The sequence below is a fragment of the Drosophila tropicalis genome, unplaced genomic scaffold, assembly GCF_018151085.1.
Source record: "Drosophila tropicalis isolate 14030-0801.00 unplaced genomic scaffold, ASM1815108v1 contig_615, whole genome shotgun sequence".
NCBI lineage: Eukaryota > Metazoa > Arthropoda > Insecta > Diptera > Drosophilidae > Drosophila > Drosophila tropicalis.
Window position 1 is genome coordinate 1,629,265 of NW_027173095.1, and position 576,716 is coordinate 2,205,980.

General features: G+C 39.1%; 4 protein-coding genes across 5 annotated transcripts; 3 read left to right on the plus strand and 1 right to left on the minus strand.

The window, feature by feature from the left end:
* Positions 1–14,672: 14,672 nt before the first annotated feature.
* On the plus strand, positions 14,673–300,121 carry mthl15 (methuselah-like 15). The gene is made up of 4 exons (XM_068292211.1): positions 14,673–15,344; positions 36,883–37,067; positions 190,697–190,952; positions 299,728–300,121. Exons 1-4 carry the CDS (start codon positions 14,984–14,986, stop codon positions 299,733–299,735), a joined length of 810 nt encoding a protein of 269 aa, XP_068148312.1. The 5' UTR covers positions 14,673–14,983; the 3' UTR covers positions 299,736–300,121.
* A 72,192-nt stretch (positions 300,122–372,313) lies between these two features.
* Positions 372,314–377,391, minus strand: LOC137578634 (uncharacterized). 2 transcript variants are annotated; one of them, XM_068292213.1, is made up of 2 exons: positions 376,056–377,391; positions 372,314–372,349 (listed from the first exon to the last, which is right to left on the minus strand). In XM_068292213.1, the coding sequence occupies exons 1-2, from the start codon at positions 377,301–377,303 to the stop codon at positions 372,341–372,343; spliced, it is 1,257 nt and encodes a 418-aa protein (XP_068148314.1). In that variant the 5' UTR covers positions 377,304–377,391; the 3' UTR covers positions 372,314–372,340. The 2 variants fall into 2 exon arrangements, with proteins under 2 accessions (XP_068148314.1, XP_068148313.1); XM_068292212.1 differs by lacking the exon at positions 372,314–372,349 and adding an exon at positions 375,802–375,991.
* Positions 377,392–445,506: 68,115 nt separating this feature from the next.
* LOC137578629 (uncharacterized) lies at positions 445,507–447,825 on the plus strand. Its single transcript, XM_068292209.1, has 2 exons — positions 445,507–446,488; positions 446,981–447,825. Exons 1-2 carry the CDS (start codon positions 445,507–445,509, stop codon positions 447,823–447,825), a joined length of 1,827 nt encoding a protein of 608 aa, XP_068148310.1.
* Positions 447,826–448,001: 176 nt separating this feature from the next.
* LOC137578630 (uncharacterized) lies at positions 448,002–450,792 on the plus strand. The gene is made up of 3 exons (XM_068292210.1): positions 448,002–448,669; positions 448,940–448,989; positions 449,633–450,792. The coding sequence occupies exons 1-3, from the start codon at positions 448,002–448,004 to the stop codon at positions 450,790–450,792; spliced, it is 1,878 nt and encodes a 625-aa protein (XP_068148311.1).
* The last annotated feature ends 125,924 nt before the right edge of the window (positions 450,793–576,716 follow it).

Genomic DNA, 576,716 nt, shown 5'->3' on the forward strand with positions numbered 1-576,716 from the left:
TTTTGTCATTATAGCATAGAAATACATTGCATTTCTCACAAAAAGTGTATGAGCGGAAAGAACAATTGTTTTGGCAGAGTTGCCTTTGCTTTTTCCATGTGGGAAAATGCCCAATATTGTCCACCCGAACAGAATTCAAGGGAATTTCCTGGTGTTTTCTTCTGCTGGTAAAAGGAGTACCTTCCCTGCTTCTAGCCGGGGATGAAGTTGGAGTCATCGCAGGACGTCCGCGCTTCTTCATTTTTCCTGCCTTGACCAGGTGCTCAGCTATTAAAAGCTTGAAGTCGAAGAGTCCCATGTATTGATCTGACTTACGACGCCATAAAATCCATGAATTAACCACGCACATATCAATCATATGAAAAAAAAATTTTTTATACCACTTTCTTGAACGCAATTGAATTCTATAAAGTCCTAGTAAAGAATCCAGTAAGTCAACGCCACCCATATGGTAATTGTACACATCAACTGCCTTAGGAGAGTCGATGTCTATATACTTTTTGTCTTTCTTACTGAATCGGTTTTTCGATGAAACAGGATTGCTTCCCACATAAGTAGAAAGAATGTTTACTACCTTATTGTCAAACCAAGAGACAAGGCCAAGCTGAACTACATCGATATTAGTAACTTTTTCGACCATGCTTCCACGTCCTTGCTTTTTCAATTCTTTTTCAGTTGGCATCTTTGAATTAGGTACTCGATTAATCCTTACCGTACCCAAAGCCAATATGCCATTTTCCATAAGGTAGACTTGAAGTTTGGGACTAGTGAACCAATTGTCGAAAAATAGTTTGTAGTTTTTCCTTTTGGTATGGTTGCCGATAATCTTGATACAACATTTCCGCTTACTCCCAAATTAGTGGCCCCGTCCGGATATGTATCACTTTGGGCTCCCGCAAATATATCAAAATCATAGCCAAAGCCTGATACTCCACTCAAAACAAACGCGTTACTGCATGTAGAGCCATATATGGCTTCCGCAGTTTTTTGCGTGAATTAGTACTTGTGATGCTTACCTATGCTCAAATTATTTATTTTTATAAAAGAAAACTTTATATTCTTTACAAAAAAAAATACTTTTCAGCCACAAAAGTGTTTTTTAGTAGAGCAAATTAAGTTTTAAATTTAGCAAAATTCACTTTCGTTCATCTGCTTGAGACGCTTGCACAAAACTAATTGAAACTTGCGATAAGGCAACACAAAAAACCTATGAACATCGAATTCCAACAGAAAATAGTGCAAGGAGAATAACTGATAACAAACGATAAACCTAAGTACCGTTTTACACAAAAATAAAAATTATTGAAAGTGACAAGCCAAATATATGTCTTTGTATGCGGTAGAGGGTTATGGACCATAAATTAACTTTTAATCCTCATATTTCTGCTACAGTTAGTAAAGCTATGAATGTTCTTGGGTTTGTGAAACGATGGTCAAAAGAGTTTGACGATCCGTACACAACCAAAATTCTGTATACTTCTTTAATCCGTCCTATCTTAGAGTACGGATCTTGCATATGGTCACCTCAATATGAGACGCACCAAAGTAAAATTGAATCTGTTCAAAAGCAATTTCTGCTTTTTGCTCTTCGCGGTCTAAATTGGGATCGCAATGTCAATTTTCCATCATACTCCAGTAGGCTTCTTTTAATCAATCTTCCTTCTTTAATTAATCGTAGAGTAATGCTTGGTGCTATCTTTATTCGTAAACTTTTAATAGGTGAAATAGACTCTCCTGAGCTATTGAACCAGTTAAACCTATCTGTACCCCGTAGACCTACTAGAAATTTTATTCCTCTATCCTTAAAACACTGTAGTTCTAACTATTCTTTGCATGAACCTTTTCGAGTCCTATGTTCTGATTACAATCTTCTGTATCCCGTAATCAGATCAGAAGCCTCTCTTTCCCTTGTGAAAACTTGTATTTTAGCACATTTAGCTCGTAATTAGCTGTAGTTAATCATATTTTTAATTGTTTGTCCGTTTATTTGTATTTGTCCATGCGATCGTGCCGTCCGATATGCGGCTGCGCCCCACGGTCGGTTGGGCAGGAGGTGGACAGCGCTCTGCTTGGGCTCGCGCGAAACAGGCTATGTCCTGGTGTCGTATGGGCCACTTGAACGTACTTCGCATTGTACGCGTCAACGTCCAGACAATATATCCTCTCTCCACACAATCATCTGATCGAATTGATCGGCAGGGTTTTTCCAAACTTGTCGATACATTTTTTCAATATCCGCAGTGAACACATGTTTGTGTGTCCTGAACTGCAGAAGAATTGAGAAGAGTTGACTTTGTACAACTGGTCCAGGATATAAAATGTCATTTAGTGATTTTGCTGATGACGTTTTGCATGATGCATCAAACACCACTCTTAGCTTGGTTGTGGTACTTTCTGCCTTTAGTACACAGTGATGTGGTATAAAGTAATGGTTGTTAGGAATTTGTTCTACCATTACCTGCATCATATGTCCAAGCTGTTCATATTCTGACTTAAATTTTACATACTCCTTTTTAATGTCAGGGCTCATTCGCCGCTCAGGCGACGGGCAACGGTAGCGTCGGCAGAGAAGATAAGGCATAAGGAAATCAATGAGAGAAGTTGGGCAGCCAATGCGAAGGCGCCGCAAAAGAGAGAAAGGAACAGAAGCCGGCATAGCGACTGAGACGCTATGCGGGCAAGGGAGAGGGAAAAGGACAAGAAACGGATGGGCGCGAAGCCGCAAAGAAAGTGGACATATCCGCGCCAAGGATTTGCGGGACTTTCACCACGCATAGCAACAAGAAATGCGTGGGTGAAATCAGGGGGCCGATGTAAAAGTACCAGCTGTTTAGCGGTACTACACCAATCAATTCCTGAGGCCGTGGGAGCTGCCTATATAACGGCAACACCCATCAAGGAAATCATCAAGTCAACAAGTCGTGATCAACCAAGGAGTTTTAAGGCCTTACGAGTAACCTTAAAAGCTCAAGCAAGTGAAAAACAAGTCCTGTGAAAAGGATCGAGGAGAAGTACAATAACTGAGAAGGCCTTACGAGTAACCTCTCAAGTTATCAGACAACAAACAAGTCCTTAACACCGTGTCCAAGCGATAAAAAGAGAGACGTCAAGCGGCTCCAGGACGATCCATAGCACATTGGAAGGCATGGATATATCCTACTGCAGAAATTCCAGGATCTATATATCCTGTCAAATACCAATCGCTGAGGAAAAAACCTGCTGCATAACAAACGGCCACGGGATTTGTCCTAGAGGCAACGAGCAAGCAAAGACCATCTTACAAATACTGAAGGTACTGAGGTGGAAATAACATCCCCAGAAGATCAGGATGTGCCAGGAAACGTAAAAGAAAGACCATAGGATCTATCCTAAGGCCAATCTACGTTCCAGAGATATTCTGAAGAGGGAGATACAAGTCAAAATATCTACATTGCGAGTCTGAAATAGTAACCAGCGGAGAAACAAGGAACAAGGAAAGGACTGGAGCAAGCAGCAAGGGACCCACACAATAATCAACGCTGCCCAAGTTCGAGACTTCTTCAGAGAAATTAGTCATACCCAGCCGAGCCCAAAAAGATTATAAATAAATACCTGCTTTAAAACAATTAATTAAACAAACGAATTTAATTTCACGAGGGCATAAAATAAATTTGTTGTGCCGAACCTAGCCCAAGAGATATTAGAAATATCCCAAGGGACGAGAAAGGATCGTTACAATATTTTGAATTCAAGAGTTAAAGATCGTGTTTTAGTTTTCGGTGCTGAAATCCTCTTCACATATCTTATTCTAGAAGATTTTCAAGGGAAATCAGTAGAAATCAGGAACTTTCCATGCGAAGGATATTCGTCAATAAAATATTGTAATATCACAGACTTTCGCATTTCTGTTGAATTAGTGATGTTGAAGAAACTACGAATTAAACAGTGGTGTAATGTGCAGGAATTTCAATTATTTTAAAGATTCAACTGAATTCGACTAGTTAGTATTATTCTTGTTATCACATTTTGTTTTTGTTTTTACATTTAACTTATGCATTTTCTCTTCCACAGCATCGCCAATATTTTCCATCAAGTATTGGTAATTTTTTTTTTAAAGATTTGCCTTGCTTTTGATTTGAGACACCTGTCTTCCATAGACGTGCCCCCAACAGTCTCAAATTTTTGTGAGTGAACTTTGCGTCCGATAGTTAAATATATTTAAATTTTGCCTCGGATGGTATTAAGGGTAAATAAAAGAAAAATTCCCAAAATAGTTTTGTGTCTTATAACGTGTTATTAAGGATACGGCATTAGCGGAGCCAAGTGTAAATTTCGAATGTTGAGATATTTATTATTGTCAATATCGCACTTTTCGCTTATCCTGCCTACCATGTAATCAATGCCATACAAGCAGAACACGTGTAGGATACACACGTAGAAGGATGTATTAAAATCTAACCTTTCTACAAACGTAACCTAACTTCACTCAAGAACGTTATGTAGATAAGAAGAGCATTTTGGAATTATTTTCAAGTACAATAAAGGCGTATAATTTGCCTAAAGAGATTTTTTATTCGTCTTCAGAACATACGAAATAATCAGGATTAAATAAATTGAGTCAACAAAAGACTCCACAGTAGTTTATATAGCAGTAGTTTGGAATCGATTTTAGTATAAACTTATATTGAATTTCCTTTTTTTTTATTTGGTGGCTCAATTGGTTCAATCCCATTCCTGTGACATCTGGTGTACCTCAAGGTAGTCATCTTGGTCCACTGCTTTTAACTTTATTCATTAACGATCTTCCATAAGTCATTATTTATTCACGTGTGCTTGTGTATGCTAACATTGTCAAGCTTTGTCTTACTTATAAAGAAATAGATTCATTTATTCGGCTACATGCTGATCTTAAAAACTTCCAATCCTGGTGCCAGTTTAATCTTTTATATCTTAATTCTACTAAATGTAAGGTAATGACTTTTTATTTGGGCGTATTTATGGACCATAAGTTAAATTTTAACACCCATATTTCCACCACGGTCGCAAAGGCCATGAGTGTTCTTCGTTTCATTAAAAGATGGTCAATAGAATTTGACGACCCCTATACAACTAAAGTTCTTTTTACTTCGCTCGTCCGTCCTATCTTAGAGAATGGATCTTGCATTTGGTCACCTCAATAAGAGTCGCATTAGACTTGACTTGAATCCGCTCAAAAGCAGTTTTTGCTATTTGCACATCGTGGCTTAAGCTAGGATCGAAATGTCAATTTGCCTTCGTACTCTAGTAGACTTCTTTTGATTAACCTTCCTTCCTTAATTATCCGTAGAATAATGCTTGATTTTATTTTTATGCACAAGATAGATAGCTTTAGTATAAGAGCTAGCTAGAGTATTAATTGTTTGTCTGTTTTTCTATTGTGTATATGTCCACGCGATTCTTGCCGTGCGTTATACGGCTGCACCCCTCGGTAGGTCGGGTGGGCAGCTATCTGCTTGGGCTCGCTCGTAACAGGCTTTGTCCTGTTGTCGTAGTGGCTGTAGTGAACGTGCTGCGCATAGTATCGTCAACTTCAGCTAATTAATTAAATGGAAGCATCAAAAAGAAATACGGTCATCTTTAAAAAAATTCGATAACAATTTTGGGTTCCTCCCCTATGTACGTTAAGAGGTATGCCGAACGTCACGAACATGCTTCATATGTGGTATGGAGAGGGCTCGCCCAGCATCAACCATGATATGACAACTGGCCCCGGACAGAGTGAGTCTCTTTGTTCGTACATTTGGACATGGGACCGTTCGAAGTGGTGAGTGAAAGAGGGGCAGAGAAGCAATGAATATGCATTTAAACTGTTTTATAATCAGTTTCAATAGGCGACGTGGAGGCCCGTTTAGAATAAGGTCCGATAACGGGACAAACCTAGTGGCAGCTGAGCGAGTATTAAGACAGAAGTTGTATAAGAAAATGGCTGCCGGACTCGTAATCGAAAAAAAAACGAGTGGATTTTCGACTGTCTGTTGAATCACATGCAGTTGGATGCTGGGAACGTTTAGCTCGAAGTGTAAAATGAGCCATTTAAAGGAGGATACCCCCCACCGCTTGATGTGCGAAGCTGTAAATATTGTTAATTTACGTCCTTTGACGCACATTCCCATAGATAGGCCGACTGTGGATCCTTTAACTCCAAATCACTTTCTTTTAGGTGAAGCCAACTCCGCTCAGACTTCACATCCGCAAGAGCAGTATTATTACCTAACAGTGAGGACTTGCGGATTAAGCAACAGACTACAGCCGGTACCTCTGGACAGAATCGGCGAGGTAATCACCTGACGAGATGGTCAAGTACTTCGTAACTACAAAAATCTGTAATTTTTATAAGCGAAGGGATCCATTGCGGCGGGTTTCAATCCAACAACTAGCGTTGGAAATAATGCAGTTATTGATAAAAGTCAATATTTACTACCGATCATATCTATGGCGGCTATAAAATATACTGATAGGATCTTTATCAAATTCGGTACAGCGTTAATTTATATACAAATTTCTAAATTAAGATGGTGCATATTGTTTAAAAAACAAAAAAAGTTATTGAGACCAGTCACTGTTCGTGACATTATGATTTGTATGGGTGCTGTATGTTATCCTATCCACCTGAATCCGAGATAATCAAACTGTGCAGTATATATTAGCGTACAAAAAATTTTAACTCTGCAGCTGTTCTGGTCACTCCTCTTAAGGAGTTCGCGACGATTCAGACGGTCGGACAGACGAACATGGCTAGTTGAACTCGTCTCGTCGTGCTGATCAAAATTACATAAATTTAATAAAGCAGGTGACGCTTTTTTCTAAGCTCTGCAAACTTCTCACCAAAATTAATACATCCTTTTTACGAGGGTATAAAAATTGCCGACTGTAGTCTACAATGCACCAGGTGACCCAAATATTTTATATTTCGAAGACCAAATGTATGATTCTAAAATTATTTCATCATGTCTCATCATAGCGTATGCTATCTCGCTCACTCTTACAAACACACGTGCAGTCTAGTAAAACACTTTTATTCGTTCCTTTTTGGGTGTGTCTTTTTTCCATTTGAACTAAATTTGGTAGATCGATAGAAATATGTAAATAAGACTGTGTGGCCGAATTTGAATTTGTTAGTCAAAAAATTGCGAAGCCAATCGGATTCTTCTTAATTATGGAGGCTGAAGTAGGCGTGCCAAAAATTTTAAGTAATCAGAACGATCGGTGGAAAACAGTGACTACGATCAATATCTTTGTTATTTCCTATGATTCAGGCGATTCTTTTAGCAAACATAAGCCTTTTGAGATAAAACGTTCTTCCACATTGATGGCTAATAGGTAAGGAAAGAGTTACCAAAAAAGTTGCAAGGGCCCTCTGGTTTTTAATACATTATGTATCCTGAAGCTCGTATCCTCTCATATGAGCACTTAAATGAAAGGTTAATTCATTGTCCAACTACTGATCATGATACTTTTCGATAAAATTTACCGTTACAAAGTTATAGCAGTTTTTTGAACATACCCCATCGGCGTTTAACAATTTTTTATATAAAATAAAGCGATTTTTCGAAAAAAAAAATCAGAATAAAGTTGAATAGTAAAAAATTTGTTTAATAAAAAACTACTTTTTGTACACTAACAATGTTGATTGGTCAGTTCCACTCAAAACGTCATTGAGACAAGACGTGTTACGTGTTCCTCTGGTGCCCAAAGAGCAACAAAAAACTCTCATCAGTTAGAACAGACAAACAAACAAGTGCATAAAACATAATACGAAAACAAAAGCAATACAAGCAAGAGACCGAAACCAAAGTGCTGGGCCTAAGCCCATAATACAACAACAATGGTTAAGCCGCCCGACATAAACACAACAACAACACCAACCTACAACAAATATCAAAACCTAAACAACCCAAAATACATTGTAATTAGCAGAAAAGACACCAAATCCTTTGAAAATGTATCACCATTCCTAATTAAAAAAACAATAGACTACACATGTGGAGGGGAAGTCGAAACATGCAAAAAAACTCGCGCCGGCACCTTATTAATCAAAACAAAAAATACTGTACAAACAATGAAATTGTTAAAAATCAAAAACATGGCCGATATCGAAGTAGAAGCAACCGAACACAAGACACTAAATGTTTCCAAGGGAGTAATTTACTGCAACGAATTGCGAAACATTGAGGAAACAGAAATACTAAACGAACTAAATTCTCAAAGCGTAACCGAAGTGCGAAAAATATTAAAGAAGCAAGAGCAAGGCATGGTAGAAACGGGACTTATAATTATTACATTCGCCACACACAATCTTCCAGAAGCTTTTAAAATTGGATATGAGAACACACGAGTCCGCCCGTACATTCCTCTCCCCCTGAGATGCAGGAAATGTCTACGATTTGGCCACCCAACCCCGATCTGCAAAAGTTCAGAAGAAACATGCAAAAACTGCTCTCAAATGATACACATCGCTGAAAACGAAACCTGTACCAACGAAAAGTGCTGCCTAAATTGTAAAAACAACTCCGAATTCGACCCTAAACACAGCCCACTGGACCGCAAATGCCCAACATTCATAAAACAACAAGAACTGGTGGCAATCAAAACTACAGAGAAAGTTGACCACAAAACAGCATTATCAATTTATTACTCTCGTCACAACCTGCAACTTAGCAACAGCTACGCATCAACATTAACGAAAGCTGCAACAAATCAAGACGCTCACTCATCAACACCAGAAACAAATACAACTACATCAACATCGACCTCAACATATAACACAAAACCATCATCTACACAGCGAACGAACACCTCATCTCTACCCACATCTTACCACGACCTACTATCAGAGCACCCAAGTACCTCAGCCCTTAGCACAAGCACATCGCACCAACACCACCGCAAAGAAGACATGGAAATGGACGTAGTCTAGTCTCGTTAATTCAAAAAATCTGGCAAGCAAAAAAACTGACGACTTAAAATTAAGAATATTTCCTAAAGAAAAAAACAACACCCTTTCAACAAATCTCAAACCCATAAAACCCAACCTACCTAATACAAAAACTCCTAAAAAAGCAAAACATAAAGACAACAACGACAGCGACAGCGTTTAACCCTTAGAATAACAATGGGCCCCATATGCTGTAATTACCACGAAAATGGACTCAGAATACCCTCACATTTATCTTCTTAAATATAAATAAAACCAAATGACCATTAAGATCATTCAATGGAACATAAACGGTTACACAAATAATTACAGCGAACTCCAAATAATAATTAAAAAACACAAGCCCCTAATTTTATCCCTACAAGAAACACATATAATACACACCAACTACATACCCATACCAATCAACTACACCTTAATAGAAAAAAACAGTTCACCTTCCCATGGGGGTGTAGCCCTCCTGATACACAATTCACTACAAGTTAGAGAAATTACTTTAAACAGTGACTTCGACGCAGTATGCGCAGAATTCACATCGAATCTCAAATTTAGATTAATCTCAGCCTACATTGCACCAAACAAGGGATTTTCTATGAATAATCTCCAAAATGTACTTGAAACCTCAAACATACCCGTGCTAGTCACAGGATGGCATACAAACTGGGTCTCAAACACAAATAATCTTAGAGGAAAAATAAATTAAAAATTCATAACCCAATCAAACTACATCCTACTAAATGACGGTTCTCCAACGCACCTTAGCACCCACAATACACTAACAAACATCGACATAACCTTTAGCAGCCCAATCTTACAACTCGACAGCACATGGTACACAGAAAATTACCTCTTTGGTAGCGATCACTTCCCTATCATAATTAGCCTCTTCAACTCTAATCCAACAATAACACAACACATATCCTCCAAACACATTTTCATTACCGACAAAGCCAACTGGGAACGTTTTTCAAAACTCACAGAAGAATACTCATCACAACTAGAAATAAGCTCAAACATAAACAAAGAAACAGCCAAAATACAAAAAATAATTATATCTAGCGCACATAAAACAATCCCTCAGACACACCCTATGACCAAACTACACAACGTACCTTGGTGGAACAATAATTTACAAAAACTTAGAGACGACAAAGTTAAGAAATGGCACACGCTAAAAAGAAACATCTGTACCTAGAACATCATACAATTTAAACGAGCAAATTCCAAGTTTAGAAGGACACTAAAAGAAGAAAAAAAACTTAGTATCCAAAAGTTCACAACACAGATAGCACCCGACACACCTCCAAAAACAATTTGGAGTAACATCAGACGCTTCTGCGGCCTAAATCCCCAGAAACACATCCATTGCATCCTAAACCCAATAGCAAATCAAAACACCACCAACAAAGCAGAAATAGCAGAACTATTCTGCAAAAACTTCTCAGACACATCATCTGACCACAATTTCTCTACAACCTTTATAAACACAAAACAAGCATCACTAAACAACCCACTCAACCACACATATGTCCCCAGAAAGAGAGCTACAGAAATAGAAAAAGAAATAACACTAGTCGAATTTTTGTCAGCCCTAAACACATTAAAAGGAAATACTCCCGGACTCGACAGAGTAAACTACGCAATGATCAAAAATTTGGACAGGAAAACAAAATGTCGAATAACCAACCTCCAAAACTCTATACTAAACAATTACATCCCCCAAGTTTACAAGAACAGTATAATAGTCCCAATCTCAAAACCCAATACAGACAAAACCTCACTAAACTCCTACCGACCAATATCTCTGAACTCTTGCCTATCAAAGGTGCTAGACAAAATAATAGCAAAGCGACTGTGGTGGTTTGTTTCTAATGACAAACTAATCCATAACAGTCAAACAGGTTTCAAGAAGGGGAAATCTGCTATAGACAGTCTACTGCTGATAGACCATCTACTAACAAGATCCATCTCCAGAAGAAACCATACGTCCATAATATCCCTAGACTTTGCAAAAGCTTTTGACAGAATCGGACTACACTCAATACTTGACCAACTCACGGAATGGAAAACAAGACCTAAAATACTAAACTACATAAAAAACTTCATGACGAACAGGAAAATTACAGTACGAATAAACACCTACCTCTCCCCCTTCCACCCCATCCACAACGGCATCCCCCAGGGCTCGCCACTCTCAGTTATCCTATTTATAATAGCCTACAACAAACTCGCTGAAAAGCTTACCCTACACCCAAACAACAGCCTAAGCGCCTACGCAGACGACTTTAACATAATACTCAAACTAGAAAATAGGAAAAACATTAATATAAACCTAAACCCAATCCTCAGAACCATACTAAACTGGGCCGAATATTCAGGCGCGTTTGCAGAAAGCACAACTGCAAATGCACACTATCAACAGGGATCATACAAATCCAGAATGTCGCATCACTAAAAATACTAGGACTTCACTTTAACAACAAACACAGATGGAATAAACACACGGAACAACTCACGCACACCATGCTCCATGCAATTAATATAATAAAATGCCTTGCAAGCCCAAAGTTCAACTGTAACACATCCACACTTATAAACGTCACTAAAGCAATACTCAACTCCAAGGCAGATTACGGCCTCCCCATCTATGGACACTGCCCAAAAACAACTTTGCGACCTATAAAATCCAAAATTAATGCAGGCCTCAGAATTGCTCTTGGGGCATTCAAAACTACACCATCAAAAAACATTCTATACGAAGCAAGAGTCTCTCCATTAGAAGACAGACGCGAACTACTAACAGCCACCCTCGTAAAAACTCTGATCACAGCAAAAAATTCACCACTACAAAAAATAAAAACATACCGACCTCCTAGACGGCCACAATACAATTCAACAATAGACCTAATAATAAAATAAAGCAGAAACCACAACCTTCCCTTTCAGTCCACAAAACCACTTACTTTGACTACTACACCATGGAATTTAAGCCAAATTATCACGGACACGACACTAAGAAACTTTAATAAAAAAAACACATGCCCACAAACATACAGAGCCTAATTCAATCAAATTAACACTATTGACAAGCTTAAATACACATACATACATCTATACAGACGGATCCCAAAACGACACCATCACTACCTTTGCCATCACAGATGAAGCCGATACCATTAAATCATATCTCCTACCCCACTACTCCTCCGTATTTTCCGCAGAACTCATTGCAATAGTAGAAGCTTTAGAAACCCTAAAAAATAAAAGAGGTAAATTCTGCATATGCACAGACTCACTCTCCGCAATAGACGCAATTAACAACACAAACAACAATGAACATTACCCAAACTACTCTGGGTGCCCGGGCATGTAGGAATAGCAGGGAACGAGCTAGCAGATAATTCTGCTAAAAATGCAACGAAACAGCCTCTAATAACAAAGGAAAACCTTAACGTACAAGACATACAAAAATACTTAAAAAACATGCACCTCACAAAACTACAATCCAACATAACCGAAACATCAACCTGGTATCAAGCTAATAACCCACACAAACTTAACAACTATCACATTTTTCAAAGAAATTCAGTATCCCTCTCGAGAAGAGACCAAATAATAATAACCAGACTTAGACTCGGACACTCCAAAATAACACACATACACTACATCGATCAATCTCCCTGTATATGCCCCTTTTGCAACGACATCATATCAATCGAGCACATCCTCACGAACTGCAATACCCTAAAACCCCAAAGACAAGCAATATTTAAAAACACCAACCCTCTCCAATGCCTAGCACAACCCACATCCTCAAACATATCAAACATTCTAAAATACTTAAGAACAACAAATTTATATCACCACATCTAAGAACATACAAATTAACTTAAATTAAGAAACTCTCATCACCCCATGTATATATGTAAATATGTAAATACATACAACACACAGTTAAGAGAACTCATACAACTCTAGAGCTGAAGGCCTCTGCTGCCATAGCCACGTAATAAGCTAGCCTATAATTTCACTATTAATAAGTTAGCTCTTAAATAAATAAATGTTGATTGCTTTAGACATTCATTTATGATTGTTAATTTCAACGTTTGTATGGCAGCTATATGATATAGCATTCTGATCCGTCTGATTCTGGCACATGTACCGTTTTTAACAATAATTAGTTTATATATCGGACTTTTATTCAAATATAGTTATGATTTTAAAACGCAATATTTAAATATCTACTAGTGCGCCATTTTGCCACACCTTTAGTTTTGGCATTTTAAACTAAAAATTTTAAAGCTGTCTAAATTTTTTCAAATAAACGAATTACACACAATAAGTTTATACATGTAGCAACCTGTTCTATTTAATATCAATCAAAATTAAAAATCTAATTAATGTTTTTTAAACCATTTTTTGGCGAAAATAAATTGATTTTTAAGGTTTAAAATTACATAATCCCGAAAATTTCGATACCGCTGGGTTGCCCCATTCGCCGATTAGCCCCACCTTCCCCTACATAAGTACAAAGTGCATATATTCATAATAGAAATTTTAGTGCAAAATTTAATTGCATTTATTTAAACATTACCAAAAACAATCAGTTTTGTCAATTAACGAGGGCGGCACGGGACGTGGTAAGCACCCAGCTTTATTTTTTGTAGTCTCCGAGATCTACATATGTACATACATATATATGTATGTACATACATACGTGTTCATATGGACGGTCGGATGAATGAAGGTGGCTAGAACGAGTCCGTTATTGATACAGATCAAGAATATACATATGTACATACATATGTACATACATACATATATGTACACTTTACGGGACGGAAAAGATTCCTTTTGCATTTAAAATACAGTTTCACCCTTTAATATAATAATTAATTAAAAGAAAGTTTATATTAATATCATTTCAAAGAAACGTTTGATCTGAAACACTATTTTGAGCAGATAAAAACTCTTTTTTTAACATAACAGCAATTCAAATAAACACTGACTTACAAATACATACATACATTGATTTACAAAAATTTTATGTTATTAAAGAAATGAAGATGTGTTTACAATATCTTATGTACAATTTTCATTACCACTCACTGTGCACATTATTGTCTGTACTCACAACCAACGCATGCTTTTTATTTGTTTATTTAATACACATACTTACATATGTATGCATGTACATATGTACATATGTATGTATGTATGTGTATTTATATTTGATAAAAACTTCCAACAAGCTGAAAAAATTTTAGTTTAGCTAGTGAACCTATCGTGTTCGGTTAAAAGCACATGCGCAATATGTACAATATGTGTATAAACTGATATCTTCATATAAAGTACATACATACATACATATTTATCACAGACTACAACTTATTTGACTGTAAAAGATCAAACAACCTCGTTCTCATAAATACTTTCAGTAAATAATATAAACACTTATTTGTAAATTTGTTAATACAGTAATCAATTGCGGAGAAAACAGTTTAAGTCAATAAAGTGAAATGACTTCTAAAATATTACGATGTTTTTTACTAATAATTTGTATCACTAAAGCATCAAGAGTTGAACGTTGCTGTAGCTCCGGGTCATTCTTTCTCAAAACCCTTTCCAATGGCTTTGACTATTTAAAATGTAGTCCTTTTGAGAATCATGAAATCATTTTTAAAGATGGATTTCAAGTTCATGAAGATTATATTTCGCATCATTGGAATGAAACCGTTAAGTGCGTTTCGTTTAGTTTCTTCAATATTTCAAAGTTACGTAATGTTCCAATAAAACGGACATACAGTTCTTGTTTAGCTATTATGAACAATAATCTTTTTTATATGCAATGAAAATTTAAGTGGTTACAGAGCCCAACAACATCTCGGATATATCGACAAATGTTGTCCACATGGATATTTTTACAGCCCAGAGTATAAAAAATGTTCACAAGCAGAATCTGATTTTCAGGCGTTGTCTGCAATTTTCGATGGTCCAACTGTTGTTATAGATAATACATTTGATTGCCCAATGAGTAAAGTCTTAGTGGATTACACGGTTAAAACGGATGCCATAACATTTAAAGAAAATGTGTTAAGTTGGATTGACGGTACTAAAAACATAAAATCCGGCGATTTTTGCATCGACGTTGTGAATACTTTAGGCAAAAACAAAACAAAAAAGACATTTAAAGGGCAACAGCTATTGTTTGTGCGCACATGTGAAGACTACAAAACCTGTAAAGCAATTCCATGTGTTCGAAAGTGTTGTACCGATGGAGAAACATATGTGAGAGGCAATGATACAACATTTTGTAAAAATTATGAAAGCAATATTAAATTCCAAAGTTTTCCAGGTTGGAAAATTAATGTAAATTTTTCAAAGTCGCCTGGTATGTATAAAATTATAAAGCAAGTTCTTTGAGTTCCATAAGTTTAATATTTATACCTAAATTTAATGACTCTAGTAATCTTTTTAGACAGTTTTGTCTATAAAGCTTAATTTATCCGTTTATTTCAAAAAACAATATTTTTCGAGGTTGAAATGTATGTAGACTCTTAACATTGATGAATAAGAAAAAAACATAAAGAATTTTCACAATACATTCAACATCTGTACATTAGTCAGTCCCAAACTACAAGGGAAATTGTTTTTTCGGAATCTCAAAATGAATACCCTTTATTTTTTTCCCATCGGATCGGATGTCATTAACCCGTGCCGACATGACGTCAAACTTTAAGTTAAATGTTCGTATGAAAGCTATAGGCTCACTATAGAGAAAAGTTGAACTGAATTTTTAGATTTATTAAATAATTAAAAATAAAACATATAGTTCGTATTTCTTATCTTTGTATAAAAAAGAGACATCAAGCATCCAATTTTTTCTTCAAAGTTTGCTTTTTACAGTCGGGATATACATAGCTGTCTATGTTCTTGTACGCAACGTAATAAAAATTGTTTTTGCTCCGTTTGAACAGTGATCAAACCATGGAAATCTTGCATTAACTTGTTCACTTGTCAGAAAACTGTCTCAATATGGAGTCGATTAAACATGAACTTGCTTTTGACAAAGACGAAGTCATCAATGTTTTCTCTGAAATTAAAAAAGATTATTTAACCTACCAAAAAGTGGGCTACAGAGTTCTTCGATGATTGTAATGTAACATTTATTGTCGGCAGGTGGGTTTTCTCTTGTTTGAAATCATTCTTATTTTAGTTTTTAGATTGACATCATCATCAAATAAAACCAGAATATATACTTCATCTGTCAAATACCACAAATGCTGGCAAAACTTCTGCAATGCTGCTTTTGAAATGCTTTTGTCTATTGTTTCGTAATCTTAAATTTCTTCTCTGAATCTCCGCCAAGATATATAATTGAAAGCTCAATTAATTCACGATAGTCATTTCTAACGATATCTTTGGTTAATTCAGTTCTGTATAGTGTTAGCAGTTTGTCAATTTCCGAAACATTTAAACAAGATAGCATTTCTGTACATCTTTGGATTTTCTCGGAATCGATGATTTTCCAGTTCTCTCGGAATTTCTTGAATAATGGGATGTCTGGGCTTGTAGTTACTTGACTGATTTTCGCTTCAAACACGCCTTTAAGTACTAATTCATAAACGTGATGGCGGCAAGCAAAAATAAGCACTTCTCTACCCAGTTTTTATTCGAGAAGCACACATGCTCCATTTAGAAGCAGTAGTATCACAACAGAGAATCTGCACTTTGTCTTCAAGGTTCCAGTTTATAACTGCATCTACCCGTTCCCTTCCTGTCGAGCTAACCAATGTTGATTGATCTAGGGATGAAAAATATTTAGCACGTTGCTTTGCCTCCTCGATGATTCTAAGCCGCGTCTTTTCCTCTTTGTCTGTCCACTCCGGCTAAGTGACCGTGCCGACCTAATTTCTTTGGCGCTGCAAGAAGATATTATCTTCATTTATTTTAATCTATTTATATTTTAATTTAATGTGCGATGTCAAACAAATTGCTTAAGTTTGAAACAAATTCATTTCGACGCTGCTTAAACACTTCTTGAGCTTTTTTTCGCTTTTTTTTGTAATTCTCTTCAAACTTGGTAAAAATTAACTAGATTTTTAACAGAGTTGGGTATTGATCTTGTCGTTATACGTGCCTTTTCCCAATAAATAATACACTCCCGAATTGTAAGATTTGCACTTTCACTGATATTTAAGTTCATTTCACGAATATTATAGAACAAAATTGCCAGTACTTGCCCGTTAGAGGGAAGTTTACAACCGGTAATTTGATGATTTACGTCCCCTACTAAAAATATTTCCGTTTCGGAACTTTATAACTCCAGTGATAATTTGATGATTTACGTCCCCTACTAAAAATATTTCCGTTTCGGAACTTCATAACTCCATTGACATGTTGACTACACGAAAACAACGCGATGACTAATAAAACAAACAAGTAATTACTCCCAATTAAAGCTACAGGGTGCTTGCGGTACTATATGGGTACTATACAAGTACCGACATGTTTGCGATCAACTCGGCACGGGTTGCCGTTATTCTAAATAGTCAAAACTTTATTTTCAAATGTTTTTAGACCATTCAAACAAAATAAGAGGGTATGCATTAAAAAAAAAACATTTTAATTTTTTTAGGTACACTCTACTGTACATACATACATACATACATGTGGTATATGTGGTAGACATGCATACTGATTAATTTAATAATTAATGACACCGGATTGCATGTACTTCGTTGTGTGAGGACTTCGGCATACGTTCGGTTACACGCATACGAGATGCCGCGCTTGTTCGTCCCCCAGGGGAATATGAGTGCCGGGCTCTGATTTAGAGATGGAACGACGCTCTCTCTGTCTCTCTTTCTCGTGCTTTCTGCGTGCATGACAAAGTATACCAAATATATTATACATATAAGTTATTATAAGACGTGGTTGAGTTTCTTGGTTTAATTATTATTATTGGAAACTTGCATTCAGCGCAAGTGTCGCTATTCACGAACGCCAGCTTAGTATTCCGTCGTCTAAGAGCATTGTCAGCATAGCACAGTCGTATATTTTTATGATATTATTTCCTTCTATGAATATTGAGTTCTACATAACTAATTAATTTGATTTGAACATTTTTGTGTATTTGCATTCTGCTAGTTTTCGCGAAATAACGCCAATTATTCATTTACATATATCTTGTGCTTTGGTTGATTTGGCATAAAACTCGATGAAGTAGTGATTTGTGTTTTATTAGAATAATTTCTATGAATTCTGCAAAATTGCGAATGTCACTTAAGTTGTAAGTGTTTTTTTTTTTTTAGTTTTTGTTTGACTGTCTGGACTAATTATTTCAAGATATGCTTCTTGGAGTGTTTAAAAATCTGTGTCGTTTTGAATGTAAAGTGCGTTATTAACTGACTATATGTGACTATATCATATTGCTCTCATACGTACGATTGGTTGAAAACAGTGACTTTTGCCAATAACTTCGTTACTTTCTACGCGATTGCTTTCAAATGAAACTTGTCAGTTTTATGTATCTGTTAATGACTGTGCCAAATTCGATCAAGATCGGGCGACTATAGCTTATAGCTCCTATAGGAACAATCGGTGGATAACAGTGACTCTCATTAATAACTTCGTTTTTTAATATGTAAGCCGTTTCGCAAACATTAAATAAACGTTTTTTTATAACGTTTTTCCACTTTGAAGACCATAGGTAATGAAACAGTAGCAAAAAACTTGCATTAATATTCCATGATAATAATATTTTATTTATTTTTTATTTATTTATTTACGTCAACTAACACAGCAGTCGACGAAAAAGCTTAAGCTAAAGACAGATAGTAATTAAATGAAGAAGGTAGCTTAGCTTTATATACAACTAAACATCCCCAGCCCGGTGGAGGTGTTTTATTTGCACAAGGTGCCAGCTATGCCCCGATTCACAGCCAATGTGGCCAGGGATGAGTTGCAGCCAATCCAAGTCCAGAATATTTTCATTGGTTTCGCTGTAGATGATTAAAAAGTATAGCGCGAAGAGAAGTGACAGAAAGATGAGGAGAGATAAGGTGAGAAAGGTTGTTAAAAGATTGGCAAAGAACACGAAGAGGTTCGTGAAGAGAGTAGTTAGTCAGACATCTACTAAGGTGAATAGGAAAAGAGTTTCTGGTCCGACGTGAGGGAACACAAAAATACAGCGTATCTAGTAAATTCGTAGAAATGACTTCGCCGTTGACTAGTTTATGGAGAAAGAGAATGCCAAAAACAAGCCTACGGTTATAAAGTGAAGGAAGATTAATAAGAAGAAGTCTGTCAGAATAAGAAGGTAGGCGAACACCCGGGTCCCAATTTAGACCGCGTAGCGCAAACTTAAGGAATTGCTTCTGTACCGATTCCATACTACGCTGGTGAACATCATATTGCGGGTTCCACACTGGCGAGCAATATTCTAGAGTAGGGCGAACTAACGAAGTGTATAAAACCTTTGTTACATAGGGATCATCAAATTCTTTGGCCCAACGTTTAATGAAGCCGAGAAGGCTGCTAGCTCTGTTGACAATTGAAGAAATATGAACATTAAATGAAAGTTTAGGGTCAAACATAACGCCTAAGTCTTTGAATGATGGAACACAATCTAACAGAACAGACTTAATAGAGTAATGAGCTAGGAGCGGAGACAAACGACTGAAAGTCATAAAAGAACATTTAGAGGCATTAAGGTGTAATTTATTAACGTGGCACCAATCACAGAACGCATCTTTCATCGTTTTATGAAAATAGTGTGTAACGTTAATTTTAATTTCGTTGCATTTACTAAATTATATTTAGCGGTTGTAGAAATTCAGATGATTTTCTGAAATGGCTAATAGGTTTTCATTATCTTCTGTAGCAGTGTGTATTGTAGAACTGCTTATTTCTTCACTTAAAAGGTTTTCGTCTATTTTCATTATGGAAAGGGCGTCTGCCACATAATTCTCTGTTTCTGGTAATTATTTTATTTTGTAATAAAATTCGTTCAATTTTATCTTCCATCTCTGTAATTTCATCTTATGTTCTTTGATATTTTCTAACCAGACAAGGGGTTTAATGTTACTTAGGATTTCAGAATGTAAATTCATTGTATCTGTACATTCATACATATGTACATACATACATGTATGTATAGGTGGTAGGCATGCATACTGATTAATTTAATAATTAATGACACCGGATTGCAGGTACACAATTTTGTCCCGTTCCATTGGATTCTGAAAGTAAAATCGAAAAAGAACTCTCAACAAAAGGCCACCCGCACATAGGATCAGAATCGTCGTGTCATCTGTGTGCATGGTGATTTAGTGATATAGAGTATGTCGCGGCACGAAAAGAGCACTAAAAAATGTAGTTGTATGCGTCTTTTTTTTAATTCGTTTATTTAGAATGTCAAATATAGTGTAGTAAGTTATACAAGTTTTTAGCAATAAATTGGACAGGCGATAACATATGTTACATAAGTAGAAAAAAAATAGACAGATATAAGGGGAGAGAAATTTTGTTTGCTGCCATGCGAATCCTGCGGAACTGCCTTGCGGTATTGCGTCGCAGGGATAATGGCGAGCATCAGTTATGCACCTCCAGCGTGTCGTTCTCGCTCAAGGAGCCTCAGCTTGCTCATAGTCACGAATGCATAGTTGCACACTGCTGACCATGACCGTGTTGTTGTCATCACGCTATTCGTCAAATTGGCGACTGTGGGTGTCTCTCCCATTTCAACCGACAGATTTCGTCGCTCTTCCACATCTTCTTGGCGCAATGTGTATTCATCACTGGTTTTATGTCGAGAACGGTGCAGGTATGTCCTATAACAGCCATGACCACTGCGTAAGTGGTCGTAAGCGTCTAGGTGTCTTCGCCTGTCGCCTATTTATCCAAGCATTTATCTCGAGTATCAGCTTGTTGGTCCACCGACCTTTTGTTGAGACTGCCCATCGATGCTGTCATTCTGCCAGGCAGGCTTGTTTCGCCATTTTGATAATTGTTTTCCTGGTCGAGGGGGTCCATACTTGTCCCTGATGTTGCTGGAAGATCGTTTGCGCCTCTTATGTCACGCGGTGTCATCCCTGCAATGACTAGCGCAGCGTCATCGGAAATGATCCGGAAACCACGGCAAACACGCAGAGCCCTAGACGGTATGTAGAGTCAAGTCCTCTTTTGTACGTTTTTCGCTGCATCGCTTCTGCCCATACCGGTGCACCATAAAGTATGCTCGATTTGACAACATTCATGAGCAACATTCTCTGTGCTTGCCGTGGGCCCCTTGCATTCATCATTATGCGGTTCAATACTCTACATGTTTCTGCTGCCTTTGTGTTGACATTTTGCAGGTGCTCCTTAAATGAGAGTCTTGTGTCAAGTAAGACACCAAGGTATCTTATCGATCTACTAGATTGTATGGTACACGTTTTCAGTTGGATTTTGGCAACTTCCACCGTCTTGCGGCTGCTTACAAGGACAGCCTCTGTTTTGTGGTCCGCTAGGGTCAGTCCTGCATCAGAACGCCACTGTTTTGCTGCGCCAATGGACACTACCGTTTTCTCCTCAGCCTCACGTAAATGTTTTGCGACGACCACTAGCGCTACATCGTCAGCAAATCCTACGATGTGGCATTCTGGGGGCAGTTTTATGCGCAATATGCCATCATACATGGCGTTCCACAGAAGCGGGCCAAGTACTGAGCCTTGCGGTACGCCTCCCCTGTTTTAATGAGAGCGTACGCCATTTCGTGTGTCGGAATTTATACGCGGTTCCGGAAGTAATCCTCTATGGTGAACCAGCTGAGTGCATCAATAATCTTTGTCCAGTTGGCGTCAGTCCGGCTGCAAGCGGGCAGCTAGCTTAATGGCTTTGTTAGGAATTGCATTGATGGCCAGGGGATTTGTTGTCTTGCAGGTGCCCTGCTGCCAATAGCACCCCTCTGTATTTACCGGGCTGTATTCGCTTAATATGGGACTTTCGTTCCTTGGCAATACCGTTGACTTACTTGGGAACAGCGTTTTAACGATATGCTCCATATGTTGCTCTAACGGTGCTGCTGGCTTTATCGCCTTAAGCTTCTTCATGGCTAGCTTGTATGCCATACCCCAAATTTCAGTTTAAGCCTCGTTGCACAGGTCCAAAAAGCACTTACGCTTGCAGTCCTTGATTATCCTGTTGAGTAATCTGCGGCGATCGGCATATTTTCCTTGTCCTCGGGCTATCTGGTAACATCGCCTCGCCCGCAGGCATCTATTCCTGGCCTCAGCAATTCCAGCATTCCACCAGTAAACAGACCTTTTGTGCCTGCTATGGCTCCTGCATACGGCCATGCTTCTGTCGCATGCTGTAGTGATAGCGGCCATTAATTTTCTAGATATATCATTAGCGTCTCCTTGTACATTTTTCGTTTGTCCGGTGTAACTGCAGCTGCTGCTAGACTGTCGCCAATAGTGCACATGATTGCTGTATGGTCGCTGGTTGTATAATGGCTGCAAAGCCAAATGTTAAAAATTTGCCTGCTGGTGAAGGTCACGTCGATGACAGAGCCGTAGCCCGCTCTCTTAAATGTGAACTTGCTGCCTGTGTTCAACACTACCAGATTTGAGGTGGCGAATGCTTCGAGTACCGTGCGGCCTTTCGCGTTTGTTGAGCTGCTGCCCCATTCTTCAGACCAAGCATTAAAATCACCGGCAACAACTACTTTGGTCTTTCCACGCACGTCTGCAGAAAGTTGATCGAGCACAGCCTCAAATTCACGTATGTTTAGGCTTGGTGCCAAATAACAACTGCCGCACAAAACAGTTGTGATGATGCTGGATGAGCAGTGGGTTTTTGCCACAGATCCAAATATCTGCTTTGTCAGTTGTATCCGCTGCCCGCAGGCTGCTAGCCCCTACCCTGTATGGCTCACTAAGAATAGCGACATCTACATCCAATAAGCAATAATATCGGCTTTTGTTACCAGGCAGTCCAGTTGGCGTAGCTCGAGATGTGTCACATAAGTTACTGTGCGAATTTTTGGCGCTTGTTTCCGGTACACTGCTCAGTTCTTCGTGTAGCTTGTTGCCTCCATCCTTAGTTTTTAGCTCCAACAACAGGTCGCCATTCTGAGTCTTTTTGGCCCTTGCAACGCTATCTTTAACATAGCTTAGCCGCCCATCTTCGCGCCTGGTGACCATCCTGAGCATATCCGCGTATAATGGCATCAGGCCTGCCTCTCCGCATGATTGGCTTGCTCTTTGCGCCTATCAGTTGCCATTCTGGGTCAGAGTCATCTTTTCCTGCAGATTCTAGCACTGGTGCTATAGCAGTCTCTGCGATATGATTTCTCGCCATGTTTGGTTGAGATGCGCCGCCTCTTAATTTGGAGTATTTCTCTGTGCCAGTGCATCTTCTATTTGCCGCTTTGGGCTGTCAGCATGGCTAACTTTAGCTCCAATATACTGGGCTTTGGCGGTGACGGGCAAAGTTTGCGTGGCCATCTCAACCTTACGTACTGCTTTGCTTTTGTCACCGAGTACTTTGTGACAGATGACAATTTGCAGCTCTATCATCCGCCGTATGTGCTGCATTGTGTTCTGGTTAATATGCCGGACCTGCGGCTTACCATCATCCTTCTTCTTGAAGGTATTCTCCAATTGTCAGAGGAGGCTGCCAAGATCATCTAGCTCCGGTATGCCCGATATCACAGTGGGACTTGTTGCCAGAGCCGCGCTGTTTTGGCTATCAGGCACCTGCAACGGACGCCCAGCTGGCGACGACACTGGTGACCGCCTCATCCTGTTGGACTTACTGAAAATTGCCTCCTCGCCTACTGGATCACTAGTTGCACAGCCCCAGCGTGCTTGATCCATAGACGCTGCAATTTTGTCCTTTCTGCGTTATGCAACACTGGTCGCACTGATCAGTGGCGCTTTATTGGTCAACTCTATTGTTTTATTTCGCAGCAACAAGTGGTAATGTGTCCAGCGCAGAGAGGATACTGGATAATAGAGAGGATTTCTACGCACCAATACAATGAAAGCGGCTGTGGTGGGCAGACAAAAACGCGCCAAGTCCCACAACAGTCACAAAACCTATACGATAGTGGCCCTGGTTATGGCAAGTCTTTGCCAAAGGAAAACTGCTTCGGCTGAGTAGTGTGGCACAGAGTCTCTCCCCTGGTTAATATAAACTTTGATTCTAGGCACTGTCGCGACCAAACTACGGAGCACTTGGAAAACATTGTAATTTTAAGATTGATTCTTTATTCCAAATTATTATTTTGCTTAAGCTAAGTTTACATATATATTCTTATGCTGCGACTTATGCGACAGCTACAAAAGAGAAGGAGAGCGTCAGTACATGTGAATATGTTTATGTACATACATCAATGTATATATATAAATATATTCAAGTGCACAAATATATTTTAATGAGTATATGTTTAATTGTTTGTACTTGCAACAAAGTGTTATAAGTTGAGCTCATTGTATTAAATGATTATTTGTATGAATATACTACAGCACATACATATGTAACAGGCAGAAGGAAGCTTCTCCGACCCTATAAAGTGTATATATTCTTGATCAGGATCAACAGCCGAGTGCATCTAGCCATGTCCGTCTGTCCGTCCGTCTGTATGAACACGGAGATCTCGGAGGTTAAAAGAGCTAGAGCCACCAAATTTGGTATGTATACTCGTGTAGTATGTATAGAGTTAATTGGAATTATGGCCACGCCCTCTTACGCCTTCAGAATTTACATAAAACTGTTTTTCTTAAAAAGCATAATAGCTAGAGACATTAAATTTGGCTTATATACTCGTTTAGTTAGCGCGCAGAAACTAATTATTCAAACTTTTTGCCACGCCCTCTTCCGCCCCCGGAATTTACATAAAACTGATTTTCTTAAAAACTATTAATTCTACCGACATTAAAATTTTGGTATGTAAACTAGCTTAATAGACGCGCAGATATTCACTATTTAAAAATTTTGACACGCCCACTTCCGCTCCCGAAAATGAAATAAAACTGGTTTTCTCGAAAACTAACAAAGCCAAAGTCACCAAATTTAAAATGTAGATTTTTTTAGTATGCGAGCAGGATTTGTGTACTTTACTATTTCGACACGCCATTTCCGCCTTCGTAATTTAAAAAAAAATCGATTGCCTTTTGCAATTTTTTAACTATCGCAACCAAATTTGGCAGACCAATTAATCTTATATATTTCTACCAAACTCCCAAATTTGATTAAAATCGGACTAGAAACATACAAAATATGCCTATGAACGTATTTTAAGCGTATAGGTGTCTTCGCCATGACGCCTATTTATCCAAGCATTTATATCGGGTATCAGCTTGTTGGTCCACCGACTGCCCATCGATGCTGCCATTCTGCCAGGCTGGCTTGTTTCGCCATTTTGATAATTGTTCTCCTGGTCGAGGGGGTCCATACTTGTCCCTCATGTTGCTGGAAGATCGTTTGCGCCTCTTATGTCACGCGGTGTCATCCCTGCAATGACTAGCGCAGCGTCATCGGAAATAATCCGGAAACCACGGCAAACACGCAGAGCCCTAGACGGTATGTAGAGTCAAGTCCTCTTTTGTACGTTTTTCGCTGCATCGCTTCTGCCCATACCGGTGCACCATAAAGTATGCTCGATTTGACAACATTCATGAGCAACATTCTCTGTGCTTGCCGTGGGCCCCTTGCATTCATCATTATGCGGTTCAATACTCTACATGTTTCTGCTGCCTTTGTGTTGACATGTTGCAGGTGCTCCTTAAATGAGAGGCTTGTGTCAAGTAAGACACCAAGGTATCTTATCGATCTACTAGATTGTATGGTACACGTTTTCAGTTCGATTTTAGCAACTTCCACCGTCTTGCGGCTACTTGACCAGCCTCTGTTTTGTGGTCCGCTAGGGTCAGTCCTGCATTAGAAAGCCACTGTTTTGCTGCGCCCATGGACACCACCGTTTTCTCCTCAGCATCACGTAAATGTTTTGCGACGACCACTAGCGCTATATCGTCAGCAAATCCTACGACGTGGCATTTTGGGGGCAGTTTTATGCGCAATTTGCCATCATACATGGCGTTCCACAGAAGCGGGCCAAGTACTGAGCCTTGCGGTACGCTTCCCCTGTTTTAATGAGAGCGTACGCCATTTCGTGTGTCGTTATTTAATACGCGTTTCCGGAAGTAATCCTCTATGGTGAATCTGCTGAGTGCATCAATAATCTTTGTCCAGTTGGCGGCAGTCCGGCTGCAAGCGGGCAGCTATCTTAATGGCTTTGTTAGGAATTGCATTGATGGCCAGGGGATTTGTTGTCTTGCAGGTGCCCTGCTGCCAATAGCACCTCCTCCGTAGTTACCAGGCTGTATTCGCTTAATATGGGACTTTCGTTCCCTGGCAATACCGTTGACGTACTTGGGAACAGCGTTTTAACGATATGCTCCATATGTTGCTCTAACGGTGCTGCTGGCTTTATCGCCTTAAGCTTCTTCATGGCTAGCTTGTATGCCATACCCCAAATTTCAGTTTAAGCCTCGTTGCACAGGTCCAAAAAGCACTTACGCTTGCAGTCCTTGATTATCCTGTTGAGTAATCTGCGGCGATCGGCATATTTTCCTTGTCCTCGGGCTATCTGGTAACATCGCCTCGCCCGCAGGCATCTATTCCTGGCCTCAGCAATTCCAGCATTCCACCAGTAAACAGACCTTTTGTGCCTGCTATGGCTCCTGTATACGGCCATGCTTCTGTCGCATGCTGTAGTGATAGCGGCCATTAATTTTCTAGATATATCATTAGCGTCTCCTTGTACATTTTTCGTTTGTCCGGTGTAACTGCAGCTGCTGCTGGACTGTCGCCAATAGTGCACATGATTGCTGTATGGTGGCTGGTTGTATAATGGCTGCAAAGCCAAATGTTAAAAATTTGCCTGCTGGTGAAGGTCACGTCGATGACAGAGCCGTAGCCCGCTCTCTTAAATGTGAACTTGCTGCCTGTGTTCAACACTACCAGATCTGAGGTGGCGAATGCTTCGAGTAAACACTTCTTGAGCTTTTTTTTTCTCATTTTTTTGTAATTCTCTCCAAACTTGGTATAAATTTACTAGATTTTTAACAGAGTTGGGTATTGATCCTGTCGTTATACGTGCCTTTTCCCAATAAATAATACACTCCCGAATTGTAAGATTTCCACTTTCACTGACATTTAAGTTCATTTCACGATTATTATAGAACAAAATTGCCAGTACTTGCCCGTTAGAGGGAAGTTTACAACCGGTAATTTGATGATTTACGTCCCCTACTAAAAATATTTCCGTTTCGGAACTTCATAACTCCATTGACATGTTGACTACACGAAAACAACGCGATGACTAATAAAACAAACAAGTAATTACTCCCAATTAAAGCTACAGGGTGCTTGCGCCGTACTATACAAGTACCGACATGTTTGCGATCAACTCGGCACGGGTTGCCGTTATTCTAAATAGTCAAAACTTTATTTTCAGATGTTTTTAGACCTATCAAACAAAATAAGAGGGTATGCATTAAAAAAAAACATTTTAATTTTTTTTGGTACACTCTACTGTACATACATACATACATACATGTGGTATATGTGGTAGACATGCATACTGATTAATTTAATAATTAATGACACCGGATTGCATGTACTTCGTTGTGTGAGGACTTCGGCATACGTTCGGTTACACGCATACGAGATGCCGAGCTTGTTCGTCCCCCAGGGGAATATGAGTGCCGGGCTCTGATTTAGAGATGGAACGACGCTCTCTCTGTCTCTCTTTCTCGTGCTTTCTGCGTGCATGACAAAGTATACCAAATATATTATACATATAAGTTATTATAAGACGTGGTTGAGTTTCTTGGTTTAATTATTATTATTGGAAACTTGCATTCAGCGCAAGTGTCGCTATTCACGAACGCTAGCTTAGTATTCCGTCGTCTAAGAGCATTGTCAGCATAGCACAGTCGTATATTTTTATGATATTATTTCCTTCTATGAATATTGAGTTCTACATAACTAATTAATTTGATTTGAACATTTTTGTGTATTTGCATTCTGCTAGTTTTCGCGAAATAACGCCAATTATTCATTTACATATATCTTGTGTTTTGGTTGATTTGGCATAAAACTCGATGAAGTAGTGATTTGTGTTTTATTAGAATAATTTCTATGAATTCTGCAAAATTGCGAATGTCACTTAAGTTGTAAGTGTTTTTTTTTTTTTAGTTTTTGTTTGACTGTCTGGACTAATTATTTCAACATATGCTTCTTGGAGTGTTTAAAAATCTGTGTCGTTTTGAATGTAAAGTGCGTTATTATACCCTTGCAAAAAGGGTTTATTAGCTTTGGTCCGAAGTGTGGAACGGATTCAGCCGGATCGGACCGCCATATCATAAAGCTCCAATATATAGCAAAGCCACGACTTTTGTCAATAACTTCGTTACTTTTTACGCAAATGTCCTACATTTATATTTCTCTGTTTAATATAGCTATTAATCACTGTGCTAAATTTGATTAACTGACTATATGTGACTATATCATATTGCTCTCGTAGGTACGATTGGTTGAAAACAGTGACTTTTGCCAATAACTTCGTTACTTTCTACGCGATTGCTTTCAAATGAAACTTGTCAGTTTTATGTATCTGTTAATGACTGTGCCAAATTCGATCAAGATCGGGCGACTATAGCTTATAGCTCCCATAGGAACAATCGGTGGATAACAGTGACTCTCATTAATAACTTCGTTTTTTTTTTTTTTTATTTATTTATTTATTTATTTACGTCAACTAACACAGCAGTCGACGAAAAAGCTTAAGCTAAAGACAGATAGTAATTAAATGAAGAAGGTAGCTTAGCTTTATACACAACTAAACATCCATTTTAATATGTAAGCCGTTTCGCAAACATTAAATAAACCCTTTAAAACGTTTTTCCACTTTGAAGACCATAGGTAATGAAACAGTAGCAAAAAACTTGCATTAATTAATTCCATGATAAGGATATTTCTTCTAACGTTAATTTTAATTTCGTTGCATTTACTAAATTCTATTTAGCGGTTTTAGAAATTCAGATGATTTTCTGAAATGGCTAATAGGTTTTCATTATCTTCTGTAGCAGTGTGTATTGTAGAACTGCTTATTTCTTCACTTAAAAGGTTTTCGTCTATTTTCATTATGGAAAGGGCGTCTGCCACATAATTCTCTGTTTCTGGTAATTATTTTATTTTGTAATAAAATTCGTTCAATTTTATCTTCCATCTCTGTAATTTCATCTTAGGTTCTTTGATATTGTCCAACCAGACAAGGGGCTTAAGGTCACTTTTCATAATGTCTACCGAAGAGGTATGGCCTAAAATATGTGGTTTCCCATACGATAGACAGTAGTTCCTTACCTATGGCTGAAAAATAAAGTTCATGTTCGTTAAGTGTTCTACTAGCATAAGAATTAGATCTATGGTTTTGTAATATGAACGCACCTAAAGCTATATTGCTAGCATCAGTGGTTAGAAAAAATGTTTTGTTTACAATCGGGATATTCAAGTATGGGATCATTCTTAAGGAGGCATTTTAACTTTTCAAAGGATGAAATATAATGTGGGTCGTTTATGTTAATGTTAGCTCCTTTCTTTAATCCAAGAGTTAAAGGCTTTGCAATATGTGCAAAATTTGGAATGTATTTACGGAAGAATGCGCATAAGCCTAAGAATGATTTTATTTCTTTCGGGGTTTTCGGGATTGGAAATTTTAGAATTGCTTTGACTTTGCCTGGGCTTGGTTTGATTTCTTCTGTGGTTATGACGTGACCTAAAAATTCTGTTTCCATTTTCAAGAACTCGCATTTATCTAATTGTAGTTTTAGATTAGCATTGCGCAAGACCTTTTTTAGTGATGCCAAATGTTCTTCTAATGAGGTGGAAAGAACAATATCGTCGAAGTAGACTAAACAATCTTTATAGATTAAATCTTCTAATAAATTGTTTATACATCTTTGGAATGTTGCTGGTGCATTTTTTTTAGCCCAAATGGCATTAGTGTATACTCGTAATGACCATGTTTAGTTGAAAATGCGGGTTTTCGTTTGATTTAGGGTCCATTTGGATTTGATGGAATCAATTGGCAGGGTCAATGGTTGTAAAAAAGAATCCTTGATCTTGTTTTTGTATCGGATCCCACTGTTAGTGCTGTATCACAAACACAGCCCCTAGTGAAGCCTGAGGATTCTTATCACCCTACCATTGAAGTTACTATTTCTTACAATTCCGTTACTAATTCATTTAATAACATCTCAAATTATCGTCGTAGATGTTTTCGTAAAACAAATACAACATCTTAACAGCCTTATTTTCTCTTTTGATTGGTCATTTCTATTTGTTCAATGAAAGACGTTAGTATTTCTTGAAGTTATTAAATGTTTATTTATTTATATATATACATATATAGGCAGTAGCTCATAAACCAGTGACTAAAGGTTGTCGCAACCAACACATAAATTGGGTGGACCTCGGAGTGAGATTAAAAAGGTAGAGATGGGGGCCAAAGACACAGCGATGCACACCCGATGTAGCTACAATTGGTTTTTGATCTTACTAAGAATAATGCATTTCCTTTATTGTACAAAATAGCAAGCTCACCAGTGCATAGTTCGACATAGTGTTAGGTCAGCAAAATACGTCTTTATTGATAATAGCTAACCATAGCAGCTTAATTAACTAGGTCTTTATTGTTTACTGCTGACCATATCAGATTTACTTATGACTGATGAGCCATGGATATCTATAATCGGGTTACATACTTAATGTCTTGTCTTAATGATAACTTATTTTATATAATCTAAACACCAACATACTCCCGGCCGTTGAACACCTGTTCAACGTTATCCAACGTTGACCGCAAAATTGCTGGGGGCTGGGCTTACTGCAGCAGGAGTCGGTATGGGATTGACGATCTCTCACGGTTGTCTGCTCTGGACCATTGTGTCTTGGAGGTTGTGAGCATCTTCTTATTCCATATACCATCACAAGAACCAATGGTATTGTTAGCGCTACGTAGGAGACGATAACATGGTGAGCCGGCTGGATGGGGTCTTCTGGTAATTTCGTCGTGGCTTAGCTGCATCTTTGTGAATTTTGTTATTGGCGCTACTTTTGTTGGGCCAATGCTGAAGTTGCCAAATCGGACATATGACAATTTCATGGTGTCTGTCGTAGCTATACGGTGACCTGTTATTCGGACAGCAGAACTCCTTGCTGTACACGTGGGGTCTAGAGTTAACAATCCAGTCTTCTTAATAGTGACACTTTGTATATTATCGTCACAATGCGAGTTCAATTGGTCTAGTGGTGGCAAAAATCCACTGATTTTTGTGATACATGTCGTACCACACGAATGACCTGTTTGTGTGTTGTATTTGACAAGTTGATGACTTTGTATTTTTGAATAGCTGGAACTCACAGTTGCTATTAGCCGTAAACGTCGTTTGTTTATCAAAACAAATATATTGCTCTTTGTTGAGCTGATGGCATTGTTCCAAATCGGCTCTTGAGAGCCCAATGTATTGATTCTGTTCCTTGTTGACAGCAATGATGGGAATTTTAATGTTCATGATTACTATCCCATGAGTTCCAATTGCTGGAATGGGTACCAGGTTATACAGTTGCACTGCCTGCGTTGCCACTAATGGAAATGTGACCTTAAATATTACATGATTGTTTGCGATTGTGCCTTGTGCCTTCATTAAGCCATATATTTGCAAGATGTCATTATCTGGAACTGGCAAATCCAAACCAAACGGAAGATGTCTCTTCAGTTAGTTCAGATGTTCCCGAAGCTGGCCTGGTGATAGTAGTAACGGGCTTATTTTGGGCATCTGTAAATACTCGGGAAAATTCGGTTTGAATTCGTTGCAAATTCCCTGCAATAACTGTCATCTGGGTAGTTAGCGTGATATACCATTGCAATGCCTTTACCGCATTGTCCTGGACCTTGGTTTCATCTGATTTTCAATCGTGGCTTCGTCTCGCTTAATGATATTTATCGTTGAATCAGTTACAGATGTCTGATTTTGCAGCAAGTTCAATAAGTAATCTTCATTTGATTTAACTTTTCGTATGGTGCCTGACATCTCTGTTGCATACTTTGAGTCCAGCACACCAAATAAGCCGTTCGCAATGTTCCCAATTATATCTAAAGGCGATCGTCGTTGGCGTTCTATGTGAAGGAGATCATTTCCTGTCCGTATCTCTGAGTTGACATGCTCGAAGTGCCTCTGCATTGCGGTGCAAGCCTCTGAAACCTTCATTAACACGCATATATCTCCAACCTTTACTACTCCGTCTGAAAATGTCTTCAGGTCGGCCCAATATGGTTCTAGATCGTAAAATGCAACAATAGTCCAGTCAGACGTTGCCATCCTTCCTTATAACGGTGCTTAAACAGTGGTTGCAATACCACTGTTACTTTTGCTTTGCACACTGGGCCTACTACACGTGAGGGATAGATTGAACAACACCAGGGCTTGTACTAGGTTCTTCAATCTGAAAAGAAGAGCATAAACAGAGACCTAAAAATGGTGCAGTCGAATGTAAAATGGGAGAAGATGTAATAGAGCTGGATAGTCTTAGATAATTTTGATCTTGCTATCGTCGGGAGGAGTACCTTTGTCTGTACCCTCATGACTAAAAAATGAACATTTGTTGGATGTACTTTTTGATATATTTATATTATCGGCATATGTTAAAAACATCATTCAAATTTTTGAACATATGTTGTTCAGAATAGCCTAATACAACCAAATCATCAATATATAAAAAGGCTTGAGATGGTTGTAGTCCGGAGAAAGCTAAGGTCATCATTCGTTGGAATGAATTCGGGGCTATTTTTATACCATATGGTAATCTTTTAAATGGATATGAGCCTTTATTTGTGGAAACGTTAAGTTCTTAGAGTCTTCATCCAATTCAATTTGGTAAAAACCTAAAGTAAGGTCAAGACAAGAAAAATATTTGGTTCTGCCAAATATCATCTTTTATTGGCAAGGAAAATTTGTCTGCAATCAAGTTTTTACTTAAGATTCTGTAATCCACCAAAGACACCTTTGTTGTCTTGTCGTTTGTCCCAGAAAGAGATTTCTTTGGTTCTATTACATCATGATCTTTTTAATTAATGAACCTTATATAAGTGTGTTTACTATTTGCTGCGGTATTGGCAATTAAGACACCCGTTTCTAGCTTTTGAGTTGGTTTACAAATTTCTGATGCATTGTTTTTTATTTGGATAAGTCGAATCACTTCCGATCTTTCAGGTGCTGAAACCGCTCACAACATCTCGCATAGGCACATTTATTTGTTAATGCCAGTCGTCTGGTCTCAATATTAAACAATCTGCCTCAGTTTAATAGTTAAAACAGTTGTATTTTTTAATAAAATCAATACCAAGGATACCTACACTGAGTATGGAAAGTTATCATCGACTTAACAAAAATACCAATACCAGAGGCGTTCGAGCCTTAACAGGGGTGAAAAAACCCAATACTTCTCAGGATTCTTAAGAAACACGCAATAAATCTAAACCTTAGCTGTTTCAAATTATGAAAAATCAGTTGTAGCCAACTCACAAGTACACTACACGTAGACACAGGTGGAGACATATCAATTTTCAAAGCCTATCAGGTCTTCAACACGCTTATCGACACTACAAATAAAATAAAAATTAATGGAATAGGCCACGGGTTTGTAGACACTCTAGTATACGTTGGATGTAGAATTACAATTAAATCAAGTTCTCATAAGGCATCAATTTTATAAAGTCGATGAATGATGTTTTTAACGTATGCCGATAATATAAATATATCAAAAAATACATCCAACAAATGTTAATTTTTTAGTTTACAGACAAAGGTACTCCTCCCGACGATAGCAAGATCAAAATTATCTAAGACTATCCAACTCCAAAAGATCCAAATGAAGTAAAGAGATTTGTTGCATTTTATAACTATTATAGACGTTTTGTACCAAACTTTGCTTTATACGGACGCGTATTGATAAATTTATGTAAAAGAATGTCGAAATCAATCCAATGGGCCACCAAGTAATGCTTCCACAAACTTTTACGTTCTCTCCATAATGCCTAAAGGTTTGCTTCACATGACGTTTTTGAAAAATTTCGAGGAACAGGAACACTGCCATTACCGAAAGTCAGCAATTGTTTCGAAAAATCATCAGCCGATAGATCGTTTAACAGTGTATTTACAGGCAGTTGAAGTTTCTTTATATATCGCTACAGATTTTATGCTTTGGGTCTAGTGTTATTTCGTCGACAGCAGTAGATCTTAGAATAAGGGTTTGTCGGATATCGCCAGATATTAAAATCATTGCACCACCAAAACATCTCGAGTCATTGCGCAAATCTTTCAATGTTCGGTCAAGTGCTTTCAATACGTTTTTGTGTACCAATGTGCATTCGTCCCATATGATGATTTTTGATGCTACTAAAACTTTGTCCATTGCGTTTCAAAATGTTGCATTTCGGTTATTTAGTAGTTTGAAGTTTTAAAGGCAATTTTAACGCTTAGTGAGCTGTACGTCAACCTTCTAACATTGTGGCCGCTATTTCAGTAGTCTAATTGCATTACGGCTCCGCTGGGAAAGACTTCTAGGCATAATGATTAGATTGCTTATTAGTTTGGTTTGATAATATAGGTTACTAAACACTATTATTATTTTTATTATATCACTGCACAAACCACAATATTTGAATTTTTCGGGATAGTATGCACAAAATGGTATATTACAGGGCACTACAATGACATTAAGACAACAGTGAAGAAAACATTTGTATGGAGAAGAGAAATTCACTGGTTTAAGGGGTTTTCCATTAATTATTTATTGTTTTTAAGATGTATTCTGCTATTCGGGGCAAAGACAAATCCAACGAATCAATAACCATGAAAATTGGTTCAGTAGATCTCGAGTTATAAGTGGTTGAACAAATCCGCCTTTTTTTTATATATATACATAAATAAACAAAGTTTATACTGAATAAAGAACAATATATGGCGTCAGCACTTTAAATAATTTATATGTATAATGCTTACATTTCGTTCAAAATTGATTTTTTTAATGATAGATGACTAAATAGTTTTTCGAAAAAAAATTATTCTGACAAAAAACAAAGGTTTTTTAAGGTAAATTAATTTTTACAGTTTTAAGTTATAATTGAAATTCTTCGAAATTCAGCTATTATAATCCTCGCGAGGCAATTAAATAAAACTAAAGGATGCCCGAAATATAGCCAAACATAAAATATTATAAAATACCACCGTAAACAAAACAAAAAAAATTACTGATAAAAATCCACTTAGCTTAGATACCGTTTTAGCTAAAACAAAGTTCTGTTAAAATTAAAAGCCTTATGTGACTCTGTATACGTTTGATCTGTTTTTGTTGTTTATTTAAAACAAACCTATATATTTTAAATAAATTAAATTTTTATACCATACACCCATAGGGTGAAATGGTATATTAAAGTCGCCAAAATGTATGTAACAGGCAGAAGGAAGCTTCTCCGACCCTATAAAGTATATATATTCTTGATCAGGATGAACAGCCGAGTCGATCTAGCCATGTCCGTCTGTCCGTCCGTCCGTCCGTCCGTCCGTCCGTCCGTCCGTATGAACACGCAGATCTCGGAGACTATAAGAGCTAGAGCCACCAAATTTGGTATGTATACTCGTGTATTATGTACATATATAGAGTTAATTGGAATTTCGGACCCCTTACGCCCCCAGGAATCACATAAAACTATTTTTCTTAAAAAGTATAACAGCTAGAGACATCAAATTTAGTTTGTATACCCGTTTAGTTAGCGCGCAGAAATTAATTGTTCAAACTTTTTGCCACGCCCCCTTACGCCCCCAGGAATCACATAAAACTGTTTTTCTTAAAAAGTATAATAGATAGAGACATCAAATTTGGTTTATATACTCGTTTAGTTAGCGCGCAGAAACTAATTGTTTAAACTTTTTGCCACGCCCCCTTCCGCCCCCGGAATTTACATAAAACTGATTTTCTTAAAAACTATGACAGCTACCGACATCAAATTTGGGATGAAGACTAGTTTAATAGACGCGCAGAAACTGGCTATTTAAAAATTTTGCCACGCCCACTTACGCCCCCGTAAATTAAACAAAACTGATTTTATCAAAAACAAAGAAAGCTAAAGTCACCAAATTTAGTATGTATACTGGCTTAGTATGCGCGCAGAGTATATATATTTTCATATTTTGCCACGCCCACTTCCGCCTCCATAATTAAGAAAAAACGGATTTCCTCCTGTATTTTTTTTTGACTATCGCATTCAAATTCGGCAGACTAATTAATCCTTTCTATTCCTATCAAACTACCAAATTTGATTGAAATCGGACTAGAAACATGCAAAATATTAGTATGAACGTATTTTACTAAGCGGTCCACATGGCCAGAATTGGCCGTTGGCTAGTAGCGGCGGTAGAGTGCTCGTGTGTTCGTAGAGTGAGCGAGATAGCACATACTATGAAACATGTAAAAACAATTTAATAGACATACATATGTACATTTGGTTTTCGAAATTTGAAATATTTGTTTCACCTGGTGTATGGTATACCCAAGTCGACGAGTCGACTTACTTGCTTCATTTTTTTTCTTTGGTAATAATCGCAAAAGGTTAGGAAAAATTATTTTTATATTTGACCAACCCGGATTCGGGTGAATCCGAGATACGTATACAATGTGAGCCTTATATAAAAGCTAACATATGTAGGTGTTTTAGCTTTATCAGAAAACGGTGGCGGTGATATCCATTTAGAAAATATTGTTATCCAATGTAAAATATTTTAGATTAATTGTTTTAACATCATTTCCTTTTTCAGCGTTTGGAGTTCTACGAGGACTTGATTGCCCGAAATTTCGTTTAGATCCAGATTCATTTTTAGATGAAGCCCACATCATAAATGCATCGGATGGATCGTTAATAATACGCTCCACAAAAAAAACATATAGCAACAGTCAATACTGCCTCGAAAACGTACGGAGTTTAAGATCGAAGGATCAAAAGGTAAAATCATAAGATTTACTGCTGCAAAAAATTTGTTGGTGATATTAAAATACGAGCAAATGAAACACAGTCGTTGTCGAAGTAAACAAATATATACAAAAGAAGTTACAAAGCGGTTCCGTGATAGTGAAAATTCTTGAGGGCGGCAACGCACAGCTCATTTTACATTCAAAAAAAAAATAACAGTGATTTTAAAATTTAAAAAACATTAAGAAAGAAGTATTACTTTTTCTTGGGGTGAACTTTTGCAAAAAGACATGATTTTACACTTAGTGCAGTTCAGCGATCACAGATTATCCCCACGTCACTTTTGAAAACCGATCAGGTCTGTCTGCAGGGTGTGGCATGAAAGAGAGTCTTTAATGCGAGTAGCGGTTTTTCCATTAGTGGCATACATACATGGGGGACCCCCGATTTCACGCAAATAGACTAAAAAAGAGATTACCTAAAAAGAATCTTCTGTTCCTATTGCTTAGATGTTCTAAAGCCCACCGAAATGCCTCTGTAATTAGTTACGTCAGATTTGTTGTCACTTTTAAGAAAAGGGATTTTAAATGAGTTGAAAACTCGGACAGTGAAACGGACAACTCCAAAAGTTCAAGTAAAAGTGAACATAGTGACTCCGCGCAGTAACTCAGGACACAAGCGGCAATACCGTCTTAGTCCGGTGAATTTACATATCTGATTTGGATTTTACTTAGGGCGAAATGCGTAGTCGAGAAGAAGCAGCAAATAAATTAGAAATAGATTGATTAGAAGAGGCCGAAGCATTTTTAATTGAAAAAAGTAAGTCGTCTCGCCGACTTTGGTATACCATGGACCAAGTGAACTGTGGTATGTTGTATGTCAAATAAGCATATGCCCACAGTATTGTAGTGTATATGTCGGATAGTGTTGATTACGGACTAATAAGTCAAAGCCTACTAGTTAGTTGACAGGTGTGTCAATTGTAGCCCTGGCATTACCTTTGCAGCGGCTACAGATTGACACTTGGATGGGTTTGCAGGATGACTAGCATCTTTGCTTAAGCAACATACTTAGAAACAAATGTTGAGATCAGTCTTCAGGCCAGGTCATATATAAAGGGGGAGAGAGCTCAGTTGAAAAGCCTCCTGGAAACTAGCCAAACAGTTACAAATAAAAAGTGTTACAGTGAAAGTAAAAAGTCTAAAGTGGAAACTATAAAAAAAACATGAGTAATGTACAACAGTCTTGGCGCCCCGACATCAGAAGTGGGATGGAATCCTCGTCAACAAAATATTGAAGTTTATCTGGGCGTCCCAATGGAGCACGCAAATTTCATTAAATTGTCCAAAAACTTGCAAACGTCGGTAAGAGAAGTCGCTTGGCAGTGCTGTGATACTACTAATGTTCAACGCGGACATGACTGGCGCCGATGTATTATGTGAGAGGCCATTTCAAGGGTCTGCATTAATTTTGGGATTAAGAAAAGCGCTTGAAAGAAATGCAACACAGTGGCTATCGCATGCGTGTTATGCTGGAATCACATGGCCAGAGTTTAAGCAGTTATTTCAACAACGCTTTGAAAACACTGAGACGTCTGCCGCCGGCCTTTTAAATATTCTGAATAGTAGTCCCAACATCGGTGAATCTCTTGCAATATATGCAAGTCGCCTGGTTACGTCTCTTCTCACGACATGGAAGAACGATTTTCGATTTTCGATGGCGAATTTCGATCGGCGTGTGCAACGAATTATGTACACTGCCGACATTCAAAATAGACGCAATCTTTAGGCGGAGATGCAAGTCTTTAGGCTCGACAAGAGAGCACCCTATCAAAGCGGGCAAAGTCATTTTCAATTAAGTGCCATAAATGTGGTAAGCTAGGACACAAGATGGTCGAATGCGGAGTCCGAGGTCAAGACACTGCAACAGGTTTTGGAGAGACGAGACCAATGAGGAAGTTAAGCAGAGGCGAAAGACAACATAACATGGTATCGCTGTAAGGAAAAAGAGCATATCGCTACTTATTGTCCAAGATATCTGTCAAGTGGAGGAGCGGCTACGCACCACAAAGAGAGCTGACTTATGTGTGGTAGACAAAGGTTGATAAAAGAGTGGCAAAGAACACGAAAAGGTTCGTGAAGAGAGTAGTTAGTCAGACATCTACTAAGGTGAATAGGAAAAAAGTTTCTAATCCAACGTGAGGGAACACAAAAATATAGCGTATCTAGTAAATTGGTAGAAATCACTTCACCGTTAACTAGTTTATGGAGAAAGAGAATGTCAAATACGAGCCTACCGTTCTAAAGTGAAGGAAGATTAATTAGAAGAAGTCTAGAGGAGGGCGAACTAACGAAGTGTATAAAACCTTTGTTACTTAGGGATCATCAAATTCTTTGACCCTAATGAAGCCAAGAAGACTGCATGCTCTATTGACGATTGAAGATATATGAACATTAAATGAAAGTTTTGGGTCAAACATAACGCCTAAGTCCTTAAATCTATTTGAACAGAATTAATAGAGTAATGAGCTAGAAGCGGAGACAAACGACTGAAAGTCATAAAAGAACACTTAGAGGTATTAATGTGTAATTTTTTAACGTGGCACCAATCACAGAACGCATCGAGATCTGATTGCAAGTACTGTTGGAAAGAAGGATCATTATAGGTCTTTGTAGGGGGGCAGAACTTCTTCTATTGGGGGCAGCTAAACGATTTTTTTCCCCTTTTTATTGTATTGTAGAAAAAATGTAGGCACACAGAACTTTTTCTTTAACTTCTATTTTCACTCACAGGTATAGTACAATTAATTCTAGTTTAAACTAAGTGAGGGGAATCAAGCCCCGCTTGGAGCGAAGTGTGGGGAGTTCTTTTCGTGGGGAGAGCGATGGGCATCATCGGGAGAGCGGCGCGAGGTGAAAGCTCCCGCCTCCCTTAACCCTTGTATTGCCCGTTGGGCATAAACATTCTCCCCCCTTGCAGGAGTGCAAGACCCAGGCAGTCTAATGGCACGCTCCGGACAGGGTCCAGCCGAAGACTGTGCGCATCGCAATTGGCCGCCCGCCAACCCCGGGTAGACTCCCCTCGAGCATGACCTCCGTCTTCACGTCCGCGCCCAGGATCAAAGACACCGCCCACGGTCGGTAGAATGTTTCATCCGCCAGAACGATGCCCTCGAACTTTTTGGCGATTTGCGGGTCCACCGTGGCCAGCGACGTCGCCATCGAAGATACCGCCAAACAAGGGTCCACGAGGGCTTAGTCAGCAGTTTAGAGAACTCTTCAAAGGTATACTTTTGGTTGGAGGTGGCCTTGTAGAACAGAGTTTTAAAACTCTTAACTCCAGCCTCCCACAACCCTACCATGTGTGGAGCCCCGGGAGGGATGAAATGCCAGAACAGATTCTGATGGCTATAGTGGGATAAGATTGTCGGCTGGGTAGACCTTAGGAAATCTTTTTCAAGCACTCTGGATGCACCTACGAAGTTTTTACCGTTGTCGGACTGCACTTGCTGGAAACACCCTCGCCTCGATACAAAGCGAGCGAATGCTGCCAGAAATGTTTCGGTACTTAAATCCGAAGTTGACTCAAGGTGAATGGCTTTAATGAAAACACACACAAAAACACACACATATCACTTTGATATGCGACAGGCGCGGCCGGTGAAACTCTTAAGGTCGAAATGACCTGCGAAATCTATCCCGGTAGTCGTGAAAGACGTTCGAAAGTGGTTCGCTGGGACGGAAGGGTGCCCATTAGCTGTGATTGCATCCTTCTGATGTAAATCACACAGACCTTGCATGAATTGACCACCGATTTGACTAGATTCCGCTGTCTTGGAATCCAGTATCTCTGTCCGATGAGACGGACCACCATTTGACTGCCCCTGCTTCACTACCCGCTCCTCTAAGGTATTGTCTAGTGGGAGTGGTGTCGCTCGCCACCAGGACTCTTGTGGTTCCCGTAGCCATGGTGGGCCGTGCCACCACAAATCCTCGTGTACAAGTTCCTGCGCACTTAGGCCGCGGCTAGGAAGATCTGCTGGATTGTCCTCTGAACGGACGTGATTCCATGGGGCGCTATTTGTTGCCGTCACAATTTTGGCTACCCGATTTGCGACAAACGTTGTCCATGTGCAGGGTGGCTTATTTAACCACGACAGTACGACGGTGGAATCTGACCAATAAAATGCTTCCGCATTATCAACTGGAAGTTGCGGAAGAACTGCAGCTGCCAGTTCAGCTAAAAGCGTTGCTGCGCATAATTCAAGGCGGGGCAATTAAACCGTTTTAACCGGGACTGGATTTCGCTGCAAGGCATAAACACCTTGGATTGAATTACAAAGGGAGCCAGCCAGCCAGCGGGATCGAATAACTTGGCCATCTGCCCGAGAACTTCTCGCTTAGTATAAGCTGACTTGATATCTTGGGGTGAGTTGACAAAATAAAACTCATCCGTAGTCGCTTTCCATCGGATTCCCAGTGTTTTTGCTGTGCTAGCCTCTTCGATATCGAGGAAATCAGCATTCAGCAAATGACACTTTGGAATGCAACTGAGCACGCTTTTCACATTCAATGTCCATTTGCGCAAAGGAAAGCGAGTTGAACCAAGAGCGTCTTGAAGCTCATTGACCTTTGCGATTGCCGTTGCTTCATTGTGAGCCCCTGCCAAGACATGATTGACATACATATAGGACTTGATAATATCGCTAGCCAAAGGAAATTTGGATTGTACATCACTTGCGAGTTGCTGAAGTACTCGGATGGCTAAGAATGGAGCATAATTAATGCCAAACGTGACAGTATTAAGCTCGTATTAACCAAGTTGCCCCTCTTTGTTTCGGAACAGGATCCTCTGAAATGGCGTATGGATTGGATCGACCATAATTTGGCGGTACATTTTTGTGATGTCGGCATTGAAAAGAGAAGCTAAAATACATGCACAAAATTAAATAAATCTTGTAAGTGTCTCTCGCTGAATATGGAAACATCCCAAAGTACAATAGAAAAACACTCGAAAATAATAATAGAGAGCCTAGAAAATATCAGAGCAGTGTTAAGAGAACACTATAGTAAACTAACTGCGTGACGCAAAACAGCCGCAAATGCATTTTATAATAACTGCAAACAAAAGGCAAAATCCGTATTGAAAAGATATAATATTGAATATAAACAAAGAATTGATTTGGAAATTTCAATATCACTAGAAGACAAAACCCAGTTAACGGCTGAAGAAGAGATGGATCAAGAAGAACCATCAGTGAGTATAGATCAAACAAAAATAACTCTTAACGTCATTTTCCACTAGCAGTGTATCCTATCAGTTTACTAGACTATGGTCTGAAAATAGCAAATTCCTTTCAAAGAATGATGACAATGGCTTTCTCTGGATTAAATCCGGCACAAGCACTCCTTTACATGGATGACTTAATAGTCATCGGCTGTTCTGAGAAACACATGCTCAAAAACCTAAATGATATTTTTGACATATGTGGGAAATGGTATTGAGAGAGAGCAATCAAAAGTGATAGAAGAGAGGAGACAAACGCGTAGTGGCCGAACATTCTAGTAGTAGTAGAGAGAGCAGGGCCTAGGATCATTATATAAGTTGAGAGAGAGCTTGTTAAAGAGGCCGTGGATTATTCGCACAGAGACTGTCAACTGAGTCGCACGTCAAGGTCCGTCATTAGTTTAGTGTTATTTCAATAAGTATGTTTAAATTCTAACAATATATTGAACTCGATTGTCATCAAACAATTCAAATATTAATAAATAAATAAATACGTAACGATCGCTAAATGAACGCTACATTTTTTGGGGGCTCAACCGGGATATTGTTTAAAGAAATTAACATACAAACATATAACACTGCGTGAGTGAAAGAGACAACAAACAAAGTTCTTCGAAGTGACAAAGCAAAAACTTTTGTGTCGTCATCATTGTGTAAGAGCAAGCGAGATAGGCTGTGCTAAATTGTTGCATAAAATCTTTGGTGCCCAAATACGTTACGACGCAGACAATACACGCACGAGCATGTTTGGTAACGGACGGCGATCAGTGAATTTTTCTAGAACAGTCTAGAAATATTTGGCAGAGGCAACCCGTTGGCAGAGGCGAACCGTTGGCAGAGGCAACCCGTTGGCAGAGGCAAAGCTGGACGTAGCGTGAGGCAAAACGTCAGTAGAGGCAGAGGCAACCCGTTGGCAGAGGCGAACCGTTGGCAGAGGCAACCCGTTGGCAGAGGCAAAGCTGGACGTAGCAGAGGCAAAACGTCAGCAGAGGCAGAGGCAACCCGTTGGCAGAGGCAGAAGCTGGACGCGGCAAGAGACAACACGTTAGAAGAGGACAGACAACCTGCTGGCAGAAATTAAACGAAGACTTCGTGGGACAGGAGCGGACTTGGGTAAATTTTTTGGGGACTATATGTATATACATAGTTCTAACCTTAATTGAATTTACTAAAACTAACCTTAGCATTAATTATTGGTATTGAACAAAGAAAATATTGTAATATGAAGCTTGACGAGGTTATGGCATTGCGAGTCGCAGATTTGCGAAATAAGTTGGCCGAATTGAACCTAAGCACAGTGGGAAGAAAACGTGATCTACAGAATAGACTTCTTACTCATTACGATATTCAAGACCAAGACAGCGAGGATGAAGAAGTAGAATCAGTAGTTACAGCTATAGACGAATTGCCCATAAACAATTGTAGTCGATCTTGGTACACCTTAAAAGATGTTGAGGGCAGTGTATCCTATTTTTCCGGCTCAGGTAGTCCCGACATTTATTCGTGGGTACAAGAGATAGAAGAGTGTGCTATTACAGTACAATGGGACAAGTTACAGACCTTTATATACGCCAAACAGTTGTTAGCTGCGGCAGCTAAATCATTTATTCGGAGTCAACATGGTATAAACAATTGGGAGATATTAAAAGCAGCACTGCGCAAAGAATTTGGTTCGAAACGATCAGCAGCTGAGATTCATAGAATATTATCGCAACGTTCTCAGAAAAGAGAGGAGACTTTGCATGAATATTTGTATGCTTTAATGGAAATTGCCAAACCTGTGAATTTGGACGATGAGAGCTTGATAGAATACTTTGTAAAGGGCATTCCAGACTCACAAGTAAATAAAGCTATTCTATTTCAAGCCAGGAATCTACAAGAACTGAAGTTTCAAATAGAAACGTATCAGAAAGTTCGTGTTTCACACAAGTCGTTAAACAAGTTTGAGGCTCAGTCAGGAGGAAAGATTAATCAGGGTAAAATAATTGATACATCTAAGAATCGGAAATGCTATAGTTGCGGTGATACATCACATATCAGACGAGACTGTCCGAAGAACGACCAAAAGTGTTTCAAATGTGGTAAAGTAGGACATCGAATGGCACAGTGCAAACTAGAAAATCCAATTAAATACGAGAGAAATACAAACGTGGTAGAAAATGAAGATGTAGTAATACAGCCGTCAAGCGAATTTACTCCGTCAGGGTTAGAACTTAAAAACATCGTATATTCTAACGTTATATTTAAAGGACTCGTAGATACTGGCGCTGGATTATGTCTTATGCGAAGAAATATTTATTTTATGATTGGATCGAAACCGTTATTAGGCGGAGCTAGACACTTAACAGGAATTGGCGACAGTAAAGTGTTGACTTTCGGTAGTTTTATCATACCAGTGAAAGTGGATGGTTTAGTTATGAAGATAGAATTCCATGTAGTGCCAGATCAGGATATAAGTTTTGATGCTATACTGGGTCGAACGATATTGAACACTGTCAATATAAATGTAACAGCAAATGGATCTAGGTTTGCTATGCGCAACGATATAGAAGTTTGTCACACCCATAGTATGTCAAAGAGAGAACAAAATGAGTCAGATATTCAGTGGGCAGGAGATATTGGAAATATCTTCATCACAAATATTGAAGACAGGGATAAGAGTCCAGACATAAATCTTTCGCATTTAAACCATTTGATAAACGGGGAAGTAGATAAATTAATTCGGAACTACCAGCCAAAAAGAAATGCACACGCACCAGTAAGCATGAAAATTATATTGAGCGACGAAATACCTGTGTATCAGCACCCGAGACGTTTAGCCCTTTGTGATCAGGAAATTGTTGATAAACAAATTCAAGAATGGCTAGCAGAGAAAATAATTAAAACCAGTACAGCTACAACGAAAAGTCCTATTTTTAGGGTATGATGTGGAAAATGGTACCATAACGCCGAGCAAAGAAAAGATTAGAGCTGTTTCGAATTTTCCTATCCCAAATAGCAAAAAGGGGTTACAAAGATTTCTGGGTCTAACTTCCTATTTTAGAAAGTTTATTGAAAGGTATGCAGTAATTGCGAAACCGTTGTCCGATTTAATGCGTAAGGATTCTAAGTTTGAATTCAAAGATATACACAAACTCGCTTTCGAGGAACTAAGAGCTGCGTTGAACCCGTCCTTAAATTGTTTAACCCGAAATTGCAAACTGAAATACATGGGGACGCTTCAAAATACGGATTTGGGGCAGCTTTGTTACAAAAGCATCCAGAGGATAATTCATTTCATCCCGTTGAATATATGAGTCGTAAGACAGAATTGTGCGAAGAAAGGTATCATTCTTACGAACTCGAAGTGCTTGCTATAATTGGAGCACTAACCAAATGGCGTGTTTATGTCCTAGGATCTCGATTCACCATAGTTACTGATTGTAACGCATTTGCTATGACCATGAAAAAGAAAGATGTTCCTTTGAGAGTTGCTCGTTGGGCTATGTATCTTCAAGATTTTGATTATGTTATCGTACATCGATCAGGTACTCAAATGAGGCACGTCGATGCGTTGAGTCGTTTTGCATGTTGTATGCTTGTTGAGGACACTATTAAACATCGATTAAAAGAAGCTCAGTTGGAAGATGAGTGGACCAAGGCAGTAAGGACGCTAGTCGAAAAAGAAAGTTATAAAGACTTCTATATAGAGAACGAGATTCTCTTTAAAGACCCTAATTGTGAGTTGATTGTAGTGCCTTCGGCAATGGAACATGAGATTATTAGACTTGCACATACCCAGGGTCACTTTTCCGTCAAGAAAACGCAAGATTTAATCGAGAAATCATACTATATTCCCGAATTGAGAGATAAGGTTATTCGTGTGGTACATAGTTGTGTGGAGTGTATTGTTGTTAACGCAAAGGCTGGCAAAAGAGAGGGATATCTAACTTCGATAGAAAAGGGTGACAAACCACTTTGTTCTTACCATATTGATCACGTCGGACCAATGGAACTTACAAATAAACGGTATAATTACTTGTTGGTTATTATAGATGGTTTTTCTAAGTACGGATGTAAACCTTAAAGAACTACTCGATGATCTTCTAATCGAAGAACTAGCAGAACACAGAAAGAAAATACGAATGGAGGCAGTTGAAAATATAAAACAAATTCAGGAGGAGAACAAGAAGTCAGCTAATCTAAAGAGAAAAGAGGGAAAACGATTCAAAATAAATGATTTGGTTGCTATTAAGCGTACCCAATATGGCGTTGGTCTGAAACTTAAAGGAAAGTATTTAGGACCCTATAAAGTAACGGCAATTAAAAATCATGGTAGATATGAAGTAGAGAAAGTTGGACAGGCGGAAGGGCCTAATAGGACATCAACTGTATCGGAATATATGAAATTGTGGGGACCGTCATTCGGGTCGAATGTACAGTCAGGAGGGCCGAATGTGGGAAATGGTATTGAGAGAGAGCAATCAAAAGTGATAGAAGAGAGGAGACAAACGCGTAGTGGCCGAACATTCTAGTAGAAGTAGAGAGAGCAGGGCCTAGGATCATTATATAAGTTGAGAGAGAGCTTGTTAAAGAGGCCGTGGATTATTCGCACAGAGACTGTCAACTGAGTCGCACGTCAAGGTCCGTAATTAGTTTAGTGTTATTTCAATAAGTATGTTTAAATTCTAACAATATATTGAACTCGATTGTCATCAAACAATTCAAATATTAATAAATAAATAAATACGTAACGATCGCTAAATGAACGCTACACATATGCAAAAAACACAACCTAAAACTGCATCCTGAGAAATGTTCATTCTTCATGCACGAAGTGACATTCTTAGGTCACAAGTGTACCGACAAAGGAATATTGCCAGATGACACCAAATATGACGTCATTGAATAATGCCCAGTACCAACAGATGTTGATAGTGCTAGAAGATTCGTAGCCTTTTGCAACTATTACAGACGTTTTATTAAAAACTTCGCAGAACATGCACGTCCGATAACACAACTATGTAAGAAAATCGTAGATTTTGTTTGGTTTGAAGAATGCCAAAATGTATTTGAATATCTGAAAAAAGCCTTAATAGAACCCACACTGCTGCAGTATCCAGATTTTAGCAAAGAATTTTGTATAATAACAGATGCTAGCAACTATGCATGTGGAGCAGCGTTAACTCAAACTTATGGTGATAAGCAGTTGCCAGTAGCATACGCGTCCTGTTCGTTCACTAAAGGTGAAAGTAGTAAAAGTACTACTGAGCAAGAACTAGCTTCGATACACTGGGCTGTTACACACTTTCGCCCATATATATATGGCAGACACTTCAGAGTCAAAACAGACCATAGACCACTAACGTATTTATTCTCTATGATAAAGCCGAGTTCAAAATTAGAATTCAAGAACTTTCTTGAATTCTAATTTACCGACAAAGGAAGGTTCACTACTTAGTGACCTTGCGCGTAACACACGATTTATGTTTCCTCAAACATGCACAGATAGTCATAGCAAGAATTGAGATTGAAGATCTGTACACCAATGGAAATCTAGACTTAGGTCAGTTTTTTCAAAGGCTTGAAAAACCAGCCGGTATACTCGAAATCAAACAACTCAAAAGATCTTTGAAACATTTTCAATAGAATCTTTTAAAGAAATGGGCAATAAAATATTGAAAACATTAAGAGTAGCGCTACTCCAACCGGTGACCATTATAGAAAAAGATAAAGAGTAAAAAGATATTATTATTGGAAAAACATGACACGTCATGTAAAAGACTACATTAATAAATGTGAAAAATGCCTAAAGTCAAAAACGACAAAGCACATAATAACACCCTTAGTTATTACAGAAACCCCCATACATGCTTTTGATAGGGTAATAGTAGACACCATTGGTCCACTACCAAAATCCGAAAATGTCAGTCACTCTAATATGTGACTTGACGAAATACTTAGTAGCAATACCAGTTCCCAATAAAAGCGCTCCAACAATCTCGAAAGCTATTTTTGAATCCTTCATTCTGAAGTACAGTCCAATAAAGACGTTCATTACGGACATGGGAACAGAATACAAAAATTCAATAATAAATGAATTGTGCAAATATTTAAAAATAGACAACATTACGTCTACTGCACACCTACACCAGACCTTGGGTACCGTTGAAAGAAGTTATAGGACCTTCAATGAGTACATTCGATCATATATATCAGTAGATAAAACTGATTAGGACATATGGTTAAAATATTTTGTGTACTGTTTTAACACAACCCCGTCAGTAACACACAAATACTGTCCCTATTAACTTGTATTTGGTAAACAAAATAATTTACCAACCCATTTTAATAGCATAAATAGAATAGAACCATTATATAACGTATCTATATAATCATCTGATTATGCTAAAGAAGTTAAGTTTAGATTAGAACTAGCATACAGTAGAGCTAGAATAATGTTAGAAAAAGGTAAGGAAAACCAGAAAAATTTTTATGACAATAAGTCAGCAGATTTTAACCCCTTTCGGGCCAAGCCAAAAAAATTTTTGACCTTAAGGAGCAAAATGACTTTTTTTAGGGTAATTAGCATACAAGAAATCCAAATCTGTGGTTTAAAAAAAATCTACCTATTTTAGTTTAGCCAGAATCAGCTGTTCGAAAAGTCGAACAATGGCCGTTTCCCACTATAACATTTTCTGAATTGCTTCTAATTTTGAATTGCGAAAAGTTGTTAAAATTTATAAAATAAAAGACGGTTCTTAGTTAGTTTAGCATTCTATGTTATGTTTAATTATTTATCTTTATGGTACACAGCAAAACAGTTATTTATATGCAAATGCACTTGACACTTTTCACATAGTCGCATAGTGGGTTTGTGGCAAAACTTGCAACGACGTGCCTTTTTGTTGGGCTCCGTAGCCAGCAAGTGTTTTCCAGAGACTCTTGGAATATTAGAAATGGGGACATATTCATCTTCATCTTCAGATTCCACTGGAACGTCTTCCTTATCGATGTTATCTTCGGTAAGTAGCAAATTTGTTGCAAGCTCGACCCGAAATTCCAATTGTGGCATATTTTGCCGTGCGAGCATTTTATCTGTAAGAAATTGGAGCTTCCATGCATTGACCACGGCAGACTCCAAAATGGCCAATGAAAGTGGCCACCACCATTTTTTCGATCTAATCGAAATGCGGTAGTTAGACACTGCATTGTCATGCAAATCTACTCCACCCATATAGGCATTGTAGTTTTTAATAAGATTAGGTTTCTGGACAACATATTGGCTGGGTTGTCCATCGTGCTGACGTTTCCAGCGTGATGTAGAAATTAGCGGGTATACATTAGAGAAATTGGAAAGCAGCGTGACCTCTCGTTTGTCCTGGCAGCGACAACAGACAATATTATTGACATTATCAAATTTTGCATCCATGTCACCTAAAGTTATGATAGAAATATTTGTAAATAATTGTTACAATTGTAATGAATCAAAAGTTTACCTTTTGGCAACTTTTTTCCAGTTTTTAAATCTGGGCATGGTTTTCCCAAACGATTAGAGCGTACAGTACCAGTTGCGCAGATTGCTCGATCGCTTAATAGGCCAGTAGTTGTTTATTTGTGGCAACTTATTATGTCCAGACAATATTAGAATGCCAATAAATCCTTTCAAAAGAACCGTATCAGGGGCTGGGCAAATTGGAAATCATTGTGTTGCGTAGCGTTTAATTTTGTTTGAGTGACAATGAGATCGCACATCTCACTATTAAAAAAACAAAAAAATATATCCGATGACAATTTGTGTTGCAATTTGTGTTGAATGGCTAGTTTAGTGTCATTAATTGGTTCTGGGTTATTCAGATATGCGAACTTAAGAGGCTTTATTTCATATACGTTTCTCCATTTTGGAGCATCAAATTCAGTTGGCAACTTATATTTTGAGTTACCGACTTCTCCTGTTTTGACAGAAGTGTCATCAATCATGTTAGACAAGCCTTGGCGGTCTTTGCGAGTTTCTATTTCGAAACATCCAGCGATGTCTTTTTCCAAAGATTCTTCGTTATAAAGAATTTCATCATCAATATCTTCCTCATCAGTTATCGTATCAACTACAGCTGGTGGCAGAGCAGTACCGTGGTGAATGGCCAATGTTCGACTTTTCGAACAGACGTTTTAGGGTTTTTTTTTTTTAGTACTATATTTAACAATTTTAAGATTTTAAATTATATGCAAATAGTTTGAAGTATTTGCAATTAATAAAACTAATATTTTATTTAAAAATATTTTCATATTATATATAATATGAAATATGGTCTAAAATTAAGGTTTTTTAAAACCCCCAAAAAGCTCCAAAGAAATAATCGTAAAAAAAATCCTTATTTTATCTTAAAAGACAACAAATCTAACTAGCTAACTGCGTTCATTCCTTTGACTTAAATAAAAACATTAATTTAAGAGAATTTTTCAAAAATATATCAAATTTACTGTTTGTAAAGTCGAACATTGGTTCAAAATGGGTTAAAATAGAAATAGGAGATAAAGTTTTCCTAAAAAACGAAGCTGGTCATAAGTTTGACTCAGCCTATCTAGGACCATTCGAAGTTGGAGAAACATCTAAAAACAACATAAAAATTAGGAACAATAAAAATAAGATACAAACAGTACATAAGTATAGGTTAAAAATTGGCAAAAATTAAAAAAAAAAAAAAAAACGAAAAGAAATATATAAAATTTTTTTATGGATTCAGCTGCTATAACAACTTGATTTTATTAAAAATATTTCCAAAAAAAAAAAAATTTTTGAGAAAGAAAATTTGTCTGGCCAGACACAAATAAAACAATTTTTTTAACGAACATATGTACATACATACATTACTTTCGTCGACTTCCGAAATTGGCTAAAAGCAACAGTCGGAACAGTTCCTAGTATTAAAAAGTATAAAATGGCTGTTGCTATTAAAGCAATCTGTTTCGAATTTTTGCTATTGCTGCTGCCATCGGGTTTTTCGCTATCGAATTTTTGCTGTTTGGTGCTGCTGTCAAAATTTTCTATTTCGGTTGCTTCTGCTTTATCTATCAGATTTTCTGATTTCGGTTTTTTTCGGAAGCAAAAGCAACACAAAGTATTCGTTTTCATATTTGCTAAATAGTCACGGCAGTAAATAGAACAAAAAATTTTCGACTTTTACTAATTCGACTACAGCAATTTAAACACTGAATACAAAAATGGATATACCGATTTGGCCTTTTACCTAGTTAGTTTAAAAAATATAATAGAAAGTGCTAATTATTCCTCTCGTTTGCGACAGTTTATTTTTAACTCCATAAGTGGAAACACCTTAAATCCGGACTGAATAGTATTTGTCAATATAATTAAAGACAGTTTTATTTATTTGTGGAAAAATGTTGCCAAAGAATGAAAGGATTTTGAAAGTTTTCTACGAGTGTGAAAACCCAAATGATTTTGATATGGGATTGCTGAAGGAGATGGGCGTTTCCTTCGAAAACGCTAATACGAAGCTTAAGGTAAAAATCAAATAAACACACTATAACTTAAGGCGAAAATGGACCCCATGCGGCAAAAATCTGGCAAGTTTCGTGAAAAAAATGAAGTTTGGCTTCAGGAGCATACTAGCTTTAAATATTCGGAGCAGGAAGATCCTCAACCATCCAGCCGCCTCACTGAAAGGATTTAAAATAATATCAGTGTTTACCAATTGGAGAGCTATCCGAAGAAGCACAGGAATGTAAAAACAAGGACTACAAAAGCTTCAGATACAATAATACATTAAAAACTTCTCGTGTTAGACAAAATAAAGAGCTTTTTAATATGCTGGCAGCCTCTTCGGACCCACTTATTGCATCACTGAGACACGTGCGATCACGAAAGGATTTGGAAAATAGCAACTATAGTCCCGAAATGTTGAGTCATTGAAGAACGTGTTGCTAAAGGGACCGAACCTACTGGCATCTCTAGTTGACGTGCTAATACGTTTTCGGGAGCGACCAGTAGTAGTGGCTGGTGACATAAGTGAGATGTTTCACCAAGAGTGCGCCCAGAGGACCAGGCGGGTCAGAGGTTTCTAGCGGTAGAAGGTACGTGATGCAGTTTATGACATTCGGGGCTTCCTGCTCGCCGGTTCAGCGGTTTAGAAAAGAATCTCCAAGAGATGTTGCGGCCATTTGCAGAAACACGTTTGTCGACGACTGGCTCGAGTCGACAATAACCGAAGACGAGATGAATGGAGGTGCAGAGAATTCACTTGGAGGGTGTATTCAACATGAGAAGCTGGATCTCGAATTCTGCGAGCGTAGTGAGAGCGCTCAAGAACCAGGAAGGAGACGTACCTAGGGAGGTGGGATTCCTAGAAAAACCGCAAGATAAGGTTTTAGGCATGTCGCGGCTGCCCTTGACAGATCAACTTACGTATGTAGTCAAGCCGGATTTGCTGGACTTGAAAGAGCATCGAGAGACTATAATATCTGGCGAGCAGAAACGGATTGGGATGAGTCTCTTCAGGAAAAAGATCACAAAGATTGGAAAATTTTGTGAAGCTGTTACCCAAAATCAACGCAGTAAGGATTTCAAGGTGCATGGTGAAGATTTTTTGCGCAAGACGAGTATGGAGCGCTTGTGTACTTGTGAGCAGAAGTGGATAAAATAGTCTACTGTTCCCTGGTAGCCTCTAAAACACGAGTGGCACCCTTGAAGCCAGTCTCAATGCCACGGATGGAACTAATGGCTGCTGTTTTAGGTTTACGGCTGACAAAATTCAATGAACGAGGACTCTTAATAAAAATATGTCAGCGTATTTTCTGGACGGATTCAAAGGACGTTTTATACTGGATTAAGTCAGATGCCGCAGATACAATCAATTTGAGGCATTGCGTGTCGGAGAAATTTTGGAAGAAGTATTATCTTGGCAATGGGTACCGACCCCGCATAACGTTGCAGACGATGGCATGAAATGGACAAAGGCGCTAGACTTGACCGGGAATTCACAGTGGTTTGTTAGCCCGAGATTCTTGTGCGAACAAGAGAACAACATGAGGCAGAGCCCAAGCAAGACGAGTGAAAGTATCTTGCTCCACGAGGACAAGGGCAAAATGAGCTTTAGTTTGGCTTGCATCACACCTGATCCGGAACGATTCCGAACTTTGGAAAAGATACGAGCGGTACAAAGGCGAATTCTAAACTTTTTGTAGGCATAAATAAGAGGCCTTGCGGAGAATAACTGCGGAACAATTTCACTATAAACCGCGATGTGAAAACCCATGCAGTCTTTATTCGCGCATGCCAAAAAGAGGAGTTTCCAGAAGAGATAAGATGTTTAAACACTCCTTATCTGGACGAGTTGGGAGTGCTACGTGTCAAAGAACGAATCGACATGACTGCGTCGATGGATCAAGCCCGCTGGGATGGTGTGGCCAGTTATCAGGTGGGCGAGGAGATGGTTTTTGGAAAGAGCAGCAGGTTGGTGCGGTCGCCAGTGAATTCGCCGGCTAGGCCACCGTTATCATCGTCCGCGCAGAGGTCTGCCAGATGCCATTATAATCAAGGGTGAAGAGGGCATTTCGTATGCGCAAATGCTGAAAATGGTAGTTACCGTCTAGTTGACGGACGACGGTCGTCCAAATTGCATTAACGACGGAGTTAAAAGGGCCATGAAGACGCAAAATGGCGATCTACTTCTGCAGCTTAGAAGCAAAGATGGTGACCTAAAAAAGTGCAGGAGGAACTTTGCAACCTTCTGGGCATGAGAGCTAAACTCCAAACATTATCAGAGGTGTCGCGCATCGAACTGCGGAAGCTAGATTGCCTGGTAACGGCAACCGACATCGTAGTGGCCATTACAAAGGCAACGGGTGTCTCGAAAAGTGATATCACGGTGAAGACGCTGCGGCCAACCTTAAACGAGAGCCAAATGGCAGTTTGCCACATACGTCTGCGGTTTCTCTAGTGAGAAAGAGAGCCCCCGTGGTGGGCTGATTCCGCTGCCAGATCAGGCAAAGAGCGGCCCAGCAGAGATGCTAAAAATGCCTCAACGTGTGGCATGTGTCCTGCAACTGCAAGAGCATAGTTGACCGTACTAGCTGGTGCTTTAGATGTGGGCAACCTGGACGCAAAGCTGCGTCTTTTTTTTAACCTTTTAAAATATCTCGATTTAATGTTACGGAGATTAGACAGCCTACGTGTGAAACAAATCGGCACACTGGAGACGGTAGAAACATTTAAAAAAGGAACGCATTTATTAATTAGAGAATCAAGGGCAGAGTAGAAAAAATTCACTGCACAATCTATATCACACCACTCAAATAAAAATGACCAATCAAAAGAGGAAATAAGGTTGTTAAGAAGGTAGAAATTTGTTTTACGAAAATATCTACGAAACGAAAATCTGAGATGTAATTAAGTGAATTAGTAACGGCATTGTAAGAAATAATAACTTCAATGGTAGGGTGATAAGGTTCTTCAGTCTTTAAAAGGGGCTGTGTTTGAGATACAGAACTAACAGTGGGATCCGAGACAAATACAAGTTCGAGGATTCTTTTAGAAAAAGTTAAGCAAAGAATTCAACTGATTTTTTTACGCGCGAGCCACCTCCCATCCGACCGACCGAGGGGTGCAGCCGCATAACGCACGACTCGAATCGCGTGGACAAATACACATTTGAAAAAACAGACAAACAAATAATACTATAGCTATCTATTAACTAAGTGGGATGGGAAGATGTTTTAAGTATATTAATAGAAAACTCTGAGCCGATTACAGGGAATAAAAGGTTGTAAATGAAGACTTAAAAAGTACCTTCTGTTTTCTATTTGTTAAATATTCTCGAACCCAAGAAAGTAAAAGTGTTGGGAAGTAGAAAGTGTAGAAAGTAATGAAGTATGAATAACAGAATCAAAGGCTTTACTGAAGTCAGTGTATATGACATCAGTTTGTTTAGCATTATTCAACACCATGATTATTATAGAGGTAAATTCGTTTCGCAAACCCATGTTGGGATGGCGAAATCATAGACCTGCAAAAATGTTGCAATTGAGAAATTATAATTTTCTCAAAAGCTTTCGAAATAGCGGACAATTTTAAAATCCCCCCATGGTTAGAGGCTTCGTACTTTTTGCCATTTTTATGCAGGGGAATGATATACGACTCCTTCCAAAAAGATGGAAAAAAAAAGATTCGACAGACAATAGAAACAATTTTAAAATGGGTTTACATAATGCGTTTGCACAGAACCTGAGAACACATCCAGGTAGACCATCTGGCCCCGGAGAATAAACAGGTTTAACTAGTTTATTTATTTAATTAGTTATTTATTTACTTATTTAGTTAATTATTTATTTATTTATTTACGTCAACTAAAACAGCAGTCGTCGAAAAAGCTTAAGCTAAAGACAGATAGTAATTAAATGAAGAAGGTAGCTTAGCTTTATACACAACTAAACATCCCGACCCGGTGGAGGTGTTTTATTTGCACAAGGTGCCAGCTATGCCCCGATTCACAGCCAATGTGGTCAGGGATGAGTTGCAGCCAATCCAACTCCAGAATATTTTCATTGGTTTCGCTGTAGATGATTAGAGATGAGGAGAGAAAAGGTGAGAAAGGTTGTTAAAAGATTGGCAAAGAACACGAAAAGGTTCGTAAAGAGAGTAGTTAGTCAGACATCTACTAAGGTGAATAGGAAAAAAGTTTCTGGTCCGACGTGAGGGATGAAGAGAACTTTCATCAATCACTGGATTGAAAATGCAATTAGCCTTTTTTAAATGATAAGGATACGGACTTGCTCGATATTCCGTTGTGGAATAAGTTATTTTGAAAAAATTCGCAAACATATCGGCAATTGCCTGATCAGTGCTCGCTTTTTATACTATACACCCATAGGGTGAAATGGTATATTAAAGTCGCCAAAATGTATGTAACAGGCAGAAGGAAGCTTCTCCGATCCTATAAAGTACATATATTCTTGATCAGGATCAACAGCCGAGTCGATCTAGCCATGTCCGTCTGTCCGTCCGTCCGTCCGTCCGTCCGTCCGTCCGTCTGTATGAACACGCAGATCTCGGAGACTATAAGAGCTAGAGCCACGAAATTTGATCACATACAACTATTTTTCTTAAAAACTATAACATCTAGAGACATCAAATTTGGTTTATATACCCGTTTAGTTGGCGCGCAGAAATTAATTGTTCAAACAACTCCACGAATCACATATAACTGTTTTTCTTGAAAAGTATAACAGCTAGAGACATCAAATTTAGTTGATATACTCGTTTAGTTAGCGTGCAAAAACTAATTGTTTAAACTTTTTGCCACGCCCCCTTCCGCCCCGGAGTTTACATAAAATAAAAAATTACATAAACTTTCCTTAAACACTAAGATAGCTACCGACATTAAATTTGATATGCAGACTAGCTTAATAGACGCGCAGATATTGACTATTTAAAAACTTTGACACGCCCACTTCCGCCTCCGAAAATTAAACAAAACTGATTATATCAAAAACTAACAAAGCTAAAGTCACCACATTTGGTATGTACACTGGCTTAGTATGCTCGCAGAGCATACATCATTTCTTATTTTCCACGCTCACTTCCGGCTCCATAATTTAGAAAATAACGATTTCCTCCTATAGTTTTTTGACTATCACATTCAAATTATCGTAGACTAATTAATCTTATCTATTTCTACCAAACTACCAAATTTGATTGAAATCGGATTAGAAACATGCCAAATATGAGTATGAACGTATTTTATTACGCGGTCCATAAGGCCAGGATGGGCCGTTTGTTTCATTTGGTGTATGGTATACCTAAGTCGACGAATCGACTTACTTACTTCATTTATTTTGAAAAGACAAAAAAGATGGGTGCACTGAGGTTTTACGTTTAGAATTAACAAAATTATAAAATTGTTTAGGGTTAGAAGAAAACTAAAGCTTACACCGCTGAAGATAATTCTTAGCATTGTGTATTAAGCATCATGAATTTTGAACGAGCGACTGTATACAGAGCGTAATCTAATGAACGACGTGTTTTTTGAAAGTTCTTATAATATCGAGTCTTCGAATTTTTTAAATTGGATAGCTCTTGAGATAACCAGGGAGGTTTGTTAATTGCCTATATTCGGAAGAAAGTTAACGTCTCGAATAACATTCTAGCTTTTACAGTGACGGGGCTAAAACCTGATATTGCTGATGCATCGGGTGTTTCCACAAACTTTTCAGACGTGGCCGCATTTCTCGCATAGGCGGTGGCGTTCTGATAGCTGTTGATGCTGCTTTATCATCTGAAATGATTCAATGTTCTAGTACCCAGGAGATTGAATTTGTCGGTGTTAAAGTAAATTTTAAATCTTTTAATGCTTTTATTACTTGTTCCTATTTTCCACCATTGTCAGACATGGTGGTATACTTAAATCATTTGGAGGCAATTCAGTTTGTCTCCTCATTAGTTTCCAGTCAAGACATGCTCATAGTTGTAGGTGATTTTAATTTACCCGCTTTAGCATGGTCACCAACAGATGAATCTACCATGTTGCTGCCCTCTATGTCACATGACTTCTGGGCTTATCTTTATCCCAAGTCAGTCCTGTCTTAAATTCTAATGGAAAATCGTTGGATCTTTTTTTTGAATTGGATTCTTCTCATTGTGATGTTTCTAGGATCTAGGATGGCCTTCTAGGCTTATCTTTAGCCCATGTCAATCCTGTCTTAAATTCTAATGGAAAATCGTTCGATTTAATTTTTGTATTGGATTCTTCTTATTGTGATGTTTTGTGATGATAAACTCAACAGCTAAGGGCAGATCAATCGGCACAACATTTGAGCACAGATTCGAGTTGACAGCAATGAGCACTCCACCGCCACGACGACCAACACGGTCAAGCCTGTAAGAAATAAAGTTATTAGAAAGAATTTCGTTATCTAAAACAGAGGAGTTGAGCCAAGTTTCAGAGAAAGCTAATATGTGAGCCGAAAAGGTTTGGCTCTCACAGAACATTTTCGAGAGCTTGGTGAGAAGTCCTCTTACATAATGAATGCAAAGACTAGACATTATTAGTTTTTTGAAGAAGAAGACGAATTAGGAAGGTGGACAGGCAGCGTACGGGAGCTCTTATTGGGCGAAAACTCGTATACAACTAAGCCTTCAGGCTAAAGATTAGGATCTACAATAGCTGAGAAATACTCATTTGGTATTGTAATTTTGAAATAGGGAATTTCATGAGTCCTAGAAAACTTAAACTTTTGAATTAAAACCTGTGAGGAACATTATAGGTAGTAATAATGTCCCACATAACAAGCAAGCAGCAACACAATACAAACGCTGCAATAATATACCAGATACAAGATTCAGTCGAGACATAAACCATCGGAGTCACGATCAAAGCGTACAATATACACGCATGCACCATTGGGACCGGTCGAACTCACTCAAAGCACACGATACGATAGATCAAACTCGAGCTTGATCAATCGAACCACAAGCAACCGCTGACAAGTTTCGTCCAAGCGGGAAGATGAGTGGGAGGCGTAATACAAGAAATCGGCTACACCCGAAAAACGAAAGCGCGAGGGAGACAAATCTTGAGGGCATTGGCCTCATATCGAGACTCAAAAGCGCAGAGTGGGAAAGACAATAAGAGAAATGCATGCACTTGTCTAGCATGCGTGGGGCCCATGGAGCGAGATGAGGGAGAGCAGACACAACTACACCATGCGTGTGCGAGGGAGAGTACCGGTGGCTAATGCAGGTGCTCTCTGACTGCGCTGCTCAGCAGAGCCGAGCGTGTTGAGATCAAGCTCAGGAGACGGGTGCGGGGTGCATCGTGCCCGAGACAAGTGCAAGCAAGGGCAGCTTGTGGGTATGTTAGGGGAATATACAAGTCGAAGAAGGGGAAATGAAGCAATGTTCGTTCGACTTGTTAGCAATAGAAAATCCATATCTGGTGGATGAATTATGCGCGATATGATTAAATAAGATACTAGCATGTAAAATAATCGTACCAATTAACATAAAATATAGACTAAGTTTATTATAGTATATACATATATATATTTGAATAGGTAGGTCCCTATATGGGAGAAAAGACCAAAGCTGCTATGACTAATGGATCAGAGGAAGCGACGGACAAAGGCAGCGTCGGCAGAAAAGTTAAGGCATAGGCAAATCAATGAGAGGAGTTGGGCAGCCAATGGGAAGGCGCTGCAAAAGAGAGAAAGGGACAGAAGCCGGCAGCGACGGAGACGCTAGGCAAGGAAGAGAGAAAAGAACAAGAAACGGATGGGCGCGAAGCCGCAAAGAAAGTGGAAATATCCGCGCCAAGGATTTGCGGGACTTTCACCACGCATAGCAACAAGAAATGCGTGGGTGAAAGCAGAGGGCCGATGGAAAAGTACCAGCTGTATAGCGGTACTACACCAATCAATTCCTGAGGACGTGGGAGCTGCCTATATAAAGGCAACACCCATCAAGGAAATCATCAAGTCAACAAGTCGTGATCAACCACGGAGTTTTAAGGCCTTACAAGTAACCTTAAAGCTCAAGCAAGTGAAAACAAGTCCTGTACAAAGAATTAAGGAGAAATACAATAACTGAGAAGGCCTTACGAGTAACCTCTCAAGTTATCAGACAACCAATAAGTCCTTAGAATAATACCAAAACACCTTACCCAAGCAATAAATGAAGGGAAGTCAAGCGGCTCCAGGACGATTCACAGCACAACGGAAGGCACGAGGATATATCCTACTGCCGAAATTCCAGGATCTATATATCCTGACGAATACCAATCGCTGGGGAAATCCTGTTGCATAGCAATCGGCCACGGGATTTGTCCTAGAGGCAACGAGCACGCAAAGACCATCTTACAAACATAGCTGAAGGCATTGAGGTGGAAATAACATCCCTAGATACGGGATACGTCAGGAAACGTAAAAGAAAGGCCATCGGATCTATCCTAAAGCCAGAGATATTCTTAAGAAAGAGATACAAGGCAAAGTATCCACATTACGAGTCTAAAATAGTGACCAGCGGAAAATATTCGTACGGCCGCACAGGGTCAGAAACCTAGATAAGCTGATGCAGTTGGCAGAAGAACACGAGATGCTCGAACAGGAACGATCCAATTTCCACCCCAAAAACAATGCCCAATGAACATACAACAACCAATCAAACTACAGAGGAGAATATAATCACGGGCCACCAGTCACACAGTGCCAAAGATGCCAGGACAACAGCGTGGAGAATCATTTAAACCAAGAAACCAAGAAAACAAGAACATCCAAGATGAAAGAGTCTTGAACCCAAACCAAGCATGTCGCATGTGCGGCGGAGCCGGACACTGGGCCAGGGAATGCAACAATCAAAAATTCAATTTCTACTGGCAGTGTCGAAAGATTGGAAAAAGAACAAAAGAATGTTGTTGGAGTTCGGGAAACGAAAGGCGGTTCCAGCCTATCCGGGGCGAGCAGGGACCCAGCCAACAAGCTCCTCACCACTAATAGGTCAACTAATAGAGGAAGAGGATCAATTGTCAGCGATTATCGAAGTAGCAGGAATTCAGATGAAGGCGACAATTGATTCGGGAGCCACGAGTAGCTTCATAAGCAAGCATATGTTGGGAATAGTAAGAATCAAAGACATTGAAGAGCAATGGACAGGATACGTGAGAATCGGGAATGAGGAAATTTACATGCCATTCTTCGTCATGCCAGAGGGAATGGATGCACTGATCTTAGGGTGGAATTTCCTCAGGATCATGAACAAGGAAAAATCGTGTGGAGGCCACAAAGTGCAAATACCGACAGTAAGGCGAATACAGGGCAGGCTGGTGGAAAGAATATCCATAATGGTGACTCAGAATGGTGAACGACAAGAAATACAAAGTTTTCTGAGTCATGAGTTGAAAGAATTCGGAAAAGTTAAGGGATTATCAAAGGTGGGGATACATCGCATAACGATGAAGGATGATATCCCAATAAAACAAAGGTATTACACAAAAAATCGTACAATACAAGGAGAAATCAACGCGATGGTCGATGAACTGTTGACAATGGGATGCATAGAACCATCACAAAGCCCATATAGCTCACCCATAGTGATGGTGAGAAAGAAACAGACAGGCAAATGGAGATTATGCGTAGATTTCAGACAGATTAACGCAAAATCTATAAAGGATGCATACCCAATGCCACGCATCGATTATATCTTAAACCAGCTACGTGAAGCGAGATTCATAAGCAGCTTAGATCTGAAGGATGGATACTGACAGATTCCATTGGAAGGAAAAAGTAGAGCAATGACAGCATTCACAGTTCCAGGAAAAGGGTTATTCCAACGGAAAGTAATGCCATTCGGTTTACATTCGGCATCAGCAACGTTCCAGCGAACACTGGACCAAGTCATTGGCCCAGAAATGATACCAAACGCGTTCGCTTACCAAGATGACATAGTGGTAGTGAGCAAAAGGATTAGGGGCAATCGAAGAACACATGAAACACCTACGGGAAGCGTTCAGGAGATTGAAAAAAGCTAATTTAAGAATTAATGCTGAGAAATGCCAATTCTTCAGAAAAGAGTTGAAATTTCTAGGTCACTTAGTGACAGAAAACGGTATTGCAACAGACCCAGACAAGGTGGCCGCAATAGCTCAACTGAAGCCGTCAACTTGCACAAAAGAATTACGGCAATATCTAGGAGTGGCTTCGTGGTACAGCGAAGAGCATCAGGCAGCATTCGAGTCAGTGAAGGAAAGACTGACGAGTGGCCCAGTATTGGCATGCCCAGATTTCACAAAGATGTTCGTACTACAGACGGATGCAAGCGATTAGGGGCAATACTAGTGCAAAACATGGAGGAGGGGGAGAGAGTGATATCGTATCTATCGAGAGAGTTGAATCAAGCAGAAAAAAACCATTCGGCAACAGAAAAGGAATGCCTAGCAATAGTGTGGGGAATACGCAAGCTAAGACCATATCTCGAGGGATACCGATTTAAAGTGGTGACAGATCATATGGCACTAAAATGGCTGAATAGCATAGAGAGTCCTACAGGCCGGATAGCCAGATGGGCACTGGAATTACAGCAATACGATTTCGAAATAGCATACCGAAAGGGCAAACTAAACGTTGTTGCCGATGCTTTGTCAAGGCAACCAATGGAAGGGTGCAAGAGAATTGTAGACAATGGGGCCAGGTTACGACAAGCGAACAAGGAATGTGCCTGGATACAGGATATAATAAACAAAATGAAACATCAGCCACAAAAATACCCGGATTATACAATGGAAAATAGCCAAATATACAGGAACATTCCACACAGAGCAGGACAAGAAGAGGTGATATCGTGAAAGTTATGCGTGCCGAAAACATTTCGACACCAAGTAATAGTAGAAAACCATACTTCCACAACGGCAGGACATACAGGCAGCAGGAGAACTATTGCCAGGACTGCATTGAGATATTACTGGCCGGGAATGCAACGTGACATTAGAACGTTTGTGGGAAAGTGTACGGTTTGCCAACAATTAAGCCAAACCAACAGCAGATGAATACCTTTTGATTTGTGCTGTATTTTGTCAACTCTTGCTTAGTTTCGACAGGCTTTTCGAAAAGTTGACTTAATACGGTGCGAATTGAACGACCGTGAATTAACTCAGCAGGAGATTTACCTTGTGCATTTGGGGTGAATCTGTAAGAAGCCAGATATTTCGTTACTGCTGTTCGTACAGGCAAACCTTCCTGAATATTTTTCTTGACAGAAATTTTAAAAGATTGTACAAATCACTCAGCCAATCCATTAGAGGCTGGGTGAAATGGTGCTGTTGTTATATGCTTGATTCCATGGAGTATGCAAAACTCTTTAAATGCTTCAGATGTAAGCTGCGGCACATTATCGCTGACCATAGTCTTAGGATATCCTTCGATTGCAAAAATTGAAGACAAAGCTGAGATTGTGTTCGCGGTTGTTACCGATGTCATTTGAACAGTAAACGGGAACTGCGAGTATGCGTCTACACAAATTAACCACATGGCATCGAATATTGGGCCAGCGAAGTCGATGTGGATTCGCTCCCAAGCTGTGGTTGCTGTAGGCCAACTCTGGTATTGTTGTGGTGGCGCTGGATTGTTGCTCTTGCAGATGTTGCATGACTGCGCTAGATTTTTTATGTCTTCATCGATGGCAGGCCACCAAACATGTTTTCTTGCAATTTGCTTCATGCGAACAATGCCCCAATGTCCCTCATGTAATAGTTTAAGCACTTTTGGACGTAGACTGGTTGGAATCACTATCCGATTTGCATCTGACTGTAAACATAGTAAGTGATCATTAATTGTTAAAGAAAACTTACGATTAAAGTATGGCAATAAATCTTCGTTGCCACTTTTTAACTTTTCTGGCCATCCTATAGAAACGTAGTGCAGGACTTGTTTGAGGACTTTATCGTTATTCAAATGCTTGAGAATGGTTTTTGCATTAACCGGTGGATTGATTTCCCTTATGAAGATGCAAGCTTCCTCCTCATTATCGAATTTTATATCAGTTCCAATTGGTAGTCGGGAAAGAGCATCGGCATTGCCATGTGCAGATGTTGCCCGATACTGGATATCAAAATTATAAGCCATTAGAATGATACCCCAACGTTGTAGTCTGTTTGAAGTCATCAATGGAAGATGTTTCCCAGGATTGAAGATCGATACAAGCGGCTTGTGATCGGTTAACAGTATGAACTTCCTCCCATACAGATATTGGTGAAATCGTTTAACTCCGAAAATGATTGACAATCCCTCTTTTTCTATTTGACTGTATTTCTCTTGATGTTTGTCGAGTGTTTTCGAAGCAAAAACAATGGGTCTCTCTTGACCATCGTTTTGTATATGAGACAGGGCTACTCCGGGACCGAAAGATGATGCGAGTCTGCTGCGAGCACGATAGGTAAGTTTTCATCAAAATGCGCCAGTTGCGTTCCGTTAATAATGTGAGACTTCAGAGCTGAAAAGGCTTGTAGTTGATTCGGACCAAAATAAAATTTTGTATTTTTTCTACGAAGTTGGTTTAAAAGGTGCTGCCAACTGTGAAAAGTTTGGTATAAAGTTGCAATAGTAATTTACTTTACCCATGAATGCTTCCAATTGCTTTAAATTTGAGGGCGGTTTTAATAGTCGAACAGCTTATAATCCGGATGTGTCTGGCGAAATTCCAGCAGCACTAATCCGTCTTCCCAAGTATTCAATTTCGTCTTTGAAAAAGAAGCACTTTTCCTTTTTGCATTTGATACCGTTTTCTTGAAGTTCAAAATTTGCTCGATTCGTTTTAGATGTTCTTCGCTTGTTGAAGCTGAAATGATGATGTCATCTAGGTAGTGGCCACAACCTTCTATTCCTTTTAGAAGTTGCTCAAGGTATCTCTGAAAAATTGCCGGTGCGCTGGCCATTCCATACAGAAGCCGCTGATATTGAAATAGGCCCAATGGCGTGTTCACGACCATGAACTGCTTGGTTGCCTCATCTAGTTCCATCTGAAGATAGGCGTCTTTTAGGTCTATTTTGCTGAATTGCTTACCATGACGAATAATGTAAAATAGGGACTCTTTTGTTGGTAATGAATATTGCTCTATGTCGATTTGTGCGTTAACTGCTTGCTTAAAGTCACCACAAATCCGAATGGCTCCACCTGGCTTAGGTGCTAACACAATGGGGGATGCCCAGTTGCTAAATTTGATCGGTTTCCAGATATTGGCTTCCGTGAGACGATTCGCTTCGGCTTTAAAATGTTCCAATTGAGCAAATGGAATTTGGCGGCTTTTGCAAAATTTGGGTGTTGCCGTAGATTTTAAAAATACGCTGGCTTTGAAATCTTTTATGGTACCCATGGCGTGCTCGAACACTGACTTATATTTGCAGCAAAGATCGTTAATTCGAATATTTTCTTGCTCATAAATTTTACATATTTGGACAATGTCGAATCCAAATTTTTTAAATAAATCTGTTCTGAAAAGATTGGTTTCGTCTCTTTTACTAGTCACAATAATTACAATATTTTCGACTTTTTCCCCACACTTTGCGACAGTGTGCAATTCGCCTAATATTGGTATTGGAATGTGTATATATGCGAAAAATTCTCTGGAACATTCTTGCAATTTCGGTTTATTCAGTAATAAATATGTTTCAAAATTTATCACTGAAGCTGTTGACCCTGAGTCCATTTGAAAAGTAATAACTTGATTCAATATTTTGACATCAATTAGCTTTTTACGATTTTTGTTTTTGAATTGACCTGTTATAGTGTTCACTTCTTCTATTAAATTTGCTTCTTCCCTTTTTTGTGTCTGCGAATTATTTTTGTCTTGCTTTGACATACACGGGACAGATATATGGCCTTTTCTACCACATTTGTAACATACGGCGTCACGTTCCACACCCAGAACACGACTTCCACGAGTTTTTGCACTGTTTCTCTTTGTTCGGTTTATTCTGATACTTTTTGAATGTATGGATCGCGTTTAGTGGAACTTGACTCTCTTTCTTGTCTTTAAGGGTTGCAACGGTTTTTGTCGTTGTCTCATAGGTCTCCGCAACCATGAACACATCTTCAAGAGTCTGCTGGTGCTTTTGAAGAGCAGCTGCCCGTACTGCATCATACGGGGTATGAACGATGATCTGATCCCGGATCATTTCATCTACGTAGTTGGACAAACAACCTTGTGCAGAACACACAAATTGACATTCAAATCGGCTACCCACTCTTTATGTGTTTGATCTTGTGCCATCTCTTACTTAAAAAATTCGTAACGTGCTGCTACAATATGACGCTTAGTAATGAAATGTACAGTAAGTTTGTCTGTGAGCTCTTTATATGTATGAGTGTTTAAGTTGTTTTTCCCGAAGAGATTTTTAAGAAGCTCGAACAAACTGACGACACACCAAGAAAGAAAATATGCTTTTTGTTTTTCGTCTGCACTGACCGAATAAGCATTAAAACGTTACGATAACTGTTCTAGATATGTAAGACTCCCAATTTTGATTGTCTTTGTCAAATTTGTGAAATGGAGGACACATAGTTAATTCACCCGTTGTTGAATGTTGTGTCCGCAGAAGAGGAGTACGTGTGTTCTTGTTGAGAGCTTATGCTAGACTGACCGTTTATTGATTTGTAATAATAATGTTACCATATCTAAGGAATACAAGGCTTAACAATGTTCGGAAATGCTTATTTTAGATTTTAAACGATACATAACACACTGTATGATAGGGTCACGACAGGCACAGGAAAACAAACTATACCACCAGAGGCGAAGGTAAAACAAATGCAAGAGCTATTCGAGCTAATACAGCGTAATCTAGAAACAGCCGCACAGGATCAGGCTCGGCATTATAATCTAAGACGAAGAGAATGGAGACCAGCAATTGGAGTAACAGTATGGGCAAAGGCACACCATCTGTCCAATGCTGCAGAAGGATTCGCAGCAAAACTGGCACCTAAGTTCGGAGGCCCGTACGAAATAATTCGCCAGTCATGTGCAAATTACGTCACAAGGAAACGGTGAAAAACAGGCAGGCGCATATAAGCCAGATGAAACAGCAAATATGTTGCGAACATGAGGCCAAACAACAAGATGAACAGGGAATATAGACGACTCTACTGACATGACATCGAGAAATCTGCACAGACCAGCCGGCTGGACAGAATCTCGAAGCATGATAGAGAGCCGAAAATATCAAAATATCAGCGAGTATGAAAACAGATAGAGATGCAAAGAAAAGGATGAAACAAGGAATAACAAAAAAAAAAAACCCCAAGCAGAGGCACTACCAACACATACAAGAGCCACGCTCTCTTAAATGTTAGCTAGTGACCCACACATGCGCGCGGTGCTACATGTGTATTAGTGGGGCTACTGTAGTTGTAATAGAAAATAATCCGAAGCCTGAATAGCGGTTAAATTTAATAATTGGAGAAGATACGAGGTTTCCTGCATGCAAAAATCATAATCATGAAACACTCAAAGTCGAAACCTCAGAGAGTAAATACCACGGGCCAATGTGGAACGTGGTGACCTGCAAGGTAGGTATGAGGCCATTGACTTGGCCTCGCCCTAGGTGTCCGAGGAGGAGTCCGACGACGATGGGCCATCGGACGGGGAGCACGATGAGGACGGAGATGATAGCGGTTACTTGAAGGAGGAGAGCGAAGCAGAGTCAGCCGTAAACCAAGAACGCCAGGAGGACGAGGATGATGAAGACGGCATATGGAGGGAGCTGAATAAGGCGTTCCGGATGATGGAGGAAGAGGAGCTGGAAGAGGCGAGCAGCGGCCGAGATAGTACAGAGTATGCACCTTGGGAGCCACGGGCACAAGTTTGGGAGCTAGCGCGGCCACCAACTCCGTTTCGTATGGTGGACATTGAGTCAGACGCCAGCGAAATTGGATTGGTGGCAGCAACAGATGGATCAACAAGAGAAAGCTGAACGGGAGCTGTTGGTGTGGGAGAGAGCCCAGCAGGAGGAAGAGCGGCTGGCGAGGGCCAGGAAGCGGCTGGCGGTTATTATGACACAGCAGCAGAAACAACAACAACTCCAGCAGCAACAACAACAGCAGCAACAACAAAAACTCCAACAGTAACAACTCCAACAACAACAGCAACAGATGCAACAGCAGCAACAACAGCAACAGCAGCAACAACAGCAACAGCAGCAACAACAGCAACAGCAACAACAACAGCAACAGCAGCAACAACAAGAGCAAAACCAGCAGTTGGAATATCAAGAGTGCCCGTGGGTGTGGCCGAGACCAGCAATACTCAGACAAATGTCTGCACCCACATGGGCACGAACGGTATGAGGCGGTGGAGCCAAGGGAGTGGCCGGAGGTGGTTGCGGAAATTGTAAGGCAGATGACGCACCAAGAAGGGCCAAGAAGGGTGCGGATCGTTTGGGCGGGCAGAATTGGATATAGAATTAGGATAGCGCAGGCATTAGTAAGAGTTTTCAGGGAAAGAAGGGTATAATAAGGGGGAATAGGTTAAGTAATAATTTGTAGAAAAGATGCGGAACGGGCCAATTAAAATGAAAATATATATATATATAATGAAAAGATGCCCTAATCCACCACCATAAACGAAAAGATACTCAGTAATCGCCAACAAGAAAAGATGCCAAACGGCCAATAAAAGATGCGAGCTGAGTCCGAAAATAAATGAACCACACTAAATCACATACAAAAAAAAAAAAACAAGTTCACTGCATGATAGAAGCAGACCAGATTAAAGATGAACACATGCATGCATGCAAAGAGGGAAAATGTATATATATGTATATATATATATAAGACAAACACAAGGTACAAGGGACAGGGGAGGGCAAAACCCTCCCGAAGAAGGGGAGGAGTGTGAGGAACATTATAGGTAGTAATAATGTCCCACACAACAAGCAAGCAGCAACACAAGACAAACGCTGCAATAATATACCAGATACAAGATACAGTCGAGACACAAACCATCGGAGTCACGATCAAAGCGTACGATATACACGCATGCACCATTGGGATCAGTCGAACTCACTCAAAGCACACGATACTATAGATCAAACTCGAGCTTGGTCAATCGAACCACAAGCAACCGCTGACAAGTTTCGTCCAAGCGGGAAGATGAGTGGGAGGCGTAACACAAGAGATCGGCTACACCCGAAAAACGAAAGCGCGAGGGAGACAAATCTTGAGGGCATTGGCCTCATATCGAGACTCAAAAGCGCAAAGTGGGAAAGACAATAAGAGAAATGCATGCACTTGTCTAGCATGCGTGGGGCCCATGGAGCGAGATGAGGGAGAGCAGACACAACTACACCATGCGTGTGCGAGGGAGAGTACCGGTGGCTAATGCAGGTGCTCTCTGACTGCGCTGCTCATCAGAGCCGAGCGTGTTGAGATCGGGCGAAACCGAAGCTCAAAGAGAGCAAAAGTGAGGGCCAAGCAAGCTCAGGAGACGGGTGCGGGGTGCATCGTGCCCGAGACAAGTGCAAGCAAGGGCAGTTTGTGGGTATGTGAGGGGAATATACAAGTCGAAGAAGGGGAAATGAAACAATGTTCGTTCGACTTGTTAGCAATAGAAAACCCATATCTGGTGGATGAATTATGCGCCATATGATTAAATGAGATACTAGCATGTAAAATAATCGTACTAATTAATATAAAATATAGACATATGTATATTAAGTATAGTACATATGTATATTTGAATAGGTAGGTCCCTATATGGGAGAAAAGACCAAAGCTGCTATGACTAATGGATAAGAGGAAGCGACGGACAAAGGCAGCGTCGGCAGAAAAGTTAAGGCATAGGCAAATCAATGAGAGGAGTTGGGCAGCCAATGGGAAGGCGCTGCAAAAGAGAGAAAGGGACAGAAGCCGGCAGCGACGGAGACGCTAGGCAAGGAAGAGAGAAAAGAACAAGAAACGGATAGGCGCGAAGCCGCAAAGAAAGTGGAAATATCCGCGCCAAGGATTTGCGGGACTTTCACCACGCATAGCAACAAGAAATGCGTGGGTAAAAGCAGAGGGCCGATGGAAAAGTACCAGCTGTATAGCGGTACTACACAAATCAATTTCTGAGGCCGTGGGAGCTGCCTATATAAAGGCAACACAACAAGGAAATCATCAAGTCAAGAAGTCGTGATCAACCACGGAGTTTTAGGGCCTCACAAGTAACCTTAAAGCTCAAGCAAGTGAAATCAAGTCCTGTACAAAGGATCAAGGAGAAATACAATAACTGAGAAGGCCTTACGAGTAACCTCTCAAGTTATCAGACAACCAATAAGTCCTTAGAATAGGATCAAAATACCGTGCCCAAGCAATAAAAGAAGAGAAGTCAAGCGGCTTAAGGAACGGAAGGCACGAGGATATATCCTACTGCCGAAATTCCAGGATCTATATATCCTGACGAATACCAATCGCTGGGGAAATCCTGTTGCATAGCAATTGGCCACGGGACTTGTCCTAGAGGCAACAAGCACGCAAAGACCATCTTACAACGGATTTCTATTGAACGAAGACCTTACAGGATTAGTCCTAGTAAGAGAGAAGTCATTCGCGATAAAGTTAATGAGTTAGTGCAAAGCAAAGTTATGAGACCAAATAGGTCTCCTTTCGCTAGTGTTGCATTCCTCGTTAAAAAAAAAAGATGGTTCAGCAAGACTATGTGTAGACTATCGCGAGTTGAATTTGAACACGGTTTCTGATAGGTTTTGTTTGCCATTGATTGCGGATCAAATATCTAGAGGCGCGAAATACTTTACATGCTTGGATATGGCAAGCGGATTTTATCAGGTTCCAATGGATTTCTATTGAATATACAGCATTCGTTACCCAGATGGGCAATATGAATTTTTGTCGATGCTTTGTCAGTGTTCCAAATAGAAATTTTGAAAGCATTTTATGGCTGATATTATGATCATAGCCCCAACTAAAGAATCTGCACTTGAGAGGTTGCAAATTGTTTTGGATATAAGTATATCTTAAGCAGGATTTTCACTCATTGCTAAAAAATGTTCTTATCTAATGACATCTGTTCAATATTAAGAATTTGAAGTAGAAGCAGGCGAGATAAGACCAAATATGCGAAAGATACAATCACTGAACACATTACCGCCTCCCAAATCGGTTACAACGCTAAGGCAATTCATTGGAAAGTCTTAATACTTTCGTCAGTTTGTCCCTGGGTTCTCACAAATAATGAAACCGTTGTATTTTCTCACATCATAGAAAAGTAAATTTGAATGGAACGTAGAGCATGAGAAAATCCGCCAGAAAATTATTAGTGCCAGTTTTGACAATTTTTGACCCTCAACATCCTATTGAACTGCATACGGATGCAAGTGCTGTTGTGTATATTGTCTGGACGTTGACGCGTACAATGCGAAGTACGTTCAAGTGGCCCATACGACACCAGGACATAGCCTGTTTCGCGCGAGCCCAAGCAGAGCGCTGTCCACCTCTCGCCCGACCGACCGTGGGGCGCAGCCGCATATCGGACGGCACGATCGCGTGGACAAATACAAATAAAACGGACAAACTATTAAAAATATGATTAACTACAGCTAATTACGAGCTAAATGTGCTAAAATAGAAGTTTTCACAAGGGAAAGAGAGGCTTCTGATCTAATTACGGGATACAGAAGATTGTAATCAGAACATAGGACTCGAAAAGGTTCATGCAAATAATAGTTAGAGCTACAGTGTTTTAAGGATAGAGGAATAAAATTTCTAGTAGGTCTACGGGGTACAGATAGGTTTAACTGGTTCAATAGCTCATGAGAGTCTATTTCACCTATTAAAAGTTTATGAATAAAGATAGCACCAAGCATTACTCTACGATTAATTAAAGAAGGAAGATTGATTAAAAGAAGCCTACTGGAGTATGATGGCAAATTGACATTGCGATCCCAATTTAGACCGCGAAGAGCAAAAAGCAGAAATTGCTTTTGAACAGATTCAATTTTACTTTGGTGCATCTCATATTGAGGTGACCATATGCAAGATCCGTACTCTAAGATAGGACGGATTAAAGAAGTATACAGAATTTTGGTTGTGTACGGATCGTCAAACTCTTTTGACCATCGTTTCACAAACCCAAGAACATTCATAGCTTTACTAACTGTAGCAGAAATATGAGGATTAAAAGTTAATTTATGGTCCATAAGAACACCTAAATCATTGATAATATCTAACCGCTCTAAGGCAGTGTCGTTAAGATAATAAGTTGCTAAGTATGGAGTGCATCTATAAAAAGACATAACTTTACATTTAGAGCCGTTAAGGTTTAATAGGTTTGTTTCACACCAACTCTGAAGATTATTAAGATCCGATTGAAGTAGGCTAGAAGATGATATGTCTTTAAAACTGAGGTAAAGCTTGACATCATCCGCGTACATAAGCACCCGAGAATGTGACACTACCAATGGAAGATCATTTATAAAAAGAGTGAATAGCACCAAATGACTACCCTGAGGTACTCCAGAGGTCACTTGGATGGTCTTAGAAAATGAAGACTTAAAGAGGACCTTTTGTGTACGCTTAGAAAGATATTGAAGAATCCAATCTAGCAAAAGGCTGGGGATGCCAAGTGCGTTTAATTTACATAGAAGCAGAGTATGATTAACGGAGTCAAAGGCCTTGCTGAAGTCAGTATAAATGACGTCAGTTTGCACGGCAGTCTTGAACCCTTTGATTGAGTGAGATGTAAATTCTAATAGGTTAGTAGTTGTCGATCTACGTTTTTTAAACCCATGTTGGGATGACGAAATGATTGAACTACAGAAATGCTGCAATTGAGATGTTATTATTTTCTCAAATGCTTTGGTTATGGCAGACAATTTAGAAATACCCCCTATAATTGGAGGCTTCGGACTTTTTCCCCTTTTTATGAAGAGGAATAATATATGATTCCTTCCAGATAGGCGGGAAGGCGGAAGATGTGACGGACAGTGTAAACAACTTAAGTATTGGCTTACATAGGGCCTCCGCGCAAAACCTTAATACGCAGCCTGGTATTCCATCAGGGCCAGGTGCATATATTGGTTTGACGGAACTGAGCACGCTAAGAACCGAACTTTCATCAAACACAGGGTCTAAAATGCAATTAGACGATTGCAAGTGATGAGGATAAGGAGGATTTGCTTGATAAATCGAAGAGCAATAAGTTGTTTTGAAAAAATCAGCAAACATGTCGGCAATTGCCTGATCATTGTCAGCTTTATTGTTTTCGAAAGACAAGTAAGACGGGTGCACCGATGTCTTACGTTTAACATTTACAAATTTATAAAATTGCTTAGGATCGCGAGAAAACCTGAGTTTACATCGCTGAAGATAATCCTTATAGCACTGTGAATTCAGCACCATAAAATTTGATCGAGCAACTACATATAGGGAAAAATCCGATGCTTTACCGGATTTTTTAAATCTTTTATAACATCTCGATTTTACGTTCTTCAAGTTACATAACTCACGTGAGAACCAAGCAGGTCTATCAGACCATCCTAGAGTCACACGCGGGACACAAACATCAAAGAACGACTCAAGAGTTTTATAGAAGACAGAAATGGCCGAGTCCATATCCGTGCAAGTATACAGATATGTCCAATCATTAGTTAACAAAAGTTTTTTAAGTTTAGTAAAGTTTGTCTTTCGAAAACATCGGGTTGGAGGAATCGAGTTATTATGTCGAGACATAACACTAAAAGGAAGGTCAATGGTTATATCCAGAGTTGGATGAAAGTCGTCTTCGGGGATAACTAAGGGATCAGTCCTGGAAATATCGCAGTTGGAAGAATCCAACACAAATACCAGATCTAGTGATCTGTTACGACTATTCCGGACAGGATTTATTTGAGTTAGGGACAACTCAAGCAGACCATCTATGAAACAATGTGACAAGGAGGGCAACAGTAATAAAGAATCAAATGAGAGGGTCCAGGCAATCTCAGGTAAATTAAAATCTCCCAGAACAACGAGCAAGTCTTTGTCAGAGAGATATGAGGATATAAGTTGAATGGTTTCCAAATGGTGAGTGTATACTGCCAAGTCGGACTGTGGTGGAATATACGAACAAGTAATATAGGCAGAAAAAGAATTAAACGAAATTTTAACACAAACAAATTCAATCTCCTGATTGGAGGACTGGACAATTTGAGACGAGAACGCCGAGTCAACAGCGATCAAAACGCCACCACCATTACGGATAGTCCGATCATGTCTATATAATAAATATTTTGAGGGGGAAAATTGAAGCATCAGCAATATCAGGCTTCAGCCAAGTCTCAGTAAAGGCAAGAATATGAAAGTCAAAGGCTATACTATCTACATAGAGTCTAGACAGTTTAGACTTTAGTCCCCGTACGTTCTGATAGGCCAGAGTTAGGGACGAAATTAGTTTTTTGACTCGCCAACAGGTGCAGACGAGCCGGAAGGAACGTTATTCACAGAGGCAGGTAGCAAATTAATCGGAGGCCGATTCTTCTTTTTTATTGTATACTCTTTTACAACAAGGTGTTCCGGCCAAAAATCTTTATGACATATTTGGCCAAAAAGATCTGGGGAGACACCTATTTTAAAGGACGAAATGTCCCGAGTATATGAGAAACGGAACTTTTCCACCGCAATGTTTGGTGCTTGAACTTTGCCCTGGATATAGGCTATGACTTCTTCAGAAGTAGTATTGGGATCAAGCCTCGAAATAAAAATTTGCTTTTTGGGTGGAACTACAACAAGGGAACTAGGAATACTAGGCACAGCTGTAGCGGCTACCGCAGACGCGGCAGCAGCTGAAGCAGCCAGCACTTTACTAGCTCCTCTTGTAACTACTTTATTGGCAATATTCCTGGAAACGGATGTTTGCCCGGACGGTTCGGAAACTACAACCGATATCGTGTTAGTAGGTGGGATACTGTCTCCAGGGGAAATGGGAAGAGACTCCACACCTGCCAAAGCCGGACTCCTAAACGACATCAGCTGCTGTACATTTGGTGACATAGGGTCAATGTCGAAAGCCGGAACTGGTAGAGACGAAAGTGCCGACGGACTGAGGGACGCGCCCTGAAACCTGGCCCTCTTGCGCGTCGGAGATTCAATCAAAAGTTTAGAACTTCTGAATTGAACCTCCATCGCCAAAAGCTCCTCTTGGAGCTTATGAACGCCAGCTGACAGGGTTTTAAACGCTTCACCAGTCCGTTTCATAAAACTTCGCATCTCGAGCTCCAAACCACGACACGAATCACAGCCCCATTTAAGGCCGCCACCCTGTGCAATACTGTCCCGCACCTTGACTGTGTAACCAGCACATTTAAAGTGCATTACATTGTCACACAGCCAACAGTAAAGAAAGTCTTCACTGGTCTTGCTGGGATTATTGCAATTATATTTGCAACAGACAGACATTATTAAATAATTGATTTATACAAAAACAAATTATAAATCAATATGTAAATAAAAAGAAAACTGTATATGTATGTATGTAAAGAGAGACGTATACAAACCAAGGCAAAAGCTAACTGCAATATGCAAATTAGAAAGAGAAAACAAAAAAGAGAGAATATTTGTACTTATCTGTATTAAAACACACAACAACAAAAACTTGTCACAAGCGCGAAGTTAACGGCCGCGAGCGCGATCAAAAGAGAAAACAAAAGAATAGAGAGCACCAACACCACACAAACAAAAACAAACTATGAACTGTAAATTGAGAGCGCGGGTGGGAGCAAAAGATAGAACGGAATCAAAAACTAAGCAGCGCAACAACAAAATTATATTTGCGTTTGTTAAAGTTTTGATTATAAATTTATATAAATGTTTGTAAATTTAACGCAAACTTCGCGATGAGTATAGCGATTTATTAAGAATTAGTAAGGCAATGAATTTAAATTGAATATTATAAATTAGCTTCACGAAAGAATGAAAAACAAAAATTAAGCGAGAGCGCAAAAAAAACACGACCGACTTCGATGAGTGACAATATGATTGATGGAGCTATGTATCTTGTCGCACAGGATTGAAAACAAGCCACATGTACTGAAGTATTTTAGCAAAACCACAAGTTCATGTGAATACCATTCGTATGAGTTTGAAACATTAGCTGTGGTCAACGCTGTGGTCAAGCATTTCTGTCTTACATGGTAGAAAGTTTGTAGTTTTCACTGACTGTAATTCATTAAAAGCATTTAGGACAAAAATCGAGTTAGTGCCAAGAATTTATCGATGGTGGGTATACCTTCAGTCTTTGGACTTTGACATACAATACCGAGAGGTTAAACGGATAGTTCACAAAAATTTCTTGTCTAGACATCCGTTACCTCCGAGAAACTCGAAAGAATTCTTAAGAGTTGTTGAAAAACGAATAGAGCTTACTGAAATATCTCAAGATTGGATTCGAGTAAAACAAAATAGAGATCAAGATATAAAAGAGATAATTTCTAAGTTAAAAGAAAACGATTGACACCTATGACCTACGTGCACGAGTCTTGTGTCGTATTGATCAACGAAACGCAAAAAGTCTTTGTTTGCCCATTGTGCCACGCGAATTCAGGTGGTCCGTAATTAACCAGGTGCATGAATCTATTGTGCATTTGGCATGGGAAAAAACATTAGACAAAGTTTATTACTGGTTTGAGGGCATGGCATAATATGTTCGTAGATTTGTAGAAAACTGCATAGCGTGTAGAGTATCTAAATCTTCGTCAGGAAAAGTGAAAATGGAGTTACATTCTATTCCGAAAGTTGGCCAACCTGGCATACTCTTCATGTAGATGTCACAGGTAACCTTAGTGATAAATGCTACCGTAAGGAATATGTTAGTGTATTTATTGAGGCGTGTACGTGTATTTACATCATACATTTACATTAAGTGCCGAGAGTTGTGTCATGGCGTTGAAATCTTCCATTTCCTTGTTTGGATTGCAAACGTGTTGTGGCTGATCAAGACAAAAGCTTTACTGGGCTGAGATTCGTCAAATTCTGTTCATCACAAAAGATTCAGTCTCACTTCGCAGCTGTAGAAACTGTAGATGAATTGAACAAAATACAGAAATTTAGAGTGGGAGCTTTTGTATTGATAAAGGCATCAAACAAAATTGAATAAAAAATTTAGAGGTCCTTTTCAGATAGTTAAAGTTTTGGAGAACGACAGGTATTTGTTAAAAAATCTAAAGAGCAAGAGACAATATAAATATCCATATGAAAGTATTAGAAGATTGACAGATACCAAGCGAGTTTGAGATCGTTGAAAGTTGAAAGTCAAGAGAAACCGTTGAAAGAGACGGTATGGAAGCTGTTGAACTATACAGTATGGAAACATTTAAAAGGGACGGTACTTGTGCTGGTGAAATAGACAGTATGAATGTTTGAAGAATAAGAAATGTAAAATGAAGTGTGTATTGAGATATACGGTTATCAATCGCCGCATCGTGGTGTCTGGTTCAAGAGAAGTTGTTGTTGCTGCAAATTACATACAAACTGATTTAAAAAAAAAAAAAAAAAAACGAAGACGAAAAGATAAATAATGTAAATTATTTAATGAATAATTTAAACGAATTATAAAAAGTATTATTAGTAAAAAAGGAGGAGAAATAAATGGGTCGATTTATAATGATCTCAAATACTGTGTGTTGTGGTGCGGACTTAATTTCCGCCCCGCTCAAGTAGAAAGGCTTGCCCAACGCGCCCCTGCTTTTTAATCTTTTTACTCGAAAAAGAACAGTTAGAATTTACTTTGTCTTGCTTGCACTGGTGACAGAGTGGCGGCTCGTTACGAGGACGCGCCAGTCATAGAAGATTTCGCAAGCAGAAAAGACGTGAAAAGGAGAGGAAAACACAAATGTAAGATAAAATAAAAATGTGAGAAATTTAACATTGAAATAAAGATTTCAGCCAACCGATCGATTTGCCCACAAATTGTGCAACTGAATATTCCGCAATACTAAACAAAAAACCGGCGTTTAATTGTTTGGTTAGAAGGCTCGGTCGACGACTGGCTCGAGTCGACAATAACCGAAGACGAGATGAATGGAGGTGCAGAGAATTCACTTGGAGGGTGTATTCAACATGAGACGCTGGACCTCGAACTCTGCGAGCGTAGTGAGAGATCAACTTACGTAAGTAGTCAAGCCGGATTTGCCGGATTTGAAAGAGCATCGAAAGACCATCAGACCAAAAGAACTGTGCTAAGTGTGGTTATGTCAATTTTTGGATTGCTTGGTTTTTTTACTGTTCGGGGTAAAATTATTTTGCAGAATATCTGGCGAGCAGGAACAGATTGGGATGAGCCTCTTCAGGAAAAGGATCACAAAGATTGGAAAATTTTGTGAAGCTGTTACCCAAAATCAACGCAGTAAGGATTTCAAGGTGCATGTTGAAGATTTTTGCGCAAGACGAGTATGGAGCGCTTGTGTACTTGTGAGCAGAAGTGGATAAAATAGTCTACTGTTCCCTGGTAGCCTCTAAAACACGAGTGGCACCCTTGAAGCCAGTCTCAATGCCACGGATGGAACTAATGGCTGCTGTTTTAGGTTTACGGCTGACAAAATTCAATGAACGAGGACTCTTAATAAAAGTATGTCAGCGTATTTTCTGGACGGATTCAAAGGACGTTTTATACTGGATTAAGTCAGATGCTGCAGATACAATCAATTTGAGGCATTGCGTGTCGGAGAAATTTTGGAAGAAGTATTATCTTGGCAATGGGTACCGACCCCGCATAACGTTGCAGACGATGGCACGAAATGGACAAAGGCGCCAGACATGACCGGGAATTCACAGTGGTTTGTTGGCCCGAGATTCTTGTGTGAACAAGAGATACAATGGCCTAACATGAGGCAGAGCCCGTGCAAGACGAGTGAAAGTATCTTGCTCCACGAGGACAAGGGCAAAATGAGCTTTAGTTTGGCTTGCATCACACCTGATCCGGAACGATTCCGAACTTTGGAAAAGATACGAGCGGTACAAAGGCGAATTCTAAACTTTTTGTAGGCATAAATAAGACCCCTTGCGGAGAATAACTGCAGAACAATTTCGCTATAAACCGCGATGTGAAAACCCATGCAGTCTTTATTCGGGCATGCCAAAAAGAGGAGTTTCCAGAAGAGATAAGATGTTTAAACACTCCTTATCTGGACGAGTTGGGAGTGCTACGTGTCACAGAATGAATCGACAGAATTGAAGTAGTAGATATGGAAACGAAACGACCCATTATACTACCGCAAAAGCATAGAGTAACGTTTCTGATAGTAGAGTACTATTACAGGAAGAATTATCATCTGCACAACAAAATCGTTAACAAAATACGACAGCTGTACTAGATAACCGGTTGACATAAGAAATGAACAAAATGACTGCGTCGATGCGTGAATTCGCCGGCTAGTCCACCGTTATCATCGTCCGCGCAGAGGTCTGCCAGATGCCATTATAATCAAGGCTGAAGAGGGCATTTCGTATGCGCAAATGCTGAAAATGGTAGTTACCGTCTAGTTGACGGACGACGGTCGTCCAAATTGCATTAACGACGGAGTTAAAAGGGCCATGAAGACGCAAAACGGCGATCTACTTCTGGAGCTTAAAAGCAAAGATGGTGACCTACTACCTACTACCTGGTGCTTTAGATGTGGGCAACCTGGACGCAAAGCCTGCGGCCTGCTATAACGACGTAAAGTGCTCCCCGTTGACAAGATATGCCGCTCTATCATCAAACAATTCGGGATGAAGTTTATTCAACTTAATCTCAACCATTAAGCAGTTGCACAGGATCTGTTGGCGCAATCAGGGCGGGAAGTAGACTCCGATATTGCAATTTTGAGCGAGCTGTATAAAGCAGGCGATGGCACATTATGAGCAGTGGACTCGGCTACCAAAGCTGCCATTTGGGTATGCGGACAAAACGTGCCCGCTATGGAGTCGATTTACTCGATATGTGGTATTATAGCTGCTACCTAGCCCCTATTCTGAGCCTCAATGAATTCGAGAGGATTGTTGACTTCATCGCCGATGACGCAATGTTATGTTACAATCGCAGGTGATTTTAACGCTTGGTCTGAAGAATGGGGCAGCAGCTCATCAAATGCTAGAGGCAGAACACTTTTCAAGGCCTGGCCGATCCATGATATTGCTGTGCTAAACACTGGCTCCAAGTATACGTTTAGCAGAGCGGGATCTGTAATCTGTAATCGATATTACATCTACAAGTGCCTGTCTTTTTCCCCACTAAAGCTGGAAACTATCCGATGCTCACACCGGTAGCGATCACGTTAAGAATGCTTTTAAGACAGCAAATGGAAGCAACATTCTCGCATCAAACTTTAGAGTTCCGGCCTTTCTCATGTCATGAAGGACTACTTTAGAACAGAGTTCTGTACTACAGATCGCAAGGCAGAACGCATGCATATAGTGTAAAAGAAGGCGTACCTCAAGGCTCCGTTCTAGGCCCTCTATTGTGGAACGCCATGTATGACGGCATCCTGTACATACACAGGCCGAGGAAATAAAGGGGCAATCCATCGGACTGGCTAAGGACTGGCTCGCTTCTTCAGGTCTTAAGTTTGCAGAGCAAAAAGCTGAAGCGATGCTAATAAGCAGTCGCAGAACGGTAGAGGTTGCTACGATCGCCGTGGACGCCACCACGATTACCTCCACACGGGACATCACGTATCTTGTCAAACATCTGGACACGCGCCTATCATTCAAAGAGCATTTGGAGCTTGTTGGAGCCAGAGCAGCTGAGCTGGGACGGTCCCTTAGTCGCATCATGCTCAATAGGAGTAATGAAGTCCACTATGCTCTATGGAGAGCACATACCGTCTTGCCGCGTGAGGGTTTTGTTGGCGGCTTTCACACAATATCAGACGATGCTGCTTTTGTGATAGCAGGTGTGACGCCCATCGACCTGCTAGCATATGAGGCAAAACGACATCAAAATGGAGTCAGCGCCGAGTCCTGCTGAGCTGAAGGGTGTCAAGGCAGCAGCGCGTCAGGATATCACGGTGAAGACGCTGCGGCCAACCTTCAACGAGACCCAAATGTCAGTTTGCCACATACGTCTGCGGTTGCTCTAGTGAGAGAGAGAGCCCTGGTGGTGGGCTGCTTCAGCTGCCAGATCAGGCAAAGAGCGGCCCAGCAGAGATGCTAAAAATGCCTCAACGTGTGGCATGTGGCCTGCAACTGCAAGAGCACTGTTGACCGTACTACCTGGTGCTTTAGATGCTAGCATATGAGGCAAAAAGCATCTACGACATCAAGATGGTGTCAGCGCCGAGTCCTGCTGAGCTGAAGGGTGTCAGGGCAGCAGCGCGTCAGGAAAGTTGGGACGCCTGGCAACTTTGCTGGACCAACTCGACGAAGAGCAGGTGGACATTCAAGCTCATTCCCGACCTGAAAATGTGGCTGCAACAAAAGCACGGCGAGGTAACGTTTGAGCTGACTCAGATACTCAGTGGCTATGGTTGCTTCGGTAACTATCTTTACAGGTTCGGTCACCAGGCAAGTGCTGAATGCACTTGGTGCGGAAACGGTGAGGTAGAGAGTCCTGAGCATGCTCTCTTCGCATGTTCTATGTCTAACGCAGAAAGGCACGCGGCCGAATTACTCTGTGGCGAGCCACTATCAGCACGGAATCTGGTTGCACTGATGACATTGAGCCAGCCAAATTGGTCAGCTATTTGCTCTTTTGCAGCTTAGGTGATCTCCAAGCTTCGCGCTCGTGAAAGGCAGCGCAATACAGGCGGGGTCTGAGAAGTCCACAACCCCCCACCCACATTTCGTGCGATGCAATGCCTCCAGGCGTTCCCGCAGTCTACCAAACCTACAATCTTTCACTGTCGTTCTTTGATCAAAACTCTCTGTTTTACTCTTTTTTTGTTAACTCTTTCTGGACATTTATTCCCAAATAAACGAATTTAAAAAAAAAACCTTCACTAGAGTACGCGTTCTCGTCTTTGTTCCCAAGTCTTCGTCTATACCGTGTTTTACCTGTAAATTAAAGGCTCGAGTTGGTGATGCAAGTGCTCGCGATAAGTGTCTACTTGCCAGAGTCCAAATCTTGCCTGGTGGTTGTCGGCCTGTTGTGTACACCGGTCCATGAGCCTGCGTGTTCCTCGGTTGACCATGGGGGTGCGAGGTACTCTGTCCTGTCCCGCTATTTGTGGATGAGTCGGTGTTGGTTCGTCGGGTTTGCCATTTTTTTTCTTGATTCCCGCTTTTGCACTTCTTTGCCTAGACAAATTCCTTCTTGCGTGCTACATCATCAGCTGCTACCAGGTTTGCCAGATCAGTAGTTACTAATAGTGACGTCGTTAACAGCACCCGCTGCGCTAACAGAACCCGCTGAGCAAACAACACCTCCTCTATCGCATGATCGGCCACTGTGCACTCTGTTAACAGTCGAGCACTTTTGCATTGCACGGTATGATGCCCATACACGAAGCAGCTCGTAACATAGCTGAGTTTCAGAGCCAAGTTACACATTTGTTGGGTGACATTGTAGGAGTCGCGCAAGTCGCCGGTTCATGGGCCGCAGGTTCAGCTCAGCGCTGGGAATTGTTGGATTATTTGGAATTTCATTTAATTTAAATTAAATCAAAACTGTGTTTTGAATCTGCAGTTGCAAGCTTTGCCGTTCTTTTTTCGCTTCATGTAGTTTGACATCCCAACTACTTTTAGCGTTGAAGATATGGTATGGCCATTACAACTGTGGATTCTTTAGCGAAATCTGCTGATGATAGAACTTGGTGGTTCTTGAAATAGCTATACAGACAACCTGCTCACCTTTTGTGCTGCTTATGAATTTAAATCTTATAAATTATATAGATTTATTGAAGCCGCGCTAAAACCCAGTTTTGATTAACTTCAATAAGGTTGAAATCTAGACAAATTTAAATTAAATAAAAATAAAATAAACTAAAACAACTCAATTTCCCCTTTTACATATATGCATATATACATATTTTTGCTTGCTGTTGACGGCACCGGAAGGTCAAGGCTGAAATCCGCTGAAAGCATCTGGAGATGAAATATTTTCTACTTTTTCTCGTTTTTACACCATACACCCAAAAAGCGTTTATCTCTCTTTATTCTAGCTAGAGACACCATATTTGGCATGTATATTTGGTTAGTAAATGCGCACATTATGTGTGTGTAAAGATTTTGCCACGCCCCTTTTCGCCCAAAATAGCAAAAAATAGCCAAGTTACGTATATAAACGTTTTTATATAAGGCAGTTGGCCATTGTCTGGTGGGGGCGCTAGGGTGCTCGTATGTTTGAGTGAGCGAGATACTAAGATATGCTTGTAAAAAGCATGTGAAAATGCATTAGTTTAATAAAATTAAAATATTTGCTTTACTGGAGTATGGTATACCTAAGTCGGCAAGACTACTGACTTTATTTCTTGTATTTATTTTTTTTTCTCTCTAAAAATAAATTAAAGACCAAGACAGAAGTTTCCGAGTCGGAGCGGTATAACTCCCATCGCTAGGCAGGGGGAATACTTGTTCGCCGAGGGAATGCCATTGCAGCGGACTCCACCGTCACCAGGGCAAGCGGCGGTACATAAGGCTGCGACAAGTCTCGCGGCTCAAAATGCGGCGCTTACGGTGGAGATATTCCAAGACGCGACCCCAAAACGATCTAAAGACTCCCCAGTGAATAGTCCCAATAGTGGCGGTAATTTACTCCCAAGAAAATCGAAGGTACAGCCAAAATTCAAGGCGCTGGACGAAATGAGCACCCTCTACTCTAAGGAGAAAAACGCTGGCGGCAAAATAAACCGCAGCATCACAAACACTTTTAGGGAAAAGGTCTCCAGACTGCAAGAGTTAGTCGTGATTGTCAGCGCGATGTTCCATGGTCGAGAACTTCCTGCCACAACAGAGCCGAAGTGCGTAAACTGCAGTGGACCGCCGCCCAAGCACGTGAGTCGCTATCAGCAAGCGTAAGAGGCAGTCCCTCAGTCCCTTAACAGGACAAGCAAACGTAGGTGTCACCTAGAGTAAGGGACATCAAAGAGGTGAAGCAGAAGCTTTTCCAGCAGCCTGAAAATCAAGAGGAGCAACGTCATGACCCTGCACAGAAGGCATCGCGGGCGGCCCGTCAAAAATCGGGTGTAACGCGTAGAGCCAAGCCGGACGCACTCTTGGTCCAGCCAGGATCGGGCTGCAGTTACAGCGAGGTCTTGGCTATGGTACCGAGACGTAGCGATTATAAGCTCAAACAAGTATGCGAGCAATTCTCCCGTACTGTCTAAGACGGGTTGATACTCGAGCTAGGGATGGCCCCCTGATAACAAGCAGTTGCTAAAGAATGAGCTGATGCACGTCCTAGGAGAGTCAGTCGGAGTACGTGTCCCCGCTCCGATGAATTGACCGAGCCTCGGGACCTTATTGCTGCATTGGCAAAACAAGCAAATGTAGAAGAGGACTGTTGCACTGTCGGGAGTCTACGCAGCGGGCTCTTCAGTTCCAAAGTCGCAGTCATCTGTGCAGCAGAGTCGGCGATGCTAAAGCTACTGGCGTTAGGCAAAGTCTGTGTTGGGTGGCCCTGTTGTCGTATAAAGGAGCTGGACGAGTTGCCTGAGCGTTGCTACCGTTGCCTCAGGGCTGGTCGTTTATCAGCGAAATGCCCCAGCCAATTGGAAAGGTCCAACTGCTGCATTAGGTGTGGAGTGGAAGGTCATAAAGCCGCGAGCTGTAGAGTTAAGTTCCTCACCTGCTTCCTATGCCAATTCGAGGGCCTTCAGCCCACGAAAACCATTTTCGGGCCGTCAACGGTGCCCCCTTAATGGAACAAAATGCAACGTCGGTCCCATCAATGATGCACCTAAATTTTATCCAAGTGAACCTCAACCACTGTGCCGTGGCGCAGGATCTCCTCCACCAGTTCGGGAAGGCGGGTACGACTTGGCCCTAGTCAGTGAGCTGCACAGATCAGAGCGGAACGCTGATTGGGTATCCGACATCAACGGTAAGGCTGTATTTGATCTTGTGGGGCTATACGGCTGCCAATTAAGGAAGTCGCTCAGACGGATGGCTTTGCCCGGGTCTTTATAGGCGGCGACTTTACTGCTTGGGCAGTTGAATGGGGCAGCACTTTCTATGACGCACGGAGCCGCCTTTTGCTTGAATGTTTTTGTAACCTCAGTGTCTCGCTGCCCAACTCTAGCACGAGGAATACTTTTAGCAGAGGCGGTGCAGGATCCATCGTCGACCTTACGTTCGCCAGTGATTCGATAGTTTCTCTGTCGAATTGGGAAGTTGGGTGTCATTACACCGGTTGCGACCACAAGGCCATTGTCTTCAATGTTGGGGCAACCATGCAACGACCGAACGAACGCCTCCCTCCGGCAAAAGCTACAAGCTTGAGTCTCTAAACTTGTACACTTTTAGCAGCGTATTGGAGAATCTAAGAGATACACCTAAGAGATGCAGACGCGGCAGCCAACTCCATCATGTCGACAGTCGAGAGAACCTGTGATGAGAGTATGTTACAGAAGACACCACAAACCAGTCTGCTGGTTGAAGAACCGTATCGCCGACGCTCGCCGCAGATGCTTTCGCGCAAGGCGCGTGTACCAGCGGGCAAAAGGGACGTTAGGTGCTTCCCTCAAAGCGTGGACGAATTGCCTGTCCTGCAACCCCCGCTTCACCCACACATAGAGGAATGCACAGTGGACAAGGTGCTCAACAGATTCCGAAAACTTAAACGAGCGAAGGTTCCGGGCCTTGACGGAATCACCAACCAAACCTTCAAAATCGCGGTCTCCTTACAGGCTGAGTCCTTTGTGGACTCGTACAACAGTTGACTGAGAGAAGGTCCCTTTCCATCCACATGGAAAAAACTTGCTAACCAAGCCAGGGAAAACTAAGCTCGAAGCGTCTTCGTTTAGGCTGATCTGCCTCTTGGACACGGCAGGTAAAGTCTTGGAGTGGAAAGACTAAGCTCAGCCATCCAAGCCAACAGAGGACTTGCGGAGCAGCAGTACGGTTTCTGAAAGGCTAAGTCCACAACGGATGCCATTACACGCGTGGTTAATATTGCGGCGGATGTGATCGCCTGTGCTGGATGGAAAGGCGGTGTCTGGTAACCACCCTAGAGATAAGAAACGCCTTCGACTCGGCCAGATGGAGGCCTATCCTTGTCGCATTAGCTGACTTTGGAGTTCCACTCCGTAGTTGCTTGCGTCAATACTTCCGTGCAAGGACCATCTGCTACACCACTAATGATGGCCCTGTAGTGCGGACAGTGTCTGGAGAAGTGCCCCAAGGCTCGGTGTTGGGACCTTTATATTGGAACACCATGAACGACGGAGTCTTACGCCTACAGTTTCCTCCGGGTAAAGTCTTGGAGTCCCTCATTTGCGAAAGACTAAGCTCAGCCATCCAAGCCAACAGAGGACTTGCGGAGCAGCAGTACGGTTTCTGAAAGGCTAAGTCCACAACGGATGCCATTACACGCGTGGTTAATATTGCGGCGGATGTGATCGCCTGTGCTGGATGGAAAGGCGGTGTCTGGTAACCACCCTAGAGATAAGAAACGCCTTCGACTCGGCCAGATGGAGGCCTATCCTTGTCGCATTAGCTGACTTTGGAGTTCCACTCCGTAGTTGCTTGCGTCAATACTTCCGTGCAAGGACCATCTGCTACACCACTAATGATGGCCCTGTAGTGCGGACAGTGTCTGGAGAAGTGCCCCAAGGCTCGGTGTTGGGACCTTTATATTGGAACACCATGAACGACGGAGTCTTACGCCTACAGTTTCCTCCGGGCACCCTCATCAAAGGATTCGGGGATGACATAGTTCTTGCCATGGTTGCTTAGACAGTCAAGGAAACCGAGGAACGCTCGAATGCCGCCATCGAAAGCGTCGAGCAGTGGCTCCAGGCCGCCGGCCTCGAGTTGGCAGCTCACAAAACGGAGGCAGTGCTTATTAGCAGCAGGAAGACGGTGGAATCTTCGAAAGTACGGGTGGGCAGCGCTGTGAGAGAATCCAAGAGGGCCATCAAGTACCTCGGCGTTCTGCAGAGCACAAGGCTCAGTTTTAGGGAGCACATGCAACACGCTGCTGAAAAAGCAGCCAAATCCGCAAACGCTCTATCGCGCATCCTTCTAAACACGCGCGGCCATAGGCCAGGGACATCGACGGCCCTTCACGCGGCACCAGCGTAGAATGATGGCATGAAGGTAAAGAGCTAGGGCTTAGATGGACCGGGAGCAATACGCAGTCTAGCGCGCAAACACTGCGCGGTAAATCATTACCTGACGCAACTGCTGAGTGTTCACGCCTGCTTCAGGATGTAAGTGAGGAGATTCGACCACGAAACTTCGGACGAATGCACCTGGTGCGGCAGCGGAATATCCGAAGACGCCACGCATATTTTGCTGCATTGCCCCAGGTTTGAAGCGGCAAGATTTTCCATGAACTGTGCAATGGCGCAACATTGGATAATTTGACTAGGCCGATGGTTGCTGATACCCGAGCCTGGGATGCCTTCAGCACTTTTTCGTCAGTGGTGGTGAAGCAGCACAGGAGGCTCGAACGTTCAGGCTCCAGGTTGTGTTAAAGGAGATTGAGCCATCGGTCCCAACTCATAAAATATCAGACGCATTGGCCGAAAAAGATTTTGCGGGTTATTCCGTTGTCAACATCATCAACAGAAATAAGGTCGCATAGCCGCTCTTTAAAATCAAGCTCCAACCAGATGCAAAGCGGTCGAAGCTAAATTCAAAATCAGTGCACCCCATCTACAACCTTCAGCTTCTATTGCACAGAAGAATCACTGTATAGGAGACCCATAAGAGATACTGCTTGTGCCCAAAGGGCAACACAAGGGTTAAGGGCTGAGGGAGGCGAGCTATCACCTCGTACTGCTCCACCGAACATGCCCACCACTCTCCCCACAAAAAGAACTTTCCACACTTTGATTCAAGCGGGCCTTACTCTTGCTTCTTAGCTTAGTTAGTTTTTAGTTCAATAATTAATGGCCAACTATAGACGATGCCCTGTCTTTAATGAGATTCTTTAATCACACCTAAACGGGCGCAAACCCCCATTTGGACAAAAAGGTAACCTACAATGCCTCCAAAACTACACCGGGGGTATTCTCCGCCAAGGCTGTTAGATCATCTAACTTGCCTGCTACAACCAATCTGGACAGACGGAGCCCCCGAAAGTGACCCCTTGGCTTCACCAACTACAGAATTTTGGCCAGAAAACTCCAAGTGGTTTAGAGGCCCTATTGATCTCACATAATCAAATATGACCACTTTTATGTGGTTCATGCTAAACTGCATGCAGGAACTGATACGGAATTAAAACATGCTTATCCAGAAGCTTATCGATAACAAATAATGACTTAAACACGTTTATTTCTATGGAAAGCTAACGGCATCTCCAGGCACAAAAATGAATTGTTACTATTCCTAGACTCAAGTGAAATCGACGTCATGCTGACATCGGAAATACATTTAACATCAGAAAATAATTTTTAAATACCAAAATATACCTTCTACGCAACAAACCATACAAACGGAAAAGCTTATGGCGGGACTAATCAAAAACCGTATAAAATACTCGTTCCTCAACAGATTTGAAACACAGCACCTACAAGCAACTGCTATAACTGTCCAAACTAGCTACGGAAACACTACACTCAATCTCTGAAAAGGAATTTATCGACGTTTGGCTCAACTCGACTTCTAGTCCGACATTGACACTCGACATATAGCGCTCGACTTTGTCACTCGACTCTTAGCACACGTTTATGGTACTCGACAGCAGAATATCACAGTAGACAGACACAGTTGAAGTTGGAGAGTCGAAAAAGCAGCAGCAGTGAGAGCGAAAAACAAGTGAACCGAAGCAGCAGATTAAGAATAATTGTAACTTTTCCAAACTTCTTTTCAATTAATACAATCAATAAACTTAGTTGTGTTTACTCAACTCACATTTGGGGGCTCGTCCTAATTTGGAAAGTGCAAGTGGGCAGAGGAGTCTCAAAAGTTTTGCCGCGAAGTGATACAACCATACTACACTAGATCAATAGCAAAGAAGTCATTTCAGAGAATAGCAGACGAAGCTTGTGGCGACTTAAATCTGGATGAAGTTGCATCTGGAGGCGAAGTTAGTGCTACAGGAATTTAGGCCATGGCTGGTAATACCAAAATTCTGCAGGAACTGGTACAGTTGCTCGCTTTTAAAGTTGGATCAGACGAGCAGAATAGAAACAGTGGTACAATCGCAGCGGAAAGGTTTGAGAAAATCATCCCTGAGCTTGATGGCAGAACAATTCCGGTGAAACATTGTTTTCAGAATTTTGAATTAAATGCTGAAGCATATGGCGCCAAGCACGTGCCAAAATGAACAAAACGGCGAAGTTGTTTCTGGGGGCCATACAAATATGCCAATATTCCAAAAAAGTACAATCAAGAGTCATTTCTCGAGTATCATCTTCAGATGAGAAAGCTGGCTGCGGTTGGTGACGTTGATGCGCAGCCCGTAATCCGCTACATTGTCGACGGTTTGCAGTTGAAAAGTGACTTTAGATATATTCTCTATGGTTGCAGGTCTTTTAAAGACATTTAGGAGCAGTATGATGTGTATGAGTGCGTTGCCGAAATATCGGCGAAACCTCGTTTGGCCAACGAGGCGAATCAGAAGAGATCGCCTCAAGTCGTAGATAGGAAGAGGCACTGCTGTCATCGTTAAGCATTTTCGTAAGGATTGCGATGCCGATACGAAATGTTTCCGGTGCAATAAATAGGGACATATGGCGAAAGATTGTCTCAGCTGCAAACGTTAATGTTGTTCGTGCCGCAACGCGTATGAAGAGGATAGCTGTCAACGAAGTCGATGTGGAGTGCTTGGTGTATACGGGAGCCTATGTATCCCTGGTGACCAAGACGATATTCAACAATATTTCAGGCGTCATGATGAAGAGATGGACTTCGAAGCTGCGAGGTCTGGGAAATAATACGACACTCCCAGTTGGATGCTTTGAAGCAGAGGTTATCGTTGATCAGTAGGCGACTTCGCACAAATTTGTTGTTGTGGGGTATAGAGGCATTGAATTACACGCGCTGATCGGATTTGATTTCATATCTAAATTCGATCTTTCATCATCGGCAGGAGGATACAAGTTTTTTTTTCCCCGCAAGAGGAGATAAATATTTTCAACATGAGTAATACAAATGATGAAATCGATGCTCCTTCGCGAAAGATGTAGATCGGCTGGTTCAGAACTACTAGTTGGCAGATGCCTCAAAGCGTGGACGAATTGCCTGTCCTGCAACCCCCGCTTCACACACACATAGAGGAATGCACAGTGGACAAGGTGCTCAACAGATTCCGAAAACTTAAACGAGCGAAGGTTCCGGGCCTTGACGGAATCACCAACCAAACCTTCAAAATCGCGGTCTCCTTACAGGCTGAGTCCTTTGTGGACTCGTACAACAGTTGACTGAGAGAAGGTCCCTTTCCATCCACATGGAAAAAACTTGCTAACCAAGCCAGGGAAAACTAAGCTCGAAGCGTCTTCGTTTAGGCTGATCTGCCTCTTGGACACGGCAGGTAAAGTCTTGGAGTCCCTCATTTGCGAAAGACTAAGCTCAGCCATCCAAGCCAACAGAGGACTTGCGGAGCAGCAGTACGGTTTCTGAAAGGCTAAGTCCACAACGGATGCCATTACACGCGTGGTTAATATTGCGGCGGATGTGATCGCCTGTGCTGGATGGAAAGGCGGTGTCTGGTAACCACCCTAGAGATAAGAAACGCCTTCGACTCGGCCAGATGGAGGCCTATCCTTGTCGCATTAGCTGACTTTGGAGTTCCACTCCGTAGTTGCTTGCGTCAATACTTCCGTGGAAGGACCATCTGCTACACCACTAATGATGGCCCTGTAGTGCGGACAGTGTCTGGAGAAGTGCCCCAAGGCTCGGTGTTGGGACCTTTATATTGGAACACCATGAACGACGGAGTCTTACGCCTACAGTTTCCTCCGGGCACCCACATCAAAGGATTCGGGGATGACATAGTTCTTGCCATGGTTGCTTAGACAGTCAAGGAAACCGAGGAACGCTCGAATGCCGCCATCGAAAGCGTCGAGCAGTGGCTCCAGGCCGCCGGCCTCGAGTTGGCAGCTCACAAAACGGAGGCAGTGCTTATTAGCAGCAGGAAGACGGTGGAATCTTCGAAAGTACGGGTGGGCAGCGCTGTGAGAGAATCCAAGAGGGCCATCAAGTACCTCGGCGTTCTGCAGAGCACAAGGCTCAGTTTTAGGGAGCACATGCAACACGCTGCTGAAGAAGCAGCCAAATCCGCAAACGCTCTATCGCGCATCCTTCTAAACACGCGCGGCCATAGGCCAAACACATCGACGGCCCTTTACGCGGCACCAGCGTAGAATGATGGCATGAAGGTAAAGAGCTAGGGCTTAGATGGACCGGGAGCAATACGCAGTCTAGCGCGCAAACACTGCGCAGTAAATCATTACCTGACGCAACTGCTGAGTGTTCACGCCTGCTTCAGGATGTAAGTGAGGAGATTCGACCACGAAACTTCGGACGAATGCACCTGGTGCGGCAGCGGAATATCCGCAGACGCCACGCATATTTTGCTGCATTGCCCCAGGTTTGAAGCGGCAAGATTTTCCATGAACTGTGCAATTGCGCAACATTGGATAATTTGACTAGGCCGATGGTTGCTGATACCCGAGCCTGGGATGCCTTCAGCACTTTTTCGTCAGTGGTGGTGAAGCAGCACAGGAGGCTCGAACGTTCAGGCTCCAGGTTGTGTTAAAGGAGATTGAGCCATCGGTCCCAACTCATAAAATATCAGACGCATTGGCCGAAAAAGATTTTGCGGGTTATTCCGTTGTCAACATCATCAACAGAAATAAGGTCGCATAGCCGCTCTTTAAAATCAAGCTCCAACCAGATGCAAAGCGGTCGAAGCTAAATTCAAAATCAGTGCACCCCATCTACAACCTTCAGCTTCTATTGCACAGAAGAATCACTGTATAGGAGACCCATAAGAGATACTGCTTGTGCCCAAAGGGCAACACAAGGGTTAAGGGCTGAGGGAGGCGAGCTATCACCTCGTACTGCTCCACCGAACATGCCCACCACTCTCCCCACAAAAAGAACTTTCCACACTTTGATTCAAGCGGGCCTTACTCTTGCTTCTTAGCTTAGTTAGTTTTTAGTTCAATAATTAATGGCCAACTATAGACGATGCCCTGTCTTTAATGAGCAATACGCAGTCTTTAATCACACCTAAACGGGCGCAAACCCCCATTTGGACAAAAAGGTAACCTACAATGCCTCCAAAACTACACCGGGGGTATTCTCCGCCAAGGCTGTTAGATCATCTAACTTGCCTGCTACAACCAATCTGGACAGACGGAGCCCCCGAAAGTGACCCCTTCGCTTCACCAACTACAGAATTTTGGCCAGAAAACTCCAAGTGGTTTAGAGGCCCTATTGATCTCACATAATCAAATATGACCACTTTTATGTGGTTCATGCTAAACTGCATGCAGGAACTGATACGGAATTAAAACATGCTTATCCAGAAGCTTATCGATAACAAATAATGACTTAAACACGTTTATTTCTATGGAAAGCTAACGGCATCTCCAGGCACAAAAATGAATTGTTACTATTCCTAGACTCAAGTGAAATCGACGTCATGCTGACATCGGAAATACATTTAACATCAGAAAATAATTTTTAAATACCAAAATATACCTTCTACGCAACAAACCATACAAACGGAAAAGCTTATGGCGGGACTAATCAAAAACCGTATAAAATACTCGTTCCTCAACAGATTTGAAACACAGCACCTACAAGCAACTGCTATAACTGTCCAAACTAGCTACGGAAACACTACACTCAATCTCTGAAAAGGAATTTATCGACGTTTGGCTCAACTCGACTTCTAGTCCGACATTGACACTCGACATATAGCGCTCGACTTTGTCACTCGACTCTTAGCACACGTTTATGGTACTCGACAGCAGAATATCACAGTAGACAGACACAGTTGAAGTTGGAGAGTCGAAAAAGCAGCAGCAGTGAGAGCGAAAAACAAGTGAACCGAAGCAGCAGATTAAGAATAATTGTAACTTTTCCAAACTTCTTTTCAATTAATACAATCAATAAACTTAGTTGTGTTTACTCAACTCACATTTGGGGGCTCGTCCTAATTTGGAAAGTGCAAGTGGGCAGAGGAGTCTCAAAAGTTTTGCCGCGAAGTGATACAACCATACTACACTAGATCAATAGCAAAGAAGTCATTTCAGAGAATAGCAGACGAAGCTTGTGGCGACTTAAATCTGGATGAAGTTGCATCTGGAGGCGAAGTTAGTGCTACAGGAATTTAGGCCATGGCTGGTAATACCAAAATTCTGCAGGAACTGGTACAGTTGCTCGCTTTTAAAGTTGGATCAGACGAGCAGAATAGAAACAGTGGTACAATCGCAGCGGAAAGGTTTGAGAAAATCATCCCTGAGCTTGATGGCAGAACAATTCCGGTGAAACATTGTTTTCAGAATTTTGAATTAAATGCTGAAGCATATGGCGCCAAGCACGTGCCAAAATGAACAAAACGGCGAAGTTGTTTCTGGGGGCCATACAAATATGCCAATATTCCAAAAAAGTACAATCAAGAGTCATTTCTCGAGTATCATCTTCAGATGAGAAAGCTGGCTGCGGTTGGTGACGTTGATGCGCAGCCCGTAATCCGCTACATTGTCGACGGTTTGCAGTTGAAAAGTGACTTTAGATATATTCTCTATGGTTGCAGGTCTTTTAAAGACATTTAGGAGCAGTATGATGTGTATGAGTGCGTTGCCGAAATATCGGCGAAACCTCGTTTGGCCAACGAGGCGAATCAGAAGAGATCGCCTCAAGTCGTAGATAGGAAGAGGCACTGCTGTCATCGTTAAGCATTTTCGTAAGGATTGCGATGCCGATACGAAATGTTTCCGGTGCAATAAATAGGGACATATGGCGAAAGATTGTCTCAGCTGCAAACGTTAATGTTGTTCGTGCCGCAACGCGTATGAAGAGGATAGCTGTCAACGAAGTCGATGTGGAGTGCTTGGTGTATACGGGAGCCTATGTATCCCTGGTGACCAAGACGATATTCAACAATATTTCAGGCGTCATGATGAAGAGATGGACTTCGAAGCTGCGAGGTCTGGGAAATAATACGACACTCCCAGTTGGATGCTTTGAAGCAGAGGTTATCGTTGATCAGTAGGCGACTTCGCACAAATTTGTTGTTGTGGGGTATAGAGGCATTGAATTACACGCGCTGCTCGGATTTGATTTCATATCTAAATTCGATCTTTCATCATCGGCAGGAGGATACAAGTTTTTTTTCCCCGCAAGAGGAGATAAATATTTTCAACATGAGTAATACAAATGATGAAATCGATGCTCCTTCGCGAAAGATGTAGATCGGCTGGTTCAGAACTACTAGTTGGCAGATGCTGTAGCAGAAGTACCTGTGAGGCAAAAAACAGCTAGTTTTCGGCTGTCCTCAAGCCGATTGTCAATTCCTGAGAATATCGATGGAGAAAAGCAAATGGATTTGCTGCAGAGGCAACTCATCGAGTTGCGTGAAACTTTGACCAAAGAGCTAGCGCTGAGAAAATGTGTTGAAGATCAATGGCAGGAAAAGCGAGAGGCCAACAAAGCCGAGGTATAGAGTCTACATGAACATGTAAAGGACCAAGAGCAGCTGCTTTTGGATATGCAACAAAGGTTCCGGTAGACCAGGGATGAACAGTTTTCCGAGGCATCTGGACAAGCTACAGAGTTGGCCAATGCGAAGGCTCAGCTGAAGCGACAGGAGGCTAGCCTGGAAAAGATCAATGAGAAGCTATGCGCTGATCTGCAGGAAACTCGATCCACATCTCAGCTTCAGATGACGGCCGTACAAGCAAACCTAGATAAGCGTGACGAGCAATTAAGCCGACTACAACAGACTCTTCAGTCAAAGACCGATGAAATTGAGGCCAATGGAGGCAATCAGGTCAATGTTGGACACGATATTTACAAACAGTAGGAGCAAAAAACCCACGAACGCGATGATTCGACATTTGTCCTGGAGGAGAAACAAAATGAAACCAAGCGATTGGAGAAAAAGAATGCCGAAACCATGACCAAGCTAGAGCCGACCAACTCTGCAAAGGAACGTATTGAGCAGGAGCTAGCGGAATCGAAACATCGAGTAGTGCAGCGAGATGATAAACAAACAGATCGTTTGATACATTTACATAAAAAAGAGATGTACCAACGCTTTGATGAAGAACGCCAACGAGACAGAACGAGAAAGCTAAAATTATATAAGCGCAGAAAACCTTTAAAAAGCACTTTGACAATAAAAAGAAAGCCAGAGGCCGGATACCAGGTTTGAGACTTAGTCGCCATACACAGGACGCAGTTTGTCGCAGGAAAAAAACTGTCCAGCGAATATTTAGGTCCTTATGAGGTGACGCAAATGAAGAGGAATGGTAGTTACGACGCACAGTTGGGCCTCTGCTCGGATAGCGTTGCAAAAATCAGTTTTTTCATGATCACGTTTGGTAAAAATTATATATGCAATCGATAGGGAATACTTCAGAGATTATGAATCCAAAAAATTTTTGAAATCTGGTGAGATTCATGGGTGCTAGAGGCGCCCAAAGTTGAGACATTTTTAGTCAATAGGAAAAAAAAAGCATGTTTCATAAATTTTAATAATTGCTTTAATTGTTATTGAACTAGAAGCGTTTAAAAAACGTGCTAAATATTGGCATTGTTAAATTTTGGTGGAAAACAACTAACAAGTATCACCTAGTATTACTACCGGACTACATACACTGGGTAGGCGAAATATTTACCTATCAGATGTATATGGTGCCAATATGCGGAGACCTGCGACACCGATGCGTAAGCCATAAAACTAAGGCAACCTCGTCTAAAAATTGCGCTGCAGGTATAAGGAAGAAGAAGAGCGCATGCGTATTTGCCTGTAGCTTCTTTGTATTTAAATGATGACATTGCGTAATGCTGTTTTGCAAATTCTACCTGTTTATACAGGTAAATGTGATTGAGGTTGATGAAAAAATTGTCCTAGTTGTAGGTCGGTCGTTTTTTATTTCCGTTTACCTAATTGGATGTAAATATTCAGTTTTTTAACTAATTAATACAAAAAGAGATATACCGATTTGGCCTTCTACCTAGTTAATTCAAAAAATATAATATAAAGTGCTAATTATTCCTCTCGTTTGCGACAGTTTATTTTTAACTCCATAAGTGGAAACACCTTATATCTGGACTGAATAGTATTTGTCAATATAATTAAAGACAGTTTTATTTATTTGTGGAAAAATGCCGACTCCCGAAAGGGATTTAATAGAATATCAGTGTTTACCAATTGAAGAGCTATCCGAAGAAGCACAGGAATGTAAAAATAAGGACTACAAAAGGTTCAGGTAAGGGTATACATTAAAAACTTTTCGGGTTAGACAAAATAAAGACCTTTTACAGCATGTTAGGCAGCCTCTTCGGACCCACTTTTTGCATCACTCAGACACGTGCGATCACGAAAGTCTTTGGAAAATAGCAACTAAGTATAGTCCCGAAATGTTGAGTTTATTAGATATTAATGTAAATATTGAAAATTATTAAAAAAAAATCAGCCATCCAATGCAAATTTCCAAAATTAACGTAAAAAAATTTAAAAATTTGTAATCAAAATAAAACATTAAAAAATGTTTCATAATCGTTTAAAACAATAAAAAATTCCATTTATGATTGAAAAAAACCGAAGTTTGCTCCATTTTTAAAGGAAAGGAAATCTTTTCTGTCTTTGACCTTGAAAATTACAGCACCACGAACACACAGCACTTTTGACAAACATTCATTTTGAAGCTTAATGTATTCTTTATCATATGCTTTTTAAAATCGCTTCATCGGTTTAGAAGCTATGATTTTTGCAAAGTAAATTGCCAAAAGGCCCCACTGTGCGATGTAAGGAAAGTAGCTGATGTCGAAGGGCCTACAAATACTTCTACCAATTGCGACTATATAAAATTTTGGCGCTACGTTAAGGACAACGAAGACGATTTATCATCTGGGACAGATGAAGAGTCCGGAATGCCCGAATGTAAGTTACGATGGAGAGTTACAGAGGTTTAAGAGCAGCAAGCGGACAGATGATCACGAACAGCAGAACAACACAGTATAGAGTAGACAGCATAATATCATGTCTTCACCAAATCAGATTGAACAAAGAAATATACAAGACATAAAACAAAAATAGCTGATACAGATTCATATATCAAGTATGGCTCAAAAACCAAACAAAACATGCGTCCACACTCTGTGGAAAAGCACTTAAGATTATAACAACGGCGCAATATCAAGTCGCCAACGTTGTGCATGAAATATAAACATTAAGAAGAATTGTCGCCTCTTATTGTTAGAGTCTAAGAATTCATTTATATACACAAGACGTTTGTTAATAAAACCAGTTCATATTTTGAATTCAACAGATGAAGATGGTGTTTTAGTTTGCGGTGCTGAAATCCTCTTCACAGTTGATGTTGGAGAGTCGAAAAATCAGCATCATGTTTCATAAATTTTAATAATTGCTTTAATTGTTATTGAACTAGAAGCGTTTAAAAAACGTGCTAAATATTGGCATTGTTAAATTTTGGTGGAAAACAACTAACAAGTATCACCTAGTATTACTACCGGACTACATACACTGGGTAGGCGAAATATTTACCTATCAGATGTATATGGTGCCAATATGCGGAGACCTGCGACACCGATGCGTAAGCCATAAAACTAAGGCAACCTCGTCTAAAAATTGCGCTGCAGGTATAAGGAAGAAGAAGAGCCCATGCGTATTTGCCTGTAGCTTCTTTGTATTTAAATGATGACATTGCGTAATGCTGTTTTGCAAATTCTACCTGTTTATACAGGTAAATGTGATTGAGGTTGATGAAAAAATTGTCCTAGTTGTAGGTCGGTCGTTTTTTATTTCCGTTTACCTAATTGGATGTAAATATTCAGTTTTTTAACTAATTAATACAAAAAGAGATATACCGATTTGGCCTTCTACCTAGTTAATTCAAAAAATATAATATAAAGTGCTAATTATTCCTCTCGTTTGCGACAGTTTATTTTTAACTCCATAAGTGGAAACACCTTATATCTGGACTGAATAGTATTTGTCAATATAATTAAAGACAGTTTTATTTATTTGTGGAAAAATGCCGACTCCCGAAAGGGATTTAATAGAATATCAGTGTTTACCAATTGAAGAGCTATCCGAAGAAGCACAGGAATGTAAAAATAAGGACTACAAAAGGTTCAGGTAAGGGTATACATTAAAAACTTTTCGGGTTAGACAAAATAAAGACCTTTTACAGCATGTTAGGCAGCCTCTTCGGACCCACTTTTTGCATCACTCAGACACGTGCGATCACGAAAGTCTTTGGAAAATAGCAACTAAGTATAGTCCCGAAATGTTGAGTTTATTAGATATTAATGTAAATATTGAAAATTATTTAAAAAAAATCAGCCATCCAATGCAAATTTCCAAAATTAACGTAAAAAAATTTAAAAATTTGTATATTTTACCATTTGTAATTATGTTGGAAAATCAAAATAAAACATTAAAAAATGTTTCATAATCGTTTAAAACAATAAAAAATTCCATTTATGATTGAAAAAAACCGAAGTTTGCTCCATTTTTAAAGGAAAGGAAATCTTTTCTGTCTTTGACCTTGAAAATTACAGCACCACGAACACACAGCACTTTTGACAAACATTCATTTTGAAGCTTAATGTATTCTTTATCATATGCTTTTTAAAATCGCTTCATCGGTTTAGAAGCTATGATTTTTGCAAAGTAAATTGCCAAAAGGCCCCACTGTGCGATGTAAGGAAAGTAGCTGATGTCGAAGGGCCTACAAATACTTCTACCAATTGCGACTATATAAAATTTTGGCGCTACGTTAAGGACAACGAAGACGATTTATCATCTGGGACAGATGAAGAGTCCGGAATGCCCGAATGTAAGTTACGATGGAGAGTTACAGAGGTTTAAGAGCAGCAAGCGGACAGATGATCACGAACAGCAGAACAACACAGTATAGAGTAGACAGCATAATATCATGTCTTCACCAAATCAGATTGAACAAAGAAATATACAAGACATAAAACAAAAATAGCTGATACAGATTCATATATCAAGTATGGCTCAAAAACCAAACAAAACATGCGTCCACACTCTGTGGAAAAGCACTTAAGATTATAACAACGGCGCAATATCAAGTCGCCAACGTTGTGCATGAAATATAAACATTAAGAAGAATTGTCGCCTCTTATTGTTAGAGTCTAAGAATTCATTTATATACACAAGACGTTTGTTAATAAAACCAGTTCATATTTTGAATTCAACAGATGAAGATGGTGTTTTAGTTTGCGGTGCTGAAATCCTCTTCACAGTTGATGTTGGAGAGTCGAAAAATCAGCATCATTGAGAGAAAAAAACAAGTGAACCGAAGCAGCAGATTAAGAATAATTGCAACTTTTCCAAACTACTTTTAAATTATTACAATCAATAAACTTAGTTGAGTTTATTCAAGTCACATACATATAGTTTATGCAGCGTTGCCTCTGTGTGTGTATGCACACACATCATCATGTTGATGACAAATGACGTAGTAGAAAGCAGGCAGCGCTGCCGGCAGAGCTGGGAGCAGAGCCGATTTATATTGACTGTAAATTGTGTTCAATATTATCACATGTGTAAATTTCATAGCGATACTCCAATTTCTTATAGTGGTCCGATCCTAATAATTTTCATTCTTTATCTCACCTGGATTATAAGTAGCTTAAGTACCAAATTTGATCCCAATAGCTCTTAACATGGCTGAGTAAAACGCATACGCACCGACGGACGTACGGATAGACGGACATGGCTATATCGACTCATTTTCTCATGTTGATCAAGAATCAATGGGGAAACGTCTTCTGTGCGTAACAAACATTTGACCAATTTAATAATATCCTCTGCAAGGGTATAAAAACATGTTTCATTTAGCGCAAATATATGTTTTTTTATTTGTTTTATGATAGTGTAAGCCTGTCCTATTCTATATCGATATCTGGTTGGTTTTGCTCCATCTTAACCATTTCATTAAAAAAATATGTTTTCTTAGTATTATTTAGGAAATATATATAAACATCTTAGAAAAAATAAATAAACAAATTTAACAACCATTTCATAAAAAAAAAAATAATCTGAAAATTAAATATCCCTGTTCTGTTAAATATTCTGTTCGAAATACTTGTAAAAAATGTTTGTTTCTTAAAACATACATTTATTAAATCAATTCATATATCACAAATCTGAACTTCAAAAAATTTCTTTGTTTTGGGTCTTTTTATACCCTTGCAAAAAGGGTATGTTAATTTTGATCATACAAAGTATATATATTCTTGATCAGCATGACGAGACGACTTCTAATAGCCATGTCAGTGCGTCCGTCCGCCCATCCGTCATAATCAACACAAACTCCTACTAGACCGTAAGAGCTACAGAGCTGAAATTTGCACGTAGGCTGGTATACACTGCAGGGGTTGTGTATCTCGGATTCAGTCGGATCGGACCACTATATCAAATAGCTCCCATAGGAACGACCGGTCGAAAAAAGTGACTTTTGTAAATAACTTCGTTACTTTTAACGCGATTGCTTTCAAACTAAACTTGTCAGTTTTATGTATCTGTTAATGACTGTGCCAAATTCGATCAAGATCGGGCGACTATATCTTATAGCTCCCATAGGAACAATCTGTGGAAAACAGTGACTCTCATTAATAACCTCGTTTTTTAGTATGTAAACCGTTTCGCAAGCATTAGACTTTAAAGAAACCCTATAAACGTTTTTCCACTTTGAAGAAAGAGGAAAGAGTAAGAAAAAACTTGCAAGGGTATAAAAACTTTGTCGCGATCGAAGTTAGCCCCCGCCCTCTGGTTTTTATTGTTTTTTATGCGATTTTAGTTCCAATTGGTATCTCATGTTGTGCAATCTGATAAAACGTCCTCTGTGTCCTTATTTAAAATAAGACTAATAATATCTTTATCCTGAGACTGATCTTTTTTAGAAGAGGCAACTGTGAACTGTGCTAGCATTGTAATAAATGGGTCCGCTGATATAAAAAGTGTCCATTTTGTTATGCGAAAATTTTTTCGTGTGTGGTTTTATCAAAATTTTCTTTGTTCTTTATTTCTGGCTTCAAGAGCTTCTTCTGACATCATACTTATTGGAAGGGCATAGTGTTTTATAATTTCTGCTCCATAAATCTAAATTTTATTTTATGTCACTTATTAATTGTTTGTTGCTTTCTTTATTGAACTGATCACTTATGCTTACGAACTGACTCTCTGCCTTCAGACAGAGTAGTTACAGAGATGCTTTATAAAATGAGAGAGTGAGGAATCTATATCAAGAGCTGCCTAAACAGTGGTTGCAATACAACTCGGCCGTCCTGAATTTAAGATTGTCCTCAATCTCTGCTTTACTTTGTTATTTTGATGAACTTTGTCATGTAATGTTTACATTAATTTAAAATTCGTTTTTTTCTTATGTTATAGTGAATATTTACAATTTGAATTTAATCTTAAACCTAGTACTGCTGTGTATATAAATATATTTTGCTAAAATCTCCAAAATTTATTTATATACCCAATGCCTTAATTCTGAGCACTCCAGATGCCTCGGTAGGGAATGCGCGATAACTGAAATCCATCTACATCTTTTATTAAAAACCTGTAATTTTTCAAAATTTTTGCTATTATATCCGACCCTTTATTTCCCGGTATTAACTTTCTCGTTATTCTTGGGGTACTATCAACATTTTTGAACATTATATAAACACCCTCTTTATATTACGGTATAACTTGCTTCTTATTGTTATAGAATTTTTTATTATCACCCTGAGCTAACCGTTGATTTAATTCTGCCTGTTTTCTAATATTTTCAACATTCAACATTCTGTAACTGACTTCATTTAATTTTGTCACTTCGTCTAACTTTTCTGTCAAATCATCACTAACCTCTCTTTTTTATGCTAAACCAAAAAACATCTCTGCATGTAATTTTTTGATGCTACGATGTTGTGTATTGTTTAACGAAAACTCGACTTTTTCAATGACCACATCCCAATACAATCCATTCTCAGGTTCGGTGAGTTTTGCAATCATAGGTCCTAAACTTCTATTAATCCTTTCCACTTGTCCATTTGCTTGTGGCGACACCGTAGCTATTTTTATATGTTTTTTATTCGCTTCATTCATGAAATTTTTAAATTCTCCCGATGTAAAACAACTGCCTCGATCCGATATTATACATTTCGGTCTACTATGTGATCGAAAATAATCATCTAATGCTTTAATGACTTCTTTAGTGTTTGTAGTTTTCGTGGTGTATAATCTAACAAATTTCGTAAATGAATCTACAACAACTAAACAGTGCTTCTTTTGTCTTCCTGAATATACCGGTCCATAATGATCAATGTGAACTTTATCAAAGGGCTTTTTTCCTTTCGGTATGTTATGCAAAAGACCATCTCCTTTTCCCATTTTTGGTAAACACGCTATACATTTTAAACAATTTCTTATATGCTTTATTGTCTTCTCCTATATATTTGGAAACCAGTATCCTCTTCCTATTGCTTCTATTATTTTGACCCTGCCAAAATGCCCTAATTCGTCGTCATATTTACATAATACATGGTCTTCCATATCTTCCGGTACATAAAATGAAATCCTTCTTTCCTTTGCTTTCTTATGTAGGAATTTGTTTTATTTAATATATTTATTTGTAGTATTATAGTTTATTTTAACGTAAAATTATTTATTTGATTAAGTTTAGTTAGAAATTAGTTGCCTTCACTGCCTCGCGTCGTTTCGTCTTTCGTCCATTTTGCAATCGCTCTCGCTTGTCTCTTCGGTTCGACTGCCACGACTTTGTTGCCACACCCAATCCCATAACTCGGTCATCCTAGTACGCTTTCGCCTCGAATGCATCCTGGTCGTCTATGTGACAGGGAACCCACGGCTTCAATCAGGCAGCGCAAGTCGTAGTTCGCCTAGGACCGTCGTTGAACAATGTATCTTTGACAACGTCATATGTATCTCTGGCCTTTACCATGGTAATGCGGTACGGACCTTAATATTTGGGCTTCAACTTCAAAGCTCCTCCAAGTTGGGTTCTTTTAACAGCTACCAGATCACCGACTTTGTATATGGAAGCAGGTCTGCGACGTCAGTTGTAGGTCTTCTTATTTTCTTCTTGCATACGAAGGATCTGCTGCTTCGCTATATTCCGTAGATCATCTCTGTTGTCGTTAAAAATCTGAATCATCTCATCTTGAATTATTTCTTTCAGCCTGAGGTCGTCTTTTGTGTATAATAACAGCGTTAAGGCGTTCGACTTGTCCGTATGCTTGTGGAAGACCAGTCGTAACTGCGTGAAGTTCGATATTTTCTGCCTTGCAATACTCTTTAAACTCGTCAGAAGTAAACGCATAACCTCTGTCAGAAATAATTTGAACTGGATTTCCAAAAATTAAACTTTGTTTTTGTAGTCTTGTGATTACTTCCTTCGTAGATGTCATTTTCGTTGGGTACAAGCAGCAAAATTTTGTGAAGTCATCGATAACTACAAGAATGTGCTTATACTGCTTGTGTTTTTTTTTTTTTTTTTTTGTCTGAAGGGGCAATTCTTCTTTCGGCAATGGATGCAGTTCTCCTTCTTTTTTACAAAGCTTTCCATTAAGTGTTATTCATAAAATGCAGCATCTTATTTGGTGTTGTATTTTCTCATCTAATTTTGGGATATAATACTCCTTTGCAATTATTTCCTTCGTCTTTTTCACAGATCGTCTTTGCAAATGCATTACAATCGCTTATAACTTTAAAATGCATACCTAGAAGGTAAACTCGGAACTTCCGAAATGCTTCAACTACCGCCAAAATCTGTAATTCGTAGCTAGTGAATTTTTTTTCCGCTTCAGTCGTCTTTTTGCTCATGTAGTACACACGGTGTAATTCTTTATCATCAGGTAACATTTGTAATAAAATTGCTCCGAAGCCATCAATCGATGCGTCTATATGTAATTCTGTTTCAAACTTGGGGTTAAATATTTGCTTTATCAATTTCTATAGCAAATTAAAAGAGTTTATCTGCCTCTCGTTGAATATAAATTTTGCATCGTTCTTAAATAAATCAGTAAGAGGCTTGGCTATAATCGAAAAATCTGCAATAAACTTGCGAAAATAAACAACCAGGCAAAGAAAACTTAGGAGCTGCTTTTGACTCATCGGAATAGAAAATTTTTTTACAGCTTTGCGTCTGAAATACATATCTTCTGGTTCTTTATAGTATCCCCCAAAAATTCTATTTTTCTCTTCAAAAACAACATTTCTTTAAATTGATAACTAAACTATATTCTTCACATCGCTTCAAAACATTTCTCAGATTAGAGGATTGTAATGTCGTCGACGTATGGGATAGCCGTACCAGCACCGGTTAATTCACAAAAATGGCATTGACGTGTCTCTGAAATACCCCACTGGAGTTCGTTCATCCAAAAGAACCTTTTAAAAACTGGTACTGTCCGCTGTGTGTTACGAACGAGGTGAATCTTCGACTCTCTTTTTCAAGCCTTACCGTAATCAAACCGATAGGTACCACTCTCTTTTTATCTCCGAAACAGAAAAAATCTTTATCAACTTTAGCGAGCTTAGGTTTTTTCAAACGATTATAAATTGTTTTGCTTACAATATTACATTAGCTACCAGTATCAAGCAAGGCTATACACTTTTCATTGTTGATTGATATTTCTTTACACATAAACATATGATCAGCTGATATTTTATTAGTATTACGTCAGTCTTTTGCTATGTGACCAAAATTATTGCAACCAAAGCACTTTTTTCCCTTACTTTTATTATCACATTTTCCAGATATATGTCCCACAGCTATAGCATTTTATATCACTTTCTTTATTTTCGTATTTCATTACACTTTCTCACGCGTTTTTTCGTAACTTTTTATTTTCTCTTTAAACTCTTTTAGGTTATTAGCATTGTATAATATTGCTTTGTTCATACTCAATTCATTAATTCCGTCAATCACATACTGCATAAGATCACTGTTCTCTAGATTAACCCGTGATGCCATCTCTTTCATTTTCAACAAATATTCTTGAGCACTTTCACCTTTCTTTATTTTTCTTTCTGACAATTGCTTATGTAACTCAGCGCTATTTAACTGTTTTAAACTCATTTAAAAGTAACTCTTCCAATGTCGACCAATTTTTAATTTCGCGTTCACTCATAATAAACATTTTGGCAAGTCCTTTAAGAGCACTTTTAGCAAAACTAAATTTTTGTAAACTATCCCATTGCATCAAGTCAGCCATGTCTTTGAAATCCTCAAACCATACTTCAACTGATAATGTTTCATCGCCATGAAAAGGTCGTAAAGAGTTCTCAACGTCCCTAAAATTCAAAGCGAACCTCGGTGGTGGCATGTTTGCACTGCACTTTGCGCATCAATATTGTTGGCCACGACTGTATAGTTTGCCCTATTCGTTTTGCTTCGCATATTTTCGTGGGAAAATTGGGAAGTTAGATTCGATTTATCATGCGATAAACTCAAAACGTTGCAAATAATTACTAAATCGTTATATGTTAAATTCTTTTCCACATAAGACACTTTACTTTTATATGAATCGCTGTTGCAATCAAAATCAAAGCCTTCTTTTTCGTATATAAACTTGTGAAACAATGTTATGTTTGATTTCTTTTCAGTTTTCAGTGCCTCTTGCACATTCCCAAAATCTTCAAGTTTTCTCATAGTTCTTTCTCTTACGCACACACACACAGATATTATCGGGTATATGTTAATATGTGAATATACATATACGTCGTTTCCCACGTCACCATAGTTATCGTCGTATTCAAACACTTCCGCGTCGTTCGACGAAAACTTTCTTGTCGTTTCTTTTCGTCGATAGCCGCGGATTTTTCGCGGTTGATGCTAATTCTTATTCGTTATTCCACTGTAGCGCCGTTTTGTGTATGTTTGTCCCTTTCTCACTGACTCATATTACTTTTTTACTTCTTTATAAGTTGAGCCATGCCTTCTTAGTAGGTTGAGTCATGCCTATTTTTTAGGTTGAGCCCCCATATTTGTAGGAATTTGTTTTATTTAATATATTTATTTGTAGTATTTTAGTTTATTTTAACGTAAAATTATTTATTTGATTAAGTTTAGTTAGAAATTAGTTGTCTTCACTGCCTCGCGTTGTTTCGTCTTTCGTCTTTTTTGCAAACGCTCTCGTCGTCTCTTCGGTTCGACTGTCACGTCTTTGGCTTAATTCGCCCCGCTCAGCAGAGTTGCCAGACCCAATCCCACAATTATATACTATATCATTCCTAATTTCGAACAGTTAGTGTTCCCTTTCCCCTAAACATTTTTTGATACTCTGAATCTTTTCATCTTTTCATTGACATATAACCAAATTTGTTTCAAAACTATAAGCTTCTTTGATTATAACATTTGTGCCCCTACACAACGCATCTACATGTTGCATTTGTTTGCTAGATCTATGCAGCTCGTAATAGTATTCTTGTAATTCTAAAGCCCATTTAGCTATTCTTAGATTAAGTTCCACCTTATTTAAAGTCAAAGTCAAAGAATTACAATCCGTTAGTTATTTAAAACGTTTTCCTTGAACATAAATTCTAAACCTGCGTAACATATATATTATTGCTAGTGTCTCTAGTTCAAAACTGTGGTACTTTGCCTCTGTTACTGTATTGCGTTTGGAAAAAAAACAAATTGGGTGTAGCCGCTTATCCTCTTTTCTTTGAAGCAGAGCTTCTCCAAACCCTAAAGCACTGGCATAACAGTGTAATTCAGTTTCATCATTAGTATTATAGATTCCTCAATTTCCATCAATTTCTTTTTTAATTAAAAAAAAAAATTCAACTCATTTTCCCCAAATTCAAACTGTTTATCCTTTTTTAATAAATCATACAACGGTTTGGCTTGAAAAATCTTTAATGAATCTCATAAAATAGGAACACAAGCCTAAAGAGCTGTGAACTGCTTGCCTCTTATCTGGCCCTGGATAGTTCATTATTGCTTCTAAGCCCTTTTCATTTAGCTGCACATCCTTAGGCATTTTTCATGTTTTTATAAAAGAAATGGCGCTGCGCGAATCTATGATGCACTCTGTAATTATTGGATATAGTCTCTTAGAAATAATTTAATCTTACATAATTGTTTACTGCGTCTTTTGGCTTCTTTCTTTGCCGGCACTGCGGTATGAGGTGCTCCTTGGCACCACACATATAACATAATCCCGGGGAACGTGAGGGTTTTAGGCAATCTAGTCCTTGCGTACCCTGTTTTCCCTCTCGATGAACTTCTTAGTTGGGAATCTGATCTCCGCGAATGCTTTGAACAATCGGTTTGGATTGTCAAAACATTGTACACGCGCTTGTATACGCATGCTTTCAATTGAATTCGCTCTATCATGTATTCTAATAGCTCGTCGTCCTAAATATTGACGTGTTTTGGTAGCTTCACATTATTTTCAAAATACTCATAGAATCGCTAGGTATCGACCAGGCACGAGCCTCAAAAGCACGCTTTCGATTTCCTCGAGCCAAACGCCATCATGATCGCATTCAACAATTTATTCACTGGCCCCAATATACATTTCGGGCCTGCGTTTAGCCCCAGCGCATTGTCCTTAATTTTTCTAACGCAAAGTAAGTGACGTTGATTCTCGATGAGTTCACACAATTCAGACACATTATTTAATTGTACAATCCAATTTTGCACATCTGGTCCACCATATACTCCAGCAGCATTTCCTTAGCCATCTGGTAGACAGCATAAGTTCAATTATTTATTTTGAAGCATGTTCGTCGCCACTCTCATTGTCGTCGCATCTATTGCTGTGTCGCTCTTGCATAGCGTCGCCGCTGACGACTGCGATATGCAAACTTTCTAAAAGTTTTTTAGCTTCTGTTATTTCATTGCGTAGTCCTGTACTTTCGGTTATTTCGTCATGTTGTTGCTGTAGGGTTCGAGAGTCCAATGGCCTCATTTGTTGTTATTGTTGTTGTGGTGACTTTGTACCAACGCCGCTTGTACATGGAATGGCATCGAGATCTGGTTTGGAGCTAGTGGAAGACCTCCACGTACATATTTCGAAACTTCCAGTAGTCTGGCTGTTAGCTTCGTCTTGGCGCCCTTGGTGTCATTCCTAAAGGCACCAGCCAACTTTTTACGCTTGCCGTTTTCGATGCCGCCAAGACAAGAAAAATAAAGAGATTGAATAAACGAAGGAAACTAATCATCTTTGTTTTCTTTGCGATTCTGCCAAATGTAAAATGCCTAAGAAATCGACGCAGGCTCGGAACAGCAGAATGGAAGAGGACAGCAGCAGTTCTATTATAGCACTATAGCACAATCGGTGGACGCGGTGAATAAAAAGATCGACCGAATGTGCGAAGCCTTAGAACGGTCCTTTATAAGCGTGCAGCCCTCAGCGGTGCCAGGGCCCGTTTCGCCGCCGGAACACACCACGTGCGTTGGGTTACCACAACCAAGGCAGGACGCTCTGCCACGCTTCCACCACCTACGAATCGGCGTGGGCGCGATCACCCCTCGTCCCGCAATTTAATCCAGGTTTGTTGCTGTTGTTCGATGGAACTGGATCTTGGGGCGAATTTGAGCGACTGGTAGACAAGGTGGCGAATTACTATCAGTGGGCAGAGGATGAGAAATGTTTGGCAGTGGTGTTAAATCTGCGCGGTCGCGCCTCAAAATTTAATGGCACCTTGCCTACACAACCTACACTTACCTAATCAGCACTGTGTGCCGCCATGCGTCAACGATTCATGCTAGATTGCCGGTCGAGCTATTAACTGTTGCGTCATCGGATACAAGGACCCAGGGAATCATTGCCCGATTTCGCATTGGAATTGGAACGCTTGGCCCAATGCGCTTTTAGTGGAATGCCCGGACATATGTATGACCAGATTCTGGTGCAACAATTTATTGACGGTATGCGCGAAACTCCGCTACAGGGATTAGCAATTTCTAGTCGACCGATTCAGCTACAAGAGGCATTGGACGTAGCGATGCGAGTGCAAGCCCAGTTTGGACGCACACACTGTAAGCCGTTTCTGCACAGTCAGCTGGTCGAGAGTGGAGACGTCCATACACCAAAATGTTGCCGACCTAGACGAGGTCGCAGCCACCTCACGAAAGAGGCACCGCTAACAACAAGTCACCCTTCGGAAATCAGCAGCATGCAATAGTAGACAACGCCCCCACCCAACGATACAGCAATTCTATCTCCAACACCAGTAAATGTACCGGTGGCCCTCAGGCCCAATTCAGTGAAGAACGCATAAGTTGCCCACTAACGCCGAGCCCCCAGGCATCACGAACGGAGAGGCTAGATGAGGGTGAACCGGCAGTGGAAAATATTCTGGCCATTATCGACCGTCCAGATACCCGAAATTCAGCCACCAGTACCAGGAACGTTCGCCATTCTAACGTTTCCACCGTTAATGGAGTTGAGCGGTCTGCCATATTTAAGCATTCCATTTCTACCACATTGGAGCCATCCACGGACCAGAGCAGCAGGCATCCAACCATGCCGTTGCACGAGTCACTATGGACAGAGCCCGCGGTTGGAAGCGAGAACACTGGCTTGAACGAAGAAACCGTATTGGAGCGATTGTTTCGTGAACCCTTGGTCGCCGTCCCAACAAATATATGCGCTAAATGCCCCCCTGAAGTAAACAGGAAAGATGCTGCTATCTTAAATGGCCGACGTGGGACGGGGAAGCCTATCCAAGCTAAGTATTCACCTGTACCAAATGCTAAGGACTTACATTGTATTGTTTTCATTCAGCAGAGGCCATTGCCAATAGTAGTGGATACCGGCGCGGCAGTCTCGGTGTTGAATTGGCGAGATGTGCAGCAGCCAATACGAACCTTACCATGCCAGGTAACCATGTATGGTATGGCGTCGTCAACGCTCACCTCCACTGAAGAAACGATGGTAGAGTTGCAAGTGCTGCGCAAGCCCCTGATTCATCGATTTGTCCTGGTGAAGGATTCTACGCCTACACTGCTGGGTACTGATTTTTGGCTAGAACACAAGGTCGTGATCGACTTTGATAAGATGCACCTGATATACTTGATGACTCCCGTCTGTTTTTCGCCACGCTTCGACACGCATGTCAGATTGCCATGTGCGACGACTAAGCCGGCGTTACCGAGCTTACTGAAAAGACAAAGCTGCCGGACGATATCGTCCTGAGCACCGGCGTCGTCCAACCAGTGGCTGGCCAATTTTCTGCCAGGATATCGAATCTAAGCGCACACGAGAGAACGCTGCCACCCACACTAGTTTTGGGCGACTTAGAAACCGTAGAAGTGGTACTACCAGACAGGTGCGAAGATGCGAGCTTAGATTCTGTCGATTGGGACCGATTCGGGGAATTGGATCTGCCGCCTACAAAACAACTAATACTAAAGGAACTTTTGATTCGTTATCGGCCAAGTTTTGCCCGAAACGATGACGTGACTGGTCAAATCAACTTTGCTTCTCACCACATCGATACTGGGCCGGCACGCGCTATTAAACAGATGGCCCGAAGAATATGTCTTGCGCGCAAAGCTGAGGTGCAGCAACTGGTTGCTGACATGGAGAACAGAGGCGTAATTCGCCCGTCCGTCAGTCCGTGGTCGTCGCCGGTGGTGCTAGTCAAGAAGAAAGATGGAGCGACACGATTTAGCGTGAACTATAGGCGCCTGAATGAGATAACAGTCAAGGACTCATACCCGCTGCCCAAAATGGACGACATCCTATCAACGTTGTACGGCTCCCAGTGGTTTTTGACGATGGACTTACAAAGCGGATACTGGCAGGTGCGGATGGACGAACCCTCCCGACCAAAGACAGCTTTCACTTGCGATGCTGGACTTTTCGAGTTCAATGTGATGCCATTTGGGCTTTGCAACGCCCCCGCCACGTTCGAACGTTTGATGGACAATCTTCTGTCTGGGGTGATGTGGAAGTTCGCGCTAGTCTATCTCGATGACGAGATTGTTTACTCTCGCGTGTCCGAGGATCACCTCACACACCTGCAGGATGTGTTTAAACGACTGGCATAGGCTGGTCTTAAACTTAGTCCGTAAAAGTGCAGCTTCTTTAAGAAACAAGTTAGTTACCTATCGTGAGTCGTGATGGATTACAGGCGTGTCCCAAAAAGATTGATAAAGTGCTGAGCTGGCCTACACCTCGAAGTACCAAGGAAGTGCGATCGTTTTTGGGTCTTTGCTCATACTACCGCAAGTTTATCCTCAACTTCGCTACTATCGCTCGACCGCTCCACCAGCTGACTGAGAAACTTCGACGCTTTGAATGGGACACGCACTGCAGTCACTCCTTTGACACCTTGAAGCAGTGTCTAACGACAGCCCCCGTCTTGGCATTTCCTAATGATACCGGTCAATTTATTCTAGACACGGACGCCTCGAATTCTGGGGCGGGAGCGGCGCTCCATCAACTACAAGATGGACAAGAACGAGTAATCGAGTATTATAGTAAATGTTTCCAACCAGTAGAACGTAACTATTGTGTAACACGTCGAGAGCTCCTCGCCGTAGTCCGTGCCACTAAACACTTTCATCATTATTTGTATGGCCGTCCGTTTCGCGTACGGACTGACCATGCATCTTTACAGTGGCTGTACAACTTCAAAGAACCAGAAGGGCAGATTGCACGTTGGACAGAACGTCTGCAACAGTACGACATGCAGATTCAGCATCGAAGTGGTACACAACATGGTAACGCTGACAGCCTCTCTCGCCGACCTTGTAGCGACTGTCCCACATGCGAAAGAGTCGAACGGAAAAATGGAGTGATCATGTTGTTTACCCAAGTCCTGTTACCCGACCTGTGCAAGGAGCAAGATGCGGACCAGGCCCTCGGTAAGGTGCGCGATTGGATGAACAAGTCCGAACGACCGCCTAAAACAACATTGTGGGGTGAAAAATAAGAGTGATTACCATAAAAATCTCGGAGAACGTCGCGGTCGGTATGGACTATTTTACCAAGTGGCCGGAATGTGCAGCCATACCGGACCAGACAGCCGAGACCGTAGCTCCAGCATTGGTACAGGAAGTCTTCTGTCGATTCGGCGTTCCATTCGTCTTACACTCTGATCAAGGACGCAACTTCGAAGTGGGGGTCTTCCAGGCCTGTATGCGGCTGATGACTGTTGAAAAGACACGTACCACGCCGCTGCATCCACAGTCAGACGGCATGGTGGAACGCTTCAATCGCAAGTTGCTAAATTATTTGGCAAAGTTTGTATCTACTAGCCAGCATGATTGGGATGAGCTGCTGCCCATGGCGTTATTGGCCTACAAGTCAGCGATTCATGAAAGCTCCGGTTATTCGCCGGTAAGTCTAACGTTTGGAAGAGAACTTAGGCTGCCCAACGATTTACTATTTGGAACACCAGCTCCTATCTCTACGGAAGTCCCGGAATTCTTGGCTAAGCTGCAAAATCAACTGCGCGTGGTAAATGCGAACGCTCGCCGCCAACTGCTAACAGCTGCCCAGACTAACAAAATACGCTACGACCTACGATCGCACCCTCAGGTATTCTGCCCCGACGACAAAGTATGGCTCTATTCACCTAGCCGAAGAGTAGGCCGTTGCCCAAAGCTACAATGCGATTGGATTGGGCCCGCTACAATAGTACGTCGGATTTCGCATCTTGTCTACGAAATTCGACCCCCTGGAAAAAGATTTACCAGAACCGTGCATGTGAACCGTTTGGCTGTTTACCGCCCCGATCTTCACAACGACTTGGTACTCGGGCAGTAGCCTTGAGTCTAAGGAGGGGGTAATGTAACGTTGGGTGTCAACTCGGGTAGTAGGCAAACTGTCCCCCTTAAGAAGCGGTCCCATTTTCTATGGCTGGGCACACTAATAACGGCGCCACAGGGAGGGCTAGTTTTTTTTGAGCTAGCGCGGCCAACTTAACGAGAAGAAGATAGGGAGAGAGAGAAGAAGGGCTTGAAAGTTTTCGCTGCCGTTAAGAAAAATAAAGAGATTGAATAAACAAAAGAAACTAATCATCTCTGTTTTCTTTGCAATTCTATTCGAATTATCTTAGGCCTGACGATCGAACGCCCAACCGTAAACCAATCGCTCGGCCAGGGGTGGCGTTATTTTGTTCCACAAAGGCAAAACAAGTTACAATATTAATCCATATTACACCGTGTTTTATATGTATATAAATCCTGTCCAGGATGGTCGCATATGTATTTGTGTTGAGTCCTTCTACTGCGATGTTTCTTGTGGATATATCTAATGATAATCACCCGATGTCTCTAACCCAATGTTTTTGCGAGAGCAACTTATAAACGATATAAACTCTTCCATTTCTATCTTCTTTAAAACTCTTGTGTCGTTTTTCGATGTTTGTGTCCCACTTGTAACGCAAGGATGGTCCGATATAAATCGTGTTTTTTGTAACATGAATAACGTAAAATCGAAATGATTTTAAAAATTTTAAAAACCGGTTAGATCTGCAGATTTATCCCTTTATGTATTTGCTCGATCAAATTTGATGGTGCTGAATTCACAATGCTATTAGGCTTATCTGCAGCTATGTTATCTCGTGATCCTAAGCAATTTTATAACTTTGACAATGTTAAACAAAAGACATCAGTGCACCCGTCTTACTTGTCTTTCGAAAACCATAAAGCTGACACGGATCAAACATTTGCCGATATGTTTGCTGATTTCTTCAAAAAAACTTATTCCTCTTCGATTTATCAATCAAATTCTCCTTATCCTCATCACTTGCAATCGTCTTACTGCATTTTAGACCCTGTGGTTGATGAAAGTTCGGTTCTTATGCACCTGCCCGGGCTGCGTGTTAAGGTTTTGTGCAGAGGCCCTATGTAAGCCAATACTTAAGTTATTAACACTGTCCGTCACATCTTTCGCCCGGGTCTATCTGAAAGGAATCATATATTATTCCAATTATAGGGGCGTTTCTAAATTTTCTGCCATACCCAAAGCATTTGAGAAAATAATAACATCTCAATTGCAGAATTTTTGTAGCTCAGTTATTTCGTCATCGGAACATGGCTTTAAGAAATGTAAATCGACAACTACTAACTTATTAGAATTTACTTCTCACTCGATCAAAGGATTCAAGGCTGCTACTGCAAACTGACGTCTTTTATACTGACTTCAGCAAGGCCTTTGACTCTGTTAATCATACTCTGCTTTTGTATAAGTTGAACACACTTGGCATCCCTACCCTTTTGCTTGATTCTATTTTTTTCAATATCTTTCTAAGCGTACGCAAAAAGGTCCTCTTTAAGCCTTCATTTTCTAAGACCATCCATGTGACCTCTGGAGTACCTCAGAGTAGTCATTTGGGTCCATTCTTATTCACTCTTTTTATAAATGATCTTTTATTGGTAGTGACACATTCTCGTTTTCTTAAGCTTTACCTCAGTTTTAAAGACATATCGTCTTCTTGTCTGCATCTTCAGAGTTGGTGTGAAACCAAAATATTAAGCCTTAACAGCTCTAAATGTAAAGTCATGTCTCTTTAGAGATGCACACCATACTTAGCATCTTATTATATTAACGACACTCTCTTAGAGCAATTAAATATTATCAATGACAAAGATGTTTCATTAGACCATAAACTAACTTTTAATCCTAATGTTTTCACTTCTGTTAGTAAAGCTATTAATGTTCATTGTTTATCAAAAGATGGTTAAAAGAGTTTGATTATCCGCATACCACCAAAATTGAGTATACTTTATAAATCCGTCCTATCTAATAGTACGGATCTTGCATATGGTCACGTAAATTTGAGACGCCCCAAAGTTTAATTGCATGAGTTCAAAATCAATTTCAGCTTTTTGCTTTTCGCATGTATCTGACCAATTTTACAATACCCTCTGCAAGGGGATAATAAAAATCAAGATTTCTTGTCACCAGATAAAAAGCTCCCTTTACTAATATCAAAAGCTCTGTTAACAGAACTATAAACGAATCTGTATGAATAATTATAAGACCTTTTCTTAAAACAAAGATCAATACGTTCTCGAGTTTCAGTAATCCATTAATTTTAATTGGTGAAAGAATTGGATGTATGTTAAACTACATACATTCATATATACAGGGTTGGCCGTTTAAAGTGGAAGGATTTGTTTTTGCAATAGCAAAGTAAAAAGTAAAATTTTTATAATTTTTTTTTTTTTGAAATTAATTTATTTTGGTCCAAGGAGATTAGTTCTAACTACTTTTTACACCATACACCCATAGGGTGAAATGGTATATTAAAGTCGCCAAAGTGTATGTAACAGGAACAAGGAAGCTAATCCAATCCCTATAAAGTATATATATTCTTGATCAGGATCAACAGCCGAGTCGATCTAGCCATGTCCGACTGTACGTCCGTCCGTCTGTCTGTCCGTCCGTCCGTCTGTATGAACACGCAGATCTTGGAGGCTATAAAAGCTAGAGCCACCACACTTAGTATGTATACTCGTGGAGTATGTTAATGTATAGAGTTAATTGTAATTTTGGCCACGCCCCCTTACGCACCCAGGAATCACATAAAACAATTTTTCTTAAAAAGTATAACAGCTAGAGACATAAAATTTGGTTTATGTACCCTTTTAGTTAGCGAGCAGATATTAATTTATCAAACTTTTTGCAACGCCCCCTTACGCGCCCGGAATTTACATAAAACTGATTAAATTTGGTACGTAGACTAGCTTAATAGACGCGCAGATATTGACTATTTAAAAACTTTGCCACGCCCACTTTTGACCCCGGAAATTAAACAAAACTGATTTTATCAAAAACTAACAAAGCTAAAGTCACCAAATTTAGTATGTACACTGGCTTAGTATGCACGCAGAGTATACATTATTTCATATTTTGCCATGCCCACTTCCGCCTCCATAATTTAAAAAAACCGATGTCCTCCTGTAGTTTTTGGACTATCGCATTCAAATTCGGCAGACTAATTATTCTTATCTATTTCTACCAAACTACCAAATTTAATTGAAATCGGACTAGAAAATCGACTTACTTACTTTATTGAATATGATATCTCGTAAATGACCGCCTCTGCCTTGACCGCAAAATGTGCCTTTTTTTGGAAATTAACGTGGCTTTTGGCAAAAAATTTTGTTTGCATTTCACTTCAACAAAATTGTTGGTTTTATGCTACTGAGAACCCTCAATTCATCGAAACCTCTTTACGACCAAAAAGTTACTGTGTGGTGTGGCATTTATGCCGATAAAGTCATTGGCCCGTACTTGTTTGAAAACGAAAATGGAGCAACGGTAACCGTGAATGGGGAGCGTTATCGGACAAGGATAACCAATTTTTTATTGCAATTTGTTCGTGAAAATGAATTGGATAATTACTGATTCCAACAGGACGGCGCTACATGCCATATAACGCATGCTACGACTAATTTATTCCGCGAAATGTTTCCCGGATGATTTATATCGAAAAACGGCGATTATGACTGGCCACCGAGATCACCTGATTTGACGCCTCCTGACTTTTTTTATGGGGATATTTTAAATCCAAGGTATACACTGGTAAACCAAGGCCCCTGGCTGCGCTGAAAGGCAATATCCGATTTTAAAAATTCCACTTCTTACTTTGCTATTGGAAAAACAAATCCTTCCACTTTAAATAACCACCCTGTAGTTATTATACACATGCAAAGGGTATTCTAAAATTGGTCAGATGTTTGTAACGCACAGAAGGAGACGTTTCCGACCACATAAAGTATATATATTCTTGATCAACATGAGAAGCTGAGTAGATATAGCCATGTCCGACTGTCCGTTCGTCCAGGATCGCACAACTATATCATATAGCTCTAGAAAAACCTCCCAAAGGAACAATCGGTTGAAAACAGTGACATTGAACAATATCTTCGTTATTTCCTATGCTAAGATTGTAGGCCATTCTTTCGCAAACTTTAGCCTTTTTGGATAAAACAGTTTTTCCCAATAGATGGCTAAAGGTAAGAAACGAGTTACCGAAAAAAATGCAAGTTTGTAACAACTTTGACAAGGAACTGTTGCGCACCTACAGCGTTTATTTGTGATATAATTGTCTGATCATTACGAAAATTGGACCTCATTAAAACACATAATAACCGCATCAGTTGGCACCAACATAATTCCGTATTGGTACAACCCAAGCACAGAGCATGCTGTAGAGTCGTTTCTGAAACTGAAAACTGAGTCGGAAGTCGCACCTTCTAGTGGTAGTGAAGGTGCGACTTCCGACTCACCTGGTCATGATGCAGAAGGACCGGCGCTATACTACATGGTTAAAAAGCAATGAGCCAAATATGTTGGCCAATTATAGCAATATATAGCAGTGTAGTAGTAGTATAGTATGTAGTGTTCTTAAGATAAAGCCTTCACTGTATGGTGCGGTACACCATCAAGGCATATTCAATACATCTATAAGTACACACACGCGCATATGTAGGCCATTTACATATTCATATGTTGTTCATATGTTCATATGTTGGCCTGCACACGGCCCCACTGCATAAGCTAATATGCAATGTAAGCATAACTTATTAATAAAGAATTCATTATCAAACTGACCAATGGTTTGTGTAATTACACAAGCAATTTAGGCGGAGAAAGAATTTTGACATAAATAAATACAATCTTTTGATTGAAATACTATTTCTTTCTTTATAACAAGTCTGGCCAAACAGATTTGTGGATTCACCTACTTCAGACAAAGTTACCAGTGTATAAGTTATGACGAGCCAAGCAAAATAGTGAGCGGAAGCAATTGCAACATAGTCACAGTAGCTGTGTCAGCTATTTAGTCGGTCTCACGGTCGTCCGAAATATGATCCTCCAGCTGAGGCGCATTGACCGCGGCCACTAGCGAGGCACGAGGCGCTGATTCAGCAATTCTTGGTTGGCTGTGGGCTTCTTTGGGTCTTTATAAGATATTATAAGTTTAGTTTCTAAATATATTTCGAGTCGGCAAGTTAGCCGCTAATAAAGAGAACAATAATTAAATATCCAATTTAAATAACTGGCGCCCAACGGCATAAGAAAAATATTTAATATTTAAAATAAATATATTAAAATAAATAATCGAAACTCCGTGGGTGAAAGTCTACGTAAACCAAACGCGAATCCACGAAACACAACGCGTGTGAATAACAACAATTCAAAAAATTTTTGTGGAAACATAAAACCATTAGGAGAGCTAAAGGCGAAAAACTACAAATCCAAACATCGAACAACGTCATCACCGCCCGTCACACCGACATCTGACTGACACTTGGGGAATTTGTTATAACTAAAATAAGGAGGAAATATCTTAAATTGCAGTCAATGTATTTCATGTAAGTGAGATTTTTGTTCTTGATTTCCATTTTTTCCCCTTCCCCTTTTTTTTAATAAAAAAAGGAATAAATAATAAATAAAAAAATATATTAAAATTTTAGTTATAAAACAAAATTTGCTCTAATAAAGTGTAATAGGAAAAAAAATTCCTTATGATAAGTGATTGCAGTGACGAAGAGTTGGTAGAGCTGTGTAAAGAAATAAAATTGAGTGCTGAAAGTGAAGAGAATAAAACAAAAATGAATGCCCAAGAAGTATTTAATTTAATGCAAGAAGCAGTGAAATCTGCTTTAAATGCTCAGTCTCAACAATTTTCAACACATTTAGAAGAAAAAATAGGAGATTTAACCAGACAAGTGAATGAGTTAAAAATGTCCACACCGGAAGTGGAAGTGTTTGAAACAGTAAAAATAGTACCAGGAGTTGAGTGCAAAGAACCACTTGACATAGTGAGATCAGTCCCTGAATTTAGTGGTAGTCAAGCAGAGTATGTTGCATGGCGGTCAGCAGCAACATTTGCTTATGATTTGTTCCGCCCATACAATGGGAGTTCGACACACTACCAGGCAGTGGGAATAATCAGAAACAAAATTAGGGGTACAGCAAGTTCGACTCTTTCCTCTTACAACACCGCGTTAAACTTTGACGCCATAATTTCAAGATTAGACTTTACATATGCAGACAAAACTCCAGCTCGTGTTATAAAACAGAAATTGGGTATACTTAGACAGGGAGAGCTATCTCTTTTGGAGTATTACGACGAAATCGAAAAGACCTTAACTCTCTTGACAAACAAAACGTTAATGACGTACGATACATCGACGGCTTTAACCCTTAATGAACAACATCGCGAGGATGCGTTACATTCTTTTGTTTCGGGACTGGAAAAGTCCCTCAAAGCACATGTCCTACCGGCAAGGCCCAAGACTCTGCCAATTGCACTTGCAATGGCACAAGAGGCTGAAGCCAGTAACGAATACGCAAATTTCGCTGCAACCTTTGCAAAGGTTGCAGACGACAAAAACAAAAATTCGGTTAACAACCAAGAACAATCAAAAAAATCACAGTACCATCAAGATGGTAACTCAAATTCGGGTCATAACAAAAACCCACATTTCACTAAAAAACAGAACTACCATGGCAAAGGGAATCAAAGTGCCAGACAATATAATAGCTCAAAGTCCAAGTTTCAAGGCAGAAATCCAATTCAGCCTGTTGAGCCAATGGATGTTGATCCATCTACATCGCGCTTTAAACAGCCAACTGCATATCAACAAAGAAAGCCTTTCGCAAATTCGACGCAAAGCCGTCAAAATGTGAATCATAATCAAGTTGTGCCAGACGGTGACGAAGATTATGAATCAAAAGCAGAAGATGCTGTAACACATTTCGAGGATGAGCAATCCGACATTGAAGCCTGTAATTTTTTAGGCCAGCATCCTTCCTCCCGTACATCATTAAACAATTGCACGGGAGAACAATAAAAATTCTAGTAGACACTGGGGCATCAAAAAATTACATTAAACCATTGTCCGAATTAGAACACATAGTCCCAGTGCAGAGTCCGTTTCAAGTTAAATCTATCCATGGCTCCTCTTCTGTTACCAAAAAATGTAAAATCAGCCTCTTCGGAGAAAAATCTTTTTTCTTCATTTTATCCACTTTAGCTGACTTTGACGCTATTATAGGGTTAGATCTTTTAAGAAAAGTAAACGCCACTATCAATTTTACGAAAAGTAAAATTTTTTTTTAATGGGGGCTCTGAGGATATTATGTTGCACAAATGTGCTGACGTAAACTTCATTGAAATAAATGATGAAGATGTTCCTCTTGCTATAAAAGAAAAATTTAAAAAAATGATTAAGCTAAGAGCTTCTTCCTTCGCGGACCCCAAAATAGCTTTACCTTTTAATATAAACACAGTGGCAACCATTCGAACACAGGGAGAACCTGTATTCTCAAGACCATACCCATACCCATTGGGGGTATCTGATTTCGTTAACACGGAAATAAAGCAACTTCTAAAAGATAAAATTATACGACCATCGAAATCGCCATATAATAATCCCATTTGGGTTGTAGATAAAAAAGGCGTTGATGAACTCGGCCATAAAAAAGAAAAGAATGGTCATTGATTTTCGAAAACTAAACCAGGTAACTGTGTCGGACAAATATCCGATTCCCTCTATTACGACAATACTGTCGAACATGGGAAAATCACAGTATTTCTCGACTTTGGACCTAAAGTCGGGATTCCACCAGATCGAGCTGGCAGAGGGGGATAGGGAGAAAACCGCCTTCTCTGTCAACAGTGGGAAGTACGAATTTTGTCGACTCCCATTTGGACTAAAAACGCCCCAAGTATTTTTCAGAGGGCCATTGATGATGTTCTACGAGAACACATCGGTAAAATATGTCACGTCTACGTGGACGATGTCATTATATTTTCCGAAACAAAAGAAGATCATGTTAAACACATTGACATAATTCTTCAGTGTCTTGGTGATGCGGGCATGAGAGTTTCCCAGGAAAAATCGAAGTTTTTCAAAAAAAGCGTCGAATACCTCGGGTTTGTTGTTACTAGGGGAGGTATAAAAACTTCACTAGAAAAGGTTCAGGCTATACAGTCTATTAAACCACCAACATCTTTATACGAGCTAAGGTCATTTTTAGGCCTATCCAGCTATTACAGGTGTTTTATAAAAAACTATGCCGCAATTGCTAGACCACTTACGGAAATTCTTAAAGGAGACAATGGGAAGGTTAGCACCAACCACTCCAGAAAAGTCAAAGTCGAACTTACAGCTACACAGCTGCAAACATTCGATAGACTTAAAAATATCTTAGCCTCTGAAGATGTCATGTTAAGATACCCGGATTACAAAAAGCCATTTGACCTAACTACAGATGCCTCGGGGCACGGCCTGGGAGCAGTATTGTCGCAGGATGGAAGACCCATAACAATGATCTCGAGAACATTGCGGGACAACGAACCTGACCTGGCGACTAATGAAAGGGAACTCTTGGCAATTGTTTGGGCTTTGAAAACACTTCGAAATTACATTTACGGAGTTAGGGACTTAAACATTTATACCGATCATCAACCCCCTCACCTTCGCAGTGTCCGATCGAAATACAAACGCAAAAATAAAACGATGGAAATCTATTATAGATGATCACAACGCGAAGCTTATTTATAAGCCAGGGAAAGAAAATAAAGTCGCCGACGCGCTGTCGAGGCAAAATATAAATGCTTTACAGTCTCAAGAATCGGACATCGCTACAATACATAGCGAAGAATCACTGACCTACACCATTGACTCAACGGACAAACCGGTCAATTGCTTTAGGAATCAAATTATCATTGAAGAAGCAGATTTCCCTTCGGTAAGAACATTCTTACTTTTTCAGACAAAAACAAGACATGTTATTCAAGTGTCTGATAGGAGCACATTAATGCAAACGTTGCAAGATGTGGTAAATGCGGATGTAGTCAATGCAATTCACTGCGAACTTCCAATGCTTGCCTTCATTCAGCATAGTCTCGTAGAAATGTTCCCAACTACAACTTTTAGGTATTCGAAGTACCTAGTCAGCGATATTCCTGACCGAGCGGAGCAAAGGGAAATATTAACCACTGAGCATAACAGAGCTCATCGAGCAGCTCAGGAAAATGTTAAGCAAGTACTTCGCGATTATTTTTTTCCAAATATGAACAGGCTAGCAACAGAGATTGCTGCAAATTGCAAAATTTGTTCAGTTGCAAAATATGACAGACACCCTAAGAAACACATATTAGGTGTCACACCCATTCCTTCTTTTGCAGGAGAAATTCTACATGTCGACGTCTTTTCAACAGACAAGAAGCTCTTTCTTACATGTCTTGACAAATTTTCCAAGTTCGCTGTAGTACAGCCCATTGCTTCCCGAGCTATTGTCGACATAAAAGCTCCATTACTCCAGCTAATTAACCTCTTTCCGAAAATTAAAACTATTTATTGTGACAACGAACGGTCACTAAATTCTGAGACAATAAAATCATTGTTGTCAAATAATTTTGATATTCATATTGCAAATGCACCTCCATTGCATAGCACTTCGAATGGGCAGGTGGAGAGATTCCATAGCACCCTGACGGAGATCGCAAGATGCAAAAAACTTAGTTCTCAAACCAACGAGACAGTTGATGTTATACTGATGGCAACAATAGAATATAACAGAACCATCCATTCGGTGACAAACAAGCAACCGATAGAAATAGTCCATACATCAACCGCAGAAATGGAGGCGACTATTCGAAAAAAACTCGAAAAGACGCAGATCAAACAATTGGAACAGGGGAATAAAAAAAGGGCTGAAAAAAGATATCGAGTAGGAGACAAGGTATGGGTGAAATCTAACAAACGATTAGGTAACAAACTGACCCCACTCTATACAGAGGGTACGGTTGAGGCAGACCTGGGAACGTCTGTTCTCATAAAAGGGAGGGTGGTCCATAAGGACAACCTTCGATAAAATATTTTTCATTATTTTCTAATTTTTAATATTTCATTTAGGATTAAACTTTTGTTGCCGATACTAACGGCTTTATTGGTGGCTTCGGTGAAATTGACGGATTACTCGATGTCCAATTACATACCTGTAATGGACGGAGATGTAACTATTTGGGATGACTACGCGTACCTTGGACATACAACAAACGTGACGTCATACCAAACCTACGCCGAAGAAACGAGAGTGTTGGTGGAGTCGTTCAAACAAGAACATGTAAGGAAAGTAATACTAGCAGATATCGATAGAATTAGTACACTAATAGGGACATTAAGAGTTCATCATAGGTATGCTAGGAGCCTAAACATATTAGGCACTGCTCTTAAAGTAGTTGCAGGTACACCCGATTTTGATGATTGGGAACAAGTAAAATTTAGACAAAATCAGTTAAGCGAACAAGGAAATAGACAGATTGAAATAAATAGCAAACTCCAAGATAGATTAAATAAGCTCACTAACTCTTTAAACGAAATAAGCAAAATTGATGAATTAAATATTGAACACTTATTTGAAACTGTCCTGGCAAAAAATAGAATGGTAATTTCAGACCTTCAAAATTTGATATTAACTATTACACTTGCTAAAGCAAATTTAATCAGCCCCGTAATTCTTAATGACCTTGATATTGAGGAAATCAAAAACAAACATCTCACTAACATTAGTGTAACTGATATCCTAGAGGTGGCTAGCATTAAGGCTTTCCAAAATAACGAAATCCTACACTTTCTAATTAAATATCCTAATCCAAAATTAGCATGTAAGAAAATTAATGTTTATCCCGTTCAAAAAAAAAATATAGTTTTAGATTTTGAAAAGGGTAGCATAGTTGCGGACTGTGGTACAGAGTCGTATGCGGTTACTGGGTGTGATGTGGCGGTGAGCACAACATTCTGCAGAAGATCACCAACACCAAATTGCGCGCAGAACCTCATATCTGGGACACCGGCGAGATGCGGCACTCGTTCCAGTCATCTGGATCCACTGACAGTGGTAGATGATGGAATAATAATCATCAATGATGTCACCGCAACCATCACCAACAGGGTCAATCAAACACAAGTGGTTGCTGGCACATACCTAGCAACATTCGATGATGAGGTAACCATTAACGGCACCCTGTTCATTAACAACTATGGGGCATTGAAGAAGAAACCAATGGTTGCAGCTATCTCCCAAATCAACATAACAAGCCATCGGGAGAAACTAAGTCTGCCACTTCTACATGAGCTAAGCTTGACCAACCTACAAAACATAGGTCAACTTCGCTCCAACCTGGTATCTGGTTCCATCATCAGTAGTGGTGCTACTTTGGCCATAAGTGCGGTGGCAATCTTCATCATCTACGAGGTTCGTCGCCGTTGGAAATTAAAACATCAAGCCCAGCTGATTACAAACCTTAAGACCGCTTTGAAGAAGTCCGAGGACGTCCATCACTTAGCTGAGGGAGGAGTTATGACGAGCCAAGCAAAATAGTGAGCGGAAGCAATTGCAACATAGTCACAGTAGCTGTGTCAGCTATTTAGTCGGTCTCACGGTCGTCCGAAATATGATCCTCCAGCTGAGGCGCATTGACCGCGGCCACTAGCGAGGCACGAGGCGCTGATTCAGCAATTCTTGGTTGGCTGTGGGCTTCTTTGGGTCTTTATAAGATATTATAAGTTTAGTTTCTAAATATATTTCGAGTCGGCAAGTTAGCCGCTAATAAAGAGAACAATAATTAAATATCCAATTTAAATAACTTATATTTAAAGTGAATGTTGGTTATAACTTCTTCAAAGGTATTAATATTTGCTGTTTAAGTGGATCTACAATAACATAAAACTACAATGTCAGCAGCAGCATTATTATTCCTGGGAGTGGATATTTGTCCGGACAGTTCTTATTATGAGAAGGGACATTGCTATCAAGGGATCCAGACCCGAGGTGAAAACGGACAAAGAAACTCATTCTGAAACCTGGCCGTCCTTCGGCGACGCAGCAAAAAGGTCGAATTATATTGTTAGTCGTCAGAACGGAGAGTACGCACAAGCAACAAAACAAAAAACCCGCAAAAATGAACAACATAAACAAAAATTTGAACGTGGAACAAATTGGCTAGGATAAAGGCGTAGCTCGAAGTGCGGCACCACGGGCCATATTGGAACTGGGTGGCCGCCACGGCGGGGACGATGCCGTGGATTTGTCATCTCCCTACGTGTCCGAGGAAAAGAATGGAACCGGTCATCATCATCTTCTTGGACGAAGAGAGCGGAGGAGAAAGTAAAGATAGCAGCATTAGCAAAGAGAGCGAGATGCGGTAGTGGCAGACCGAGGCCAGGCGAGAGTGATCGATGGTGAGGATGGCCAGAGCGATATCAAGGAGGTGGACGAGGAGAGATTGTGGCAAAGAAGTGCCCGGTGAGTGTAGCCGAGGCACTGAAAGAATTGGTGCAGCAGAGGGGGCCGAGGAGGGTTAGAAAAGTATGGGCGGGACAAGTAAGGTACGGGATAAGGGTAGCACAGGGAACGGCACGGTTATTTAGGGAAGGGACGGAAATAGTTTTAAGAAAATAGGACATAAGATACGGAATAAAAAGAGAAAAAAAGATACTCAACGGAACACAAGGTATAAGGAAGAGGGAAGGGCAATTACCTCCCACAGAACGGGAGAGTGTGAGGAACATATTAATTGATGTTCCACATAACAAACCATTACAATATATAAATAATATGTAAATTCGGTATATACAAGCCGAATTGGTAGGGCTGGGCTTTAGGGAAGCCTTCCATATTATTGGAATCAGCTTGTATTTGTTGTTATTATGATGCAACTATGTTAGTAATATGTTAACCAGATGATTATATTAACTAATTTTGGCAATAGATTAGTTAAATATAAAAGAATTCGAGTAAATATATATGCTGATTATCTCCAAATATGTATTTATGAAAATGCAACAACAACGCAACGCTGGTGTAATGAGTGGGTCAGGGGGAGCAACGGGCGATTGCAGCGTCAATGGAGGAAAAGAAAGCGTCGCATAGTCACCGGAGAGGCTGTGGGACCAATGAAAAAGCACCAGGAACAAAAAGAAAGTGATGCCAGCATAGCAACAGAGGCGCTATGCAGGTCAAGCTAGGCGCGCAGCCCTCAAGAAAGTAGATGCGGCAGCGCGAAGGATTTGCGGAATTTTTACTACGCATGGCAACAAGGGAATGCGTGTGTGAAAGCTATGGGTCGGAAAAGTACCAGCTGTATAGCGGTTTTACACCAAATAATTTTTTAGACCGCCGGCATCCTTTATAAGGGCAGCAACAATCAAGGAAGGGCAACAAGTCGTCAAGACATGATCAAGTTAACAAGTGAACTAGCTAGCTTCTCAAGGCCTTACGAGTAACCTTAAACAACACCGTACCTAACTATTGCACGTTGGGCGCCAGTTGTAACGATTAGTTCAACTTCACAGTTGATTAGTTTATGGAGAAAGAAAATGTCAAATACAAGCAAATGGTTGAAAAGGAAGGAAGATTAATAATCTGCAGAGCAATATTCTAGAATTTTGGGAACTAACGATGTGGATACAACCTGTTTCATAGAGCTCATCAAAATATTTGTGCCAACGTTTTCGATCTGATTGCAAGTACTGTTGGAAATAAGAATCATTATAGGAACAGCAAATCTTGAGGTCCCGAGCATGAGCACTCCTGAATGAACTAATGCCAAGTGCAAGTCATTTATACACATGATGGGCACCAGTAGACCGAGATGAATGAATTCGGGGACACCTGAGGTAACTCGAACAGAACTATAAGATTCAATTTTCAACAAGCCAATAGTTTTGGGGAATTGCCCATATTGTTAAGTTTCGTAAGAAGCAAAGAATTATCAACCGAATGATCAATCTGGAATTGATATATAGAATAATAAATATAGAATATCTATATGATATACAGATAAATAGAGATATGTAAATGCTTATATGGGGAAATCGAACACATTTTAAGGATCCAACTAGGAATATTAAATGGTATAATGCTCCTATCCAGACGACTTGAATACTTTTAATTATGCACGTAAATAGCTTAAGTGCCTTTTTTTTGAAATGGCCAAAAATTAACGTGGCTTTTGGCAAAAAATTTTGTTTGATAAGGCGCATTTCACTTCAACAAAATTGTCGGTTTTATGCTACTGAGAACCCTCAATTCATCGAAACCTCTTTACGACCAAAAAGTTACTGTGTGGTGTGGCATTTATGCCGATAAAGTCATTGGCCCGTACTTGTTTGAAAACGAAAATGGAGCAACGGTAACCGTGAATGGGGAGCGTTATCGGACAAGGATAACCAATTTTTTATTGCAATTTGTTCGTGAAAATGAATTGGATAATTACTGATTCCAACAGGACGGCGCTACTATGTAGGCCATTTACATATTCATATGTTGTTCATATGTTCATATGTTGGCCTGCACACGGCCCCACTGCATAAGCTAATATGCAATGTAAGCATAACTTATTAATAAAGAATTCATTATCAAACTGACCAATGGTTTATGTAATTACACAAGCAATTTAGGCGGAGAAAGAATTTTGACGCTAATAAATTCAATCTTTTGATTGAAATACTATTTCTTTCTTTATAACAAGTCTGGCCAAACAGATTTGTGGATTCACGTACTTCAGACAAAGTTACCAGTGTATATTTAAAGTGAATGTTGGTTATAACTTCTTCAAAGGTATTAATATTTGCTGTTTAAGTGGATCTACAATAACATAAAACTACAATGTCAGCAGCAGCATTATTATTCCTGGGAGTGGATATTTGTCCGGACAGTTCTTATTATGAGAAGGGACATTGCTATCAAGGGAGCCAGACCCGAGGTGAAAACGGACAAAGAAACTCATTCTGAAACCTGGCCGTCCTTCAGCGGGACAAGTAAGGTATGGGATAAGGGTAGCACAGGGAACGGCACGGTTATTTAGAAAAAGGACGGTTAGTCTGGGACATAGCAGAGAGGGGGAAATAGTTTTAAGAAAATAGGACATAAGATACGGAATAAAAAAGAGAAAAAAAGATACTCAACGGAACACAAGGTATAAGGAACAGGGAAGGGCAATTACCTCCCACAGAACGGGAGAGTGTGAGGAACATATCAATTGATGTTCCACATAACAAACCAATACAATATATAAATAAGATGTAAATTCGGTATATACAAGCCGAATTGGTAGGGCGGGGCTTTAGGGAAGCCTTCCATATTATTGGAATCAGCTTGTATTTGTTGTTATTATGATGCAACTATGTTAGTAATATGTTAACCAGATGATTATATTAACTAATTAAGGCAATAGATTAGTTAAATATAAAAGAATTCGAGTAAATATATATGCTGATTATCTCCAAATATGTATTTATGAAAATGCAACAACAACGCAACGCTGGTGTAATGAGTGGGTCAGGGGGAGCAACGGCCGATTGCAGCGTCAATGGAGGAAAAGAAAGCGCCGCATAGCCACCGGAGAGGCTGTGGGACCAATGAAAAAGCACCAGGAACAAAAAGAAAGTGATGCCAGCATAGCAACAGAGGCGCTATGCAGGTCAAGCAGGCGCGCAGCCCTCAAGAAAGTAGATGCGGCAGCGCGAAGGATTTGCGGAATTTTTACTACGCATGGCAACAAGGGAATGCGTGTGTGAAAGCTATGGGCCGGAGAAGTACCAGCTGTATAGCGGTATTACACCAATTAATTTCTTAGACCGCCGGCATCCTTTATAAGGGCAGCAACAATCAAGGAAGGGCAACAAGTCGTCAAGACATGATCAAGTTAACAAGTGAACTAGCTAGTTTCTCAAGGCCTTACGAGTAACCTTAAAAACTCAACGAGCACAACAAGTCCTGGAAACAGGACATAGGAGTAATTCAGCGAACTTATAAGGCCTTACGAGTAACCTTAAACAACACCGTACCTAACTATGTATTGCACGTTGGGCGCCAGTTGTAACGATTAGTTCAACTTCACAGTTAATAAGTTTATGGAGAAAGTATATGTCAAATACAAGCAAATGGTTGAAAAGGAAGGAAGATTAATAATCTGCAGAGCAATATTCTAGAATTTTGGGAACTAACCATGTGGACACAACCTGTTTCATAGAGCTCATCAAAATATTTGTCCCAACGTTTTCGATCTGATTGCAAGTACTGTTGGAAATAAGAATCATTATAGGAACAGCAAATCTTGAGGTCCCGAGCATGAGCACTCCTGAATGAACTAATGCCAAGTGCAAGTCATTTATACACATGATGGGCACCAGTAGACCGAGATGAATGAATTCGGGGACACCTGAGGTAACTCGAACAGAACTATAAGATTCAATTTTCAACAAGCCAATAGTTTTGGGGAATTGCCCATATTGTTAAGTTTAGTAAGAAGCAAAAAATTATCAACCGAATGATCAATCTGGAATTGATATATAGAATAATAAATATAGAATATCTATATGATATACAGATAAATAGAGATATGTAAATGCTTATATGGGGAAATCGAACACATTTTAAGGATCCAACTAGGAATATTATAAATGGTATAATGCTCCTATCCAGACGACTTGAATACTTTTAATTATGCACGTAAATAGCTTAAGTGCCTTTTTTTTGAAATGGCCAAAAATTAACGTGGCTTTTGGCAAAAAATTTTGTTTGATAAGGCGCATTTCACTTCAACAAAATTGTCGGTTTTATGCTTCTGAGAACCCTCAATTCATCGAAACGCAACCTCTTTACGACCAAAAAGTTACTGTGTGGTGTGGCATTTATGCCGATAAAGTCATTGGCCCGTACTTGTTTGAAAACGAAAATGGAGCAACGGTAACCGTGAATGGGGAGCGTTATCGGACAAGGATAACCAATTTTTTATTGCAATTTGTTCGTGAAAATGAATTGGATAATTACTGATTCCAACAGGACGGCGCTACATGCCATATAACGCATGCTACGACTAATTTATTCCGCGAAATGTTTCCCGGATGATTTATATCGAAAAACGGCGATTATGACTGGCCACCGAGATCACCTGATTTGACGCCTCCTGACTTTTTTTATGGGGATATTTTAAATCCAAGGTATACACTGGTAAACCAAGGACCCTGGCTGCGCTGAAAGGCAATATCCGATTTTAAAAATTCCACTTCTTACTTTGCTATTGGAAAAACAAATCCTTCCACTTTAAATAACCACCCTGTAGTTATTATACCCATGCAGAGGGTATTACGGAGATGTGGAGACGTTTCCGACCACATGAAGTATATATATTCTTGATCAACATGAGAAGCTGAGTAGATATAGCCATGTCCGACTGTCCGTTCGTCCAGGATCGCAGAACTATATCATATAGCTCTAGAAAAACCTCCCAAAGGAACAATCGGTTGAAAACAGTGACAGTGAACAATATCTTCGTTATTTCCTATGCTAAGATTGTAGGCCATTCTTTCGCAAACTTTAGCCTTTTTGGATAAAACAGTTTTTCCCAATAGATGGCTAAAGGTAAGAAACGAGTTACCGAAAAAATGCAAGTTTGTAACAACTTTGACAAGGAACTGTTGCGCACCTACAGCGTTTATTTGTGATATAATTGTCTGATCATTACGAAAATTGGACCTCATTAAAACACATAATAACCGCATCAGTTGGCACCAACATAATTCCGTATTGGTACAACCCAAGCACAGAGCATGCTGTAGAGTCGTTTCTGAAACTGAAAACTGAGTCGGAAGTCGCACCTTCTAGTGGTAGTGAAGGTGCGACTTCCGACTCACCTGGTCATGATGCAAAAGGACCGGCGATATACTACATGGTTAAAAAGCAATGAGCCAAATATGTTGGCCAATTATAGCAATATATAGCAGTGTAGTAGTAGTATAGTATGTAGTGTTCTTAAGATAAAGCCTTCACTGTATGGTGCGGTACACCATCAAGGCATATTCAATACATCTATAAGTACACACACGCGCATATGTAGGCCATTTACATATTCATATGTTGTTCATATGTTCATATGTTGGCCTGCACACGGCCCCACTGCATAAGCTAATATGCAATGTAAGCATAACTTATTAATAAAGAATTCATTATCAAACTGACCAATGGTTTATGTAATTACACAAGCAATTTAGGCGGAGAAAGAATTTTGACGCTAATAAATTCAATCTTTTGATTGAAATACTATTTCTTTCTTTATAACAAGTCTGGCCAAACAGATTTGTGGATTCACCTACTTCAGACAAAGTTACCAGTGTATATTTAAAGTGAATGTTGGTTATAACTTCTTCAAAGGTATTAATATTTGCTGTTTAAGTGGATCTACAATAACATAAAACTACAATGTCAGCAACAGCATTATTATTCCTGGGAGTGGATATTTGTCCGGACAGTTCGTATTATGAGAAGGGACATTGCTATCAAGGGAGCCAGACCCGAGGTGAAAAGGGACAAAGAAACTCATTCTGAAACCTGGCCGTCCTTCAGCGGGACAAGTAAGGTATGGGATAAGGGTAGCACAGGGAACGGCACGGGACTGGGACATAGCAGAGAGGGGGAAATAGTTTTAAGAAAATAGGACATAAGATACGGAATAAAAAGAGAAAAAAACATACTCAACGGAACACAAGGTATAAGGAACAGGGAAGGGCAATTACCTCCCACAGAACGGGAGAGTGTGAGGAACATATCAATTGATGTTCCACATAACAAACCAATACAATATATAAATAAGATGTAAATTCGGTATATACAAGCCGAATTGGTAGGGCGGGGCTTTAGGGAAGCCTTCCATATTATTGGAATCAGCTTGTATTTGTTGTTATTATGATGCAACTATGTTAGTAATATGTTAACCAGATGATTATAATAACTAATTAAGGCAATAGATTAGTTAAATATAAAAGAATTCGAGTAAATATATATGCTGATTATCTCCAAATATGTATTTATGAAAATGCAACAACAACGCAACGCTGGTGTAATGAGTGGGTCAGGGGGAGCAACGGGCGATTGCAGCGTCAATGGAGGAAAAGAAAGCGCCGCATAGCCACCGGAGAGGCTGTGGGACCAATGAAAAAGCACCAGGAACAAAAAAGAAAGTGATGCCAGCATAGCAACAGAGGCGCTATGCAGGTCAAGCAGGCGCGCAGCCCTCAAGAAAGTAGATGCGGCAGCGCGAAGGATTTGCGGAATTTTTACTACGCATGGCAACAAGGGAATGCGTGTGTGAAAGCTATGGGCCGGAAAAGTACCAGCTGTATAGCGGTATTACACCAATTAATTTCTTAGACCGCCGGCATCCTTTATAAGGGCAGCAACAATCAAGGAAGGGCAACAAGTCGTCAAGACATGATCAAGTTAAAAAGTGAACTAGCTAGTTTCTCAAGGCCTTACGAGTAACCTTAAAAACTCAACGAGCACAACAAGTCCTGGAAACAGGACATAGGAGTAATTCAGCGAACTTATAAGGCCTTACGAGTAACCTTAAACAACACCGTACCTAACTATGTATTGCACTTTGGGCGCCAGTTGTAACGATTAGTTCAACTTCACAGTTAATAAGTTTATGGAGAAAGTATATGTCAAATACAAGCAAATGGTTGAAAAGGAAGGAAGATTAATAATCTGCAGAGCAATATTCTAGAATTTTGGGAACTAACCATGTGGACACAACCTGTTTCATAGAGCTCATCAAAATATTTGTCCCAACGTTTTCGATCTGATTGCAAGTACTGTTGGAAATAAGAATCATTATAGGAACAGCAAATCTTGAGGTCCCGAGCATGAGCACTCCTGAATGAACTAATGCCAAGTGCAAGTCATTTATACACATGATGGGCACCAGTAGACCGAGATGAATGAATTCGGGGACACCTGAGGTAACTCGAACAGAACTATAAGATTCAATTTTCAACAAGCCAATAGTTTTGGGGAATTGCCCATATTGTTAAGTTTAGTAAGAAGCAAAAAATGATCAACCGAATGATCAATCTGGAATTGATATATAGAATAATAAATATAGAATATCTATATGATATACAGATAAATAGAGATATGTAAATGCTTATATGGGGAAATCGAACACATTTTAAGGATCCAACTAGGAATATTATAAATGGTATAATGCTCCTATCCAGACGACTTGAATACTTTTAATTATGCACGTAAATAGCTTAAGTGCCTTTTTTTTGAAATGGCCAAAAATTAACGTGGCTTTTGGCAAAAAAATTTTGTTTGATAAGGCGCATTTCACTTCAACAAAATTGTCGGTTTTATGCTTTTGAGAACCCTCAATTCATCGAAACGCAACCTCTTTACGACCAAAAAGTTACTGTGTGGTGTGGCATTTATGCCGATAAAGTCATTGGCCCGTACTTGTTTGAAAACGAAAATGGAGCAACGGTAACCGTGAATGGGGAGCGTTATCGGACAAGTATAACCAATTTTTTATTGCAATTTGTTCGTGAAAATGAATTGGATAATTACTGATTCCAACAGGACGGCGCTACATGCCATATAAATGTTTCCCGGATGATTTATATCGAAAAACGGCGATTATGACTGGCCACCGAGATCACCTGATTTGACGCCTCCTGACTTTTTTATGGGGATATTTTAAATCCAAGGTATACACTGGTAAACCAAGGACCCTGGCTGCGCTGAAAGGCAATATCCGATTTTAAAAATTCCACTTCTTACTTTGCTATTGGAAAAACAAATCCTTCCACTTTAAATAACCACCCTGTAGTTATTATACCCATGCAGAGGGTATTACGGAGATGTGGAGACGTTTCCGACCACATAAAGTATATATATTCTTGATCAACATGAGAAGCTGAGTAGATATAGCCATGTCCGACTGTCCGTTCGTCCAGGATCGCACAACTATATCATATAGCTCTAGAAAAAACTCCCAAAGGAACAATCGGTTGAAAACAGTGACATTGAACAATATCTTCGTTATTTCCTATGCTAAGATTGTAGGCCATTCTTTCGCAAACTTTAGCCTTTTTGGATAAAACAGTTTTTCCCAATAGATGGCTAAAGGTAAGAAACGAGTTACCGAAAAAATGCAAGTTTGTAAAAACTTTGACAAGGAACTGTTGCGCACCTACAGCGTTTATTTGTGATATAATTGTCTGATCATTACGAAAATTGGACCTCATTGAAACACATAATAACCGCATCAGTTGGCACCAACATAATTCCGTATTGGTACAACCCAAGCACAGAGCATGCTGTAGAGTCGTTTCTGAAACTGAAAACTGAGTCGGAAGTCGCACCTTCTAGTGGTAGTGAAGGTGCGACTTCCGACTCACCTGGTCATGATGCAAAAGGACCGGCGATATACTACATGGTTAAAAAGCAATGAGCCAAATATGTTGGCCAATTATAGCAATATATAGCAGTGTAGTAGTAGTATAGTATGTAGTGTTCTTAAGATAAAGCCTTCACTGTATGGTGCGGTACACCATCAAGGCATATTCAATACATCTATAAGTACACACACGCGCATATGTAAGCCATTTACATATTCATATGTTGTTCATATGTTGGCCTGCACACGGCCCCACTGCATAAGCTAATATGCAATGTAAGCATAACTTATTAATAAAGAATTCATTATCAAACTGACCAATGGTTTATGTAATTACACAAGCAATATAGGCGGAGAAAGAATTTTGACGCTAATAAATTCAATCTTTTGATTGAAATACTATTTCTTTCTTTATAACAAGTCTGGCCAAACAGATTTGTGGATTCACGTACTTCAGACAAAGTTACCAGTGTATATTTAAAGTGAATGTTGGTTATAACTTCTTCAAAGGTATTAATATTTGCTGTTTAAGTGGATCTACAATAACATAAAACTACAATGTCAGCAGCAGCATTATTATTCCTGGGAGTGGATATTTGTCCGGACAGTTCTTATTATGAGAAGGGACATTGCTATCAAGGGAGCCAGACCCGAGGTGAAAACGGACAAAGAAACTCATTCTGAAACCTGGCCGTCCTTCGGCGGGACAAGTAAGGTATGGGATAAGGGTAGCACAGGGAACGGCACGGTTATTTAGGGAAAGGACGGTTAGTCTGGGACATAGCAGAGAGGGGGAAATAGTTTTAAGAAAATAGGACATAAGATACGGAATAAAAAGAGAAAAAAAGGATACTCAACGGAACACAAGGTATAAGGAACAGGGAAGGGCAATTACCTCCCACAGAACGGGAGAGTGTGAGGAACATATCAATTGATGTTCCACATAACAAACCAATACAATATATAAATAAGATGTAAATTCGGTATATACAAGCCGAATTGGTAGGGCGGGGCTTTAGGGAAGCCTTCCATATTATTGGAATCAGCTTGTATTTGATGTTATTATGATGCAACTATGTTAGTAATATGTTAACCAGATGATTATATTAACTAATTAAGGCAATAGATTAGTTAAATATAAAAGAATTCGAGTAAATATATATGCTGATTATCTCCAAATATGTATTTATGAAAATGCAACAACAACGCAACGCTGGTGGTGGGTCAGGGGGAGCAACGGGCGATTGCAGCGTCAATGGAGGAAAAGAAAGCGCCGCATAGCCACCGGAGAGGCTGTGGGACCAATGAAAAAGCACGAGGAACAAAAAGAAAGTGATGCCAGCATAGCAACAGAGGCGCTATGCAGGTCAAGCAGGCGCGCAGCCCTCAAGAAAGTAGATGCGGCAGCGCGAAGGATTTGCGGAATTTTTACTACGCATGGCACCAGGGAATGCGTGTGTGAAAGCTATGGGCCGGAAAAGTACCAGCTGTATAGCGGTATTACACCAATTAATTTCTTAGACCGCCGGCATCCTTTATAAGGGCAGCAACAATCAAGGAAGGGCAACAAGTCGTCAAGACATGATCAAGTTAACAAGTGAACTAGCTAGTTTCTCAAGGCCTTACGAGTAACCTTAAAAACTCAACGAGCACAATAAGTCCTGGAAACAGGACATAGGAGTAATTCAGCGAACTTATAAGGCCTTACGAGTAACCTTAAACAACACCGTACCTAACTATGTATTGCACGTTGGGCGCCAGTTGTAACGATTAGTTCAACTTCACAGTTAATAAGTTTATGGAGAAAGTATATGTCAAATACAAGCAAATGGTTGAAAAGGAAGGAAGATTAATAATCTGCAGAGCAATATTCTAGAATTTTGGGAACTAACTATGTGGATACAACCTGTTTCATAGAGCTCATCAAAATATTTGTGCCAACGTTTTCGATCTGATTGCAAGTACTGTTGGAAATAAGAATCATTATAGGAACAGCAAATCTTGAGGTACCGAGCATGAGCACTCCTGAATGAACTAATGCCAAGTGCAAGTCATTTATACACATGATGGGCACCAGTAGACCGGCCAAAAATTAACGTGGCTTTTGGCAAAAAATTTTGTTTGATAAGGCGCATTTCACTTCAACAAAATTGTCGGTTTTATGCTTCTGAGAACCCTCAATTCATCGAAACGCAACCTCTTTACGACCAAGTTACTGTGTGGTGTGGCATTTATGCCGATAAAGTCATTGGCCCGTACTTCTTTGAAAACGAAAATGGAGCAACGGTAACCGTGAATGGGGAGCGTTATCGGACAAGGATAACCAATTTTTTATTGCAATTTGTTCGTGAAAATGAATTGGATAATTACTGATTCCAACAGGACGGCGCTACATGCCATATAAATGTTTCCCGGATGATTTATATCGAAAAACGGCGATTATGACTGGCCACCGAGATCACCTGATTTGACGCCTCCTGACTTTTTTTATGGGGATATTTTAAATCCAAGGTATACACTGGTAAACCAAGGACCCTGGCTGCGCTGAAAGGCAATATCCGATTTTAAAAATTCCACTTCTTACTTTGCTATTGGAAAAACAAATCCTTCCACTTTAAATAACCACCCTGTAGTTATTATACCCATGCAGAGGGTATTACGGAGATGTGGAGACGTTTCCGACCACATAAAGTATATATATTCTTGATCAACATGAGAAGCTGAGTAGATATAGCCATGTCCGACTGTCCGTTCGTCCAGGATCGCACAACTATATCATATAGCTCTAGAAAAAACTCCCAAAGGAACAATCGGTTGAAAACAGTGACATTGAACAATATCTTCGTTATTTCCTATGCTAAGATTGTAGGCCATTCTTTCGCAAACTTTAGCCTTTTTGGATAAAACAGTTTTTCCCAATAGATGGCTAAAGGTAAGAAACGAGTTACCGAAAAAATGCAAGTTTGTAACAACTTTGACAAGGAACTGTTGCGCACCTACAGCGTTTATTTGTGATATAATTGTCTGATCATTACGAAAATTGGACCTCATTGAAACACATAATAACCGCATCAGTTGGCACCAACATAATTCCGTATTGGTACAACCCAAGCACAGAGCATGCTGTAGAGTCGTTTCTGAAACTGAAAACTGAGTCGGAAGTCGCACCTTCTAGTGGTAGTGAAGGTGCGACTTCCGACTCACCTGGTCATGATGCAAAAGGACCGGCGATATACTACATGGTTAAAAAGCAATGAGCCAAATATGTTGGCCAATTATAGCAATATATAGCAGTGTAGTAGTAGTATAGTATGTAGTGTTCTTAAGATAAAGCCTTCACTGTATGGTGCGGTACACCATCAAGGCATATTCAATACATCTATAAGTACACACACGCGCATATGTAAGCCATTTACATATTCATATGTTGTTCATATGTTGGCCTGCACACGGCCCCACTGCATAAGCTAATATGCAATGTAAGCATAACTTATTAATAAAGAATTCATTATCAAACTGACCAATGGTTTATGTAATTACACAAGCAATATAGGCGGAGAAAGAATTTTGACGCTAATAAATTCAATCTTTTGATTGAAATACTATTTCTTTCTTTATAACAAGTCTGGCCAAACAGATTTGTGGATTCACGTACTTCAGACAAAGTTACCAGTGTATATTTAAAGTGAATGTTGGTTATAACTTCTTCAAAGGTATTAATATTTGCTGTTTAAGTGGATCTACAATAACATAAAACTACAATGTCAGCAGCAGCATTATTATTCCTGGGAGTGGATATTTGTCCGGACAGTTCTTATTATGAGAAGGGACATTGCTATCAAGGGAGCCAGACCCGAGGTGAAAACGGACAAAGAAACTCATTCTGAAACCTGGCCGTCCTTCGGCGGGACAAGTAAGGTATGGGATAAGGGTAGCACAGGGAACGGCACGGTTATTTAGGGAAAGGACGGTTAGTCTGGGACATAGCAGAGAGGGGGAAATAGTTTTAAGAAAATAGGACATAAGATACGGAATAAAAAGAGAAAAAAGGATACTCAACGGAACACAAGGTATAAGGAACAGGGAAGGGCAATTACCTCCCACAGAACGGGAGAGTGTGAGGAACATATCAATTGATGTTCCACATAACAAACCAATACAATATATAAATAATATGTAAATTCGGTATATACAAGCCGAATTGGTAGGGCGGGGCTTTAGGGAAGCCTTCCATATTATTGGAATCAGCTTGTATTTGTTGTTATTATGATGCAACTATGTTAGTAATATGTTAACCAGATGATTATATTAACTAATTAAGGCAATAGATTAGTTAAATATAAAAGAATTCGAGTAAATATATATGCTGATTATCTCCAAATATGTATTTATGAAAATGCAACAACAACGCAACGCTGGTGGTGGGTCAGGGGGAGCAACGGGCGATTGCAGCGTCAATGGAGGAAAAGAAAGCGCCGCATAGCCACCGGAGAGGCTGTGGGACCAATGAAAAAGCACGAGGAACAAAAAGAAAGTGATGCCAGCATAGCAACAGAGGCGCTATGCAGGTCAAGCAGGCGCGCAGCCCCCAAGAAAGTAGATGCGGCAGCGCGAAGGATTTGCGGAATTTTTACTACGCATGGCACCAGGGAATGCGTGTGTGAAAGCTATGGGCCGGAAAAGTACCAGCTGTATAGCGGTATTACACCAATTAATTTCTTAGACCGCCGGCATCCTTTATAAGGGCAGCAACAATCAAGGAAGGGCAACAAGTCGTCAAGACATGATCAAGTTAACAAGTGAACTAGCTAGTTTCTCAAGGCCTTACGAGTAACCTTAAAAACTCAACGAGCACAATAAGTCCTGGAAACAGGACATAGGAGTAATTCAGCGAACTTATAAGGCCTTACGAGTAACCTTAAACAACACCGTACCTAACTATGTATTGCACGTTGGGCGCCAGTTGTAACGATTAGTTCAACTTCACAGTTAATAAGTTTATGGAGAAAGTATATGTCAAATACAAGCAAATGGTTGAAAAGGAAGGAAGATTAATAATCTGCAGAGCAATATTCTAGAATTTTGGGAACTAACGATGTGGATACAACCTGTTTCATAGAGCTCATCAAAATATTTGTGCCAACGTTTTCGATCTGATTGCAAGTACTGTTGGAAATAAGAATCATTATAGGAACAGCAAATCTTGAGGTCCCGAGCATGAGCACTCCTGAATGAACTAATGCCAAGTGCAAGTCATTTATACACATGATGGGCACCAGTAGACCGAGATGAATGAATTCGGGGACACCTGAGGTAACTCGAACAGAACTATAAGATTCAATTTTCAACAAGCCAATAGTTTTGGGGAATTGCCCATATTGTTAAGTTTCGTAAGAAGCAAAAAATTATCAACCGAATGATCAATCTGGAATTGATATATAGAATAATAAATATAGAATATCTATATGATATACAGATAAATAGAGATATGTAAATGCTTATATGGGGAAATCGAACACATTTTAAGGATCCAACTAGGAATATTATAAATGGTATAATGCTCCTATCCAGACGACTTGAATACTTTTAATTATGCACGTAAATAGCTTAAGTGCCTTTTTTTTGGAAATGGCCAAAAATTAACGTGGCTTTTGGCAAAAAATTTTGTTTGATAAGGCGCATTTCACTTCAACAAAATTGTCGGTTTTATGCTTCTGAGAACCCTCAATTCATCGAAACGCAACCTCTTTACGACCAAAAAGTTACTGTGTGGTGTGGCATTTATGCCGATAAAGTCATTGGCCCGTACTTCTTTGAAAACGAAAATGGAGCAACGGTAACCGTGAATGGGGAGCGTTATCGGACAAGGATAACCAATTTTTTATTGCAATTTGTTCGTGAAAATGAATTGGATAATTACTGATTCCAACAGGACGGCGCTACATGCCATATAACGCATGCTACGACCAATTTATTGCGCGAAATGTTTCCCGGATGATTTATATCGAAAAACGGCGATTATGACTGGCCACCGAGATCACCTGATTTGACGCCTCCTGACTTTTTTTATGGGTATATTTTAAATCCAAGGTATACACTTGTAAACCAAGGACCCTGACTGCGCTGAAAGGCAATATCCGATTTTAAAAATTCCACTTCTTACTTTGCTATTGGAAAAACAAATCCTTCCACTTTAAATAACCACCCTGTAGTTATTATACCCATGCAGAGGGTATTACGGAGATGTGGAGACGTTTCCGACCACATGAAGTATATTTATTCTTGATCAACATGAGAAGCTGAGTAGATATAGCCATATCCGACTGTCCGTTCGTCCAGGATCGCACAACTATATTATATAGCTCTAGAAAAAACTCCCAAAGGAACAATCGGTTGAAAACAGTGACATTGAACAATATCTTCGTTATTTCCTATGCTAAGATTGTAGGCCATTCTTTCGCAAACTTTAGCCTTTTTGGATAAAACAGTTTTTCCCAATAGATGGCTAAAGGTAAGAAACGAGTTACCGAAAAAATGCAAGTTTGTAACAACTTTGACAAGGAACTGTTGCGCACCTACAGCGTTTATTTGTGATATAATTGTCTGATCATTACGAAAATTGGACCTCATTGAAACACATAATAACCGCATCAGTTGGCACCAACATAATTCCGTATTGGTACAACCCAAGCACAGAGCATGCTGTAGAGTCGTTTCTGAAACTGAAAACTGAGTCGGAAGTCGCACCTTCTAGTGGTAGTGAAGGTGCGACTTCCGACTCACCTGGTCATGATGCAAAAGGACCGGCGATATACTACATGGTTAAAAAGCAATGAGCCAAATATGTTGGCCAATTATAGCAATATATAGCAGTGTAGTAGTAGTATAGTATGTAGTGTTCTTAAGATAAAGCCTTCACTGTATGGTGCGGTACACCATCAAGGCATATTCAATACATCTATAAGTACACACACGCGCATATGTAGGCCATTTACATATTCATATGTTATTTATTTGTTCATATGTTGGCCTGCACACGGCCCCACTGCATAAGCTAATATGCAATGTAAGCATAACTTATTAATAAAGAATTCATTATCAAACTGACCAATGGTTTATGTAATTACACAAGCAATATAGGCGGAGAAAGAATTTTGACACTAATAAATTCAATCTTTTGATTGAAATACTATTTCTTTCTTTATAACAAGTCTGGCCAAACAGATTTGTGGATTCACGTACTTCAGACAAAGTTACCAGTGTATATTTAAAGTGAATGTTGGTTATAACTTCTTCAAAGGTATTAATATTTGCTGTTTAAGTGGATCTACAATAACATAAAACTACAATGTCAGCAGCAGCATTATTATTCCTGGGAGTGGATATTTGTCCGGACAGTTCTTATTATGAGAAGGGACATTGCTATCAAGGGAGCCAGACCCGAGGTGAAAACGGACAAAGAAACTCATTCTGAAACCTGGCCGTCCTTCGGCGGGACAAGTAAGGTATGGGATAAGGGTAGCACAGGGAACGGCACGGTTATTTAGGGAAAGGACGGTTAGTCTGGGACATAGCAGAGAGGGGGGAAATAGTTTTAAGAAAATAGGACATAAGATACGGAATAAAAAGAGAAAAAAGGATACTCAACGGAACACAAGGTATAAGGAACAGGGAAGGGCAATTACCTCCCACAGAACGGGAGAGTGTGAGGAACATATCAATTGATGTTCCACATAACAAACCAATACAATATATAAATAATATGTAAATTCGGTATATACAAGCCGAATTGGTAGGGCGGGGCTTTAGGGAAGCCTTCCATATTATTGGAATCAGCTTGTATTTGTTGTTATTATGATGCAACTATGTTAGTAATATGTTAACCAGATGATTATATTAACTAATTAAGGCAATAGATTAGTTAAATATAAAAGAATTCGAGTAAATATATATGCTGATTATCTCCAAATATGTATTTATGAAAATGCAACAACAACGCAACGCTGGTGGTGGGTCAGGGGGAGCAACGGGCGATTGCAGCGTCAATGGAGGAAAAGAAAGCGCCGCATAGCCACCGGAGAGGCTGTGGGACCAATGAAAAAGCACGAGGAACAAAAAGAAAGTGATGCCAGCATAGCAACAGAGGCGCTATGCAGGTCAAGCAGGCGCGCAGCCCTCAAGAAAGTAGATGCGGCAGCGCGAAGGATTTGCGGAATTTTTACTACGCATGGCAACAAGGGAATGCGTGTGTGAAAGCTATGGGCCGGAAAAGTACCAGCTGTATAGCGGTATTACACCAATTAATTTCTTAGACCGCCGGCATCCTTTATAAGGGCAGCAACAATCAAGGAAGGGCAACAAGTCGTCAAGACATGATCAAGTTAACAAGTGAACTAGCTAGTTTCTCAAGGCCTTACGAGTAACCTTAAAAACTCAACGAGCACAATAAGTCCTGGAAACAGGACATAGGAGTAATTCAGCGAACTTATAAGGCCTTACGAGTAACCTTAAACAACACCGTACCTAACTATGTATTGCACGTTGGGCGCCAGTTGTAACGATTAGTTCAACTTCACAGTTAATAAGTTTATGGAGAAAGTATATGTCAAATACAAGCAAATGGTTGAAAAGGAAGGAAGATTAATAATCTGCAGAGCAATATTGTAGAATTTTGGGAACTAACGATGTGGATACAACCTGTTTCATAGAGCTCATCAAAATATTTGTCCCAACGTTTTCGATCTGATTGCAAGTACTGTTGGAAATAAGAATCATTATAGGAACAGCAAATCTTGAGGTCCCGAGCATGAGCACTCCTGAATGAACTAATGCCAAGTGCAAGTCATTTATACACATGATGGGCACCAGTAGACCGAGATGAATGAATTCGGGGACACCTGAGGTAACTCGAACAGAACTATAAGATTCAATTTTCAACAAGCCAATAGTTTTGGGGAATTGCCCATATTGTTAAGTTTCGTAAGAAGCAAAAAATTATCAACCGAATGATCAATCTGGAATTGATATATAGAATAATAAATATAGAATATCTATATGATATACAGATAAATAGAGATATGTAAATGCTTATATGGGGAAATCGAACACATTTTAAGGATCCAACTAGGAATATTATAAATGGTATAATGCTCCTATCCAGACGACTTGAATACTTTTAATTATGCACGTAAATAGCTTAAGTGCCTTTTTTTTGGAAATGGCCAAAAATTAACGTGGCTTTTGGCAAAAAAATTTTGTTTGATAAGGCGCATTTCACTTCAACAAAATTGTCGGTTTTATGCTTCTGAGAACCCTCAATTCATCGAAACGCAACCTCTTTACGACCAAAAAGTTACTGTGTGGTGTGGCATTTATGCCGATAAAGTCATTGGCCCGTACTTCTTTGAAAACGAAAATGGAGCAACGGTAACCGTGAATGGGGAGCGTTATCGGACAAGGATAACCAATTTTTTATTGCAATTTGTTCGTGAAAATGAATTGGATAATTACTGATTCCAACAGGACGGCGCTACATGCCATATAAATGTTTCCCGGATGATTTATATCGAAAAACGGCGATTATGACTGGCCACCGAGATCACCTGATTTGACGCCTCCTGACTTTTTTTATGGGGATATTTTAAATCCAAGGTATACACTGGTAAACCAAGGACCCTGGCTGCGCTGAAAGGCAATGTCCGATTTTAAAAATTCCACTTCTTACTTTGCTATTGGAAAAACAAATCCTTCCACTTTAAATAACCACCCTGTAGTTATTATACCCATGCAGAGGGTATTACGGAGATGTGGAGACGTTTCCGACCACATAAAGTATATATATTCTTGATCAACATGAGAAGCTGAGTAGATATAGCCATGTCCGACTGTCCGTTCGTCCAGGATCGCACAACTATATCATATAGCTCTAGAAAAAACTCCCAAAGGAACAATCGGTTGAAAACAGTGACATTGAACAATATCTTCGTTATTTCCTATGCTAAGATTGTAGGCCATTCTTTCGCAAACTTTAGCCTTTTTGGATAAAACAGTTTTTCCCAATAGATGGCTAAAGGTAAGAAACGAGTTACCGAAAAAAATGCAAGTTTGTAAAAACTTTGACAAGGAACTGTTGCGCACCTACAGCGTTTATTTGTGATATAATTGTCTGATCATTACGAAAATTGGACCTCATTGAAACACATAATAACCGCATCAGTTGGCACCAACATAATTCCGTATTGGTACAACCCAAGCACAGAGCATGCTGTAGAGTCGTTTCTGAAACTGAAAACTGAGTCGGAAGTCGCACCTTCTAGTGGTAGTGAAGGTGCGACTTCCGACTCACCTGGTCATGATGCAAAAGGACCGGCGATATACTACATGGTTAAAAAGCAATGAGCCAAATATGTTGGCCAATTATAGCAATATATAGCAGTGTAGTAGTAGTATAGTATGTAGTGTTCTTAAGATAAAGCCTTCACTGTATGGTGCGGTACACCATCAAGGCATATTCAATACATCTATAAGTACACACACGCGCATATGTAAGCCATTTACATATTCATATGTTGTTCATATGTTGGCCTGCACACGGCCCCACTGCATAAGCTAATATGCAATGTAAGCATAACTTATTAATAAAGAATTCATTATCAAACTGACCAATGGTTTATGTAATTACACAAGCAATATAGGCGGAGAAAGAATTTTGACGCTAATAAATTCAATCTTTTGATTGAAATACTATTTCTTTCTTTATAACAAGTCTGGCCAAACAGATTTGTGGATTCACGTACTTCAGACAAAGTTACCAGTGTATATTTAAAGTGAATGTTGGTTATAACTTCTTCAAAGGTATTAATATTTGCTGTTTAAGTGGATCTACAATAACATAAAACTACAATGTCAGCAGCAGCATTATTATTCCTGGGAGTGGATATTTGTCCGGACAGTTCTTATTATGAGAAGGGACATTGCTATCAAGGGAGCCAGACCCGAGGTGAAAACGGACAAAGAAACTCATTCTGAAACCTGGCCGTCCTTCGGCGGGACAAGTAAGGTATGGGATAAGGGTAGCACAGGGAACGGCACGGTTATTTAGGGAAAGGACGGTTACTCTGGGACATAACAGAGAGGGGGGAAATAGTTTTAAGAAAAAGGACATAAGATACGGAATAAAAAGAGAAAAAAAGATAATCAACGGAACACAAGGTATAAGGAACAGGGAAGGGCAATTACCTTCCACAGAACGGGAGAGTGTGAGGAACATATCAATTGATGTTCCACATAACAAACCAATACAATATATAAATAATATGTAAATTCGGTATATACAAGCCGAATTGGTAGGGCGGGGCTTTAGGGAAGCCTTCCATTATCTCCAAATATGTATTTATGAAAATGCAACAACAACGCAACGCTGGTGGTGGGTCAGGGGTAGCAACGGGCGATTGCAGCGTCAATGAAGGAAAAGAAAGCGCCGCATAGCCACCGGAGAGGCTGTGGGACCAATGAAAAAGCACGAGGAACAAGGGATTTGCGGAATTTTTACTACGCATGGCAACAAGGGAATGCGTGTGTGAAAGCTATGGGCCGGAAAAGTACCAGCTGTATAGCGGTATTACACCAATTAATTTCTTAGACCGCCGGCATCCTTTATAAGGGCAGCAACAATCAAGGAAGGGCAACAAGTCGTCAAGACATGATCAAGTTAACAAGTGAACTAGCTAGTTTCTCAAGGCCTCACGAGTAACCTTAAAAACTCAACGAGCACAATAAGTCCTGGAAACAGGACATAGGAGTAATTCAGCGAACTTATAAGGCCTTACGAGTAACCTTAAACAACACCGTACCTAACTATGTATTGCACGTTGGGCGCCAGTTGTAACGATTAGTTCAACTTCACAGTTAATAAGTTTATGGAGAAAGTATATGTCAAATACAAGCAAATGGTTGAAAAGGAAGGAAGATTAATAATCTGCAGAGCAATATTTTTTCTCTGAAACTTGGCTTAATTCCTCTGTTTTAGATAATTAAATTCTTTCTAATAATTTTATTTCTAATAGGCTTGATCGTGTTGGTCGTCGTGGCGGTGGAGTACTCATTGCTGTAAACTCGAATCTGTCTTCAAGTGTGGTGCCGATTGATCTCCCCTTAGGTGTTGAGTTTATTTGCGTCGAAGTTACATGTTCTAACTTTAGCCTATATATCTCTTGTTCATATATTCCTCCAGCTTCTGATATCATGATCTACGTGCAACATGCTGATGCTTTACGAACTATTTTTGGTCGTCTTAAAGATCGTGATGTTCTTATAGTTTTGGGTGATTTTAACTTGCCTAATATTTCTTGGCTTGTTGATGATAATCTATCTTTCTTAATTCCTTCATCTCAACATGTTTTTCTTGATAGCCTACTTGAATGTCTACTATATCATTTGAATTCTTTCCTTAACTGTTCTAAAAGAATCCTTGATCTTGTTTTTGTCTCTGATCCCACTGTTAGTGCTGTATCGCAAACACAGCCACTAGTGAAACCTGAAGATCCTTATCATCCTACCATTGAAGTTACTATTTCTTACAATTCCGTTACTAATTTATTTAAAAACATCTTAAATTCTCGTCGTAGATGTTTTCGTAAAACAAATTTCAATCTTCTTAACAGCCTTATTTTCTCTTTGGATTGGTCGCTTCTATTTGAGTGCTGCGATATGGATTGTGCAGTGAAGTTTTTCTATTCTGCTCTTAATTCTCTAATTGATAAATGCGTTCCATATGTGAATGTCTCTACCGTCTCCAGCTCGCCAGTATGGTTCACACGTAGGCTCTCTAATCTTCGCAACATTAAATCGAGATATTTTAAAAGATTTAAAAAAACTGGTTCGCGACTTGACTATGCAAATTATTGTATAGCCAAATCTCAATTTTGTCTTTTAAATACTCAATGCTACAACAATTATCTCGTTCGCTGTAAGGCTGAATTTTATAAGATCCCCAAAAGATTGTACAACTTTGTCAATTCCAAACGACGCTCTAAGTCTATGAAGTCTTCCTTCGTTCCCGGGCCTGATGATAGACCTAGTTGCATCCTTAAAATGTGTTCGATTTCCCTATCTAAGCTTTTACCTCGGTTATTCTTTATATCGAGTGAGACTTGTAGATTTCCTGATATTTAGAAGGAGTCATTTATTATTCCGCTTTTTAAAAAGTCGTATCTTATTGGCAGAACCCAAAAGGTGTCTTTTCGTTCCTCGATATCTAAAACTGTTCGAGTTACGTCAGGTGTACCCCAAGGCAGTCATCTGGGCCCACTATTATTTACATTGTTTATAAATAATTTGCCTTTGGCCTTGGCTCATTCACGCGTGCTCATGTTTGCGGATGACGTCAAGATTTGTTATTCCTATAATGATCCTTCTTTCCAACAGTACTTGCAATCAGATCTCGATGCGTTCTGTGATTGGTGCCACGTTAATAAATTACACCTTAATGCCTCTAAGTGTTCTTTTATGACTTTCAGTCGTTTGTCTCCGCTCCTAGCTCATTACTCTATTAAGTCTGTTCTGTTAGATTGTGTTCCATCATTCAAAGACTTAGGCGTTATGTTTGACCCTAAACTTTCATTTAATGTTCATATTTCTTCAATTGTCAACAGAGCAAGCAGCCTTCTCGGCTTCATTAAACGTTGGGCCAAAGAATTTGATGATCCCTATGTAACAAAGGTTTTATACACTTCGTTAGTTCGCCCTACTCTAGAATATTGCTCGCCAGTGTGGAACCCGCAATATGATGTTCACCAGCGTAGTATTGAATCGGTACAGAAGCAATTCCTTAAATTTGCGCTACGCGTTCTAAATTGGGACCCGGGTCTTCGCCTACCTTCTTATTCTGACAGACTTCTTCTTATTAATCTTCCTTCACTTTATAACCGTAGGCTTGTTTTTGGCATTCTCTTTCTCCATAAACTAGTCAACGGCGAAGTCATTTCTACGAATTTACTAGATACGCTGTATTTTTGTGTTCCCTCACGTCGGACCAGAAACTCTTTTCCTATTCACCTTAGTAGATGTCTGACTAACTACTCTCTTCACGAACCTCTTCGTGTTCTTTGCCAATCTTTTAACAACCTTTCTCACCTTATCTCTCCTCATCTTTCTGTCACTTCTCTTCGCGCTATACTTTTTAATCATCTACAGCGAAACCAATGAAAATATTCTGGACTTGGATTGGCTGCAACTCATCCCTGACCACATTGGCTGTGAATCGGGGCATAGCTGGCACCTTGTGCAAATAAAACACCTCCACCGGGCCGGGGATGTTTAGTTGTGTATAAAGCTAAGCTACCTTCTTCATTTAATTACTATATGTCTTTAGCTTAAGCTTTTTCGTCGACTGCTGTGTTAGTTGACGTAAATAAATAAATAAATAAATAAATAAAGATGAACTTGATAATAGGTTTTTTTATGGGTTTTTATCCAATGCATTATTAAAGTTATGTTAAGAGAAAAAAAAAGTTACCCTTTATAAACTTAAATACTGATGACGTCCTTGATATTATATTTATTTCCCATGAACTTTAACTACGTAAGCCTTTTACCGCTATTCTACTGATATCGGTGGGTACTTATGAGAGCAAAAATTACCTCTACTAATCGTGTAGCGGACGTTGACGATACTATGCGCAGTACGTTCAAGTGGCCCCTACGACACCAGGACATAGCCTGTTACGCGCGAGCCCAAGCACCACCTCCCACCCGACCGACCGAGGGGTGCAGCCGTATAACGCACGGCACGAATCGCGTGGACAAGTACACAATAGAAAAAACAGACAAACAAATAATACTACAGCTATCTATTAACTAAATGGGATAGGATAGATGTTTTAAGCATATTAATAGAAAACTCTGAGCCGATTACAGGGAATAGAAGGTTGTAATCAGAGCAGAGGACCCTAAAAGGTTCATGCATAGCATAGTTAGAAGAACAACGACTAAGGGATAAAGGTATCAAAGGATGTCTACTCCGTCTACATGGTACCGACAGATTCACCTGAGCTAATAACTCAGGCGAGTCGATATCACCAATTAGGAGCTTGTGCATAAAAATGACACCAAGCATAATTCTACGGTTAGTTAGGGATGGAAGGTTAATCAAGAGAAGTCTACTAGAATACGAAGGCAAATTGACATTGCGATCCCAGCTTAAGCCACGAAGAGCAAATAACAAGAACTGCTTTTGAACGGATTCAAGTCTAATCTGGTGCGACTCATATTGAGGTGACCAAATGCAAGATCCATACTCTAAAATAGGACGGACAAGCGAAGTGAAAAGAACTTTAGTTGTATAGGGGTCATCAAATTCTTTTGACCATCTTTTAATGAAACCCAGGACACTCATGGCCTTTGCGACCGTGGTGGAAATATGGGTGTTAAAATTTAACTTATGGTCCATAAGTACGCCCAAATCATTCATATTATTTAGACGTTCCAGAGGGCTATTGTTTAGAAAATAAGTGACCAGTTGAGGAGAGTTACGGAAAAAAAGTCATTACCTTACATTTGGTAGTGTTAAGATTTAGTAGATTAAACTGGCACCAGGATTGAAAGTTTTTAAGATCAGCTTGTAGCCGACTAAATGAATCTGTATCTTTATGAGTAAGACAAAGCTTGACATCGTCAGCATACATAAGCACACGCGAATGAACAATGACTGATGGAAGATCGTTAATGAATAGTGTGAAGAGCAGAGGGCCAAGATGACTACCTTGAGGTACACCAGAAGTCACAGGAATGGAAGCGGAAAAAGAAGACTTAAAAAGTACCTTCTGTTTTCTATTTGTTAAATATTCACGAACCCAAGAAAGGAAAAGGGGTGGAAACCCAATGTCGCTCAGCTTAGAAAGTAATAGGGTATGATTAACGGAATCAAAGGCTTTGCTAAAGTCAGTATATATTACATCAGTTTGTTTACCATTTTTAAACCCCTTGATAATTACTGATGTAAATTCTAAAAGGTTAGTGGTTGTAGATCTACGTTTCACAAACCCATGTTGGGATGGTGAAATAATAGAACTGCAAAAATGTTGCAATTGAGAAGTTATAATTTTCTCAAAAGCTTTCGGAATAGCGGACAATTTTGAGATACCCCTATAGTTAGAGGCTTCGGACTTTTTGCCATTTTTATGCAGAGGAATGATATACGACTCCTTCCAAATAGATGGAAAAGAGGAAGATTCGACAGACAATAGAAACAATTTTAAAATGGGTTTACATAATGCGTTTGCACAGAACCTGAGTACGCATCCAGGAAGACCATCTGGCCCCGGAGAATAAACAGGTTTAACTAATTTAAGTTCGCTAAGAATAGAACTTTCATCAATGACTGGATTGAAAATGCAATTAGCCTTTTTTAAATGATAAGGATACGGACTTGCTCGATATTCCGTTGAGGAATAAGTTGTTTTGAAAAAACTCGCAAACATATCGGCAATTGCCTGATCAGTGCTTGCTTTTTTATTTTGAAAAGACAAAAAAGATGGGTGCACAGAGGTCTTACGTTTAGAATTAACAAAGTTATAAAATTGTTTAGGGTCGGAAGAAAACTGAAGCTTACACCGCTGAAGATAATTCTTATAGCATTGTGTATTAAGCATCATGAATTTTGAACGAGCGACTGTATACAGAGCATAATCTGATGAACGACGTGTTTTTTGAAACTTCTTATAATATCGTGTCTTCACATTTTTCAAATTGGATAACTCACGAGAGAACCAGGGAGGTTTGTTAAGCCGCTCCAGCCTACCAAGAGGCACACAAATATCAAAGAGTGAATTCAGAGTATCATAGAAAAAACGAACAGCTGAGTTCATATCTCTACAATTGTACAGATAAGACCAATCAGTAGTAGCAATGTTTTCATTAAGGCTGGCAAAGTCAGTCTTACGAAAGCACCTAGTTAGAGGTAACTTATTTGAACCAAGTAATGGTGAAAGCAACGGCAAATCAATTTTTAAATTTAATGTAGGATGAAATTTGTCTTCTGGAAGAACAAAAGGTTCGATCCTAGAAACCTCACAATAAGAAGAATCCAATACAAAAATAAGATCTAACGATTTTCTATTAGAATTTAAGACGGGATTGACTTGGGATAAAGATAAGCCTAGAAGGCCATCAATAAAGTCATGTGACAAAGAGGGCAGCAACGTGGTAGATTCATCTGTTAGTGACCATGCTAAAGCGTTTCCGATTTTTCTTTTTCACAGTATATTCCTTAACTATTATATGCTTTGGCCAAAAATCTTCTCGACATATAGTGTCGAAGATATTGGCAGAAACACTAATTTTAAAAGACGAAATGTCCCGAGAATAAGAAAATTTAAACTTCTCCACCGCAATATTCGAGACGTTAACTTTCTTCCGAATATAGGCTATTACATCATCAGATGTGACAACAGGGTCTAGCCTAGAAACAAATATATGTTTCTTTGGTGGTATGCCAACGAGAGGCCGCGGTCCCGAAGCGTCAGCCGCAGCAGTAACGTTGGACAAGTTACCCACTGCAGCAGTCGACTTGTTTACGGGGCCCTCGATACTTTTAGAACTATCGGCAATTTCCATTGGAATGGGTAATTGCCCGGACACATCGGACACTACAATAGGCATCGTTTTTAAGAGATCATTCCCAGGTGATACCGGTAATTCCTTACTAATAGCATTCACAACCGGGCTCTTAAACGAAATCAATTGCTGTACATTAGGAGTGGACGGTGCATGAGACCGGTCGGGGACGATAAGAGACGCTGGCGGGTCTACAGATGCAGAAACACCCCAAGGACTGGTCCTTTTACGTTTCGGAGACTCATTCATAAGCGATAAACTTCTGAACTGAGTCTCCACCGCAGTAAACTCCGCTTGGAGTTTATTAAAACCTGCCCTTAAAGTGTCAAAACTATCTCTAGTCCGCCTCATGAAAGAGCGCATCTCATTCTCGACCTCTCGGCAAGCATCACATCCATATTTTAAGCCACCACCTTTAGCAATAGACTCCTTGATTCTGCCTGTGTAACCTGCACACTTAACGTGAACCGCATTGTCACACAACCAACACAGAATATAATCATGGGAGTCAACCGCATTAGTGGCAACTATGCAATTATTTTTTGAGCAGACAACCATTTTATCAAAAAGTTTAATTTAATTAAAAAAGGAAATACAAAAAATAAAAATTCTAAAGGTAAAAATTCTGTGTAAAGAATATACTGACCAGTTCTGACACAAGGGTTAATGTGCAGAGTAAGCCTTCACAACTAAAGAATAAAAAGAGATGAAAGCACAAAAACAAAAACACGTATCACAGAGTCGCGGGTAGGCAAAAGACGAGAGCGCAAATCAATCAAGAATAGGAAAGAGCGGGAGAGCGCGTCATGCAACAACAATTTGTACGCAAGAGCGCGAGAGTTAGTTAAAACGGTAAAGACAAAAGGCAAAAGAAATAAGCAAAACAACAACACCGCTAATGCAAGTATTGTTGTAAGTTTTGATTTTATTTAAATTTAAACAAAAGCGACAGCAAGAATTCGCGAAATGAAAATAAAATTCGGATGTTGAAATTTTTATTAATTAAACCGATAATGAATTTAATTTAATTTAAATTTGTAAAAGTAATTAATCGCGAGTAAAAAATAAAAATTGATAAGCGCAAAAAAAACACGTCCGTCCTCTGCAACGAGTGAAAGATTAATGTAAGCATAGATTTTAATCGTAATTTTGACTTCACTTTGTGAACAAGTGTCCGACAAGTTTTGAAGGATTTTGCTACGTGTGTGGAAAATTTACTAGCCCTAGGAGTAGACGCGAAATATCTTCTGGAACTGGAGCAATTTTTGAGGAGTACTTTAACTTACCAGTGATTAGAGACGTAAATTGGTCACCAAGCAATACCTGCACACAATGCAATAACAATTTGCAGAATTGGTCAATAAGGTTGCCCCCAAAAATGGGTTTCGGCGTTCCAATGATTTAGATAGATTTACAATGGTATCATACGGATAACTGCTAAGCATGGCAGAATAATCTCTTAAAACTAAAGAAGTGTCTATAAAAGTGTTTAAGTACCTCATTCGGACAATATTCCAAATCCAAGATGTCAAAGCCCAACAGAAAGATATATTCCGCCTTGTCACCGAACCTGAAGAGTTACTTTCAATGTCTGATCCTTCCCAAATCAACGAAAATATCGTTGGGTTAATGGAACATATGAATTGCACATACAAAGTAAAGGAATGGCGATTGTTTATCGATTCAATGAAACTAATTTTGGATTGTGTTCAGTATAGAAAACATCAATGAAAAAAATGTGCTGACCTAAATGTTGCTCTACTCACTGGCTTGCAAGCGGGCTATACGAAAAACATGTGCTTCATTTGTCATTGGGATACCAGATTATACCGACTGTATAAATATTTTCCAAAAACTAAAGAAATGCAGCTAGTTTAATTTTGTTAACATATCTAAAAAAATTCTATTAAATGGTTATATTATAAATCGTAAATGAGATAGGTCTCTCTGGTGTGTTGTATGTTGTATGCCAAATGAGCATATGCCCACAGTATTCTAGAGTATACAATATAACAAGTGGTCATATGCTCAACATTAAAGTAAGAGTAACATACCAACACTTTGTTGCTATGTTTATGCAACCATTCATAATAATAATATGATCCGCCACTTATGCGGACTGGCCGCTGAGCGTGGGATCGCTAGCGTAAGCACTTTTGACTATGTACCCTCTGTACATATATGCTAACACATACAAACATATATACTGCAACACACTCTCCCTCTCTCTGCCAGCGCCCTAAGCGGCAGAATGTATTCAATACATATAAGATGTATAGACTAAAACTAGCATATGAATAAACTGTCCAGACAATTCTGGATGACGGCTCGAACAGAACAGTTGCGTTTTATTTTAACATAAACGGATTTAACAAAAACTTAATGCGCACATAACATGGCGACCGTGACATGTAAAAAAAAAAAAAGAAATAAATTAATTAACATTTCAACATAAACCAAAAAACACGAAAATAATTTGTGCAAATTGTGAAATGTATTTTGAATTAATTGCGAACCACTGTGCGCGCTATGATGAATGAAACAAAACAAAAAGAAAAATTAATCTAGATGCTGGAATTCATGTGATTTTTCTACTATCAACTCTTGGGTGCTGCTCCAAGGTGCACTCCCATAACACACATACGTTTCTCCAATTATTTAAAAAAAAAAAAAAAAGAAATTAATTGGAATTTAAAAACAATAAAAAAAAAAAAAAATAATTTGAAACATTAATATAAAACCAATTAAATCAACAACAAGATACTGATGTCCACGGAACCCTCCTTCAAGACCGCTGTTCCTAACGAACAAAGGGATTTGCCGACGTTGCAAGAGGCTTTGCAGGCAAATCCATTCGATGGACCACGGCCACTAACAATAGAGGAGTACAGGGCCCGGCAACAGAAGAGAATCCCCAAGAAGACGAAACGAGGCGGTGAGGTGAGACGCCTGCTCACCCAGAAAAGACTGCAGCAGGATTTGCTAAAGGCCAGCACCAACGAAGAAGACCGACAACGCTGCATAGAGCGTATTGAGGACATCAAAATTGAACTGCGCCAAAGAGCGCAGAAACGCAAGCGGGCCGCAGTAATGCGCAAGCCCTAACTTGCCATAGACTTAAAATCTAATAAGCAAACTGAGGCACGAAAGTGCAGGTTGCGCCTACTAACCACTATTAGGCTTTCTACTAAAAACACACGATTGGACAATTAATTGTTTAAATAAAAAATGTCAGCCAATCGTGTGTAACTAACACAACAATAACTTTTCCATGTCTCTGGCGCTGAGAATAAAACTCAGCAGCGTTAGAAAAATAGTTTCAAGAAAAATAATTAAAAAAAAAACAAAACTTTAAATGAAAAATAAAAAAAAATTTTTTATATATATATATTCTTGAGTTAGTATTTTTTTTTTTTTTTTTCCATATGCACCCTAATGCGATTCCAAAAGACAGTAACATAGAAAAAGTTGACAATATGTTAGATCATGAATCTAAAGTAGCGGATTCAACCGCGAATGTCATAAATAATGTCGAAACTGTCTCGGTTGATTTGAAAATCATAACCTTAATGCTTGTAATAATTGTTATTCTTTTATTAACAAACGTTTTAACAAAACTATATAAGATGCACAATAAGTGCCTTAAGAAAAAATATTCCAGTAGGGCCGATAACCTAGATGTTGTTTAAGACGATAGACATAGTAGAAAAGTGTATAATAGAGAACCCAACTTTAGAATAAATTCTTTGATAATATTGAGTAAATATTACGAAGTTATAAAAATTGGTGATTTCGAAGACGAAAATATAGATACTTTTAATTGTGCAGCAAGCCCATTAATAATATGTAACAACAAAATAGAAAAGGGCATAGTAATGAGTACATTACCATGTGTAATGGTAAAAACAGTAGAAGAAAACCATGACATACTTGGTTCTACAACAATAATTTTGGTACGATTGCACCGCTGAATGTTGTAGACAAAATATGGAGTGGAGTACGATAGCACGAAAGATTAATGATCATAAAGATAAATTTGAAAAATCTTTTAAATGTATTAACTCAGATAAAGTCATAAGACCGGAAACTTTGATAAACCATGCTCAAATACTGATAACACAGTATAATAACATATTATCAATAGTAAACAAAGTTAATGAGAAATTAGCAAAAGAGCATAGGCATCAGTGTGAAAAACTGATAAAATCATTGAAAATAAGATTGAACAACATTAGTACTAGACGAAATATTGTAATAGTAATTCCAGAAGATCAAAGTCAGCCAGCTGAATTTGACGAAAGCCAATTAGCGGATTTGGACGAGTCCAAACCAATTATTGATACTGAAAGTGATATCGATAGTGACATCGAAACACTTGAAGAAAGTACAATGGCTAACCAAGTGGAATTAGACAGGCAATATGTTAGACAGGTTTCCACTTCAGTTCCTGAATTTGATGGTAAAAAGTTATTATTAAACAGATTCCTAACTGCATTACGCATTGTGGAAAGAACTAAGGGAGACCAAGAGGATATAGCAGTTAAGGTTATAAAATCAAAAATAACCGGCACAATCCTCTATAAAGTAGAAAATGAAACCACTATTGCAGGGATAATAAATAAGCTCAAAGAAAATGTAAAAGGAGAATCTCCTGACGTATTAAAGGCAAAACTAATGAACATAAAACAAAAAGGCAAAACTGCTTCCCAGTATGCAACCGAAATGGATAATTTGCGGAAGCAACTGGAGGCAGCCTTTATTGATAACGGATTAGACCCAATCAATGCGGAAAAATTCTCTACAAGCGAGTCTGTTTCTGCAATGATTAAAAATTGCGAGCACGAAAAGCTCAAAGTAATATTAGAAGCTGGAAACTTTGTAACTTTCAATGATGTAATGGGTAAATATATCCATTGCAGCACGGAAATGACTGGAAGTGCAAATACAGTATTATTTCAACGAGGCCGCAATAATAGAGGAGGTAGTAACCATTACCAAAGAGGTAGAGGCAATGGCCGCGGAAACTACAACTCCAACTATAACAATTACAATAACAGAAACAACAATAGAGGTGGTCGAGGTAATGGCCGAGGTAGAAATAATTACTACCGAGGTAACAGCCAAAACAGATACAATAGCAATACCGAAAACAGTTATGTCCGAGTAGCCCAAGATGCTTCGGGAAACTCGCAGACACCTCCAGATACTCGAAATTAAAAAGTAAAATATATACTGTAAACTTAAGTCTCAATAATTTTGTATCATTTACAAATGTTCAGACAAATAAAATCATTACATTCCTAATTGATACAACAGGTGCAGATATTTCAATTATAAAAGAAAATTCCGATGTCTTTCATGACATACAATTCAATAAAATCATAGACATTCGAGGCATAGGTGAAGGAGTAAATTACTCCAAAGGACTAGCCTCAATTGAATTACAAACAGGGAAATACATTATTCCATATAAATTTCATTTACTACATTCAGATTTTGCAATCCCTTGCGATGGAATAATAGGACTAGATTTTATAAAGACTTTTAATTGCCAATTAGATTATAATACTTCGGAGGATTGGTTTATAATCAGACCTTCAAACCTAACGTATCCCATTAATGTACCGATAACATTTAGTTCTGGTAATAATTCAACACTTCTGCCAGCGAGATCCCAAGTGATACGCAAAATAGATTTGTCTTCAGAAGAAGAAAGCATTTTCATCCCAAATCAAGAAATCAAGCATGGTGTTTATATTGCAAACACTATTGCCCAAACCAAAAATACTTTTGTCCGATTTTTAAATACGACAGATAAATGCCAACTAGTAGGCATTAATAAAATAAAATTCGAACCGCTCTCAAAATACGATGTGGTTCAAACTTCAAATAACAATAGAACAGAGTCTGTTATTAGTAAACTAAAGAAAAATTTTCCAATCATGTTCAAAAAGCAACTTATGGAAATATGCACCGAGTATAGTGATGTGTTCGGACTTGAAACCGAACCAATCACAACCAACAACTTTTATAAACAAAAATTGAGACTTAAGGACGAAGAGCCAGTATATGTAAAAAACTATCGATGTCCGCATAGCCAAACCGAAGAAATTAAAAAACAAGTAGAAAAGTTAATTGAACAAAATATTGTTGAACCATCGATTTCACCTTACAATAGCCCACTCTTATTGGTCCCAAAGAAATCTCTTCCGGACTCTAAAGAGAAAAAAATGGCGATTAGTAATTGACTATCGCCAAATAAACAAAAAACTGCTATCAGATAAATTTCCACTCCCCAGAATTGACGATATTCTTGATCAACTGGGTAGAGCTAAATATTTTTCATGCCTTGACTTAATGTCAGGTTTCCACCAAATTGAACTTGAGGAAAGCTCAAGGAACATAACGTCTTTTTCAACAAACAATGGTTCATATCGCTTCACGAGATTACCATTTGGTCTAAAAATAGCACCTAATTCATTTCAGAGAATGATGACAATAGCATTCTCGGGTTTAGAGCCTTCACAAGCATTCCTTTATATGGATGATTTGATCGTTATTGGTTGTTCTGAACAACACATGCTTAAAAAACCTAACAGACGTTTTTACACTTTGTAGAAAACACAAATTGAAATTACATCCAGAAAAATGTTCATTTTTCATGCATGAGGTGACATTTTTAGGTCACAGATGCACCGACAAAGGAATCTTACCAGATGATACAAAATTCGATGTTATTAATAACTATCCAGTCCCTACGGACGCAGACAGTGCTAGAAGATTCGTTGCATTATGCAATTATTATAGACGTTTCATAAAAAACTTCGCCGAATACTCACGGCATATAACAAGATTATGCAAAAAGAATGTCCCATTCGAATGGACAGCGGAATGTGAAAAGGCATTCCAGTATTTAAAAACACAACTTGTTAAACCAACTTTGTTACAGTACCCAGATTTTAGCAAAGAATTTTGTATAATCACAGATGCAAGCAAGCACGCATGTGGAGCAGTTTTAACTCAAAACTATAATGGACTCCAACTCCCAGTTGCATATGCATCAAGAGCATTCACTAAAGGTGAAAGCAATAAAAGTACAACTGAACAAGAGCTAGCAGCAATACATTGGGCAATTACACATTTCAGACCATATATATATGGCAAACATTTCACAGTAAAAACTGATCATCGCCCCTTAACATATTTATTCTCGATGATAAACCCAAGTTCAAAATTAACTCGCATGCGACTCGAATTAGAAGAATACGATTTTACAGTAGAATATCTGAGAGGAAAAGATAATTTCGTGGCAGACGCTCTGTCCAGAATTACAATAACTGATTTAATTGATATGAATAAAAAAAGTCCTGAAAGTCAATACCAGGCACCAAAGTAGACAACAAAATTTCTGCGCAGAAAACAAACAAGAACAATTGCCAAGGCAAAGTCTTGAAAAAGCTTCTAAGCCCAACGTATACGAAGTCATAACAAATGACGAGGTACGAAAAGTAGTGACCTTGCGAATGACAGATTCGAAATGTTTATTGAAACATGGGAAAAAAGTTATAGCGAGAATAAATGTTAGCGATTTATACTCCAATGGAATTTTAGACTTAGGTCAGTTTTTCCAAAGGCTTGAATGGCAAGCCGGTGTATATAATGTCAGCCAACTAAAAGTGGCACCGAGCGAAAAGATCTTTGAATCAATTTCGATAGATACTTTCAAACATATGGGCAACAAGAATTTAAAATCATTAAGAGTAGCGCTACTCAAGCCGGTGACCCAAATATACAATGAAAAAGAAAAAGAAGCTATATTGTCTACATTTCATGACGATCCAATTCAAGGAGGTCACACAGGCATAAATAAAACGATAACAAAAATAAAAAGACAATATTATTGGAAAAACATGACGAAACATGTAAAAGAGTACATTAATAAATGTCCAAAATGCCTGACGTCAAAAACGACGAAACACACGAGATCACCTATGATAATTACAGAAACTCCACAATATGCTTTCGACAGGGTGATAGTAGACACAATTGGTCCACTACCACGTTCGGAAAATGGGAATGAATACGCAATCACTTTAATATGTGATTTGACAAAGTATTTAGTAGCAATTCCTATTGCAAATAAAAGTGCAACAACTGTCGCAAAAGCCATATTCGAATCTTTTATTCTGAAGTACGGTCCAATGAAGACGTTCATTACGGACATGGGAACAGAATACAAAAATTCCATTATAACTGACTTGTGCAGATATCTAAAAATAGATAACATAACATCTACAGCACACCACCACCAGACATTAGGTACCGTTGAAAGAAGTCATAGGACATTCAACGAGTACATTCGTTCATATATTTCAGTAGATAAAACTGATTGGGACGTATGGTTACAGTATTTCGTGTATTGTTTTAACACAACACCATCTGTAGCTCATAATTATTGTCCATATGAACTAGTATTTGGAAGACAGAATAACTTACCAATACAATTTAATAGCGTAGATAAAATAGAACCTATATATAATATAGAAGATTATTCTAAGGAAGTTAAATTTAGACTAGAAAACGCGTATAAGAGAGCTCGAATACTTTTAGAAAAAAATAAAATTAAACAGAAAGAAATAAACGATAAGAAAGTATTAGATTTTAAACTAGAAATAGGAGACCAAGTTTATTTGAAAAACGAAACAGGTCACAAATTAGAATCTTCTTATATAGGACCATTTGAGGTCATTAATATAGAAAAGAATAACAATATAATTATAAGAAATAAGAAAAATAAGGAGCAAAAAGTTCATAAAGATAGACTAAAAAAGATAAATAAAAAAAAAAAAAAAAAAAGAGATAAGAATATATATATATACATATTGAAAAAAAAATTTTTTTTTTTAATTACAAAAAAAAAAAAGAAAACATTTTTATAAAAAAAAAATTAAAATTAAAAATATACAACATAGTATTTAAGAAAAACAAATAAATAACTACATAATATTACGTTATTCTTTTAAAAAGGGAGGTGTTGTATGTTGTATGCCAAATGAGCATATGCCCACAGTATTGTAGAGTATACAATATAACAAGTGGTCATATGCTCAACATTAAAGTAAGAGTAACATACCAACACTTTGTTGCTATGTTTATGCAACCATTCATAATAATAATATGATCCGCCACTTATGCGGACTGGCCGCTGAGCGTGGGATCGCTAGCGTAAGCACTTTTGACTATGTACCCTCTGTACATATATGCTAACACATACAAACATATATACTGCAACACACTCTCCCTCTCTCTGCCAGCGCCCTAAGCGGCAGAATGTATTCAATACATATAAGATGTATAGGCTAAAACTAGCATATGAATAAACTGTCCAGACAATTCTGGATGACGGCTCGAACAGAACAGTTGCGTTTTATTTTAACATAAACGGATTTAACAAAAACTTAATGCGCACATAACAGGTGTCTCTTCTGCTGTCATTGAGCAAAATAAATTCTCATATAATGATCAAGCTTCAAATGGAAAAATATAAATTTTAGCAAAATGCGAGAAAGAAAATATAAAAAAAATATGGTCACTATTGTTAAACCAAATAAGAAAATCAGAATGCGTGCGTTATGCAGTTTATTCGCGACTAACTTCTCTATGTCTCTGAGCTACAATTATTTCACCACCCTTCCTCAATGCAAGTATATCCACAAATTTATCTTATACTTAACAGATTCGTTACATGCTTCTTCTTCGAAAGATTGTTGGTCAGGATATCAGCTATCATCTCATTAGTAGACTTATACTTTAAAATAATCTGGCCATCATTAACTACTTATCTAACAAAATAATATCTAATGTCCACATGCTTCGTCCTTGAATGGTGTACCGCGTTCTTAGCCAATTGCTGCGCGCTGAGGTTATCGCCATACAAAACGGTAGATGTATCTTAATCTCCGCAAACAATCACGATAATTAATCGACGCAATACAATGGCTTCTTTGCACGCTGTAGATAATGCCATGTACTCTGTCTCGGTACTGCTAAGAGCAACACTCCGCTGCTTCTCCGATTTCCATGATATCGGTATGCCAGCCAGAAAATATACATATCCTCTATAGGACTTGCGATCAATCTTATCGCCTCCCCAGTCTGCGTCCACGAAACCAGTGAATGGCGCTTCTGATTGCTTGTAATGAATCCTGAAGCCAACTGTCGAAGCCAGATATCGTAAAACATGCATTATGGCTGCAAGGTGTTCATTATGAGGGTCCTTGTTACGTTTCGCCAATTTTGATACTGAGTGGAGTATATCTGGTCTAGTAGTCAACGCAAGCCACATTAGCCCGCCTATCATTGACTGATAAAGAGTTGCATCAACCCGTTTACACTCCATTTTATCGCAGGATACCTGATACCCTGCTTCCAACGGTGTTGTAGCTGGTCTGCACTGAGCGTAGCCATAGCGCTCCAGTAGATCCTTGATGTACTGTGAATGACCCAATGATATTTCGCCTCCATGCCAAGGAACAGACGCACAGGTCCCTTGTCAACTTAATCAAACGCTGCCGTAATAGCTGACTTATTCCTGTCGACATCCGATTTCTCCTGGCATCCTTTAAGAAGATCGTCTGCCAAGTGTGATTTGATATCAAAGAGTCATACTCCTTTTGCATAGCCTCACGCCACTGCGAAGCAAACGGAAATCAAATTTGATAATATTACCATTCGAATCACCATCACGGTGAACCTCCATGCCAAGGAACAGACGCACAGGTCCCTTGTCAACTTAATCAAACGCTGCCGTAATAGCTGACTTATTCCTGTCGACATCCGATTTCTCCTGGCATCCTTTAAGAAGATCGTCTGCCAAGTGTGATTTGATATCAAAGAGTCATACTCCTTTTGCATAGCCTCACGCCACTGCGAAGCAAACGGAAATCAAATTTGATAATATTACCATTCGAATCATCATTGCCAAAACGCTCGTCGAACAAAACGTCTCCCTTCTCAACGACTTGCCTGGTTGCGGCGTCATACAAACGATACCCTTTTGCATTTCGAGAATAACCAACCATTCGGTATTCCTTGCCCTTTGGTCCTTTGTCCAGTGCCACTGCAATGGACAGAAAACTTTTAAATGACTTATTGATGGTTTCTTACCATTCCATGCTTCCATTGGAGTCATGTTAACCAGGGCTCAAGTTGGTGACCTATTCCGCAGATAAGCAGCTGTATAAACTGCCTCAGCCCAAAGAGATTGATGTAGACCCGACTGGATGAGCAAGCATCTTGACATCTCCACTAGAGTCGTTTAACTCTCTCTGCTACACCGTTCTGCTGCGGTGTGTATGGTACCGTGAGCTGCCGCAATATTCCATTGCCCTTGGAAAACTCGTCAAACGATTTATTGCCGTACTCGCGACCATTGTCGCTCCGAAGAAACTTTAGCTTCTTTCCAGTTTGCCGCTCTGCCGTGTTTTTAAACTCCACAAACTTTCCAAAAATTTCATTCTTTTCCTTCAGGAAATATACAAATATACGACGTGACCTGTCATCGATAAATGTCAGAAAGTATCTGCTGCCTCCAAGGCTTTTTGTATCAAACGGACTGCAAACATCTGAATGCACCAGCTTCAAGATTTCCTTAGCTCTATTCTTGGTCGAATCAGAAAATCTCTGTACTATGATCCATGTTCAACTGCTTTGCTCACCGAAAAGAAATTACCTCTCATTTTGGGTACATACAATACATTCTTTAATGTAAGCAAAGTTAGCGATGACTGTACTGTCTTATTCGGGTTCGTTGCAACCTTCCGACCGCTTACACTGGGACAATTTGCTTTAAAATGGCCTTTGCCACCACATGCAAAACAATTCCAAAGGCTTTTTGCCTTTTCTTCCAATTGTCTCTCTGCGTCGATTGCCTTTCCACCACTGTGAATGCTTTTGCACTCTCGATCGGTTTTTCGCTCTCTGTTTTGCGTTCTCCTTCTCTCAGCTTTATGCATAACATGTCGAAACACAGTAAACTGTCGCGCATCATAATTACTGTCCTCGAGTTTGTCAATCTGATATAGCGCCGACATTATACTCGTTTATATATACTTTGTGAAAAAAAAACGTTTAGAACACAGCGCGAAAACTAATTTCTCCCAGAAATTACAACATTAAATGTTGGGCCAAATAATTTGATGATCCCAATGTAACAAAGGTTTTATACACTTCGTTAGTTCGCCCTACTCTAGAATATTGCTCGACAGTGTGGAACCCGCAATATGCTGTTCACCAGCGTAGTATTGAATCGGTACAGAAGCGATTTCTTAAGTTTGCGCTACGCGGTCTAAATTGGGACCCGGGTCTTCGCCTACCTTCTTATTCTGACAGATTTCTTCTTATTAATCTTCCTTTACTTTATAACCGTATGCTTGTTTTTGGCATTCTCTTTCTCCATAAACTAGTCAACGGCGAAGTCATTTCTACCAATTTACTAGATTCGCTATATTTTTGTGTTCCCTCACGTCGGACCAGAAACTTTTTTCCTATTCACTTTAGTAGATGTCTGAATAACTACTCTCTTCACGAACCTTTTCATGTTCTTTGCCTATCTTTTAACAACCTTTCTCACCTTATCTCTCCTCATCTTTCTGTCACTTCTCTTCGCGCTATACTTTTTAATCATCTACAGCGAAACCAATGAATATATTCTGGACTTGGATTGGCTGCAACTCATCCCTGGCCACATTGGCTCTGAATCGGGGCATAGCTGCTACTATCTGTCTTTAGCTTAAGCTTTTTCGTCGACTGCTGTGTTAGTTGACGTAAAGAAATAAATAAAATTAAATAAAACAACCACATAGGCACGTTGCCTGGGCCCATAAACTATTGTTATAAGAAATAAAATAACAGAATGCGTGTTGTCGGTTGTGCAGTTTATTCGCGACAAACTTCTTTATGTCTCTTATCGAGTCGTTGCTCTCTTTTACGCATCTCGAGAGAGAAAAAAAATTATTCGTTATCCACAATCGTTTCCATTATCCCCGACGGAACTACCTTGCAGTATTGCTTCATCGGGGGGAAACTCCACCTATGTCGGGGTTCGAACTCGAGCACAACAGAATTGTAGTTTTAGTAGGTCTCCATTGAGCCACCGACTAGGTGCATCTCGAGAGAGAGTATACATATGTGTGTGATCATGCATGCATTGAGTTGAGCTACAATTCTTTCAAGAGTCACGATTCTATTGTTTTTTACATTTTGTCACAAATCTCGCGAACGGGCGGATTAAGGGGCTAGGTACATATCTTCCAAACATTTGTAGCCCTTTCAATTCTAAGAAACTTTGCTGAAGAAAGTTTGTAAAAAAATGAATATTTTAGAAGTTAGAAGCAAATAAAAAAAAATCCTTTTCGAAAAAATGGCAACTTTGATAAAAAACTTCAGCAAAAAATTTTGTATGAAACCATCATGATAACTTAAAAAACTAATGACGCAGTTCGATTCGCAGGACCATCGAATTCTGCCATGTCTTTTTTTTTTTTCTTTTTGAAAAAAAACTATCACAATAATTATTGTGTAAACTCTCTACTTTTTAAAGTAATTAATCCCTTGGGATTGATTTTATATTTCCGGATTTTATTTATTTTCAAATTAAGTGCACATGCGGTCTTATTCACTATATTCAAGAGAGTGTGCCCGTACCTCGCCTTAGCGTATTATACCCTTTTAGTGTGCCCAAATTCGGTTATCGGGGAAATTCACTGAGACGAGGAGCGGGCTTATTGAAAATATTCCTAATGTTTACATTCGGCCAATCCTGACATTTGATCGACCTCGATCATACAATTCAACAAACATACAACATACAATATACATATATACAATACATACAATATACATATAAATACTGCTTATCAGATACATATTACAAACAGAAACTCACAGTTTTATCACACGCATGCATCCACGGCTTGAGTCGGGCTGATTCTAAGATACCTTTGTAGGGCAATTGAGTAAGTTGACAATCGTCAATATCGGTGACTTCGTAACGGTCATTTGGAAGAACTCGATTTATTTTATAAGGACCACGGTATTTAGGAGCGAACTTTTTGCACGACCCGGGAGTGACATCTACATTGCGAATGGCAACAAAATCATTGACTCTATAGGATAATGGTGCCCTATGCCTTAAGGCGTACCGCTTTTCATTGCGCTCCTGCGATAATTGAATTTTCGCACTTGCCTCTTGCCTAGTGGCCTCAAGGTTACAGGGGTTTTCTGAACTAAATTTCTCGTCAAGATACTCGGTTAATTCGTCTACTAAGCGGCCTCGCTGATCGCAACCAAACAACAACATTGACGGAGTTTTACCGGTACTACACTGCACTGAGTTATTAATAGCGAACTCGACACGATTAACTAATTTATACCAATCGGCTTGGGCTAAAGGTTCTGACAGCTTTCCCAACATTGGGGTCAACACACGGTTCACACGTTCGACCTGCCCATTGGCTTGAGGGGCAGCAGTCGCTACTTTAATGTGGTCAATATTTCGATTTTCTACAAACTCAGCAAACTCAAACGACGTAAAACACGTACCTCTGTCGGATATAACTCTTCTTGGTCGGTGTTCAATGAAAAACGTTAGTGTTTCTTGAAGTTATTAAATGTTTATTTATTTATATATGTATCTAGGCACTAGCACATAAACCAGTGACTAAGGGTTGTCGCAACCAACACATAAATTGGGTGGACCTCGGGGTGAGATTACAAAGGTAGAGATGGGGGCCAAAGACACAGCGATGCACACCCGATGTAGCTACAATTGGTATCTGATCTTACTAAGAATAATGCATTTCTTTTATAGTACAAAATAGCGAGCTCACCAGTGCATAGTTCGACATAGTGTTAGGTCAGCAAAAGACGTTTTTATTGATTAACTAGGTCTTTATTGTTTACTGCTGACCATATCAGACCTACTTATGACTGATGAGCCATCTATATCTATAATTGTCTTAATGTTAGCTTATTTTATATAATCAAAACACCAACATACTCCCGGCCGTTGAACACCTGTTCAACGTTATCCAACGTTGACCGCAAAATTGCTGGGGGCTGGGCTTACTGCAGCAGGAGTCGGTATGGGATTGACGATCCTCACGGTTGTCTGCTCTGGACCATTGTGTCGTGGGGGTCGTGAGCATCTTTTTATTCCATATACCATCACAAGAACCAATGGTATTGTTAGCGCTACGTAGGAGACTATAACATGATGAGCCGGCTGGCTGAGGTCTTCTGGCAATTTCCAGTTTTGCTTAGTTTCCAGTTTTCCTTGAACGTTGCTTAGTTCATCGTAGCTTAGCTGCATCTTTGTGAATTGTGTTGTTGTTGGCGCTACTTTTGTTGGGCCCATGCTGAAGTTGCCAAATCGGACATATGACAATTTCATTGTGTCTGTCGTAGTTATACGGTGACCTGTTATTCGTATACCAGAACTCCTAGCTGTACACGTCGGGTCTAGAGTTAACAATCCAGTCTTCTTAATAGTGACACCTTGTATATTATCGTCACAGGTCACTGCGAGTTCAATTGGTCTAGTGGTGGCAAAAATCCACTGATTTTTGTGATACATGTCGTACCACACGAATGATCTGTTTGTGTGTTGTATTTGGCAAGTTGATGATTTTGTGTTTTTGAATAGCTGGAACTCACAGTTGCTATTAGCCGAAAACGTCGTTTGTTTATCAAAACAAATATATTGCTCGTTGTTGAGCTGATGGCATTGTTCCAAACCGGCTCTTGAGAGCCCAATGTATTGATTCTGTTCCTTGTTGACAGCAATGATGGGAATTTTAATGTTCATGATTACAATCCCATGAGTTCCAATTGCTGGAATGGGTACCAGGTTATACAGTTGTACTGCCTGCGTTGCCACTAATGGAAATGTGACCTTAAATATCACATGATTGTTTGCGATTGTTCCTTGTGCCTTCATTAAGCCATATAATTGCAAGACGTCGTTATCTGGAACTGGCAACTCCAAACCAAACGGAAGATGTCTCTCCAGTTGGTTCAGATGTTCCCGAAGTTGGCCTGGTGATAGAAGTAACGGGCTTATTTTGCTATGATGGGCATCTGTAAATACTCGGGAAATTTCTGTTTGAATTCGTTGCAAATTCCCTGCAATAACTGTCATCTGAGTAGTTAGCGTAATATACCATTGCAACGCCTTTACCGCATTGTCCTGGACTTTGGTCATGTCGTTCATTTGTTGTTCCATTAGTTTCATCTGATTTTCAATTGTGGCTTCATCTCGCTTAATGATATTTATCGTTGAATCAATTACAGATGTCTGATTTTGCAGCAAGTTCAATAAGTAATCTTCATTTGATTTAACCTTTCTTATGGTGCCTGACATCTCTGTTGCATACTTTGAGTCCAGCACACCAAATAAGCCGTTCGCAATGTTCCCAATTATATCTAAAGGCGATCGTCGTTGGCGTTCTATGTGAAGGAGATCATTTCCTGTCCTTAGCTCTGAGTTGACATGCTCGAAGTGCCTCTGCATTGCGGTGCATGCCTCTGGAACCTTCATTAATACGCATATTTCTCCAACCTTTACTACTCCGTCAGAAAATGTCTTCAGGTCGGCCCAATATGGTTCGAGATCGTAGAATGCCACAATAGTCCAGTCAGACGTTGCCATCCTTCCTGTGCCAATACTTTCATAGTATATGCCTGGTTTGGGGTTGAATCGAGTTATATTGGTTCTTTGAGTAAATGCTATAGGCAATAACAACAGCATTAGGCAGATCGTCATTGCCAACGGTGGCAGACCGATCGATAAGCGTCTTTTTGTTTTTGGTTCTGCGTTGTCCTCGATACCAGGGTCTTTTTGGGAATTTGCTTCTGTGTCATCTGCCTCGATTTTACGTTTTGTTGCCGTCTCTCTAAGCAAGGGGGGCCAATTTATGGATAGCCCGCTTGTAGGTGCCTCTGGCTGTTTTAACGTCTACCACGCGGACGTATCCATCCAAGCCTGGATATAACTTAACAATTCGTCCAATTGGCCAATGCAAAATTGGCACATTATCCTCCTTTAGAATTACCATCATGCCTTCTTTGACATTGTTATATGGTTTTTTCCACTTGGATGTACCCTGCAATTCTTGTAAGTACTCTTGAGACCATTGTGTCCAGAATGTATGCTTAAGCCGTTGCACTAATTCCCATTGCTCTGGAATCGATCGCTGTGTTATTGGTTCTGCATCTGGTTGGGCTACTAATGGTTCTCCGATCAATAGGTGGCCTGGGGTTAGAGCTGTTAAGTCGTTGGGATCGTCTGAGTTCGGCGTTAATGGACGAGAGTTCAGTACTGCTTCAACATTGACAATGATGGTAGACAGTTGTTCGAACGTTAAGTTTGCTGTTGATACGTTTTTCAACAGTAAATGCTTAGCGGACTTTACCGCAGCTTCCCATAATCCTCCGAAATGTGGAGACCGTGGTGGTATGAACTTAAATTGCACTCCTTTTTGATTGCAAAATTCCTTGATACTACCTGCTGCCGTTTCTGAGTGTATTGTATCGGTCAGTTCCTTAAGTTGGTTGTTTGCTCCAACAAAGTTTGTTGCATTATCGCAGTATAATGTCTGGCATCTTCCTCTGCGCCCAATAAAGCGCTGAAGCGCGCCCACAAATGAAGAGGTGGACAGGTCTCCGACCAACTCCAAGTGTACTGCCTTGGTTGCAAAGCATACAAATACTGCAATGTAGGCCTTGTCGGGACGTTTTCCTCGAACCTTATGGTGGATCCAGAATGGTCCACAATAGTCTACTCCGGCATTGAGAAAGGGTCTGTTCTGAGATACCCGATGCTCAGGTAAGTCGCCCATGACTTGTTTAAAGAACTGAGGCCGGTACTTGGTGCATACTACGCAGCCCTGAATCACATTCCGGACCATCGGTTTCACCTTAATGATGTGGTACTGTTGCCGAGCTATTCCGCGTAGTGCCTCATGTCCACAATGAAGATTATCTTCATGAAGTTTCCGTAGCATCATTTTTACCACCGGATCATTATACGGCAAGAGATATGGATTCCTTGTTTCCGTTGATACTGGTGCTTGTTGTAGCCTAGTTGCTACTCGTATCGTTGAATCTTCATCCAGTATTAGTGGCAATGTTGCCACCGTGCTTTTGCGATCTAGCGGTTGATCAGGTCGTTTCTTTAAGTGCCGTAATTATATGCAAATCCTGTTTCTTGAATTTGCTTAATGATCACTCTCCGTGCTTGGTCTAACTCTTCCAACTCTAACTGAGCCGTTGGTTTCCTGCTCTGCTTGTGACAAAACCGTAGCACATACGCCACTATTCGCTGTAGCCGGTAAAACGAATTTTTGTGATTTACCGTATATATCCATTCACTCTTGTTGTTTGCCGTGGCAGTCACCATGCTGAATACCTTGGTTTTCTTCTCAGCGGTATCCATCGTGTGCTCTGTAGGCTTAAATGGTGCTGGCCAGCCACGTTGTGGTCCATGCAGAAATAGTGGTCCATACAACCATAATGTATGGGTGCTAAGCTGAACTGCTGATATGCCTCGAGACAGAACATCAGCTGCGTTGAGCGCTGATGACACATGCCGCCATTGCCTTGGATGTGATACTGCGTGTATTTTTGTCAATCGATTAGCCACAAACGTGTGGAAATGTGATGCCCGTGAATTAATCCACGAGAGTACTACTGTTGAGTCTGACCAGAGGAATGATTCTACACTTTCTGATCCGAATTGGAGATCCTGTCGAACTCTATCCGTGAGTTCAGCTCCAAGTACAGCTGCACATAGTTCCAGCCGGGGCAGTGTCTGTTTTTCCAGGGGAGCCACTCTCGACTTGGCGCACAACAATCTGACCGAAATTTGTCCATTTTTATAGGTTGATCGGACATAAACTGCCGCACCATACGCCTTTTCTGATGCATCAACAAATGTATGCAATTCCTTTGTAGTGGGGACCTTGCCATCAAAAATATGCCTTGGAATTTTCATGTGGTTTAGTGCCTGTACATCCTCTCGGTAAGCTTCCCATTGCTTCTCCAAATACGGCGGTAGGTCACCATCCATCTCAATTCGTTCGGTAGCAACATGTTGAAGAAACATTTTCGCTCTTACCACTACCGGTGCGAACAGTCCTAGAGGATCAAAGATTTGACCGACTTCGGATAGCACCACTCGTCTGGTTATTCCTTTTGTATGTCTTTGAGCCTTTCCACATAATTGGTCTTCTTTGGGTGCCCATATGATTCCCAATGTTTTGACACTTGTTTGTTCCAGTGTGTCACCGAGATTGATGTCAGCAATCGTATCTTCCTTTGGAATTTCCTTTAGAAGTTGACTGCTATTTGAACACCATTTTCGTAAGTTGAAACCCTTAGGTTTCAAGATTTCTAGAAGCTCTTGTCTTATTTGCAGGGCTTCTGGTAAACTGTCTGCTCCTGTGAGACAATCATCAACATAAAAGTCATTTTTTAATGCTGATGCTCCAGACGACAAATTTTCAATGTTTTTCAGTGCCAAATATTCCAGACACTTCGTCGCTAAATATGGGGCTGACGTGGTTCCATAAGTTACCGTTTTTAAACGATAAAACTTTAGTTCTTGACTTGGATCCTCTCTCCACACAATCATCTGATTGAATTGATCGGCAGGGTTTATCCAAACTTGACGATACATTTTTTCAATATCTGCCGTGAACACATATTTGTGTGTCCTGAACCGCAGAAGAATTGAGAAGAGTTGACTCTGTACAACTGGTCCAGGATATAAAATGTCGTTCAGTGATTTTCCTGATGACGTTTTGCATGAAGCATCAAATACCACTCTTAGCTTGGTGGTGGTACTTTCTGGTTTTAGTACACAATGATGCGGTATAAAGTAATGGTTCTTGGGTATTTGTTCTACCATTACTTGCTTCATATGTCCAAGCTGTTCATATTCTGACATAAATTTTACATACTCCTTTTTTATGTCAGGGTTCATTCGCCTCTCTAACGACATGAATCTTCTTATGGCTACTTCCCGAGATTCTCCAAGAGATGACGCCTCTTCAGCAAATGGAAGCTTTACAATTAGCCGATTGTCCGCCGCCGTGTGTAGGTTATCGAGGAAGAATTTTTCACAATACTCTTCCTCCGGACTTCTGTACCTTTTTATTGGCTCTAGTGTGTCTAGTTGCCAGAATCTTTCCAGTGATTCCTCTGGATTCGTCATGCCTACCATGCATGTGATTGAAGCTGATGTTGACATATTAATTCTGCCAGCAACAATCCATCCAAACTCTGAATTTTGTAATGTCGGACGGTTTCGATTGCCCCGTCTCCTTTCTGGTAGCAGTATAGCATAGTGATCATCAGCTCCCAACAGCATATCAATTTTTCCGGGCTTATCAAATGTTGGGTCCGCTAATTGAATGTTGTCTGGTAATGTTACTTTCTGCGTTATTTGTTCTGTGGGTTGGTCACCTATTATGTGTGGCAATACAAACGCCTCAACTAGCATTGCGAACTTGTTGTATCTTGACCTTACAACCAAGCTTACTCGCGCCTTGCTTATCTGTGGTTGACCACCCACTCCATTTATATGAACATGAGTCTCGCTAATTTTTAACGATAACTTCTTTACCAGTCTCTCTGAGACGAGATTAACTTGAGAGCCGCTATCCAGGAGTGCTCGAAATTCTCCTTTCCTTTCATTGATCCCCTTTACCACTACCTTGGCCGTTGCCAGCAGGGTGTATTTTCTGCCAATTCCATACGCAGAAGCTGCAGAAGCAGATGTAGCAATTTGGTTGCCTGTTTCTAAATGCAACATTGTGTTATGTTTTTTATCGCATTTAAAGCATCCCCTCCAAGAGCAATTTTTTGCTATATGGTCCGGCTTGAAGCAATTGACACACAATTTGTGTCTCTGCACCCAATTAAGCCGCTCTGCTGCGGATTTGATTTTGAACTTTTCACATTGGAAGAGTTTGTGCTTTGCTCTTTCGCAGAAAGCACACAGGGTACTGTTTGTCCCAGATGCTGTTGCGCATGTCTTCCTTGGACTTGGTTTCTCAATGCTGCGATTTTCTCGGTTTTCCAATCGCCTCTAATGTTAGGAAGCGCTGTTCCAAGAAGGATAAGAAGTCCTTTACTTCCTGCAGATCCCTTGTGTTGGAAAGAGATTGCTCATATAGTGCGTGGTTGAATCTATCCAATTTTCTTGTCATATGAAACATTATGACAGCATCTGACGATTCCATATTGACGCCGATATTTTTTAAGGCTTGCAATGATTCAAAAATGTTATCATGCAAATTCTTTATAGAAGCTGCGTCATTTCCCACATTTGGGTGATCAAACAGCTTTGCCAGTATGGCTGTTACTAGAACTCGTTTGTTATTAAAACGTTCCTGCAACACTGACCAAGCAGTGTTGTAATTGGCTTCTGTTAATTCCAGGTGCCGTATCAGTCTCTCTGCTTCTCCAGAAAGGTTTGATTTTAGGTACCACATTTTCTCTATCGTGGATACATTTGACTCATGAACCACCTTTTTATAGATGTCATGAAATTGTTGCCATTTCAGATAATCCCCATCAAATTTTGGAATGGGAATTTTGGGTAGTTGCAATGATTGTATCGATTGCAATACAGGTGGTGATTGTATTACTACATTTTCTGCTGGTGCCACACAGAATTTCAGCATTGTATTTTCTGCGGCCACAAACGTAGCTATATTATATCCGGCTTCGGCTGGATTTTCAGCTAGCCGATGAATCTCATAATGGATTTCTTCAATTTGCATCCATAATTTGTCGACTACCGATTTGTAAGTCATTTTTTCTTCAGGCACAATTTGTCTTAGTGTCCTGGACAATGACTCCAGCAGAGCACTTTGCTTACGAACCAGTGGTTTGACCATGACTCGCTCCTCCTCTCTTTGGCGAGCTTGTCTCTCTAGCTTTATTTTTGCCAAATGGTCCTTCCAATCTTCCACTATATTAGATACAACCGTCTTCATTTTGCTGAAATAGTCCGTTATAAAGTAGTCGTCTTCAGTTGGCACGTTATTTAATTTGTCCATCAACTCCTGATGACCTTTCTCGAAGTTCTCCCACATGTATTCCAGGAGCTCAAGTTTCTCCTCGAAATAAGATGGCTTCGTTTTCCTGGCGAAAGAATCTTTTTTGCTATTCCGAATCAAGGCCTGGATTGCCTCTCCTCGTTCTGTCTGCTGTTTATAAAATTCCTCCATGTTCTTTTATATTCTTATGTAATTGCTTGTCTGTACTAGTACTTGACCCGATGGGAGTTTATTTATTTTGTCAAAGACAGGGAACGCTCCGACTCGTTCCTAAAAATGGTCAAGTGTAGCACAAATAAGAATAAGAAATAAATCGAAGTTGCCTTTTGAATAGTGTTTTAACAATAGTTTTATTTTATTTCCAATATACCTATTCTTTACACTGATAACTGCCACGACAGTGAAACCAATTTTTTGGAGTTTCTTTTCTTTGTTTAAAAAAAAAATTGCTGATCAATGCCAAATCTATACTCGTGCGTACTACCTGGGTTACTGACCGAGTTAACTAGGTCAGACATTGCTGACGCCAGGGAATGCAACAGAGTTGAGTTGATCAAACTTTATTTTATACAAAAATAACTTTTTATGATTTGATTCAAAATGATTTACGATTTGGTCGCCTCGTTGACAAAAATCGTTGTTAAATGATTTTTATAAGGTGATCGCCTAGTTGATCAACTTTTATTAAATGGGTATGCACTGCTACCCCGTTGCGGAAACCAACTCCTAGTTTTCCAGTAAATCTTTTTATTCGCCAAGGTGGCTACGCACTGATTGCCAAGTTAATCAATTGCGATGTTTTTAGTCGGGACCCCAGATTGATGTGAGATGTTCATCAATTTGTGCCCTCGCTTAGGATTGTCGTGTCCCAAGCGTGCAAAGAAAGTAGTCGCCTAGTTGACCAGTTTCCTTTTTGTTGAGAGATTGGTCGCCTGAGTTGACCAAATGTTCTCGCTTGATGACGGTTTCACCAAGTCTGTTATTCTTTTAACTTGGAGCCGCCAATGTCGGGGTCACCAAAATGTTCAATGAAAAACGTTAGTGTTTCTTGAAGTTATTAAATGTTTATTTATTTATATATGTATCTAGGCACTAGCACATAAACCAGTGACTAAGGGTTGTCGCAACCAACACATAAATTGGGTGGACCTCGGGGTGAGATTACAAAGGTAGAGATGGGGGCCAAAGACACAGCGATGCACACCCGATGTAGCTACAATTGGTATCTGATCTTACTAAGAATAATGCAAGTTAACTTTCGCATTACCATGCGAAAGCTACCTTACGATTTCGTAAGGATTTATTACAAATGATATTTACCCAAATGATAATCCTGGACAATTATAGAACATTACAATTGGTTTTATTTTATATTTAGTACAAGTAGTGAGCTGTTTGTATTTTAACTTAGAGCTAGTTAGTTCAAAGTTCTTGTCCCTTTGCTGGTTGCAACCAGAATGATTCTTAACTCTACCGCCCAGAAGTGCCAAAGCTCCCTAGCTGGCCTTAAGTTGCTGACGCAGCGCGAATGACCGTCCAACGGTCGCACGCGCATCCGGTGTCACCGCTGGCTCTTGCGCAAGCGGTTGGTATTTCTGCTTTTCCATCCTTTCTGCTGAGCCAGCAATCCACGCTGAGCCAGCAGTTTGTGTGAGGGGCAGGTTGTGTGAGGGGCAGGGTGGCCTGATGTTAGTGGGCAGAGTTCATGGTGTTAACTCCTCCCCCTCCAGAGATCTGCGTCCCGCAGATTAGGGTGAAGGCGACGGACTGGCCTTTTCTGGTATCGCCAGGCCTCTTGTGGACGTCATTTTTCTCCAGGCAATGTATAACATGATACCGACACACGCAGTTCCAATGGCTTCTGTTAGTAAAGATATTTTTAGCTTTCTTGATACATCGTATAGTTTTCTTAGATTTTGTGTAGAAAATTCGTGAACATATTGCAGCGTCGGGGAGTAACTTAAGGCTGTTATGTTGGAGAGAACCGCAGGCATTGCGGTAAGGGCAGAAGCAGATCGGCTCGAATAAGTCTTCCTTCCGATGGTTATTGTTTCATTTTGGAGTTTGATAATGAAGGAGCCCTGGAGTCTTCGTTGTCCCGAGGAGGTGGTCACTGTTCCATTAAAGCCAGTGAGGAACACCGTGCTTTCGTCCATCAGTGTAACCGATTCCTGTGCGTCCCTTAGGTAATGGCATTGTGCGTTGCCGCCCTTGATGAGCCGTGGGATGCAGCTTTCCTCGTTTAGCCTGCGCAGGTTTTCTTCTTGACAAACCGTTGTATTGCCAATGGAGAGGCAATTTCCAAGGACCTCATAGGTTTCGGTTGGGTCCACTGCTATCAGGTTGGCATCCAAGACGATTTTGCGACCCTCACGGACTGTGGGGAGTAGGTGAAGTAACTTGTACCTCCTGTCGGTCACCTTGGGAATGGCTAGGACGTAGAGCAGGAAGGTCCCATTGGACATGACCGTTGGGCGGGAGAATTCAATGGCCTCGACCGCGTTCTGGTACGGGAGTCCCATTACTTCGTTTAGGATATCATCTACTTCCTTTCCGTTTAGTAGGTCCGTGTTCACCGCTCCCGTTTTAGCTAATTGGCATGCTCTGGTCACTTCATGGACTTGCCTTGCCAAAATCATGGCCTTATGTAACGTCGCAGTGGCAGCGTGTATGTCTCCGTCTATCGAGTTGACTTTTCCGATGATCCCATTTAGTTCTTCCAGAGTCCGATATGTAGCCTCGAAAAGCTTTTCGTTGATGCGGACTTGCTGGTTATTGCCCGCAACAAGACCATCCTGGGTCTTCAGAGCCGCATTCCAGTCGGCCGCATCTGGGGAGCCAGCAATCCATTTCCATGCTGAACCGAGCCATTCCACGGCCCTAGGTCTCCGGGCCGGTGTGGAAAGCAATCTTCCAGTATCCTCTTCGGCCTGATCCAAGTAGTGGTCCGCTATCATCCTTGTACGCTGGTCGGATAGCAGTGTGGATTCCTCCCGCGTGGTTTGGATTGCCTGTTGGAACTCCAGCAGATTTATGACGTGAATCAGCCGAAACACGCCGCTAACCCGCCAGACGTATCCCTGCTGAAGGGGAATTACCGGAGAGTCGTAATTGAAGAAATGGGCAGCACTTGCCTGCTGCAACATCACCATTGCCATCCTTGAAGACGAAGAGAGTTAGTAATGCTTATAATATGAATTTTCTTAGGGCTAAGTATTGGTATTGGTTTCCACCTGGTTCGTGAAGAGTGCTTTCTTAATTCTTAAATATTTCTCAATTTTTGTTGGCTTTCTATATATTTTTGCCTGCTTTTTTTTTTTTTTTTTTTTTTTTTTTTTTTTTACTTGTATTTTTTTGTTTTTTGTTTTTTATTAATTTTTTATGTTGTTGTCTTTATGGAAATGGGTTGATGAGGTGGGGCGATTCCCTATCTACTCATTCTTTTGCTTTAGATTTCAGATGGGCTTTGTGGAATACCTTGCCCGTCTTTGTTTTTACTGTGGCCCTTCTATCCTCCTGTACTTCCTCAATGTTGAATAGGTTTTTCTCTTTTCCCTTAATCTGTTTGTTTCTGACAAAGATTTCCTCCCCTTGTTTATATTCAACTTGTTTCTTTTTCCCTTTATTCCGCCTGCGGATAACCGCCTCCTGTTTCGCTTGTAAGAGGCCGGTTATATCCTCTAAAGTGTTGCGTCTAAAATCCGTCAAGCCTTGATAATTTATCCTAGCCGTTCTGTCTAGGAAAATATCAACTGGCTTTTTCCCGATGACGGAGTGGATTGAATTATTGTACCTATCGACAGCCATGGGTACGAGTTCGGATACTTTGAGAGTTGAGAACTCGGACTTGAGGCATCTATAGATTTCGAGGAATGTCGAGTGGAATCGTTCCACTTGCCCATTGACCTCGCTCCGTTGGGTGGGAGTATGATATACGACTATGTCCAGTAGTTTAAGGTAATTGAGGACTGTGGGGCAAAGGAGCCCTCGTTCATTGTCCGTTACCAAGATTTTGGGTGCCGTGAAATAGTGCAGCACCTCCGCCAATCTTTCACGCAGGTGGAGGGCTGACTTTGACTCTATGGGAAATAGTTTGGCAAATTTTGAAAATTTGTCAATGCAGCTGAGAAATTTTTGTTTTTCCAACGCGAAGATGTCTATGTGGAGGATTTCGCACGGGTATGTTGGAATTGGAGTAGGTTCCAATAATGGTTGATTGGGGTGGCGGTCGTATTTATGTAACTTGCATGTTTTGCAGGCTGCCACAATATTTCTGATTCTACTCGCCATTTTTGGGAAATAGACCCGCTCTAGTAGTTGAAGTCTTATTTCATTGGAATTTCTGTGAGCCCTCTGGTGTTCTTCAGTGATGATTCCGCAAATCGCATCGTCATCAGTCAAATCGGTCACCATCCTTTGCGTGATGCGAAGTTTGTAGCCCGTGAATGATTCGAGGTAACACGTTTGCAGAAGCTGCAGGTGTGTATCCGGGATTTTAATTCCGTTTATTAGGGACGGGCTAAGGTAAGCCTTCAGTATGGTGTCCAATTCTGCAGTAGTAAATGTTCTGATGGGCAGTAGGTGCCGAGTGAAGCCGGCATGCGGTGAGACGCATTCATAGTCTGAACGAGCGGGATCAAAGACAATCTGATTCCTGAATGCATTGATGGGGACCTCGACATGTGGAACAAGATCAGATGCGTCTTGAAGTGCGCTGTGCACCGTTGCCAATGAGTCAGTGTCATTGTCCAAGGTGCCGAGGATATTCAAATTTAGTTGGTTTGGTAATTTTTCAAGCGAGTCGTACGAGATTCTTGACAACGCATCCGCTACCACGTTCGCTTTCCCTGGTTTGTAGATTAGCTCGTGGTCGTATTCTTCTATCCTAGACTTCCAACGCTTAAGTTTGGCGTTGAAATTGCTATTCCCCATGGCATAAATCAGTGGTTGGTGGTCAGTGTATATTTTTAAAGATGCGGTTCCGTATAAATAGGTCCTGAGGCTGTCCAGTGCCCAGATGATTGCCAACATTTTTCTCTCAATTGTGGCGTAGTTTTCTTCTGTCCGACTAAGTGCCCTTGAGAGATAGGTAATGGGCCTATCATTGTTTGCGGTAATCTGTGATAAAACGGCCCCGAGGGCGACGTTTGACGCATCTGTGGTGAGATGGAAAGGTTTCGAAAAGTCAGGGAAGGCTAACACCTCCGATGAGGAGAGAAGCGTTTTCAAATCGCGGAAAGCTTGCATTGCCTCCTCGTCTAGTGTAATTAAAACTTTTTTTGATTGCGAGGATTTAACTTGGGCACCGCCCGCACGCGTCAGGTTGGTAAGCGGTTTCGCGATTCTAGCGTAATCCTTTATAAATTTCCTGTAGTAGGAGGTCATACCTAAGAAAGACTTGAGCTCCTTTAGATTTCTTGGGGGCTGTATTTTTAGGATTGCATTGACTTTTTGTCATCGACTTTGATGCCATCCCCCCGTTACGATGTAGCCTAGGAATTCGACTTGTTTCTGCAGGAAGTGCGTTTTTTCGAGGTTCACCTGCAGGCCTACATCACGAAGTCTGGTAAGTATTGTGGTTAAGTTCGACCAATGGTCTTCGTAGGATGAACTGAAAACAATTATGTCGTCAATGTACACGTAGCATATTTTCCCGATGTACTCCCTGAGTACATCGTCTATCATTCTTTGGAAGATGGCGGGGGCATTCTTAAGCCCGAAAGGTAATCTAAGAAATTCATATTTTCCGTTCAAGGTTGAAAAAGCGGTCTTTGGAATGTCCGCGGGATTCATGTGAATCTGGTGGAAACCCGAAGTTAGATCAATGGTAGTAAAAAGCTTCGCCTTGCCTAAGCTAGCTAACGTGGAAGTAATGTCTGGGATTGGGTATCTATCGGACACCGTCACCGCATTTAGTCTTTTGTAGTCAATCACCATGCGGTATTGTTTCTCCCCGTTGGGCTTTGGTTTCTTTTCCACCACCCATACTGGAGAGTTATACGGGCTTTCCGACGGCCGGATCATACCCTCGTGCAGGAGTTTCGTAACCTGGTTTTCAACTTCCTGTCTCATGTGGACTGGATATGGATAGAATCTGGTGTAAACGGCATCCTCCGTTCGGGTGCGGATGGATGCTTTAATTTGGGTTTCTACGGCTCCACCAGGGGCCACAGGGCCGAAGACGGATGAAAAGCTTTTGAGTAGGGCTTCCAGGGTGGGCCCGACTTCTTTCGGATGGTCCTCGTCTAAGAGGAAATTGAGTTGGGTTGATAAGCGGTTTAGGAGAGGTATCGCTACCCCGGGCTGAATGGTTAATGTGTCAAGTTCCCTGTCAATTTTAGCCTTCAGGTGTCTTAACGTATCATCGCCGATAATACCATCAAAGCTGTTCAGGTTCGGTAACGTGTAGAATGTTAGTTGAGTGTTGTTGCCCAAAGGGGCGAAAAAGGGGCCGGTTGTAGATTTGGATACTTTAATAGGGCCTCCGGCTGACTGCACTAGGAATGGGGTCTGCAAAGCCGAAGCCCCGTCAGATAGTTCCCGACTAATAAAGTTTCTGTTTGCGCCAGTATCAATGAGAAACTGTCGCACTACCCCATTCCTATCTTCGTACTCTATGTATGGTACGCTTGAGAGGCCATGCCCATAAAATTTATTTGATCTTGGATCACGAGGTCATCGGGGTGCGGTGGGGCCACATGGGCTGCACCCTCATCTCGCTCGTTAACCGCGATCGTCGGCATTTCTTCGTACAACTGTTCGTTACTCGGAGGAGCCTCAATAGGCCTTGGGGCGCAGTCTACTCCATTAGGATCGGACACGTTTGGTGCTTCCACATGGAATAGATACTGTGCTTTTTTGAAGGGGTTAGTTGACTCGCTGGGGCTTCTCTTGACGCCCCCTTCCACTCCCTGGTTTGGGAATCGAGTCCTGGACTGGCTTGAGGTTGCCGGTTCCATTTTGATGGCCGGCCTGGTAATTTGTTGGCTTCGGAAGCCACTAGACACCGACGGGGGGCTGGTGTGGGGCCGCGGTCCTATGATTTGCATAGGTCACGGGGTTGTTGAATCTTGGGGAAAAATTATTGGGTGGATATTGCTGCCGGTAAACGGCCCGTTGTTGATACGGTGGCCTAACGGGAGCGGTCGAGGAAGCTAAGTTCTTCGTGTACATGACGTTATCTAACTCCTGAGCGATTGAAAATGCCTCTGGCAATGTTCTAGGGCGATTTACAGTGACCAACCCCGCCATTTCTTGGGGTAGCCCTCTTATGAAGACCCGTAAGGCTCTTTCGCGGTACGAGCCTATGAGAGCTTCAAGCACTCCCTTGGCGTGTCCTGCATTCCTGAGTTTTGCTACGATCAAAGAGAGATGCCTGTTGATATTGTTATAATATCCCTCCAAGTTCCCATCACCGCGGACTAGCATACTCATCTGATATTCTAAAGTCCCTATGTCCCTTTTGTCCTCATAATTTGAGGCAAGGACCTTCCTGATTTCTGGCCAATCGTCATCTGCTACGTCGCTAGAGATCAACATCTCGTCCGCCCTGCCTTCTATCTTCGACCTCAGGTGGAGGACGACGGCCCTATATATCAGCTTATCTCTTGCTACCTCATAATCCCGAACTATGGATTCAGCTTGCCTGATCCAGGTTGGATACTGGGCAGCTTCTCCCGTAAAGGGCCTTATTTCCTTGACGCAATCTGGTAAAGTTGCTATCTGCCTTAGGTCGAATTCGGTTAGGGCTTTGGATAGCGGTTTGTCCACTACGACTACGGGTTCTGAGTTCTTTCCTTCTAAAATTAACACCTTTTCTTTTTGCTGCCTTAGCTCCTCCGTAAGGGAGGCTACCTGAGCGAGTAGGGTGGAAATGGCCACTTTCATCTCGTCCATTTTTTGAGAGGGAAAAAAAATTGGAATTCAATACGGAAGAATAGGATGGAATAGTGTGATATCTTTCAAATTAACTTTTTTTATTAATTTTTTCTTTTTTTTTTTTTTTTTAATTGGTTGGTTGATTGATAAAGTATTTACAAGTAAAACAATTACAAGCAAAAAAAAATGACACAAAATTCTCTTCTTTTTATTTTTTTTATTTTATTTTATATATTTTTTTTAAAAAAAGAAGGGATAGATTTTTTTGGCAAAATAATTGTACTGAATGATTTTATGTTTTTACTAAATCTGAGCACTCTTCACTCACCTGGGTTATTGTTGTTAGTATGGTTTTATTGAAATGATGGTGTGGTTTGTGTGGTGGTCCCTCCTTACAGGGTCAGCGTTTTTCTGTTAACGAAATTTCAAAATAATTAGTACAATGTAGGGGTTTTGTTGTGTTTTTGTTTTTTTTCCTTTCTTTTTTTTTCATAAGTCTAATATACTCGGGTCAGCATTAAAAAAAATTCTTGAATTTGCTTTAGTTTGCATCTTTCATTACTGCATTGCTAGTTTTTGTTTGTTATTGTTGGTATTTAATTTTCGAGTTCATTTTTTTTTCTTTATTGCTGAGCGAGTATTATTTCGTTTTATTTTTTTGTTGTGCGCGTGAGCTGCCTGTTGCTGTGTCCCCCTTTGTCAGTAAGGGGAGGCTCCATTTTTCCCTTTTAGCCCATTTACGAGCCTACTTAGGTAGGAGTGGCTCCACGTCCCCGTTTGAAGGGGACACTTTCGGTGGAAGACACAGCCAGCGGCCAATACTCACTTATCGCGACAAAGCATTTTCTTAAAACTATTTTATTCACATTTCTTTATTTGTTTGATTGCTTAAATTCTAACATATTGCCACTCGCAACCAATAGTTGCCGCAGTGGTTTGAGTGCGTGGATAACAGCTCCACCTTTCACTCTTATTTGGTTTTTGGGAGAAAAAAAAAAAAAAAAGAGACCGCCTCATTCACCAATCACTCGCACAAACCGGGTGCCCCTCGGGCAAGCCGCACTGACAACCACTGGTAACTGAGTTGAGTTACTTAATGAATAGTTATCCCTCAACGGGGTTTTGAACCCCGGGCCCCCCGCTTATCAGGCGGTAGCCATCCACTTCATATTTTTGAGGCCATTCAGTTTTCACTCACTTTAACTTAAAAAAAAATTACACCACAGCTCCGTCTTGTCAGGCGGCTGCCAGAGGCTTTGTTTCATTCTTGCATAATCTTTTTTCACTTTGTTTTGTATTATTCTTTTGATGTTTTCACCGGCACTCGCGATTGGTTTTTTTTTTGAGGCGGTCCCTGCTCGGGCGCCAGTTAACTTTCGCATTACCATGCGAAAGCTACCTTACGATTTCGTAAGGATTTATTACAAATGATATTTACCCAAATGATAATCCTGGACAATTATAGAACATTACAATTGGTTTTATTTTATATTTAGTACAAGTAGTGAGCTGTTTGTATTTTAACTTAGAGCTAGTTAGTTCAAAGTTCTTGTCCCTTTGCTGGTTGCAACCAGAATGATTCTTAACTCTACCGCCCAGAAGTGCCAAAGCTCCCTAGCTGGCCTTAAGTTGCTGACGCAGCGCGAATGACCGTCCAACGGTCGCACGCGCATCCGGTGTCACCGCTGGCTCTTGCGCAAGCGGTTGGTATTTCTGCTTTTCCATCCTTTCTGCTGAGCCAGCAATCCACGCTGAGCCAGCAGTTTGTGTGAGGGGCAGGTTGTGTGAGGGGCAGGGTGGCCTGATGTTAGTGGGCAGAGTTCATGGTGTTAACTTGCATTTCTTTTATAGTACAAAATAGCGAGCTCACCAGTGCATAGTTCGACATAGTGTTAGGTCAGCAAAAGACGTTTTTATTGATTAACTAGGTCTTTATTGTTTACTGCTGACCATATCAGACCTACTTATGACTGATGAGCCATCTATATCTATAATTGTCTTAATGTTAGCTTATTTTATATAATCAAAACACCAACAGTCGGCTATAATAATCAAAATATTTTTCTAACTCGGCGGTTACTTCTTTGGTACTAGTGGAATTTACGGGATACAATTTGACAAACTTTGTAAATGCGTCAATCACTACCAAAAGGTGCTTTCTTTTTGATGTAACACTCGGTAAGGGACCTAAGTGGTCAACATGGATAGTATCAAATGGAATCGGACTTTTCGGAATACTATGCAAGGTTCTATTATGTATAGTTCTTGGAACACTATGTAGAATACACGGCAGACAATCTTTTATAAACGACTCAACCTTTGGATTCATTAATGGGAACCAGTACTTTTCTTTCAAATTGTTTACACATTTCTCAACGCCTAAATGACCTAGTTTCTCGTGACACCTTCTTATTAATTCCCCTTGCATGCGAGCCGGTGCATACAAACACAGTCTTTCCTTAGCATTTCTTTTGTACACTATACCATCTATTAACTCAAATCCAACATCATTGGATTTTTCTAACTTTTCTCTTAGTTTACGGATATCCGGATCTCTTATTTGTTCTGACTGCAATAATAAATCAACATCTTGCGGAGACGCACCCACTACACCAACCAGGTTTGCCGACTCATTTCGATCGAGCTGGTCACTTCTTTCGATTTGGTTACTCAATCTCGGATCAACAGAACTTTCATTTAAAGAAACGCAAGGTTTATTCTTAACCAGTTTTAGCCGACTTCTTTCTAAACATAGCTCACACGGTCTGAAACAACTCTTCGCTAAATGAACACACGGGTTTGTCCCGAACGGTCCTAAATAATTCTTCCCTAAAGGAGCACATGGTTCTATTTTACACGGGTTTATCTCACACGGGTCTATCTTACACGGGTTTTTCTCAAACGGGTCTATCTTACACGGGTTTTTCTCAAACGGGTCTATCTTACACGGGTTTTTCTCACACGGGTTTTTCTCACACAGGTCTATCTCACACGGTTTTGTCTCAAACGGTTTTATCTCACACGGGTCTATCTCACACGGTTTTACGCAACTTTCCTCAAAAGTAATATGCGGTTCACAAGGTTCAATTGGGGCATTCTGGTCTCTCTTCACTAATAAATCGCAAGGATCAAAATCACCTTCTACAATATTCTCTAACAACTCGGTTTGCCGACTTAATGCATCTACATGGCCCATGTTTGAACCGGGTCTGTGAGCAATGGTATAATCAAAGTTTTCCAATTCCAACGACCACCGCGCAATGCGGGGATTTATTGATTTTTTACTCAAGGTTTGGACCAATGAATTACAATCGGTAACGATCAAAAATGGTCTGTGTTCTAAATAAACGCGAAATCGGCGCACGGCATATATTATGGCCAAAGTTTCAAGCTCAAAACTGTGATAACGGGACTCGGCGGCTGTCGCCTTTCGGGAATAATAAGAGACTGGATGCATTTTGCCATCAGTCTGTCTTTGCATCAAAGAGGCACCGAAGCCATTTGAACTGGCGTCAGTATGCAACTCAGTTTCGTAGTTAGGGTTAAAGATAGCTAATACGGGCGGACTGGATAAGGCGGATCTTAATGTAAGAAATACATTTTTAGCGGTTTTGTTCATCGGAAATGGACCACCTTGTTTAAGCAACTCAGTTAACGGTTTAGCTATGCTGGAGAAATTCGGAACAAATTTGCGAAAATAAGAGAATAAGCCTAAGCACGAGTGTAACGCTTTGCTGTTAAGTGGTTCTGGGTATTCTTGAATAGCTTTTAAATGTGTATTATTTGGTAAAATTCCCTTTTCACTGACTTCATATCCTAAATAATCTATGCTCTTCTGTAGGAAAATGCTTTTCTTCAAATTGAGCTCTAAATTGTACTGAATAAAACGATCTAACAGTTTTGCTAACAACTTAAGATGCTGATCTACAGTGCGGGTGGCAAGAATAATGTCGTCCATATATACTACAAGTTCTCGATCTCTAATCATATCACTAAGTATGTTCGATATAAATCTCTGAAATACAGCTGGTCCGTTCTTTAGACCAAAAGGCATTCTCAGATATTCGAACTGCCCATCGGGTGTAACGAATGCTGTGTATTTAATTGAATCCTCTTCCATGCCTACATGGTAAAAGCCACTTTTCAAATCTATGACGGAGAAAACGGTCTTGCTCTCCAGGTATTCTAGGCAATCTTCTATCAAAGGCAATGGAAAATTATCCCTCACAGTCTTCTTATTTAAACCTCGATAATCAACGCACATTCGTATATTGCCATCCTTTTTTCGCACTAGGACGATGGCGGACGCATAGGGGAGTTGCTTGGTCGGATTACATTATTGGCTAACAACTCACTTACCGTTTTAGAAACGATTCCTCTTTCATAATATGATAACCTTCTAGGACTACTATGAAATGGTGTTGTATCTGTCAGACATATTCTCATCATATATTTAGGCAACCCGTAATTAATTGAAAATCGGTCAATATAATGCTCATGCACAATGTCTCGGCACTCACGCATCGCGCCTAATCCAAATTCACTGCCAACAGTAGTATTCCCGGTATCTGACAGCGTTGCACAAACAGTTTGCAACTCTGTTAGCCATTCTCGAAACGGGGATGCATTCGTGTTTACATTAGGGTTATTACAATTACTATCTAGATCAGTGGTGTTATTACTAATGGTATTATGCTTAGGATATTTAGTAAACAGGGATGCACAGAAGGATTTGTAAACAAAAGCAATGGTACTCTTTAATGATGCAGAATTCTTTTCATACTTTCTTACATTTTCAATCAATGAGAACTTAAGACCTATTTTATTCAAGGCGTCTCTACCAAGAAGTAGTTGCGTCGGCATAATATTATCGGGAATAACTAAAAATTGAATTTCATAATATTTTTTGCAAAACAGAACTAAACATTTGACTGTTCCAAAAGTCAGAATAGAGCCACCGCTCAGTCCATGAAAAGAACTTTTAACTAATTTATCGCAATCTAAATGCGGCATCAACGCTCTACTGGCAAAACTTACTGGGCTTCCGGAATCTAATAGGGCAAAAATATTATTAACATCAGTGCATCCCTCTTTACAAGATATTCTTAAACTTACTAATTGAATAAATGACTTATCATCAATGGTGTCCGGGTCTTCACTAGAGCTCATGGCGGCGATCTGGGTTCGCATTGGACAATTCCGGTATTGATGGCCCACTTTGAAGCACCGATAGCAACTTCCTTTTGGTCTCTCCGGGCGTGGACAGTCAAACATTAAGTGACCAATCTGGCGGCAATTGAAACATCTCTTATCCTTTGCAGCAGGCGTAATGGCCTGCAAACGGTCTGAAGTCTGACGAGCCTGAGGAACGTAGTTTTTGGCTGGTGGCTGAACTGATTGAAAACGCATCATCTTCTCTCGCAATTCATTCAGAGAAGTACAATAATACAAAGGAGCTGACAATCCGGTTCGATCTTGTAGTCCGTCAACAATGTATTTGACCACATCGGTGTCTTCAAAATTGCCCTGCTGAGCAATATTTCGCATAATGATGAAATACTGCAAGAGTGACTCTCCTTTGCCAATTGAGCGCTTCCTCATCTGGTTAGCAATCTCGTAGTTTGTCATTTGTAGGCCAAATACCTTCACAAGGGCATCCTTCAGCTCGCTCCAGGTTGTAGTCTTTTCATATGTCATGTATGCTTTAGCAGATCCCTCCAGCAGTCGGTTGCCAAACGACCAACATCTTTCAAGTTCATGCGGCAATTATATTCCGGTCCGCCTAAGTTCTCCTCCAGCTCCATAACACGTGTTTTTAGCTCCGCCAGGTTTTTACGTGCTGTATACAATTCGATGCTACTAAGAATCGAAGACAATTCGTCGGTTTCGCTCGCTTGTGCGCTTTCACGAACATGCACGTTCGCGTCTGGTCCTACAGAGGTCTCACGAGACATCGTCGGCGACTGGTTAGCACCCACTTGATCCGGTGTACTTGGCTGCTCAATGTTTCCCACGCCGCGCTGCTCAATAACAACATCCACAAGTTGTCCGGCAAGCACATTTGCAGACACTGCTGGGCTGACTGCCTGCTCTTCGGGTACATCACTCTCTCCAGAGTGATTCTGTGCCATGACTTGTTTTACCAATGCTCGCAATTGGTAAATTGACGCTTCTTTGTCGCAAGGTACTTCCTTGGCCGCTAGCAACTCAAACAATGCGGTTTTGTTTAATTTAATAATCTCGGTGTATTTCATGAAAATACGTTCTTTAGGGCAAACTCCACACCTGATTTGTAAACTCTCTACTTTTTAAAGTAATTAATCCCTTGGGATTGATTTTATATTTCCGGATTTTATTTATTTTCAAATTAAGTGCACATGCGGTCTTATTCACTATATTCAAGAGAGTGTGCCCGTACCTCGCCTTAGCGTATTATACCCTTTTAGTGTGCCCAAATTCGGTTATCGGGGAAATTCACTGAGACGAGGAGCGGGCTTATTGAAAATATTCCTAATGTTTACAATTGGTTCATAAATAAATATTGAAAAAAGCCCTGACATGAGGCAAAATTAGGACCAAGTCCGTGGATTTCATGTTGTGCTCGCATTTATTGGTGAACGTCGAAAAATGCTGTCTGGATTCTTATCGATATATACTCTTGTATAGAAAATTTAGCTATCTTATTTTAAATCCATAAATATTTCCAAAACGGCTAGAAGAAATGCTAGCGGAATGCGCAATTGTCTTTAACAATATTAACAGCGATATTATATTTGAAAAATTAAAAATAAGCAGGAAATATTCGAAGCTTATAACGAAATATTGAATGAGCAAAGAGTGTGTTCAAAACAACAAAACCATCAAGGCAGATCCAGAATAAATTACAGTAATTACAAGCTTTCGGGCTCGAAGAGGGAATTGAGTAGTTTCTTAGCACATTATACCTGACTTAGGCAACACCACAGAACCAATGATAGCTTTAAGGCTGGAAAAGAATATTTTTCGTACTTGTATCGCGCCTATGCCAATTGACAGAAGCCAAACCATTCGATTTGCGGAAGGAGCAGAATATTTTTCAAATTGTCGGCAATGGTATACCTATATCAGAAGTCATGAAAAACGCGTTCAGGATGTAGAAATTGTTGATACAATGACAATTAGCTCAGGAATATCAGCTATGATACATTGATTTCTGTTTAAAGTGCGTTGGCCAAGAATCAATCGGGAGGCACAATTTTCTGTTAAAACATGCCAAGACTGTATCTCTGTTACACTGCCAAATATGCCAGCCCGGTTCAATAACAATGTGTTTTATTCGACCTTTTGGCACCTTTGCCTAGTAACGAATATGTGTAAGTTTTCATATATTATTATTCTAGAAACATGGAGCTCAAATTTATTAACACCGTCATCTCAGTTTCAACAAAACAAATGAAAGAGTTATTTCTCAGGTGGGGTACACCGGTAATGTTTATAACACTGGCCTTGACCTCCAAAATTTTAGTGGAACTAATAACATTACTTAAATGACGATGGCACCATATTGAACATATGAGACATGCGTAATTTGATCTTTCAGGAGTTGATAGTCGCAGCGCTTACAGCTTTGCATGTATATGGGCATTCAAGTTCTGAAAGATAAAAAGACACATGTGTATGAGTGTTAAATATTCATAGATAATTAAATTTAAAAACCAGAGGGCCGGGGCTAACTTCGACCGCGTCAAAGTTTGTATACCCTTGCAACTTTTTTGGTAAATCTTTCCTTACCTATTAGCCATCAATGTGGAAGAACGTTTTATCTAAAAAGGCTTATGTTTGCGAAAGAATGGCCTACAATCATAGTCATAGTCACTGTTTTCCATCGATCGTTCCTATGGGAGCTATATGATATAGTTACCCGATCTTTATCAAATTCGACACAGTCATTAACAGGTATATTAAATTAAGAAATGTTTAATTTGAAAACAATCTCGTTAAAAGTAACAAAGTTATTTACAAAAGTCACTGTTTTCGCCCGATCGTTTCTATGGGAGCTATATGATATAGTCACCCGATCTTTATCAAATTCGACACAGTCATTAACAGATATATTAAATTAAGAAATGTTTAATTTGAAAACAATCACGTTAAAAGTAACAAAGTTATTTACAAAAGTCACTGTTTTCGCCCGATCGTTCCTATGGGAGCTATATGATATAGTCATACGATCTTGATTAAATTTGGCACAGTCGTTTATAAGCGTAATAAACTCTCTAATATTAGTTTAGTTTCGCGATAATCACACAGAATAATAACAGAATAATAAATAACGAAGTTATTGAGAAAAGTCACTGTTCGTGACTTTGGGGTTTGTATGGGAGCTATATGATATTGTGGTCCGATCCGGCTGAATCCGAGATATACAACGCCTGCAGTATATACAAGCTTACGTGCAAAATTTCAGCTCTGTAGCTCTTACGGTCTAGGAGGAGTTTGCGTTGATCCAGACGGACGGACGGACGGACATGGCTAGTTGAACTCGTCTCGTCGTGCTGATCAAGAATATATATACTTTGTATGGTCTTCTTCGTTCTATGCGTTGCACACTTCTGACCAAAATTAATATACCCTTTTTGCAAGGGTATAAAAATTGTTTGTGTAACAATATTAATCTTGTGACTGAAATACAAGGGCTTTTACAGTAGTCATGCATCATAAGTTATTTTCTAAAAGTTTTTCGCAATTTTCAAAGAATTACCCCTTTGTTGTACATACATCCATAAAACAATTGCAAATTTTTTAATGAAGTTGTGTTTTTTCAGAGCAGCTGTTTACATTTGTTTGCTTTGACTCCAAAGTCATTGGGAATGATCGAATAAGATTTAAGATGTATCCAGTTGGTCTCCTAATATCATGCTGTTTTTATGCTCTTACATTATTGGTTTACATGTCTATTGCCAAGTTGCGTAATCTTCCTGGAAAAATTTTAATATGCTTGGTGAGCAATTTGTTTTCCGCATATATGGGAATTGCTTTGGGTCAATTGTGGCCCACCTCGAAAGAAAACGTTTGTTTCATATCGGGTGAGTATTCTTCTTTACACCGGCTATTTGGTCACATCATAGAAAAATTAATAGCTATTATCCGCCGGGTTAAGTGCTATGTTTGCTCTAAATTTCAACTAGGTAAACCAAAGGAAGGAACGCCGTATATACATATGTGCTGTATACATTACTTTTTTATACCCTTTCCAAAAGTGTATTTTAATTTTGCTCAGAAGTGTGCAACAAAATATAAAGTATACAAATTCTTGATCAGCACGACGAGACGAGTTCATTGAGTCATGTCCGTCCGTTCGACCTCTTGTCCGTCCTGGATCCTCTCCGGCTCCTCCTAGATTGTTTAAGCTACAGGCATGAACAGGGACTTTTTATTGTCATAACCGCACCGGATATTTTTTTTGAATAGCAAAATCCTATTTGGGTTTTTCAAAGTTAGCTCGTTTTTTTTTTTTTTTTAACAGCGAGTTGAAAAATTTCATTTTGGGGTATTTTTATACCATACACCCATAGAGTGAAATGGTATATTAAAGTCGCCAAAATGTATGTAACAGGCAGTAGGAAGCTTCTCCGACCCTATAAAGTATACCTATTCTTGATCAGGATCAACAGAAGAGTCGATCTAGTCATGTCCGTCTGTCCGTCCGTCCGTCCGTCCCAGGAACTGTTTTTCTTAAAAAAGTATAAAACTATTTTTTTTTTAAAAGTATAGCAGCTAGAAACATTCAATTTGGTTTATATACCCGTTTAGTTAGCGCGCAGAAATTAATTGTTTTTGCCACGCCCCCTTCCTCGACCGGAATTTACATAAAACTGATTTCCATAAAAAACTATATAGCTACCGACATTAAATTTGGTATGTAGACTAGCTTAATAGACGCGCAGATATTGACTATTTAAAAACTTTGCCACGCACACTTTTGCCCCCGCAAATTAAGCAAAACTGATTTTATCAAAAACTAACAAAGCTAATGTCACCAAATTTAGTATGTACACTGGGTTAGTATGCACGCAGAGTATACATCATTTCATATTTTGCCATGCCCACTTCCACCTCCATAATTTACAAAAAATTATGTCCTCCTGTAGTATTTGGACTATCGCATTCAAATTTTTCAGACTAATTATTCTTATCTATTTCTACAAAACTACAAAATTGTTTTTTATTCAAATCGGACTAGAAACATGCAATATATGCGTATGAACGTATTTTACTACGCAGTCCATAAGGCCAGGATTGGCCGTTGGCTAGTGGCGGAGTTAGAGTGCTCGTGTGTTGCGCGAGATAGCACATAGTATGAAGCATGTAAAAACAATTTAGTAGACATACATTCGGTTTTCAAAATTTGAAATATTTCTTTCACCTGGTGTATGCTATACCTAAATCGGCGAGTCGACTTATTTACTTCATTTAGTTTGTCGTCAAAATGTTTACAGAACTGCCAAATAATAATTTATTAATAACACTATGCAACAAAATGAAGGTTTGTAAAATCAAACCGCACCAGACCTTTTTTTCTGAAAGTTCATATTAGCAAAACCCTATTTGGGTTTTTCAAAGTTAGCTCGTTTTTTTTTATAGCCAGTTGAAGTTTTTCATTTTGGGGGTATTTTTTAGTTTGTCATATGAGCTAAATATGACTTATATATCGATTTCTTCTTCATGCATACGACCTTAATCATTCATTTATTGTAGAAATATTGTTAATGGTTAAATAAATTCATTTTATGAATGTTATATAACCCAAAATTACTTTTTCAGCTACAGTTCTAGAAAAACTTACAATTAAGCCCTTTTTTAGAGTAGTTTTGGAAGTATTTTAAATTTATTACTATTTTTTGATAGAATAATATCAAGATTAATTTAAAAGAACAAATACATTTAGAAATATGGAAAACTAGAAACGAGTTCTTTTTGGTTGTGGTTCATTTCCTTCAGTCAGTGGAGAACTCCATTCCGTCGCGTTCATTTTTCTGCACTTCTTCATTTTGATTTTCATCTTCTTCGAATTGAAATATTTGCTTAGTCCACCAACATATTTCGGACAGTATAGCATCTGGAGGTTTTTCAAGTGTTCCTTGCCATTTCGATACGCTGTGACTCTTGTACCTTTTGCTAACAAGTTATGGGATTTAAAAAAAAGATGCTAAAATTTCTGATTTTCTCTGCCTTATCTCTAATTTTGGAAGCATTTGATCCAATTTGCTTTGTGTTATAAGAACTGGGTGATTTGAAACTGATGGTTCTGGGATATACTCGGAGTAATCATCAAATACAGTCGCATCGGGGTAAAGACTAACATTGTTTGTGGCTGGATATTTTGGTACTGGAATGTTTTCGGCATGGTCCAGGGACAGTTGTACACTCGGAACGGAGACGTAGACTTTGTTTTTCGCCTTTCTTTTGTTAAGTCCAGTCACATTGTTGGCACAAGCATAACAATTTTTTGGGTCATGTTCTCCTGGATTGTATCATATCATTGGTACACCAAATGATTTTTTTTTTTTATGCATCCAGTTACCTAACCCGAGATAACAAGCTCTGCAAACTGTATTTGGCGCCCACGACTCATTAAATATAACATCACAATTAAAGTTATGTCGAAATGGCGTAACAAAATTTTCACTAACTGATCCGTGCTTATCACTCGCCGGGGTAAAACGTCCACAAATTTTGACACGCCCACTTTCGGCCCCGAAAATGAAATAAAACAGATTTTCTCGAAAACTATCAAAGCTAAAGTCACCAAATTTAAAATGTAGATTTTTTTAGCATGCGCGCAGAATTTGTATACTTTAATATTTTAGCACGCCCATTTCAGTCTCCATAATTTAGAAAAAATCGATTGCCAGCTACAATTTTTTGACTATCGCAACTAAATTCGGCAGACCAATTAATCTTATATATTTTTACCAAACTACCAAATCGGAAATCGGACTAGAAACATGCAAAATATGCGTTTGAACGTATTTTACTATGCGATCCATAAGGGCAGAATTGGCCGTTGGCTAGTGGCGAATCGGAATTCTTTGATCTTGATAAAGGAAATGAACCACAACCAAAAAGAACTCGTTTCTAATTTTCCATATTTCAAAGTATATTTGTTGTTTTAAATTAATCTTGATATTGTTCTATCGAAAAATAGTTCTAAATTAAAAATACTTCCAAAACTACTCTAAAAAAGGGTTTAATTGTAAGTTTTTCTAGAACTGTAGCTGAAAAAGTAATTTTGGGTTATATAACATTCATAAAATGAATTTATTTAAACATTAACAATATTTCTACAATAAATGAGGATGATTTAGGTCGTATGCATGAAGAAGAAATGGATATATAAGTCATATTTAGCTCATATGACAAACTAAAAAATACCCCCAAAATGAAAAACTTCAACTGGCTATAAAAAAAAACGAGCTAACTTTGAAAAACCCAAATAGGGTTTTGCTAATATGAACTTTCAGAAAAAAAAGGTCTGGTGCGGTTTGATTTTACAAACCTTCATTTTGTTGCATAGTGTTATTAATAAATTATTATTTGGCAGTTCTGTAAACATTTTGATGACTGCCTTTTGATACCTCATGTAACCTTTCGTTTGCATTCAAAGACGAATCCTGATTCGTTCAGCTGTTCTTGCCATCTTCGGTATTTTTAATGCACCGTTCGAGGCTATAAATCAAGACCGCAAGTCACAAAGATGACTCGTGTAACGGTCTTGGTATGTTCTCGGATCTTCTTCAGCGTTTGTTGTCCTTCGATTATATCCTGGAATTCTTTCTTTTCCGCTTTCGACCCCGCCATTGCAAGGCGCTCCTCTTGATCCACTCAAGATTGTACCCCATTGTTCGGAAACCAACTGCCTAGTTAGACTGTTTAAGGCGGGACCGCCTATTTGATTTATTGTTCAATATATTTGCAATTTGTATAAAGTTACAACCGGTAAATTCAATGGTCTTCTCTAAACTAAGCTTTTTACCCGTATCGATTACATATCGATACCAGCGAACTCGATAACAATTTCACGGCGCCCCCTGAACTATTAGTTCAGCACATAGGGAGGGCCGCTAATTTGGTGATAGGGCGTTTGTATGATACATGGGCAGTAGTTACAGTAACTACCCGAATCAATCCATCGTCTCCAGGATGGACCGCAGAGACTAGTCCCAATATCCATTTGGTGGGTGGAAGTTGTGGCTCCTTGAGCACCACAAGAGTTCCAATACAAAGGTTATTCTCATTTGAAGACTATTTGGTTTGGTCTTGCAATGATGTGAGATATTCCACATGCCTATTTGATTTATTGTTCAATATATTTGCAATTTGTATAAAGTTACAATCGGTCAATTCAATGGTCTTCTCTTAACTAAGCTTTTTACCCGTATCGATTACATATCGATACCAGCGAACTCGATAACAATTTCACGGCGCCCCCTGAACTATTAGTTCAGCACATAGGGAGGGCCGCTAATTTGGTGATAGGGCGTTTGTATGATACATGGGCAGTAGTTACAGTAACTACCCGAATCAATCCATCGTCTCCAGGATGGACCGCAGAGACTAGTCCCAATATCCATTTGGTGGGTGGAAGTTGTGGCTCCTTGAGCACCACAAGAGTTCCAATACAAAGGTTATTCTCATTTGAAGACTATTTGGTTTGGTCTTGCAATGATGTGAGATATTCCACATGCCTATTTGATTTATTGTTCAATATATTTGCAATTTGTATAAAGTTACAATCGGTCAATTCAATGGTCTTCTCTTAACTAAGCTTTTTACCCGTATCGATTACATATCGATACCAGCGAACTCGATAACAATTTCACGGCGCCCCCTGAACTATTAGTTCAGCACCTAGGGAGGGCCGCTAATTTGGTGATAGGGCGTTTGTATGATACATGGGCAGTAGTTACAGTAACTACCCGAATCAATCCATCGTCTCCAGGATGGACCGCAGAGACTAGTCCCAATATCCATTTGGTGGGTGGAAGTTGTGGCTCCTTGAGCACCACAAGAGTTCCAATACAAAGGTTATTCTCTTTTGAAGACCATTTGGTTTGGTCTTGCAATGATGTGAGATATTCCACATACCAGCGCGCTGCAGCGCTTCCAGAACCCCTGTACCATAGCTTGAAGTTGATTCCATCTCTCCACCCGGTTGAATGTCATGTCCAAATAACAGGGCTCAGGTAGCGCAGTGTAAGGTGACTCAACAAGAAAATGAGCAGGTGTGAGAGGGTCCAGAGAGTTGTCACCGTTTGCGCACAGTGGTCTTGAGTTTAATACAGCTTCTATTTGCGCTAACACAGTAGACAACTCCTCAAAGGTCAGTGCGTTAGCGCCGATAACCCGACGGAGATGTAGTTTCACGGATAGCACTCCAGATTCCCATATGCCGCCAAAGTGTATTGCCGACGGCGGTATAAAATGCCATTTGAGGCCTTCACTCGCGACAAAACTAGCAAGTTCCTTATCCTTCATGTGATCGATGGCCAAACGTCTCATCTCGTCTAGCGCACGTCTACTTCCGTGAAAGGTGGTACCATTGTCCGAGTAGAGATCAGTGGGTCTCGTTCGGCGAGAAATAAATCGTTTAAATGCTGCAATAAAAGCGTTGGTTGTTAAGTCACTTACGACCTCCAAGTGTATTGCCTTTGTTGCGAGACAAATATGGCAAACCAAGCCTTTCCAATACGAGGTGTTCGACCCTTATTCTCCTTGATTGCAATTGGACCAGCATAGTCTAGGCCAGTATGCTGGAAACACGGAGTTGCTTGAACTCTAGGTAGAGGCAAGTTACCCATTAGCTGAGTATGAGTTGCTCGTCGTTGCAAGAAGCAGAACTTGCATTGAAAAACCACTCGGCGCACTAGATTACGTGCACCCAAAATCCAATATTGTTGCCGAAGAATAGTGAACGCATGAAAATGTGTTTGATGAATGTGTCGAATTAATAACAAGCTGATCGGTGACTCCTTGGGCAGTAGAATGGGATGCTTTACATTGTAGTGTAGGGATGATCGTTCGATTCGACCTCCGACTCGTAAAATTCCTCTTTCGTTAAGGAATGGGCTGTACCGGATCAGTCGAGATTTATTTGATAACGGCTCTTGTTTATTAAGCTTTTCATAGTCCTTGGAAAAGCTCTTGCGTTGTACGTGTTGCAGAAGTAGACATCGTGCTGATTGTAACTCAACAGATGTAAGGAATGTTTTGTCGGAGAGTGTTCCTTTGCACCTAAGTCGCTCAATGAATCGGTAACAGTAGCTGGTTGGGTAAGAGATGGCTCTTACGGGTGTAAGAGATGGCTCTAGGACGATAACTTGTTGATTAATAACTCGTGAATGCTGTCCTCAAGCATTCCATGAAGCATAGTAATTGGCTGGCGTCGTTCCTCAGCCGCCATGTCAGTAAAACTTTGGCCTTGTGGTTTAGATAGTGGCCATTCTGATTGTGGTTTGGTAATCCAAGAGGGTCCGTTCCACCATATCTCATGATTCAATAACTGAGATGGACTTAGACCTCGTGATGCGCATTCAGCGGGATTCTCTTCAGAGCGAACATGGTTCCAGCAGCGACGTGGGTAGTCCTCCACAACTTCATCAACTCTATGACAAACATAGGTATTCCAACGACGGGGTGGCGATGATAACCAGTGCAAGACTATCTCCTAGTCAGTCCAGCAATGTGAGCTGGAAATGGGTATAGTTAGAGATTCTGTTACAAGTTTAAGTAATTGGCTAAGTAGAAGAGAGGCGTTGAGTTCAAGACGGAGAATAGAGATAGGCTTAAGAGTGGCTACTCGGGTCTTGGCAGCTACCAACCGACTCCGGTAACCATTCGTTGTAAGAACGCGACTATAAATGACAGCGCCATAGGCTTGAGTGGATGCATCCGCGAAATCACAAAGTTCAATGTGCGGCGGCTATGTATCGTGAAATTCGGCAGTAAGATAGTAGGGGTAATTCCTTTACGATTGCTTGCCATCGCCTTCGAAGAGTTTCCGGTATTGGGTCATCCCAGCTAATAGCGCTGAGCCAGCATTCTTGGAATATGAGCTTTAACAACACAGTGATAGGCGAAACAAAGCCCAGTGAGTCGAAGACTTTTGACAGATCCGATAATAGCGCCCGTTTGCTAGGGGCCTGTTTGGTTGCAATCATCCGTATACTAACTAATAACTCATCTCGACCAGGATTCCAAGGAATGCCCAATATTTTAAAGTTGTCCTCGATCGACGCATGTCCATGTAAACAATCTTCTTTTGGTATCGACTTCACGAAACTCCAGCTGTTCGAACTCCATTTTCAAACTTAAAATTTCCTTCATCTAATAAAATTTCCTTCATCTAGAAAAGAAAGATCTTTTAATTTCATAAGTTCGCCAACTGAATTGCATCCAGTTGGAATGTCATCAACGTACGCATCGCGCTCTAGGACTCGCGCGGCTAGTGGATATTTCGCTTCATAGTCTATGGCCAATTGTTTCAAAACACGTATAGCCAAGAAGGGTGAAGGCGCCAATCCGTAGGTGACAGTACGCAATCGATAATGCTGCATAGGGTCCATTGTGGAACTGCGCCAGATGATCCGTTGATAGTTTGTATGATGGGGAGCAACCTCTATTTTGCAGAACATATTTTCTATATCCGAACAGCAAACATAACGATGTTGTCTGAATCGAAGGCAGACAGATCTTGTTGAATGGGAGGCCCAATGTGAAGACGCTCATTGTGTGACACTCCGCTACTATCTTTTCCAGATGCGGCAGATAGAAACAACCGTCAGATTGTTCACATCTTGATAGCTGTGATTCGCTCGTGAAAATTGGCTCGATCCCAACGTATCACCTCGGGAGAGCAGAAATTTGATAAAACTGTCGATCGTTAGATAAGTTAATTGTGTATGGTCTGTTTTTACTAGAAAATGTTTGCAATAAATATATTTATTTATTTTACGTCAACTAACACAGCAGTCGACAAAAAAGCTTAAGCTAAAAAACAGATAACAATTAATTGAAGAAAGTAAGCTTAGCCTTATAAACTATTAAACATCGCCGACCCGGTGGAGGTGTTTTATTTGCACAAGGTACCAGCTATGCCCCTACTTACGGCCAATGTGGTCAGGGATGAGTTGCAAGCAATGCAAAGTCCAAAATATATTCAACAGTTTCGTTGTAAATAATTAAAATGTATATCGCAAAGAAAAGTGACAGAAAGATGAGGAGAGACAAGCTGAGAAAGGTTGTTATAAGATTGGCAAAGAAAAAAGCTTCGTGAAGAGAGTAGTTGGGCAGACAACTACTTAAATAATTGCTTCTGAACCTATTCAATACTACGCTGGTGAACATCATATTGAGGGTTCCACACTGGCGAGCAATATTCTAGAGTAGGGCGAACTAGCAAAAGGGTGTATAAAATCTTTGTTACGTAGGGGTCAGCATAGAATGATCAACCGTATCGAAAGCCTTACTAAAATCAGTATTAATAACATCACTTTTTACTGTAGCCATGGTGTAGCCATGGTGGTGTAGGGTAGTCAATTCTAAAAGGTTGGTAAGCGATGAACGACCTTTCATGAAGCCATGCTGACAAGGAGAAATAGTAGATCTGGATAGATGTTGAAGGGAAGACGTAAAATTTTTTCTCAAACAGCTTAGGTATTGCCAAAAGTTTGGCAATGCCACGGTAGTTAGAAATAATAATATAGAAATAATAATATAATAACGCTTTTTACATTCAAAACGACACAGATTTTTAAAAATTTCAAGAAGCACCACTTACAAATTAAGTGACATTCGCAATTATGCAGAATTCAAAGAAATTATTCTAATAAAACACAAATCACTACTTCATCCTGTTTTATGCCAAATCAACCAAAACACAAGATATAAATGAATAATTGGCGTTATTTCACGAAAACTAGCAGAATGCAAATGCACAAAAATGTTCAAATCAAATTAATTAGTTATGTAGAACTCAATATTCATAGAAGGAAATAATATGATAAAAATATACGACTGTGCTATGCTGACAATGCTCTTAGACGACGGAATTCTAAGCTGGCTCGTGAATAGCGACACTTGCGCTGAATGCAAGTTTCCAATAATAATAATTAACCCAAGAAACTCAACCACGTCTTATAATAACTTATATGTATAGTATATTTGGTGTACTTTGTCATGCACGCAGAAAGCACGAGAAAGAGAGACAGAGAGAGCGTCGTTCCATCTCTAAATCAGAGCCCGGCACTCATATTCCCCTGGGGGACGAACAAGCTCGGCACCTCGTATGCGTGTAACCGAACGTATGCCGAAGTCCTCACACAACGAAGTACATGCAATCCGGTGTCATTAATTATTAAATTAATCAGTATGCATGTCTACCACATATACCACATGTATGTATGTATGTATGTACAGTAGAGTGTACCAAAAAAAATTAAAATGTTTTTTTTTTAATGCATACCCTCTTATTTTGTTTAAATGGTCTAAAAACATTTGAAAATAAAGTTTTGACTATTTAGAATAACGGCAACCCGTGCCGAGTTGATCGCAAACATGTCGGTACTTGTATAGTACCCATATAGTACCGCAAGCACCCTGTAGCTTTAATTGGGAGTAATTACTTGTTTGTTTTATTAGTCATCGCGTTGTTTTCGTGTAGTCAACATGTCAATGGAGTTATGAAGTTCCGAAACGGAAATATTTTTAGTAGGGGACGTAAATCATCAAATTATCAATGGAGTTATAAAGTTCCGAAACGGAAATATTTTTAGTAGGGGACGTAAATCATCAAATTACCGGTTGTAAACTTCCCTCTAACGGGCAAGTACTGGCAATTTTGTTCTATAATATTCGTGAAATGAACTTAAATATCAGTGAAAGTGCTAATCTTACAATTTGGGAGTGTATTATTTATTGGGAAAAGGCACGTATAACGACAAGATCAATACCCAACTCTGTTAAAAATCTAGTTAATTTTTACCAAGTTTGAAGAGAATTACAAAAAAAAGCGAAAAAAAGCTCAAGAAGTGTTTAAGCAGCGTCGAAATGAATTTGTTTCAAACTTAAGCAATTTGTTTGACATCGCACATTAAATTAAAATATAAATAGATTAAAATAAATGAAGATAATATCTTCTTGCAGCGCCAAAGAAATTAGGTCGGCACGGTCACTTAGCCGGAGTGGACAGACAAAGAGGAAAAGACGCGGCTTAGAATCATCGAGGAGGCAAAGCAACGAGCTAAATATTTTTCATCACTAGATCAATCAAGATCATCTTGGAAAGCACCTCTAGAAAAGTCATCTTCTGATTCTAAAAAATAAAATTAGAAGAAAATAGGCCCAGCGCCTCCTCTCAGCTCATAAAACTTATATGCGGAAAAATATTAGTATTAGACAGTTGTTAGTTAGGTGTGAGGGATTCTGTCTTACAATTGAAGCAACTATTGATCCTTTGGGGCACAATACGGATGAAGCAAGTCCTCCATTCATAGAGTTCGTACGGAAATGCGAAAAGAACGGGCTGAAACTATAAAAATTGATTTTCATAACAAGGTCCCGAACACGGTAACTGTCCACTGAGACGGAAAACTGTTGCCAGCTCTAGATTCACGTAAAAGTAAAGAAGAACGCCTACCGATAGTTATTACAAATGATAATAAAGAACAAATTATCGCTGTTCCTAATTTGGATAGCTCGACAGGAAGGGAACGGGCAGATGCAGTTATAAACTGGAACCTTGAAGACAAAGTGTAGATTCTCTGTTGTGATACTACTGCTTCTAAATGGAGCATGTGTGCTTCTCGAATAAAAACTGGGTAGAGAAGTGCTTATTTTTGCTTGCCGCCATCACGTTTATGAATTAGTACTTAAAGGCGTGTTTGAAGCGAAAAGCAGTCAAGTAACTACAAGCCCAGACATCCCATTATTCAAGAAATTCCGAGAGAACTGGAAAATCATCGATTCCGAGAAAATCCAAAGATGTACAGAAATGCTATCTTGTTTAAATGTTTCGGAAATTGAAAAACTGCTAACATTATACAGAACTGAATTAACCTAAGATATCGTTAGAAATGACTATCGTGAATTAATTGAGCTTTCAATTATATATCTTGGCGGAGATTCAGAGAAGAAATTTAAGATTACGAAACAATAGACAAAAGCATTTCAAAAGCAGCATTGCAGAAGTTTTGCCAGCATTTGTGGTATTTGACAGATGAAGTATATATTCTGGTTTTATTTGATGATGATGTCAATCTAAAAAACTAAAATAAGAATGATTTCAAACAAGAGAAAACCCACCTGCCCACAATAAATGTTACATTACAATCATCGAAGAACTCTGTAGCCCACTTTTTGGTAGGTTAAATAATCTTTATACCCTTGCAAAAAGGGTATATTAATTTTGGTCAGAAGTGTGCAACGCATAGAACGAAGCATCTCCGACCATACAAAGTATATATATTCTTGATCAGCACGACGAGACGAGTTCAACTAGCCATGTCCGCCCGTCCGTCCGTCCGTCCGTCTGGATCAACGCAAACTCCTCCTAGACCGTAAGAGCTACAGAGCTGAAATTTTGCACGTAGGCTTGTATATACTGCAGGCGTTGTATATCTCGGATTCACTATATCATATAGCTCCCATACAAACGCCAAAGTCACGAACAGTGACTTTTCTCAATAACTTCGAACTATATGTTTTATTTTTAATTATTTAATTAATCTAAAAATTCAGTTCAACTTTTCTCTATAGTGAGCCTATAGCTTTCATACTAACATTTAACTTAAAGTTTGACGTCAAGTCGGCACGGGTTAATGACATCCGATCCGATGGAAAAAAAATAAAAGGGTATTCATTTTGAGATTCCGAAAAAACAATTTCCCTTGTAGTTTGGGACAGACTAATGTACAGATACAATAAAACTCGAGATCGCGAACCTTTTCCCCCTCCCCGTAAAATTCGGTATTTGGCCGTCCCTTTGTCTAAAAGTTGCGAGGTCGAGATCGCGACCCTTTTTCTCCCTCCCCGCGAAATGCGGGAGTTGGCCGTCCCTCTGCCTAAAAGTTCGATGACGATCGCTCGATCGACCCAAAAAGGTCGTTTATGACCCGTCATAAAACTCGAGACACACAATTTTTTGTGTGCGTCGAATCGCAAAAGTGACCCTTTTCTCTGCCCAGCCTCTGCTGCTGATGCCCTGGCTCCCAAGTTAAATTTTTGTGCCCACCCTTGAATTAGAGCATCGTTTAGAAGTAACAAAGTTGTCAAATCTTCTGGGGTTCTTATAGAATTCAACCTTATAGAGCACGATATAATTATTATAGCATTGACTATTTAAGAGACAAAATTGACATTTCGGTACACAATAATTTGCATAGATAAATCGAAAAGCAGTTTTTTTTAAACCTTTTGAAATATCTCTACTTAATATAACGGAGATTAGACAGACTACGTGTGAACCAGACCGACGCACTGGGGACGGTAGAGATATTCACATAAGGAACGCATTTACCAATTAGAAAATTAAGGGCAGAGTAGAAAATATTCACTACATAATCTATATCACAGCACTCAAATAAAAATGACCAATCAAAAGAGGAAATAAGGTTGTTAAGAAGATAAAAATTTGTTTTACGAAAACATCAACGACGAGACTCTGAAATAAATAAATAAATCAGTAACGGAATTGTAAGAAATAATAACTTTAAAGGTAGGGTGATAAGGATCTTCAGGCTTCACAAGGCGCTGTGTTTCAGATACAGCACTAACAGTGGGATCAGAGACAAAAACAAGATCAAGGATTCTTTTAGAACAGTTAAGGAAAGAATTCAACTGATATAGTGGACATTCAAGTAGGCTATCAAGAAAAACATGTTGAGATGAAGGAATTAAGAAAGATAGATTATCATCAACAAGCCAAGAAATATTAGGCAAGTTAAAATCACCTAAAACTATAAGAACATCACGATCTTTAAGACGACCAAAAATAGTTCGTAAAGCATCAGCATGGTGCACGTAGATCATGATATCAGAAGCTGGAGGAATATATGAACAAGAGATATATAGGCTAAAGTTAGAACATGTAACTTCGACGCAAATAAACTCAACACCTAAGGGGAGATCAATCGGCACCACACTTGAACACAGATTCGAGTTTACAGCAATGAGCACTCCACCGCTACGACGACCAACACGACCAAGCCTATACTTTGTAAGAAGTCCTCTTACATTTTGATAATCAATGCAAAGACTAGACGTTATTAGTTTTTTGAAGCAGAAGATAAATCAGGAAGGTAGACAGACAACGGACGGGCGCAAACTCGTGTACAACTAGGCCCTCTGGCCAAAAATTAGGGTCAACCATAGCTGAGAAGTACTCATTTGGTACTTTAATTTTAAAAGAGGATATTTCACGAGGCCTAGAAAACTGAATCTTTCGAATTTAAACCTTATCAGGACATATATTACAAATGAAAGCTGCCACAGACGTCTCAGAAGTATCTTGAGCAAGCGAAGGCGGAGAAGCATTGGAATCCACAAGTGGTTGAGAGCCAGCATGATCCTGTAATTGATCAGAGTTCCTGTGAGGTATAGATTGAGGTACAACAAGGCTTGTACTGGGTACTTCAATCTGAAAAGAATAGCATAAAGAGGGACAAGCAGATGGTGTAGGCGAATGTAAAATGGCAGAAGATGTAAAAGAGAGGGCTGGCGACTGTTTATGAGCCAACTCAAAGGTACATTTCTTGGGCAACTTCTCATAATTAATTTGTCAAATCACTAAAATAAAACACAAAGGTGTCCAGCAAACAACTTTCGCGAAAGCGAAAAAAAACCTTTCACTCGTTGCAGAGGACGGACGTGTTTTTTTTTTTGCGCTTATCAAATTTTTTTTTTCGCGATTAAATACTTTTCTATAAATTTTAATCTCATTATCGGCTTTTGAATAATTTCAGCATCCGAATTTTATTTTCATTTCGCCAATTCTAAATTTACATAAATCAAAACTTACAACAATACTTGCATTAGCGGTGTTGTTGTTTTGCTTATCTCTTTTGCCTTTTTGTCTTTACTGTTGTAACTAACTTTCGCTCTCTTGCGTACAAATTGTTGTTGCATCTGTTCAATTTGACGCGCTCTCCCGCTCTTTCCCATTCTTGTTTGATTTGCGCTCTCGTCTTTTGCCTACCCGCGACTCTGTGATACGTGTTTTTGTTTTTGTGTATTCTTGCATGTTAATTTCTTCAGTTGTGAAGGCTTACAAGACGTAAAAGAACCAGTCCTTGGGGTGTTTCTTTATCTGTTGATCCGCCAGCGTCTCTTACCGTTCCCGATCGACCTCATGCACCGTCCACTCCTAATGTACAGCAATTGATATCGTTTAAGAGCCCGGGCTCCGGGTGAATGCGATTAGTAAGGAATAACCGGTATCACCTGGGAATGATCTCTTAAAAACGATGCCCATTGTAGTGTCCGATGTGTCCGGGCAATTACCCATTCCAATGGAAATGGCCGATAGTTCTAAAAGTATCGAGGGCCCCGTAAACAAGTTAAATGATCCATTGGGTGACTTGTCCAACGTTGCTGCTGCGGCTGACGCTTCGCGACCGCGGACTCTCGTTGGCATCGGTTTTTTCCACAAACTTTTCTATATTCAGACACGACCGGATTTCCAGCATAGGCGGTGGCGTTTTGATAGCTGTTGATGCTGCTTTATCATCTAAAATGATTCAATTTTGTAGTACCCAGGAGATTGAGTTTGTCGGTGTTAAAGTAAATTTTAAATCTTTTAATGCTTTTATTACTTGTTCCTATATTCCACAATTGTCAGATATGGTGGTATATTTTAATCATTTAGACGCAATTCAGTTTGTCTCCTTTTTAGTTTCCAGTCAAGTCATGCTGATAGTTGTAGGTGTTTTTAATTTACCCGCTTTAGCATGGTCACAACAGATGAATCTACCATGTTGCTGCACTCTATGTCACATGACTTTATTGTTAGCCTTCTAGGCTTATCTTTATCCCAAGTCAATCCTGTCTTAAATTCTAATAGAAAATTGTTAGATCTTATTTTTGTATTGGATTCTTCTTATTGTGTTGTTTCTAGGATCGAACCATTTGTTTTTCCCAAAGACAAATTTCATCCTACATTAAATTTAAAAATTGATCTGCCCTTGCTATCACCATTACTTGGTTCAAATGAGTTACCTCTAACTAGGTGCTTTCGTAAGACTGACTTTGCCAGCCTTAATGAAATCATTACTACTACCGATTGGTCTTATCTGTAAAATTGTAGAGATATGGACTCAGCTGTTTGTTTATTTTTTTGATATTTTGAATTTTGAGAGTTATCCAATTTGAAAAATGTGAAGACTCAATATTATAAGAAGTTTCAAAAAACACGTCGTTCATCAGATTACTCTCTGAATACAGTGTCTTGTTCAAAATTTATGATGCTTACACAATGCCATAAGAATTATCTTCAGCGGTGTAAGCGTCAGTTTTCTTCTGACCCTAAACAATTTTAAAATTTTGTTAATTCTAAACGTAAGACCTCTGTGCTCCCATCTTTTTTGTCTTTTCAAAATAAAAAAGCGAGCAGTGATCAGGCGATTGCCGATATGTTTGCGAGTTTTTCAAAACAACGGAATATCGAGCAAGCCCGTATCCTTACCATTTAAAAAATGCTAATTGCATTTTCAATCCAGTGATTGATGAAAGTTCTCTTCTTAGCGAACTTAGACTAGTTAATCCTGTTTATTCCCCGGGGCCAGATGGTCTACCTGGATGTGTACTCAGGTGCTGCGCAAACACATTATGTAAACCCATTTTAAAATTGTTTCTATTGTCTTTTCCATCTATTTGGAAAAAGGAATGATTTCTCTGCATAAAAATGGAAAAAGTCCGAAGCCTTTCACTATAGGGGTATCTCAAAATTGTCCGCTATTCCGAAAGCTTTTGAGAAAATCATAACTTCTCAATTGCAACATTTTTGCAACTCTATTATTTCGCCATCCCAACATGGGTTTGTGAAACGTAGATCTACAACCATTAACCTTTTAAAATTTACCTCTATAATTATCAAGGGGTTCAAAAATTCTAAACAAACTAATGCCATATACACTGACTTCAGCAAAGCCTTTGATTCTGTTAATCATACTTTATTACTTTCTAAACTGAAGGACATTGGGTTTCCACCTCTTTTCCTTTCTTGCGTTCGAGAATATTTAACAAATACAAAACAGAAGGTACTTTTAAGTCTTCTTTTTCCAATTCCATTCCTGTGACCTCTGGTGTACCTCAAGGTAGTCATCTTGGCCCTCTGCTTTTCACATTATTCATTAACGATCTTCCATTAGTCATTGTTCATTCGCGCGTGCTTATGTATGCTGACGATGTCAAGCTTTGTCTTACTTATAAAGGTACAGATTCATTTAGTCTGATCTTAAAAACTTTGAATCCTGGCGCCAGTTTAATCTATTAAATCTTAACACTACCAAATGTAAGGTAATGACTTTTTTTTGTAACTCTCCTTATTTGGTCACTTATTTTCTAAACAATAGTCCTTTAGAACGTCTAAATTATATGAATGATTTGAACGTACTTATGGACCAAATGTTGAATTTTAACACCCATATTTCCACCGAAGGCCATGAGTGTTCTGTGTTTCATCAAAAGATGGTCAAAAGGATTTGACGAGCTCTATACAACTAATGTTCTTTTTACTTCGCTTGTCCGTCCTATTATAGAGTATGGATCTTGCACTTGGTCACCTCAATATGAGCCGCACCAGATTTGACTTGAATCCGTTCATAAGCAGTTCTTGCTATTTGCTCTTCGTGGCTTAAGCTGGGATCGCAATGACAATTTGCCTTCCTTCCCTAACTAACCGTAGAATTATGCTTGGTGTTATTTTTATGCACAAACTCCTAATTGGTGATATCGACTCGCCTTAGTCGTTGTTCTTCTAACTATGCCATGCATGAACCTTTTAGGGACCTCTGCTTTGATTACAACCTTCTATTCCCTGTAATCGGCTCAGAGTTTTCAATTAATATACCTAAAACTTCTATCCTATCCCATTTAGATAATAGATAGCTATAGTATTATATGTTTGTCTATTTTCTCTATTGTGTATTTGTCCACGCGATTCGTGCCGTGAGTTATAAGGTTGCATCCATGGTCGGTCGGTTGGGAGGCGGGCAATTATCTGTTTAGGCTAGCGCGTAACAGCCGTTGCCCTGGTGTCGTAGGGGCCACTTGAACGTACTGCGCATATTATCGTCAACGCTAAAAAAAAAAAAAAAAAAACCTAAACAAACAAAGCACAATTAAAAATTGATGGGAACAACACCGTCACCTCAGAGAGCAGAACCTGTATGTCCGGAAGTGTAGTTTCCCAGTGAATTGCTTTTAATTTCTCTCCATATTTTTATACCCTTGCAAAAAGGGTATATTAATTTTGGTCAGAAGTGTGCAACGCATAGAACGAAGCATCTCCGACCATACAAAGTATATATATTCTTGATCAGCACGACGAGACGAGTACAACTAGCCATGTCCGTCCGTCCGTCCGTCCGTCCGTCTGGATCAACGCAAACTCCTCCTAGACCGTAAGAGCTACAGAGCTGAAATGAATTGCACGTAGGCTTGTATATACTGCAGGCGTTGTATATCTCGGATTCAGCCGGATCGGACCACTATATCATATAGCTCCCATACAAACCCCAAAGTCACGAACAGTGACTTTTCTCAATAACTTCGTTATTTTCTATGCTATTGTCGTGAAACTTAATATTAGAGAGTTTACTGCGCCTATAAGCGACTATGCCAAATTTGATCAAGATCGGGTGACTATATAATATAGCTCCCATACAAACGGCCAAGTCACGAACAGTGACTTTCTCAATACCTTCGTTACTTTCTGAGCTATTGTCGGGAAACTTAATATTAGAGAGTTTACTACGCCTATAAGCGACTATGCCAAATTTGATCAAGATCAGGCGACTATATCATATAGCTCCCATAGGAACGATTGGTCGAAAACAGTGACTTTTGTAAATAACTTCGTTACTTTTAACGCGATTGCTTTTAATTTAAACATTTCTTAATTTAATATATATGTTAATGACTGTGCCGAATTTGATAAAGATCGGGTGACTATATCATATAGCTCCTATAGGAACGATCGGTGGAAAACAGTGACTTTGATCAATATCTTCGTTATTTCCTATGATTGTAGGCCTTTCTTTCTCAAGCTTAAGCCTTTTTAGATAAAACGTTCTTCCACATTGATGGCTAATAGGTAAGGATAGAGTTACCAAAAAAGTTGCAAGGGTATACAAACTTTGACGCGGTCGAAGTTAGCCCCGGCCCTCTGGTTTTGTGTTAGACCAGCTCCACAGGCGTATTAGTTACAATTCAACGAGCTCCCTTCGCACTAAGTTTTAGAATAATCTGTGCAGCTACAACGTCGATGTGACGAATTCCATATAAAAATTAATTTGCTGACACAGCGTCTGAACAAGAGCCCATAGCATGACCATACGCCTTACATATTTACTTCTTATGTATTTAGCTATAGATTTATATTCCCATTTATGTACTTAGGTTTAGTTCTCTTTTATTTTCTTCAACATATTCAGTTTTTGTATAACCCTTTAACAATAAAGCATAACTCCGGCATTTGGCCGTAACACAATTTATAATCTCTAATATATTGCTGATCCACAAGGACGGTGATTCAGATACCTAATCGTATCTCATCCTAATCAACATAAATCAATCCATAAGCTGTATCCCACCAACGGCAACCCCTAACAGGAACCAGTGGACATATCAAACATCTTAACTGGCTTCAACATGTAAGTGACTGTTCGGAAAAAATAAAGACAAATTATAATATATAAATTTGAAACCAAACAAATATAAAAATAATAATAAAAAAATAATAAAAGTGGCAGCATAAAGTGATCTTGTGAGTAATTTGCATCGAAAAGCTTTCTGCTCTCTGACGTGACGGTCGTGTTTTTGCATAGCTCCTGAGTTTTTATTAATATTTATTGTTTATTCTCAATTTTTAATTGTGCTTAGTTTGTTTACACTTCCGCTGGTGTTGTTCGCTTGACTCCCTTGTGTTTTATTTCCATAATTCGCCAAATTAATCAGTTAAAACAGTTTTTTTCTTTTTCGTGATTAGTGTTTGGTGCATTTACATATTTTTTTTTTCTTTTTCTTTCGTCATTGCTTCTGCAGTTGCTCCCCTCATCGCCCCCATCATACCATCAGTGCTAGTGGCTTTGTTGTTCTCTCTGCTTTGTGCTTGTGCTTAGATTCTCTCCCGCGTAATCACTTTTGTAAGGCCGCCTCTCAAAGCTCGGCTTATAACTGTTCTTGCACTCTCTGTTGTGCTGTGCACTCTAGCTGTCTCTTTGTTTTATTTGTAATTATTGATTATTTTATCAATAATTATCTTTGTGCTGTGAATTTAATTTTTCTATATATTCTTATATATATATAATTTTTTTGCCTTTCTTTCGGCTTTTCAATGGCTTGTTGTCTACCTAATTGCAAACATTCTGATCGTTTTGATGATCAGTACAGAGCAATATCTTGTTGGCTCTGCGATAATCTTATTCACTTAAAATGTGCTGGCCTCAATGGCCGCGACTACGACAAATTTTCTGGTTTGTCTGTTTCTAAGCCTGAGCTTGGCTTAATGCGCTGGACTTGCCCATCTTGTGCTAGCCAGCAGCTTGATTTTAGCCGTATGTATAGGGATCTTCGTTTAAGGTTTCTTTCTTTAAACAAACTGGCCAAATAGCTGTCAAACGAGTGTGACTCTAGCGTTCAATTATTGTCGCAATTCAAATTTGTTCCACCTTCTGAGAAATTGCACAAGAAATGTACCCTTGAGTTGCCTCGTAAGCAGTCGCCAGCTCTCTCTATTACTTCCTCTCCGATTTTACTTTCGCCTACACCATCTTCTTGTCCCTCTTTATGCTCTTCTTTTCAGATTGAAGTACCCATTACAAGCCCTGGTGTACCTCAATCTATCCCTCACGGGAACTCTGATCAATCACAGGATCATGCCGGCTCTCAATCACTTGCGGATCCCAATGCTCCTCCGCCTCCACTAACTGTAGTGCCTCATCGCAAACAATTATTTATTTCTAGGCTTGCTCCAGATACTTCTGAGTCGTCTGTGGCAGCTTACATTGGTAATATTTGCCCTGCTAAGGTTTTAATTCAAAAGTTTAAGTTTTCTAGGCCTCGCGAAATCTCCTCTTTTAAAATTACAGTACCAAATGAGTACTTCTCAGCTATGGTTGACCCTAATTTTTGGCCAGAGGGCCTAGTTGTACACGAGTTTGCGCCCAATAAGCGCTCTCGTCCGTTGCCTGTCCACCTTCCTACTTTATCTTCTGCTTCAAAAAACTAATAACGTCTAGTCTTTGCATTCATTATCAAAATGTAAGAGGACTTCTTACCAAGCTGTCGAACCTTTTCTGTGATAGCCAAACCTTTTCGGCTGACATATTAGCTTTCTCTGAAACTTGGCTTAACTCCTCTGTTTTAGATAATGAAATTCTTTCTAATAATTTTATTTCTTATAGGCTTGATCGTGTTGGTCGTCGTGGCGGTGGAGTACTCATTGCTGTAAACTCGAATCTGTCTTCAAGTGTGGTGCCGATTGATCTCCCCTTAGGTGTTGAGTTTATTTGCGTCGAAGTTACATGTTCTAACTTTAGCCTATATATCTCTTGTTCATATATTCCTCCAGCTTCTGATATCATGATCTACGTGCACCATGCTGATGCTTTACGAACTATTTTTGGTCGTCTTAAAGATCGTGATGTTCTTATAGTTTTAGGTGATTTTAACTTGCCTAATATTTCTTGGCTTGTTGATGATAATCTATCTTTCTTAATTCCTTCATCTCAACATGTTTTTCTTGATAGCCTACTTGAATGTCCACTATATCAGTTGAATTCTTTCCTTAACTGTTCTAAAAGAATCCTTGATCTTGTTTTTGTCTCTGATCCCACTGTTAGTGCTGTATCGCAAACACAGCCACTAGTGAAACCTGAAGATCCTTATCATCCTACCATTGAAGTTACTATTTCTTACAATTCCGTTACTAATTTATTTAAAAACATTTCAAATTCTCGTCGTAGATGTTTTCGTAAAACAAATTTCAATCTTCTTAACAGCCTTATTTTCTCTTTTGATTGGTCGTTTCTATTTGAGTGCTGCGATATAGATTGTGCAGTGAAGTTTTTCTATTCTGCTCTTAATTCTCTAATTGATAAATGCGTTCCTTATGTGAATGTCTCTACCGTCTCCAGCTCGCCAGTCTGGTTCACACGTAGGCTCTCTAATCTTCGCAACATTAAATCGAGATATTTTAAAAGATTTAAAAAAACTGGTTCGCGACTTGACTATGCAAATTATTGTATAGCTAAATCTCAATTTTGTCTTTTAAATACTCAATGCTACAACAATTATCTCGTTCGCTGTAAGGCTGAATTTTATAATAACCCCAAAAGATTTTACAACTTTGTCAATTCCAAAAGACGCTCTAATGTCCTACCTTCCACCTTCAGACTTAACGATCAGTCTGCTAATAATGATTTAGATATTGCAGATCTGTTTGCTAAATTTTTTCAGTCGACATATTCTACTACTGCTTCGGATCCCACACCCTATCCCTTTTCAATCCCACATTTAAATTGTATGTTTTTTCCCAGTATTACTGAAGACTGTATTCTCTCTAGCTTGTCATCTATGAAGTCTTCCTTCGTTCCCGGGCCTGATGATATACCTAGTTGCATCCTTAAAATGTGTTCGATTTCCCTATCTAAGCCTTTAGCTCGGTTATTCTTTATATCGAGTGAGACTTGTAGATTTCCTGATATTTGGAAGGAGTCATTTATTATTCCGCTTTTTAAAAAGGGTTGCAAATCGGATGTTTCCAACTACCGTGGCATTGCCAAACTTTCGGCAATACCTAAACTGTTTGAGAAAATTATTACGTCTTCCCTTCAACATCTATCCAGATCCACTATTTCTCCTTGCCAGCATGGTTTCATGAAAGGTCGTTCGTCGCTTACCAACCTTTTAGAATTGACTACCCTAGTACACCATGGCTTCCGTAAAAAGTGTCAAACTGATGTTATTTATACTGACTTCAGTAAGGCTTTTGATACGGTTGATCATTCTTTGCTTCTCGCGAAACTTAACATCCTGGGTTTTTCACCAAAATTATTGGGTTGGTTAAAGTCGTATCTTATTGGCAGAACCCAAAAGGTGTCTTTTCGTTCCTCGATATCTAAAACTGTTCGAGTTACGTCAGGTGTACCCCAAGGCAGTCATCTGGGCCCACTATTATTTACATTGTTTATAAATGATTTGCCTTTGGCCTTGGCTCATTCACGCGTGCTCATGTTTGCGGATGACGTCAAGATTTGTTATTCCTATAATGATCCTTCTTTCCAACAGTACTTGCAATCAGATCTCGATGCGTTCTGTGATTGGTGCCACGTTAATAAATTACACCTTAATGCCTCTAAATGTTCTTTTATGACTTTCAGTCGTTTGTCTCCGCTCCTAGCTCATTACTCTATTAAGTCTGTTCTGTTAGATTGTGTTCCATCATTCAAAGACTTAGGCGTTATGTTTGACCCTAAACTTTCATTTAATGTTCATATTTCTTCAATTGTCAACAGAGCTAGCAGCCTTCTCGGCTTCATTAAACGTTGGGCCAAAGAATTTGATGATCCCTATGTAACAAAGGTTTTATACACTTCGTTAGTTCGCCCTACTCTAGAATATTGCTCGCCAGTGTGGAACCCGCAATATGATGTTCACCAGCGTAGTATTGAATCGGTACAGAAGCAATTCCTTAAGTTTGCGCTACGCGGTCTAAATTGGGACCCGGGTCTTCGCCTACCTTCTTATTCTGACAGACTTCTTCTTATTAATCTTCCTTCACTTTATAACCGTAGGCTTGTTTTTGGCATTCTCTTTCTCCATAAACTAGTCAACGGCGAAGTCATTTCTACGAATTTACTAGATACGCTGTATTTTTGTGTTCCCTCACGTCGGACCAGAAACTTTTTTCCTATTCACCTTAGTAGATGTCTAACTAACTACTCTCTTCACGAACCTCTTCGTGTTCTTTGCCAATCTTTTAACAACCTTTCTCACCTTATCTCTCCTCATCTTTCTGTCACTTCTCTTCGCGCTATACTTTTTAATCATCTACAGCGAAACCAATGAAAATATTCTGGACTTGGATTGGCTGCAACTCATCCCTGGCCACATTGGCTGTGAATCGGGGCATAGCTGGCACCTTGTGCAAATAAAACACCTCCACCGGGCTGGGGATGTTTAGTTGTATATAAAGCTAAGCTACCTTCTTCATTTAATTACTATCTGTCTTTAGCTTAAGCTTTTTCGTCGACTGCTGTGTTAGTTGACGTAAATAAATAAATAAATAAATAAATAAATAGATTTGTAGCTAATTTGCATTGAATTTGTAACTAATTTGCATTGAATTTATTTGCATTGAATGTAATTGTGAGTTTGCGTGTGTGCGGTTATATTGTTAGATTGAATTCGCTAAGACACTGTGTTAGACAATTGACAATGAGTTGGTCCTATAGGGACAATAAAAAAGAATCTGATAGCGACGCAGATATTATGGTACAATCTAGGCCTCAGGCACTCGATCAAACAGAAATGGATCCACAAACGTGCTCAATGCACAAGAACAACGCATAAGAGGCGAGATACACGCCGAACTTGAACATCTGAGAAACCAAGTAAGCTCACTTAGAATTGAAGCGCCCCAAGTACAGGTGTACGAAAGCGTAACAATTGACCCCAGCATTAGATGTGAGGTTAGACTCGACGCTGCGAACTCGGTGCCGAATTTTAATGGTGACCATGAAGAATATGTGTCTTGGAGACAATCAGCCATAGAGGCATATCAGGCCTACAAGGGATACTATGGGAGTGAAACACATTACCAGGCAGTGATCATTTTAAAAATAAAATTTTGTGGCGCCGCACGCGCAGTGCTTTCCCTCACAAAACACTGTGCTAAATTTCGATGCAATCATTGCTAGACTTGATTGCACATACGCCGATAAAACGTCTCTGCGCGTTCTTAGGCATCAATTAGAAATGGTCAGACAAGGAGACCTAGAATTAATGCAGTACTATGATGAGGTTGAGAAAAAACTCACTCTTATTACAAATAAAATTGCCATGACGCATGAGGAGCAAGCAGCGGTCATTCTTAATACAGAAATTAGTAGCGATGCTCTGCACGCCTTCATGGCAGGCCTGAGGAGGCCTATTAAGGCACTAGTTATACCAGCACAGCCCAAAGATTTGCCTTCGGCTTTAGCACTGGCTCGCGAGGCTGAGAATAGCATGGAAAGAAACATGTTCGCTGCTACGTATGCTAAAGGAATTAAAGATAAGGGCCACCCGGGGGAAAATAACAAGCAAGGAAATCGCTCAATGCCCAGACAGGGAAACCATTTTGAGAAAAACCCACATTTTACAGGAAAACAAGTCCAAAACAGACCCCAACAGGGTGAGCAGGGACCAAACTCAAACAGTAAACAAATTCGAGCCCAAGACCAAGCACAACCGATGGATGTTGATCCATCAGTTTCCTAGCTGAGACAGCAGACTGGTTGGTGTTTTACCCGCGGTAGCGCCACTTACGGCGAATCTCAAAAGAGACAGAACGCATCAGAGCGTATGACTGGACAGAGTCGCCAGAATGTTAACAACATTTCTCAAAAAGACTCGGCCCAAGACCAACAATACGCGCGTATAGCAGAGTCCGCCGTCGCAGAGGCTAGCGATGAGAATGACTCCATACCGGACAATGATTTAGATAATAGATAGCTATAGTATTATATGTTTGTCTATTTTCTCTATTGTGTATTTGTCCACGCGATTCGTGCCGTGAGTTATAAGGTTGCACCCATGGTCGGTCGGTTGGGAGGCGGGCAATTATCTGTTTAGGCTAGCGCGTAACAGCCGTTGCCCTGGTGTCGTAGGGGCCACTTGAACGTACTGCGCATATTATCGTCAACGCTAAAAAAAAAAAAAAAAAAAACCTAAACAAACAAAGCACAATTAAAAATTGATGGGAACAACACCGTCACCTCAGAGAGCAGAACCTGTATGGCCGGAAGTGTAGTTTCCCAGTGAATTGCTTTTAATTTCTCTCCATATTTTTATACCCTTGCAAAAAGGGTATATTAATTTTGGTCAGAAGTGTGCAACGCATAGAACGAAGCATCTCCGACCATACAAAGTATATACATTTTTGATCAGCACGACGAGACGAGTTCAACTAGCCATGTCCGTCCGTCCGTCCGTCTGGATCAACGCAAACTCCTCCTAGACCGTAAGAGCTACAGAGCTGAAATTTTGCACGTAGGCTTGTATATACTGCAGGCGTTGTATATCTCGGATTCAGCCGGCTCGGACCACTATATCATATAGCTCCCATACAAACCCCAAAGTCACGAACAGTGACTTTTCTCAATAACTTCGTTATTTTCTATGCTATTGTCGTGAAACTTAATATTAGAGAGTTTACTGCGCCTATAAGCGACTATGCCAAATTTGATCAAGATCGGGTGACTATATAATATAGCTCCCATACAAACGGCCAAGTCACGAACAGTGACTTTCTCAATACCTTCGTTACTTTCTGAGCTATTGTCGTGAAACTTAATATTAGAGAGTTTACTACGCCTATAAGCGACTATGCCAAATTTGATCAAGATCAGGCGACTATATCATATAGCTCCCATAGGAACGATTGGTCGAAAAGAGTGACTTTTGTAAATAACTTCGTTACTTTTAACGCGATTGCTTTTAATTTAAACATTTCTTAATTTAATATATATGTTAATGACTGTGCCGAATTTGATAAAGATCGGGTGACTATATCATATAGCTCCTATAGGAACGATCGGTGGAAAACAGTGACTTTGATCAATATCTTCGTTATTTCCTATGATTGTAGGCCTTTCTTTCTCAAGCTTAAGCCTTTTTAGATAAAACGTTCTTCCACATTGATGGCTAATAGGTAAGGATAGAGTTACCAAAAAAGTTGCAAGGGTATACAAACTTTGACGCGGTCGAAGTTAGCCCCGGCCCTCTGGTTTTGTGTTAGGCCAGCTCCACAGGCGTATTAGTTACAATTCAACGAGCTCCCTTCGCACTAAGTTTTAGAATAATCTGTGCAGCTACAACGTCGATGTGACGAATTCCATATAAACATTAATATGCTGACACAGCGTCTGAACAAGAGCCCATAGCATGACCATACGCCTTACATATTTACTTCTTATGTATTTAGCTATAGATTTATATTCCCATTTATGTACTTAGGTTTAGTTCTCTTTTATTTTCTTCAACATATTCAGTTTTTGTATAACCCTTTAACAATAAAGAAGCATAACTCCGGCACTTGGCCGTAACACAATTTATAATCTCTAATATATTGCTGATCCACAAGGACGGTGATTCAGATACCTAATCGTATCTCATCCTAATCAACATAAATCAATCCATAAGCTGTATCCCACCAACGGCAACCCCTAACAGGAACCAGTGGACATATCAAACATCTTAACTGGCTTCAACATGTAAGTGACTGTTCGGAAAAAATAAAGACAAATTATAATATATAAATTTGAAACCAAACAAATATAAAAATAATAATAAAAAAATAATAAAAGTGGCAGCATAAAGTGATCTTGTGAGTAATTTGCATTAGATTTGTAGCTAATTTGCATTGAATTTGTAACTAATTTGCATTGAATTTATTTGCATTGAATGTAATTGTGAGTTTGCGTGTGTGCGGTAATATTGTTAGATTGAATTCGCTAAGACTCTGTGTTAGACAATTGACAATGAGTTGGTCCTATAGGGACAATAAAAAAGAATCTGATAGCGACGCAGATATTATGGTACAATCTAGGCCTCAGGCACTCGATCAAACAGAAATGGATCCACAAACGTTAAAAGTTATAATAAAGAGCGCAGTTAGCACCGTGCTCAATGCACAAGAACAACGCATAAGAGGCGAGATACACGCCGAACTTGAACATCTGAGAAACCAAGTAAGCTCACTTAGAATTCAGAGTCCGCCGTCGCAGAGGCTAGCGATGAGAATGACTCCATACCGGACAATGATTTGCTAAATTTTTTAGAGACCGCTCCCAACTGCCGTTCGTCGAGCGACAGTTGGCTGGTAGAACACTAAAAATTCTAATCGACACTGGGGCGGCAAAGAATTATGTAAAACCCGTAAAGGAGTTAAGAAACATAACACTTGTCGACACCCCATTTACCGTGAACTCCAAACTTGGGTCCAGTAAAATTAAATAACCAGAGGGCCGGGCTAACTTTGACCGCGTCAAAGTTTGTATACCCTTGCAACTTTTTTTGGTAATTCTTTCCTTACCTATTAGCCATCAATGTGGAAGAACGTTTTATCTAAAAAGGCTTATGCTTGCGAAAGAATGGCCTACAATCGTAGGAAATAACGAAGATATTGATCAAAGTCACTGTTTTCCACCGATCGTTCCTATGGGAGCTATATGATATAGTCACCCGATCTTTATCAAATTTGGCACAGTCATTAACATATATATTAAACTAACAAATGTTGAATTTGAAAGCAATCGCGTTAAAAGTAACGAAGTTATTTACAAAAGGCACTGTTTGCGACCGATCGTTCCTATGGGAGCTATATGATATAGTCATCCGATCTTGATCAAATTTGGCACAGTAGTTAACAGGCGTAATTAACTCTCTAATATTAAGTTTCACGATAATAGCAAAGAAATTAACGAAGCTATTGAGAAAAGTCACTGTTCTTGACTTTGGGGTTTGTATGGGAGCTATATGATATAGTGGTCCGATCTGGCTGTATCCGAGATATACAACCCCTGCAGCATATACAAGCTCAAAATTAATATACCCTTTTTGCAAGGGTATAAAAATTGTTTGTTTAACAATATTAATCTTGTGACTGAAATACAAGGGCTTTTACAGTAGTTATGCATCATAAGTTATTTTCTAAAAGTTTTTCGCAATTTTCAAAGAATTACCCCTTTGTTGTACATACATCCATAAAACAATTGGAAATTTTTTAATGAAGTTGTGTTTTTTCAGAGCAGCTGTTTACATTTGTTTGCTTTGACTCCAAAGTCATTGGGAATGATCGAATAAGATTTAAGATGTATCCAGTTGGTCTCCTAATATCATGCTGTTTTTATGCTCTTACATTATTGGTTTACATGTCTATTGCCAAGTTGCACGCACCAATTTGCAAAACTGCCGGGTGCGGTTTTTTTTTGTGGCTGGGTGTATATACTTTGCAAGGCTTTAAAAATGCTTCATGAGAATTTTCGGAAAGAATGCCCCGTTTTTCATTTTAGATACCCCTAATACTTTTGATGCCATAATAGGCTTCGATTAGCTAACGCAAGCAGGGGTAACCCTGAACTTACACAGCGGAAGTATTACATATGGCAGTACGGCGGAACACTGACGGACGGACAAGACGGACGTGTTTTTTTTAAGCTCCCGCGTTTAAACTGATTTTATAATTTTTTTATTTTGTTTTATCGGCATCGCGATCGAAAATTATAATTATAATATTAAATCTAACTTGCACCATATCACTCGTTTGCTTTTTTGTGTGTTTGTGTTAATAATTTTTAACAACCTTAATTCTGTTAAAACCTTTGTTGGTTTTTTTTTTTTCTTTTCTTTCTCTCTTTCCCACCTTTTTTTCTTGTGTAGTATATTCATACAAATAATCATTCAGTACAATGAGCTCAACTTGTAACACTCTGTTGCAAGTATAAACAATTAAACATATACGCATTAAAATATAATTGTGCACTTGAATATGTTTATATATATACATTGATGTATGTACATAAACATATTCACATAAATGTACAGCTAAGCATGATCATATATGTATGTACATTTGTATATGCACATACATATATTCACATAAGCAATGTATGCACAAGCGTAACATGAGCTAGAGTCAGGCCAGCGTGTGAACGCTGACCAAGCACTTTGATGCAAGCGCTCCAACAATATGTATGGATGTATTGACACTCTCCCTCTCTTTTGTAGTTGTCGCATAAGTCGCAGCATAAGAATATATATGTAAACTTAGCTTAAGCAAAATAGTAATTTGGAATAAAGAATCATTCTGAAAACGACTATGCATGGACACTGACGTGTTCATCTTGGATATACTATTTTTACTAAAGGAACCCGGTCTTGGCTTATATAACACTTGTAAATCACAAGCAACGCTCATTTGTTGTTGTCGTGCAATTTCTGTGAGTTCTTGTTGCTGTGTTTTTGTTTTTGTGCTTTCTAGCTCACGCGCTCGCGCTCTTTAACTTTTTTCGTTTTCGTTTCACTCGTCGCCGTTATTTGCGCTCATACTGCAGTCTGTTGTGTGTCTGTAATTTAGACTCTATAGTGCTCTCTTTATCTTTTAACCCTTGTGCACCCTCAATATTTCGCTTTCTTATTATTTCTGGACCTCAGAGTGAGTTATATATTTTAATACCAATACATATCTCATTTTTATTTGTTTGGTAACTAATTCATCCAATTAACTCATAATGCCTCATAATGCATAATGCCTGTCTGTTCGGTTAAAAATTGTTTGCCTCACCCCTGAATAGTTTTATTTACTGTTGGTTGTGTAAAACTACAGTACATGTTAAGTGCGCCGGCTTTACATGCAGGGTAAAGGATCTTTTAGATCTAAAAAAGGGTCTCAAATGGGGATGTGAGTCATGCCGTATCGTGGAAGATGAAATGGAACTTTTCATGTAGCAAACAAAGAATAACCTAATGAGTCTGTCCGCCAGTTTTCTTAAACTCTCGCAAGAGTTTAAAGCTGTCGAGTCACAGTTTAGTAGTTTAACGCTACTGACTGAGTCTCGAAAGCGTAAGATGGCAGGAGAACAGACTTCTGATTTGTCCTTGTGTTTGCCGGTCTCCACATCTATATCGGTTCCGACCCCCTCTCAACCAATGTCAACTCTAATTCCGCAGACGATGTCTGTAGTGTCCGTTTTGTCTGGGCAAGAATCTACACCGATGGATTTTGCCGATAGAGATTCTAGTGATAGTAGTGCCGGAGTGCCTTGTTGCAACTGATGCTACAATTAATGCGGTAGCTGATGCAATACCTGTAATACCGAAACCATTGGTGGGAGTGCCACCTAAAAAACACATTTTTGTTTCGAGACTTCTCCCTGATGTTACATCGGATGATGTCATGGCCCACAGTCGGGCTAAACTGAATGTCTCCAATATATCAATAGAAAAGTTCAAATTTTCATATTCTAGAGAAATTTCATCTTTTAAAATCAGTGTTCTTTGACTGTATCTGCAGTTCTAGCTTCTGGCCGAAAAGCTTAATTGTGAAGGAGTTTACATCCAGAAAAAGGAAGACACGGGGCCAAACAAGGATCCCTTCACCATCTATTCCTCTTTCTTCCTCATCTATTCCCACTCCTTCCTTATCTATTCCTTCTTCTACTCTATCAAAAAACTAACAACTTCCTTCTCTGTCGGCTATCAGAATGTCAGAGGCCTTAATACTAAACTTACTAAACTTTTTGTAGATAGTCTGGCTTTTGATTTTGACCTAATTGCCTTTACTGAGACTTGGTTAAAACCTGACGTTTTTGACGCCACAGTTCTACCCTCTAAATTCAATATTTTTAGACGTGATCGTACTGATCTTAGGGGTGGTGGAGTTCTTATTGCTGTAGATTCCGCCTTATCATCGGGTCTGATAACAATACCTGTCTCAAGTACTATCGAATTTATATACGTTAAGATATCTTTTACTCGTTTTTCCATTTTTGTAACCTGTTCTTACATTCCGCCCCAATCGGAATGGCCAACATATTTACTACACTTAGATTCTATTAAATTTATACTTGAACTACTTTCTGACAGAGACTTATTAATTGTCCTTGGGGACTTTAACCTGCCCACTATGACTTGGTCAACAGTTAATGGTAGCAAAACGTTGCTGCCCTCTGGGTGTCATGATTTTATTGATGGTCTGCTTGAGCTTTCGTTGGCCCAGCTGAATTCGATTTCTAATATTTCTGGATCTGATTTTTACTTCTGATCCTAGCTTTTTGTGAAGTATCTAGAACTAGTCCAATGGTGTTACCAGAGGATAGTTATCATCCAACTTTAGAGTTATCTATTGAGTTTCCCAGCCGCGAGCCCATCTCCGAGTGTGATCCTATGGTACGCACCCGATGTTTTCGGAAGACTGACTTTGTCGCACTAAACAATGCCTTTCTTAATACCGATTGGACTAATTTATACTCTTGTACGGATATGAATTCCGCAATTTCTTTATTTTATACCACTGTTGACTCGATCTTTAACGACTGTGTACCCTTAGTGTCTCCTGTGGTGACGCAAAAATTACCTTGGTTTACGCGGGGGCTGTCAAAACTGAAGAATCTTAAGTCTAGGTATTACAAAAAATATAAAGTCACGGGTCTATCATCGGATCTGTCTCGTTACTTGGTTGCTAAATCGAATTTTATTGTTTCTAATTCTAAATGCTATAATAATTACTTACAACGTTGCAAGTTGCAATTCTCCGAAAATCCGAAAGAGTTCTATAGTTTCGTGAACTCAAAGCGAAATTCTATCTCCCTTCCATCGTTTGCAGTTTTTAATAATGATTCGGCCTCTTCTGATCAATCTATTTCTAATTTATTTGCTAACTTCTTCTCGACTACGTACATATCTACTAAGTACAAATCTAGTCAGATATATCCATATCCTATAACGAAATCCAACTGTATTCTTAATCCTATTATAACGGAAAGTTCGGTAGCTAAGGAACTAATGACGATTAAGCCGGTATACTCACCGGGCCCAGACGGTATTCCCGCTTGTGTCCTGAGGTTCTGTGCGGAGTCATTGTGCTCGCCTTTACTTAAGCTTTTTGAGTTGTCCGTTACACTGTCCGAGTTTCCAACTATATGGAAGGATTCGTTTATTTTACCTCTTCACAAATGTGGCAATAAATCCGACGTCACTAATTACAGAGGAATTTCTAAATTGTCAGCGATACCTAAACTGTTTGAGAAAATTATGACGTCTCAAATACAGCATTTATGTAAATCTATTTTTTTGCCATACCAGCATGGGTTTGTCAAGAATAGGTCTACCACAATTAACCTTTTACAGTTTACATCTTTTGTAATCCAAGGTTTTAAGAAACAAAAGCAAACTGATGTTATATATACGGATTTCAGTAAGGCTTTCGATTCGGTAAACCATGCCTTACTATTACATAAGCTGAATTTAGTTGGCTTTCCGGATGCTCTACTTGCTTGGATTTCACAATATCTAAGCAATAGGAGGCAGAGGGTTCTTTTTAGGTCCTCTCTTTCTAAGATCATTTGTGTTGAATCAGGAGTCCCACAGGGCAGTCACCTTGGCCCATTGTTATTTACCATTTTTATTAATGATCTCCCCACCGTTCTTTTAAATTCCAGAGTTCTTATGTATGCCGATGATGTAAAAATCGCTAATCGCATCGTAGACTCTCTCTCATGTCATACCTTGCAAGCTGACTTGAATGCTTTTCAGGGGTTAGTAGGGTTGAAAGTGTTCTTGGCTTTATAAAGCGCTGGTCGAAGGAGTTCATGGATCCATATACTACCAAAATACTTTTTACTTCTTTAGTCCGCCCCATATTAGAATATGGATCTATTGTTTGGTCTCCTCAATATGAGTTTTATCAAAACAAATTAGAATCTGTACAAAAACAGTTTTTACTCTTTGCCTTTCGTGATTTGCGTTGGGATCCAACTGTACAACTTCCATCTTATTCTAGTCGACTTCAGTTAATTAACCTTCCTTCTTTAACTAATCGTAGAACAATGCTTGGTGTAACTTTTCTTTACAGACTTTTGAATGGTGAGATTGACTCTTCCGAGCTGTTGAGCCAAATTAACATTTCTGTTGCATCTAGAAGGACCCGCAATTTCACACCGCTTATACTTCCCACTTGTACAACTAACTTTTCTCTGCATGAACCTTTTCGTATACTATGTAGTGACTACAACAGACTTTGGCACGTTATCGGTTCCGAAACATCGCTTCCGGGTATAAAAACAGCGATCTTGTCCTTCCTCGCTCGTAATAAGTTGTAATCATCTTTATTTTAACCTATCCTGTTTTCTTTTTTTAATATTTTCTTTTCTTTAGTTTAATTTATGTTTATATATGTAATACGCCTATGCCCTTAGGTCGGAGTGGGTAGAGGTTGTAACATTAACTTTACTTAGGGTCATTCGTAACAGGCCCGGGCCTGGTGTCATATGGGCCACTTGTTCGTACTGAGCGTTGTACGACTACGTCTATTGAATAGTTCCTGATAGCGTAAGAGAGGAATTTAAAAAGGTAATACTGAACAGGATCAACGCATTTTTGACCTCTAAGGAGGCATTGCCATATAACACTTCAGTTATTGCCACAATTCACACAATAGACAACCAAGAAGTATACTCCAAGCCTTACTCATATCCTATGGGTGTAGCCGATTTTGTTAATAACGAAATCGCTCCATTGTTGAAAAACGGCATTATAAGACCATGCGTACAAGAGTCTTGAATGGGTTGTTGACAAAAAAGGCTTGGACTCAAACGGTAACAAAAACAAACGACTCGTTATTGACTTTCGAAAGTTAAACGAGCGATCCATTGCCGACCGGTACCCAATGCCAAGCATTCCAATGATTCTAGCGAATCTTGGAAAGGCAAAATTTTTCACGACTTTGGACTTAAAATCTGGGTACCATCAAATTTACCTAGCTGAAAAGGATCGCGCGAAAACGGCGTTCTCAGTAAACGGAGGGAAATACGAATTCTGTCGCTTACCCTTTGGTTTGAAAAATGCCGGAAGCATATTTCAGAGAGCAATCGATGATGTTCTAAGGGAATAAATCGGGAAAATATGCTACGTCTACGTAGATGATGTGTTAATATTTTCTGAAAATGAAGCCGAGCATGTCAAACACATTGACACTGTGCTCCAGCTGCTTTGCAACGCTAACATGAGAGTGTCGAAAGAAAAGACAAAAATTTTTTAAAAAAGCGTCGAATATTTGGGTTTCATCGACTCTAGTGACGGAACAAAAACTGACCCCGAAAAGGTCAAGGCAATTCAGGAGTAGCCCGAGCCAAAGAGCCTCTATGCACTAAGATCGTTTTGGGCTTGATAGTTATTACAGGGCGTTTATTAAGAATTTTGCATCAATCGGAAGACCTTTAACCGACATACTGAAAGGCGAAAATGGAAAAGTAAGCAAGCACATGTCCAAAAAGGTCCCAATCGACTTTGATGAATCGGCACGTCACACTTTTGACCGCTTAAGAAACATTCTGGCATCCGAGGATATTATACTCATGTACCCGAACTTTCAAAAACCTTTCGACCTCACAACCGACGCTTCTGCCGACGGGATTGGAGCAATAACAATGATATCCCGAATATTAAAGCAAAGTGAATCACTTTACGCCACTAATGAAAGGGAGTTGTTGGCAATCGTGTGGGCTCTTTGAAAACTACAGAACTACCTGTATGGAACCAGAGAGTTGCACATTTTTACAGATCAGCAACCGCTCAAAGTTTTCGTGTCACAAAAAAACACAAATGCGAGAATTAAAAAGTGGATGGCATTTATTGAAGAACGTAACGCTCAAATTCATTACAAGCCAGGGAACGAAAACCTAGAGTCAGATGCCTTTTTAAGGCAAAATGTGAATTCCCTACAAAATGAAATTCAATCATGTGCTGACGTCCAGAGTGAGCTTTCCTTAACCTACACAATCGAGACAACGGACAAGCCTGTTAATCTTTTTAGGAACCAAGTAATCCTAGAAGAGGCGCGCTACAACTTGCATCGGAGACTAATATATTCGGATATCAATATTGTAGTATACTTTTAGGGATAAGATTAGGCCACATACTTCTAGGGATAGATTATAAGTAATTAGAACTTAAGCATAATGTCTAGCTTTAAGTACCGTTAAGGACACTAGCCATAAGACCAATGTAAACGTTCTCCTATAAATACCGGGCTTGCGGCCCCAATAAATCACTTCAAGTCAAACCTTGCCTTCGCCTATTTCAATATATTCTCCACTGACCACAAGCAATTTTTGACCTGCGTGGACAAGTTTTCCAAATTTGCTGTTGTACAACCCTTGTTATCCCGAACAATAACGGATATTACTATCCCCATATGGCAATTACTCAATATTTTTCCAAAAATAAAGACAATTTATTGTGACAACGAAGCATCGTTTAATTCGGAGACGATTACTTCGATGTTAAAAAATCAATTCGAAACAGACGTAGTAAATGCACCTCCATTGCATAGCTGCTCGAATGGACAAGTGGAACGATTCCACAATACATTGCTAGAGATAACCAGATTCATCAAAATTGATAAACAACATAATGATACAACACAGATCATAGTAAGAGCAGCAATAGAATATAATAAAACAATTCATTCGGTTACGGAAGAAAGGCCAATAGACGTTATCCATGCACAACACACTGATTTGCGGGAAAATATTAAAGACACAATAAACAAAGCACAACAAGATCAACTCAACAGATGCAGTAGTGGACAGGCTAGACCAAGCCTTGCAGGCCAACCAAGCAATTTCGGAAAACCAGTTTGATTTTCGTAAGGGGAGATCTACAATAGATGCAATTCAGAAAGTGGTAGATGGAAAGGCGGAACAAAAAAATACTGTCTAATAGCTACATTAGGTTTTTAAAAAATGCTCTTAACTCGGCAAGATGGTGCTGCATATTAGAGGCGCTGCTAAACTTTAGAGTTCCGTCGTACCGGAAGGGTGCGCTTATTGGGCGCAAACTCGTGTACAACTAGGCCCTCTGGTCAAAAATTAGGGTGTAACATAGCTGAGAAACATTCATTTGGTACTTTAATTTTAAAAGAGGATATTTCACGAGGCCTAGAAAACTGAATCTTTCGAATTTAAACCTTATCAGGACATATATTACAAATGAAAGCTGCCACAGACGTCTCAGAAGTATCTGAGGCAGTACAGTTAGTGAAGGCCGAGGATCATTGGAATCCACAAGTGGTTGAGAGCCAGCGTGGTCCTGTAATTAATGCGATTTCCCGCAAGGGAAAGATTAAGTTACAACAGGGCTTGTACTGGGTACTTCAATCTGAAAAGAAGAGCATAAAGAGGGACAAGAAGATGGTGTAGGCGAAAGTAAAATGGGAGAAGATGTAAAAGAGAGGGCTGGCGACTGCTAATGAGCCAACTCAATGGTACATTTCTTGGGCAACTTCTCATAATTAATTTGTCAAATTATTAAAATAAAACACAAAGGTGTCAAGCAAACAACATTCGCGAAAGCGTAAACAAAGCACAATTAAAAATTGAAGGAAACAAGAATTATTGATAAAAACTCAGGAGCTATGAAAAACACGACTGTCACGTCAGAGAGAAGAACCTATATGGCCGGAAGTGTAGTTGCCCAGTGAATTGCTGCTAATTTATCTCCATATTATACCCTTGCAGAGGGTATTATAAAATTGATCAGATGTTTGTAACGCACAGAAGGAGACGTTTCCGACCCCATAAAGTATATATATTATTGATCAGCATGAGAAGTTGAGTTGATATAGCCATGTCCGTCTGTCCGTTTTTTTTCGGGGGTTTTTATCACCCGGCAAAAATAAAGTATGAAAACCAACAGGATCGGACCACTATATCATATAGCTCTAGAAGAACTAGAAGAAACATTTTCATAAAAATCGAGTATGCTATGAAATTTACATATGTATGTGATAATATTAGATATAAAACCCCATATCCCAAAATTTGAATGTGATCGGATAAATATAACACAAGTTACAGTCAATATAATAATCGGCTCTGCTCCCAGCTCTTCCGGCAGCGCTGCTTGCTGTCTACTACGTCTATCGTCATCAACAGATTACATGCATACACACACAGACGCAACGGTACATAAAGTTTATGTGTATGCGTGCGTTGCTTTGCTTTGGGAATGAGGGAAGAAGAAGAACAAATTGTAAAAAATAGAGTTTTGTTTGTATATTGATGAAATGAGTTGCAGAAAACAAATTTTGAACATGTAAAATTATTGTTAGCAAGGACTGCAAGGGTATATAAACTTCGGCATAGCCCATGTTAGCTTCTTTAATTTTTTTGTGTTAGGGCAACTCCACAGGCGTATTTACTTTCATCTGTAATAATGCAAAATTCTTTATCGAAATCTGGGTATTTTAATAATGTGGGTTCCATTAGAGCCTTTTTTAAATAATCGAATGCATTTTGGCATTCATCGGGCCATTAAAAAAGGACATTCTATTTACGCAATCGAGTTATGTGCAGTAAATAGTCTGCGAAATTTTGGATGAAACCTTTGTAATATTTGCAGAATGCGACGAATCTTCTAGCGCTGTCTGCATATGTAGGAACAGGATATTTTTCGATGACGCCATATTTTTTATCATCAGGCAAGATGTCTTGATCAGCGCACTGGTTTCCTAAAAAGGTTACATGGTGCATGAAGAAGGTGCATTTTTCTGGATGCTAATTTATCTCCATATTTTCTGGATTTAATTTAATGTTGTGTTTCCTACACAGATCGAAATTATTCATTAGTCATTTTGTTTTCGGAACAACCGATGACTATCAAGTCAAGAGTGCTTGTAAAGGCTTAAGTCCAGAAATCATCATTCTTTGAAAAGAATTTTTAGACCATTTGCTAGTCTTGCCATTAATGGTTGAAAAAAAGTTAATTCTCAAAAGCTGTTTTTAATTCGATTTGATGGAATCTAGACATTAGGTCTAGACAAGAGAAGCATTTGGCTCAATACCAATCAAGAATTGATATTCTCATCATCTTTTTTTTGAAGCGGAAATCTCTCGGACAATAATTAAAACCTTGCAAAAAGGGAATATTAATTTTGGTTAAAAGTTTGCAACGCATAGAAGGAAGCATCTCCGACCATATAAAATATAGATATTATTGATCAGCACGACAAGACGGGTTCAAATAGCCATGTCCGTCCGCCCGTGTTTGCATTTCTGCTTTTTGAACCGGATACGCCAGGTTGCTAGCCATTCCTCTACCACCTTGAGGTGTTCCTCTAGTTTTGCAGAGGCTTGTATTGGGCATTTGGATCTGCTGAGGATTGCCGTGTCATCGGCAAAAGTGGACGTTGTAGGGCCTAAACTCGTTGGTAAGTCTGCAGTGTACAGTAGGTAGAGCAATGGGCCGAGTACACTGCCTTGCGGTACACCAGCTTTGATTTCAAAATCAGCCGAGACGGAGCCATTACATCTTACAGCGAATTTCCTATTGTAAAGGTAAGATTCCATGAGTTTGTGGGTGTACTGTGGCAGTTTTTGCCGGATATTGAACATCAGACCCTCCAGCCAAACTCTATCGAAAGCCTGGGCAACGTCGAGAAATACAGCCGCACAGTATCCTTTTAGTTCGAGTGCTGTTCGTATTTCGGATGTTATGCGATTGACTTGTTCAATTGTACCATGTTTTTTCGCGGAAGCCGAACTGGTGTGAAGGGATTGTGTTCTCCGATGCCAGAAATGAGTTTAGTTGGATCTGCAGGACCTTTTCAAAAAGCTCCGAAAGACATGGCAGCAAACCAATTGGCCTATAGGATGATGGCTGGGTTTTGTCCTTTCCCACTTTAGGAATCATGATGATAGTGGACCTTTTCCATGTTCTTGGGAAGTAGCCAATTCTAATTATAGCGTTGAACAGTTTGCAGATGTATTGTATGTCGATGATAGGGAGTTCTAGGATCATTTTTGGTGTGATTAGGTCATGGCCAGGGGCTTTGTTCGGCTTTATGTGGTTTTTAATTACGGCCGTGATCTCGTCCGATTGGAGTTCCGAGTACTCACTATCCGTTAATGTGCTCGAAGGGGGAAGTACAGATGAGTTTGATGTTGGATTTGGCTGGAAAACCATTTTAAGATGTGTGGCAAATACGGATGCCCTCTCTTTGTCACTGCGGGCCCATCCACCGGTTGGACTCCTTATCGGTGAAATTGTCTCTGTAGGAGCGCTTTAAGTTGGGTGGGCTTTCCACAGAGGATGTTTAGTGCTAGTTGGGCTGAGCTTTTCTATGTATTTCCTTTGAGCCCAGCTTTCTTCTTGTCTTAACGACTTGGAGAGGTTGCGATTAGCATGCCTTAGGCGAAGTTTTGCTGCTGGTGATCGAGTAATCTGCCATTCTCTTCTTAGACGTCGTTTTTCCGTTACTAAATGTTCTATCCGCCGGTTCTTAGACCTGTCAACAGGTTTAGTGTAAGAAGGGGCAGGTGTAATAGATACTGGTTGGTGTCCCTTATGGGGCTCCTCTACGGTGATTCTTCTGTGCAATATGAGCTGTAGGTTGTAGATTGGGTGCATTTCATTTGGCTTCGACCGCTTTGTATCTGGTTGAAGCTCGATTTTAAAGAGCGGCTGTGCGACTTTGTTCCTGTTGATGATGTTGACAACGGATTTGACCGCAAACCCTTTTTCGACCAACGCGTCTGCTATTTCTTGAGTAGGGACCGATGGCTCAATCCCCTTTAACACAACCTGGAGCACTTTACTGCTTTTTAGTTGGTAGGTATAGAAGTTGATGTTAGCATGACGGAGGTACTTTTCGATGATGCGGAAATTGTCCTCTGTTTGGGTTTGACATTTAATTTCTTTAATGTTACCCCTATTGAGAGGGGTTACAATAAAGTTGTTTGCCCCTACTGTTTCTACTAGCTTCGAAATCAGGGCGCTGCAGTTGGCTCCACGGATGTATAAAGGGGGTGGTCTAGCCGACTTAACTTTATCTACAGCGCCGGCTTGATCATCTTGCTGATCGGCAAGAATTTTAAAACGAGTCCCGCTAAGGGGTGCTACTCGTTCATTTGGTTTGGTTATTTTCGGCGTATTGCCACTTTTTTTTCTTTTGCGGGCTTAGCTTCCGCTTAGTTATTTTAATATATCTATCCATTCCAGTTTGGACAGAAGTCGTTGGGTTTACTATTGTGGCTGACTTTGGGCGATTTGTCGTTGACGGCTTGAGGCAGGTCAATACTTCGACAGACGTTGCAGTAGTTGCTGTCAACATGCTGACGGTGCTGGTCGGTGCAATCGGTGACCCAGTTATCGATATTGCTGGAGAAGCACACAGCTCCCTCCACGGTAAGTTGCTGTTGATTGCTGAGTGGCTGGCACTTTTGGTGTTATTGCTTACGTTAGCATTCAGTGGGGTCGGCGACACCACCGAAAAGTACGCGTTGTTGCGTTGGACCGAGAGTCGACGCTCACGTTGTTGTTGGACAAATACTTCTTCTAGCTGTTGCTGGTTGGGATCGAGAGAGCTTAGGCCCGAATTGGTGGACATGTCTTTTGTAAAAATTGCGCACTTTGTTGTTGCAACTTAGTAATTATTGCTATTAGAGCAATCTAATAGCAATATGATTGTAAATAGGCGTCTCTGAGGCGACTGAGAGCCCTACACAAATTTTTGCAAACGCGGTCTTTTTTTTTTACACTCAATTTTTGCGGAGTGCTTAAAAAACACGTCTGTACACGGCGGCAGTTAAATTACGAGTGAGTGTAAATAACTTCGTTACTTTTAACGCGATTGCTTTCAAACTAAACTTCTGTCAGTTTTATGTATCTGTTAAAGACTGTGCCAAACTTAATTAAATTCGGGTAACTATATCATATAGTTCCCATAGGAACGATCGGTAGAAAACAGTGACTTTGATCAATATTTCCTATGCTAAGATTGTAGTCCATTATTTCGTCAAAGACGATGGTCGCAAAAAGGCATCTTTATTCACTTATTCACAATAGTCTGCGATCTTTTGATTGTTATTGTCGTTTCCTAATCAGGTCAGTACATTACCGTTAGAACAAATTGAGAAGATTCTAACTGACCATCGTTGTCCACATTTATAAGAAGTCGCTGCTTTTTATCATTTTCAGAAACGTGATCAACATCCGGATGAGACCGTTAGAAACTGTATGGCAGCGCTTCGTGCATTGACAGTGCGTCGCAATTTTCGAGCAGCGTTGATGGTATGATCGGGGCGATGAGGGGAGCAACTGCAATAGGCAATGATGAGAGAAAATAACAATTAATTCGACAAAACATGCGAATAAAACAAAAGTTTGTCAAGCAAAACACACCGAAATATTGATGTTTTTTTTTAGTATACCATAGGTTCACCCATGGGGTGAAATGGTACATCAAAGTCGCCAAAGTCAAGTGTTGTGTAACAGGCAGCAGGATGCTTTTCCGACCCCATTAAGTATATTTTATTTATCAGAATCAACAGCCGATTCGATCTAGCCATGTCCGTCTGTCCGTCCGTTTGAATTAGTAGATCTCGGAGACTATAAGAAATAGAGCCACCAAATTTGGAATGTAGGCTCGTGTATGTAAAGTGACCAAGTTTATTTTAAATTTTTGTCATGCCCCTTTTCTCCCCCGTAATGAAAAAAACACCAGAGGGCCGGGGCTAACTTCGACCGCGTCAAAGTTTGTATACCCTTGCAACTTTTTTGGTAACTCGTTCCTTACCTATTAGCCATCAATGGCTAATGTTTGCGAAAGAATGACCTACAATCATAGGAAATAACGAAGATATTGATCATAATCACTGTTTTCCACCGATCGTTCCTATGGGAGCTATATGATATAGTCACGCGATCTTTATCAAATTTGGCACAGTAGTTTATAGGTGTAAATAAACTCTTTCACCGTAAAAGCACAGAAAATAACGAAGTTATTGAGAAAAGTCACTGTTCGTGACTTTGGGGTTTGTATGGGAGCTATATGATAAAGTGGTCCGATCCGGCTGAATCCGAGATACAACCCCTGCAGTATATACAAGCCTACATGCAAAATTTCAAAAGTACGGACGGACATGGCTATTTGAACTCGTCTCGTCGTGCTGATCAAGAATATATAAACCTTGTATGGTCGGAGATGCTTCGTTCTATGCGTTGCACACTTCTGACCAAAATTAATATACCCTTTTTGCAAGGGTATAAAAACGTTTATCTCAAAGACTATTCTAGCTAGGGTTCCATATGTGGTATGTACATATGTATATTTGATTAATAAATTAGCAGATTTTGTATGTGTATAAATTTTTAGTTTATCTCCGTTAATTTTCTACCTTTTGCAATCAAATTTGGCACCCTTAATTTAATACTAATATCCAGAAAAATACCAACTTTGATCAAAATCGTACTAAAAATAGCCAAGTTATGCATATACGTCATGTCTTCTAATAAGTCATCTATTTATACAAGTATGCTACTTTTATGGTTTTGAAATCTTTATATTCTATCTAAGTTGTTTGTTCTGCTCATATAACTTTTTTGATTATTTTATTGTGTTTTATATATAGTGTCAATAGAAACTGGCAAACAGACACAATTGTTTATATAAGGAGTATTACCCAAAAAGCGTTGATGTAAAATTTTAACGTTGTTTACCACGGTTGCTGTATTATCTTTGGTTTGGGTATCTTCGCTGCCGAACCATTAATCTTGAAAATGAAGAATACTACTTGTTAAGATTGAAAACTTCTTTGTTGAAATAAATGTTGAATATTGTATATGGACAGCTAACAAAGCAACGCATTGAAAAATTAAAAAAAAAAAAGCAATGAGGTGTCACGGGACACCCGGGTAGAGCGAAGCTCTCTAGGAATTCGTCGAATTTAGGGGGTCACTGAAGTGTAGCTGAATTTTGTTAATACATTTCGATTTGAAGTCTCACTAAATTGATCGCAATATTGGGGGAGTGAAGGTAACACCCCATGCCAGTACTAGGCGACGCCCTTGTGTACACATACTTTTTATACCCTTGCAAAAAGGGTATATTAATGTTGGTCAAAAGTGTGCAACGCATAGAAGGAAGCATCTCCGACCATACAAAGTATATATAGTCATATATCCGACTCCAATACCCAATAACATATAAATATTTCGGCCCCTAAAAATCATAACGTAAACAATTGTCCCCCTCAAAACCAAAGCGTATGAACGTTAATCCATAAAAATTAACATAAACAATCGAACACTTGAAGTAATAATTGTCCCCCTCAAAACCAAAGCGTATGAACGCTAATCCATAAAAACTAACATAAACAATTGAACACTTGAAATAATAATTGTCCCCCTAACAACCAAAGGCGTGAGAACGCTAACTCAGCATTTAAAGTCGGACCAATCAAATCGTCGAAGTATCAACCACGCCACCAAAGGGCTCCCAAATTTAGCTATAAATATAACCATAAGACATTTTTGTGTTTAGTTCTAAGTTTCCTTTCAAATAATAAAGTACGTTACTTAACTCACGAAAAATATCTTTTTTTTTCCTTATCGAGAAAATCGAATATTTAATTGGCGCAGTCGGTAGGATTGGAAAAAAAAAAAAAAAAAAAGTTATTCTATCCGTGTTACATATAGAATCGTTATCCGTGTGTTACATAGAACTGGTGAATAACTATTGTAGTGAACTGTTATTCTATCCGTGCGACGTGTAGAACTGTTATCTGTGCGTTACATAGAATTAGTGAATAATCACTACAAAATAAATTTCCGATCCGACATCAAGAATTTACGGGTAGTGCTCAAAAGTCTACAACAGTGAAAAATACTTTCTGCCAACTGTGCGCGGAAGTATCAACTGTGCGTTGCAACCAAAGAAAAAAATATTTACGCCAACTGTGCGCGAAAATATTAACTGTGTGTTACAACTATTAAATCCAATTGAGGAACAAAAACCGCCAACTTGTGTGCGAACAAAAAACCAAAATCCAAAATAAAACATAACTAAAACCCAGAAAATTAACAAAACAAAACACCACAAAAACACAAAAAAAAAAAAAAAACCCAAAACAAACCATCACTAAAATCCAGAAAAATCAAAAAATTTAAAAAGATATACAATGGCTGTAGAACTCACAGAAGCCCACCTCAACCAAGCACTGTCTTCATTAAGACAAGTGGCAAATTACGATGGAGCTCCAGAAAATCTGACGTCGTTTATAAGGAGGATCGATTTTATTATGCACCTATATCCAACCCACGATATAAGGCAGCATAACATACTGTTCAGTGCTATCGAGATGCAGCTTACCGGAGAAGCACAACGACTCTCACAAATCGGACAATCTAACACCTGGCCGGAACTAAGGACACTCCTTATCAACGAATTAAAAACGCAGACCCCCTGTGAGGAACTTTTGCGACGCCTCTACAACACCAGCTACACAGGAAATCTTCGTAAGTTCGTCACCGAATTAGAAGATAAGTCTTACATTATAACAAACAAATTAAGTCTAGAAAACGACGCGAATAACACCGCGCTCTATACAAACGCGTTAAATAACACCATCAAAGACGTAATAAATAAAAAATTACCCGATAGACTATTCATGACATTAGCTAGATACGATATAACCACAATCAGTAAATTGAAACAAGTAGCTCAAAGAGAAGGGTTATACGAAAATAGTATAACAGAAATAAGAAAGTCAAATCAAAGCCAAAATCAGAATCAAAAAAGTGGAAAAACTTTTGTACCCAATAGTACAATTCCGTCTCAAACAAAGCAATCAGATACAATACCAAACCAAAAACTATTCCAAGAATTTCAACAGAAACTAAATATTGAAAGGGCTCAAAATCCAATGAATAATCAACAGCAAAACAACTATTCAAAGAATAATGTAGCAAACCAGCCTACAAAAAGGCAAAGAGAAAGTAATAGTGGAATTAGCAAAATGGATACATCCGAAAATTTTCATCAGAATGCCTCGGATCAATCGGAAGAAGAGATAAAGACAAGTCCTTCATCAGAATAATAATGAACAATAAACCTTTGAGATGTGTAGTCGATTCAGGCTCTTCAATCAATATAATGTCCGAAAACTTTTTTAATTTCAAAACCTATTTAGGAGATTCCAAAATTCACATGATTGAAGGAGCAGTAGAACTAAAAGAAATTATTTTCCTTGCACCCAGCAAACTTTGTCCGACAGAACAAAAATTTTATATCCATAAATTTTCAAATAAATACGACATGTTGATAGGCAGAACCTTCCTAAAAGCCTGCAAAGCACAAATAAATTATGAAGAAGAATACGCAAAATTAGGAAACTATACATTTTACTTTAGAGATGTTGAAGAAATAGAAGAAGAACAAAACATAGAAGTTTTGGACCCACCCACAGAAAGGGACCCGGAAACAAATTTTGCGATTGAAAACGAAATAATAGAAAGCAATGAGTATAGACTCGACCATTTAAACAACGAAGAAACTCAAAAATTAAAAAAGGTCTTGTACGAATTCAGTGACATTCAGTATCGCGAAGGTGAAAATTTGACTTTCACGAGTACAATAAAGCACTCTATTCATACAAAACATGAGGACCCAATCTATAAACGACCATACAAATATCCCCAAACATTTGATATGGAAGTCAACAAACAAATAAATGAAATGATTGAACAGGGTATCATTCGAAAATCGAACTCCCCCTACTGTTCACCCATTTGGATCGTCCCAAAAAAAGGAGATGCTTCCAAGAAACAAAAATTCAGATTAGTCATTGACTATCGAAATCTAAATGAAGTCACAATAGACGACAAATTTCCAATTCCAGTCATGGACGAAATTCTCGACAAACTAGGAAAATGCCAATACTTTACCACCATTGATTTAGCTAAGGGATTTCATCAAATTCAAATGGATCCTGAATCTATTGCAAAAACAGCTTTCTCAACTAAACATGGCCATTACGAATACACACGTATGCCATTTGGTCTTAAAAATGCCCCAGCAACATTCCAAAGATGCATGAATAATCTTTTGGAAGACCTTATTTATAAGGATTGCCTTGTTTATCTGGATGACATCATTGTGTACTCCACTTCATTGGAGGAACACATACTATCACTCAGAAAGGTATTTAACAAACTAAGAGAAGCAAATCTTAAACTCCAACTTGACAAATGCGAATTTATGAAAAAGGAAACTGCATTCCTTGGTCATATAATAACAACAGAAGGTATAAAACCTAACCCAGACAAAGTCAAAGCAATTCAAAATTTTCCGATACCCAAAACTCCAAAAGAAATTAAATCATTCTTAGGATTATGCGGATTCTTCAGGAAATTTATACCCAACTTTGCACATATTGCAAAACCATTAACTCTAGGATTAAAGAAAGGAGCTGAAATAAATATAAACGACCCAAATTATATTTCATCCTTTGAGAAATTAAAATATCTCCTTATGAATGATCCTATACTTGCATATCCCGATTTCAAAAAACCATTTTTCTTAACCACAGATGCCAGCAACATAGCTTTAGGTGCGTTCCTTTCACAGGACCATAGACCTATTTCTTATGGTAGTAGAACACTTAACGAACACGAACTTAATTATTCAACCATAGAAAAGGAATTACTATCTATTGTATGGGCAACTAAATATTTTAGGCCATACCTTTTCGGTAGAAAGTTCGAGATTCTAAGCGACCATAAGCCTTTAGTATGGCTCAACAATATAAAAGAACCAAATATGAAACTTCAAAGATGGAAAGTAAGACTAAATGAGTTTGATTACAAAATTAAATATTTACCTGGCAAAGAAAATCATGTAGCAGATGCCCTTTCCAGAGTTAAAATAGATGAAAACTTTTTAGGATCAACAGAAAGCACAGCAGCTACAATACATAGTGCTCACGAGGATAATGAAAACTACATTCCAATAGTAGAAAGACCCATTAATTATTATAACAGACAAATAGAATTCATTAGAGGTTCAGAAGACAAAACAGAAACAACAACTTACTTTTACAAAACAAACATAAAAATAACATACAAAGAAATGACCAATGCTTACGCAAGGGATATAATCATAAGATATCTCTGCAGTAAGAACACTGTACTATATTTTCATTATGAACAAGATTTTCCCATATTCCAACAAGCTTTTATCGAAATAATACAACCAAACGCAAATACAAAAACCTCGAAATCTAGCATTAAGTTAGAGGACCTTCAAACGTTTGCACAATTTAAAGAAATAATCCTAAAACAACATAAAGAATTATTACATCCAGGAATTGAAAAAACGATTAATTTGTTTAAAGAAAAATATTATTTTCCCGATTTCCAAAACCTAATTCAAAACATTATTAATGAATGCTCAGTATGCAATATCGCAAAGACAGAAAATAGAAATACAAAACTAACTTTTGAAATAACACCAGAACTTTTTAATATCAGAGAAAAATACGTCATGGACTTTTACATGATCGACAATTTACAATTCCTCTCATGCATTGACATTTACTCGAAATTTGCAACACTTGTAGAAGTAAAGTCTAGAGATTGGTTAGAAGCCAAGAGAGCAATTATGAAAGTATTCACTGAAATGGGCAAACCGATAGAAATAAAATCAGACAAAGATTCAGCATTTCTGTGTATAGCACTAAAAAATTGGCTACAAGAAGAAAATGTAAAGTTAGAAATCACATCAAGTAAAAACGGCATCTCAGATGTAGAAAGATTCCATAAAACAATAAATGAAAAACTCAGAATTATTAATAGTGAAAATGACATCGAAGATAAATTACTCAAATTTGAAAAAATTCTCTACGTATACAACCATAAGACGAGACATAAAACAACTAACCGAACACCAGCGGACATTTTTATCTATGCAGGATCCCCCGACTATAATACCCAAACAAGAAAAATACATCAAATAAACAATTTAAACGAAGATAGACACGACTTCGAAATCGACACTAGATTTAAACAAGCACCACTAGTAAAGTCAAAAACGACAAACCCATTCAAAAAGACAGGAGAAATAAATCAGTTAGACGAGAAACATTTTGAAGAAAGAAATAGAGGACAAAAAGTTACACACTACAAATCAAAATTCAAGAAGAAAAAGAAAGTTAATAAAAGCAAATACGACAATTAATTAATTACAGGTCAACAACTCAAGATGACTTTTTATTACATCATGCTATTCTTAACATTAAAATCAACATGCAGTCAATCCATTGACATAAACCCAGTAAAAGCACCAAACGGTTACTTAATATTTAAAACAGGAACCATGGACTTACCGACAAACTTTGAATATCATTATTTAAAAGTGAACTTAACTCTAATAGACATTACATATAATAATTTAATGCAACAAGCACAAGAATTTAAAAACATAATCCATATTCAATACTTAACAGAAAAACTAAGTAGGGAAATTAATGGAATACACATTGTAAAACGTAACAAACGAGGACTAATTAACGGAATTGGTTCAATATACAAATATCTTTTTGGTACTCTTGATCAGGAAGATAAAGATGAATTAGAAGAAAAAATAAATAATCTTGAAAGCAATAGCGTACAAGCAAACGAACTAAATTACGTAATAGACACTGTTAATAAAGGTTTAGAAGTAATAAACAGCCTCAGGGAAGAAAAAGAAAAAGAAGTAAGATTAGAAGTTCTAATCTTTAATTTTGAGCATTTCACAGAATACATTGAAGACATAGAAATGGGCATGCAGCTCACTAGATTAGGAATTTTCAACCCAAAACTTTTAAAACATAATCACTTAAATCATGTTAATTCGGAAAAACTATTGAATACAAAAACTTCCACCTGGCTTAAACCAAGTTCAAACGAGATATTTATCATTTCAAACATTCCTCAAGAAGTAATAAAAACCCCTATCTTTGAGATACTTCCTTATCCAGACGAGAATAAAAATATTTTGACAGAAAATTCATACGATAAATACTATTTTAATAACAACACTTTGTTCAATAAAAACACAAAACAAATAGAAACTAACGAATGTATAATAGGCATTTTAAATCAAATCCCAACCACTTGTAAATACACTAAGACATATAAGAATTTTCAAACTAATTACATTGAACCAAACATAATTGTAACATGGAATCTACCAAAAACTAAACTTAATCAAAATTGCGTAAACAACGAATTAATAATAGAAGGCAATAACATAATAAAAATTTACGATTGTGCCTTACAACTAAACGAAATATCAATAATAAATTCATTACTTGACTATAGCCAAAGCATTTATGTAACAAACAATATCACCAGGCTAGAACCTATTTCCTTTATCCAAACAAAAGAGATAATTAACGAACATACGAAATATTATACTGCATTTCAAACTATTACATTAACCACTTTTATACTTACTATAATAAGTTTGATTACATACTTAATCTATAAGTTTAAGGCAATGCCACAAAAATTAATTATTAAGCATTTCCGATCAAATAACAATCGTGGTCCCACAGACATAATCGAAACCCCAATTGTTGAAAAAATCGAGTCCCAAATTATAAACAAAATTGACACTCCAATATTTACAGCTGAGAAAAATCCCTCGCTATATCCCAATGTATCCGCCTGAGGACAGGCTATTTTCTTTTAGGATGGGGGAGTCATATATCCGACTCCAATACCCAATAACATATAAATATTTCGGCCCCTAAAAATCATAACGTAAACAATTGTCCCCCTCAAAACCAAAGCGTATGAACGTTAATCCATAAAAATTAACATAAACAATCGAACACTTGAAGTAATAATTGTCCCCCTCAAAACCAAAGCGTATGAACGCTAATCCATAAAAACTAACATAAACAATTGAACACTTGAAATAATAATTGTCCCCCTAACAACCAAAGGCGTGAGAACGCTAACTCAGCATTTAAAGTCGGACCAATCAAATCGTCGAAGTATCAACCACGCCACCAAAGGGCTCCCAAATTTAGCTATAAATATAACCATAAGACATTTTTGTGTTTAGTTCTAAGTTTCCTTTCAAATAATAAAGTACGTTACTTAACTCACGAAAAATATCTTTTTTTTCCTTATCGAGAAAATCGAATATTTAATTATATATTCTTGATCAGCACGACGAGACGAGTTCAACTAGCCATGTCCGTCCGTCCGTCTGGATCAACGCAAACTCCTCCTAGACTGTAAGAGCTACAGAGCTGAAATTTTGCATGTAGGCTTGTATATCTCGGATTCAGCCGGATCGGATTACTATATCATATAGCTCGCATACAAATGACAAAGTCACGAACAGTGACTTTTCTTAATAACTTCGTTATTTTCTGAGCTATTGTCGTGAAATTTAATATTGGTGAGTTAAATACACATATAAACGACTATGCCAAATTTGATCAAGATCGGTTGACTATATCATATAGCTCCTATAGGAACGATCTTTCGAAAACAGTGACTTTTGTCAATAACTTCGTTATTTCCTATGCTAAGATTGTACGCCGTTTTTTCGGAAACATTAGCCTTTATAGCTTAAACGTTTTTCCACTTTGATGGCTATAGGTAAGGAAAGAGTTACCAAAAATGTTGCAAGGGTATACAAACTTTGACGTGGTCAAAGTTAGCCCCGGCCCTCTGGTTTAAGCGTAACTCTCATACATATGTTTGTACATACGTATTTCCATATATGTAGTTATGTATACGTATGCATACGTTCACAAGACTAAATCTGATATGTACATATGTATGTATGTACTGACATAAATATATGTACATATACACATGTATATGTATAGGTTTTACAGGTAAATGAATATGTACATAGCACAAAACATATGTATGTGTGTACATATGTGTGGGATTGGGTCTGGCAACTCTGTTGAGCGAGGCGAATTGAGCTAAAGACGGGCAGTCGAACCGAAAAGACGAGCGAGAGCGGTTGCAAAAAAGACGAAAGACGAAACGACGCGAAGCTGTAAAGACGACTAATTTCCAACTAAATCTAATTAAAATAATCAAATAAATAGTTTTACATTAAAATAAACTAAAATACTACAAAATAAATATAGTGAATAAAATAAATTCCTACAAATATGGGGGCTCAACCTACAAAATAGGCATGACTCAACCTACAAAGAAGGCATGGCTCAACTTATGTATAAAGAAATAAAAAGTAGTGAGTGAGAAAGAGACAAACTTACACAAAACGACGCAACAGTGGAATCAAACGACGAGAAAAAAAAAAAACAGCGCAAAACGAATAAGAATTAGCATCAAACGACGAAAAAGTGGCGGCTTACGACGAAAAAGCGGCAAATAAACGGTAAAAAATTTTCAACGAACGACGAGAAAGTGTTTGAATACGACGATAACTGTGGTGACGTGGCAAACGACGTATATATACATATATATTAGTGTGTGTGCGAAAGAGAAAGAACTATGAGCAAACTTGAAGACTTTGGGAATGTGCAAGAGGCACTGAAAACTGAAAAGAAATCTAATATTACATTGTTTCACAAGTTTATTTACGAAGAAGAAGGCGATCGTGCAAATCGCCAAAGATTGAGAAAGTTTGAAGGGTTTGATTTTGATTGCAACAGCGATTTATATAAAAGTAAAGTGTCTTATGTGGAAAAGAACTTAACAAATAACGATCTAAAGACGACATGGCTGACTTGATGCAATGGGATAGTTTACAAAAATTTGTTTTTGCTAAGAGAGCTATTAAAGGACTTGCTAAAATGTTTATTCTGAGTGAACGCGGAATTAAAAACTGGTCGACATTGAAAGAATCACTTTTAAATGAGTTTAAAACAGTAATAAACAGCGCGGAGTTACATAAGCAATTGTCAGAACGAAAAAATAAAGAAAGGTGAAAGTGTTCAAGAATATTTGTTGAAAATGAAAGAGATGGCATCACGGGGTAATATAGAGAACAGTGCTCTTATGCAGTATGTAATTGACGGAATTAATGACTTGAGTATGAACAAAGCAATATTGTACAATGCCAATAACCTAAAAGAGTTTAAAGAGAAAATAAAATGTTATGAAAAAATGCGGGAAAAGTCGAGTAATCAAAAGAGTGAGTCTAAGAACGTTCAAATCAAAAAAGAAAGTGTAATGAAATACGAAAATAAAGAAAGTGGTATAAAATGCTATAACTGTGGGCAAAAAGGACATATATCTGAGAATTGTGACAATAAGAGTAAAGGAAGAAAGTGTTTTGGTTGCAATAATTTTGGTCACATAGCAAAAGATTGTCCAAATAAAAAGCCTGAAAATAGCACAGACGTTCGTAATACTAATAAAATATCAGCTGATCATATGTTTATGTGTAAAGAAGTGTCAATCAACAATGAAAAGTGTATAGCCTTGCTTGATACTGGTAGCAAATATAATATCGTAACCGAAACAATTTATAATCGTTTGAAAAAACCTAAGCTGGCTAAAGTTGATAAAGTTCTATACGGTTTCGGAGATAAAAAGAGAGTGGTACCTATCGGTTCGTTTACGGAAAGGCTTTCCGTAAGCCAAGAACAGTTTGATTTGGTTTTTTTAGTGGTATCATCTGAATTCCTAGATGTTGAAGTGATTTTGGGAGAAAACTTTTGTAAGCAAGCCGAAATAAAAATCAATCGTGATGGCGTACAAATCGGGAAATATAATGATGAAACGGAATTAAGTTCGGTAATGAGAATAAAGGTCGAAAACGACGAAATTGACATTGACTCAAATGCATCGAAAAGTACAAAGTGCGAAGTGAACGAACTTATCAAAAACTATAAGCCGGAAAAGTTAAAATCGACAAATGTTGAAATGCGTATTGTATTAAAAGACGATAGTCCAATTTATTCGAGACCACGCAGATTCGCTTTTGCTGAACGGTGCATAATCGATGACCAAGTCGATCAGTGGCTGAAAGACGAAATAATAGAACAATCCGAGTCTGAATTCAGCAGTCCGGTCGTATTAGTAAAAAAACGCGATGGCACTCCACGTCTGTGCATTGACTATAGAAGAATAAACAAGGTAATAGTAAAAGACCATTTTCCATTACCTCTGATTGAAGATCAATTGGATCGGCTACAAGGAGCAACGGTTTTCAGCACAATCGATTTAAAGAATGGATTTTTCCATGTAGATGTTGAAAAAGAGAGTCGAAGATTCACCTCATTCGTTACACACAACGGACAGTATCAGTTTTTAAAAGTTCCTTTTGGATTGACGAACTCCCCTGGAGTATTTCAGAGACACGTTAATGCCATTTTTCGTGATTTAACCCGTGCTGGTACGGCTATTCCATACGTCGACGACATTATAATCCCTGGTAAAACTGAAGAAGAAGCCGTCTCCAATCTGAGAAATGTTTTGAAGCGATGTGAAGAATATGGTTTAGTCATTAACTTAAAGAAATGTTGCTTTTTGAAGAGAGAAATAGAATTTTTGGGGCATACTATAAAGAATCAGAAGATATGTATCTCAGACGCAAAGACCAAAGCTGTAAAAAAATTTCCTATGCCGATGAATCAAAAGCAGCTCCAAAGTTTTCTTGGCCTGGTTGGTTATTTTCGCAAGTTCATTGCAGATTTTTCGATTATAGCCAAGCCTCTTACTGATTTATTAAAAAACGACGCAATTTTTAGATTCAACGAGAGTCAGATAAAATCTTTTAATTTGCTAAAAGAATTGATAACACAGAAACCTGTTTTGCAAATATTTGACCCCAAGTTTGAAACAGAAGTACATACAGACGCATCGATTGATGGCTTCGGAGCAATTTTATTACAAAAGTTACCTGATGATAAAGAATTGCACCCTGTATACTACATGAGCAAAAAGACGACTGAAGCGGAAAGAAAATTCACTAGCTACGAATTAGAGATTTTGGCGGTAGTTGAAGCATTTCGTAAGTTCCGAGCTTACCTTCTAGGTATGCATTTTAAAGTCATAAGCGATTGTAATGCGTTTGCAAAGACGATGGATAAAAAAGATGTGTGCACTAGAGTCGCACGATGGATTCTTGAGATCCAAGAATTTGATTTTGATGTTGAGCACCGTGCAGGAAATCGTATACGTCATGCGGATGCGCTTAGTCGCTACCCTGTTATGATTATATCAGAAGATTACCTACACAGTAAATTAAAGAATGTCCAAGCACAAGACGACCAATTGAAGGCTATAATCGATATCCTTGCTCAGAAAACTTCTCATAACAACTATTTTATGAAAGCTGGCATACTTTATAAGTTGGTTGATGATGAAGAACTAATTGTAGTTCCCTCTACTCTGCAACGGGAAATTATTAAACATGCTCACGAAAGAGGTCACTTTTCTGTGAAAAAGACGAAGGAAATAATTGCAAAGGAGTATTATATCCCAAAATTAGATGAGAAAATACAACACCAAATAAGATGCTACATTCCATGTATAACACTTAATCGAAAGCTTGGTAAAAAAGAAGGAGAACTGCATCCACTGCCGAAAGAAGAACTGCCCTTTCAGACGTTCCACATCGATTTTCTTGGACCCTTAGAGTCAACTCACAAGCAGTATAAGCACATTCTTGCAGTTATCGATGGCTTTACAAAATTTTGCTGGTTGTACCCGACGAAAACGACATCTACGAAGGAAGTAATCACAAGACTACAACAACAAAGTTTAATTTTTGGAAATCCAGTTCAAATTATTTCTGACAGAGGTTCTGCGTTTACTTCTGAAGAGTTTAAAGAGTATTGCAAGGCAGAAAATATCGAACTTCACGCAGTTACGACTGGTCTTCCACAAGCGAACGGACAAGTCGAACGCCTTAACGCTGTTATTATATCCGTGTTGTCTAAGATTTCGATAGAAGACCCTAGCAAATGGTATAAGTTTGTCGGCAAAGTGCAACAAACGATTAACTCAACGTACAACAGAAGCACACATTCAACGCCGTTCGAACTACTGATTGGTACAAAGATGCACACGAAAGACGACCTTAAGCTGAAAGAAATAATTCACGATGAGATGATTCAGATTTTTAACGACAACAGAGATGATCTACGGAATATAGCGAAGCAGCAGATCCTTCGTATGCAAGAAGAAAATAAGAAGACCTACAACTTACGTCGCAGACCTGCTTCCATATACAAAGTCGGTGATCTGGTAGCTATTAAAAGAACCCAACTTGGAGGAGGTTTGAAGCTGAAGCCCAAATATTTAGGTCCGTACCGCATTACCATGGTAAAGGCCAGAGATACATACGACGTGGTCAAAGATACATTGTTCAACGATGGTCCTAGGCGAACTACGACCTGCGCTGCCTATATGAAGCCGTGGGTTCCCTGTGACATAAACGACCAGGATGCATTCGAGGCGAATGCGTACTAGGATGGCCGAGTTGTGGGATTGGGTCTGGCAACTCTGTTGAGCGAGGCGAATTGAGCTAAAGACGGGCAGTCGAACCGAAAAGACGAGCGAGAGCGGTTGCAAAAAAGACGAAAGACGAAACGACGCGAAGCTGTAAAGACGACTAATTTCCAACTAAATCTAATTAAAATAATCAAATAAATAGTTTTACATTAAAATAAACTAAAATACTACAAAATAAATATAGTGAATAAAATAAATTCCTACATATGTATATATATAGGATTAAATATGTATGTATGAAAAATAATATACATACATATGTATGTAATTTAAAGAAAAAAACATGCGCTGAGGATACTTGCCAGCCGCTGCTACAGGTAGAACCCGTGAAAAAAAGTTGATTAGTAATTTATTCAACAATTTAGCAAACACGCCATTCCAAAGCTTTGCAGGAACTCTGCAAATTTTTTAGTTTCCTCGGCCAGCATTGACAAATGTACTTACATACATACATACATACTTATATGCATGCACACTTGCCTGCCGAAAATGTATACATACATACATATGTACATATGTACATAGAGAGAATGCTTGTGGGGAGTGAGAAAAGTGCGGACGCGTTTACTTGCCTTCGTCTGTGTTTTTCAAGTCTGAACGTTTTTCCCTCCTGAAATTTAGGAACTTTTGGTATCGCCAGTGTCAAGTGCAAGTGTCTACTCACGTATACCCATTGGTCTGCCGTTCCGTCGCTGCTTGCTGGGATTCCGATCTTCAGTCTTTTTTCCCCCGGTCGCTGGGTCGGTGTTCCTGGGCCTGCCGGAGGGGAGCGGGGGCCTTTTTTCTTTGCCCGCCCATTTGCAGCTCAAGTGGTATTGGTGAGGTTGACTTTTTCGCACTCATTAGTTGTGTTGTGTCCTCCTTTGGCACGTGCAGAAAAAATACCAGCTGCTGCCAGGTTTGCCACACATAGATATAAATCTAATCAGCTGAGTTACCAGCACCTGTCTGGCTCGCCTCAATCAGCTGATCGTAACCCACACTCTGCCCTGAATAAATTCTTCTGCATACTTCCTGGCTGTCTCTGTTATTCGCCGTAACAGACATTCGGATACTAGCAGAGTTCTGAGGGCGCGGTGGCAAACGGTCTGCTTGGCGTTGGGTGTGAGTCTTAGCCGCTGTTGCAAAATTCCTAGGTTCGACTCCCACCTTTGGAAATAATTTGTTTTCCATAGTAGTTTCATTGAATACATAGTTCTGTTTACTGTTCCTTGTCTATTGTCGGGCTGCGTCAATAGGGGCAATTGTTGGTGTCGCCGCCGAGTTGGAGCGGCATAACTCCCAGCGTTGCGGCAAGAGGAAATTCTTGTCCTGCGAGGGAAATTGCCTCTAGAACGCGCGGCCGAGTGAATGATGAAGCGGACGTCGCCACCGCAGCGGCAGCAGGTGGCAAGACCTCTTGCACCCGCCCCGTCGGTGCCTGTGGCAACACCAGACGCTGCCCTAGTAGTGGATGCTCACGAGGCAACGCCGAAAAGGCTTAGAAGCCCATCTGTTGGGGCTGAGGGGACCGATGGCGAGGCAGCCAATAACGGGGCCTGCATTAAAAAAAGCAAGGTGGGGCAGGTGCGGCCTACTTGCAACGAGTTGGAGGAAATGGGCCATATTCTGGCCTCAATTGCTACCCATTATAGCAGAGATAAGGATGCTAGTGGCAAAATTAACCGCAGCATCACTAACGAGTTTAGGGAGAAGGTTGCTCGGCTGCGAGAACTGCACGTAGCAGTGATCGCCTTGCTTCAAGACAAAGGGCCGATCTCGCAATTGCCAGTGGCGTGTGCACACTTGCAGCATGTCTCCACCTAAATGTGTGAGTGGGCAACAGCAAACCGAACTGGTGAATTCACCGTCTAAGCGGGACAAGCTGTGTCAAACGTCACCATTCGATGACTCAGGTCGTCACCAAGCGAGGCCACACCAGCAGAAGACGCAACAGAAGAATCGCCAACACCCACAGAAGTCGTCTACACGGCTTCAGAAGGCGCAGTACCAGCAGGGGCAGCAACAGCTCCATCAACAGAGCCAATCCAGTCAAATTGGATCACAGCAACAAGCCATGCAGCACCAGCAGCTACATCCGACTGATGTGGAGCCTAGGGCACAGCAAAATGCCCAAAGCAGCCAAGAATGGGTAAAGGTGGGCCCTTCGAGGTCCTCCCGCAAGCGGAAAATCAAAGGGAAACTTCAGAAATCCCGCCCGGAGGCGCTACTAATTCAGGCGAACGAAGGCTTGAGTTATAGCCAAGTTTTAGAGCGCGTGACGAGGCGCACTGACGGGCAGCTGGATCACGTCCGTGAGCACGTAATGCGAGTTCGACGCACCGCTAAAGATGGGCTTCTTCTGGAACTTCGGAAATGCACAGCGGACACAACCCAGTCCCTTAAGGAGGCGATCAGTCAAGTCCTTGGCGAGGAGGCAGGTGTGAAAGCTCTAACCCGCCATAAGGCTGTAGCCATTCACGGCATGGACGAGATAGCGACGCCCCAGGAATTAGTGGAGAAGCTGGCTGCGCGTGCCCATCCAGTGGTGTCCAGAGGATGCAGAAAGACGCCAAATGACTCAGCCCCATTTGAAGTTCTTGCAGTTGAACCTGAATCACTGCATAGCGGCTCAGGACCTGCTTCAGCAGACTGTGCGTGAGTTGTCGGCGGATATAGCTCTACTGAGTGAGCCCTACAGAGTAGGAGAAAGTGGTCGCTGGGCCAAGGCAGCGTGCGGCAAAGCAGCAATTTGGTGCTGCGGTAGTAACGTGCTAGTCATGCAGGACGTCCTATCTGCGGACGGCTTTGTCAGAGCGCGGATCGGCAAAAACTGGGTGTACAGCTGCTACCTTGCACCCAGCCTGTCACTGGAGCGTTTCGGAATCATTCTAGACAGCATCTCGAACGACGCAAGAGGACGCCAAGGTCTCATCATCGGTGGGGATTTCAACGCGTGGGCCACCGAGTGGGGCAGCACCCGTACTGACGCCCGCGGCCGTATTCTTCTTGAAGGTTTTGCCAACTTAAGCATATCTCTGCTTAACGTCGGCACACAACACACTTTCCGAAGGGCCGGCACAGGATCGGTGGTGGATCTTTCCTACGCCAGCGACAGTATTGCTGCTTCGGCTGTTTGGAGCGTAGGCGTGGCATACTCTGCCAGCGACCATGAAATTGTGACATTCTCCGTAGGCAGAAACAGGCACCCGCCAGCGCGAACGTTACCGCTTCGGAAATCCTTCAAGGTGGACGCTTTCAACCCGCTTTTGTTCGCTGAAAGCCTGGATGGACTCACGGAGTGCCCCAACACAAACGCAGAAGAGGCTGCAAACCTGATCATGTCGAGACTCGATGAAGCGTGTGTTGCCAGCATGGCCCAGCGAGGGTCATTCTCGCGCCACCACACCCCAGTCTGCTGGTGGAACGAGGCAATCGCTGATGCCAGAAGGGCTTGTCTTCGAGCGAGACGGCTATATCAGCGGGCTAGACATTCGCTCAACTTCGAGGCTCTCGGTCTGGAGTACAGAAGGCGGAGGAAATCCCTTAAGGTGGCGATCAGGGATAGCAAGCGAGAATGTTTCCTCGAGCTATGTGATTCGGCAGAACAAGACCCTTGGGGCAAAGCCTACCAGACGGTGGTCAAACGAGTACACGGAAACAGGTAGTCATCCCCATCAGACACAACCACTGTACGCTCCATCGTCAGCAGCCTATTTCCCGACGCCCCGGAGTTATCGCATGTGTCTCCCTTGAGGACACACCTTCAAGTGGAAGAATGCTCGCTTGCTGAGGTCATCGAGACGGTGAGGCGTCAAAAGCCAAATAAAGCCCCGGGTCCCGACTCTATCCCCAACATCGCACTTAAACTGGCAGTAACGATACACCCTCATGTATTCACGGAGTTGTACTCAAAATGCATAAGAGAAGGAGTCTTTCCCACCAGGTGGAAGTTACAAAACCTTGTGTTGTTGCCCAAGCCCGGAAAACCACCAGACGAGGCATCCTCGTATAGGCCCATTTGCCTGTTGGATACAGCTGGCAAGGTGCTGGAGTCGATGCTTTGCTCGAGACTGGAGTCGGCGATATTAGCAGGCGGGGGGCTTATCCGAGCCAGATCCACAATCGACGCAATAAACCGTGTGGTTCACTTGGCAGCTGAGGCAATCGACGGCTCTAGATGGAAAGGCGGCAGTAAAGAATACTGTATCGTGGTGACGCTCGACGTGAAGAACGCGTTTAACTCAGCAAGGTGGGATCGCATACTGGACGCGCTGGCAACATTCAATATCCCAAGCTACTTGATGAACTGCGTGCGGAGCTACTTTCGCGACAGGAGAATCCGATACTTAACGGATGATGGCCTGGAAGAAAGAGGGGTATCGGCTGGTGTTCCACAAGGATCCGTCCTGGGCCCCTTGTTATGGAACACCATGTACGACGGAGTCCTGCGCCTTGAGTTCGAGCAGCACACACACATTGTCGGGTTTGCTGACGATGTCGCTCGGGTGGTTTCGGCCAAGGACCTTCACGTCGCCGAAGAGCGTTGTAGCGTGGCGATAGCCAAAGTTGGCCACTGGCTATCGGCCGCAGGGCTTAAATTGGCAGCGCAAAAGACCGAGGCGGTGCTCATTAGCAGCCGGAAGCGCGTCGAAACCGCAAAAATCAGAGTAGGTGACTCCCTCGTGGTATCCAAGCGTGCCATTAAATACCTAGGTGTCATGCTTGACACTAGATTGTCCTTCATGGAGCACTTAGAATACTGCAGTAACAAGGCAGCTGCGTCGGCCCGGTCCCTAGCCCGTATATTGCTGAATACGCGTGGCCCGAAGCAAGGACGGCGCCTGCTACTATCGAGCGTAGTAAAATCCACTGCCCTGTACGCAGTTCCTTCGTGGATTAAAGGTGTGGAGGTTAGGAGCTACAGGAGGAGCCTCGAGTCGACTCATCGTCTAAGTGCTATTAGGGTGTGTAGCGCTTTCCGCACCATATCCGATGACGCAGCTCTGGTGATCGCTGGAATGATGCCCATCGATGAATGTGCGGCAATTGCGTCGGCCACGTTTGTAGCATCAAGACTCATCGTCTAAGTGCTATTAGGGTGTGTAGCGCTTTCCGCACCATATCCGATGACGCAGCTCTGGTGATCGCTGGAATGATGCCCATCGATGAATATGCGGCAATTGCGTCGGCCACGTTTTTAGCATCAAGGCAATCAAGCAACATAACCCAACCAAAAGGACAGGCACGACTCATGGCATGGCAGCACTCCATGCGCAGATGGCAAGAGAGGTGGGACTCCTCGCCCAAGGGACGGTGGACCCATGCACTAATCCCGGACATAACACAATGGGTGTCGAGAAAGCATGGTGAGGCTGACTACTACCTTACTCAGCTCATGAGCGGCCACGGGTGCTTCAGGAGTTACCTGAAGAGGTTCCACCACGATGTCTCCGACGAGTGCACATGGTGCGGCGCTGGCATCATAGAAGATGCGAGTCATGTGCTGCAACACTGCCCAAGATTCGACGAGGAAAGACACCGGTTGGAGAGGGTCATGGGCGAGCCGGTGACGCAGTGTAACCTCGTCGCGGCCGCCGCCTTCGCCGCACACGTGATGAAGACACTAAGGCAGTTGGAGAGGGAAAGGTCGGCGAATTAAAGAAGCACACGGTCTGCGAAGCAATACCGACAAGTCGTCCCGCAGTAACCGTAATCCTTTTTTCATTATACCCGACTTCGTATGTTTGTTCCCTTGTTATGTTATTTGTAATTATGTTAGCAATGTTTTAAATGAAATAAAAAAAACATATGTACATAGATGTGTGTACGCATGGGTTTTAAGGCAAAGTGTGTACAAACATTTGAATATGTATGTACGCATACGTATTCAATAGTAATGATAACATACATAATGTACATACATACATAGGTACATATAATAAAGTTATACATATACATAAAGTTTCACGTTCATATATGTATGTACATACATATATTCTAAAAAATATGTTAACATAATTATTATACAAAATATACATATATAAGTACAGATGATATATTTATGTACAATGTATATATGCATATGTATGTACATATTTATAATAAAAGCATATAATTTTAAAAAAAATATTCGACGACCTCTACATCATTTGAACCACGGGCCAGGTGCAGGGGAGGCCAACACACACCTTCAGAACTACATTGGCATGTAGAAATCTGACGCGCTGCAGATCTGACGTCTGACGATTTTTAAAAATAATTTCCTACCGCGACGTGCCTAAGAGAGCTTCGCTCTACAAAAAAAATCAAAAAATTAAAAAAAAAAAAAACATTAAATAAAGGAAAATATTTCAGATATTATTTTGATCATTATGAAAAAAAATTATTTTCTAATTTTTTTACACAAACTTTTACTTATATGTAGCTACATATACTTATGCGCAAAGCGACAGAGACACGGAAAATTTGTTGTTAGTGGATGTGGTTGGATCACAATTCAGATATATATGTATATGTAAACAAATTTTTAAAAAACTCTCCAACCGCATTGTTGGTACAAAAACCTATCAATTGCTAGTATTGCTGGTGGAAGCTAAGATTTTTATTTATTAAATAAAGGCAAGTTAAGGATTGCGCATTTCTGCGGCCCCTTGCGTTTCTTCGCTTTATTGCGAAGTTCAGCTTAAAGTTCATTTATGCGCTCTATGTAGGGTTGCCGGTCTTCTTGAGTTCTCGAAGAGGCCATCGTTGATTTTGCTAAAGTATTCTTTCTTTCCTCTACGTAAATTCTAACTGATCCGACGTATTATCACAAGTTCAACAAATCAGACTTATCTCAAGGTGGATGTGAATAGCATTTTGGAAATATTTTTATTTACAAGTAATACCTGTATTTTTCCAAAGAAAATTTTTTACTCGTATTGAGCATGGACGAACACATCAGGATTAAGTGAAAAAAGTCAGCATAAGGTTCTACAGTAGCTTATTTAGCAGTATTCTGTTACCAGATGCGTTAGCTCTATTTGGAATATGAAAACCTTACTATTTTAAACAGCGACACCATCACAACGAAAGATCTTTGTGTAAATAAGTAAGAACAATAAATAATAGAACATAAGTGTATCAAAAAGCATATTTTAACCAGAGGGCCGGGGCTAACTTTGACCGCGTCAAAGTTTGTATACCCTTGCAACTTTTTTGGTAACTCTTTCCTTACCTATTAGCCATCAATGTGGAAGAACGTTTTATCTATGTTTGCGAAAGAATGGCCTAGTTGAACTCGTCGTGCTGATCAAGAATATATATACTTTGTATGGTCGGAGATGCTTCGTTCTATGCGTTGCACACTTCTGACCAAAATTAATATACCCTTTTTGCAAGGAAATAAAAATATTTGATGAGATAAATTAATTCGGGTAAGCATAAGCATTTGTAAAGTATTCAGAGAGAATTAAGGTATAATGTATACTGAACAAAAATATACATATATTCTTGATCAGGATCAACAGCCGAGTCGATATGGCCATGTCCGTCTGTCCACCCGTCCGTCCGTCCATCCGTTTATATGAACACGCAGACCTCGGAGGTATAAGAGCTAAAGCCAGCAAATTTGGTATGTATACTCGTGTAGTATGTAAATGTATAGAGTTAATTGGAATTTTGGCCATGCCCTCTCATGCCTCCAGAATTTACATAAAGTTTCTTAAAGACTATAACAGCTAGAGACATCAAAATTGGTTTATATACTCGTTTAGTTAGCGCGCAGAAATTAATTGTTCAAACTTTTTGCCACGCCCCCTTCCGCCCCCGGAATTTACATAAAATCTATTTTCTTAAAAACTATGACAGCTACCGACATTAAATTTTGGTATGTAAACTAGCTTAACAGACGCGCAGATATTGACAATTTAAAAATTTTGACAAGCCCATAGACATATATTAGACATTAGACATACATTTGGTTTTCGAAATTTGAAATATTTGCTTTACCTGGTGTATGGTATACCCAAGTCGGCGAAGTTTATGTACAATTGCTGTCTTTGGCCAAACTATTTCTACATCTTCCAAACTCTTTTTCTGTAACTTAATTCATCACTGCACAGACAACACATTGCAAATATCTATTTTATTTATTTGTCTTCTTCTTCCCCATACTGCGATTGGCACGCATACACACAAAGTTTATGTGGTGTTGCGTTTGTGTGTGCATGCGTGTGCTGAGCTGATTTAACCCATTTCGGGCAAAGCCAAACAATTTTTTTCATCTTAAGGAGCAAAATGACTTTTTTAGGGTAATTAGCACGCAAGGAATCCAAATCTGTGGTTAAAAAAATCTACCTATTTTGGTTTAGCCAGAATCGACTGTTCGAAAAGTCGAACAATGGCCGTTTCCCACTATACCATTTTCAGAATTGCTTTTAATTTTGAATTTCGACCGCGTCAAAGTTTGTATACCCTTGCAACTTTTTTGGTAACTCTTTGCTTACCTATTAGCCATCAATGTGGAAGAACGTTTTATCTAAAAAAGCTTATGTTTGCGAAAGAATGGCCTACAATCGTAGGAAATAACGAAGATATTGATTAAAGTCACTGTTTTCCACCGATCGTTCCTATGGGAGCTATATGATATAGTCACCCGATCTTTATCAAATTCGACACAGTCATTAACAGATATATTAAATTAAGAAATGTTTAATTGGAAAACAATCACGTTAAAAGTAACGAAGTAATTTACAAAAGTCACTGTTTTCGCCCGATAGTTCCTATGGGAGCTATGTGATATAGTCACCCGATCTTGATCAAACTTGGCACAGTCATTAACAGATATACTATACTAACAAATGTTTAATTTGAAAGCAATCGCGGTAAAAGTAACGAAGTTATTTACACAAGTCACTGTTTTCGCCCGATCGTTCCTATGGGAGCTATATGATATAGTCACCCGGTCTTGATCAAACTTGGCACAGTCATTAACAGATATAGTATACTAACAAATGTTTAATTTGAAAGCAATCGCGGTAAAAGTAACGAAGTTATTTACAAAAGTCACTGTTTTCGACCGATCGTTCCTATGGGAGCTTTATGATATAGTCACCCGATCTTGATTAAATTTGGCATAGTCGTTTATAAGCGTAATAGACTCTCTAATATTAAGTTTCACGACAATAACATAGAAAATAACGAAGTTCGTGACTTTGGGGTTTGTATGGGAGCTATATGATATAGTGGTCCGATCCGGCTGAGTCCGAGATATACAACGTCTGCAGTATATACAAGCCTACGTGCGAAATTTCTCTGTAGCTCTTACGGTCTAGGAGGAGTTTGCGTTGATCCAGACGGACGGACGGACGGACGGACGGACATGGCTAGTTGAACTCGTCTCGTCGTGCTGATCAAGAATATATATACTTTGTATGGTCGGAGATGCTTCGTTCTATGCGTTGCACACTTCTGACTAAAATTAATATACCCTTTTTGCAAGGGTATAAAAAAGCGGTTCTTAGTTAGTTGAGCATTCTATGTTATGGTCAATTAATTATCTTTATGGTACACAGCAAAACAGTTATTTATGTATATGCAAATGCACTTGCCACTTTTCACACAGTCGCATAGTGGTTTTTATTTTCTAAAATAGACGTAGTCATACAACGCTCAATACGAACAAGTGGCCCATATGACACCATGCCCGGGCCTGTTACGAATGACCCTAAGTAAAGTTAATGTTACAACCTCTACCCACTCCGACCTAAGGGCATAGGCGTATTACATATATAAACATAAATTAAACTAAAGATAATAGGTTACATATAAAAAAAAAAAAAACAGAATAGGTTAAAATAAAGAGGAAGCACAAGATCGCAGTTTTTATATCCGGAAGCGATGTTTCAGAACCGATAACGTTCAAAGTCTGTTGTAGTTGTACAGTTGGATCCCAGCGCAAATCACGAAAGGCAAAGAGGAAAACCGTTTTTGTACAGATTCTAATTTGTATTGATAAAACTCATATTGAGGAGACCAAACACAATATCCATACTCCAATATGGGGCGGACTAAAGAAGTAAAAAGTATGGATCCTTGAACTCCTTCGACCAGCGCTTTATAAAGCCAAAAACACTCTTAGCCCTACCAACAATAGTCGATATATGATCCCCCATATTAAGATCCCCAAATCTTTTACAGCCAAGGTAGTATTATAAATTCTTTCTAACGGGAAATTATTTAAAAAGTAACTCGTTAATTGGGGAGAACCTCTATAAAAAGGCATAACGTTGCACTTAGAACAGTTTAGAGATAACAAGTTAGCCCTACACCACCCCAGAAAAGCATTCAGGTCAGCTTGCAAGGTATGACATGAGAGAGAGTCTACGATGCGATTAGCGATTTTTACATCATCGGCATACACAAGAACTTTGGAATTTAAAAGAACGGTGGAGAGATCATTAATAAAAATGGTGAATAGTAATGGGCCAAGGTCACTTAAACTTTTCTATGGATATATTGGAGACATTCAGTTTAGCCCGAATGTGGGCCATAACATCATCCGATGTAGCATCAGGGAGAAGTCTCGAAACAAAAATGTGTTTGTGGCAAACCTTGCAGCGACGCGAAGTTGGGCCTCTGCTCGGATAGCGTTGCAAAAAACAGTTTTTTCATGATCGCGTTTGGCAAAAAAACCATTTACAATCGATAAAAAATACTTCAGAGATTATGAGTCCAACAATTTTTGAAATCGGTTGAGATTCATGGGTGCTAGAGGTGCACAAAGTTGAGACATTTTTAATAAATGGGAATAAATGATAATTTTTCAAAAAAAATCGCAACTTTAAAACTGAATATTTGGCGATTTCAACTATCGATCTTGGATTTATTTTGGTTTTATCTGAAAAGTATGTTCTTTGTTAATAGCATGTTTCTTAAATTTTTATACTTAAATCGTTATTGAACTAGAAGCGTTTAAAAAATGTACTAAATATTGGCATTTATTTACCTATCAGATGTACATGTATTTGGTCCCAATATGCGGAGACCTGCGACAGAAGGCAACGCATAAAAAATGCGCTGCAGGTATAAGGAAGAAGAAGAGAAGAAACAAATATTTCAAATTTCAAAAACCAAATGTATGTCTATAAAATTGTTTTTACACGCCTCAAATTTTTGAAATCGGTTGAGATTCATGGGTGATAGAGGTGCCCAAAGTTGAGACATTTTTAATAAATGGGAATAAATGATCATTTTTCCAAAAAAAAATCGCAACTTTGAAACTGAATATTTGGCGATTTCAACAATCGATCTTGGATTTATTTTGGTTTTATCTGAAAAGTATGTTCTTTATTAATAGCATGTTTCATAAATTTTAATAATTATTTAAATCGTTATTAAACTAGAAGCGTTTAAAAATGTACTAAATATTGGCATTTTATGAACTTTACCTATCAGATGTACATGTATATAGTCCCAATATGCGGAGACCTGCGACAGAAGGCAACCTCGCATAAAAAATACGCTGCAGGTATAAGGAAGAAGAAGAAAAGAGAAGAAACAAATATTTCAAATTTCAAAAACCAAATGTATGTCAATTAAATTGTTTTTACATGCCTCAAATTTTTGAAATCGGTTGAGATTCATGAGTGCTAGAGGTGCCCAAAGTTGAGACATTTTTAATAAATGGGAATAAATGATAATTTTTCAAAATAAAATCGCAACTTTAAAACTGAATATTTGGCGATTTCAACAATCGATCTTGGATTTATTTTGGTTTTATCTGAAAAGTATGTTCTTTATTAATAGCATGTTTCATAAATTTTAATAATTATTTAAATCGTTATTAAACTAGAAGCGTTTAAAAATGTACTAAATATTGGCATTTTATGAACTTTACCTATCAGATGTACATGTATATAGTCCCAATATGCGGAGACCTGCGACAGAAGGCAACCTGGCATAAAAAATACGCTGCAGGTATAAGGAAGAAGAAGAAAAGAGAAGAAACAAATATTTCAAATTTCAAAAACCAAATGTATGTCAATTAAATTGTTTTTACATGCCTCAAATTTTTGAAATCGGTTGAGATTCATGAGTGCTAGAGGTGCCCAAAGTTGAGACATTTTTAATAAATGGGAATAAATGATAATTTTTCAAAATAAAATCGCAACTTTAAAACTAAATATTTGGCGATTTCAACAATCGATCTCAACAATCGATCTTGGATTTATTTTGGTTTTACCTATCAGATGTACATGTATATGGTCCAAATATTTCAAATTTCAAAAACCAAATGTATGTCTATTAAATTGTTTTTACATGCCTCAAATTTTTGAAATCTGTTGAGATTCATGGGTGCTAGAGGTGCCCAAAGTTGAGACATTTTTAATAAATGGGAATATATGATAATTTTTCAAAAAAAAAATCGCAAATTTAAAACTGAATATTTGGCGATTTCAACAATCGATCTTGGATTTATTTTGGTTTTATCTGAAAAGTATGTTCTTTATTAATAGCATGTTTCATAAATTAGTAATTACTTAAATCGTTATTGAACTAGAAGCGTTTAAAAATGTACTAAATATTGGCATTTTATGAAATTTACCTATCAGATGGTCTCAATATGTGGAGACCTGCGAAAGAAGGCAACCTCGCCTAAAAAATGCGCTGTATGTATAAGGAAGATGAAGAGAAGAGAAGAAACTGTAAACATTAGGAATATTTTAAATAAGCCCGCTCCTCGTCTCAGTGAATTTCCCCGATAACCGAATTTGGGCACACTAAATGGGTATAATACGCTAAGGCGGGGTACGGGCACACTCTCTTGAATATAGTCAATAAGACCGCATGTGCACTTAATTTGAAAATAAATAAAATCCGGAAATATAAAGACAATCCCAAGGGATTAATTACTTTAAAAAGTAGAGAGTTTACAAATCAGGTGTGGAGTTTGCCCTAAAGAACGTATTTTCATGAAATACACCGAGATCATTAAATTAAACAAAACCGCATTGTTTGAGTTGCTAGCGGCCAAGGAAGTACCTTGCGACAAAGAAGCGTCAATTTACCAATTGCGAGCATTGGTTAAACAAGTCATGGCACAGAATCAGTCTGGAGAGAGTGATGTACCCCAAGAGCAGGCAGTTAGCCAAGCAGTGTCTGCAAATGTGCTTGCCGGACAACTTGTGGATGTTGGTCCGGAGCCTCTTATTGAGCAGCGCGGCGTGGGAAACATTGAGCAGCCAAGTACACCGGATCAAGTGGTTGCTAACCAGTCGCCGACGATGTCTCGTGAGACCTCTGTAGGACCAGACGCGAACGTGCATGATCGTGAAAACGCACAAGCGAGCGAAACCGACGAATTGTCTTCGATTCTTAGTAGCATCGAATTGTATACAGCACGTAAAAACCTGGCGGAGCTAAAAACACGTGTTATGGAGCTGGAGGAGAACTTAAGCGGACCGGAATATAATTGCCGCATGAACTTGAAAGATGTCGAAACTACTGTACCTAAATTCTCTGGTGATGGTGATCTGTCCATTCACGTATGGATTCGTGAGCTGGAGAAAGCAGCAAGAGTGTATGTACTGAGTGATGCCCAATGTTGGTCGTTGGGCAACCGACTGCTGGAGGGATCTGCTAAAGCATACATGACATATGAAAAGACTACAACCTGGAGCGAGCTGAAGGATGCCCTTGTGAAGGTATTTGGCCTACAAATGACAAACTACGAGATCGCTAACCAGATGAGGAAGCGGTCAATTGGCAAAGGAGAGTCACTCTTGCAGTATTTCATCATTATGCGAAATATTGCTCAGCAGGGCAATTTTGAAGGCACCGATGTGGTCAAATACATTGTTGACGGACTACAAGATCGAACCGGATTGTCAGCTCCTTTGTATTATTGTACTTCTCTGAATGAATTGCGAGAGAAGATGATGCGTTTTCAATCAGTTCAGCCACCAGCCAAAAACTACGTTCCTCAGGCTCGTCAGACTTCAGACCGTTTGCAGGCCATTACGCCTGCTGCAAAGGATAAGAGATGTTTCAATTGCCGCCAGATTGGTCACTTAATGTTTGACTGTCCACGCCCGGAGAGACCAAAAGGAAGTTGCTATCGGTGCTTCAAAGTGGGCCATCAGTACCGGAATTGTCCAATGCGAACCCAGATCGCCGCCATGAGCTCTAGTGAAGACCCGGACACCATTGATGATAAGTCATTTATTCAATTAGTAAGTTTAAGAATATCTTGTAAAGAGGGAAGCACTGATGCTAATAATATTTTTGCCCTATTAGATTCCGGAAGCCCAGTAAGTTTTGCCAGTAGAGCGTTGATGCCGCATTTAGATTGCGATAAATTAGTTAAAAGTTCTTTTCATGGACTGAGCGGTGGCTCTATTCTGACTTTTGGAACAGTCAAATGTTTAGTTCTGTTTTGCAAAAAATATTATGAAATTCAATTTTTAGTTATTCCCGATATTATTATGCCGACGCAACTACTTCTTGGTATAGACGCCTTGAATAAAATAGGTCTTAAGTTCTCATTGATTGAAAATGTAAGAAAGTATGAAAAGAATTCTGCATCATTAAAGAGTACCATTGCTTTTGTTTACAAATCCTTCTGTGCATCCCTGTTTACTAAATATCCTAAGCATATACCATTAGTAATAACACCACTGATCTAGATAATAATTGTAATAACCCTAATGTAAACACGAATGCATCCCCGTTTCGAGAATGGCTAACAGAGTTGCAAACTGTTTGTGCAACGCTGTCAGATACCGGGAATACTACTGTTGGCAGTAAATTTGGATTAGGCGCGATGCGTGAGTGCCAAGACATTGTGCATGAGCATTACATTGACCGATTTTCAATTAATTACGGGTTGCCTAAATATATGATGAGAATATGTCTGACAGATAGAACACCATTTCATAGTAGTACTAGAAGGTTATCATATTATGAAAGAGGAATCGTTTCTAAAACGGTTAGTGAGTTGTTAGCCATTAATGTAATCCGACCAAGCAACTCCCCCTATGCGTCCGCAATCGTCCTAGTGCGAAAAAAGGATGGCAATATACGAATGTGCGTTGATTATCGAGGTTTAAATAAGAAGACTGTGAGGGATAATTTTCCATTGCCTTTGATAGAAGATTGCCTAGAATACCTGGAGAGCAAGACAGTTTTCTCCGTCATAGATTTAAAAAGTGGCTTTTACCATGTAGGCATGGAAGAGGATTCAATTAAATACACAGCATTCGTTACACCCGATGGGCAGTTCGAATATCTGAGAATGCCTTTTGGTCTAAAGAACGGACCAGCTGTATTTCAGAGATTTATATCGAACATACTTAGTGATATGATTAGAGATCGAGAACTTGTAGTATATATGGACGACATTATTCTTGCCACCCGCACCGTAGATCAGCATCTTAAGTTGTTAGCAAAACTGTTAGACCGTTTTATTCAGTACAATTTAGAGCTCAATTTGAAGAAAAGCATTTTCCTACAAAAGAGCATAGATTATTTAGTATATGAAGTCAGTGAAAAGGGAATTTTACCAAATACACATAATACACATTTAAAAGCTATTCAAGAATACCCAGAACCACTTAACAGCAAAGCGTTACACTCGTGCTTAGGCTTATTCTCTTATTTTCGCAAATTTGTTCCGAATTTCTCCAGCATAGCTAAACCGTTAACTGAGTTGCTTAAACAAGGTGGTCCATTTCCGATGAACAAAACCGCTAAAAATGTATTTCTTACATTAAGATCCGCCTTATCCAGTCCGCCCGTATTAGCTATCTTTAACCCTAACTACGAAACTGAGTTGCATACTGACGCCAGTTCTAATGGCTTCGGTGCCTCTTTGATGCAAAGACAGACTGATGGCAAAATGCATCCAGTCTCTTATTATTCCCGAAAGGCAACAGCCGCCGAGTCCCGTTATCACAGTTTTGAGTTTGAAACTTTGGCCATAATATATGCCGTGCGCCGATTTCGCGTTTATTTAGAACACAGACCATTTTTAATCGTTACCGATTGTAATTCATTGCTCCAAACCTTGAGTAAAAAATCAATAAATCCCCGCATTGCGCGGTGGTCGTTGGAATTGGAAAACTTTGCTCACAGACCCGGTTCAAACATGGGCCATGTAGACGCATTAAGTCGGCAAACCGAGTTGTTAGAGAATATTGTAGAAGGTGATTTTGATCCTTGCGATTTATTAGTGAAGAGAGACCAGAATGCCCCAATTGAACCTTGTGAACCGCATATTACTTTTGAGGAAAGTTGCGTTAAACCGTGTGAGTCTGGTAGAGATTTGACCAAGCTGTGTGCCATTCAAGATGATAGTTGCGTTGAATCATGTGAGTTAGTTAAACCGCCTGAGTTTGAAAGCGATTTTATAGAACCGTGTGGCCCCTCAGAGAAAAATGAGTTTAGTAGAGATTCGATTAGACCGTATGCCGTTTTAGAACAGAGTTGTTCCGAATCGTGTGAGATAGACTCTTGTGAGATAAAACCGTGTAAAATAGAACCATGTGCTCCTTTAGGTAAGAATTATTTAGGACCGTTTGGGACAAACCCGTGTGTTCATTTAGCGAAGAGTTGTTTCAGACCGTGTGAGCTATGTTTAGAAAGAAGTCGGCTAAAACTGGTTAAGAATAAACCTTGCGTTTCTTTAAATGAAAGTTCTGTTGATCCGAGATTGAGTAACCAAATCGAAAGAAGTGACCAGCTCGATTGAAATGAGTCGGCAAACCTGGTTGGTGTAGTGGGTGCGTCTCCGCAAGATGTTGATTTATTATTGCAGTCAGAACAAATAAGAGATCCGGATATCCGTAAACTAAGAGAAAAGTTAGAAAAAGGCAATGATGTTGGATTTAAGTTAATAGATGGTATAGTGTACAAAAGAAATGCTAAGGAAAGACTGTCTTTGTATGCACCGGCTCGCATGCAAGGGGAATTAATAAGAAGGTGTCACGAGAAACTAGGTCACTTAGGCGTTGAGAAATGTGTAAACAATTTGAAAGAAAAGTACTGGTTCCCATTAATGAATCCAAAGGTTGAGTCGTTTATAAAAGATTGTCTGCCGTGTATTCTACATAGTGTTCCAAGAACTATACATAATAGAACCTTGCATAGTATTCCGAAAAGTCCGATTCCATTTGATACTATCCATGTTGACCACTTAGGTCCCTTACCGAGTGTTACATCAAAAAGAAAGCACCTTTTGGTAGTGATTGACGCATTTACAAAGTTTGTCAAATTGTATCCCGTAAATTCCACTAGTACCAAAGAAGTAACCGCCGCGTTAGAAAAATATTTATATCCGACAGAGGTACGTGTTTTACGTCGTTTGAGTTTGCTGAGTTTGTAGAAAATCGAAATATTGACCACATTAAAGTAGCGACTGCTGCCCCTCAAGCCAATGGGCAGGTCGAACGTGTGAACCGTGTGTTGTTGGTATAAATTAGTTAATCGTGTCGAGTTCGCTATTAATAACTCAGTGCAGTGTAGTACCGGTAAAACTCCGTCAATGTTGTTGTTTGGTTGCGATCAGCGAGGCCCCTTAGTAGACGAATTAACCGAGTATCTTGACGAGAAATTTAGTTCAGAAAACCCCTGTAACCTTGAGGCCACTAGGCAAGAGGCAAGTGCGAAAATTCAATTATCGCAGGAGCGCAATGAAAAGCGGTACGCCTTAAGGCATAGGGCACCATTATCCTATAGAGTCAATGATTTTGTTGCCATTCGCAATGTAGATGTCACTCCCGGGTCGTGCAAAAAGTTCGCTCCTAAATACCGTGGTCCTTATAAAATAAATCGAGTTCTTCCAAATGACCGTTACGAAGTCACCGATATTGACGATTGTCAACTTACTCAATTGCCCTACAAAGGTATCTTAGAATCAGCCCGACTCAAGCCGTGGATGCATGCGTGTGATAAAACTGTGAGTTTCTGTTTGTAATATGTATCTGATAAGCAGTATTTATATGTATATTGTATGTATTGTAAATATATATGTATATTGTATGTTGTATGTTTGTTGAATTGTATGATCGAGGTCGATCAAATGTCAGGATTGGCCGAATGTAAACATTAGGAATATTTTAAATAAGCCCGCTCCTCGTCTCAGTGAATTTCCCCGATAACCGAATTTGGGCACACTAAAAGGATATAATACGCTAAGGCGGGGTACGGGCAAACTCGCTTGAATATAGCCAATAAGACCGCATGTGCACTTAATTTGAAAAAATAAATAAAATCCGGAAATATAAAGACAATCCCAAGGGATTAATTACTTTAAAAAGTAGAGAGTTTACAAAACAAATATTTCAAATTTGAAAAACCAAATGTATGTCTATTAAATTGTTTTTACATGCCTCAAATTTTTGAAATCGGTTGAGATTCATGGGTGATAGAGGTGCCCAAAGTTGAGACATTTTTAATAAATGGGAATAAATGATAATTTTTAAAAAAAAATCGCAACTTTAAAACTGAATATTTGGCGATTTCAACAATCGATCTTGGATTTATTTTGGTTTTATCTGAAAAGTATTATCTCTATTAATAGCAAGTTTCATAAATTTTAATAATTACTTAAATCGTTATTGAACTAGAAGCGTTTAAAAATGTACTAAATATTGGCATTTTATGAACTTTACCTATCAGATGTACATGTATATGGTCCCAATATGCGGAGACCTGCGACAGAAGGCAACCTCGCATAAAAAATGCGCTGCAGATATAAGGAAGAAGAAGAGAAGAGAAGAAACAAATATTTCAAATTTCAAAAACCAAATGTATGTCTATTAAATTGTTTTTACATGCCTCAAATTTTTTAAATCGGTTGAGATTCATGGGTGCTAGAGGTGCCCAAAGTTGAGACATTTTTAATAAATGGGAATAAATGATAATTTTTCAAAAAAACTCGCAACTTTAAAACTGAAAATTTGGCTATTTCAACAATCGATCTCAACAATCGATCTTGGATTTATTTTGGTTTTATCTGAAAAGTATGTTCTTTATTAATAGCATGTATCATAAATTTTAGTAATTACTTAAATCGTTATTGAACTAGAAGAGTTTAAAAATCTACTAAATATTGGCATTTTATGAACTTTACCTATCAGATGGTCCCAATATGCGGAGACCTGCGACAGAAGGCAACCTCGCATAAAAAATGCGCTGCAGGTATAAGGAAGAAGAAGAGAAGAGAAGAAACAAATATTTCAAATTTCAAAAACCAAATGTATGTCTATTAAATTGTTTTTACATGCCTCAAATTTTTGAAATCGGTTGAGATTCATGGGTGCTAGAGGTGCCCAAAGTTGAGACATTTTTAATAAATGGGAATAAACGATAATTTTTCAAGAAAAAAATCGCAACTTTAAAACTGAATATTAGGCGATTTCAACAATCGATCTCAACAATCGATCTTGGATTTATTTTGGTTTTATCTGAAAAGTATGTTCTTTATTAATAGCATGTTTCATAAATTTTAATAATAACTTAAATCGTTATTGAACTAGAAGCGTTTAAAAATGTACTAAATATTGGCATTTTATGAACTTTACCTATCAGATGGTCCCAATATGCGGACACCTGCGATAGAAGGCAACCTCGCATAAAAAATGCGCTGCAGGTATAAGGAAGAAGAAGAGAAGAGAAGAAACAAATATTTCAAATTTCAAAAACCAAATGTATGTCTATTAAATTGTTTTTACATGCCCCAAATTTTTGAAATCGGTTGAGATTCATGGGTGCTAGAGGTGGCCAAAGTTGAGACATTTTTAATAAATGGGAATAAACGATAATTTTTCAAAAAAAAAAATCGCAACTTTAAAACTGAATATTAGGCGATTTCAACAATCGATCTAAAATCGATCTTGGATTTATTTTGGTTTTATCTGAAAAGTATGTTCTTTATTAATAGCATGTATCATAAATTTTAGTAATTACTTAAATCGTTATTGAACTAGAAGCGTTTAAAAATGTACTAAATATTGGAATTTTATGAACTTTACGTATCAGATGGTCCCAATATGCGGAGACCTGCGACAGAAGGCAACCTCGCATAAAAAAATGCGCTGCAGGTATAAGGAAGAAGAAGAGAAGAGAAGAAACAAATATTTCAAATTTCAAAAACCAAATGTATGCCTATTAAATTGTTTTTTTATGCCTAAGATTTTTTAAATCGGTTGAGATTCATGGGTGCTAGATTTGCCCAAACTTGAGACATTTTTAATAAATGGGAATAAACGATAATTTTTCAAGAAAAAAATCGCAACTTTAAAACTGAATATTAGGCGATTTCAACAATCGATCTCAACAATCGATCTTGGATTTATTTTGGTTTTATCTGAAAAGTATGTTCTTTATTAATAGCATGTTTCATAAATTTTAATAATTACTTAAATCGTTATTGAACTAGAAGCGTTTAAAAATGTACTAAATATTGGCATTTTATGAACTTTACCTATCAGATGGTCCCAATATGCGGACACCTGCGATAGAAGGCAACCTCGCATAAAAAATGCGCTGCAGGTATAAGGAAGAAGAAGAGAAGAGAAGAAACAAATATTTCAAATTTCAAAAACCAAATGTATGTCTATTAAATTGTTTTTACATGCCAAAATTTTTGAAATCGGTTGAGATTCATGGGTGCTAGAGGTGGCCAAAGTTGAGACATTTTTAATAAATGGGAATAAACGATAATTTTTCAAAAAAAAATCGCAACTTTAAAACTGAATATTAGGCGATTTCAACAATCGATCTAAAATCGATCTTGGATTTATTTTGGATTTATCTGAAAAGTATGTTCTTTATTAATAGCATGTATCATAAATTTTAGTAATTACTTAAATCGTTATTGAACTAGAAGCCTTTAAAAATGTACTAAATATTGGCATTTTATGAAATTTACGTATCAGATGTACATCTATATAGTCCCAATATGCGGAGACCTGCGACAGAAGGCAACCTCGCATGCTATTAATAAAGAACATACTTTTCAGATAAAACCAAAATAAATTTTTAATAAATTTCATAAATTTTAGTAATTACTTAAATCGTTATTGAACTAGAAGCGTTTAAAAATGTACTAAATATTGGCATTTTATGAACTTTACCTATCAGATGGTCCCAATATGCGGAGACCTGCGACAGAAGGCAACCTCGCATAAAAAATGCGCTGCAGGTATAAGGAAGAAGAAGAGAAGAGAAGAAACAACTATTTCAAATTTCAAAAACCAAATGTATGTCTATTAAATTGTTTTTACATGCCTCAAATTTTTGAAATCTGTTGAGATTCATGGGTGCTAGAGGTGCCCAAAGTTGAGACATTTTTAATAAATGGGAATGTATGATAATTTTAAAAAAAAATCGCAACTTTAAAACTGAATATTTGGCGATTTCAACAATCGATCTTGGATTTATTTTGGTTTTAGCTGAAAAGTATGTTCTTTATTAATAGCATGTTTCATAAATTTTAACAATTACTTAAATCGTTATTGAACTAGAAGAGTTTAAAAATGTACTAAATATTGGCATTTTATGAAATTTACCTATCAGATGTACATGTATATAGTCCCAATATGCGGAGACCTGCGACAGAAGGCAACCTCGCATAAAAAATGCGCTGCAGGTATAAGGAAGAAGAAGAGAAGAGAAGAAACAAATATTTGAAATTTCAAAAACCAAATGTATGTCTATTAAATTGTTTTTACATGCCTCAAATTTTTTAAATCGGTTGAGATTCATGGGTGCTAGAGGTGCCCAAAGTTGAGACATTTTTAATAAATGGGAATAAACGATAATTTTTCAAAAAAAAATCGCAACTTTAAAACTGAATATTAGGCGATTTCAACAATCGATCTAAAATCGATCTTGGATTTATTTTGGATTTATCTGAAAAGTATGTTCTTTATTAATAGCATGTATCATAAATTTTAGTAATTACTTAAATCGTTATTGAACTAGAAGCCTTTAAAAATGTACTAAATATTGGCATTTTATGAAATTTACGTATCAGATGTACATCTATATAGTCCCAATATGCGGAGACCTGCGACAGAAGGCAACCTCGCATGCTATTAATAAAGAACATACTTTTCAGATAAAACCAAAATAAATTTTTAATAAATTTCATAAATTTTAGTAATTACTTAAATCGTTATTGAACTAGAAGCGTTTAAAAATGTACTAAATATTGGCATTTTATGAACTTTACCTATCAGATGGTCCCAATATGCGGAGACCTGCGACAGAAGGCAACCTCGCATAAAAAATGCGCTGCAGGTATAAGGAAGAAGAAGAGAAGAGAAGAAACAACTATTTCAAATTTCAAAAACCAAATGTATGTCTATTAAATTGTTTTTACATGCCTCAAATTTTTGAAATCTGTTGAGATTCATGGGTGCTAGAGGTGCCCAAAGTTGAGACATTTTTAATAAATGGGAATGTATGATAATTTTAAAAAAAAATCGCAACTTTAAAACTGAATATTTGGCGATTTCAACAATCGATCTTGGATTTATTTTGGTTTTAGCTGAAAAGTATGTTCTTTATTAATAGCATGTTTCATAAATTTTAACAATTACTTAAATCGTTATTGAACTAGAAGAGTTTAAAAATGTACTAAATATTGGCATTTTATGAAATTTACCTATCAGATGTACATGTATATAGTCCCAATATGCGGAGACCTGCGACAGAAGGCAACCTCGCATAAAAAATGCGCTGCAGGTATAAGGAAGAAGAAGAGAAGAGAAGAAACAAATATTTGAAATTTCAAAAACCAAATGTATGTCTATTAAATTGTTTTTACATGCCTCAAATTTTTTAAATCGGTTGAGATTCATGGGTGCTAGAGGTGCCCAAAGTTGAGACATTTTTAATAAATGGGAATAAATGATAATTTTTCAAAAAAATCGCAACTTTAGAACTGAATATTTGGCGATTTCAACAATCGATCTCAACAATCGATCTCAACAATCGATCTTGGATTTATTTTGGTTTTATCTGAAAAGTATGTTCTTTATTAATAGCATGTTTCATAAATTTTAGTAATTACTTAAATCGTTATCAATAACGATTTCTAGTTCAAACTAGAAGCCTTTAAAAATGTACTAAATATTGGCATTTTATGAAATTTACCTTTAATGCCAATATTTAGTACATTTTTAAACTCTTCTAGTTCAATAACGATTTAAGTAATTGTTAAAATATATGAAACATGCTATTAATAAAGAACATACTTTTCAGATAAAACCAAAATAAATCCAAGATCGATTGTTGAAATCGCCAAATATTCAGTTCTAAAGTTGCGATTTTTTTGAAAAATTATCATTTATTCCCATTTATTAAAAATGTCTCAACTTTGGGCACCTCTAGCACCCATGAATCTCAACCGATTTCAAAATTTGAGGCATGTAAAAACAATTTAATAGACATACATTTGGTTTTTGAAATTTTAAATATTTGTTTCTTCTCTTCTCTTCTTCTTCCTCATACCTGCAGCGCATTTTTATGCGAGGTTGCCTTCTGCCGCAGGTCTCCGCATATTGGGACCATCTGATACGTAAAGTTCATAAAATTCCAATATTTAGTACATTTTTAAACGCTTCTAGTTCAATAACGATTTAAGTAATTATTAAAATTTATGAAACATGCTATTAATAAAGAACATACTTTTCAGATAAAACTAAAATAAATCCAAGATCGATTGTTGAAATCGCCAAATATTCAGTTTTAAAGTTGCGATTTTTTTGAAAAATTATCATTTATTCCCATTTATTAAAAATGTCTCAACTTTGGGCACCTCTAGCACCCATGAATCTCAACAGATTTCAAAAATTTGAGGCATGTAAAAACAATTTAATAGACATACATTTGGTTTTTGGAATTTGAAATATTTGTTTCTTCTCTTCTTCTTCCTTTTACCTGCAGCGCATTTTATGTGAGGTTGCCTTCTGCCGCAGGTCTCCGCATATTGGGACTGTATACATGTACATACATCTGATAGGAAAAGTTCATAAAATGCCAATATTTAGTACATTTTTAAACGCTTCTAGTTCAATAACGATTTAAGTAATTGTTAAAATATATGAAACATGCTATTAATAAAGAACATACTTTTCAGATAAAACCAAAATAAATTTTTAATAAATTTCATAAATTTTAGTAATTACTTAAATCGTTATTGAACTAGAAGCGTTTAAAAATGTACTAAATATTGGCATTTTATGAACTTTTCCTATCAGATGTACATGTATATAGTCCCAATATGCGGAGACCTGCGGCAGAAGGCAACCTTGCATAAAAAACGCGCTGCAGGTATAAGGAAGAAGAAGAGAAGAGAAGAAACAAATATTTCAAATTTCAAAACCCAAATGTATGTCTATTAAATTGTTTTTACATGCCTCAAATTTTTGAAATCGGTTGAGATTCATGGGTGCTAGAGGTGCCCAAAGTTGAGACATTTTTAATAAATGGGAATAAATGATAATTTTTCAAAGAAATCGCAACTTTAAAACTGAATATTTGGCGATTTCAACAATCGATCTTGGATTTATTTTGGTTTTATCTGAAAAGTATGTTCTTTATTAATAGCATGTTTCATATATTTTAACAATAACGTAAATCGTTATTGAACTAGAAGAGTTTAAAAATGTACTAAATATTGGCATTTTATGAACTTTACCTATCAGATGGTCCCAATATGCGCAGACCTGCGACAGAAGGCAACCTCACATAAAAAATGCGCTGCAGGTATAAGGAAGAAGAAGAGAATAGAAGAAACAAATATTTCAAATTTCAAAAACCAAATGTATGTCTATTAAATTGTTTTTACATGCCTCAAATTTTTGAAATCTGTTGAGATTCATGGGTGCTAGAGTTGCCCAAAGTTGAGACATTTTTAATAAATGGGAATAAATGATAATTTTTCAAAAAAATCGCAACTTTAAAACTGAATATTTTGCGATTTTAACAATCGATCTTGGATTTATTTTGGTTTTATCTGAAAAGTATGTTCTTTATTAATAGCATGTTTCATAAATTTTAGTAATTACTTAAATCGTTATTGAACTAGAAGCCTTTAAAAATGTACTAAATATTGGCATTTTATGAAATTTACGTATCAGATGTACATCTATATAGTCCCAATATGCGGAGACCTGCGACAGAAGGCAACCTCGCATGCTATTAATAAAGAACATACTTTTCAGATAAAACCAAAATAAATTTTTAATAAATTTCATAAATTTTAGTAATTACTTAAATCGTTATTGAACTAGAAGCGTTTAAAAATGTACTAAATATTGGCATTTTATGAACTTTTCCTATCAGATGTATGTACATGTATACAGTCCCAATATGCGGAGACCTGCGGCAGAAGGCAACCTCGCATAAAAAATGCGCTGCAGGTAAAAGGAAGAAGAAGAGAAGAAACAAATATTTCAAATTTCAAAAACCAAATGTATGTCTATTAAATTGTTTTTACATGCCTCAAATTTTTGAAATCTGTTGAGATTCATGGGTGCTAGAGGTGCCCAAAGTTGAGACATTTTTAATAAATGGGAATAAATGATAATTTTTCAAAAAAATCGCAACTTTAAAACTGAATATTTTGCGATTTTAACAATCGATCTTGGATTTATTTTGGTTTTATCTGAAAAGTATGTTCTTTATTAATAGCATGTTTCATAAATTTTAATAATTACTTAAATCGTTATTGAACTAGAAGCGTTTTAAATGTACTAAATATTGGCATTTTATGAACTTTACCTATCAGATGGTCCCAATATGCGGAGACCTGCGATAGAAGGCAACCTCGCATAAAAAATGCGCTGCAGGTAAAAGGAAGAAGAAGAGAAGAAACAAATATTTCAAATTTCAAAAACCAAATGTATGTCTATTAAATTGTTTTTACATGCCTCAAATTTTTGAAATCTGTTGAGATTCATGGGTGCTAGAGGTGCCCAAAGTTGAGACATTTTTAATAAATGGGAATAAATGATAATTTTTCAAAAAAAATCGCAACTTTAAAACTGAATATTTGGCGATTTCAACAATCGATCTTGGATTTATTTTGGTTTTATCTGAAAAGTATGTTCTTTATTAATAGCATGTTTCATAAATTTTAATAATTACTTAAATCGTTATTGAACTAGAAGCGTTTAAAAATGTACTAAATATTGGAATTCTATGAACTTTACCTATCAGATGGTCCCAATATGCGGAGACCTGCGATAGAAGGCAACCTCGCATAAAAAATGCGCTGCAGGTATAAGGAAGAAGAAGAGAAGAGAAGAAACAAATATTTCAAATTTTAAAAACCAAATGTATGTCTATTAAATTGTTTTTACATGCCTCAAATTTTTGAAATCTGTTGAGATTCATGGGTGCTAGAGGTGCCCAAAGTTGAGACATTTTTAATAAATGGGAATAAATGATAATTTTTCAAAAAAAAAATCGCAACTTTAAAACTGGATATTAGGCGATTTCAACAATCGATCTCAACAATCGATCTTGGATTTATTTTGGTTTTATCTGAAAAGTATGTTCTTTATTAATAGCATGTTTCATAAATTTTAGTAATTACTTAAATCGTTATCAATAACGATTTCTAGTTCAAACTAGAAGCCTTTAAAAATGTACTAAATATTGGCATTTTATGAAATTTACCTATCAGATGTACATGTATATAGTCCCAATATGCGGAGACCTGCGGCAGAAGGCAACCTCGCATAAAAAATGCGCTGCAGGTATAAGGAAGAAGAAGAGAAGAGAAGAAACAAATATTTGAAATTTCAAAAACCAAATGTATGTCTATTAAATTGTTTTTACATGCCTCAAATTTTTGAAATCTGTTGAGATTCATGGGTGCTAGAGGTGCCCAAAGTTGAGACATTTTTAATAAATGGGAATAAATGATAATTTTTCAAAAAAAAAATCGCAACTTTAAAACTGGATATTAGGCGATTTCAACAATCGATCTCAACAATCGATCTTGGATTTATTTTGGTTTTATCTGAAAAGTATGTTCTTTATTAATAGCATGTTTCATAAATTTTAGTAATTACTTAAATCGTTATCAATAACGATTTCTAGTTCAAACTAGAAGCCTTTAAAAATGTACTAAATATTGGCATTTTATGAAATTTACCTATCAGATGTACATGTATATAGTCCCAATATGCGGAGACCTGCGGCAAAAGGCAACCTCGCATAAAAAATGCGCTGCAGGTATAAGGAAGAAGAAGAGAAGAGAAGAAACAAATATTTGAAATTTCAAAAACCAAATGTATGTCTATTAAATTGTTTTTACATGCCTCAAATTTTTGAAATCTGTTGAGATTCATGGGTGCTAGAGGTGCCCAAAGTTGAGACATTTTTAATAAATGGGAATAAATGATAATTTTTCAAAAAAATCGCAACTTTAAAACTGAATATTTTGCGATTTTAACAATCGATCTTGGATTTATTTTGGTTTTATCTGAAAAGTATGTTCTTTATTAATAGCATGTTTCATAAATTTTAATAATTACTTAAATCGTTATTGAACTAGAAGCGTTTTAAATGTACTAAATATTGGCATTTTATGAACTTTACCTATCAGATGGTCCCAATATGCGGAGACCTGCGATAGAAGGCAACCTCGCATAAAAAATGCGCTGCAGGTAAAAGGAAGAAGAAGAGAAGAAACAAATATTTCAAATTTCAAAAACCAAATGTATGTCTATTAAATTGTTTTTACATGCCTCAAATTTTTGAAATCTGTTGAGATTCATGGGTGCTAGAGGTGCCCAAAGTTGAGACATTTTTAATAAATGGGAATAAATGATAATTTTTCAAAAAAAATCGCAACTTTAAAACTGAATATTTGGCGATTTCAACAATCGATCTTGGATTTATTTTGGTTTTATCTGAAAAGTATGTTCTTTATTAATAGCATGTTTCATAAATTTTAATAATTACTTAAATCGTTATTGAACTAGAAGCGTTTAAAAATGTACTAAATATTGGAATTCTATGAACTTTACCTATCAGATGGTCCCAATATGCGGAGACCTGCGATAGAAGGCAACCTCGCATAAAAAATGCGCTGCAGGTATAAGGAAGAAGAAGAGAAGAGAAGAAACAAATATTTCAAATTTTAAAAACCAAATGTATGTCTATTAAATTGTTTTTACATGCCTCAAATTTTTGAAATCTGTTGAGATTCATGGGTGCTAGAGGTGCCCAAAGTTGAGACATTTTTAATAAATGGGAATAAATGATAATTTTTCAAAAAAATCGCAACTTTAAAACTGAATATTTGGCGATTTTAACAATCGATCTTGGATTTATTTTGGTTTTATCTGAAAAGTATGTTCTTTATTAATAGCATGTTTCATAAATTTTAACAATTACTTAAATCGTTATTGAACTAGAAGAGTTTAAAAATGTACTAAATATTGGAATTCTATGAACTTTACCTATCAGATGGTCCCAATATGCGGAGACCTGCGATAGAAGGCAACCTCGCATAAAAAATGCGCTGCAGGTATAAGGAAGAAGAAGAGAAGAGAAGAAACAAATATTTCAAATTTCAAAAACCAAATGTATGTCTATTAAATTGTTTTTACATGCCTCAAATTTTTGAAATCTGTTGAGATTCATGGGTGCTAGAGGTGCCCAAAGTTGAGAGATTTTTAATAAATGGGAATATATTGTAAACTCTCTACTTTTTAAAGTAATTAATCCCTTGGGATTGATTTTATATTTCCGGATTTTATTTATTTTTTCAAATTAAGTGCACATGCGGTCTTATTGACTATATTCAAACGAGTGTGCCCGTACCCCGCCTTAGCGTATTATACCCTTTTAGTGTGCCCAAATTCGGTTATCGGGGAAATTCACTGAGACGAGGAGCGGGCTTATTTAAAATATTCCTAATGTTTACATTCGGCCAATCCTGACATTTGATCGACCTCGATCATACAATTCAACAAACATACAACATACAATATACATATATACAATACATACAATATACATATAAATACTGCTTATCAGATACATATTACAAACAGAAACTCACAGTTTTATCACACGCATGCATCCACGGCTTGAGTCGGGCTGATTCTAAGATACCTTTGTAGGGCAATTGAGTAAGTTGACAATCGTCAATATCGGTGACTTCGTAACGGTCATTTGGAAGAACTCGATTTATTTTATAAGGACCACGGTATTTAGGAGCGAACTTTTTGCACGACCCGGGAGTGACATCTACATTGCGAATGGCAACAAAATCATTGACTCTATAGGATAATGGTGCCCTATGCCTTAAGGCGTACCGCTTTTCATTGCGCTCCTGCGATAATTGAATTTTCGCACTTGCCTCTTGCCTAGTGGCCTCAAGGTTACAGGGGTTTTCTGAACTAAATTTCTCGTCAAGATACTCGGTTAATTCGTCTACTAAGGGGCCTCGCTGATCGCAACCAAACAACAACATTGACGGAGTTTTACCGGTACTACACTGCACTGAGTTATTAATAGCGAACTCGACACGATTAACTAATTTATACCAATCGGCTTGGGCTAAAGGTTCTGACAGCTGTCCCAACTTTGGGGTCAACACACGGTTCACACGTTCGACCTGCCCATTGGCTTGAGGGGCAGCAGTCGCTACTTTAATGTGGTCAATATTTAGATTTTCTACAAACTCAGCAAACTCAAACGACGTAAAACACGTACCTCTGTCGGATATAACTCTTCTTGGTCGGCTATAATAATCAAAATATTTTTCTAACGCGGCGGTTACTTCTTTGGTACTAGTGGAATTTACGGGATACAATTTGACAAACTTTGTAAATGCGTCAATCACTACCAAAAGGTGCTTTCTTGTTGATGTAACACTCGGTAAGGGACCTAAGTGGTCAACATGGATAGTATCAAATGGAATCGGACTTTTCGGAATACTATGCAAGGTTCTATTATGTATAGTTCTTGGAACACTATGTAGAATACACGGCAGACAATCTTTTATAAACGACTCAACCATTGGATTCATTAATGGGAACCAGTACTTTTCTTTCGAATTGTTTACACATTTCTCAACGCCTAAGTGACCTAGTTTCTCGTGACACCTTCTTATTAATTCCCCTTGCATGCGAGCCGGTGCATACAAACACAGTCTTTCCTTAGCATTTCTTTTGTACACTATACCATCTATTAACTCAAATCCAACATCATTGGCTTTTTCTAACTTTTCTCTTAGTTTACGGATATCCGGATCTCTTATTTGTTCTGACTGCAATAATAAATCAACATCTTGCGGAGACGCACCCCCTACACCAACCAGGTTTGCCGACTCATTTCGATCGAGCTGGTCACTTCTTTCGATTTGGTTACTCAATCTCGGATCAACAGAACTTTCATTTAAAGAAACACAAGGTTTATTCTTAACCAGTTTTAGCCGACTTCTTTCTAAACATAGCTCACACGGTCTGAAACAACTCTTCGCTAAATGAACACACGGGTTTGTCCCAAACGGTCCTAAATAATTCTTCCCTAAAGGAGCACATGGTTCTATTTTATCGGGTTTATCTCACACGGGTCTATCTTACACGGGTTTTTCTCAAACGGGTCTATCTTACACGGGATTTTCTCAAACGGGTCTATCTTACACGGGTTTTTCTCACACGGGTTTTTCTCACATAGGTCTATCTCACACGGTTTTGTCTCAAACGGTTTTATCTCACACGGGTCTATCTCACACGGTTTTACGCAACTTTCCTCAAAAGTAATATGCGGTTCACAAGGTTCAATTGGGGCATTCTGGTCTCTCTTCACTAATAAATCGCAAGGATCAAAATCACCTTCTACAATATTCTCTAACAACTCGGTTTGCCGACTTAATGCATCTACATGGCCCATGTTTGAACCGGGTCTGTGAGCAATGGTATAATCAAAGTTTTCCAATTCCAACGACCACCGCGCAATGCGGGGATTTATTGATTTTTTTACTCAAGGTTTGGACCAATGAATTACAATCGGTAACGATTAAAAATGGTCTGTGTTCTAAATAAACGCGAAATCGGCGCACGGCATATATTATGGCCAAAGTTTCAAGCTCAAAACTGTGATAACGGGACTCGGCGGCTGTCGCCTTTCGGGAATAATAAGAGACTGGATGCATTTTGCCATCAGTCTGTCTTTGCATCAAAGAGGCACCGAAGCCATTTGAACTGGCGTCAGTATGCAACTCAGTTTCGTAGTTAGGGTTAAAGATAGCTAATACGGGCGGACTGGATAAGGCGGATCTTAATGTAAGAAATACATTTTTAGCGGTTTTGTTCATCGGAAATGGACCACCTTGTTTAAGCAACTCAGTTAACGGTTTAGCTATGCTGGAGAAATTCGGAACAAATTTGCGAAAATAAGAGAATAAGCCTAAGCACGAGTGTAACGCTTTGCTGTTAAGTGGTTCTGGGTATTCTTGAATAGCTTTTAAATGTGTATTATTTGGTAAAATTCCCTTTTCACTGACTTCATATCCTAAATAATCTATGCTCTTCTGTAGGAAAATGCTTTTCTTCAAATTGAGCTCTAAATTGTACTAAATAAAACGATCTAACAGTTTTGCTAACAACTTAAGATGCTGATCTACGGTGCGGGTGGCAAGAATAATGTCGTCCATTTATACTACAAGTTCTCGATCTCTAATCATATCACTAAGTATGTTCGATATAAATCTCTGAAATACAGCTGGTCCGTTCTTTAGACCAAAAGGCATTCTCAGATATTCGAACTGCCCATCGGGTGTAACGAATGCTGTGTATTTAATTGAATCCTCTTCCATGCCTACATGGTAAAAGCCACTTTTTAAATCTATGACGGAGAAAACTGTCTTGCTCTCCAGGTATTCTAGGCAATCTTCTATCAAAGGCAATGCAAAATTATCCCTCACAGTCTTCTTATTTAAACCTCGATAATCAACGCACATTCGTATATTGCCATCCTTTTTTCGCACTAGGACGATTGCGGACGCATAGGGGGAGTTGCTTGGTCGGATTACATTATTGGCTAACAACTCACTAACCGTTTTAGAAACGATTCCTCTTTCATAATATGATAACCTTCTAGTACTACTATGAAATGGTGTTCTATCTGTCAGACATATTCTCATCATATATTTAGGCAACCCGTAATTAATTGAAAATCGGTCAATGTAATGCTCATGCACAATGTCTTGGCACTCACGCATCGCGCCTAATCCAAATTCACTGCCAACAGTAGTATTCCCGGTATCTGACAGCGTTGCACAAACAGTTTGCAACTCTGTTAGTCATTCTCGAAACGGGGATGCATTCGTGTTTACATTAGGGTTATTACAATTATTATCTAGATCAGTGGTGTTATTACTAATGGTATTATGCTTAGGATATTTAGTAAACAGGGATGCACAGAAGGATTTGTAAACAAAAGCAATGGTACTCTTTAATGATGCAGAATTCTTTTCATACTTTCTTACATTTTCAATCAATGAGAACTTAAGACCTATTTTATTCAATGCGTCTCTACCAAGAAGTAGTTGCGTCGGCATAATATTATCGGGAATAACTAAAAATTGAATTTCATATTTTTTGCAAAACAGAACTAAACATTTGACTGTTCCAAAAGTCAGAATAGAGCCACCGCTCAGTCCATGAAAAGAACTTTTAACTAATTTATCGCAATCTAAATGCGGCACCAACGCTCTACTAGCAAAACTTACTGGGCTTCCGGAATCTAATAGGGCAAAAATATTATTAGCATCAGTGCTTCCCTCTTTACAAGATATTCTTAAACTTACTAATTGAATAAATGACTTATCATCAATGGTGTCCGGGTCTTCACTAGAGCTCATGGCGGCGATCTGGGTTCGCATTGGACAATTCCGGTACTGATGGCCCACTTTGAAGCACCGATAGCAACTTCCTTTTGGTCTCTCCGGGCGTGGACAGTCAAACATTAGGTGACCAATCTGGCGGCAATTGAAACATCTCTTATCCTTTGCAGCAGGCGTAATGGCCTGCAAACGGTCTGAAGTCTGGCGAGCCTGAGGAACGTAGTTTTTGGCTGGTGGCTGAACTGATTGAAAACGCATCATCTTCTCTCGCAATTCATTCAGAGAAGTACAATAATACAAAGGAGCTGACAATCCGGTTCGATCTTGTAGTCCGTCAACAATGTATTTGACCACATCGGTGTCTTCAAAATTGCCCTGCTGAGCAATATTTCGCATAATGATGAAATACTGCAAGAGTGACTCTCCTTTGCCAATTGAGCGCTTCCTCATCTGGTTAGCAATCTCGTAGTTTGTCATTTGTAGGCCAAATACCTTCACAAGGGCATCCTTCAGCTCGCTCCAGGTTGTAGTCTTTTCATATGTCATGTATGCTTTAGCAGATCCCTCCAGCAGTCGGTTGCCCAACGACCAACATTGGGCATCACTCAGTACATACACTCTTGCTGCTTTCTCCAGCTCACGAATCCATACGTGAATGGACAGATCACCATCACCAGAGAATTTAGGTACAGTAGTTTCGACATCTTTCAAGTTCATGCGGTAATTATATTCCGGTCCGCCTAAGTTCTCCTCCAGCTCCATAACACGTGTTTTTAGCTCCGCCAGGTTTTTACGTGCTGTATACAATTCGATGCTACTAAGAATCGAAGACAATTCGTCGGTTTCGCTCGCTTGTGCGCTTTCACGAACATGCACGTTCGCGTCTGGTCCTACAGAGGTCTCACGAGACATCGTCGGCGACTGGTTAGCACCCACTTGATCCGGTGTACTTGGCTGCTCAATGTTTCCCACGATGCGCTGCTCAATAAGAGGCTCCGGACCAACATCCACAAGTTGTCCGGCAAGCACATTTGCAGACACTGCTGGGCTGACTGCCTGCTCTTCGGGTACATCACTCTCTCCAGACTGATTCTGTGCCATGACTTGTTTTACCAATGCTTGCAATTGGTAAATTGACGCTTCTTTGTCGCAAGGTAGCAACTCAAACAATGCGGTTTTGTTTAATTTAATAATCTCGGTGTATTTCATGAAAATACGTTCTTTAGGGCAAACTCCACACCTGATTTGTAAACTCTCTACTTTTTAAAGTAATTAATCCCTTGGGATTGATTTTATATTTCCGGATTTTATTTATTTTTTCAAATTAAGTGCACATGCGGTCTTATTGACTATATTCAAGCGAGTGTGCCCGTACCCCGCCTTAGCGTATTATACCCTTTTAGTGTGCCCAAATTCGGTTATCGGGGAAATTCACTGAGACAAGGAGCGGGCTTATTTAAAATATTCCTAATGTTTACAATATGATAATTTTCCAACAAAAAATCGCAACTTTAAAACTGAATATTTGGCGATTTCAACAATCGATCTTGGATTTATTTTGGTTTTATCTGAAAAGTATGTTCTTTATTAATAGCATGCGAGGTTGCCTTCTGTCGCAGGTTAAAACTGAATATTTGGCGATTTCAACAATCGATCTTGGATTTATTTTAGTTTTATCTGAAAAGTATGTTCTTTATTAATAGCATGTTTCATAAATTTTAGTAATTACTTAAATCGTTATTGAACTAGAAGCGTTTAAAAATGTACTAAATATTGGCATTTTATGAAATTTACCTATCAGATGTACATGTATATAGTCCCAATATGCGGAGACCTGCGACAGAAGGCAACCTCGCATAAAAAATGCGCTGCAGGTATAAGGAAGAAGAAGAGAAGAGAAGAAACAAATATTTCAAATTTTAAAAACCAAATGTATGTTTATTGAATTGTTTTTACATGCCTCAAATTTTTGAAATCGGTTGATATTTGTGGGTGCTAGAGGTGCCCAAAGTTGAGACATTTTTAATAAATGGGAATAAATGATAATTTTTCAAAAAAAAATGCAACTTTAAAACTGAATATTTGGCGATTTCAACAATCGATCTCAACAATCGATCTTGGATTTATTTTGGTTTTATCTGAAAAGTATGTTCTTTATTAATAGCATGTATCATAAATTTTAATAATTACTTAAATCGTTATTGAACTAGAAGCGTTTAAAAATGTACTAAATATTGGCATTTTATGAACTTTACCTATCAGATGGTCCCAATATGCGGAGACCTGCGATAGAAGGCAACCTCGCATAAAAAATGCGCTGCAGGTATAAGGAAGAAGAAGAGAAGAGAAGAAACAAATATTTCAAATTTTAAAAACCAAATGTATGTCTATTAAATTGCTTTTACATGCCTCAAATTTTTGAAATCTGATGAGATTCATGGGTGCTAGAGGTGCCCAAAGTTGAGACATTTTTAATAAATGGGAATATATGATAATTAAAAAAAAAAAATCGCAACTTTAAAACTGAATATTTGGCGATTTCAACAATCGATCTTGGATTTATTTTGGTTTTATCTGAAAAGTATGTTCTTTATTAATAGCATGTTTCAAAAATTTTAGTAATTACTTAAATCGTTATTGAACTAGAAGCTTTTAAAAATGTACTAAATATTGGCATTTTATGAAATTTACCTATCAGATGTACATGTATATAGTCCCAATATGCGGAGACCTGCGACAGATGGCAACCTCGCATGCTATTAATATAGAACATACTTTTCTGATAAAACCAAAATAATTTTTTAATAAATTGCATAAATTTTAGTAATTACTTAAATCGTTATTGAACTAGAAGCGTTTAAAAATGTACTAAATATTGGCATTTTATGAACTTTTCCTATCAGATGTACATGTATATAGTCCCAATATGCGGAGACCTGCGGCAGAAGGCAACCTTGCATAAAAAACGCGCTGCAGGTATAAGGAAGAAGAAGAGAAGAGAAGAAACAAATATTTCAAATTTCAAAACCCAAATGTATGTCTATTAAATTGTTTTTACATGCCTCAAATTTTTGAAATCGGTTGAGATTCATGGGTGCTAGAGGTGCCCAAAGTTGAGACATTTTTAATAAATGGGAATAAATGATAATTTTTCAAAGAAATCGCAACTTTAAAACTGAATATTTGGCGATTTCAACAATCGATCTTGGATTTATTTTGGTTTTATCTGAAAAGTATGTTCTTTATTAATAGCATGTTTCATATATTTTAACAATAACGTAAATCGTTATTGAACTAGAAGAGTTTAAAAATGTACTAAATATTGGCATTTTATGAACTTTACCTATCAGATGGTCCCAATATGCGGAGACCTGCGACAGAAGGCAACCTCGCATAAAAAATGCGCTGCAGGTATAAGGAAGAAGAAGAGAAGAGAAGAAACAAATATTTCAAATTTTAAAAACCAAATGTATGTCTATTAAATTGTTTTTACATGCCTCAAATTTTTGAAATCGGTTGAGATTCATGGGTGCTAGAGGTGCCCAAAGTTGAGACATTTTTAATAAATGGGAATAAATGATAATTTTTCAAAAAAATCGCAACTTTAAAACTGAATATTTGGCGATTTCAACAATCGATCTTGGATTTATTTTGGTTTTATCTGAAAAGTATGTTCTTTATTAATAGCATGTTTCATAAATTTTAGTAATTACTTAAATCGTTATTAAACTAGAAGCTTTTAAAAATGTACTAAATATTGGCATTTTATGAAATTTACCTATCAGATGTACATGTATATAGTCCCAATATGCGGAGACCTGCGACAGAAGGCAACCTCGTATGCTATTAATACAGAACATACTTTTCGGATAAAACCAAAATAATTTTTTAATAAATTTCATAAATTTTAGTAATTACTTAAATCGTTATTGAACTAGAAGCGTTTAAAAATGTACTAAATATTGGCATTTTATGAACTTTTCCTATCAGATGTACATGTATATAGTCCCAATATGCGGAGACCTGCGGCAGAAGGCAACCTTGCATAAAAAACGCGCTGCAGGAATAAGGAAGAAGAAGAGAAGAGAAGAAACAAATATTTCAAATTTCAAAACCCAAATGTATGTCTATTAAATTGTTTTTACATGCCTCAAATTTTTGAAATCGGTTGAGATTCATGGGTGCTAGAGGTGCCCAAAGTTGAGACATTTTTAATAAATGGGAATAAATGATAATTTTTCAAAAAAATCGAAACTTTAAAACTGAATATTAGGCGATTTCAACAATCGATCTTGGATCTATTTTGGTTTTATCTGAAAAGTATGTTCTTTATTAATAGCATGTTTCATAAACTTTAATAATTACTTAAATCGTTATTGAACTAGAAGCGTTTAAAAATGTACTAAATATTGGCATTTTATGAACTTTTCCTATCAGATGTACATGTATATAGTCCCAATATGCGGAGACCTGCGGCAGAAGGCAACCTTGCATAAAAAACGCGCTGCAGGAATAAGGAAGAAGAAGAGAAGAGAAGAAACAAATATTTCAAATTTCAAAACCCAAATGTATGTCTATTAAATTGTTTTTACATGCCTCAAATTTTTTAAATCGTTTGAGATTCATGGGTGCTAGAGGTGCCCAAAGTTGAGACATTTTTAATAAATGGGAATAAATTATAATTTTTCAAAAAAAATCGCAACTTTAAAACTGAAAATTTGGCGATTTCAACAATCGATCTTGGATCTATTTTGGTTTTATCTGAAAAGTATGTTCTTTATTAATAGCATGTTTCATAAACTTTAATAATTACTTAAATCGTTATTGAACAAGAATCGTTTAAAAATGTACTAAATATTGGCATTTTATGAACTTTACCTATCAGATGTACATGTATATGGTCCCAATATGCGGAGACCTGCGACAGAAGGCAACCTCGCATAAAAAATGCGCTGCAGGTATAAGGAAGAAGAAGAGAAGAGAAGAAACAAATATTTCAAATTTCAAAAACCAAATGTATGTCTATTAAATTGTTTTTACATGCCTCAAGTTTTTGAAATCGGTTGAGATTCATGGATGCTAGAGGTGCCCAGAGTTGAGACATTTTTAATAAATGGGAATAAATGATAATTTTTCAAAAAAAATCGCAACTTTAAAACTGAATATTTGGCGATTTCAACAATCGATCTTGGATTTATTTTGGTTTTATCTGAAAAGTATGATCTTTATTAATAGCATGTTTCATAAATTTTAATAATTACTAAAATCGTTATTGAACTAGAAGCGTTTAAAAAATGTACTAAATATTCGCATTTATTTACCTATCAGATGTACATGTATATGGTCCCAATATGCGGAGACCTGCGACAGAAGGCAACCTCGCATAAAAAATGCTCTGCAGGTATAAGGAAAAAGAAAAGAAGAAACAAATATTTCAAATTTTAAAAACCAAATGTATGTCTATTAAATTGTTTTTACATGCCTCAAATTTTTGAAATCGGTTGAGATTCATGGGTGCTAGAGGTGCCCAAAGTTGAGACATTTTTAATAAATGGGAATAAATGATAATTTTAAAAAAAAAATCGCAACTTTAAAACTGAATATTAGGCGATTTCAACAATCTATCTCAACAATCGATCTTGGATTTATTTTGGTTTTATCTGAAAAGTATGTTCTTTATTAATAGCATGTATCATAAATTTTAGTAATTACTTAAATCGTTATTGAACTAGAAGCGTTTAAAAATGTACTAAATATTGGCATTTTATGAACTTTACCTATCAGATGTACATGTATATAGTCTCAATATGCGGAGACCTGCGACAGAAGGCAACCTCGCATGCTATTAATAAAGAACATATATTCAAATTTCAAAAACCAAATGTATGCCTATTAAATTGTTTTTACATGCCTCAAATTTTTTAAATCGGTTGAGATTCATGGGTGCTAGAGGTGCCCAAAGTTGAGACATTTTTAATAAATGGGAATAAATGATAATTTTTCAAAAAAACTCGCAACTTTAAAACTGAAAATTTGGCGATTTCAACAATCGATCTTGGATCTATTTTGGTGTTATCTGAAAAGTATGTTCTTAATTAATAGCATGTTTCATAAATTTTAATAATTACTTAAATCGTTATTGAACTAGAAGCGTTTAAAAATGTACTAAATATTAGCATTTTATTAATGCCCGCATATGGTCCCAATATGCGGAGACCTGCGACAGAAGGCAACCTCGCATAAAAAATGCGCTGCAGGTGTAAGGAAGTAGAAGAGAAGAGAAGAAACAAATATTTCAAATTTTAAAAACCAAATGTATGTCTATTAAATTGTTTTTACATGCCTCAAATTTTTTAAATCGGTTGAGATTCATGGGTGCTAGAGGTGCCCAAAGTTGAGACATTTTTAATAAATGGGAATAAATGATAATTAAAAAAAAAAAAAAATCGCAACTTTAAAACTGAATATTTGGCGATTTAAACAATCGATCTCAACAATCGATCTTGGATTTATTTTGGTTTTATCTGAAAAGTATGTTCTTTATTAATAGCATGTATCATAAATTTTAATAATTACTTAAATCGTTATTGAACTAGAAGCGTTTAAAAATGTACTAAATATTGGCATTTTATGAACTTTACCTATCAGATGTACATGTATATGGTCCCAATATGCGGAGACCTGCGACAGAAGGCAACCTCGCATAAAAAATGCGCTGCAGGTATAAGGAAGAAGAAGAGAAGAGAAGAAACAAATATTTCAAATTTCAAAAACCAAATGTATGTCTATTAAATTGTTTTTACATGCCTCAAGTTTTTGAAATCGGTTGAGATTCATGGATGCTAGGGGTGCCCAGAGTTGAGACATTTTTAATAAATGGGAATAAATGATAATTTTTCAAAAAAAAATCGCAACTTTAAAACTGAATATTTGGCGATTTAAACAATCGATCTCAACAATCGATCTTGGATTTATTTTGGTTTTATCTGAAAAGTATGATCTTTATTAATAGCATGTTTCATAAATTTTAATAATTACTAAAATCGTTATTGAACTAGAAGCGTTTAAAAAATGTACTAAATATTCGCATTTATTTACCTATCAGATGTACATGTATATGGTCCAAATATGCGGAGACCTGCGAGAGAAGGCAACCTCGCATAAAAAATGCTCTGCAGGTATAAGGAAGAAGAAAAGAAGAAACAAATATTTCAAATTTTAAAAACCAAATGTATGTCTATTAAATTGTTTTTACATGCCTCAAATTTTTGAAATCGGTTGAGATTCATGGGTGCTAGAGGTGCCCAAAGTTGAGACATTTTTAATAAATGGGAATAAATGATAATTTTTTTAAAAAAAAATCGCAACTTTCAAACTGAATATTAGGCGATTTCAACAATCTATCTCAACAATCGATCTTGGATTTATTTTGGTTTTATCTGAAAAGTATGTTCTTTATTAATAGCATGTATCATAAATTTAAGTAATTACTGAAATCGTTATTGAACTAGAAGCGTTTAAAAATGTACTAAATATTGGCATTTTATGAACTTTACCTATCAGATGTACATGTATATAGTCTCAATATGCGGAGACCTGCGACAGAAGGCAACCTCGCATGCTATTAATAAAGAACATATATTCAAATTTCAAAAACCAAATGTATGCCTATTAAATTGTTTTTACATGCCTCAAATTTTTTAAATCGGTTGAGATTCATGGGTGCTAGAGGTGCCCAAAGTTGAGACATTTTTAATAAATGGGAATAAATGATAATTTTTTTAAAAAAAATCGCAACTTTCAAACTGAATATTAGGCGATTTCAACAATCTATCTCAACAATCGATCTTGGATTTATTTTGGTTTTATCTGAAAAGTATGTTCTTTATTAATAGCATGTATCATAAATTTAAGTAATTACTGAAATCGTTATTGAACTAGAAGCGTTTAAAAATGTACTAAATATTGGCATTTTATGAACTTTACCTATCAGATGTACATGTATATAGTCTCAATATGCGGAGACCTGCGACAGAAGGCAACCTCGCATGCTATTAATAAAGAACATATATTCAAATTTCAAAAACCAAATGTATGCCTATTAAATTGTTTTTACATGCCTCAAATTTTTTAAATCGGTTGAGATTCATGGGTGCTAGAGGTGCCCAAAGTTGAGACATTTTTAATAAATGGGAATAAATGATAATTTTTCAAAAAAAAAATCGCAACTTTAAAACTGAATATTTGGCGATTTAAACAATCGATCTCAACAATCGATCTTGGATTTATTTTGGTTTTATCTGAAAAGTATGTTCTTTATTAATAGCATGTATCATAAATTTTAATAATTACTTAAATCGTTATTGAACTAGAAGCGTTTAAAAATTTACTAAATATTGGCATTTTATGAACTTTACCTATCAGATGTACATGTACATATATGGTCCCAATATGCGGAGACCTGCGACAGAAGGCAACCTCGCATAAAAAATGCGCTGCAGGTATAAGGAAGAAGAAGAGAAGAGAAGAAATAAATATTTCAAATTTCAAAAACCAAATGTATGTCTATTAAATTGTTTTTACATGCCTCAAATTTTTGAAATCGGTTGAGATTCATGGGTGCTAGAGGTGCCCAAAGTTGAGACATTTTTAATAAATGGGAATAAATGATAATTTTAAAAAAAAACTCGCAACTTTAAAACTGAAAATTTGGCGATTTCAACAATCGATCTTGGATCTATTTTGGTGTTATCTGAAAAGTATGTTCTTTATTAATAGCATGTTTCATAAATTTTAATAATTACTTAAATCGTTATTGAACTAGAAGCGTTTAAAAATGTGCCCAAAGTTGAGACATTTTTCATAAATGGGAATGAATGATAATTTTTCAAAAAAACTCACAACTTTAAAACTGAAAATTTGGCGATTTCAACAATCGATCTCAACAATCGATCTTGGATTTATTTTGGTTTTATCTGAAAAGTATGTTCTTTATTAATAGCATGTATCATAAATTTTAGTAATTACTTAAATCGTTATTGAACTAGAAGCGTTTAAAAATTTACTAAATATTGGCATTTTATGAACTTTACCTATCAGATGTACATGTACATATATGGTCCCAATATGCGGAGACCTGCGACAGAAGGCAACCTCGCATAAAAAATGCGCTGCAGGTATAAGGAAGAAGAAGAGACGAGAAGAAACAAATATTTCAAATTTCAAAAACCAAATGTATGTCTATTAAATTGTTTTTACATGCCTCAAATTTTTGAAATCGGTTGAGATTCATGGGTGCTAGAGGTGCCCAAAGTTGAGACATTTTTCATAAATGGGAATGAATGATAATTTTTCAAAAAAACTCACAACTTTAAAACTGAAAATTTGGCGATTTCAACAATCGATCTCAACAATCGATCTTGGATTTATTTTGGTTTTATCTGAAAAGTATGTTCTTTATTAATAGCATGTATCATAAATTTTAGTAATTACTTAAATCGTTATTGAACTAGAAGCGTTTAAAAATTTACTAAATATTGGCATTTTATGAACTTTACCTATCAGATGTACATGTACATATATGGTCCCAATATGCGGAGACCTGCGACAGAAGGCAACCTCGCATAAAAAATGCGCTGTATGTATAAGGAAGATGAAGAGAAGAGAAGAAACAAATATTTCAAATTTCAAAAACCAAATGTATGTCTATTAAATTGTTTTTACATGCCTCAAATTTTTTAAATCGGTTGAGATTCATGGGTGCTAGAGGTGCCCAAAGTTGAGACATTTTTAATAAATGGGAATAAATGATAATTTAAAAAAAAAAATCGCAACTTTAAAACTGAATATTTGGCGATTTCAACAATCGATCTTGGATTTATTTTGGTTTTATCTGAAAAGTATGATCTTTATTAATAGCATGTTTCATAAATTTTAATAATTACTTAAATCGTTATTGAACTAGAAAAATGTACTAAATATTGGCATTTTATGAACTTTACCTATCAGATGTACATGTATATGGTCCCAATATGCGGAGACCTGCGACAGAAGGCAACCTCGCATAAAAAATGCGCTGCAGGTATAAGGAAGAAGAAGAGAAGAAACAAATATTTCAAATTTCAAAAACCAAATGTATACCTATTAAATTGTTTTTACATGCCTCAAATTTTTTAAATCGGTTGAGATTCATGGGTGCTAGAGGTGCCCAAAGTTGAGACATTTTTAATAAATGGGAATAAATGATAATTTTTTAAAAAAATCGCAACTTTAAAACTGAATATTTAGCCATTTCAACAATCGATCTTGGATTTATTTTGGTTTTATCTGAAAAGTATGTTCTTTATTAATAGCATGTTTCATAAGTTTTAATAATTACTTAAATCGTTATTGAACTAGAAGCGTTTAAAAATGTACTAAATATTGGAATTTTATGAACTTTACCTATCAGATGTACATGTATATGGTCCCAATATGCGGAGACCTGCGGCAGAAGGCAACCTCGAATAAAAAATGCGCTGCAGGTATAAGGAAGAAGAAGAGAAGAGAAGAAACAAATATTTCAAATTTCAAAAACCAAATGTATTCCTATTAAATTGTTTTTACATGCCTCAAATTTTTAAAATCGGTTGAGATTCATGGGTGCTAGAGGTGCCCACAGTTGAGACATTTTTAACAAATGGGAATAAATGATAATTTAAAAAAAAAAATCGCAACTTTAAAACTGAAAATTTGGCTATTTCATAATAGCATGTTTCATAAATTTTAATAATTACATAAATCGTTATTGAACTAGAAGCGTTTAAGAATGTACTAAATATTGGCATTTTATGAACTTTACCTATCAGATGTACATGTATATGGTCCCAATATGCGGAGACCTGCGGCAGAAGGCAACCTCGCATAAAAAATGCGCTGCAGGTATAAGGAAGAAGAAGAGAAGAGAAGAAACAAATATTTCAAATTTCAAAAACCAAATGTATGTCAGTTAAATTGTTTTTACATGCCTCAAATTTTTGAAATCGGTTGAGATTCATGGGTGCTAGAGGTGCCCAAAGTTGAGACATTTTTAATAAATGGGAATAAATGATAATTTTTCAAAATAAAATCGCAACTTTAAAACTGAATATTTGGCGATTTCAACAATCGATCTTGGAATTATTTTGGTTTTATCTGAAAAGTATGTTCTTTATTAATAGCATGTTTCATAAATTTTAACAATTACTTAAATCGTTATTGAACTAATTAATACAAAAATGTTAATACCGATTTTGCGTTCTACTTAGTTAATTCAAAAAATATAACATAAAGTGCTAATTATTCTCTCGTTTCGACAGTTTATTTTGAACTCCATAAGTGGAAACACCTTAAATCCGGACTGAATAGTATTTGTCATTATAATTAAAGACAGTTTTATTTATTTGTGCAAAAATTTTGTTAAAGAATGAAAGGATTTTGAAAGTTTTCCACGAGTGTGATAACTTCAATGATTTTGAAATGGGATTGCTGAAGGAGATGGACGTTTCATTCGAAAACGCTAGTACGGAGCTTAAGGAAAAATAAAATATTCACACTCTAACTTAAGAAGAAAATGGATCGCAAACGGCAGAAATCTGGCAAATTTCATGAAAAGAAATGAAGTTTGGCTTGAGGAGTATACCGAGGACGAGGAAGGTCGCATAAAGATATAAAGCTGGGAATGAAAATTGACTGCCCAAATTACGGATACGGATACACGAATGATGGAAATACTTCAAGGAGATTTTTGTAAAATGATGAAATGACATCTTTTATAACAGGTGTTAGTCAAGAGATCATTTAAAGGTTGTCTGTTATTTTGAATGTTATAAATTGCAGGGAAATGGTAAAGGGTGAAAAATTTTGCCGAATATACTTCAAAAACTACCCAACTTTTGACTGAATTGTATCCGCAAAAAAAACTTACCCCAACGGTACAAAGAATTTTGGCTAACGGAAAGGATTAAATAGAATATCAGCGTTTACCAATTGGAGAGCTATCCGAAGAAGCACAGGAATGTAAAAATGAAGTAAATAAGTTGACTCGCCGACTACCATACACCAAGTGAAACAAATATTTCAAAATTTCAAAAACCAAATGTATGTCTATTAAATTGTTTTTACATGCCTCACTCATAACATAGGCTATCTCGCTCACTCTACAAACACACGAGCACTCTAGCGCCGCCACTAGCCAACGACCAATCCTGGCCTTATGGATCGCGTAGTAAAATACGTTCATCCGCATATTTTGCATGTTTCTAGTCCGATAAATAAAATTTGGTAGAAATAGATAAGATTAATTAGACTGCCGAATTTGATTGCGATAGTCAAAATATATATTCTCTGCAAAAACTAAATTTTGTGACTTTAGCTTTGTTAGTTTCTGATAAAATCAGTTTTGTTTAATTTGCGGGCGTGGCAAAAAATAGCCAATATCTGCACATCTATTAAGCTAGTCTACATACCAAATTTAATGTCGGTAGCTGTCATAGTTTTTAAGAAAATTAGTTTAAGGAAATTCCGGGGGCGGAAGGGGGCGTGGCAAAAATTCCAATTATTTCTATCCATTTACATACGACACGAGTATACATACCAAATTTGGTGGCTCAAGCTCTTATAGCCTCCGAGATCTACTGGTTCATAAAGACGGACGGACGGACGGACAGACGGACATGGCTAGATGGACTCGGCTGATGATCCTGATCAAGAATATATAGTCATATATCCAACTCCAATACCCAATAACACATAATTTTGTTCGCCCCCTAAAATTCATAACGTTAAAGTAAACATACGTTTTTATGAACAATTGTCCCCCTCAAAATCAAAGCGTGTGAAGGCTAACTTATAATTAACATAAACAATTAAACACTTGCAATAATAATTGTCCCCCTAAAAGCCAAAAGCGTGAGAACGCTAATTCAGCATTTAAATTCGGGCCAATCAAATCGCATCAATATCAATCACACCACTAAAGGGCTCACAAATTTAGCCTATAAATATAACCATAAGACATTTTTGTAACTCAGTTTTAAGTTTTCATTCAAATAATAAAGTACGTTGCTTTTCACTCACAATATCTTTTTTTTCCTCTTTGGGAAAACCAGATATTTAATTAGCGCAGTCGGTAGGATCGGTAAAAGTGAACTAGTTATTCTATCCGTGTTACATATAGAATTATTATACTTGTGTTACATAGAATTAGTGAATAATCACTATAGTGAACTGTTATTCTATGCGTGTGACACTTAGAATTATTATCCGCGTGTTACATAGAATTAGTGAATAATCACTATAAAACTCCGATCCGACATCAAGAACCTACGGGTACAAAATTGTACAACACTAAAAAAATATTTACGCCAACTGTGCGCGAAAATATCATCAACTGTGTGTTACAACCATTAAATCCAATTGAGGAACAAAAACGCCAACAGACCATTTAAACAACGAAGAAGCACAAAAACTTAAAAAAGTCTTGTACGAATTCAGTAACATTCAGTACCGCGAAGGTGAAAATTTGACTTTCACGAGTACAATAAAGCACTCTATTCATACAAAACATGAGGATCCAATTTATAAACGTCCATACAAATATCCCCAAACATTTGATATAGAAATCTACAAAGAAATAAATGAAATGATTGAACAGGGTATCAATCGAAAATCGAACTCACCCTACTGTTCACCCATTTGGATCGTTCCAAAAAAAGGAGATGCTTCCAACAAACAAAAATTCAGATTAGTCATTGACTATAGAAATCTAAATAAAGTCACAATAGATGACAAATTCCCAATTCCAGTCATGGACGAAATTCTCGACAAACTGGGAAAATGCCAATACTTCACAACCATTGATTTAGCTAAGGGATTTCATCAAATTGAAATGCATCCTGAATCTATTGCAAAAACAGCTTTCTCAACTTAACATGGCCATTACGAATACACACGTATGCCATTTGGTCTTAAAAATGCCCCGGAAACATTACAAAGATGCATGAATAATCTTATTTATCAAGATTGCCTTGTTTATCTGGATGATATCATTGTGTACTCCACTTAATTGGAGGAACACATACTATCACTCAGAAAGGTATTTAACAAACTAAGAGAAGCTTTATGAAAAAGGAAACAGCATTCCTTGGTCATATAATAACAACAGAGGGTATAAAATCTAACCCAGATAAAGTCAAAGCAATCCAAAAATTTCCGATCCCTAAACCCCAAGAGAAATTAAATCATTCTAAGGATTATGCGGATTCTTTCGGAAATGTATACCACACTTTGCACATATTGCAAAACCTTTAACTCTAGGAAAGAAAGAAAGGAGCTAAAATAAACGTAAACGACCCAAATTTATTTCATCCTTTGAAAAATTTTAATATCTCCTTATGAATGATCCTATACTTGCATATCCCGATTTCAAAAAAACATTTTTCTTAACCACAGATGCTAGCAATATAGCTTTAGGTGCTTTCCTCTCACAGCACCATAGACCTATTTCTTATGATAGTCGAACACTTAACGAACATGAACTTAATTATTCAGCCATAGAAATGAAATTTCTATCTATTGTATGGGCAACCAAATATTTCAGGATGGAAAATAAAACTAAACGAATTTGATTACAAAATAAAATATTTACCTGGAAAATCACATAGCAGATGCTCTTTCCAGAATTAAAAGATGATTAGGATCAACAGAAAGCAAAGCAGCTAATGAAGGATAATGCAAATTAAATTCCAATAGTAGAAAAACCCATTATTTATTTAGGATCAGCAGAAAGTGTAGTAGCCCTCTTTTATAATAATAATTTTAATTGCATTTCGGAAAGAATATTTTCTTTTGTTTGTTTGCAAGAATAAATGAATAACCCCCATTGAGTACTACGCACTTGTCTTCACTTGGTACGGTTCTTACTCTCATTTCGCACAGCGAACGCAAAGCGTAAGCAAAGAAGAGAGCATGGAAAAGATCCGTTAGAATTCGTTCGCATGCATTGCATTAGCTTAGAAACAGAATTTTTGGTACAGGCTTTTTCATTTAATTTGATACTTTGATTGCGAAAAGACGTGAATATTGATATTCAAATAAATATATATACATATATATTTGTAAAACACGTGCATATTATTAAAAAGTACAGTACTGCACAAGGCAGTAATATACATATTTGGCTAAAGTGAATAAAAATATCAGTGAATATTCGAAGAATAAGGTGATATAAAATTAAATTTAGTGAAAATATTAGAATTTAAACCCCGTTATATTTCAGTTAAAATTTATATTTCGGTCGCGTGCCGTCGACCAAGCAACATTTGGCTTTCAAGCAGCCTTGGATTTTTCATTTTCTTTGGGACAATTTGTTTGATTGTTCCCCAGCCCAATCGCTGATATTTTCTTCGTTGGAACATCTTTCAATAACCAAGACACCAACTAGCCTCGGATTTACTTTATCAGCCCTTCCATTTCATCAATAATCATCGGCATGGGCCAGGCTAAAATAGTCTGGTGATAAAATGATGTAACTCCCCGGCTAATACCAACATTATACACCCAATTTGAGCGAGATCTACTACTTTTCGATTTCTTTTTGGTGCATATGCATACTTAGTAGTAGTTCTGCTACCTTTTCTTGTTTCATCTTTACGCAAAGTATGGAGTAGCAGCCCGTTGGTTTGGATACTACTTTTTTTTTGTTGCACCACGGCAACACCTTCTCATACTTCTTTTTTCTCTTTGATTAACGTAAATTTTTGCTGAACTAAAAGAAATTTAAATGAATTATTAGTTTAATTAAAGTAACGAAACTTTAAATATTATTAAAATTAAGTCCCAATTTGGTTAAGTAAAATCAGTTTTCCTTAGTAGGAAACCTAATGGGTATGTAATGCGTTAAGATTGGCTTTGTTGCATTTCATTTTTCTAATAACTAAATTATACAGCAAATCCCTGCAGCATCGATGGGCCCAGAGATCGCACCGTTGGATAAATCGTGAGTTAACCCACACATGTACATATACATATACTATAAATATTTGTTTAATGGCACACGCGGCCACATAACCCAAATCTCTTTTGAATTACTATGAATTTTCTTTGAATCTATATTTGCTCTAATTATCGTATTTAAATTTATTTTGCTATATCTTTTTGCATATCTTCATTTTGTAATTTCTTAGAATATAAAGTCATGAAAACCTTTTGTTTGGAATTAAACCCGTAACTTGAAATTTCGTCATGTTTGTTAGACTAATTCTTTGAGAAGTCCGTCACCTGAATCCATGACTATGCTGCCGTTACAAATCGTCTAAGATCATTAAAGAGTCTGTTAAGGGGCAATCAATCAAACCCAATAGTTTGCCAAGGTAGGGTGGGTACAGAAAGTGTTAGCGAACAACACCTTTAGCTAATCTGCAGAGAAGTCGTCCGCACAATTAATAGTATCCCGATCTGGTCCAATATTTTGCTTTTTACATCCTTTTAGTTTCTGATAGTGCACTTATATTTTTTCTGTATGATCCGTGCTTATGCCTAGAGTAGGAAAGAACCCCCCCCTCATCCGACGAGCTAAGCAAGAGCAACGCTAGAAGTGCACGACCCCGATCTTTAGCATACACTTGTGTTATCGTTAGCAAGGTAGAAAAATTAGGCAGCTAACAACTACATCACTACAAAAGCACAGCAGCTACAATACATAGTGCTCATGAGGATAATGAAAATTACATTACAATAGTAGAAAAACCCATTAATTATTTCAACAGGCAAATAGAATTCATTATAGGTTCAGAAGACAAACAAGAAACAACAACTTACTTTTATAAAACAAACATAAAAATAACATACAAAGTAATGACCAATGCTTACGCAAGGGATATAATCATAAGATGTCTTTGTATAAGAACACTGTACTATATTTTCATTATGAACAAGATTTTCCCATATTCCAACAAGCTTTTATTGAAATTATACAATTAAATGCAAATACAAAAACCTCGAAATCTAGCATTAAGTTAGAGGACCTTTGAACGTATGCACAATTTAAAGAAATAATCCTAAAACAACATAAAGAATTATTACATGCAGGGATCGAAAAAACGATTAATTTGTTTAAAGAAAAATATTATTTTTCCGATTTTCAAAACTTAATTCAAAACATTGTTAGTGAATGCTCCGTATGCAATATCGCAAAGACAGAAAATAGAAATACAAAACTAACTTTTGAAATAACACCAGAAACTTTTAATATTAGAGAAAAATACGTTATGGACTTTTACATGATCGACAATTTCCAATTCCTTTCATGCATTGACATTTACTCCAAATTTGCAACACTTGTAGAAGTAAAGTCTAGAGATTGGTTAGAAGCCAAGAGAGCAATTATGAAAGTATTCACTGAAATGGGCAAACCAATAGAAATAAAATCAGACAAAGATTTAGCATTTCTGTGTATAGCACTAAAAAATTGCATACAAGAAGAAAATGTAAAGTTGGAAATCACATCAAGTAAAAACGGCATTTCAGACGTAGAAAGATTCCATAAAACAGTAAATGAAAAACTCAGAATTACAAATAGTGAAAATGACATTAAAGATACATACATCAAATTTGAAAAAATTCTCTACGTATACAACCATAAGACGAGACATAAAACAACTAACCGAGCACCAGCGGACATTTTTATCTATGCGGGATCCCCCGACTATAATACCCAAACGAAAAAAATACATCAAACAAACAATTTAAACCAGACCGCGTCAAAGTTTGTATACCCTTGCAACTTTTTTGATAACTCTTTCCTTACCTATTAGCCATCAATGTGGAAGCACGTTTTATATAAAAAGGCTTATGTTTGCTAAAGAATGGCCTACAATCATAGGAAATAACGAAGATATTGATCAAAATTACTGTTTTCCACCGATCGTTCCTATGGGACCCGATCTTTATCAAATTCGGCACAGTCATTAACAGATATATTAAACTAACAAATGTTTAATTTGAAAGCAGTCGCGGTAAAAGTAACGAAGTTATTTACAAAAGTCACTGTTTTCGACCGATCGTTCTTATGGGAGCTATATGATATAGTCATCCGATCTTGATCAAACTTGGCACAGTCATTAACAGATATACTAAACTAACAAATGTTTAATTTGAAAGCAATCGCGGTAAAAGTAACGAAGTTATTTACAAAAGTCACTATTTTCGACCGATCGTTCTTATGGGAGCTATATGATATAGTCATCCGATCTTGATCAAACTTGGCACAGTCATTAACAGATATACTAAACTAAAAAATGTTTAATTTGAAAGCAATCGCGGTAAAAGTAACGAAGTTATTTACAAAAGTCACTATTTTCGACCGATCGTTCTTATGGGAGCTATATGATATAGTCATCCGATCTTGATCAAGTTTGGCACAGTCGTTTATAAGCGTAATAAACTCTTTAATATTAAGTTTCACGATAATAACACAGAAAATAACGAAGTTATTGAGAAAAGTCACTGTTCGTGACTTTGGGGTTTGTATGGGAGCTATATGATATAGTGGTTCGATCCGGCTGAATCCAGTATATACAAGCCTACGTGCAAAATTTCAGCTCTGTAGCTCTTACGGTCTAGGAGGAGTTTGCGTTGATCCAGACGGACGGACGGACATGGCTAGTTAAACTCGTCTCGTCGTGCTGATCAAGAATATATATATGGTCGGAGATGCTTCGTTCTATGCGTTGCACACTTCTGACCAAAATTAATATACCCTTTTTGCAAGGGTATAATAACATGCAGCCAATCCATTGACATAAACACAGTAAAAGACCCAAACGGTTACTTAATATTTAAAACAGGAACCATGGATCTACCGACAAACTTTGAATATCATTATTTTAAAGTGAATTTAACTCTAATAGACATTACATATAACAATTTAATGCAACAAGCACTGGAATTTAAAGACATAATCCATGTTCAATACTTAACAGAAAAACTAAGTAGGGAAATTAATGGAATACACATTTTAAAACGTAATAAACGAGGATTAATTAACGGAATTAGTTCAATATACAAATATCTTTTTGGTACTCTTGATCAGGACGATAAAGATGAATTAGAAGAAAAAATAAATAATCTTGAATGCAATAGCGTACAAGCAAACGAACTAAATTACATAATAGACACTGTTAATAAAGGTTGGGAAGCAATTTGAAGATATACAGAATACATTGAAGACATAGAAATGGGCACGCAGCTTACCGGACTAGGAATTTTCAACCCATAACTTTTAAAACATAATCACTTAAATCATGTTAATTCGGAAAAACTATTGAATACAAAAACTTCCACCTGGCTTAAACCAAATTCAAACGAGATATTTATCATTTTAAACATTCCCCAAGAAATAATAAAAACCCCTATCTTTGAGATACTTCCTTATCCAGATGAAAATAAAAATATTTTAACAGAGAATTCATACGAAAAATACTATTTTGACGACAACACTTTGTTCATTAAAAATACAAAACAAATAGAAACTAATAAATGTATAATAGGCATTTTAAATCAAATCCCAACCACTTGTAAATACACTAGAACATAAAAGAATTTTCAAACTAATTACATTGAACCAAACATAATTGTAACATGGAACTTACCAAAAACTAAACTTAATAAAAATTGCGTAAAAAACTTCTTAATAATAGAAGGCATAGCATAATAAAAATTTAAGATTGTGCCTTACAATTAAACGAAATATCAATAATAAATTCATTGCTTGACTATAGCCAAAGCATTTATGTAACAAACAAAACAACCAGTCTAGAACCTATTTCCTTTATTCAAACACAAGTGTAAATTAATGAACACACCAAAAATTATACTGTATTTCAAAATATTACATTAATTACTTTTGTACTTACTATAATAAGTTGGATTACATACTTAATCTATAAGTTTAAGACAATGCCACAAAAATTAATAATTAAGCATTTTCGATCAAATGACAATCGAGCTCCCACAGGAAAAATTGAGACCCCAATTATTGAAAAAATTGAATCCCAAATTATAAAAAAAAATTGATACTCCAGTCTATACAGCTGAGAAAAACTCCTCGCTATATCCCAATGAATCCGCCTGAGGACAGGCTATTTTCTTTAGGATGGGGGAGTCATATATCCAACTCCAATACCCAATAACATATAAATTTTTCGCCCCCTAAAATTCATAACGTTAAAGTAAACATCCGATTTTATAAACAATTGTCCCCCTCAAAATCAAAGCGTGTAAACGCTAACTCATAATTAACATAAACAATTGAACACTTGCAATATTAATTGTTAATCGGGCCATTCAAATCGCATCAATATCAATCACACCACTAAAGGGCTTTTTTTGTAACTCAGTTTTAAGTTTTCATTCAAATGATAAAGTACGTTGCTTTTAACTCACAATATTTTTTTTTTCAGATATTTAATTATATATACTTTATAGGGTCGGAGAAGCTTCCTTCTGCCTGTTACATATATTTTAGCGACTTTAATATACCATTTCACCCTTTGTGTGTATGGTATAACAAGGACTACAAATGGTTCAGATACACTAATACACTAAAAACTTCTCGTGTTTGACAAAATGAAGACTTTTTTACATGCTGGCAGCCTCTTCGGACCCAATTATTGCATGACTGAGACACATGCGATCATGGAAGGATTTGGAAAATAGCAACTATAGTCCCGAAGTGTTGAGCTTATGTGAATATTGAAAACTATTTTGAACAAAATCAGCCATCAATAGCAAATTTGTATTTCTTACTTTTTGTAATTATGTTAAAAAATCTAATTAAAACATTAAAAAATGTTACATAGACGTTTAAAATAATGATAAATTCCGTTTGTGATTGAAAAAAACCGGATTTCGCTCCATTTTTAAAGGAAAAACATGCTTGGAAATATTTTCTGACTTTGACCTTGAATATTACAGGTTTAGAAGCTATGATTTTTGCTATGTAAAATGACAAAAGGCCCCACTGGGCGGCGTTCCTTTTTATTGGACTCCGTAACCAGCAAGTGTTTTCCAGAGACTCTTGGAATATTTGAAATGGGGACATATTCATCTTCAGATTCCACTGGAACGTCTCCCTTATCGATGTTGTCTTCGGTAAGTAGAAAATTTGTTGCAAGCTCGACCCGAAATTCCAATTGTGGCATATTTTGCCGTGCGAGCATTTTATCTGTAAGAAATTGGAGCTTCCATGCATTGACCACGGCAGACTCCAAAATGGCCAATGAAAGTGGCCACCACCATTTTTTCGATCTAATCGAAATGCGGTAGTTAGACACTGCATTGTCATGCAAATCTACTCCACCCATATAGGCATTGTAGTTTTTAATAAGATTAGGTTTCTGGACAACATATTGGCTGGGTTGTCCATCATGCTGACGTTTCCAGCGTGATGTAGAAATTAGCGGGTATACATTAGAGAAATTGGAAAGCAACGTGACCTCTCGTTTGTCCTGCCAGCGACAATCATCGACCGGGGATCCTAGTGCTATATTTGTGGACCAGTAGTTGTTTATTTGTGGCAACTTATTATGTCCAGACAATATTAGAATGCCAATAAATCCTTTCAAAAGAACCGTATCAGGGGCTGGGCAAATTGGAAATCATTGTGTTGCATAGCGTATAATTTTGTTTGAGTGACAATGAGATCGCACATCTCACTATCAAAAAAACTAAAAAATATATCCGATGGTAATGTGTGTTGAATGGCGAGTTTAGTATCATTCAGTGGTTCTGGGTTATTCAGATATCCGAACTTAAGAGGCTTTTCTTCATATACGTTTCTCCATTTTGGAGAATCACATTCAGTTGGCAACTTATATCTTGAGTTACCGACTTCTCCTGTTTTGACAGAAGTGTCACTTACTGCGAGGAATACAACCACACCTCTAACAATTGCAACCTTAGGTCAGTGTGTGTTGGATGCGGCGAACATCATAAAGATGGCATTTGCACCAAGGACAGAAACAACGTAGCACTAAGAGTATGAGTTTGGAGGGAACCACACAGCCAACTACGGATGTCTTGTCTTCAAGGATCTTAAATCACATTTAAACGGGCGCAAACCCCCAGCTGGACCAAAAATCACCGTCAACGCCTCTAAAACTACACCGGAGGTATTTTTCGCCAAGGCTGTTAGATCATCTAACATGCCTGCTACATACAGTCCTAGTGTATACTTTGCTAGTGCGCTCCGAACTGGACAGACGGAGCCCTCAAAAGAGACCCCGTCACTCCACCATCTACAGAATCCGCAACCTAGCGCACCAGAGCTTGGCCAGCAAACTCCAAGGGGTTTAGAAGCCCTATTGATCTCACTGAATCAAAACATTACCGCTTTTATGGCGTTCATGCAAAACTGTATGCAGGAACTGATGCGGAATCAAAACCTGCTTATCCAGAAGCTTATCGAGAATAAATAATGGCTTCCCTACGTCTATGTCTTTGAAATGCTAACGGCATCTCCAAGCACAAGAACGAACTGCAACTATTCCTAGACTCAAGTGAAATCGACGTTTTGCTGATTTCGGAAACACATTTAACATCAAAAAAATTCTCCAAATACCAAAATATACCTTCTACGCAACAAACCATCCAGACGGAAAAGCTCATGGCGGGACTGGTATCCTAATCAAAAACCGTAAAAAACACTCGTTCCTCAACAGACTTGAAACACAGCACCTACAAGCAACTGCTATAAACGTCCAAACCAGCTGCGGCAACACTACATTGGCTGCCCTGTACTGCCCACCACGCTTCTCAATCTCTAAAAAGGAATTTACCTATTTCTTTAGCATACTGCTTCATTGCAGCAGGGGACTATAACGCCAAACATACGCACTGGGGGTCTCGCCTGGTGAATCCTAAAGGCAAGCAGTTGTACAACACAATAGTCAACCCTCTCAATAAGATGGATTGCGTCTCACCGGGAAGGCGTACTTATTGGCCCACAGATCCACAGAAAGCGCCTAACTTGATTGATTTCGCAGTAACCAAGAGGATTCCACGTAATCGGATCACTGCGGATACACTGCTAGATTTAACTTCCGATTACTCTCCAGTGCTATTCACACTATTAACAAGACCTCAAGTACTTGATCGCCCATATAGGCTTACAAACAACAAAACAAATTGGCTTAAATTTAAAATGTACATGAGTGCCCACATTGACTGTTCGCCGAAACTGGATGCTGCAGAGGACATTGATATGTGCGTCTCTGCACTTGAGTCTATGATAGGAGCTGCAGCAAGAGTATCTATTCCACCTGCCCCTTCTTACACTAAACCTGTTGACAGGTCTACGAACCGGAGGATAGAACATTTAGTAACGGAAAAACGACGTCTAAGAAGAGAATGGCAGATTACTCGATCACCAGCAGCAAAACTTCCCCTAAGGCATGCTAATCGCAACCTCTTCAAGTCGTTAAGACAAGAAGAAAGCTGGGCTCAAAGTAAATACATAGAAAAGCTCAGCCCAACCAGCACTAAACATCCTCTGTGGAAAGCCCACCCAACTTAAAGCGCTCCTACAGAGACAATTTCACCGATAAGGAGTCCAACCGGTGGATGGGCCCGCAGTGACAAAGAGAGGGCATCCGTTTTTGCCACACATCTTAAAATGGTTTTTCAGCCAAAACCAACATCAAACTCATCTGTACTTCCCCCTTCGAGCACATTAACGGATAGTGAGTACTCGGAACTCCAATCGGACGAGATCACTGCAGTTATTGAAAACCACATAAAGCCAAAAAAAGCCCCTGGCTATGACCTAATCACAACGAAAATGATCCTGGAACCTGGAATCATCGACATACAATACATCTGCAAGCTAAAGTGGGAAAGGAAAAAACCCAGCCTTCATCCTATAGACCAATTATTTTGCTGCGATGTCTTTCGAAGCTTTTTGAAAAGGTTCTGCAGATCCGACTAAACTCATTTCTGGCATCGGAGAACACAATCCCTTCACACCAGTTCGGCTTCCGCGAAAAACATGGTACAATTGAACAAGTCAATCGCATAACATCCGAAATACGAACAGCATTCGAACTAAAAGAATACTGTGCGGCTGTATTTCTCGACGTTGGCCAGGGTTTCGATAGAGTTTGGCTGGAGGGTCTGATGTTCAAAATCCGGCAAAAACTCCCACAGTACACCAACAAACTCATGGAATCTTACCTTTACAATAGGAAATTCCCTGTAAGATGTAATGACTCCGTCTCGGCTGACTTTGAATCAAAGCTGGTGTACCGCAAGGCAGTGTACTCGGCCCATTGCTCTACCTGCACTACTACACTGCAGACTTACAAACGAGTTTAGAACTTACAACGTCCACTTTTTCCGATGACACTGCAATTCTCAGCAGATCCAAATGCCCAATACAAGCCTCTGCAAAATTAGAGGAACACCTCAAGGTGGTAGATAAATGTCTAGCAACCTGGCGTATCCGGGTTAACGAGCAGAAATGCAAACATGTTACATTTACGCTTAACAGAAGAAACTGTCCAGCTCTAATGCTAAACAACGTACCAATTCTTTAAGCCGTGGATGTCACTTACCTTGGCATCCACCTAGACAGAAGACTAACTTGGCGCAAGCACATCGAAGCAAAAAAAATCACAGCTTAAACTGAAAGCGAGTAGCTTACATTGGATCATCAATGCTCGGTCCCCTCTACGTCTGGAGTATAAAGTTCTCCTATACAACTCCGTACGGAAACGCATCTGGTACTGGATGCACACCCTAATGTTCTTGCCAATTCCCTTACGCGAACTAATAATAGAACTCGTCTTAAAAGAAATGACAGACCAACCCAATAATAAGTGATTAGGGCCGCCTGCAATATCCCCATGATTTATCTTAAGTACTAGATTAAGAAAAATATCTTAGACTTGTTGACAGACTCTAATTTAAGAGTAGATTCAACAAATATATGTTAAACGTTCAAAAAAAACAAAAAAGTTATGCAGACTCGTAATGCGATGGTGCCCGTTTTAGATTGCTTGTGTGAATCGCGATAGTAATTCGAGAGTTTTCGGATTAGTCGACCAATGGCGGCAACAGCATAGCGTATATAACGTATCTTTGTATAACTAGGCGGGAACGCAAATTTTATGATCTTTGTAGTTTGAGGCTATCGTTAGGAATTGCAAATGCAACTCTGTCATAACGGGATGACTGACCAATGGAGTCATTGAAAACTTACAATATTATAAAATAGGCATTCTTAGATCTTAAATTTGTGAAGAGTGAAAAGAACCTGAACCAGGAATAGCATATGAGTGGCGTACGTCGGTGTATGACTAGATTAGAAAATCGTCACTCAGACAAATCGGCAATAGGACGTTTTGTTTAAGATTTAATAGAAATTTTTTTTTTTTTGTGCAGATCGAGTCAACTTTGTAAAGGGCAATAGGATTGGATAATGATGGCGGAATCCAAATTAATAATTAAAGAAAAAATTAAGTATGTGTGTTACACAGTCACGAAAGCATTGTGCGACCTTTGCAAGAAAATGAAGCAAGTAAGTCGACTCGTCGACTTGGGTATACCATACACCAGGTGAAACAAATATTTCAAATTTCGAAAACCAAATGTTTGTCTATTAAATTGTTTTTACATGTCTTATACTATGTGCTATCTCGCTCACTCTACGAACACACGAGCACTCTAGCGCCGCCACTAGCCAACGACCAATTCTGGCCATGTGGACCGCTTAGTAAAATACGTTCATACTCATATTTTGCATGTTTCTAGTCCGATTTCAATAAAATTTGGTAGTTTGATAGAAATAGTTAAGAATAAATAGTATGTTGTCAAAAAAATACAGGAGGAAATCGGTTTTTTCTAAATTATGGAGGCGGAAGTGAGCGTGGCAAAATGTGAAAATATATAAATTCTCCGCGCATACTATGCCAGTATACATACTAAATTTGGTGATTCTAGCCATGTTAGTTTTTGATAAAATCAGTTCTGTTTAATTTGCGGGGGCGGAAGTGGGCGTGGCAAAATGTTTAAATAGCCAATATCTGCGCGTCTATTAAGCTAGTCTACATACCAAATTTAATGTCGGTAGCTATCATAGTTTTTAAGGAAATCAGTTTTATGTAAATTCTGGGGGCGGAAAGGGTCGTGGCAAAAAGTTTTAACAATTAGTTTCTGCGCGCTAACTAAACAAGCATATAAACCAAATGATGTCTCTAGCTATTATACTTTTTAAGAAAAACAGTTTTATGTGATTCCAGGGGGCGTAAGGGGGCGTGGCAAAAAGTTTGAACAATGAATTTCTGTGCGCTAACTAATCGGGTGTACAAACTAAATTTGATGTCTCTAGCTGTCATACTTTTTAAGAAAAACAGTTTTATGTGATTCCTGGAGGCGTAGGGGGGCGTGGCCGAAATTCCAATTAACTCTGTACGCGTGCATAATACACGAGTATACATACCAAATTTGGTGGCTCTAGCTCTTATAGTCTCCGAGATCTGCGTGTTCATACGGACGGACGGACGGACGGACGGACGGACGGACGGACGGACGGACGGACGGACGGACGGACGGACGGACGGACGGACAGACGGACATGGCTAGATCGACTCGGCTGTTCATCCTGATCAAGAATATATATACTTTATAGGGTCGGAGAAGCTTCCTTCTGCCTGTTACATACATTTTGGCGACTTTAATATACCATTTCACCCTATGGGTGTATGGTATAATAAACCCAAGGTATTTTATCTCCTGCATACAGAACTTAGAATTAGCTACATTAATCGTAAGATTCGCTTTCCCAGTCTCAATGCTTCCTCATGTATTAAAGGAATATGCGATTCAAAATCTTCGGAAATGATTAAGAGGTCATAGAGGTAAACGAATATTCTTGTGCGTAAATAAGACGGTATGACTCGATCCATAAGCCTACATATCACTTTATATTGGTAGAGTGGCCGGTTAGGTAATGTGAAAATGGTGTATTGACGTGAACTTTTCTCTAAAGGAATTTGCCAGAAGGCGTACGTCATGTCCAGTCCAGTAATAAATCGAGCAGGTGGCAGCCTGCTAAGTATTCCATCAATATGGGGAAGAGGATACGCATCCTTACGAGTGCACTGATTCACTGCTTTAGAATATAAATATAATCGAACTTTATCGCCACGTCTCACCAATACACAATTGGAGCTCCATGGGCTGTTACATTCTTCAATGAATCTAACATTCTATATATTTCTGTGAACATTGGCTTCTCAATGGCTGGTGAAATTGGCCAAATCTAAATTAAAAATCTATTCGAAGATATATACATGTCTTGTTTTAAATCGGGAATAATAAAGAAATCAAGGGGTAAATTAAGTTGCCGATACGTAATAAGACGTAATGCCACTTGTTTAAGAATAAACATCGTGTTAATCTGAAGCGGCTTCACCAAATCAGATGCACTAAAGAAAACATAATACAACTGTACTTTTGTCACAAACAAGTAATCTAGCATATGACTAGAGTTACAATCAGTCACACACATTATAGAAAAACACTTGTAATTCTAAACTAACCCAAAATATCACAACGGCAGGATGTCAAGTGGCCGAAGCCGTTCCCAAAATAATAATAATTTTCAACCCCCGAAAACGTGGGATTTGATTCTCATTAGAATAAGATATTTTAAGAACAATTGTTACCTCCTAGAGCCTAAGATTCCTTATATAAACTCCATACTTCTGTTAATTAAATCAGTTCATATTTTGAATTCAACGAATGAAAAATGGGTTATTCTTCTCCTCCGGAGTCCCTATTTACCACTTGTCAATTTACCTTTAACAAAACATTCAGAATTGTTGGCCGTAATTATTTTACCAGAACAATTGCGTGTTTTAGGATGTGTTAAAAACTCTTTAGCTACATTACTTCCTAAGCAACTAATATTAGGTCTGGCCTTTTAACTTTATTTCTGTGTACAATCGATTATCTGAACGGGAAAGTATGCTGGAAAACAATTTCTTGCGGTTATTTCTAACCTTCTTCCAAAAAAAGCGTAGTCTATACGTAGAGCGCTTAGACTTAATCTTTGGTTGGATGCTGTCTACTTCACAAAAGATGCGATGATGAAAGGCCTCATACTGAGCCAAACGTATATGAAGAGGACGAAAGGGGCTTTTATCGACTGTTGTTGAGTTTGGTCCTACATTTCCTTGTGAATCTATTTCTTTCCTCCAAACTTGAGGTTCACATTCCTCTTTTTGAGAATCTTTATCTTTTTTTATTGGTCCGGATGCGACAACAAAGTGTTGATTGCCGCATCCGTCGGTCGGTTTTCCTGTCGGTTGCAATTACGGCAACACGGTTTAAACACGTTTACTACTCCGCAACCATAGCAAAATATAGTACGCGGTTCTAGACCAGTACCAAAACGGTGTCCAGGCTATAGGCAGTTCCAACATGTAAGTTTATGTTGAAAAGCTTATCGTCCTCCTTCATATAATTCTCGAAATAAGAGTGTAATTCAGCTATCTTTGATCGATGTCCAAAAGTATTCTTGGTCTGTATGCTTTTCATACGTTTAGCAAATTGCTCGTGGGTGCGTACTTCCTGTCTCAGGTGAGATAAGATGCATAAGTTCATAACGAATTGCCGACTTCGAAAGTCTAATTAATAACTTCACTAACGAATCCTCTGAAAGTTGTGTTTAATCTTCTTACTAGACTTTGGACACTAAACTGGTAATCCTCAAAGGTTTCATTTTCGCCCTGGTCTCTGCTGTTAATCAGTTCCCAAGTGCCTATACTGTTATCTACTTCATCAAACTTCTTTCTTAATTCTACACAAAATTTATTCCAATCAAAATTTGGGTGAGCTCGATAAAACTTCCAAAACCAATCATTCGCTTTACCTGCGAAAAGTAAATACAAATATCAAATGATAATCTTCATTTGAATTTTTGAACGAACTCTGTACAGAAAATCCTCTGAATGCATTCCTTCTTTAAAACCATCAAATTTTATTCGTCAACTTTGCATAATGTTGAATTTGCTCGCGACCCTCTATTTGAGTTCTGAGTCAGACTACTAAGATTTCTAGATGTTTGCGTGTGGTTATAGTGTTCTTCTTGTCTTGGTGCCCGGAGGCTGAACGCTGCAGAACGTTCCGGAATGGTGTTTGGTTCGTTTCGCTCAAATCGAATAGAAGCTAACTTGTCGTCAATCAGCAAAGCTAAATGGTTTACCAACTGTTCCTCTTGTGCTTGGATAGCAGTTTGTATCAAAGTTTTGTAATCTGGAGGGGTACTTGGTCTTGGACTAATAGCTTGAGTAGGCGCTGGCCTATGTCGACGTGAGGTGATCGAAGATCTCGTGCCAATCCCTCTCTTTTGAATTGCTCCCTGATTACGAATAGGTTTGGTCTTGGCAGATCGACCAGGTCCTGAACGAGTATTATGAGGGGTCACAGGCTGAGTTGTGGGCTCGCCTGATTTACTAGCTTCTTGGAGTTCCGTTTCCAAGTCAATATTTGATCTTACAAATTGTTTCATCTTACAAGGATGCTTGCAAGTGGGGCATAAATTCGAAGTTTTTTAACACTCTGTAATACACTTATTCTGAAATCTATGCTTACAACTGCTTCGTTTTCATTTAAAGTTTCATGGCAAATGCCCCAAAATGGGTCATTATACCATACACCCATAGGGTGAAATGGTATATTAAAGTCGACAAAATGTATGTAACAGGCAGAAGGAAGCTTCTCCGACCCTATAAAGTTTACATATTCTTGATCAGGATCAACAGCCGAGTCGATCTAGCCATGTCCGTCTGTCCGTCCGTCCGTCCGTCCGTCTGTCCGTCTGTATGAACACGCAGATCTCGGAGACTATAAGAGCTAGAGCCACCAAATTTGGTATGTATACTCGTGTATTATGCACATGTACAGAGTTAATTGGAATTTCGGCCACGCCCCCTTACGCCCCCAGGAATCACATAAAACTATTTTTCTTAAAAAGTATAACAGCTAGAGACATCAAATTTATTTTGTATACCCGTTTAGTTAGCGCGCAAAAACTGATTGTTCAAACTTTTTGCCACGCCCCCTTACGCCCCCAGGAATCACATAAAACTGTTTTTCTTAAAAAGTATAACAGCTAGAGACATCAAATTTGGTATGCAGATTAGCTTGATAGACGCGCAGATATTGGCTATTTAAAAATTTTGCCACGCCCACTTCCGCCCCCGCAAATTAAACAAAACTGATTTTCTCAAAAACTAACAAAGCTAAAGTCACCAAATTTAGTATGTACACTGGCTTAGTATGCGCGCAGGGTACATCTATTTTCATATTTTGCCACGCCCACTTCCGCCTCCATATTTAAGAAAAAACCGATTTTCTCCTGTAGATTTTTGACTATCGCATTCAAATTCGGCAGACTAATTATTCTTATCTATTTCTACAAAACTACCGAATTTTATTGAAATCGGACTAGAAACATGCAAAATATGCGTATGAACGTATTTTACAAAGCAGTCCACAAGGCCAGAATTGGCCGTTGGCTAGTGGCGGCGCTAGAGTGCTCGTATGTTCGTAGAGTGAGCGAGATAGCACATACTATGAAACATGTAAAAACAATTTAATAGACATACATTTGGTTTTCGAAATTTGAAATATTTGTTTCGCCTGGTGTATGGTATACCCAAGTCGACGAGTCGACTTACTTGCTTCATTTTTGGATATGGACATGTGAAAATCCGATCCTGGGAAAATTTGCCCAATAAAAGATTTTTCGATTCCAACAACATTGAAACAATTAAGGAGATTTTTAGGACTCACTGATTGATATCGACGTTTTATTGAAAACTATGCCACCATTAGCTTTCCATTAACAGAACTCTTAAAAAAGAACCGATCTCTTAATTGGAACGAAGATGCAGGCCACGCTTTTTCAGAACTGAAATGAAGATTAACTTCAGCACCTATTTTGACCATTCCCGATTTTAAGAAACCGTTTATTTTATTATTTGATGCGAGTTTAGTAGTATATATATAGTATATAGTATAGGATGTACGTTAGCACAAGCTGATTCCGAAGGTATAGAACTACCTTTAGCTTATATATCAGAATAAGTGAACAAAGAACAAAGAAACTATACGATATCAGAAATCGAATGTTTGGCAGTAATTAAAGGAATCAAGCTTAAAAAGAATAAAGCTTAAAAACAATAAAAAAAATTAAGAAACCATTAAATTTTTAAATTAACTGTATAGTACTTCGTTGTAATTAATTTCATTTGTCGTTTTAGAATTACATTGTTTAAATTATACATATTAATTTATGTACATGTTTTACAATAATACATGTGTTGATTAAAATATTTTAGGTTTTATTTGTCTTAATTAAATTAATTTCTGAAAATAAACGCTCAACATTAGCACTGCTATGTGGCAAAACAAGCAAAGTGGACTCTCCTTTTCTTGGTTGGAGTTACGTTTGCTTCTTCGTCGGTGTCACTTGTTGAAATTTCCATTTTCACATTAATTTTTCACCTCCAATTTCAAGCACAAATTCTGAAGTAAGCGCTGCCAATCTTTTTGCAATTTAGCGCTGCTATCTCATTGAAAAAACGTAAACATATCGAAAACGAAATTAAGTGCTGCTAACCCAATATAAATCATATCATCTATTTTATTTAATTCATAATTAAACTCGAATCTGTCTTCAAGTGTGGTGCCGATTGATCTCCCCTTAGGTGTTGAGTTTATTTGCGTCGAAGTTACATGTTCTAACTTTTGCCTATATGTATATCTCTTGTTCATATATTCCTCCAGCTTCTGATATCATGATCTACGTGCAACATGCTGATGCTTTACGAACTATTTTTGGTCGTCTTAAAGATCGTGATGTTCTTATAGTTTTGGGTGATTTTAACTTGCCTAATATTTCTTGGCTTGTTGATGATAATCTATCTTTCTTAATTCCTTCATCTCAACATGTTTTTCTTGATAGCCTACTTGAATGTCCACTATATCAGTTGAATTCTTTGCTTAACTGTTCTAAAAGAATCCTTGATCTTGTTTTTGTCTCTGATCCCACTGTTAGTGCAGTATCGCAAACACAGCCACTAGTGAAACCTGAAGATCCTTATCATCCTACCATTGAAGTTACTATTTCTTACAATTCCGTTACTAATTTATTTAAAAACATCTCAAATTCTCGTCGTAGATGTTTTCGTAAAACAAATTTCTTCTTAACAACCTTATTTCCTCTTTTGATTGGTCGTTTCTATTTGAGTGCTGCGATATAGATTGTGCAGTGAAGTTTTTCTACTCTGCTCTTAATTCTCTAATTGATAAATGCGTTCCTTATGTGAATGTCTCTACCGTCTCCAGCTCGCCAGTCTGGTTCACACGTAGGCTCTCTAATCTTCGTAACATTAAATCGAGATATTTTAAAAGATTTAAAAAAACTGGTTCACGACTTGACTATGCAAATTATTGTATAGCCAAATCTCAATTTTGTCTTTTAAGTACTCAATGCTACAACAATTATCTCATTCGATGTAAGGTTGAATTTTATAAGAACCCCAAAAGATTTTACAACTTTGTCAATTCCAAAAGACGCTCTAATGTACTACCTTCCACCCTTAACGACCAGTCTGCTAATAATGATTTAGATATTGCAGATCTGTTTGCTAAATTTTTTCAGTCGACATATTCTACTACTGTTTCGGATCCCACACCCTATCCCTTTTCAATCCACATTTAAACTTTCGGCAAACTTACCTAAACTGTTTGAGAAAATTATTATGTCTTCCATTCAACATATATCCAGATCCACTTTTTCTCCTTGTCAGCATGGCTTCATGAAAGGTCGTTCGTCGCTTACCAACCTTTTAGAATTGACTACCCTTGTACACCATGGCTTCCGTAAAAAGTGTCAAACTGAAGTTATTTATCTGGGAAATGGTATTGAGAGAGAGCAATCAAAAGTGATAGAAGAGAGGAGACAAACGCGTAGTGGCCGAACATTCTAGTAGTAGTAGAGAGAGCAGGGCATAGGATCATTATATAAGTTGAGAGAGAGCTTGTTAAAGAGGCCGTGGATAATTCGCACAGAGACTGTCAACTGAGTCGCACGTCAAGGTCCATAATTAGTTTAGTGTTATTTCAATAAGTATGTTTAAATTCTAACAATATATTGAACGCGATTGTCATCAAACAATTCAAATATTAATAAATAAATAAATACGTAACGATCGCTAAATAAACGCTACATTTTTGGGGGCTCGTCCGGGATATTGTTTAAAGAAATTAACATACAAACATATAACACTGCGTGAGTGAAAGAGACAACAAACAAAGTTCTTCGAAGTGACAAAGCAAAAACTTTTGTGTCGTCATCATTGTGTAAGAGCAAGCGAGATAGGCTGTGCTAAATTGTTGCATAAAATCTTTGGTGCCCAAATACGTTACGACGCAGACAATACACGCACGAGCATGTTTGGTAACGGACGGCGATCAGTGAATTTTTCTAGAACAGTCTAGAAATATTTGGCAGAGGCAACCCGTTGGCAGAGGCGAACCGTTGGCAGAGGCAACCCGTTGGCAGAGGCAAAGCTGGACGTAGCGTGAGGCAAAACGTCAGCAGAGGCAGAGGCAACCCGTTGGCAGAGGCGAACCGTTGGCAGAGGCAACCCGTTGGCAGAGGCAAAGCTGGACGTAGCAGAGGCAAAACGTCAGCAGAGGCAGAGGCAACCCGTTGGCAGAGGCAGAAGCTGGACGCGGCAAGAGACAACACGTTAGAAGAGGACAGACAACCTGCTGGCAGAAATTAAACGAAGACTTCGTGGGACAGGAGCGGACTTGGGTAAATTTTTTGGGGACTATATGTATATACATAGTTCTAACCTTAATTGAATTTACTAAAACTAACCTTAGCATTAATTATTGGTATTGAACAAAGAAAATATTGTAATATGAAGCTTGACGAGGTTATGGCATTGCGAGTCGCAGATTTGCGAAATAAGTTGGCCGAATTGAACCTAAGCACAGTGGGAAGAAAACGTGATCTACAGAATAGACTTCTTACTAATTACGATATTCAAGACCAAGATAGCGAGGATGAAGAAGTAGAATCAGTAATTACAGCTAGAGACGAATTGCCCATAAACAATTGTAGTCGATCTTGGTACACCTTAAAAGATGTTGAGGGCAGTGTATCCTATTTTTCCGGCTCAGGTAGTCCCGACATTGATTCGTGGGTACAAGAGATAGAAGAGTGTGCTATTACAGTACAATGGGACAAGTTACAGACCTTTATATACGCCAAACAGTTGTTAGCTGCGGCAGCTAAATCATTTATTCGGAGTCAACATGGTATAAACAATTGGGAGATATTAAAAGCAGCACTGCGCAAAGAATTTGGTTCGAAACGATCAGCAGCTGAGATTCATAGAATATTATCGCAACGTTCTCAGAAAAGAGAGGAGACTTTGCATGAATATTTGTATGCTTTAATGGAAATTGCCAAACCAGTGAATTTGGACGATGAGAGCTTGATAGAATACTTTGTAAAGGGCATTCCAGACTCACAAGTAAATAAAGCTATTCTATTTCAAGCCAGGAATCTACAAGAACTGAAGTTTCAAATAGAAACGTATCAGAAAGTTCGTGTTTCACACAAGTCGTTAAACAAGTTTAAGGCTCAGTCAGGAGGAAAGATTAATCAGGGTAAAATAATTGATACATCTAAGAATCGGAAATGCTATAGTTGCGGTGATACATCACATATCAGACGAGACTGTCCGAAGAACGACCAAAAGTGTTTCAAATGTGGTAAAGTAGGACATCGAATGGCACAGTGCAAACTAGAAAATCCAATTAAATACGAGAGAAATACAAACGTGGTAGAAAATGAAGATGTAGTAATACAGCCGTCAAGCGAATTTACTCCGTCAGGGTTAGAACTTAAAAACATCGTATATTCTAACGTTATATTTAAAGGACTCGTAGATACTGGCGCTGGATTATGTCTTATGCGAAGAAATATTTATTTTATGATTGGATCGAAACCGTTATTAGGCGGAGCTAGACACTTAACAGGAATTGGCGACAGTAAAGTGTTGACTTTCGGTAGTTATATCATACCAGTGAAAGTGGATGGTTTAGTTATGAACATAGAATTCCATGTAGTGCCAGATCAGGATATAAGTTTTGATGCTATACTGGGTCGAACGATATTGAACACTGTCAATATAAATGTAACAGCAAATGGATCTAGGTTTGCTATGCGCAACGATATAGAAGTTTGTCACACCCATAGTATGTCCAAGAGAGAACAAAATGAGTCAGATATTCAGTTGGCAGGAGATATTGGAAATATCTTCATCACAAATATTGAAGACAGGGATAAGAGTCCAGACATAAATCTTTCGCATTTAAACCATTTGATAAAAGGGAAAGTAGAGAAATTTGGACAGGCGGAAGGGCCTAATAGGACATCAACTGTATCGGAATATATGAAATTGTGGGGACCGTCATTCGGGTCGAATGTACAGTCAGGAGGGCCGAATGTGGGAAATGGTATTGAGAGAGAGCAATCAAAAGTGATAGAAGAGAGGAGACAAACGCGTAGTGGCCGAACATTCTAGTAGTAGTAGAGAGAACAGGGCATAGGATCATTATATAAGTTGAGAGAGAGCTTGTTAAAGAGGCCGTGGATAATTCGCACAGAGACTGTCAACTGAGTCGCACGTCAAGGTCCATAATTAGTTTAGTGTTATTTCAATAAGTATGTTTAAATTCTAACAATATATTGAACTCGATTGTCATCAAAAAAATTCAAATATTAATAAATAAATAAATACGTAACGATCGCTAAATAAACGCTACATTTATACTGACTTTAGTAAGGCTTTTGATACAGTTGATCATTCTATGCTTCTCGCGAAACTTAACATCATGGGTTTTTCCCCAAAACTATTGGCTTGGTTAAAGTCTTATTGGCAGAACCCAAAAGGTGTCTTCGTTCCTCGACATCTAAAACTGTTCGAGTGACGTCAGGTGTATTAAAAGGCAGGCATCTGGGCCCACTATTATTTACATTGTTTATAAATGATTTGCCTTTGGCCTTGGCTCATTCACGCGTGCTCATGTTTGCGGATGACGTCAAGATTTGTTATTCCAATAATGATCCTTCTTTTCAACAGTACTTGCAATCAGATCTCGATGCGTTCTGTGATTGGTGCCACGTTATTGAATTACACCTTAATGCCCCTAAGTGTTCTTTTATGACTTTCAGTCGTTTGTCTCCGCTCCTAGCTCATTACTCTATTAAGTCTGTTCTGTTAGATTGTGTTCCATCATTCAAAGACTTAGGCGTTATGTTTGACCCTAAACGTTCATTTAATGTTCATATTTCTTCAATTGTTAACAGAGCAAGCAGCCTTCTCGGCTTCATTAAACGTTGGGCCAAAGAATTTGATGATCCCTATGTAACAAAGGTTTTATACACTTCGTTAGTTCGCCCTACTCTAGAATATTGCTCGCCAGTGTGGAACCCGCAATATGATGTTCACCAGCGTAGTATTGAATCGGTACAGAAGCAATGCCTTAAGTTTGCGCTACGCGGTCTAAATTGGGACCCGGGTCTTCGCCTACCTTCTTATTCTGACAGACTTCTTCTTATTAATCTTCCTTCACTTTATAACCGTAGGCTTGTTTTTGGCATTCTCTTTCTCCATAAACTAGTCAACGGCGAAGTCATTTCTACCAATTTACTAGATACGCTGTATTTTTGTGTTCCCTCACGTCGGACCAGAAACTTTTTTCCTATTCACTTTAGTAGATGTCTGACTAACTACTCTCTTCACGAACCTCTTCGTGTTCTTTGCCAATCTTTTAACAACCTTTCTCACCTTATCTCTCCTCTTCTTTCTGTCACTTCTCTTCGCGCTATACTTTTTAATCATCTACAGCGAAACCAATGAAAATATTCTGGACTTGGATTGGCTGCAACTCATCCCTGGCCACATTGGCTGTGAATCGGGGCATAGCTGGCACCTTGTGCAAATAAAACACCTCCACCGGGTCGGGGATGTTTAGTTGTGTATAAAGCTAAGCTACCTTCTTCATTTAATTACTATCTGTCTTTAGCTTAAGCTTTTTCGTCGACTGCTGTGTTAGTTGACGTAAATAAAATAAATAAATAAATAATATATTGATATTACACAAAAGTTTTGGGTTTTAAAATTTATTTTCAATATTTTTTAAAAGTATGTAGTTTTAGTATCTTCGTACGTAGATACGGAGATCTCATTCGAAATACTTAGATCTACCTACGAATACGTATACTTGGCATCGCTGGTTGATACCGATCACGCTTCTCTAAAATGGCTTATGATATATATGGCAATTAACTTAGAAGCTTTCTCATTTGAAATCGTTATCGCGCCGGGTGAAATTTTAGAACTTCAAGAAATAAGACCTATGATAGATTTGTCGTCTAAATATTTTGAATCTTAGGAATATCGTGAACTGGCAAAAAAAAAAACTTTCCCTCGTTGCAGAGGACGGACGTGGTTTTTTTTCGCTTATAAAATTTTATTTTTTCTCGCGATTAAAAACATTTCTATTATTAATTGATAAAATAGTAACGTACAAGAACTTTCCAGAGCAATGCACACATGTATTCTATCTGCGTATATATTTGAACACATTTATAAAACTCTATTGTATTTGAATATAGCGCTTGCCCAACTGAATTACTGGCACGCGCATCTGAGAAACTTCTGAGTTGTACGGACGTCTTACTATTCTTTTTGCTCTGCCTGCGTTATTCGGGTTGTGCGTCCCCTCCCCTCTCAACAGGTTATGGGCCCAGGGCACGGTTTTGAATAGTAAAGTAATGAAGTGATATATTCAACAATTTATATCAGTAAGTATTAAAGATACGAGTAAGTTACGAACTTTATTCGGAAGAAGAGACTAAAAAGCACATTGAAGACAACTTGACTAATCTGTACCACATCGACAAATTGGACGAAAAGAATTATAATTCTTGGAATATACAAATGCGCAGCGTATTGGTGCATTCAGGCCTGTGGGATGTAACGGCTGGAAATTTGCCCACGGTGCAAGGCGTCGACCTTAAGAGATGTGATCGAAAAACCCTAGCAATTATTACGTTGTGCGTAAAACCATCGCAATTGGCATATATAAAAAATTGTTTGACGGCAAATGAGGCGTGGCAAGACTACGTGATGTCCATCAGCCAAGGGGACCGGTGCGGAAGGTACCGCTGTTACAATACGTTGCTAAGCTTACACATGACAGACGGTCAAGAAATGCCCAGTTATATAAATGGTTTCTCTAATGTGTTAGATCAGCTTGTAGGCGCCGGTGTACAAATTAATGACGTGTTACGAACTATCATTTTGTTATCGAGTCTACCACCAGTGTATGAGAATATCGTTGTCGTCATCGAGACGATTTGCCCAGTTTAAAAATTCTCTGCATAAAATTAAAGGAAGAAGCAGAACGATTATGTCTAACTGTTACGAAAGAGAATGGGCAAGAGGCATTTGTCGCTACGCAGAACAGAAACAGAAATGAAAATACACGCATACAGAGAAATCGTTCGCAAATTACTTGTTACAAATGCGGCCGGCAAGGGCATGTCGAAGCACAGTGCGGCAATGAGAGAGTCGATATAAAAAAAGAGTATAAATCAATGAGAAAATGGAGAACAAGCAATGTAGCTTTATAAATGCTTTGAAAGCAGAGAATATAAAAATATAGACGTGGCGCTTGGATTCTGGTGCAAGGAGTCATATGCGTTACGATATTAGTATGTTTTCGGATTTCTCTGTACAAAATGAGATCAGTCCTAAGATGCGGAAAACTTACTTGTAGTAGGCAAAGGAAAAGTCCCCATTCGGACTGTAAATTAACGATGATCAATGTATTTTATATACCAGGGCGGCAGGAAACTTTATGTTACTGGCGCGTGTTATTGAATATAACAGTGTTGAATAACAGTGTTACAAAATGGTGAATCTAATTTAGAAGCAAAAAAGATTGGCAACTTGTTTGTTTTTGAAGCTGAATCGGAAAATCTGTTTGCTGCTGTTGGAGAAGATATATTATTGTGGCACAAATGCTTTGGTAATCTTAATTATACAAGTCTGACAGAAAACGCAAGTTAGGGCTTGCGTACTCAATATTCCATGTAAGACGTGCATTGTGAGTAAAATACATGTTCAGCCATTTCCCAAGATGACAGAAAGTCGGTCCAGTGAACTTTTACACTTGGTTCATAGTGATGTCTGTGGACCTTTTGAAATAAAATCACCTGGTGTTTCACGTTGTTTCCTAACATTTATTGATGACAAATCTAGGCAAATTTTTGTGTACTTCCTCAAGTGCAAATGTGAGGTCTTCGGCAAGTTTTTGGAGTTCAAGAGTCTAGTGGAGAGGCAGACAGGGAAGAAGCTGAAATGTATCCGCAGTGACAATGGACAAGAATATGTGAACAAAGCATTCGATGACTACCTGATGAACTAAAGCGCCAGTTGACCATAGCGTACACTCCACAACAGAACGGCGCTGCGGAACGAGCTAAGTCTGGCACAGTCAGGATAATGTGAGGCATTGTGGGCAGAGGCTATATTTACAGCTGTATATCTGAGGAACCGTTCGCCTATAAGCGCGCTGACAAACCAAACGCCAATGGAAGCGTCGAAACAGAAGATGGATGGCATCAAAGCAGCGATATAAAACGCGATCGATTGCACAGACAAGGGTGCAACTGAGCTATTCCTGGGTATAAATAAGCAGTGCAAGAGGGTTGACATTGGGTCGTACCAGACTCAAATTGGCGAACTGATGTGGCTGGCTCTAACCACCAGACCGGATATTTTGCATTCAGTTGCAAAGTTGGCTCAGCCAAATCAAGATCCGTGTTGTGGAATTGGCCATGGTTTTTATTATTTTTTATTTTTTAGAGAGCTTTATTGTTTTATTCCTTTGGGCACGTTTTTCTTCGTTATCGTTTTTATATAGAGTGTGACCATCTCCTTTCTTACAACAAAATGATAATTGACCTACATACTAGATTCAAGAACAGAAATGGTATTTTTCCGTAATATAGCTGAAATACAAATAAAATGGTATTTTCTGCGACATATTTCCGCCCCTTAGTGTTGAACAAAGTCTTTAGCACGATCCTTTATGTAGCGGGATTCCAGTCCTAATCTGCATAGGTTTCTTACTGGTCGACGATAAGTGTTTTTCGTTGTTTTTATGTCTGCTACTCTATTCTATCTTCTCTTGGGTGTGTTTTGAGTACTATTCCAATTGGCCATTCACCTCTTGGTGTCATGCATTTCACTACGACGAGTTCACCCTCTTTCAAGTTGTCGCAATTCATTTCCCATTCCGATCTGTTATCCACATTGTTGTATGATTATATCATTGGGGCATAATCCTAAGCCGTCATCTGGATCATCCGATTCGAGAATATACGGTCGACTATTTACCAAATGGCCGCTTCACAAAAAAGAGTTTACAGCACTTCGTCAGTGGGATTACTTTCGACTGATAGTGTTCTTTTAAAGCATCCAATTAGCCTTTCCCAGCAGCCTTCAAAATTTTGTGAGTTCGCTATTTTGTGTTTGTTCTCCGCGCGCTGATTGCATATCTATCTCCTCTAGAGCTTCTGTTAGTTCTCTTGAAGCGCCTCTAAGATTAGTTTCATTATCGGACCATAGTGTTTTAATTTCGCCTCGCCTTGCCATCATTTGACGGATTGCCAAAATGCACGAGTCTGTGATTACAGACTCTGACTAGAGAGTGTGCGATTTCCACATGTATTGCTCTAGATATTAAGCATGTAAAGAGAACGCCATATCGCTTTCGCAGGCATTTATTGTATCTGCCGCCGGAGCCCCGACCATCTATCGTATAGAACTGGCCGAAATAATCCATGCCAACCGATGTGAAGGGTTTTTGAAATGTAGAGAACCTCTCCTTGGGTAATAGACCCATTTGCGCATTAACCGGTTTGGCTTTGCGTCATCTACACCAAATACATTCGTTGATAATTCTTTTGATCTTGGTATTCATCTTCGGCATCCAGTACTGCGACTTGAATTTATGTACGACGACTTGTATTCCGGCATGCTGTACTTCGTTGTGAAAATGTTGTACCATCAACTTTGTCAATACTTGATCTCCATCCGCCACAATAGGCGACGACGCCTTCTGCACGCAAGTTGCCAGTTTTAGCATAGATTATGTCATTGTGAAAACGTTCCGCTTGGACATGGATAGAGACCATTTTGATAGAGACCAATTATACTCCTGAACGACGATATCGCCACGACGGAGTTCCATCTTGTGTTTTGTGAACTTCGAGATTCTATTTTCCAGAATTTTAAATGGGTGGTCTTAATGGTGAACCAGCATCATAAGCCCTGGTTCGGTTGGTGCCTTTAATTTTGGCTGTGGCCACATCTTTTTATCCAACCCAAGAAAGGCTGGACCTTGTTGCCATCTGTCTGCGGCAACTTGTTATAATGTCAGCAATATTTTCCATGAATATCATTGACGTCATCTGGTAGACTGTCTGTGTGTGTATGTATGTACTCTGTTGATCACGAAAGACGTAGTAGACAGCAAGCAGCGCTGCCGGCAGAGCTGGGAGCAGAGCCGATTATTATATTGACTGTAACTTGTGTTATATTTATCCGATCACATTCAAATTTTGGGATCTGGGGTTTTATATCCAATATTATCACATATGTAAATTTCATAGCATACTCGATTTTTATGAAAATGTTTCTTCTAGTTCTTCTAAAGCTATATGATATAGTGGTCCGATCCTGATGGTTTTCATACTTTATTTTTGCCGGGTAATAAAAACTCCCGAAGCTCTTAGGACGGCTGAGTAAAACGCATACGCACAGACGGACGGACAGACGGACATGGCTATATTAACTCAGCTTCTCATGCTGATCAAGAATATATACACTTTATGGGGTCGGAAACGTCTCCTTCTGTGCGTTACAAACATCTGATCAATTTTTTAATACCCTCTGCAAGGGTATACCAAAATTTTTAAATAAAAAAAAACAGAGAAGAACACACATACACACAAAAATATAAATTAACAATCAAAAAAAAAAAAAAAAGAAATTGCTAATGACTAGCACCGATCCGTCACATCCAGAGGACTTGGATTTCCTGTACCTACCGTACAAAGGGACGCACCCCTCCTCGAAGAGGTATTAGAGGTGTGTCTAAACGGGGGACCACGCCCACTCACGATAGCGGAGTAACGGGCTCGCCAGGACAAGAAAAAAAGAAGACCCCAAAAAGAAGTCAAGAGGAGGAAAGTAAGAAGGCTAAGGCACGAGAGGAAGCTCCTCCAGGACCTTCTCCACATAGGACTTGACGACAAGGACCGACATCACTACACAGAGTGCTTAATGAACAACACAGCCGAACTTCGCCAAAGAGCGAAGAAACGCAATGAGTAAATAATTCTCTTGCCTCTAATTATAATTGAAATTTCATTTAAATATTTAGATAATATAAGCATGTACGAGTTTTCACTTGTTGCACAGTACAACTACTAACAAACATTTGATAGGCTAATACTAAAAACACGCGTAGGCATAGATTTAAAACATTGTTCAAGCTGTAAGCCTACGCATGTGTACTCTTCTATCTTTCCACGTCTCTGGCTCACTGTGCAAAACACAGTTGAGATAATTTTTCTCTTTAAAATTTTTTGAATTACATTAAAACAAAAAAAAAAAAAAACATTATGTAACAATCGAATCCATAAAGAAATTTTTTTTTCTATCAGACCAATAGAAAACAGGTCTAAACGACCAAGGAAACAAAATTCCTTTTGGCTAGAAAGATGGGTTCTCAAGTATCCAAAATAGGTCACCCAACAGCTAATGTAGTTAGCAGCGTTAAAATAGTAGATCACAAGGAAAATTTAGAATATATAGGGATATTGTTGTTAGCCATCTTAATATTAGTAGCCGTAAAACTGGCATTGAAATTATATGCAATGCTTAATAAAATAATCAAGAAAAAATATCAGAGTAGAGCAGACGGCCTAAATACAGTATAAAAATGGGTCGAGTAGAACTTAAATATTTGAACAAATACGTTCCATTCTTAGACTTCCTCTTTAACAGAGAACAGAGAAACCAATCCAAAATATAAGGAAATTAAATACTGGATTGTGAATAACAGAAAATTTAAATCAGGGATAGCCCACTTGATAGAAAGATCCATAGTATAGTCATATAACTGCCTAAAGCGAAAAAATAGAATTTTACCCACCTGGGTACATAAACTATTTGAAAAACCCATAGAGACAATCGATCTCTCAGGGAATTAAAAAAAAAAAAAGGAGAGAGTATATGATTACTTGGGATGATATAATAAGAGAAGAATTAAATAAATCTTGTAAATGCCTCTCGCAGAATAGGGAAACATCCCAAAGTACAATAGAAAAACACTCGAAAATAATAATAGAGAGCCTGAAAAATATCAGAGCAGTGTTAAGAGAACACAATAGTAAACTAACTGCGGGACGAAAAACAGCCGCAAATGCATTCTATGATGACTGCAAACAAAAGGCAAAATCCGTATTGAAAAGATATAATATTGAATATAAACAAACAATTGATTTGGAAACCAAGTTAACGGCTGAAGAAGAGATGGATCAAGAAGAACCATCAGTGAGTTTAGATAACACAAAAATAACTCTTAATAAAACAGCCATTTCGCCAAGAAACGCAAAAGTGACTCAAACAGTCACTGATTTTTTAAAGATGGCATTAAATCTTATTCCACAGTTTGATGGCAGAATAGAAAATCTTCAGAGCTTCATGGACGCATTGAATTTGATAAATTCACTAAAAGGCGACCATGAGGAAACAGCAGTGTGCCTGATAAAAACAAAACTAAAAGGTCACACCAGGAATTTTTGATAACCTCTGAACAAACAATAGAAGAGATTATCAACAGTATAGCATCAAACATAAAAACGGAATCGGTATTGGCGCTACCGCAGAAACAGCAGAAATTAAAAACCTACCCCAGAGAAACAAAACAGCAAGTCAGTATGCTCAAGAAATTGAAAAGCTTACTGAATCTCTGGAAGGTGCCTTTATACACGACGGCACAACTGTCGAACTAGCCAAAAAGTATACACTTTCAGCCGCTACAGAGGCAATAACAAAGAACTGCATAAACAACCAAGTACATAACGTACTAAAAGCAGGTATTTTCCGTGACATGAACGAACTGCCAACAAAGTTCGTAGACAGTAGTACACCAGAAACAGGACAGGCCAACCCTGTCATTCACTACACTCAATACAACAGAAATAGACAAAATAGTTACCGAGGTAGATGTAATTACCAAAATAACGGTTATAGCAATAATAATAATACCGGTAGATATCGTGGTAACTCACGGTACAACAACCGAGGAAGAAATAATTCCAACCGCAACAGCTCGAACCGAGCAAATTCCAACCGAGGTAGCTCTAACAACGGAAATGGTAATGTACGACTTACTCAAAGTAATTCGGAAAACCAACAGATCCCTGCAGATATTCAGAAGAAACTATAAATGTATACACTTTCAATCTTAGCTTAAGTATTTTCATCAAAATCAAAAACGAAAATACAAACAACACATATACCTTCTTGTTAGATACAGGTGCAGACGTATCAATAATAAAAGAAAAAACAGATCCTTATGAACATATAGATACTTCAAACACAATTGAAATATCAGGAATTGGTGAAGGTTCAATTACTTCCAAAGGTCTAACCCTTATAGAACTAAGACAAAATGAATTCATAATTCCACACAACTTCCATTTAATAGACGAAAGTTTTCCAATCCCATTTGATGGAATTTTAGGACTAGATTTCTTCAAAACATTCAATTGTCAATTAGATTTTAGTGAACCAAACGATTCACTATTATTAAGACCAAATAATTTAAATTTTGCAATAAATATCCCAATATTACACACTTGTGACAGCAATACTACAATCCTCCCAGCGAGATCTGAAGTAAACCGGCAAATAAATATTCCAAATGAAAACTCAAATATCGTCATCTTAAATCAAGAGGTCGAAAATGGAATATTTATTGGAAATTCAATCTCCAGTCCGAACAAAACATTTGTCCGAATTTTAAACACAACAAAAACAGTAAAAATTTTAAATTTAAAAACCATAAAATATGAATCATTAAAGAATTATGAAATTGTACAGACAACTGATGACCCAAGAAGTCAATCAGTAATAGAAAAACTAAAACCAAACTTCCCACCTATGTTCAAAAATCTACTAGAAGAACTCTGCTCCAGGTATACAGATGTATTTGGTTTAGAAAACGAACCAATTACTACAAACAACTTTAATAAACAAGAAGTAAGATTGAATGACAACCAGCCAGTATACACAAAAAATTACAGAATACCACACATGCATAAAGAAGAAATAACTAGACAAGTCGATAAACTCATTAAAGATAAAATAGTTGAACCGTCAGTGTCCGAGTATAATAGTCCGGTACTACTGGTACCAAAAAAGAGTTTACCAGGATCAGAGAAGAAACGATGGCGATTGGTAATAGACTATCGTCAAATAAACAAAAAATTTTTGTCCGATAAATTCCCATTACCAAGAATAGATGATATTCTTGATCAACTAGGCAGAGCCAAATATTTTTCATGCCTAGATTTAATGTCCGGTTTTCACCAAATAGAACTAAAAGATAAATCGCGAAGTATTACGTAATTTTCCACTAGCAATGGATCTTATCAGTTTACTAGACTAACGTATGGTCTGAAAATAGCACCAAATTCCTTTCAAAGAATGATGACAATGGCTTTCTCTGGATTAAATCCGTCACAAGCATTCCTTTACATGGATGACTTAATAGTCATCGGCTGTTCTGAGAAACACATGCTCAAAAACCTAAAGGATATTTTCGACACATGCAACCTAAACTGCATCCAGAGAAATGTTCATTCTTCATGCACGAAGTGACATTCTTAGGTCACAAGTGTACCGACAAAAGAATATTGCCAGATGACCCCAAATATGACGTCATTGAAAAATACCCAGCACCAACAGATGCTGATAGTGCTAGAAGATTCGTAGCCTTTTGTAGCTATTACAGACGTTTTATTAAAAACTTCGCAGAACATGCACGTCCGATAACACAACTATGTAAGAAAATCGTAGATTTTGTTTGGTTTGAAGAATGCCTAAATGTATTTGAATATCTGAAAAAAGCCTTAATAGAACCCACACTGCTGCAGTATCCAGATTTTAGCAAAGAATTTTGCATAATAACAGATGCTAGCAAATATGCATGAGGAGCAGCATTAACTCAAACTTATGGCGATAAGCAGTTGCCAGTAGCATAAGCGTCCCATTCGTTCACTAAAGGTGAAAGTAATAAAAGTACTACTGAGCAAGAACTAGCTGCGATACACTGGGCTATTACACACCTTCGCCCATATATATATATGGCAGACACTTCAGAGTTAAAAACAGTTTTTACGACAAAGCACATAATAACACCCTTAGTTATTACAGAAACCCCCATACATGCTTTTGATAGGGTAATAGTAGACACCATTGGTCCACTACCAAAATCCGAAAATGGTACCGAATATGCAGTCACTCTAATATGTGACTTGACGAAATACTTAGTAGCAATACCAGTTCCCAATAAAAGCGCTACAACAATCTCGAAAGCTATTTTTGAATCCTTCATTCTGAAGTACGGTCCAATAAAGACGTTCATTACGGACATGGGAACAGAATACAAAAATTCAATAATAAATGAATTGTGCAAATATTTAACAATAGACAACATTACGTCTACTGCACACCACGACCAGACCTTGGGTACCGTTGAAAGAAGTCATAGGGCATTCAATGAGTACATTCGATCATATATATCAGTAGATAAAATTGATTGGGACATATGGTTACACTATTTTGTGTACTGTTTTACCACAACCCCGTCAGTAGCACACAAATACTGTCCCTATGAACTTGTATTTGGTAAACAAAATAATTACCCAATCCATTTTAATAGCACAAATAGAATAGAACCATTATATAACGTAGATGATTATGCTAAGAAGTTAAGTTTAGATTAAAACTAGCATATAGTAGAGCTAGAAAATTGTTAGAGAAACGTAAGGAAAACCAGAAAAATTTTTATGATAATAAGTCAGCAGATTTTAAAATAGAGATAGGAGATAAGGTTTTCTTAAAAAACGAAGCTGGTCATAAGCTTGACTCAGCCTATATAGGACCCTTCGAAGTGGCAGAAATATCTAAAAACAACAACATAAAAATTAGGAACAATAAAAAAAAGATACAAACAGTACATAATACTGGTTAAAAATTTGCAAAAATAATTAAAAAAAAAAAACACGAAAGACACACATAACAATTTTTTTTATGGATTCAATCATTATAACTACTTCATTTTATTAAAAATAAAAAATAAATTTTTTTTTGAGAAAGAAAGTTTGTCTGGCCAGACACAAAAAAAAAAAACAATTTTACCTAACAAACATACATACATTACTATTAATCAATCATTTATTATCATTAATAGTAATTAATAAATAACTCCATAATATTATGTTATTTTCTAAAAAGGGGAGGTGTAGTATATCCATACCAAAAATCATTCAACACAAAGAGCTCAACTTGTAACACTTTGTTGCAAGTATAAACAATCAAATATGAACGCAATGAAACATAAGTGTGCACTTGAATATGCTTATGTGTATACATTAATATATTCACATAAACATACTCACATAAATATACAGCTAAACATGTTCATATATGTACATATGTACATTTATATATGCACATACATATATACACATGAGCGGCTATGCACAGGTGTAACATGAGCTAGGGCCAGGCCAGCGTGTGAACGCTGACTAAGCACTTTGATGCAAGCGCTCTAAACAATATGTATGTATGTACTGACACTCTCCTTCTCTTTTGTAGCTGTCGCCTAAGTCGCAGCATAAGAATATATATGTAACAATAGGTTAAGCCAAAGAATATTTTTGAAGTAAAAATCAATCTGAACAAGACCAAGAAAGAGAACTGACGTGTTATTAAGTGATTATTGAATAATAATAACAGTGGAACCCGGTCATTACAAAATCTTATAAGCACGCCTACGATTGATGAAAGCCAATCCAGCCCAGTTAGTAGATTTTAGTTCAAGGAAGTGCCATTACAAATGGCTGCTGCGTCGAACACTACTCAAACTTTTCCCGGTTACTTGGGATTAATTATTGCAAAAAGTGGCAAGAACCTCAGTTTTGGGGATTTATCCAAGTTGACATTAGTGACTATTTTGGCATAACCATTCTTCAGTAGCTTCTCCACTTCCTTTTGTTATGCTCGCGTTAGTTCACGGTTTCTGTTCAGCTTTTTTCTAAACATTTTAGTCTTTGTTCTGCCATTTGGCGACTATCGGGGAGTTCCTCTATGTCGCTTTTCCAGGGTAAGTTTACCTGATATTGTCCATCCAAAGCGATACGGTTCAGGTTTCAAAATTATACCGACCTCACGTGCTACCTTAATATCCAACATTGTTGTTGTGCTCCCATCGTCGAGAAAAGCCAGCATTTTTTTTCACCATTTGGACCACGTAATAAAGCTGGTAACATTTTAAGAATTGCTGCTTCTTGGACTTCTTGAATGCATCCGCTAATAGCTTGCGGCAAGGATTGTAGATTAGACTGTTTTGCCTTATGTAGTAAGCGATGATGATATCGTTCACATTTGTCGATCTTGCATTGCTCACGATTATTGCATTGTCACTTATGAAATTTTAGACATGTGAAGCAGGCGTTACTTGTGTTTGCGTAGTCCCATCGTTTCTTCACTTCTGCCTTTCTGAATTTACTATATTTATCTAGGAAATGCCAGTCCTCATCACAAATAAAACACTTGCTGGTTGAGCGAGTTTGTGTAACCTTTTGTGATTGAATTTGTGATATTGATCGTAATTATCTTCTTATAGAAACATATATAATGATACAAGCTCTAAATTTTCGAGCGGTTAAAAATTATCCCTATTCTCGAAGAAAACTTTCATCTAGCCGCTCAATTAGGGTTGCAAGCAACTTTTGTATATCGATGAACTTGCATTGTATAAACTCCAGCGCTGAATTGATATTTTGAACAGAGCAGTTGAACTCGTGAAAATCTCCAATTTCCTTTACATATTTTATTTCCTTATCGGGTGATCTCCATCAGACTTTCCAGATTTTTGTGAGGAGGCAGACTAACGAATCAATGCTACAGTAGTGTTCAAAGTATGTTTTTTGCTCACCAAAGCTTCCGCGCGTGAATTCAGAACTTTCACCTCAGTTTGGGCTTTGCTTAGCTGTATTTTTACACCAAGCATCAATATTTTCTTTTTTGAGATTTCGTCTTGAAGTTCTACATTTTCTATATCGATGGCTTCTATTTCCCTTAGTACTTCCAACTGGTTCATGTTTTCGAACTGGTTCTCGGACTGGTTCGTGTTTGATGCTTGTATGACGTTCCCGCTTGATTTGCCAGAAGCTTCGTATGAAATGGCATCATAAATTTTGTATGCCATTTCGGTACAGTCTATCCCTTCTTGCGGCAAAATTTCTAGGAATTGGCATACTCGTCGCAAAGCGTTTGCGCCCAGCTCTTTCGAGATGCAGTCGATGTATTACAGCTTCTTTTTGGAATCGTAAGGTAAACCCTTGAGTTTTCGTAGTTCGCGCTTCACGAAATTATCTCTAACAAATTTTGTATATATGGCGCCTCCAATTTCTTTTCTACCACTTTTGGCCAACTCCACATTTTTTATTAACTATTGTGGACTGTATTATGCGCGTTTATATAGAGTGTGACCATCTCCTTTCTTACAACAAAATGATAATTGACTTATATACTAGATTCAAGAACAGGAATAGTATTTTTCGATAATATAGCTTAAATAAAAATAAAATGGTATTTTCTGCGACAATCCGCATTCAGAGCATGAAGCAGGTGTGAAGCACACCCGGCGGTATTTGGGATCAACGATGAATAAAAAGCTACGCTATAAAAGGACAGGCCAAGCTCTTTTTGTATATGATGATGCCGACTGGGGTGGTGACAAAACTGACCGGAAGTCCTATACCGGCTATGTTTTCTTTTTGGGCGGAGGTATCTTGGAAATCTGAGAAACAGCGCAGTGTGGCGCTAAGTAGTACTGAAGCTATCTTTTTGCGAAGCCTAATCATTGAACTTGGATGTGGAAATGCCGAGACCCCAACAGTTGTATATGGAGATAACTTGAGTGCCCAACAGTTGGCGAAGAATCCAGTTCATCATTCTAGGACAAAACAAATAGATATAAGATATCATTTTGTACGACAAACTGTACCTGAAGGTTTTGTTGCTGATATAATGATAGCGGATATATTAACTAAGAATTTGCCAAAGAAAAAGCATAATGACTTTGTGAATATGTTAAATTTGTATTAACTTTGTAAGACATGGTTGCATTGAGGAAGGATGTTAAAATAGTACTGTACAAGAACTTTCCAGAGCAATGCACACATGTATTCTATCTGCGTATGTATTTGAACACATACATTTATATTTCTCTTTTGTATTTGAATATTGCGCTTGTCCAACTGAATTAATGGCAAGCGCATTATGTTAGTCTGTAATAAACTTCTGAGTTGTACGGACGTGTTACTATTCTTTTTGTTCTGCCTGCGTTATTCGGGTTGTGCGTCCCCTCCCCCCTCAACACAAACACAAAACAAAAAAAAATTAAATAACTATGTATAAATACTACGTTATTTTTAAAAAGAGGGAGGTGTAGTATGTTCAGTAATAGAACAATAATACCCGACGCTATGTAGAGTATGGATTCTACATATAAAAGCGTCATATGCTCAACACATGATAGTGTATACTACATGTTCGCATAGTGACACTTTGTCGCTATGCGCCATACATACATACTACGCTCTCTCGTTCTGCTGCCTCCAGCGGCAGAACTTACATACTTAAGAATTCTTAGGAACTTTTTTCAAATGAAATTCATTCGGTTTTTACCGTCAAGATAAAACGCAACAATTATTAATTTTCTTATTTCTACAATGGCCCGATGGTCTTCCTGGATGTGTGCTCAGATTGTGGGTCCTTTTTATTCACCAACATGGGTTGGTGAAACGAAGATCTACAACCACAAACCTTATAGAATTTACCTCTTGTAAACACCTATTTATTGGGAAAATATGATAACGATTAATTTGTATTTCCTGGATTAAATCTTTGGTTTTTCTGCGCAGATGCAACTTGCTCGTTGCGTCGCCGGAAGAGAAGAGAGACCCGTCTCTCAACCTATCGAGGACTTATCGCTAACAATCGATACTTATTACTAACAATCGATACTTATTACTAACAATCGATACTTATTACTAACAATCGATACTACAATACCGGTTTCGGTATATACATGAGCATTTAACAGACTTTGTAGATAATTGGAATCTTACAACTCGGCCGTCCTGACGAGGAATCGACCTCGATTCCAATGGTTAACAACGAAGGGGGGTAAATAAGAATCTTAAGTGGCTGGTGTCGCCTTTGTTTGGCTATCAGAAGTGCAATCTTGATCAGGGGCAACCCATAGCTTTAATTTGGAGGCTTCTAGGACCCCATCATATGGTAGTTGGGTGATTTGGGAGCCCTCTACATCCCGGATAACATATCGGTCATTCGGAAGTTTTTTATGAACCACATACGGACCACGATACCGCCTGATAAGCTTTTTGTTTGTGCCTGCCGAAGTATCCACATTCTTAATAACTACGAAATCCCCCTCCTCAAAACTAACGGCAGGGAGGTGATGCTTCGAATAATATTCCGAATTATATTCTTGGGACTTAACAATGTTACGGAAGGCTAATCTCCGGTCGTCTACCTTTGAGGCATCGACCTCCTCCGTTCTCTCACCCAACCGTTCGGTTAGTTCATCTACTACCACACCTCGTTGTTCAACACCGAATAGAAGTACGGAAGCGGCAAATTTGGTTGTGGAGTGGACGGAGTTATTCAATGCAAACTCTATGTTCGGCAGATGTTGGACCCAATCTGCGTGGTCCACAGGTTCCGTCAGTTTACCCAACATGGGGCCCAACACACGGTTAACCCGCTCGACTTGGCCGTTGGCCCGGGGTGAGGCAGTGGCATTCAGCACATGAATTATATTATTGGCCTTCAGAAATTCTTCAAACTCGGAGGAAGTAAAGCAGGTACCTCGATCGCTGATGATTCGGCGGGGTCTACTGTAATTTGCGAAATACTGAGATTCTAATGTCTGGCATACTTCACGTGAATTCGTCGTGGCGGCAGGGTACAGCTTCACAAATTTGGTGAAAGCGTCAATGACAACCAGAAGATACTTTTTCTTAGAACATATGGACGGAAGGGGGCCCAAATGGTCAATATGGACGGTATCAAACGGAAGGGGCACTTTCGGAATACTATGTAGCGTGACACGGTGGTCCGAAGCGGACGCGGAGTAGTAGATACACTTGAGGCAATTTTTAATGTAATTGTTAACATAAGACTTCATACACGGGAACCAGTAATGCTTCTTGATCTGTGCACAACATTTCTCCGTGGCCATATGGCCAAGCTTCTCGTGCACTACTCGTATGACATGATTTATCATTTCGGAAGGGACATAAAGTTGGGGTACACTCTTCGAGGACAGGCGGTACACTACTCCATCTCGCAGTTCGAAGTCCGCTATCTCATATTTCTCTAACTCATCTCGGAGTTTGACAATCTCAGGGTCCCGGTTCTGGGTTAACTGCAGTTGGAAGTCGAGGTTTATATCGTCAACGTATGCGGCAGTTTCTATTCTGCTTAGAGCATCAGCATGGGGCATACCAACCCCCGAGCGGTGTACAACCGTGTAGTTATAGTTTTCCAACAGCAGGGCCCAGCGAGCAATCTTGGCGGAATGTCCACCATTTCTCAGTGTCAGCGCAAGGGAATTACAATCGGTCACGATTTTGAACGGGATGAACTTAAGGTATGTCTCAAAACGTTTCAATGAATACACTATAGCTAACGTCTCTAGCTCATAACTGTGTAGTTTCGATTCAGCGGCGGAGGCCATCTTAGAGAAGTAGGACACTGGGTGTAATTTACCGTCTGTTTGTTTCTGGAGGAGCACTGCTCCAAAACCAATTGAACTAGCATCGCAGTGTAACTCTGTTTCAGACTTCGGGTTGTAAATAGATAACACGGGGGGATTCGATCAATTTCAACTTCAGTGTTCGGAAAGCTTCAAGGCATTCATCGGAGAAGACATAAGGGGTATCTTTTCTTAACAATCGGGACAGCGGACACGCAATCTTAGCGAAACCTGATACAAATCGGCGGAAGTATGAGAATAGGCCTAGGCAACGCTCTAGTTCCTTGCTATCCCTTGGAATGGGCAAATCCCGTATCGCCTGAATATGAGCTGGCTAAGTAGCCCAAGTACTCTAGTTCCCTATACGCAAAACGGCATTTCGTCAGCTTCAGGCAAAGCCCGTTCACTCTTAACACATACAATATTTCCTTCAGAATCTCAAGGTGGGTTTCAAAGTCATGCGACGCGACTAGAATGTCGTCCATATATATCACCAGTTGACCTCGGTTTATAAATTCCTTAAGGACAAAATAAACGAATCTAGCGAACACGGAAGGGCCATTACAAAGTCCGAAGGGCATGCGTACATATTCAAACTGGCCATCAGGGGTTACAAAGGCAGTATATTTGATTGAGTCTGGGTGCATTTTCACATGGTGGAAACCGTTCTTCAAGTCCAAGATAGTGAAGAATGATTTGCCACCCAGATGTTCAATGCAATCATCTATCAGAGGAATCGGAAAATGATCTCGAACTGTAATTTTGTTCAACGGGCGGTAATCTACACACTTCCTTAGGGTATTGTCCTTTTTGCGTACAGGGACAATCGCGGCAGCGTAAGGGGAACTACTGTGGCGAATAATGCCAGCTTTCAAGAGATCGTCACAAATCTCACGCACCTCGATGCGTTCGTGGTGCGACAGACGGCGGGGGCGGCAGAAAATCGGAGTTTGGCTAGTCAATTCTATTTTCATCTCATAGTTCGTGGGCTTGATTAAATCTGGATCAACTTGTACATACGAAGTGGAAATAATAGACTTAAGGGCTGCGGTTTGCTCTTCCCGTAACGCGGGCTCTATATCAAAGTCTAATTCACTGACAGCAGGGAGCTCAATGGCATTTATCGCCATAAGTGCATCGTTCAATGTTTCCGAAGGTACAGCAGAAGTTTTCGGAAGGGGAGAATCAGACAACAATTCGGCAGATACAATCTTATTCCTATCATACGGCAGTATCACTCTCTCTTCCATAAATATGTCAAAGAACTTCAGAACAGCAGTAAGATTTGGATTTATACATTGAGTCGGTTCATTCATGAGTATCAACGATTCTTTTCCATATTTCAGTTCTTTCAGTTTACAGAGTCTAATATTAATTTTATACAGAAGATCTCTACCTATAATCATCGGCAGTTCGGTTGCTTGGTTCGTCAGGACTTCAAACGTATGTATTGTATGTGTGTTGCGGAGGCGAACCCTACACTGGACTTGGCCTAAGGACAGAAGTTGGCTATTTCCTAAACCACGGCAGTTCAATGTACGGGGGCTAAGACGGCAGTTGGAGGGGACTTCAGATTGACGGATAAAACTCTTTGGACTGCCCGAATCAAGGAGAGCAAACATATCTATAAATCTCCTATCTTGCACTTCATCACAAACAAAAGCAACACTCACCAGTTGTAAATGGTCTAGTCGATTTCCCGCTTCATCAGCGTCGGCGGCAGCAGTGATATTGGTGGCATTTCCAATTCGAGACGGGCAGTTTTTGTAGATGTGGCCCACTATGCCACACTTGAAACATGAATTCGGAGGTCTCATTGGTTTCGGGCATTGACTCTTGTAATGCCCCCATCCTAAGCAGTTGAAGCATCTGGTCTCACTCGTGACGGTGCCTGACGATTTGTTTCCAGGCGCCACGGCAGTTGTTGTTGGCTACGCCTTCACACTATTGCTTTGTCTGGAGGCAGCGGCCTGCATACGGAGGCGCTCGTAGCGTTCCAGTAGGGGCTTCAGTTCAGCCATTGTCCGAGCTGAGTACAGCATGCCGACTCGAGTAGAGTTGTCCCGCAATCCATCAATGATCAGGTCGACCAGCTCGTTCTCCGGAATCGGAGCATTCATGGCAATCTCCTGCATCTCGATTGCAAATCTTAAACATCCCTCGCCTGCCTTGATGCGCCGGCCACGCAGAGCGTGGTACACTTCCTCGATGCTACACGAGCGTCCAAATTCTCGCAAGAGGATTGCCTTCAATTCTTCGTAGCTGTGCACCGATACCGTGCGCAGCAGCACCGCCGCCGTACCTTCCAGCATACGACGGCATGCGACCAACCGTAGGCGGTCGTTCAACTGCAGAATTTCAAATGCGTCTTCCAGATCGTTCAGCCATTTCTTCACATCGTATGCGGTATCCGCTGAAAATCGAGCCACCATGCTCTCAATGACACTCACGTCGCTGACTTGCTGTCTCGGTGCTTGGAATTCGTCAATCTCCTGCTGCAGTTTGAGGATTTGATGCTGTAGCTGTAGCAACTCATGTTGTTTCTGCAGCGTCCCCAGTTGCTCAGCGGCGGCGGGCACAGCAGTGGCAGCGGGCGCAGAGGCGGCGACGGCGGCTGGTACACCAGTGGCAGCGGGCGCAGAGGCGGCGGGCACAGCAGCGGTGGCGGCGGGTTCAGAGGCGGCTGGTACAACAGTGGCAGCGGGCGCAGAGGCGGCGGCACAGCAGCGGCAGCGGTGGTGGGCACAGCAGCGGCGGCAGCGAGCACAGCGGCGGCAGCGGGTGCAGAGGCGGCGGGCACAGCAGCGGCAGCGGCGGTGGGCACAGCAGCGGCAGCGGCGGTGGGCACAGCAGTGGCAGCGGGTGTAGAGGCGGCGGGCACAGCAGCGGCAGCGGGTACAGCAGTGGCAGCGGGTGCAGAGGCGGCGGGCACAGCAGCGGCAGCGGTGGTGGGCACAGCAGTGGCAGCGGGTGCAGAGGCGGCGGGCACAGCAGCGGCAGCGGGTACAGCAGTGGCAGCGGGTGCAGAGGCGGCGGGCACAGCAGCGGCAGCGGTGGTGGGCACAGTAGCGGCAGCGGGCACAGCAGTGGCAGCGGGTGCAGCGGCGGCAGCGGTTACAGCGGGGCCGGCAGGGGCGAGTGTGGCAGCGGTTGGCCCAGCAGGGGCGAGTATGACGGCAGCAGCGGGCCCAGCAGGGGCGAGTGTGGCAGCGGTTGGCCCAGCAGGGGCGGAGGTGTCATCAGTTAGCACAGCAGGGGCTCGTATGGCGGCGGTTGGCCCAGCAGCGGCGGGCCCGGCAGGGGCGAGCATGTCAGCAGCGGGCCCAGCAGGGGCGAGTGTGGCAGCGGTTGGCCCAGCAGGGGCGGTTGCGGCAGCGGCGGGCCCGGCAGGGGCGAATGGGGCATCAGTTAGCCCAACAGGGGCTCGTATAGCAGCAGTTGGCCCGGCAGGGGCGAATATGTCAGCAGTTGGCCCAACATGGGCGAGTATGGCAGAAGTTGGCCCAGCAGGGGCGGTTGCGGCGGCGGCGGGCCCGGCAGGTGCGAATGGGGCATCAGTTAGCCCAGCAGGGGCTCGTATGGCGGCGGTTGGCCCAGCAGCGGCGGGCCCGGCAGGGGCGAGTGTCGCAGCGGTTGGCCCAGCAGGGGCGGAGGTGGCATCAGTTAGCCCAGCAGGGTCTCGTATAGCAGCAGTTGGCCCGGCGGAGGCGAGCATGTCAGCAGTTGGCCCGGCAGGGGCGAGTATAGCAGCAGTTGGCCCGGCAGGGGCGGAGGTGGCATCAGTTAGCCCAGCAGGGGCTCGTATGGCGGCGGTTGGCCCAGCAGCGGCGGGCCCGGCAGGGGCGAGCATGTCAGCAGTTGGCCCGGCAGGGGCGAGTGTCGCAGCGGTTGGCCCAGCAGGGGCGGAGGTGGCATCAGTTAGCCCAGCAGGGGCTCGTATGGCGGCGGTTGGCCCACCAGCGGCGGGCCCGGCAGGGGCGAGCATATCAGCAGTTGGCCCGGCAGGGGCGAGTGTCGCAGCGGTTGGCCCAGCAGGGGCGGAGGTGGCATCAGTTAGCCCAGCAGGGGCTCGTATAGCAGCAGTTGGCCCGGCGATGGCGAGCATGTCAGCAGTTGGCCCGGCAGGGGCGAGTATAGCAGCAGTTGGCCCGGCAGCGGTGGAGGTGGCATCAGTTAGCCCAGCAGGGGCTCGTATAGCAGCAGTTGGCCCGGCGGAGGCGAGCATGTCAGCAGTTGGCCCGGCATGGGCGAGTATAGCAGCAGTTGGCCCGGCAGGGGCGAGTGTGGCGGCAGTTGGCACATCGGCTCTCGGTACTGCAGCGGCAGGCGCAGCAGCGGCGGCTCCTGTGGCCGTCGGTACTGCAGCGGTAGTCACAGCAGTGGGTGCACCAGCAGCGGTGGGCGTGGAGGCGGCCGTCCTAGATGTGGAACGTCATCCCACTTCTGAGTTGTAAACACCTATTTATTGGGAAAATATGATAACGATTAATTTGTATTTCCTGGATTAAATCTTTGGTTTTTCTGCGCAGATGCAACTTGCTCGTTGCGTCGCCGGAAGAGAAGAGAGACCCGTCTCTCAACCTATCGAGGACTTATCGCTAACAATCGATACTTATTACTAACAATCGATACTTATTGCTAACAATCGATACTTATTACTAACAATCGATACTACAATACCGGTTTCGGTATATACATGAGCATTTAACAGACTTTGTAGATAATTGGAATCTTACACTCTATAATAATCAAGGGGTTCAAAAATGCTAAACAATAGACTGATGTCATATACACTGACTTCATCAAAGCCTTCTATTCTGTCAATTATACTTTATTACTTTCTAAACTGAACGACATTGGGTTTCCACTCCTTTAAAATTAAAATTTAACAAACAGAACATTCTTTTTAAGTTTCTTTTTCCAATTCCATTCTTGTGACATCTGGTGTACCTCAAGGTAGTCATCTTGGCCGTCAGCTTTTCACATTATTCATTAACGCTCTTCCATAAGTCATTATACATTCGCGTGTGCTTATGTATGCTGACGATGTCAAGCTTAGTCCTACTAATAAAAATACAGATTCATTTAGTCGGCGACAAGCCGACCTAAAAAACGTTCAATACTGGTGAGAGTTTAGTCTATTAAATCGATAACATTTTTTTAGACTCGCTTCGTATTCCAATCTTAGGTTCAGTAACAATAGTACTCGTATGTTGGAATAGATAAGAATTATATTAACATCATTACATTAAAATTAGAAATAAGCGGAGACTCCGACAGTGACATAGAAACACTGGAAGTAAATAATCAACAGCCAATACCCACAAGCAACTATAAAGCAACCGCAGTAAGCCTAAGAAAAACTAAACTAAAAGGACATGCTCGAAACCTTTTTATCAATGAGCATACAATTGTAGCAATTGTACCACAACGGAAAAATAGAGTTAAAGGATCATAAGTTAAAGTAATTTCTGCAAAATTAGTTAATGTACAATAACCAATAAATAAAAGTAATAAATAAAAGTAACACCCCAGGATATACAACAAACCATAGAATACATCACGCACATAAAGACGAAATCAATAGACGAGTAGATAAACTCATTCTCGACAAAATAGTAGAACTATTAGTTTCAGAGTACAATAGTCCAGTACTTTTCGTACCGAAAAAAGTCAAACCTTTTTCCATCAAGAAACAAAAAAAAATATCAAAGAAGCTTGTTGACTCGACCCACGCCGCCGTGGACCCCTTCGCTTATAATAACTCCTGACCCTCTCCAAGCGCCCCTGGTACCAATTTCATCCATATTGTTAAGGAGTTGATGAGTAGAGTGAGTGAGTTTTATTTCCTAAGAAATATTACAAATTAAATCAACTTAAAACTAATAGCGCATTTTACTCACGCTTTTCTCTCCACGGCTCGATATCAAGTGACCGCTTTCTACACTAGCCCTTCTAGTGTCTTCCAACACTGTGTCTTACAACACTAACAATCATATGTTCTTATAGTTAAATTATGTGTAGTCTAACACTATCAAATTACATTTCAATGCAAACTCTAACAGCTTTTGGCATTTCTTCATAACATCCCCGCCACCGTGAATCTAGTCCATCGTAGATTCACCAAAATCCAGTTTGGCTAACATGCATGCCGGTCGACGAAACTCTCCAGTGCTGGTCTTTACTTTCGCAGATCGTACTTGGCCATCTCGTCCGGTGGTCACCTCGATGATTCTGCCCTTCTGCCAGTTAACTCGATGCTGTGCGCTGTCGCAAATAAGGACGATATCTCCCAGAGCTAGCGGCTGTACCGAATGATACCACTTGGTGCGGCGACACAAATCGGGCAAGTATTCGTTTACCCACTTGCGCCAAAACGAATGAGTCATCTGTTGCTTAATCCGCAAATTCTTCATGGTAGGGTGATAATCCTCTTCTTGCGGATGCGGAGTCTGAGTGGAGTTGGCTGTACCTAAAAGAAAGTGATTCGGAGTTATAGGATCCCCTGTCGGACTATCTATGGCAATGTGCGTCAAAGGCCGTGAATTAACAATATTTTCAGCTTCGCACATCAAGCTGTAGAGGGTATCCTCCTTTAAATTTCCTTGTAGTAGCGCGTGTCCCATAGCTCGTTTTACACTTCGAACTAAACGTTCCCAACATCCGCCTGCATGTGGATTCAATGGGCAGTTAAAAAGCCACTCGATTTTTTCGCTTGCGAGCCCGGCAGCTACTTTCTTATACAATTCTTGTCTTAATATTCGCTCAGCTCCCACTAGGTTTGTCCCGTTATCAGACCTGATTCTTATTGGGACTCCACGCCGCCTCATGAAGTTATGAATGACTTTAAGGCAAGTGTCGGCAGTCAAGCCCCTAGCCAATTCCAAGTGTATGGCTCGTACAGTTAAACAAGTAAAAATGCATATCCATCGCTTCTCTGTTCCTCTTCCCCTAACCACTGCATGTAGTCAATTCCAGTGTAAGAAAATGGACGAACAAAAGGAGTCACTCTGTCTGAGGGCAGTTGTCCCATCAAGGGGGGGTGCTGGGCGAGCTCTCTCCATACGGCATATGAAGCATGTTCGTGACGTCCGGCGTACCTCTTGGCGTAGGTGAGGAATCCAAAACTTCCGACGTATTTCAGCGATGATCGTATTTTCATTTTGATGCTTCCATTTGTTGTGATAATGTGTGATTAGCAGTTTCGTCACGTGGCTCCTCTGTGGCAGAATTATTGGGCGTCTAGTATCCATATCAACGGCACAGGCTTTATCTATGCGTCCGCTTACACGTAACAAGCCATCATTATCTATCTCCGGTGTTAGTTTCAGAAGACTACTTCCCTTATCAATGAGTTTACCCCTGGCGAGCTCACTATACTCATCTGGATAAGAACCTTTTTGTACGTTTCTGAACAGAACTACTTCAGCATAATCTATCTCTGAGCATGTCAGGTAATTTTCACGAACTTCTTTTCTCTTAAATCGTAGCACCCAAGCCAGGACCCGTACGAGTCTCGTGTACGATGAGAATCTCGCAAAGAGTTCATCCTCCTGCTTCGTGGTGACCATACAGAATTTTGGGCGCAGCTCCATGTCAGTACTAAAATTACCTTTGCTCTGCTGTGGTGATTCCTCAAGATCATCCAATAAAAAATCTGGCCCGTTAACCATAGTGACTGTCTGCTGTCTCTCTTAATCCTCGTGCCAAAATCCGCTGGATTGTCCTTGCCGGCAACCCATTTCCATTCTTCGACGCGAGAGCTTTCTAGAATTTCGTTCACTCGATGGGCGACATATGGCTTGTACTTTCTCTGATCCGAACGGATCCATGCTAGAACAGTTGATGAGTCCGACCACACACAAACTCGTTTTGGTTGAATATCATGTCCTTCTAATATCGAGTTTCTGAGCCTAGTCGCCATAACCGCAGCCTGCAACTCCAGTCTTGGCACAGTAGACAGTTTTACCGGTGCGCATTTTGTCTTTCCCATTATAAAAGACACTTTCCATCCTTGAGTATCTTCAACTCGCCAATAGCCCACTGCTGCATACGCCATCTCACTCGCATCTGCAAATATGTGTAACTCTACACACTCATTATTAAAAGTTGTGCCATACCATCTTGGAACCCTTATTAAAGCTATTTCATTAACAAAACGAAGCCATCTTTTCCATTCGATGTACTCTTCTTGATGTATGGATTGATCCCATTCTATCTTTTTCCTCCAAATAGACTGAAGGAGGAGTTTTGCCATCAACGAGTACTCGACTAATATTCCGAAGGGATCGAAGATTGACATAACAATCCGTAGTACTTCTCGTTTTGTTGGAGTTCTTTCATCAGAGAACAGAGATTTATCGATTTTATTAAACGAGTGTATGAACCCAAATTTATCCTCTGCCGTATACCAATGCATACCAAGTACCTTTTGACTATACAATAACCCATCTTTGTCGAGGCTCAGAACATCATCCATGCTACCTTCTCCAAACTTATCATTGCAGACTTTGGAGTTAGATACAAATTTCTTCAGCTCAAATCCTCCCTTTCGGTGTATCTGTATCACCTGTTCCGTGACTCTTATTGCTTCAGTTTCGTTGCAATATGAGTGGAAGAAATCATCAACATAATGATTCCTCACAATAGCATCAGCCGCCTGTGGAAACAAGTCCTTGTATTCCGACGCATTCTTATTCTTAACAAATTGCGCAGATGCGGGTGAGCATTTCGCGTTCTCCCGCTTTTGATTTTTAGGGGGACAATTATAATTGCAAGTGTTTAATTGTTTATGAATAAAACGGATTTCATTGGCCTGTGTTTTAATTATGAGTTAGCGGGCACACTCTTTGATTTTGAGGGGGACAATTGTTATTGCAAGTGTCCAAGTGTTTATAAAACCGGATGTTTACTTTATCGTTATGAATTTTAGGGGGCGAAAAATTTATATGTGATTGGGTATTGATGTTTGATATATGACTACCCCATCTTAAAGAAAATGGCCTGTCCGGATACATGTAGGAAATGAAGTGTCAGGCGGGCATAAACATGGCAATCGTTTAGTACCTAGTGAAAAAGACAGAACGACACGCAGCGGCCGTACCTATGTAGCGGACGTTGACGATACTATGCGCAGTACGTTCAAGTGGCCCCTACGACACCAGGACATAGCCTGTTACGCGCGAGCCTAAGCAGATAACTGACCACCTCCCACCCGACCGACCGAGGGGTGCAGCCGTATAACGCACGGCACGAATGGCGTGGACAAATACACAATAGAAAAAACAGACAAACAAATAATACTATAGCTATCTATTAACTAAATGGGATAGGATAGATGTTTTAAGCATATTAATAGAAAACTCTGAGCTGATTACAGGGAATAGAAGGTTGTAATCAGAGCAGAGGACCCTAAAAGATTCATGCATAGCATAGTTAGAAGAACAACGACTAAGGGTTACAGGTATAATCGGATGTCTACTCCGTCTACATGGTACCGACAGATTCACCTGAGCTAATAACTCAGGCGAGTCGATATCACCAATTAGGAGCTTGTGCATAAAAATGACACCAAGCATTATTCTACGGTTAGTTAGGGACGGAAGGTTAATCAAGAGAAGTCTACTAGAATACGAAGGCAAATTGACATTGCGATCCCAGCTTAAGCCACGAAGAGCAAATAGCAAAAACTGCTTTTGAACGGATTCAAGTCTAATCTGGTGCGACTCATATTGAGGTGACCAAATGCAAGATCCATACTCTAAAATAGGACGGACAAGCGAAGTAAAAAGAACTTTAGTTGTATAGGGGTCATCAAATTCTTTTGACCATCTTTTAATGAAACCCAGGACACTCATGGCCTTTGCGACCGTTGTGGAAATATGGGTGTTAAAATTTAACTTATGGTCCATAAGTACGCCCAAATCATTTATGTTATTTAAACGTTCTAAAGGGCTATTGTTTAGAAAATAAGTGACCAGTTGAGGAGAGTTGCAAAAAAAGTCATTACTTTACATTTGGTATTGTTAAGATTTAGTAGATTAAACTGGCACCAGGATTGAAAGTTTTTAAGATCAGCTTGTAGCCGACTAAATGAATCTGGATCTTTATGAGTAAGACAAAGCTTGACATCGTCAGCATACATAAGCACACGCGAATGAACAATGACTGATGGAAGATCGTTAATGAATAGTGTGAAGAGCAGAGGGCCAAGATGACTACCTTGAGGTACACCAGAAGTCACAGGAATGAAAGCGGAAAAAGAAGACTTAAAAAGTACCTTCTGTTTTCTATTTGTTAAATATTCACGAACCCAAGAAAGGAAAAGGGGTGGAAACCCAATGTCGCTCAGCTTAGAAAGTAATAGGGTATGATTAACGGAATCAAAGGCTTTGCTAAAGTCAGTATACATTACATCAGTTTGTTTACCATTTTTAAACCCCTTGATAATTACTGATGTAAATTCTAAAAGGTTAGTGGTTGTAGATCTACGTTTCACAAACCCATGTTGGGATGGCGAAATAATAGAGCTTCAAAAATGTTGCAATTGAGAAGTTATAATTTTCTCAAAAGCTTTCGGAATAGCGGACAATTTTGAGATACCCCTATAGTTAGAGGCTTCGGACTTTTTGCCATTTTTATGCAGAGGAATTATATACGACTCCTTCCAAATAGATGGAAAAGAGGAAGATTCGACAGACAATAGAAACAATTTTAAAATGGGTTTACATAATGCGTTTGCACAGAACCTAAGTACGCATCCAGGAAGACCATCTGGTCGACTCTCTCATTAAAAAATAAAGAAGAAGCGCCAATCCAAAAACACACCCAAATTTATCACTAAGGCCATTATTATAATAAATATATGTATTCTTAACACAAAGAAACATTGTTAATAAAATAAGACTAAATAAGGAAAACACATCCCTAAATAATATCGGGATAAAGAACCAGGATAAATCCAATCCCACAAACTGGGGGGCTCAACCGAGATTTCTGGCCCAAGACAATTAGTGAAAATCGTGTGTGTGTGTGTGTAAAGTTCGCAAGTGAACAGAAAATTGTTAAAATTGCATGCATTAACGTGTAATACATATACAAACGAATTTGACAAGAAGCAACCGCTACAAGTTCAAAAAGTGAGATGGTGAGCGGTCGGACGACGCAAGAAGAGCGTCACCCAGAATTTTGGCGCCGTTTAGGCAAAAAGGCGGCGGCTGAAGTTGAGAGTAGCTCGAGAAGGGTGGTGACTCGAGAGGAAAAGAGAGAGCAGGCGGACACGAAGTTGATGATAATTAGTGTTCACTGTGGAAGCAGACAGACGGAGAGAGCAGAAAGCGGAGAACATAAACCGTTACAAGAAGCAGACGACGCCGACAAAACCAAACGAGAAGGCAGCAGAGACGAAGTTGAGATAGTTGGTGTGGAAGCAGACAAAGAGAGACCAAGAGAACGAGTGGGAAACAGCCTCTTTCTTTGTCAGTTAGAATTCTTGCTTCGATTAAATTAGGCATTAATTTTTTTATACACAGTCTTGTTCCATTGCAAAGTTTTGGTGCATTGATATTTCTTAATACTATGATTGAGGAACCCACTTTCAATTTTTAAATATGTGGTGGCATACCGGATAGCTCCAAAGAATTTTGAAATTCCACAGGATAATTTACTGCGTCTTCTTCTGTTGTAGCAGTATCGATTGACTTGTATGATATTATGTCACCTGGTAATTTCTGTTGAATTTGATCATTTATTTCATTCACATTTGAGTTCGTTGGTGCTAAAATTGCGCATTCCCTCAGCCAATCCTGATTTGTATTAGTTTAGTTAATTGGTAAATTTGAAAATTAACTTTCTTTTGGAAAAAACCCTTCTTTGGGCCACAACGAACATTTAGAAAAAAAAAAAAAGGGGCAAAATTGGTTGATTCCTGAATGACTTATTAAATTACAAAAAAAAGGCTTACCATTTTATAAAAATAGAAGAAGATTTTTTAAAATTTTCATTATAATTCAGTTATTTTCCACAAAAAAAAGCAAACTGTTAAAATAGTACTGTACAAGAACGTTCCAGAGCAATGCACACATGTATTCTATCTGCGTATGTATTTGAACACATACATTTATATTTCTCTTTTGTATTTGAATATAGCGCTTGTCCAACTGAATTAATGGCAAGCGCATTACGTTAGTCGTATAAATACTACGTTATTTTTAAAAAGGGGGGGGGTAGTATGTTTAGTAATTAGAACAATAATGTAGAGTATGGATTCTACATATAAAAGCGTCATATGGGCAACACATGATAATGGTATACTACATGTTCGCATAGTGACACTTTGTCGCTATGCGCCATACATACATACTACGCTCTCTCGTTCTGCTGCCTCCAGCGGCAGAACTTACATACTTAAGAATTCTTAGGAACTTTTTTTCAAATGAAATTCATTCGGTTTTTACCGTCAAGATAAAACGCAACAATTATTAATTTTCTTATTTCTACAATGGCCCGATGGTCTTCCTGGATGTGTGCTCAGGTTCTGGGTCCTTTTTATTCACCAACATGGGTTGGTGAAACGAAGATCTACAACCACAAACCTTATAGAATTTACCTCTATAATAATCAAGGGGTTCAAAAATGCTAAACAATAGACTGATGTCATATACACTGACTTCATCAAAGCCTTCTATTCTGTCAATTATACTTTATTACTTTCTAAACTGAACGACATTGGGTTTCCACACCTTTAAAATTAAAATTTAACAAACAGAACATTCTTTTTAAGTTTCTTTTTCCAATTCCATTCTTGTGACATCTGGTGTACCTCAAGGTAGTCATCTTGGCCGTCAGCTTTTCACATTATTCATTAACGCTCTTCCATAAGTCATTATACATTCGCGTGTGCTTATGTATGCTGACGATGTCAAGCTTAGTCCTACTAATAAAAATACAGATTCATTTAGTCGGCGACAAGCCGACCTAAAAAACATTCAATACTGGTGAGAGTTTAGTCTATTAAATCGATAACATTTTTTTAGACTCGCCTCGTATTCCAATCTCAGGTTCAGTAACAATAGTACTCGTATGTTTGAATAGATAAGAATTATATTAACATCATTACATTTAAATTAGAAATAAGCGGAGAATCCGACAGTGACATAGAAACACTGGAAGTAAATAATCAACAGCCAATACCCACAAGCAACTATAAAGCAACCGCAGTAAGCCTAAGAAAAACAAAACTAAAAGGACATGCTCGAAACCTATTTATCTGCCTGCGTTATTCGGGTTGTGTTTCCCCTCCCCTCTCAACATTAATAAACGCATTACCGGTTTAATTTATTATTTTTTTCATTCGAATTTTCTTTTCGTTTCGCGATTGATTACACTTATTTTTGTGCATTTGGAAAACAAAATCATGTACATATTTAACATAAATGAAAACGAACAACAAAACTTGCATTAGCGGTGTTGTAATTTTGTTTATCTCTTTTGCTTTTGTGTACAAATTATTGTTGCATGTGTTCAATTTGACGCGCTCTCCCGCTCTTTCCCATTCTTGTTTGAGACCCGAGTCTCCGTGATAAGTGTTTTTGTTTTTCTGCATTCTTGCTCTTTTAAAACTTTAGTTGTGAAGGCTTACTCTGCACATTAACCCTTGTGTCACTACTGGTCAGTATATTCTTATACACAGATTTTTTTACCTTTACAATTTTTATTATTTATTTTTTTATTCCTTTTTTAAAATAAATTTAACTTTTTGATAAAATGGTTGTCTGCTCAAAAAATAATTGCGTAGTTGCCACTAATGCGGTTGACTCCCATGATTATATTCTTTGTTGGTTGTGTGACAATGCGGTTTACGTTAAGTGTGCAGGTTACACAGACAGAATCAAGGAGTGTATTGCTAAATTTGGTCGCTTAAAATATGGATGTGATGCTTGCCGGGAGGTCGAGAATGAGATGCGCTCAATCATGAGGCGGACTAGACATAGTTTTGACACTTTAAGGGCAGGTTTTAACAAGCTCCAAGCGGAGTTTACTGCGGTGGAGACTCAGTTTAGGAGCCTATCGCTTATGAACAAATCTCCAAAAAGTAAAAAAAAACCAGTCCTTGGGGTGTTTCTCTATCTTCCACTCCCAATGTACAGCAATTGATATCGTTTAAGAGCCCGGTTGTGAATGCGACTAGTAAGGAATTACCGGTATCACCTGGGAATGATCTCTTAAAAACGATGCCAATTGTAGTGTCCGATATGTCCGGGCAATTACCCATTCCATTGGAAATTGCGAAAGTTCTAAAAGTATCGAGGGCCCCGTGAAAAAGTTGACTGCTGCAGCGGGTGACTTGTCCAAAATTGCTGCTGTGGCTGACGCTTCGGTACCGCGGCCTATCGTTGGCATACCACCAAAGAAACTTATATTTGTTTCTAGGCTAGACCCAGTTGTCACATCTGATAATGTAATAGCCTATATTCGGAAGAAAGTCAACGTCTCGAATTTTACGGTGGAAAAGTTAAAATTTTTTTATTCTCGAGACATTTCGTGCTTTAAATTTAGCGTTTGTGCCAAAATCTTCGACATTATATGTCGGAAGGATTTTTAACCGAAACATATAATAGTTAAGGAATATATCCTAAAAAGAAAAATCGGCAACCGATTCGCCTTCCAACAACAACAACTAACACTAGTCCTGCCACATCGGCATCTGCTGGTGTGTCAAAAAACTAGCTTCGTCCCTTAACCTGGGATACCAGAACGTTAGACGACTAAATTCTAAGCTTCCTAATCTCTATGTAGATAGCCTTTCCTTTGAACATAACATTCTAGCTTTCACAGAGACGTGTCTGTTGATGCTGCTTTATCATCTGAAATGATTCAATTTTGTAATACCCAGAAGATCGAGTTTGTCGGTGTTAAAGTTAATTTTAAATCTTTTAATGCTTTTATTACTTGTTCCTATATTCCACCATTGTCAGATATGGTGGTATATTTAAATCATTTAGAGGCAATTCAGTTAGTCTCCTCTTTAGTTTTCAGTCAAGACATGCTCATAGTTGTAGGTGATTTTAATTTATCCGCTTTAGCATTGTTACCAACAGATGAATCTACCATGTTGCTGCCCTCTATGTCACATGACTTGATGGCCTTCTAGGTTTATCTTTGTCCCAAGTTAATACTGCCTTAAATTCTAACGGAAAATCGTTATATTTTATTGTTCTTCCCAAAGACAAATTTCATCCTACATTAAATTTAAAAATTGATCTGCCCTTGCTTTCACCATTACTTTTTTCAAATGAGCTCTAACTAGGTGCTTTCGTAAGACTGACTTTGCCAGCCTTAATGAAAACATTACTACTACCGATTGGTCTTATCTGTACAATTGTAGAGATATGAACTCAGCTGTTCGTTTTTTTTTTTGATATTTTGAATTCACTCTTTGATATTTGTGTGCCTCATGGTAGGCTGGAGCGGCTTTACAGAGAGAGTTATCCAATTTGAAAAATGTGAAGACTCGATATTATAAGAAGTTTCAAAAAACACGTCGTTCATCAGATTACTCTCTGTATACAGTCGCTCGTTCAAAATTTATGATGCTTAATACACAATGCCATAAGAATTATCTTCAGCGGTGTAAGCTTCAGTTTTCTTCTGACCCTAAACAATTTTAAAATTTTGTTAATTCTAAACGTAAGACCTCTGTGCTCCCATCTTTTTTGTCTTTTCAAAATAAAAAAGCGAGCAGTGAGCAGGCAATTGCCGATATGTTTGCGAGTTTTTCAAAACAACGGAATATCGAGCAAGCCCGTATCCTTACCATTTAAAAAATGCTAATTGCATTTTCAATCCAGTGATTGATGAAAGTTCTCTTCTTAGCGAACTTAGACTAGTTAATCCTGTTTATTCCCCGGGGCCAGATGGTCTACCTGCATTATGTAAACCCATTTTAAAATTGTTTTTATTGTCTGTCGAATCTTCCTCTTTTCCATCTTTTTGTTAGGAGTCGGATATCATTCATCTGCATAGAAATGGCAAAAAGCTGTGAGGAACATATATTTGACAATAATGTACCACACAACAACATGTAAAACCAATACAATGTAAAAAGAAGGATGCATGATGCCATGATGACGCAACATGTTCGATCGGACCACATACGACCAACAGCAATTTCGTCACAGCGGGAAGATGCGTGGGAGGCAGAAAGCACAAAAACCAACGGCGGGAGAGCACAGGCACAAGAGAGAGGGCCTCGATGCTCCAATCACAAGAGGGCAGGGACCGATTAAGAGAGGGCATGCATGGAGAGCTGAGAATGCAGCAATACAGTCGCAGCACACCGACACTATGCGTGTGATAATTGAGAGCAGGTACCGGTGGATGGAGCGCGCTCTATGAGGCTGAACAATTAGAGAGACAAAGAACAGCCAAAGTGAGGGCAAAGCATGTTCAATGGGAGGTAATGGGGGGGGGGGGCTGTGTGCATATCAAAGCAAAGCCAATATCGTCGATCAAGTTCGATGGGCAAAGGGGGGTATGTGCAAGCCGAAGAAAGGGGGAATGGGGTATTGGGGAAGCCCTGTCTACGAGGCGAATAACATATGGATGACGTAGACAAATGATTTGAGTTAATATCGAAGTAAATTAACTAAATCCAAATTAACAAAATTCCATATGATGCTCACATAAAGTAAACGGCCAAATAAACATAAAATCAATATGTTGCTCACATAAAGTGAACGGCCATATAGAAGAGCAAACATGCAAACAAATTCGAGAGAACAAGCCCATAAGGAGAAGGACATGCGACCAGAGCAGAAAATAGAAAAGGATGGAGGACTGCATAGCAACAGAGACGCTATGTGGGCAAAGCAGAGCAACAAGGACAAGAGTCAATGGGCGCACAGCAGTCAAGAAAGTGGATGCGGCTGCGTCGAGGACTATTACGGGACTTTCACCACGCATGACAACAGCATGGATGAAAGGATGGGCCGATGGAAATTTACCGGCTGTATAGCGGTATCACCAAGTGATTCTGGAGGCCCAGGTTGCCTATATAAGGCGAGCAACGAGTCAGGACATCATCAAGTCGTCGAGTCAAGATCAAACAATCAAGTCATCGAGTCCTGATCAGCGAGCGAAGCAAACAATATCTTTTGGCCTTACGAGTAACCTTCAGAATATTTGACGCCTAGCAAACAACAAGTACGAGCAAGTCATCGAGTTGTAAGGACTTACGAGTAACCTTATGGACTCTTTAAAACAACAACAAAATCTAAATACAATTACAACAAGTACACAGTCAATACGAGTATCAACCCGAATCAGGGTGAAATAAGTCTGAAGCAGTATATATATATGATATATGTGTCATGATTTATATAAACATTTAACCAAAAGAAACCCAGAAACACAGAAATAAACTCCACCATACATTTATATATACATTAATTATTGTGTCGTGATTTCCCTAGGGCACAAATTAAAATTTGTTGTGCCGAACCTCACCCTAAAGATTGAAATTATCCTGAAGGACGAAAAACGATCGTTACAACTGGCGCCCAACGTGCTATACTAGTGAAAATTAAAACGAAAATAAATAAAAAGTGTGTAATAAATTCAAAATGGGTAGAAATTGGATCTATCACATGAAAAAGGAGGATCTGCTACAGACAGGCCAAAGAATCGGAATCAGCATAAACGGCACGGTAGAAGAGATGAGAAAACAACTTGTCGAATGGGTAAACAACAACGAATCTGATCCAGAATGGAAAGAAGAGATAAGCCGATTGGAAAACAAGTTCACAAAAATGTCCAAGCAAAAACCAGGAACAAGCGCAGCACAGACAGGCGAGAATGGTGAGAGCAAGGAGGCCGAGGCATTCCATAAAATAAACATGGCTACTCTGACGATTCCCCCATTCGTACCACCAAGATGGGGAAGTGAAGGAGCACTGGACAAAACTGGAGAGAAGAGTAACCAAAGAAGACAAACAATTGAACCCACAAAAATGGCACAAAACACAGCAAGCAGGACTACCGAGTATGCCAAGGCGGCTAAACAAGTAAGAGAGTGGACGTTTAAGTTCGATGGAAATTCGAAACCACTAGAATTTCTGGAACAAATAGAGTGGTCAGCGGACATGTACGGCATAGAACTGGATATGATACCAAGGGCGATGCCAGAATTGCTAAAAGACAGAGCTCTAAAATGGTATGTTGCGAACAATAAACAATGGCCGTCATGGAAAGAATTCACAGAATGCTTCAAGAGATACTTTTTGCCAAAGGGATTTTTTACCAAACTAGCCGATCAGGTCAAGGCACGCAAACAGGGCAACAATGAATGCTTTAAGGACTACATGGCAGAAATGCAGACAATGATGAGGCCTCTAAAGATTCCTTAATTTGAGCAACTCGAAGTAATCCTTGAAAATTGCACACCAGACTTGCGAATATTCGTTCGGCCACACAACATCACAAATCTGGAGGCACTGATGCAACTAGCGGAGGAACATGAAATGCTGGAGCAGGAAAGAGCCGAATTTCACCACAGAAATAACTCACGTAGAGTTCACAGCAGCCAAGTAAATCACAGGGGGATAAACAATTACGGACCCCAAGAAACACAATGCAGAAGATGTCAGGATACCAGTACGCAAAACCAGAATCGAGCACATAACAACATACGAGAAGGAAGAGTCATGAATCCGAACCAGGCATGCCGGAGGTGCGGTGAGGCAGGACACTGGGCCGGCGAGTGCAACAATAACCAACTAATCTTCTGCTGGCAATGCGGAAAAATCGGAACACGAACGAAAGAATGTTGTTGGAGATCGGGAAACGGGCGTCGGTTTCAGCCTATGAGGTCAGAGCAGGAACCAAGCCAACCAGCACCTCAAAATTGATAGGACAGCTAATAGAGGAGGAGGACCAACTGTCAGCAATGACAGAAATAGCAGGTAGAAAGATCAAGGCGACAATAGACTCTGGAGCCACAAGCAACTTCATGAGCCGACAGATGGCGGAAAATCTGAGAAACAAAGGAGAACGAGAGACCACAAACAAGCAAGTATACATGGCAGACGGGAAGATCAGAAATATTAACGAGCAGTGGACAGGATACGTTCGATTCGGAAACAAAGAAATGAACATAAAATTTCTCATCATGCCCGACGGAATAGATGCCTTAATGCCTTAATCTTAGGATGGAATTTCTTAAGGCTAATGGACACCGAAATAGCATGCGGAGGCCACAGGATAAAAATTCCAACTACAAAAAGGATGCAGGGCAGGATAACCGAACGCATATCAATCATGGTGACAAAGAAAGAAGATCAAGCAGAAATACACACGTTTCTAGAACACGAACTAATGGAGTTGGCGAAAATCAAGGGACCGTCAAAAGTAGGGATACACAGAATTACAATGAAGGACGACATCCCGATAAAACAGCGATATTATCCAAAAAACCCCAAGATGCAAGCGGAGATCAATGCAAAAGTCGATGAGTTGCTGAAGCTAGGATGCATAGAACCATCACAAAGCCCATACAGTTCACCAATAGTAATGGTAAATAAAAAGCAAACGGGCAAATGGAGATTATGCGTGGATTTTAGACAAATCAACGCAAAGTCGATAAAGGATGCATATCCGATGCCACGTATCGACTACATACTAAATCAATTGCGTGAGGCAAGGTTCATTAGCAGCTTGGACTTAAAGGACGGGTATTGGCAGATACCACTGGAGGACAGAAGTAGACCAATGACAGCATTTACAGTCCCAGGGAAAGGTTTATTCCAGTGGAAGGTAATGCCATTCGGTCTACAGTCAGCGTCAGCAACGTTTCAACGAGCACTAGACCAAGTGATTGGCCCGGAGATGATGCCAAACGCGTTTGCATACCAAGACGACATAGTAATCGTGAGCAAAACAATAAAAGAACACAAACAACACCTGCAAGAAGTATTCAGAAGGATAAAAGAGGCAAACCTAAGGATCAACTCAGAGAAGTGCCAGTTCTTCCGAAAGGAGTTAAAGTTCCTGGGGCACGTAGTGACAGAAAAGGGTATAGCCACGGACCCAGACAAAGTAGCAGCAATAGCCCAGCTAAACAACAGAGCAAACAGCCTTCTCGGCTTCATTAAACGTTGGGCCAAAGAATTTGATGATCCCTATGTAACAAAGGTTTTATACACTTCGTTAGTTCGCCCTACTCTAGAATATTGCTCGCCAGTGTGGAACCCGCAATATGATGTTCACCAGCGTAGTATTGAATCGGTACAGAAGCAATTCCTTAAGTTTGCGCTACGCGGTCTAAATTGGGACCCGAGTCTTGCCTACCTTCTTATTCTGACAGACTTCTTCTTATTAATCTTCCTTCACTTTATAACCGTAGGCTTGTTTTTGGCATTCTCTTTCTCCATAAACTAGTCAACGGCGTAGTCATTTCTACCAATTTACTAGATACGCTGTATTTTTGTGTTCCCTCACGTCGGACCAGAAACTTTTTTCCTATTCACTTTAGTAGATGTCTGACTAACTACTCTCTTCACGAACCTCTTCGTGTTCTTTGCCAATCTTTTAACAACCTTTCTCACCTTATCTCTCCTCATCTTTCTGTCACTTCTCTTTGCGGTATACTTTTTAATCATCTACAGCGAAACCAATGAAAATATTCTGGACTTGGATTGGCTGCAACTCATCCCTGGCCACATTGGCTGTGAATCGGGGCATAGCTGGCACCTTGTGCAAATAAAACACCTCCACCGGGCCGGGGATGTTTAGTTGTGTATAAAGCTAAGCTACCTTCTTCATTTAATTACTATCTGTCTTTGGCTTAAGCTTTTTCGTCGACTGCTGTGTTAGTTGACGTAAATAAATAAATAAATAAATAAATAAAACCACCAACATGCGTGAAAGAACTACGCCAATACCTGGGTGTAGCATCATGGTACAGAAGATTCGTACCAGGATTCGCAGCCCTAACACATCCACTACATGCATTACTAAAAAAAAAAAAAACAGGTGGCACTGGAATGAAGACCATCAGAAAGCATTCGACGCAGTGAAAGAAAAACTAACGAATGGACCAGTGTTAGCATGCCCGGACTTCACGAAACTGTTTTTACTACAGACAGACGCAAGCAACATGGGACTAGCAGCAATCCTCATACAGAACACCGAAGAAGGCGAAAGGGTCCTATCATATCTGTCCAGAGAACTAAATTCGTCGGAGAAAAGTTATTCGGCAACCGAAAAAGAGTGTCTGGCGATAGTATGGGCCGTACGAAAACTGAGGCCATACCTGGAAGGATACCATTTCAAGGTAGTGACCGATCACATGGCACTAAAATGGCTGAACAGCATAGATAGTCCCACAGGCAGAATAGCAAGATGGGCATTGGAACTACAGCAGTACGACTTTGAAATATCATATCGGAAAGGCAAGCTGAACATAGTAGCAGACGCCCTGTCGAGGCAACCAATGGAGAGATGCAATCGAATAACAGACAACGGCGCTAGACTACGACAAGCCAATAAGGAGTGTGAATGGATTCAGGAGATGATGACAAAAATCAAGCAACAGCCACAGAAATATCCAGACTATGTGATGGAAAACAGCCAATTATACAGAAACATACCACACAGAGCTGGACAAGAGGAAGTGGTGGCCTGGAAAATGTGTGTGCCAAAGAGCCTGCGACAACAAATAATGGAAGAAAACCACACGTCAGCGACGGCCGGGCATACGGGCAGTCGGCGAACAATTGCTAGGACCGCCGCAAGATACTACTGGCCGGGAATGCAAAGAGACATCAGAATCTTCGTCGGGAAATGCATGACATGTCTTCAATTCAAACCCAATCAACAACAAGCAGCAGGGAAATTACTAACGAAAGTACCGGAGGAACCATGGGCAACAGTATGCGCGGACTTCGTTGGACCATTGCCCAGATCAAAACACGGAAATTCGATGCTGCTGGTGATTATAGACCGTTTCTCGAAATGGACAGAAATCATACCCATGCGCAAGGCAACGGCGGAGAACTTAGTAAAGGCCTTCAGAGAAAGGATTTTAGCAAGATTCGGGGCACCAAAAATAGTGATAACGGATAATGGAGTCCAATTCACGAGCAGGATCTTCAGGAAAATGCTAGAAGGATGGGGAAGCAGCCACCAATTAACAGCGCCATATACGCCTCAGGAAAACCCAACCGAAAGAGTAAATAGAACTGTCAAAACAACGATTGCCCAATATGCAGGCGACAACCAACGAAATTGGGACGAGTGCTGGCCGGAAATTACATTGGCAATAAATACAAGCCAATCTCAAGCAACTGGATTTACGCCAGCATATGTGGTGCAAGGCCGAGAACCTAGAATGCCGGGAGCCATATATGACAGCGTCACAAATGGCACAGGAAAGGAGCAGACAACAACAGAGGAAAAAGCTAACCAGATGAAAGAACTTTTCGAACTCATCAGAAGGAACATGGAGACTGCGGCACAAGATCAGGCACGGCATTATAACTTGAGACGGCGCGAATGGAGACCGGCGATTGGATCTACGGTATGGGCAAAGGAGCATCACCTGTCAAACGCAGCAGAAGGATTTGCTGCAAAATTAGCACCCAAATTTGGAGGGCCGTACAAGGTTCAAGGGTTCATATCTCCAGTAATATGCAAGTTACAACATAAAGTCACGGGAAAAAGTAGACGAGCACACATTAGCCAGATAAAACAACAAGCAGATAATGTGGATACAGAGCCGCATACAACGTCACTCAATAACAATACCAAATCAACGTAAAATAATAACCAGCAACAACAACAACCAGAGGATTCGCATTTAAAACAATATAAAGCATCATTAAGCAACAACAACATATCAACGTAAAATACAATGAGCAGTAACCAAAATGCAAAGCATACAACAGGTGCCCAACAACAGAAATCTATTCGAGCAACAATAAATAAACAAAAAAAAAAAAAAAAAACACAATACTCGGTGAACAAAATCTGGGATGACGCAAAGAGAAATGAGGAAAAGTAACGGGACCAAGTCGATACCAACACAAATGAATGGCTAGGCGCGCTGTGATGGTAGTAGTGAGAGAGACTCCAATAAAATAATCTCTTCATGAGTCAAATGGGCAATGCATATAAAACAAGCGGAACCAGGATAACGGTACCGGAAATATGCACCAAAGCGAGGTCCCAAGCGACAGGAATGGTAAATGAAAAATCACTCTAGTAAAAACTACCAACGAGTACACCCTCTGCTTTTCACATTATTCATTAACGATCTTCCATCAGTCATTGTACATTCGCGCGTGCTTATGTATGCTGACGAAGTCAAGCTTTGTCTTATTTATAAAGATACAGATTCATTCAGTGGGCTACAAGCTGATCTTAAAAACTTTCAATCCTGGTGCCAGTTTAATCTACTAAATCTTAACAATACCAAATGTAAAGTAATGACTTTTTTTGTAACTCTCCTCAACTGGTCACTTATTTTCTCAACAAAAGTCGTTTAGAACGTCTAACCAATATAAATGATTTGGGCGTACTTATGGACCATAAGTTAAATTTTAACACCCATACTTTTACCACGGTCGTAGAGGCCATGAGTGTTCTGGGTTTCATTAAAAGATGGTCAAAAAAATTTTACGACCCCTATACAACTAAAGTTCTTTTTACTTTTCTTGTCCGATCCTATCTTAAAGTATGCATCTTGCATTTGGTCACCTCAATATGAGTCGCACCAGACTAGACTTGATTCCGTTCAAAAGCAGTTCTTGCTATTTGCACATCGTGGCTTAAGCTGGCATCGCAATGTCAATTTGCCTTCGTATTCTAGTAGACTTTTTTTGATTAACCTTTAATTTTCTGCATCCGCTTAAAAAGTTTACTTCCAAACGATTATGTGAATATTTAGAAAATTGTACAAAAATACATTTGGCGTACCCGAATGTATACTGACGCACAATGCTTCCCAATTCAAATCCAGATTCTTTAAGTAATTTTTTACTCGATTTGGAGTCTCGCATCAATGCATCGCTATTTATTCTCCTCAGGCGAACGCAAGTGAACGTCTAAGCCACTCAGTTTTAGCAGCAATTTGCGCTTAAATAGGTATAGACCACACAACTTGGGATAATCATATTACCCAGAGTTCAGTCCAAAAAAGATTTAGTAGCAAATTAGCACCAGTCTTCATCCCAGCTAAGGTATTAAGGAAGGTCAGTTCGTCTTATTATGAATTAGTTAACGAGCAGAATAAATTTCTCGGTGTGTTTCATTTGAAAGACATAAGCACCTAATTATCAGAAAGTAAAGATGAGATATAGAGGTCTTTTTTCAGTTCATGACTCCGTCAGTAGGCTTCAGTAGCATAAACTGTGGTGTAGTACATGTAGGAGCTAATGGACAAATTAAATAACGTGCCAACAGAAGATGACTACTTTGTAACGGACTATTTCAGCAAAATAAAAACAGTTGTAACTAATAAAATGGACGATTGGAAGGAACATTTGGCAAGGAATTTCGAGAGAGGCAAGCTCGTCAACTAGAGAAAGAGCGAGTCATGATCAAACCACTGATTTGCAAGAAAACTGCGTTGCTGGATTCATTGTCCAGGACATTAAGATAAATAGTGCGTGAAGAAAAAATGAATTACAAATCGGTAGTCGACAAACTATGGACGCAAATTGAAGAAATCCATTATGAGATTCATCGGCTAGCTGAAAATCCAGCCGAAGCCGTATATAATATAACTACGTTTGTGGCCGCAGAAAATACGAAGCTGAACTTCTGTGTGTCGATACAATCATTGCAACTGCCCAAAATCCTCATTCCAAAATTTGATGGTTCACGAGTCAAATAAATCCACAACAGAGAAAATGTGGTACTTAAAATCAAACATTTCTGGAGAAGCAGAGAGATTGATACGGCACCTGGAATTATCAGAAGCCAATTACAACACTGCGTGGTCAGTGGTGCAGGAACGATTTAAAATTAAAAGAGTTCTAGTAATAATGTTTCTTGTGACAAGGAAAGTGGACAGATTTAAACACGCACTATATGAGCAATCTCTTTAAAACACAAGGGATCTGCAGGAAGTAAAGGATTTCCTATCATTCTTGGAACAGCGCTTCCTATCCTTATAGGCCGTTAGGAAACCAAGAAACGAAAATCGCAGCATTGAAAAACGAAATCCAAGGAACACATGCGCAGCAGCATCTAGAACAAACAGTACCTTGTGCGCTTTTTGCGAGAAAGCAAAGCACAAGCTCTTCCAATGTAAAAAGTTTAAAATGAAATCCGCATTGTGTGTTAATTGCTTCAAGCCGGACCATATGGCGAAAAATTGATCTTGGAGGGAATGCTTCAAATGCAATATAAAATATAACACAATGTTGCATTTGGAAGGATCAATGAAATTTAAAGAGAATTCGAGCACTCCGGGATAGCGGCTCACAAGTAAATCTCGTCTCAGAAAGACTGGTAAAGAAGTTATCGTTAAAAATTAGCGAGACTCATGTGCACGTAAATAGAGTGGGTGGTCAACCACAGATAAGCAAGGCGCGAGTAAGTTTTGTCATACGGTCAAAGTAAAACAAGTTCGCAATGCTAGTTGAGGCTTTTCTATTACCACACATAATAGGTGACCAACCCACAGAACAAATAACGCAGAATGTCACATTACCAAACAACATTCAGTTAGCGGACCCAACATTCGATAAACCTCGAAAAATTTATATGCTGTTGCGAGCTGATGATCACTATACTGCTATACTGCTACCAGAAACAAGACGGGGCAATTGAAACCGTCCAACATTACAACATCAGAGTTATGTTTTGTTGCTGGCAGAATTAATATGACAACGTCAGCTTTAATCGCATGTATGGTAGGCATTTCCAATCCAGAGGTATCTCTAGAAAGACTTTGGCAGCTAGACACACTAGAGCCAATGAAAAGGTACAGGAGGAGTCCAAAGCAAGAGTATTGTTGAAAATTCTTCCTCAATAACCTACACATACCGACTGATAATCGACTAATTGTAAAGCTTCTATTTGCTGAAAAGGCTTCATCTCTTGGAGAATCTCGGGTAGTAGCCATTGGAAGATTCATGTCATAAGAGCGGAGATTGAGCCTTGACATAAAAAATGAGTATGTAAAATTGATGTAAGAATATGAACAGCTTGGACATATGAAGCAGTTAATGGTAGAACAAATTCCCAAGAACCATTACTTTATACCGCATCACTCTGTACTAAAACCAGAAAGTACCACCACCAAGCTAAGAGTGGTATTTGATGCATCGTGCAAAACGTCATCAGGAAAATCACAGAATGACATTTTATATCCTGGACCAGTTGTACAGAGTCAACTCTTCTCAATTCTTCTACGGTTCAGGACATACAACTGTGTGTTCAATGCGGATATTGAAAAAATGTATCGTCAAGTTTGAATAAACCCTTCCGATCAGTTCAATCAGATGATTGTGTGGAAAGAGGATCCAAGTCAAAAACTAAAGTTTTATCGTTTAAAAACGGTAACTTATGAAACCACATCAGCCCCATATTTAGCGATGAAGTGTCTGGAATATTTGGCACTAAAAAACATGGAAAAACTGTCGTCTGGAGCATTAGCATTAAAAAATGACTTTTATGTTGATGATTGTCTTACAGGAGCAGACAGTTTACCAGAAGCCTTGCAAGTAAAACAAGAGCTTCTAGAAATCCTAAGACCTAAGGATTTCAATTTACGAAAAAAGGTATTCAAAAAGCAGTCAAATTCTAAAAGATATTTCAAAGGAAGATACGATTGCTGACATCAATCTCGGTGACACACTGGAGCAAACAAGTGTCAAAACATTGGAAATAATATGGGCACCCAAAGAAGATTATTTATGTGGAAAGGCTCAAAGGCATACAAAAAGAATAACCATACGAAGACGAACCAGACGGTGCTATCTAAAGTTGGTCAAATTTTCAATAGCAAGCACTAGGAAGCCTACCCTCTCTGATGCACAGGCATTAAACGATATGAAAATTCCAAGGCATATTTTTGATGGCAAGGTCCCCACTACAAAGGAACTCCATACATTTGTTGCATCAGAAAAGGCGTATAGTGCGGCAGTTTATGTCCGATCAACCTATAAAAATGGCCAAATTTCGGTCAGATTGTTGTGCGCCAAGTTGAGAGTGGCTCCCCTGGAAAAACAGACCCTGGCTGGAACTATGTGCAGCTGTACTTGGAGCTGAACTCACGGATAGAGTTCGACATGATCTCCAATTAAGATCAGAAAGTGTGGAATCATTTCTCTGGTCAGACTCCACAGTAGTGTTCTCGTGGATTAATTCACGGGCATCACATTTCCATACGTTTGTGGCTAATCGATTGACAAAAATACACGCAGTATCACTTCCAAGGCAATGGCGTCATGTGTCATCATCGCTCAACGCAGCTGATGTTCTGTCTCGAGGCATATCAGCAGTTCAGCTTAGCACACATACATTATGGTTGTATGGACCACTATTTTTGCATGGACCACAACATGGCTGTCCAGCACCATTTCAGCCTACAGAGCACCCGATGGACACCGCTAAGAAAACCAAGGTATTCAGCATGGTGACTGCCACGGCAAACAACAAGAGTGAATGGATATATACGGTAAATCACAGAAATCCGTTTTACCGGCTACAGCGAATAGTGGCGTATGTGCTACGGTTTTGTCACAAGCAGAACAGGAAAACAACGGCTCAGTTAGAGTTGGAAGAGTTGGACCAAGCACGAAGAGTGATCATTAAGCAAATTCAAGAAACAGGATTTGCACATGAATTACGGCACTTAAAGAAACGACCTGATCAACCGCTAGATCACAAAAGCACGGTGGCAACATTGCCACTAATTCTGTATGAACATTCAATCATACAAGTAGCAACTCGGCTATCACAAGCACCAGTATCAACGGAAACAAGGAATCCATATCTCTTACCGTATAATGATTCGGTGGTAAAATTGATACTACGGAAACTTTATGAAGAGAATCTTCATTGTGGACATGAGGCACTACGCGGAGTAGCTCGGCAACAGTATCACATCATTAAGGTAAAACCGATGATCCGAAGTGTGATCCAGGACTGCGTAGCATGCACCAAGTACCGGCCACAGTTCTTTAAACAAGTCATGGGCGACTTACCTGAGCACCGGGTATCTTAGAATAGACCCTTTCTCAACGCCGGAGTAGACTATTGTAAGCCATTCTGGATTCATCATAAGGTTCGAGGAAAACGTCCTGATAAAGCTAACATTGCAGTATTTGTATGCTTTGCAGCCAAGGCAGTACACTTGGAGTTGGTCGGAGACCTGTCCACCTCCTCATTTGTGGGCGCGCTTCAGCGCTTTATTGGGCGCAGAGGAAGATGCCAAACATTATACTGCGATAATGCAACAAACTTTATTGGAGCAAACAATCAACTAAAGGAACTGACCTATACAATACACTCAGAAAAGGCAGCAGGTACTATCAAAGAATTTTGCAACCAAAAAGGAGTACAATTTAAGTTCATACCACCACGGTCTCCACATTTCGGAGGATTATGGGAAGCTGCGGTAAAGTCCGCAAAGCATTTACTGTTGAAAAACGTATCGACAGCAAACTTAACGTTTGAACAACTATCTACCATTGTCTACCATTATCAATGTTGAAGCAATGCTGAACTCTCGTCTGTTAACCCCAAACTCAGAGGATCCCAACGACTTAACAGCTCTAACCCCAGGCCATCTATTGATCGGAGAACTATTAGTAGCCCAACCAGATGCAGAGCCAGTAACACAACGATCGATTCCACAGCAATGGAAATTAGTGCAACGACTTAAGCTTAGATTCTGGACACAATGGTCTCAGGCGTACCCACACGAATTGGAGGGTACATCCAAATGGGAGAAACCATATAACAACGTCAAAGAAGGCATGATAGTAATTCTAAGGGATGATAATGTGCCAATCTTGCAGTGGCCGATTGTACGAATTCTTAAATTATATCCAGGCCTGGATGGATACGTCCGTGTGGTGGACATTAAAACAGCTAGAGGCACCTACAAGCGAGCTATCCATAAATTGGCTCCCTTGCTTACAGAGACGGCGATAAAACGAAAAATCGAGACAAATGACACAGAATCGATCTCCCAAGAAAACCCTGGTATAGAGGACACTGCAGAACCAGAGACAAAAAGACGGTTGTTTTTCCGTCTGCCACCATTGGAAATGACGATCTGACTAATGATGTTATTACTTCCTATAGCATTTGCTCAAAGGACTAACATAACTCGATTCAACCGCAAACCAGACATATACTATGAAAGTATTGGCACAGGAAGGATGGCAATGTCAGACTGAACTATTGTGGCATATTACGATCTCGAACCATATTGGGCCGACCTAAAAACATTTTCAGACGGAGTAGTAAAGGTTAGAGAAATGTGCGTGTTATCAAAGGTTCCAGAGGCTTGCACCGCTACGGACAGGAAACGATCTCCTTCACATAGAACGCCAACGACGATCACCATTAGATATAATTGGGAACATTGCAAACGGCTTATTTGGTGTGCTGGACTCAAAGTATGCAACAGAGATGTCAGGCACCATACGAAAAGTTAAATCAAATGAAGATTACTTATTGAACTTGCTGCAAAATCAGACATCTGTAACTGATTCAACGATAAATATCATTAAGCGAGACGAAGCCACGATTGAAAATCAGATGAAACCAAGGTCCAGGACAATGCGGTAAAGGCATTGCAATGGTATATCACGCTAACTACTCAGATGACAGTTATTGCAGGGAATTTGCAACGAATTCAAACCGAAATTTCCCGCGTATTTACAGATGCCCAAAATAAGCCCGTTACTACTATCACCAGGCCAGCTTCGGGAACATCTGAACCAACTGAAGAGACATCTTCCGTTTGGTTTGGATTTGCCAGTTCCAGATAATGACATCTTGCAAATATATGGCTTAATGAAGGCACAAGGCACAATCGCAAACAATCATGTAATATTTAAGGTCACATTTCCATTAGTGGCAACGCAGGCAGTGCAACTGTATAACCTGGTACCCATTCCAGCAATTGGAACTCATGGGATTGTAATCATGAACATTAAAATTCCCATCATTGCTGTCAAGAAAAAACAGAATCAATACATTGGGCTGTCAAGAGCCGATTTGGAACAATGTCATCAGCTCAACAACGAGCAATATATTTGTTTTGATAAACAAACGACGTTTACGGCTAATAGCAACTGTGAGTTCCAGCTATTCAAAAATACAAAATCAACAACTTGTCAGATACAACACACAAACAGGTCATTCGTGTGGAACGACATGTATCACAAAAGTCAGTGGATTTTTACCACCACCAGACCAATTGAACTCACAGTGACTTGTGACGATAATATACAAGGTGTCAGTATCCAGAAAGCTTTTACAAGGTCCCCTTGTAAAAGTTTTCTTGAGATCTGATTACGGGATACAGAAGATTTTAACATAGGACTCGAAAAGATTCATGCAGGGAATAGTTACAAGGACAGTGGTTTAAGGATAGAGGAATAAAATTTCTAGTAGGTCTACGGGGTACAGATAGGTTTAACTGGTTGAATAGGTTTAACTGGTTCAATAAAAGTTTCTGAATAAAGATAGCACCAAGCATTACTCTATGATTAATTAAAGAAGGAAGATTGATTAAAAGAAGCCTACTAGAGTATGATGGCAAATTGACATTGCGATCCCAATTTAGAACGCGACGAGCAAAAACTTGAAATTGCTTTTGCACAGATTCAATTTTACTTTTCTGCGTCTCATATTGAGGTGACCATAAGCAGGATCCGTACTCTAAGATAGGACGGATTAATGAAGTATATAGAATTTTGGTTGTGTACGGATCGTTAAACTCTTTTGACCATCGTTTCACTAACCCAGGAACATTCATAGTTTTACTAACTATAGCAGAAATATGAGGATTAAAAGTTAACTTATGGTCCATAAGAACACCTAAGTCATTGATAATATTTAACCGCTCTAAGGGAGATAATAAGTTGCTAAGTTTGGGGTCCATCTACAAAAAGACATAAATTTACATTTAGAGCCGTTGAGGTTTAATAGGTTGGTTTCACACCAACTCTGAAGATCATTAAGATCGGATTGAAGCATGCAAGAAGACGATAGTCTTTAAAACTGAAGTAAAGCTTAACATCATCCGCGTACCGATTTACCAATGGAAAATCATTTATAAAAAGAGTGAATAGCAATGGACCCAAATGACTACCCTGTATCGGCAATTGCCTAATCAGTGTCAGCTTTATTGTTTTCGAAAGACAAGTAAGACTGGTGCACTGATATCTTACGTTTTACATTGACAAAGTTATAAAATTGCTTAGGATCGCGAGAAAATTTAAGTTTACAACGCTGAAGATAATCCTTATATTATTGTGAATTCAGCACCATAAAATTTGATCGAGCAACTACATAAAGGGAAAAATCCGATGCTTTACCGGATTTTTAAAATCTTTTATAGCATCTTGATTTTACGTTCTTCAAGTTACATAACTCACGTGAGAACCAAGGAGGTCTAACACACCATCCTTGGGTCACACACGGGACAAAAACATCGAAGAACGACTTGAGAGTTTTATAGAAGACAGAAATGGCAGAGTCCATATCCGTGCAAGTATACAGATATGACCAATCATTAGCTAACAAAAGTTTTTTGAGTTTAGTGAAGTTTGTCTTGCGAAAACATTGGGTTGGAGGCATCGAGTTATTATATTTAGACATAACCCCAAAAGGAAGGTCAATGGTTACATCCAGATTTGGATGAAAGTTGTCTTCAGGGATAACTAAGGGATCAGTCCTGGAAACATCGCAGTTGGAAAAATCCAACACAAATACCGGATATACTGATCCGTCACGACTATCCCGGACATGATTTATTTGAGTTAGGGACAACTCAAGCAGACCATTTATGAAACAATGTAACGAAGATGACAACAGTAATAAAGAATCATATGAAAGGGTTCAGGCAATCTCAGGTAAATTAAAATCTCCCAAAACAACGAGCAAGTCTTTGTCAGAGAGATATGAGGAAATAAGTTGAATAGCTTCCAAATGGTGAATATATAGTGCCAAATCAAACTGTGGTAATATAGGCAGTAATATAGGCAGAAATAGAATTTATAGAAATTTTAACACAAACAAATTCAATCTCCTGATTGGAAAACTGGACAATTTCAGACGAGAACGCTGAATGAACAGCGATCAAAACACGACCACCATTACGGATAGTCCGATCATATCTGTATGTTAAATATTTTGAAGTGAAAATTGAAGCATCGGCAATATCAGGCTTCAGCCAAGTTTCAGTAAAGTCAAGAATATGAAAGTCAAAAGCTAAACTACCTACATAGAGTCTAGAGAGTTTAGACTTTAGTCCCCGTACATTCTGATAGGCCAGAGTTAGGGACGAAGTTAATTTTTCGACTCGCCAACAAGTGCCGACGAGCCAAAAGGAACGTTGTTTGCAGATACAGGTAACAGGCTAATCGGAGGCCGATTCTTCTTTTTTATTATATACTCTTTTACAATAAGGTTTTCTGGCCAGAAATCTTTATGACATATTTGGCCAAAAAGATCTGGTGAGACGCTTATTTTAAAGGACGAAATGTCCCGAGTATATGAAAAACGGAACTTTTCCACCGCAATGTTAGGGGCTTGAACTTTGTCGTGGATGTAATCAATGACTTCATCAGAAGTAGTGTTGGGATCAAGCCTCGAAATAAAAATTTGTTTTTTGGGTGGAACTACAACAAGGGTACTAAAAGTGCCAGTTGCAGCAGTTGCTGCAACAGCAGAAGCAGTAGTAGCTGAAGCAGCCAACACTTTACTAGCTCCCCTTGTAACTTCTTTATTGGCAATATTCCTGGGAACGGACGTTTGCCCGGACGGTTCGGAAACTAGAACTGATATCATGTTAGTAGGTGGGATACTATCTCTAGGGGAAATGGATAGGGACTCCACACCTGCCAAAGCCGGACCCCTTAACGATATCAGCTGCTGTACATTTGGTGACATAGGGTCATTGTAGGAAGCTTGAACAGCTAGATATCTATGTGCCGACGAACTAAGGGACTTGCCCTAAAACCTGGCCCTCTTACGCGTCGGAGTTTCAATCAAAAATTTAGAACTTCTGAATTGAACCTCCTTCGCCAAAAGCTCCTCTTGGAGCTTATGTGTCAGCTGGCAGGGTTTTAAATGCATCCCCCAGTCCATTTCATAAAACCCCGCGTCTTCAGCTCCAAGCCACGACACGAATCACAGCCCCATTTATACCGCTTCCCTATGCAATACTATCCCGCACCTTGACTGTATAACCAGCACACTTAAAGTGCATTACATGGCCACACAGCCAACAGTAAAGAAAGTGTTCACTGGTCTTGCTGGGATTATTGCAATTATATTTGCAACAGATCGACATTATAAAAAAATTGATTTATCAAAAACAAATTACAAATCAATATGTAAATAATATGAGAAAAATGTATATGTTAAGAGAGGCGAATACAAACCAAAGCAAAAGATAACTGCAATAAGCAAATGAAAAAGAGACAAAAAAAAGAGAATACTTTTCATTTTAAAATACACAACAGCAAAAACTTGTCACAAGCGCGAAGTTAACGGCCGCGAGCTGGATCAGAAGAGAAAACAAAAAGAATGTGCTCTCTATTCAATACCACACAAACAAAAACAAAATGTGAACTGTATATTGAGAGCACGGGTGGAAGCAAAGAATAGAAACAAATCAAAACCTAAGCAGCGCAACAACAAAATAATAATTTCGTTTGTTAATGTTTTAATGTTTATCAAAATGTAAATATGTTAATTTAATTTTAAACTTCGCGATGAATACGGAGATGCTAAAAATTGGTTGCGATAACTTAATTTAATGTGAATGTTATAAATAAAGTGCACAAAAGAACGAAAAAAAAATAGATGATCGAGAGCGCAAAATAACACGACCGAGTTCGATGAGTGACAATATGTGAATAATTCCCCTTCTCAACTTACATAATAATAGTTTTAACTATAAGGTAAGTACCTTAACAATAACGGTAATCCAATACATATATAAAATAACCCTATTGTGTAAACAATAACCTGCATTCTATAACGATTAAGTTACATCGATATCAATGCTGTGATATCGATGACAATTAAGAGAGACCACTCTGATACCTTCTTCCTAGCTGAAAAGCTCGTAGCGGACAGATGTGTATTTTAAAAGCGGATAATACATGAGCCATCTATTGAGATTGTTCAATGAAAGACGTTAGTATTTCTTGAAGTTATTAAATGTTTATTTATTTATACATATATGCACACCCGATGTAGCTACAATTGGTATCTGATCTTACTAAGAATAATGCATTTCTTTTATAGTACAAAATAGCGAGCTCACCAGTGCATAGTTCGACATGGTGTTAGGTCAGCAAAATACGTCTTTATTGATAATAGCTAACCATAGCAGCTTAATTAACTAGGTTAAGTTAACTGCTGACCATATCAAATCTACTTATGACTGATGAGCCATCGATATCTATAATCGGGTTACATACTTAATTGACATATATTTCCATTTGTTCTATATTATAATTGTCTTAATGTTAGCTTATTTTATATAATCTAAACACCAACATACTCCCGGCTGTTGAACACCTGTTCGACGTTATCCAACGTTGACCGCAAAATTGTTTGGGGCTGGGGTTGCTGCAGTAGGAGTCGGTATAGGATAAAGATCCTCATGGTTGTCTGCTCTGGACCATTGTGCCATGGGCGTTGGGAGCATCTCCTTATTCCTTATACCATCACGAGAACCAATGGAATTGTTAGCGCTACGTAGGAGACGATAACATGTTGTGTCGGCTGGCTGGGGTCTTCTGGTAACTTCCAGTTTAGCTTACTTTCCAGTTTTCCTTGAATGTTGCTTAGTTCGTCGTAGCTTAGCTGCATCTTCTTGAATTGTGTTGTTGTTGGCGCTGATTTTGTTGGGCTAATGGTGAAGTTGCCAAATCGGACATATGACATATGTGTCTGCCGTAGCTATACGGTGACCTGTTATTCGGATCGCAGAACTCCTGTGCACGTCGGGTTTAAGGTTAATAATCCAGTTTTCTTGACAGTAACACCTTGTATATTATCGTCACAGGTCACTGCGAGTTCAATTGGTCTGGTGGCGGCAAAAATGCACTGATTTTTGTGATACATGAATGACCTGTTTGTGTGTTGTATTTGACAAGTTGTTGATTTTGTATTTTTGAATAGCTGGAACTCACAGTTGCTATTAGCCGTAAACGTCGTTTGTTTATCAAAACAAATATATTGCTCGTTGTTGAGCTGATGACATTGTTCCAAATCGGCTCTTGACAGCCCAATGTATTGATTCTGTTTTTTCTTGACAGCAATGATGGGAATTTTAATGTTCATGATTACAATCCCATGAGTTCCAATTGCTGGAATGGGTACCAGGTTATACAGTTGCACTGCCTGCGTTGCCACTAATGGAAATGTGACCTTAAATATTACATGATTGTTTGCGATTGTGCCTTGTGCCTTCATTAAGCCATATATTTGCAAGATGTCATTATCTGGAACTGGCAAATCCAAACCAAACGGAAGATGTCTCTTCAGTTGGTTCAGATGTTCCCGAAGCTGGCCTGGTGATAGTAGTAACGGGCTTATTTTGGGCATCTGTAAATACGCGGGAAATTTCGGTTTGAATTCGTTGCAAATTCCCTGCAATAACTGTCATCTGAGTAGTTAGCGTGATATACCATTGCAATGCCTTTACCGCATTGTCCTGGACCTTGGTTTCATCTGATTTTCAATCGTGGCTTCGTCTCGCTTAATGATATTTATCGTTGAATCAGTTACAGATGTCTGATTTTGCAGCAAGTTCAATAAGTAATCTTCATTTGATTTAACTTTTCGTATGGTGCCTGACATCTCTGTTGCATACTTTGAGTCCAGCACACCAAATAAGCCGTTTGCAATGTTCCCAATTATATCTAAAGGCGATCGTCGTTGGCGTTCTATGTGAAGGAGATCATTTCCTGTCCGTATCTCTGAGTTGACATGCTCGAACTGCCTCTGCATTGCGGTGCAAGCCTCTGGAACCTTCATTAACACGCATATTTCTCCAACCTTTACTACTCCGTCTGAAAATATCTTCAGGTCGGCCCAATATGGATCGAGATCGTAAAATGCCACAATAGTCCAGTCAGACGTTGCCATCCTTCCTGTGCCTATACTTTCATAGTATATGCCTGGTTTGCGGTTGAATCGAGTTATATTAGTTCTTTGAGCAAATGCTATAGGAAGTAACAACAGCATTAGTCAGATCGTCATTGCCAACGGTGGCAGACCGATCGACAAACGTCTTTTTTTCTCTGGTTCTGCGGTGTCCTCGATACCAGGGTCTTCTTGGGAATTCGATTCTGTGTCATCTGCCTCGATTTTACGTTTTGTCGCCGTCTCTCTAAGCAAGGGAGCCAATTTATGGATAGCACGCTTGTAGGTGGCTCTGGCTGTTTTAACGTCCACCACACGGACGTATCCATCCAGGCCTGGATATAATTTAACAATTCGTCCAATTGGCCATTGCAAAATTTGCACATTATCCTCCTTTAGAATTACTATCATGCCTTCTTTGATGTTGTTATATGGTTTCTCCCATTTGGATGTACCCTGCAATTCCTGTGGGTACGCCTGAGACCATTGTGTCCAGAATCTAAGCTTAAGTCGTTGCACTAATTTCCATTGCTGTGGAATCGATCGTTGTGTTACTGGCTCTGCATCTGGTTGGGCTACCAATGGTTCTCCGATTAATAGATGGCCTGGGGTTAGAGCTGTTAAGTCGTTGGGATCCTCTGAGTTTGGGGTTAACAGATGAGAGTTCAGCACAGCTTCAACATTGATAATGGTAGACAATGGTAGACGGTTGTTCAAACGTTAAGTTTGCTGTCGATACGTTTTTCAACAGTAAATGCTTTGCGGACTTTACCGCAGCTTCCCATAATCCTCCGAAATGTGGAGACCGTGGTGGTATGAACTTAAATTGTACTCCTTTTTGGTTGCAAAATTCTTTGATAGTACCTGCTGCCTTTTCTGAGTGTATTGTATAGGTCAGTTCCTTTAGTTGATTGTTTGCTCCAATAAAGTTTGTTGCATTATCGCAGTATAATGTTTGGCATCTTCCTCTGCGCCCAATAAAGCGCTGAAGCGCGCCCACAAATGAGGAGGTGGACAGGTCTCCGACCAACTCCAAGTGTACTGCCTTGGCTGCAAAGCATACAAATACTGCAATGTTAGCTTTATCAGGACGTTTTCCTCGAACCTTATGATGAATCCAGAATGGCTTACAATAGTCTACTCCGGCGTTGAGAAAGGGTCTATTCTAAGATACCCGGTGCTCAGGTAAGTCGCCCATGACTTGTTTAAAGAACTGTGGCCGGTACTTGGTGCATGCTACGCAGTCCTGGATCACACTTCGGATCATCGGTTTTACCTTAATGATGTGATACTGTTGCCGAGCTACTCCGCGTAGTGCCTCATGTCCACAATGAAGATTCTCTTCATAAAGTTTCCGTAGTATCAATTTTACCACCGAATCATTATACGGTAAGAGATATGGATTCCTTGTTTCCGTTGATACTGGTGCTTGTGATAGCCGAGTTGCTACTTGTATGATTGAATGTTCATACAGAATTAGTGGCAATGTTGCCACCGTGCTTTTGTGATCTAGCGGTTGATCAGGTCGTTTCTTTAAGTGCCGTAATTCATGTGCAAATCCTGTTTCTTGAATTTGCTTAATGATCACTCTTCGTGCTTGGTCCAACTCTTCCAACTCTAACTGAGCCGTTGTTTTCCTGTTCTGCTTGTGACAAAACCGTAGCACATACGCCACTATTCGCTGTAGCCGGTAAAACGGATTTCTGTGATTTACCGTATATATCCATTCACTCTTGTTGTTTGCCGTGGCAGTCACCATGCTGAATACCTTGGTTTTCTTAGCGGTGTCCATCGGGTGCTCTGTAGGCTGAAATGGTGCTGGACAGCCATGTTGTGGTCCATGCAAAAATAGTGGTCCATACAACCATAATGTATGTGTGCTAAGCTGAACTGCTGATATGCCTCGAGACAGAACATCAGCTGCGTTGAGCGATGATGACACATGACGCCATTGCCTTGGAAGTGATACTGCGTGTATTTTTGTCAATCGATTAGCCACAAACGTATGGAAATGTGATGCCCGTGAATTAATCCACGAGAACACTACTGTGGAGTCTGACCAGAGAAATGATTCCACACTTTCTGATCTTAATTGGAGATCATGTCGAACTCTATCCGTGAGTTCAGCTCCAAGTACAGCTGCACATAGTTCCAGCCAGGGTCTGTTTTTCCAGGGGAGCCACTCTCAACTTGGCGCACAACAATCTGACCGAAATTTGGCCATTTTTATAGGTTGATCGGACATAAACTGCCGCACTATACGCCTTTTCTGATGCAACAAATGTATGGAGTTCCTTTGTAGTGGGGACCTTGCCATCAAAAATATGCCTTGGAATTTTCATGTGGTTTAGTGCTTGTACATCCTCTCGGTAGGCTTCCCATTACTTCTCCAAATACGGCGGTAGGTCACCATCCATCTCAATTCGTTCGGTAGCAACATGTTGAAGAAACATTTTCGCTCTTACCACTACCGGTGCGAACAGCCCTAGAGGATCGAAGATTTGACCGACTTCAGATAGCACCAATCGTCTGGTTATTCCTTTTGTATGTCTTTGAGCCTTTCCACATAATTGGTCTTTTTTGGGTGCCCATATGATTCCCAATGTTTTGACACTTGTTTGTTCCAGTGTGTCACTGAGATTGATGTCAGCAATCGTATCTTCCTTTGGAATTTCCTTCAGAAGTTGACTGCTATTTGAACACCATTTTCGTAAGTTGAAACCCTTAGGTCTCAAGATTTCTAGGAACTCTTGTCTTATTTGCAGTGCTTCTGGTAAACTGTCTGCTCCTGTGAGACAATCATCAACATAAGAGTAATTTTTTAATGTTGCAGAGGACGGACGTGTTTTTTTTGCGCTTATCAATTTTTATTTTTTTCTCGCGATTAAATACTTTTACAAATTTCTTAAATTCATTATCGGTTTAATTAATAATAATTTCAACATCCGAATTTTATTTTCATTTCGCGAATTCTTTCTGTTGCTTTTGTTTACATTTGTAAACTCTCTACTTTTTAAAGTAATTAATCCCTTGGGATTGATTTTATATTTCCGGATTTTATTTATTTTCAAATTAAGTGCACATGCGGTCTTATTCACTATATTCAAGAGAGTGTGCCCGTACCTCGCCTTAGCGTATTATACCCTTTTAGTGTGCCCAAATTCGGTTATCGGGGAAATTCACTGAGACGAGGAGCGGGCTTATTGAAAATATTCCTAATGTTTACATTCGGCCAATCCTGACATTTGATCGACCTCGATCATACAATTCAACAAACATACAACATACAATATACATATATACAATACATACAATATACATATAAATACTGCTTATCAGATACATATTACAAACAGAAACTCACAGTTTTATCACACGCACGCATCCACGGCTTGAGTCGGGCTGATTCTAAGATACCTTTGTAGGGCAATTGAGTAAGTTGACAATCGTCAATATCGGTGACTTCGTAACGGTCATTTGGAAGAACTCGATTTATTTTATAAGGACCACGGTATTTAGGAGCGAACTTTTTGCACGACCCGGGAGTGACATCTACATTGCGAATGGCAACAAAATCATTGACTCTATAGGATAATGGTGCCCTATGCCTTAAGGCGTACCGCTTTTCATTGCGCTCCTGCGATAATTGAATTTTCGCACTTGCCTCTTGCCTAGTGGCCTCAAGGTTACAGGGGTTTTCTGAACTAAATTTCTCGTCAAGATACTCGGTTAATTCGTCTACTAAGGGGCCTCGCTGATCGCAACCAAACAACAACATTGACGGAGTTTTACCGGTACTACACTGCACTGAGTTATTAATAGCGAACTCGACACGATTAACTAATTTATACCAATCGGCTTGGGCTAAAGGTTCTGACAGCTTTCCCAACATTGGGGTCAACACACGGTTCACACGTTCGACCTGCCCATTGGCTTGAGGGGCAGCAGTCGCTACTTTAATGTGGTCAATATTTCGATTTTCTACAAACTCAGCAAACTCAAACGACGTAAAACACGTACCTCTGTCGGATATAACTCTTCTTGGTCGGCTATAATAATCAAAATATTTTTCTAACGCGGCGGTTACTTCTTTGGTACTAGTGGAATTTACGGGATACAATTTGACAAACTTTGTAAATGCGTCAATCACTACCAAAAGGTGCTTTCTTTTTGATGTAACACTCGGTAAGGGACCTAAGTGGTCAACATGGATAGTATCAAATGGAATCGGACTTTTCGGAATACTATGCAAGGTTCTATTATGTATAGTTCTTGGAACACTATGTAGAATACACGGCAGACAATCTTTTATAAACGACTCAACCTTTGGATTCATTAATGGGAACCAGTACTTTTCTTTCAAATTGTTTACACATTTCTCAACGCCTAAATGACCTAGTTTCTCGTGACACCTTCTTATTAATTCCCCTTGCATGCGAGCCGGTGCATACAAACACAGTCTTTCCTTAGCATTTCTTTTGTACACTATACCATCTATTAACTCAAATCCAACATCATTGGATTTTTCTAACTTTTCTCTTAGTTTACGGATATCCGGATCTTTTATTTGTTCTGACTGCAATAATAAATCAACATCTTGCGGAGACGCACCCACTACACCAACCAGGTTTGCCGACTCATTTCGATCGAGCTGGTCACTTCTTTCGATTTGGTTACTCAATCTCGGATCAACAGAACTTTCATTTAAAGAAACGCAAGGTTTATTCTTAACCAGTTTTAGCCGACTTCTTTCTAAACATAGCTCACACGGTCTGAAACAACTCTTCGCTAAATGAACACACGGGTTTGTCCCGAACGGTCCTAAATAATTCTTCCCTAAAGGAGCACATGGTTCTATTTTACACGGGTTTATCTCACACGGGTCTATCTTACACGGGTTTTTCTCAAACGGGTCTATCTTACACGGGTTTTTCTCAAACGGGTCTATCTTACACGGGTTTTTCTCACACGGGTTTTTCTCACACAGGTCTATCTCACACGGTTTTGTCTCAAACGGTTTTATCTCACACGGGTCTATCTCACACGGTTTTACGCAACTTTCCTCAAAAGTAATATGCGGTTCACAAGGTTCAATTGGGGCATTCTGGTCTCTCTTCACTAATAAATCGCAAGGATCAAAATCACCTTCTACAATATTCTCTAACAACTCGGTTTGCCGACTTAATGCATCTACATGGCCCATGTTTGAACCGGGTCTGTGAGCAATGGTATAATCAAAGTTTTCCAATTCCAACGACCACCGCGCAATGCGGGGATTTATTGATTTTTTACTCAAGGTTTGGACCAATGAATTACAATCGGTAACGATCAAAAATGGTCTTCGTTCTAAATAAACGCGAAATCGGCACACGGCATATATTATGGCCAAAGTTTCAAGCTCAAAACTGTGATAACGGGACTCGGAGGCTGTCGCCTTTCGGGAATAATAAGAGACTGGATGCATTTTGCCATCAGTCTGTCTTTGCATCAAAGAGGCACCGAAGCCATTTGAACTGGCGTCAGTATGCAACTCAGTTTCGTAGTTAGGGTTAAAGATAGCTAATACGGGCGGACTGAATAAGGCGGATCTTAATGTAAGAAATACATTTTTAGCGGTTTTGTTCATCGGAAATGGACCACCTTGTTTAAGCAACTCAGTTAACGGTTTAGCTATGCTGGAGAAATTCGGAACAAATTTGCGAAAATAAGAGAATAAGCCTAAGCACGAGTGTAACGCTTTGCTGTTAAGTGGTTCTGGGTATTCTTGAATAGCTTTTAAATGTGTATTATTTGGTAAAATTCCCTTTTCACTGACTTCATATCCTAAATAATCTATGCTCTTCTGTAGGAAAATGCTTTTCTTCAAATTGAGCTCTAAATTGTACTGAATAAAACGATCTAACAGTTTTGCTAACAACTTAAGATGCTGATCTACAGTGCGGGTGGCAAGAATAATGTCGTCCATATATACTACAAGTTCTCGATCTCTAATCATATCACTAAGTATGTTCGATATAAATCTCTGAAATACAGCTGGTCCGTTCTTTAGACCAAAAGGCATTCTCAGATATTCGAACTGCCCATCGGGTGTAACGAATGCTGTGTATTTAATTGAATCCTCTTCCATGCCTACATGGTAAAAGCCACTTTTCAAATCTATGACGGAGAAAACGGTCTTGCTCTCCAGGTATTCTAGGCAATCTTCTATCAAAGGCAATGGAAAATTATCCCTCACAGTCTTCTTATTTAAACCTCGATAATCAACGCACATTCGTATATTGCCATCCTTTTTTCGCACTAGGACGATGGCGGACGCATAGGGGGAGTTGCTTGGTCGGATTACATTATTGGCTAACAACTCACTAACCGTTTTAGAAACGATTCCTCTTTCATAATATGATAACCTTCTAGGACTACTATGAAATGGTGTTGTATCTGTCAGACATATTCTCATCATATATTTAGGCAACCCGTAATTAATTGAAAATCGGTCAATGTAATGCTCATGCACAATGTCTCGGCACTCACGCATCGCGCCTAATCCAAATTCACTGCCAACAGTAGTATTCCCGGTATCTGACAGCGTTGCACAAACAGTTTGCAACTCTGTTAGCCATTCTCGAAACGGGGAGGCATTCGTGTTTACATTAGGGTTATTACAATTACTATCTAGATCAGTGGTGTTATTACTAATGGTATTATGCTTAGGATATTTAGTAAACAGGGATGCACAGAAGGATTTGTAAACAAAAGCAATGGTACTCTTTAATGATGCAGAATTCTTTTCATACTTTCTTACATTTTCAATCAATGAGAACTTAAGACCTATTTTATTCAAGGCGTCTCTACCAAGAAGTAGTTGCGTCGGCATAATATTATCGGGAATAACTAAAAATTGAATTTCATAATATTTTTTGCAAAACAGAACTAAACATTTGACTGTTCCAAAAGTCAGAATAGAGCCACCGCTCAGTCCATGAAAAGAACTTTTAACTAATTTATCGCAATCTAAATGCGGCATCAACGCTCTACTGGCAAAACTTACTGGGCTTCCGGAATCTAATAGGGCAAAAATATTATTAACATCAGTGCATCCCTCTTTACAAGATATTCTTAAACTTACTAATTGAATAAATGACTTATCATCAATGGTGTCCGGGTCTTCACTAGAGCTCATGGCGGCGATCTGGGTTCGCATTGGACAATTCCGGTACTGATGGCCCACTTTGAAGCACCGATAGCAACTTCCTTTTGGTCTCTCCGGGCGTGGACAGTCAAACATTAAGTGACCAATCTGGCGGCAATTGAAACATCTCTTATCCTTTGCAGCAGGCGTAATGGCCTGCAAACGGTCTGAAGTCTGACGAGCCTGAGGAACGTAGTTTTTGGCTGGTGGCTGAACTGATTGAAAACGCATCATCTTCTCTCGCAATTCATTCAGAGAAGTACAATAATACAAAGGAGCTGACAATCCGGTTCGATCTTGTAGTCCGTCAACAATGTATTTGACCACATCGGTGTCTTCAAAATTGCCCTGCTGAGCAATATTTCGCATAATGATGAAATACTGCAAGAGTGACTCTCCTTTGCCAATTGAGCGCTTCCTCATCTGGTTAGCAATCTCGTAGTTTGTCATTTGTAGGCCAAATACCTTCACAAGGGCATCCTTCAGCTCGCTCCAGGTTGTAGTCTTTTCATATGTCATGTATGCTTTAGCAGATCCCTCCAGCAGTCGGTTGCCCAACGACCAACATTGGGCATCACTCAGTACATACACTCTTGCTGCTTTCTCCAGCTCACGAATCCATACGTGAATGGACAGATCACCATCACCAGAGAATTTAGGTACAGTAGTTTCGACATCTTTCAAGTTCATGCGGCAATTATATTCCGGTCCGCCTAAGTTCTCCTCCAGCTCCATAACACGTGTTTTTAGCTCCGCCAGGTTTTTACGTGCTGTATACAATTCGATGCTACTAAGAATCGAAGACAATTCGTCGGTTTCGCTCGCTTGTGCGCTTTCACGAACATGCACGTTCGCGTCTGGTCCTACAGAGGTCTCACGAGACATCGTCGGCGACTGGTTAGCACCCACTTGATCCGGTGTACTTGGCTGCTCAATGTTTCCCACGCCGCGCTGCTCAATAACAACATCCACAAGTTGTCCGGCAAGCACATTTGCAGACACTGCTGGGCTGACTGCCTGCTCTTCGGGTACATCACTCTCTCCAGACTGATTCTGTGCCATGACTTGTTTTACCAATGCTCGCAATTGGTAAATTGACGCTTCTTTGTCGCAAGGTACTTCCTTGGCCGCTAGCAACTCAAACAATGCGGTTTTGTTTAATTTAATAATCTCGGTGTATTTCATGAAAATACGTTCTTTAGGGCAAACCCCACACCTGATTTGTAAACTCTCTACTTTTTAAAGTAATTAATCCCTTGGGATTGATTTTATATTTCCGGATTTTATTTATTTTCAAATTTAGTGCACATGCGGTCTTATTCACTATATTCAAGAGAGTGTGCCCGTACCTCGCCTTAGCGTATTATACCCTTTTAGTGTGCCCAAATTCGGTTATCGGGGAAATTCACTGAGACGAGGAGCGGGCTTATTGAAAATATTCCTAATGTTTACATATTTAAATAAAATCAAAACTTACAACAATACTTGCATTAGCGGTGTTGTTGTTTTGCTTATCTCTTTTGCGTTTGTGTCTTTACCGTTTTAACTAACTCTCGCGCTCTTGCGTACAAATTGTTGTTGCATGTGTTCAATTTGACGCGCTCTCCCGCTCTTTCCTATTCTTGATTGATTTGCGCTCTCGTCTTTTGCCTACCCGCGACTTTGTGATACGTGTTTTTGTTTTTGTGCTTTCATCTCTTTTTATTCTCTAGTTGTGAAGGCTTACTCTGCACATTAACCCTTGTGTCAGAACTGGTCAGTATATTCTTATACACAGAATTTTAACCCTTAGAATTTTTATTTTTTATTTTTTGTATTTCCTTTTTTAATTAAATTAAACTTTTTGATAAAATGGTTGTCTGCTCAAAAAATAATTGCATAGTTGCCACTAATGCGGTTGACTCCCATGATTATATTCTTTGTTGGTTGTGTGACAATGCGGTTCACGTTAAGTGTGCAGGTTACACAGGCAGAATCAAGGAGTCTATTGCTAAAGGTGGTGGCTTAAAATATGGATGTGATGCTTGCCGAGAGGTCGAGAATGAGATGCGCTCTTTCATGAGGCGGACTAGAGATAGTTTTGACACTTTAAGGGCAGGTTTTAATAAACTCCAAGCGGAGTTTACTGCGGTGGAGACTCAGTTCAGAAGTTTATCGCTTATGAATGAGTCTCCGAAACGTAAAAGGACCAGTCCTTGGGGTGTTTCTGCATCTGTAGACCCGCCAGCGTCTCTTATCGTCCCCGACCGGTCTCAGGCATCGTCCACTCCTAATGTACAGCAATTGATATCGTTTAAGAGCCCCGTTGTGAATGCGATTAGTAAGGAATTACCGGTATCACCTGGGAATGATCTCTTAAAAACGACGCCAATTGTAGTGTCCGATGTGTCCGGACAATTACCCATTCCAATGGAAATTGCCGATAGTTCTAAAAGTATCGAGGGCCCCGTAAACAAGTTGACTGCTGCAGTGGGTGACTTGTCCAACGTTACTGCTGCGGCTGACGCTTCGGGACCGCGGCCTCTCGTTGGCATACCACCAAAGAAACATATATTTGTTTCTAGGCTAGACCCTGTTGTCACATCTGATGATGTAATAGCCTATATTCGGAAGAAAGTTAACGTCTCGAATATTGCGGTGGAGAAGTTTAAATTTTCTTATTCTCGGGACATTTCGTCCTTTAAAATTAGTGTTTCTGCCAATATCTTCGACACTATATGTCGAGAAGATTTTTGGCCAAAACATATAATAGTTAAGGAATATACTGTAAAAAAGAAAAATCGGAAACCGATTCGCTTGCCAACAACAACTAACACTATTCCTGCCACATCAGCATCTGCTGGTGTGTCAAAAAACTAGCTTCGTCCCTTAACCTGGGTTACCAGAACGTTAGAGGACTGAAATCTAAACTTTCTAATCTCTATGTAGATAGTCTTTCTTTTGAACATGACATTCTAGCTTTTACAGAGACGTGGCTAAAACCTGATATTGCTGATGCATCGGTTTTTTCCACAAACTTTTCTATATTCAGACGTGACCGGATTTCTCGTATAGGTGGTGGCGTTCTGATAGCTGTTGATGCTGCTTTATCATCTGAAATGATTCAATTTTCTAGTACCCAGGAGATTGAGTTTGTCGGTGTTAAAGTAAATTTTAAATCTTTTAATGCTTTCATTACTTGTTCCTATATTCCACCATTGTCAGACATGGTGGTATATTTAAATCATTTAGAGGCAATTCAGTTTGTCTCCTCTTTAGTTTCCAGTCAAGACTTGCTCATAGTTGTAGGTGATTTTAATTTACCCGCTTTAGCTGGTCACTAACAGATGAATCTACCACGTTGCTGCCCTCTTTGTCACATGACTTTATTGATGGCCTTATAGGCTTATCTTTATCCCAAGTCAATCCCGTCTTAAATTCTAATAGAAAATCGTTAGATCTTATTTTTGTATTGGATTCTTCTTATTGTGAGGTTTCTAGGATCGAACCATTTGTTCTTCCAGAAGACAAATTTCATCCTACATTAAATTTAAAAATTGATTTGCCCTTGCTTTCACCATTACTTGGTTTAAATGAGTTACCTCTAACTAGGTGCTTTCGTAAGACTGACTTTGCCAGCCTTAATGAAAACATTGCTACTACCGATTGGTCTTATCTGTACAATTGTAGAGATATGAACTCAGCTGTTCGTTTTTTCTATGATACTCTGAATTCACTCTTTGATATTTGTGTGCCTCTTGGTAGGCTGGAGCGGCTTAACAAACCTCCCTGGTTCTCTCGTGAGTTATCCAATTTGAAAAATGTGAAGACACGATATTATAAGAAGTTTCAAAAAACACGTCGTTCATCAGATTATGCTCTGTATACAGTCGCTCGTTCAAAATTCATGATGCTTAATACACAATGCTATAAGAATTATCTTCAGCGGTGTAAGCTTCAGTTTTCTTCTGACCCTAAACAATTTTATAACTTTGTTAATTCTAAACGTAAGACCTCTGTGCACCCATCTTTTTTGTCTTTTCAAAATAAAAAAGCAAGCACTGATCAGGGAATTGCCGATATGTTTGCGAGTTTTTTCAAAACAACTTATTCCTCAACGGAATATCGAGCAAGTCCGTATCCTTATCATTTAAAAAAGGCTAATTGCATTTTCAATCCAGTGATTGATGAAAGTTCTATTCTTAGCGAACTTAAATTAGTTAAACCTGTTTATTCTCCGGGGCCAGATGGTCTTCCTGGATGCGTACTCAGGTTCTGTGCAAACGCATTATGTAAACCCATTTTAAAATTGTTTCTATTGTCTGTCGAATCTTCCTCTTTTCCATCTATTTGGAAGGAGTCGTATATCATTCCTCTGCATAAAAATGGCAAAAAGTCCGAAGCCTCTAACTATAGGGGTATCTCAAAATTGTCCGCTATTCCGAAAGCTTTTGAGAAAATTATAACTTCTCAATTGCAACATTTTTGCAGCTCTATTATTTCGCCATCCCAACATGGGTTTGTGAAACGTAGATCTACAACCACTAACCTTTTAGAATTTACATCAGTAATTATCAAGGGGTTTAAAAATGGTAAACAAACTGATGTAATATATACTGACTTCAGCAAAGCCTTTGATTCCGTTAATCATACCCTATTACTTTCTAAGCTGAGCGACATTGGGTTTCCACCCCTTTTCCTTTCTTGGGTTCGTGAATATTTAACAAATAGAAAACAGAAGGTACTTTTTAAGTCTTCTTTTTCCGCTTCCATTCCTGTGACTTCTGGTGTACCTCAAGGTAGTCATCTTGGCCCTCTGCTCTTCACACTATTCATTAACGATCTTCCATCAGTCATTGTTCATTCGCGTGTGCTTATGTATGCTGACGATGTCAAGATTTGTCTTACTCATAAAGATACAGATTCATTTAGTCGGCTACAAGCTGATCTTAAAAACTTTCAATCCTGGTGCCAGTTTAATCTACTAAATCTTAACACTACCAAATGTAAGGTAATGACTTTTTTCCGTAACTCTCCCCAACTGGTCACTTATTTTCTAAACAATAGCCCTTTAGAACGTTTAAATAATATAAATGATTTGGGCGTACTTATGGACCATAAGTTAAATTTTAACACCCACATTTCCACCACGGTCGCAAAGGCCATGAGTGTCCTGGGTTTCATTAAAAGATGGTCAAAAGAATTTGATGACCCCTATACAACTAAAGTTCTTTTTACTTCGCTTGTCCGTCCTATTTTAGAGTATGGATCTTGCATTTGGTCACCTCAATATGAGTCGCACCAGATTAGACTTGAATCCGTTCAAAAGCAGTTTTTTCTATTTGCTCTTCGTGGCTTAAGCTGGGATCGCAATGTCAATTTGCCTTCGTATTCTAGTAGACTTCTCTTGATTAACCTTCCGTCCCTAACTAACCGTAGAATTATGCTTGGTGTCATTTTTATGCACAAGCTCCTAATTGGTGATATCGACTCGCCTGAGTTATTAGCTCAGGTGAATCTGTCGGTACCATGTAGACGGAGTAGACATCCTTTGATACCTTTATCCCTTAGTCGTTGTTCTTCTAACTATGCTATGCATGAACCTTTTAGGGTCCTCTGCTCTGATTACAACCTTCTATTCCCTGTAATCAGCTCAGAGTTTTCTATTAATATGCTTAAAACATCTATCCTATCCCATTTAGTTAATAGATAGCTATAGTATTATTTGTTTGTCTGTTTTTTCTATTGTGTATTTGTCCACGCGATTCGTGCCGTGCGTTATACGGCTGCACCCCTCGGTCGGTCGGGTGAAAGGTGGGCCAGTTATCTGCTTGGGCTCGCGCGTAAAAAAAAAAAAAAAAAAAAAAAAAAATGCCGATGCTCCAGACGACAATTTTTCCATGTTCTTCAGTGCCAAATATTCCAGACACTTCGTCGCTAAATATGGGGCTGACGTGGTTCCATAAGTTACCGTTTTTAAACGATAAAACTTTAGTTCTTGACTTGGATCTTCTCTCCACACAATCATTTGATTGAATTGATCGGCAGGGTTTATCCAAACTTGACGATACATTTTTTCAATATATGCCGTGGACACATATTTGTGTGTCCTGAACCGCAGAAGAATTAAGAAGAGTTGACTCTTTACAACTGGTCCAGGATATAAAATCTCGTTCAGTGATTTTCCTGATGACGTTTTGCATGATGCATCAAATACAACCCTTAGCTTGGTGGTGGTACTTTCTGGTTTTAGTATACAATGATGCGGTATAAAGTAATGGTTCTTGGGAATTTGTTCTACCATCAATTTTACATCATCAATTTTACATACTCTTTTTTTATGTCTGGGTTCATTCGCCTCTATAACGACATGAATCTTCTTTTGGCTACTTCCCGAGATTCTCCAAGATATGCCTCTTCAGTAAATGGAAGCTTTACAATTAGTCGATTGTCCGCCGCCGTGTGTAGGTTATCAAAGAAGAATTTTTCACAATACTCTTCCTCCGGACTCCTGTACCTTTTTATTGGCTCTAGTGTGTCTAGCTGCCAGAATCGTTCTAGTGATTCCTCTGGATTTGTCATGCCTACCATACATGTGATTGAGGCTGACGTTGACATATTAATTCTGACAGCAATAATCCACCCAAACTCTAAGTTTTGTAATGTTTGACGGTTTCGATTGCCCCGTTTCCTTTCTGGTAGCAGTATAGCATAGTGATCATCAGCTCCCAACAGAATATCAATTTTTCCTGGTTTATCAAATGTTGGGTCCGCTAATTGAATGTTGTCTGGTAATGTGACTTTCTGCGTTATTTGTTCTGTGGGTTGGTCACCTATTATGTGTGGCAATACAAATTAAATTTATGTGCACATGAGTCTCGCTAATATTTAACGATAATTTCTTTACCAGTCTCTCTGAGACGAGATTTACTTGTGAGCCGCTATCCAGGAGTGCTTGAAATTATCCTTTCCTTTCATTGATCCCTATTACCAATACCCTGGCCGTTGCCAACAGGGTGTATTTTCTGTCAATTCCATATGCAGAAGCTGCAGACGCAAATGTAGCAATTTGGTTGCCTGTTTCTAAATGCAACATTGTTTTATGTTTTTTTATCGCACTTAAAGCATCCCCTCCAGGAGCAATTTTTTGCCATATGGTCCGGCTTGAAGCAATTGACACACAATTTGTGTCTCTGCACCCAATTAAGCCGCTCTGCTGCGGATTTGACTTTAAACTTTTCACATTGGAAGAGTTTGTGCTTTGCTCTTTCGCAGAACGCACGCAAGGTACTGTTTGTCCCAGATGCTGTTGCGCATGTCTTCCTTGGATTTGGTTTTTCAATGCTGCGATTTTCGTTTCTTGGTTGCCCAATCGCCTCTAATGTTAGGAAGCGCTGTTCCAAGAAGGATAGGAAGTCCTTTACTTCCTGCAGATCCCTTGTATTCTTCTTATTTATCGAAGCTGCGTCATTTCCCACATTTGGGTGATCAAACAGCTTTGCTAGTATATCTGTTACTAGAACTCGTTTGTTATTAAAACGTTCCTGCAACACTGACCAAGCAGTGTTGTAATTGGCTTCTGTTAATTCCAGGTGCCGTATCAACCGCTCTGCTTCTCCAGACAGGTTTGATTTTAAGTACCACATTTTCTCTATCGTGGATACATTTGACTCATGAACCACCTTTTTATAGATGTCATGAAATCGTTGCCATTTCAGATAATCCCCATCAAATTTTGGAATGGGAATTTTGGGTAGTTGCAATGATTGTATCGATCGGTGGTGATTGTATCAACCTCTCTGCTTCTCCAGACAGGTTTGATTTTAAGTACCACATTTTCTCTATCGTGGATACATTTGACTCATGAACCACCTTTTTATAGATGTCATGAAATAATTGCCATTTCAGATAATCCCCATCAAATTTTGGAATGGGAATTTTGGGTAGTTGCAATGATTGTATCGATCGGTGGTGATTGTATCACTACATTTTCTGCTGGTGCCACACAGAATTTCAGCATTGTATTTTCTGCGGCCACAAACGTAGTTATTTTATATCCGGCTTCGGCTGGATTTTCAGCTAGCCGATGAATCTTATAATGGATTTCTTCAATTTGCATCCATAATTTGTCGACTACCGATTTGTAAGTAATTTTTTCTTCAGGCACAATTTGGCTTAATGTCCTGGACAATGAATCCAGCAGAGCACTTTGCTTGCGAACCAGTGGTTTGATCAGGACTCGCTCTTCCTCTCGTTGGCGAGCTTGTCTCTCTAGTTTTATTTTCGCCAAATGGTCTTTTCAATCTTCCACTATATTAGATACAACCGCGTTCATTTTGCTGAAATAGTCCGTTACAAAGTAGTCATCTTCAGTTGGCACGTTATTTAATTTGTCCATCAACTCTTGATGACTTTTCTCGAAGTTCTCCCACATGTATTCCAGGAGCTCAAGTTTCTCCTCGAAATAAGATGGCTTCGTTTTCCTGGCGAAAGAATCTTTTTTGGTATTCCGAATGAAGGCCTGGATTGCCTCTCCTCGTTCTGTCTGCTGTTTATAAAACTCCTCCATGTTTTTTTTGTTTGGTAAATGTTTACTATTACTACTAGAGATTTCAGTGTTGAAAAGTGGAAAAATCGGGTAAAGCTAGATTTCAGTGTTGTCAAACGCTATTTTTTATTTGGCGCGCTGTTTGACTGCCCTGGTAGCCAAATATTTTAATCTAAACTTAAAAGTCGAGGAATATATTGTATTCTAAACTATATTTGTTCTATAAAATCAAGAAATATTGTAAACTCAACAATATTTTCGTTTGTTGAGAATAGTGCGAACAAAAGATTCAAAAAGCCCGCGTATTCGAGTATCCAAAATTCGGCATTTGGCAACACCATATCAAAATTGAACAGCTTTTTTTAGCCGGAAAAAGCTACTTTTAGCTATAGTCCCGCTAAAAATATGAATTTTCTTTTGTTAATTACTCAAAAACTACGAAATAAATCGCCAAGGCGCACCTGAGGTCGTGCTCGTGCAATTTTTCTCTTTCGTTTGATACCAAAATTATGTAGTTTAAGCGCGTTTTGGGCCCGAGTAGTAATAGTAAACATTTACCTTTTGTTTTATTCTTATGTAATTGTTTATCTGTACTAGTACTTGACCCGATGGGAGTTTATTTATTTTGTCAAAGACAGGGAACGCTCCGACTCGTTCCGAAATTGGTCAAGTGTAGCACAAATAAGAATAAGAAATAAATCGAAGTCGCCTTTTGATTAGTGTTTTAACAATAGTTTATTTTTATTTCCAATATACCAATTCTTTTACACTGATAAATGCCACGACAGTGACCAATTTTTGAGTTTCTTTTCTTTGTTTCAAAAATTGCTGACCAATGCAAACTATGTACTCGTGCGTACTACCTGGGTTACTGACCGAGTTAACTAGGTCAGATATTGTTGACGCCAGGGAATGCAACAGAGTTTATGAGTTGATCAAACTTTATTTAATATAAAAATAACTTTTTATGACTTGGTCGCCTCGTTGACTCAAATCGTTCTTAAATGTTTTTTGACAAAGTAATCGCCTAGTTGATCATCTTTTATTCAATGGATATGCTCTGCTACCCTGTTGCGGAAAACCAACTCCTAGTTTTCCAATAAATTGTTTTATTCGCCAAGGTGGCTACGCAATGATTGCCAAGTTAATCAATTGCGACGTTTTTCGTCGGGACCCCAGATTGATGTGAAATGTTTATCAATTTGTGCCCTCGCTTAGGATTGTTCTGTGTCCAAAGCGTGCAAAGAAAGTAGTCGCCTAGTTGACCAGTTTCCTTGTTGTTGAGAGATTGGTCGCCTGGGTGGACCAAATATTCTCGCTTGATGACGGTTTCACCAAGTTTGTTACTCTTTTAACTTGGAGCCGCCAAGCTCGGGGTCACCAAAATGTTCAATGAAAGACGTTAGTATTTCTTGAAGTTATTAAATGTTTATTTATTTATATATGTACACCCGATGTAGCTACAATTGGTATCTGATCTTACTAAGAATAATGCATTTCTTTTATAGTACAAAATAACGAGCTCACCAGTGCATAGTTCGACATAGTGTTAGGTCAGCAAAATACGTCTTTATTGATAATAGCTAACCATAGCAGCTTAATTAACTAGGTCTTTATTGTTTACTGCTGACCATATCAAATCTACTTATGACTGATGAGCCATCGATATCTATAATCGGGTTACATACTTAATTGACATAAATTTCCATTTGTTCTATATTATAATTGTCTTAATGTTAGCTTATTTTATATAATCTAAACACCAACAGAGATTTTATATTAAATCGAAGAAGATAATAAACTTTTTTGTGTATCTAGCTAGTATAGTCTTTGAGAATAAAAATTTTAATAACTTTGTGGAAGCGGGAGGGGACGTGCCCAAAACTGGAAATAAACTCGGTTACTTCATTAAAGGTCCTTTATTGATAGGCGATAAATGTAGTGCCCAGTTTCTGCCGTTAGTTTTATTTTTAAAAATTAAGGCGTTAATTTGAATTTCAGTAAGGGTTGGGTAAGTGCGTCGATAATAATGATCAGCTGAGCTTAGAAGTTCGATAGTTCTACTAGTGCAACCCTAGCGAATAGGTATCATGCGCGATCGCATGCATGGTCACACTCTTTTCTGACGAACTTCCGCCCTGGCTAGACGCCTTAACCACGCCGCTCCTCAAGAAAAAAATATATAAATTTAAATCTGAAATTTTCTCGGCCATCAAGCCTAATGTAATGTACACAACCGGAAATAATTCCAAATCATGTACATCCCCTCTTAGTCAAAAAAAAATCTTTCTTGATCAAAGAGGAGGTCGGGTTCGTCCTAAATAGGTGGCCTCTCTCTTGCAGTCCCTGTACATCAGATGTTACGATGGGCAAGAGCACCACAAATCAGGCCGAAGCCAACACATACGGGCTTAATGCATTGAGAAGTTTGGATCCGGTTGGGACTTCTGGCTGTCGGCTAGCAAACAGTCTTTGGGGGGGGTTCTTTGGACCAACATGTTCTCAACACACCCGTATTACATAAAATAAAACAAAGTCCCTGTTGCACTAATATTACACAATTACTCAATTGAAAGAAATGAACTAAGAGATAGAAAAAAAAAGGGATATTAGTATCGCACGAATAGGGAAGCTACTAAGATGTTATTGTAGCTTCGCGTCTTAACCCACCCAACCAAATCCCAATATAATCAGCTCACCGCTCACATTTCGCCACAAGGAAGATTACACACTCTCTACTCAAACATTATAAACGATATTTATTCAAGAGGGTTACGGAATACTAAAATACTTCGATAAGTCGGAAACATAATCCGGGTTAACTAAACTAAAATGATTATTATAATAAACGATACTCAAATTAAATATTTGGATCATTTCAGGCATCCAAAAGCCAAATTGGGAATAATATGTTTTGTTTTGTTGAATCTTAATTGTAAGGTGGATATATATAAAATTATAGATATTCAAAAATAAAAATGTCAATTGAAATTTGTAAATCTTCAATTTAAATTATGATTTCAAATATAAATGGCGACTCTGCTCACATAGTCAAAGGCGATTATCGATAGCGATTTAAGTTTAACACATGGATTGACAATTTCCTTTTCTTTTCAATACTTCCAATACTTTTTAACTTTACTGTACTCGAGATGGTTTTTCTTATTTGCAGATTAATTGACAATGAACTCTCTTTCTTTTTGCATAAAAAAACAGGGAAATACCAGATCGATCATGATTTATGGTTTAGAACTTAGGACTTACCCATCCGTCCGGTCCGTCGAAGGCCTTCGTCGTCCGCTGGATGATGCTTAGGAATAAAATATTAGGTTAAATCAAGCGACTGGCATTCCTATGCAACAAATTCGGTCCACGGGACTCTCAATCCGCAACGAAAAAAAACTTTCTCTGCCCGTATGCGATTCGGGCGGCTATTCCAAGCTAATCAACTTCCTCGAAAAGTCTCTGTGCCCTTCACGGTGTGCAGCTTTTGAGCGGTGTCTCAACCAAAAAAATATCTTTTGCAAATTTACAGAATTCCAATTGTGATTCCTTTTTCCAGGTTTCCAAAATACAAATCAATAATGGCTAATTTTCAAACGAACTTGTTAGAAATTTACAATGATCCAAATATCCACAAAAATATAACTTACGATAATAAGATTCACAAAACTCTATAATATTAGTTGTCCTTGATGCTCCAAATTAGTATAAAGTTAATCATTAGGCTTGATGGCCCAGAAAATTTCAGATTTAAATTTATATATTTTTTCTCGAGGAGCGGCGTGGTTAAGGCGTCTAGCCAGGGCGGAAGTTCGTCAGAAAAGAGTGTGACCAATGCATGCGATCGCGCATGATACCTATTCGCTAGGGTTGCACTAGTAGAACTATTGAACTTCTAAGCTCAGCTGATCATTATTATCGACGCACTTATCCAACCCTTACTGAAATTCAAATTAACGCCTTAATTTTTAAAAATAAAACTAACGGCAGAAACTGGGCACTACAACCACAGGATAATACTAGAGCTTGCTTCGGAGTATTAACCTGAAAAAAGACAGTTACTGCCTAATGTCCTTAGCATGATAAGTTCCTAACAGTTTGCCATTCAAATCTTCCAACACGTAATAACAGTTTCCTAATCTCTCTCTTATTCGGGACTTTAACCATAGCAAGTTCAATTTGGCATTAACACATTTTTGAAAGTTGCTTTGACCAAAATTACGTCTAAAGACTTCTTGTCCAACCTTGAAATTAACCTCCTTGGTTCTCAAGTTATATACCTTTGCATTATGTTCCGCTGCCTGGGCTATATTCTTCTTGAGTAAATTACGCCGTAGTGCTAACTGATCGTCCTTTCGCAATACGTTATTCGGTTCATTTAGCATATTTATCCTTTCGAGAAGAGTGTATTGGGAACCATGTGTGGCCATGTCAAAGCCAAACAAAGCATGGAAAGGAGAGCATCCTATACTCTGATGATACGAATTCCTTAGTGCACAGCTTATAGCGGGTATATGTAGATCCCATTCGCGCTGGTCCTCTTTGAGGTAGGCGCGGATTGCTGCAATGATAGATCTGTTCTCTCTCTCAGAGGCATTCGACTGTGGGGAATAAATTGCTGTATACACATGTTTTATGCCCAATGTCGTTAACCATGCATTAAATTCGCTTGCCTTGAATTGTGAACCATTGTCGCTAACCAATATCTCGGGAACTCCATATCGAAAGAATATATTATCTTGCAGATACTCTTGAATCACATTGCTCTTAAATACTTTAAGGGGTTGAAGCCAATGATACTTAGATAAATGATCAACCACTATCAGAAGTCCGATATGCCCACGTTTGCTTCTCGGATATGGTCCCAAAAGATCAATATATAAACGCTGAAAAGGTCTCTCTGATACTATAGCTTTACCCATCGGTGGCTTTAAGATTTGGTTGGGAGCTTTCGTTGACTTACACGTCTCGCAATTCCGGATATAATCGCGCACTTGTATCACCATGCCGGGCCAATAGAATGTACGACGTATGAGCTCCAAAGTTTTTGCCATCCCGCCATGTGCAGATATTTTATCTACATGCGCTCTTTTGATAACTTCCTTTGATAAACTTTGTGGAATCCATAGTTTCCAAATATTGATTTGGCTGAACTCTGTTCCATCATCATGTTCCGTGCGTATATATACAAACTGATCCATTATTTTCAAATCCGGATATCTGTCTTGTTCTTTTTCAATTTTCTCTCTCAGTTGTTGATATTCGTCGTCATTGAAACTAGGTGAGTTCAAATCGACTAAGGGGCGGAGTTCTTCCAAAGCACACAAATCTTCCGAAAACATTCTGGACAATGCGTCTGGTACTACATTATCTTGACCTCTTCGGTGACTTACTTCAAACTTGTACCCTTGCAGTTTCATCGCCCATCTCGCAAGTCTTCCTTTCAAATCCGATTGTCGCATTAACCAAACTAAACTGGCGTGATCGGTTATAACTTCGAATTCTTGTAGTTCAAGATAACAGCGGAATTTTTCTATTGCCTCCAAAGCAGCCAAGCACTCGCGTTCTGTCACGCTATAATTTCGTTGAGCTGTCGTTAACTTCTTCGACATAAACGCTATAGGTTTCTCAGCTCCTTCTTCGTCCAATTGTACCAACATTGCGCCAATGCCGTTGTTGCTTGCATCACAATGCACGTAGAATTTCTTGTTAAAGTCTCGATTGATCAAGATCGGTGCCGAGGTTAACTTTTCCTTAAGTTCTTCGAAGGCAACTTGAGCTTCCTGTGTCCATAAAAATTTATTTTTCTTGGTTAGCAATTGGGTATTCGAAAATGTAATGTCAGAAAAATTATTAATGAATCTACGATACCAACCAACAACACCCAAGAAACCTCTGGTCTGTTTTATATTTTTCGGAACCGGCCAATTTTTTATTGCTTCTATTTTGGCAGGATCTGTTGATATTCCTCCTCTTCCTATAATATAGCCCAGATATGGCACTTCTGTAACACAAAACTTGGTCTTTTCTATATTTAACGTTAGATTTGCCTTTCTAAATTGCTGAGACATACGAATCAGAATCTCCAAGTGAGTATCAAAGTCTTCTGAAACAACGCAGAGATCGTCTAGGTATCCGAACACACAATATTTCAGATCTGCTGGGATTAGATCGTCTATTAAACGCGCCATGGTTTGCGAAGCGTTGCATAATCCGAACGGCATTACGGTGAATTGGTAAAGGGGGCGGCCGGGTATCATGAAAGCTGTTATGGGTTTGGATTTTTCTGAAAGAGCAATTTGCCAGTAGGCATCTTTCAAATCGATTTTAGTTATAAAATTGGCCTTTGGCAGTCGCGCGAAAATTCCATCTATGCTTTGCAGAGGGTATGCATCCTTTGTGACTTCATTTATTTTTCGTGCATCCAAACATAATCGTACTTTTCCGGGTTTTACCACCATACGCATAGGAGAACTCCAAGGACTATTGGCTCTCTCGATCACTCCCATTTCTAACATTCGGTCGATTTCTTTATACATCAACTTTTCAACCGCTGGCGACACCGGATAGAAGCGTTGCTTGATTGGAGTTGCTTCTTTGATCTCTATGTCATGAACAATAAGTGGAGTTCGACCTAATCCTTGTTGTTTAAAATCCGGAAACAATTGAATAACATCACTTAATCTTTTCTCCTGCTCTGGTGTTAATACACATTTCTTTTTGTCATCAACCGAGTGAATATTTTTGTCTAAAGTGGGAGTCTTACAACGAAATGAAAATTCTGGACAAAACTCAAAAGATTTCCAGAAATCGATTCCCAAAATAAGTCGTTTTGCTAATGACGGGATAATAAAAAGAGAAAGAGGTTTTCGCTTGCTTTCATATTGCACCTCTGTTCTTACTATTCCGGTAACTGGATGTCTTTTCCCATCAGCTGTGGCCACACTTGATATAATAGTTGAAAATCCAGGGTATTTCGTCAAGTCTTTTGCTGCTAAATCTGATCCGATGCAACTGATATTGGCTCCAGTATCTAATAGACCAAGCTCAGAAATTTCGAGAAATTTCAACTGGAGCGTAGAAACGGCCATCTGCGGCTTCATTAATCATAGACGATATTATTAGTTTTTGCGCATCTTTTACATTCTTCCAAAAGCGACGCATACGTTCGCTCGAGCGACTTCTAATGAACTGGGAAGTTGCAACTTCCTGTGCAAAGACTTTGTCTCGAATCGCTAAATAGTTTTGCAGACGTTGATGGTATGGTAGTCTGGGATATGGCTGTATTTTATTTTCTCGCCGATTCGTTTCGTTATTATCTGTCAAATCTGGTGTTTTGTTCTTCGTCGCTGTGTTATTGCTATCATCTACTGAGGGTCCACTCGATTGCGACGGAATGATGGGCCCTGATTGGAGTTTTTCGAACGAGCTAGACATACATCGCATTGTGGTTTATAAACATTTTTCTTTCCAGATCCGTAGCAGAAAATGCGGCGCTCTTCTAAGCACATGTCCCATCTGTGTCCTTCGATGTCACAATTCCAACAAATGTATTTCTTTTCCTTGACGTGAATTGCATTTAGCTCAGGTTGAATATCTTCCTCTTCGGGCTCTTCACCTGTCTCTTCAAGTAAAGCGATATTCTTTCTAACATTTGTATATTTTGTTATGCGTTTTCCTGATTCTTCACGGAGAAATTGCTCTCGGCGGTGCACCAATTGGCGAAGTTTAGATACCGATTCTATGGGAACGTATAATAACGCTTCTCGTACTTCAGAAATAAGGTTTCTTTGTAGCTGATGAACGAGTCGTTTTTCCTCCATAGGTATTGTCAATCTCGATACCAAAATCATTACGTCTTCGTAGTAAACATCAAATGCTTCACCAATCCTCTGTTTTCGGTTGCGGATTTCTTCAAGAATCAAATCATCATCCTTAAAATCGTCATATTCCTGTTTCAAATCCAGACAGAATTCTTCCCAAATAACTTCGTCATGGTCTTTTCGATAGCGCCAATACCATTCCTTGGTTCTTCCGGTTAATAATAGGTGCAAATTTCTGCACACCGGTGTAAAATCACTCTGAAAGTTATCTACAGTTAACGCTTTTATTCTGTAAAGAAATTCTGAAACTGTAGGACCTTTAGGAGACGCATCAAATTTAATACCCCAACTTTGTACTAGTTGGGCAGCTTTTCCAGGATTAATGTAATGGTGAGATGTTGAATTCGATATTGGCGTCGGAGCGCGATGCTGATCGTGGTTACTAGATTGTCCAACTGAATTATTTAAATTCAAATTTCCTAGTCTCTGATCAATTAAATATTCCATTCTCTCAAAAATTGCATTCACATTTACCTCAGCTGCTCTGCCTGAAGTTGATTGTTGCTGCGACCGAGCTGAACGCTGGTTGTGTTGATTCGCGTTCTCCTGTTTACGTGCCGTTGAAGCTTTTGGTTATCTTCCCCTAGCTCCTGATTTTAATGGACAAGCCGGAGATGCTACATTATTTGACTGTGAGTGAGCTCTAGTATTATGACCCTCCGCTTGCTCAGACATTATGAACTGGACTAAATCTTTCTGGTGGCATACTTTCTTACAGCAATGACATTCCTGATGTTCTTGTATATAACTTTCTATACACTCTTGGTGAAAAATATGATTACATTTAGTAATCCTAAGCTCTTCTGTTTCAAAAATTACTTTCGAACAAATTGTGCATTCTGCTTCTGGTAGCACACTCAATTCATCATTACTTCGAATTACTGTCATTTTGATTATTTTTCCACAAAAAATTACTTTAGATAGTTTATTAATTTGTTTTAATATATTTAAACATATAATTATTATCTTCCTTGTTTTGAAAGTGAGGGTGAGCAAAATTATAGGTGCTATACTAATATCGAGGGAGAAATGAACTAATCGATAGTTCAATCTCAAGAAATTTTTGTGAAGGGATAGAAAAATCTTGTCGTCCTAGACCTAATCATCTATATCAAATCCAAAACGAAAAGACTGATCTCAACGAACTCCTAAACTGAACTAGCTTTGTTTCATCGGTCAGAATTCGGACCTCGCCAAATATCTGCAGTTCCAGATGATTAAGCAGTCAATTCAATGGTATATGCTGAAATATTTGTTCTATTGTTTTTAAAAGAAATGGACAAAATCAATAAACTACAATGCCAACGCCGACATCACAAGCTTAATATGCCTTACTGGTCGTAAATTCGAAACAATCAAATTGACGAATTTCAATAAAAAACAAAGCCTATAATATACGTCTGTCATTATATTGTAGAGTTTGTATATGTTTCTAAATATATTCACCAATTCATGTTCAAGCTCCTCATCACTGGTCAGAACTCGGATTCTCCAAATATCTGCATTCCTAATAAATAAGTTACTCAAACAACCATCCATGAATACAGAAAGAAAGCGAAATGAAAAGAAAATAAAAAAATTTGATAGCAAAGGAATAGATAAAAGACTAGGGATTTCATTAAGAGATAGAATAAGAAGTAGGAGAAGGAAAAAAAAAGGAACCTGAAATTCTTGAACAACTCAGCTCAGCCTGAATCCTATAGAGAAACACGGTTGAACCGAAATACTGTAACAAGTCTAACAGGGCCTCTACGTTGGGCGCCAAAATTATGTAATGTACACAATCGGAAATAATTCCAGATCATGTACATCCCCTCTTAGTCAAAAAAATCTTTCTTGATCAAAGAGGAGGTCGGGTTCGTCCTAAATAGGTGGCCTCTCTCTTGCAGTCCCTATACATCAGATGTTACGATGGGCAAGAGCATCACAAATCACGCCGAAGCCAACACATACGGGCTTAATGTATTGAGAAGTTTGGATCCGGTTGGGACTTCTGGCTGTCGGCTAGCAAACAGTCTTTGGGGGGGGTTCTTTGGACCAACATGTTCTCAACACACCCGTATTACATAAAATAAAACAAAGTCCCTGTTGCACTAATATTACACAATTACTCAATTGAAAGAAATGAACTAAGAGATAGAAAAAAAAGGGATATTAGTATCGCACGAATAGGGAAGCTACTAAGATGTTATTGTAGCTTCGCGTCTTAACCCACCCAACCAATGATTTTCCCATCGCAAGATTCTGGAAAATCCCAATATAATCAGCTCACCGCTCACATTTCGCCACAAGGAAGATTACACACTCTCTACTCAAACATTATAAACGATATTTATTCACGAGGGTTACGGAATACTAAAATACTTCGATAAGTCGGAAACATAATCCGGGTTAACTAAACTAAAATGTTTATTATAATAAACGATACTCAAATTAAATATTTGGATCATTTCAGGCATCCAAAAGCCAAATTGGGAATAATATGTTTTGTTTTGTTGAATCTTAATTGTAAGGTGGATATATATAAAATTATAGATATTCAAAAATAAAAATGTCAATTGAAATTTGTAAATCTTCAATTTAAATTATAATTTCAAATATAAATGGCGACTCTGCTCACATAGTCAAAGGCGATTATCGATAGCGATTTAAGTTTAACACATGGATTGACAATTTCCTTTTCTTTTCAATACTTCCAATACTTTTTAACTTTACTGTACTCGAGATGGTTTTTCTTATTTGCAGATTAATTGACAATGAACTCTCTTTCTTTTTGCATAAAAAAACAGGGAAATACCAGATCGATCATGATTTATGGTTTAGAACTTAGGACTTACCCATCCGTCCGGTCCGTCGAAGGCCTTCGTCGTCCGCTGGATGATGCTTAGGAATAAAATATTAGGTTAAATCAAGCGACTGGCATTCCTATGCAACAAATTCGGTCCACGGGACTCTCAATCCGCAACGAAAAAAAACTTTCTCTGCCCGTATCCGATTCGGGCGGCTATTACAAGCTAATCAACTTCCTCGAAAAGGCTCTGTGCCCTTCACGGTGTGCAGCTTTTGAGCGGTGTCTCAACCGAAAAATATCTTTTGCAAATTTACAGAATTCCAACTGTGATTCCTTTTTCCAGGTTTCCAAAATACAAATCAATAATGGCTAATTTTCAAACGAACTTGTTAGAAATTTGCAATGATCCAAATATTCACAAAAATATAACTTACGATAATAAGATTCACAAAACTCTATAATATTAGTTGTCCTTGATGCTCCAAATTAGGCAGAGAAAGTTTTTTCGTTGCGGATTGAGAGTCCCGTGGACCGAATTTGTTGCATAGGAATGCCAGTCGCTTGATTTAACCTAATATTTTATTCCTAAGCATCATCCAGCGGACGACGAAGGCCTTCGACGGACCGGACGGATGGGTAAGTCCTAAGTTCTAAACCATAAATCATGATCGATCTGGTATTTTCCTTTTTTTTTTTTTTATGCAAAAAGATTAATCTGCAAATAAGAAAAACCATCTCGAGTACAGTAAAGTTAAAAAAGTATTGGAAGTATTGAAAAGAAAAGGAAATTGTCAATCCTTGTGTTAAACTTAAATCGCTATCGATAATCGCCTTTGACTGTGTGAGCAGAGTCGCCATTTATATTTGAAATCATAATTTAAATTGAAGATTTACAAATTTCAATTGACATTTTTATTTTTGAATATCTATAATTTTATATATATCCACCTTACAATTAAGATTCAACAAAACAAAACATATTATTCCCAATTTGGCTTTTGGATGCCTGAAATGATCCAAATATTTAATTTGAGTATCGTTTATTATAATAATCATCATTTTAGTTTAGTTCACTCGGATTATGTTTCCGACTTATCGAAGTATTTTAGTATTCCGTAACCCTCGTGAATAAATATCGTTTATAATGTTTGAGTAGAGAGTGTGTAATCTTCCTTGTGGCGAAAAGTGAGCGGTGAGCTGATTATATTGGGATTTTCCAGAATCTTGCGATGGGAAAATCATTGGTTGGGTGGGTTAAGACGCGAAGCTACAATAACATCTTAGTAGCTTCCCTATTCGTGCGATACTAATATCCCTTTTTTTTCTATCTCTTAGTTCATTTCTTTCAATTGAGTAATTGTGTAATATTAGTGCAACAGGGACTTTGTTTTATTTTATGTAATACGGGTGTGTTGAGAGCATGTTGGTCCAAAGAACCCCCCCCAAAGACTGTTTGCTAGCCGACAGCCAGAAGTCCCAACCGGATCCAAACTTCTCAATACATTAAGCCCGTATGTGTTGGCTTCGGCCTGATTTGTGGTGCTCTTGCCCATCGTAACATCTGATGTACAGGGACTGCAAGAGAGAGGCCACCTATTTAGGACGAACCCGACATCCTCTTTGATCAAGATAGATTTATTTTTTTTTGACTAAGAGGGGATGTACATGATCTGGAATTATTTCCGGTTGTGTACATTACATAATTTTGGCGCCCAACGTAGAGGCCCTGTTAGACGTGTTACAGTATTTCGGTTCAACCGTGTTTCTCTATAGGATTCAGGCTGAGCTGAGTTGTTCAAGAATTTCAGGTTCCTTTTTTTTCCTTCTCCTACTTCTTATTCTATCTCTTAATGAAATCCCTAGTCTTTTATCTATTCCTTTGCTATCAAATTTTTTTATTTTCTTTTCATTTCGCTTTCTTTCTGTATTCATGGATGGTTGTTTGAGTAACTTATTTATTAGGAATGCAGATATTTGGAGAATCCGAGTTCTGACCAGTGATGAGGAGCTTGAACATGAATTGGTGAATATATTTAGAAACATATACAAACTCTACAATATAATGACAGACGTATATTATAGGTTGTGGTTTTTTATTGGAATTCGTCATTTTGATTGTTTCGAATTTACGACCAGTAAGGCATATTAAGCTTGTGATGTCGGCGTTGGCATTGTAGTTTATTGATTTTGTCCATTTCTTTTAAAAACAATAGAACAAATATTTCAGCATATACCATTGAATTGACTGCTTAATCATCTGGAACTGCAGATATTTGGCGAGGTCCGAATTCTGACCGATGAAACAAAGCTAGTTCAGTTTAGGAGTTTGTTGAGATCAGTCTTTTCGTTTTGGATTTGATATAGATGATTAGGTCTAGGACGACAAGATTTTTCTACACCTTCACAAAAATTTCTTGAGATTGAACTATGGATTAGTTCATTTCTCCCTCGATATTAGTACAGCACCTATAATTTTGCTCACCCTCACTTTCAAAACAAGGAAGATAATAATTATATGTTTAAATATATTAAAACAAATTAAATAAACTATCTAAATTAATTTTTTTGTGGAAAAATAATCAAAATGCCAGTAACTCGAAGTAACGAAGAATTGAGTGTGCTACCAGAAGCAGAATGCACAATTTGTTCGAAAGTAATTTTTGAAACAGAAGAGCTTAGGATTACTAAATGTAATCATATTTTTCACCAAGAGTGTATAGAAAGTTATATACAAGTACATCAGGAATGTCATTGCTGTAAGAAAGTATGCCACCAGAAAGATTTAGTCCAGTTCATAATGTCTGAGCAAGCGGAGGGTCACATAGATAATAGAAACAAGAAGACCCATAATACTAGAGCTCACTCACAGTCAAATAATGTAGCATCTCCGGCTTGTCCATTAAAATCAGGAGCTAGGGGAAGATAACCAAAAGCTTCAACGGCACGTAAACAGGAGAACGCGAATCAACACAACCAGAGTTCAGCTCGGTCGCAGCAACAATCAACTTCAGGCAGAGCAGCTGAGGTATATGTGGATGCAATTTTTGAGAGAATGGAATATTTAATTGATCAGAGACTAGGAAATTTGAATTTAAATAATTCAGTTGGACAATCTAGTAACCACGATCAGCATCGCGCTGCGACGCCAATATCGAATTCAACATCTCACCATTACATTAATCCTGGAAAAGCTGCCCAACTAGTACAAAGTTGGGGTATTAAATTTAATGCGTCTCCTAAAGGTCCTACAGTTTCAGAATTTCTTTACAGAATAAAAGCGTTAACTGTAGATAACTTTCAGAGTGATTTTACACCGGTGTGCAGAAATTTGCACCTATTATTAACCGGAAGAACCAAGGAATGGTATTGGCGCTATCGAAAAGACCATGACGAAGTTATTTGGGAAGAATTCTGTCTGGATTTGAAACAGGAATATGACGATTTTAAGGATGATGATTTGATTCTTGAAGAAATCCGCAACCGAAAACAGAGGATTGGAGAAGCATTTGATGTTTACTACGAAGACGTAATGATTTTGGTATCGAGATTGACAATACCTATGGAGGAAAAACGACTCGTTCATCAGCTACAAAGAAACCTTATTTCTGAAGTACGAGAAGCGTTATTATACGTTCCCATAGAATCGGTATCTAAACTTCGCCAATTGGTGCACCGCCGAGAGCAATTTCTCCGTGAAGAATCAGGAAAACGCATAACAAAATATACAAATGTTAGAAAGAATATCGCTTTACTTGAAGAGACAGGTGAAGAGCCCGAAGAGGAAGATATTCAACCTGAGCTAAATGCAATTCACGTCAAGGAAAAGAAATACATTTGTTGGAATTGTGACATCGAAGGACACAGATGGGACATGTGCTTAGAAGAGCGCCGCATTTTCTGCTACGGATCTGGAAAGAAAAATGTTTATAAACCACAATGCGATGTATGTCTAGCTCGTTCGAAAAACTCCAATCAGGGCCCATCATTCCGTCGCAATCGAGTGGACCCTCAGTAGATGATAGCAATAACACAGCGACGAAGAACAAAACACCAGATTTGACAGATAATAACGAAACGAATCGGCGAGAAAATAAAATACAGCCATATCCCAGACTACCATACCATCAACGTCTGCAAAACTATTTAGCGATTCGAGACAAAGTCTTTGCACAGGAAGTTGCAACTTCCCAGTTCATTAGAAGTCGCTCGAGCGAACGTATGCGTCGCTTTTGGAAGAATGTAAAAGATGCGCAAAAACTAATAATATCGTCTATGATTAATGAAGCCGCAGATGGCCGTTTCTACGCTCCAGTTGAAATTTCTCGAAATTTCTGAGCTTGGTCTATTAGATACTGGAGCCAATATCAGTTGTATCGGATCAGATTTAGCAGCAAAAGACTGGACGAAATACCCTGGATTTTCAACTATTATATCAAGTGTGGCCACAGCTGATGGGAAAAGACATCCAGTTACCGGAATAGTAAGAACAGAGGTGCAATATGAAAGCAAGCGAAAACCTCTTTCTCTTTTTATTATCCCGTCATTAGCAAAACGACTTATTTTGGGAATCGATTTCTGGAAATCTTTTGAGTTATGTCCAGAATTTTCATTTCGTTGTAAGACTCCCACTTTAGACAAAAATATTCACTCGGTTGATGACGAAAAGAAATGTGTATTAACACCAGAGCAGGAGAAAAGATTAAGTGATGTTATTCAATTGTTTCCGGATTTTAAACAACAAGGATTAGGTCGAACTCCACTTATTGTTCATGACATAGAGATCAAAGAAGCAACTCCAATCAAGCAACGCTTCTATCCGGTGTCGCCAGCGGTTGAAAAGTTGATGTATAAAGAAATCGACCGAATGTTAGAAATGGGAGTGATCGAGAGAGCCAATAGTCCTTGGAGTTCTCCTATGCGTATGGTGGTAAAACCCGGAAAAGTACGATTATGTTTGGATGCACGAAAAATAAATGAAGTCACAAAAAAGGATGCATACCCTGTGCAAAGCATAGATACATTTCCGATTACCCAATTGTAACTAAGAAAAAGAAATTTTCATGGACACAGGAAGCTCAAGTTGCCTTCGAAGAACTTAAGGAAAAATTTACCTCGGCCCCGATCTTGATCAATCCAGACTTTAACAAGGAATTCTACGTGCATTGTGATGCAAGCAACTACGGCATTGGCGCAATGTTGGTACAATTGGACGAAGAAGGAGCTGAGAAACCTATAGCGTTTATGTCGAAGAAGTTAACGACAGCTCAACGAAATTATAGCGTGACAGAACGCGAGTGCTTGGCTGCTTTGGAGGCAATAGAAAAATTCCGCTGTTATCTTGAACTACAAGAATTCGAAGTTATAACCGATCACGCCAGTTTAGTTTGGTTAATGCGACAATCGGATTTGAAAGGAAGACTTGCGAGATGGGCGATGAAACTGCAAGGGTACAAGTTTGAAGTAAGTCACCGAAGAGGTCAAGATAATGTAGTACCAGACGCATTGTCCAGAATGTTTTCGGAAGATTTGTGTGCTTTGGAGGAACTCCGCCCCTTAGTCGATTTGAACTCACCTAGTTTCAATGACGACGAATATCAACAACTGAGAGAGAAAATTGAAAAAGAACAAGACAGATATCCGGATTTGAAAATAATGGATCAGTTTGTAAATATACGCACGGAACATGATGATGGAACAGAGTTCAGCCAAATTAATATTTGGAAACTATGGATTCCACAAAGTTTATCAAAGGAAGTTATCAAAAGAGCGCATGAAGATAAAATATCTGCACATGGCGGGATGGCAAAAACTTTGGAGCTCATACGTCGGACATTCTATTGGCCTGGCATGGTGATACAAGTGCGTGATTATATCCGGAATTGCGAGACGTGTAAGTCAACGAAAGCACCCAATCAAATCTTAAAGCCACCGATGGGTAAAGCTATAGTATCAGAGAGACCTTTTCAGCGTTATATATTGATCTTTTGGGACCATATCCGAGAAGCAAACGTGGGCATATCGGACTTCTGATAGTGGTTGATCATTTATCTAAGTATCATTGGCTTCAACCCCTTAAAGTATTTAAGAGCAATGTGATTCAAGAGTATCTGCAAGATAATATATTCTTTCGATATGGAGTTCCCGAGATATTGGTTAGCGACAATGGTTCACAATTCAAGGCAAGCGAATTTAATGCATGGTTAACGACATTGGGCATAAAACATGTGTATACAGCAATTTATTCCCCACAGTCGAATGCCTCTGAGAGAGAGAACAGATCTATCATTGCAGCAATCCGCGCCTACCTCAAAGAGGACCAGCGCGAATGGGATCTACATATACCCGCTATAAGCTGTGCACTAAGGAATTCGTATCATCAGAGTATAGGATGCTCTCCTTTCCATGCTTTGTTTGGCTTTGACATGGCCACACATGGTTCCCAATACACTCTTCTCGAAAGGATAAATATGCTAAATGAACCGAATAACGTATTGCGAAAGGACGATTAGTTAGCATTACGCCGTAATTTACTCAAGAAAAAAATAGCAAAAACAGCGGAGCACAATGCAAAGGTATATAACCTGAGAACCAAGGAGATTAATTTCAAGGTTGGACAAGAAGTCTTTAGACGTAATTTTGGTCAAAGCAACTTTCAAAAATGTGTTAATGCCAAATTGAACTTGCTATGGTTAAAGTCCCGAATAAGAGAGAGATTAGGAAACTGTTATTACGTGTTGGAAGATTTGAATGGCAAACTGCTAGGAACTTATCATGCTAAAAACATTAGGCAGTAACTGTCTTTTTTCAGGTTAATACTCCGAAGCAAGCTCTAGTATTATCCTGTGGTTGTAGTGCCCAGTTTCTGCCGTTAGTTTTATTTTTAAAAATTAAGGCGTTAATTTGAATTTCAGTAAGGGTTGGGTAAGTGCGTCGATTATAATGATCAGCTGAGCTTAGAAGTTCGATAGTTCTACTAGTGCAACCCTAGCGAATAGGTATCATGCGCGATCGCATGCATGGTCACACTCTTTTCTGACGAACTTCCGCCCTGGCTAGACGCCTTAACCACGCCGCTCCTCAAGAAAAAAATATATAAATTTAAATCTGAAATTTTCTCGGCCATCAAGCCTAATAATTAACTTTATACTGATTTGGAGCAGAAAGGACAACTATTATTATAGAGTTTTGTGAATCTTATTATCGTAAGTTATATTTTTTGTGGATATTTGAATCATTGTAAATTTCTAACAAGTTCGTTTGAAAATTAGGCATAATTGATTTGTATTTTGGAAACCTGGAAAAAGGAATCACAATTGGAAGTCTGTAAATTTGCAAAAGATATTTTTTTGGTTGAGACACCGCTCAAAAGCTGCACACCGTGAAGGGCACAGAGACTTTTCGAGGAAGTTGACTAGCTTGGAATAGTCGCCCGAATCGGATACGAGCAGAAAAAGTTTTTTCGTTGCGGATTGAGAGTCCCGTGGACCGAATTTGTTGCATAGGAATGCCAGTCGCTTGATTTAACCTAATATTTTATTCCTAAGCATCATCCAGCGGACGACGATGAGGTAAGTCCTAAGTTCTAAACCATAAATCATGATCGATCTGGTATTTTCCTTTTTTTTTTTATGCAAAAAGATTAATCTGCAAATAAGAAAAACCATCTCGAGTACAGTAAAGTTAAAAAAGTATTGGAAGTATTGAAAAGAAAAGGAAATTGTCAATCCTTGTGTTAAACTTAAATCGCTATCGATAATCGCCTTTGACTGTGTGAGCAGAGTCGCCATTTATATTTGAAATCATAATTTAAATTGAAGATTTACAAATTTCAATTGACATTTTTATTTTTGAATATCTATAATTTTATATATATCCACCTTACAATTAAGATTCAACAAAACAAAACATATTATTCCCAATTTGGCTTTTGGATGCCTGAAATGATCCAAATATTTAATTTGAGTAGCGTTTATTATAATAATCATCATTTTAGTTTAGTTCACTCGGATTATGTTTCCGACTTATCGAAGTATTTTAGTATTCCGTAACCCTCGTGAATAAATATCGTTTATAATGTTTGAGTAGAGAGTGTGTAATCTTCCTTGTGGCGAAATGTGAGCGGTGAGCTGATTATATTGGGATTTTCCAGAATCTTGCGATGGGAAAATCATTGGTTGGGTGGGTTAAGACGCGAAGCTACAATAACATCTTAGTAGCTTCCCTATTCGTGCGATACTAATATCCCTTTTTTTTCTATCTCTTAGTTCATTTCTTTCAATTGAGTAATTGTGTAATATTAGTGCAACAGGGACTTTGTTTTATTTTATGTAATACGGGTGTGTTGAGAGCATGTTGGTCCAAAGAACCCCCCCCCCCCCCCCCCCCCCCCCAAAGACTGTTTGCTAGCCGACAGCCAGATGTCCCAACCGGATCCAAACTTCTCAATACATTAAGCCCGTATGTGTTGGCTTCGGCCTGATTTGTGGTGCTCTAGAAAGAATATCGCTTTACTTGAAGAGACAGATGATGAGCCCGAGGAGGAAGATATTCAACCTGAGCTAAATGCAATTCACGTCAAGGAAAAGAAATACATGTTTTGGAATTGTGACATCGAAGGACACAGATGGGACATGTGCTTAGAAGAGCGCCGCATTTTCTGCTACGGGTGTGGAAAGAAAAATGTTTATAAACCACAATGCGATGTATGTCTAGCTCGTTCGAAAAACTCCAATCAGGGCCCATCATTCCGTCGCAATCGAGTGGAACCTCAGTAAATGATAGCAATAATACAGCGACGAAGAACAAAACACCAGATTTGACAGATAATAACGAAACGAATCGGCGAGAAAATAAAATACAGCCATATCCCAGACTACCATACCATCAACGTCTGCAAAACTATTTAGCGATTCGAGACAAAATCTTTGCACAGGAAGTTGCAACTTCCCAGTTCATTAGAAGTCGCTCGAGCGAACGTATGCGTCGCTTTTGGAAGAATGTAAAAGATGCGCAAAAACTAATAATATCGTCTATGATTAATAAAGCCGCAGATGGCCGTTTCTACGCTCCAGTTAAATTTCTCGAAATTTCTGAGCTTGGTCTATTAGATACTGGAGCCAATATCAGTTGCATCGGATCAGATTTAGCAGCAAAAGACTGGACGAAATACCCTGGATTTTCAACTATTATATCAAGTGTGGCCACAGCTGATGGGAAAAGATATCCAGTTACCGGAATAGTAAGAACAGAGGTGCAATATGAAAGCAAGCGAAAACCTCTTTCTCTTTTTATTATCCCGTCATTAGCAAAACGACTTATTTTGGGAATTGATTTCTGGAAATCTTTTGAGTTATGTCCAGAATTTTCATTTCGTTGTAAGACTCCCACTTTAGACAAAAATATTCACTCGGTTGATGACGAAAAGAAATGTGTATTAACACCAGAGCAGGAGAAAAGATTAAGTGATGTTATTCAATTGTTTTGTTTTAAACATCAAGGATTAGGTCGAACTCCACTTATTGTTCATGACATAGAGATCAAAGAAGCAACTCCAATCAAGCAACGCTTCTATCCTGTGTCGCCAGCGGTTGAAAAGTTGATGTATAAAGAAATCGACCGAATGTTAGAAATGGGAGTGATCGAGAGAGCCAATAGTCCTTGGAGTTCTCCTATGCGTATGGTGGTAAAACCCGGAAAAGTACGATTATGTTTGGATGCACGAAAAATAAATGAAGTCACAAAAAAGGATGCATACCCTCTGCAAAGCATAGATGGAATTTTCGCGCGACTGCCAAAGGCCAATTTTATAACTAAAATCGATTTGAAAGATGCCTACTGGCAAATTGCTCTTTCAGAAAAATCCAAACCCATAACAGCTTTCACGATACCCGGCCGCCCCCTTTACCAATTCACCGTAATGCCGTTCGGATTATGCAACGCTTCGCAAACCATGGCGCGTTTAATAGACGATCTAATCCCAGCAGATCTGAAATATTGTGTGTTCGGATACCTAGACGATCTCTGCGTTGTTTCAGAAGATTTTAATACTCACTTGGAGATTCTGATTCGTATGTCTCAACAATTTAGAAAGGCAAATCTAACGCTAAATATAGAAAAGACCAAGTTTTGTGTTACAGAAGTACCATATCTGGGCTATATTATAGGAAGAGGAGGAATTTCAACAGACCCTGCCAAAATAGAAGCAATAAAAAATATATAAATTTAAATCTGAAATTTTCTCGGCCATCAAGCCTAATAATTAACTTTATACTGATTTGGAGCAGAAAGGACAACTATTATTATAGAGTTTTGTGAATCTTATTATCGTAAGTTATATTTTTTGTGGATATTTGAATCATTGTAAATTTCTAACAAGTTCGTTTGAAAATTAGCCATAATTGATTTGTATTTTGGAAACCTGGAAAAAGGAATCACAATTGGAATTCTGTAAATTTGCAAAAGATATTTTTTTGGTTGAGACACCGCTCAAAAGCTGCACACCGTGAAGGGCACAGAGACTTTTCGAGGAAGTTGATTAGCTTGGAATAGTCGCCCGAATCGGATACGAGCAGAAAAAGTTTTTTCGTTGCGGATTGAGAGTCCCGTGGACCGAATTTGTTGCATAGGAATGCCAGTCGCTTGATTTAACCTAATATTTTATTCCTAAGCATCATCCAGCGGACGACGAAGGCCTTCGACGGACCGGACGGATGGGTAAGTCCTAAGTTCTAAACCATAAATCATGATCGATCTGGTATTTTCCTGTTTTTTTTTTTATGCAAAAAGAAAGAGAGTTCATTGTCAATTAATCTGCAAATAAGAAAAACCATCTCGAGTACAGTAAAGTTAAAAAAGTATTGGAAGTATTGAAAAGAAAAGGAAATTGTCAATCCTTGTGTTAAACATAAATCGCTATCGATAATCGCATTTGACTGTGTGAGCAGAGTCGCCATTTATATTTGAAATCATAATTTAAATTGAAGATTTACAAATTTCAATTGACATTTTTATTTTTGAATATCTATAATTTTATATATATCCACCTTACAATTAAGATTCAACAAAACAAAACATATTATTCCCAATTTGGCTTTTGGATGCCTGAAATGATCCAAATATTTAATTTGAGTATCGTTTATTATAATAATCATCATTTTAGTTTAGTTCACTCGGATTATGTTTCCGACTTATCGAAGTATTTTAGTATTCCGTAACCCTCGTGAATAAATATCGTTTATAATGTTTGAGTAGAGAGTGTGTAATCTTCCTTGTGGCGAAATGTGAGCGGTGAGCTGATTATATTGGGATTTTCCAGAATCTTGCGATGGGAAAATCATTGGTTGGGTGGGTTAAGACGCGAAGCTACAATAACATCTTAGTAGCTTCCCTATTCGTGCGATACTAATATCCCTTTTTTTTTTCTATCTCTTAGTTCATTTCTTTCAATTGAGTAATTGTGTAATATTAGTGCAACAGGGACTTTGTTTTATTTTATGTAATACGGGTGTGTTGAGAGCATGTTGGTCCAAAGAACCCCCCCCAAAGACTGTTTGCTAGCCGACAGCCAGAAGTCCCAACCGGATCCAAACTTCTCAATACATTAAGCCCGTATGTGTTGGCTTCGGCCTGATTTGTGGTGCTCTTGCCCATCGTAACATCTGATGTACAGGGACTGCAAGAGAGAGGCCACCTATTTAGGACGAACCCGACCTCCTCTTTGATCAAGATAGATTTATTTTTTTTTGACTAAGAGGGGATGTACATGCTCTGGAATTATTTCCGGTTGTGTACATTACATAAAAACTATCTAATTTTTATCCGATTTGAAAAATATGTTAATCGACGGGAAATTCAATTTACTTTTTTTCGTAATTCAAAGAAAAAAAGTATTTTAGTAAAAAAACAGAGGGCCGGGGCTAACTTCGACCGCGTCAAAGTTTGTATACCCTTGCAACTTTTTTGGTAACTTTTTTCTTACCTATTAGCCATCAATGTGGAAGAACGTTTTATCTAAAAAGGCTTATGCTTGCGAAGAAATGGCCTACAATCATAGGAAATAACGAAGATATTGAAGTCACTGTTTTCCACCGATCGTTCCTATGGGAGCTATATGATATAGTCACCCGATCTTTATCAAATTCGACACAGTCATTAACAGTTATACTAAACTAACAAACGTTTAATTTGAAAGCAATCGCGGTAAAAGTAACGAAGTTATTTACAAAAGTCACTGTTTTCGACCGATCGTTCCTATGGGAGGTATATGATATAGTCATCCGATCTTTATCAAATCTGGCACAGTCGTTTATAAGCGTAATAAAAATATTAAGCTTCACGATAATAGCATGGAAAATAACGAAGTTATTGAGAAAAGTCACTGTTTGTGACTTTGGGGTTTGTATGGGAGCTATATGATATAGTGGTCCGATCCGGCTGAATCCGAGATATACAACCCCTGCAGTATATACAAGCCTACGTGCAAAGCTCTGTAGCTCTTACGGTCTAGGAGGAATTTGCGTTGATCCAGACGGACGGACGGACGGACGGACATGGCTAGTTGAACTCGTCTCGTCGTGCTGATCAAGAATATATATACTTTGTATTGTCGGAGATGCTTCGTTCTATGCGTTGCACACTTCTGACCAAAATTAATATACCCTTTTTGCAAGGGTATAATGTGTGTTAAAATATCCTAAAGGACCAAAAATTTACATACAAAATTCAGATTTTCAATTGGCTCCAAATCGAAAATTGCGGTGTATTTAACAATGGTATACCTATCTCGTTCTCATATAAGTCCTTCCATCCGCAAACCAAGTTTGAATCCAAAAATAAAATATTTTATTAATCTTGACACTTTTTCGGATCGCTGGTAGTAGAACAGGGGAAAAACCATGAAAAATAAAAAAATTATGAGCTTTTTTGCAGAAAATTTGTTTATTTTTTGGCTCTTTTTTGCTACTTATTAGTTTTTTATACGAACACTTTTTAACATTTGCCAATTCTACTACCAACGAGGCACACTATCCTAAAGAACATGTGTAAACAATTTCATAGCTATTGCTTAATTTTTGCACCCTGGAAGTCCTTCCATGAGCTCCTAAAACGTAGTTTTGAAAAAAAAAAACATGTTTGAATATATGCGCTGCGTCCCGGCGCTTAACACCCTATACACAGTATTCTTGAATCATATATGTACTATCCGAAAATGAAGAAAAAAAGCAATGAGATGTCACAGGACACCCGGGTAGAGCGAAGCTCTCTAGGAATTCGTCGAGTAAACGATGAACTACAGTCATATACAATAACAGAAATGAATGATCATGAACAACAAATTTTTTTTTTTTTTTTTTTTCAATATATATTTGTTGAATCTACTCTTAAATTAGAGCCTAACAACAAGTTTGAGATATTTTTCTTAATCTAGTACTTAAGATAAATCATGGGGATATTGCAGGCGGCCCTAATCACTTATTATTGGGTTGGTCTGTCATTTCTTTTAAGACGAGTTCTATTATTAGTTCGCGTAAGGGAATTGGCAAGAACATTAGGGTGTGCATCCAGTACCAGATGCGTTTCCGTACGGAGTTGTATAGGAGAACTTTATACTCCAGACGTAGAGGGGACCGAGCATTGATGATCCAATGTAAGCTACTTGCTTTCAGTTTAAGCTGTGATTTTTTTTGCTTCGATGTGCTTGCGCCAAGTTAGTCTTCTGTCTAGGTGGATGCCAAGGTAAGTGACATCCACGGCTTAAAGAATTGGTACGTTGTTTAGCATTAGAGCTGGACAGTTTCTTCTGTTAAGCGTAAATGTAACATGTTTGCATTTCTGCTCGTTAACCCGGATACGCCAGGTTGCTAGCCATTTATCTACCACCTTGAGGTGTTCCTCTAATTTTGCAGAGGCTTGTATTGGGCATTTGGATCTGCTGAGAATTGCAGTGTCATCGGAAAAAGTGGACGTTGTAAGTTCTAAACTCGTTTGTAAGTCTGCAGTGTAGTAGAGCAGGTAGAGCAATGGGCCGAGTACACTGCCTTGCGGTACACCAGCTTTGATTCAAAGTCAGCCGAGACGGAGCCATTACATCTTACAGCGAATTTCCTATTGTAAAGGTAAGATTCCATGAGTTTGTTGGTGTACTGTGGGAGTTTTTGCCGGATTTTGAACATCAGACCCTCCAGCCAAACTCTATCGAAACCCTGGCCAACGTCGAGAAATACAGCCGGACAGTATTCTTTTAGTTCGAATGCTGTTCGTATTTCGGATGTTATGCGATTGACTTGTTCAATTGTACCATGTTTTTCGCGGAAGCCGAACTGGTGTGAAGGGATTGTGTTCTCCGATGCCAGAAATGAGTTTAGTCGGATCTGCAGAACCTTTTCAAAAAGCTTCGAAAGACATCGCAGCAAAATAATTGGTCTATAGGATGAAGGCTGGGTTTTTTCCTTTCCCACTTTAGCTTGCAGATGTATTGTATGTCGATGATTCCAGGTTCCAGGATCATTTTCGTTGTGATTAGGTCACAGCCAGGGGCTTTTTTTGGCTTTATGTGGTTTTCAATAACTGCAGTGATCTCGTCCGATTGGAGTTCCGAGTACTCACTATCCGTTAATGTGCTCGAAGGGGGAAGTACAGATGAGTTTGATGTTGGTTTTGGCTGGAAAACCATTTTAAGATGTGTGGCAAATACGGATGCCCTCTCTTCGTCACTGCGGGCCCATCCACCGGTTAGACTCCTTATCGGTGAAATTGTCTCTGTAGGAGCGCTTAAAGTTGGGTGGGCTTTCCACAGAGGTTGGGCTGAGCTTTTCTATGTATTTTCTTTGAGCCCAGCTTTCCTCTTGTCTTAACGACTTGGAGAGGTTGCGATTAGCATGCCTTAAGCGAAGTTTCGCTGCTGGTGAGCGAGTAATCTGCCATTCTCTTCTTAGACGTCGTTTTTCCGTTACTAATTGTTATATCCGCCGGTTCGTAGGCCTGTCAACAGGTTTAGTGTAAGAAGAGGCAGGTGGAGTAGATACTCTTGCTGCAGCTCCCATCATAGACTCAAGTGCAGAGACGCACATATCAATGTCCCCTTCTGCAGCCAGTTTCGGCGAACAGTCAATGTGGGCACTCATGTACATTTTAAATTTAAGCCAATTTGTTTTGTTGTTTGTAAGCCTATATGGGCGATCAAGTACTTGAGGTCTTGTTAATAGTGTGAATAGCACTGGAGAGTGATCGAAATTTAAATCTAACAGTGTATCCGCAGTGATCCGATTACGTGGAATCCTCTTGGTTACTGCGAAATCAATCAAGTCAGGCACTTTCCGTGGATCTGTGGGCCAATAAGTAGACCCACCCGGTGAGACGCAATCCTTCTTATTGAGAGGGTGATTTTTGGTCCAGCTGGGGGTTTGCGCCCGTTTAGGTGAGATTTAAGATCCTTGAAGACCACGAGGCCCCCGTGATTGATCTTAAAATTTTCGACTGCGCTCTTTGTATAATATCGACATTGCTGGTACTTGCCTTCCCCCATAGTACGGCTCCGTAAGTCCAGATGGGTTTCAGTACGGTGTTGTATAGGAGGACTTTATATTCCAGACGTAGAGGGGACCGAGCATTGATGATCCAATGTAGGCTACTTGCTTTCAGTTTAAGCTGTGACTTTTTTTGCTTCGATGTGCTTGCGCCAAGTTAGTCTTCTGTCTAGGTGGATGCCAAGGTAAGTGACATCCTCGGCTTGAGGAACTGGTACGTTGTTTAGCATTAGAGCTGGACAGTTTCTTCTGTTAAGCGTAAATGTAACATGTTTGCATTTCTGCTCGTTGACCCGGGTACGCCAGGTTGCTAGCCATTCCTCTACCACCTTGAGGTGTTCCTCTAATTTTGCAGAGGCTTGTATTGGGCATTTGGATCTGCTGAGGATTGCCGTGTCATCGGCAAAAGTGGACGTTGTAAGTCCTAAACTCGTTAGTAAGTCTGCAGTGTACAGTAGGTAGAGCAATGGGCCGAGTATACTGCCTTGCGGTACACCAGCTTTGATTTCAAAATCAGCCGAGACGGAGCCATTACATCTTACAGCGAATTGCCTATTGTAAAGGTAAGATTCCATGAGTTTGTGGGTGTACTGTGGCAGTTTTTGCCGCATTTTGAACATCAGACCCTCCAGACAAACTCTATCGAAAGCCTGGGCAACGTCGAGAAAGACAGCCGCACAGTATTCTTTTAGTTCGAATGCTGTTCGTATTTCGGATGTTATGCGATTGACTTGTTCAATTGTACCATGTTTTTCGCGGAAGCCGAACTGGTGCGAAGGGATTGTGTTCTCCGATGCCAGAAATGAGTTTAGTCGGATCTGCAGGACCTTTTCAAAAAGCTTCGAAAGACATGACAGCAAACTAATTGGCCTATAGGACGATTGCTGGGTTTTGTCCTTTCCCTTTTTAGGAATCATGATGATAGTGGACCTTTTCCATGTTCTTGGGAAGTAGCCAAATCTTATTATAGCGTTGAACAGTTTGCAGATGTATGTATATTGTATGGCAATGATAGGGAGTTCCAGGATCATTTTCGGTGTGATTAGGTCATAGCCAGGGGCTTTTTTTGGCTTTATGTGGTTTTTAATAACTGCAGTGATCTCGTCCGATTGGAGTTCCGAGTACTCACTATCCGTTAGTGTGCTCGAAAGGGGAAGTACAGATGAGTTTGCTGTTGGATTTGGCTGGAAAACCATTTTAAGATGTGTGGCAAATGCGGATGCCCTCTATTCGTCACTGCGGGCCCATCCACCGGTTGGACTCCTTATCGGTGAAATTGTTTCTGTAGGAGCGCTTAAAGTTGGGTGGGCTTTCCACAGAGGTTGGGCTGAGCTTTTCTATGTATTTTCTTTGAGCCCAGCTTTCCTCTTGTCTTAACGCCTTGGAGAGGTTGCGATTAGCATGACTTAAGCGAAGTTTTGCTGCTGGTGAGCGAGTAATCTGCCATTCTCTTCTTAGACGTCGTTTTTCCGTTACTAATTGTTCTATCCGCCGGTTCGTAGGCCTGTCAACAGGTTTAGTGTAAGAAGAGGCAGGTGGAGTAGATACTTTTGAAGCAGCTCCCATCATAGACTCAAGTGCAGAGACGCACATATCAATGTCCTCTGCAGCATCCAGTTTCGGCGAACAGTCAATGTGGGCACTCATGTAAATTTTAAATTTAAGCCAATTTGTTTTGTTGTTTGTAAGCCTATATGGGCGATCAAGTACTTGAGGTCTTGTTAATAGTGTGAATAGTACTGGAGAGTGATCGGAAGTTAAATCTAGCAGTGTATCCGCAGTGATCCGATTACGAGGAATCCTCTTGGTTACTGCGAAATCAATCAAGTCAGGCACTTTCTGTGGATCTGTGGGCCAATACCCGGTGAGACGCAATCCATCTTATTGAGAGGGTTGACTATTGTGTTGTACAACTGCTTGCCTTTAGGATTTACCAGGCGAGATCCCCAGTGCGTATGTTTGGCGTTATAGTCCCCTGCTGCAATGAAGCGATCTCCGAGTGTGTTAAAGAAATCGGTAAATTCCTTTTCAGAGATTGAGAAGCGTGGTGGGCAGTACAGGGCAACCAATGTAGTGTTGCCGCAGCTGGTTTGGACGGTTATAGCAGTTGCTTGTAGGTGCTGTGTTTCAAATCTGTTGAGGAACGAGTGTTTTATACGGTTTTTGATTAGGATACCAGTCCCGCCATGAGCTTTTCCGTCTGGATGGTTTTTTGCATAGAAGGTATATTTTGGTATTTGAAAATTATTTTTTGATGTTAAATGTGTTTCCGAAATCAGCAAAACGTCGATTTCACTTGAGTCTAGGAATAGTTGCAGTTCATTTTTGTGCTTGGAGATGCCGTTAGCATTCCAAAGACATAGACGTAGGGAAGCCATTATTTATTCTCGATAAGCTTCTGGATAAGCAGGTTTTGATTCCGCATCAGTTCTTGCATACAGTTTTGCATGAACGTCATAAAAGTGGTCATGTTTTGATTGAGTGAGATCAATAGGGCTTCTAAGCCACTTGGAATTTGCTGGCCAAGCTCTGGTGCGCTAGGTTGCGGATTCTGTAGATGGTGGAGTGACGGGGTCTCTTTTGCGGGCTCCGTCTGTCCAGTTCGGAGCACACTAGCGAAGGATACACTAGGACTGTATGTAGCAGGCATGTTAGATGATCTAACAGCCTTGGCGAAGAATACCTCCGGTGTAGTTTTAGAGGCGTTGACGGTGATTTTTGGTCCAGCTGGGGTTTAGGTGAGATTTAAGATCCTTGAAGACAGGACATCCTCTGTAGTTGGCCGTGTGGTTCCCTTCACAGTTACTGCATAGTCTTAGTGCGACATTGTTTCTGTCCTTGGTGCAAATGCCATCTTTATGATGTTCGCCACAGCCAACACACACTGACCTGAGATTGCAGTTGTTAGAGGTGTGGTTGTATTCCTGGCAGTTTTTACACTGCGGTGGTTGGTGTCCCTTATGGGGCTCCTCTACGGTGATTCTTCTGTGCAATAGGAGCTGTAGGTTGTAGATTGGGTGCACTTCATTTGGCCTCAACCGCTTTGCATCTGGTTGGAGCTCGATTTTAAAGAGCGGCTGTGCGACTTTGTTCCTGTTGATGATGTTGACAACTGATTTGACCGCAAACCCTTTTTCGACCAACGCGTCTGCTATTTCTTGAGTAGGGACCGATGGCTCAATCCCCTTCAACACAACCTGGAGCCCTTTACTGCTTTTTAGTTGGTAGGTATAGAAGTTGATGTTAGCATTACGGAGGTACTTTTCGATGATGCGGAAATTGTCCTCTGTTTGGGTTTGGCATATAATTTCTTTAATGTTACCCCTATTGAGAGGGGTTACAACAAAGTTATTTGCCCCTACTGTTTCTACTAGCTTCGAAATCAGGGCGCTGCAGTTGGCTCCTCGGATGTATAAAGGGGGTAGTCTAGCCGATTTGACTTTATCTACAGCGCCGGCTTGATCATCTTGCTGATCGGAAAGAATTTTAAAACGATTCCCGCTAAGGGGTGCTACTTATTCATTTGGTTTGGTTATTTTCGGCGTATGGCCACTTTTTTTTTTTTTGCGGGCCTAAGCCGCTTAGTTATTTTAATATATCTATTAATTCCAGTTTGGACAGAAGACGTTGGGTTTACTATTGTGGCTGACTCAGGGCGACCTGTCGTTGACGGCTTGAGGTAGGTCAATACTTCGGCAGACGTTGCAGTAGTTGCTGTCAACGAGCTGACGGTGCTGGTCGGTGCAATCGGTGACCCAGTTATCGTTATTGATGGAGAAGCACACTGCTCTCTCCTCGGAAAGTTGCTTTTGATTGCTGAGTGGCTGGCACTTTCGGTGTTATTGCTTACGTTAGCATTCAGTGGGGTCGGCGACACCACCGAAAAGTACGCGTTGTTGCGTTGGACCGAGAGTCGACGCTCACGTTGTTGTTGTATAATTAGTTCTTGTAGCTGTTGCTGTTGGGGATCGAGAGAGCTTGGGCCCGAATTGGTGGACATGGCTTTTGTAAAAATTACGCACTTTGTTGTTGCAACTTAGTATATAGTGCTATTAGAGCAATCTAATAGCAATATGATTGTAAATAGGCGTCTCTGAGGCGACTGAGAGCCCTACACAAATTTTTTGCAAACGCGGTCTTTCTTTTCTACACTCAATTTTTGCGGAGTGCATTAAAAAACACGTCTGTACACGGCGGCAGTTAAATTATGACTTTGAACAACAAATGAAAGGAATAGTATTTTTCTGACAAAATATTATATATTTCAGCTCATCGCAGCATTACAAAGCTTTATTTACAGTGGCTTTTTTGATAAACATATTTTTATTAAACTTGCACATGACCAAAACATGAAGGCAATAATATTTATCTTCGTTTAAATTTTGACTCGTTGGAGTATTCAATTTTTTTCTAACAGTGACAGTTTTTTACAAAGATATCTTCCCGAATATTTTCGTTGAACCTAATTGTTCCCATACTCTATCACGGAAATGATTGGTTTATGGGAACTGAAATATGAAATGTATGTTTGTGATTGGATGTGGGTTAAAAAACATGAAAAAACAGCATCTATGGTTTTGTTATATCTTGTTGTAGATTCTGCAGGATTAGTGCTCATTGTTAAATTTAAAACAAAATTTTTCAAAATCATAATATTTAAATTCTGAAAATTTCAATTTCCTGAAAATTTCGTTCACAATGTAAAAAAATTCAAAATCTTGCACTTCCAATAAAAGTGGTCCTTGTCAACCTTCACACGTAAATCAATTAAAATTTGGAAAATTTGAATTTTTTCCAAATTTTTCTTTTGAAAATTTTAAAAATTCCAAATTTTATATGAGAATCAATACAATTGAATTAGTGATTAGCGATTAGTGATTGTCAACTTACAGATTTTGAAAAATCAAAAAAAAATGAATTTAAAATTCCGAAAGATCAAATTTTGCGCCCAGTCCAGTTTTTAAATTCCAATTTTAGTCGGATTTTGCAATTGAAATTTATCAAATCTGTCATTATCAGCTCTTATATTTTTAAAAATCCAAATTTGTCAACAATTTGGAAATTCTGAAAATTTGAATTCCCGCCATTTCATTCTGGAAATTCACAAAAATTTAAAACTTTGCAATTGAATACGATGAAATCAGTCCTTATTCACTTTCAAATTAGAGAACACAGAAATTTTTAAAATCAGAAATTTTTTATTTTCGAAAATTTGAATTTACGAGAAGTGGAGCCTATGAAAAAACAAACAGAAAAAGTTCTAATTCGCGAAATACATAATACAAAACTTATCGAATAACTTAAAAACGGGATCTTTCGTATTCGACTCAAGTTTTGTATAATTTATCAATAATCGATCAAGATATTGAACAATCAATTGACATCAGCTGAGAAAAGTGCAAGTAAGTTATATATGTAAATAAGCTAAAGTTATGTTTAATTTTATATTATTTTTATTTTTATGGTAAGCGGTTGTGCGGTCGGACAAATTTCAATATACTTACGTTGTCGTTGACTTTTTTCTTGGTTTGGAATCATCTTCCTCGAAAGATCGTTTATTTTAAGCCATACGATTTAATTTTCACACTGCACGCTTGATTGTTTACTTCACTGAATGACTATTTATGTTAGATCAGAGCCCGGCATTCATTTCCCCCGGGGGACGAACTCGTTCGGCACGTCTTATGCGTGTAAGCCGAACGGCTGCCGAAGACCTCACACAAAAAAATCATGAGCAAGAGGGTGGGGGGAGGGAGGAGGAAGCAGATCTATGTCGCTTTGTTGAGAGAAGACACATGAAAAAATTGATCGCTGCTTTGTTTTCTCTATCTTTTTCTTCAATAAGATTATTTGCTGCACTCGTTTTCTTGATTTGAGGCAGAATTTGATGAAGTTTCATTTTGCGCGGTGTAAAGCAACATCGCACACAAGCAAATGCACACATACAACTAAACTTTTTTAGCGCTCTCTTTGTGCCTGGCCCTGATTTAGATAGAATATTCTCTCCGACTAGACAGAGAGACATAGACGGACCAATCACGGGTGTTTCAATGTCGTCGGTCCTTGTCTCTCACGAACAGTGAAGAGAAACGAAAATCTGACGCGCTGCAGATCTGACGTCTGAGGATTTTTAAAAATAATTTCCTATCGCGAGGCGCCTAAGAGAGCTTCGCTCTAAAAAAAAAAAGTGCCAATTTGTATCTAAACGAGTATATAAACCATAAGCTCCCTCCTGCCCGTTACATACATTTTGGCGACTTTAATATACCATTTTACCCTATGGGTGTTTGGTGTTAATATCAAAGAAGTGAAACTCGGCTATGCCGAAGTTTATATACCCTTGCAGTCCTTGGTAATAATAATTTTACATGTTCAAAATTTGTTTACTGCAACTCAATTCATCAATAAACCAAAAAAACAATTTTTCTCTTTATAATACAGTTTGTTCTTCCCTCATTCCTCACGGCACGCATACACATACAGTTTATGTAGCGTTGTGTCTGAGTGTGTGTATGCATATGCTCTGTTGATGACGAAAGACGTAGTAGACAGCAAGCAGCGCTGCCGGCAGAGCTGGGATCAGAGCCGATTATTATATTGACTGTAACTTGTGTTCTATTTATCCGATCGGATTGAAATTTCTGATGAATATTTTCGTTGAACCTAATTGTTCCCAACCTCTATCACGGAAATGATTGGTTTATGGGAACTGAAATATGAAATGTATGTTTGTGATTGGATGTGGGTTAAAAAACATGAAAAAACAGCAACTATGGTTGTGTTATATCTTGTTGTAGATTCTGCAGGATTAGTGCTCATTGTTAAATTTAAAACAAAATTTTTCAAAATCATAATTTTTAAATTCTGAAAATTTCAATTTCCTGAAAATTTCCTTCACAATGTAAAAAAATTCAAAATCTTGCACTTCCAATAAAAGTGGTCCTTGTCAACCTTCACACGTAAATCAATTAAAATTTGGAAAATTTGAATTTTTTCCAAATTTTTCTTTTGAAAATTTTAAAAATTCCAAATTTTATATGAGAATCAATACAATTGAATTAGTGATTAGCGATTAGTGATTGTCAACTTACAGATTTTGAAAAATCAAAAAAAAATGAATTGAATTGAATCAATTGAAAAATGAAAAATTCTAATTTTAAAATTCTGAAAGATCAAATAGTCGGATTTTGCAATTGAAATTTATCAAATCTGTCATTATCAGCTCTTATATTTTTAAAAATCCAAATTTGTCAACAATTTGGAAATTCTGAAAATTTGAATTCCCGCCATTTCATTCTGGAAATTCACAAAAATTTAAAACTTTGCAATTGAATACGATGAAATCAGTCCTTATTCACTTTCAAATTAGAAAACACAGAAATTTTTAAAATCAGAAATTTGTTTTTTGGCGTTTCCAACACCAGAGCCCATGGAGGTCGATTTCTCTTCAAAGACCACTAAATCTGGATACGGGTGCAAAAAAAAAAAAAATAGGTAGGTTTATTTCACGTCTCAAGATCCCCCTGGGGAAGAACCCTATTTTAACAAAGCAGAGGCAAGTGTCCTGGCAGCTAGAGACAACTTGTCAAATGGTGAAGAATCTTGTAATTTTTAAGGGAACACTCCCGTCTACCGTTCGTCGCAAGAACAGTAGAAGGAAAAACAATTGAACTACTTATCGATACGGGAGCTTCAAAAAATTATATTCAACCAATGGCCGTATTAAAATGCATTACCCCCGCAGAAAAACCATTTCCAATACATATTTTCGGTCTTAAAGCTCACTTCTTTTTGATAAATATCCCATAGGATTTTGACGGCATAATTGGTTTTGACCACTTATACAAGGTCGCATCTATTAAACAACCAAATAATTAAAAAAAATGGATCTGAGTCCATTAATTTTACCCGTTTCCCGTTGATGTACTTAAGTCTTTTAACAAGATGATGAACGAAAGGGTAGGAGCGTTGGCAGATCCTGGCGAGGCTCTGACACATAACATAAACAATGTGGCAAACATTCGAACAAATGGGGAACCGGTATACTCTAAACTACACCCACTCCCAATTGGCGTTATGCATTCTCTTTGGCATGTCCAACAGTGCACTTCATTTTTCTTTTACTGTAAGGAACGTTAAAACTAGGCAAGAATCCTACCCCATCCGTTGAGCTCTCCTCCTAAGAAGACGGATTATAAGTGTACCACAGCCTACAGTTTTTTTGTGCACAGAACTGCTTTTGTGTCAATCCATGATACACAATTCACAACGCGTTCACTACAATTCTTTCTTAAATTTGAAATCTGAAAGTTGAAATTTTTTTTCTGTACTTTTAGAGCGAAGCTCTCTTAGGCGCGTCGCGGTAGGAAATTATTTTTAAAAATCGTCAGACGTCAGATCTGCAGCGCGTCAGATTTTCGTTTCTCTTCACTGTTCGTGAGAGACAAGGACCGACGACATTGAAACACCCGTGATTGGTCCGCCTATGTCTCTCTGTCTAGTCAGAGAGAATATTCTATCTAAATCAGGGCCCGGCACAAAGAGAGCGCTTTAGTTGTATGTGTGCATTTGCTTGTGTGCGTATGTTGCTTTACACTGCGCAAAATGAAACTTCATCAAATTCTGCCTCAAATCAAGAAAACGAGTGCAGCAAATAATCTTATTGAAGAAAAAGATAGAGAAAACAAAGCAGCAGTGAGGTCTTCGGCAGCCGTTCGGTTTACACGCATAAGAGGTGCCGAACGAGTCCGTCCCCGGGGGATATGAGTGCCGGGCTCTGATCTAACATAAATAGTCATTCAGTGAAGTAAACAATCAAGCGTGCAGTGTGAAAATAAAACCGTATGGCTCAAAATAAACGATCTTTCGAGGAAGATGATCCCAAACCAAGAAAAAAGTCAACGACAACGTAAGTATATTGAAATTTGTCCGACCGCACAACCGCTTACCATAAAAATAACGAGAGGGCCGGGGCTAACTTCGACCGCGTCAAAGTTTGTATACCCTTGCAACTTTTTTGGTAACTCTTTCCTTACCTATTAGCCATCAATGTGGAAGCACGTTTTATATAAAAAGGCTTATGTTTGCCTACAATCATAGGAAATAACGAAGATATTCATCAAAGTCACTGTTTTCCACCGATTGTTCCTATAGGAGCTATATGATATAGTCATCCGATCTTTATCAAATTTGGCACAGTCGTTTATAAGCGTAATAAAAATATTAAGTTTCACGATAATAGCATAGAAAATAACGAAGTTATTGAGAAAAGTCACTGTTTGTGACTTAGGGGTTTGTATGGGAGCTATATGATATAGTGGTCCGATCCGGCTGAATCCGAGATATACAACCCCTGCAGTATATACAAGCCTACGTGCAAAATTTCAGCTCTGTAGCTCTTACGGTCTAGGAGGAGTTCGCGTTGATCCAGACGGACGGACGGACGGACGGACATGGCTAGTTGACCTCGTCTCGTCGTGCTGATCAAGAATATAAATATGTACTTTGTATAGTCGGAGATGCTTCGTTATAAGCGTTGCACACTTCTCACCAAAATTAATATACCCCTTTTGCAAGGGTATAATGTGTGCTAAAATATCCTAAAGGACCAAAAATTTACATACAAAATTCAGATTTTCAATTGGCTCCAAATCGAAAATTGCGGGGTATTTAACAATGGTATCCCTATCTCGTTCTCATATAAGTCCTTCCATCCGCAAACCAAGTTTGAATCCAAAAATAAAATATTTTATTAATCTAGACACATTTTCGGAACGCTGGTAGTAGAACGGGGGAAAAACCATGAAAAATAAAAAAAATTATGAGCTTTTTTGCAGAAAATTTGTTTATTTTTTGGCTCTTTTTGCTACTTATTAGTTTTTTATACGAACACTTTTTAACATTTGCCAATTCTACTACCAACGAGGCACACTATCCTAAAGAACATGTATAAACAATTTCATAGCTATTGCTTAATTTTTGCACCCTGGAAGTCCTTCCATGAGCTCCTAAAACGTAGTTTTGAAAAAAAAACATGTTTGAATATATGCGCTGCGTCCCGGCGCTTAACACCCTATACACAGTATTCTTGAATCATATATGTATGTACTATCCGAAAATGAAGAAAAAAAGCAATGAGATGTCACAGGACTCCCGGGTAGAGCAAAGCTCTCTAGGAATTCGTCGAGTAAACGATGAACTACAGTCATATACAATAACAACAAATGAAAGCAATAGTATTTTTCTGATAAAATATTATATATTTCAGCTCATCGCAGCATTACAAAGCTTTATTTACAGTGGCTTTTTTGATAAACATATTTTTATTAAACTTGCACATGACCAAAACATGGTTGTGTTATATCTTGTTGTAGATTCTGCAGGATTAGTGCTCATTGTTAAATATAAAACAAAATTTTTCAAAATCATAATTTTTAAATTCTGAAAATTTCAATTTCCTGAAAATTTCGTTCACAATGTAAAAAAATTCAAAATCTTGCACTTCCAATAAAAGTGGTCATTGTCAACTTTCACACGTAAATCAATTAAAATTTGGAAGATTTGAATTTTTTCCCAATTTTTTATTTGAAAATTTTAAAAATTCAAAATTTTATATGAGAATCAATACAATTGAATTAGCGATTAGCGATTAGTGATTGTCAACTTACAGATTTTGAAAAATCAAAAAAAAATGAATTGAATTGAATCAATTGAAAAATGAAAAATTCTAATTTTAAAATTCTGAAAGATCAAATAGTCGGATTTTGCAATTGAAATTTATCAAATCTGTCATTATCAGCTCTTATATTTTTAAAAATCCAAATTTGTCAACAATTTGGAAATTCTGAAAATTTGAATTCCCGCCATTTCATTCTGGAAATTCACAAAAATTTAAAACTTTGCAATTGAATACGATGAAATCAGTCCTTATTCACTTTCAAATTAGAAAACACAGAAATTTTTAAAATCAGAAATTTTTTATTTTTGAAAATTTGAATTTACGAGAAGTGGAACCTATGAAAAAACAAACAGGAAAAGTTCTCATTCGGGAAATACATAATACAAAACTTATCGAATAACTTAAAAACGGGATCTTTCGTATTCGACTCAAGTTTTGTATAATTTATCGATAATCGATCAAGATATTGAACAATCGATTGACATCAGCTGAGAAAAGTGCAAGTAAATTATACATGTAAATAAGCTAAAGTTATGTTTAATTTTATATTATTTTTATACCCTTGCAAAAAGGGTATATTAATTTTGGCCAGAAGTGTGCAACGCATATAACGAAGCATCTCCGACTATACAAAGTACATATTTATATTCTTGATCAGCACGACGAGACGAGTTCAACTAGCCATGTCCGTCCGTCCGTCCGTCCGTCTGGATCAACGCAAACTCCTCCTAGACCGTAAGAGCTACAGAGCTTTGCACGTAGGCTTGTATATACTGCAGGGGTTGTATATCTCGGATTCAGCCGGATCGGACCACTATATCATATAGCTCCCATACAAACCCCAAAGTCACAAACAGTGACTTTTCTCAATAACTTCGTTATTTTCTATGCTATTATCGTGAAACTTAATATTTTTATTACGCTTATAAACGACTGTGCCAAATTTGATAAAGATCGGATGACTATATCATATAGCTGCCATAGAAACGATCGGTCGAAAACAGTGACTTTTGTAAAAAACTTCGTTACTTTCAAAACGATTGTTTTCAAATTAAACATTTGTTAGTTTAATATATCTGTTAATGACTGTGCCAAATTTGATCAAGATCGGGTGACTATATTATATAGCTCCAATGGGAACGATCGGTCAAAAACAGTGACTTTTGTAAATAACTTCGTTTTTTTTAACGCGATTGCTTTCAAATTAAACATTTCTTAATTTAATGTATCTGTTAATGACTGTGTTGAATTTGGTAAAGATCGGGTAACTATATCATATAGCTCCCATGGGAACAATCGGTGGAAAACAGTGACTTTGATGAATATCTTCGTTATTTCCTATGATTGTAGGCAAACATAAGCCTTTTTATATAAAACGTGCTTCCACATTGATGGCTAATAGGTAAGGAAAGAGTTACCAAAAAAGTTGCAAGGGTATACAAACTTTGACGCGGTCGAAGTTAGCCCCGGCCCTCTCGTTATTTTTATGGTAAGCGGTTGTGCGGTCGGACAAATTTCAATATACTTACGTTGTCGTTGACTTTTTTCTTGGTTTGGGATCATCTTCCTCGAAAGATCGTTTATTTTGAGCCATACGGTTTTATTTTCACACTGCACGCTTGATTGTTTACTTCACTGAATGACTATTTATGTTAGATCAGAGCCCGGCACTCATATCCCCCGGGGGACGGACTCGTTCGGCACCTCTTATGCGTGTAAACCGAACGGCTGCCGAAGACCTCACTGCTGCTTTGTTTTCTCTATCTTTTTCTTCAATAAGATTATTTGCTGCACTCGTTTTCTTGATTTGAGGCAGAATTTGATGAAGTTTCATTTTGCGCAGTGTAAAGCAACATACGCACACAAGCAAATGCACACATACAACTAAAGCGCTCTCTTTGTGCCGGGCCCTGATTTAGATAGAATATTCTCTCTGACTAGACAGAGAGACATAGGCGGACCAATCACGGGTGTTTCAATGTCGTCGGTCCTTGTCTCTCACGAACAGTGAAGAGAAACGAAAATCTGACGCGCTGCAGATCTGACGTCTGACGATTTTTAAAAATAATTTCCTACCGCGACGCGCCTAAGAGAGCTTCGCTCTAAAAGTACAGAAAAAAAATTTCAACTTTCAGATTTCAAATTTAAGAAAGAATTGTAGTGAACGCGTTGTGAATTGTGTATCATGGATTGACACTAAAGCAGTTCTGGGCACAAAAAACTGTAGGCTGTGGTACACTTATAATCCGTCTTCTTAGGAGGAGAGCTCAACGGATGGGGTAGGATTCTTGCCTAGTTTTAACGTTGGACATGCCAAAGAGAATGCATAACGCCAATTGGGAGTGGGTGTAGTTTAGAGTATACCGGTACCCCATTTGTTCGAATGTTTGCCACAGTGTTTTATCATCTTGTTAAAAGACTTAAGTACATCAACGGGAAACGGGTAAAATTAATGGACTCAGATCCATTTTTTTTAATTATTTGGTTGTTTAATAGATGCTCCGACCTTGTATAAGTGGTCAAAACCAATTATGCCGTCAAAATCCTATGGGATATTTATCAAAAAGAAGTTAGCTTTAAGACCGAAAATATGTATTGGAAATGGTTTTTCTGCGGGTGTAATGCATTTTAATACGGCCATTGGTTGAATATAATTTTTTGAAGCTCCCGTATCGATAAGTAGTTCAATTGTTTTTCCTTCTTCTGTTCTTGCGATGCCCAGGGGGGATTTTTTTTTTTTTGCACCCGTATCCAGATTTAGTGGTCTTTGAAGAAAGATCGACCTCCATGGGCTCTGGTGTTGGAAACGCCTTAGCCACAGGATTTTGTAGTGGCTTCCCTTTATTGTTTAGTTTTTCCTGAATTGTTTCGAAAATTATGATTCTTTTGTTCAAAGCATCCCTGACTCTTTTTAGCCCGCTTGCAGCAAAAGCTGCTTAGTCATAGCTTACTTCAGCCTCGTGCGCTAATGCTGGCGCAGTGGGTAAGTCTTTGGTCTATGCTGGCAGTACTACTGCCCTGAAGGATTTCTTAAGCCCCGACACAATGGAGTGTAGCGCATTGGACCTAAACTGCTCGTTAAGCACATTCGCCGAAGCTGCTTCGTGTGTAATTATTGTTTTATTAGTGCGGAGGGTCAAGGTTTTTTCTACCTCGTCATAGTATTGAGACAACGACTGCTCCCCCTGACGTAATTTTCCCAGGTTTTGCTGAATAACGCGACTTGTTGTTTTGTCTGCGTAGGTTAAGTCTAGTCGAACTATAATCGCATCAACATTTTTAGCAGTGTTGTACGACGGCAGAGGGGAACTAGCGACACCTTTAACTTTATTCCTAATTATGCCTACTGCTTGGTAGTGGGCGGAGCTGCCCCTATAAGGTCGAAACAAGGCGAAACACATCGATACCTATCGCCAAGCAACTGTGAATGTAGGCTCCAAATCCAAGAACCACACGCATTGGCCATGTTAACTTACACTTTATGGGGTCGGGAAAGCTTCCTTCTGCTTGTTACATACATTTAATATACCACTATGGGTGTATGGTATAAAAACTGGTGTATCTAATTTCGGTTTTATATAATTTGCGGCGAAGTAAGAGGGCGTGGTGAAATAAACTTGAACACCGTAAGTATTACAGGGGTCTAAGTACCAAATTGGTTGACTCTAGCTCTTATAAAGCGTGTTTTTTTTTACGCTTTTGGTTTTTCACGTTGGCAACACTGACATACCGCCTGATGTTCATGACAGCTGTGAAAGTGAAAAATGCTCAGTTTAGTTTGCCATTTCATCATGGAAAGACTTACGCCCGAACAAATCATTTAAATTTATTATCAAAATTCGTGTTCTGTGAAAAATGTGTTTCGCAAATTACGTCCATATTATGGTCGACACAACCGACCAACCTACGTGGAAGATTTTGCGCAATGATTTAGGTTTAAACCCTATAAAATTGAATTGGTTCAAGAATTGAAGCCGAATGACTTGCCACAACGTCTAATTTTTGCTGAATGGGCATTGGAACAGCTCGATGAAGATCCGCTGTTTTACCGTCGAATAATCTTCAGCGATGAAGCACATTTCTGGCTCAACGGATAAACAATAAACAAAACTGTCGTATCTGGTGTGATGAGCAGCCAAAAGCCATTCAAGAATTGCCTATGCATCCAGAAAAAACCACTGTTTGGTGCGGTTTATGGGCTGGCGGTATCATTCGACCATTTTTCTTCAAAGACGATAACGGTCGCCACGTCACCGTCAATGGACAGCGTTATCGTTCGATGATAACAGACTTTTTTTGCCCAAAATGAGAGATAATGATCTGGTTGATATGTGGTTTCAACAAGACGGTGCCACATGCCACACAGCACGTGAGACAATGGACATTGGTGCATTGGAAGACAATATCAGTCGTGTTATTGGCGAAATTCCCTTAGACATGCTGGAAAAAGTGGTGGAAAATTGGACCTTCCGTGTTGATCACTTGAAACGCAGTCGCGGCCAACATTTACATGAAGTCATTTTTAAAAAGTAATTGGTAATTTAACAATAATATTCAAATTTTGTGTGTTTCATTAACACAACACAATAAAACACAACATCTGAACAAAACACAATTACCCAATTTACAAACACCCACCAATTTTTCACGAAGAAGGTAATAAACCAATTAATGAAAAGATAGAACATTGAATCATTCGAAAATCGCCCTATTGTTCGCCAATCTGGATGGTACCCTTAAAAGGGGACGCGTCCTAGGAACAAAAGTTTAGCCTAGTAATCGAAGCCGTGTTCCCAATACCAGTAAAGGATGAAACATTAGACAAACTTGAAAAATGGCAATACCACAACCATTGGCCTCGCCAAAGAATACCAAATGGAACATGAATCAATCGGAAAAACTGCATTCTCAATTAAGAATGGTCATTATGAGTATACACGAATGTCATTTGGGTTAAAAATGCACCAGCAACATTCCAAGATTCATACGAACAATTTATTAGAACAATTTATTAGAAGATATAATCCATAAAGATTGTCTAATCTATTTAGACGATATAATTGTTTACTCCACCTTATTAGTCCTTATGAACGATCACATACTTGCATACCCTGATTTAAAAAAAAATACATTTGTTCTAAAAACAGATGATAGCAATATAGCTTTAAGTGAACATAACCTTACTTATTCAGCCATAGAAAAGGAACTACTATCTATCGTATGCACAAACAAATATTTTAGGCCATACCTCTTTGGTTGACACATTGAAATCCTAAGAACCTAACAAGAAGTTACAGAGACGGAAGATTAAATTAAACAAATTCGATTATAATATAAAATACTAACCAGAAAAAGAGAGTTATGTGGCAGACGCCCTTTCCAGAATAAAAATAGATAAAAACCTTTTAGGTGAAGAAATAAGCAGTTCTAAAGCTACAGTACATAGTGCTCAAGAAGATAACGAAAACCTAATGTCCATTTTTAAAACCAACAAATAGAATTCACTAAATACAAGGAAAATAAAATTAACGTTACTCACTATTTTCACAAAACGATGATAGAAATATTTTACGTAGAAATGACCAATCATTTTGATAAATAAATTATCTAAGAATATTTATGCTCAACGCACTCTCCTTTTAAAACGTCACCGATTTCAAACACTCCCAGAAGCCGCAATAATTACTCAAGAAAGTCAAATAAAAACTGTAAGAATCTCTTACAAATTAAAGAATTCAAAGGAATTATCAAAAAAAAAAAAAAAAATCATCAATCACCACTTCATCCAGGTATCGCTAAAACTTAAAGCTGGTTTAAAGAGAAATATCCCAATACCCAAACTAGCAAAAATTAATTCAAAACTTTATAAATGAATGCAATATATGAAATTTTTTAAAATCAGAAAATATAAATACTATATTATCCTTCAAAAACAACCCCAGAGATATTTAACGCTAGAGAAAAATACGTGATGATTCCACAGAACTTTAAACAAAAAACTAAGAATTATAACGCAGAATCTAGTATAGAAAATAAACAAACGAAATTCGAAATTATCCTTTACAGAAATATGCATAAAACTAACACCAGCGGAAATTTTAGTCTAAGCAGACACACCTCTTTATAATACACAAGCCAACAAAGTGAAAAAAAGTGACAAATTATATGAAAATAGGAACGGTTTTGAAATAAATACAAAATATAAATAGGCGCCCTTAGTTAGATCAAACATGACTACACCTTTTTAGAACAAGAACAGGAGAAATTAACCCAGTTGACGACAAAAATTACATTGAAACAAATCGAGGTAGACAAACAACGCACTACGAATCAAAATTCAAAAACAGAAAATAAATCATGAATGTAAATATTTGTCGGAGAGTCGGAGAGGATGCGTACGTTTTGCTCCATCGTTTCACCTTTTTTTATATTGCACCTTTTTAAACCGTTGCAAAAAGGGTATATGTATTAATTTTGGTCAGAAGTATGCATATTAGGAAGCATCTCCGAACATATAAAGTATACATATATTCTTGATCAAAACTACGAGACTAATTCCATGTAGACTTGTATATAGGCTTGTATATATAGGTTGTATATCTCGGATTCAGCCGAATCGGATTAATATATAATATAGCTCCCATACAAACGTCAAAGACACTGTTTAAGAATAAACATCGTGTTCATCTGAAGCGGCTTCACCAATTCAGATGCACTAAAGAAAACATAATACAACTGTACTTTTGTCACAAACAAGTAATCTAGCATATGACTAGAATTACAATCAGTCACACACGTTGTGGAAAAAACACTTGTAATTCTAAACTAACCCAAAAGATCACATCGGCAGGAGGTCATGTGGCCGAAGCCGTGCCCAAGATAATAATAATTTTCAACCCCCGATAACGTGGGATTTGAGTCTCATTAGAATAAGATATTTTAAGAACAATTGTTATCTCCTAGAGCCTAAGATTCCTTATATAAACTCCATACTTTTGTTAATAAAATCAGTTCATATTTTGAATTCAACGAATGAAGATTGGGTTATTCTTCTCCTCCGGAATCCCTATTCAGACACGAACAGTGCCTTTTTTCAATAACTTCGTTATTTTCTGATCTATTTTCGTGAAAATTAATAATAATTAAAGTAATTACAGTTTTCTTGTTCATATATTCCTCCAGCTTCTGATATCATGATTTACGTGCAACATGCTGATGCTTTACGAACTATTTTTAGTCGTCTTAAAGATCGTGATTTTCTTATAGTTTTAGGTGATTTTAACTTGCCTAATATATCTTGGCTTGTTGATGATAATCTATCTTACTTATTTCCTTCATCTCAACATGTTTTTCTTGACAGCCTACTTAAATGTCCACTATATCAGTTGAATTCTTTCCTTAACTCTTCTAAAAGAATCCTTGATCTTGTTCTTGTCTCTGATCCCACTGTTAGTGCTGTATCACAAACACAGCCACTAGTGCAACCTGAAGATCCTTATCACCCTACCATTGAAGTTACTATTTCTTACAATTCCGTTACTAATTCATTTAATAACATCTCAAATTCTCGTCGTAGATGTTTTCGTAAAACAAATTTTAATCTTCTTAACAGCCTTATTTTCTGTTCTGATTGGTCAGATTGGTGGTGCAGTGAAGTTTTTCTACTCTGCTCTTAATTCTCTAATTGATAAATGCGTTCCTTATGTGAATGTCTCTACCGTCTCCAGCTCGCCACTGTGGTTCACACGTAGGCTCTCTAATCTCCGTAACATTAAATCGAGATATTTTAAAAGATTTAAAAAAACTGGTTCGCGACTTGACCATGCAAATTATTGTATAGCCAAATCTCAATTTTGTCTTTTAAATACTCAAGGCTACAACAATTATCTCGTTCGCTGTAGGGTTGAATTTTATAAGAACCCCAAAAGATTTGACAACTTTGTCAATTCCAAAAGACGCTCTAACGTGCTACCTTCCACCTTCAGACTTAATGACTAGACTGCTAATAATGATTCAGATATTGCAGATTTGCACAGTTTGCTCGTGCCCATAACTGCTTCAGTGTCAATCCATGATACACAATTCACTAAGCATTCACTTCATAGAAATTAATTGGCGCCCAACGTGGGGCTGTCTACATAGATTTGGCAGGCAACAGTGAAGCCGTCACGACGCAGAAAAGTAATAACATTCATCAAGCGATCTTTATAGGATAAAGCTCACCCAAAGTGGATTTGAGAAATCCTTTAAACACTCTTAGAAAGTAAGTCTCAGGTTAGTGGGTCATTTCGCAGATACAAAAACAACATCTTTAAATATTATCATTCTTTAGACAGCCACCCAAAATGTATGCTCGATAAACCATCAAGTTAATTACAAAATTTTGTCTTAATTAAATAACAGATTGTTTTTACAACAGATATTTTAAAATTTTGGGATTTGTTTTACAGTTTGCAATTGCAGATCGATTCTTATGGTCTGAATCGACTAGAACAAACGAAGTTTGATAAGGTGATATCGATTGTCATAAGATTTTGTTAGGTTTAAATTTATTTTTGAATTCTTTATTTTGCATTATGGCAATGCAAGCTACTAAAAGAATTCTGCAAACTTTTGACCTATGCAAACGGTCAAAATAAACCAACAATAGTTCAATTATTAAAGTACATAGATAGACCGAGCTGTCGATGGATTTGATATTGGAAAAATGTATAAAATTAAATCAAATAAAATCACACTATAATGTCAATTTTTCAACAGACGTATGCCTCATCTAGGGTTTACGCAGAACTGAAGTTTTGGTTACGCTGACATTCAGCGCGACGCAAGGATTGCATGATGACTGCTGCCATGTGGCTAACAGCTAGCCAATTGTTTTGCAAGCTAAGTAGGATATCCATAAAGTCATTGACTATAAATGACCTCCCAATGCCCAAGCTTAGCTTCCCGTTCAGCAGAATAACTAGGACAGACAAACAGGATGTGTTCTGCGCCTTCTATGTTCCCCGCACAGTGTGTGCAAGAGGCATTAGTCTCATGTTTAAATCAACTCTGGATATAACCATTGACCTTCCTTTTGGTGTTAAGTCTCGACATAATAACTCGATGCCTCCAACCCGATGTTTTCGAAAGACAAACTTTAATAAACTTAAAAAACCTTTGTTAGCTTATGATTGGACATATCTGTATACTTGCACAGATATGGACTCGACCATTTCTGTCTTCTATAAAACTCTTGAGTCGTTCTTTGTTGTCTGTGTCCCGCGTGTGACTCTAGGATGGTCTGATAGACCTGCTTGGTTCTCACGTGAGTTATGTAACTTGAAGAACGTAAAATCGAGATGTTATAAAGATTTAAAAAATCCGGTAAAGCATCGGATTTTTCCCTATATGTAGTTGCTCGATAAAATTTTATGGTGCTGAATTCACAGTGCTATAAGGATTATCTTCAGCGTTGTAAACTCAGGTTTTCTCGCGATCCTAAGCAATTTTATAAATTTGTAAATGTTAAACGTAAGACATCGGTGCACCCGTCTTACTTGTCTTTCGAAAACAATAAAGCTGACAATGATCAGGCAATTGCCGACATGTTTGCTGGTTTTTTCAAAACAACTTATTGCTCTTCGATTTATCAAGCAAATCCTCCTTATCCTCATCACTTGCAATCGTCTAATTGCATTTTAGACCCTGTGTTTGATGAAAGTTCGGTTTTTAGCGTGCTCAGTTCCGTCAAACCAATATATGCACCTGGCCCTGATGGAATACCAGGCTGCGTATTAAGGTTTTGCGCGGAGGCCCTATGTAAGCCAATACTTAAGTTGTTTACACTGTCCGTCACATCTTCCGCCTTCCCGCCTATCTGGAAGGAATCATATATTATTCCTCTTCATACAAAGGGGAAGAAGTCCGAAGCCTCCAATTATAGGGGTATTTCTAAATTGTCTGCCATACCCAAAGCATTTAAGAAAATAATAACATCTCAATTGCAGCATTTCTGTAGTTCAATCATTTCGTCATCCCAACATGGGTTTAAAAAACGTAGATCGACAACTACTAACCTATTAGAATTTACATCTCACTCAATCAAAGGGTTCAAGACTGCCGTGCAAACTGACGTCATTTATACTGACTTCAGCAAGGCCTTTGACTCCGTTAATCATACTCTGCTTCTATATAAATTAAACGCACTTGGCATCCCCAGCCTTTTGCTAGATTGGATTCTTCAATATCTTTCTAAGCGTACACAAAAGGTCCTCTTTAAGTCTTCATTTTCTAAGACCATCCAAGTGACCTCTGGAGTACCTCAGGGTAGTTATTTGGGTCCATTGCTATTCACTCTTTTTATAAATGATCTTCCATTGGTAGTGTCACATTCTCGGGTGCTTATGTACGCGGATGATGTCAAGCTTTACCTCAGTTTTAAAGACATATCATCTTCTAGCCTACTTCAATCGGATCTTAATGATCTTCAGAGTTGGTGTGAAACAAACCTATTAAACCTTAACGGCTCTAAATGTAAAGTTATGTCTTTTTATAGATGCACTCCATACTTAGCAACTTATTATCTTAACGACACTGCCTTAGAGCGGTTAGATATTATCAATGACTCAGGTGTTCTTATGGACCATAAATTAACTTTTAATCCTCATATTTCTGCTACAGTTAGTAAAGCTATGAATGTTCTTGGGTTTGTGAAACGATGGTCAAAAGAGTTTGACGATCCGTACACAACCAAAATTCTGTATACTTCTTTAATCCGTCCTATCTTAGAGTACGGATCTTGCATATGGTCACCTCAATATGAGATGCACCAAAGTAAAATTGAATCTGTTCAAAAGCAATTTCTGCTTTTTGCTCTTCGCGGTCTAAATTGGGATCGCAATGTCAATTTGCCATCATACTCCAGTAGGCTTCTTTTAATCAATCTTCCTTCTTTAATTAATCGTAGAGTAATGCTTGGTGCTATCTTTATTCATAAACTTTTAATAGGTGAAATAGACTCTCCTGAGCTATTAAACCAGTTAAACCTATCTGTACCCCGTAGACCTACTAGAAATTTTATTCCTCTATCCTTAAAACACTGTAGCTCTAACTATTCTTTGCATGAACCTTTTCGAGTCCTATGTTCTGATTACAATCTTCTGTATCCCGTAATTAGATCAGAAGCCTCTCTTTCCCTTGTGAAAACTTCTATTTTAGCACATTTAGCTCGTAATTAGCTGTAGTTAATCATATTTTTAATTGTTTGTCCGTTTTATTCGTATTTGTCCACGCGATCGTGCCGTCCGATATGCGGCTGCGCCCCACGGACGGTCGGGCGAGAGGTGGACAGCGCTCTGCTTGGGCTCGCGCGAAACAGGCTATGTCCTGGTGTCGTATGGGCCACTTGAACGTACTTCGCATTGTACGCGTCAACGTCCAGACAATATAGGCAACCTGGCGACTTCGATCCTGGCTGTTTTCCCCTTTTTTTTTTTGATACTTGTGAGCACGGCCTCCAAATCGCTGAACACAGCTGCATTGGTGTTTTCTTCCTGATATCATTGGCCACAGTGACTATGGCAATGTCATCTGCAGTGCCCACTATAGCATAATACGATTTTCCATCGTTGCCTTTGATGGCTTTAGCGTCTATCTCTACCACCGAACTGATGGCGTTGATAGTGCTGCGTTTCTTCCTAAACTCGAATTGCCACTCCGACAATCCATGACGTTGTTCCAGTTAATCCTCCTCCAGGACCAACCTTTGGAGCTTCCACCTCTTCGGGAACTCCCGTTGCAGCATGCATGTGTTGAATAGTTCCACAAACGTCGCCATGTATTTGCAAACTAGCACTTTGGTTACAAGAGCCGAGACCCCGTCTGTGCCCGGGGCTTTATTAACGTTTATACAATTCCCTGCTTCCATGACTTCACAAACATTTTTGAATTACTGTGCACATGGCGTTCCGCTCGCTGCTAGATTCCTAGTCGACCATGAAGGTCATAGCTTGGCAACTATGTGACACAGGTTGTTGGATCCGTTGGCATAATATTATTTTGGCTGCATTATTGCGCGTTGGCCATAAAAGACATGGTCAAGCCTTTACCACATTGGCTCCGTTTGTGCACGGTCTTTGAATTTTGCTGCTGCTCTAGCTGCTTTTTGCTGTGCCCGCTGCATCAACCAAGCTTGCACCGATGCAATCGTGGTGGTAGTAACGGTTTTAGGAGCCTCCAGAATCCGTGCCCGATAAGTTTTTTGAATTTTATACCTGCTGCCAGGTTCTATATGCTGTAGCCACTTCCACAAAAGTAGACCACAGTCCTCTTCGTGGGTTAGAGGCACTTTGGGTTTGATTGTCCTGATCTTATGACCTGAAAAATTAAGCCTTAGGACTTAAACTGCCTACATAGGGATTTTGAAAAATGCGCCTATACGCGCGCAAAAGTACGCAACACTATAATAGCTTATAGTGAGAGCTTTCGATAAGTCGTCAGCTGATAGTTACCAGCTGATTAATTACAATCGGCAAAGTAATAAACGCCAAGAAGTCAAAAGATAAGGAAAATGACAAAAAAAAAAATCAAAGAAGCTAACATCGGCTATGCCGAAGTTTGTATACCCTTGCAGTCCTTGGTAATAATAATTTTACATGTTCAAAATTTGTTTTTTGCAACTCAATTCATCAATATACAAACAAAACAATTTTACTCTCATATATGTAAATTTCATAGCATACTCGATTTTTATGAAAATGTTTCTTCTAGTTCTTCTATTATATAGTGGTCCGATCCTTATGGTTTTCATACTTTATTTTTGCCGGGTAATAAAAACCCCCGAAAAAAAATTTCAGCCCGACAGCTCTTAAGACGGCTGAGTAAAACGCGTACGCACAGACGGACGGACAGACGGACATGGCTATATCGACTCAGCTTCTCACGCTGATCAAGAATATATATACTTTATGGGGTCGGAAACGTCTCCTTCTGTGCGTTACAAACATCTGATCAATTTTATAATACCCTCTGCAAGGGTATAAAAAAACAGTTTTCCCAATTTTTTGTTTCTAGTTAAATGTGTTTCCCATATCAGATTGATGTCGATTTCACGTGAGTCAAGGAATAGTTCGATTTCGCCCTTGGAGATTCCGTTAGCATTCCACAGACATAGACGTAGGGAAGCCGTTTTTTGTTATCAATAAGCTTATGGGTAAGCAGATTCAAAATTTTTTTTTATATATTTATTTTGGCGGAAAATTTAAGCATTGGCAATATCAGGATTCAGTCAAGTTTCGGTAAAGGCATATACATATATCTGCATCGATAGAAAACATGTGTGCACTGCTCTGAAAAATTCTTGTACAGTACTACTTTAACACCATTCCTCAAGGCAACCATTCTTACAAAATTAAATCAAATTTAAAATATTCACAAAGTCATTATGCTTTTTCTTTGGAAAATTCTTAGATTATATATATGTTATCATTAAAGCTGTCGAAACATACATCAACTCAACAAAACCCTCAGATACAGCTTGTCGTACAAAATTATATCTTATATCTAAATTTTTTATCCCAGAATGATGAACAGGATTCTTCGCCAATTGGTGGGCACTCAAGTTGTGGCCATATACAACTCTTGGGGTCTTGCAACTTCCACATCAAAATTCGATGATTAACCGTCGCAAAACGATAGCTTCTTTCCATGCGGTCGACAAAGCTATATACTTAGCTTCAGTACTACTAAGTGCCACAGTGGGCATCTACATATCCAGAAAAAGCTCGGCCGGTCCTTTTATAGTGTAGCTTCTTCTCCATCGTCGACGCCAAATAAAGTAAGATGTGCTTCACACCTGCTTCATGCTCTGAATGCGGATATTGACTCCGCTCTGCAGTTTTCGATACCGTACCGAATCAACATATCCTTGATATATTGAGAATGGCCTAGAGTGATAGGTTCAAGTTAACCGTCTCGTTGAATCTCCATACCCAGGAATTGTTTAGTTGCACCCTTGTTTGTGCAATCGAATGCGTTTGATGACGTCCATCTTCTGTTTCGAACGACATGCTATAACGAGATCATCAAAATATACAAGAATAAGTGTTAATTCTTATTTATTATGTTTTCGGTATAAACACGGCTTACTACTATATCGTTTAAAACCCAAATCTGGTAATACACTGTCCATCCTAGAGTCCCATGACCTTAATGATTGTTTCAAACCGTAGATTGCCTTCTTTAAATGCAATGCCGCCTTTGGACCATTTTTGTCTGTGTATCCCACGGGTTGCCTAATATACAACGCGTCCTCCAGATCGCTATTGCTGTATTCCGCGCACACGTCCATTTGATGTAAATAAAGATCCAATTCTGCTGCCAGTGCGAAAACAAACCTTACGCTATTTAATCGACATACAGGTGCACATGTATCAGTGTAGTTATTCCGAACATTGTCTACTGCGATGCATACGTTCCACTTATGGAATTGCCACCTCTGTACATTTAAGCTTCTTCACTGTCTGCCTCTCCACTAGATTCTTAAACTCCAAAAACATACCAAAGACCTGATCCTTGCCCTTGAAGAACTTTACAAATAAGTCTAGACTTGTCATCAATAAATGTTAGGATATGACGTGAACCATCAAGTGATTTTGTTCCAAAAGGTCCGCAGACAGCACTATGAACCAATTCCAAAAAATCCCCGAGACCGACTTTGTGTTGTGTTCGAAAACGACTGAACAAATATTTTACCCACCATGCACATCTTACATGGAGAATTGGGCGAAAAGTTTGTCACAGTTAGTCCACGAACTAAGTTCTTACTAGCAATCTGTGCCAGTCTTGTAAAATTAAGATGACCAAAGCGTTTGTGCCACAATGATACATCTTCTCCAACAGCCTCCGATTCAGCTTCAAAAACAAACAAGTTGCCAATCTTAATAGCACGCGCCTCTGACATAAAATTTCCTGCCAGCCCTGGTATATAAAATACATTGTTGTTAATTTACATATTCCAGCCGGATGGTGACTTTTCCTTTGCCTCCTGCACGTAAGTTTCCCGCATCTCAGGAATGATCTTCTCATTATGTACAGAGAAATCCGAAAACAAACTAATATCGCAACGCATATGACTCCTTGCACCAGAACCTAAGCACCACTCCTATTCTATGCTTCCAAAGCATTTATCAAGCTGCATTGCTTGTTCTGCATTTTCTCAGTGTACTTGTACTTTCTTTTTTATTGTCTCTCTTTGCCGCACTGTACATTCCCTTGATAGCCGCATTTGTATCAATTTTTTTGCGACCGATTTCTCTTTCAAACGACAAATGCCTAATGCCCCTTTTCTTTTGTTGCTTCCTTTAATTTGATGCATAACACTTCAAAACTAAACAAATCGTCGCGCGTCTCAATGACCGTTAACTTCGCGCTTGTTACAAGTTTTTGTTGTCGTGTGTTTTAATATGATAATCCCAGCAAGACCGGTGAAAACTATTTTTAGTATTGGCTGGGTGACAATGCAATGCACTTTAAATGTGCTGGTTACATAGTCAAGGCGCGGGATAGTATTGGACAGGGTGGCGCCTTTATGTGGGGATGTAGTTCGTGTGAAGACATTAATGGACCCGTCTTTCGAGAACATTAAAGCTGACAATAATCAGGGTATTGCCGATTTGTTTGCTGGTTTTTTAAACAACTTATTCCTCTATGAGTTATCAAGCGAATTCTGTTTGATGAAAGTGCGGTTCTTATCGTTCTCAGTTTCGTCAAACCAGTATATCCACTTGGCGCTGATGGAATACCCGGCTGCGTATTAAGGTTTTTTCTAAAGCCCATTTGTAAGCCAATACAATTGGTATCCCGTGTCTTTTCCTAGATTGGATTCTTCAATATCTTTCTAAGCGTGTCCAAAAGGTCCTCTTTAAGGCTTCACTTTCTCAGGGTAGTTGTTTTGGTCCACTGTTATTCACTCCTTTTATAAATGATTTTCCAGTGCTACTCCAATGGTCACATGGATGGTGTTAAATAGTGAAGACTTGAAGAGGTCTTTTTGTGTACACTTAAAAAGATTTAGAGAAACAAATCTAGCAAAAAGCTAAAGATGACAATCAATTGAGATGTTGTTATACTCTCAAATACTTTAGGTGTGGCAGACAATTCGGAACTAAAGATAATCCTTGTAACATTGTGAATTAAGCACCATAAAATTTAACCAAGCAACAACATAAAAGCAAAAATCCGATGATTTACCTACTTTTTAAATCTTAGCATCTCAATTTTACGTTCTTCAAGTTACAAAACTCATGTGAAAACCAAGGAGGGTCGCTCGTGCGACACATCATCGAAAAAAAATAAAGTGTTTTATAGGAGACAGAAATGGCAGAGTCCAAATCCGTGCAAGTATACAGATATGACAAAAGTTTTTTAAGTTAAGTAAAGTTTGTCTTGCATAAACATCATTCTTCAGGGGTCGAGTTAGTGTAACGGACAGAACCCCAAAAGGAGGGTCAATGGCTACATCCAGAGTTGAACTTAAGTTGTCTTCAGGGATAACTAAGGGATCTGTCCTGGAAACATCGCAGTTGGAAGAATCTAACACAAATACAAGATCTAGTGATCTGTCACGGCTATTCCGGACAGGACTTACTTGATTTAGGGGCAACTCAAGCAGACCATTTATAAAACAATGTAACGAGGAGTGCAAAAATAATACAGAATCAAATGAAAGGGTCCATTCAATCTCAGGTATATTAAAATCTCCCAAAACAATGATCAAGTCTTTGTCAGAGAGATTTGAGGAAACTAACTGAATGGCTCCCAAATGGTGAAAGTATACTGCTAAGTCGGACTGTGGTGGAATATACGAACAAGTAATATACATACAAATCGAGTTAGCCGACCCATTCTTCTACAAGCCCGGAAGGTAGATTTATTGCTAAGTGCAGAGGAGTTTTTGAATCTACTTAAGATGTGTAAAATTAGACTAGGACACATATTTGGTTTTATTTGTTTGCTTTTTCTTAAAAGCTATTTATACAGAACTAATCTCAGATCTCTCTGTTAATAATTTTATTCTTTGTTTGAAGATCCACCGTCTTTGTCGGAGCATGTTCGCAACTTGACGGCTTCAAACGACAATTCTGTTCAGTACTTTATTCCACGACACGCTCCTCATTTTGGAGGCTTATGGGAAGCCGCAGTAAAGTCAATAAAGACTCTGCTCATCAAAAACTTGACCTCTTCTCATTCAACGTACGAAGAGCTTGAATTGAAGTGGAGGCGATATTGAACTCTCAACCAATATCCAATATTCACAGCGACGATTCCAGTGACGGTGAAGCCCTGACGCCTGACCACTTATTGATAATGAATGATTCAAAACTTTCCTATATATCTCGTTGACAAAAGGTGACCTATATCAAGCAACGCTTCTGGGAACTATGGAAGCTTGACTATGTACAACAATTGCAAGAATGCTCTAAGTGGCTAGTTATTTGTTTAAGATTATTGGAACTTCTACCACTGTATTTACATTAACATGTTCTGCCGCGGGACGGAAATTGATCACCGAATAATTAGCAGCGGGGTGACAGTCACCGTCTAGCTATAGCCGTTAGTATCTAGTATTTTAAATTTAACTTATTTGTCGCTTAATGAATTTGGCCATACTGTGAAAATATCTTGTTGTGTAAGCCGAGAAGGACACACTGCGGTAAGAATGGGTCCTAATTTTACTTGCACATATACTCTTAATATTAATCTTTATAGAATAAAACATCCAATGATTTACTTTTGAACGAGATGCGTTTGAATTTAAGACAGCGGTTGTTAAAGGCAAACTATCGGCTGAGAGAGAGCTACATCTTTTATTCGCAGTCCTATTAGATGGTCTTTACAACGTTGCAACTGGCGACGGAGCTGCGTGTCACCACAGTGGGTGTCAAAGCGAAGGAACTAAGAATAACCACAGTGGGTTATGTGTGCAGTCCTATTGGATGGACCATTGAGCGTCGCAACTGGCGACGAAACTAAGAATCACCACAGTGGGTGATATATGTACAGTCCTATTTAATGGACTATTGAACGTCGCAACTGACGACGGAGCTGCGTGTCACCACAGTGGGCGTCAAAGAGAAGGAGCTAACAATAAACACAGTGGGTTATATGTGCAGTCCTATTGGATGGACTATTGAGCGTCACAACTGGCGACGAAACTAAGAATCACCACAGTGGGTATTATATGTACAGTCCTATTGGATGGACTATTGAACGTCGCAACTGTCGACGGAATTAAGAATCATTACAGTGAGTGATAAAGCCACAGTCCTAGCGAAGGGAAAAGGCACCACCATGACAACCAGACATTCCCCAATCCGGAGGAGTTCCCGGCTGAATGCACTCGAGGCGCTACAAGAACCAGATGCCGCAATCGACTTGCCCTTAGACACCGGAGAGAATGCAACTGATGAGGCGCCCACCGCAAATATGAATATTGAGTCCAGCATAGTGGCTGGAATACCCGAAGCTGTCGGCGCTGACGAGCATCAGGAGGCCGTGTGCAGCGCACAACCTAGCGGATTCCAAGAAGCAAGACTGCGTGCGAGAATTGCCGAGTTGGAAAGGCAATTGCATATGGTAACAACGCCGGCGACACGTGCGGAGGGTCCGCCATCTTTAATTACAGATACAATTCCAGCAACGCATAGGTTAGAATTAGATCGTCCGGTTAATGGACTACAGCCACCACTAATAAACACTCGCCCTGAGATGCCATCGACTATTGGAACAATGCCCCTGATCTCACCAACTCACCTAAGGTTGTGGAGTCCTTAGGTCAAGAAGGAACCACCAACCCAGTTGGGTGGGCTGAAACAGAGGAGAAAATTCTTGGATTGTATTGGCAGCCTGCGACCGATGAATTTAGGTTTAATGTGAAGTACCATAGGATCAAGGAGGATGTGCCTACCAAGAGGCAATCAGTCTAATCATGTCAACGTTCGACCCAATGGGGTTCCTGAGTTGTTTCATCATTACCGGCCAGTTATTATTACGCGAGATTTGGCGAAGGAATGTTTTATGGGATGAACCATTACCAAAGGAACTCAACAGCGCCTTCCAGAAATGGCGCCATCAGCTAGAAGAAGTGAGTCTGTTCCGATGCCCGCGTCACTACTTTGGATCAGAAATGGTGAAGTTAATACAACTACATGTCTTTAATGACGCCAGTGAGTCGGCGTACGCGGCTGTGGCCTACTGGAGGGCCACTTATTAAAATGGGGACGTACAAGTGAGCTTCATTAGTGGTAAAACGAAATGCGCTCCGATGAGAACCATGTCAGTTCCACGACTGGAGCTGCAGTCAGCGGTGCTGGGTTCACGCTTAATGAATGCTGTGAAGAGTGGACACTGCATGGAGACGGAAGATGCCATTTTATGGACAGATGCCAAGACGGTGCTGCGTTGGATATGCAGCACTCATGGACGTTATAAGCAATTCGTCGGTAACAGAGTCACAGAAATCTTAGAATCTACAGATGCTTCCTAGTGGAAATGGGTCCCTACTGCGGACAACGTGGCGGATGAGGCGACGAGGCCACAAGGGCAAGTTGACTTTAGCCAGAAATCGCGATGGATGTGCGGGCCTAAATTCCTACAGCAACCGCAAGATTTGTGGTCCCAATCAACTATCTATCTGACAGATATCGAGGATGCGGTAGATGTCGAAGAGTCACCGTGTGAGTTTGCCTTGGTTGTTGCTAACGTCAAATTTATACAATTTCAGAGCTTCTCGGAGTACAACCGACTGTTGAGGACTATGACTTGGGTCCTCAGATTCGTGTGTCGGTGCCGTCGTCAGCAGCGCGAACATGGAAAATATGGATTGACTGCAGCCTAATGTGCGGAAGCCGAACTCGTCTTGGCTCGTGTTGCTCAAAGGAAAGCGTTCCCAGGCGAGTTGCATCGCCTATATGCAAACAGACCAGTCCTCCTGACGAGTGACTTGAAGGGACTGCTACCCTACCTTGACGACTTAGGGATTCTTCGCGCATCTGGGAGAATCGATGCGGCCCTGTGTTTACCGTATGGGGCGAGAAGGCCTATCATTCTCACGCATAGGCACCCAATGACGGATTTGATCGTTCGTCACTACCATGTAAGGATGAAACATCAGAATGTAGACGCAACGATCACCGAGATCCGCATGAAGTTCTGGATAACGAAAGTACGCCGGGTATTGCAGCGGGTTAACTGGAACTGTGGTGTGTGCAAACTCCAGCGTGCAACCCCTACCCCACCTTTAATGAGTCCGTAGCCTGAAGATCGCCTAAAGCCAGGTGGATGGCCATTTGAGTACACTGGCTTAGACTATTTCGGACCACTACTTGTGACGGTGGGTCGACGCCAAGAGAAGAGGTGGGTGGCTCTATTCACTTGTTTAAGAACTAGAGCAATTCACCTGGAGCTAGCCCACGACTTGTCAACAGACTCCTGCATACTTGCGATGAGGAATTTTATGTGCCGCCGAGGACCAGTAACAAAGCTACGTAGTGACAATGGGAAGAATTTCATCGGCGCAGATAGGGAAGCCAAACGGTTTACCGACGTTTTTGAAGCAGACAAGATCCAGGACGAGCTTGCTACCCGTTGTGTGGAGTGGATTTTTAACTGCCCTCTCAACCCCGCGAAGGGAGGAGTCTGGGAGAGGATGGTTCAATGCGTAAAACGGGTATTGGCTCATACAGTAAAGGAGATGCCCCCGAAGGAACACGTATTGCAAAGCTTGCTCATTGAGGCCGAGAATATTGTGAACTCAAGGCCGCTAACCCATATGCCAATTTCAGTTGATCAAGAGGCACCTTGGGAATTGATCACCGAATAATTAGCAGCGGGGTGACAGTCACCGTCTAGCTATAGCCGTTAGTATCTAGTATTTTATATTTAAGTTATTTGTCGCTTAATGAATATGGCCATACTGTGAAAATATCTTGTTGTGTAAGCCGAGAAGGACACACTGCGGTAAGAATAGGTCTTAATTTTACTTGCACATATACTCTTAATATTAAACTTTATAGAATAAAACATCCAATGAATTACTTTTGAACGAGATGCGTTTGAATTTAAGACAGCGGTTGTTAAAGGCAACATGTTCTAAAAGCTTCTGTTACACGGCTCATAAAGAGCTTCTAACTCATAAAACCAAAATAAAAAAAAGACATCCTTGTGGAATTCGAAGAGGAGAAGACTTATTTACCTTACTCCACTCCACATGATATTAAGCATTGCAGTCTTGTACGATCTGCAACTGCAGATAAAACACTCCGTATGATCTGATATGGTTTTAAATTCATGCACAGTACGTTTTATAAAATCTCGCAACTCGGGGTGCAAGCCACGACACGAATCGAAGCCCCATTTAAGGCCACCAGTACATTTAAAGTGCATTGCATTGTCACACAGCTATCAATAAAGATAGTTTTCGCTGGTCTTGCTGGGATTATTGCAATTATATTTGCAGCTGACAGTTATTATCTAATAAAATTGATTTATCAAAAACTAATTTGAAAATTTAAATATAAGAGAGGCGTATACAAACTAAAGCAAAAGTTAATTGCAAAATACAAATAGAAAAGAAGAGCGAAAAGAAGAAATTAGTATTTTGTATTAAAACACACGACAACAAAAACTTGTAAAGAACGCGAGCGCGATCAAAAGGGAATACAAAAGAATAGAGAGCTACAACATTACACAAACAACCACAAACTGTAAACTGTACATTGAGAGCTCGGGTGGAAGCAAAAAAATAAAACAATCAAAAACTAAGTAGCGCAACAAGAAAATAATATATGTATGGAATAAGAATGTAACTTTACCGCATCAAAGTTTGTATACCCTTGCAACTTTTTTGGTAACCCTTTCCTTACCTATTAATCATCAATGTGTAAGAACGTTTTGTCTAAAAAGGCTTATGTTTGCGAAAGAATCTACAATCATAGGAAATAACGAAGATATTGATCACGTTTTATATTAAAAGGCTTATGTTTGCGAAAGAATGCCTACAATCATAGGAAATAACGAAGACATTGATCATGGTCACTGTTTTCGACCGATCGTTCCTATGGGAGCTATATGATATAGTCACCCGATCCTTATCAAATTTGGCACAGATATATTAAATTAAGAAATGTTTAATTTGAAAGCAATCGCGTTAATAGTAACGAAGTTATTTACAAAAGTCACTGTTTTTGACCGATTGTTCCTATGCTATATGATATAGTCATCCGATCTTGTTCAAATTTGGCACAGTAGTTAATAGGCGTAATAATCTCTCTAATATTAAGTTTCACGATAATAGCGCAGAAAATAACGAAGTTATTGAGAAAAGTCACTGTTCGTGACTTTGGCGTTTGTATGGGAGCTATATGATATAGTGGTCCGATCCGGCTGAATCCGAGATATACAACATTTGGCTATTTGAACTCGTCTCGTCGTGCTGATCAAGAATATATATTTTATTTATTTATTTATTTATTTACGTCAACTAACACAGCAGCTTAAGCTAAAAACAGATAGTAATTAAATGAAGAAGGTAGCTTAGCTTTATACACAACTAAACATCCCCGGCCCGGTGGAGGTGTTATTTGCACAAGGTGCCAGCTATGCCCCGATTCACAGCCAATGTGGCCAGGGATGAGTTGCAGCCAATCCAAGTCCAGAATATTTTCATTGGTTTCGCTGTAGATGATTAAAAAGTATAGCGCGAAGAGAAGTGACAGAAAGATGAGGAGAGATAAGGTGAGAAAGGTTGTTAAAAGATTGGCAAAGAACACGAAGAGGTTCGTGAAGAGAGTAGTTAGTCAGACATCTACTAAGGTGAATAGGAAAAAAGTTTCTGGTCCGACGTGAGGGAACACAAAAATACAGCGTATCTAGTAAATTGGTAGAAATGACTTCGCCCTTGACTAGTTTATGGAGAAAGAGAATGCCAAAAACAAGCCTACGGTTATAAAGTGAAGGAAGATTAATAAGAAGAAGTCTGTCAGAATAAGAAGGTAGGCGAAGACCCGGGTCCCAATTTAGACCGCGTAGCGCAAACTTAAGGAATTGCTTCTGTACCGATTCAATACTACGCTGGTGAACATCATATTGCGGGTTCCACACTGGCGAGCAATATTCTAGAGTAGGGCGAACTAACGAAGTGTATAAAACCTTTTTTACATAGGGATCATCAAATTCTTTAGCCCAACGTTTAATGAAGCCGAGAAGGCTGCTTGCTCTGTTGACAATTGAAGAAATATGAACATTAAATGAAAGTTTAGGGTCAAACATAACGCCTAAGTCTTTGAATGATGGAACACAATCTAACAGAACAGACTTAATAGAGTAATGAGCTAGGAGCGGAGACAAACGACTGAAAGTCATAAAAGAACACTTAGAGGCTGTTTAAGCTGCAACTGAAGCCAGACTCTCTTTGCTGAAAAGAGAAAACGAACGAAGAGAGAGAGAGAGAGACCAAGAACAGCACAAGTTACTTTGAAGTGACAAACTTGGAGATCCGTTACTTCAATTCTTTTCTTTCTTATTTCTTCTATGGAAATTTCCAGAACTTTGAATTTTGTAAAAGACAGCGTGATTTGCTGCACGTGATTTTTACTCTTGAAATTAATCTCGGTCGATGCGGTTGCACCTTCTGTGCCCGCCGACAATTGTACTATAGTTTTAGGTTAAGAAAATAAAGCAACCGATTGAAGTCAACCTGGTCATCTCATTTCTTGCCAATCGCAAGTGCCTCGAAGCCGCCTCGGTGGAAATCATCCGAAGGCCGCATCATATAAGACGAGCAGTTTGGGGCTCCGCAAGGGCGCAGCCGTTAGCCAACATATTTTTGGTGCCGAAACCCGGGAGGAATGATCTTGGCGATTGGATTTAGAGTGTGATTGCCAGTGGATAGACTGATTCGGGTGAGTACAATTTAACGTTGATGTGTTTGGGTAGGTGTTCATTATGGCTGAAAAACTGTTACCGTTGGCTACGGAGCAAATCACATTGCTCACTTCGCTGGAGAAGTCATTGGCGCGGTATAAATCGGAGGAGTCGGGACATTCCGAGAGTCATCTGGAAGCCAGATTGGACTCGATTGCCCACCTTCACGCAGATTTTCAGCGCAATCATCACCAACTGATTCAAGAACGAGATAATGCGGAAATAAAGGGCAGATATTTTGACAAAGACATCAGAGACTGTTTCGAAGAAACCTACATAATGGGAGTAGCTGAGATTCGAAATGAGTTGCAGAGACATAAGGATCGGAGAATCCCGGCGTCGACTGCATTTGATGAGTCTTGTTTGCATCAGACGGTGCATGAACAAATGGGACCATGTTTGGAGGAAGTGAAACTCCCAACAGTTAAACTGCCTACCTTCAGCGGGAAATTTATTGAGTGGCCGGCGTTTAAAGAGGTGTTTTTAACAAGAGTACACCACTGCGACAAGCTGACGGACTTACATCGTTTTCATTATTTGAAGGATTCGTTGGTTGGAGACGCAGCTAAGGATATTGAACATCTAACGCTAATAGCGGCGAACTATGAAGTGGCTTGGAGAATGTTGATAAATTTGTATGATAACAAACGAGTGTTATTCTTACATTACATGGATGTGTTCGATCAGCAATTACCAATAAAATATGGAGATGCGGAAAGTTTGAGAAGATTTGTGCAAACTTCCCGCTCATGTGTGAATTCATTGGAGAAGACTGGTGTGGATGTACGACAACAGTCTGAAATTTTAGTGTACTACATGATGAAGAGATTACCGAATCAATTAAGAGTGGATTGGGAGCGGTCAATATCTTCAACGCAGAATCTGCCGAGCTTTGAGGAGCTCAGTCAGTATCTTGAAACACAGTACAGAACAATGATTACGGCGTCAGCAGCTAATATCGAGGGAACTCTATCACGGGATAGACATCGGAATGCAAAGCCAGGTGTACATGGGTTACGAGCTAACCAGAACTACACAAAGGCTTCATTTGTTACTCGAGAGACAGACCTATGCATTGTGTGTCAAGGGGATGCACACCTTATCGGAGTATGCAGGATATTCCAGGAGATGAGGCTATCGGAACGAAAGGCGTGTGTAGTGAGGCATCGACTGTGTTTTCGATGCCTTAGACCAAATCACCGAATAGATGCATGTGACAGTGCGGTAAATTGTGAAAAATGTCAAGGACGGCATCATACACTACTCCATGTAGACAAATCAGGATGCGAGAGGCCGCTTGGCACACTAAGGAAGGGAGTTATCCCAACAGCATCTGCGAATGCTTTAATTGGAAAGAGTACAACAGAAACTGCGGTAAGGCACAAAGACGAGGTTTTATTACCAACAGCAATGGTGTGGGTAGAGTCGATAGAAGGCTATCCCTTACAGTTTAGAGCGTTTTTGGATCAAGGTTCACAAGTTTCGTTCATTTCAGAGAATGCAGCTCAGCAGCTACGTTTACGACGCAAACAGGCTCACATCACGATTACTGGATTAGCAGATACAAAAATTACAGATGCGGCAGCAGAGGTGGAGCTAGTCATAAGATCAATCTACAACCCACATGCGAAATACAAGCTGCTCGCGTCAGTAATACCTCTAGTGAGTAAGCGCATGCCAATCAAACGACTGCCGTTTGAAGAGTGGACTCATCTGAAGGGCTTACCGTTGGCCGACCCTAACTTCTTCAGTCCACAAGGAGTTGATATTTTGTTGGGAAATGACGTCTACGATGAGCTGATGTTGGGAGAAGTGCATCGAGGAATACGTGGTATGCCTCTGGCGCAAAATACGCATTTGGGATATATTGTATCAGGAAAAACGAATCAAGAAGCTGGTAGGAGATCGTCCTACACCATAACGGTACGAAGGAAGGAAGCTGATGAGATACTTGAACAATTGTTATGTAAGTTTTGGGAGCTAGAACAATTCGACGAGGAGCCACGTGGGGTTTCAGTAGAGGATAACTGGTGCGAAGATTTCTTCGTTAAGACACATAGCCGAATGCCGTCTGGGAAATATGTTGTTCGTCTTCCTTTTCTAACATACTTGGACGAATCAATGGTAATTGGAGAATCATATAAGAGCGCGTTAAAACGATTACATTCTCTGGACAGACGGTTGCGTAACGATGCGAGTTTGAAGAACGCTTATGTTGGCACGATAAATGAGTATCTGGAGCTGGGTCAAATGGAACGTGTAACGTCACGGGCTAGTAAGACGGGCAATCCTGCATTGGGGGAGTCGATCATTGCTACCTACCGCATCACCCAGTCATAAAGGAATCGTCATGAACTACGAAGGTACGAGTTGTCTTCGATGGATCGAGCAAGACGAGTAATGGAAAATCGCTTAATGAGATTCTAGCAATAGGTCCAAAATTGCACGTACATCTTCAAGGAATCATTCTCAATTGGCGAGGGCTAAAATGGGTATTTATGGCGGATGTTGAAAAAATGTACAGATGTATTAATATTCCACCCGACGACGCGCAGTACCAGCGTATTCTATGGAATCCGGACACAAGTGATTATGTGGAAGAATATGCCTGCACAACGGTGATGTTTGGAACGAGCTCCGCACCTTATTTAGCCATGAGAGTTATGAAACAATTAGCTATGGATGAATGCGAGAAGTATCCACTGGCTGTGGATGTTATAAATCATCAAATGTATGTAGATGACATACTGTCTGGTGGCGACAGTATTGCAGAAACGGAGGATGTCAAGAACCAAGTGATTGGAATGCTTCGTAGTGGTACATTCGAACTACGGAAGTGGGCGAGTAATTGCACAAAGCTATTAGAGAACATACCAGTTGAGCATCGAGAATCAAGCGGATTGTTACACATGGAAGGTAATGATACTATTCGCACGTTAGGTCTATACTGGAGTCCCAAAGAAGATGAGTTCCGTTTTGCTTTGCATGTCGTTCCACCAATGAGCTCACCAACAAAGAGGACAATACTATCAGCAATTGCACGACTGTTTGATCCCATGGGATGGCTTAGTCCGATAATGATTACTGCCAAAATTCTCATGCAGCAACTGTGGAAGGAGAAAATTGGCTGGGATAGCACACTACCGGACACTATTAAGAGAGAATGGGAGAAATTCGTAAAAGAGTTAATTGCACCTGTTTTGCGAATTGCACCTGTTTTGCGATGCCTCGTCACGAGCATATGGAGCTACGGCTTACTTGCGCTTCCCAATTGGAGAGGATAAATATCACACAGAGTTGCTATTGTCAAAGGGGAGAGTATCGCCAACTAAACAACAACTAACCATACCTAGGGCAGAGTTATGTGCTGCGCTTGAAGCAGCCAAAATGTATAAGTATCTAAAAGAGAATCTAAGAATTAACATTAATTATTCGAACACTATTTTTTGGTCAGATTCTATGATAACCATCAGTTGGATCCGTGGTGGAGCTGCCAACTGGAAGGTATTTGTGTCCAATCGAATAAACAAAATCCTGGAAATCTCAGACGAAAGGCAATGGAGACACGTCGCCTCGAAAGATAACCCTGCAGATTATCTAAGCCGTGGCACGAGTGCAACCAAGTTGGCATCATGTGAATTATGGTGGCATGGGCCATCATGGCTACAAGGATCGGACATCGAATGGCCTTGTAATGCTATTGATCAGGATTCGCTGTCGGTTGTTGACACTGAAGTCAAAAGGGTGACGTGCCATAAGATATCAGTGGAAGAAATGCCAAGTGTAGCATTTATCAGCAAGTATTCATCGTATACACGACTCGTCTGGATTATATCATATATAAAACGTTTCGTATATAATTGTCGAACATCTGTGGCAGAACGAAGAGGATCTGGACTCTCAATTGTGGAATTAGAAGAGGGCCTACGTGAATTGATTAGGATGGTGCAGAAGGATTGTTTTAACTCTGAATGGAAGGCGCTATCGGAAGGCAGGGTAATAGCGAAGGACAGCGTACTCCTGTCTCTTAATCCGTATTTTGATTCGAACGAACGTGTTTTACGTCTCGGAGGCAGGCTCCGAGATTCCCTGTTGCCCATAAATGAAAAATATCCTTATATATTACCGTATAAACATCCTTTCACAGATCTCGTCATATTTTACAGTCATATTTGCACCTTGCATGGTGGAACCTCACTAACGCTGAATTTTATAAGAAAGAAATTCTGGATTGTTAATGGACGCAATGCAGTTCGGTTTGGAATTCATAAATGTATCACATGTTTCAAGATGAAGCCTCAATTTGCAGGTCAGAAAATGGGAATGTTACCAGCAGTACGGGTACGCCCTTCTAGAGCATTCTCATCCGTTGGAGTGGACTACGCTGGACCCGTAAATATTTCGCCCTGCAAAGGAAGAGGACGTGTATCCCAGAAGGGATATATTGCTGTGTTCGTATGTCTAGTGACAAAGGCCATTCATTTGGAACCAGTTGGAGATCTGACCTCAGATGCGTTTATAGGAGCATTTAACCGTTTCATTGGCAGACGTGGCCTATGCACAGACGTTTATAGTGACTGCGGTACTAATTTTATTGGAGCCAACAAAAAATTGCAAGTGGACAAACTGGCATATTGTTCGTACATTACGAAACATATTGCGCCAACATTATTGAGAAAAGGAATCAACTGGCATTTCAACCCACCATCAGCGCCACACTTTGGTGGATTGTGGGAGGCTGGAGTGAAGTCCATGAAGTATCATCTGAAGAGAACTCTCGGAGAACAAGTTTTAACATTCGAGGAAATGGCAACTGTGTTGGCACAGATTGAGTCTTGCTTAAATTCAAGACCGTTATGTCCCCTATCAAATGATCCTGACGATTTAATGGTATTAACACCCGGTCACTTTCTGATGGGTGAAGCGCCTTTAGCACCTCCTGCTCCGGAATTGGCTAAAGTTACTCTGATTGATCGATGGAAGAATTGTCAATATTATGCACAACAGTTTTGGAGAAGATGGAACTCGGAATATTTATCACGATTACAAAGGAGACCAAAATGGCTGCAGACCAAGGAAAATCTAACAGTTGGATGCATAGTGCTCATCAGGGACGAACGTTTCCCTTCTCATCAATGGCCTCTAGGTCGGGTTATGGAGACACATGCAGGACCCGATGGACTAGTGAGAGTGGTGACTTTGAAGACAGTCAAAGGACTCATGAAACGACCGGTAGCCAAACTCTGTCCATTGCCTATTCAGGAGAATTGGATAGAGAATGACACCATTCCTACACCTAAGCGTTAAATTGTTACTTTCTCGTTTCAGTTTTCTTTTCGCAGGAGTCTTCCAGACGTGAATTTGATGATGAAGATCGTCATCATCAAAGGGGGGAGAATGTTTAAGCTGCAACTGAAGCCAGACTCTCTTTGCTAAAAAGAGAAAACGAACGAAGAGAGAGAGAGAGAGACCAAGAACAGCACAAGTTACTTTGAAGTGACAAACTTGGAGATCCGTTACTTCAATTCTTTTCTTTCTTATTTCTTCTATGGAAATTTCCAGAACTTTGAATTTTGTAAAAGACAGCGTGATTTGCTGCACGTGATTTTTACTCTTGAAATTAATCTCGGTCGATGCGGTTGCACCTTCTGTGCCCGCCGACAATTGTACTATAGTTTTAGGTTAAGAAAATAAAGCAACCGATTGAAGTCAACCTGGTCATCTCATTTCTTGCCAATCGCAAGTGCCTCGAAGCCGCCTCGGTGGAAATCATCCGAAGGCCGCATCATATAAGACGAGCAGTTTGGGGCTCCGCAAGGGCGCAGCCGTTAGCCAACAGAGGCATTAGGGTGTAATTTATTAACGTGGCACCAATCACAGAACGCATCGAGACCTGATTGCAAGTACTGTTGGAAAGAAGGATCATTATAGGAATAACAAATCTTGACGTCATCCGCAAACATGAGCACGCGTGAATGAGCCAAGGCCAAAGGCAAATCATTTATAAACAATGTAAATAATAGTGGGCCCAGATGACTGCCTTGGGGTACACCTGACGTAACTCGAACAGTTTTAGATATCGAGGAACGAAAAGACACCTTTTGGGTTCTGCCAATAAGATACGACTTTAACCAACCCAATAATTTTGGTGAAAAACCCATGATGTTAAGTTTCGCGAGAAGCAAAGAATGATCAACCGTATCAAAAGCCTTACTGAAGTCAGTATAAATAACATCAGTTTGACACTTTTTACGGAAGCCATGGTGTACAAGGGTAGTCAATTCTAAAAGGTTGGTGAGCGACGAACGACCTTTCATGAAACCATGCTGACAAGGAGAAATAGTGAATCTGGATAGATGTTGAAGGGAAGACGTAATAATTTTCTCAAACAGTTTAGGTATTGCCGAAAGTTTGGCAATGCCACGGTATTTGGAAACATCCGATTTGCTACCCTTTTTAAAAAGCGGAATAATAAATGACTCCTTCCAAATATCAGGAAATCTACAAGTCTCACTCGATATAAAGAATAACCGAGCTAAAGGCTTAGATAGGGAAATAGAACACATTTTAAGGATGCAACTAGGTATATCATCAGGCCCGGGAACGAAGGAAGACTTCATAGATGACAAGCTAGAGAGAATACAGTCTTCAGTAATACTGGGAAAATACATACAATTTAAATATGGGATTGAAAAGGGATAGGGTGTGGGATCCGAAACAGTAGTAGAATATGTCGACTGAAAAAATTTAGCAAACAGATCTGCAATATCTAAATCATTATTAGCAGACTGGTCGTTAAGTCTGAAGGTGGAAGGTAGTACATTAGAGCGTCTTTTGGAATTGACAAAGTTGTAAAATCTTTTGGGGTTATTATAAAATTCAGCCTTACAGCGAACGAGATAATTGTTGTAGCATTGAGTATTTAAAAGACAAAATTGAGATTTGGCTATACAATAATTTGCATAGTCAAGTCGCGAACCAGTTTTTTTAAATCTTTTAAAATATCTTGATTTAATGTTACGAAGATTAGAGAGCCTACGTGTGAACCAGACTGGCGAGCTGGAGACGGTAGAGACATTCACATAAGGAATTATGTGTATCAATTAGAGAATTAAGAGCAGAATAGAAAAACTTCACTGCACAATCTATATCGCAGCACTCAAATAGAAACGACCAATCAAAAGAGAAAATAAGGCTGTTAAGAAGATTGAAATATGTTTTACGAAAACATCTACGACGAGAATTTGAGATGTTTTTAAATAAATTAGTAACGGAATTGTAAGAAATAGTAACTTCAATGGTAGGATGATAAGGATCTTCAGGTTTCACTAGTGGCTGTGTTTGCGATACAGCACTAACAGTGGAATCTGAGACAAAAACAAGATCAAGGATTCTTTTAGAACAGTTAAGGAAAGAATTCAACTGATATAGTGGTCATTCAAGTAGGCTATCAAGAAAAACATGTTGAGATGAAGGAATTAAGAAAGATAGATTATCATCAACCAGCCAAAAAATATTAGGCAAGTTAAAATCACCTAAAACTATAAGAACATCACGATCTTTAAGACGACCAAAAATAGTTCGTAAAGCATCAGCATGGTGGAATATATGAACAAGAGATATATAGGCTAAAGTTAGAACATGTAGCTTCGACGCAAATAAACTCAACACCTAAGGGGAGATCAATCGGCACCACACTTGAAGACAGATTCGAGTTTACAGCAATGAGTACTCCACCGCCACGACGACCAACACGATCAAGCCTATAAGAAATAAAATTATTAGAAAGAATTTCATTATCTAAAACAGAGAAGTTAAGCCAAGTTTCAGAGAAAGCTAATATGTCAGCTGAAAAGGTTTGGCTATCACAGAAAAGGTTCGACAGCTTGGTAAGAAGTCCTCTTACATTTTGATAATGAATGCAAAGACTAGACGTTATTAGTTTTTTGAAGCAGAAGATAAAGTAGAAAGGTGAACAGGCAACGGACGAGAGCGCTTATTGGGCGCAAACTCGTGTACAACTAGGCCCTCTGGCCAAAAATTAGGGTCATATACTTTGTATGGTCGGAGATGCTTCGTTCTATGCGTTGCACACTTCTGACCAAAATTAATATACCCTTTTTGCAAGGGTATAAAAAAATATACACATACATCCGTCAATAGAAAACATGTGTGCATTGCTCTGAAAATTTCTCCTACAGTACTATTTTAACATGATCCCCCTCATAAACAGCTGGGTAAATTTATTGTTAAGAACAATTTTAAATGCATATAACAAGCGAGGAAAATTATTTTCTTTAATCCATTCAGCCCACAAAATAAATTTCGGACTAGGTGCCAATCTATATATAAATTAAGATGTTGGGTCCGTCCATTGGTTCATGTTAGGGGTTGCCGTTGGCGGGATCCAGCTTATGGGTTGATTTATGTTGATTAGGATGAGATACGATTAGGTATCTGAATCACCGACCTTGTGGATCAGCAATATATTAGAGATTATAAATTGTGTTACGGCCAAGTGCCGAAGTTATGCTTCTTTATTGTTAAAGGGTTATACAAAAACTGAATATGTTGAAGAAAATAAAAGAGAACTAAACCTAAGTACATAAATGAGAATATGAATCTAAAGCTAAATACATAAGAAGTAAATATGTAAGGCGTATGGTCATGCTATGGGCTCTTGGTCAGACGCTGTGTCAGCATATTAATGTTTATATGGAATTCGTCACATCGACGTGGTAGCTGCACAGATTGTTCTAAGACTTAGTGCGAAGGCAGTTCGTTGGTTATTTGTTAACTTCTCCCCTCCCAAGTTCATTGCCGTACTCGGTGATGCATGACTCTTGGACGAATCTTGGCAGTTAGCAGCTGACTTTCTCTGGTACCTGCAGTGACCTGCTACGACGAGGCTACAGAGCAAGAAGCTTACAAGTACTCCGATCGCAAACCAAACCTTGGGTGATCTCAAACGTTATAAGATGGGTTCCGTTGGCGTGAAGGGCCATCATCTAAGCTGATACTCGCAAGCTTGTTGACAATAATTATCCCCTCGTCAACCCTTGTAATGGGCTCCAGGTGACTGGACTTCGTGCGACATATAGCAGATTGCCCTGAATGTAGTGCGCGAGCGCATGTGTCATGCTTAGCCATTTTGCAAAATGTTACGTGATTGTTGGTAACGCATTCTGTGACCGCCTTCACTCCGACGTCGCATTCTGTCACTATGTTGTCGTGTATCTGTAGTATGGTGTCCCCATGTGTCCAAATGTGCTCGCCACTGTATGTATGGTACTATCGAACTGAAATATTTTTATGTTGGACACAGCCATTAAATTAACTACTGGAGACTGTTTTGAACTGTTCGGTAAAAATAGATTTTAAATCTTCTTGATCAAAAATGGCTGGGTTTATTATATTAGATTTGGCAAGTAAGCATAAGGCCTTGAATTTCTGTAATTAGCATTCTATTTCTTGCTAGTAAAGTTTCGTATTAGTGTGGGATATCGGTAATTTCACCACTTCTGGACTGTATTATTTTATTAACAGTATTTGTAAGTAAATTAATTTGCCTTTGAGTTTCTGTGTTAATTATTATTTTTCTATTGTTAGATTGAATTAACTGTGCTTCTGTTATTTTAATTCTTTCCAAAAAATCTAGACTTCTTGCTATCCTGTGGTGTATCATTAACGCGGACAAAAGATTTTTAACATGTTTTATGTCTACTTCTATAAATTTTCGCATGTTCGTCGAGGGAAATAATTCAGCCAGTTTTATTGTATCGTCTATGATTTTCGTGAATTCAGTCAGTTTCGTCGAATGTCTTAGGTAGCTGCGTTGCTCCCATATTAAAACATTGCCGTCTAGCACGGGAATGTAATTTGCATTGGAGTAGTCGGTAATGCGTGCCCCTGCTGCGGCTAGGACTGACAGTATTATGGTGATTAACCTGTGGGAAGTGTAAACAATGACTATAGTGACTTTGTAATTTGATATGGCAAATAAAGAACTTGATCAAAATTACTTCAAATTGTCCTTATGGACCACCCTCCCCTTAATAAGTACAGAAGTTGCCAGGTCTGCTTGTACGCGTCCCTCAAAACACAACGGGGATAATTTTTTTCCCAACCTTTTATTGTTCTTAATAAATACTTTGTCGCCTACGTCAAATACCCTATTTTGCCTATCTGGGTTGCATCTGTTGAGTTGACCTTGTTGTGCTTTGTTTATTCTGTCTTTAATATTTTCCCGCAAATCAGTGTGTTGTGCATGGATAACGTCTAATGGCTTTTTTGTGTAACCGAATGAATTTTTATATTATATTTTATTGCTGCTCTTACTATGATCTGTGTTGTATCATTATGTTGTTTATCAATTTTCATGCATCTGGCTATCTCTAGCAATGTACTGTGGAATCGTTCCACTTGTCCATTCGAGCAGCTATGCATTTGAGGTGCATTTACTACGTCTATTTCGAATTGATTTTTTAACATCGAAGTAATCGTCTCTGAATTAAACGATGCTTCGTTGTCACAATAAATTGTCTTTATTTTTGGAAAAATATTGAGTAATTGCCATATGGGGATAGTAATATCCGTTATTGTTCGGGATAACAAGGGTTGTACAACAGCAAATTTGGAAAACTTGTCCACGCAGGTCAAAAATAGCTTGTGGTCAGTGGAGAATATATTGATATGCAGTATTTCGCCGGGATAAGACGGAATAGGTGTTTGCCCAAGTTCTTGTTTTTTTGGGTGACAGTCATACTTAGCTGTGGTGCAGACTTTGCAATTTAAGACGATTTCATTGGTTAATTTGGCCATTTTTGGGAAGTAATGAAGTTTTGCTTCCGAATAGAATTAGTCTCCGATGCAAGTTTTTGAGCGCCTTTTCTAGGATTACTTGGTTCCTAAAAAGATTAACAGGCTTGTCCGTTGTCTCGATTGTGTAGGTCAAGGAAAGCTCACTGTGGACGGTGGCAGCACATGATTGAATTTCATCTTGTAGGGAATTCACATTTTGCCTTAAAAAGGCATCTGACTCTAGGTTTTCGTTCCCTGGCTTGTAATGAATTTGAGCGTTACGTTCTTCAATAAATCCCATCCACTTTTTAATTCTCGCATTTGTGTTTTTTTGTGACACGAAAACTTTGAGCGGTTGCTGATCTGTAAAAATGTGCAACTCTCTGGTTCCATACAGGTAGTTCTGTAGTTTTCAAAGAGCCCACACGATTGCCAACAACTCCCTTTCATTAGTGGCGTAAAGTGATTGACGTTGCTTTAATATTCGGGATATCATTGTTATTGGCCTCCCGCCCTGGGACAACACTGCTCCAATCCCGTCGGCAGAAGCGTCGGTTGTGAGATCGAAAGGTTTTTGAATGTTCCGGTAAAGGAGTATAACATCCTCGGATGCCAGAATGTCTCTTAAGCGGTCAAAAGTGTGACGTTGCGATTCATCAAAGTCGATTGGGACCTTATTGGACATACTTACTTTTCCATTTTCGCCTTTCAGTATGTCGGTTAGAGGTCTTCCGATTGATGCAAAATCCTTAAAAAACGCCCTGTAATAACTAGCAAGGCCCAAAAACGATCTTAGTGTATAGAGGCTCTTTGGCTCGGGGTACTCCTGAATTGCCTTGACCTTTTCGGGGTCAGTTTTTGTTCCGTCACTAGAGTCGATGAAACCCAAATATTCGACGCTTTCTTAAAAAAATTTGGTCTTTTCTTTCGACACTCTCATGTTGGCGTTGTAAAGCAGCTGGAGCACAGTGTCAATGTGTTTGACATGCTCGGCTTCATTTTCAGTAAATATTAACATGTCATCTACGTAGACGTAGCATATTTTCACGATTTGTTCCCTTAGAACATCATCGATTGCTGTCTGAAATATGCTTCCGGCATTTTTCAAACTCGTATTTCCCTCCGTTTACTGAGAACGCCGTTTTCGCGTTCGCGTTTACCCAGATTTTAAGTCCAAAGTCTTGAAAAATTTTGCCTTTCCAAGATTCGCTAGAATCATTGGAAAGCTTGCCATTGGGTACCGGTCGGCAATGGATCACTCGTTTAACTTTCGAAAGTCAATAACGAGTCGTTTGTTTTTGTTACCGTTTGAGTCCAAGCCTTTTTTGTCAACAACCCATGCTGGACTGTTGTACGCATGGTCTTATAATGCCGTCTTTCAACAATTGAGCGATTTCGTTATTAACAAAATCGGCTACACCCATAGGATATGAGTAAGACTTGGAGTACACTTCTTGGCTGTCTACTGTGTAATTTGTGGCAATAACTGAAGTGTTATATGGCAATGCCTCGTTAGATGTCGAAATCCTGTTCAGTATTACCTTTTTAAATTCCCCTCTTACGCTATCAGGAACTATTATGTCATCAATGCGTGTGAAATTAACGCTATTGCAAGTATGGTGTTGCAGTGCTTCCACCGTACTGCCATATGTAATATTACTGCTGTGTAAGTTTAGGGTTACCCCTGCTTGCGTTAGCAAATCGAAGCCTTTTATGGCATCAAAAGCATCAAAGCATTTTTCTTTAATTTTACTGGACCCATGTATGGAGTTCACAGTAAATGGGGTGTCGACAAGTGTTATGTTTCTTAACTCCTTTACGGGTTTTACATCATTCTTTGCCGCCCCCGCGTTCTCTAAAAAATTTAGCAAATCATTGCGGACTCTGCTATACGCGCGTATTATTGGTCTTGGGCCCAGTCTTTTTGAGAAATGTTGTTAACATTCTGGCGAATGTCCAGTCATACGCTCTGATGCGTTCTGTTTTTTTTTGAGATTTGCCGTAAGTGGCGCTACCGCGGGTTTTACCCCAACCAGTCTGCTGTCTCAGATTGGAAACTTATAGATCAACATCCATCGGTTGTGCTTGGTCTTGGGCTCGAATTTGTTTACTGTTTAAGTTTGGTCCCTGCTCACCCTGTTGGGGTCTGTTTTGGACTTGTTTTCCTGTAAAATGGGGGTTTTTCTTAAAATTTTTTCCCTGTCTGGGCATTGAGCGATTTCCTTGCTTGTTATTTTCCCCTGGGTGGCTCCTATCTTCAATTGCTTTAGCATAAGTAGCAGCGAACATGCTCCTCTCTATGCTATTCTCAGTACTGCTCATCATAGTACTGCATTAATTCTAGGTTTCCTTGTCTGACCATTTCTAATTGATGCCCTAGAACGCGCAGAGACGTTTTATCGGCGTATGTGCAGTCAAGTCTAGCAATGATTGCATCGAAATGCAGCACAGTGTTATGTGCGGTAAGCACTGCGAGTGCGGCACCACAAACTTTATATTTTAAAATGATCACTGCCTGGTAATGTGTTTCACTCCCATAGTATCCCTTGTAGGCCTACTATGCCTCTATGGCTGATTGTCTCCAAGACACATATTCTTCAAAAAATAAAATTCGGCACCGATTTCGCAGCGTTGAGTCTAACCTCACATCTAATGCTGGGGTCAATTGTTACGTTTTCATACACCTGTACTTGGGGCACTTCAATTCTAAGTGAGCTTACTTGGTTTCTCAGATGTTCGAGTTCGGCGTGAATCTCGCCTCTTCTGCGTTGTTTTTGTGCGTTAAGCGCGGTGCTAACTGCGCTCTCTATTATAACTTTTAACGTTTGTGGATCCATTTCTGTTTGATCGAGTGCCTGAGGCCTAGATTGTACTATAATATCTTCGTCGCTATCAGATTCTTTTTTAATGTCCCTATAGGACCAACTCATTGTCAGTTGTCTAACACAGTGTCTTAGCGAATTCAATCTAACAATATAACCGCACACACGCAAACTCACAATTACATTCAATGCAAATAAATTTAATGCAAATTAGTTACAAATTCAATGCAAATTAGCTACAAATTCACAAGATCACTTTTTGCTGCCACTTTTTTATACCCCTGCAAAAAGGGTATATTAATTTTGGTCAGAAGTGTGCAACGCAAAGAACGAAGCATCTCCGACCATATAAAGTATATATATTCTTAATCACCACAACGAGACGAGTTTAAACTATATCATAGTTGGTAGTTTCATATATCTGTTAATGACTGTGTTAAATTTGATCAAGATCGGGTGACTATATCATATAGCTCCAATAGGAACGATCGGTCGAAAACAGTGACTTTTGTAAATAACTTCATTACTTTTAACGCGATTGCTTTCAAATTAAACATTTTGTTCATCTGAAGCGGCTTCACCAACTCAGATGCACTAAAGAAAATATAATACAACTGTACCTTTGTCACAAACAAGTAATCTAGCATTTGACTAAAATTACAATCAGCCACACACGTTGTGGAAAAAACACTTGTAATTCTAAACTAACCCAAAAGATCACAACGGCAGGATGTCAAGTGGCCGACGCCGTGCCCAAAACAATAATAATTTTCAACCCCCGAAATCTTGGGTTTGAGTCTCATTAGAATAAGATATTTGAAGAACAATTGTTACCTCCTAGAGCCTAAGATTCCCTATATAAACTCCATACTTTTGTTAATAAAATCAGTTCATATTTTGAATTCAACGAATGAAGATTGGGTATTTTTTTCCTTCTCTCTGGGCATCCCTATTCATTTTGGTCCTTCGAGCCGGATGGACCATTTTGGTCCTTCGAGAAAAAGGCACTCGGTAGTTTTCCCATAACAGTGGTAAGAGACTCAGAGAATGAATCAGCTCCTTAAGAGTTTGAGATCTTATGCAAGTGTAAATGCTAAGACCAGCTAAAGGTAGCAAAATAAGAAAGAACTCTGTAGTTTTCCCCCACCAGTGGTAAGAGACTCAGAGAGTGAATCAGCTCCTTAAGAGTTTGAGATCTAATGCAAGTGTAAATGCTTAGACCAGCTAAAGGTAGCAAAATATGTAACTCTTGTTTTCCCCCACCAGTGGTAAGAGACAGAGTATAAAATTAAAAGTGCGTGCGACCGAGTATATAAAGGCAGTTTGGCTAGTCGAGCTACTGCAATAATTTCGGCGGCGGTTAAAAAAAAAAAGAACAATATAAAGTTCGTGTGTGGCGTATTCGAAGCCCCAATATCGAAAAAAAAGTTAACTAGTGTATAGGTATATACATATGAACACTATATGTAGTTGCAAGTCGGCAACTACCAACAGCAGCAGAGCAACAAGATAGTTGCAAAGACGAGGCTGGAGAAGTGCCAGTATAAGGAAATCTGGTGCGATATCCGGCACCGGTACCGCCTGAGCCCATAGGCCCTGGACAACAGCATCTGAGCGACGAAACAGTAAAAAATAAAAACGGCGAACTCTACCCATTGGCGGACAAGCAGCAGCGAACAGGATCATCAGATAAGATATAAATTAAAATAGTCATAAGTACTTACATCAACCTACATATTTTAATATGATCGATATCCAAATATACGCATAAGTTAAAATGTTCACAAATAAGGCTGCAAAAGTGTTAGAGAAGCAGGCAGGGTTACATACCAGGTTAAGGCAGTTGGAAGCACTAGATCCTAGAAGCATAAATAACAAAGTTGTAGAGGAAGTAAAAGAGATATGGAATCAATGGATACCTAATTACAAAAAATTGATTGAGACTGCTCCAAATTTCGATCATGATTATTTCAGAAATAAAATACATGAAGAAGCGTTAACGATAGTTGCCTAAATTATAGCCACAGGAGAGTCAGAAAAACCAGGCACTAGTAAGTCGGTGTGCGTTGAAGCGGAGGCAAACATGTCAGATATAGTTGGTGATAGCATAGGAGAGTCGCGCGGGAATGCGACCTCCAGTAATAAAAACCCTAAGGTTAACCAGGAGATATTTATGGATAGAGTCCGACAGCTCCAGCAATATTTGGAGGTAGTAGAGTTGAAGTCAACAGGCAATGGGACATGGACATTATATATTAATAAAATTAACTATTTGTGGGAGAAAGTACAGGCATGTCAAGTAATAACAAGTGATGCAAAATTAAAGAATATTATGGATGATTTACAATTTGATGTCCAAAATTCATTGTCGATGCTAGAAATAAAATTGAACAATAAAGAAAATTGTAAGAGTGAGAATGTAACCGTGAGAGGCGAACTACCGGTGTTGCCAAAGATTCAGGTAGCCACATTTGCTGGAGAGGCTAGAGAATGGGAGAGGCTAGACAATAGTGTTTTACCGATGATCAACAATGAATCCGCAAAGAGTGTAAAAGAAGTGATTGACATAATTAATGAGTCAATACACTTAATTAAAATCAAAGCAAATTTGTCCGATGAAGTTGACGTAATACTCGCTCACCACATACTTCGGAAATTTGACAGAGAGACTCTACAGTTGTATGAGAGTCAGATTAGAAAAACAAGGCAAATACAATTGCTATCGGATGTCATAGTATTCTTGGAGCAAAGATATTGCTCACTAAGTGCCATGAGCAAAGAAGAGAAAAAACCATTGGAAAAAACGTCCGCTGTGGGGTTTAAAGACAGTTGTTCGATCTGCAAAGGCCCCTGGCATAACGCACTGCAGCGCTAACACCTATAGAAAGGCTGGAAATAGCCAAAAAGTACAATTGTGCACACGATGCTTGAAGCATTCAAGCCACAAGAGATGCAATAATGAAATGGTCTGCTCATTTTGCAGCAGAGGACACCATACGTTACTCCATTATGAAGAAAATCAGGAGAGCGTTAATACCTGTGTAACGGCACAACAAAAATTGTTGGCCACAGCCCTAATACAAATTAAGAAAATAAATGGAGGGTTTGAAATATTAAGAGCTTTGGTTTAAAGTGGTTCTCAGAGTACTATATTATCTGAAGAAGCCGCTCAAATATTGATTACGTAAAATTAAACAGTTTACAGAAATAAGTGGCGTATCCTTTGAGTCAGTTGTGTTGCCAAATTTAATGAAAGCTCTTTCGTTAAATATAGCAAACGTGAATATGTCAGAATGGCAATCCTACGTATTTGCTGACCCCAACTTTAATAAACCTGGTAGGGTTGACATGATAATAGGGGTAGATGTATATACCCAAATCTTGAAAGGGGGAGTTAGAAAGATAAATGGCTTACTAGGTCAAAATACTAAATTTGGTTGGATCGTCTCGGGATGCACCAAATCAAAAATGAATAATTCTGTAGTGGCACTGTGGAGACCTGTGCGAAGGGAGCTTTCGGCGGCCGGCGATCAACAGACAGAAAGCCCCGCGACACAAGCCACCGAATGAGCTTTTGACGTACGAGCTTTGGGTATCGCTTTCTCCATCGCACTTCATTTTGATTCTTGACGGCAAGCGCAGCATATAAACGTATAAGCAACACATGAATAAATTAATAGCTAATTGATTAATGATAAACTTGTTGTTGTTTCTAATTGCTGGAATGCGGGGTTAATACATTGGCGACGAAGGAAAAGAAGGAAAACGCGGCCTAAAAAAAAAAAAGAGAAAAAAAAGGGAAAAGAGAAGTGAGGTTATACACGAAGGGACGCGTGCCAGACGCGGCCACAAGAAAAAAGAATTGGGAAAAATATATATATGTACATATATACATACATATAAGTGCGTACATGTAAGTATACAATGGTGATGGAAACGGAATATAAATTAATTATCTGCATTTGACAGAGGCCGTGTCGAGAGAGTGCAAAGGCGACTCTAAGACAAGCCAAAAGACAAAAAAAAAAAAGCAAACAGCTGAGCAAGGCAGAACTAACGCCCGTGCAAGCTGAAAAATATCTGGAAAATGCCAGAAGTTGTACACAGCATGGCTGTCCAAACGAAATCATCTGAAAAGAATCAGAGGCTGAGCACGAAATAAAGTGTAAGCTAAAACAAATCAGCAAGATGGCTGAAATTAAACCATTTCTGTGCGCCAACATAGAAAAATCGTTGTGGCGCAACGAGTGGGAGAAATGGCTTCGGTCATTCAATATCTATGTGGACACAGAAGAAATTTCATCGGTAATTAAAAAGAGGAACAAATTATTGCATCTCGGCGGACCACAGCTACAAGAGGTGGTGTACAGTCTTCCAGGCGCGTTAGTGGCATACGATGCGACAAAGGAAAATGATGTATTTACTCCTTTGGTGGATAAATTAAATGAATATTTTTCACCGCAACGTAACGCCGTATTCGAAAGGCACATGTTTCGCAGCATGGTGCCCCGCCAAGGTGAGTGCTTCGCCGAGTTCTTGCTGCGGCTAAGACAACAAGCCAGTAAATGCTCTTTTGGAGCCACCAAGACCGAAATAGAGGAAATCTGCATCGCTGATAAAATAATTGATGCCTGGGCTAAGACTGCGTTGAAAAAGAAGCTATTAGAAACGGAGCTCAAGCTGGAGGAGATAATAAATAATTGCACAGTTGAAGAGCAAGTGAATCAGCAATCAGAGGCAATGGTGATTCCGTCGGATGCCGATATTGTGAAGAAAATTGCGGTCCAAACAAAAAGAAATGACAGGACGAATGATGTGTGTGGCCGGTGTGGAGCAGCAGACCATGATGAACGCAGTATGGCATGCCCGGCAAGAAACTCAAAATGTAATAAATGTTCCCGGTTCGGACATTATGCTCGGATGTGTAAGACCGCATTGAAGAGACGTTTTGGAACACCATATGATAATCAACGCAAGCGACCACGAACCTCACAGTTCCAGGTGCGCGGCATTGATGAGGAGGAGACTAAGTGTCACAGCCAACTCAATGTCCTAAAAATTGGTTTAGGCGTAAATAAAGTGGATTCGTACGCACATTTTCCGAAATGGAAAGCTTCACCGGTGAGATTGGCCATAGACCACAATGTGAGACCAGTGCAGCATCCAATGCGGAGATTTCCGACTGCGTTAGAAGATCGAATTGCAGAAAGAATAAGACAGGCTGTGCAGCAAGACATTATAGAGCCAGTCCATGGACCGAGTTCATGGATTTCACCAGTTGTAATTGCGTATAAAGGAAGCGGCGAGATAAGGCTATGTCTGGATATGCGAAGGGCGAATTTGGCCATCTCGAGGGAAAACTACCCACTGCCAACATTCGACATGTTCATGACCAAACTACGGGAGGCGAGATGTTTTTCCAGACTGGATTTGAAAAATGCTTATCACCAATTGGAACTCGATGAGTCAAGTCGGCAGATTACCACATTTATTACACACAAGGGACTATTCCGATATAAAAGACTGTTTTTCGGAGTTAATTCGGCTCCAGAAATTTTCCAGAGGCGGCTGGAAGAATTGTTAGCAGGCTGCCCCAATGCTCTGAACTATATTGACGATGTCATCGTCTTCGGCAAAAATGAGGAGGAACACGACAAGGCGCTAACTGCGGTTCTGAAAATCTTTGATACCCACAACGTCGTTTTGAATAAGCAACAATGTGTGTACAAAACAACAAAACTCAAGTTTCTTGGCCATATTCTATCGGACCATGGTATCGAAGCGGATCCGGGGAAAGTTAAAGTGATCACAGACTTCCGTGCTCCGAAAACTAAGGAGGAGACAAGGAGTGTCCTGGGCCTCGTAACATACGTGGGGAAATTTATACCCGATCTCGCCAACACGACGGAGCCACTGAGAAGATTAATAAAGGCGAATACCAAATTTGATTGGACCAACAAAGAACAGCAAGCCTTTGATACGTTAAAGAAACAAGTCGTCGAGGTGACAAAGCTGTCATACTTCGATAAAAATCTCCGTACATGTCTTATAGCCGATGCAAGTCCAGTGGCACTGGGAGCTGTTCTGGTACAGGTTGATGATCACAACGACCATCATATCGTATCGTTCGCCAGTAAAAGCCTAACTGATGTTGAGAAGAGATATTCGCAAACGGAGAAAGAAAGCTTGGCACTGGTATGGGCAGTGGAGAAGTTTTACTACTACCTAGCTGGACTGGAATTCGATTTGATAACGGATCATAAGCCATTGGAGTCCATCTTCAAACCAACTTCGAAACCACCGGCACGTATCGAACGTTGGTTACTACGCCTACAGTCCTACCGATTATGAGTCATCTATAAAGCAGGAAAGGAAAACGTCGCAGATTCCGTGTCGCGTCTTTGTCAGCTTACAGAAGCAGTAGCTTTCGACTGGCAGGATGAGCAAAATATTTTTCAAATTGTAGCCAAAGGAGTACCAAAGTCTCTAACCATATCGGAAATCATGGAAAAAAGTATGCAGGACGAAGAAATAATTGATGCAATGACCTATCTTAGCACCAACTCATGGGAAGCGAACTCATCCAGTCCATATTATCCGTTCCGATGGGAGTTATCGACAGTTGGAAATGTACTCTTACGCGGAACGAAAATAGTTATACCAACAATACTACGATCGCAAGTGCTCGAACTGGCTCACGAGGGCCATCCGGGTGAATCGGCTATGAAAGGAAGATTACGTTCAAAGGTGTGGTGGCCAAGGATCGACCGGGAAGCAGAAGGATTTGTTAAGGCTTGTAGAGATTGCATCTCCGTATCGCTAGCAAGTAAACCAGCGCCTATGGATCGGCATGCGTTTCCAGCAGGCCCTTGGCAACGTGTCGCATCTGACTTACTAGGACCTTTACCGAGCAACGACTATGTACTGGTGTTGATCGACTATTTTTCCAGATACATGGAATTAAAGTTTATAAAAACCATTTCGTCGAAGGTGCTGATCGAACAAATGGAGGAGATATTTTCTCGTTTGGGAATACCACGAACACTGAGAACCGATAATGGTCGGCAATTCGTAAGTCTCGAACTCCAAGATTTTTGTCGGACCAACGGTATTACTCAAATAACGACACCACCATATTGGCCTCAGGCGAATGGTGAAGTTGAAAATATGAACAAGTCTTTAGTGAAACGCCTTAAAATTGCGTGGTCGAAAGGGAAAGATTATAAAAGAGAGATCCAAAACTTTGTCATGATGTACAACGTAACACCACATGGAACCACAGGAGCAGCTCCTTCGGAATTGATGTTTAACCGGATCATTAGAGACAAAATACCGGATGTTCGAGACGTTGTGGGTGATGTCGGTGAATCCTCGGAAAGAGACTTGGATTGCTGGAACAAACAGAAGGGAAAAGAGAAAGCAGACAAGGGAAGAGGCGCCAAAGCATCGGATATCCAACCCGGAGACAAAATTGTGCTGAAGAATGTCTTGTGCCCACATAAGCTAACACCCACGTTTGATACAACCGAGTACGTGGTAGTCAACAGAAAAGGGAATATAGTCCAAGTGCAAGGAGGAGGGAAAACGCTAACCAGGGATGTGAGTCTTTTAAAAAAAATTCCAGTTAATGATAAACTTGTTGTTGTTTCTAATTGCTGGAATGCGGGGTTAATACAGGCACCAACAATAGATGTTACAGGATTTAAAAAGCGTTGGGAGAAGAAAAAAGGTAAATGTGAAAATAAATACAACACAAGTCCAAACAAACTCAACAACAAAACAAGAAATCACCTTTTGGGCCCCGGCAGGACCTCACCTTAGAGGTAAGATAAAAGCTGAGGTAAAAGAAATAAGTTTATGGCCCCCGGCAGGACCTCAGTTCGGAGGTAAAGTAAAATCTGGGGAAGAAAAAGTATATATCCCAGAGCCAGTACAAAATGAGAATACTCAGATGGCAATGGTTAAATTAAATAATGATTATCTAAGAAATAGTGTCAAAACAAACTCAGGTAACAAATTGTTCGAGGATGTATTACAAAAAGGGACAACACTTAATCCGAATAACCACTCAAAATTCAAAAACCAGCAAAAGCCTCATTGGTTTAAGCCGAGAGGTAAAAGTAGTTGGTCTTAAAAGTCTCCACCATATAAAAAGGCTAGAAGTCAGCACAGTAATACACATCAGGAGTGGGTAGATATCCCGAAACAAAAATTGTTATTAGTAAACCTATTTGGTAAATCATACAAAATAATAGGAAGTTAGATTATAAGAAGGATAACATTGATTTGCTGAGGTTAACTTCTCTCATGTAGCTCGTTATGCTTCTTTAACAACAGTTATCGGACTAATAATAATTGTTGTGGAGGCGGTACGTTACTGCCAATGCCCTGAATTTAGGTAGCCCTGATCGTTTTCCCTTTAGACTTAGTATGTATCGACCTGAATGCAACCCTGACTTATCGAGGCAGAAACCAGCTCTAAGAAGTGAGACGAGGCGTCAGTATAGAAGAAAATTGCACAGGAACGATACGTTAAAATAAACATCCGATAATTGGCACGCAACGAAGCTCGAGGCTAGGAGCCTTAGGGCTAAATATATATGGATAAACTTTATAATTTGTTGTATCTAAGAAACACCATCATAATTATTCTATACTCAGTTTGTAATAAATAAGTTTAAAATCAATTCGTGCTGAATGTTCTATTTTTGTATCGGTAAAACTTTCGGGCGTTAAAGTAACGCGTGGTCGAGACATTCTTGACGTTAACATTCTTTATTTTAACTTAAATAATATGGAAAAGTGCTTTGATGGTGTCAGAATTGACTAGAAATGTGAAATATGAGCAATAAAATGAAAACGCGCTGGAGAAAAAAGCGTATCAATATGGACGCGGAGGAAACGCCGAAATCGGCGGTAAACGAGTCTACCGCGGGAGAGAGCGAGATAGAAAGAGACGCTTCCAATAAAAGCAAAGCGCCAAAAGACAGAGAAGACAATACGAATATATTGGAAAGTCTGCAAAGAATGATGACGCAATTGCAAGAACAAATTGCGTCAAAAAGTTAAAAAATTTAAGCTATACACAATGGACAAGAACAACAAATACAAGAAATTCATTTAGTGCAAAGTGAAATAGTTAATTCAAAAATTGCTAATGAATCTATAACTGACTGCATTTCAGAATTGGAGAAGACTCATGCTTTGGGCGGCACACAGGGTGCTGCTATCTTGGACGGTGCACAACGTCATGGAGCCATAATGGGAGCTCCGCATGCTTTGGGTGGCACACAGGGTGCTGCATATATAGACGGTGCACAACGTCATGGAGCCATAATGGGCGCTCCGCATGCTTTGGGCGGCACACAGGGTGCTGCAAACAAAATGCCATTTAAAACTACAACCGGAATATCTGGTGTCTACGAACCTTTCCCCATTAATGTTGGTACGGGTGAGTCTGGTAATGTTACGGGTTGCGTTCGGGTTGGTCAGGCTAGTCAGGGACAATACCCACATAATTATATGTCGGGGCACAGAATTATGGATCTGCCAGAATTTAGTGGTAGGGCAGAAGATTGGCCAGTATTTATTACAATGTTCATAGAATCCTCCGCTGCTTACCCAACTGGAAAATTTAATACGTTTACAGAAAAGCTTAAAGGGAGCGGCAAAAGAGGAGGTAAAAGGGCTATTAGTGAATCCGGCAAACGTGCCACATATTATCGAGCACCTACAGTTTATGTACGGAAGACCAGAGTTGCTTATTAAAAGTCAGCTAGAAATGGTCAATGATATACCCCAAATCCCAGAGAATAATTTAGAAAGGATGATTCCATTTGCCACAAAGGTAAAAAATTTGGTCATATTTTTGCAATCTTCAAATGCAGTATTACACCTGCAAAATCCATCTTTGCTGGATCAATTAGTTTCAAAAATGCTAATGTCAAAACGCATGCAGTGGCAAGAGTTTTCATCTCAAATATATCCATACGCCAATTTGATGGATTTTAGTAATTGGTTAAATAGTATAGCAAGAACGATTGCGAAGGTAACATTAATGACAACTTCGAATAGGCCCACTTCAAAAGGTGATTGTCGTCACAATCCAAAACTGGTAATGCAAACAAATACTGGCGAATATCAAAAGAAGGATAAGAAATATACAAAAGTTTGCACCGAATGTAATGATGACCACTCTTTGTCTGAATGCGATGTATATGTAAAGGCTGATGTAAATGAAAAGTGGAACATGGTCAAGAAATTAGGGGTTTGTTTCAGCTGTCTAAAACGCAACCACAATATGATATCCTGTAAGTTCAAACGAAGATGTAACATCAGTGGCTGCAAGAGTTCACATCACAAATCGTTGCACAACCCTAATAGACAGACGGTAGAAGAAGATAAAGCAGAAGCAGCGACACATACAGTCAAATCTAGCATGAAAAGGTTGTTAGTTAAAGTCCTGCCAGTCGAATTAATGGGCCCGCAGAATACATTAGTTAAAACGTTCGCGTTTTTGGACGAGGGTTCCAACGTAACGTTAATTAACGAGAATTTAGCTAAAAAGCTAGGGGTAAAAGAAAACATGGATCGGTTAACATTAAATTGGATTAAGAATCATGCCATTAACTTGAATATGACAGTATGTCATCTAAAAATAAGAGGTATTAATGGAAATAAAAATTGGTTACAGTTAAAAGGCACTACAATCCCTGATCTGGAATTACCTCTGCAATCAATGGATCATCAAACATTAGCGGAAGAGTATATTCGAGTTGCGAACCTCCCAATAGCAAGTTACACAGATGCCAAACCAACAATACTGATCGGCATAGATAATACCCACCTGGTCAAGACTATACGAAGCGTTGATATCGGTCCAAGACTAGTGGCATCAGAAACACCTTTGGGATGGGTGATTTTTGGATCAAGAGCAGACCATTCTAATACAAGCCCGTTAGTGACATCAGTATTTCATGCAAATTCTTTGGAGGACCAAATGAACAGGGAAATGCACGATTTGATGGCAGATTATTTCACGACTGAGAATTTTGGAGTACGGCCGTATATTAAGTCTGTAGAGTCCGCTGACATAATTCGAGCTAAAGAGATATTTCAAAACACAACAGTAAAATTAGAAGGAGAATATGAAACCGGATTGTTATGGTCAAAAGAAACATTAAATCTTCCCGACAGTTACAGTATGGCTTTGAAAAGACTCCAAATAATAGAGCATAAAATTATTCGCTCAAATAGCGTAAAGACCTACGATGAAGCCATTATGGACTTTGTGAAGAAAGGATATGCCGTCAAAATGACAAAACTTCAAACTTGTGTAACCAGTTCTAAGACATGGTATCTACCTCATTTCGCCGTTTACAACGTGAACAAACCAGGAAAGCTACGACTAGTATTCGACGCAGCAGCCTCAATCGAAGAAGTTTCATTGAATTCAAGATTATTAAAAGGACCCGATGAAAATCCGCCATTGACTCAAATTTTATTCCAATTTCGACAAGGAGCAGTGGCAGTTTGTGCAGATATCAAGGAAATGTTCTTGCAGGTGCGAGTTCGACAGGAAGATCAGGATTGCTTACGGTTTTTATGGAGACATGGTGACACAACAAGAGAAGTCGATACTTATAAGATGACGGTCATGATATTCGGAGCCACTTGTTCTCCGTGTTGTGCTCAATATGTAAAAAATATAAACGCGCAAAACAGTACGAGTTCAAAGGAAGTAATTGATGCAATACAAAATAATCATTACGTTGATGACTTTGTAGCAAGCTTTGTATCTGAGCAAAAGGCATACGACATAAGCTCTGAAGTAAAAAGGGTGCATGAATTAGCTCACTTTGAACTAAGAGGCTTTGTTTCAAACTCGAAGTGGGTACAAAACAAATTGAATAAAGAAGAGAAAAATAAAACTGATAAATTACCAGTAAGTATGGATAAGAAGGCTGTCGATAAGGTATTGGGCATGTATTGGTACAACGACATAGACCAATTTACTTTTGACTTAAAAATGAATCGCGTGGAACAAAGCATACTTAAAGCTGAAAATTGTCCAACAAAGAGGCAGCTTCTAAGCTTGGTCATGTCTATCTATGATCCATTAGGGATGTTAGCCGACCTGACGATTCATGGAAAAATATTGATTCAGGATGTCTGGAGGTCAGGCATTCACTGGAATGATTTGATCCCAGAAGAATTATTTATTCGTTTCAAAAATTGGGTCTTACAAATCGAAAATGTAAAGAGTTTTAGATTAAACAGATGTTACTCTCGAAATTTTATGTCATCTCAAGCTAACATAGAATTGCATATTTTTGTAGATGCTAGTGAACAAGCCTTTGCTGCCGTTGGTTATTGGAGAATAATACTTGATGGACTTATCGAAACAATTTTCGTCGCGGGAAAAACTAGATGCGCACCAATAAAGACTTTATCTGTTCCCCGATTAGAGCTTCAGGCAGCGGTTTTAGGTACCCGACTTAAGACTCTGATACTGGAAAGTCATTCTGTTAACGTACAGAAATATACATTATGGTCGGATTCAAAGACTGTCATAGCTTGGATTCAATCAGATCATCGGAAATATAAACAATTTGTGGCTCACCGTATAAATGAAATACTGGAAACAACAAACGAAAATGATTGGCGATGTGTTCCAACACATTTAAATGCTGCCGATAAAGCCACGAGAACAAAGGTAAAAATTAAGTACGAGCCAGGTAATATTTGGACAAGAGGCCCCGAATTTTTATTGAAGGATGAATCTAGCTGGCCAGTACAGGAAAAGATCTACGTTGAAAACGATTCCTCTGAAGTAAAACGGGTATATTTAACAACTTCTGTTGAAAATATTATTGACCTAAACAGATTTTCTAAGTATTTGAAACTGAAGCGAACAATGGGATGGATATTGAGATTTAAACAACGGATATTGAAACGTCAATGTGATAATGATGTAACAACACTTTCTTCGCGGGAATTGCAAGATGCAGAAAATACATTAGTAAAAAATCATGCAAAAGGAAATCTATCATAAGGAACTAGCTGATTTACAAGCAAATTCATGCGTATCAAATGAAAGTAGCATCTTCTCTTTAACTCCTACGATGAATGCCGACGGGATCTTAGTGGTCAACGGTAGGCTTGACTATGCAACATCACTATCGCAAAGTGCTCGTCAACCTATCATATTACCCAAAAAACACAAACGAACTGATTTAATAGTAACATCGTATCACGAAAAATTCCACCATCAAAACGATGAACTCATTATCACTGAGATTCGTCAAAAATTTTGGATAATATGCTTGCGAGCTGCTGTAAAAAGGGCAAAAACAGTTTGCCAGTTTTGTAAAAATAGAAAAATTCAACCGCAAGCGACTCTGATGGGTCAGTTACCGACCGATTGTGTCACTCCTTACCAAAGACCGTTTTAGGACCGTGTAGGACTTGAATATTTTGGGCCAGTTACTGTAACGATCGGCCGTCGACATGAAAAGCGATGGGTGGCTCTATTTACGAGCCTTACCATACGAGCTATACACTTGGAATTAGCAGCGGATTTGTCTACAGACGCATGTATTTTATGTATTCGAAACTTCGTAAACAGGCGTGGTATACTATTGTTATAATAAAAAACAGAATGCGTGTGGTTGGTTGTGCAGTTCATTCGCGACTGACTTCTATTTGTCATCGAGTCATTGTTCTCTTTAACGCATCTCGAGAGAGAGCATACAAAGTTACATATATATATTCATGTGTGTGATCATGCATGCATTGAGTTGAGAGAGAATTATTTCAACACCCTTCCTCAATGCAAGTATGTCCACAAATTTATCTTATACTTAACAAATTCGTAAACTCTACATGCTTTTTCTTTGCAAGATTCTTGGTTAGGATATCAGCTATCATTTCATTAGTAGACTTATACTTTAAAATAATCTGACCATCATTAACTACTTGTCTAACAAAATGATATCTAATGTCCACGTGCTTCGTCCTTGAATGGTGTACCGGGTTCTTAGCCAATTGCTGCGCGCTGAGGTTATCGCCATACAAAACGGTAGATGTATCTTCCTCTCCGCAACCAATCTCGATGGTTAATCGACGCAATACAATGGCTTCTTTGCACGCTGTTGATAACGCCATGTATTCTGCTTCGGTGCTGCTAAGAGCAACACTCCGCTGCTTCTCCGATTTCCATGATATCGGTCCGCCAGCCAGAAAATATACATATCCTGTATAAGACTTGCGATCAATCCTATCGCCTGCCCAATCTGCGTCCACGAAACCAGTAAACGCCGCATCCGACTGCTTGTAATGAATCTTGAAGCCAACTGTCGAAGCCAAATATCTTAAAACATGCTTTATGGCTGCAAGGTGTTCATTATGGGGGTCCTTGTTACGTTGAGCCAACTTCGATACTGAGTGGAGAATATCTGGTCTAGTAGTCAACGCAAGCCACATTAGCTCGCCTATCATTGACTGATAAAGAGTTGCATCAACCCTTTTACACTCCATTTTATCGCAGGCTACCTGATACCCTGCTTCTAACGGTGTTGCGGCTCTTCTGCACTGAGCATAGCCATATCGTTCCAGTAGATCCTTGATGTACTGTGAATGACCCAATGATATTTCGCCAAGCTCGCCATCACGGTCAACCTCCATGCCAAGGAACAAACGCACAGGTCCCTTGTCAACACATTCAAACGCTGCCATAATAGCTGACTTAATCCTGTCAAGATCCGATTTCTCCTGGCATCCTATGAGAAGATCGTCTACATAGACAAGGATTAGAGATAGGTTACTTTTTGCTTGCTGTTTGTATAGACATGGTTCATTGTCGCAAGGTATGAAACCATTAGCTCGCAAAACACTATCGAGTTTGGAGTTCCACTCCCGTCCCGACTGTTTGAGTCCATATAACGCCTTTTTTAACAGAAGTACCTTGCTTTTGTCTTCAGTTGCGTATCCTTCGGGCTGCCTCATGTATACGGTATCGCCCAAATCACTGTTTAAGTAAGCCGTGCATACATCCATCTGGTGTAGATACAATTTTAACTGCGCTGCTAGGGCCAAGATGAATCGAACACTCTCCAAGCGACATACAGGCGAGTATGTTTCATTGTAGTTCACTCCATAGCGCTGTGAACATCCTTTTGCTACTAGTCTCGCCTTAAAACGCTCGACTTCTCCCTTTGCATCACGCTTTACACTGTAGACCCACTTGCAGCCAACAGGTTTATACCCTTCCGGTAGCGTACTAAGCTGCCAAGTGTGATTTGACATCAAGGAGTCATACTCCTTTTGCATAGCCTCACGCCAATACGAAGCAAACGGACTACTAACCGCCTCATCATAGGTCTCTGGTATGATCACCTCACTTGTAATCAATGCGCTTAAAATGTTGAACTGCTTCTTTGGTCTACCAGGCCTTCCAGTTCGAATCAGCTTCGGCCTACCGGGTCCAACCCGTTGTTCAACCACAGGTTCTGCCACTTCTTGTTCAACTGCCATGTCGAAATCTTCGCTACTGCTGCCCTTCTCGGTGACCTCTGCATCAGACTCGTCTGTATTACTCAAGTGATCTGCTGCATCAACAAATACTGCATCCTGATCATCCGTATATGGAAAATCAAACTTGACGATATCACCATTCGAATCGCCATTGCCGAAACGCTCGTCGAACAAAACGTCTCGCTTCTCAACAACTTGCCTGGTTTCGGCGTCGTACAACCGATACCCTTTTGCATTTCGAGAATAACCAACCATTCGGTATTCTTTGCCCTTTGGATCAAACTTGCCCTTATGATGTCCTTTGTCCAGTGCCACTGCAATAGACCCAAAAACTTTTAAATGACTTATTGATGGTTTCTTACCATTCCATGCTTCCATTGGAGTCATGTTAACCAGGGCTCGAGTTGGTGACCTATTCCGCAGATAAGCAGCTGTATAAACTGCCTCAGCCCAAAGAGATTGATGTAGACCAGACTGGATGAGCAAGCATCTTGACATCTCCACAAGAGTTCTGTTAACTCTCTCTGCTACACCGTTCTGCTGCGGCGTGTATGGTACCGTGAGCTGCCGCAATATTCCATTGCCCTTGAGAAACTCGTCAAACGATTTATTGACGTACTCGCGACCATTGTCGCTCCGAATGCACTTTAGCTTCTTTCCAGTTTGACGCTCTGCCATGTTTTTAAACCCGACAAACTTTCCAAACACTTCATCCTTTCCCTTCAGGAAATATACAAATATGCGACGAGACCTGTCATCGATAAATGTCAAAAAGTATCTGCTGCCTCCAAGGCTTTTTGTATCAAACGGACCGCAAACATCTGAATGCACCAGCTCCAAGATTTCCTTAGCTCTGTTCTTGGTCGAATCTGGAAATGGCTGTACTGTGATCTTGCTTACCATGCAGATCTTGCAGGGTTCCAACGACGTTGAGTCAAACGTTCCCATGCCACAGGCCAAATCCTTTCGTGCAATTTCAGCTAAACTGCCATAGTTGAGATGTCCGTACCTTTTATGCCACAAATCTTCGTAAGTCTGTTCAATGGCATAGCATTCGCTCGGTGCTGTTCCAAAAATATACAAACGGCCAACTTTGTCCGCTTTCAAAATGCATTCGCCCTTTTGGATCACTCGTGCATACTTTAGTCCAAATTCAACGATGCTTCCATGTTCAACTGCTTTGCTCACCGACACGAAATTACCTCTCATTTTGGGTACATACAATACATTCTTTAATGTAAGTATACGTGAAACCATATTCAGCTTTACCTCGCCCTTTCCTTCAGCCTGAAGAAAGTTATTATCAGCCAAAACAATTTTTTTTCGAATGTTTCTCAAATTTTGAAAACAAATTTCTGTTACAACACATATGGCTGGTGGCGCCACTGTCCAGACACCAGTTCGATCGTTCCAAACATTTCGCGTCCAACGCGGTCAGCAAACCTAACGATGACTGTACTGCCTTATTCGGGTTCGATGCAACCTTCCGACCGTTTACACTGGGACAATTTGCTTTAAAATGGCCTTTGCCGCCACACGCAAAACAGTTCCAAACTTTTTGCTTTTTCTTCCAATTGTCTCTCTGCATCGATTGCTTTTCCACCACTGAAAATGCTTTTGCGCTCTCGATCGGTTTTTCGCTCTCTCTTTTGCGTTCTCCTTCTTCTCTCAGCTTTATGCATAACATGTCGAAACACGGTAAACTGTCGCGTGTCTCTATGGCGACAACGAAATTGTCGAATTCGTCTGGAAGACTGGAAAGCAAAATAATCGTCGTGAGCTCGTCCAATATTTCGATTCCAACGCCAGCAAGTTTGTCCAAGATTTCCTTGAAATCCGACAAATAACTCGATATGCTTTGACCCTCCTGAATGCGTTTACTTAGCAATTTCTTGAAAAGTGGTACTTTTCTAACGGGTCCTCTGGGTTGATGAGCTTCCTGAAGCTTCTTCCAAGCCTCATGTGCACTTGCACAGTGCTTCACATGTCCCAACTGTGAAGTCTTGACGCTTAAGGTGATCATTGCCAATGCCTTCTGATCCAGCGTCGTCCATTCGGTGTTCTCCCCCGTAGTTGGCCTTGCCAATATGCCTGACGCCACATTCCACAAATCCGCATGCACCAGCACACTTTTCATCTGGATGCACCACGAGTCATAATTACTGTCCTCGAGTTTATCAATCTGATATAACGCCGACATTATACTTGTTCATATATACTTTGTGAAAAAACCGTCTAGAACACAGCGCGAAAACTAATTTCTTATAAAAATTACCACAGCAACCACATAGGCACGTTGCCTGGGCCCATAACCTATTGTTATAATAAAAAACAGAATGCGTGTGGTTGGTTGTGCAGTTCATTCGCGACTGACTTCTATTTGTCTCTCATCGAGTCATTGTTCTCTTTAACGCATCTCGAGAGAGAGCATACAAAGTTACATATATATATTCATGTGTGTGATCATGCATGCATTGAGTTGAGAGAGAATTATTTGAACATATACCAATCAGAATACGGTCGGATATGGGAACAAATTTTGTTGGAGCTGATCGTCTAATAAGGGAAGTCAAAGACCTATTTGACTGGAACTACATCGCTGAAGAGATGGCAAATAAAGACATAGAATGGAAGTTCAATTGTCCAGCGAACCCAAGTTCAGGAGGATGTTGGGAACGCCTAGTTCAGTCAGTTAAAAAGGTTTTGGTAATAAAATTGCAAGACAAGGCGCCCCAGGTTGAAACACTTAGAAGTTTGCTTATCGAAGCGGAAAATGTCATAAATAGCAGACCACTTACACACATTCCAGTGGATAAAGACGATCCAGGTCCATTAACACCTAATCATTTCTTGCTTGGCACAACCAATTCGATTTGTCAACAATTAAAAAATACGTTTTGGAAACGATGGATAAGGGAATATCTACCAACTCTGACAAAGCGAACAAAGTGGTTCGCACCGATTCGACCTATCAAGATGGGAGACTTAGTCATAATATGTGACGAAAACCAACCAAGGGCAAGCTGGAAAAGGGGAATCATCGTGAAAGTTATTCCAGCAAGAGATGGGCTAATACGAGTTGCTGAAGTACAAACAAATGACGGAATTTTAAAACGACCAGTGTCTAAGCTTGCTGTATTACACGTTTTGGGTAAAACTCCCGAGTAGTTTTACGGTAGGCGGGATGTTGTGGAGGCGGTACGTTAGTGCCAATGCCCTGAATTTAGGTAGCCCTGATCGTTTTCCCTTTAGACTTAGTATGTATCGACCTGAATGCAACCCTGACTTATCGAGGCAGAAACCAGCTCTAAGAAGTGAGACGAGGCGTCAGTATAGAAGAAAATTGCACAGGAACGATACGTTAAAATAAACATCCGATAATTGGCACGCAACGAAGCTCGAGGCTAGGAGCCTTAGGGCTTAATATATGAAAAGGGATTCCGGAGGAGAAGAATAACCCAATCTTCATTCGTTGAATTCAAAATATGAACTGATTTTATTAACAAAAGTATGGAGTTTATATAGGGAATCTTAGGCTCTAGGAGATAACAATTGTTCTTAAAATATCTTATTCTAATGAGACTCAAATCCCACGTTATCGGGGGTTGAAAATTATTATTATCTTGGACACGGCTTCGGCCACATGACCTCCTGCCGTTGTGATATTTTGGGTTAGTTTAGAACTACAAGTGTTTTTCTACAATGTGTGTGGCTGATTGTAATTCTAGTCATATGCTAGATTACTTGTTTGTGACAAAAGTACAATTTTATTATAATTTCTTTAGTGCATCTGATTTGGTGAAGCCGCTTCAGATGAACACGGTGTTTATTCTTAAACATTCTGCAAAGGGCCGCCAAATGTGACGTTTTGTGACGTTTTATTTTTATTGAGTTGTCTTAAACAAATTATTATTATTAACATTATTATTAGTAAGGTAATTGTTGGTCAAGAAGCAAGACGAGCTACATGAGAGAAGTTAACCCTAGCAAATCAATGTTATCCTTCTTATAAACTGACTTCCTATTATTTTGTATGATTTTCCAAATTGGTTTACTAATATCGCCCGATGCCTAACAATTTTTGTTTCGGGATATCTACCCACTCCTGATGTGTATTACTGTGCTGACTTCTAGCCTTTTTATATGGTGGAGACTTTAAAGACCAACTACTTTTACCTCTCGGCTTAAACCAATGTGGCCTTTGCTGGTATTTGAATTTTAAGTGGTTATTCGGATTATATGTTGTCCCTTTTTGTAATAGAGCCTCGGACAATTTCTTACCTGATTTTATTTTGACACTATTTCTTAGATAATCATTATTTAATTTAACCATTGCCATCTGAGTGTCCTCATTTTGTACTGGCTCTGGGATATATACCTTTTCTTCCCCATATTTTACTTTACCTCCGAACTGAGGTCCTGCCGGGGGCCATAAACTTCTTTCTTTCACCTCAGCTTTTATCTTACCTCTAAGGTGAGGTTCTGCCGGGGCCCGACAGGTTATTTCTTTTTTTGTTTCGTTGTTGAGTCTGTTTGGACTTGTGTTGTATTTATTTTCACATTTACCTTTTTTCTTCTCCCAACGCTTTTTAAAACCTGTAACATCTATTGTTGGTGCCACTACAGATATATTCATTTTTGATTTGGTGCATCCTGAGACGATCCAACCAAATTTAGTATTTTGACCTAGTAGGCCATTTATCTTTCTAAAATTTGGGTATATACGTCTACCCCTATTATCATGTCAACCCTACCAGGTTTATTAAATGTAGGATCAGCAAGTACGTAGGATTGCCATTTTGACATATCCACGTTTGCTATTTTTAACGGAAGAGCTTTTATTAACTTTGGCAAAACAATTGCCTCAACCTTAAGAAGTTTATCCCGTGGACTTCGCGTCTTCACATCTATTTTTACTTTATATTTTGATTTTTTGGCTTTTATTAAGGACACGCCACTTATCTCTGTATATTGTTTAATTTTACGTAATTTCAATATTTGAGCGGCTTCTTCAGATAATATAGTACTCTGAGAACCACTATCAACCAAAGCTCTTAATGTTTGAAACCCTCCATTTATTTTCTTAACTTGTATTAGGGCTGTGGCCAACAATTTTCGTTGTGCCGTTACACAGGTATTAACGCTCTCCTGATTTTCTTCATAATGGAGTAACGTATGGTGTCCTCTGCTGCAAAATGAGCAGACTATTTCATTATTGCATCTCTTGTTGCTTGAATGCTTCAAGCATCGTGTACACAATTGTACTTTTTTTGCTATTTCCAGCCTTTCTATAGGTGTTAGCGCTTTAAACTTATAGCACTGAAGTGCGTTATGCCAGGGGCCTTTGCAGATCGGACAACTGTCTTTAAACCCCACAGCCGACGTTTTTTCTAATGGTTTTTTCTCTTCCTTTCTCACGGCACTTAGCGAGCAATATCTTTGCTCCAAGAATTCCATGACATCCGATAGCAATTGTATTTGCCTGGTTTTTCTGATCTGACTCCCATATAATTGTAGAGTGTCTCTGTCAAATTTCCTTAGTAGCATTTGTGCAAATATTATGTCCACTTCATCGGACAAATTTGTTTTAATTTTAATTAAGTTTTCTGACTCATTAACTATGTCAATCACTCCTTTTATGCTTTTTGCGGAGTCATTGTTGTTTCATACCGCTTGGTTAACAGTTCCCAAGCGGCACTATAATTGTCAGCTGAACCTGACAATAGATGAGCTACCATGCTCCTTGCTTCGCCCTTTAACGCGGATTTCAAATAAGAGCAAGACTTAAATCTTCTCTTTTTTTCAATTAACTCCGTAAATAATTCTACAAACAGGTCCCACTCTCTAGGTTCTCCAGAAAATGTGGGTACCTGAATCTTTGGCAACACCGGTAGTTCGCCTCTCACGGTAACATTCTCAACTTTCAAACTTTTCTGATCGTTTATTTTTTCTTCTAATGCTACGAAGGTATTCTGAAGGTCGAACTCTAATTCTTCTATGACCTCTTTAAACGTATCGTTAACTATAAACTCAACTGAATAAGCTTGGCACATCTGTACCTTCCTGAACAAGAATTTTATTTTTTTAACATACATTTCACCTGTTCTATTGTCTATCGTACGTAAGTCTTTGCTCACCATGTCCAAATATTCCTGCAGCTGACGAACCTTTTCTTGCAATTTCTCCTGGCTAACCTTAGCATTCTCATTACTGGAGGTCGCGTTTCCCCGCGACTCTCCGCTGCTGTCTTCAAAATTCTCTAACATCGTTGCATCTGCTTCAATGTTTCCCGAATCAACAGTGCTCTGCCTGATTGCTTCTCCTTTGGCTATTAATCTATTAATCATATTTAAGCCTTCCTCATATTTTCTATTTGTAAAATAGATATGTTCGGTTGCTCCACTCTCTAGCATTTGGTTATTGTAACTAATCCATTGCTTCTGTATGTCTCTTACTTCATTAAGAATTTTGCTAGTGAACTTACTAGCGTCTATTTCTTCTATCTTCTTTACCCTTTTATGCAACTCGTGCTGCTTCGCTAACAATTTTTCGATTTTGGTAGGGAACATTTTATATGGTGTCTGTATATGTATGTGACAATATATTTATTTAATATATCAAACTCTTAAGTATTTACTTAAGTATATGGAGAATTTTCACAATTTGTATCTTAGAATACATATATGGATGTATATTATTTTTTATTTCTAACCTGCAACTGCTTTTTTTTTTTGTTTTTCCCGCATCAGCTGGTCGTCGCCGTTTGGCACGCTTATGCTCCCTCGAAGGCGTAAAAGACGGCCTGCCTTTCACGCTCGTTGTCAGCTGCTGATGTCCAGGGCCTATGGGCTCAGGCGGTACCGGTGCCGGATATCGCACCAGATTTCCTTATACTGGCACTGCACGTTCTTCAGTTTCAGTTTATCTTGTTGCTCTGCTGCTGACTTGCAACTACATACACTGCCAGCCACTTTTTTTTTTTCGATATTAGGGCTTCGAATACGCCACACACGAACTTTATATTGTTCTTTTTTTTTTTTTTACCGCCGCCGAAATTATTGCAGTTGCTCGACTAGCCAAACTGCATTTATATATTCGGTCGCACGCACTTTTTTTTTTTTAATATTGGGCTTCGATTACGCCACCCACGAAAAAACTCCGCCGCCGAAATTACTACAGTTGCTCCGCTAGCCAAACTGCCTTTAAATTCGAACGCACGCACTTTTAATTTATTAAGCAATAATATTTTGCTTTTATTTTATACTCTGTCTCTTACCACTGGTGGGGGAAAACAAGAGTTATTTATTTTGCTACCTTTAGCTGGTCTAAGCATTTACACTTGCATTAGATCTCAAACTCTTAAGGAGCTGATTGAACCTCTGAGTCTCTTACCACTGGTGGGGGAAAACTACAGAGTTCTTTCTTATTTTGCTACCTTTAGCTGGTCTTAGCATTTACACTTGCATAAGATCTCAAACTCTTAAGGAGCTGATTCACTCTCTGAGTCTCTTACCACTGGTGGGGGAAAACTACAGAGTTCCTTTTTCTCGAAGGACCAAAATGATCCATCCGGCTCGAAGGACCAAAATGAAAAGGGATTCCGGAGGATAATAATAACCCAATCTTCATTAGTTGAATTCAAAATATGAACTGATTTTATTAACAAAAGTATGGAGTTTATATAGGGAATCTTAGGCTCTAGGAGATAACAATTGTTCTTAAAATATCTTATTCTAATGAGACTCACAGGGGTTGAAAATTATTATTATCTTGGGCACGGCTTCGGCCACATGACCTCCTGCCGTTGTGATATTTTGGGTTAGTTTAGAACTACAAGTGTTTTTCTACAATGTGTGTGGCTGATTGTAATTCTAGTCATATGCTAGATTTAGGATTTATTTTATTTTGCCTTTATTTTATTTCATGGCGATCCTGCCTACTATCGGCAACAAATAAAATAAAGGCAAAATAAAATAAATCCTTGCCATAAAAAAGGCAAAAGTAAAAAAAAAAAAAAGAAAAAAAACACAAAAAGGATTAGCTGAAGTATCAATGCCAAAGGACAACGAAGCGCTACAAAAGGCGTTGGAGGACTGCCCGCTGGACGGACCACGGCCGCTGACTATTGAGGAATACCGAGCCAGGCAACCTGCAGTACGAGCGGAGCTGGCAAGAAGGAGGCGAGAGGAGGACGCGCTGACGGCAATCCCCCTTGTCCTAAGGCCAAAGCGCCGAGGCGGCCACCTGGTCCGCCTTAGGAAGCAACGTGCGGCCCTACTGGCCCAAATCAACAACGATCCGCCACCACCCTGGGCGGAAGCATGCAAGCTGTGGAATAAAGTAGACGAGCTGGAAAAGGTGCACCAGAGGACCAAACAGGCGAGACAACAACAGTCACAGAGTCAGATGCAGCAACCAGCAACAGCAGCAGATGCAGAAACAACATAAAAACTTTAACAAAAACAAAAAGTGTGCTATATGAAGGCACCTTTGTGGCAAGAGGCGATTTTTGCGCTGCCACTATAAATAATTAATTAATTAAATAATTACTAACAAAATAGAGAAAAAATAAAATGAAAAAAAAATAATAATATATTGTCCGAAAATTTTTTTTTTTTTTGAATAAGTCTATTATTGCGAATAGGCGAAGGCAAGGTTTGACTTGAAGTGATTTATTGGGGCCGCAAGCCCGGTATTTATAGGAGAACGTTTACATTGGTCTTATGGCTAGTGTCCTTAACGGTACTTAAAGCTAGACATTATGCTTAAGTTCTAATTACTTATAATCTATCCCTAAAAGTATGTGCCCTAATCTTATCCCTAAAAGTATACTACACCTCCTTTTTTTTTAAAAAGAAAAATTTATATTTTTTAACATCCTTTTTATGTTATTTTTATTCTATCTAAATCTACTGTTTGCTTTTTGTTTTTATCATCCGCTATTACTATATTATTGTTAGGACCTATGCTCTTTATTGTATATTTGCCTGTGTATTTGTTATCTAATTTATGTCCTGTATCATTTTTTAAAAGTATTTCTTGTCCTTCAGTTAGCGATACTTTTTTTGTGTTTTTATCATATGTTTCTTTTTGTAATGCTTTAAATTTTTCGATAAGCAGTTTCGCTCTATTTTGTGCTATTTGTAATTTAAATTTTATTTCTTTATTGAAATCATCAATGTTGTAAATGGGTTCTACCGTTTCAGACGAGAATGGGATAGTTTTAGGATGTTTTGCAAAGACTAGTTCAAAAGGTGCATAACCATGTACCGTGGATGGGGTGGTGTTAAAGCAATATGTGAAGTATGCTAGATATTCATCCCAATCGTCTTTTTTTATGGATATATATGACCTGATGTATTCATTGAAAGTTCTATGGCTTCTTTCTACTGTTCCAAGAGTTTGATGATGGTGCGCCGTGGAATTAATTTTAGTTATGTTAAAATTTTTGCAAAGTTCTATTAGTATTGAATTCATATATTCTGTTCCCATGTCTGTTAGAATTGTTTTCACTGAACCGTAAATTAAAATGAATTTTTCGAATATTGCCTTTGCAACCGCTTTTGCACTTTTGTTTGGTATTGGTATTGATATGAGATATTTGGACAGATCGCAGATAATAGTAACTGCGTATTCATTACCGTTCATTGTTTTTGGTAATGGTCCAATTGTATCTATTATTATTGTGTCAAAAGTGGTTGCAGGGGTTGGTGTTATGACCAATGGGGAGTGGTTGTGTCTGGTTACTTTGGCTAGTTTGCACTTTTCGCAATTTTTGATGTATGTTGCAACATCCCGAGACATATTTTTCCAAAAGAAATCTCTTTTTATTTTTCCTAGTGTTCTGTTTACCCCGCAGTGACCTCCCTCTATTGGGTCATTATGATATTTATTTAATGTATTTCTTATTTCTTCTTTATTTGTTATAACTTTTACTTGGGGTAGAACTGCTATTTCTAAATGTTTTAATGTGTCTTTTCCTTTTTGTTTTAGTTCATTAGGTGTAAGTGACCTTAATAGTTTTTCTGACATGTCTATCTTCAGTTTATAGATTTTTTGAGCACCGGCTTCTTTTTCAAGCCTTGGAAGGAATCGATCTAGATCTATTCTTCCACTAATGATCAAATCGCCTATGTTGAAGGAGAGTAATTTTTCTTTATTTTTGGTAATAAAACATTTGCACTTTTTGAATTTAATTTGCGCGTATTTTTTGGCTTCGCTAGGATTTATTATTTCATATACTCTTGGTGTTTCTATTCTGCTATTGTTAATTTTGTTTTCCTTATGTACTAATTTTTTTGTTTCTGATCTTGTTGCTACTTTAAGTATTTTATTAGTTTCTATGTTTTTTATATTTTCAAATTCAATTCTGGAGAGAGCATCCGCTGCGAAATTTTCTTGTCCCCTGATGTATTCTATAGTAAAATCGAACTATTCTAAATCTAGCCTTATTCTAGTAAGCTTTGACGATGGGTTTTTTAGAGAAAATAGGTATGTTAATGGCTGATGGTCAGTTCTGATTAGGAATTTTTTCCCGTATATGTATGGTTTGAAATATTGAATTGCCCAATGTATTGCTGTTAATTCTTGCTCTATTGTTGACTTATTGCTTTCGCCTTTTGTAAATGCTTTAGATGCATATGATATGGGTAATTGGAGTCCATCAAATTCTTGGCTGAGGACGGCTCCACATGCGATCTTGCTTGCATCAGTTGTGATACAGAATTTTTTATTAAAATCTGGATATTGAAGTATTTGTGGGCTTAATAATTTGTTTTTTAAGTATTCAAAAGCTGCTTGACAGTTTGCATCCCAGATAAATTCTACATTTTTCCTAGATAATCTATTGATAAATTGTGCATGGTATGCAAAGTTTGGAATGAATCTACGGTAGTAATTACAGAATGCTACAAATCTTTTGGCTTCGTCGCCATTTTTGGGAGTCGGGTAATCTTGAATCGTTTTGAACTTGCTTTCGTCTGGTAAAATTCCTTTATTTGTGCATTTGTGTCCTAGAAAAGTAACTTCATGTCTGAAGAAGGAGCATTTGTCTGGGTGCAATTTTAGGTTATATTTTCGGCAAGTTTCAAAAACATCCCTTAAGTTTCTGATCATGTGACTTTCAGAGCAACCAATTACAATTAGATCATCCATATAAAGGAATGTTTGGGATGGTGATAGACCCGTGAATGCAAGGGACATCATTCTTTGAAACGAGTTTGGTGCAATTTTTAATCCGTATGGTAATCGCTTGAATCTGAATGAGCCCTTATCTGTGGAAAATGATGTTATGTCCCGAGATTTTTCTTCTAATTCTACTTGATGAAATCCTGACATTAAGTCTAAACAAGAGAAGTATTTAGCGCGTCCTAGCTGGTCAAGGATATCGTCCATTCTGGGTAGTGGGAATGTATCCGCTACTAGTTGTTTGTTAATTTTTCTATAGTCAACTACCAATCTCCACCGTTTTTCTTTACTGCCAGGTAGCGCTTTTTTAGGAACCAATAAAATCGGACTATTGAACTCAGACATTGATGGTTCAATAATATCATCATTGATCAATTTGTCCACTTGTTTATTGATTTCGGTTTTTTGACTGTGTGCTATCCTGTAGTTTTTGGTGTAGACTGGTGTTGTGTCTTTGAGTCTTAATTTTTGTTTATAGAAATTGTTGGACGATATTTGTTCAGATTCTATTGCGAATACATCATTAAATTCTGAGCATAATTTATGTAGAGGTTCTTTTACGAAATCGGGAAAATGGGGTGCTAGTTTGTTCATTATTGTGGATTTATGTTTTGAATCATGTTGTTTGTCTATTTTTAAGATTTCATAATCGGACAGTTTTTCATTTAATAGGTTTATATTTGCAATTTGCACGTCTGTGTTGTTAGTATTTAATATGCGGACATATGGGTTAGTCTTGGAAGCAATAGTGTTTGCGACGAATACCCCCGGGTGTAATTCTTGATTAGGGATAAAGATGTTATTGTCGTTTGAGGATATTGTAATGCGTACAATTTTTTCTGTTCTAGATGGGATATGGAATACATATGTGTTTTGACTGATCCCTATATTGATTATAATTTTATATCTTGATTTATATGGATCTATTATCAATTTGTTGGTGGAATAATTGAGTGTGCAATTGAATTTTTTTATAAAGTCAAGCCCCAAGATTCCGTCACATGGGATGGGGAAATCATTTTCTATTACTTGGAAGGTGTGTACCGTTGAGAGGTTGCTGACCTTTAGTTTGGTTTCGCCTATTGTAAATAGGACGTCTTTGCCTATTCCACTAAGTTTTGTCCGTTTTTGTATGTTAACTGTATTGTCTTTTCTTAATATTTCTTGTTTTATTAGTGATACATCAGCTCCTGTGTCTAATAGTAATTTTATTGTCCCTACATCGTCAAAGTTTAAAGTTATGTAGCTATTAAGGTTGCAATTTAAATTATATATTTTATTTGTTCGATTTTTTACACCAGAGGACTTTTGGAGTTTTCCGAATTTTCTTCTATATTTGTAAATCTAACATTATTATTTTGTTGTGTTTTAGGAGGATAATTAGTTTTGGTATATCTATTGTTATAATTTCTTCGATTATAATTATTACTATAGTTATTGTAATTCCTAGTATTGTTATAGTTAGTATTATCATTTGGGTTTCTATTTTGGTAATTATTATTATAATTTCTATTATTATTGTACGAGTTCTTATTTGTGTAATTGTTTCTTTTAGTATAAAACACGCTGTGATCTTGTTCTATATTTGTAGATGTATTTACAAATTTAGCTATAACATCATTCATTTCAGTAAAATTGCCTGCTTCTATTATTGTTCTGACCTTTTCGTTATCGCAGTTCTTTATGATTGATTTCACTGCTGTTTGAGTGGCATATTTCTTTGCTGTTTCAGGGTTTACGTTGTCTGTTATGAATGCGCGTTTCAATGATTTAGTAAGATTTTCTATTTCTGACATAAATGAATTTGCGTTCTTGCCATTTTGTTTTAAATTCATTAATCTTGCCTCTGCTACCTGAACTGTTTCACCCTTAATTTCTTTCTTTAATGTTTGGATTATACCATTTATAGTGTTTTCATTAGTAACTAGTAATCTAACGTCCCCTTTTAGTTTTGTTTTTATGACTTTAATAGCTGTTTCTTCATGTTCTGCTTTTATTTCGTTGATTAATTACAGTGAATCTATGAAACTTTGAATTGTTTCTACTCCACCATCATACTCTTGAATCAGCTTAGAGGCTGTATTAAGAAATTCAATCTTTGTTTGCACCATCTTTGGTTTTGTATTATCTTGAATGTTTTCTGGGTTATCTTTTACACCTGATGTATCTTGAATGTCTCCTGGGTTATCTTTTACAGCTGGTTCTTCTATGTCTTTTGCTATTAGAGGTTCAAAAGTTGCTTCTAGATTCGAATCTACCGGTATTGTAAATTTTATATTATGTTTTGTTGCTATACTTATTAGTTGTTTATTTAAACTATATATTAGCTCAGTAAAGCTTTTACTGCTAGATTCATTGCATATGTCTGTACTGCTACTCTTTATTCTATTATAACTGTCGAAGATAGTTTCAAGGTGCTTGTTTATGGTTTGAGGGTGTATATAAATTGTTTTATTTAGGCACTTGTATGCTTTCTGAAATTTTTCTTTCAATATTTCTATGTTCTGGTCCATTGAAATTACGTTAAAATAATTTTCTTCTTTTAATTATTTCATTTTCTGATTCTCCTATATTTTTTTTGTTATTGTTTTTTTTTTTTTTTTCAAATTGTTTATAATTCTATTTTCTAATATTTAATTATTTCAAAAAAAAATTTTGTAATTTTTCTTATAGGGTATTTAGACTTCGTTATTGGGCAGTTTTGATATTGTGGAGCTTGCTGCGATCAGAAAGCTTTATGTGTGCTTGCAAGCTTTGTGAAATTTTCTTGAGCTTTTTTTTTTTTTTTTTTTTTTTTTTTTTTAGAAGCTCGCTTTGATCGTGGCGAGCTTTACAACTGTGCTTATGTTGTTTGTGCAATTTTGAGTGCACATGGTTGACATGTGCTCTTTGTTAGGGTATGTTGGGGTATATACGGCTGATTGGAATTTTATATTTAATTGTATAAATATATTTTTTTTTTTTTTCTTTTTGTGTATTTTTCAATTATGCATATGTATGTATATGTATATATGTGTATATATGTATTTTTTCCTTGCTTTCTTCTTTTTTTTTTTTTCTAGGGTATTTTTGGCAATAATAGACTTATTCAAAAAAAAAAATTTTTCGGACAATATATTATTATTTTTTTTTTCATTTTATTTTTTCTCTATTTTGTTAGTAATTATTTAATTAATTAATTATTTATAGTGGCAGCGCAAAAATCGCCTCTTGCCACAAAGGTGCCTTCATATAGCACACTTTTTGTTTTTGTTAAAGTTTTTATGTTGTTTCTGCATCTGCTGCTGTTGCTGGTTGCTGCATCTGACTCTGTGACTGTTGTTGTCTCGCCTGTTTGGTCCTCTGGTGCACCTTTTCCAGCTCGTCTACTTTATTCCACAGCTTGCATGCTTCCGCCCAGGGTGGTGGCGGATCGTTGTTGATTTGGGCCAGTAGGGCCGCACGTTGCTTCCTAAAGCGGACCAGTTGGCCGCCTCGGCGCTTTGGCCTTAGGACAAGGGGGATTGCCGTCAGCGCGTCCTCCTCTCGCCTCCTTCTTGCCAGCTCCGCTCGTACTGCAGGTTGCCTGGCTCGGTATTCCTCAATAGTCAGCGGCCGTGGTCCGTCCAGCGGGCAGTCCTCCAACGCCTTTTGTAGCGCTTCGTTGTCCTTTGGCATTGATACTTCAGCTAATCCTTTTTGTGTTTTTTTTTTTTTTTTTTTTTTTTTACTTTTGCCTTTTTTGTATGGCAAGGATTTATTTTATTTTGCCTTTATTTTATTTGTTGCCGATAGTAGGCAGGATCGCCATGAAATAGGCGAAGGCAAGGTTTGACTTGAAGTGATTTATTGGGGCCGCAAGCCCGGTATTTATAGGAGAACGTTTACATTGGTCTTATGGCTAGTGTCCTTAACGGTACTTAAAGCTAGACATTATGCTTAAGTTCTAATTACTTATAATCTATCCCTAAAAGTATGTGCCCTAATCTTATCCCTAAAAGTATACTACAGTTTTTGACAAATATAAAGTTTTATTATAATTTCTTTAGTGCATCTGATTTGGTGAAGCCGCTTCAGATGAACACGATGTTTATTCTTAAACAATATATATGGATAAACTTTATAATTTGTTGTATCTAAGAAACACCATTATATTTATTCTATACTCAGTTTGTAATAAATAAGTTTAAAATCAATTCGTGCTGAATGTTTTATTTTTGTATCGGTAAAACTTTCGGGCGTTAAAGTAACGCGTGGTCGAGACATTCTTGACGTTAACAATAATATTAATAATAATAATTTGTTTAAGACAATTTAATAAAAATAGAATCCAAAACGTCACATTTGGTGGCCCTTTGCAGAATGTTTAAGAATAAACATCGTGTTCATCTGAAGCGGCTTCACCAACTCAGATGCACTAAAGAAAATATAATACAACTGTACCTTTGGCACAAATAAGTAATCTAGCATATGACTAGAATTACAATCAGCCACACACGTTGTAGAAAAACACTTGTAATTCTAAACTAACCCAAAAGATCACAACGGCAGGATGTCAAGTGGCCGACGCCGTGCCCAAAACAATAATAATTTTCAACCCCCGAAATCTTGGGTTTGAGTCTCATTAGAATAAGATATTTTAAGAACAATTGTTACCTCCTAGAGCCTAAGATTCCCTATATACTCCATACTTTTGTTAATAAAATCAGTTCATATTTTGAATTCAACGAATGAAGATTGGGTTATTCTTCTCCTCCGGAATTCCTATTCACATTTCTTAATTTAAAATATCTGTTAATGACTGTGCCGAATTTGATAAAGATCGGGTGACTATATCATATAGCTCCCATAGGAACGATCGGTGGAAAACAGTGACTATGATCAATATCTTCGTTATTTCCTATGATTGTAGGCCATTCTTTCGCAAACATAAGCCTTTTTAGATAAAACGTTCTTCCACATTGATGGCTAATAGGTAAGGAAAGAGTTACCAAAAAAGTTGCAAAGGTATACAAACATTGACTCGGTCGAAGTTAGCCCCTGCCCTCTGCTCTTTATTTCTTCCGAACAGTCACTTACATGTTGGTAGGGTGTGGATTCTTAGAGGGTAATCCAATTCCGGTTGGGCACCAATTAAGATGTTGGGTCCGTCCACTGGTATATTTATATTTATGTTTATATGGAATTTGTCACATCGACGTTGCAGCTGCACAGATTGTTCTAAGACTTAGTGCGAAGGCAGTTCGTTGGATTGATTGTTAACTTGTTAACATGTATGTATCATCATCAGACATACTTGGCTAAATTTTCAATCCGTATGTCCTCTTTGAACCCTTCTCTCCACCACGATTATACCTAAACTACCCTGATCCCAATTTTAGAGGAGCCTAGGGACCTCCACTAAAACCAAAAAAAGGAATACTTCGTGTATAGAAAAATTTCAAAATTAATATCAATCACCAGAGCTCTATCATGCCAGGCCTCAGACACAATTTACTTATTCTTACGCTGTCGACTTACATTCTACTAGTTAGTATAAATGTGACAATGAAACAACGCAAGCAGTTACATTTGTAATGTTTGTTTTAAAAGCTCTTTTACACCTTTACTCATTTTGAACACTGCTTCCAATCTCTTTTCTTTATCAATATTGTTCACGGCACCGGGTGAACAGCAGTGAGCGGTGAAAAACAGTGAGGAGGGTTTTTTGATCCTTGGCGGCTACAGTCACTCTGATGGGCGTGACTTGGTTTTCTGATGGGCATCGCCTTATTCAATTGCGTACGAGTTTTTATTCCGAACACAAGTTCTTTTTCCTGGAGATTTTAATTTTCGATTTGTAACATTTCAACCCGAATCATTTCGTGTGTGTCGGGAAATCTTGTGAATTAAATAAATCAAAATTAATTTAAACGATGGATGAAACATCAGAATGTAAACGCAACGATTACCGAGATCCGCATGAAGTTCTGGAAAACGAAAGTACGCCGGGTATTGCAGTGGGTTAACTGGAACTGTGGTGTTATATATATATCCCAAGACCGGGTTCCTTTGATAAAAATAGTATATCCAAGATGAACACGTCAGTGTCCATGCATAGTCGTTTTTAGAATGATTCTTTATTCCAAATTATTATTTTGCTTAAGCTAAGTTTACATATATATTCTTATGCTGCGACTTATGCGACAGCTACAAAAGAGAGGGAGAGTGTCAGTACATACATACATATTGTTGGAGCGCTTGCATCAAAGTGCTTGGTCAGCGTTCACACGCTGGCCTGGCCCTAGCTCATGTTACGCTTGTGCATACATTGCTTATGTGAATATATGTATGTGCATATACAAATGTACATACATATATGATCATGCTTAGCTGTAGATTTATGTGAATATGTTTATGTACATACATCAATGTATATATATAAACATATTCAAGTGCACAATTATATTTTAGTGCGTATATGTTTAATTGTTTATACTTGCAACAGAGTGTTACAAGTTGAGCTCATTGTACTGAATGATTATTTGCATGAATATACATATACAATACAATATGTACTACACCTCCCCTTTTTAGAGAATAACGTAATATTATGGTGTTATTAATAATCATTAGTTAATTAATTAAAGGTAAAATAAGGGTAAGGTAAATGTGTATATTAGGGAAAAAAAAAAATTTTTTTTTTTTTTGTGTTTTAGATTGTGTCTGCTTAGACAAATTTTCTTTCTCTCTTTTCTTTTCGAAATCATATGAATATATTTTTGATAATAGATGAATCCATAAAAAAATTTTATAAACATATATATATATTTTTTTTTTAATTAACTTTTGATATTATATATTTATTTTATTATTTTTTTTTTTTAATCTATCTTTATGTACTTTTTGTATCCTACCTTTATTGTTTCTAATTTTTATATTGTTATTTTTACCTATTTCTACAACATCGAAGGGTCCTAAATACACTGAATCAAGCTTATGACCAGTTTCGTTTTTTAAGAAAACCTTGTCTCCTATTTCTATTTTAAAATCCGATACTTTTTTATCATTTATTTCTTTTTGCTTAATTTTATTGTTTTCTAAAATTATTCTAGCTCTTTTATACGCGTTTTCTAATCTAAACTTAACTTCCTTAGAATAGTCTTCTATATTATATATTGGATCTATAGTATTAACGCTATTAAATTGAATTGGTAGGTTACTTTGTCTACCAAATACAAGTTCATATGGACAATAATTATGTGTTACTGATGGTGTTGTGTTAAAACAATACACGAAATACTGTAACCATATGTCCCAATCAGTTTTATCTACTGAAATATATGAACGAATGTACTCGTTGAAGGTCCTATGACTTCTTTCAACGGTACCTAATGTCTGGTGATGGTGTGCTGTAGATGTTATGTTATCTATTTTCAAATATTTGCACAGCTCAGTAATAATGGAATTTTTATATTCTGTTCCCATGTCCGTAATGAACGTCTTCATTGGACCGTACTTCAGAATAAAAGATTCGAATATGGCTTTTGCTACAGTTGTTGCACTTTTGTTTGCAACAGGAACTGCTACTAAATACTTTGTCAGGTCACATATTAATGTGATTGCGTATTCATTCCCATTTTCCGAATGTGGTAGTGGACCGATCGTGTCTACTATCACTCTGTCAAAAGCATATAGTGGTGTTTCGGTTATAATCATAGGTGATCTTGTATGTTTTGTCGTTTTCGACGTCAGGCATTTTTGACATTTATTAATGTACTTTTTTACACATTTAGTCATGTTTTTCCAATAATATCGTCTCTTTATTTTTGTAATTGTTTTATTTATGCCTGTATGACCTCCTTGAATGGGATCGTCATGGAATGTAGACAATATAGCTTCTTTTTCTTTCTTATTATTTACTTGGGTCACCGGCTTGAGTAGCGCTACTCTTAAAAATTGTAAAATTCTATTGCCCATATTTTTGAAAGATTCTATTGAAATAGTTTCAAAGATCTTTTCGCTCGGTGCCACTTTGACTTTGGTGATACTAAGTATACCGGCTTCTTTTTCGAGCCTTTGAAAAAACTGACCTAAGTCGAGAATTCCATTGGTATACATATCGCAAATGTCAATTCTTGCTATAACTTTCTTGCCATGTTTGAATGTGGTCGAGAAATCAGTTATTCGCAAGGTCACTACTTTTCGTACTTCGTCATTTACAATAACGTCATATACGTTGGGCTCGGAAGCTTTTTCAAGATTTTGCCTTGGCAATAGTTCTTGTTTATTTTCTGCGCAGAAATTGTTTTGTCTACTTTGGTACCTGGTAGTGACTTTCAGGATTTTTTTGTTCATGTCAATTAGATCGGATATTGTTATCCTTGATAGGGCGTCTGCCACAAAGTTATCTTTACCTCTCAAATACTCTACTGTAAAGTCGTACTCTTCCAATTCTAGCCGCATGCGTGTCAGTTTTGAACTCGGGTTGACCATGGAGAACAAATATGTTAATGGTCTATGGTCTGTTCGCACTGTGAAATGTTTTCCATATATATATGGTCGAAAATATGTTATTGCCCAGTGTATTGCTGCTAGCTCTTGTTCTGTAGTACTCTTGTTGCTTTCACCTTTAGTGAATGCTCTTGATGCATATGAAACTGGAAGCTGGAGTCCATTATAGTTTTGTGTTAAAACTGCTCCACATGCTTGTTTGCTTGCATCTGTGATTATGCAAAATTCTTTGCTAAAATCCGGGTACTGCAATAGATTAGGTTGAACGAGCTTTTCTTTTAAGTATTGGAATGCATTTTCGCATTCTGCTGTCCATTCGAATGGAACATTCTTTTTACATAATCTTGTTATGTGCCGGGAATATTCGGCGAAATTTTTTATGAAACGTCTATAGTAATTGCAAAATGCAACGAAACGTCTAGCACTATCTGCATCATGTGGGACTGGATAATTCTTGATGACGTCAAATTTTGTGTCGTCTGGCAAGATTCCTTTATCTGTGCATTTGTGACCTAGGAATGTCACCTCATGCATAAAGAATGAACATTTTTCTGGATGCAGTTTTAGATTATTTTTTCTGCAGAGTTTAAAAACATCTAATAAATTTTTAATCATATGTTGTTCAGAACAACCAATAACGATTAAATCATCCATATAGAGGAAAGCTTGACTTGGCTCAAGCCCCGAGAATGCTATTGTCATCATTCTCTGAAATGAATTAGGTGCTATTTTTAGACCGAAAGGTAATCGTGTAAAACGATATGAGCCATTGCTTGTTCAAAAAGACGTTATATCTCTTGATTTTTCTTCTAGTTCAATTTGATGAAAACCTGACATTAAGTCAAGGCAAGAAAAATATTTTGCTCTTCCCAATTGATCAAGAATATCATCAATTCTGGGGAGCGGAAACTTATCTGACAGCAATTTTTTGTTTATTTGACGATAGTCAATTACTAATCGCCAGTTTTTTTCTATAGATCCCGAAAGTGTTTTCTTTGGGACTAGCAAGAGTGGGCTATTATAAGGCGAAACAGATGGTTCAACAATACCCTGTTCGATTAACTTTCCAACTTGTCGCTGGATCTCGTTTATTTGGCTATGCGGACTCCGGTAGTTTTTCACATATACCGGTTCATCATCCTTAAGTCTTAATTTTTGTTTATAAAAATTATTTGTTGTGATCGGTTCGGTGTCAAGTCCGAACACATCACTATACTCAGTGCATAACTTTTCGAGTTTGTCTTTGAATAGTATTGGGAAATTTTTCTTCAACTTATGAATTACAGATTCTTTTCTTATATCTCTGGTATTTTGAACTATATCGTAGTTCGAAAGTGATTCAAATTTTATATTGTTAACGCCTACTATTTGGCATTTATCTGTGGTATTTAAGAATCGGACAAAAGTACTTTGGGCTGTTGCAATAGTGTTTGCGACATAAACGCCCGGTTTAATTTCCTGATTCGGAATCAAAATGTTATCTTCTGCTGAAGATAGTTCTATTTTGCGTACCACTTGGGATCTTGCTGGTAGAAGTGTTGAGTTATTACCAGAATTGAATGTTATTGGAACATAAATTGGGTACGTTAATTTTTGTGGTCTAAGTATAAACCAATCTTCTGAATTGCTGTAATCTAATTTGCAATTAAAAGTTTTTATGAAATCTAATCCTATTATTCCATCGCATGGGATTGCGAAATCTGAATGAAGCATGTGAAATTCGTATGGAATAATATATTTATCTGTCTGCAATTCTATTGAGACTAGGCCTTTTGAGTTTGTTACTCCTTCTCCTATGCCTCGAATGTCTACAGTTTTGTTTACTTGGATGTCGTGAAATACATCAGAATTTTCTTTTATTATTGAAATGTCTGCACCGGTATCAATTAAGAATGTTATTTTCTTATTTGTTTTAACATTCTTAAATGATACGAAATTATTAAGACTTAGGTTAATGGAATAGACTTTATTTTTTAATTTTGAGCATTTGGAGGATCTTGTCCGTTTCCCTGGTCGCATTGGGTAATTCGGACATTTGTGTTGTTGTAACCATTCTGTTGGTTATTTGTATTTTGTCTATTATTATTGTGTCCACCTCCACAGCCGCCTCTTCGGTAGCGTGAATAATTTCGGCCTCGTTGGGCTCTGTGGGCATCGTTATTGCTCCAATTCGAGTTGTTATTGTTCCAATTCGAGTTGTTTCTCCAGTTACCATTATTGTTATAGCGGCGTCTGCCGCGGTCATTATGCTTGGCATAAAAAATGGTATTATTTTGGAAACCTTCTGTGGAGCCCGTCTCTACTGAAAGAGTGGTGAATCTAGCAATGGCTTCTTTAGCCGAATCAAAGTTTCCTGATTCCATTAATAGCTGGACTCTTTGACTTTTGGTATGGCTTACCATAGCATTTACTGCCACTTTGGTGGTGTATTTTATTGCTTGTTCAGTTGGAAGACCATCCGAAATATATGCGCCTTTAAGGGCGTCGGTCAACTCAGTAATCTCCTTTGTGTATGAAACACAGTTATTGGGGTTTCTTTGCAGATTTTTAATTTTTGCTGTTAAAAGATCCACTGATTCCCCCTTGAAGATTGTTGATAGTTTTCGTATTACTTCATCAATCGTTGTTTCAGAACTTAGGGTATTACCCGCTTGACCTTTTAATTTTGATTTTATGATTTCGAAGCGCTCCAAGGAAACCAGGTAGATTTTTAATATCACCATCGAAGTATGGTAGCAGCCTGGTGGCTGTGTTTATGAATTCTACCACTGTTTGTGTCATTTTGTTGTTTTCTTTGGGAATTGTTGGCTTGTTAAGACTTATTGCTGATGGTTCTTCTTGACTTATTTCTTCATCAGCCATTAGTTGCGTTTTTTCTTCCAGTACTATTGAAGTTTCCAAATCTGATGTTTGTTTAAATTCAATATTGTGTCTGTTAAACACAGTTATTGCTTTTTGTTTGTAATCACTGTAGAACGCACTTGCAGCTGCTTTTTGCCATATCTTTAGTTTGCTATAGTGTTCAGTTAATACTGCTCTAATAGCTTGAAGATTCTCGGTTATTATCTTCGTGTGTTTGGTTACTGTGTCTTGGGATGTTTCTCTATTCTGCGAGAGGCACTTACAAGATTTAGTTAATTCTTGTGCGTGTATTCTAGCTTTTCCTATTATATCATCCCAAGTAACCATAGTTTGTTAAGGTTAATTTCTAAGATTAATTTCTATTTCTATTTTGGATTCTTGAGAACCCATTTTACTAAAAAAAAAAAGAAATTTGTCGTTTAGACCTGTTGTTAATTTAAGAAAAAAAAAATTGAAAATGTGTAAGGTTTTACTATTCTATGTCTATTATTTCTACATCTGAGTCTGTTAAATCTATTGGTTCTGCACTCGATTCTGATATGTTTATCAGCGCAATTGAGTCCTTGAAAAGTTCGTGGATCCATCCGGGCACGTCTTTTCTTAAAGGAGTCTTAGCTAACAATCTACTGTAAGCTACTTTTATGGATTTTTCCATAAGATCTGCAATATTTTTTTGAAATTTGTAGTTGTGGGCTATCCAATACCTTATTTCCTTGTATTTGTGATTTGTTTCACCTGATTGTATCAGGAAATCAAGGAAAGGTAAATATTTTTGGAGCTTTTTTGTTTCTGCTTTATCCATATTCTACACTAACTGCCTAAACCTATTAAACTGATTATGGATGTATTTAGTTCTTTACTGCTGTTGTTCCTCCATTAGGTAGAAACGCAGTGTGCCCGCTGCGTTTGAAAAACAGCATACATATGGTACCGTGAGAATGAAACTCATCTGTACCCTAGTGCCTCCTTTGACTGGGAAATCTTCGCCCGTTATGTCAAGGTAAGCTAACCTAATTTGTACTAAGTTTATGGAGCGTTGAGGTGAGGTACTTCCCTCGCTCCTAAAAACCTCAATTAAGTCTTGGACTATGCTAGGGTGCCTGTTGTTTATTTTTTCAAAGTACCTGTCACAATGGGTAATTTTTTTTTTTTTTTTTTTTTTTTTTATATATATATATTTTATCTTTTGTTAAAAAGGTTTTGATTTATAATTGCTTGTGTGCATATGTATTTTTAGATCTTATCTAGATCGTTAGCTTGGCTTAGAGCTCTTTTTGTTACACATTTATTGTGTTATAGGTAAGCCTTATATAATACATATGCGCACAATATTATGACAATTATTAAAAGTAGTATGTTCGTTAATCTCATATCAGCATTTGATGATTCAATTTTATTTATGACATTTGCAGTGGAGTCCACTGATTTTGTTTCGATTAACCCCATTGTGGGTATAACGGATATATCATCAAATTTACTTATACTATTATCGAACATACGTATGGGATTTTTGTTTTTATTTATTATAAGTATTCAAAAATATGAAATAAAGTTCATAAAGACAGGTTAAAAACTTGTTTTTTAGCAATTACTTTAATTTTTTTTTTTCATAAAATGTCTGAATTTGATTTCTATTTGAAATATTAAAATAAGATTGTTATGGATTCATGCGTATTTTTTTTTATTTAAATTATTTGTGAAGAGAGAAAAAAAAAGTAAGAGAGAAATAAAATTTATCTCAACTGTGTCTTGCACAGCGAGCCAGAGACGTGGAAAAATTATAGAAAATGTGGTTGGCTCACAATTCAGGTATACATTTCATTTTCATTTATTGTTAAAAAAAAAAATCTCCAACCACATTGTTAGTAAAAGCCTATCGGACAGTTAGTAAGTCGCAAGTTGCACTTTCGTGCTTCAACTTGCTATTAAGGTTATTATTACTATTATTAAATTAAAGGCAAGTTAAGGCTTGCGCATTTCTGCGGCCCCCTTGCGTTTCTTCGCTCTTTGGCGAAGTTCAGCTTTCAGTATGTCAATACGCTCTATGCAGCGTTGTCGGTCTTCCTCCGTCTTCAGAGTGGCCAGTAGGTCTACTTCCAGCCTCTTCTGCTGGAGTAGCTTTCTTACTTGGCCTCCTCCTTTTGTCTTCTTTGACTCTGTTGATTTGGTGTTGCGGGCCCGGTACTCAGCTATTGTGAGTGGGCGCGGTCCATCGTTGGGATACAACTCTAACGCTTCTTCTAGCGTCGGCGCATCCCTTTGCTCGATAGGAGCAGATTCCGCAAAGGGAATATCTTCACTGTTCATTGGTGTTCCTTGTTGATTGATTGGTTGATTTTCTTTTGGTTCGCTTGATTTATAAATGGTTCCAACCGCTGCTTCTGCTTTCTTCTGGGCATTTATTCCAATTGATTTAAAATAAAATTTTCATTTAAATAAATAAAATGTTCATGTTTTGTGTTGTGGTTAATATTTGCAGTTGTTGTTCTTCTGACATTAACGTTGATTGATGGTTTGATTTTTGCATTTGGTTTGCAGATTGCAGTTGTTGTTTTTGTTAGCAGATAGCGGGTCCTTATTATGTCACGGTCGCCATGTTATATATATATCCCAAGACCGGGTTCCTTTGATAAAAATAGTATATCCAAGATGAACACGTCAGTGTCCATGCATAGTCGTTTTTAGAATGATTCTTTATTCCAAATTATTATTTTGCTTAAGCTAAGTTTACATATATATTCTTATGCTGCGACTTATGCGACAGCTACAAAAGAGAGGGAGAGTGTCAGTACATACATACATATTGTTGGAGCGCTTGCATCAAAGTGCTTGGTCAGCGTTCACACGCTGGCCTGGCTCTAGCTCATGTTACGCTTGTGCATACATTGCTTATGTGAATATATGTATGTGCATATACAAATGTACATACATATATGATCATGCTTAGCTGTAGATTTATGTGAATATGTTTATGTACATACATCAATGTATATATATAAACATATTCAAGTGCACAATTATATTTTAGTGCGCATATGTTTAATTGTTTATACTTGCAACAGAGTGTTACAAGTTGAGCTCATTGTACTGAATGATTATTTGCATGAATATACTACAGTGGTGTGTGCAAACTCCAGCGTGCAACCCCTACCCCACCTTTAATGGGTCCGTTGCCTGAAGATCGCCTAAAGCCAGGTGGATGGCCATTTGAGTACACTGGCTTAGACTATTTCGGACCACTACTTGTGACGGTGGGTCGACGCCAAAAAAGAGGTGGGTGGCTCTATTCACTTGTTTAAGAACTAGAGCAATTCACCTGGAGCTAGCCCACGACTTGTCAACAGACTCCTGCATACTTGCGATGAGGAATTTTATGTGCCGCCGAGGACCAGTAACAAAGCTACGTAGTGACAATGGGAAGAATTTCATCGGCGCAGATAGGGAAGCCAAACGGTTTACCGACGTTTTTGAAGCAGACAAGATCCAGGACGAGCTTGCTACCCGTTGTGTGGAGTGGATTTTTAACTGCCCTCTCAACCCCGCGAAGGGAGGAATCTGGGAGAGGATGGTTCAATGCGTAAAACGGGTATTGGCTCATACAGTAAAGGAGGTGCCCCCGAAGGAACACGTATTGCAAAGCTTGCTCATTGAGGCCGAAAATATTGTGAACTCAAGGCCGCTAACCCATATGCCAATTTCAGTTGATCAAGAGGCACCTTTGACGCTCAACGACCTACTGAAGGTGACGTCCAACATATCAGGAATGATACACCCGCGGAGAGTCAAGAGTTGCCTAAACCGTGTGAAACCATGAAGCAATGGCGCATGGCACGACTACTTAGGGACCGGTTCTGAAAGCGGTGGGTTCCCGCGCACCCAGCCAATCAGAAAAGATAATGTCGTCTACATCTGTGACCCTGCAACACCACGACGAGAATGGAGCAAGGGTATAGTCGACGAGGTATACACCGGAGCAGATGGGATACCTCGGCGAGCAGCTGTAAGAGTCGCCGATGGAAATAGGGTTCACAGGGTAATACGTCCCGTCTCCAGACTAGCGGTCCTACATGTGATGCAGTCGCTTCACGGGGGCGGGGACGTCGCGGGACGGGAATTGAACACCGATTAATTAGCAGCGGGGTGACAGTCACCGTCTAGCTATAGCCGTTAGTATCTAGTATTTTATATTTAAGTTATTTGTCGCTTAATGAATATGGCCATACTGTGAAAATATCTTGTTGTGTAAGCCGAGAAGGACACACTGCGGTAAGAATAGGTCCTAATTTTACTTGCACATATACCCTTAATATTAATCTTTATAGAATAAAACATCCAATGAATTACTTTTGAACGAGATGCGTTTGAATTTAAGACAGCGGTTGTTAAAGGCAACATGTTCTAAAAGCTTCTGTTACACGGCTCATAAAGGAATTCGAAGAGGAGAAGACTTATTTTCCTTACTCCACTCCACATGATATTAAGCATTGGAGTCTTGTACGATCTGCAACTGCAGATAAGACACCCCGTATGATCTGATAGGCCAGAGTTAGGGACAAAATTAGTGTTTTGACTCTCCAACATATGTAGACGAGCCAGATAACAGGGGAACTTTGCCCTGGATGTACTTTGCCCTGGATGTAGGCTAAGACTTTTTTAGAAGTAGTATTACCATCATTCCATATTGTCCCCATGGGAAATGAGACTGCCAAAGCCGTACTACAAAACGATACCAGCTGCTGTGCATTTGGTGATATCGGGTCATTGTTGAAGTGCCGACTGACTGGAAAACCCACCCCTAAAACCTTGCCCCCTTTCGCGTTGCATATTCAATCAAAAATTTAGAACTTCTTAATTGAACCTCCATCGCCAGAAGCGCCTTTTGGAGCTTATGAACGCCACCTGACATGGTTTTAAATGCATGCGCAGTCCGTTTTATAAAACCTCGCAACTCGGGGTCCAAGCCACGACACGAATCAAAGCCCCATTTAAGGCCACCAGTACATTAAAAGTGCATTGCACTGTCACACAGCTATCAATAAAAATAGTTTTCGCTGGTCTTGCTGGTATTATTGCAATTATATTTGCAGCTGACAGTTATTATCTAATAAAATTGATTTATCAAAAACTAATTTGAAAATTTAAGTGTACATAAGAAGAAAAATTATATATGTATGTTAAGAGAGGCGTATATAAACCAAACCAAAAGTTACTTGCAATATACAAATAGAAAAGAAGAGCGAAAAGAAGAAATAAGTATTTTGTATTAAAACACACGACAACAAAAACTTGTAAAGAACGCGAGCGCGATCAAAAGGGAATACAAAAGAATAGAGAGCAACAACATTACACAAACAAACACAAACTGTAAACTGTACATTGAGAGCTCGGGTGGAAGCAAAAAAATAAAACAATCAAAAACTAAGTAGCGCAACAAGAAAATAATATATGTATGGAATAAGAATGTAACTTTACCGCATCAAAGTTTGTATACCCTTGCAACTTTTTTGGTAACTCTTTCCTTACCTATTAATCATCAATGTGAAAGAACGTTTTGTCTAAAAAGGCTTATGTTTGCGAAAGAATCTACAATCATAGGAAATAACGAAGATATTGATCACGTTTTATATAAAAAGGCTTATGTTTGCGAAAGAATGCCTACAATCATAGGAAATAACGAAGACATTGATCATGGTCACTGTTTTCCACCGATCGTTTCTATGGGAGCTATATGATATAGTCACTCGATCTTTATCAAATTCGACACAGTCATTAACAGATATATTAAATTAAGAAGTGTTTAGTTTGAAAGCAATCGCGTTAAAAGTAACGAAGTTATTTACAAAAGTCACTGTTTTCGACCGATCGTTCCTATGGGAGCTATATGATATAGTCACCCGATCTTGATCAAATTTGGCACAGTCATAAACAGATATATTAAACTAACAAATGTTTATTTTAAAAACAATCGCGTTAAATTTAACCAAGTTGTTGACAAAAGTCACTGTCTTCGACCGATCGTTTCTATGGGAGCTATATGATATAGTCCCCCGATCTTTATCGAATTCTGCATAGTCATTAACAGATATATTAAATTAAGAAATGTTTAATTTGAAAGCAATCGCGTTAAAAGTCACGAAGTTATTTACAAAAGTCACTGTTTTCGACTGATCGTTCCTATGGGAGCTATATGATATAGTCACCCGATCCTTATCAAATTTGGCACAGTCATTAACAGACATATTAAATTAAGAAATGTTTAATTTGAAAGCAATCGCGTTAAAAGTAACGAAGTTATTTACAAAAGTCACTGTTTTCGACCGATCGTTCCTATGGGAGCTATATGATATAGTCACCCGATCCTTATCAAATTTGGCACAGTCATTAACAGATATATTAAATTAAGAAATGTTTAATTTGAAAGCAATCGCGTTAAAAGTAACGAAGTTATTTACAAAAGTCACTGCTTTTGACCGATTGTTCCGATCTTGTTCAAATTTGGCACAGTAGTTAATAGGCGTAATAATCTCTCTAATATTAAGTTTCACGATAATAGCGCAGAAAATAACGAAGTTATTGAGAAAAGTCACTGTTTGTGACTTTGGCGTTTGTATGGGAGCTACATGATATAGTGGTCCGATCCGGCTGAATCCGAGATATACAACCACTGCAGTATATACAAGCCTATTTGAACTCGTCTCGTCGTGCTGATCAAGAATATATATACTTTGTATGGTCGGAGATGCTTCGTTCTATGCGTTGCACACTTCTGACCAAAATTAATATACCCTTTTTGCAAGGGTATAAAAAAATATACACATACATCCGTCAATAGAAAACATGTGTGCATTGCTCTGAAAATTTCTCCTACAGTACTATTTTAACACGATCCCCCTCATAAACAGCTGGGTAAATTTATTGTTAAGAACAATTTTAAATGCATATAACAAGCGAGGAAAATTATTTTCTTTAATCCATTCAGCCCACAAAATAAATTTCGGACTAGGTGCCAATCTATGTATAAATTAAGATGTTGGGTCCGTCCACTGGTTCATGTTAGGGGTTGCCGTTGGCGGGATCCAGCTTATGGGTTGATTTATGTTGATTAGGATGAGATACGATTAGGTATCTGAATCACCGTCCTTGTGGATCAGCAATATATTAGAGATTATAAATTGTGTTACGGCCAAGTGCCGAAGTTATGCTTCTTTATTGTTAAAGGGTTATACAAAAACTGAATATGTTGAAGAAATAAAAGAGAACTAAACCTAAGTACATAAATGAGAATATGAATCTAAAGCTAAATACATAAGAAGTAAATATGTAAGGCGTATGGTCATGCTATGGGCTCTTGGTCAGACGCTGTGTCAGCATATTTATGTTTATATGGAATTCGTCACATCGACGTTGTAGCTGCACAGATTGTTCTAAGACTTATTGCGATGGCAGTTCGTTGGATTGTTTGTTAACTTCTCCCCTTCCAAGTTCAATGTCGTCCTCAGTGATGCATGACTCTTGGACGAATCTTTGCAGTTTAGCAGCTGACTTCCTCTGGTACCTGCAGTGACCAGCTACGACGAGGCTACAGAGCAAGAAGCTTACAAGTACTCCGATCGCAAACCTAACCTTGGGCGATATCAAACGTTATAAGATGGGTTCCGTTGGCGTGTAACGTAGGGCCATCATCTACGCTGATACTCGCAAGCTTGTTGACAATAGTTATCCCCTCGTCAACCCTTGTAATGGGCTCCAGGTGACTGGACTGCTTGCGACATATAGCAGATTGTCTTGAATGTAGTCCGCGAGCGCATGTGTCATGCTTAGCCAGTTTGCAAAATGTTACGTGATTGTTGGTAACGCATTCTGTGACCGCCTTCACTCCGTCGTCGCATTCTGCAACTATTTTTTTTTTTTTTTTTTGTATAGGGGGTAAAGCATTGAAAGCCGAAAAGTGTGGGATTTGGTATCGACCTTGGTTAGGGGTCACCTCGTCGCACTAAAACCTACCCTACTTCCGTATCCCTCTCGCGGAACTAACGCTGAAGTTATTACTTTACGAGGGGGAGATGGCATGAAAGCCTCATCTAGATACTTATCTATAGTTTGAATTCTGGTTGCGCTGGCGTTCAGCGCGACGTAGGGGCTGTATGATCACCGCAGCTAGGTGGCTAACTGCGAGCCAATTGTTTTGCGAGCTAAGTAAGATATCCATCAAGTCATGGACTATGAATGGCCTCCCAATGCCTTGGCTTAGCACTTCCCGTTCAGCAGTGAATCGCGGACAGATAAAAAAGACATGCTCTGCGTCCTCAATCGGCCCCGTACATATATCTATGCAAATATGATTTAAAACACCCAGGTCCCGTTAGGAGTTGCATCAAATAAAAATCTGTTTGGCCGTGTGGCCGACTCACCCATTCCCGCACATTAGGTATAAGGCGGTTTGTCCAGCGTCCGTGGGAAGAATGGCGCCAGCGGTCCTGCCATGTGCGAATGGACACCTCTCTTTTTTGAGCTGCTGTACTGTTGCTTCTGGCCTTTAAAGCAACAATATCAAGTGGCAACATACCTGATATGATCAAGGCAGCATCTTCGGATACAGTTCGGAACCCACATATGACTCGTAACGCACAGGCTCTGTATTGCGATCTGCAGGCGTGGCTGTATGACTGGATCGCCATCGCTGGAGCCCATATCTTTGCTGCATATAGGAGTACGGATCGTACCACGGTGGTGATGAGCCATCTGCTTTTCTGTCGGGGGGCACCGTGATTGGACATTATCCTTGCTAAGGCTGATGTTGCCCTTGCTGCTTTGTCGGCTATATATTGCAGATGGTGCTTATATGTTAGCCTATGGTCGACCATCACCCCGAGATATCTTATTGCCGGCTTGGAGCGGATGACGCATCCTGCTACATGAATGATTGCAGTCTCCACACGTTTCCTGCTGCTGATCAATACGGCCTCTGTCTTGTGTGCAGCCAGAGACAGAGAATTCCTTTGCATCCAGGATACAATTGATACAATTGGTCTGCGAATCCAATGATCTGCGTCCTTGGTGGCATGTCCAGACGAAGCACTGCGTCATACATGACGTTCCACAGTATTGGGCCAAGCACCGAACCTTGTGGGACTCCGCCTGTTGTTTTATATTCCTGTTGCCCTCTGTCCGTTTCGTATATCAGGATCCGGTCTTCAAAATAACTGCGAATCATTGCAATCAGGTATTCTGGTGCAGCTAAGAGCTGTAGTGACTCAACTATGCACATCCAGCTCGCTGAGTTGAATGCGTTTCGGACATCCAGAGTGGTGATAAGGCAGTACTCTTTGCCTCCTCCTTTCCATCGCTGGCCCTCTATGGCTTTTTTGGCTATTTCGGTCACGGTACGTATTGCGTCGACCATACTACGCTTCTTTCGGAAGCCAAACTGATGCTCGGAAAGTCCATTCCGAGCGTCGATTCGAACACCTTTCCCAGCACATCTATTATGCACAGCGGCCTGTACGCTGAAGGTTCGTCCGTTTTCCCTCCTTTTGGGAGTAGCACCAGCCTCTGCCTTTTCCATCTTGCTGGAAAGACTTCTTGGCACTGACTGATTCATTGCGATGAGCTTGATGACACCAGCAGGAAATCCATCAGGGCCAGGCGATTTGTTGCTTTCTTCATCACAAATATACCCGGGATTAGTCTCTTGTTGGGCTCCTGCAACTGGATGCTGCAATATCGGCCGCTCTGGGAATAGCGTTTTTACGATGTTTTCGAGCAGCACACCATCTGTGGGGGATGGGCGTTTGGCAAGTTTGCACCTTGTCTCTTGCGGATCATTGACGCATCACAGGCTTCGCTGATGGCAGAACATAGCCTTTTTACCTGGGTTTCTGCACCCCCTGCACTCCTCTGCTGTGCGTTGTTCATCATGAACAAAAATGCCTCCTCGATAAGGGTTTCTTGTGACCATAACGAGAACTTAGGCCGTGCCAAGCGCGTTGTTTGGCCACCACACTCGAATATTATTGCACTGTGATCACTGTGCGTATATACGTCGGAGACTATCCATGTACAATTCCGGCCAGGCTCGTGCTTGCAAAAGTAACATCGATTATTGAGTAACGTCCTGCTCTGCTGAATGTTTGTGTGTTGCCGATATTCAGTAGACTCACGTTCAGCGAGGCGAAGGAGTCCAGCAGGATTCTTCCTCTTGCCGTGGTTTTGACGCTTCCCCACTCCATCGCCCATGCGTTGAAGTCGCCGGCAATGATCACTGGCGGTGATCTTCTGGCGTCAGCGGCTATACAGTCAATAATGGCTGCAAAGTCGTCTATATCCACACTTGGGGCTATGTAGCAGCTAAAAATGGATATGCCGTTGTATTTCGCCCTGGTGTAGCCTCTGTGTCTGCCAACAAACTCTAATTGTAATGGAGAATGTCCGCAACTCCATATTGCTGCGCCCATGATGTTGTTTTGGACCCAGGCCGCGTCCTGTTTTACCCGAACCCATATTGTTCCGACAAAAGCGCTATGTCGAAACCCAGATCAATGACAGTCTGCTTCAGCAAATCCTGTGCAGCCCTGCAATGGTTATATTAAGTTGTAGAAACTTAATTTTTACACTTGTTTGTTGCCTTGACATACAACGGGCATCCTCTGCTCAGAGTGTTATGTGCCGCGTTCTTTTCGCCGTTCCCAAAGTCGAGACATTTGTAGCACCTCCTTGGCTCTATCTTGGCTCTTATTCTGCATTCTGCAAGACCAATGCGAACCATTCTGGCAGCAATCATTTTCGATGCCTGATTGGCATTCAGCAGCATTGTTGCAGTTTGCGTACCCCTATATGCCTTCCGCATCTTGGGAAACGATTCCTCTGGCAGAGTTTCCTCCGTTAATTTGGCGGCTGCATCAAGAACATCCTCGGGTTTGGAATAGAACGGTATATCCCTGATTTCGACTGTAACTCTTTCAGTGATAAGCTTGACCCGTCCTTCGTCGCCAAGCGCTTGCTGCAACGCCTTATGTAGTACTAGCATACCGCCGTCGTCATGCCTTTTCATCTCCAGAAAAAGTTCTCCTGCTGCTGTTCGACGCACTCCGCAAACTCCTTCCTTATGCGAGATCATGGCAGGGTCAGTCTGGACTGCCTCCAGTACTTTTGCATAGTTTGCAGGGTCACTGCATTGCACCATCAAAGCATCAGGTCGTCTTCTACTCTTGCGTTTAGGTCTTTTAACCGTTTCCCATTTAGCCGTCGGAGCCGCATGCGTAGCTGTTGGCGGCTTTTTGGCCATTAAGCTGCTTTACAGCCATTACTGCTTGTTGCCTTGTCCGCTATATCGGACAAGTGTGCCACCGATGCAGTAGTTTTCCTGTTGATATTTATGGATGTAGGGGCCTCCAGAATCCATGCCCCGGCCGCGGTTTGATTCGCGGGCGGATTTCCACTTTTGTGGCTGCCACCTGGAGTATTTTCGTTTTTTCCATACCTCGTTCGTTTCGTTTTTTTATACCTACTGCCAGGTACGAAAGTTCGTTAATATGCTGCCGGCCGATGCGACGCAGACGCAGACCACAAGCCGCTCAATATGAGGACAGAAGCTATGCGGATTTAGGGCTTACCGAAGGGAAAAAAGAAAATGAGAGAAAAGAAGAAGGTATGTAGTTCAGTCGGCGATTTCAAATTTAATTTTGGCGGCCAAAATGCTGTTCCCGAAAGTATGCAATGTTTTCGGGGGCTGCACAGCAGGACTTGGGCGCCCTCTGGTGACCAAGTTAGGGCGCTGCGAGAAAAGCGCGGGAAAATATGGACCCCTCACCCCTTGCGGAGCACACAACTTCGATTGGAGCGGCTAATTTTTTAAGGCAAACAGAATATTTTGTTACCGGTTGCACTACCCCACGGTGGATGGGCCCAGCTGATTTTGGTGCCAGGTGAGCGACACCTTCTCAATGAGCCTCTACTAGTATTCTAGTGGCATTCTGCTACTATGTTGTCGTGTATCTGTAGTATGGTGTCCCCATGTGTCACAGGGAAAATAATGACCTTCTTACATAAAAGTTTAATTCTAGGGTAATCTACAATTATATGTATGGTACTATCGAACTGATATATTTTAATGTTGGACACAGCCATTAAATTAACTATGGAGACTGTTGTGAACTGTTCGGTAAAAATAGATTTTAAATCTTCTTGATCAAAAATGGCTGGGTTTATTAAAATAAATTTGGCAAGTAAGCATAAGTCCTTGAATTTCTGTAATTAGCATTCTATTTCTTGCTAGTAAAGTTTCGTATTAATGTGGGATATCGGTAATTTCACCACTTCTGGACTGTATTATTTTATTAACAGTATTTGTAAGTAAATTAATTTGCCTTTGAGTTTCTGTGTTAATTATTATTTTTCTATTGTTAGATTGAATTAACTGTGCTTCTGTTATTTTAATTCTTTCCAAATCTGCCGCATCAGGCGTTCCTACCACAACCTTAAGCGCTGTGCCCAAAAAATCTAGATTTCTTGCTATCCTGTGGTGTATCATTAACGCGGACAAAAGATTTTTAACATGTTTTATGTCTACTTCTATAAATTTTAGCATGTTCGTCGAGGGAAATAATTTAGCCACTTTTATCGTATCGTCTATGATTTTCGTGAATTCAGTCAGGTTCGTCGAATGTCTTAGGTAGCTGCGTTGCTCCCATATTAAAACATTGCCGTCTAGCACGGGAATGTAATTTGCATTGGAGTAGTCGGTAATGCGTGCCCCTGCTGCGGCTAGGACTGACGGTATTATGGTGATTAACCTGTGGGAAGTGTAAACAATGACTATAGTGACTTTGTGGTTTGATATGGCAAATAAAGAACTTGATCAAAATTACTTCAAATTGTCCTTATGAACCACCCTCCCCTTAATAAGTACAGAAGTTGCCAGGTCTGCTTGTACGCGTCCCTCAAAACACAACGGGGATAATTTGTTTCCCAACCTTTTATTGTTCTTAATAAATACTTTGTCGCCTACGTCAAATACCCTATTTTGCCTATCTGGGTTGCATCTGTTGAGTTGATCTTGTTGTGCTTTGTTTATTCTGTCTTTAATATTTTCCCGCAAATCAGTGTGTTGTGCATGGATAACGTCTATTGGCTTTTTTGTGTAACCGAATGAATTGTTATATTATATTTTATTGCTGCTCTTACTATGATCTGGGTCGTATCATTAAGTTGTTTATCAATTTTCATGCATCTGGCTATCTCTAGCAATGTACTGTGGAATCGTTCCACTTGTCCATTCGAGCAGCTATGCATTTGAGGTGCATTTACTACGTCTATTTCGAATTGATTTTTTAACATCGAAGTAATCGTCTCTGAATTAAACGATGCTTCGTTGTCACAATAAATTGTCTTTATTTTTGGAAAAATATTGAGTAATTGCAATATGTTGATAGTAATATCCGTTATTGTTCGGGATAATAAGGGTTGTACAACAGCAAATTTGGAAAATTTGTCCACGCAGGTCAGGAATAGCTCGTGGTCAGTGGAGAATATATCGATGCAGCATTTCGCCGGGATAAGACGGAATAGGTGTTTGCCCAAGTTCTTGTTTTTTTGGGTGACGGTCGTATTTAGCTGTGGTGCAGACTTTGCAATTTAAGACGATTTCATTGGTTAATTTGACCATTTTCGGGAAGTAATACTCCCGGAGTATTTGTTTGATATTTTCTTGCGCTGCTCCATGTGCGCGATTATGTTCGGTATTAACTATCTGAATCTGATCATCTTTGTTGATTATATCAGTAACCATGTTCTTGCAATGATAAAACTTTGTTGTGGGGCGCACTAATTCATGTTGAAAGGCGGCTAATGTAGGAAGATCGCAATGGAATGCATCTACAACATTACGGTTCACTACAAGCTTTAAGGATTCAAGGAGATCGTTCTTGTCTGTGAATTGTATCACATGGCGAGTTTTGCTGCCGAATAGAATTAGTCTCCGATGCAAGTTGTAGCGCGCCTCTTCTAGGATTACTTGGTTTCTAAAGAGATTAACAGGCTTGTCCGTTGTCTCGATTGTGTAGGTCAAGGAAAGCTCACTGTGGACGGTGGCAGCACATGATTGAATTTCATCTTGTAGGGAATTCACATTTTGCCTTAAAAAGGCATCTGACTCTAGGTTTTCGTTCCCTGGTTTGTAATGATTTTGAGTGTTACGTTCTTCAATAAATGCCGTCCATTTTTTAATTCTCGCATTTGTGTTTTTTTGTGACACGGAAAATGTGAGCGGTTGGTGATCTGTAAAAATGTGCAACTCTCTGGTTCCATACAGGTAGTTCTGTAGTTTTCCAAGAGCCCGCATTCCCTTTCATTAGTGGCGTAAAGTGATTCACTTTGCTTTAATATTCGGGATATCATTGTTATTGGCCTCCCGCCCTGGGACAACACTGCTCCAATCCCGTCGGCAGAAGCGTCGGTTGTGAGATCGAAAGGTTTTTGAAGGTTCGGGTACATGAGTATGACATCTTCGGATGCCAGAATGTTTCTTAGGCGGTCAAAGGTGGGACCTTTTGGACCTTTTTGGACCTGTGCTTGCTTACTTTTCCATTTCAGTATGTCGGTTAAAGGTCTTGCGATTGATGCGAAATCCTTAATAAACGCCCTGTGGTGCGCAATTATCATCTATAGCGCCTGCAAGAAATGATGTCCGAAACTATTTTGTATTCTTCTCTAATAAAAATCCAGGCAAGAGATTCGGTTAATATGAATAGCCGACATACATAAAATACGCTGTGAAAATACTAGCTATGACGCTCACAAAGAACCCCCCCCACTGGCTGTTTTTGCTAGTCGTTTATGAATCCCATTGAGCAGTCATATGCATACTAAACACCTTCTCTAAAGTCTATCACACGCGTTCTCAATATAATTTAAGTGGTTCGGGTAACTCTAGTTGGAAATCGAGGTATAGTCCTGGTGGAACAGCGGGAGTAGGTTTATTCGTTCTGCCTCCATTTTATTGAGCAAAAGGATCGCAGTGTCACTAACCTTGGTGTTTTGCTGACCTATGTCGACAGTTACAGGGTGCCAACCAGGAGTGTTAGACTGCTACTTTATTTTATTAATATATAGGTGTAGTTCTCTTTAGCTAATACATATATAAGGCGAGATGTCCCAATTTAATTGAGATTTTGTCGTCATGTGCCAGGTTCTATTACATATTAGCAAGGCCCAAAAACGATCTTAGTCCATAGAGGCTCTTTGGCTCGGGATACTCCTGAATTGCCTTGACCTTTTCGGGGTCAGTTTTCGTTCCGTCACTAGAGACGATGAAACCAAAACATTCGACGCTTTCTTTAAAAAATTTTGTCTTTTCTTTCGACACTCTCATGTTGGCGTTGCAAACCAGCTGGAGCACAGTGTCAATGTGTTCGACATGCTCGGCTTCATTTTCAGAAAATATTAACACGTCATCTACGTAGATGTAGCATATTTTCCCGATTTGTTCCCTTAGAACATCATCGATTGCTCTCTGAAATATGCTTCCGGCATTTTTCAAACCACATGGTAAGCGACAGAATTCGTATATTCCTCCGTTTGCTGAGAACGCCGTTTTCGCGCGATCCTTTTCAGCTAGATAAATTTGGTGGTACCCAGATTTTAAGTCCAAAGTCGTGAAAAATTTTGCCTTTCCATGATTCGCTAGAATCATTGGAATGCTTGCCATTGGGTACCGGTCGGCAATGGTTCGCTCGTTTAACTTTTGAAAGTCAATAACGAGTCGTTTGTTTTTGTTACCGTTTGAGTTCAAGCCTTTTTTGTCAACAGCCCATGCAGGACTGTTGTACGTATGGTCTTATAATGCCGTCTTTCAACAATTGAGCGATTTCGTTATTAACAAAATCGGCTACACCCATAAGATATGAGTAAGACTTGGAGTACACTTCTTGGTTGTCTACTGTGTGAATTGTGGCAATAACTGAAGTGTTATATGGCAATGCCTCGTTAGATGTCGAAATCCTGTTCAGTATTACCTTTTTAAATTCCCCTCTTACGCTATCAGGAACTATTATGTCATCAATGCGTGTGAAATTAACGCTATTGCAAGTATGGTGTTGCAGTGCTTTCACCGTACTGCCATATGTAATATTACTGCTGTGTAAGTTTAGGGTTACCCCTGCTTGCGTTAGCAAATCGAAGCCTTTTATGGCATCAAAAGCATCAAAGCATTTTTCTTTAATTTTACTGGACCCATGTATGGAGTTCACAGTAAATGGGGTGTCGACAAGTGTTATGTTTCTTAACTCCTTTACGGGTTTTACATAATTCTTTGCCGCCCCCGCGTTCTCTAAAAAATTTAGCAAATCATTGTCCGGTATGGAGTCGTTCTCATTGCTAGCCTCTGCTACGGCGGACTCTGCTATACGCGCGTATTATTGGTCATGGGCCGAGTCTTTTTGAGAAATGTTGTTAACATTCTGGCGACTCTGTCAAGTCATACGCTCTGATGCGTTCTGTTTTTTTTTTTTGAGATTCGCCGTAAGTGGCGCTACCGCGGGTTGTACCCAAACCAGTCTGCTGTCTCAGATTGGAAACTTATAGATCAACATCCATCGGTTGTGCTTGGTCTTGGGCTCGAATTTGTTTACTGTTTGAGGTTGGTCCCTGCTCACCCTGTTGGGGTCTGTTTTGGACTTGTTTTCCTGTAAAATGGGGGTTTTTCTTAAAATTTTTTCCCTGTCTGGTGTAATGTACACAACCGGAAATAATTCCAGATCATGTACATCCCCTCTTAGTCAAAAAAAAAAAAAAATAAATCTATCTTGATCAAAGAGGAGGTCGGGTTCGGCCTAAATAGGTGGCCTCTCTCTTGCAGTCCCTGTACATCAGATGTTACGATAGGCAAGAGCACCACAAATCAGGCCGAAGCCAACACATACGGGCTTAATGTATTGAGAAGTTTGGATCCGGTTGGGACTTCTGGCTGTCGGCTAGCAAACAGTCTTTGGGGGGGTTCTTTGGACCAACATGTTCTCAACACACCCGTATTACATAAAATAAAACAAAGTCCCTGTTGCACTAATATTACACAATTACTCAATTGAAAGAAATGAACTAAGAGATAGAAAAAAAAAGGGATATTAGTATCGCACGAATAGGGAAGCTACTAAGATGTTATTGTAGCTTCGCGTCTTAACCCACCCAACCAATGATTTTCCCATCGCAAGATTCTGGAAAATCCCAATATAATCAGCTCACCGCTCACATTTCGCCACAAGGAAGATTACACACTCTCTACTCAAACATTATAAACAATATTTATTCACGAGGGTTACGGAATACTAAAATACTTCGATAAGTCGGAAACATAATCCGAGTGAACTAAACTAAAATGATGATTATTATAATAAACGATACTCAAATTAAATATTTGGATCATTTCAGGCATCCAAAAGCCAAATTGGGAATAATATGTTTTGTTTTGTTGAATCTTAATTGTAAGGTGGATATATATAAAATTATAGATATTCAAAAATAAAAATGTCAATTGAAATTTGTAAATCTTCAATTTAAATTATGATTTCAAATATAAATGGCGACTCTGCTCACACAGTCAAATGCGATTATCGATAGCGATTTATGTTTAACACAAGGATTGACAATTTCCTTTTCTTTTCAATACTTCCAATACTTTTTTAACTTTACTGTACTCGAGATGGTTTTTCTTATTTGCAGATTAATTGACAATGAACTCTCTTTCTTTTTGCATAAAAAAAAAACAGGAAAATACCAGATCGATCATGATTTATGGTTTAGAACTTAGGACTTACCCATCCGTCCGGTCCGTCGAAGGCCTTCGTCGTCCGCTGGATGATGCTTAGGAATAAAATATTAGGTTAAATCAAGCGACTGGCATTCCTATGCAACAAATTCGGTCCACGGGACTCTCAATCCGCAACGAAAAACTTTTTCTGCTCGTATCCGATTCGGGCGACTATTCCAAGCTAGTCAACTTCCTCGAAAAGTCTCTGTGCCCTTCACGGTGTGCAGCTTTTGAGCGGTGTCTCAACCAAAAAAATATCTTTTGCAAATTTACAGAATTCCAATTGTGATTCCTTTTTCCAGGTTTCCAAAATACAAATCAATTATGGCTAATTTTCAAACGAACTTGTTAGAAATTTACAATGATTCAAATATCCACAAAAAATATAACTTACGATAATAAGATTCACAAAACTCTATAATAATAGTTGTCCTTTCTGCTCCAAATTAGTATAAAGTTAATCATTAGGCTTGATGGCCGAGAAAATTTCAGATTTAAATTTATATATTTTTTTCTTGAGGAGCGGCGTGGTTAAGGCGTCTAGCCAGGGCGGAAGTTCGTCAGAAAAGAGTGTGACCAATGCATGCGATCGCGCATGATACCTATTCGCTAGGGTTGCACTAGTAGAATTATCGAACTTCTAAGCTCAGCTGATCATTATTATCGACGCACTTACCCAACCCTTACTGAAATTCAAATTAACGCCTTAATTTTTAAAAATAAAACTAACGGCAGAAACTGGGCACTACAACCACAGGATAATACTAGAGCTTGCTTCGGAGTATTAACCTGAAAAAAGACAGTTACTGCCTAATGTCCTTAGCATGATAAGTTCCTAACAGTTTGCCATTCAAATCTTCCAACGCGTAATAACAGTTTCCTAATCTCTCTCTTATTCGGGACTTTAACCATAGCAAGTTCAATTTGGCATTAACACATTTTTGAAAGTTGCTTTGACCAAAATTACGTCTAAAGACTTCTTGTCCAACCTTGAAATTAACCTCCTTGGTTCTCAGGTTATATACCTTTGCATTGTGCTCCGCTGTTTTTGCTATTTTTTTCTTGAGTAAATTACGGCGTAATGCTAACTGATCGTCCTTTCGCAATACGTTATTCGGTTCATTTAGCATATTTATCCTTTCGAGAAGAGTGTATTGGGAACCATGTGTGGCCATGTCAAAGCCAAACAAAGCATGGAAAGGAGAGCATCCTATACTCTGATGATACGAATTCCTTAGTGCACAGCTTATAGCGGGTATATGTAGATCCCATTCGCGCTGGTCCTCTTTGAGGTAGGCGCGGATTGCTGCAATGATAGATCTGTTCACTCTCTCAGAGGCATTCGACTGTGGGGAATAAATTGCTGTATACACATGTTTTATGCCCAATGTCGTTAACCATGCATTAAATTCGCTTGCCTTGAATTGTGAACCATTGTCGCTAACCAATATCTCGGGAACTCCATATCGAAAGAATATATTATCTGGCAGATACTCTTGAATCACATTGCTCTTAAATACTTTAAGGGGTTGAAGCCAATGATATTTAGATAAATGATCAACCACTATCAGAAGTCCGATGTGGCCACGTTTGCTTCTCGGATATGGTCCCAAAAGATCAATATATAATCGTTGAAAAGGTCTCTCTGATACTACAGCTTTACCCATCGGTGGCTTTAAGATTTGGTTGGGAGCTTTCGTTGACTTGCACGTCTCGCAATTCCGGATATAATCGCGCACTTGTATCACCATGCCGGGCCAATAGATCGGGGCCGAGCTTAATTTTTCCTTAAGTTCTTCGAAGGCAACTTGAGCTTCCTGTGTCCATAAAAATTTCTTTTTCTTAGTTAGCAATTGGGTAATCGGAAATGTAATGTCAGAAAAATTATTAATGAATCTACGATACCAACCAACAACACCCAAGAAACCTCTGGTCTGTTTTATAGTTTTCGGAACCGGCCAATTTTTTATTGCTTCTATTTTGGCAGGATCTGTTGATATTCCTCCTCTTCCTATAATATAGCCCAGATATGGTACTTCTGTAACATAAAACTTGGTCTTTTCTATATTTAACGTTAGATTTGCCTTTCTAAATTGCTGAGACAGACGAATCAGAATCTCCAAGTGAGTATCAAAGTCTTCTGAAACAACGCAGAGATCGTCTAGGTATCCGAACACACAATATTTCAGATCTGCTGGGATTAGATCGTCTTTCAAACGCGCCATGGTTTGCGAAGCGTTGCATAATCCGAACGGCATTACGGTGAATTGGTAAAGGGGGCGGCCGGGTATCGTGAAAGCTGTTATGGGTTTGGATTTGTCTGAAAGAGCAATTTGCCAGTAGGCATCTTTCAAATCGATTTTTTTTATAAAATTGGCCTTTGGCAGTCGCGCGAAAATCCCATCTATGCTTTGCAGAGCGTATGCATCCTTTTTTGTGACTTCATTTATTTTTCGTGCATCCAAACATAATCGTACTTTTCCGGGTTTTACCACCATACGCATAGGAGAACTCCAAGGACTATTGGCTCTCTCTATCACTCCCATTTCTAACATTCGGTCGATTTCTTTATACATCAACTTTTCAAACGCTGGCGACACAGGATAAAAGCGTTGCTTGATTGGAGTTGCTTCTTTGATCTCTATGTCATGAACAATAAGTGGAGTTCGACCTAATCCTTGTTGTTTAAAATCCGGAAACAATTGAAAAACATCACTTAATCTTTTCTCCTGCTCTGGTGTTAATACACATTTCTTTTTGTCATCAACCGAGTGAATATTTTTGTCTAAAGTGGGAGTCTTACAACGAACTGAAAATTCTGGACATAACTCAAAAGATTTCCAGAAATCGATTCCCAAAATAAGTCGTTTTGCTAATGACGGGATAATAAAAAGAGAAAGAGGTTTTCGCTTGCTTTCATATTGCACCTCTGTTCTTACTATTCCGGTAACTGGATGTCTTTTCCCATCAGCTGTGGCCACACTTGATATAATAGTTGAAAATCCAGGGTATTTCGTCCAGTCTTTTGCTGCTAAATCTGATCCGATACAACTGATATTGGCTCCAGTATCCAATAGACCAAGCTCAGAAAATTCGAGAAATTTAACTGGAGCGTAGAAACGGCCATCTGCGGCTTCATTAATCATCGACGATATTATTAGTTTTTGCGCATCTTTTACTTTCTTCCAAAAGCGACGCATACGTTCGCTAGAGCGACTTCTAATGAACTGGGAAGTTGCAACTTCCTGTGCAAAGATTTTGTCTCGAATCGCTAAATAGTTTTGCAGACGTTGATGGTATGGTAGTCTGGGATATGGCTGTATTTTATTTTCTCGCCGATTCGTTTCGTTATTATCTGTCAACTCTGGTGTTTTGTTGTTCGTCGCTGTATTATTGCTATCATCTACTGAGGGTCCACTCGATTGCGACGGAATGATGGGCCCTGATTGGAGTTTTTCGAACGAGCTAGACATACATCGCATTGTGGTTTATAAACATTTTTCTTTCCACATCCGTAGCAGAAAATGCGGCGCTCTTCTAAGCACATGTCCCATCTGTGTCCTTCGATGTCACAATTCCAACAAATGTATTTCTTTTCCTTGACGTGAATTGCATTTAGCTCAGGTTGAATATCTTCCTCCTCGGGCTCTTCATCTGTCTCTTCAAGTAAAGCGATATTCTTTCTAACATTTGTATATTTTGTGATGCGTTTTCCTGATTCTTCACGGAGAAATTGCTCTCGGCGGTGCACCAATTGGCGAAGTTTAGATACCGATTCTATGGGAACGTATAATAACGCTTCTCGTACTTCAGAAATAAGGTTTCTTTGTAGCTGATGAACGAGTCGTTTTTCCTCCATAGGTATTGTCAATCTCGATACCAAAATCATTACGTCTTCGTAGTAAACATCAAATGCTTCACCAATCCTCTGTTTTCGGCTGCGGATTTCTTCAAGAATCAAATCATCATCCTTAAAATCGTCATATTCCTGTTTCAAATCCAGACAGAATTCTTCCCAAATAACTTCGTCATGGTCTTTTCGATAGCGCCAATACCATTCCTTGGTTCTTCCGGTTAATAATAGGTGCAAATTTCTGCACACCGGTGTAAAATCACTCTGAAAGTTATCTACAGTTAACGCTTTTATTCTGTAAAGAAATTCTGAAACTGTAGGACCTTTAGGAGACGCATCAAATTTAATACCCCAACTTTGTACTAGTTGGGCAGCTTTTCCAGGATTAATGTAATGGTGAGATGTTGAATTCGATATTGGCGTCGCAGTTCGATGCTAATCGTGGTTACTAGATTGTCCAACTGAATTGTTTAAATTCAAATTTCCTAGTCTCTGATCAATTAAATATTCCATTCTCTCAAAAATTGCATCCACATTTACCTCAGCTGCTCTGCCTGAAGTTGATTGTTGCTGCGACCGAGCTGAACGCTGGTTGTGTTGATTCGCGTTCTCCTGTTTACGTGCCGTTGAAGCTTTTGGTTATCTTCCCCTAGCTCCTGATTTTAATGGACAAGCCGGAGATGCTACATTATTTGTCTGTGAGTGAGCTCTAGTATTATGGGTCTTCTTGTTTCTATTATCTATGTGACCCTCCGCTTGCTCAGACATTATGAACTGGACTAAATCTTTCTGGTGGCATACTTTCTTACAGCAATGACATTCCTGATGTTCTTGTATATAACTTTCTATACACTCTTGGTGAAAAATATGATTACATTTAGTAATCCTAAGCTCTTCTGTTTCAAAAATTACTTTCGAACAAATTGTGCATTCTGCTTCTGGTAGCACACTCAATTCTTCGTTACTTCGAATTACTGGCATTTTGATTATTTTTCCACAAAAAAATTAATTTAGATAGTTTATTTAATTTGTTTTAATATATTTAAACATATAATTATTATCTTCCTTGTTTTGAAAGTGAGGGTGAGCAAAATTATAGGTGCTGTACTAATATCGAGGGAGAAATGAACTAACCGATAGTTCAATCTCAAGAAATTTTTGTGAAGGGATAGAAAAATCTTGTCGTCCTAGACCTAATCATCTATATCAAATCCAAAACGAAAAGATCGATCTCAACAAACTCCTAAACTGAACTAGCTTTGTTTCATCGGTCAGAATTCGGACCTCGCCAAATATCTGCAGTTCCAGATGATTAAGCAGTCAATTCAATGGTATATGCTGAAATATTTGTTCTATTGTTTTTAAAAGAAATGGACAAAATCAATAAACTACAATGCCAACGCCGACATCACAAGCTTAATATGCCTTACTGGTCGTAAATTCGAAACAATCAAATTGACGAATTCCAATAAAAAACACAGCCTATAATATACGTCTGTCATTATATTGTAGAGTTTGTATATGTTTCTAAATATATTCACCAATTCATGTTCAAGCTCCTCATCACTGGTCAGAACTCGGATTCTCCAAATATCTGCATTCCTAATAAATAAGTTACTCAAACAACCATCCATGAATAATTTGATAGCAAAGGAATAGATAAAAGACTAGGGATTTCATTAAGAGATAGAATAAGAAGTAGGAGAAGGAAAAAAAGGAACCTGAAATTCTTGAACAACTCAGCTCAGCCTGAATCCTATAGAGAAACACGGTTGAACCGAAATACTGTAACAAGTCTAACAAGCCCCACGTTGGGCGCCAAAATTATGTAATGTACACAACCGGAAATAATTCCAGATCATGTACATCCCCTCTTAGTCAAAAAAAAAAAAAATAAATCTATCTTGATCAAAGAGGAGGTCGGGTTCGGCCTAAATAGGTGGCCTCTCTCATTCATTTACACGCTCCTGTCGTTCCATCATCACCCTCGATATCGGCTTATCGATAAATGCTATCTATACATTTGATTGTTAGGTATGGACTTTTTCGGCTCATCTCTGAATGCCTTTCTCGTGGAGATTTCTTCGACGACGTTTGCTTCGTCCCTTATGACTTGCCTTTGTCGATGTTTTGCCTGCCTGAGAAATCCGTGCAAACTTTTTTCGTTTTCCGTTTTGCGAATTTTGCCGTGGCGTCTTTTCCGGTGATACGATTGATATATAGTTGTCTCTTTCACAGGTTTTCTGTTAATTTTGGGAATTCGTGACCGTTTTGCGATTTGTGTCGTTGCATCTTCTCCCACGTTTTTATATATCTATTTATCTTTTGTCTTTTTCCCTTGTCTTGTTGGATTCTTAAATTTATTTCATCACTTTTAAAAATAAATTATTCCGTCTTGTATGAAAGCCGCGTGTCTTCGTATCCAATTCTGTTTTGTCAAGATACCGATTTGATGGATACATTTATTACAGCTTAACTTCTAATAGAAATACAAAATATATATTTAAGTATATCGCGGTTTTCTAAAGACGTCCGAACGTCGCGGCTTCTCAAGAATCCCGTCCTCTCCTTCTACGTTCTTTCTGTATGCATAACTTTGGCCTGTAAATAGACACAAAATTTATTAAAATATTATCATTATTATCATTATAAAAACTAAGAGCATATGTAAACTGAGAGGTTAGCCCGAGTGACTGTAATATGGGAAATTATCAATTCGGGTTTTCTCCCTACCTTAATATTGTTTTAGCACATTGTATGAAAGGGTGAGAGTAGCGAAATGTTTTGTTGCTGACGGTATTTTTTTCGCGGAACTTCCGAAAAAGTTTAGGGTGTTGCACCCAACTAAAAGACCAGGTTATTATCTACATTTTTAACATTTTTTGTTTTTGTATACCTTTTTATACTTTATTGTTTGTTTTTCTATTTAAGGTTTCTTCGTATATTTCTGTCTAATGGCTGCTTTTTCTTGGATGAATATAACATGTTTTGATATTTGGCACACATTTGGGTAAGACTACTATTTAAATGACTGTACAAAATTTCAAGATGCCAAAAAAGTTCAAACTGGTTTACTTTGAAAAGAGACGTCGATAAAAGTGTAGATAACTTTGCAAACCATTGTCGAAGGAGGATTGTGAACAATAGCTGTCGCCTTACCGTGGGTGTTTTCCTTAAAATGATAGAACTTCTGCACTTGTGAAAAATACGAATCGGTGATGTAGAAATCGGAGAACAAGCCGCGGAATGTGGGCCGCACCGGGCGATCTCCTTGGAAAACTTCGACCTCGCATGGAGGTACTCAATGGCCCAGACCCACAACTGTTTTTTAACAGTTGCTCAATGCGTTCTCCGAAACAAACCCGCATCACACCCCGTAAGATTTTTGGTGCTTCGTCTTGATTTTGGCCATAAAGGCTTCGTGGCAGCCTAACGATTTCGCTTTGACGTTTCACCAAATAGACAAACATCCACTTCCAAAACCTGTCCCAAGAAGTCTTACGCTGAATGAAAACAAAGAAAGACATTTTGGATTCCGTTTCGAACTGTTGTAAAACAAATCAGGTTATCGGATGATTGGAAATCTTGGTCACAAGGATTTGTGGAATATGACATTTACTTTTTCGAAAAGCAAAAGCTTCTGAAATGCTTTTATTGTCAATTGGGTGACCGGACCAGACGTCGGAGATTCGGTTCTACTTCGATAATGAAATTTGGTGCTATCAATGTGGGTACGCTTTGCTGTGTCCCGATAGAACAACATCCATTTACATGTAGCGTCGAGTTATTTTACTTTGCTTTAGATACAGCGATTATACATCCTGGGCTAGCCGTAGCTCAATCACACAGTTTGCAGCTTATAGTCCTAAATATTTTCGATACGATCTCGTTAGAGCAAAGCTATATAGGTATCAATCAGGATTTGACATACATATGCTTATTGTTGGCATTAAAAGCAAACTAAAAAACACGCAATTTATGGGCCTGTAGCGAGAGTACGGCCTGTTAAATGGGCGCTTTGTGAAATAAATACTTCATTTCACTCGAAATTTGGCTTGAACATAGCAAGGAAAATGATTAAATTGTTCTTGCAATGGAGACGTAGCGTCACCAGAATCCTAATTGGTAAAAACCTTTGAGTTCCTGAATCGTTTTGCGTTTTTACTATCACCCTTTTAATTTTCAGGAATTCAGCTAATTCAGCTGTTGACCCAAGTCAACATCGTTCAGATTGTTAACTGGCAATCTTTCATCTTTCATCAATGGGGATCCTGTTTACAGAACACGTCATCTTCCCATTTCGGCCTTGCATTAAGGTTATGAACCTTCTGAATACTAAGCGAATACGAAGGAGATTACGCATGACCAAACATCCACCTGACCGATCAAGAGGTGGTCACGAATCGCGTGGACTAGACCCACAAATAATAAGACAAACAATGAATTAAATACGAGAGGAAAGATGTTTCAAGGAAAGTAATAAAAGAGTCTGAGCGGATTACAATGAAACGAATATTGACGTTGACGCGGACAATGCGAAGTACGTACAAGTGATCCATACGACACTAGGACAACTTGGACCCGACCGACCGTGGGGCGCAGCAGTATCGTACGGCACGATCTAGTCCAAGATCATTAGTCTAAATTAAGACGGACTAAGGAAGTAAACAGAATTTTAGTTCTGTAAGGATCGTCGAATTGCTTTCACAATCGTTTTACAAACCCAAGACGGTTTACGAACCGTATTGAAAATATGAGGATTATGAATTAATTTATGGTCCATAAGAACACCCAAGTCATTGATATTATCTTACCGCTTTAAGAGAGTGTCGTTAAGATAATAAATTGAGCTATAATCACACCAATACTCAAGAACATTAGAATCGGATTAAAGCAGGCAATAACGCGATATACCTTAAAAACTGAAGTAAAGCTTAACATGAGATTGTGTCACTACCACATGAAAATCATTTAAAAAAGGGGTGCATAACAGTGGACCCAAATGACTACCCTGAGGTACTCCAGAGGTCAACTGGATGGTGCTAGAAAGAGAAGATTTTAAGAGGACCTTTCGTGTACACTTAAAAAGATCTGGAGAATCCAATCAAGCAAGTGCCTTCAACTAACATAAAATCATAGTATGATATTCAGAATCAAAAACCGAGCTGAAGTCACTTGCAGGAGTCCCACAGGGTAGTCCCCTTGGCCCATTACTATTCACCATTTTTATGATTGATCTCCCAACAAGCAAGTTTCTTTTTTAATCATTAATAATACTTCTTACGTTGTTAAAGATTTGCGCGCTGCTGCAGTACCCGCTGCTGCCGTGCCAACTGCTGTGCCCGCCGCTGCAGTACCTGCTGACCACAAACTGAGTTTTAATCACCATATATCGACTACTGTTAGTAGGGCTAAAAGTGTTCTTGGCTTTATAAAGCGCTGGTCAAAAGATTTCAAGGATTCATAAAAAACAAAATACTTTGTACATCAATGGTCCGCCCCACATTTGAGTATGACTCTTGTGTTTGGTTTCCTAAATAAAAGTTTTATTGAAACATATTATAATCTGTACAAAAACAGTTTTAACTTTTCGCCTTTCGTGATTTGCGCCCGAAATTAAATGAACATCTTTCATCTTATTCTAGCCAACTTCAGTTAATTAGGCAACCTTCTTTAACTAATTGTAGAACTATGCTTGGTGTTACTTTTCTTTATAATCTTTTCTATGGTGAGATTGACTACTCACAGCTTTTGAGCCAGATTAATATTCCTGTCCCATCTAGAAAGACCCGACACGACACGAATCACAGTCCCATTTAAGGCCGCCACCCTGTACTATCCCGCACCTCCTATAAAACCTATTCTCTTATTACTTTTAATCTACATATAAAAAAGTTTGTGCAAAAATCGACTGCGTCAAATTTTGATACACTGTGGAGTCAGGTTCAATCATGGTTTATGTCTACATTTTATGTCGATATCATACTTGCGAGCGCGAATAAAATTGGTTTTATAACGGCTTTGTTCAATGAAAGACGTTAGTAATTCTTGAATAATTAATTGTTTATTTATTTAAATATAAATAGGCACTAGCACATAAACCGGTGACCCAAGGTTGTCGCAACCAACACATAAGTTGGGTGGACTTCGGAGTGAGATTACAAAGGTAGAGATGGGGGCCAAAGACACAGCGATGCACACCCGATGTAACTACAATTGCTATCTGATCTTAGTAAGAATAATGCATTTCTTTTATAGTAAAAATAGAGAGCTCACCAGTGCATAGTTCGACATTGTGTTAGGTCAGCGAAATACGTCTTTATTGATCATTGCTAACCATAGCTGATTAATTAATTAGGTCTTTATTCTTACTGCTGACCATATCAGATGTACTTATGACTGATGAGCCATCGATATCTGAATCGGGTTACATGCTTATTTTGACATACGTTTCCATTTGTTCTATATTACAATTGTCTTAATGATATATTATTTTACATAATCTAAACACCAACATACTCCCGGCCGTTGAACACCTGTTCGACGTTATCCAACGCAAAAATGCTTGGGGCTGGGGTTGCTGCAGTAGGAGTCGGTATAGGATTGAAGATCCTCATGGTTGTCTGCTCTGGACCATTGTGCCATGGGCGTTGGGAGCATCTCCTTATTCCGTATACCATCACGAGAACCAATGGAATTGTTAGCGCTACGTAGGAGCCGATAACATGTTGTGTCGGCTGGCTGGGGTCTTCTGGTAACTTCCAGTTTAGCTTACTTTCCAGTTTTCCTTGAATGTTGCTTAGTTCGTCGTAGCTTAGCTGCATCTTCTTGAATTGTGTTGTTGTTGGCGCTGATTTTGTTGGGCTAATGGTGAAGTTGCCAAATCGGACATATGACAATTTCATTGTGTGTGACGTAGCTATACGGTGACCTGTTATTCGGATCGCAGAACTCCTTGCTGTACACGTCGGGTTTAAGGTTAATAATCCAGTTTTCTTGACAGTAACACCTTGTATATTATCGTCACAGGTCACTGCGAGTTCAATTGGTCTGGTGGCGGCAAAAATCCACTGATTTTTGTGATACATGTCGTACCACACGAATGACCTGTTTGTGTGTTGTATCTGACAAGTTGATAATTTTGTGTTTTTGAATAGCTGGAACTCACAGTTGCTATTAGCCGTATACGTCGTTTGTTTATCAAAACAAATATATTGCTCGTTGTTGAGCTGATGGCATTGTTCCAAATCGGCTCTTGAGAGCCCAATGTATTGATTCTGTTCCTTGTTGACAGCAATGATGGGAATTTAAATGTTCATGATTACAATCCCATGAGTTCCAATTGCTGGAATGGGTATCAGGTTATACAGTTGCACTGCCTGCGTTGCCACCAATGGAAACGTGACTTTAAATATCACATGATTGTTTGCGATTGTGCCTTGTGCCTTCATTAAGCCATATAATTGCAAGACGTCGTTATCTGGAACTGGCAAATCTAATCCAAGCGGAAGATGTCTTTTAAGTTGGTTCAGATGGTTGGTTCCCGAAGCTAGCCTGGTGATAGTAGTAACGGGCTTATTTTGCCATGATGGGCATCTGTAAATACTCGGGAAATCTCGGTTTGAATTCGTTGCAAATTCCGTGCAGTCACTGTCATCTGGGTAGTTAGCGTGATATACCATTGCAATGCTTTTACCGCATTGTCCTGGACCTTGGTTATGTCGTTCATTTGTTGTTGCATTAGTTTCATCTGATTCTCAATTGTGGCTTCGTCTCGCCTAATGATATTTATCGTTGAGTCAATGAAAGATGTCTTTGCAGCAAATTCAATAAGTAGTCTTCATTTGATTTAACCTTTCGTATCGTGCCTGACACCTGACAATAGATGGCCTGGGGTTAAAGCTGTGAAGTCGTTGGGATCGTCTGAGTTCGGCGTTAATGGACGAGAGTTCAGCACTGCTTCAACATTGACAATGATGGTAGACAGTTGTTCAAACGTTAAGTTTGCTGTCGATACGTTTTTCAACAGTAAATGCTTAGCGAACTTTACCGCAGCTTCCCATAATCCTCCGAAATGTGGAGACCGTGGTGGTATGAACTTAAATAGCACTCTTTTTTGGTTGCAAAATTCCTTGATAGTACCTGCTGCCTTTTCTGAGTGTATTGTACAGGTCAGTTCCTTTAGTTGATTGTTTGCTCCAACAAAGTTTGTTGCATTATCGCAGTATAATGTCTGGCATCTTCCTCTGCTCCTCTCTGAGAAGGTGGACAGGACTCCAACCAACTTCAAGTGTACTGCCTTGGTTGCAAAGCATTCAAATACTGCAATGTAAGCTTTATCAGGACGTTTTCCTCGAACCTTATGATGAATCCAGAATGGCTTACAATAGTCTACTCCGGCGTTGAGAAAGGGTCTATTCTAAGATACCCGGTGCTCAGGTAAGTCGCCCATGACTTGTTTAAAGAACTGAGGCCGGTACTTGGTGCATGATACGCAGTGCTGGATCGGACTTCGGATCATCAGTTTCACCTTAATGATGTGGTACTGTTGCCGAGCTATCCCGCGTAGTGCCTCATGTCCACAATGAAGATTCTCTTCATAAAGTTTCCATAGTATCAATTTTACCACCGAATCATTATACGGTAATAGATATGGATTCCTTGTTTCCGTTGATACTGGTGTTTGTGATAGCCGAGTTGCTACTCGTATGATTGAATGTTCATCTAGAATTAGTTGCAATGTTGCCAACGTGCTTTTGTCGTAATTCATATGCAAATCCTGTTTCTTGAATTTGCTTGATGATTATTCTTCGTGCTTGGTCCAACTCTTCGAACTCTAACTGAGTTGATGGTTTTCTCTTCTGCTTGTGACAAAACCGTAGCACATACGCCACTATTCGCTGCAGCCGGTAAAATGAATTTCTGTGATTTACCGTATATGTCCATTCACTTGTGTTGTTTCCAGTATCAGCCACCATGCTGAATACCTTGTTTTTCTTCTCAGCGGTATCCATCGTGTGCTCTGTAGGCTTAAATGGTGCTGGCCAGCCACGTTGTGGTCCATGCAAAAATAGAGGTCCATACAACGATAATGTATGTGTGCTAAGCTGGGTAATCATCAGAACATCAGCTGCATTGAGCGCTAATTGGTCAACCGATTAGCCACAAACGTGTGGAAATGTGATGCCCGTGAGTGATTTGACCGACTTCAGATAGCACCACTCGTCTGGTTATTCCTTTTGTATGCTTTTGAGCCTTTCCACATAATTGATCTTTTTTGTGTGCCCATATAATGTCAGCAATCGTATCTTCTTTGGAATTTTCTTTAGAATTTGACTGCTATTAGAACACCATTTTCGTAAGTTGAAACCCTTAGGCATCAGAATTTCTAGAAGCTCTTGTCTTATTTGCAGGGCTTCTTGTAACTGTCTGCCTCTGTGTGACAATCATCAACATAAAAGTCATTTTTTAATGCTAATGCTCCAGACGACAATTTTTCCATGTTTGTTAGTGCCAAATATTCCTTCTTCGCTAAATATGGGGCTGATGTGGTTCCATAAGTCACCGTTCTTAAACGATAAAACTTTAGTTCTTGACTTGGATCCTCTCTCCACACAATCATCTGATTGAATTGATCAGCAGGGTTTATCCAAACTTGTCGAAACATTTTTTCAATATCCGCAGTGAACACATATTTGTGTGTCCTGAACCGCAGAAAAAATGAGAAAAGTTGACTCTGTACAACTGGTCCAGGATATAAAATGTCATTCAGTGATTTTCCTGATGACGTTTTGCATGATGCATCAAATACCATTCTTAGCTTGGTTGTGGTACTTTCTGGCTTTAGTACACAGTAATGCGGTATAAAATAATGGTTCTTGGGAATTTGTTCTACCATTACCTGCTTCGTATGTCCACGCTGTTCATATTCTGACATAAATTTTACATACTCCTTTTTTATGTCAGGGCTCACTCGCCGCTCTAACGACATGAATCCATTTATTGCTACTTCCCGAGATTCTCCAAGAGATGAAGCCTCTTCAGCAAATGGAAGCTTTACAATTAGTCGATTGTCCGCCGCCGTGTGTAGGTTATCAAGGAAGAATTTTTAACGATACATTTACTCCGGACTCCTGTACCTTTTCATTGGCTCTAGTGTGTCTAGCTGCAAGAATCTTTCTAGAGATTCCTCTGGATTCGTCATGCCTACCATACATGTGATTGAGACTGTCGTTGACATATTAATTCTGCCAGCAATAATCCATCCAAACTCTGAGTTTTGTAATGTTGTCTCCTTTCTGGTAGCAGTATAGTATAGTGATCATCAGCTCCCAACAGCATATCAATTTTTCCGGGTTTATCAAATGTTGGGTCCGCTAATTGAATGTTGTCTGGTAATGTGACTTTCTGCGTTATTTGTTCTGTGGATTGGTCACCTATTTTGTGTGGCAATACAAATGCCTCAAAGAGCATTGCGAACTTGTTGTATCTTGACCTTACAACCAAGCTTACTCGCACCTTGCTTATCTGTTGACCACCAACTCCATTTATGTGCACATGAGTCTCGTTAATTTTAAACGATAACTTCTCTACCAGTCTCTCTGAGACGGGATTTACTTGTGAGCCGCTATCCAAGAGTGCTCGAAATTCTCCTCTCCTTTCATTGATCCCTTTTACCACTACCTTGGCCGTTGCGAACAGGGTGTCTTTTCTGCCAATTTCATATGCAAAAACTGAAGAAGCAGATGTAGCAATTTGGTTGCCTATTTCTAAATGAAACATGGTGTTATGTTTTTTATCGCATTTAAAGCATACCCTCCAAGAGCAATTTTTTGCCATTTGTAACAGTTGACACACAATTTGTGTCTCTGTACCCAATTAAGCCAATCTGCTGCGGATTTGATTTTAAACCTTTCACATTGGAAAAGCTTGTGCTATGCCTTTGGGGCTTAGTTTTTCAATGCTGCGATTTTCGTTTCTTGGTTTGGCAATCGCCTATAATGTTAGGAAGCGCTGTTCAAAGTATGATAGGAAATCCTTTACTTCCTGCAGATCCCTTGTGTTTGAAAATGATTGCTCATATAGTGCGTGTTTAAATCTGTCCACTTTCCTTGTCACAAGAAACTTTATGACAGCATCTGTCGATTTCATATTAACGCCTACATTTTTTCAGACTTGCAATGATTTAAAAATGTTATCATGCAAATTCTTTATAGAAGCTGCGTCATTTCCCACATTTGGCTGATCAAACAGCTTTGTCAGTATGGGTGTTTTTAGCACTCATTTATTATTAAATCGTTCCTGCAATATTGACCAAGCAGTGTTGTAATTGGCCTCTGTTAATTCCAGGTGCCGCATCAATCTCTCTGCTTCTCCAGAGAGGTTTAATTTTAAGTACCACATTTTCTCTGTTGTGGGGACATTTGACCCACGAACCACCTTTTTATAGATGTAATGAAATTGTTGCCATTTCAGATAATCCCCATCAAATTTTGGGTAGTTGCAATGATTGTATCGATTGCAATAAGGCGGTGATTGTTTGACTACATTGTCTGTTGGTGCCACACGGATGAATCTCATGAATCTCATAATGGATAATGGACTACCGATTTGTAATTAATTTTTTCTTTAGGCACTATTTGTCTTAATGTCCTGGACAATGAATCCAGCAGCACAGTTTGCTTGCGAATCAGTGGTTTGATCATGACTCGCTCTTCCTCTCGTTGGCCAGCTTGCCTCTCCAGTTGTATCTTTGCCAAATGCTCCTTCCAATCTTCCAATCCAAATAGTCCGTTACAAAGTAGTCATCTTCTGTTGGCACGTTGCTTATAAAATTTCTTTATGTTATTTTTATATTTACGTACTTTCTATATACTAGTACTTGTCCCGATGGGAGTTTATTTATTTTGTCAAAGACAGTGTACGCTCCGACTCGTTCGTAAAATTTTTCAAGGCTAGCACAAATAAGAATAAGAAACAAAATATAAGTCGTCTTTTCTTTTGTGTTTAACAATAGTTGATTTTTATTTCTAATATACCTATTCTTTTATATTGATAAACTCTACGACAATGAAAACAATTTTGTTTCAGTTTCTTTTATTTGTCATCTTCAAAAACTCTTGACAGATGCCAAACTCGTGCGTAGTATCTGTGTAACTGACCGAGTGCACTAGGTCAGAGATTGCTGACGTTAAATATTTTAAGGGAATGCAACAAACTTGAACAAACTTTGTTTTATATAAAAATTTTATTTGGTCGCATTGTTGACACAAATCGTTGTTAAATGGTTTTGGAAATGTTTATTTATTTATATATAAATAGGCACTAGCACATAAACCAGTGACACAAGGTTGTCGCAACCAACACATAAATTTGGTGGACTTCGGAGTGAGATTACAAATGTAGAGATGGGGGCCAAAGACACAGCGATGTACACCCGATGTAACTACAATTGGTATCTGATCTTACTAAGAATAATGCATTTCTTTTATAGCAAAAATAGAGAGCTCACCAGTGCATAGTTCGACATAGTGTTAGGTCAGCAAAATACGTCTTTATTGATCATTGCTAACCATAACAGCTTAATTAACTAGGTCTTGATTGTTACTGCTGACCATATAAGATCTACTTATGACCGATGAGCCATCGATATCTGAATCGGGTTACATGCTTATTTTGACATACGTTTCCATTTGTTCTATATTACAAATGTCTTAATTATATATTATTTTAAATAATCTAAACACCAACTGGCTTTCATATTATTTCAACCGCCGACGTGTGCAGACTTGATTTTTAATGCACTCCGCAAAATTTTTTGTAAAAATAAAAAAGATAGCTTTTGCAAAAATTGTGTAGGGCTCTCAGACGCCTCAGAGACGCCTAATTACAATCATATTGCTATTAGTTTGTTCTAATAGCAATAAATACTAAGTTGCAACAACAGAGTGCGTAATTTTTACAAAAGCCATGTCCACTAATTCGGGCCCAAGCTCTCTCGATCCCCACCCACAACAGCTACAAGAACTAATTGTACAACAACAACGTGAGCGTCGACTCTCGGTCCAACGCAACAACGCATACTTTTCCGTGGTGTCGCCGACCCCACTGAATGCTAACGTAAGCAATAACACCAAAAGTGCCAGCCACTCAGCAATCAACAGCAACTTACCGTGGAGGGAGCTGTGTGCTTCTCCAGCAATATCGATAACTGGGTCACCGATTGCACCGACCAGCACCGTCAGCTCGTTGATAGCAACTACTGCAACGTCTGCCGAAGTATTGACCTGCCGCAAGCCGTCAACGACAAATCGCCCAAAGTCAGCCACAATAGTAAACCCAACGACTTCTGTCCAAACTGGAATGGATAGATATATTAAAATCACTAAGCGGAAGCTAAGCCCGCAATAGAAAAAAAATGGCAATACGCCGAAAATAACCAAACCAAATGAACGAGTAGCACCCCTTAGCGGGAATCGTTTTAAAATTCTTGCCGATCAGGTCAAACCCAAACAGAGGACAATTTCCGCATCATCGAAAAGTACCTCCGTCATGCTAACATCAACTTCTATACCTACCAACTAAAAAGCAGTAAAGGGCTCCAGGTTGTGTTGAAGGGGATTGAGCCATCGGTCCCTACTCAAGAAATAGCAGACGCGTTGGTCGAAAAAGGGTTTGCGGTCAAATCCGTTGTCAACATCATCAACAGGAAAAAGTCGCACAGCCGCTCTTTAAAATCGAGCTTCAACCAGATGCAAAGCGGTCGAAGCCAAATGAAGTGCACCCAATCTACAACCTACAGCTCCTATTGCACAGAAGAATCACCGTAGAGCAGTCCCATAAGGGACACCAACCACCGCAGTGTAAAAACTGCCAGGAATACAACCACACCTCTAACAACTGCAATCTCAGGTCAGTGTGTGTTGGCTGCGGCGAACATCATAAAGATGGCATTTGCACCAAGGACAGAAACAATGTCGCACTAAGACTATGCAGTAACTGTGGAAGGAACCACACGGCCAACTACAGAGGATGTCCTGTCTTCAAGGACTTTAAATCTCACCTAAACGGGCGCAAACCCCCAGCTGGGTCAAAAATCACCGTCAACGCCTCTAAAACTACACCGGAGGTATTCTTCGCCAAGGCTGTTAGATCATCTGACATGCCTGCTACATACAGTCCTAGTGTATACTTTGCTAGTGTGCTCTGAACTGGACAGACGGAGCCCTCAAAAGAGACCCCGTTACTCCACCATCTACAGAATCCGCAACCTAGCGCACCAAAGCTCACTCAATCAAAGCATAAGCACTTTTATGACGTTCATGCAAAACTGTATGCACGAACTGATGCGGAATCAAAACCTGCTTATCCAGAAGCTTATCGAATATAAATAATGGCTTCCCTACGTCTATGTCTTTGGAATGCTAACGGCATCACCAAGCACAAAAATGAACTGCAACTATTCCTAGACTCAAGTGAAAACGACGTTTTGCTGATTTCGGGAACACATTTAACATAAAAAAATAATTTTCAAATACCAAAATATACCTTCTATGCAACAAACCATCCAGACGGAAAAGCTCATGGCGGGACTGGTATCCTAATCAAAAACCGTATAAAACACTCGTTCCTCAACAGATTTGAAACACAGCACCTACAAGCAACTGCTATAACCGTCCAAACCAGCTGCGGCAACACTACATTGGTTGCCCTGTACTGCCCACCACGCTTCTCAATCTCTGAAAAGGAATTTACCTATTTCTTTAGCGTACTTGGAGATCGCTTCATTGCAGCAGGGGACTATAACGCCAAACATACGCACTGGGGATCTCGCCTGGTGAATCCTAAAGGCAAGCAGTTGTACAACACAATAGTCAACCCTCTCAATAAGATGGATTGCGTCTCACCGGGTAGGCATACTTATTGGCCCACAGATCCACAGAAAGGGCCTAACTTGATTGATTTCGCAGTGACCAAGAGGATTCCGCGTAATCGGATCACTGCGGATACACTGCTAGATTTAACCTCCGATCACTCTCCAGTGCTATTCACACTAGCACTCACCTCAAGTACTTGATTGCCCATTTAGACTTACAAACAAAATCAAATTTAAAATGTACATGAGTGCCCACATTGACTGTTCGCCGAAACTGGATTCTGCAGAGGACATTGATATGTGCGTCTCTGCACTTGAGGCGATGCTGGGCGCTGCAGCAAGAGTATCTACTCCACCTGCCTCTACTTACACTAAGCCTGTTGACAGGCCTACGAAACGGCGGATAAAACAATTAGTAACGGAAAAACTATGTCTAGAAGGAGAATGGCAGATTACTCGATCACCAGCAGGAAAAATTCGCCTAAGGCATGCCAATCGCAACCTCTCCTAGGAGTTAAGACAAGAGGAAAGCTGAGCTCAAAGGAAATACATAGAAAAGCTGAGTCCAACCAGCACTAAACATCCTCTATGGAAAGTCCACCCTACTTTAAGCGCTGCTACAGAGACAGTTTCGCCGGGGGTCCAACCGGTGGAGGGGTCCGCAGTGACGAAGAGAGGGCATCCGTATTTGCCACACATCTTAAAATAGATTCACAGCCAAGTCCAACATCAAACTCATTTGTATTTACACCTTCGAGCACATTAACGGATATTGAGTACTCGGAACTCCAATCGGATGAGAACGCTTCAGTTATTGAATCACACCGAAAATGATCCTAGAACTCCCTATCATCGCCATACAATACATCTGCAAACTACTTGCCGACACTGGAATCATCAGCAGATCCAAATGCGCAATACATGCCTCTGAAAAACTAGAGGATCCTAGTAGAGGAATGGATAGCAACCTGGCGCATCCAGTTCAAAGTGCAGAAATGCAAACATGTTACATTTACGCTTAACAGAAGAAACTGTCCAGCTCTAATGCTAAACAACGTACCAATTCCCCAAGGCGCGGATGTCACTTACCTTGGAATCCACCTAGACAGAAGACTAACTCGGCGCAAGCATATCGAAGCCAAAAAGTCACAGCTTAAACTGTAAGCGAGTAGCCTACATTGGATCATTGATGCTCGGTCCCCTCTACATCTGGAGTATAAAGGCCTCCTATACAACCGTACTGAAACCCATTGGGACTTACGGTGCCGCACTATGGGGAAATGCAAGTACCAGCAATGTCGATATTATACAAAGGGCGCAGTCGAAGATTTTAAGATCAATCACGGGGACTCCGTGGTACATACGAAACGACAACATTCAAAATGATCTAAATATACCTAGCGTAAAATCTGAAAAAGGTAGTCAACAACTGAAGTATTCTGCGAAACTGGATGCACACCCTAATGTTCTTGCCAATCCCCTTACGCGAATAGATAATAGAACTCATCGTAGGATTTATCTTAAGTACTAGATAAAGAAAAATCTCAAACTTGTTGTAAGACTGTAATTTAAGAGTAGATTCAGCAAATATATATTAAACGTAAAAAAAAAATAATGGCCTTCCGTGTATCGACCGCAGTATGGGGGAGCAGTTACATGTCAACCACTTGGTAGGAAATTCAATCAATCCTGTTTCAGTTCCAAACGAAAAGTTACTAAGGAAATTATGCATCCTAAAAAATAGAATTTGGGCTGTCGTCCACGCAGCAAGAATCAGAGGCAATCTTTCGAATAGGACTGAGAAGAGTAGGAATTGGTACGGGAGACCGAGCTGCTAAGAAAAAGACAGAGCATTGTTATGGAACCAGCTGCAAGTCGTGCAGTTGGGCTTGGGCATGTACATACGTTTACGAGCCTTAGAGTCGCGGTCTGCAGCAATACAATTGCTTCGCTCGCAAAGAAGTAACTGCATAGGGGAGGGGTAGCAGCTTTTGCTTCGTTTGTAATTGCTGCGACATTATTATCTGGTGGGGAGACTGCTCATTAATCGCTAGAGTTACCATTGAACATGCAAATCATCGAGACTCCCATAGGCAACATTTCCAGAGGATCAGGAAAATGGGAAAATGATTCTAGAAATGTAAATTCATTGTTTGGGATGGAACATGGAGGCTCTTAATAGATCATTGCGGACTTACGTAGAAACGAACAACCATTCCCGAATGCGTTTATATTGCTGGCAGAATACTTCAGACAATCTTTGCCTGTAATTTCTCGATCAAAACCAGCGGACGAAATAAATGCTTGCATGAAATAGCCGACGAAAAATGTGCATGTCCAGTTGCAGAAAGTTGAATCAGCTGAGGTATATTGCCCGAAATTTTTTGTAATTTAGTTGAATTAAAGGAAGAACTCATCGAAAAAGTATTCCCTGATATTCAAATGAATTATAGGAATCCCAATTGGCATCTCACTGAAACGAACGATCCTTGCTGCCAAGAATGAAGATGTCTATCAACTTAATCATGTCATCCAATCCAGCATAAAAACAGACGAAATTACATAAAGGTCGATAGATACCGTTGTGGAGGGAGATGAAGCGGTTAATTATCCAACGGAATTTTTAAACTCACTTGATCTGCCTGGAATGCCACCTCACGTATTGAAATTGAAAATAGGTGTGCCAATATTCATGCTCTAGTATATTATTCAGCCAAAACTCTGCAATAGCACGCGATTCGCGGTCAAAAAATTGATGAACAACGTTGTGGAAGCAACGATCTTAACTGGACCATTCAAAAGTGAAGATGTCCTCATTCCCAGGATTCCCATGATCCTGACTGATACACCGTTTCATTTCAAAAGATTGCAGTTTCCTATTTGATTGGCATTCGCCTTGACCTGCGGCATCTGCTGCAGGCGGGGGCAAAGCGAAGCGTGGCAGGGTACAGCTAGTTTACAATAAATTTTGTTGTTTCATCATGAAGTAGTTTTTTAAATTCCTACTGACATGTTTTAAGCCAGGAAAACTTAATTTTTTAACCTTGAGCTTAATAATGTGGGAATGGACTGTTTATTTAAGTATCTCTGCGTAAAGCCGTCTATTGGTGAAGCAACTGGAATTCCGCTGGAATTCTTTTGGGTACTCTGCCTGTCGTATACAAAAGGCATATAGGCCTGTACCCTGTGGGCTTGCTTTCTTGACTTTGGCAGTAGCACTTGCTACTTAATTCTTGTAGAGGGAACTCTCCGTCGCTGATGCATTTGTTAAATACAGAGGCTCCAGCAGTTCACGTACACCTATTGTTTGATCTGCCCAGTTGCGGATGGTACAAAACTCCAATGCTCAATTGCATGTGGAGTAAAGTAAGGAAAAACAAGTCTTCTCCTCTTCGAATTCCAGAAAGAAGTAATTTTTATACTCTTGCAAAAAGGGTATATTAGTTTTGGTCAGAAGTGTGCAACGTATAAAAAGCATCTCCGACCATACAAAGTATATATATTCTTGATCAGCACGACGAGACGAGTTCAAATAGCCCTGTCCGTCCGTCCGTCCGTCTGGATCAACGCAAACTCCTCCTAGACCGTAAGAGCTAAATATCTTAAATTTTGCACGTAGGCTTGTATATACTGCAGCGGTTGTATATCTCGGATTCAGCCGGTTTGGACCACTATATCATATAGCTCCCATACAAACGGCCAAGTCACGAACAGTGACTTTTTTCAATAACTTCGTTATTTTCTCTGATATTGTCGTAAAACTAAATATTATACAGTTTATTATGCCTATAAACTACTGTGCCAAATTTGATCAAGATCGGGTGACTATTTCATAAAGCTCCCATAAGAACGATCGGTCGAAAACAGTGACTTTTGTAAATAACTTCGTTACTTTTACCACGATTGCTTTCAAATTAAACATTTGTTAGTTTAATATATCTGTTTATGACTGTAGCATATGACATATAGCTTTCATAGGAACGATCGGTCGAAAACAGTGACTTTTGTAAAAAAATTCGTTACTTTTAACGCGATTGCTTTCAAATTAAACAGTTGTTAGTTTAATATATATGTTAATGACTGTGCGAAATTTGATAAAGATCGGGTGACTATATCATATAGCTCCCATAGGAACGATCGGTGGAAAACAGTGACTATGATCAAAAGCTTCGTTATTTCCTATGATTGTAGGCCATTCTTTCGCAAACATAAGCCTTTTTGATAAAAGGTTCTTCCACATTGATGTCTAATAGGTAAGGAAAGAGTTACCAAAAAGTTGCAAGGGTGTACAAACTTTGACGCGGTAGAAGTTAGCCCCGGCCCTCTGGTTATATTTCGATTTCATGAGTTAGAAGCTCTTCATGAGCTATGTAACAGAAGCTTTTAGAACATGTTAATGTAAATACAGTGGTAGAAATTCCAACAATCTTAAGCAAGTAATATAAGAAAATTTAATATACTCAAATCTAAGTTAACGATGACATACTCCCCAACAATCTTAAGCAAGTAATATAAGAAAATTTAATATACTCAAATCTAAGTTAACGATGACATACTTCCCCATTGAAGGATGAAGTATGACTCCTTCAATTTACATAAAAGTCATCTCTCAAAGGCAATGGAGCAAGATTGCAGATTGGACGGCGAATAATTCCTTTCTTCGTGCGAACATCGGCTACTCTGACCCTTCCATCTGCACCAAGTATGGCTTCGACCACACGACCAGTAATCCAGCATTGCGGTGGAAGATTGTCTTCATGGATGAGAACTAATTGATCCCTTGCTATATTGTTTTCGGGATGCAACCACTTAGAGCGTTCTTGTAATTGAAGTACATAGTCGCGCTTTCAGAGTTCCCAGAAGCGTTCCTTGAGATAGGTCACCCTTTGCCAACGAGATAGATGTGAATGGGTATTGGACGGGAATTCAATATCGCCTCCACATCAATTGCAATCGATTGAAGCTCTTCGTACGTCAAATGAGAATGATGAAATCAAAATTTTGATGAGCAGAGTCTTCATTGATTTTACTACAGCTTCCCAAAGGCCTACAAAAATGAACAGAATTGCCGTTTGAAGCCTTCAAGTTGCGAACATGCTCCGACAAAGTTGGTGGCATTGTCACAATAAATCCTTTTGGATTTCCACGTTGTCCGATGAATCGCTTCAAACAGAAAATAAAATTATTAGAAGATAGGTCTGAGATTAGTTCTGTATGAATAGCTATTGAAGAAAAGCAAACAAATATGGCCAAATATGTTTTGTAAGGAACTTTGCTTCGAATGCGGTACGAAGTAAGAAATGGTCCACATAGATCCACTCCGCATATCAGAAACGGGCGTTCGGCCAGGAGACGATCAGCTGGGAGGTTACCCATGATTTGTCGCATTAATACAGGTTTGTAATGATAGCAATGTGTGCAACTTCTAACAACCTTTCGGACCAGTTCGCGAGCATTTACAATCCATACTGTTGCAGAATCGCTATCAGAACCTTAGCTCCCGCGTGAAGGTTTCGCAAGTGAAGATCTTCAATATATTTATAAGTGAAATGATGAGCCCTTGGAAGCAATAACGGCATTCTAGCGTCCAATGGTATGTCAGCCATTGCAATACGGCCTCCAACACGGATAAGTCGAATATTTTTAGAACCTATTTGTTCATTTGAGATGAATGGATTTAATTTTTGAAGCTCCGGCTTCAGACTTCGTCCTGCTTGTAAGTCCTTTAGTTCTTTCGCAAACACATCACTCTGAATGGAAGAGATTATATAATTAAAAGCCACTTTAAATTCTTCTACTGAAATGCTTTTTGTAGCATTAATAGTATTATTGCGGTTAATAGGAACTCGGTTGAAAACTCGTAAAACGTATGCTAAGACTCTCACAATCACACGAAAGGATGATAGTCTACTAATGATCTGCTCAACTATGCTCTTTTCTTCATAACTAGTGCTACATTTCAATACAGGGTGTTTCGCAATTCTAATTCGTTGGGCTCGAAATCTGTCTTTCTTTCAAATTTCGGCCAATGTAATGAATCAAGTTTTAAGAACTTTGGTCCATGAAACCAAATTGTCTGCATCAAAACGCGCGCTGTACAGCCACGTGAAACAATGTCGGCTGGATTATCCTTACCAGGCACGTGACTCCAAATAATATCCTGCGATTGAGTTTGTATGGTTGATACGCGATTGGCAATAAAGCACTTTAGAGTTGATGGGTGCATTTTATTCCAATGAAGAACGACAGTTGAATCTGTCCAAAAATATGTTTTGCTGACAAGACAATTTAATTTGTGTTTGATTTTAGTCCATGTTTGCCAGAGTAAAACGGAAGCACAAAGCTCTAAACGAGGTATGCTTTGTGATTGAGTGGGCGCAACTTTCGATCTCGAAATGATCAATGAAGTTACATATTTTTCGTTGTCCAAGACCCTGGCGTATATGCAACATCCATACGCTCGATTTGAGGCATCCGAAAATCCATGGATTTCACACTTATTTTTTTGGTGATGTGTTAACAAATTGATTTACGGGAACCATGTCAAGATTAGATAAATCAGATTCAAGATGTTGCCATCTAGTCCGTAAGATCTCTGGCAACGGTTCGTCCCAGTCCAAGCGCTCGACCCACAAGTCTTGGATCAAGATTTTATAGCGTACTACCACTGGAGCTAATAATCCTAGCAGATCACACAGCCTGGCCATGATCGATACTATTTTTCGCTTTGTTGGTATTGCAGTTAATGGGAGATCAAATAGAAATAATATAATCTTCAGTTGGCAGCCACGACATGCCAAGAGCCTTGGTGACATCACTATTGTCAATAATGAGATTATATTCATAATCTGTTGCCTTGGCTGCCTTGGAGAGCAATTTGATAACTTCATTCGTCTTAGCATTGAGTTCTTTGATTGTTAGGATTAGATCTTGTTGAATAGTAGGACCAACCATGAGAATATCATTTAATGATATATTTGATGATGATTTAGACGAAGCGTCAAATACTACGCGAAGTTTAGTTGATGAGCTCTGCGGTCTAAGGACACAATGGTGAGGAATAATGTAATGATTTCCCGATTGCAAATTATCTAACGAAGCTATCTCCATGTGATTCAACTTAAGATATTCATCTAAAAAATCGATGAACATTTCCTTTAATTGGTTTTAAGATACAAGCCGTCTTTCGAGTTGAATAAAACGTCTTTTTGCACAGGACAACGAGTCTCCAAGTTGTTCAGGCGATTCCTTGAAAGGCAACCGAACCTGTATGCGCCCTGAATCTAGGAATTGTGTGTGCCCCTGAAAGTGAGTTTCACATGCTTGTTCTCCTGAGGTTAACGAAATATCTTTATTTTGAATTCCATGTATTTCATCCATTTTCCAAAACCTTTCTAATAATATGTTAAGGTGTTGCTGTTGCGTTAAATTACAAGTGTAGTGTTGAGTTGATTGAGGTTCAGCAATCTTACCTCCGACGATCCATCCTAATGCAGTTTCCACTAGATGAGGAAGATCAATTCCTAAACTAATTTTACCAGTCTTGAAAGGATCAAAAAACTCCTTTACGCTAAGCAATAAATCTACCTTTCCGGGCTTATAAAAGAATGGGTCGGGCTAACTCAATTTCTTTGGGAATAGCCCAATTCGACACATCTTGTCTCTTTTCAGGCTGAGGTAGAGATATAGATTCAGTCACGATAAACTCCATATTCCATTCATCTGGAGATATTCTCGAACGAATTTGGTAGATACGGAATGTTTCATATGTGTACGTATTTCACCGATTCCAGCAATCTCATAATGATCGTAACGAAACGGAAGCTGAAGCCTTTTGGCTAATTCTTCAGTTGTAAAGGTAAGCCCAGAGCACGAATCAAGTAATGCTCTTGCGAGCTGAAACCCACCAAGTTTGTCTTGAATAAGAACTATTGCTGTTGGAAGTAATCCCCGCCGAGCGTGGCGAGTCAACATTGATGTTGCAAATGTTTTACTTTCGTCATGTGTATTATGAATGATTTGTTGCGACTGATGATGAATAGAAGGTCCATCTGGTTGATAATTTCCCTGGACGTTTGAATCCTTAGGCTTGTTTGTGTGATGTAAAAAAAATCGTCAAAAAAAATCATATTGTCACTCATCGAAGTCGGTCGTGTTTTTTTTGCGCTCTCGCTTAATTTTTGTTTTACATTCTTTCGTGAAGCTAATTTATAATATTCAATTTAAATTCATTGCCTTACTAATTCTTAATAAATCGCTATACTCATCGCGAAGTTTGCGTTAAATTTACAAACATTTATATAAATTTATAATCAAAACTTTAACAAACGCAAATATAATTTTGTTGTTGCGCTGCTTAGTTTTTGATTCCGTTCTATCTTTTGCTCCCACCCGCGCTCTCAATTTAGAGTTCATAGTTTGTTTTTGTTTGTGTGGTGTTGGTGCTCTCTATTCTTTTGTTTTCTCTTTTGATCGCGCTCGCGGCCGTTAACTTCGCGCTTGTGACAAGTTTTTGTTGTTGTGTGTTTTAATACAGATAAGTACAAATATTCTCTCTTTTTGTTTTCTCTTTCTAATTTGCATATTGCAGTTAGCTTTTGCCTTGGTTTGTATACGTCTCTCTTTACATACATACATATACAGTTTTCTTTTTATTTACATATTGATTTATAATTTGTTTTTGTATAAATCAATTATTTAATAATGTCTGTCTGTTGCAAATATAATTGCAATAATCCCAGCAAGACCAGTGAAGACTTTCTTTACTGTTGGTTGTGTGACAATGTAATGCACTTTAAATGTGCTGGTTACACAGTCAAGGTGCGGGACAGTATTGCACAGGGTGGCGGCCTTAAATGGGGCTGTGATTCGTTTCGTGGTTTGGAGCTCGAGATGCGAAGTTTTATGAAACGGACTGGGGAAGCGTTTAAAACCCTGTCAGCTGGCGTTCATAAGCTCCAAGAGGAGCTTTTGGCGATGGAGGTTCAATTCAGAAGTTCTAAACTTTTGATTGAATCTCCGACGCGCAAGAGGGCCAGGTTTCAGGGCGCGTCCCTCAGTCCGTCGGCACTTTCGTCTCTACCAGTTCCGGCTTTCGACATTGACCCTATGTCACCAAATGTACAGCAGCTGATGTCGTTTAGGAGTCCGGCTTTGGCAGGTGTGGAGTCTCTTCCCATTTCCCCTGGAGACAGTATCCCACCTACTAAGACGATATCGCCTCTGCCTCTGTGAATAACGTTCCTTCCGGCTCGTCTGCACCTGTTGGCGAGTCAAAAAACTAATTTCGTCCCTAACTCTGGCCTATCAGAACGTACGGGGACTAAAGTCTAAACTGTCTAGACTCTATGTAGATAGTATAGCCTTTGACTTTCATATTCTTGCCTTTACTGAGACTTGGCTGAAGACTGATATTGCTGATGCTTCAATTTTCCCCTCAAAATATTTATTATATAGACATGATCGGACTATCCGTAATGGTGGTGGCGTTTTGATCGCTGTTGACTCGGCGTTCTCGTCTCAAATTGTCCAGTCCTCCAATCAGGAGATTGAATTTGTTTGTGTTAAAATTTCGTTTAATTCTTTTTCTGCCTATATTACTTGTTCGTATATTCCACCACAGTCCGACTTGGCAGTATACACTCACCATTTGGAAACCATTCAACTTATATCCTCATATCTCTCTGACAAAGACTTGCTCGTTGTTCTGGGAGATTTTAATTTACCTAAAATTGCCTGGACCCTCTCATTTGATTCTTTATTACTGTTGCATTGTTTCATAGATGGTTTGCTTGAGTTGTCCCTAACTCAAATAAATCCTGTCCGGAATAGTCGTAACAGATCACTAGATCTGGTATTTGTGTTGGATTCTTCCAACTGCGATATTTCCAGGACTGATCCCTTAGTTATCCCCGAAGACAACTTTCATCCAACTCTGGATATAACCATTGACCTTCCTTTTAGTGTTATGTCTCGACATAATAACTCGATGCCTCCAACCCGATGTTTTCGAAAGACAAACTTTACTAAACTTAAAAAACTTTTGTTAACTAATGATTGGACATATCTGTATACTTGCACGGATATGGACTCGGCCATTTCTGTCTTCTATAAAACTCTTGAGTCGTTCTTTGATGTTTGTGTCCCGCGTGTGACTCTAGGATGGTCTGATAGACCTGCTTGGTTCTCACGTGAGTTATGTAACTTGAAGAACGTAAAATCGAGATGTTATAAAAGATTTAAAAAATCCGGTAAAGCATCGGATTTTTCCCTATATGTAGTTGCTCGATCAAATTTTATGGTGCTGAATTCACAGTGCTATAAGGATTATCTTCAGCGATGTAAACTCAGGTTTTCTCGCGATCCTAAGCAATTTTATAAATTTGTAAATGTTAAACGTAAGACATCGGTGCACCCGTCTTACTTGTCTTTCGAAAACAATAAAGCTGACAATGATCAGGCAATTGCCGACATGTTTGCTGATTTTTTCAAAACAACTTATTGCTCTTCGATTTATCAAGCAAATCCTCCTTATCCTCATCACTTGCAATCGTCTAATTGCATTTTAGACCCTGTGTTTGATGAAAGTTCGGTTTTTAGCGTGCTCAGTTCCGTCAAACCAATATATGCACCTGGCCCTGATGGAATACCAGGCTGCGTATTAAGGTTTTGCGCGGAGGCCCTATGTAAGCCAATACTTAAGTTGTTTACACTGTCCGTCACATCTTCCGCCTTCCCGCCTATCTGGAAGGAATCATATATTATTCCTCTTCATAAAAAGAGGAAAAAGTCCGAAGCCTCCAATTATAGGGGTATTTCTAAATTGTCTGCCATACCCAAAGCATTTGAGAAAATAATAACATCTCAATTGCAGCATTTCTGTAGTTCAATCATTTCGTCATCCCAACATGGGTTTAAAAAACGTAGATCGACAACTACTAACCTATTAGAATTTACATCTCACTCAATCAAAGGGTTCAAGACTGCCGTGCAAACTGACGTCATTTATACTGACTTCAGCAAGGCCTTTGACTCCGTTAATCATACTCTGCTTCTATATAAATTAAACGCACTTGGCATCCCCAGCCTTTTGCTAGATTGGATTCTTCAATATCTTTCTAAGCGTACACAAAAGGTCCTCTTTAAGTCTTCATTTTCTAAGACCATCCAAGTGACCTCTGGAGTACCTCAGGGTAGTCATTTGGGTCCATTGCTATTCACTCTTTTTATAAATGATCTTCCATTGGTAGTGTCACATTCTCGGGTGCTTATGTACGCGGATGATGTCAAGCTTTACCTCAGTTTTAAAGACATATCATCTTCTAGCCTACTTCAATCGGATCTTAATAATCTTCAGAGTTGGTGTGAAACAAACCTATTAAACCTTAACGGCTGTAAATGTAAAGTTATGTCTTTTTATAGATGCACTCCATACTTAGCAACTTATTATCTTAACGACACTGCCTTAGAGCGGTTAGATATTATCAATGATTTAGGTGTTCTTATGGACCATAAATTAACTTTTAATCCTCATATTTCTGCTACAGTTAGTAAAGCTATGAATGTTCTTGGGTTTGTGAAACGATGGTCAAAAGAGTTTGACGATCCGTACACAACCAAAATTCTGTATACTTCTTTAATCCGTCCTATCTTAGAGTACGGATCTTGCATATGGTCACCTCAATATGAGATGCACCAAAGTAAAATTGAATCTGTTCAAAAGCAATTTCTGCTTTTTGCTCTTCGCGGTCTAAATTGGGATCGCAATGTCAATTTGCCATCATACTCCAGTAGGCTTCTTTTTAATCAATCTTCCTTCTTTAATTAATCGTAGAGTAATGCTTGGTGCTATCTTTATTCATAAACTTTTAATAGGTGAAATAGACTCTCCTGAGCTATTGAACCAGTTAAACCTATCTGTACCCCGTAGACCTACTAGAAATTTTATTCCTCTATCCTTAAAACACTGTAGTTCTAACTATTCTTTGCATGAACCTTTTCGAGTCCTATGTTCTGATTACAATCTTCTGTATCCCGTAATTAGATCAGAAGCCTCTCTTTCCCTTGTGAAAACTTCTATTTTAGCACATTTGGCTCGTAATTAGCTGTAGTTAATCATATTTTTAATAGTTTGTCCGTTTTATTTGTATTTGTCCACGCGATCGTGCCGTCCGATGTGCGGCTGCGCCCCACGATCGGTCGGGCGGGAGGTGCACAGCGCTCTGCTTGGGCTCGCGCGAAACAGGCTATGTCCTGGTGTCGTATGGGCCACTTGAACGTACTTCGCATTGTACGCGTCAACGTCCAGACAATATAAACCTCCACAATGTCGACATCTATTCAAGGAAGGACACTTTGAGGCTGGATGACCCTTATTGAGGCAATTCAAACAAAGTGACGCTGTTTTAACAATCTTAAATCGCTCAATAAAAGGTAGCGAGATAAAAACTGGACAGAATGCTAACCTATGCTCAGTTGATTGACATTGACTGCATCTACTTTGGCCTGCAACGAATACTTTTGAAGTACTATGAATTTTGTCTCTGACGGGTCTTTCCTCTTGTCGGTTTCGCAAATACCCTTCCAAATACTGACAGTGTCGACTGAGAATTTGATAACAGTCGGCCCAGTCTGGCAATTTATCGTATTCTTGAACCCGATCGTATGCTTGTTCGATTTAAGATCAATTTTTGACATAACAATGTGAATAAGTACTGCGTTTAATACATCATCTTCAGACCCAAGAGACAACAATGATCCGCGTAGAGCTGAAACCGTATCGAAAATTGTAAGTAGGGTAACAGCGTCTGCCTTTTTCATGCTAGCAATGTTAAATAAACTTGAAATATGTTTTACGAAAATAAGAACTTTCTTGTCATATCGCTCGTTGAGGCGATCTAGGGCCTTGGAATAATTTTCGTCTGATACTTGAAATGGCGAGACTATGCTTAGAGCTTGGCCAGATAGACAACTTAGATAGTTAAATTTGTCTACATTGGACAATGAGTTGTCTTCATGTACCATATTTGAAAATGAAGTAATAAATTATTTTAATTCTCCATATTTGCCATCGAATTTAGGTAATTTGAGGGATGGAAGCCGATTATGATGACCCCCATGATAAGTTGATGAATTAAAGAAACTAAGTTCTTCTGGTTTTTCCTTTTTACTTGCGCCAATGCGCAGTAATATGATTGCCTTTCTTTCGATACAAAGAATTTCTATCTCTGCCCGATTCGCGCCTGCTGGATCTAGCTTCTCAATATTGGTTATGTCAAGAATGATAGAGAGCATACAGAGACAGAGAGCATAAATAAAAAGCATACAGAGAGAGAGCTTAGAGAGAGAACGTAAAGGGAGAGTACGGGAGTCTTGTTGGAGAAGCGGTGACGATCGGACGTCTTTGGAAGAACACAATATACATATATATATAAATGGTATTATTTCGATTAGAATTTAAGCTGTAACAAATCGGTATCTTGACAAATCAAAAGTGGGATACGAAGACACACGGCTTTCGAAAAAGACGGAATAATTTATTTTTATAAGTGATGAAATAAATTCAAGAATCCAACGAGACAAGGCAGAAAGGCAAAACGGCAAAAGTGCAAAACGATCACGATTTCCCGAAAGAGTAAAAGAGATATCTATAGGTCAACGAAACAGTGGAAAAAAGTAAAACGGCAAAGAAGCAAAGCGGTCACAAACTTCCAAAGCTGTAAAAAGTCAATATATCAAAAAAACGGGAAAAGACGCAACGGCACAAATCGCAAAACGGTCACAAATTTTCAAATTAACGGAAAAAGTTTGCACGGATTTCACGGGGAGGCAAGACATCGACAAAGGCAAGTCATAGGGGACGAAGCCAACGTCGTCGAAGAAATCTCCACGAGAAAGGCAATCATAGAAGAGGCGGAAAAGTCCATACCTAAATATCGAATGTATCGATAGGATTTTCGATAAACCGATCGATTGAAAGGTCCAGATATAAAAAGCACGACAGAAAATAGATAACTGACTAAGAAAACAAAAAAAAAAGGTTTAAGAAAATGCTGGTTAAATTATCTACACTACGAGTGGCGGAGTTGGGTATTATTTTAAAGACAAATAATATTCATGTAAATGGTAAGAAACAAGACAAGATCGATGAAATTATGACAATTCTAGGAACGGACGAAATAAACACCGACGAATATGATTTCAACCAGCAAAATAGTACGATGCAGAGACAAATGGATGACACAAAATCTGATGATGGAACGACAGGAGCGCGTAAACGAACCCGCAAGGTCGGAAGAAAACCAGCACGACGAAGTTGCGCAACAAGCTATGTGACAACGGATAAGTCCAAGAGATTACAACAGTAATACATCGATAAAAGATGTTAGAGGAATGCTTCCCGAATTCGATCCAATAAAAGGAGCAGTAAATTCGCAACATTTTTTGGACAAAGTAGAACAGCTACAGATTGTGTATGAGTGGAGAGATGCCACTATATTGTTTGCGGTACAGCACTAGCTAAGAGGTGTAGCTAAAGACTGGCTGGATTCTCAAAGAGTATATCAGACATGGAGTCAATTTAAGGATGCTCTACTAAAGGATTTTCCAAGTGTAATTAATATATCAGATGTTCACAGGCAAATGATGTGACGCAAGAGAAAGCATAACGAAACTTTAATTGAATACTTCTACTCAATGATGGCGATAGGTCGAAAAGCTAATATAGACGATAAATCCATCAACTCATATATTATCAACGGATTAAATCAGCAAGAGTCAACAAAAGCTTTACTAGCCATGAATTTATGTACATGTTAAGAATTATTTCGGTCACTGGAGAATATGAATTCTGCATCCGTGTGGCAGGCATACCGTACGGCGGAATACCGCAAAGACCATGGAAGTTAACAAGGAGAATAAGGCAAAGGGTCCAAAATGCTTTAATTGTAATAATATTGGACATATTGCAGGCAAGTGTCCGGTTCAATCGAAAAGGCCAAGATGTTTGATTTGCTCTAAGATGGGACATGAAGGAAAAGATTGCAGACTTAATCGGTCAACAGTGTCGAAAGTTGATAGTATAAAGAATAGGAAACGTCCACCAATCTTGAAGAAAATACTTATTGAAGGTCACGAATATGAGGCATTTGTAAGCACTGGCAGTGACAATACATTTAGGTACTCAGGTACCGAAGGACGCAGTTCTACAGGTTATGACCAATTCTTTCAGAGGTTTTGGAGGAGGAATTGTTAAGTCAAAGGAATGCCTGTTAACTGAGATCGTTTGGGATAACAAGCGAATAGATGTATGCATCTACGTAGTTGACGATAACGAACTTAATCATACAGTCCTCTTAGGAAGGGATATTTTATGTGCAGAGGGGAAGACAACGGTCGAAACGAAGTCAACTAAAACTGCGATGGAGGTAAAATGCGAGGTTGACATCGGCGCTGAGGTTAACGATCCTCAGCGCAAGCAGGTGAGTGATCTATTGAGCGCTTATACAGAATGCTTTGCCGAAGATTTTTTGAACATTGGCAGATGCAAATCAACAAAGATGGAGATCAACCACGAATCCAATTGTGGGACGGCGATATCAAGTACCGTTTGCAAAAAGAGAAGCGCTACGAGCAGTAGTAGACGAACTCCTGAAGTACAACATAATCCAACGAAGCCCATCACCACATGCAGCATCCTCGATTTTGGTGCCCAAACCCAATGGAGAACATAGCTTATGTGTGGATTTTAGAGCCCTCAACGCAGTCACAGTAAAACAACACTACCCGATGCCAGTCGTAAAAGAGCAATTGGCAAAGTTAGCAGGAAATCGTTCCTTTACAACGCTTGATATGACGTCTGGATATTATCAAATAGAAGTGAGCAACGAAAGCAAGATATTTACAGCTTTTATCACAACAGACGGATTATTTGAGTTTAATGTCATGCCTTTTGGTTTGATTAATGCGCCAATGGTATTCCAAAAAGTCATCGCAGATATCATACGAAACCTCAAATATCAAAGAAATATAATAAGCTATGTTGATGAAGTTATTATTTATGTACCGATGGCTACAGGACACACTCATAAATTAGACCCAGCGTTTAAAGGACCGTACGTCGTAACGAAAGTTTTAAGAAACGATCGTTCAGTATCTCAAAGACGTTACAGTAATGTATTATTATTATTATTATTATTATATACGGTTTACTTATAATGTAAAAATTAAAAGTAAACTTAGCTTAGTGGCTACAAAGGCCTTATAACATGTTTATATTGAGGAAAAAAGGAAAATTACAAATAAGTATGTATATATTTACAATGTGAGGTAATATGTACATATATAGTTAAATATTAAGATGAGCTCGTAAATGTTAGATGATTTTAAAAATTGAACGACTTTGGATAGGTTTTCTAAGGTTGGGTTAAATAAGGCTGAGAGTGGGTTGGAGGATGGGAAAAGGGATTTTCTAAGGTTTAAGGTGTTAGGACAATCTAGCAGGATGTGGTTAACAGAAGAAACAGAGTTGCAATGTTGGCATAAGGCGGTGGTGGTGGGGTTGAGGAGGTAGGAATGGGTGAGGTTTGTGTGTCCAAGGCGAAGCCTAGTAATTCTAACGAGATCTCGCCGAGACAATTGGCTGTAGGTAGCGTAGTTGGTTATATTCGTTTTTGTTGAGTTATTGGATTTGTAAAAGTTGTTTGTTTTTGAAAATAGTTTTAGTTTAGTGAGATTATTTACTTTTTTAATTTGTTTCAATAAGTCTGAGACATTATAGTTTTCTGTAAATATAAGGGGGAGAGCGTTGGCGGTTTTGGCCGCCTCATCGGCTTTCTCATTTCCCAAAATCTGGCAGTGACCGGGTATCCGGATTATTTTTAGTTTATTTGGGTGGCTTAAAAGAGTCTGTCTAATTTGGAAGGGATAGAATGATAGATTGTAGGGGTTAGCTATAGCTTGGATAGATGAAAGTGAATCAGTACAGATGGCAGTTTGGTGTGACTGGACTTTAGCTAAGTTGGTTGCGGAGAAGATTGCTATAATTTCAGCGGAAAAAATACTGCTATGATTTTGTAAAAGGTATTGTTTTGTACAGTGGTTGTTGACAACGCTGAACGATGTGTAGTTGTCATTTTTGGAACCGTCAGTGTAAATGAATCTATAATTGGGATATTTCAGTTGAATTTCTTTAAATAGTTTACGGTATGTTTCGGGAGTTGTGGAAGACTTGGGTAGTGCATGAAGGGAGCAGTCTATGTACTGGTCGATATTTGCCCAGGGAGGAAACTTTTCCCGTGCAGGTTTTAGTGGTGTAGTCGGGAAATGTAGAGATTTGTTTAAAATTATAGATCTTTGTAGCGCTGAGCATATCCTTGGTGGAGGTTTTTTAGATTTATTAATTTTATTAATATGAGTGGCAAGTTGAGAGGAGTGCGATTGAAGGATGGGTTTGATAAGTTTGAAGTCACTAAAAGTTTTTCTGTTCTCAAAGGGAGATATGTTTGACTCAAATAAAAGGTTTTGCGTTGGAGTTGTTCTGAATGCTCCCAGGGCCATTCGAATGGCTGAGTGGTATAATGATTTTAATTTATTTGTGTCGGATTGGGGAGCATTACCGTAGAGGTATATTCCATAGTCGATTTTGGACATTATTATGAGGTTAATGACATTTAGAACGGAGAGGGGGCTGCAACGATATCTGCTATTGGACAGGCATTTAATAATGTTTAGCTTTTTTGAGAGGGAGGACATTAGGTATGATATGTGGTCGGACCATTTGTATCTGCTGTTGAAGACTATTCCGAGAATCTTTAGGGATTGGACATTGGGGATGTTAGCGAGGGATGTGTGTAGAGAAGATTGGCATCTTTTTTTTTTTTGCAGAAATGGATATTTTTGCATTTGGGTATGCTGAGTTTAGCTCCAGAGTAGTCACACCATTTGAGGATGTCGTTGAAAAGGTGGTCAAGAGAAAAGCTGCTTAGTTTGTTGAGTTTTTTAACTATCAGATAGTCGTCTGCATAGGCATAGAAATCAACTTCTTTATGAGCAAGAATTGTTCTGTTTAGTTTATTATAAGCGATGAGGAAAACAATAACTGAGAGAGGAGAGCCTTGGGGTATGCCATTGTGTTGGGGGCGGACTGAGGATAAGTGTCCGTTGACACTCACAACGATTTTCCTGTTGGTCATGAAGTTGTAAATGTACTTTATGATATTGGGACCTATTTTCCATAGTTTTAGCTCGTCTATGACAGAGTGTATGCCAATTTTATCAAAAGCTTTTGCAAAATCGAGTGAGACTATTGATAAATGGTTTTTGGTGGAAAGGGCGGAAGATATCAAATAGTCTATCGATAGTAGAGAGTCTGATATTGATTTTCCTTTCCTGAAACCGCTCTGTCGGCTATTGATAGATTTGTTTACTGAGACAAACCACCATAGTCGATTGGCAATAATCTTATCGAGGGTTTTGGCAAAGCAGGAGTTAAGAGAGATTGGTCTGTAGGAGTTTAGGTTAGTTTTATTAGTATTGGGTTTATGAATAGGGATAATTTTACTTAGTTTGTAATTTTGAGGAATGTGGTTATTGAAGATATTGTTGAAATGTTGTGTTACTCGGTCTTTGACTGTAGGGTGTAAGTTTTTCAGCATAGGGTATGATATTCTATCTTGGCCGGGGGTTTTGCCAGAAAGTTTGGATAAGGCCATGGAGAGTTCGATAGATGAGATGGGCAATTCAATTTGGAGAGGGGTGGAAGACGGGGAATACAAATGAGTCGATACAGATGTAAATTGTTTGTTGTTCGAAAAGGTGCTAGAGAAGTTAGAATTTTCAGTTTCCGAAGACCAGAAAGAACAAAACTCTTCTGATATTAATTGGCTATTTGTGATTGTAGTAGTAGGAGAGGCGAATTTTTGGATACAGTGGATTGGGAGACGTTGCTTGAGGCCACAGAACTTACGTATCGAGGTCCAAATTTTTGATGAAGGGGTGTTAGGAGATATCTCAGCGGTAAATGATTCAATCGATTTTCTTTTAGATTGTTTTAGTTCTCTTTTAAAGAGCGCGTTCGTTTTTTTGTAGTTGACGATGTTGTCGAAGCATATATTATTTTTAAGGCGTGACCAAAGAATTTTTTTTTCTTTTTTAAGGGCGGATAGCTTGGGGTTCCACCAGGGAACATTGCGATTATTTTGACGAGAAGGGTTGGTTTGGGGGATACTAAGATTGGCGCTTTCGCGTACGATTTTGATAAGGTTAGCTGCCTCTTTGTTTAAGTTTTGGCTGGGGGGCCGGAGAGAATGGTTAGAAAGACTTAGGGCCATGTATTTGGGCCAATCTGCGGAATCAAATTTGAATTTTGGTGTAAGTTTTGGAGGAGGGGTTGGCTCAAAGAGATATGTTAAAATAGGGAAGTGGTCACTACCGTAGGTGTCGGATTCAACTTTCCAAGAGGATTCCATGGCAATAGAAGGGGTAGAGAGGGTGATATCAATGTGGGTGAATGTGTGGTGGGTGGAATAATGCGTTGGGGAACCATCGTTGAGGAGAATTAGGGGTGATTGATAAATGAATTTACAAATAGTATTGCCTCGACGATTGTTAACAGGGGAGCCCCAAAGGGCGTGCCAACTATTAAAGTCGCCAGTGATAATAGTGGGGGGTATTAAGAGAGTCGAATGTATCTCTGAGATTGCGGATAGAGAAATTTTTGTGGGGAGCGATGTATGAACTGAATATATTGAAAGTTATTTTGTATTTTATTTTTACGCCTACAGTGTCGAAGGCTTGAATTGGAGATAGAATCGTATGTTCGATTGAATCGTGAATTAAAATGGCTACGCCACCGGAGGATCCTTGGGAGGAGTTTAGTGTATAGATTTTGTAGTTAATAGGTGTTGGAAAGTTAGTTTGGGGTTTGAGATGGGTTTCTTGTAGGGATATTATTTTTGGAGAGTATTTTTTTATTAGAATTTGTAATTGATCGTAGTTGTTTACGTATCCATTGCAATTCCATTGAATAATTTTTAAGTACATGATTTAGTATAAGAGGAGATATTAGGGATAGAAAGCAATTACTTATTAATTATAATATGTGGTGCTAAAGGGAAAGATTTTATGTTGTAGTATTTGGTTTAGGTTTGATTGTTTGTTTGGCTTTTAATGATGTTTTAAGATTGTTGTCTGATTTTGGATATATCTTAATTTTAGTATCGCTTAATATTGTCGTTTGAAGGTTGGGTTTAGGTAAGATGTTGGCATCAATATCCATATCGGAGTCCGTAGGGGATGCAATTGTGTCGGTGATGTTTTTCCTTGTATTTTTTGGTTGGGGGGTACTCGAAGTAGTAGGCCAGATATCGGAGTAGTCGACAGTAGCATTGCGTGTTGTGTTTGTTTGTTCGGTAAGTTGGGCATTACTGGGTTTTACCTGATGAGTATTGGAGTCTCGCGTCACAGAGGCGTAGGATGTGTTTAGGTGTCTCTCGTTGTAAATTTTGATGGCATCTTTGACTGTTGTTTTTTCCAGTGTTTTGATGGTTATGATGTCTTTGTTCTTGATGTATGATTGGCACTTACGATCTGTACAGCTGTGATGGTAGTTGTTGAAGCCGCCTTCCTTGCAGTTAATGCAGCAGATCAGGTTATAGCATTTGTCGTTAGGGTCATCGATCTTAAGATGGGCTGGGTTGCTGCAATGAAGGCATAGTTTGTTTCCTCGGCATCGCTTTGTGGGGTGACCCAATCTTCCGCAATCTCTGCACATCATTGGTTGTGGTATGAAAGGGCGCACTTTGACTTTGAGGTAACCAATTGAGAGATCTTCTGGAAATTGTGGAGAAGCGAACGTTAGGATAATGAGTCCTGTTTCTTTTAGTAAGTTTGTGTCTTTGTCTTTTTTTAGTATTTTTTTTGTTTCGATGACATTTTGGAAAGACAGTTCTCTGGTAATGTCGTCTTCAGTAATATCACGAAGGCTGTTGCAATAGATGACACCTTTAGAAAAGTTTCTTGTTTTGTGTTCACTGACTTCGACTTTAATATTGTTGGAGAAAGATGTCAACGTAATTAATTTAGTGGCTTGATAAAGGTTGGCAGTTTCGACTTCCAGTGTTCCACTTTTGAAGTTAGTTGAGACTTTAGTGACTTTTCCTGAGCAAATGTTATCTATGACTTTTTGGACAAGAAAAGGAGAGACGTGGGAAAGGCCATCGTTGCTTTCAATTCTTGTAATTATCAAAAATTTTGGTCCAGCAGAAGGGTGCGTTAAATGTTTGTTTTTGTCTGTTGTAAATTGCAGTAAATCCGGGGGGTTTGGTCATCTTAGTGGTAATTTTTGGCGAGTGTCGCCAGACAAGCGCCGTTAGTTGTGTTCTTTTTTTTTTTGTTCTGGAGATTGTTGTTGGAGTATTTTAAGGCGAAAAGAAAGCAGGTGGAGTTATTCGCGAGTTAATTGTTAGGCACGTTTGGTCTCAATGAGAGTTGACTTGTGACTGTGTACAGTAATGTAATATCGACCATGAAACATGAAACCATGGTGTGTTTTGATTCCAGGCCTGGACATCGAAGAAGAAGACTACAACTACATAGGAATCGACGAAGAGGAGAGGCCGGATGTCAATAATGATAGAGAGCATACAGAGACAGAGAGCATAAATAAAGAGCATACAAAGAGAGAGATCATAGAGAGAGAATGTAAAGGGAGAGTACGGGAGTCTTGTTGGAGAAGCGGTGACGATCGGACGTCTTTGGAAGAACACAATATACATATATATAATTGGTATTATTTCGATTAGAATTTAAGCTGTAATAAATGTATCCAACAAATCGGTATCTTGACAGTTAGAACTTGTAATGCCTGTTTAAAATACGACTCAACAATTTGAGACTGACAATCTAATACAATAGGGTATTATATTCTATATTCTAGCTCTTAAACTTTGAATATTAGATTGCAGTTGATTCCGTTGTTGTCTGAGAGGTAGAAGATGCGTTTCATTTGGTGGAGACATTGTGGGCCCTTAACGAAAGAAATGTACCAAGTTAGAAATGAATTAAACGTGAGCTAAGCGAGTTCTAGTTAAAAAAAAAAAACACTCAAATGCACGTTTCACTCTAGAGCTTAACAAGTGAGCTTTAATATGTAGATCGTTTCTCTATATGACAGTTTGAGTACTTACTCCGCTGTGCTTAATACTTAGCACGTGTTCAAGCTAACTGGTGTTTTACATGTGATTGTAAAGCATGTGAAAGCTTTACGATCGCTAATGAGTGCCAAATTTCCAAATTTGAGTGGAAAATAATAATGTAAATTAACACACTCAAGTTGACTTAGGTTATGATAGGGCTCCAATGTAAATGTCGCACGATGATATGTCTTGCAAAGGCCAATGATGAAGAAGTCCGATGACGACTATCCAAGGTGATTATGTAATGATGAAGAAGTCCAATGACGGATGTCCAAGATGATGATGTAAGCTGAAAAGTCCAACGATGACTGTCCAAGATGATGCAACGATGAATGCAATATAATGAACGACCTTATATAGTTTTAAGTTTTTATGTTGGGACTTGCGAAGTGCAAGATCCTGTCACGGTCGCCAATGTTTGATCTGCCCAGTTGCAGATGGTACAAAACTCCAATGCTCAATTGCATGTGGAGTGGAGTAAGGAAAAACAAGTCTTCTCCTCTTCGAATTCGACAGGAATGCATAGGAATGGAGTTGCTGCTGACGCAGCAACGAACATTATTTTTTTCACTTTGAGGATTTCCTAAGCTGTCGTTGCTGGGACGCATACTGTGGCAAGCGGGTAGCCCAAGTACGTTAGACTTTTCATTGTCAAAGATAGAATGAGCTTCTTGGGTTCTGACCAAGATACTATATCGTCTCTGTTTGCTTCCACGTCGAAATCATTGATGTCGTATCTCGTTTGTTAGTGGTTTGGCCTCAAACTGGCTTCCAAGCGCTGCGCCAATATTTTCGGTGATTTGCTGGAGATTGTTGCCAATGGATTTTTCTATCTCAAGCAAAAGGTCTCCTTTTGCTGTACGTCGTACATTTCTAACGTTCGCGCCGTTAGACTTCAGGCTCTCACCTGCGTGTTACCCATCTAAGCATTTCGCTGCACGTTAGGCTGTTGCAATAAGATTACCTTCTGACCTGTGCCTTGGCAGTTTTTGCGTTGCTGCCGGCGTCCTTTTTGCCTTTCTAGCCGTGACTTGCAGCCAGTCTGTGTTGTGTTACCTCATCCTCTCGTGGGCGCTAAGGCGTGTGGCCAATGGCCGTGGCAGAATTATTGCCACTGGTAAGGTTTGTGTATCACTGTCCCGCCAACGCTTTTTGGCTGAGTAACTCTTGTTCTCTTTTTAATCGCATAATGGCTTGCTTTGTGCTTATGTTGATATGCCGCACTGGCTTTTTGTTTTCATGCCGCTTGTTGAACGTGTGATCTAGCTGCCATACTAGCGCACCTAGTTCATCCAGCTCGGCGATGCGAGAGATCACTGGAGGAGCACCGTTTGCGCACCATTAAGGGTGTTTTTGCTAAGTTGCCATGTATTGGGCGAGGAGATATGCCGATCAACGGACGTCGGCCAAATACGGCTTAGTTGCTCATATCACCCAATTGATTGGCATTTAGTCCAAAAAACCCAGTTCGGAGACAAAATCTAAACTCAAACTTGCGGTATTAGTTACAATTATGAATTTCAATTCAAATCCGAGTGGTTGGCAACACCTGCCAGTTTATGGCTAATGGCTCTCCTTGACATTCCTCGTTGTGCAACACTGGTGGAATCAGATTTGTCCAACTGTTTAAGAATAAACATCGTGTTCATCTGAAATGGCTTCACTAAATCAGATTGAACAAAGAAATACACAAAACATACAAGAAAAATAAGTCATAAAAATTCCTATGACAATTATTGCTTAATTCCAAAAACAAAAAACATGCATCCACACTCTGTGGAAAACACTTAAGATTGTAACAGCGGCGGAGTATCAAGTACCCGACGCTGAACATGAAATATAAACAATTTTCAACCCCCGAAAAACGTGGGTCTTTAGAATAAGATATTTTAAGAACAATTGTTACCTCCTAGAGCCTAAGATTCCCTTTATAAACTCCATACTTTTGTTAATAAAATCAGTTCATATTTTGAATTCAACGAATGAAGATTGGGTTATTCTTCTCCTCAGGAAACCCTGTTCATTTTGGTCCATCGAGCCGGATGGATCATGTTTGGTCCTTCGAGAAAAAGGAACTCTGTAGTTTTCCCCACCAGTGGTAAGAGACTCAGAGGTTCAATCAGCTCCTTAAGTGCTTGAGATCTTATGCAAGTGTAAATGCTAAGACCAGCTAAAGGTAGCAAAAGAAAGAACTCTGTAGTTTTCCCCCACCAGTGTAAGAGTTTGAGATCTAATGCAAGTGTAAATGCTTAGACCAGCTAAAGGTAGCAAAATAAATAACTCTTGTTTTCCCCCACCAGTGGTAAGAGACAGAGTATAAAATTAAAGCAAAATATTATTGCTTAATAAATAAAAAATGCTAGCGTCTGAATTTAAAGGCAGTTTGGCTAGTGGAGCAACTCTAGTAATTTCGGCAGTCGGTGTTTTTTGGTGTTTGGCGTTTTCGAAGCCGTAATATCGAAAGTATAACAAAAATATTGAGTATGTATGTACACTAATATCGTTGCAAACGCTGTATGTAGATGCAAGTAGGCAACAAAAATCAGCAGCAGAGCAATGAAACAGTTGCAATTAGGCAACAAAGGACAGCAGAAGAGCAATGAAATAATTGCAAAGAGGCAGCACGTTAACAGCAGAGCCACAACATAGTTACAGAGACGAAAGGGATAGTGCCAGGTGGCCGCAGGAGCAGATCGGAGAGGCGAGCGGAGTCCGAACGAGCTTAAGGAGAGGCGAGCGGAGGCAAAGCATGGTTTCCTAACAATTTAAAGGTCGCTTAAATCAAAAACTAACTACATACTATAAAAATAAATTCCAAAACGTCACATTTGGCGGCCCTTTGCAGAATGTTTAAAAATAAACATCGTGTTCACCTGAAAAGGCTTCACCAAATCAGATTGAACAAAGAAATACACAAAACATACAAGAAAAATAAGTCATAAAGATTCCTATGACAATTATTGCTTAATTCCAAAAACAAAAACATGCATCCACACTCTGTGGAAAACACTTAAGATTGTAACAGCGGCGGAGTATCAAGTAACCGACGCTGAGCATGAAATATAAACAATTTTCAACCCCCGAAAGACGTGGGTCATTAGAATAAGATATTTTAAGAACAATTGTTACCTCCTAGTGCCTAAGATTCCTTTTATAAACTCCATACTTTTGTTAATAAAATCAGTTCATATTTTGAATTCAACGAATGAAGATTGGGTTATTCTTTCCCTCCGGAATCCCTATTCACCAACAATAATGAAGAAATTCTACTAAAAGCTGAATAAAAACTCTCACCCACACTAGGAAACGGGGCAATACTGAGAGGCAGAAAAAAAAAAAATGTATTGTATGTATGCATTCATAATTTGGAAGCCATTCATTTTGTTTGTTCATATCTCGCTGACACTGACTTGCTAATTGTTCTGGCAGATTTTAGCTTACCTGAGATTGCCTGGACCCTTTCATATGATTCATTATTACTGTTGTTTCATAGATGGTCTGCTTGAGTTCTCCTTTACTCAAATAAATCCTGTCCGGAATAGTCGTGTCAGATCACTATACCTGGTATTTGTGTTGAATTATTCCTCTTTACTTAACTTAAAAAACTTTTGTTAATAAAAGATTGGTTATATTTGTATACTTTCTCTAAAGTATTTGAACGCATACTTTAAAGAAGAATGCTCCTGTGCAGTACATTTTTCATTCTAGTGCGTTAGTAATTGCATTCGCAATGCGGTGGCATTGCTCGATCGTGCCCCATTCTAAACCCGAACTAATGTTCAGGTATTAGGTTTAGTTCGTCCAGTACAGGTAACATACTCCTGTATGTACTGCACAGGAGTATTAGATATTAAGCAAGCATTTGACAAAGTGTGTCATAAAGGTCTACTCAACAAAATTAAAAAGGGGTTACCTGCGCAATACTTTCTAATTCTTAAATCATATTTGAAAAACAGAGCATTTTATGTCCATGAACATGGGGAGTCGTCTAGCATAAACACTGCTAATGCCGGTGTCGCTCAAGGGAGCGTTTTGTACACTGTTTTCACTGCCTATCTAGCTTCCACAAACGCTTTTGAAATATGTAGCAACATCGCTACGAGCAGTAACATACTTGAAGCGTCAAACATAATTCAAGAGGAACTTAAACTTATTGAGTATTGTCTTAAAAAGTGGAGAATGGTGGTGAATGCTCAGAAATCAGTACAGGTCACATTCTCGTTGAGAATGTCACATAGCGAATCGGTGAAATATTTGGGAGTTCACTTGGATCGACGACTTACTTGGAAGCAGCATATCAAAGCAAAGCAAAAACAGCTAAAAGAAAAGACCAGGAAAATGAACTGGTTACTAGGACGTCGATCTCAGTTAAGCCTTGCAAACAAAATACGGCTATACAAGGCTGTTCTAAAGCCAGTATGGAATTACGCGCTGCAGCTATGGGGTACAGCCAGCAAATCAAACATAGAAATACTGCAGAGATATCAGTTATCAGATATCAGATATTGACTCTCAGATGACTTACAAGCACTTGTCGATATATGACCAACGCAGATATGCATAAGAATCTCCAAATACCCACCGTCATAGACGAGTTAAAATCTCATTCAATTAGATATATCAATAGGCAACGTGACCATGAAAACGCTTAAGCATTAAGTCTTTTAGATAACTCTGTCACCACAAGACGTCTAAGAAGATCTCCTGACCTGGACTTGCCATATAGATATACTTTTAATTAATTTTTCGATGTTTGTGTCCCTCGTGTGACCCCATGATGGTCCGATAGACATCCTTAATTGTCACGTGAGTTATGTAACCTGAAGAACCAGCACATTTATAGAAGTACATAGAGCGTACAACGCTCAGTACGAAGAAGTGGTCTATTTGACACCAGGCCCGGGACTGGGTATAAAAAATAAGGAACACAACAAAGCATAACTTTGAAATACGTTTACTTCTGTAACAAATGTGGGTATACAATGTTTTTTGTTTTTCCATTCTTCGCATAAATATAAAGGCTATCTGGTTTACCACAGGAACATGCAAAATAGAACCCCTATATAAATCTAATTCCAGAGATTGACCTTCAGCTTCATGGCAAATGCCAATCGAATAGGAAACTGCAATCTTTTGAAATGAAACGGTGTATCAGTCAGGATCATGGGAATCCTGAGATTTTTGAACGCGAATCGCGTTATGGCTGAATAATATACTAGAGCAGGAATATTGGCACATCTATTTTCAATTTCAATACGTGTAGCGGCATTCCAGGCAGATCAAGTGAGTTCAAAAATTCCGTTGGATGATTAACCGCTTTATCTGCCTCCACAACGGAATCTATCGACCTTTATGTAATTTCGTCTGTTTCTATGTTGGATTGGATGATATGATTAAGTTGATAGACATCTTTACTGAGACAATCGTGATTCCTATAATTCATTTGATCATCAGGGAATACTTTTTCGATCAGTTCTTCCTTTAATGCAACTAAGGATACCTGATCCTCTGGAAATATTGCACATGGGAGTCTTGAAGATTTGCATGTTCAATGGCAACTTCAGCGCTGAATGAGCAGTCTTTCCACAAGAGCAAGCAAGAGCCATAGCTATGTCCTTTTTTGCTAGAACCGTGGCCGGAATCAATCTGATGAGGAATGTTTTCCCAGTTCCCGCTGGGGCATCAACATAATCATAAACGCCCTTTTGTTCACTAGTTAATTTCGTAATGTTTATTTTGACGTATGACTGAAGATCTTCGCTGTTGCAGGTCTGCTCACGGGGCAAATCCACTGCAACCGAAGCAGTCGCACAACACATTCCTTTCGTTTCATTATTAAATTTCAGAGCATGACAGTAAGTGCAGACATGACTCATCTGGCCAATGTCGACATAGTGGCTGCAGCCAAAATGAGCAGCTGGATCATATCGAAATGCAATACGATGGCATTGCTCATGTCGATCTAGCCTTATCTATGCGCGGGATTCAGCTAACCTTCCCCTATGCAGCGAAGCAATTATGGTGTTGCAGACCGTGATTCTCGGGATCGCAAACGCCCATGCTCAAGCCTGGCTGAACGGCTTTCGGCCGTCTCCCGTACCAATTCTCGCTCTTCTTCAGTCCTATTCGAAACATTTCTTCTAATTCTTTCTGCGCTGCGAGTACGCCGATCCAAATTCGCTTTTTAGGAGGCATTATTTCGTTTGTAACTGAAACAGGAGAATTTGTATTTTAATGAATGCCCTGCCTTTTGCGGCCGATGCACGGAAAGTAGTTATAAAACCCGTATTATTCACGCTCGCGAGTATGATATCGACATAAAAAGTAGACATAAACCTGAACCTGACTCCACAGTTTATCAAAATTTGACGCAATCGATTTTCACACAAACTTTCTATATATGTAGATTAAAAGTAATAAGAAAATAGGTTTCATAGGAGGTACGGGATAGTATTTCACAGGGTGGCGGCCTTAAATTGGGCTGTGAATTGAACAATCCGTTTATTTATATAGACATATAGATATAGATATATGTAGATATATTGATAGATGTATAGATATATAGAAAATTTTAATACACAGCACTAAGCACGGCACGCATACATATGTAGCGTTGCGTCTGTGTGTGTATGAGTGTGCTCAGCTACTCTTTGGAGTGCTGTCGATTTATACTGACTGTAACTTGTGTTCCATTTACCCGATCTGAATGAAATTATTTAATTATATCAAAAATATATTAGTAAATTTCACAGAGATAATTCAATTTCTTCATCTATGTTCCTTCTAGAACTATATGATATAGTGGTCCAATCCTGACAATTTACATACTTTATATGCTCTGTGCTATAAGTAGCTTAAATATCAAGTTTCATCCCGATAGCTCTCAAGATGGCGGTGTGAAGTTGATTTGCACAGATGGACGGACGTTTGGACGGACCTTACATATTTGAAACTGGCTACATTGTTGTGCTAAAAAGAAGCAGTTCTAAATTCACGGACGTAGTATGCGACTGGTGACTAACTCCAGGTCATTTCTTGATTGGAAGTACAACATTAGCAGCAGTGGAGTCCATATCAAAAAATATTAAAAATTTAGTCAGATAGAGAATAATTCAGAAAATTTTGTTTTTTTTTTTTTTAACGTTTAATATATATTTGTTGAATCTACTCTTAAATTAGAGCCTAACATCAAGTTTGAGATATTTTTCTTAGTCTAGTACTTAAGATAAATCCTGGGGATATTGCAGGCGGCCCTAATCACTTATTTTTACTTTCGCCTACACCGTCTTCTTGTCCCTCTTTATGCTCTTCTTTTCAGATTGAAGTACCCATTACAAGCCCTGGTGTACCTCAATCTATCCCTCACGGGAACTCTGATCAATCACAGGATCATGCCGGCTCTCAATCACTTGCGGATCCCAATGCTCCTCCGCCTCCACTAACTGTAGTACCTCATCGCAAACAATTATTTATCTATAGGCTTGCTCCAGATACTTCTGAGTCGTCTGTGGCAGCTTACATTGGTAATATATGCCCTGCTAAGGTTTTAATTCACAAGTTTTAGTTTTCTAGGCCTCGCGAAATCTCCTCTTTTAAAATTACAGTACCAAATGAGTACTTCTCAGCTATGGTTGACCGTAATTTTTGGTCAGAGGGCCTAGTTGTACACGAGTTTGCGCCCAATAAGCGCGCCCGTCCGTTGCCTGTCCACCTTCTTAATTTGTCTTCTGTTTTAAAAAAACTAATAACGTCTAGTTTTTGGATTATCAAAATGTAAGAGGACTTCTTACCAAGCCCTCGAACCTGTTCTGTGATAGCCCAACCTTTTCGGCTGACATATTAACTTTTTCTGAAACTTGGCTTAACTCCCATGTTTTGGATAATGAAATTCTTTCTAATAACTTTATTTCTTATAGGCTTGATCTTGTTGGTCGCCGTGGAGTACTCATTGCTGTAAACTCGAATCTGTCTTCAGTGTTGTGCCGATTGATCTCCCCTTAGTTGTTGAGTTTATTTGCGTCGAAGTTATATGTTCTAACTTTAGCCTATATATCTCTTGTTCATATATTCCTCCAGCTTCTGATATCATGATCTACGTGCACCATGCTGATGCTTTACGAACTATTTTTGGTCGTCTTAAAGATCGTGATGTTCTTATAGTTTTAGGTGATTTTAACTTGCCTAATATTTCTTGGCTTGTTGATGATAATCTATCTTTCTTAATTCCTTCATCTCAACATGTTTTTCTTGATAGCCTACTTGAATGTCCACTATATCAGTTGAATTCTTTCCTTAACTGTTCTAAAAGAATCCTTGATCTTGTTTTTGTCTCTGATCCCACTGTTAGTGCTGTATCGCAAACACAGCCACTAGTGAAACCTGGAGATCCTTATCATCCTACCATTGAAGTTACTATTTCTTACAATTCCGTTACTAATTTATTTAAAAACATCTCAAATTCTCGTCGTAGATGTTTTCGTAAAACAAATTTCAATCTTCTTAACAGCCTTATTTTCTCTTTTGATTGGTCGTTTCTATTTGAGTGCTGCGATATAGATTGTGCAGTGAAGTTTTTCTATTCTGCTCTTAATTCTCTAATTGATAAATGCGTTCCTTATGTGAATGTCTCTACCGTCTCCAGCTCGCCAGTCTGGTTCACACGTAGGCTCTCTAATCTTCGTAACATTAAATCGAGATATTTTAAAAGATTTAAAAAAACTGGTTCGCGACTTGACTATGCAAATTATTGTATAGCCAAATCTCAATTTTGTCTTTTAAATACTCAATGCTACAACAATTATCTCGTTCGCTGTAAGGCTGAATTTTATAATAACCCCAAAAGATTTTACAACTTTGTCAATTCCAAAAGACGCTCTAATGTACTACCTTCCACCTTCAGACTTAACGACCAATCTGCTAATAATGATTTAGATATTGCAGATCTGTTTGCTAAATTTTTTCAGTCGACATATTCTACTACTGTTTCGGATCCCACACCCTATCCCTTTTCAATCCCACATTTAAATTGTATGTTTTTTCCCAGTATTACTGAAGACTGTATTCTCTCTAGCTTGTCATCTATGAAGTCTTCCTTCGTTCCCGGGCCTGATGATATACCTAGTTGCATCCTTAAAATGTGTTCTATTTCCCTATCTAAGCCTTTAGCTCGGTTATTCTTTATATCGAGTGAGACTTGTAGATTTCCTGATATTTGGAAGGAGTCATTTATTATTCCGCTTTTTAAAAAGGGTTGCAAATCGGATGTTTCCAACTACCGTGGCATTGCCAAACTTTCGGCAATACCTAAACTGTTTGAGAAAATTATTACGTCTTCTCTTCAACATCTATCCAGATCCACTATTTCTTTTTGTCAGCATGGTTTCATGAAAGGTCGTTCGTCGCTTACCAACCTTTTAGAATTGACTACCCTTGTACACCATGGCTTCCGTAAAAAGTGTCAAACTGATGTTATTTATACTGACTTCAGTAAGGCTTTTGATACGGTTGATCATTCTTTGCTTCTCGCGAAACTTAACATCATGGGTTTTTCACCAAAATTATTGGGTTGGTTAAAGTCGTATCTTATTGGCAGAACCCAAAAGGAATCTTTTCGTTCCTCGATATCTAAAACTGTTCGAGTTACGTCAGGTGTACCCCAAGGCAGTCATCTGGGCCCACTATTATTTACATTGTTTATAAATGATTTGCCTTTGGCCTTGGCTCATTCACGCGTGCTCATGTTTGCGGATGACGTCAAGATTTGTTATTCCTATAATGATCCTTCTTTCCAACAGTACTTGCAATCAGATCTCGATGCGTTCTGTGATTGGTGCCACGTTAACAAATTACACCTTAATGCCTCTAAGTGTTCTTTTATGACTTTCAGTCGTTTGTCTCCGCTCCTAGCTCATTACTCTATTAAGTCTGTTCTGTTAGATTGTGTTCCATCATTCAAAGACTTAGGCGTTATGTTTGACCCTAAACTTTCATTTAATGTTCATATTTCTTCAATTGTCAACAGAGCAAGCAGCCTTCTCGGCGTCATTAAACATTGGGCCAAAGAATTTGATGATCCCTATGTAACAAAGGTTTTATACACTTCGTTAGTTCGCCCTACTCTAGAATATTGCTCGCCAGTGTGGAACCCGCAATATGATGTTCACCAGCGTAGTATTGAATCGGTACAGAAGCAATTCTGACAGACTTCTTGTTCAATGAAAGACGTTAGTGTTTCTTGAAGTTATTAAATGTTTATTTATTTATATATATATCTAGGCACTAGCACATAAACCAGTGACTAAAGGTTGTCGCAACCAACACATAAATTGGGTGGACCTCGGAGTGAGATTACAAAGGTAGAGATGGGGGCCAAAGACACAGCGATGCACACCCGATGTAGCTACAATTGGTATCTGATCTTACTAAGAATAATGCATTTCTTTTATAGCAAAAATAGAGAGCTCACCAGTGCATAGTTCGACATAGTGTTAGGTCAGCAAAATACGTTTTTATTGATTAACTAGGTCTTTATTGTTTACTGCTGACCATATCAGACCTACTTATGACTGATGAGGCATCTATATCTATAATCGGGTTACATACTTAATTGACATACATTTCTATTTGTTCTATATTATAATTGTCTTAATGTTAGCTTATTTTATATAATCAAAACACCAACATACTCCCGGCCGCTGAACACCTGTTCAACGTTATCCAACGTTGACCGCAAAATTGCTGGGGGCTGGGCTTACTGCAGCAGGAGTCGGTATGGGATTGACGATCCTCACGGTTGTCTGCTCTGGACCATTGTGTCTTGGGGGTCGTGAGCATCTTTTTATTCCATATACCATCACAAGAACCAATGGTATTGTTAGCGCTACGTAGGAGACTATAACATGATGAGCCGGCTGGCTGGGGTCTTTTGGCAATTTCCAGTTTTGCTTAGTTTCCAGTTTTCCTTGAATGTTGCTTAGTTCATCGTAGCTTAGCTGCATCTTTGTGAATTGTGTTGTTGTTGGCGCTACTTTTGTTGGGCCCATGCTGAAGTTGCCAAATCGGACATATGACCATTTCATTGTGTCTGTCGTAGTTATACGGTGACCTGTTATTCGTATACCAGAACTCCTAGCTGTACACGTCGGGTCTAGAGTTAACAATCCAGTCTTCTTAATAGTGACACCTTGTATATTATCGTCACAGGTCACTGCGAGTTCAATTGGTCTAGTGGTGGCAAAAATCCACTGATTTTTGTGATACATGTCGTACCACACGAATGATCTGTTTGTGTGTTGTATTTGGCAAGTTGATGATTTTGTGTTTTTGAATAGCTGGAACTCACAGTTGCTATTAGCCGAAAACGTCGTTTGTTTATCAAAACAAATATATTGCTCGTTGTTGAGCTGATGGCATTGTTCCAAATCGGCTCTTGAGAGCCCAATGTATTGATTCTGTTCCTTGTTGACAGCAATGATGGGAATTTTAATGTTCATGATTACAATCCCATGAGTTCCAATTGCTGGAATGGGTACCAGGTTATACAGTTGCACTGCCTGCGTTGCCACTAATGGAAATGTGACCTTAAATATCACATGATTGTTTGCGATTGTTCCTTGTGCCTTCATTAAGCCATATAGTTGCAAGACGTCGTTATCTGGAACTGGCAAATCCAAACCAAACGGAAGATGTCTCTTCAGTTGGTTCAGATGTTCCCGAAGCTGGCCTGGTGATAGTAGTAACGGGCTTATTTTGCTATGATGGGCATCTGTAAATACTCGGGAAATTTCGGTTTGAATTCGTTGCAAATTCCCTGCAATAACTGTCATCTGAGTAGTTAGCGTGATATACCATTGCAACGCCTTTACCGCATTGTCCTGGACTTTGGTCATGTCGTTCATTTGTTGTTCCATTAGTTTCATCTGATTTTCAATTGTGGCTTCATCTCGCTTAATGATATTTATCGTTGAATTAATTACAGATGTCTGATTTTGCAGCAAGTTCAATAAGTAATCTTCATTTGATTTAACCTTTCTTATGGTGCCTGACATCTCTGTTGCATACTTTGAGTCCAGCACACCAAATAAGCCGTTCGCAATGTTCCCAATTATATCTAAAGGCGATCGTCGTTGGCGTTCTATGTGAAGGAGATCATTTCCTGTCCGTAGCTCTGAGTTGACATGCTCGAAGTGCCTCTGCATTGCGGTGCATGCCTCTGGAACCTTCATTAATACGCATATTTCTCCAACCTTTACTACTCCGTCTGAAAATGTCTTCAGGTCGGCCCAATATGGTTCGAGATCGTAGAATGCCACAATAGTCCAGTCAGACATTGCCATCCTTCCTGTGCCAATACTTTCATAGGTTTGGGTTTGAATCGAGTTATGTTAGTCCTTTGAGATGCTGTAGGAAGTAACAACAGCATTAGGCAGATCGTCATTGCCAACGGTGGCAAACCGACCGAGAAACGTCCTTTTGTCTCTGGTTCTGCAGTGTCCTCGATCCCAGGGTCTTCTTGGGAATTCGATTGTGTCATCTGTCTTGATTTTACGTTTTATTGCCAGATATAATTTAACAATTCGTCCAATCGGCCCCTGCAAGATTGGCACATTATCCTCCTTTAGAATTACCATCATACCTTCTTTGACATTGTTATATGGTTTTTTCCATTTGGATGTACCCTGCAATTCTTGTAAGTACTCTTGAGACCATTCTGTCCAGAATGTATGCTTAAGCCGTTGCACTAATTCCCAATGCTCTGGAATCGATTGCTGTGTTACTGGCTCTGCATCTGGTACTAATGGTTCTCCGATCAATAGATGACCTGGGACTAAAGCTGTCAAGTCGTTGGGATCGTCTGAGTTTGGGGTTAACGGACGAGAGTTCAGCACTGCTTTAACATTAACAATGACAGACAGTTGTTGAAACGTTAAGTTTGCTGTCGATACGATTTTCAACAGTAATGAAACTTAAATTGAACTCCTTTTTGGTTGAAAAATTTCTTGATAGTACCTACTGCCATTTCTGAGTCTATTGTATCGGTCAGCTCTTTTATTTGGTTGTTTGCTGCAACAAAGTTTGTTGCATTATCGCAGTATAATGTCTCGTATCTTCCTCCGGTCTCAATGAAGCGCTAAAGCGCACCGACAAATGAGGAGGTGGACAGGTCTCCGACCAACTCCAAGTGTATTGCCTTGTCTGCAAAGCATACAAATACTGCAATGCAACCTTTGTCGGGACGTTTTCCTCCACAATAGTCTACTCCGGCGTTGAGAAAGGGTCTATTCTGAGATACCCGGTGCACAGGTAAGTCGCCCATGATTTGTTTAAAGAACTGAGGCCGGTATTTGGTGCAGGCTACGCAGCCCTGGATCAAACTTCGAATCATCGGTTTTATCTTAATGATGTGGTACTGTTGCCGAGCTATCCCGCGTAGTGCCTCATGTCCACAATGAAAATTTTCTTTATGAAGTTTCCGTAGTATTATTTTTACCACCGGATCATTATACGGCAAGAGATATGGATTCCTTGTCTCCGTTGATACTGGTGCTTGTTGTAGCCGAGTTGATATTCGTATGATTGAATGTTCATCCAGAATTAGTGGCAATGTTGCCACCGTACTTTTGCGATCCAGCGGTTGATCAGGTCGTTGCTTTAAGTGCCGTAAATTCTGTTTCTTGAATTTGCTTGATGATTATTCTTCGTGCTTGGTCCAATTCTCCCAACTCTAACTAAGTTGTTGGTTTTCTATTCTGCTTGTGACAAAAGCGTCGCGCATACGTCACCATTCGCTGTTGCCGGTAAAATGAATTTCTGTGATTTACCGTATATATCCATTTACTTGTGTTGTTTGCAGTGGCAGCCACCATGCTGAATACCTTGGTTTTCTTCTCAGCGGTATCCATCGTGTGCTCTGTAGGCTTAAATGGTGCTGGCCAGGCACGTTGTGGTCCATGCAGAAATAGTGGTCCATACAACCATAATGTATGTGTGCTAAGCTGAACTGCTGATATGCCTCGAGACAGAACATCAGCTGCGTTGAGCGCTGATGACACATGCCGCCATTGCCTTGGATGTGATACTGCGTATATTTTTGTCAACCGATTAGCCACAAACGTGTGGAAATGTGATGCCCGTGAATTAATCCACGAGAGTACTTCTGTTGAGTCTGACCAGAGGAATGATTCTACACCTTCTGATCCGAATTGGAGATCCTGTCGAACTCTATCCGTGAGTTCAGCTCCAAGTACAGCTGCACATAGTTCCAGCCGGGGCAGTGTCTGTTTTTCCAGGGGTGCCACTCTCGACTTGGCGCACAACAATCTGACCGAAATTTGTCCATTTTTATAGGTTGATCGGACATAAACTGCCGCACCATACGCCTTTTCTGATGCATCAACAAATGTATGCAATTCCTTTGTAGTGGGGACCTTGCCATCAAAAATATGCCTTGGAATTTTCATGTGGTTTAGTGCTTGTACATCCTCTCGGTAGGCTTCCCATTGCTTCTCCAAATACGGCGGTCGGTCACCATCCATCTCAATTCGTTCGGTAGCAACATGTTGAAGAAACATTTTCGCTCTTACCACTACCGGTGCGAACAGTCCTAGAGGATCAAAGATTTGACCGACTTCGGATAGCACCACTCGTCTGGTTATTCCTTTTGTATGTCTTTGAGCCTTTCCACATAATTGGTCTTCTTTGGGTGCCCATTGGATTACCAATGTTTTGACACTTGTTTGTTCCAGTGTGTCACCGAGATTGATGTCAGCAATCGTATCTTCCTTTGGAAGTTGACTGCTATTTGAACACCATTTTCGTAAGTTGAAACCCTTAGGTCTCAAGATTTCTAGAAGCTCTTGTCTTATTTGCAGGGCTTCTGGTAAACTGTCTGCTCCTGTGAGACAATCATCAACATAAAAGTCATTTTTTAATGCTGATGCTCCAGACGACAATTTTTCAATGTTTTTCAGTGCCAAATATTCCAGACACTTCATCGCTAAATATGGGGCTGACATGGTTCCATAAGTTACCGTTTTTAAACGATAAAACTTTAGTTCTTGACTTGGATCCTCTCTCCACACAATCATCTGATTGAATTGATCGGCAGGGTTTATCCAAACTTGACGATATATTTTTTCAATATCTGCCGTGAACACTTCCTGAACCGCAGAAGAATTGAGAAGAGTTGACTCTGTACAACTGGTCCAGGATATAAAATGTCGTTCAGTGATTTTCCTGATGACGTTTTGCATGAAGCATCAAATACCACTCTTAGCTTGGTGGTGGTACTTTCTGGTTTTAGTACACAATGATGCGGTATAAAGTAATGGTTCTTGGGAATTTGTTCTACCATTACTTGCTTCATATGTCCAAGCTGTTCATATTCTGACATAAATTTTACATACTCCTTTTTTATGTCAGGGTTCATTCGCCTCTCTAACGACATGAATCTTCTTATGGCTACTTCCCGAGATTCTCCAAGAGATGAAGCCTCTTCAGCAAATGGAAGCTTTACAATTAGTCGATTGTCCGCCGCCGTGTGTAGGTTATCAAGGAAGAATTTTTAACGATACATTTACTCCGGACTCCTGTACCTTTTCATTGGCTCTAGTGTGTCTAGCTGCAAGAATCTTTCTAGAGATTCCTCTGGATTCGTCATGCCTACCATACATGTGATTGAGACTGACGTTGACATATTAATTCTGACAGCAATAATCCATCCAAACTCTGAGTTTTGTAATGTTGGACGGTTTCGATTGCCCCATCTCCTTTCTGGTAGCAGTATAGTATAGTGATCATCAGCTCCCAACAGCATATCAATTTTTCCGGGTTTATCAAATGTTGGGTCCGCTAATTGAATGTTGTCTGGTAATGTGACTTTCTGCGTTATTTGTTCTGTGGGTTGGTCACCTATTATGTGTGGCAATACAAATGCCTCAACTAGCATTGCGAACTTGTTGTATCTTGACCTTACAACCAAGCTTACTCGCGCCTTGCTTATCTGTGGTTGACCACACACTCCATTTATTTGCACATGAGTCTCGCTAATTTTTAACGATAACTTCTTTACCAGTCTCTCTGAGACGAGATTTACTTGAGAGCCGCTATCCAGGAGTGCTCGAAATTCTCCTTTCCTTTCATTGATCCCCTTTACCACTACCTTGGCCGTTGCCAACAGGGTGTATTTTCTGCCAATTCCATACGCAGAAGCTGCAGAAGCAGATGTAGCAATTTGGTTGCCTGTTTCTAAATGCAACATTGTGTTATGTTTTTTATCGCATTTAAAGCATCCCCTCCAACAGCAATTTTTTGCTATATGGTCCGGCTTGAAGCAATTGACACACAATTTGTGTCTCTGCACCCAATTAAGCCGCTCTGCTGCGGATTTGATTTTGAACTTTTCACATTGGAAGAGTTTGTGCTTTGCTCTTTCGCAGAACGCACACAGGGTACTGTTTGTCCCAGATGCTGTTGCGCATGTCTTCCTTTGACTTGGTTTCTCAATGCTGCGATTTTCGTTTCTCGGTTTCCCAATCGCCTCTAATGTTAGGAAGCGCTGTTCCAAGAAGGATAAGAAGTCCTTTACTTCCTGCAGATCCCTTGTGTTGGAAAGAGATTGCTCACATTTGATCACATTTGGGTGATCAAACAGCTTTTCCAGTATGGCTGTTACTAGAACTCGTTTGTTATTAAAACGTTCCTGCAACACTGACCAAGCAGTGTTGTAATTGGCTTCTGTTAATTCCAGGTGCCGTATCAGTCTCTCTGCTTCTCCAGAAAGGTTTGATTTTAGGTACCACATTTTCTCTATCGTGGATACATTTGACTCATGAACCACCTTTTTATAGATGTCATGAAATTGTTGCCATTTCAGATAATCCCCATCAAATTTTGGAATGGGAATTTTGGGTAGTTGCAATGATTGTATCGATTGCAATACAGGTGGTGATTGTATTACTACATTTTCTGCTGGTGCCACACAGAATTTCAGCATTGTATTTTCTGCGGCCACAAACGTAGCTATATTATATCCGGCTTCGGCTGGATTTTCAGCTAGCCGATGAATCTCATAATGGATTTCTTCAATTTGCATCCATAATTTGTCGACTACCGATTTGTAAGTCATTTTTTCTTCAGGCACAATTTGTCTTAATGTCCTGGACAATGACTCCAGCAGAGCACTTTGCTTACGAACCAGTGGTTTGACCATGACTCGCTCTTCCTCTCTTTGGCGAGCTTGTCTCTCTAGCTTTATTTTTGCCAAATGGTCCTTCCAATCTTCCACTATATTAGATACAACCGTCTTCATTTTGCTGAAATAGTCCGTTATAAAGTAGTCATCTTCAATTGGCACGTTATTTAATTTGTCCATCAACTCCTGATGACCTTTCTCGAAGTTCTCCCACATGTATTCCAGGAGCTCAAGTTTCTCCTCTAAATAAGATGGCTTCGTTTTCCTGGCGACAGAATCTTTTTTGCTATTCCGAATCAAGGCCTGGATTGCCTCTCCTCGTTCTGTCTGCTGTTTATAAAAATCCTCCATGTTCTTTTATATTCTTATGTAATTGCTTGTCTGTACTAGTACTTGACCCGATGGGAGTTTATTTATTTTGTCAAAGACAGGGAACGCTCCGACTCGTTCCTAAAAATGGTCAAGTGTAGCACAAACAAGAATAAGAAATAAATCGAAGTTGCCTTTTGAATAGTGTTTTAACAATAGTTTTATTTTTATTTCCAATATACCTATTCTTTTACACTGATAACTGCCACGACAGTGAAACCAATTTTTGGAGTTTCTTTTCTTTGTTTAAAAAAAATTGCTGATCAATGCCAAATTCTATACTCGTGCGTACTACCTGGGTTACTGACCGAGTTAACTAGGTCAGATATTGCTGACGCCAGGGAATGCAACAGAGTTGAGTTGATCAAACTTTATTTTATACAAAAATAACTTTTTATGATTTGATTCAAAATGATTTATGATTTGGTCGCCTCGTTGACACAAATCGTTGTTAACTGATTTTTATAAGGTGATCGCCTAGTTGATCAACTTTTATTCAATGGGTATGCACTGCTACCCCGTTGCGGAAACCAACTCCTAGTTTTCCAGTAAATCTTTTTTATTCGCCAAGGTGGCTACGCAATGATTGCCAAGTTAATCAATTGCGATGTTTTTAGTCGGGACCCCAGATTGATGTGAGATGTTCATCAATTTGTGCCCTCGCTTAGGATTGTCGTGTCCAAAGCGTGCAAAGAAAGTAGTCGCCTAGTTGACCAGTTTCCTTTTTGTTGAGAGATTGGTCGCCTGAGTTGACCAAATGTTCTCGCTTGATGACGGTTTCACCAAGTCTGTTATTTTTTTAACTTGGAGCCGCCAATGTCGGGGTCACCAAAAAACACCAACACTTCTTCTTATTAATCTTCCTTCACTTTATAACCGTAGGCTTGTTTTTGGCATTCTCTTTCTCCATAAACTAGTCAACGGCGAAGTCATTTCTACCAATTTACTAGATACGCTGTATTTTTGTGTTCCCTCACGTCGGACCAGAAACTTTTTTCCTATTCACCTTAGTAGATGTCTGACTAACTACTCTCTTCACGAACCTCTTCGTGTTCTTTGCCAATCTTTTAACAACCTTTCTCACCTTATCTCTCCTCATCTTTCTGTCACTTCTCTTCGCGCTTTACTTTTTAATCATCTACAGCGAAACCAATGAAAATATTCTGGACTTGGATTGGCTGCAACTCATCCCTGGCCACATTGGCTGTGAATCGGGGCATAGCTGGCACCTTGTGCAAATAAAACACCTCCACCGGGCTGGGGATGTTTAGTTGTATATAAAGCTAAGCTACCTTCTTCATTTAATTACTATCTGTCTTTAGCTTAAGCTTTTTCGTCGTCTGCTGTGTTAGTTGACGTAAATAAATAAATAAATAAATAAAATAAATAAATTATTGGGGTGGTCTGTCATTTCTTTTAAGACGAGTTCTACTATTAGTTGGCATAAGGGAATTGGCAAGAACATTTGGGTGTGCATCCAGTTTCGCAGAATACTTTAGTTGTTGTCTACATATTTCAGATTTTACGCTAGGTATATTTAGATCATTTTGAATGTCGTCGTTCCGTATATACCACGGGGCCCCCGTGATTGATCTTAAAATCTTCAACTGCGCTCTTTGTATAATATCGACATTGCTGGTACTTGCATTTCCCCATAGTACGGCTCCGTAAGTCCAGATGGGTTTCAGTACGGAGTTGTATAGGAGGACTTTATACTCCAAACGTAGAGGGGACCGAGCATTGATGATCCAATGTAGGCTACTCGCTTTCAGTTTAAGCTGTGACTTTTTTGCTTCGATGTGCTTGCGCCAAGTTAGTCTTCTGTCTAGGTGGATGCCAAGGTAAGTGACATCCACGGCTTGAGGAACTGGTACGTTGTTTAGCATTAGAGCTGGACAGTTTGTTCTGTTAAGCGTAAATGTAACATGTTTGCATTTCTGCTCGTTGACCCGGATACGCCAGGTTGCTAGCCATTCATCTACCACCTTGAGGTGTTCCTCTAATTTTGCAGAGGCTTGTATTGGGCATTTGGATCTGCTGAGGATTGCCGTGTCATCGGCAAAAGTGGATGTTGTAAGTCCTAAACTCGTCGGTAAGTCTGCAGTGTACATCAGGTAGAGCAATGGGCCGAGTACACTGCCTTGCGGTACACCAGCTTTGATTTCAAAATCAGCCGAGACGGAGCCATTACATCTTACAGCGAATTTCCTATTGTAAAGGTAAGATTACATGATTTTGTGGGTGTACTGTGGGAGTTTTTGCCGGATTTTGAACATCAGACCCTCCAGCCAAACTCTATCGAAAGCCTGGGCAACGTCGAGAAAGACAGCCGCACAGTATTCTTTTAGTTCGAATGCTGTTCGTATTTCGGATGTTATGCGATTGACTTGTTCAATTGTCCCATGTTTTTCGCGGAATCCGAACTGGTGTGAAGGGATTGTGTTCTCCGATGCCAGAAATGAGTTTAGTCGGATCTGCAGGACCTTTTCAAAAAGCTTCGAAAGACATGGCAGCAAACTAATTGGCCTATAGGATGATGGCTGGGTTTTGTCCTTTCCCACTTTAGGAATCATGATGATAGTGGACCTTTTCTATGTTCTTGGGAAGTAGCCAATTCTTATTTTAGCGTTGCACAGTTTGCAGATGTATTGTATGGCAATGATAGGGAGTTCTAGGATCATTTTTGGTGTGATTAGGACATGGCCAGAGTCTTTTTCGGCTTTATGTGGTTTTTAATAACTGCAGTGATCTCGTCCGATTGGAGTTCCGAGTACTCACTATCCGTTAATGTGCTCGAAGGGGAAAGTACAGATGAGTTTGATGTTGGATTTGGCTGGAAAACCATTTTAAGATATGTGGCAAATACGGATGCCCTCTCTTCGTCACTGCGGGCCCATCCACCGGTTAGACTCCTTATCGGTGAAATTGTCTCTGTAGGAGCGCTTAAAGTTGGGTGGGCTTTCCACAGAGGATGTTTAGTGCTGGTTGGGCTGAGCTTTTCTATGTATTTTCTTTGAGCCCAGCTTTCCTCTTGTCTTAACGCCTTGGAGAGGTTGCGATTAGCATGCCTTAAGCGAAGTTTCGCTGCTGGTGAGCGAGTAATCTGCCATTCTCTTCTTAGACGTCGTTTTTCCGTTACTAATTGTTATATCCGCCGGTTCGTAGGCCTGTCAACAGGTTTAGTGTAAGAAGAGGCAGGTGGAGTAGATACTCTTGCTGCAGCTCCCATCATAGACTCAAGTGCAGAGACGCACATATCAATGTCCCCTTCTG

Bases quoted from the DNA above. Each gene is read 5' to 3' on its own strand.
- LOC137578630 (XM_068292210.1), top strand. From the start codon at position 448,002: ATGTACAGATGTATTAATATTCCACCCGACGACGCGCAGTACCAGCGT. The intron at 448,670-448,939 runs GTTAATTGCACC...TTTTTTGGTCAG, and splicing joins TGGGAGAAATTCGTAAAAGA to ATTCTATGATAACCATCAGT. The intron at 448,990-449,632 runs GTATTTGTGTCC...ATCCTTTCACAG, and splicing joins GTGGAGCTGCCAACTGGAAG to ATCTCGTCATATTTTACAGT.
- LOC137578629 (XM_068292209.1), top strand. From the start codon at position 445,507: ATGGCTGAAAAACTGTTACCGTTGGCTACGGAGCAAATCACATTGCTC. The intron at 446,489-446,980 runs GTGTACATGGGT...CGTTCATTTCAG, and splicing joins ACATCGGAATGCAAAGCCAG to AGAATGCAGCTCAGCAGCTA.
- LOC137578634 (XM_068292212.1), bottom strand. From the start codon at position 377,303: ATGAAATACACCGAGATTATTAAATTAAACAAAACCGCATTGTTTGAG.
- mthl15 (XM_068292211.1), top strand. From the start codon at position 14,984: ATGAGTAAAGTCTTAGTGGATTACACGGTTAAAACGGATGCCATAACA. The intron at 15,345-36,882 runs GTATGTATAAAA...TTCCTTTTTCAG, and splicing joins AAATTTTTCAAAGTCGCCTG to CGTTTGGAGTTCTACGAGGA. The intron at 37,068-190,696 runs GTAAAATCATAA...TTTTCAGAGCAG, and splicing joins TAAGATCGAAGGATCAAAAG to CTGTTTACATTTGTTTGCTT.